Here is a 576,716-nt window from a genome sequence, read left to right on the forward strand (position 1 = left end):
TGATGCTGCTGCTGCCACCTTAAGGCTGACTAATTATCCCACCATATGTTCTCCTCATGCTGATGCCAGCTCCACGATGTGTTATTCAGCCATTATATGGTCTCTTCATTCTGCCACCATCTCCAGGCTGTGTCATTCAGCCACTATTTGGTCTGCTCTTGCTGCCGCCAACTACAGGCTTTGTCTTTCAGCCACTATATGGTCTCCTCATGCTTCCGTCACTTCCAGGCTGTATCACTGTACAGCCATGTGGTCTCCTCATGCTGCTGGCACATTAAATGAAACTTTTTAGGTTCATCTATTTGAAATCTTCAATTTAAATGTTAAAAAATATCTTCAATCTTTTCAATTGTGATGCCCTATGGTCTTGTCAGGCTGCCACCTCCAAGCTGTGTCATTCAGCCACTATATGGCCTCCTCATACTGATGCCACCTCCAGGCTCTGTCATTGTGCCGCTCTGCCACAGTGATTCTAATGGCGACACCTCTAATCTGCATGTCATACTGCATGTCATACTTAATAACAGTATTATTTCACTAAACCAGCACACACCCCATGCATGTTACAGCAAGTATTCTACACCCCTATTGAGGCTCTCTATAGGCCAAAAATAGTCGGTTTTGAATACAGATTCACCGCAAATAAATTCGGACTGAACTATATTTTTCAAAAAATTCGCCAAATCGGGCAAATCGAATTTTTCAAAAATTCGCTCATCTCTACTTATAACAGTCTCTTTGCTCTACTGTTTTTAAGGTTTAGGCTTAATGAAGGAGACCCCCCTACTTCCTTCAGTTTTAATCAGTATTAATCTTCTTTCATTTGTCTGAGTAAGTTCACCAAAGTCCTTTTCTCCTAGCAGTCTAGCAGACGTTAATGGTGTCTCCTTTCCTCCTTCACCTGCATGTATCCTCCAAATGTTGGTAGAAGCTCTCACCTAAATGTATTTAGGTGCACTACTGATGCACTACTGTGGTAGATGTAAACAGTGACATATGGCTAACCCTCAAACTGATGTTAAAATTGAGACATTAGCCAGTATATCCTTATATGAAGGACATACCTGAGCCCACACACCAACGCCACAGTTTCTCAAGTGGCACGGGACCTAACACTAAACCTATCTGTGCCATATGGGCAATACCAGGGGCCAGTGGGCAATTACAGTAGCATTAGGTCTTACTCAGCCTGCTCCCAGTTACCTCCAGTGTGGCTGGGCACACATACAATGGGAGGAGGGAGGCCAGCTATAAGCTCCACCCAAGTTTGCTAATGTGTTGCCGGCCTCCCAGGTGAACCTTAATGCTGCCTAGAAAGTCATCAAGGTGCATTAAATGTGGAGTTTATACACCTCCAAATATAGGATTTAAACAACAAAATCCTATATTACACCTTCACCTTCCAGAGATGCAGCTATTACAGCATGGGGACGGCCCCTTTTTCCCTGCCGGTTTTCAGCTTATTCCAAAACCAGAAACAAGCTTCCGCTGTATTCGCTGATAGATGGGAAGGAGGGGGAGGCAGACTGCCTCCACCTGCACCTGCTCCCCCATCCCCTGAGACACACTATGTAGCCTACCAGAACAGGTTCGCACCCCACGGATGGCAGGATATGGCCATCAGCGTGGGTCCCAGACATCGCTCCATAGATCCTCTGAGCCGTACCCTGCGAATTTCGTTCGACATTCCTGCGATATGCTGCAGCTTTTTTACACGGCGCTTCACCGTGGCAACTCACCAACCCGCAGAGCAAATGGAGACTTTCAGTCGCTCCACAGCCCCACATCCGGGGGATGGGAGGTGATCCCACGCCAGGTAGGGCCAGGTAGTAGCTCAGGGGAGAGGGAACGTGCAGGAATATGTTCATCTTACACCATGACAGCGCTGATCGTTTGTTTATTTTTACACTTATATTAATGGGATCTTGTGTACCATATGAAACGTAAGCTGAATGAAAGAGGTGAGATATCCGATTACCATTTTGTCTTTTTTTATTTTCTTTATATAGTGGATGAATTATTGCTTTCTATGTTTTATTGCTACCTGCTGATCTCTTTTGATAAGTTTTATTGCCATAATCATTAAAAGTTACATCTTAAGAAGTGGACTGCTCGGTTACGTATTTTCGATGTCCATGTTATATTGAGTACTGTTTGTTGGTGAAATATATTGCAAATAATGTAGGGGTTGTTTTCCCATTTTCTTTGGTCTCGTGTTTGTTTATTAACATAATATATTTTAGTAATGTAATTAAATAACAATTTATAGTAACACTTGTCCCTTTGCCACTACTGAGTCCAGATCCTCTGTAAACTGACAATTCCATTTGGAGTTTCATTCTTCCCAACATTCCTGCTCAAATTGATTTTGCCAGTGACCTACAGAAATAGAAAGGAAATAGACTCAAGAGCAAATAGAATATTTATCTATTCTATAACAGTCTTTTACGCTGTCCTTAATCATCAGGTATGGAGAAATCTGCTAATAACATTGGTAGATTTTATAATGAGATTTTTTTAAGAACTGGAGAAAGCCTGGGATTGTCTTAAGGCCATATTCTAATTTGTAAAATTTCCCGAATATATTGATGGTTATTAGTCCTATGTTCGTGAAACTCGCATATTTGCTTTGTTCATTCACTTTTTTTTCCCATGCGCAAAGTTGAAAAGTCGCAGTTGATAAGAAAAAAATTGCTTTCCGTTGGATTACCCCTTTAACATACTAATGGAGACAAACAAACAGAAAGGATGGTCAACAAGCTGGATCATAAGACCAAGAGGACAACAAAAGTACAGAATTAAGAAGCAAAGGGTTAACCAATTTCAGAACCAAAGTCACAAAAAAACTGAAAAAAAAGAATCAGATGCAGATGCAAGTAAATGTTAGCTTTAGAGAATATCTATTTTACAGGCAAAGACTGAGAGACAGCTGCACTCTTAAACAGCCAAACTATGTGGACTCAAAGAGGACGCAGTAAGTGCCAGGGAAAAACCAGACAGGATAGGCCAGGGCATCTCCACAACAACCACAAGCTTTGCCAGAGATTAGGAAGGTTTAACCCTCAAGGCATAACTAGGTCAATTTGCTTCTCTAGTGGCTTCTTGGCACCTCCCCAAGCACTTCTTGGCACCTCCCCTAGCTGTGCTCTTGTGCTTTGGAATAGCATTTGGGGGGAGGCACAAATCCTTTGGGTCTTTGCTTCAGGCAATTACAAACACCTTTGTTACACCACTGGACATTATATATATATATATATATATATATATATATATATATATATCCTTTTACCCCTTAAGGACCACAGGCGTACAGGTACGCCCTGATGCCCTGGTACTTAAGGACGAAGTCAGGGCCGGGACCGGACTGGGAGGCCTGCTGAAATCATTCAGCAGGCATCCCGTGACAACACCAAGGGGAGTCCTGAGACTTCTGAATTCACATCGGCGATCTGTGGCAATCCAGTCATACGGGTCACGTGTGATCTGATGACCTGGAATTAGAAGGTGATCAGCGGTGTAGTATACACCTCCAATCAGCTCCTGTTGCTGCAGGGTTGTGATAATCCTGTCAAACCCCCCCACCCCAGGAGCGCTGTTATTGGTCGGACGATCGTCAGAACAATAACAGCTGGCCGAGGAGGGGCTAATGTCCCTTTCTCTCTGCTCTGCTCGCCCACCGAGCTCAGTCATCGGGCAGAGCTGAGAGGAGAAGCCAGGGACCCCCCTGTGTCAAAATCTGTGCCCCTCAGGGCAGGAGTGTAAAAAAAAAATTTTTACCCCCTTTTTACCCCCTCATAGATCCTCAAGGGTCCGCCGCAGATTTAGCAGTGCAACCCAGGGCCTATTAGGGTTTCAGAGCACTGCGATTTTCCACCCTTATTTTTTCAGGCCACAGTATTTTTTTAATTTTATTACAACGATGTGTGATTTGTAATCACACACCGTTATATATAGTATATACAAAGCCTACACAAAGCACATGCACTAAACACATCGAGGCCCCCCCCCCCCCACACACACCCTTCCCCCCGCCACTGTCCCCCCCCACCACCACCGTAGAAAAAAGGCGATGGCCCATCGGGAATATTCAGTGGAGGAGGCATACGCTTTACTTGCCTCCGACTCTGAATCTGCCAGTGTGGATAAGGAAGGTCCTATTTTTCTGTGTTCTTCCTTGTCCTCCTCATCACCTAGCAGTGATGATGAGTTCCCCAAAAGGCGTCGGAGACGCTGCAAGGCGAGCCCATGCACACCCCCATGAAAGTGAACCAGTGGCCGACCCTGTAATAGGAGTCCAACAGCCCAGACGAGTATACCGAAGCCCCCTTCCGGTGAACCTGTCTGGAGACCCCAAGAGGGAAATCAGCCACCAATTCCTGAGTTTGTTGGCAACTCAGGATTCCGGATTGACATGGCCTGGATACACTGAAATAGACTATTTTAGTTATTATTTCAGTGACGACTTTGTCAATCTAATGGTATAGCATACAAACTTGTACGCCCTACAGTTCATTGCCCAAAACCCTGATTCGCTTTTGACTAGGCCCAATGAATGGTACGCTGTTAATGCAGCCAAAATGAGGACATTTTGGGGCCTCTTGCTGCATATGGGCCTAGTCAAAAAACCCAATGTCAGGCAGTACTGGAGTGGAGACGTCCCCTACCAGACCCTGCTTTGCAGTATGGCCATGGCACAGAGTTGGTTAGAGGCCATTTGAAAATGCCTGCAGTGCACCATGTCCCCCTCAAGGTGATCCCACCTATGACCAGCTCTACAAAGTGAGGCCGGTCATAGATCACTTTGGGGCCAAGTTTTGGGAGGCTTATGTACCCCTCAATGGAGCTCTCGGTAGATAAGTCTCTTATCAGTTTTAAGGGGAGACTCATCTTCCGACAGTATATTCCCTCAAAGCCGGTGCGGTATGGCGTGAAACTCTACAAACTTTGTGAGAGTACCTCCGGGTACACTTGCAAGTTTAGAGTATATGAGGGACAGAATTCCCATATTGAACCCCCAGAATGTCCCACCACTCTGGGTGTTAGTGAGAAACTCACTTGGGACCTTGTGCACCTATGGCTGGATAAGGGTTACCACGTGTACATCAACAACTTTTATACCAGCATCCCTCTGTTCACATCCCTTGCCGCCAGATCCATGTCCATTTGTGGGACCGTGCAGAAGAACCACAGAGGCCTCCCTCTAAATTTTGTTCAGACACCTATGCCCAAGGAAGAGTCCCATGCCCTTACCCATGAAGACCTGTTGCTGGTCAGGTATAAGGATAAGAGGGATGTCCTTATGCTGACCACAATTCATGGTAACGGCAGCTCACCTGTCCTTGTGCGAAGTAGCACAACATCGGTCCTCAAGCCCGATTGTATTCTGGACTACAATTGGTATATGGGGGAGTTGATCTTTCTGATCAAGTCCTCAAGCCATACATGGCCATGCGGAAAACACGGGTATGGTACAAAAAATTTGCGGTCTAATTGGTACAGGTTGCCATGTACAACTTTTTTGTACTGTCCCCGTACGCTGGCAAAACATGGACATTCCTTCCGTTCCAAGAAGAAGTCCTAAGGGCCCTGATCTTTGCTGACCAGGAAAGAGCAGGCAGGAGTTCCCAAGGAACTGGAAATATAGGTGCCAGGATTGTCCCAGGCCAGCATTTTCCAGGTGAGGTCCCCCACACTGGAAAGAAGGGACGATCCTAGAAAAAACTGCAGAGTGTGTCACAAGAGGGGGATACGGAAGGACACCAACACTCAATGTGACACTTGCCCCGATCATCCGGGTCTCTGCATTAGAAACTGCTTTAGAGAGTATCACACTTCCATGGAGTACTAAATGTCCAGAGTACATTCCAAATTTTAACCCCATAAACCACTAAATTACCCAAAGAAAACTCTTATAGAAATAAAAAAAAAAAATGGATAAGACCTCTGGGGGTATTTTTTTCCCAAAATGGGTCATGGGTCACTGAGTCACTATCACCAGGGACTTTTTATGTTGCCTCAAATGCGCAGCGCTCTCTCTCCACCTGAGCGGGGTGCACATGTGAGTCAATAGGTTAGGGACGGCCACACACATCACATTCCCAGAATGATGATTAAGAGCATAGGGTTTGGGGTGGGCATATTTTTTTTTATTTTGGCTATGCTCTGGGTCTTCATTCTGGGAACATAACCTATTTTGTCATTTTATGGCACACTGTACACAACTTTAGTAATTTAGTGTAACCCATGGAGCATGTTCCTTGAGGTTGGATCCTGCTGTTCTGGCTCCATAGAAGCTCAGTAAATGCTCATGGACCCTGACTGCGCTCCAGCTCTACCGAGACCTGTTGTGCACCCGCACAGCAGTTTACCTGAAGATATACACCAAAGAAATGTATTTGCAAATTTATGGTGATATTTTCGCCTATTGCCACTTGTGAAAATGAACAATTTGGGGTAACCCAAGCATTTTAGTATAAAAAAAATCACATTTTCCTTTTCACATCCTACTTTAACCCCTTAAGGACTCAGACAATTTAATTTTTACGTTTTCATTTTTTCCTCCTCGCCTTCTAAAAATCATAACTCTTTTATATTTTCATCCACAGACTAGTATGAGGGCTTGTTTTTTGCGCGACCAGTTGTCCTTTGTAATGACATCACTCATTATATCATAAAATGTATGGCGCAACCAAAAAACACTATTTTTGTGGGGAAATTAAAACGAAAAACGCAATTTTGCTAATTTTGGAAGGTTTTGTTTTCACGCCGTACAGTTTATGGTAAAAATGACATGTGTTCTTTATTCTGAGGGTCAATACGATTAAAATGATACCCATTATCATATACTTTTATATTATTGTTGCGCTTAAAAAAAATCACAAGCTTTTTAACCAAATTAGTACGTTTATAATCCCTTTATTTTGATGACCTCTAACTTTTTTATTTTTCCGTATAAGCGGCAGTATGGGGGCTAATTTTTTGCGCCATGATCTGTACTTTTTATGAAACCACATTTGCATATAAAAAACTTTTAATACATTTTTTATAATTTTTTTTTAATAAAATGTATTAAAAAAGTAGGAATTTTGGACGTTTTTTTTTTTTTTTTCGTTCACACCGTTCACCGTACGGGATCATTAACATTTTATTTTAATAGTTCGCATGCAGCGATACCAAATATGTCTATAAAAAATGTTTTTTACCCTTTTTGGGGGTAAAATAGGAAAAAACGGACGTTTAACTTTTTTATTGGGGGAGGGGATTTTTCACTTTTTTTTTACTTTTACTTTTACATTTTTTTACATTTTTTTTAACACTTGAATAGTCCCCATAGGGGACTATTCATAGCAATACCATGATTGCTAATACTGATCTGTTCTATGTATAGGACATAGAACAGATCAGTATTATCGGTCATCTCCTGCTCTGGTCTGATCGATCACAGACCAGAGCAGAAGACGCCGGGAGCCGGACGGAGGAAGGAGAGGGGACCTCCGTCCGGCGTTCTGAATGATCGGATCCCCGCAGCAGCGCTGCGGGCGATCCGATCGTTCATTTAAATCGCAAACTGCCGCAGATGCCGGGATCTGTATTGATCCCGGCACCTGAGGAGTTAATGGCGGACGCCCGCGAGATCGCGGGCATCGGCCATTGCCGGCGGGTCCCTGGCTGCGATCAGCAGCCGGGATCAGCCGTGCATGACACGGGCATCGCTCCGATGCCCGCGGTTATGCACAGGACGTAAATGTACGTCCTGGTGCGTTAAGTACCAACTCAACAGGACGTACATTTACGTCCTGCTTCCTTAAGGGGTTAATGAACATTTATCAAACACCTATGGGGTGTTAAGGCTTACTGTACTCCTTGTTACGTTCCTTGAGGGGTGTAGTTTCCAAATTAGTATGCCATGTGTTTTTTTTTTTTTTGCTGTTTGGGGGGGGGGGGGTGGGGTTCTCCTATTACCCCTTGTAAAAATGTTACATTTGGCAGAAAACCAGCATTTTTGTGAAAAAAAATTAATTTACACATCCAACGTTAATGAAAGGTCGTCAAACACCTGCGGGGTGTTAAGCCTCACTGTACTTGTTACGTTGTTACGTTGCTTGAGAGGTGTCATTTCCAGAATAGTATGCCATGTGGGGGGGGGGGGGTTGTTGCTAGAGGCTTCCTAAATGTGACATTCCCCCAAAAAAACATTTCAGAAAAACTCACTCTCCCATTGTCGCTCCTTCTCTTCTGAGCCCCCTACTGCACCCGCCGAACACTTTACATACACATATGAGGTATTTCCTTACTTGAGAGAAATTGGGTTACAAATTTTGAGGGGAGTTCTCTCTTTTTATCTCTTGTAAAAATTCAAAAATGTGTTCTACAAGATTATGCGAGTGTAAAAAATGAAGACTTAGAATTTTCTCCTTCATTTTGCTGCTATTCATCTAAAACACCTAAAGGGTTAACACACTTACTGAATGCTATTTTGAATACTTTAAGGGGTGCAGTTTTTATAATGGGGCCATTTGTGGGGTATTTCCAATATAAAGACCCTTCAAATCCACTTCAAAACTGAACTGGTCCCTGAAAAATTCCAATATTGAAAATTTTGTGAAAAATTTAAAAATTGCTGCTGAACTTTGAAGCCCTCTCCAAAAGTAAAAACATGTCAACTTTATGATGCCAACGTAAAGTCAACATATTGTATATGTGAATCAGTATATAATTTATTTGATATGTCTATTTTCCTTACAAGCAGAGAGCTTTAAAGTTAGAAAAATGCTAAATTTACAATTTTTTATCAAATTTTAGAATTTTTCACCAAGAAATGATGCAAGTATGGACAAAAACATATAATAGAATATGTCATGAAAAAACTACCTGGGAATCAAATTCATAAGTAAAAGAATCCCAGAGTTATTAATGCTTAAAGTGACAGTGGTCAGATGTGCAAAAATATGCTCTGGTCCTTAAAGGGGTACTCCGGTGCTTAAACATCATATCCCCTATCCAAAGAATAGGGGATAAGATGTCTGATCGCGGGAGTCCCGCCGCTGGGGACCCCCGGGATCATGCACGCGGCACCCCGTTTGTAATCAGACCCGGAGCGTGTTCGCTCCGGGTCTGATTATGGTCGACCGCAAGGTGGGCGGCATGTGACGTCACGTCTCCGCCCCCGTGTGACATCACGCTCCGCCCCTCATTGCAAGCCTACGGGAGGGGGCGTGATAGCTATCACGCCCCCTCCCGTAGGCTTGCATTGAGGGGCGGAGCGTGACGTCACACGGGGCGGAGGCGTGACGTCACACGCCGCCGGCCCTGCGGTCGCCGGTAATCAGTCCCGGAGCGAACACGCTCCGGGCACTGATTACAAACGGGGTGCCGCGTGCATGATTCCGGGGGTCCCCAGCGGCGGGACTCCCACGATCAGGCATCTTATCCCCTATCCTTTGGATAGGGGATAAGATGTTTAAGCACCGGAGTACCCCTTTAAAGGGGTACTACGCCCCTAGACATCTTATCCCCTATCCAAAGGATAGGGGATAAGATTTCAGATCGCTGCGATCCCACTTCTGGGGACCCCTGGGATCCCCACTGCGGCACCCCACTATCACTACAGCACAGAGAGAGTTCGCTCTGTGCATAATGACGGGCGATACAGGGGACAGAGCAGCGTGACATCATGGCTCCGCCCCTCGTGACATCACGGCCCGTCCCCTTAATGCAAGTCTATGGCAGGGGGCGTGACGACCGCCACGCCCCCTCCCATAGACTTGTATTGAAAGGGGTGGGCCATGACGTCACGAGGGGTGGATCCATGATGTAACGATGCTCCGGCCTCTGTATTGCCCGTCATTACGTGCAGAGCAAACTCGCTCTGTGCTGTAATGATAGGGGGGTGCCACAGCGGTGATCTGACATCTTATCCCCTATCCTTTAGGGGATACGATGTCTAGGGGCGTAGTACCCCTTTAAGGTGAAAATGGGGTTAAGAACCAGTCTGAGCACCATTTGCATGAATCAGGGTTAAATCCTTTCTAAACTTGAAAGACATTTCACCTTCACAAGACACGGTTTCGATAATTTAATTTGTGGATCGTTCTTTTCTTTTTCCTGCCAAAACCACTTTTAATCTTGCCTTTTGTTGTTTTGCTGGAGAAGGGTGTTTGAAAGATGACCCAATGCTTGCTACAGTAGAATAGGTTTCTAATTAGGAATCGGTCACACTCGGGTAGACAACCACTCTGTTTACCGAGATGTAACAACGCAGCGATTCACACCTGCAGAGACAGCATTAAGATTCACGTTTTCTTTTATTTTTCACTCCACATTTATCATTGTTAATTTGCTTTTAATCCATTTGCATCATTTTAAGGTCTAGCATGTAAATGCCACAATATCCTACTACAATGTATCAATTTTATATAATTCTCTGATTGGCTTAAGGGGATAATTAAGACATATTGTAAGTCTGCTTTAGCTCCCGATACTACCTCCCCTAAGTAGGTTTTTTTCATGGTTTTATTATGTTTCAGAGGGGAAAACACATAGCGAAATTGCGTACATTTTACAATGCAGTAATTTACTCTCTAGTTAAAGGGGTATTCCAGGATTTTTTTTATTTGACTATGCTATAGGGGCTGTAAAGTTAGTAGTTCATAATATAGTGTCTGTACCTGTTTGTGATGGTTTTCTCACAATTCTTCTGTGATTTTCACCCCAATATTTATTTTTAACAGCATACAAAATGACAGTTGTCTCAGATTTTTCCCAGCTTGCAATGAGGCCGAGACATGACTCACTAGCCATCTGATGACAGGGAGCCTGTCTGCTTTAATGGGTGGAGGGATCGCTTGGTGGGAGAGAGATCAATCTGCAACTAATGCAACCGCTGTAGGCACCCTGATTGAAAACCACAAGTCTTTTGAATGGATGCAGCTCATTTATGTTTCAATGGGTAGGGTGGCTGATGTGTGGGAGGGAGGAAATGGTATTGTGGAATTTGTAGTCAAAAAAATAAAAGTCAAACAGGAAATACCTGTTCACAAAAAGCTAGCCACAGTGTTATGGCAATCTCATAACATAGCAATTTAGCCTCAAGACAAGTGCAGATGCTTCCTAAGCATGTCCATTACTGTCTGCCAGGTACGTACTAAAATTACCTTATGGTGGATAACCCCTTTAAGTAACACTTATAAAACAAAAATGGTAACAAGGGCCCTCATACAGCCCTGTAAATATAAACATTATAGGGATTACAAAAGTAAAATTTTAAGCATACTTATTTTGTCAAAAAGTTTGACTTTTAATGAAAAATAGTACAATAAAATAAAAGCTTTTTAAATATAGATATGTTTAGAGAGTATTGAGTATAATAGTATTGAGCAACAGAATAAAAATAAAAGCCCTCATGGGGATGGAAAAATAAAAGAGTTATGGCTCTTTAAAAGGAGGAAAAAAATGAAAATGTGTCCTCAAGGCTCATGTACAACTTTTCCTCTTTTGAAAATACTCTCCAAGATAATGTAGAACATATTCTCAGTCATGGCCTGAAACCTGGATTAAAGGGGTTCTCCGGTGGAAAACTTATTTTATTTAAATCAACTGGTGCCAGAACGTTAAACAGGTTTGTAAATTACTTCTATTAAAAAATCTTAATCCTTGCAGCACTTATTAGCTGCTGAATACTACAGAGGAAATTATTTTCTTTTTGGAACACAGAACTGTCTGCTGACATCATGACCACAGTGCTCTCTGCTGACATCTCTGTCCATTTTAGGAACTGTCCAGAGCAGCATATGTTTTCTATGGGGATTTTCTCCTACTCTGGACAGTTCCTAAAATGGACAGAGATGTCAGCAGAGAGCACTGTGCTCGTGATGTCAGCAGAGAGCTCTGTGTTCTAAAAAGAAAATAATTTCCCCTGTAGTATTCAGCAGCTAATAAGTACTGCAAGGATTAAGACTTTTTAATAGAAGTAATTTACAAATCTGTTTAACTTTCTGGCACCAGTGGAATTAAATAAAAAAAGTTTTCCACCGGAGTACCCCTTTAACCCCTTAAGACCCAGCCATTTTACACCTTAGGACCCAGCCATTTTTTGCACATCTGACCACTGTCCCTTTTAACATTAATAACTCTGGAATGCTTTTACTTATCATTCTGATTCCGAAATTGTTTTTTCGTGACATATTTTACTTTAACATGGTGGTAAAATTTTGTGGTAACTTGCATCCTTTCTTGGTGAAAAATCCCCAAATTTGATGAAAAATTTGAAAATTTTGCATTTTTCTAACTTTGAAGCTCTCTGCTTGTAAGGAAAATGGATATTCCAAATAATTTTAATTTTTATTCACATTTCCAATATGTCTACTTTATGTTTGCATCATAAAATTGACATGTTTTTACTTTTGGAAGACACCAGAGGGCTTCAAAGTTCAGCAGCAATTTTCCAATTTTTCACAAAAATTCCAAACTCACAATTTTTCAGGGACCAGTTCAGGTTTGAAGTGGATTTGAAGGGTCTTCATATTAGAAATACCCCACAAATGACCCCATTATAAAAACTGCACCCCCCAACGTATTCAAAATGACGTTCAGTCAGCGTTTTAACCCTTTAGGTGTTTCACAGGAATAACAGCAAAGTGAAGGAGAAAAAATCTCCATTTTTACACTCGCATGTTCTTGTAGACCCAATTTTTGAAATTTTACAAGGGGTAAAAGGAGAAAATGTATACTTATATTTGTGGCCCAATTTCTCTCGAGTAAGGACATACCTCATATGTCTATGTAAATGGCGCAGTAGAGGGCTCAGAAGCGAAGGAGCGACAAGGGAATTTTGGAGAGTACGTTTTTTTAAATGGTTTTTGGGGGGCATGTTGCATTTAGGAAGCCCCTATGGTGCCAGAACAGCAAAAATCCCCCACATGGCATACCATTTTGGAAACTAGACTCCTTGAGGTACGTAACAAGGAATAAAATGAGCCTTAATACCCCACAGGGGTTTCACTACTTTTGCATATGTAAAAAAATAAAAATAAAATTTCATTAAAATGTGTGTTTCCCCCAAAATTTCACATTTTTGCAAGGATTAATAGCAGAAAATACCCCCCAAACATTGTAACCCCATCTCTTCTGAGTATGGCGGTACCCCATAAGTTGACCTGAAGTGTGCTATGGGTGAACTACAATGCTCAGAAGAGGAGGAGTCATATTTGGCTTTTTGAGAGCAAATTTTGCTCGGGGGCATGTCGCATTTAGGAAGCCCCTATGGTGCCAGGACAGCAAAAAAAAAAACACATGGCATACCATTTTGGAAACTAGACCCTTTGTGGAACGTAACAAGAAATAAAGTGAGCCTTAATACCCCACAGGGGTTTCACGACTTTTGCATACGTAAAAAAAAAAATTAACTAAAAGGTGTGTTTCTCCCCCAAATTTCACATTTTTGCAAGGGTTAATAGCAGAAAATCCCCCCAAAATTTGTAACCACATCTCTTCTGAGTATGGAGGTACCCCATTAGTTGACCTGAAGTGCACTACGGGCGAACTACAATGCTCAGAAGAGAAGGAGTCATATTTGGCTTTTTGAGAGCAAATTTTGCTCGGGGGGCATGTCGCATTTAGGAAGCCCATATGGTGCCAGGACAGCAAAATAACCCCCACATGGCATACCATTTTGGAAATTAGACCCCTTGAGGAACATAACAAGGTGTAAAGTGAGCATTTACCCCCCACTGGAATCTGTCATATCTTTGGAACAGCTGTCATATCTTTGGAACAGAGGGCTGTACAAAATTTTTAATTTGCACAGCCCACTGTTCCAAAGATCTGTCAGACACCTGTGGGGTGTAAATTCTCACTGCACCCCTCATTACATTCCGTGAGGGGTGTAGTTTCCGAAATGGGGTCACATGTGTTTTTTTTTTATTTTATTTTTTTTTGCGTTTGTCAAAACCGCTGTAACAATCAGCCACCCCTGTGCAAATCACCTCAAATGTACATGGCGCACTCTCCCTTCTGGGCCTTGTTGTGCGCCCCCAGAGCACTTTGCGCCCACATATGGGGTATCTCCGTAGTCGGGAGAATTTGCGTTACAAATTTTGGGGGCTTTTTTCCCCTTTACCTCTTGTCAAAATGAAAAGTATAGGGCAACACCAGCATGTTAGTGTAAAAAGTTAATTTTTTTACACTAACATGCTGGTGTAGACCCCAACTTCACCTTTTCATAAGGGGTGAAAGGAGAAAAAGACCCCCAAGATTTGTTAGGCAATTTCTCCCGAGTACGGCGATACCCCATATGTGACCCTAAACTGTTGCCTTGAAATACGACAGGGCTCCGAATTGAGAGCGCCATGTGCATTTGAGGCCTGAATTAGGGATTGGCATAGGGGTGGACATAGGGGTATTCTACGCCAGTGATTCCCAAACAGGGTGCCTCCAGCTGTTGCAAAATACCCAGCATGCCTGGACAGTCAACGGCTGTCCGGCAATACTGGGAGTTGTTGTTTTGCAACAGCTGGAGGCTCCATTTTGGAAAGAGTGGCGTACCAGACGTTTTTCATTTTTATTGGGGAGGGGGGCTGTGTAAGGGTATGTGTTTATGTAGTGTGTTTTACTTTTTATTTTATTTTGTGTTAGTGTAGTGTTTTTAGGGTACAGACACACGGGTCGGGGATTACAGCGAGTTTTCCGCTGCGAGTTTGAGCTGCCGTGCAAAATTTGCTGCATTGCAAACTTGCAGCCTGATACTCACTGTAAGCCCCCTGCCCATGTGAATGTACCCTGTACATTCACAGGGGGGGGGGACCTCCAGCTGTTGCAAAACTACAACTCCCAGCATGCACAGTCTCAGTGCATGCTGGTAGTTATAGTTTTGCAACAGCTAGAGGCACACGGGTTGGGAAACACTGAGTTAGGAAACAGACAATGTTTCCCAACCAGTGTGCCTCCAGCTGTTGCAAAACCACAACTCCCAAACATTCTCAGGCATGCTGGAAGTAGTAGTTCGGCAACATCTTTAGAGCCAGATGTTGCCGAACTACAACTCCCAGCATGCTTGGAGTTGTAGTTTTGCAACATCTGGAGGACTACAGTTTGCAGACCACTAATGCAGTGGTTCCCAATCTGTGCCCTTCCAGTTGTTGCAAAACTACAACTCCCAGTATACCAAAACTGTCCAGGCATGCTGGGAGTTGTAGTTCTGCAACATCTGAAGGGCCAGATGTTACAGAACTACAACTCCCATCATGCCTGGACAGTAAGGGCATGCTGAGGATGTGTAGTTTTGCAACATCTGGAAGGGCACAGTGGTCTCCAAACTGTGGACCTCCAGAAGTTGCAAAACTGCAACTCCCAGCATGCCCAGATGCCAAGGGCTGTCTGGGCATGCTGGGAGTTGTAGTTTACAGGGTCCCATTACAGCAATGCATGTCGCTTTACAGAGACGTGCATTGCTGTAAAGGGCCTGACCGTGGCTGAAGATCTACTCACCTGTCGCCGCCGCCTTCACGCCGGGATCCGGGTCTTCAGGGACGAGGTAAGTACCGGGGCTGGTCCCCAGCACTCCCCCGTCCCCCGCCGCGTCCTCCCGTCTTCCTCCCGTCCTCTCCGGACTTCAAGGGGCCGGGCAGGACGGGAGGAAGTAACCGCCCCCTCCCCTGCGATTGGTCGGTTAACTAACCGACAGATCGCAGGGAATAGGAGGAGGTGGCCGGCTTGCCACCTCGCTCCTATTCTTTAGCATGGTCCTGGCTGTCTGTGACAGCTGGGATCATGCAAAATTACCGGGGGGTCGGGTCCCAGAGACCCGATCAGCCCGGTATCGCCGCAGATCGCAAGGGCGATTTCCCTTGCGATTTGGCTACATGGCCCCCCTCGGCGTTTGCCCTGGATGCCTGCTGAAGGATTTCAGCAGGCATCCGGTTCCGATCTCTGCCCGGCACGCGGCAGGGACCGGAAAACGTCCGGACGTGCGGGGACGTCCTGGGTCCTTAAAGCCCAGCGTGCGGGGACGTCCCCGTACGTCCTGGGTCCTTAAGAGGTTAAGAACAGTAATTTAAAGGGGTACTCCGGTGGAATTTTTTTTTTTCATATCAACTGGCTCTAAAAAGTTTATCAGATTTGTAAATTACTTCTAATAAAAAATCTTAATCCTTCCAGTACTTTTCAGTAGAGATGAGCGAACTTTAGAAAAATTTGATTCGGACGATTCACAGAATTTTTAGAAAAAATTAGTTTCAGACCGAATTTATTTGCGGTGAATCACTATTAAAAACGGCTATTTCTGGCCTACAGAGAGCCTCAATAGGGGTGAAGAACACTTTGCCTTGCCCTAACATGCATAGGGCGTTTGCTGTGTTGCTGTGAAATAATACTGTTATTCAGTAGGAAATGCAGATTACAGGCATTGCTATTAGAATCACTGCTGCAGAGCGTCGATGTGGCAGCAGGGAGACCATATGGTGTCAAAATTTAAGATATTAAAGATATTTTTAATGTAAATTTAATTTAATTTAATTTTATTTTATTTTAATTTTTTGAGTACTCCATTCTGGTGAGCATCGAGCTGGTGGTCCTCCGCCATGCGAGATACCACCTGTTCCAGCCCCTGCCTCTCAGCACCCCCCTGACTATGAAAGTGCGAATGTTTGATTTACTCAGTTATGGTTCATTGTTATCGTTCCAAGCTGTTCCATTGGATTCCTGTGCTAATTCCAAAGATAATATGACGTTGACAACTCGGTCTTGAAAAGATTACATAGATTTTTTTAAATTTAAATGTAAGATTTAGAATGGAAATAGAAACAGATAGCAATCCTACACTGCAAAGGTACAAGTCACACGGCTCCTCTCATTGGACCTCTGAGCTCCCCGTGCTGAATATGTCTGCCTGTTCGCTGGAGGTCCCGCAAGAGGAGCCGTGTGACTTGTACCTTTGCAGTGAGTGCAGGATTGCTATCTGTTTCTATTTCATTTCATTCTGACGCCTGTTATATTCAATGGCCTAGCACCACGTTGGACGAGTAATACCTGAATATCCACATTGGGGGAGGTTTATCAAAACCTGTCCAGAGGAAATGTTGCCAAGTTGCCCATAGCAACCAATCAGATCACTTCTTTCATTTTTAACAAGGCCTCTGCAAAATGAAAGAAGCAATCTGATTGGTTGCTATGGGCAGCTGGGCAACTTTTCCTTTGCACAGATTTTGATAAATCTCCCCCATTGTGTATCCTTTGCTCCACCTGGTTTGGTTATCAGCTGTATAGTGATTAGCAGTGCCACTCTGAAATTCTTTGTTGGACGTGGTAAATGTAAGATTTATATTAGATTCCCAAGTTTAATGACCCTGTGTTTACTTTGAACTAATACTGCATGACCACAAAACCCAATCTAACAAGGAGTCAAATGGCGGCACAATGAAAGAGCCTAGAAGTGGCAGCAGCACAAGGAGACCATATAGTGGCTGCACCACCCAGTCTGGGGGTGGCAACAGCCTGGCAAGACCATAGGGCCTCACAATAGAGAAGATTAAAGATATTTTTGACATTTTAAATTGAAGATTTTAGATATATAAAAATGTTGGTGCCAACAGCATAAGGAGACCATATGGTGGCACAATGACACAGCCTAGAGCTGGCGGCAGCATGATTAGACAATAGGGCTTCACAATCCCTAAGATTAAAAGATGAATTTTGAAATTGAAATTGAGGATTTCTGGTAGATAGTGCTACAATAAAATATTTTTAGTAATGTCTCAGTAATGGCCCAGAAGCATCAGCAAACCATATAGTGGCTGAATGGCACAGCCTGGAGCTGGCGGCAGCACGAGTAGACAATAGGGCTTTACAATCCCTAAGATTAACCCCTTAACGACGCAGGACGTATATTTACTTCCTGCGCCGGCTCTTGCGATATGAAGCGGGGTCGCGCTGCCTGGCCAGGACCCGCGGCTAATACCACACATCGCCGATCACGGCAATGTGCGGTATTAACCCTTTAGAAGCGGCGGTCAAAGCTGACCGCCGCTTCTAAAGTAAAAGTATCCCGGCTAGTCAGTCGGGCTGTTCGGGACCGCCGTGGTGAAATCGCAGCGTCCCGAACCGCTTACAGGACACCAGGAGGGCCCTTACCTGCCTCCTCAGTGTCCGATCGATGAATGACTGCTCCGTGCCTGAGATCCAGGCATGAGCAGTCAAGCGCCGATAACACTGATCACAGGCGTGTTAATACACGCCAGTGATCAGCATTAGAGATCAGTGTGTACAGTGTTATAGGTCCCTATGGGGTCCCTATACAAAAAAAAGTTAAAAAAAAAAGTGTTAATAAAGGTCATTTAACCCCTTCCCTAATAAAAGTTTGAATCACCCCCCTTTTCCCATGAAAAAAATAAAACAGTGTAAGTAAAAAATAAAAATAAACATATGTGGTAATGCCGCATGCGTAAATGTCCGAACTATACAAAAATATCATTAATTAACCCCTTAAGGACTCAGCCCATTTTGGCCTTAAGGACTCAGACAATTTAATTTTTACGTTTTCATTTTTTCCTCCTCGCCTTCTAAAAATCATAACTCTTTTATATTTTCATCCACAGACTAGTATGAGGGCTTGTTTTTTGCGCGACCAGTTGTCCTTTGTAATGACATCACTCATTATATCATAAAATGTATGGCGCAACCAAAAAACACTATTTTTGTGGGGAAATTAAAACGAAAAACGCAATTTTGCTAATTTTGGAAGGTTTTGTTTTCACGCCGTACAATTTCTGGTAAAAATGACATGTGTTCTTTATTCTGAGGGTCAATACGATTAAAATGATACCCATTATTATATACTTTTATATTATTGTTGCGCTTAAAAAAAATCACAAACTTTTTAACCAAATTAGTACGTTTATAATCCCTTTATTTTGATGACCTATAACTTTTTTATTTTTCCGTATAAGCGGCGGTATGGGGGCTCATTTTTTGCGCCATGATCTGTACTTTTTTTTGATACCACATTTGCATATAAAAAACTTTTAATACATTTTTTATAATTTTTTTTTTAATAAAATGTATTAAAAAAGTAGGAATTTTGGACTTTTTAAATTTTTTTTCGTTCACGCCGTTCACCGTACGGGATCATTAACATTTTATTTTAATAGTTCGGACATTTACGCACGCGGCGATACCAAATATGTCTATAAAAAATGTTTTTTACGCTTTTTGGGGGTAAAATAGGAAAAAACGGACGTTTTACTTTTTTATTGGGGGAGGGGATTTTTCGTTCATTTTAATCGCGAACTGCCGCAGATGCCGGGATCTGTATTGATCCCGGCACCTGAGGGGTTAATGGCGGACGCCCGCGAGATCGCGGGCGTCGGCCATTGCCGGCGGGTCCCTGGCTGCGATCAGCAGCCGGGATCAGCCGCGCATGACACGGGCATCGCTCCGATGCCCGCGGTTATGCTTAGGACGTAAATGTACGTCCTGGTGCGTTAAGTACCACCTCACATGGACGTGCATTTACGTCCTGCGTCCTTAAGGGGTTAAACCGCACAATCAATGGCGTACGCGCCAAAAAATTCCAAAGTCCATAAAAGCGTATTTTGTTCACTTTTTATACCATTAAAAAATTAATAAAAAGTGATCAAAAAGTCTGATCAAAACAAAAATCATACCGATAAAAGCTTCAGATCACGGTGCAAAAAATTAGTCCTCATACCGCCCTGTACGTGGAAAAATAAAAAAGTTATAGGAGTCAGTAGATTACATTTTTAAACGTATAAATTTTCCTGCATGTACATATGATTTTTTCCAGAAGTACGACGAAATCAAACCTATATAAGTAGGGTATCATTTTAACCGTATGGACCTACATAATAATGATAAGGTTTCATTTTTACCAAAATATGTATATATGTATATAACTGGGGAGCAGCGCCTTTAATCTGTTTGGCACTATCCATATTTGGGAAGTGTTGGTGTGGCACCATGGTCAATCTACTCTGATGCATCAGGCATTGGTGGGTGGAAATCCTGGCTGATCCATGCCTGATTCATCTTCACAAAGGTCAGTCTCTCCACATTTTTCATGGACAGACAAGTTCTCCTTGGGATGACTATGGCCCCCACTGCACTACACAGGATGCCAACTGACTACATAGGATGCCTCTGTGGTAGGTCAGTTTGTCCTCCCTCTCAGTGAGTGTAAAAAAGACCCCTATTTTGTGCCGGTAGCGAGGGTCCAATAAGGGGGAAAGCCAGAAGTCATCCTGCTGCCGAATGGTGACAATTTGCTGTCACTACACAAGCAAGTGAGCATGCATCGTGCCATTTGTGCAAGTGACTCGGAGGGACTCCCTGCCTCCATCTCCACTGCATACTGCCAAGGTGTGTGTCTGGGTCCTCTGTCTCGCCTTCCTCATAACCCTCTAGCTGTTCCTGTTCCTCCTCTCCTGTCAGATTACTAGAAAAAACACCCATTTGGTGAAACCCAAACTGTGCTCCACAGTGCCCCTCCCCCTCCTCCTCCAGTTCAGTCCCCACAGGGCTCATGTGGCCGTGAGATGTAGGCACCACGTCTCCAGTGCCCTGACCAGCCATTGTTTCCAACATGTGTTGTAAGAAATGAAGCAGTGGAATGACATTGTTCATCCCGTAATCCTGGCCACTTACTAATAATGTGGCTTCCTCAAAGGGCCTGAGCAAACGGCAGGTGTCACGTATGAGCTGCCACTGGTTAACATTGAAGTTACACAGGGGAGTACCCATATCTGCTTGGATCATCAAGAAATCGGTGATGGCTTTTCTCTGTTCGTACAGTTGGTCCAACATGTGGAGGGTGGAAATCCAATGTGTGGCAATGTCACAAATCAGCTCAAGGAGGGTGTGCTTTGCAGTGTACAAGTGGCTGAAGTGCATGCACAGTTTCCTTCCCATTGTTAGGATGTATTGCAAATGGGGACAACACTTCAGGAACCACTTGACAACCAGATTGAAAACGTGGGCCATGCAGGGCGCATGGCTCAGCCTTCCCAGTCGCAGCGCAGACAAGATGTTCTTCCCGTTGTCAGTCACCATGGTTCCCATTTCCAGTTTTGGAGTAAGCCATGTACCGATTTCTTTACAAATGACTTTTAGCAGTTCCTCCCCTGTTTGACTCCGTTCGCCAAGGCAAACCATGGGAAGAACAGCGTGACACCGCCATGCCCTGCACACATGGTATGCTGAAGGGGCACTGAGACTTATCTGGGCAGTGGAGGATGAGGAAACGGTGGAGGTAGAGGAGGCGGAGTCGCACACTGTCACAGGATCAACAGCCTGGGAGCGTGGAGGAGGAAGCGGCGTGACCTGTCCAAGTTGGTGTTGTGGCTGTGCAGGAACCACATTCACCCAGTGAGCCGTAAAGGACATGTATTGTCGCTGACCATAGTTACAGCTCTAGTTGTCTGTCATGCACTTTGGTATACACCAACAGGTTCAAGGACTGGCCCACCTTCTGTTCCACAAAATTATTCAGGGCTAGTACTGCCTTCTTTGCAAAGAAATGACTGCTTGGCACTCTCCACCTTGGCTCGGAACAAGCCATCAAAAAAAAACCATCAGTTCTCTGAAAGGTGCAGAGTCCACCACTTGAAAAGGGAGGGACTGCAGCACCAGCAACTTAGATAGGAGTACATTCAGCTTCTGTGCCATTGGATGAGTGGGTGCATACTGATTCACCAATGGATTGTTGGCATAATGACTGACTTGAAGTTGGAGGAGCAGGAGCATCTGGAGTGACAGAAGATGAATATGATACACAGCTCCCGCTTAATGGTGACGATGCCTATGTTGATGCAGGGCTGAGGTGTCAACATTGGGACCCTGGCCACGCTTCACCTTCTGCTAACACATCTTGCATGTGGCCAGTTTAACATCCTCCGGATGCTTGATGAAAAGCTGCCACACCACCGAGTAGCTGATTTCCCCACAAACAGTCCACACTGATTGACTGCTATTGCTGCTGACTCCATGAACCCCTGTTCCACTGCCTCCTCGGAAGGTAGGCTGCCCTGAAGCAGGTGGTTTCACCCGAGCACATTTGGCTGAACCCACAGCATAAGATACTTCTGTGGGGGAGGGAACAGCATAGGACAGAGGCAATGGGTGGACAGGGACTGCTCCCGGGTCATGCCAACTGGGGGTTGAGGAACCCACCGACTGTTGACTGGGGATGTCAAATGTCACTTGTGATGAAGTGGATGACCGTATTAAGTAATCGATGACGGGAGAAGGGTTGCTGATCAAGACACGACTGCTAGCTGATACCGGGAGCTCAGGCCTCTCGCTGCTGCGACCTCTGCGTGATTAATTTAGACCTCTGCCACTCCTCTCTGCACGTTCTGGCACTTCTCTGCCTGACATACTTAGTGCATATGTGAGGTGAGTGCAATATGCTTCACTACACTTAACCCCTTAAGGACCAGGCCCATTTTGGCCTTAAGGACCAAACCAATTTTATTTTTGCATTTTCGTTTTTTCCTCCTGGCCTTCTAAAAATCATAACTCTCTTATATTTCCATCCACAGACCCATATGAGGGCTTGTTTTTTGCGTCACCAATTGTACTTTGTAATTACATCACTTATTTTTCCATAAAATGTACGGCACAACCAAACAAATATTATTTATGTGGGAAAATTTTAAAGAAAAACGCAATTTAGCAAATTTTGGAAGGTTTTGTTTTCACGCTGTACACTTTCTTGTAAAAATGACATGATTTCTTTATTCTATGGGTCAATACGATTAAAATGACATCCATGTTATATGCTTTTCTATAATTGTACCGCTTAAAAAAAATCTCAAACCATTTTAACAAAATTAGTATGTTTGAAATTGCCCTATTTTGACCACCTGTAACTTTCTCATTTTTCCGTATATGGGGCGATATGAGTGCTAATTTTTTTCATCATGATCTGTAGTTTCTATCAGTTCCACTTTTGCTTAGGTTTTACTTTTTATAAATTTTTTATGAATTTTTTTTTTATAAAATGTGACAAAAAACAGCAATTTTGGACTTTTTAAATTTTTTTTATGTTTACACCGTTCACCGTATGGGATAATTAACAATATATTTTAACACGCGTGCGGCGATAACAAATATGTGTACAAACAATTTTTTTATGCTATTTTGGGGGTAAAATGGGAAAAACTGATGTTTTACTCTTTTAGGCTGGGTTCACACTACGTTTTCTCCCATATGGGAGCGCATACGGCAGGGGGGAGCTAAAACCTTGCGCTCCCGTATGTCACCGTATGCGCTCCCGTATGTCATTCATTTCAATGAGCCGGCCGGAGTGAAACGTTCGGTCCGGTCGGCTCATTTTTGCGCCGTATGCGCTTTTACAACCGGACCTAAAACTGTGGTCAACCACGGTTTTAGGTCCGGTTGTAAAAGCGCATACGGCGCAAAAATGAGCCGACCGGACCGAACGTTTCACTCCGGCCAGCTCATTGAAATGAATGACATACGGGAGCGCATACGGTGGCATACGGGAGCGCAAGGTTTTAGCTCCCCCTGCCGTATGCACTCCCGTATGGGAGAAAACGTAGTGTGAACCCACCCTTATCGGGGAGGGGATTTTTCAAATTTTTTTACTTTTTTATTTTACTTTTTTTTACTTTTTTTTTTTTTACACTTTTTACGTCTCCATAGGGGACTATTCATAGCAAACATTTGATTGCTAATACTGTTCAGTGCTATGTATTATCAGTGATCTGCTCTGGTCTGCTCGATCTCAGACCAGAGCAGAAGACCCCGGGAGACGGCCGGATGCTGGATGATCGGATCCCCTCGGCAACGCTGCGGGCGATCTGATCATCCATTCAAAGTACCGCACTGCCACAGATGCCGTGATATGTATTGATCACTGCATCTGAGGGGTTAATGGTGGACATCCGCGGGTTCGCGAATGTCCACTATTACCGGCGGGTCCCTGGCTGCTGACAGCAGCCGGGACCTGCCAAGCATGACCCGAGCACCACTCTGGTGCTCACGATCATGGTGGCCGCGTAAATGTACGTCATGGTGCGTTAAGTACCACGTCACCATGACGTACATTTACGCCCATTGTCGTTAAGGGGTTAAAACAGTATTTGTCTTCAACACCAGCAGGTGTATACTTTTGCCTGGCCTTTCACAGTATCTAAGCCCTTAATACTTTAACAGGAACAAAATAGTACACCACTTAGATCTACGTATGTGGTATGCACTTATGAGGGGAGGACAATGCGCTCCAGTACGCTTAAAACAGTATTTGTCTACAACACAAGCAGAACACACCAGTGCTGCAGCACACAGTTGCTGTGTACTACACCCGAAATTGCACTTTCTCTCTCAATCTCACTCCTTTCCCTATCAGTGCTTCTACGCTGGATTTGGGCTTTAGGTGAATCGCTGCTGAAAAAAAGCTTTTCTGTGCAACACACTGCTCTCTGTCCTTCTCTGTAGTAGAACACTGATGTGACTGGGAGGTTAATCACTGCTGTAAAAATGCTTTTCTGTGCAACACCCAGTGCTGTCTGTCCCTTTCTCTCTGTAATAGAACGCTGATGTGACTGGGAGGTGAATCGCTGCTGTAAATATGCTTTTCTGTGCAACACACAGTACTGTCTGTCCCCTTCTCTTTCTCTGCAATAAAAGGCTGAACTGACTGGCCTCAAGATGGCTGCCGATTATATAGGGCTGTGACATCCCAGGGGTGGCTGGCTGCTGATAGGCTGCATCCTGTATGTGATTCAAGGTCATCCGTCTACCCTTGTTCCCGCCTTCCCAGGATTCCTTGCCCCATGTCCTCACATGTGGATCCTGGTCCACACTAAAGGGAGTTTAATGAAGTGATTGCGTGATCAAATCGCGGCTATATTCGTGTTCATTGCAAATCAAATTTTTCCTGAAATTCGTAACAAATTTGAATTTTGTCAGATTCAATTTGCTCATCCCTAATGAAGACCAACATTTGCGTAGGTCTATTTATTTAAAAAATTTTTACATATACTGTACATACAAATGCGTAACTATCCATTTTTTATGTTTATACATGAACAAGTATATATTCTTTTCTTATAAAGAATGTTATAGAATTCAACTTTTCTGTGCATTCCAGAAAGTAACAAGCGAATATATTCAACAGACCACCGGTTTCCACCTATCCATGTATTACATGTAAAACACAAGTCTTATATATATGTTTCCCAATTCACATTAACTATTATGTGAAATGTATTTTTAACACGTACACTCAATAGCCAAGTCATATTGCGAATAGCGTAGAGTTGATTGTTTTGTTTGTCTGATATTGCCAATTGCAATATGTGTTGTATTATTTAATATCTGTTTTATTATTTATTATTATAGTATTATTTAATGTACTAATATCTGTTGTATTATTGGAATTATTGTAACTGGGCTGGTTAATTGCACTGTAATCTGTGTTGTTACTGTTTTACACACACATGACAGATCATAAATATGGTTGAATGTTATTCGTTGACCAATCCATAGAAAAATAGATGCCAATGTTAAGTGATTGGCTCCAATGTAGCTTTAAAATGGGATCAGAGCTTATGCCCACTGGAGGAGATAAAGGATTGTTCATCGTTACCCTTGGTCATAATGTGACCTGCATATAAAATCATGTGACCTGCATATAAAATGTTATGTATCACATTCAGTATATCTCTTCTATAATGCATGTAATTAACATTTCACGGTCTATAAACCCAAAATCTCCAATGGCCTATTATTGTAGATACATTTTAAATTATAAATATGGATTTTATACCCTCTCTGTGAATCTGCTCTGCTTGTCATAATCTGCATTGGGTGATGTAAATGTCATTTTACAGTATTGATCAGGAAGTGAAAAAGGAATCATATATATATATATATATATATATATATTTTACACATTATACGTCATTGGCACATGTTGTCGAAGAGAACTGCAGTGTATACAGTGGGGATCAAAAGTTTGGGCACCCCAGGTAAAAATTTGTATTAATGTGCAAAAAAATCTCCAAAAGGCATCAAATTACAGATTAGACCTTCTTATAATATGTCAACAAAAGTTAGATTTTATTTCCATAATTTACACTTTCAAAATTACATTAAACAAAAAAATGGCATCTGCAAAAGTTTGGGCACCCTGCAGAATTTATAGCATGCACTGCCCCCTTTGCAAAGCTGAGACCTGCCAGTGTCATGGATTGTTCTCAATCATCATCTGGGAAGACCAGGTGATGTCAATCTCAAAGGTTTTAAATGCCCAGACTCATCTGACCTTGCCCCAACAATCAGCACCATGGGTTCTTCTAAGCAGTTGTCTAGAAATCTGAAACTGAAAATAGATTACGCTCACAAAGCTGGAGAAGGCTATAAGAAGATAGCAAAACATTTTCAGATGTCAATATCCTCTGTTCGGAATGTAATTAAGAAATGGCAGTCAATAGGAACAGTGGAAGTTAAAGCAAGATCTGGAAGACCAAGAAAAATATCAGACAGAACAGCTTGCAGGATTGTGAGACAAAAACATTTCAAAACCCACGTTTGACTGCACAATCCCTCCAGAAAGATCTGGCAGACACTGGAGTTGTGGTACACTATTCCACTATAAAGAGATACTTGTACAAATATGGTCTTCATGGAAGAGTCATCAGAAGAAAACCTCTTCTACATTCTGACCACAAAAATCAGCATATGAACTTTGAAAATGAACATATAGCATAGCAGAACAAAAAGCCTGATGCATTTTGGAACAAGTTCTGTGGACCGATGAGTTTAAAATTGAACTTTTTGGCCCGAATGAGCAAAGGTACTTTTGGAGAAGGGGAACAGAATTTAATGGCATGGGGGGATCAATCATGCTTTGGAGTTGTATTGCAGCCTGTGGCACAGGTAACATCTCACAAGTAGAAGAAAAAATTGATTCAATTAAATTTCAGCAAATTTTGCAGCTAACTTGATGCCAGGGATATGAGGCCAGGATATGAGGACGGGATAGGAGGTTAAGATATGATGAAAGGATATGAGGTCGGGATATGAGGTCGAGATAGGAGGACGGGATAGGAGGTCGACATATGAGGATGGGATATGAGTTCGGGATAGGAGGTCAGAATCGGAGTTCGGGATAGGAAGTTGAGATATGATGTCGAGATATGAGGATGGAATATGAGGACAGGATATGAGGATGGGATATGAGGTGGAGATAGTAGGTCGGGATATGAAGAAGGGATATGAGGATGGGATATGAGGTTGAGATATGATGATGGGATATGAGGTCGGGATATGAGGTCGAGAGAGGAGGATGGGATAGGAGGTCGAGATATGAGGATGGGATATGAAGTTGGGATATGAGGATGGGACCTGAGGTCGGGATATGAAGATGGGATATGAGGTCGGGATAGGAGGTCGGGATAGGAAGTCGAGATGTGAGGTCGAAATATGAGGACAGGATATGAGGACAGGATATGAGGTTGAGATAGGAGGTTGGGATATGAGGACGGGATATGAGTTCAAGATAGGAGGTCAGGATATGAGGACGGGATAGGAGGATGGGATATGATGATGGGATATGAGGACGTGATATGAGGTCAGGATATGAGGAAGGGATTTGATGACGGGATATGATGACGGGACATGAGGACAGGATATGAGGACGGCATATGAGGACAGGATATGAAGATGGGATATGAGGATGGGATATGAGGTCGGGATAGGAGTTCTGGACAGGAGGTCGAGATATGAGGACAGGATATGAGGACAGGATATGAGGTCGAGATAGGAGTTTGAGATGTGAGGTCAAGATAGGAGGTCGGGATATGAGGACGGGATATGATGAAGGGATATGATGATGGGATATGAGGACAGGGTATGAGGTCGGGATATGAGGATGGGATATGAGGTTGAGATATGAAGACGGGATATGGGGTTAGGATATGACAACAATATATGAGATGGTACGATCTATTGCCCCGTTAATTTTCCTCTTGTTACAATGTTGGCACTTTCTTTTTCCCAAAAGTTTAATAACAGTTGCATGCAGTACCAGATTTAATATTAGAAACCTATAGAAACAATTACCTGACCCAAATAGGCTATACCTTAAATAGGTACTCCTGTGGAATTTATTTTTTCCTTATTAACTTGTTGCAAAAAGTTATACAGATTTGCAAATTACTTCTTTTAAAAATCTTAACCCTTCCAGTACTTATCAGCTGCTGTATACTCTAGAGGAAGCTCTTTTATTTTTGAATTTATTTTCTGTCTGACCACAGTGCTCTTTGCTGACACCTCTGTCCATGTCAGGAACTGTCTGGAGCAGGGGAGGTTTGCCATGGGGATTTGCTCCTACTCTGGACAGTTCCTGACATGGACAGAGGTGTCAGCAGAGAGCACTGTGGTTAGACAAAAAATAATTTCAAGAAAAGAACTTCCTCTGGAGCATACAACAGCTGATAAGTACTGGAAGGGTTGAGATTTTTTAATTTACGAATCTGTTTATATTTTTGGAGCCAGTTGATTTGAAAAAAAAGTGTTTTCCACCCGGAGTACCCCTTTAAGACAGATATAGCTTTAAAATATTTGCTCCTGTTACAGCCCAGGAGGAACACCAACTAGAAGGATATTACCTAATAGCAGGCTGGGCCTTACAGTGCCACACCCTGGCATGGTCACAGGCTTTAGGGGTCTCACAGTTGCACTCAAGGGAGCTTGAGGATCCTCCCAGGCAGTGCAGATTTTCCCCAAGGGCACTCCTTGATAAGGGGATCACGGTGGTATTTGGGCTGCCCTGATGGTTGTGGGTGGAATGAAATCCCAGACACAAAGTGGTAAAATAAATGGAGACAGGTTGTCATTCTTTGCTTGATTCTGTGCTATGAGGTAGAAGGTCACACTCTTGTAGAAATGTAGTAATAACTTCCATTTCTTTAGCAGTAATATGCCTAGAGCAAAGGAATACCATGATATAATATTGGAATGTGAATGGGGGTCCCTGTCCCCTTTCTACTCAGTTCCTTAGAAAGTTTAGGTATCAAAGTCCACTCACTTTCTGCTTCACTTAAAGGACAAGTATCATGAAAAAAAAATAGGGCATACGTTTTAGATTGCGGGGGATCCGAGCGCTGGGGCCCCCGCGATCTGCTGTTTGGAGCTTCGACTCTCCATCACAGGGGCGCGTCATGACCCCCGCCCGAATCGCCCATTCGGCAATCTTCAGCTTTCTCATGGAGCTATATAGAGGGGGCGTGGCGCCTCCACTCGGGCGAGGGTAGTGACGCGCCCCTGTAATGGAGAATCTAAAACTTCTCTCCTTCAGATAGGGAATACGTTTTTCTTCATGATGCTTATCCTTTAAGGGGGTTAGTTCATACCAGTTGGCTCCCAGCAGGTGTTCTGACACTGCTTCTGACACTCTGTAATGCCCAAAGCTCTGGGGTGTTGATTGTAAAGGTTTATTTAGCTCTCCTAGCCACTCTGATGACAAGGCTTGGCCTAAAGCCCAATTGGTCCTAGATGGCTGTGATGCTTGTGCATACCTTCCCTTCGCTGACTGTAGAAAGTTGTAGCTATGGCACCAGGCAGACCGATGGGGTCTTGAAGTGTAAACTATGAAAGGAAGGCCTCCTCACACTCTATCACTGACTGGTTCTTTCTTCTAGATATACACCTATAGCTAGTGTAGGTGTGCCAGCCACTTGCTTTTCGTCTTCATACAAAACAACCTCTAGGTGACTAAAACACTCACAGTACACAAAAACATTGCATACATTGTAGTGTATACACTGTCAATGCAAATGATAGAAATAATGCATAAGACTGTATAAGGTGATAATGAAACAAGCCATACAACAGAGGGTGACATCTCTAACAACTACTAAGTAGCATGAAAAACATGCAGTACTTTTTATGTCACCTAACACCCACTACAACCTCCCTTATTGACCATAGTAGTTAAATTCATGTAATGTACATATAAATATATATGTTACATATATCATTGTATTTATAAGTAAATCTTTCCATTAGCAGTGTCACGTGTAGGTCTATAGGAAAATCTGGCCCTAATCTCTGTGGCACTTTGACTAATGTGCACATTGTCTTATACAATGTCCAATAAATGGAAATATGCCTGGGTATTGTGTACATAAAAAATATGTCTACTTTGTAGGTATACTGGATAGAACATATCCTATCCTGCAGATAATGGGCACCAATATGGAGATGTGCAGCCTTTATTAGATTCTGATCTGAGCAGATGGGATGTAATACGAAGCTTAAAAAATGCTTATTCTTTGGCTTATTTTATAGGCCTGTTGTGATATAAATTGAAATATTGCAGAATTGGCAGAAAGCCCTATGCCAAGGGAAATTCTTCAGGGGCATCTGAATTTATGTGAGTATGTCTGGACACCAGTAATGAACTGATAATAAAAAACAACTTGTTTCTAGAGTGCTTTCTGCATTCAATTTAGCAGCTTAGGAAGCCTTTAGCTTCATGTTGATTAACGATTTTTAACACTATTTGTTGACCTACAAATGTAAATTTCAGTTTCCTATGAAGGTTTATGAGTTCTCTGTTGCCTTCCATGCTACAGCTGGCTCCGTTCTCGTGCATTTAATTGGACTATAAAGTAAAGGAGCAGAGATATTTGGTAGAACACACCTGCAGTAACAGCTTCTGGATCATCATGTTCCCTTCTGTTTTCTGGAAGATATTATTTTGACACCTGTGAGTAACCTTTCCAAATGAGAGTGTGCCTCTCCCTCTGTCCCATCCCACCACCCAAGACGAAGAATAATAACATAGACGTTAGGAAGCCAGGCTATAATAAGGATGAATTCCAAAGAGTTTGTTTTGTTTGTTAAGCCACTGTCAATCCTCCAGCAAGCCTCAAGAGGGTCTTATAAATTGGACTTCTTCTTTAAATGACATCCAAAAATCCCCTTGGCTAATGGCAGGAGAGAATTAGGATGTGTGTGATCTGTAAAAGGTGCTTAGGAGAGCATCCATATCTTTGTGGAATGCTATAAACTTGCTTTGCCCTATAATCACGTAACATACCGCATATTCACTGCAGCCAAGGATTCTGGGAAAAGACATGCACTTATAGCAATCATTTATTCTAGGCTACATCATGCATTAGAAGAAGATTGCTCAGTTATTCTTGCTGGTATCTGTGGAAAGTGTCCAATGATGAAATGAATTAACCTCTCTGGGATTCTGGTTTGGCATTGCATTGTCTTTGTTCTGAGCTTCACAATATTACATTTAAAATTAAACTTATATAAGTGTTGTATAAAAGTTTATATGCAGGATCTGTATACCATATAAGTGATTATATACAGGACCATATACTGTAGAGGTATATACCAGCTGTACACAATATCTGTATAACATATAAGTGATTGCAGTTACATTTAGGGACTCACAGGTCACGTCTTTTCTGATCAGCGTCATTCTCTTTCCTTTTCTTCTCCGTCTCAGACCCCCATGATGTCTTCTTTCAGCCAAAACTCTTCTCTTCAGCACCTGCAGGACAAACATGTTAGACTCTGCACTTTTTCATTGCTGATCCCCCTTTTCCATTTCAATTCCCAATCCCCTCCCTCTGTACCATTTCAATTCCACGCTTTGATCCGCTCTGTGCCATTTCCTTAACCAACCTGCCCATTCCCTGTGCCATTTCATAAACCCCCCTCCCCTCATCCCCTGTGCCATTTTATTAACTCCTTAAGGACACATGACGTACCGGTATGTCATGTGTCCGCTCCCGATCTATAACGCGGGGCCACGGCGTCTAAAGTGAAAGTGAAAGCATGCCGGTTAGCTCAGTGGGCTGTTCGGGATAGCCGCGGTGAAATTGCGGCATTCCGAACAGCTTACAGGACAGCCGGAGGGTCCCTACCTGCCTCCTCGCTGTCCGATCACCGAATGACTGCACAGTGCCTGAGATCCAGGCATGAGCAGTCAAGCGTCAGAATCATCGATCACTGGTTTCCTATGAGAAACCAGTGATCACTGTAAAAGATCAGTGTGTGCAGTGTTATAGGTCCCTATGGGAGCTATAACACTGCAAAAAAAAAGTGAAAAAAAAAGTAAATAAAGATCATTTAACCCCTTCCCTATTAAAAGTTTGAATCACCCCCCTTTTCCCATAAAAAACCCAGTGTAAATAAAAATAAACATATATGGTATTGCCGCGTGTGGAAATGTCCTAATTATAAAAATATATTGTTAATTAAACTGCACGGTCAATGGCGTACACGAAAAAAAATTCCAAAGTCCAGAATAGTGCATTTTTGGTCACTTTTTATATAATGAAAAAATGAATAAAAAGCGATCAATAAGTCCTATCAATGCAAACATGGTACAGCTAAAAACTTCAGATTACGGCGCAAAAAATGAGCCCTAATATCGCCCCATACGTGGAAAAATAAAAAAGTTATAGGGGTCAGAAAATGACAATTTTAAACGTATTAATTTTCCTGCATGTAGTTATGATTTTTTCCAGAAGTACGACAAAATCAAACCTATATAAGTAGGATATCATTTTAATCGTATGGACCTACAGAATAAAGATAAGGTGTCATTTTTACCGAAAAATGTACTACGTAGAAACGGAAACCCCCAAAATTTACAAAACAGCGTTTTTTTTCAATTTTGTCTCACAATGATTTTTTTTCCGTTTCACCGTACATTTTTGGGCAAAATTACTGATGTCATTACAAAGTAGAATTGGTGGCGCAAACAAAAAGCCATCATATGGATTTTTAGGTGCAAAATTGAAAGAGTTATAATTTTTTAAATGCAAGGAGGAAAAAACAAAAATACTAAAACGGAAAAACCCTAGGTCCTTAAGGGGTTAAAACCCCCTTCCCTTATCCCATGTCATCTCATTAAACCCCCCTCATCCTGTGTCATCTCATTAACCCACCTCCTCCCGTGTCATCTCATTAACCCACCTCATCCCGTGTCATCTCATTAGCCCATCTCATCCCGTGTCTTCTCATTAACCCCCTCCATCCCCTGTGTCATATCATTAACCCCCATCCCCTGTGTCATCTCATTAATCCCCCCTCATCCCCTGTGCCATTTCATTAACCTCTCCTTTCCTTATCCCCTGTGTCATCTCATTAAACTCCCCTGTGTCATCTCATTAAACACATCCCCCCACCCCCCTGTGCCTTTTTGCCTTTTACAAACACACACACCAGGCCTGTGAGTCCAGCAGGCTCAGGTGGTGCACAGTCCTGTCCAGTGCCATAAAAGATAAAAAGTATAGCGCTCCATGGTGTAATAAAAGAGAGACCTATAAGGTCAATGTGCAAATAGCAAAGAGGCTCACCTGATAGAGTTGTTTACCCACATGCACAACAATGGTGAGCGCATGTAATGTCCGCAGCCAGCCAGGCTGAACAATGTAGGATGAGAAGACGGGCTTCAGTGGAATGCCAGCTTTCAAATGGTGCAGGACATAGACGAATCAACAGGCAGGTAAAGTGCTAGAGTTGTTTATTCTCCCAACATGCAACGCGTTTCACTGCTACAGCAGCTTCATCAGGCATAGCAAGGAACATATGGGTGGTAAATTTATCCCGGTAACGAAAGGATACATAGGGGCAAGAGGAGGGGAAAGGGAAATGGATGAAGGGAGGAAGGAGAAAGGAGGGAGGGAGGTATCCTCACGACCGGGCAAATTGCAGCGTACAAATACATTAATATATATATATATATATATATATATATATATATATATATATATTTCAGTGTAAAACAAGCAAAATGAGACCTATATTAAAGTATATGTATACAAATATATAAATAAAGGCAAATAAAATAAAATTATGGTGAATGAGACAATATAGGACGGACACAATATTAGCGAATGTTCTTTATGGTCTCATTCAGACCATGCGGAATTAGAGTAGAAAGTGTAAATATCCAATATGATTCGCGATTAATTAACTGCTAAAAACGATTGGGTCTATTGGATGGAATAGATTCTAAAATAATTAAGCGTAAAAATGAGATGTCACTTTTGTGAACTAAAGTGAAATGATGTGATACACTATGAAGTGTGAATTTGTTCTTAATATTGGATCGATGTTTTGACATGCGGCAACATACTGTTTGAATTGTAAGTCCGATATATTGGATATTACACCTGCAAGATAGCAGATATATAGCATATTGGGTATTACAGTTCAGACATTGTTTAATATTAAACATTTTTTTGTATAAAAAGAACAAAATTTATCCACAAATGGATCCATCATGCTACAACATAAGCAACGAGTTTTGTTGCACGGTGAACATCCCATAATGGAGGGGATAGATAAAGTATTGGTATGCAAAGGGTTTTTTAATCTATTGGGAGCAAGTACATTTTGAAGATTCTTAGATCTCCGGTATGTAATACGAGGTTTAGGGGGGACTATATCCTTGAGTATCGGATCATTCCGAATAATGTGCCAATTGTGTTTGAAAACATTATGTATCAAAGGGGCCGCTCTATTATAATTCGTAATAAAATTATATTTGAACTGATTGGTTTGCTTTTTATCTTTTTTCTGTTGTGTCATAGTAGAAAGGTCTGTCTGTGTTTTATTTTTCACTTTATGATATGCTTGTGTAAGTAATGAATCCGGGTATCCTTTTAGTAAAATTTATTCTCAAACACAATATTTTCTCAATTGATGATGTCATTTATCAACACATCAGGGGCTGTGCTATGGGGACGCGCTTCGCCCCCAGTTATGCAAATTTGTTCATGGGGGCATTTGAGGCCATCCACATAGCACAGTCCCTGATCTATTCACCATTTATTTTATTTTTCCGGCGCTTCATTGATGATTTTTTTTTTCTTTGGATAGGCACAGAAAAACAAGCACATGATTTTGTTAACCACTTAAATTCCAACACTTGGGGTTTACAATTCACTATTAATTTTTCCCACACAAATATAAATTTTTTAGATTTGGAAATCAATAATTATACAAATACACACCAGAACTCACCTCAAAACTGTTGATGTTAATAGTTTTCTAGATTACACCAGTGCTCACTATCCCAGTTGGTTGAGAGGAGTACCTTATGGCCAGTACCTTAGAATTACAAAAATTGCACCACTGATCATGATTTTTTGTTACAGGCACAAATATTAAAACAACGATTTTTATCTTTTATCAGACCTTTCTACTCTTACACAACAGAAAAAAGATTAAAAACAAAGCAATCAGTTCAAATATAATTTTATGACAAATTATAATAGAGCGACCCCTTTGATACATAATGTTTTCAAATGCAATTGGCACATTATTCGGAATGATCCGATACTCAAGGATATAGTCCCCCCTAAACCTAGTATTGCATACCGGAGATCTAAAAATCTACAAAATGTACTTGCTCCCAATAGATTAAAAAACCCTTTGCATACCAATACTTTATCTATCCCCTCCATTATGGGATGTTCACCGTGCAACAAAACTCGTTGCTTATGTTGTAGCATGATGGATCCATTTGTGGATAAATTTTGTTCTTTTTATACAATTTTTTTTTAAATATTAAACAATGTCTGAACTGTAATACCCAATATGCTATATATCTGCTATCTTGCAGCTGTCATATCCAATATATCACATTGCCGCATGTCAAAACATCGATCCAATATTAAGAACAAATTCACACTTCATAGTGTATCACGTCATTTCACTTTAGTTCACAAAAGTGACATCTCATCTTTACGCTTAATTATTTTAGAATCTATTCCATCCAATAGACCCAATCGTTTTCAGCAGTTAATTAATCACGGATTATATTTGATATTTACACTTTCTACTCTAATTCCGCATGGTCTGAATGAGACCATAGAGAACGTTCGCTAATATTGTGTCCGTCCTCTATTGTCTCATTCACCAAAATTTTATTTTATTTTCCTTTATTTATATATTTGTATACATATACTTTAATATAGGTCTCATTTTGCTTGTTTTACACTGAAATATATATATATATATATATATATTTTAATGTATTTGTATGCTGCAATTTGCCCAGTCGTGAGGATACCTACCTCCCTTCTTTCTCCTTCCTCCCTTCATCCATTTCCCTTTCCCCTCCCCCTGCCCCTACGTATCCTTTCGTTACCTCGATAAATTTACCACCCATATGTTCCTTGTTATGCCTGATGAAGCTGCTGTAGCAGTGAAAGGCGTTGCATGTTGGGAGAATAAACGACTCTAGCACTTTACCTACCTGTTGGTTCATCTATGTCCTGCGCCATTTGAAAGCCGGCATTCCACTGAACCCCGTCTTCTCATCTTCCACTGTCCAGTGCCAGGCAGTGAAGTGTCCTTCTGGTGTCCTTCGGCAGCTCTTTGGTCTTGGCCATGGTGGAGTTTGGAGTGTGACTGTTTGAGGTTGTGGACAGTTGTATTTTATACTGATAACAAGTTCAAACAGGTGCCGAGGGGAGGACAGAGAAGACTGTTAAAGAAAAAGTTACAAGTCTGTGAGAGCCAGAAATCTTGCTTGTTTGTAGGTGACCAAATACTTATTTTCCACCATAATTTGCAAAAAAAAAAAAAAAATCTTTAAAAATCAAACAATGTGATTTTATGGATTTTTTTTCTCATGAGGTCTCCCATAGTTGAGGTATACCTATGATGGAAATTACAGGCCTCTCTCATCTTTTTAAGTGGGAAAACTTGCACAATTGGTAAAAAAAAAATGTCTATATTTTAGTATGCAAAAATGCTGTCCCTTCAGCTATTCCATGTGTATCTCTGTGAGGAGACCAAGTACAGGGAGTGAGGGCAGGACACTCAGGGCTCTGTGCAGGCTTCTGGCTTGTCAATCATCTTGATGTGTGACTGGGGGTCCTCAGTGTACAGAGCTCCACTTGTCCTCAGTGCACAGAGCCCTGCTTGTCCTCAGTGTACAGAGCCCTGCTTGTCCTCACTGCACCGAGCCCTTCTTGTCCTCAGTGTACAGAGCCCTTCTTGTCCTCAGTTTACAGAGCCCTGCTTGTCCTCAGTGTGCAGAGCCCTGCTTGTCCTCAGTGTACAGAGCCCTGCTTGTCCTCAGTGTACAGAGCTCTGCTTATCCTCACTGCACAGAGCCCTTCTTGTCTTCAGTGTACAGAGTCCTGCTTGTCCTCAGTGGACAGAGCCCTGCTTGTCCTCAGTGGACAGAGCCCTGCTTGTCTTCAGTGCACAGAGCCCTGCTTGTTCTCAATGTAAAGAGCCCTGCTTGTCCTCAGTGTACAGAGCCCTGCTTGTCTTCAGTGCACAGAGCCCTGTTTGTTCTCAATGTAAAGAGCCCTGCTTGTCCTCAGTGTACAGAGCCCTTCTTGTCCTCAGTTTACAGAGCCCTGCTTGTCCTCAGTGTACAGAGCCCTGCTTGTCCTCAGTGTACAGAGCCCTGCTTGTCCTCAGTGTACAGAGCCCTGCTTGTCCTCAGTGCACAGAGCCCTACTTGTCCTCAGTGTACAGAGCCCTACTTGTCCTCAGTGTACAGAGCCCTACTTGTCCTCAGTGTACAGAGCTCTGCTTGGTACACATAGGTACACACAGGCAATAGCAGGGACAAAAATATACACATTTCTAAAGGATGTATATTACAAATATACGTTTTTTTCTACATTATATAAAAAGAATTTGCTAATGACAGATACACTTTAATTTTAACTGTATTTCCCTGTATGTAACCTTTATTTTCTCACCTATTTTTTTCTATGCTCATGGACTCCACAAGACTTTCTGCACCAATACTGTGAAGAAGCGTCCTATGTTCTATTATGTTCTATTAGACTCAAACACCTTCTTTGTAGCCTTAACCTCCACAACCATGCCAAGTAAGTACCTGTCCACCAGGTATTCTTTCTCTTAGCTACCTGATCAGCTTTCTTCTACTGACTGATCATTTGAGTAGGCAATAGCAGTATAAAGTTTAGAACCCCTTCTGACCATCTTAGTCTATAGGCCTTTGCTGTGTAATTGTCCTTCACATATGGACATTTATGGAAATGCAGCTATTGAATTGTTTATACTCTTGTGCAAGATTACAAGAATTTCTCTTTTAGAAAGTTATGTGAAGACTAAAGATGTCAGATTTACAGGTTTCTTACACAACAAATTAAGGTAATATGATGGTGGCATTTGTAAGTGTCAAAGTAAGTAGAAGAATTAAGAAGAAAAAAAAAACCCCAGGAGCACTTTATGATCAATTTCTACAAAGGTACAAAATCATTGATCCTGCATCTCTAACGTCAGGGAAGTGAAATACATTTAAATGCACTGCATGACTCCAAGTATTTGTAAGTGTTTTGTTTTCTATGGTATTGAATGAACTATTTAGCATCCTCTTTGTAAACAGTAAGTAATACATCCTACGCATAAAGTACAAATCTAATAGAACTGTATCAATAACAGGTATTCAGAGAGGAGACAGCAAGAACATTGAAAAAACACCTGTATGGTAAATATATACAATATATAGATGCAGGGGGGCTGAGTTTGTCATTTAGCACAAGTCAGTTTATAGGACTACAGTTAAACCAGGATTGGGTTTGATGTCTAAACATTATAATGAACACATATGACAATTAGAAGGTAATCATATGGGACACATACTGTACTTTGCAGCTGTTTAATAGAGACACATCAAACACTTTTCTATGAACAGCTGTAGCTTGTCAAGTATGTGAATGTAAATATTTGAACCCTTTTCCCTTTACAATGACAAGGACATTTTTGCATTCTTTCCCTGAGTATTCCAATATTTTAACATTATGCCACCCTATACACAGAATGTAGTCAATAAGATTGGTTCACACACATCAAATCCCATTTACAGTAGAGCCTAATCTCATATGCAACACAATTAATTGGTGGTCTGTGTTCACATATCTACTTCTCTATGGTTGGATCATGACTTACTTACCTGCCAAAATGCTGTCCCTAGAATAGCAGCCTAGGCAGAGGCGTAACTTGTAGCTTCAGGGCTCAGATGCAAAATCTGTAACAGGGCACTGTGTGTCTCTTAGAATAATAATAATTATAATACTGGTCTCTTATGGGGCAGATGTGCTTTGGGACCCCCTTAGGCACCAGAGCACCATGTGACTGCTTCCTTTGCACCCATTATAGCTATATCCCTTAGTGTTGGTGATCTTTCTTTGATCTTTCTACTCCCAGCCGAGTCAGTTGGAATAAAGGAAACTAGAATGCAACAGTATTCAATTCACAGAAAAGATTTCACCAAAATATCGATCTAATATGACTTAGTAGAATCAATGTATAGGAAGAGGATTAAATGCAGCTACCATATTTATCGGCGTATAACACGCACTTTTAAAACTTAAATTTAAGGCAAAAAGTCTGCCTGCGTGTTATACGCTGATAAGTCTTCTGGTCACTGATTTAAAGCGGCCGCAGCAGCGGCTGCTCGTTAAGTATTAACAGCACGGCCTTGGCCACTTTAAATCAGTGACCAGCGGAGTCTCCTCCCCGCACTGTCACTTGTTTACTCCCGCACTATCCACAGGTACTGGTGTGGTGGATAGTGCGGGAGACGCTGAACCTTACCTTGTCCGGATCTGCCCTACCTTTTAATCAGTGTCTCCCGCACTATCCATCACACCAGTTCCTGTGGATAATGCGGGAGAAAACAAGTGAGTTTCACTCTTCATTCCCCCTTTTCCCTACCTCCCCCCTCCCTCATCATTCCCCCTTTTCCCTACCTCCCCCCTCCCTCATCATTCCCCCTTTTGCCTGCTTTTTATAGATTTGTTTATTTTCCTTACCTGTCTGTGCTTCGGCAGGTCAGGTCTTGTGGGCTGCGGTCAGTGAAGCTGATGAGTGACGTCCTCTGCCGGCTTCTCTGCGCGGCATCACGGATCTCACTTTTCATTTCCTGTAGTCGCCGCAGAAAAGTGAGTTCCGTGATGGCGCGCAGAGAAGCGGGCAAGTCACTCATCAGCTTCACTTACCGCAGCCGGCAAGTCACTCATCAGCTTCACTGACCGCAGCCCGCAAGACCCCCTAGCCTGACCTGACCTGCCGAAGTGCAGACAGGTAAGGAAAGGGGAAGAGTGGTCTTCAACCTGCGGACCTCCAGATGTTGCAAAACTACAACTCCTAGCATGCCCGGACAGCAGTTGTTGGAGTTGAAAACTCTAAGTCAGTCTCCTGAATATCTCCAGTGCACTTAGAAAAGCATGCTTTCAAATATGCAGCAAGCTAACAATAAAATTATCCTGATAGATGAGCCATGTGAAATAGGATCCAACCAATGATGGATATAAGACATAGTGTAGGCTGGGAAATAACTGATAATAGTATATAATCAATATCTTTAGACATCCGTTTTCTTATTTGTCTATTCAATGTCATTTTTGAATATGTAAATTAAGTAGTAGGTATGGGCACAGCTTTAGGCTACAATGAGTTCACTGTCAAATGGTCTTCAGTCATGAACATATTGCAGTCTGTATCTTCAAAAACAAACTCTGTGGTTTCTTCTTCTACTGCCCTCAATAACAACACAAGCAGATGATCTGTACTTCTGTGTGGATTCTTTGTGGTAATTGCAAATCTAGGGTAATGTTTTTCCTCCATGTAGTTATCACATGATTTTTCCCTCTCTGCTAGTCATAGATGCCCTTATACACACCCCACCACTATCACCACCCTGCCAAAAAGGATACACAGACTGATATACAATGCATGTCAAACAAGTACCTTTTTAAGGGAACCTAACTGGTGACATTAAGGGGATCCCTTAAATCAACATAAAAGAGGGGAAAAAAGCTACCAAGAGCATAGTTGGATTTTGACCCAATGGGCCCATTCATTGAATGAACAACCCAATCATTTCACGTACTGCCTTATTTCAGCTGGGGAGGTGCTTTAGAGAAACTGAATACTTGTTACTGGGTTCTCCCACAGATAACACCTAATCTCTAAATGGAATGGTCCAAAGTAGACAACCCCTTTTAGAGCAAATTGGGCCGTAATTCACAATGTAAAACAAAATGCTGTACTATATGCCAAAAAAAAGTACAAAAATCGCTGCTTATTTTTATTAGTTATTTACAAACGAAAATAAAATGAATGCAGCACATCCTGAAACCTTGTACATTTACACGTTCAGTGTGCGGTGTGTAGTGATGAGCAGACCATCTGGCTTGCAAATATACAAAGTCAAAGAATTGTGATATTTATAAATGATAATCATGTGCCTCTTGCAGTAGTGTTAGTCAGATCCAAGCTGAAAATGAGCCGACACGTCTTTGCTGAACATGTTGTTTTCCGCTCGGAGGGGGTGATATGAATATTTATGTATCTGCTTGATAAGATCTTTATTAAGAGGTTTAGCATTACTTGGAGTAACATTTCTCCCCCTTGTGTTCAACAACTGATGCTTTTCTTTTTAGTTTTTCTAATAGACTTATTTGCTGAATGTGTTTATCAGAATCCTTAATCAAAATACTAAATATTCAGACGCTTCATAATGCTAATTCAATTATCGCCAATTAATTCCCAAAATGGGCATATGGAAGTGGGCCGCCTGGGGAATGGAAAGTAATGATGTGCTTGAGCCAGATCAGATGTCTGAAGCACCAGGCAACATCCTTACTCTACCTTGTCAAAAATTAATAAAGATTATTTAAAAAACTGCAGTTTCAGTAGTGAGGATTCTGTCGGAGATGAATCTCCTTTAATCATGATCAGTTCAGGCAAGAGTATATACCATAGGACCCCTGGAGAGAGGGGGCCAGATCCAATCCTGTTCCATTTTCTATTGGTTAAATGTGCATAACTCCTCTGCATTGTCAACAAATGAATGAAAGAAGCATTGCTCAATGGGTCACGGAAAGAAAAGAAAAACCCAACCTTTCAGTCCTAGAAGGCAAAAACAGATGACTTTAACCCCTTAAAGAGTACCTATCACCAAATAAAACTTTTAATATAGTGTTCCTTGTGTAAATAGCAGACACTTTCCCAGTCACTTGCTTTTAAAATTATCAGCATAAATGTTTAAAGTGTAATAGAAAAAAACACAACTAGGTGGCTCTGTTCTGTTCCCTACTACAATAAAAACAGGGAGTTTGGTCTCCTCCCGGTCTTACAGGAGTCCAAACTCAGGAAGTGCTTCACTGCACTGAGCTTGACTGACAGCTGCACAGAAAATGAAAGCTCCACAGATTCTCACAGAAAGCTGCACAGACTGAAACCTGCAGGAGAGCCTCTCTGAATACTGCACAAACTGAAACATGCACAGAGCCTGAGGTCTTCTATTCATCAAAGCACTGCAACCATGTGAGAGCAGAAGTGGTCCCCCAGCAGGGCTCAGTGATATCAATCCTTCTGGGAAACGCTCACTTTATTCTGATGTGAGCAAGAAGAAAGGTAAGATATACAGCTCATTAAAGCTCTGAAATTTTTTTTAAGGGCAGGAGGGGTGTTAGGAGTAGTTAGGGAACATAGCCTGAGGTACTTTTTAAGGATCGGGCCATTTTTCATTTTTGCACTTTCGTTTTTCCCTCCCCACATTCTAAAAATCATAACGCTTCCAATTTTCCACCTACAGACCCATATGAGGGCTGTTCTTTTTTTGCCACCAATTTTACTGTTACACCGAGTGCTCCGGCTCCTCCTCCTCCTCCGGAGCGCTCGCGGCGTTTTCTGCCCTGCAGCGCTCCGGTCGGCAGCGCTGACCGGAGACGCTGCTCTGTTGTGCCCAGCGGGGATGCGATCTGCCTAGCGGGACGTGCCCGCTCGCGGATCGCACCCCGTTCCACTCACCTGTCCCGATCTCCTGCTGGGTCCCGTTGCGCGCCCCCGCTTTCTAGGGCGTGCGCGCATCGGGGCTCTCAGATTTAAAGGGCCAGCGCACCGCTAATTGGTGCCTGGTCCAATTATCCTAATTAGCTTCCACCTGCTCCATGTGAATAAAAACCCACTTCCCCTTCCTGTCCTTGCCGGATCTTGTTGCCTTAGTGCCCTGAGAAAGCGTTTAGTGTGTTCCCTAGCCTGTGTACCCAGACCTTCTGCTGTTGCCCCTGACTACGACTCTTGCTGCCTGCCCTGACCTTCTGCTACTTCCGACCTTGCTCTTGCCTTGTCCCTGTGTTCTGCTCCTGTCTCAGCTGTCAGCCGGGTGGAACGACCTGGGGGTTACCTGCCGCTGCAAGTCCATGCCGCTTTGCGGCGGGCTCTGGTGAAATCCCTAAGATTCCGTTAGATTCCAGTAATCCCTTAGATTCCGTTCCCCTGGTACGGCCCACGTCATCACCCCACTGACACAGAGGATCCACCTCCAGTGTCCTCGCTGCATACCAGTCCGGTTCCTGACATTTACTTTGTAATGACATCAATAATTTCACCAAAAAATCTACGGCAAAACCAGAAAAAAAATATTTGTCTACGGAGTGCACTTTTTGGTACAAATTACACCTTATCTTTATTTTGTAGGTCCAAATTGTCGCAAGGATACCTAATTTATATAGGTTTTATTTTATTTCACTACTAAAAAATGATAACTACATACACCAAAATTATTATTAGTATGACCCCTATAACTTCTTTATTTTCCGTATACAGGGATGTAAGAGGGCTCATTTTTTACTCTGTGATCTGAAGTTTTTATCGGTACCATTTTTGTTTTGATGGGATTTTTTGATTGCTTTTTATAACATCTTTTAGGGTATACAAAATGACCAAAAATACCCAATTTTGGACTTTGGAATTTTTTTACGTTTGCGACATTGACCGTAAGGTTTAATTAACTTAATATTTTTATGGTTTGGACATTTATGCACGTGGCAATACCACATATTTATTTATGTTTACATATTTTTATGGGAAAAGGGGGGTGATTTAAACTTTTATTAGGGAAGGGGTTAAATCACTGTTACATGCAATATTCTGATTGCATACACTGTTCAATGCTATGCCATAGCATAGCATTGATCACTGTTATTGGCACTCTGCTGCTCCAGCCTGAATCTAAGGCATGGAGCAGCAGAATGCCGATCAGATGGAGAAGGAGACAGGTGAGGACCCTCCCCCCATCCATATAGCTGTTCGAGACGCCACGATTTTACCATGGCGGTCCCGAATAGCCCGACTGAGCTGCTGGAAATGGCTTAGCTTAGATCGCCGCTTCTAAGGGTTCAGTGATGTCCTGCATTAGCAACGGGTCCTGGTGGCTCACCTGGCTATGATGCAGGATCAGCCCGGAACCCTTGGTACCTGGGCTACTTCTAGGTGGTGCACACAACGCAATGTGAAAAACATCTAAGAAGAGAAAAGATGCACTCACCACGTTCAGTAGCAAAAAGATTCTTTAATATTGCTGCGTAGTAACAAGCTAGACCCTAGCAGCCAGTGCGGGGAGTAGGTGCAGGATGCAGCGTCCGCAGCGTCCTGCACCTACTCCCCGCACTGGCTGCTAGGGTCTCGCTTGTTACTACACAGCAACATTAAAGAAGCTTTTTGCTACTGAACGTGGTGAGTGCTTCTTTTCTCTTCTTGGATGTTCTCATAAATAGATACGTATATCCTTTCAACTAGTTGCCAATACTGTTCCTTGACATGTTCACAATTTGCCACACAGGCCTACATATTGGAAATATGAAGTTCTACAATTGAAGTACAAGTATAAATAGTTGCTTTCATTTACTGTACATTGTAATTTAAATGAATTACTAATATAAGATCCAATCATTAGGATTCTGCATCCCATAAAAACCTACAGTTGTCAGATGAAATTGGTCATGTGGGGGCTGCATACTTATTACAAAGAAAATACTCTGTCATACTTTATTGTTTTAATATGACTACACTTGCTGGCTCAATACCATGCTGTGATTGTATTTTTTGCTAGAAGCCAATGCAGGAAGAATAATTGGAAACATTGTTATACTGTCTTTAATGGGGCTTTCCTACGGCTACAGTCTAATGACAGGGCCCTGCATGCACGTATTTAGTTAAAGAAACATAAGGGGTAATTAATATGGTCACACAAACAGCTTTTAAGTTTTTAAGCTTTACCCAGCAGCCTGAGGGGAAAAACGAGAGCGGCATCTGCTGAGGCGAGAGGCAACAACAATAAATATTGATTTTGAAGATGATGAGATGCACAATGCTCTATGATAATTCACCAGTCATATTCTATCATTCTAAAGCTGATGGTTATCTGTAGATATGATGAAATTGGTTAATCTAAACAAAGAAATTGATCCCACATCTGTACTGGTTAGTATTGTATCTCCCCGGAATACCACAGACACTTTATGATGCAAAACAGCAAACCTTTATTTTCTCACTCAGAGGTACAACATTCTTAACAGCTACTGTCACATTAAAGGGGTACTCCGGTGGAAAACTTTTTAATTTATTTTTTAAATCAACTGGTGCCAGAAAGTTAAACAGATTTGTAAATGACTTCTATTAAAAAATCTTAATACTTCCAGTACTTTTTAGCTGCTGAATAGCACAGAGGAAATTCTTTTCTTTTTGGGACACAGTGCTCCCTGCTGACATCTATGTACATTTTAAGAACTGTCCAGAGTAGGAGAAAATCCCCATAGCAAACATATGCTCTGGACAGTTCCTAAAATGGACAGAGATGTCAGCAGAGAGCACTGTGCTTATGATGTCAGCAGAGAGCTCTGTATTCCAAAAAGAAAATAATTTCCTCTGTAGTATTCAGAAGATAATAAGTACTGGGAAGATAAAGATTTTTTAATAAAAGTAATTTACAAATCTGTTTCCACTGGAGTACCCCTTTAAAGGGGTATTCCGGGCAAAAACATCTTATCCCCTATCGAAAGGATAAGGGATAAGATGTCTGATCCCGGGGGGCCCGCCACTGGGACCCCCCACGATCTCCCTGCAGCAGCCCAAATTCTATGCGTAGCTGCGTCTGAAGTTTCGGAAACCGCCGGGCTTCCGAGACGGGGATGTGACGTAACAGCCACAACGCCCCCTCCCATAGACATGAATGGAGGGGGCATGGCGTGACGTCACGTCCCCGTCTCAGAAGCCCAGCGGTTTCCGAAGCTTCAGACGCAGATAAACATAGACTGCGGGCTGCTGCAAGGAGATTGCGGGGGGGTCCCAGCAGCAGACCCCCCACGATCAGACATCTTATCCCCTATCCTTTCGATAGGGGATAAGATGTTTTTGCCCAAAATATCCCTTTAAGTAGTTAAAGACTCGAGACAAGATTGCTGGTATCTCTTAGGTTTAGTGCACACCATTGTGGCATGGAGCCAGGAATGTGTTGGTGTTTTGCTAAGGGCCAGCTGGGACCTGAATTTCCCAAGTCAGCAATAGTTATGTTTTGGTAGTTGGAGTTGGACCTCTGGCCCAGAGGCACCCCCCTGGTCCATACAACAGTGAAAACATAAGGGGGGTTGCAATTATGTTATGGGTCTCTGACTACCAGACACACCTGAAGTAATAAGTCTGATGAATGGCAATGAGGTGCCTGAAAATAACAGCAGTGACCTACAGCAGGGTGCTAGTCTGGCAGAGATATGACATCTTAGCCATAAGGAACTGGCCAGATGGACAAATGGGCTCTTGTGAAGCTTCTCCTCTGTGACTAAATTTACTGGCAGGATACTTGGGATTTTTGTAGGATGGACATGATTAGTTTATAGGAGAGTAAGGCTAGGTTACACTACAGAATTTCTGCCTGCAATTCCGTTTTGAAATTGCAGGCAGAAATTCTGCTTGCTAAAATGTATAGTGTAGTGAATTTGTAAATTGAAAATCTGCTTGAAAATTTCCACCTGAAGAATGGAGTTGCTCATTCTTCAGGCGGAAATACTCACGGAACACATTGCAATCTATTGGAGACTGCAGTGTCCGTACGGTCCTAGCACTGACTGATTCAGTCGGCACGCATTCGGAATCTCCGGGCGGAAATTTTCTGCCCGGAGATTCCGTAGTGTGAACCTAGCCTAAGGGTCTATTCACACGGCAGCATTTCTGCTTCTATGGGATTCCGCACTCCCATTCACACTTCAGAATTTCTGCTAGTGGAATTCCGCAAGTGGAAATTCAAAAATGTGAATGGGAGTGCGGAATCCCATAGGAATCTATGGGCTTTCATTTGAGGTGGAATTCCGCAAGCAGAAATTCTGCATTTTGAGTAAACCCTAAGGCTAGGTTCACACTGCGGAATCTCTGGGCAGAAAATTTCCGCCCAGAGATTCTGAGTGTAGCCAGCGCTGACTTAATCTGTCAGCGCTAAGACCACACGGATACTGCAGTCTCCAGTAGACTGCAATGTGTTCCATGAGTATATCTGCCTGAAGAATAAGCAACACCATTCTTCAGGTGGAAATTTCCAAGCGGATTTACTGTTCACAAATTCCGCTTCACAAATTCTGAAGTGTGAATTTGTGAACGGAAGCCCATTCACTATACAGTACATTTTAGCAAGCGGAATTTCTGCCTGCAATTTCAAAGCGGAATTGAAGGCGGAAATTCCGTAGTGTGAACCTAGCCTTAGGCTTTTCACAGGAGGCCATAATATATCTCCAAGCACTCCTAGACACGGCAGCATTTTGACTTAGCTGTGTAAAGAGCTGAGCTAGGGACATGTGCGCAATCAGGAGGCTGACTACACTGGTCTGGTTTAAACCAGATTCTTGCCATCTGCTAAGAGGGAGGCTGAACTTTGAAGACCCCAGCCACAAGTTCTAGCAAGTTCCACTTTTTAGTGAGTCCTTTGGGACCTTTCTCACAAGCACTTTACAGTTTACTATTAAATGCACACCTCTACATAAAGCCTGGCACATCTCAGGCTGCCTGTGCACCCTCGCTACAATTTATGCATTTTTGAAGATCAATATATATAAAAAAAATTTTGCATTTTTTTCCATATACATTAAGTGCAAGGATGACAAATCCCCTTCTCCCCCCCCCCCAATGCACATGAGGAACACCATGCCGCTCTTGTTGAAAACCAGACCCTTGTTACTCTTTTCCACTTGTCCTCTTTTCCAGACAAGACAGAGGGTGTGGAGTAGTTCATGAATGCATGAATTACACACAGGGCTTGTTTCTATTCAGATACATACATTTGCATAGAGGATGTATACATAAAATGCTAGGTATTCATCTCAGTTCCCCTACAAAATATGGAATGGCACCACTTTTTCATTGCAATACTTTTCTGTTTGAATCCTTAATTTTTGATCAATGCTTTCCAAGAAACATGAAATTCCGCAACAATGCATCACACATAATGCAGAACTTTATAACCAGACAGATACAATTACAAACATCTTGCCTTTATTTTCCCATCATCCATCTTGTGCTTGTGAACATGTTTTCACGCTACTGGCATAAATATGTTTTCCCTCAGTTAAATGTATTTAAAGACTATGACAGCACTTTTAAATGTAATTTATGTTTGTCTAATGGTAAAAAAAAAAGGAGACGCATTATGAGATATTAGATATCATCTGTATGAACGGAGACCAATGATAGACGATGTGCATCAACTGATTAAATGTTTGTTTTGTTTCTCGTAAATTTGCACCTGTGAGCGGTTTATTATAATGGAAGAAGAAATTGATGAATACATTCCAAAGAAAATATACAGTGATCTATCATCATCTTCTTTCCCATAAATATATGAGAAGCATGATAAAGAGTTGTCAGTAGTGATCTTATTTATGCAAATAACTTGATGAAATGGGTTTGATTCATGCACAATATTTAAGCCTTAGCTACAACTACAACCTTCATACAACGCAGAGTGTTCCTATAGTACAGAGTAATAATAAATGATAACTAGAAATAGCTACCTATGTGATGACAAGAACCTAAAGCGGGCAATAACCTAATTGTGTATCCTAACCCTAATGCGTAAGCATGGTGTAACCTAACCCTAAAGCCTATGCAGACTGTATAGTTACTGATAAATAGAAAATAAACTTGCCTTAGCTTAAGCAGGTAGACAGGACGATCCTTGATACAGGATAATAGTAGAAGTAGTAGACTTCCAATGTCAGAACTCATAAAACATAAACCTGTATTAGTGTTATATATGAAATATACAACTTCAGAAAAAGTTTAAAAGGTCATTGAGTAAGAACCTCTGTGGCCAGAAACATGTTAGACACGTTTGTGTCTTTCCGCAGCTGAAATTAATTTACCGAAAGAATTAACATGTTTATTCTTTCAGCAAAAAACCAAGGTATGGGGACCGTCAATGTCCGCTGACCACCCTAGAGTTTCTCCAGGTTGGAATTTCTTAGTGTACATAGACCCTAATAAGGTGTAATGGGTCTGTGCATATACTGAAATTTTTTTTTGATGCTTAGTGCTTTTCCTTTAAATGTTTTTTTTTTTTTATTGGAGAATTGAGCAGATAAAAAATAAAACACAACTTCTTGTTATGACATCTGGGAATTTGACAGAAAATGCTTTAACCTTTAGGCTAAGTTTCCACTTGTTTTTTTTTATGGCAGTTTTGGGAGATCAGCCACTGCAGTTTTTGAGCCAAAGTCAGAAGTGGATCCATAAGCGAGAAGAAGTAAAAGTCCTTCTTTTATATGTCCTATTCTTTTTGAGTACACTTCTGACTCAAAAACTGCAGTGGCAGATCTCCAAAAACTGCCAGAAAGAAAAACAAGTGGAAACTTAGCCTTAAAGGGGTTCTCCGCCCCTAGATATCGTATCCCCTATCCAAAGGATAGGGGATAAGATGTCAGATCACCGGGGTCCCGCTGCTGGGGACCCCTGGGATCTCAGCTGCGGCACCCCACTATCATTACTGCACAGAGCAGACTTGCTCCGTCAGTAATGACCATTGATACAGGGGCTGGAGCACCATGATGTCATGGCTCCGCCCCCTTGTGACATCACAGTCTGCCCCCTTAATGCAAGTCCATAGACTTTTATTGAGGGGGCGGGCCGTTACGGCACAAGGGGGTGGAGCCGTGATGTAACGATGCTCCGGCTCCTGTGTTGCCCTTCATTACGCACGGAGCGAGTCTGCTCTGTGCAGTAATGATAGCGGGGTGCCACAGCGGCAATCCCGGGGGTCCTCAGCAGCGGGACCCCGGCGATCTGACATCTTATCCCCTATCCTTTGGATAAGGGATAAGATGTCTAGGGGCGGAGTACCCCTTTAAGGAGTCTGGTGCACTGTATGTGACAATTGATATAAAGCTGATGGAAGAATTGGGCAAATCAATGTAATGGAGTCCTCACCTCACTCCCCAGGTCACTACTCTTTCATGTGATGAAGGCATCACTATGAAAAATTAATATTATAATAAAGAAAGGAACGCAATCGCTCTTTGTTACCTAAACTTACCAGAGTCCAAAAAGTGATAGCTTTATTAGTGTCCACACTCCTATTTGCATCAGCAGATATTCATTAGTGAATACAACTTGAATTTACTGTATAAGAGCAGGATAAACAATGAATAGGATTTAGTAGAGTATCTCTTAAAAAATCTAATTGCTTATTAAAAGTAATATTAAGGGTACGTTTACACATGTGCATTTTTCTGCTTATTTTTGCTGCTTATTTTTCTGCTGCAAATTTTATGCAGAAGGTCCACAGTGAAAAATCCACTCTTATTTTTAGCCATCTTCTCTAATGTCTGTAGGTAAAAGTGGAAGCTAAAGGGGCCTCAGTGGTCAAACTTTCAGCCAGGACCCTGAGGCTAAGTTTCTACTTGTTTTATTTTTTGGGGAAAAACGCCAAGAAAAACGTCAGCTCTGCCGCATGGCGTTTTTTCGACCAAAAAACGCTGCGGCCAGATGTTAGCTGTAAATCAAAGAGAAATTGTTAAATTCTTTTTCAACTTGGCGTCTTTCAGTTTGACGTTTTTTTAATCCTTTTGGCATATTTTTTCACTCTTTTTTGGTGTTTTTCAGCTCCTTGGTAGTTTTGCAAAATCGCAGCATGCTGAGCCACTGGCGTTTTTTCCCCTGAAATTGTGGCGTTTTTATCGCCATATCTCATGTGGGTTTTAACTTTGGCATTTTTTCATGCGGTTTTTATTCTCCTTTCTATTGCAGAGATGTGGAGCGGCTCTATACAGCGCTCACTTCTCTGCACTATACTCCGGCCAGTGATGTAAATAGAACATCTGAGAGCTGTGATTGGCTGCAACCATCCGGCCAATGCCCACTCTGGGCGGAAAATATGAATGAGTGATGTTCTATTCACATCACTGGCCAGAGTACAGAGCATAATGTACTCTATATGAGCGCTGTTTAGAGCCGCTCCGCATCTCTGCTATATTATGGATGATCGCATCAGGCAATATGTCTATTAGTACAGGTACCACTACTCCCATTATGGGAGTTCCATGCTGGGAGTAGTAGTACTACCTAAAAAATTTCAAAAAAGAGAAAAAAAAGTGAAACACACACACTTTATTAAAAATTTATAAAAATGTTGTTATAAAAAATATACATTTCGTTAAATAAATTTTTTTCCATCACTACTGCATCCTTTTTTTCATTTTGGTACCCAACAAATTTTGGGTACCAAAAATAAACGCCAAATGGGCCAAAAATGCAATTTCCACACAAATGAAAAAACACCAGAAACAACGCCAGAAAAAACGCCAGATGCAGGAAATTGCACTGGCGTTTCTTCGGGCGTTTTTTCTTGCGTTTTTTTTTTCAAACCAAAAAACACAGGAAAAAAAACAAGTAGAAACTTAGCCTTAGCCAGACTGGCCCCTCTCACCACATCCCCTTTCAATGATAAGGTAAACTGCATTTAAAGGGGTACTCCGGCGCTTAGACATTTTATCCCCTATCCAAAGGACCCCCGTGATCTTGCACGCCGCACCCCGTTTAAAATCAGTCCCCGAAGCGTGTGGATCACAAGGCTGCAGCATTGTGATGTGAAGGCACGCTCCGTCCCCCTCAATGCAAGCCAATGGGAGGGGGCGTGACACGCTCCAGGGACTGATTTTAAATGGGGTTCGGCGTGCAAGATCACAGGGGTCCCCAGCGGCGGGACCCCGCGATCAGGCATCTTGGATAGGGGATAAGATGTCTAAGCACCGGAGTACCCCTTCAACCCCATTCAATGCCCTAGACCACCAGGGATTCTTGTGACATTAATACCTTCCCTAAAATAAACCATCAGGTATACTGACATTGAGCCCCTTACTGTCCTAGACAACCAGTTATCACATTAACTCCTACACTGCACTCGATCAGTTAAAGGGGTACTCCACCCCTAGCATCTTATCCACTATCCAAAGGATAGGGGATAAGATGTCAGATCGCCGGGGTCCCGCTGCTGGGAACCCCAGGGATCTCGGCTGCGGCACCCCACTATCATTAATGCACAGAGCAAACTCGCTCTGTGCGTAATGAAGGGCAATACAGGGGCCGGAGCATCATGACATCACGGCTCCGCACCCTCGTGATGTCATGGCCCGCCCTCTCAATACAAGCCTGTGGGAGGGGGCGTGGCAGCTATCATGTCCCCTCCCATTGACTTGCATTAAGGGGGCGGTCTTTTACATCATGAGGGGGCGGAGCAGTGATGTCATGATGCTCCGCCCCCTGTATCGACGGTCATTACGCACAGAGCGAGCGTGCTCTGTGCAGTAATGATAGCGGGGTGCCGCAGCCAAGATCCCGGTGGTCCCCAGCAGCGGGACCCCGGCAATCTGACACAGCCTGGAGTTGGCGGCAGCATTAGGTGACCATATATTGACTGAAGGACAAAGGTTGGAGTTGGCAGCAGCATGAGAAGACCACATAGTGGCTGAATGACACAGCCTGGAGTTGGCAGCAGCATGAGGAGACCATATAGTGGCTGAATGACACAGCCTTGAGTTTGCGGCAGCATAAGGAGAACATATAGCGGCTAAATGACAGCCTGGAGGTGGCAGCAGCATGAGGAGAACATATGGTGGCAAAATTAGAAAGCCTGGAGCTGGCATCAGCATGAGGAGAACATATGGTGGCAGAATGAGACAGCCTGGACAAAAAGGGTGGAAGGGAACAACGTATTGTCCATTGTAGCAGGTGGGGGTAAAATATTACCCTGTAATGCCCATCTATCGCCCGATTAATTCCCTTCTTTGCAGGTGTTACCATAAAAAGGGCTGTCCCACATCGGAAACTCTCTCTACTTCCACCTTAAAACCCTGGAAAATGGCACTGTTTATAGGGGAAATAGTGTGGAGCCGCCCTTTTCGGGAGAGTAACACTTACCAAGAAGGGGATTAATAATGCAAGAGTCGGGCCTTACAGGGGAAGTTTTTACCCCTACCGGTTATAATGGACCATACGTTGTTCCCTTCCACCTTTTAGAGGTCTTTGCATCACATCAATACTTGGTGGTATAGGTGGCATATGATGTTTTTGCACAGCTTTCCTTTTGTTCGATTTCAAAAAAATTTGGGGTACATATATTTTATCCTAAGAATATTATTAAAAGTTATGTTTTACTCAATGCAAATCCTCAATACTTACTTGTGGTCTAATGCGGAGGAATGTCTGTAACTGGGGAGCAGCACCGTAAATATGTTTTTGTGTTTGCGTGGCACCATGGCCAATCTACTCTGATGCATCAGGCATTAGTGGGTGGAAATCCTGGCTGATCCATGCCTGATTCATCTTCACAAAGGTCAGTCTCTCCACATTTTCATGGACAGATGAGTTCTCGTTGGGGTCACTATGGCCCCCGCCGCACTAAACACCCGCTCTTATGGCACACTATTGGCCAGGCAGGACAGCTTTTCCAGAGCAAACTATGCTAGTGTTGGCCATATATCAAGTTTTGCTGCCCAGAAGTCCAGCGGATCTTCAAGGTGTGTTGGCATGGGCATGTCAAGGTATGCCACCACCTGCTGGTTCAGGTCCTGCTCCAGGTCTACCTGCTGCTGATGAGTTGCTTTACTATGCGGGTGAAGAAGGCTACTCATCAGGGACTGTAGACTCAGGCTGCTGCTGATGGAGCTGGTACTGCTCCTGACACCCCACCCCTCCCCTCCTCAGCAGCCATAGCAGTGGGAGGTGAGCGCAGAGGACCCTCCGAGTCAGACCTGAGAGAGGATGGACGATGGCGCAGTTAGGCATTGGCCAAATGACTACATAGGATGCCTCTGTAGTAGGTCCTCCCTCTCAGTGAGTGTAAGAAATGTGGGTGTAAGAAATGCCCCCATTTTGTGCTGGCAGTGAGAGTCCAATAAGGAGGAGAGCCAGAAGTAATACTGCTATCAAATGGTGACAATTCTGCAGTCACTACGCAAGCAATTGAGCAATTGACATTTGTGCAAGTTACTCAGAGGGACTTCCTGCCTCCATCTCCACTGCATACTGCCATGGTGTGTCTGGGTCCTGTGTCTCGCCTTCTTCATAACCCTCTATCTCCTCTATCTGCTCTTGCTCCTCCTCTCCTGTCAGATGACTAGAAAAACCACCCATATCACAAAACTTAAACTGTTCTCCACTGTTCCCCTTCCCCTCCTCCAGTTCATGTGGCCGTGAAATGTAGGCGCTATGTCTCCAGTGCCCTGTCAGCCATTCTTTCCAACACGTGTTGTAGAAGATAGCAGTGGAATGATGTTCTTCCTCCCGTAATCCTGGCAACTTACTAATAATGTGGCTTCCTCAAAGGGCCTCAGCCTTCCTTGTAGCAGCGCAGACAAGATGTTCTTCCTGTTGTCGGTCACCATGGTTCCAATTTCCAGTTTTCATGGAGTAAGCCATGGTTCGATTTATTGATGAATGATCTGTGAATCTCATAAAGGAAACAAGTTTCTGACTATAGCTAAGGACAATTATCTGTCCCAAAAGGTAAAGGGCCCGACCAGAGGGGGCGCCTTACTAGACTTAATATTAACCAACAGACCTTACGGAGTAACTACTGTGCAAGTTGAAGGACACCTAGGAAATAGTGATCACAATATAATACATTATATCTTGTTCTTCAATAAGGGAATCTCTCGAGGGGCCACAAAACCATTGAACTTTAGGAAGGCAAAGGTTGATCAACTCAGAGAGGCCCTTAACAATATAAATTGGGATAATGCTCTTAAAGGGGTACTCCGGTGCTTAGACATCTTATCCCCTATCCAAAGGATAGGGGATAAGATGCATGATGGCGGGAGTCTCGCCGCTGGGGACCCCTGTGATCTTGCACGCGGCACCCCATTTGTAATCAGTGCCCGGAGCGTGTTCGCTCCGGGACTGATTACCAGTGACTACAGGGCGGGCGGCGTGTGACGCCCGTGTGATGTCACGCTCCGCCCCTCAATGCAAGCCTACGGGAGGGGGTGTGATAGCTGTCACGCTGGGAAGTGGCAGATGAGGTTCAACACTGATAAATGTATGGTAATGCACATGGGGAATTAAAATCTGGGCTGGGATTATTTATTAAATGGGAGAACACTTGGGACAACTGATATGGAAAAGGACTTGGGAATCTTAGTTAATAATAAATTTAACTGTAGTGACCAGTGTCGGGCATCTGCTGCCAAGGCAAATAAAATCATGGGGTGCATCAATAGGGGCATAGATGCCTACGGCAAGGAAATAATTCTACCATTGAACCTACAGCATAAGATGCTTCTGTGTCGGAGGGCACAGCATAGGACAGAGGCAGTGGGAGGACAGGGACTGCTCCCGGGCCATGCCAACTGAGGATTGTGTCTGAGGAACCCACTGAGTATTGACTGGGGGTGTCAGATGTCACTTGTGATGAAGTAGATGACCGTGTTCACCAATCGATGACGGCTGATGGGTTGCTGGTCGAGACAGACCACTAGCTGATACCGGGAGCTCAGGCCTCTCACTCCTGCTGCCACTCGCCCTTAGTCTGCTGCTACCTCTGCCTGATGAATTTAGGCCACTCCTCTGTACACGTCCTGGCACTTCCCTGTCTGACGCTCCACTATGCTTAAAACAGACGCTTAAAAAAACTGAAAAAGGAGCCAAAACCTCAGGGACAGTGAAAATAATAGAGTGGAATAATCAATAGAATATAATAAAAGGTTTACTGAGACCGTGCTTCAAATAACGATGAAAAAAGTTATTTTTTTTAATTAATATAAAATGCATGTAAATTCCCCTCACAGGGCCCTTGTGGGAGGAATATTTTAATACAATACACATATAGAAATTATGAACTGTTTTAAGATAGGTAAATGTTATTGCTTGATGGCCAAATAATAGTCCGGCAATAGTTCATCAAAGATGATAAGACAATTAAGTGCTGGATAGATGTCTGTGCAAAAATTGTATTATACAGTCCTTCCACTGAACCAATTGTGCACAATATTACCAGATTCACTGTGGGTCCCGTCTCCTCTCACTGATTGTGTGGTGCCAGGCAAGCACTCGTGGATCGCGGGCTGTACTTGATGCACTTACATGCACTGTGCATGGCTCTCCAGACAGCTCTGGACCCGGTGGATGCCGCACAGGAGCTCCAAGGGTACGTGTGTACAAGCAAATGTCGATCCCTCGTGGTATCAGCATCTGACCTCAGTGGAGTATTGGGAGCGGTGGACAAAACACAGGGGCGGCAGATGGATCACAGTAACGATAAGTAAATCACAAACGCGGCAGGTGGATCACAGCAGCAGCAGATGGTATATTCTTTCAATGGCACGGACTAGAATGGGCTATCAGTCTACAAATGAATAACAATGCGTCTTTTCGCATACAGCTAAACGTGTTTCAGGGTGCTTAGTGTAAAAAATTTTGACCCCTTCCTCAGTAGCTATGCTACTGAGTAAGTTCAACATATTTATAGCTGTTCGGTCTTAATTAGCAGGTGAATAATGTCATTACAAAAGGAGGTTATGGATCACAGGAATGGAAGGTGGTTGTTCATTCATGTTTGTACATAGACTTGTATTCTCACCTAATGGTATGAAATGTTGGCACAAAGCAACATTTATAAATATAACTAGCTTTTGCCCACGGCTTCACTCGGATTAAATTTGGGGTAACATGAATCTGCTTTTTACGATCCTATAGTAATGAGGCCACTCTGGGTAAAGTCTACGGGCATCCAAACAATCCGAATTTTTTTCAACTTTGTCCGGCATCAGCCACGGGTCCTGGCTGCTGATAGCAGCCGGGACTGTGCTGGTATGATGCGAGCTCAGCTATTGAGCTCGCTCCATAACACTCCCGTGTTGCAGCACCGGGTATACCCAGGGGTTAATTCATATAAACTTTGAACCCCCGTTTCACCCCTTCAGGGGAGGAATTTTTGAAAACGTTAAAAATGTATTTCTTTATCTCCAATTGTTAGCCTAAAAACAAAGTTTGATGCTTCTAGCTTCAAAAATGACGGATTTCCATACAAACTTTCAACCCCTTTTTCACCCCCTTAAAGAAGTACTCCAGCACAAAATAACATCCCCTATCCAAAGGATAGGGGATAAGTTATAGATCGCGGGGGGTCCGAGCGCTGGGGCCCCCCGGAATCTCCTGGACGGGGGCACGGAAGTCTGCAGGAAGTGAAGTTTCGTCCCCATGGGGTACATGGAGGGGGCGTGTCGGCCGCCGCATCATGCGGGGACAGAACGCCCCCTTTCCTGTACATTGCCGCGGCCCTGTACCGAACATCGTGGGGGGCCCCAGCGCTCGGATCCCCCGGGATCTATAACTTATCCCCTACCCGAAGGATAGGGGATAAGTTATTTTGCACTATAGATGTCCTTTAAGGGTTGATTTTTGAAAAATCCTTTCTTATTCTTCGTCTACGTCTTAAAAACAACACGTGTGAAAAAATTCAGCTTTCTAGGTCCAAGGGTTTAGGCTGGGCGTTGATGAATCAGTGAGTCAGGCCTTCTCTTATTATATATATATATATATAGATATATATATATATATATATATATATATATATATAGACTATGGCAGAGTAGATCAACATAGCATAAAATAACCATATGGCAAACTAGGAAAATAAATAATACATAAAACATAATGCATAGAAATGGGAATAAATGGGGAAAAAAATTATAATAATAAAAATTAAATTAAATGTGAATAAAATAAATTAAAAGGGTGAGAAAAGAGGCAAATAAAAAATGAAAAATAGAAATGAAAATAAAAATATAATATGAGACATAAGGCATGACTTGACAGGTGTAAGCTACAGAAATCAACAAAAATACAACAAAGGTGATATTAGTGGGGGATGGAGTTGGCTGTAGCATGTGTCCCCATTAAATAAAAGGACACCAGCTAGAGCCAAATCCTCAAACTACCTCCTCCAGTTACATAAAAAAATGTCCCGAGCAGAAAATAAAATGTATTTCTATTATTTATTTTTCTAGTTTGCCATATGGTTATTTTTTTCTATGTTGATCTACTCTGCCATAGTTATATTTAAAAATGTTGCTTTGTGCCAACAATTCATACCATCAGGTGTGAATACAAGGCTATGTACAAACATGAATGAACAACCACCTGGACAAACATTCCTGTAATCCATGGCCTCCTTTAGTTATGACATTATTCACCTGCTAATTAAGACCAAACAGCTATAAACATGATGAACTTTCTTTTTACCAGCAAAGCTACTGAGAAAGGGGTCGAAAAATGTTACGCTAAGTATTCTGAAATGCATTTAGATGTATGCAAAAAGACACATTGATATTCATTGGTGGACTGTTAGCCCATTCTAGTCCGTGCCATTGAAAGAACATACCATCTGCTGCTGTGATCCACCTGCCGCGTTTGTGATCTACTTACCATTCATGTGATCCATCTACTGCTCCTGTGTTTTATCCACCACTGCTAATACTCCGCTGACATCAGGCGGAGATACCACGAGGGATCGACATTTGCTTGTACACACGTACCCTTGGAGCTCCTGTGCGGCATTCACTGGGTCCAGTGCTGTCTGGACCAGCCATGCACAGCGCCTGCAAGCGCATCAAGTACAGCCCGCAATCCATGAGTGCACCACACAATCAGCGAGAGGAGACGGGACCCACAGTGATGCTGGTAATATTGTGCACAAGTGCAGTGGCAGGACTGTATAATACAATTTTTGCACGGACATCTATCCAGCACTTAATTGTCTTATCATCTTTGATGAACTATTGCCGAACTATTATTTGGCCATGAATACCAAAGTCCTAAAAAAATACACCATACACTCCCATGTGCCCCAATGGCACCCATAGGGGAGTGTGTACTAATCCTGTCAAGGACAGGGGAACTCCATAAATGAATGTATACAGAGAAATTGGAGTTATAACACCACCTTAAGTATAAACGTATAAATCTTTATTGAAAATGTTTTACATAAAAAACATATAGATGCACAAAAGTGAAGTATTGCAATGGAAATCCAACACAAAAATATCTGGCGCAGAGTAAGAATAGTACATACAAATGAGTACATAGAAATTGTCCACACCCTGTATATAGCAATCTATGGAATAATACAGTTTAGCCATTGTGGGCTATCCATACAAATGCTGCATAATAATGTATCAGGATTAGCTAGTAATATAACCCAGAACTGGTATATAGCCAGGTCTGAGAGTGCATAGTGAAATACAATGATATTGGGGACAACATGTCTAAGTATTCAGTGAGAATCAATATGTAACCTACCCATGTGGGATAACGAACTCTGCAACCGACCCCTACGATCGTTTCGGTTTCCCTTTTTCAAGAGGTACTGACTATGTGAGTGGTGTGGTGGTTTATATGTGTTGCCATAATGATGTAAATTACCTACAGTGTTGTGGAGATTCCATCAGCGCCTGCGCCATGTCCCGCCGGAACAAAAGGCTGGCCCCACTTCCGGCGTCTACGTCCATCTGCGCAGGACCGAGAAACAGTGTTCCCGGGCATGCGCACTGGACTCCAGTCGCTTCGGAGGGCCGCGTCACTGGCGAAGAACACGGCGCAGGCGCACTGGCCATCGCACCGCTGAGAAGAATGTCCTAAGTAATCACTGCATTCACCATGCACTCGCTTACATACCTGGAGGATCAGAAAAATATACAAGTGAGAAAAGGACATAAAATAACATAATCACAAAATCATATTAGTGTATCAAAAATACAAAGTACAAGAAAGGCTGGTTATAAACAATCAAGTGCGAAAAATATATAAAAAATATGTAAAAAAAAAAGGGGGGGATAAAAAATATATTAATATAAGTTGTATTTTATAATGTGTGATGGTGAATATAAAATGTGATACACATGAGGATCCAAACTGTGATCATATAATAATCTAAGTGTCTCAACCACTAAAATATATGTAGCTGACTAGTGAAAAAATATATTATAATAATTGGTGAAATGAATGTGTACCGTGAATACACCAAGCTGCAAGCGAAAAAGAGGGTGGATGCAGGGAATTTAATATTTTCATATCCACTGATGGTTCCTTATGGACCAAATGGGTAATACAGTACTGCCAACATCTAAACCAAACCAAGACACCATGTAGAACCATGTGAGATGGGTCCTAGAAAATAAACTCAAGAATGTTCTGTTAACAAACAAACTGTTAAAATTGAACACACATGGTAAAAACTATGATAAAAACAATATTGGAGACAGACGGATATAGTTTGCCTATATATTTAAAGTAAGGGACGCTGCACAATAGATCCCGTGCTAAAATACGTAACACCCCAATAGTATCCTGGGGTATACAGAGTGTGGGGTTGAATCAAAAAGATTTAAACCACACGAGGAGGGAGAGAAATTAAAAAGTAGAGAATTCACCCCCCCAGTATACCCTATCTAGGGAATTGAATCGGCCATAAATTTACTATGACTAATAGATATGGAGATTTTAAACTGCAAGCCAAGAGAGTACAAACAAGACCATCTACCACTGGGAGAGAGATGCTACTATAGAGTCTCAATATCTAAGAATAATAATAATAATTCTTATGCTATAAAAAAGGGGAAAAGCTCAATTGCTCATTGAGTCCATTAGGGACCATCGTATCCAGCATAATGATCCAGCGGCACTCCTTTTGCGCCAAAATTTTTTTCAAATTACCACCACGAATATTACCTTGAATTTTTTCTATACCTTTTATTTTTAACCCGTTTGGGTCACAATTATGTTTTTCTTTAAAGTGTCTTGGTATCGTTTTTAAGATGGACAAATCAATGCAGTTCCTAGCCAACAATATGTCACGTACATGCTCGCGCACACGGATACGTAGTTGTCGAGATGTTAACCCTATGTACACCTTCTGACATTCACAGGTAGCATAGTAAATCACGTGTGTGCTGCTGCACGAGACATATTGTCGGATGGTGTATTCACGGTTACCGTTAGTTGAAGAAAAAGTTTTAGCTCTTACTACATTTGAGTTGTTACAAGCTAAGCAATCACCACAGGGATAGCATCCCACCCTGGGTGCTGTTGTGGAGAGAGGGTGAGAGACTTTTGGTGTATAGTGACTCTTCACCAGAAGATCTTTTAAGTTACGGCTGCGTCGGGCAGTCATTGGTACCCTATCTGTCACTTTAGTGGCTAAAACGGGGTCCATCTTAAGGATCCCGATATGTCTATGTATTGCTTCCCGCATTTGTTACCATTGACAATTATATGTGGAAATAAAGCGTGTTTGTTCGCTCCCACTACTTTGCTGTTTGTGTTTCTTTGTAACCAATAACTCTTCCCTAGGGGTATATCTTGCTCTCCTGTACGCTTTTTTGATAGATCTTTTACTGTACCCTCTTTCCTCAAACCTTTTACTCAGCTCACAACATTGTGCTTCAAATTTTTCAGTGCTCGAGCAGGTCCGTTTCAGGCGTAGAAATTGCCCAATTGGTACTGCATTAATTGTAGATGGTATATGAGATGAACTAGCATGTAATAAAGAGTTCGTAGCAGTCTCTTTTCTGTAAATATCTGTTGCCAGATGTCCATCAGGTTGACGTTGAAGTTGAATATCCAGAAAATTTGCAGAAGTGGAGCTGTAAGTATATGTTAGCTTGAGGTTAATGGAGTTATTATTCAAATCAATCATCCTTTAACAATTCTGCTGAACCATGCCACAGAAATAGCACGTCATCAATATAGCGGAGCCAGTACTGCACATGGGCAACGCCCTGCGCCCCACCGCACTGAAACACCTCCCTCTCCCAGAAACCCAGGAAGAGGTTAGCGTACGATGGGGCGCAGGCCGCGCCCATGGCAGTGCCACGCCTCTGCAGGTAAAAATAATTTTTGAAAATGAAAAAATTATGAGTTAAAACAAACTCCAACAACTCCAAAATCAAAGTGCTCAAATCGGTTGGAATATTGCTGGACTCTAGATAGAATCCAACAGCCTTGAGTCCATCACTGTGAGCTATACAAGTATATAGTGATTCCACATCTGCGGTAACAATCAGCACATCATCTTCCACAAAAATCCCATCGATCCTCCTGAGCACGTCCATAGTGTCCCGTACATAAGATGGCAGACTCTCCACCAAAGAGACTGCTACGAACTCTTTATTACATGCTAGTTCATCTCATATACCATCTACAATTAATGCAGTACCAATTGGGCAATTTCTACGCCTGAAACGGACCTGCTCGAGCACTGAAAAATTTGAAGCACAATGTTGTGAGCTGAGTAAAAGGTTTGAGGAAAGAGGGTACAGTAAAAGATCTATCAAAAAAGCGTACAGGAGAGCAAGATATACCCCTAGGGAAGAGTTATTGGTTACAAAGAAACACAAACAGCAAAGTAGTGGGAGCGAACAAACACGCTTTATTTCCACATATAATTGTCAATGGCAACAAATGCGGGAAGCAATACATAGACATATCGGGATCCTTAAGATGGACCCCGTTTTAGCCACTAAAGTGACAGATAGGGTACCAATGACTGCCCGACGCAGCCGTAACTTAAAAGATCTTCTGGTGAAGAGTCACAATACACCAAAAGTCTCTCACCCTCTCTCCACAACAGCACCCAGGGTGGGATGCTATCCCTGTGGTGATTGCTTAGCTTGTAACAACTCAAATGTAGTAAGAGCTAAAACTTTTTCTTCAACTAACGGTAACCGTGAATACACCATCCGACAATATATCTCGTGCAGCAGCACACACGTGATTTACTATGCTACCTGTGAATGTCAGAAGGTGTACATAGGGTTAACATCTCGACAACTACGTATCCGTGTGCGCGAGCATGTACGTGACATATTGTCGGCTAGGAACTGCATTGATTTGTCCATCTTAAAAACGATACCAAGACACTTTAAAGAAAAACATAATTGTGACCCAAACGGGTTAAAAATAAAAGGTATAGAAAAAATTCAAGGTAATATTCGTGGTGGTAATTTGAAAAAAATTTTGGCGCAAAAGGAGTGCCGCTGGATCATTATGCTGGATACGATGGTCCCTAATGGACTCAATGAGCAATTGAGCTTTTCCCCTTTTTTATAGCATAAGAATTATTATTATTATTCTTAGATATTGAGACTCTATAGTAGCATCTCTCTCCCAGTGGTAGATGGTCTTGTTTGTACTCTCTTGGCTTGCAGTTTAAAATCTCCATATCTATTAGTCATAGTAAATTTATGGCCGATTCAATTCCCTAGATAGGGTATACTGGGGGGGTGAATTCTCTACTTTTTAATTTCTCTCCCTCCTCATGTGGTTTAAATCTTTTTGATTCAACCCCACACTCTGTATACCCCAGGATACTATTGGGGTGTTACGTATTTTAGCACGGGATCTATTGTGCAGCGTCCCTTACTTTAAATATATAGGCAAACTATATCCGTCTGTCTCCAATATTGTTTTTATCATAGTTTTTACCATGTGTGTTCAATTTTAACAGTTTGTTTGTTAACAGAACATTCTTGAGTTTATTTTCTAGGACCCATCTCACATGGTTCTACATGGTGTCTTGGTTTGGTTTAGATGTTGGCAGTACTGTATTACCCATTTGGTCCATAAGGAACCATCAGTGGATATGAAAATATTATATTCCCTGCATCCACCCTCTTTTTCGCTTGCAGCTTGGTGTATTCACGGTACACATTCATTTCACCAATTATTATAATATATTTTTTCACTAGTCAGCTACATATATTTTAGTGGTTGAGACACTTAGATTATTATATGATCACAGTTTGGATCCTCATGTGTATCACATTTTATATTCACCATCACACATTATAAAATACAACTTATATTAATATATTTTTTATCCCCCCTTTTTTTTACATATTTTTTATATATTTTTCGCACTTGATTGTTTATAACCAGCCTTTCTTGTACTTTGTATTTTTGATACACTAATATGATTTTGTGATTATGTTATTTTATGTCCTTTTCTCACTTGTATATTTTTCTGATCCTCCAGGTATGTAAGCGAGTGCATGGTGAATGCAGTGATTACTTAGGACATTCTTCTCAGCGGTGCGATGTCCAGTGCACCTGCGCCGTGTTCTTCGCCAGTGACGCGGCCCTCCGAAGCGACTGGAGTCCAGTGCGCATGCCCGGGAACACTGTTTCTCGGTCCTGCGCAGATGGACGTAGATGCCGGAAGTGGGGCCAGCCTTTTGCTCCGGCGGGACATGGCGCAGGCGCCGATGGAATCTCCACAACGCTGTAGGTAATTTACATCATTATGGCAACACATATAAACCACCACACCACTCACATAGTCAGTACCTCTTGAAAAAGGGAAACCGAAACGATCGTAGGGGTCGGTTGCAGAGTTCGTTATCCCACATGGGTAGGTTACATATTGATTCTCACTGAATACTTAGACATGTTGTCCCCAATATCATTGTATTTCACTATGCACTCTCAGACCTGGCTATATACCAGTTCTGGGTTATATTACTAGCTAATCCTGATACATTATTATGCAGCATTTGTATGGATAGCCCACAGTGGCTAAACTGTATTATTCCATAGATTGCTATATACAGGGTGTGGACAATTTCTATGTACTCATTTGTATGTACTATTCTTACTGTGCGCCAGATATTTTTGTGTTGGATTTCCATTGCAATACTTCACTTTTGTGCATCTATATGTTTTTTATGTAAAACATTTTCAATAAAGATTTATACGTTTATACTTAAGGTGGTGTTATAACTCCAATTTCTCTGTATACATATTATTTGGCCATCTAGCAATAACATTTATCTATCTTAAAAAAATTCATAATTTCTATATGTGTATTGCATTAAAATATTCCTCCAAAAAGGGCTCTGTGAGGGGAATTTATATGTATTTTATATTAATTTTTATATTAATAAATGTTTTTCATCGTTATTTGAAGTAATTTTTTCATTGTTATTTGAAGTCTCGGTAAACCTTTTATTATATTCTATTGATCATTCCACTCTATTAGTTTCACTGTCCTTGAGGTTTCGGTGCCTTTTTCTGTGTTTTATGCATTCTATTAGTACACCTTGGGTATGGTTGTTTGCCCATCTACCTCGGTTAGTGAATAATTGTGAGCTGCACCATTTCTTGTACTAGGTGTGCACTTTTGCCTGGCCTTTCACAGTACCTAGGCCCTTAAGACTTTAACAGGAACAAATTAGTACACCACTTATATGTACACACAGGTTACACTTAATAAAGGACAATATGCTTTTAGTGCTCTGCTCACCCTAACTGGCTGGCTACTATTAGCTTTTCAGTTGTTGTACACACCAGTGCTGCAGCACACAATCGCTGCGTACTACACCCAAAATTGCACTCTCTCTCTCAATCTCACTCCCTTCCCTATCAGTGTGTCTAGGCTGGATTTTGGCTTGAGGTGAATCGATGCTGTAAAAAAACTTTTCTGTGTAACACACTCTGCTCTCTGTCCCTCTCTCTCTCTGCAATAAAAGCCTGAAGTGAGTGGCCGCAAGTTGGCTGCCGATTATATAGGGTTGTGACATCAGAGGAGTGGCTGGCTGATGACAGGCTGCATGCTGCATGTGATTAAGGGTCATCCCGCTTACCTGCCTTCCCACCTTCCCAAGATTCCTTTCCACATGTCCTCACATGTGTATCCAGTATTTTAGATGCCCTGGAGCCCTGACCACACTAAATGGAGTTTAAGGAAACAATTTGCGTGATCGAATCACGGCTATATTCGCATTCGTTGCAAATCAAATTTTTCCTGAAGTTCGTAATGAATTTGCATTGGTCAGATTCGATTCGCTCATCCCTAAATGGGGCTGTAATGGATTTCCAGTTTGTCTTTGGAACATCTCCTGTAAACATCTAATTAATTGTTGATTCTTTTCAAGTTTTCTGTTTTTCTTCTTGGTGATGTTTGCTATTTATTTTCTTTCTTTTATTGACTTAGCTAATTGCTGTACAGAATGTGAATATGTAATGAATTGGTGCAGAGTAATGATTTTCACTTCTAGCAATGCATTGCTTATTCTGCTACCCTGCTCTTTTTTTTATAGAATATTCATGTAAAACATATATATGGGGAAGGCTCTTTCTTAGTGTAAAGGAACCTTCATTTTGACCTGTTCCAAAATATGGGGTGAAAATGTAGAAGTAGACCAATTGACATTATTGACATTATTGGGTGTCAAAATGGCCACAACTTTATTTAAATCACAGTACTAAAACCATCACAGGAGTCAGGTAAAGTGCTAGGCCACTGTTATTCACAAGTTCGGTGTAATAAATTGTGGACTTATTATACATCTTTTTTTATGAAATATGTGTTCATTCCCTTACTTACGACATGTATATCCTGTTCATTCCATGGCCATCAAGTTCAGGAAATTATTTGGCAACTATTTGGATGTAATATATGTTCATTGCATCATAAGCTGAATTTATATCTTGTTCATTCCAGGTCTTTCAAGCACCAGAAAATTATAAAGGTATATAAAATATGTGTTCATTCCCCTTTAAATGGGGCATTTATCCTCTTAGTTCTATCAAGCATGAAAAAATAATTAGGTATCAGTTTCTATTCCCTTCAGTTCTCGAGTTTTGCAGGAAATGTTATAGAAATCTGTTGATATGGAATTTTGGTTATTCCACCATCAAATTCACATAAACCCTGTTTATGTAAACCGTCCCAAGTCTACCAAACTTATTATACCTCTTTTTCTTATTAGAAACAATATTCATTCTTTTTTTTTTCTTCTTAATTTTTCTTCATTCTTTTTCATATGTCCTGCAACACAGTATTGCCCAGAACATCACAGTGCTTCTGCTAGCTTCCCTTTTTTCCATAATAAATTTTTGATTCAACACACCAGGTCATCTTCTTCTTTTGCTCTATGATCCAGTTGTAATGATCAGAGCTGGATCAGAGACTTTCAGGGGTCAGCAAGGCCACTCTAAACAATCTATAGCCCTATATATAGCATGTGCGCATCAAAGTATATAATGATTAAGGTTAATATTAAAGGGGTACTGTGGTGGAAAACTTTTTTTTTTTTTAAATCAACTGGTGTCAAAAAATTAAACAGATTTGTAAATTACTTCTATTAAAAAAAATCTTAATCCTTCCAGTACTTAATAACTGCTGAATACTACAGAGGAAATTAATTTCTTTTTGGAACACAGAGCTCTCTGCTGACATCACAAGCACAGTGCTCTCTTCTGACATCTCTGTCCATTTTAGGAACTGTCCAGAGCAGCATATGTTTGCTATGGGGATTTTCTCCTACTCTGGACAGTTCTTAAAATGGACAGAGGTGTCAGCAGAGAGCACTGTGCTCGTTACTCAGCAGATAGCTCTGTGTTCTGAAAAGAAAATAATTTCATCTGTAGTATTCAGCAGCTAATAAGTACTGGAAGGATTAAGATTTTTTAATAGAAGTAATTTACAAATCTCTTTAACTTTCTGGTACCAGTTGATTTAAAAACAAAAGTTTTCCACCAGAGTACCCCTTTAAAGGAGAACTGTAGTGCAATATAAGTTATCCCCTATCCAAAGGATAGGTTATAACTTATAGATCGCGGGGGGGGGGGGGGGGGGGGGGGCGTTCCGACCACTGGGACACCCCACGATCTCCTGTACGGGGCTGCGGCAGTATGCTGGAGGGGGGCATTCAGTCCCCACATGACGCGGCGTCTGACACGTCCCCTCTATGTCTGCCATGGCTTCCTGCTGAGGACAACACGGCGCTTCCTGCAGACTGCCTCTCCCCCGTACACCCTGCGATCTATAACTTATCCCCTATTTGAAATTATATTGCACTACAGTTCTCTTTTACATGCTCAAGGCAGTGAAAAGGGCTGTTTAACAATCCAATGCGTTCTGCTGATTTAATAAAAATGTAATTTCAATCTCATATAGTAGCATTAAGATGTTCATTTGACAAAAAATACAATTAGTTATTAGGAAAACTAAGATATACTACTAAAAAATTTGCCTTAAATGGAAATAATTATATATAACGAAATAATACTGTTATTCAGTATGACATGCAGATCACAGGCATCGCTTTTAGAATCACTGACGTAAAGCGGCACAATGACAGAGCCTGGAGGTGGCATCAGTATGAGGAGACCATATAGTGGCTGAATGACACAGCGTGGAGGTGTTGGCAGCATGAGGAGACCATATAGTGGCTGAATGACACAGCATGGAGGTGTTGGCATCATGAGGAGACCATATAATGGCTGAATGAAACCGCGTGGATGAGGCTGAAGTATGAGGAGACCATATAGTGGCTAAATGACAAAGCGAGGAGGTGTTGGCAGCATGAGAAGACCATAGAGTGGCTGAATGACACATCCTGGAGCTGACAGCAGCGTGATTAGACACTAGGGCTTCACAATCCCTAAGATTAAAAGATACATTTTGAAATTTAAATTGAAGATTTATGGTAGCTAGTGCTAACATAAAAAACATTTTTAGCTAAAGACCCAGGCCCAGCAGCATCAGTAAACCATATATTGCCTGAATGACACAGCCTGGAAGAGGAAGCTGACAGGGACCGGATCACGGGCGGCAATATCGGAACAACGGGGGATCGTAGGCAGGTAAGTGAAAGTTTATTATGTATAGTTTTACAGCCCGGGCACAGCGGTGGATAAAAAATTTCAGTTGGAGAACTCCTTTAAATTGAGGGTTTTTAAATTGAACTTTTAACTCCCAAGTTTTAGTGTCCCGGGCCCCTGTGTGTGGGTGCAAAGGACCAAATCTAACAGAGTCACATGTCACATGGCAGCACAATGACAGAGCCTGGAGATGTCATCAGCAGGTGGAGACCATATAGTGTCTGAATGGCACAGCTGGGAGTTGGCGGCAGATGAGGAGACAATAGGGCCTCACAATCTCTAAGAATAAAAGATTAATTTAGAAATTTCCATTGAAGATGTATTGTACTGTTAAAGAAAACAATGAATTTCTACCATCTTTTCTAGTTTAAGATTAAGTTGATTCTTAAGAGACAATGAAACAATTACAATTTTGGGAAAAATCTGGGAAAATACTTTTTTTCTATATCAACTGGCTCCAGAAAGTTAAACAGATTTGCAAATCTTTCAGGTAGAAGAAACAGACATGGTCGCACATCTACAATCTTGTATAATGATCTAATTGCTTCTCAGCATAATATCAAAAACTAACAGGTTGTTAGTATACATTTTTGATCAAAAAGTACAAAGCCCACTCGCCACGTCAAGGCCACCTATTTAGAGTGGGTCCCTAACGTCCCTAGCATAAAATGGCATAGCACTGGGCGGCGACCACCACCGCCGCAACACCAGTGCCCACAGGGGGAACGATCCATTGGCAGAGTGGCCCCAATGCCACTCAAACCAGTCTATGGGTCGCACCTCCCCACAGACACGGCTCCACGGCAGCAACGGGCGCCGCACAGCACCACACCAGTGTGAACAAGGTGTAATTAAATAACATAAATAAGTGAGGGGAGTCAAATGTCAACACAATAAAATACAATCCTGTCAGTTGTCAGGGGCCACAGGGAAACAAGCAACTAACAAAGACAAACTAAACATACACACATAAAGTTGATGTCAGTCAAACCGAGTCAAGCCAGGAGTGGGAAGAGGTGCCGAATTGCTATAACCAAAGAGAAGTCAGATAAGAAGCCAAAAGTCAAGTTGCCGGGTATACAAGAAAATAAGGGATTGCTAGCTACCCGGGTAATGACCGCTTTCACAGGCATCTTCCCAGTGTCTGATGCCTGGAGATATAGGGAGATGCACATGTGGTCAATCAGTAGCTAGCCACTCAGGCAGCAGGGCGTAACCCGGCAACCTAGCAAACAACACCTTGTCAGCACCTGTTAACCCTGCTGGTGCCGACAGTACCCCCCCCTTTTAAGAGGGACCACCGGACCTTTAAAACTGGGTCTAGGTTTATCTGGGTGAGAATCGTGGAATTTCTTAATTAAAGTGGCCGTATGGATAGAAGAGGCCGGAACCCATGATCTCTCCTCCGGACCATAACCTTTCCAATGAACTAAGTACTAGACAGAATTCTGTAGCCTTCTACTATCCAGTATTCTAGCAACCTCTTACTCAAGCTCTCCGTCAACCTCAACCGGAGGAGGCGGAATAGGGACTGGAGATTGAGTAGGAACATAACGTTTTTACAAGGAGCAATGGAACACATTATGAATCTTAAAAGAAGATGGTAATTTAAATTTGTAACTAACAGGATTAATAACTTCAATTACCTCATAAGGTCCAAAGAACCTAGATGCCAGTTTCTTAGACGAAACCTTCAGACGAAGATTTTTCGTAGATAACCACACTTTATCACCAACTTAAAATTTTATGCCGCAAATACGTCTCTTGTCGGCCGATTTCATTTGTAGTACTTGGGCGTTTTCCAGGTTCTTCGGAACCTGAGCCCAAACTGTGCACAGTTTACTCATAGTGGTGTTGACCTCAGGGTTATCACTATCAGTATTGGTACAGGAAGAAAACCGTGGATTAAATCCATAAACACAAAAGAATGGTGACATACCGGTAGAAGAATGTTCCTGATTATTCAAGGAAAACTCAGCTAGAGACAGAAAGGACACCCATTCATTCTGTTTGTCTGCCACATAACATCTCAAGTATTGTTCCACACTTTGATTCAACCTTTCAGTTTGACCATTAGATTGCGGATGAAAAGCGGAAGAAAAAGATAACTGAACACCTAATTGTTTACAAAAAGCTTGCCAAAATTTAGAGACAAATTGTACTCCTCTTTCTGATACAATATTTTCTGGTAATCCATGGTACTTAACAACATGCCTTATAAATAAGTCAGCAAGAATCTTGGCTGAAGGAAGATTTTTCAAAGGAATAAGATGACACTGTTTGCTAAAATTATCCACCACCACCCATAAAACAGTTTTTCCCTCAGATGATGGCAGATCTGTCATAAAATCCATAGAAATATGAGTCCAGGGTCTCTTAGGAATAGATAATGGACACAACTCCCCTGCAGGGCGAATCCGAGGAGTCTTAGCTCGGGCACACACATCACAAGAAGCAACAAAAGCTTTCAAATCCCTGTTCAGGGTTGACCACCAAAATTTCCTTTGAAGCAATCTCCTTGTACCATGGATACCAGGATTACCTGCTAACGGAGAACAATGAGATTCCTCGATTATATGGAAGCGAAACTGACTAGGTGCAAAGATTTTGCCTCTAGGAGTCTCCGGAGGAACCAAACCTTGATTACTCAAAATTTCAGCTGTTAAATCGGCAGACACTGCAGAGATAACCACACCTTCTGGAAGAATAGTCTCAGGATTAGAGTCTATAGGCTGAGAAGCACTGAAACTTCGAGACAAGGCATCGGCCTTGACGTTCTTAGTACCCGGTCGATAAGTAATAACAAAGTCGAACCGAGTAAAGAACAAGGCCCACCGGGCTTGACGAGGATTGAGATGTTTGGCAGATTCCAAAAAAGTAAAATTTTTATGGTCAGTGATCACAGTGACCCGATGAACTGCCCCCTCAAGAAAATGTCTCCACTCTTCGAAAGCCAATTTGATAGCCAAAAGTTCTCGGTGTCCGACATCATAATTCTGTTCTGATGTGGAAAATTTTCGAGAAAAGAAAGCGCAAGGACGCAAATTTGTCAAAGAGGCAGTTCCCTGAGACAAAACTGCTCCGGCGCCTACTTCAGAAGCATCTACCTCAACTATAAAGGGTTTAGTCTGATCTGGTTGAACTAAAATTGGAGCAGAAATTAAACATCCCTTAAGATGTTCAAAAGCAGCTTCTGCTTCCTGAGACCAGTTAACTAGATCTGCCCCTTTACGAGTCAAATCAGTTAAGGACTTTGCGACAATGGAAAAATTCTTTATAAAATTTCCTATAATAATTTGCAAAACCCAGAAACCTCTGTAGAGCTTTTAATGTCGTAGGTCGCACCCAGTCAGATACAGCCTTAACCTTCTCAGGATCCATTTTAAAATGTCCTGGAGTTAAGATGTACCCTAAAAACACATTTCTCTTGTTTAACAAACAACTTGCTTTGGCGTAATACCTGCAGAACAGAACGCACATGATTAATATGAGCCGACCAATCTCGAGAAAAAATTTGAATTAAATCAAGATACACTAGGATGAATTTACCCATAAATTCACGAAAGATATCGTTGACCAAATTTTGAAACACAGCCGGGCATTACCAGATACTCAAAATGACCCTCAGGGGTATTGAAAGCAGTTTTCCATTCATCATTCTCTTTTATTCTGATCAAATTATAAGCCCCTCGAAGGTCCAGTTTAATAAACCAACACGCCCCCTGCAATTGATTGAACAAGTCTGGAATCAGAGGTAATGGGTATTGATTTTTGACTGTGATCTTTTTCAGACCTCGATAATCAATACAAGTGTTACGCCGAGCGCTCCGGGTCCCCGCTCCTCCCCGGAGCGCTCGCAACATCCTCGCTACTGCAGCACCCCGGTCAGATCCACTGACCGGGTGCGCTGCGATACCGCCTCCAGCCGGGATGCGATTCGCGATGCGGGTGGCGCCCGCTCGCGATGCGCACCCCGGCTCCCGTACCTGACTCGCTCTCCGTCGGTCCTGTCCCAGGGGAGCGGGGCCGCGCGCGCGCCGGGTCTCTGCGATATAAAGGGCCACTGCGCCACTGATTGGCGCAGTTGTTCTAATTAGTGTGTTCACCTGTGCACTCCCTATGTATACCTCACTTCCCCTGCACTCCCTCGCCGGATCTTGTTGCCATTGTGCCAGTGAAAGCGTTTCCTTGTGTGTTCCTAGCCTGTGTTCCAGACCTCCTGCCGTTGCCCCTGACTACGATCCTTGCTGCCTGCCCCGACCTTCTGCTACGTCCGACCTTGCTCTTGTCTACTCCCTTGTACCGCGCCTATTTTCAGCAGTCAGAGAGGTTGAGCCGTTGCTAGTGGATACGACCTGGTTACTACCGCCGCTGCAAGACCATCCCGCTTTGCGGCGGGCTCTGGTGAATACCAGTAGTAACTTAAAACCGGTCCACTAGCACGGTCCACGCCAATCCCTCTCTGGCACAGAGGATCCACCTCCTGCCAGCCGAATCGTGACAGTAGATCCGGCCATGGATCCCGCTGAAGTTCCACTGCCAGTTGTCGCCGACCTCACCACGGTGGTCGCCCAGCAGTCGCAACAGATAGCGCAACAAGGCCACCAGCTGTCTCAACTGACCGTGATGCTACACCAGCTACTACCACAGCTTCAGCAATCATCTCCTCCGCCAGCTCCTGCACCTCCTCCGCAGCGAGTGGCCGCTTCCGGCCTACGACTATCCTTGCCGGATAAATTTGATGGGGACTCTAAGTTTTGCCGTGGCTTTCTTTCACAATGTTCCCTGCACTTGGAGATGATGTCGGACCAGTTTCCTACTGAAAGGTCTAAGGTGGCTTTCGTAGTCAGCCTTCTGTCTGGGAAAGCTCTGTCATGGGCCACACCGCTCTAGAACCGCTACCCCCTACCTCTTATCTCAGAACTCTTTGATCGTCTTCAAGGTGCCCACATCTTTACCAAACTGGACTTAAGAGGTGCTTATAATCTCATCCGCATCAGGGAGGGGGACGAATGGAAAACTGCATTTAACACTAGAGATGGACACTTTGAGTATCTGGTCATGCCCTTTGGCCTGTGCAACGCCCCTGCCGTCTTCCAAGACTTTGTTAATGAAATTTTTCGTGATCTCTTATATTCCTGTGTTGTTGTGTATCTGGACGATATTCTGATTTTTTCTGCCAACATAGAGGAACACCGCCAGCATGTCCGCATGGTTCTTCAGAGACTTCGAGACAATCAACTTTATGCCAAAATGGAGAAATGTCTGTTTGAATGTCAATCTCTTCCTTTCCTAGGATACTTGGTCTCTGGCCAGGGACTACAAATGGACCCAGATAAACTCTCTGCCGTCTTAGATTGGCCACGCCCCTCCGGACTCCGTGCTATCCAACGTTTTTTGGGGTTCGCCAATTATTACAGACAATTTATTCCTCATTTTTCCACTATTGTGGCTCCTATCGTGGCTTTAACCAAGAAGAATGCCAATCCTAAGTCCTGGTCTCCTCAAGCGGAAGACGCATTTAAACGGCTCAAGTCTGCCTTTTCTTTTGCTCCCGTGCTCTCCAGACCTGACCCATCTAAACCCTTCCTATTGGAGGTTGATGCCTCCTCAGTGGGAGCTGGAGCAGTCCTTCTACAAAAAAATTCTTCCGGGCATGCTGTTACTTGTGTTTTTTTTTCTAGGACCTTCTCTCCGGCGGAGAGGAACTACTCCATCGGGGATCGAGAACTACTGGCCATTAAATTGGCACTTGAGGAATGGAGGCATCTGCTGGAGGGATCAAAATTTCCAGTTATCATTTACACCGACCACAAGAATCTCTCCTATCTCCAGTCTGCCCAACGGCTGAATCCTCGCCAGGCCAGGTGGTCTTTGTTCTTTGCCCGTTTTTACTTTGAAATTCATTTTCGCCCTGCCGACAAGAACATTAGGGCCGATGCTCTCTCTCGTTCCTCGGATGCCTCGGAAGTAGAGGTCTCTCCGCAACACATCATTCCTCCTGACTGTCTGATCTCCACTTCTCCAGCCTCCATCAGGCAAACTCCTCCAGGGAAGACCTTCGTTTCTCCACGCCAACGTCTCGGGATTCTCAAATGGGGTCACTCCTCCCACCTCGCTGGCCATGCGGGCATCAAAAAGTCCTTGCAACTCATCTCTCGCTTCTATTGGTGGCCGACTCTGGAGACGGATGTTGTTGATTTTGTGCGGGCCTGTACTGTCTGTGCCCGGGATAAGACTCCTCGCCAGAAGCCTGCTGGTCTCCTTCATCCTCTGCCTGTCCCCGAACAGCCTTGGTCTCTGATTGGTATGGATTTTATTACAGACTTACCCCCATCCCGTGGCAACACTGTTGTTTGGGTGGTCGTTGATCGATTTTCCAAGATGGCACATTTTATTCCTCTTCCTGGTCTTCCTTCAGCGCCTCAGTTGGCAAAACAATTTTTTGTACACATTTTTCGTCTTCACGGTTTGCCCACGCAGATCACCTTGGATAGAGGCGTCCAATTAGTGTCAAAATTCTGGAGGGCTCTCTGTAAACAACTCAAGATTAAATTAAACTTCTCTTCTGCTTATCATCCTCAATCCAATGGGCAAGTAGAAAGAATTAACCAGGTCCTGGGTGACTATTTACGGCATTTTGTTTCCTCCCGCCAGGATGACTGGGCAGATCTTCTACCATGGGCCGAATTCTCGTACAACTTCAGAGTCTCTGAATCTTCTTCTAAATCCCCATTTTTCGTGGTGTACGGCCGTCACCCTCTTCCCCCCCTCCCTACTCCCTTGCCCTCTGGTTTGCCCGCTGTGGATGAAGTGACTCGTGATCTTTCCACCATATGGAAAGAGACCCAAAATTCTCTTTTACAGGCTTCATCTCGCATGAAAAAGTTTGCCGATAAGAAAAGAAGAGCTCCCCCCATTTTTTCTCCCGGAGACAAGGTATGGCTCTTCGCTAAATATGTCCGCTTCCGTGTCCCCAGCTACAAACTGGGACCACGCTATCTTGGTCCTTTCAAAATCTTGTGCCAAATTAATCCTGTCTCTTACAAACTTCTTCTTCCTCCTTCTCTTCGTATTCCTAATGCCTTTCATGTCTCTCTTCTTAAACCACTCATCATCAACCGTTTCTCTCCCAAACTTGTTTCTCCCACTCCTGTTTCCGGTTCTTCTGACATCTTCTCCGTGAAGGAGATACTGGCCTCCAAGACGGTCAGAGGGAAAAAAAATTTTTTGGTTGATTGGGAGGGCTGTGGTCCTGAAGAGAGATCCTGGGAACCTGAGGACAACATCCTAGACAAAAGTCTGGTCCTCAGGTTCTCAGGCTCCAAGAAGAGGGGGAGACCCAAGGGGGGGGGTACTGTTACGCCGAGCGCTCCGGGTCCCCGCTCCTCCCCGGAGCACTCGCAACATCCTCGCTACTGCAGTGCCCCGGTCAGATCCACTGACCGGGTGCGCTGCGATACCGCCTCCAGCCGGGATGCGATTCGCGATGCGGGTGGCGCCCGCTCGCGATGCGCACCCCGGCTCCCGTACCTGACTCGCTCTCCATCGGTCCTGTCCCGGCGCGCGCGGCCCCGCTCCCTAGGGCGCGCGCGCGCCGGGTCTCTGCGATTTAAAGGGCCACTGCGCCACTGATTGGCGCAGTTGTTCTAATTAGTGTGTTCACCTGTGCACTCCCTATGTATACCTCACTTCCCATGCACTCCCTCGCCGGATCTTGTTGCCATTGTGCCAGTGAAAGCGTTTCCTTGTGTGTTCCTAGCCTGTGTTCCAGACCTCCTGCCGTTGCCCCTGACTACGATCCTTGCTGCCTGCCCCGACCTTCTGCTACGTTCGACCTTGCTCTTGTCTACTCCCTTGTACCGCGCCTATCTTCAGCAGTCAGAGAGGTTGAGCCGTTGCTAGTGGATACGACCTGGTTACTACCGCCGCTGCAAGACCATCCCGCTTTGCGGCGGGCTCTGGTGAATACCAGTAGTAACTTAGAACCGGTCCACTAGCACGGTCCACGCCAATCCCTCTCTGGCACAGAGGATCCACCTCCTGCCAGCCGAATCGTGACAACAAGGTCTGAGTCCTCCATCTTTTTTGGCTACAAAAAAGAATCCTGCTCCCATAGGAGAAACAGATGGACGAATATGACCTTTTTGCAAACTTGACTGAATATAATCCTTCATAGCTTCCCTTTCGGGACCAGACAAATTATAAATACACCCCTTAGGATATTTGGCATCAGGTAAAAGTTCAATAGCACAGTCATAATCTCAGTGTGGGGGCAAAGCAGAGGAGGCCTCCTCAGAAAAAACGTCACAAAAATCTGAAATAAATTCGGGTAGAATACTTTTACCCACACCGAGAGTAGCAAGAGAGACGGTAGTGCATTTGTTAGTACACTCATATCCCCACTTGATAAGTTCCCCTGAGGTCCAATCATGGTTATGATTTCTTAACCAGGGTAAACCCAAAATCACATTTACAGACAAATTTTTTTGAACAAAAAAGGTGATTTTTTTCAAAATGCATAGAATCGACCAATAATTCCACTTCGGGAGTAGAAAAACTCACACAACCCCCTGACAAGGGTGAATTATCCACTCCAGAAATGGGAATTGGGTTCTCCAACCATTTCAAAGGTAAGTTTAGAGACTTAATAAATCTTAGATCCACAAAATTAGCAGCGGAGCCAGAATCAACAAAAGCTTTACCAAATATTTTTCTTTTTTGAAAACATATTTGTGCTGGTAACAAAATTTTTGAAGATAATTTCGAAGTTACCTGTGCGCCTAAATGACCTCCCTGATTATCATTTAGGCGCTGATGTCTCCCGGCTACTGGCATTTGGCGCAATTCTGGACCTGAAGACCCTACTCTCCACCAGTCTTTCTTCCGAAAGGATTTTCTCTGCTGGGGGGAAAATTTCCCTATCTGCATGGGTTCCTCGGAAGAGACATGGGAGACAGGAGAAGAAGAAAATATGGAGGAAGGAGAGTGAGGAACAGAAGTCCGTTCTCGATTTCTTTCTTTCATACGTCTGTCAAGTCGTATAGCTAATGTCATGGCTTGTTCTAATGAGTCAGGCGATGGATAACTTACCAAAACATCCTTAATAGCGTCAGATAATCCTAGTCTGAACTGACACCTAAGGCTGGATCATTCCAACCCGAAGCCGTGAACCACTTCCGAAAACTCGCACAGTACTCCTCTGCTGTTCTCTTTCCAGGCTTAAGATTGACTAGCTGCGATTCTGCAAAGGCTGCACGGTCTGGCTCATCATAAAGAAGGCCCAAAGCAGAAAAGAAAGCATCCACTGTACTTAATTCAGGAGCTGAGGAAGGTAAGGAGAAAGAGCTTGAGGGTCTCCTTGCAACAAAGACAATATAAGTCCTACTCTCTGGTCCTCTGTGCTAGTAGACTGTGGTCTCTCTGGCAACTCTCTCTGAAAGCAACAAAACATTTTCGGTCACCTGAAAAACGGTCAGGAAGATTAATTTTAGGGTCACTTGAAACAGCTGGAGGACAGACCACTGACTGACCATTAGCTGTCTCCTGAGCCTGAACCCTCTCAGCAAGAGATTGTACTGAAAGGGTTAATCCCTGCATTTGCTCTACTAAAGCAGTCATTGCTTCCATCCTAGCAGATGCAGGTAGTAGTTTGGGCCTGTGAAAATGTCACGTATGGGCAGGGAAGAAGTGCTTGCTAAGCTCACCCGCACCCCTGTCCCTGCCTACTTGTCCGCTTATCCTAAATGATAGGCCGGAAACTGGTCGACAATCCCTTCCTAAATAAGTGAGGGGAGTCAAATGTCAACACAATAAAATACAATCCTGTCAGTTGTCAGGGGAAACAGGGAAAAAAGCAACTAACAAAGACAAACTAAACATACACACATAAAGTCGATGTCAGTCAAACCGAGTCAAGCCAGGAGTGGGAAGAGGTGCCGAATCGCTATAACCAAAGAGAAGTCAGATAAGAAGCCAAAAGTCAAGTTGCCGGGTATACAAGAAAATAAGGGATTGCTAGCTACTCGGGTAATGACCGCTTTTACAGGTATCTTCCCAGTGTCTGATGCCTGGAGATATAGGGAGATCCACTCAGACAGCAGGGCGTAACCCGGCAACCTAGCAAACAACATCTTGTCAGCACCTGTTAACCCTGCTGGTGCTGACAACCGGAAAAAGGGATATTTCTCAGTGTGGGACCTTCCCTAACAGCCAATAGCCATAGTGAGCTAAGTAATTGAGAGAGACGGGTACGAGTCCCCTCCATCATAGCCGGGCTATGGGAAACAATCTTAGCATGTGTGGCTGTGTGCCACCCAGAGGTAATGGACATCCAAAAACTCCTCCCACCCCACAGGAGGAGATGAATAAGAAATATGGCAGATGGGTCAGTCGGCATTTGCCAAAATGGTGCCGGCTGACTAGGGGAATGGAGCTAAGGATTCCAAAAGGGGGAACCTTTGAATTATCCCGCTGGTCCGGTTTTTACAAAAATTTTGGTCCAAAATTAACAGAGCCAAATGAGAAGGTGGCTTGGAGTAGATGGATTGTAGAATCCTATTGGAAACAGAAAAGAGCCCAAGGTATTTTTACCATAGAAACTAGGGCAGAGAAGGAAACACAGTCTGAACCAGATGTAGAATCCGAGTTGATAGACCAGCTTGCAATATCTCTAGTGGAGCACACCGTGGTCAATATAGACATTCCTGACTCGAGTACTCAATGGACCCCAGTAGATATGGGAGCTAGACAAAGGGTCCTTCTAGCTCCACCACGGTGTACCCTACTGGAGATCTAATCAGTCCACCTCCTACATACAGTGAGCCCACAGTTAGGGCCACTGCTCCACCATATGTACCTCCCACCACCTCTTGGCAGGAGTTATCTGACCCAAGTGGTGGAAAGGTCTTTTGTGAAGTAGAAGATGAACTGCTAATCACTCCTAAAGTAAATGGAAGTAAGGAGGATGTTCGAGGAAGGTTGTTCATCTCAAGCCTCAGCTTACCCAGTCAGAGAGCAATTTATTCCAGGGACAAATAGTCAGGCAGACAGACAGGTTACTCAGCATATCCCATTGACACCTGAAGAAATGAAAGGGTTCCTCTCATCAGTCCCTAAGCCACAGAACAATCCATGTGGGTTTGCAAATGGGTTGCACAATATCACGATCAGTTACAATCCCACATGGGGAGATCTATTGCAGATAATAAGAGTAGTGGCTGGTCAATTAGATACTGCTGCCCTCTGTACCAAACTTACCCTGCCCATAGAGCCATCTGAAGCACAGAATATCCCAAATAAGGCACTTAAATATGTCAACCAACTCAAGGAACATATCACAGAGGTTTTTCCTCCTCAATCCTGGGTTCGGGTGACAAATATTCAGCCGAAGACCAAGGAACCTGTAGAAGATTACTTTGAAAGATTCAGGCAGATAGTAGAGGAGGCAGGTGGTAGCTTAGAGGACCAAGGTATGGGGAAGATGCTCATAGCCACATTGGTGTCTAGACTGAATAAAGATATTGATGATAAATGAATGTCTGCCCACCCTGATTGGAGAGGCAAATCAGTCCCAGCACTAATGAGCTTAGCGAGCTCCATCCAGAGGAACATACAGGAAGTGCAGGAGAAGAAAGTTCAGAAGGTCATGGTTGTACAAGCCTCAGGAAGACCCCAAAAGAAGCCATTCTGAGAGAAAGAACCCAGAAAAGGGAAGTGTTATAAGTGTGATGAATTGGGCCATTTTCCAAGAGAATGTGAGGCCCCAAAGAGAGGGATGCAGGAGAGGAATTGACATGAAGGGCTTCCAGTGTTACCAATCATCTCTGAGAGTAGGGGGTCTTTGTCCGCCTGACCCTCCGTGAAATGCCTTATCATTCAGTGGAGTGTTTATTGGATAATGGAGCAACCTGTAGTGTTCTTAAAAGATCAGAAGCCCCAAATTTGAAAATTTCTGGACAAATTGAGGCTGTAGGATTAGCAGGTAAACCTTCCATGCTGAGGGAGACTGAGTAGACTCCTGTGACTATAGGTGAAAAAGAGACATCTTTTTCTTTTGTCCTCAGTGATACTGTTCCCTGTAATTTGTTGGGAAGAGATGCACTGATGAAATTGAAAGCAAACATCCAATATACTGAGGATGGACCAATAGTGACTACATCAGTGGGATTGGAGGATCATAACTCTTTGGAGAGTCTGGTTCCCCTGATGGCATTTAACATTCCTCCGGATCGGGACATTCCACCTGATCTGCAGGATGTTCCCCAGGAAGTCTGGGCTAGGAAAGGTGGTCCAGTGGGCCTGATAAAACATGCAGACCCAGTGGTCATCAAACTCAGACCTGGAGTAAAATTACCCATGATTCCTCAGTATCCTCTCAGCATGAAACAAATGAATGGTATAAGATACCAAATCAAAGCCTTTGTGAGTCAGGGGATCCTGATTCCTATAAAATCACCCGTAAATACACCTTTTTATCTCGTGGCTAAACCAGGAAGGCCTGGTTAGTTTCGCTTAGTCCATGACCTGTGAGCTGTGAATAAAATTATTCAAGAGGATGTTCCGCTTGTTCCAAATCCTCACACTATTTTAGGTGAAATTCCTACATCCGCCTCATGGTTCAGCGTACTTGACCTGGTTGATGCTTACTTTTGTGTACCTGTCCACCCTGAATCCCAGTATTTGTTTGCCTTCACTTTTGAGGGACAACAATATGCTTGGACAAGGTTGCCACAGGAAATGGTCTCTTCACCATCTGAATTTGGCCAAGTCATGAAACAAGTTCTAGATCGGTGGCAAGCACCAGATGGAGTTACTGTTGTACAGTATGTGGATGACCTCTTGTTAGCAGCTACCTCAAAGGAGCTGTGTATCAGTGCCACTGTTTGGCTGCTTTCCCACTTGAGCACTGAGGGATGCAAGGTATCCCCCTGTAAACTACAGTTTTGTCAGGAAAAGGTAATCTTTCTGGGCCACTGCATATACTGCAAATATGTCTCAGCTCGCTGCTCCCTTGTACGCTCTGACCACTCAGGCGGCACACATAGAGCTGTCTGACAAGGAAAAACAGGCTGTGGACGAGCTAAAGGCTGCCATACTCAGTGCTCCTTCACTTGCAATCCCAAACTACTTTAAGCCCTTTTATCTGTTCTGTCACGAGCAGGAAAAACAGGCTTCAGGAGTGCTCACCCAAAAATATTGAGGTAAACAGAAGCCAGTGGGATACTTCAGTGCCAAACTGGATTCTGTGATCTCAGCTGGAGCTGCATGTGTAAAATCAATGGCTGTGGCAGCCATCTTAGCTGAGAAAACAGCTGACAGTTCTTGGGAACCAGTTATACCTCATGGTTCCACAGGCAGTACAAGCTGTCCTCCATAGCCTGACCACCAGACATTTATCTGCTGACAGACTGACTAAATATGAGATTTCCTTGTTGGCTCCATCTAACATCACCATACTCAGGTGTAATGTTTTAAACCCGGCGGCTACCCTTTTGCCACTTCATGATGATGACTGTGAAAAACATACAGAACATGACAGTGAACAGGAGATGGAACTTTATTACACTCCTCCTAATCCTATTGTTACGCCGAGCGCTCCGGGTCCCCGTTCCTCCCCGGAGCGCTCGCCTCATCTTCGTTGTTGCAGCGCCCCGGTCCGATCCACTGACCGGGTGCGCTGCGGTCCCGCCTTCAGCCGGGGTGCGATTCGCGATGCGGGTAGCGCCCGCTCGCGATGCGCACCCCGGTCCCCGTACCTGACTCGCTCTCCCTCGGTCCTGTCCCGGCGCGCGCGGCCCCGCTCCCTAGGGCGCGCGCGCGCCGGGTCTCTGCGATTTAAAGGGCCAGTGCACCAATGATGGTGCCTGGCCCAATCTTCCCAATTAGCTTAATTGGTAATCACCTGTGCACTTCCCTATATTACCTCACTTCCCCTGCACTCCCTTGCCGGATCTTGTTGCACTTGTGCCTAGTGAAAGCATTCCTTGTCTGTTCCTAGTCCGTGTTCCTGACCTCCTGCCGTTGCCCCTGACTACGATCCTTGCCGCCTGCCCCCGACCTTCTGCTACGTCCGACCTTGCTTCTGCCTACTCCATTGTACCGCGCCTATCTTCAGCATCTTCAGCAGCCAGAGAGGTGAGCCGTTGCTAGTGGATACGACCTGGTCACTACCGCCGCAGCAAGACCATCCCGCTTTGCGGCGGGCTCTGGTGAAAACCTGTAGTGGCTTAGAACCGGTCCACTAGCGCGGTCCTCGCCATCCCTCTCTGGCACAGAGGATCCACTACCTGCCAGCCGGCATCGTGACAGTAGATCCGGCCATGGATCCCGCTGAGGTTCCCCTGCCAGTTGTCTCTGATATCGCCCGACAGATCGCCCATCTAACCCACCAGCTGTCGGAAGTGTCCACCATTTTGCACCAACATCCCCTACCAGTTGCCTCTGATATCGCCCGACAGGTCGCCCTTCTAACCCACCAGCTGTCGGAACTGCGCCAACATTCGCAACTTCTTCAGCAATCATCTCCTCCGCCAGCTCCTGCACCCCTTCCGCAGCGAGTGGCCACTCCTAGCCTCCGCCTGTCCTTGCCGGACAAATTTAATGGGGACTCTAAGTATTGCCGTGGCTTTCTTTCGCAATGTTCCCAGCACTTGGAGATGATGTCGGACCAGTTTCCTACTGAAAGGTCTAAGGTGGCTTTCGTGTTCTGCCTTCTGTCTGGAAAAGCCCTGTCATGGGCCGCACCGCTCTGGGACCGCAATGACCCCGTCACTGCCTCTGTACACTCCTTCTTCTCGGAAATTCGAAGTGTCTTTGAGGAACCTGCCCGAGCTTCTTCAGCCGAGATTGCCCTGCTGAACCTGGCCCAGGGTGTTTCTTCCGTTGGCGAGTACGCCATTCAGTTCCGTGCTCTTGCTTACGAGTTGTCCTGGAATAGTGAGACTCTCTGCGCGACCTTTAAAAAAGGCCTATCCAGCAACATTAAAGATGTTCTGGCCGCACGAGAGACTCCTGCTGACCTACATGAACTCATTCATCTAGCCACTCGCATTGACATGCGTTCTTCCGGATGGCGTCTGGAGCTCCGCCTGGATATGGACTTTGTTCGCACGAGGCGTTTTTTCTCTCCGGCTCCTCTCTCCTCTGGTCCTCTGCAATCTGTTCCTGTGCTTCCCGCCGCGGAGGCTATGCATGTTGACCGGTCTTGCTTGACACCTCGAGAGAGGACACGACGTCGCATGGAGAATCTTTGCCTGTACCGTGCCGGTACCGAACACTTCCTGAGGGATTGTCCTGTCCGTCCTCCCCGCCTGGAAAGACGCACGCTGACTCCGCACGAAGGTGACACAGTTCTTGATGTCTACTCTGCTTCTCCACGCCTTACTGTGCCTGTGCGGATATCTGCCTCTACTTTCTCCTTCTCTACTATGCTCTTCTTGGATTCCGGATCTGCAGGAAAATTTTTTCTGGCCTCTCTCATCAACAGGTTCTACGTTCCTGTGACCAGTCTCGCCAGACCCCTCTACATCTATTGTTTTTACAATAAAAGATTGGACTGTCTTGTACGTTTCCACACAGAACCCCTCCTAATTTGCATCGGACCTCTTCTTGGAAAAATTGAGTTTTTTTTTCTCAGGTTCTTTGGCCCCAAGAAGAGGGGGAGACCCAAGGGGGGGGGGTACTGTTACGCCGAGCGCTCCGGGTCCCCGTTCCTCCCCGGAGCGCTCGCCTCATCTTCGTTGTTGCAGCGCCCCGGTCCGATCCACTGACCGGGTGCGCTGCGGTCCCGCCTTCAGCCGGGGTGCGATTCGCGATGCGGGTAGCGCCCGCTCGCGATGCGCACCCCGGTCCCCGTACCTGACTCGCTCTCCCTCGGTCCTGTCCCGGCGCGCGCGGCCCCGCTCCCTAGGGCGCGCGCGCGCCGGGTCTCTGCGATTTAAAGGGCCAGTGCACCAATGATGGTGCCTGGCCCAATCTTCCCAATTAGCTTAATTGGTAATCACCTGTGCACTTCCCTATATTACCTCACTTCCCCTGCACTCCCTTGCCGGATCTTGTTGCACTTGTGCCTAGTGAAAGCATTCCTTGTCTGTTCCTAGTCCGTGTTCCTGACCTCCTGCCGTTGCCCCTGACTACGATCCTTGCCGCCTGCCCCCGACCTTCTGCTACGTCCGACCTTGCTTCTGCCTACTCCATTGTACCGCGCCTATCTTCAGCATCTTCAGCAGCCAGAGAGGTGAGCCGTTGCTAGTGGATACGACCTGGTCACTACCGCCGCAGCAAGACCATCCCGCTTTGCGGCGGGCTCTGGTGAAAACCTGTAGTGGCTTAGAACCGGTCCACTAGCGCGGTCCTCGCCATCCCTCTCTGGCACAGAGGATCCACTACCTGCCAGCCGGCATCGTGACACCTATCCTGGATGATCCTATTCTGAATGCAGAAATGACTCTCTATGTAGATGGGTCAAGGCTGCAGAAACCAGAAGGAGGATTTGCCACAGGTTTTGCAGTAGTAGATGACACCTCCATTTTATACTCTGAATCCCTTGATCCTAGCATGCATTCTGCACAAAGCGCGGAGTTGCTCGCCCTGATCAAGGCATGTGAATTGGCAAAAGGACAGTCAGTGAATATTTATTCGGATTCATGATATGCCCATGAAATTCTCCATGATTTCTGTTTTCTTTGGGCACATAGAGGTTTCCTGACCTCGAGTGGTAAAGTGGTGAAACATGCAGATCTCATACAAGATCTGTTGCAAAAGGTAAAGTTACCTAGATCCATAGCTGTAATGAAATGTCAAGAACATCAGCGAGCAGTAGATCCTATCACTATTGGTAACAATAGAGCAGATGAAGCAGCTAAGAGAGCAGCTCTAATGCTTCTCCAGCTGCCTTCTACAACCACAGAGAATTTGACAATGGATGTTTTAAAAACCCTCTAAAACCAAACAGGACCTCAAACTCAGAGCAAGTGGAGAGAGGCTGGTTGCAGACCGGACAATGATTTTTGGAAACATGGGGATGGTCGATTGTGTGCACCCCCAGTCTTGTATCCCATTTTGGCGAGTTTATCTCATCTCCCTTCCCATGTTTCCAAAGGGGGAATGATTGCTAGCATCAACAAATTTTGGTTTGCACCAGGTTTCTCACAGTTTGCAACTGAGTGGTGTAAAAAGTGCATGATCTGTGCCAAATACAATCCAGGTAAAATGACAAAGGTGTAAATGAAACATCTTGTAAAACCTGACTAACCATTCCAGAGACTACAAATAGACTGCATCCAGCTGCCCAAATGTGGTGTCTATGAGTATGTTCTGGTGCGTGTAGACATGTTCTCCTCTTGGGTGGAGGTGTGGCCTGTTGCTAAGGCAACAGCAAGTGTGACAACGTGGGTACAAGCCTTACCTTTAGCCCTCTTTGCAATGAGACATACTCCAAAGGGAAAACTTTCACCATTTGAGATTTCGTTTGGCAGACCACCACTGACAGGTCTATTCTTTCCACAAGAACTGCATGGACAGTACGCGTCCTTAACTGACTATGTCATCCTGCTGCATAAACAACTGACTAATTTGCATGGAAAAGTTTTCTCTTCCTTACCAGATCCTGAAGAAGTAACCGTAACTCACCACCTGCAGCCTGGAGACTGGGTAGTGATAAAAAGATTTGTGAGAAGACATCTGGAGCCATGATTTGACGGCCCATACCCGGTGCTACTGACTACACCCACCTTAGTAAAGGTGGAAGGAAAGCCAAACTGGATGCACACTTCCCACTATAAGAAGGTGGACTTCCAGGTTGGTGAAAAGGTCTAGCACCAAAAGGGTGAGGCCTCAGGGGACGAAGAGGATTGATGGAATCAAAATGCATGTACTGTCCTACGTGGTGTTTTGTGCTTTATATCTTCATGCACAGGTGGAAGGTGAAAAGAAGAAAAATTCAATCTGGCTTCTACATCAGCAGACTGCTGAACACGACTGACTGCTCGATCTGTTCTCATATCTCTACTACCCACAGGGGGATTCCTCTAATAGGTGTCCCTATATAAATGAACGATCTGAATCTCACGGATTGTAGCTATGATGTTCAAATAGATGTTGATCACACTTCCCATAATGCTCTCTCATACCAGGATACATATCTAGAAATTGTTGGTATTGTCTCTACACCCACAATATGTTTAGGTCCCATGTACCTGAATCACATAGCCAAAATTAAAGGTCGACATGCTAGTTTGCCCAAGGTATATGTTGAAGAAACAAATTGTAAAATGCCACCCTGATATTTAAGATGGATTACAATGAGATGCCATGTGATATGAAGGATGGTGGCTGTAATAGTTTATGTTTTTGTCCAACTGTTAAAGCTTATTGTGCCCCCAGGTGTGCCTGTCCTGCACAGACAGATGAGGATGACTGGATCTGTAAAACTCAGCTGTATTGTAATATGGTATGGTTTCAAAAGTGGCTGGGAAATCATGGTAAGATAATTCCTAGGGTCCTAAAGCAGGGGCTCTATTACATCTGTGGTAACAGGGCCTACTCATGGCTTCCTATGGGAGCATGTGGTAACTGTACTATAGGAAGAGTTGTACCAGCCATTAGACCACGCTCAAATATTTCATTTAGTATCCAAGCTAAAGAAAAAAAGACCTGGCACAGCTGACCGTGTTGCTCTCTGTCAGATGTGGAATCCCACTATGCTTGAGACGTTCCCGGTATACTGAAGTGAGGTGCTAGAAGTGTGCGGAAGACAAGCAAAGTAATATACAATAGTAGAAGAAGATACACGTAGCGACTCACCACTTCTTCTGAGACTTAGTTTAATGTGAAGTTCAGCGTTGCGCTAACACAAATCACGGGAACGGTGCGCAGGGAGAGCCAGACGTGGCAGGGGGGAGCTCAAGATGATGGATCCATTTCGTGTCAAGTGACGCTTCTTCCGGTCCTAGTGAGCTCAGGTGAGTCCGTGTCTATATGCATCCCGCCCCCACAGGGGTGGAGCAAATAGGTATAATCAAACAAATGTGAACAAGAACATAATCTAAACAAGTGTTACACAGTAATGAAACAAATCACCTAGCTTTAAAAACAATCATACCTGTTACAAATAGGGGGATAGATCGTGTCGATCATTAAGTCCCATTGCACCTAATGCGCTGAGACGACTAATCCAATCTACTTTTTTTCTCATGAGAACATTATCACGATCGATCCCCTGTCCTTGTATAAGCACCCTTTCAATGCCTGCAAATTTTAAACAGCCAAATCATTGTTATGAATTTCTTTCATATGTGATATGAACCTGGGAGCCCCTTTGCCTGTTCTGAGGCTATATAGATGTTCTCTGATCCGATAATTGAGTTGTCTCTTGGTCTTTCCGATATAATAAAAACCGCATGTGCACATGAGGCAATATACCACATGTGTACTGCGGCAAGTGATGAACTGTTGTACTAAAATTTTGATGCCTCCTAATGTGAACTCACGTTGCCCTAAATTATATTTGCAGTAGCTACAATTTTTACATAAGTAATGGGGCCATTTTTTGTAGCCATGTATTATTGTCTTGTTTTAACTGTCTACGGGCTAGTTTTTTTTATCTGACCTCCTACTGTGATGTTACTTGTTGTAGGTCGGGATCGGCTTCAAGGATATACCAGTTCTTTTGAATGGCTTGACGAATACTATTGTTCATGGGTGAGTTATGAAAAGAAAATACAAACCGTTGTGTTTTACCTTTTTGTTTCTTTTTTCTGATTTGTTGTTTATCTTTAGAATCTACTTTTTTAAAGGCGTTCTCAATAACCTGTGTTGGATATTTACGTTCTCTTAATCTTTGTTTTAATTCTTCGGCTTGTAACTGAAAACCTGCATCATCTGAATTTATTCTTTTTAGTCGCATAAATTGACAACATGGAATACTTTTCTGGACGTGTTTAGGGTGGGAACTGCGATAATGTAATAAAGAATTTTGCATAATGTCTTTTCTAAAACCTGTTGTTTTTATCTGATTGTCTTCCACCCATATTCTTACGTCCAGAAAGTCGAGTGTTAGCCCTCCGAACTGGTATGTGAAAAACATATTATGTTAGTTCTTCTCATTCATGTATTTGACGAAATCTTGAAATTCTTCCTCCTCACCATTCCATACTATAAATATGTCGTCTACATATTGTAAGTATTTTTTAATCTAGGTGATATGTGGGTTAGACATAGAAAAATCATTTTGCTTTCTAACAGGGCTAAGTAAATATTTGCGTACGTGCAAGAAACCGGGGTACCCATCGCGGTACCTCAGTTTTGCACATACCAAGTACCTTCTTGCATAAATGTATTTTGTGTGAGTACCAATTGTGTGCCTTCTTTAATAAACTCTTTAAAGAGGTCAGCTTTCTCTGAGACATTCAGAAAGGTCTGGAGAGCCCACACACCCGCATCATGTGGTATGCGGGTATATAGGCTCTCCACATCTATTGATGCCAAGCAGAAGGTGGGCTCCAAACTAAAGTATTGTAAAATGTCTAACAACTCATCTGTGTTTTTAAGGTATGCAGGGATGTTAGGTAGTAGTGGTGACAGGAGCCATTCTAGGTAGGACGACAAGGCTTCTGTCGCAGACCCAATCCCCGAGACGATTGGTCGTCCCGAGGGTTGGGTCAGCGACTTATGTACCTTGGGGACAGTGTACCACTCTGCTGGGCGAGGTATTTTTGGGATAAGGCATTCTACCATTTTTTCCCCAATCAGTCCTTGTCTAGCATATTTAGTAAGGAAACCTCTCAACTTGTTCATAACCCTACTTGTGGGGTTCTCAGTTAATTTATTGTATACCTCCTGATCAGATAGTTGTCTTGCTACTTTTTTATCATGCTGTTCTTTATTCTATACCACAATGGAGCCCCCCTTATCTGCCTTGGAGACCTTTAATTGCGTTTGTTTGGCTAACCAATTCAGTGCCTTCTTTTCTTCGACAGTGATGTTTAACCGTTTAGCTGGGTAAATCAAGGCCCTGACATCTTTGGTGACAGCTCTTTGGAACAGATCAATTGATCCTCCCAGGGCAACAGGGGGATTAAATGTGGAGGTATTACCTCCTTTAAAATATTGGGGTTCCATTATTTCAATATCCTCTATATCTTGTAGCCCACAGAGGAAATCAAGGATCTCTGCCTCTTGTTGGTTAAATTCTGATATTTCATTATTTGAAACATTTTCTGGGGGAAACAGACATAAGCGAGAATTGTTTTCAGCTGCAGATATGAAGAACTAGCCCAGGTCAGAAAGGTAGCTCTTCAAAATAGAATGGCCTTGGATTATGTGCTAGTCATAGAAGGTGGGACCTGCACTGTTATAGGGTAGGAGTGATGTACTTCGATTGAAGATTCACATGACCCCATTGAGGCACACATGAATAAAGTAAAGGAACTTCAGCAAAAAGTTAGAGACATATCTAAGGAGTGATGAAATCCATTTTCCTGGATGAGTTCTATTGGTGTTTGATTTAACAATATGCTTTCAGACCTCATAAAACCCATAGTGGTAGTGATAGGAGTAATATTGATGTGTTTAATTGCTTGGAAAATGTTAGTGTTTGGTATTTCTCGTTGCAGTAAAGAAGTCGACATATCCACTCCCTGACAGATGACATCACAGCCTCAGAGATGACCGTCTGATAGCTCAGCTCAACTACCTGACTTTTCTGCAGACCTTCCAGCTATTCTGAAAGTCAGGTGGAAGACATCATCTCTGAAAGAGGGTCCCACAGTTGCACCATAGCAGTTTGAGTTTTGATCAATTTTGTCATCCAGTGCGTGGAAACCGACACAGAGTCAGGCTCTGAAAGTCCAGTGACCCAGCCTGGGCCTGTGTTGTGGTGCATCTTTGGCTGATGTCAGTCATCTATTTAGTTAGAATATAAAATGTGTGTTATATCAATAATGTTTGGTGCTTGTTTAGAGTAACTGACCACTAATAGGTAGGTGGAAATGGATGCATATGACATCCAATGGTTTATACAGCTTATCTGTGTAATCTGTGATATACCATCTGTCTAAGGAGTCAGTTTCAGATAGGTAGGACATTAGTTAGACGAGAAATGCACAACAATCCATATATGTGTGGTGTGCTAATAAAACATATACATGTGCTGTGCTAATAAAATCAAAATATATATGTGTGATAATATAAATATCAAAAGGGTGAAATATGTTAAAGAAATCAATGAATTTCTACCATCTTTTCTAGTTTAATATTAAGTTGATTCTTAAGAGACAATTAAACAATTATAATTTTGCTTTGTCATGAATAGTTTGTTTTCTTACACAATATATTCTGTCTAGATGTTGCATATGTGTGTAAAACACCCATGTCATCATGCCCTGCCAAGGACAATCTGGAGTCAAGATAAAGAAGATAAAGGAAGACTATATCATGTACATACTTTCTTTGTCTCCTGATTGGCTGAACTATGGACAATTTATACTATAAAAGACAGTGCTCTTATCTGATCAAATTTGCATATGCTGGGAAGAACCTTGAAAGATGCTCTGTGAAGGCATGTTCCATTGTAATCTTGTCTAATTAATTAATAATTATTTATTTTTAATTTGGTCCAGCTGTTTTACGTTGTCATTATCCTTATCAGTACCTAGTGCTACAATAATCATATATAGGCAATGTCCTAGGCCCAGCAGCATCACTAAACCATGTACTTGCTGATTGACACAGACTGGAGCTGACTGAAACATTAGTAAACCATATATTGGATGAATGGCACAGCCTGGAGGTGGCTGAAGCATGAGGATACCATATAGTCGCTAAATGACAGAGCCTGGAGTTGGCTGAAGCATGAGAAGAGAGCATATAGTGACTGAATGAGACAGCCTGGAGGTGGCAGCAGCAGCAGCAGGAGTTCCAAAAGTGATCCGGTGACAGAATAGTGCGGTGGGTGGCAAAAGCAGTACCTGGTGATGAAGGTGGGTGAAAAAAGGTGTGATGCAGAGGAATGTTTGTAACTGGGGAGCAGTGCCTTAAAATCTGTTTGGCACTATCCATATTTGGGAAGTGTTGGTGTGGCACCATGGTCAATCTACTCTGATGCATCAGGCATTGGTGGTTGGAAATCCTGGCTGATCCATGCCCGATTCATCTTTACAAAGGTCAGTCTCTCCACATTTTTCTTGGACAGACGAGTTCTCCTTGGGGTGACTATGGGCCTCGCCACACTAAGCACTCGCTCTAATGGCACACTACTGGCCAGGCAGAACAGTTTTACCAGGAAAAACTCTGCTAGTTGCTGCCACAAATCAAGTTTGGCTGCCCAGAAGTCCAGCGGATTTTCAAGGTGTGTTGGCATGGTCATGTCAAGGTATGCCACTACCTGCTGGTTCAGGTCCTGCTCCAGGTGGGTGTACCTGCTGCTGATGAGTTGCTTCACTATGCTGGTGAAGAAAGCTACTCATCAGCGACTGTAGACTCAGGCTTCTGCTGATGGAGCTGGTACTGCTCCTGACCACCCCACCCCTCCCCAGCAGCAATGGCAGTGGAAGGTGAGCCCCCCCCCCCCCATTCAGACCTGCGAGAGGATGTATGATGGCGCCGCTAGGCATCGGCCAACTGACTACATAGGATGCCTCTGTAGTAGGTCATTTTGTCCTCCCTCTCAGTGGGTGTAAAAAAGGCCCCTCTTTTGTGTCAGTGGCGAGGGTCCAATAAGGTGGGGATCCAGAAGTCATCCCGCTGCCGAATGGTGACAATTTGGCTGTCACTACGCAAGCAGGTGAGCATGCATCCTGCCATTTGTGCAAGTGACTAAGAGGGACTCCCTGCCTCCATCTCCACTGCATACTGGCACGGTGTATCTGTGTGCTCTGTCTCACCTTCCTCATAACCCTCTAGCTCCTCTAGCTGCTCCTGCTCCTCCTCTCCTGTCAGATTGCTAGAAAAAAACGCCCATTTGGTGAAACCTAAACGGTGCTCCACTGTGCCCTTCCTGCTCCTCCTCCTCCAGTTCAGCCCCCACAGGGCTCATGTGGCCGGGAAATGTAGGTGCCATGTCTCCAGTGCCCTGACCAGCCAACGTTTCCAACACGTGTTGTAAGAAATGAAGCAGTGGAATGACGTTGTTCATCCTGTAATCCTGGCAACTAACTAATAATGTTGCTTCCTCAAAGGGCCAGAGCAAACAGCAGGTGTCACGTATGAGCTGCCATTGGTTCACATTGAAGTTACACAGGGGAGTACCCCTATCCGCTTGGATCATCAAGAAATCGGTGATGGCTTTTCTCTGTTCATACAGTCGGTCCAACATATGGAGGGTGGATCGTCACAAATAAGACAATGTTGTGGGATACCGTTCTGATGCTGCAGCTAAAGGAGGGTGTGCTTTGCGGTGTACGAGTGGCTGAAGTTAATGCAAAGTTTCCGTCCCATTGGTAGGATGTCTTGAAAATGGGGGGAACACTTCAGGAACTGCTTCACAACCAGACTGAACAGGTTTGCCATGCAGGCGCATGGCTCAGCCTTCCCAGTCGCAGCGCATGCAAGATGTTCTTCCGGTTTTCAGTCACCATGGTTCCCATTTCCAGTTTTCATGGAGTAAGCTATGCTCCGATTTCTTTAAGAATGACTTTCAGCAGATCCTCCCCTGTGTGACTCTTTTCACCAAGGCAAACCATGTGAATAACAGTGTGATACCGCCGTGCCCTGCACACATGGTATGCTGAGACTTGTCTGGGCAATGGAGGCTAAGGACACGGTGGAGGATGAGGAGGCAGAATCGCACACTGTCACAGGACCAATGGGTTGAGAGCATGGAGGAGGAAGCGGTGTGACCTGTCCAAGTTGGGGTTGTGGCTGTGCGGGAACCACATTCACCCAGTGAGCTGTAAAGGACATATACTGTCCCTGACCGTAGTTACAGCTCTAGAAGTTGGCGCTGCCGGGCACTTTGCTACACACCGACAGGCTCAAAGACTGGACCACCTTCTCTTCCACAAAATTGTGCAGGGCTGGTACTGCCTTCTTCACAAAGAAATGATTGCTTGGCACTCTCCACCTCGGCTCGGCACAAGCCATCAGTTCTCTGAAAGGTGCAGAGTCCACCACTTGAAAAGGGAGGGACTGCAGCACCAGTAACTTAGACATGAGCACATTCAGCTTCTGCGCTGTTGGATGAGTGGGCGCATACTGTTGTCTCTTGGGCATGGCTTCGGCGATGGATTGTTGGCGGAATGGCTGACTAAAAGTAGGAGGAGCAGAAGCATCTGGAGCGACAGAAAGAGGGTATGACACACAGCTCCCTTCGGCTGAGGTGGGAGAGCCTTGGCTGGCTGAAAGAGGGACCGGCATGCCACTGGGTGATGCAGCAGGCTGGTCCACTACATTGGAGCCAAGGTTCTCCCAGGCCGCTTTATGGTGATGGAGCATATGTTGACGCAGGGTCATGGTGCCAACATTGGGACCCTGGCCACGCTTCACCTTCTACCGACATATCTTGCATGTGGCTATGTGAACCTCCTCCAGATGCTTTATGAAAAACTGCCCCACCGCCGAGTAGCTGATTTTCCCACCAACAGTCCACGCTAATTTACTGCTACTGCCGCCGTCTCCAGGAACCCTGTTCCACTACCTCCCGGGTAGGTAGGCTGCCGCGAAGCAGGGGGTCTCCCCAGGCATGTTTGGCTCCAGAATTTCCACTTCTGCCACCATGCAGACTGCCAACCATGCTACCACCTTGCTGGCTCAGCTGCTGCCTCACGAGCAACCTGCAACTCTCTTCTCCTGATGATGATGAAGCCTCTTCTGCACCCGTCTCTCAATTGCAATCGGCTTCATCATCATCAACAAGTGTCTGCACATCACTGATGTCCTCCTCAGGTTCCTCAACAATGTCTGCTACAGGACTCTAAACCCTGGAAACACTACTTTCATCACTACTTGCCCGCCTAGCAGAGGAAGAGGCAGATGTCTCCTCCACTTCTTGGCTGGGCAGTAGCTGCTGACTGTCCTCTATTAGATCATCCACAGTACAGCACAGGCCCGAACAAAATCGGTCACATCTTTCTCCAGGGAAGACCATCAATAGTGTCTGGCAATTAACTGTATGGACTTTTTAATTCCAGCATGACCAGCCAGATGGGAGGAATGACCCTATTTGAGAGTCTGGAGGCGAAGACGTGGAGGAACATAAGCCTTTCCCTGGAGGGATTGGCACCAGAGAAGCAGGAGCAGAGGAGATTAGACACTCTTGAGGTATGATGTGCTGATGGAGAGCTTCGGATTCAGAGGCATCGGTGGAACGTGATAGAGCATCTGCCCTGACATTCTTGTCCGCAGGACGAAAATGGATTTGAAAATTGAAACGGGCAAAAAACAACTACCATCTAGCCTGGCGAGGACTGAACCGCTAGGCGGGTTGAAGATAAGACAGATTTTTATGGTCTGTGTAGATGGTGATGGGATGAAGGGATCCTTCCAGAAGATGTCTCCATTCTTCAAGTGCCAACTTAATGGCCAATAGTTCACGGTCTCCTATAGAATAGTTTTTTTCAGGAGGAGAAAAAGTTTTGGAGAAAAATCCACAAGTGACGTTTTTTCCCTTAGCGGTTTTTTGAAGAAGGACTGCTCAGGCTCCAACTGAGGAGGTGTCAACCTCAAGAAAAAAGGTTTCAGAGGATCTGGCCTGGACAAGACTGGTGCAGAGGCGAAGGCGGCCTTAAGGCGATTAAAAGCTTCTTCTGCTTGGGAAGGCCAGGACCTCGGATTCACGTTTTTCTTAGTAAGTGCCACAATAGGAGCAACGATGGTTTAGAAGTGAAGAATGAACTGACGATAGTAGTTGGCGAATCCGAGGAAGCGCTGGATAGCACGAAGTCCAGAGGGGTGAGGCCAATCTGCGGAGAGTTTGTCAGGATCCATTTGAAGACCTTGACCCGGAGACTAGGTATCCCAGGAAGGGAAGACACCTGCGTTCAAAAAGACACTTTTCAAATTTGGCGTATAGATGATTTTCTCGAAGGCGCTGGAGCACTTGACAGACATAAAGCCGGTGTTCTTCTAGGCTGGAGGAAAAAATGAGGATGTCATCTAAGTAGACAACAATGCAGGTATACAGTAAGTCCCGAAAATATTCATTAACAAAATCTTGAAAGACTGCAACTTCATGAATTCTGATGAGGTTATAAGGTCCCCTAAGGTCGAGTTTAGTAAAATGTTTTGCTCCGCACAGACGGTCAAAGAGTTCCGAGATGAGAGGCAGAGGATAGCTGTTTTTTACTGTGATTTTATTAACCCCTTAAGGACGCAGGACGTACTCAAACGGCCCCTTTTCCGAGTCCTTAAGGACTCAGGACGTTTGAGTACGTCCTGTCAAATCCCGGCCCCCCACCGCTAGCCGGAGGGGCGCCGGAGCTGGATGCCTGCTGAAATGATGACCCCTATGTCGGCGATCGAAGCGCATCGCTCGTCAATTCAGACGAGCGATGCGTTGCGATTCCGTTCCCCGCCGCTCGCCGGGCGGGGATCGAAGCCGGATGTCTGCTGATTATACCGGCGATTGCTGCAGGACGCCGGTAACTACTTACCGGCGTTCTGTAGTGCTTCAGGGTCATCAGGGTCACGTGTGACCCTGTGACCCGGATATAGATGGTGACTGGTGGTGTAGTATACACCACCAATCACCATCCATGCTGTACTGGGGGCTGGCATTGTGGCCACCCCCCTCAGTACAGTTGTGATTGGGTGGCCAAAGTGGCCACACCAATCACAATGTAATGGGAGGGGATGGTGGGGGCTAGGAGCATGTTGCTCCGTTCTGCCCGCCATTTCAGAGAGATCTGGTGTGCAGGACAGAGCCCCGTGTTGCCCACCATCCCCTCAGTTAAAAAAAAGTGCCCCTGGCCCCCTTTCTGTGGCCCCTTGGCACAGAAATCCCCAGGGATAGCTTTAGATTAGGTAGGGACAGGTTAGGGTAAAAAAAAAAGTCTTTTTTTTTCCTTTTTTTTTGCTAGATAAAGGTTACCACCTTCCTTTTTTTTTTGGGCGCAGATCTTTTTTTTTTTTTATAAGCGTGTGTGCGGACCCTCTTAGTTATAAAAGAGCGGTCAGCCACAGTTTGTTAAAGCCCACCCGCCGCTGATCAGTCCCGTAGTGCTGATCATCGTTTTTTTTTTTGTGGTGCCAGCGCTTTCTTTCGGGTTTTCTAACTCTTTTTTGCACCCATAGGCGGTCCATGCCACCAGTAGCAGGCATGTACTGTGTGGCCGGACCATACCTGTGTGTGCGGCGTGCCTCACCGCTGTCAGTGATTTATCACTGATCAGCGTTTTTTTTTTGGTAAAGGCACTTTTTTCGGTTACCGCGTTCTTTTTTTGCACCCATAGGCGTTCCGTGCCACCAGTAGTAGGCGTGTACTGTGTGGACGGACCGTACCTGTGTGTGCAGCCTGTCCCACCGCTGTCGGTGATTTATCACTGATCAGCGTTTTTTTTTTGGGTTCAGGCGGGTGCATTTTTTCGGGGTTATGCGTTTTTTTTGTGTGGGGGTCTGTGTACAAGCCACCAGCCACTGTTCTGGGCTGAAAGGCCGGACCCCCCACTGACTTCTGCGCCCCCTGCCGCCACAAGTGCTAATCAGTGCGCACACCACCGGGTAAGGGCGGGTTAGGGAGGTAGTACCGCACCACACACAGCACATACACCAATAAAGTTTTTCCCCCCACACACACCCCCCCCCCCCCCGTATCCACATTAGAGTAGGGAAATGGCCCGCAGAGTGTTTTCGGTGGAGGAGGCATATGCCATAATTGCCTCTGAGACCGAGAGCGGCTCAGAGGACGATGAAGACCCCACCTTCCTTATTTCGTCGTCCTCCTCATCATCTAGTACAGATGATGAGCCACCAAGGCGGTGGCGCCGCAAACCTCCTCTGCCCTTGACCCTGTGCCCCATGCGAGTATGAGTCCCCCTGGCGCTCATACTAGTGAAGCCCCCCAGCCAAGTTCACTGGTACATCGTACCGGAGAACTTTTCTGGACTCAGCCAGCGGACCACGAGCCCGTGATTCCTGAGTTTGTTGGCGACTCAGGAATCAAAATTAACATTGTCGGGTTCACTGAAATTGACTTTTTCGGTCATTTTTTCAGTGACGACTTTGTTAATTTGATGGTTACACAGACGAATCTGTACGCCCAACAGTTCGTCGCCGCTAAACCGGGCTCATTTTTAGCTAGACCCGGCGGCTGGATCCCAGTCGATGCAGCCGAAATGAGGACCTTTTGGGGCCTCGAGCTGCATATGGGTCTAGTTAAAAAACCCAGTGTCAGGCAATATTGGAGTGGGGACGTCCCTTACCAGACACCCCTCTACAGTATGGCCATGACACATCCCCGGTTCGAGGCCATTTGGAGATGTTTGCATTATGCTGATAATGCGGCATGTCCCCCCCGAACTGATCCCGCGTATGACCGACTGTATAAAATCAGGCCGGTCATCAATCATTTCGGGGCCAGATTTTGGGAGGCCTATGTTCCGGGGCGGGAGGTCTCTATTGATGAGTCGCTCATCAGCTTCAAGGGGAGATTCAGCTTCTGGCAATACATCCCGACCAAGCGAGCGCGGTATGGCGTGAAGATGTATAAACTTTGTGAGAGTACCTCCGGGTACACTTGCAAGTTTATAGTGTATGAGGGACGAGATTCCCGTTTTGAACCCCCAGAATGTCCCCCCACTCTGGGTGTTAGCGGGTAAATCGTTTGGGGCCTTTTGCACCCATTGCTAGATAAAGGTTACCACCTTTACGTGGATAACTTTTATACTAGTATCCCTCTCTTCACATTCCTCGCCGCCAGATCCACGGTTGCTTGTGGGACAGTCTGGAAGAATCAAAGAGGCCTATAACCAGCAAATGATTTTTTTGTGGAACAAAGACACTGAATTGCACAGAAAAATTATTCTTGCCTCCCCTGCTAAGGTTTATGAAGTTGAGGCAGCTTGTTGAAATGTATGAGGCAACACACAGCTATCTGCCCCTCTCTGTAATACTATGCTGAAGAAAGTGAGTGGGAGGTTAATGCCTGCAGCTGCAGTAAAAATCCTTTCCAGTGAAAAAAACAATGCTTTCCGTCCACGAGAATGCTGATGTGACTAGGAGGATGTTAAACGCTGCTGGACTGCACTTTTTTCTGCTGTAACACACACACAGGCACCGCGTCCTATGATCCTTCTGCCGTGTATTGTGATGAAGTGACTGGCCGCAAGATGGCTGCCAATTATATAGGGCTGTGACATCAGATAGGGCTGTTGATTGGCTGCATCTTGCATGTGATTCTGGGTAATCCCGCCTACTTCTTTCCCGCTTTCCCGCTGAATCACGGCGATATTCGCATTCGTTGGGAATCAAATATTTCCTGAAATTCGTGACAAATTCGGGTTCGTCAACTTTGATTCGCTCATCTCTAGTCAGACTCATACCTGCTTCCACCCTGTCACCTAGATATAGCTCCGCCCGGTGACGCGTGCAAGTTCAGGTGTACAGCGATAACGTTATAACAACAAAACAGAAAACAATAACACACATATAAAACTGATGTTCTACAACTCAAGTTTAGAGGAACATGCTGTAGTCTACTCTTTCATTAAGGCCAAGATTTCCAGAGGCATTCAACGTTATGATCCATTTAACCTCTACCTGGAGCAGGAGTTTTTTCTTGTCAATACTTTCTCTTGCTCTCACTTGCTCCAGGCATTGGAATAGCAGATTACCACATTCACCTCTATGCACAGTGTTCATATGATCAGTAAATCGTAGAGAACTTTTCTTAGATCGAACTGAATAGACGTGCTCTCTGAACCTCGTATTCATGGCTCTCTTGGTGCTGCCAGCGTAAAACCGCCCACAATCCATAAGTTTATGTTCCCCTGTAACATGATTACAATAAGTCTGTCTCCCTTGGTACAGTCATGGGTAGTTACCTATAGTCACGCCTCAAGGGTACGGTCCCTAGCCACGCGGTATGAAGGAGGCTGTCACTGGGGAGCATTAGGCTATTGAGGAAACCATAAATGTTAATTTATATGTGTCATACTAAAGTCAGGTGCATCTTTGGGTCTAGGGGGCTCATTCATTTTTTACGGTTTAGTGTTTTCAGACACCACGTTTGCGAGTTTGTGGGAAAAATATTGTGATTGTTTGTATTCTTTTCTCTAGAAGCCATTACGAGGTTTTTGCAATTCCTTACTATACGGTTAATAGGGGTATCATGATATACTGTTCAGCTTTTGCAATGTTTGGTAGTGTTCTGTTACATACGTAATTAGGCGCTGTTCATTTGGGGATCTTTCTATTATAGGCACGGAGCGTTTCTCTTTCTCAGTTTTTCTTCAGAGGTCAGGATAAAGTTAAAGATTTTTCTGTTGTTTCCTTATGATTAGTATTATAATCGTCGGGATACATATTAGTCTTATTTTGTCATTCAGGTCTTAACTAGATTGAGGGAGCATTATCCCAGTGCTTTTCTGTTTTTTTTGTTCTAATTCCAGGTGGGTTTCCGTCTCTTGTGTTTCATCAGGATACATATGGATTATTGGGGGTAACGTTTTTTTTTTTTTTTTGTCATTATGGTTTAGGTGGCATTCAGCGGAGCTATGGTAAGTAAGGGTTTGGAAAGCGAGTTTAGGGTTGAGGGAGTGGGGTAGGTCAGAGGATCAGGGTCACAAGTCACATTCATGTTCCTTTTCACTTTTAATCCCACTGGGTGCTGGCTTGTCGTGATAGTATTGTCGGACACATGCACAAGGGTGCAAAGTTAACCTATCACGGTTACAGGTTGAGGCTGAAGTCCTTTCACATCTACAGGCAATCCTTGGGGGTACGTTTTCAGTCCTGACACGGCCTTAGGTTTGGCGGTATCAGAGTTCGGTCATGGCTGTTGGCTTCCCGGGTCTTTGCTGGGGAATTACCTGTCATGTCTACAGGTTGGGACTTCGGAAGTCCTGTCTCAGCTACAGGCAATGCTGTGCTCAGATCCGGCCAGTTTGGCCAAGCGGGCTCGAAATGGTGGTCTTCCTGTCTAGGCCACAGGGGACAGGCAGGTGCATTTCGTCCTGTTTTCCATATCCATTGGCCTGGTGGTGTTGTTTATTTCAGGTTTATTTCCTGTTACCTGCAGGAGTCGCTGCAGGTAACATAGTAAAATAGTTCATAAGGTCGAAAATAGACCAGAGTCCATCAAGTTCAACCTATAACCCTAATTAGGCCCTACTGAGTTGATCCAGAGGAAGGCAAAAAAAATAAAAAATCATACTCGAGATAGAAATTCATTACTGACTCCAAATATGGCATCAGAATAGATCCCTGGATCAACCTCCTGTCCATATAGATCTCGAATCCATAACCTGTAATGTTATTATTCTCCAAAAATGCATCCTGACCCCTTTTAAATTCTTTTACAGAGTTCACCATGACCACCTCCTCTTGCATAGAATTCCATAGTCTCACTGCTCTTACAGTAAAGAGCAGCAAGCAATGCAATTTCCCAATCATCCGTCAGAGTCCGATCCCCTATTGCCTTTTCCTGATAAACCGCTCACCACCAGCAATTTCATATCCCATATCCGCTCCCGTATCAAAGCTTTAGGTCTTGATGCCGCTAAATTTTCAGGTCACTCATTTAGGATAGGTAAAGCATCTTCAGCATCCAGCAACAATGTTCCAGCACATATAATTAATAGAATAGACAGGTGGAGGTCCAGTTGCTTTACTACTTATGTACACGATCCTCAGAATGAAATTATCACTGCTGTCAAATCACTTGTTTTCTAAATAAATTATTATTCCCTATGTTTGCTGTTTTTGCCCTCTTTAGGTGTACCCCTGGTGGTGGCCCGGGCACACCGCTATCCACAGTTAGCATACTTAAAGGATAGTTATATTAGTAGGTCGTGAGTGGGTGGAGTGGGCTCATGCAGGCGGAAGGCTTCGACCATAAATAACATTCTAGAAGCTGTAAATTCTTGTGTGTTCTAGTTGTTGGAACTGAAAGTTTTTCTTAACCCCTAGCCCTATTGAAACAGCCCACCAAAGTCTAACTGTAACAGTAGCGTGCCAATGTAACTGATCAGTGTTATACAATAGCAAAGCATTAATACAGTATAAGCAATTTAATGATTGCTAATGAAAGTCCCTTATGAGACTAAAAAGTGTGAAAAATTATTCTAATAAAAAAAAATTCTAACAAGAATAAAAAGCCCCACGGCTAATAATTTTTTTTAAAGGAAATTACCCCTTTTTCCAATTGTTCAAATAAAAATGTAAAAACAGGAAAATATAAACATATTTGATATTCTTGTGTGTAAAAACAAAGAAAAAACTAAGGGAGCGGCTTCCGATCTCTTCACAATCTTTTGAATCATAAAATAGATGGAACGAGAGGAGCTGATCCTCCACACTCCCCCCTGTGCCGGCTTGCTTGAAACTCTACACCCACAATCTCATCCCACTGTGCCTTCAGCGTGGTAAAGATCTATCTCATCAAATAACTGCTTCTGTTTACAATTTCTCTTTTACTCATGGCTTAGGCTATAACAACCATTATTGCACATAAGACACATATAAAAACAACCATAAAACAATAAAAAAAAATTGGCTGATTTTTCTTCACATCATAAAGCATATCAAAAGCAACAAAAAGGGACCAAGAAGTGCCATTTAAATTAAAATGGTACTGAAAAAAATCTACAGATGATGGCACAAAAAGGAACCATCACACATCCCTTTTTTTAAAGGCAATCAATGCAAGAAAAGCTGGAGCATCCTTATTCCGGGTACGGGTACATAGTGCAGGGGAGCGGACTTACAGGGAGGACTATAGCAGAGTTGTGTTAGCTAGTAGGGAGATGGCATGCAGATACTATGTTTTATAGCGTATAGAGAATGTTTTGGGTGTTGCTGAGACCTAAGAACTGGTTTGCTACCTTTTTTTAAAGGGGTGCTCCATTGCAGAACATCTTATCCCCTATGAACAGGGTGCCTACAGTTTTGCAACAGCCGGAGGCACCCTGGTTGGGAAACGCTGTGCTAGCAATAGTGACATAGTCATTTACTTATGGCTGATGGTTAATATATTACAATGTTATGTTTTTTGGAACTTTTCAGAATTTTGTTAGACATGACAGGCAGACAGGCTATAATCCAAAAAAGCCACGCAGTTGCTTTACACCAAGATAATGATACCTCTCGTGTGCAAATTATGTTTACTTTGACTTTTCTAAAGAGGTAATTTGCAGGAGAAGGGATAATCCTGACTATACTTTATTATTTCAATGTCATTTCAATATGTGATGGCACCGAGCTGATTACTCCCCCGCTCCTCTTACAAATTAATCAGTATTTAATCCACCGTCTATAAGATGAGATGAAAATAGCTGAGGTATTCTGGGACTCACCCAGTCACTTCTCCAATGGCTTTGTTAATGTTTTTACTCCTGTTATTTCTGGATGCCTGTGTATGTTTGATAGTTTTAATGAATGTTTAGGTCATAACAATACGCTGTGAAGATGAGGAGCTATCAAAGCAGTTTGCATACAGTACAAATTAAATTGCTATGTATTAAATAACATCTAATATCCTCTAAAAATAGATGAATGAAAATACAGTTCTGCAGTCTTTCATTGTAGTAACATATCTGAACACTAGATGGAATGTAATATAACTCCCATATGCAGTGTGAAGATCGTGAGCAAAAAGTTTTAACATCTAAAGAAGTAGTACTCAATTTTAACAAACAAGACTGCTCCAATCCTCTTGCCTGCACTTGTGCATGGGCTTGTAGGTAGCGGCCCCACCAAAGTCAGCAGTAGAGGAAAAGTGATGACCAATCTTTATCCTCATCATCCCCAGGGGACGCTCCCGTCCCAGGGGATGGTGAAGATATGAAGTTATAAACTAGTCACCGCCACGGCCATAGGTAGTCCCTTGGGCGAGGAGCTCCACTCACCTACTCCCGTTCTTTGTCTGGCAGCGACGCCCACTCTGCTTGATTGATGGGCGTCATCACTCTGCTCACTGAACAGACGGAGCAGAGCGATGATGCGGCCCATCAATAAAATGGAGGGGGTGTTGCTGCTTGCCGAAGAACGGGAGTAGGTGGGTGGAGCTCCTCGCCCAGGGGACTACTTATGGCTACGGCAGTGACTAGTTTATAACTTCATGTCTTCACCATCCCTGGGGGCAGGAGCGTCCCCCGGGGATGGTGAGGATAAAGATTTTACCCTATATAACGCTTTGCCAATATATATATATATATATATATATATATATATATATATATATAGGGTATAATCTGATAATTGTAATTATGCATTATTTTTATTCTGTAGGTCAATGGGATTAAAAGGATACACAATTCATATAGTTTTTTTTATTATTGTACTTCTTTAAAAAATGTTTAATTTTTTTTAACCCCTTAAGGACTGAGCCCTTTTTCACCTTAAGGACCATTTTTTGCAATTCTGACCACTGTCACTTTAAACATTAAGAACTCTGGAATGCTTTTAGTTATTATTCTGATTCCGAGATTGTTTTTTCGTGACATATTCTACTTTAACATAGTGATAAAATTTTGTGGTAACTTGCATCCTTTCTTGGTGAAAAATCCCAAAATGTGATTAAAAATTTGAAAATTTTGCCTTTTTCTAACTTTGAAGCTCTCTGCTTGTGAGGAAAATGGATATTCCAAATATTTTTTTTTTAAGTTACATATACAATATGTCTACTTTATGTTTGCATCATAAAATTGATGAGCTTTTACTTTTGGAAGACATCAGAGGGCTTCAAAGTTCAGCAGCAATTTTCCAATTTTTCACAAAATTTTTAAACTCGCTTTTTTTCAGGGACCAGTTCAGGTTTGAAGTGGATTTGAAGGGTCTTCATATTAGAAATACCCCATAAAAGACCCCATTATAAAAATTGCACCCCCCAAAGTATTCAAAATGACATTCAATCAGCGTTTTAACCCTTTAGGTGTTTCACAGGAATAGCAGCAAAGTGAAGGAGAAAATTCACAATCTTCATTTTTTACACTCGCATGTTTTTGTAGACCCAATTTTTGAATTTTTGCAAGGGGTAAAAAGGAGAAAATTTTTACTTGTATTTGAAACTCAATTTTTCTCGAGTAAGCACATACCTCATATGTCTATGTTAATTGTTCGGCGGGCGCAGTAGAGGGCTCAGAAGGGAAGGAGCGACAAATGGTTTTTGGGGGGCATGTCACATTTAGGAAGCCCCTATGGTGCCAGAACAGCAAAAAACCCCACATGGCATACCATTTTGGAAAATAGACCCCTCGGGGAACATAACAAGGGGTAAAGTAAACCTTAATACCCCACAGGTGATTCACGACTTTTGCATATGTAAAAAAAAAAACAACAATTTTTCCCTAAAATGCTTGGTTTCCCAAAAGTTTTACATTTTTCAAAAGGGTAATAGCAGAAAATACCCCCCAAAATTTTAAGACCAATTTCTCCCGATTCAGAAAACACCCCATATGGGGCTGAAAAGTGCTCTGCTGGCGCACTACAGGTCTCAGAAGAGAAGGAGTCACATTTGGCTTTTTTAAAGGAAATTTTGCTATGGGGGCATGCCGCATTTAGGAAGCCCTATGGTGCCAGGACAACAAAAAAAAACACATGGCATACCATTTTGGAAACTAGACCCCTTGGGGAACGTAACAAGGGGTAAAGTGAACCTTAATACCCCACAGGGGTTTCACAACTTTTCCATATGTAAAAAAAAAAAAAAAATTACCTAAAATGCTTGGTTTCCCAAAAAATTATAATTTTTACAAAGGGTTAAAGCAGAAAATACCCCCCAAAATTTGAAGCCCAATTTCTTCCGATTCAGAAAACACCCCATATGGGGGTGAAAAGTGCTCTGCTGGCTCACTACAGGTCTCAGAAGAGAAGGAGTCACATTTGGCTTTTTGAAAGCAAATTTTGCTCTGGGGGCATGCTGCATTTAGGAAGCCCCTATGGTGCCAGAACAGCAAAAAAAAAAAAAAAAAAACACATGGCATACCATTTTGGAAACTAGACCCCTCGGGGAACGTAAAAAGGGGTTAAGTGAACCTTAATACCCCACAGGTGTTTTACGACTTTTGCATATGTAAAACAATTTTTTTTTTTTTTTACCTAAAATGCCTCTTTTCCCAAAAATTTTACATTTTAAAAAAAGGGTAAAAGCAAAAAATACCCCCCAAAATTTGTAACACAATTTCTCCCGAGTACGGCAATACCCCATATGTGACCCTAAACTGTTGCCTTGAAATACGACAGGGCTCCAAAGTGAGAGCGCCATGCGCATTTGAGGCCTAAATTAGGGACTTGCATAGGGGTGGACATAGGGGTATTCTACGCCAGTGATTCCCAAACAGGGTGCCTCCAGCTGTTGTAAAACTCCCAGCATGCCTAGACAGTCAGTGGCTATCTGGCAATACTGGGAGTAGTTGCTTTGCAACAGCTGGAGGCAGAAAATTTGCCGCAGCTCAAACTTGCAGCCGGATACTTACTGTAATCCTCCGCCCATGTGAGTGTACCCTGTACGTTCACATTGGGGAGGGAACATCCAGCTGTTGCAAAACTACAAATCCCAGCATGTACGGTCTATCAGTGCATGCTGGGAGTTGTAGTTTTGCAACCGCTGAAGGCTCCGTTTTGGAAACAGTGGCGTACCAGCCGTTTTTCATTTTTATTGGGGAGGGGAGGGGGGCTGTGTAGGGGTATGTGTATATGTAGTGTTTTTTACTTTTTATTTTATTTTGTGTTAGTGTAGTGTAGTGTTTTTAGGGTACAGACGCATGGGCGGGGGGTTCACAGTAGTTTCTCGCTGGCAGTTTGAGCTGCGGCAGCTCAAACTTGCAGCCGGATACTTACTGTAATCCTCCGCCCATGTGAGTGTACCCTGTACGTTCACATTGGGGGGGGAGAAACATCCAGCTGTTGCAAAACTACAACTCCCAGCATGTACGGTCTATCAGTGCATGCTGGGAGTTGTAGTTTTGCAACAGCTGGAGGCACACTGGTTGTGAAACACCGAGTTTGGTAACAAACTCAGTGTTTTGCAACCAGTGTGCCTTCAGCTGTTGCAAAAGCTACAACCCCCAGCATGTACGGACAGCGGAAGAGCATGCTGGGTCTTGTAGTTATGCAACAGCTGGAGGCATACTACTTTTGCTGGGGATGCTGGGGATTGTAGTTATGCAACAGCTGGAGACACACTGGTTTGCTACATAACTCAGTGTGCCTTCAGCTGTTGCAAAACTACAACTCCCAGCAGTCACCGACAGCCAACGGGCATGCTGGGAGTTGTAGTTATGCAACCAGCAGATGCACCACTATAACTCCTAGCATGCACTTTAGCTGTTTGTGCAAGCTGGGAGTTGTAGTTACACAACAGCTGAAGGTACACTTTTCCTTAGAAAAAATGTGCCTCCAGCTGTTGCAAAACTACAAGTCCCAGCATGCCCATAAGGGCATGCTGCTAGTTGTGGTGGTCTGCCTCCTGCTGTTGCATAACTACAGCTCCCAGCATGCCCTTTTTGCATGCTGGGAGCTGTTGCTAAGCAACAGCAGGAGGCTGTCACTCACCTCCAACGATCCAGCCGCATCACATCAGTCCCTCGTCGTCGTCGCCGCTGCTCCTGGGGCCCCGATCCCAACATTGATGCCGGGGATCGGGGTCCCCAGCTCCCGGGGTGGACGTCCCGCACCCGCTCACGTCCTCCGGAAGAGGGGCGGAGCGGGTTGCGGGAGTGACACCCGCAGCAGGCGCCCTGATTGGTCGACGAATCAGGGCGATCGCGAGGTGGCACCAGTGCCACCTCACCCCTGCAGGCTCTGGCTGTTCGGGGCCGTCAGAGATGGCCCCGAACAGACTGTAATTCCGGGTCACCGGGTCACTGGAGACCCGATTGACCCGGAATCTGCCGCAGATCGCTGGACTGAATTGTCCAGCGATCTGCGGCCATCGCCGACATGGGGGGGCATAATGACCCCCCCTGGGCGATATGCCCCGATGCCTGCTGAACGATTTCAGCAGGCATCGGGCACCGGCTCCCCTCCGGCTAGCTGCGGGGGGCCGGGATTTGACAGGACGTACTCAAACGTCCTGAGTCCTTAAGGACTCGGAAAAGGGGCCGTTTGAGTACGTCCTGCGTCCTTAAGGGGTTAAACAAAAATGGTGTGCATAAAATTGTCCTTTTCTGACCCCTATATCTTTCTCCCCCTGTATACAGGGATATATGAGGGCTCATTTTTAGTGTTGTGATCTGTAGTTTTTATCGGTTCCATTTCTAAGGTAATAGGACTTTTTGATTGCTTTTTATTAATTTATTTCTGATATATGGTGTGATAAAAAATCTGTAATTTTGGTGTTTGGTATTTTTTACGTTTATGGTGTTTACCATGCGGGATCATAAACATATTTTAGTAGTTTGGACAATAACGCATGCAGCGATACCAAATATGTTAATTTTTTTTTCTTTTTTATAAAATGTACAAATAATGATGATTTGTTTTTGTAATGTCCGTTTATTTGCTTTTGTGTTTTTCTGTTCAGGTGTGTATTCACACTCTAGTTTGTTCTGAGCAATTTGCTATTCTCCATGGATAGGGAATAGTTAATGCTGGGTCTATTTCAACCAGAGTTCTCCTGCATTCTGGCTGCTGGTTATTTTATGCTACTATGATGTCTGTTTGTGCAATAATGCTACTATGATGTCTGTTTGTGCAATATACTTCCAAGACTGCTTGAGCATGCACCTTGCATTTATTCTGTGATATTATCTGAGTTTTAGCCATGGTTAAATAGCCTTGTTTATTGTAGAATTTAGTCTGTGTTATTTGTCGGTTTTTAGGATGTATGTCTGCTCTGCTTAGGCTGCTTTCACACCATATCATTTCTTCGTTTTAAAGTCCCGTTATAATGTTCTATTGAGGAAACCCTTAAAACCAGCCATTAAAGGGCCATTACAAAATCCCATACAGCCGTTACAAAATTCCAGTAAAGTCTATGGGATTTTGTGATTAGCTGTTATGACCCGTTAATGCCGTTATGAATACAGATGGTATTTATTTGAATTTATCCTGTCTTGTATCTTGAAATATACCCTGTCTTGTATCTTGAGTTTATATAAGTTTACAAACATTTAAAAAAAGATTTTACTTTTTCTTTACACTTTTTTAAGTCCCCTGCATAGGGGACTTTTATATGAAATCATTAGATTGTATTCTCTGTATAATGCTATGCCATAGGCATAGCAGTACACAGTGAGATCGTCGATCCACTGATATAGCCTGACTAAGCCAGGCTACATCATTGGATTGGCAATTGGTGCCAGGCGGCAGGTAAGGGGACCCTCCTCCGCTAGTTTAGTTCACCGAATCCCCACGATCACTTCGCCTGGGGGTTCGGTGAGCTCCACTGAGCCACCAGCAAGTTTCACTTTAATTTTATATGCTGTAATTGGCATTGATGACAATGTCTAAAGGGTTAAATGACTGGCAGTGGCGCGATCACTGATAGTAGCCGACACTCACGGCTCACTGCTTCGAAGCCAGAGCAGCTCCTGCACTCGCTTCAACGCCACTTAAAGGGGCACTCCTGCTCTAAGACATCTTATCCCCTATCCAAAGGATAGGGGATAAGATGTTTCAGGGCAGGATTACCCCTTTGAGGCATCAGGGCGTACAGGAACACCTTTGGTCCTTAAGAACCAGGACACAAGTTTGTACTTGTACACCATATGTCCTTAACAGGTTTATCATTGCAGCCAGAATTAAGGGTTTGACTACTCAAAACACGTAGGCGACTACGTTCTGCTGTATATATGTTCAATAAAGAAATTGTATTTTACCTACTACCCTCAGACCGGACATCATTTTTTCTGTACAACATCTATCTACATATGTGTTTAAACAGCATCTCCTTCTAGGCAGAACATGGAGATGGTCCTTCTTTTTTGCTATAACATTTTCTGGTTCATGACTGTTGTGATTGATGTAAACCAGCCAACAAAAGCATCAGCCAGGGTTGGCACTAATGTTGGCTAATGCTGCCCAGCAAAGCCTAACTGCAGCTGTGGGGAAATAAGCTGGTAAGCAGTTAAGAGACTGAGGTACTTTAGCAATCATTGATGGATCACTGGGGATAGAGAGATAATGGTTAGCCTGAGGCCTACAGTGAAGCCTATTTATCCAAGTCTGAAAAATTGGTCTAGGACAGTGGCAAGCCAAGGGTGTAATAGGAGAACAATGCAAGTTTTAGAGAGTTATCCCTCCTCTTGTTCAAGTTAAAGGACATATCCCAGATTAGAAAAAAAAAATGATTGCATTATTGAAGAAGCAGTGCCACACCTGTCCAAAATTTGTCTGCTGTATTGTAGCTAGGTTTTATTAAAGTGAATGGGGCCAAGAGGTAAAACCACACACAACATGATAAAAGGTGTAGCGCTGTTTTTGTAAGAAAGCAAATGTGTTTTTCTAACCCTGGAAATCCCCTTGAAAGAGTAGTGAGTCTCCCCCTGTGCACCAGAGTAAAAGAATTTGCCACCCAAACCAGGATGGGTATCTATTTCTTGCATGGATTTGAATCGCTTTAGCCACCTGGTACCCTGTACTCTTGTGTGCACAACATATTCTATTATGTGCATGCTGCATTTTTTGCTGCATTGTGTAGCTGGACACCTACAAAATATAATGGTATGGTAGACACACACAAAAAAAAAAAAAAAAAACATTCATACAAAGTGAAAGTGCAAGTGACAGGTATAAGGGTAGGCTATGGTAGGGGTAGCCTTCTAGGGACCTACAGTGGTACTGGCACAGCAAGATGGGCAAATGCTGACAGGTAATCTAACTATGGTGACATTCAAAGCATATCATCCTTGCTCCTGGCGTTAGGATAGCAAATGTTCATGCTGTTTAAGAGGGTACCCCCCCCCCCCCCTTACAATGGCAGATATTTTCCCTGGACTGGCACTGGACCTGGGCAAGTGAAACATCATTTTAATTGAATTCACTGGCGACCCGGCTGTCAGTTTCCCATTAAGAAATGTTTTTGGGTGTCATGGATGGACAATGTTATGCTGCACACTCACATTGCTTGTGCACCACTTTTATCCCCTGGGTGTGAAGAGCTCACATCACCCCATTTCTTGCCAGGGTCTCAAGGCACCATGAAACATGGTTTTCTGGCTGCCAACTTGCATGGGTGGGTACATGCACCAGCGCAGTCAGAGCCCAATGCATATATAATGGTGAGCCATGTGATACTCAGCAATGCATTGAAACACTAACAGGAAGAGAGGGAAAGAAGTGCAAGGAATATGTGTGGTAAAACCTCATGAGGTGCCAGAGGAGCCTGCCCATATGCTCCATGCATATTAAAAATGTTTCTCACATCTCCCACCAAAAACCACAGTGGAGCTATGACCACAGAACCAGAACATGTGAACCCCATTTAAAGGGGACCTTACAGCTATCCCGATATGTGTAATTTATTATATAATTGTATTTCCTGTAAAATAATGGTAGATTATGGCTAGAGATGAGCGAACTTACAGTAAATTTGATTTGTCATGAACTTCTCGGCTCGGCAGTTGATGACTTTTTCTGCATAAATTAGTTCAGCTTTCAGGTGCTCCGGTGGGCTGGAAAAGGTGGATACAGTCCTAGGAGACTCTTTCCTAGGAATGTATCCACCTTTTCCAGCCCACCGGAGCACTTGAAGGCTGAACTAATTTACGCAGGATAAGCCATCAACTGCCGAGCTGAGAAGTTCGTGACAAATTGAATTTACTGTAAGTTCGCTCATCTCTAATTATGGCCCTCATTTACTATTCTAATCCCGAATTGTTTTGTCGTTTTTTTTTTTGTGCATCTTTGTCTGCGACATGTTGCAGACATCGTGCGCCAGTCTGCGACATGATGCGTCATTTTTTCCCGACGGACCCAATGTGGATTCTCCCAAACCCGAAAAAGGGGCGTAACCTGACATTTCTGAGCTTTCCCACGTATTTATAAAGGTTTCCAACCCGAATTTGTTGAATTGTTGTGGATTTTTTCCCGACAACTCAGAGGAGTTGGAAACCAAAACCAACAAAACCCACGTGCGACAAACAGGATGCGACATAATAATAAATACCAGGGGAAAAAAGCAGTCGAGTAAGAAAGCAAGATAGACTTACAACCCGATTTTCTAAGTAAATGAGGGCCAATGTCTACCTAGAAATCTGTGTTGTGCTGCCTGTCTGATATTACACCTGGAAACATATGAACATTTTTTTTTACAACACCTGCAACCAGCTGGGAGTCTGTCACTGTCCAGTCAGTCACTGTCCAGTCAGTCATTGTCCAGTCAGTGCTCCCAGTGAAGAGTAGGTGGGGTGGGACAAGGTAAATAGTAAAAACCACTTCATTTATATATTTCCATTAGAATAATAAAGGAATAACATCATGCAGTGTTCTAAGATTCTGCAGAAGTGTCATTTAATGTGGAATACAATGTGTAACTCAAAACGGTATGTCATGCGAGCTGACAGGTCCTTTACAAGAAGATATCACCCTCCATATCCTTAGATAAACTGCAGGTGAACAATGAAAGCAGCTACATAACAGCAGATTCACCTCTGCCATATGTGGTGTATTTTATGATATATCAGGAGCAGACCCTAATTAACCATGTTACCTTGTTTAGATAATGTTCTCTGAATATATTAGGTCAGTTTTCTGCTGTTTTCATGAAGGAAAACACCAACGAGCAAGGAACAGCTGCCAGGACCACTTGCTGAGGCTGGTAAATGATGGAGCACGGGAGGGTAATCTTCCTGCAATTGCAAGATTTCTGCATGGGGTACTCCAAATGTATGATCAGTTTACAAGTCAGGAAATTCATGAGATTTGCAAATCTGCAACAATAAAGCTTCTAGTAGTAGTTGCAGAGAAAGGAGGAAAGGATCATAATGTATCAATAAATATTCTGTCATAAAATATAGATTGTGTTTAACCCCTTAAAGGGAGACTCCAGCGCTAAACATCTTATCCCCTATCAAAAGGTGTTAGATCGCGGAGATCCCGCCGCTGGGCACCCCACGCAATCTTTCCAGCAGCACCCCCATTTTTCAGCTGTCTGATGACGGGCAGAGCAGGGGACGGAGCCTTGTGATGTCACGGATCCGCCCCCTCGTGACATCACACCCCGCCCCCTCAATGCAAGTCTATGGGAGAGGTCGCCGATTTTAAGATGTTTAGCGCTGGAGTACCCCTTTAAGGATGCTGTCTGTTTTTACTTTAATGCTTAAGCCCAATTTTTTAAAAACTGGCATGTGTCTCTTTAAGAAGTAATACCTCTAACATACTTTTACTTAGCGACACAACTTTGAGATTGTTTTTTCATGAAATATTGTACTTTATATCAGTGGTGAATCTTGTGGTGAATGTTGATTCATGCAGCATTATTTGGAAAAACTCTAAAATATTGTGAAAAAAATAGGAAAACTGGCGTTTTTTAAAAATTTTTTTATGGAATTCACTGCATGATAAAAATTATGTTATCTTTTTTCTGTGGGTTGGTATGATTATGGCGATACCCAATTTATATAGTTTTTTTTAAATTCGATCTCCCTTTCTTTACATAATCCTTTTTTCCCCTTTTTTTGTGTTCTTACAGCCCATAACCTTTTTATTTTTAATCCAATGTCATTGTGTGAGGGCTTATTTTTTGCAGGACAAGCTGTTCTTTTTATTGGTACCATTTTTGCGATTCATGCTAACTTTTTATCTTTTTTATTTCACATTTTGGATCAACATTTGTGTTTTTTGCTTTTTTATTGTGGTTGTTGTTTTTATGGCGTTCACTGTGCAAGATAAATACCATTATTGTTTTATTGTACAAGTCATTACCGACAGCTAACCTTCTGCCACCATGGCAACCAATGGGATCCTGTGATCGCTTCGCAGGATTGCCGTTGGTGGACAAGGGGAGCCCCCTTCCCCTGTCAACCCCATAGATTCTGTGATAAGGACTGATCACAGCATCTATAGGGTTAATGCTGCAGAGACCGGCGCAATCCCAGTTCCGGCAGCTGCGGCGGGACCCCAGCTGTGATTGACAACCAGGTCCCGCTGGCGATCTCCTGCAGTGTATCGCGCTGTAAAGGAGATTGCTAGGATGTATACATACATTCAGTTGCGCTAACTAGATAGCAACTTGGACGTATGCATACGCCCTAGGGCGGAAAGGGGTTAATGTCCTATATTTAAAGGGGCACTTCTATATTGGAGCTATTTAAAAAAAAATTTTGAGAATGACCGATGGATCAATAGACTGTTCTGACATTCTGCTAATATAACGCGTGGCATTGAACATTTATCACAGTCAGTACTGGTGCACCGTCCAGCTATGTCATATATACATAAATAATATTGTTGCTAATATTTATGAGCATTGTTTACAAGCCCCACCAATAAATTACTATTTTCACACAACAAAGCCAAGCTGCCCAAAAAATGGAGCAAAAGGAAAACTGTGCAGAGGAAATGTTGACCAGTTGCCCATAATAACCCATCAGATTGCATTATTTTTTAGATGCCTTTTTAACAATTAAAGAAGCAATCTGATGGGTTACTATGGGCAACTGGTCAGTGTCTCCTTTGCACAGGTTTTGATAAAGCACCCCCCAAAGTTTTTATATCACAGTGCCACATATCTTCTTTATATCTTGTGCCTGCAGCTGGAATAACAGGAGTAGTGGCCCCTCTGAATCACTAGTAGATTTTACTAAGCAACCAATCAGATTGCTTCAGATTGTGGCGGCAGGCATATTTTAGTCATTAAAGGTAGTCAGGCAGAAGAAGAGGTGGTCAAATATAAATGCTGGGTTGGCAGATGGTAGGAACCAAATTGACCTTATTGTTAGGACTCCATGAAAGGCACACTGGCATTGGTGGGGGTCAGGGGCATCTTGGGAGCCCAAAAGAAGTGCGGCAGGATGTAGGAGCATAGTGGTCACAGGAGGAGAATGTTGAACATCACTGCAGGTACCGGAAATACCATAAAGATTGGTGGCTTTTACTTCATTCCAACTTCACCCCTTTCAGTGCCAGGCTAAGGCTCTAAAAGCTCCAGTGTGTTTGCTTCCTATTAAAAGGGTATTTGAGGAAAAAACTTTTTTCTTCATATCAACTGTCTCCAGAAAGTTAAACAGATTTGTAAATTACTTCTATTAAAAAATATTAATCCTTCCAATAATTATCAGTTGAGTTGTTCTTTTCTGTCTGATAACAGTGCTCTCTGCTGACATCTCTGCTTGTCTCAGGAACTGCACAGAGTAGAAGAGGTTTGCTATGGGGATTTGCTTCTACTCTGGACAGTTCCCGAGACAGGTGTCATTAGAGAGCACTTAAAAAAGAACAACTCAACTTCAGCAGCTCAAAAGTACTGAAAGGATTAAGATTTTTTAATAGAAGTAATTTACAAATCTTGTAAGCACAAAGAAGATGTGGAAAGTATAAGACGGCACTCACCGGGATTTTCAGGCTTGCAAAAACTTTCTTTATTGCATAAGCAAAAGGTGCATAGCGATGCGGTGTGAAGGCAGGTATCTGTCCAGGACGCCGGGGAACGAATGCAGCGTGATGGTTACAGCTGTGTCGTGCTTCCGCACTGCCTTCACACCGCATCGCTATGCACCTTTTGCTTATGCAATAAAGAAAGTTTTTGCAAGCCTGAAAATCCCGGTGAGTGCCGTCTTATATTTTCCACATCTTTTTTGTACTTACAAGTATTGTGTTTTTGGACTGAGCACCTAGTTGGATTGGCTTGTGTCAGTATCCACCTGTGTCCTCGTGGTTTACCGCAGTGATCACCGTTGCAGTGCCAGACTCTGTATCTTGTATACTTAATTTAAAAATCTGTTTAACTTTCTGGAGGCAGTTGATTTATAAAAATATGGATAACCCCTTTAACATGGATTAGTGATGGAGAATGTGGAGAATGTTATCAGACTAGTGGAAGAGATCACTAACTAATCGCCATTGCTGATCTGTATTGTTTTCGGAGAGTACCAAAAAGTTAGGTTGTATTCACACGGCAGAATTTCCGCCTCAAATTAAACCCCACAAACCTTTTTGGGATTCTGCACTCCCATTCACACTTCTGAATTTCAGCAAGCGGAAATTCAGAAGTGTGAATGGGAGTGTGGAATCCCATAGAAGTCTATGGGCTTTAATTTGGGCTTCAATTTGAGGTGGAATTCCGCAAGCGGAATCCCACAAGTGGAAATTCTGCCATGTGAATAGACCCTCATAATAAATATGTCAACTTTGCCCCACTTTCATGGTAAACTCAATTCACATTGATCAAACACCTAACAGCACTAATAGATGTTTTTTTTATTATTTTTTTTTATTTTTTTTTCTACATGTAAAATGTATCTTTTGTTTAACCTTATGGGACCTGTTGTATTTGGGCTTTTGATCTCCTGATGGACCTTTCATCCAAACAAGTGCAGGATTTTAATAAAAAAAACATTATAACTATAAGCTAAGCAAATGTCCTTATGTGCGCTCAAAATCCTTTGGAGCCTTCAGCCCTGCATCTGTTATTTGCCTATTTCTTTTTCCTTATTTGTAATTTCTTTTTTTCCTTTCTAAAGCGCGCTCTCATTCAGCAGGGGTCCTCTTACATTTACCAAGAGTAAGTGCCCAGCTGTTTTCTGTTAATGCTGAAATGGCTGCTGTCTTCTGCTTTGCTTGTGCCATAGCAGAATTTTGGCAGGAACATAGCAGAATTCGGCCACACGAGTGAATAAAGAGAAAAATTCAATATGAAAGTACTCAAAAGGCAAAGTAGTTTGATGATGATAATGATGATTATTATTATTATTATTATTATACAAAAGAATAAGGCAGCCGAAGAAAATATAATGAAATTATCAAGAATTTTATTTATATTCAAGGCAAATTGGTTTTATCCTCTTAACAAAATTTGGATTGGGATAATGATCCAGTGCCCGGTAGGCCAGTGCTACAAAATATTGCCTCCTGCCAGGGGAAGAGAACATATAACATTATGATACCAGCATAGCAGAAGTATTATTATGGAGCTGGTAGAGATGCCAAAGACTGTAAGCAAAGGTCTTGATTACTGGCAATCTGAAAATATTTTGGATAAACTGGGCTTCCTGTAAATCTCCATTTGTGGTGAATAGCTGCCTTGGCTGATGATCAACTTGTCCTATTTCATTCTGTATTGAGACCAAATTTTAGAAAGGCAGCTATTTCATCCATCTTCAGTATGGAAGTACCATTATTCATAATGATTTTGAAGGGCACCTCAAAGGGAAAATTAACCCTTGTTTCACAACAGCCAGGTACCCAAACTGGTATATTTATAACTGGCACCACTTTATCCCTTTGATTCTCCCTTAATCTGTTTAGCATTATTAAAGGGGTACTCCGCCCCTAGACATCTTATCCCCTATCCAAAGGATAGGGGATAAGATGTCAGATCGCCGGGGTCCCACGGCTGGAAACCCCAGCAATATAGCAAGCTGTACCCACCTGTAACTGCTTCCGGAAATGCTGGAGGCTCTCAGGCTAATTCCTCCTGACCATGGGGACGTAAGATCGTGATGTCACGACTCCGCCCCGTGTGACGTCACGCCCCCTCCCATAGACTTGCATTGAGGGGGCGAGGCGTGACGTCACACGGGGGATGAGTTGTGACGTCACGATCTTCCGTCCCATGGTCGGGAGGAATTAGCCTGAGAGCCTCCAGCGTTTCCGGAAGCAGTTACAGGTGGGTGCAGCTTGCTATATTGCGGGGCCCCTGGCGGGCCCCTGGCGATCTAACATCTTATCACCTATGCTTTGGATAGGGGATAAGATGTCTAGGGGCAGAGTACCCCTTTAAGCTCAAGAGCAGTACAATAGGGTTATCATCAAAATAAAGTATTTCTGAATACAATTTGTAGCTTCTCAGTTTTTACTAGTGTTGCTACATGTAACCTTAAAGGGGTACTCCGGTACCACAATTTTATGGTTATTTAGCGTGCTTGTAGTGAGTTTAGCACTTTTGTAAATCACATGTTATACATCTGTCCACAGCATATATGTTTTTTACTGACCTCTTTTCTGTGAAGGAAGTTCAGTAGTTTTTCTGGTTGCTTTTGACTGTTGGTCACACCTGCGGCCATGTTTGTTCACTGTTGTGGAGAAGACGTCAGTGCTGCAGGCGTTGCTGTTTTTTTTTTTTTTTTCTGCAATGGTTTAGCCCCTTTTCCACTCCCCTGTAATGAATATTCATTGAATTGTTGAGGGAGGATGGATGTCTCCTCCCGCTGTCAGCCTGCCCTGCGCCCAGCTTGAATAGCATGTATCAGCACTGAGGCTGACATGTAATCCTTTCCCCACCGTGGGGACTGTGCACCCGTGGGGGAAATTGACTATCATGATTCCCCCGCGGGGGCACGATCCCCATGGCGGGGGAATTAGTGACATGTCAGCCACAGCGCTATCAGGATTCCCCCCGTGTCAGTCCCCAAATCAGGGAATGAATGAATTGCCAGCCGCAGCGCTGTCCCCAAATCAGGGAACTAGTCATATGTGACCCACGGGCACTCCTCTGCTTCATGATAACCCCCCCAAGCGAAGTCCCTGCAAGGGTTAACTGGAAATGAATGAATTGCCAGCCGCAGCGCTGTCCCCACGTCAGGGAACTAGTCATATGTGACCCGCAGGTGCTTTTCTGCTCCCCCTCCCCCCAAGCAATGTCCCTGCAAGGGTTAACTGGGAGCTGCAGCAGCCCTGTACATTCTCCTCACATCGGAAAAATGAATGAATTGTGAGTGCGGACGCAGGGCTTCTGATCAGCGTCACAGTTAAGGGACATCTGTAATAATGATTGTGACATATTCCTGTGCCTGGGGCTGCAAAAATAAACAAAATAAACTTTGACTTACCTTCCTACGTTCCCCCGTTGCTACAGGTAATGGCTTTGCGGCCCTCTGCTGAGAGCTGTCAGCGAATCACCAGCCTCAGCTATGTCCCGCCTCTGCCGGTGATAGGCTGAGTGCACTGCCATGTAAGGAAATTGTACATGACAGTGTACTCAGCCTATCACCAGCAGAGGCGGCCGGTAGCAGAAAAGCGTATATCACATATCATAGTCCCATATGACTAGTTCCCTGACATTGGGACAGCGCTGCGGCTGGCAATTCATTCCCAGTTAACCCTTGCGGAGACTTCGCTTGGGGTGGTGGGGGGTCACGAAGCAGAGCAGCGCCCGCATGTCACATTGTGGGGACAGCGCGATGCGGCAGGAAATTCATTCATGCCCTGATGTGGGGACTGTGGGGTGAGAAGCTGACAGTGAGGGTGGGATGAGTATACTAATGAGCAGGGCGGGGAAAGGGAATGCTAAAGGGGAAAAAAACTCCCACAAACAGGGCTGGGCGGCAACGCAAAACAAGTTGGGCAGGGCACTGAAAGAGGAGACAGGCTACAATGCATGCTGGGAGCTGTAGTTTCTGAAGCAAAGGCAAAATGGAAATAGATGTGTTGAGGATGGATTAATCTGTGAGTGACTACCGCTATACTAATTTCCGACGTAAGAGAATTCACACCAGGCCAGGTTGGTATGGGTTCCCTCCTCGGTACCCCGGGGAGCTCTGCTTTAATTAATGAAGAAACAGTTGGTTTTAACATTGTGCAAAGGAGGATTGATTATGACATCACAATTAATATGTTACAGTTTGATTGGTTGTTCAAATATTGCGTCCGTATATATTAGCATATCTGGTGTCCATTAATTTCTTGGAAAAAGTTACCTGTTCATCAGATGTTTAGTCTTTGCATGGCATCATGGCAAGGCCTCGGTCCAGAGTCACAAGCAGATAATATTCTGAGTAAATGGGTTGAAGGATAAAACTATGCGTCATTCTATATGCTGATTAGTCATTTGTGGCGTAGCATAAGTCTTTATCTTTCAAGACTTCTAGCTTGAGATTTCTTCATCTTTCCACGAAGTCCAATGTTTAGACGTCCTGTATTCAGAGTCTCCATCCCAAGGTTTCTAATCTTAGAAAATAAATGGTAAGCTGAAATGTTTTGACTTCCAGTTTGGGCTGTCTGGCGTTGGTCCAAGATTATTCAGTCACTAGCAGCTTGCAAACTCAGGAAAGTGGTGCATGGTTCAACAAAGTATCTTTTTCCTTCAGCATTAGAAATGATATATAAATATATCAGTATTAATATATATATATATATATATATATATATATATATATATTGACAATTGAGGGTAGCTTAAAAAATATTTTCCTTGAGCATCAGCAATGGCATATTGGCATATTAGTATTAAGATATTGATCAGTCATCAGAAACATAAGGGTCATCCCTATCAGATGCTAAACTACATGGACACACTTGTGCAAAGAAAGGAAAAGAAAGACAAACAATGAGCAAGGACGAAACCTGAGAAAAGAAGACAACTCACCTGCAAGGGTAAGTAGAAACTGAAAAAACACATTGGCCACCGGCGTACCCCTTTAAAGTAGTTGTCTGAGTCTGCAGCCTGCTTTAGTTATGAAATGAAAATACATTATACTCACTTATCTTCTGCTTTTTGAGTCCAGCGCCACCCCTCTGTTCCTCTCTGCTGCTTCAGTTTACCTCCCCTACAGCCTGCAATGGTTATAAAACAACAAATACACTACACTCACTTATCTTCTGCCTTCTGATTCCAGCATCACCGCTTTGGTTCTCCCTGTTGCTTCAGTTTACCTCCCCTACAGCCGGCCAGGTTATAAACCAGCAAGTACACTATACTCACTTGTCCATCATGTTCTTCCTTCTCTCACAATAACATTATGAACACACCGAACATCATCAGCAGAGCAGGGAGAATGCAATGGACAAGTGAGTATAGTGTATTTTTTTTTTTTTATAACCATGGCGGGCTGTAGATTTTGTTTTATGTGATGACTGGCACAGTGCTTGCACCTGCTATACATGTACCTGTGAACTTTACTTGGCATCCCTTGCCTCAACAACACTATTAGTTTTAATAGTGTTTAATAAAGTGTGAATGAGAATGAAGATGAGAAGTATGATCAAGTATTCCATATGGTAAAGCTACACCATATTTACACAGTCTAACTTTTCAGTAAATACAACAAAGATTGTGTAATCTATCTATCTATCTATCTATCCATCAATCATATCTATCTATCTCTCTATCTATCTACACAAGCAGAAGAATACAGCAGCACACTGCTAGCACAAAGATACAGATAAAACATGAAATGCTATATTGCTACAATAAAAAATGAAAAATTGGGGTGCTTCGCTCACCATTTGGCCAAATAGTTTGGACCATCTTACCACGGTAAGCTGACCTCATTGGGGTGGACCCTACACTATGTATGTGCCAATGTGCAGTCAGTTACCAGGCTTGTAAGGTCTGAGACATCCAGCACCTTATAAGAGGGGTGGGGTGCAGGAACTAACATGGAGGTTATACCCATATGTATAACACAAAAAAGGATAAGTTGGCCAGCACATACTGATACCAAACTATTGCATGGACCCGGCATACAGGTGTTTTATCTGTATCTTTGTGCTAGCAGTGTGCTGCGGTATTCTCCTACTTGTGTATCTGGTGTCCCGGTACCGTACCTCGTACCGTACCTTGTGTGCTAAGTCCCCAAAGTCAGAGTTCCTGTGCACCGTTAGGATCCCCCTAGTGGGATAACCCCTTGTCACCTTTTCCTTCTTTAATTTTATATGTTTGGTGTGTATAATTGTATATAATTTATAGATCTGTATAGTACTTCCAGGACCTTAGGTCACATGACTACTAAGCCTACTGTTAGGTTAAGCTTAAGGACCTTCCAGGTCAAGTGAGTGGGTCACATGATGTACCACAATGCTTTGTGAAAGGACTGACAGTTGGTGGAACCAATAAGCTATGAGCCTGCCCCTTGCCATATAAGGGCGCTGTTACCCAATCGTTGCTCTCTTACCCCCGGGACATGACAGTGAGCGGAGCTCTGCGAAACTCTAAAGACAAATCTAGGCCTGAAGCCTGTTAACTTCAGCCAAATACAAAACCGTGAGTTCAACTAAACTCGATTCTAAATCTACGTGACTACTGAACCTAAAACCAAACCCTAAATTCAGTGGAACAGCGTAAAGCAAGCCTTAGAGCTTATTTCTCTACAAGGTCCCAACCAACTGTGAGGAACTTAAATACTGGTCCTCTGTATAGACTGTTTGCCGTTATCAACCAAGTACATGTGTTGCAGCCAAAAGGGAACTTAAAGTCACTGCTGTTGTTTGCCAGGGGACCGGAAGTTGGGGCTGCACCGATGACATCCTTCTGGTCGGCAGCAACCTCTTAAGTCTGCACGAGGAAGAGAAGGAAAGTACAGACATGGCGGAGAGCAGTGTTCCAAGTGGTGAAAGTACCAAGATGGCGCCGGAGCAGCGGAAAGTTGTGGCGGTCGCAGACCAACTGTTCCAAGAACTAGCCGACTGTCTGCAGCAGTTGTCGCTGAACACGGAGGGGGCCTACGACTTGTCCCCGCTGCCCGATGACGACGACAACTGGACAGAATCCCCTCCAGGCGAGTTTCCAGGGACATCCGGAGCGGCATCACCGGTGAGACTGTCCCCTCACCACCGGACATGGGGGTCCTGGGCTGAGATCCCGACGGAGGAGTCTTCCATGAGTACACCGGCAGAAGCCGCATTTTCATCCTCCTCCAGCCCAGAGCCAGAAGTACCCCTGTCCCAGCTAACCCTGCCGAGTGCACGACCGCGCTCACCCCCTATGCCAATATGGGCATTTGGGGACGAACCAGGGTTGATCGAGTTCATGCACAAGACTGTCCTCCCTGAGCCCGGGAAGCTGCTCCCACTGGTCCCTATAGCACAAAGAGAGAGGGCCCGCCGGGAGGCCAAAATGGCTAAGCTTATGGAACAGCTCCAGGCTCGACATAGGGCACTCTATTCTCCTAAGTCCGTCCATCTGCCTTATGAAGAGAGGGTCCATCAACAGCAAAACACCAAGGACCTGGAAGCTCTCTACATCCGTATGTGGGACTGCCCCATTGAAGGGGAGGTACTGTTGGAGTGCCGCCGCGCTACGGTGGCCAAATTTGACAAGGCCAGGGGATAGGGTACTCTTCTTGATTGCAGGATGGGGAGTACCATCCTGGTGAACAGAAGGGCCATCCAAAGGGAGTATCTTCAAAAGAAATACCACTCCCGGAAGTTGGAGAGCTCGTTGAATATACATCGGTCCAGAGTTTGAGGGGTGAGTGGGCTGCAGCGGTCACGAGGCCAAAGAACCCCACACAGATCCCCTTCAAGTATTTCTCCTCCGATAACTGGGATGCGGATCCACATGGACTGAGGTCGAAGAGGTCCATCCCTATTGCCTCCAATGAGAAAGATTTCTTCCCACAGCACCCGAATGTCTCCATGCCGTATAATGTACTCAGGCCTACTCCTATTGAGGAGGTTTGGCCTAAACTGTGGGTACCAACCACAGTGCCGCGGCTTACTCCTACTGAGGAGTTTTGGCTGGACCAACTGGCACCAACGGGAACAGCAGCTATCAATTTTGCGGTGAATGTAAACCCACGGTGTCCCAGTCCACTCTGTCTAATGTTGCTTGGGACACCGCCATTAACCCCATCAAGGGGTCCTCAGCTCATCCTGACTCCCAGAGGCACAAGAGTGTCACCAATAGGGGAGGGCGTGTCAGGAGGGGGTTTATGTGAAGCCTGTCTTGACTATGTTTCTTCTATTTTTGTTGTTGTTTTCCCCCTTTACCTCAACAGACTGCAAAGTTTAACCCCTTAAGGACGCCGCCCTTTTTCACCTTAAGGACTGAGCCTTTTTTCGCAATTCTGGCCACCGTCGCTTTACGAATTAATAACGCGAAAACGCTTTTACCAAATATTCTGATTCTGAGATAGTTTTTTCGTGACATATTCTACTTTATTTATGTGGTAAATTTTCAGCGTTACTTGCATCCTTTTTTGGTGAAAAATCCCAAAATGTCATGAAAATTTTGAAAATTTAGCATTTTTCTAACTTTGAAGCTCTCTACTTGTAAGGAAAATGGATATTCCCAATACATTTTATATTTATTCACAAATACAATATGTCCACTTTATGTTGGCATCATAAAATGGACATATTTTTGCTTTTTGAAAAAATTTGAGGGCTTCAAAGTAGAGCAGCAATTTTCTAATATTTCATGAAAATTGCTAAATCTGAAGGGACAGATGTTACAGAACTACAACTCCCAGCATGCCTGGGCAGTCCAGGAATGCTGAGAGTTGTAGTTTGGCAACATCTGGAGGGCTACCGTTTGGGCACCACTGTAACAGTGGTCTCAAACTGTGACCCTCCAGATGTTGCAAAACTACAACTCCCAGCATGCCCAGACAGCCTTTGGCTGTCTGGGCATGCTGGGAGTTGCAGTTTGGCCTTCCTAGTGGTTGCCACAGTAAAGATCACTTTACTTTCACTTTCAATTACCCCCACCATAGTTTCCCTACCTGAGCCAGGATCCAGCAGTCTCCGGCGAAGATCGGGGGGTCCCCAGGCATCTTCTCCTCCAGGTACTGGCCTCCATCTTCTGTCCATGTTCCCCTCTACATCAAGGGGTGGGCATAACGGGGGTTGCCATGGCAACCCACTGTCCTGCTCTGCCATTGGTCAGAATCAGTTCTGACCAATGGCAGGGGATAGGAGGAGATCGCAGCACTGCGACCTCACTCCTAGCCCTCAGGATGATCGGGGCTGTCCCTGACAGCTCCGATTATCACTATTTTCCAGGTGATCGGGTCACCAGAGACCCGATCAGCCCGGAATAGCAGAAAATCGCATGTCTGAATTGACATACGATTTTCTGCGATCGAGGACATGGGGGGGTCTCAGGACCCCCTTGGGCGATGTGCCGGGATGCCTGCTGAATGATTTCAGCAGGCATTCCGGTCCGGTCCCCAACCGGCTAGCGTCGGGGACCGGAATTCCCACGGGCGTATGCATATGCCCCATGTCCTTAAGGACTCGGGATGTAGGGCGTATGCATACACCCGGTGTCCTGAACAGGTTAAGGAAGCACCTGGCAGGACTATGCTAAGACAGTTCCAGTTATTCTTCAACCACCAAGTTTGTGCCTGGCCCTTAGCCAAGAGACTCCTGGTCATTAGGAGATTCGTAAGTGTGTGCCCGGCTAATGTGGTAGCCGTGTTTCATTGGACTCCTAGCACAGGTGGACTGTCGATCCTTGTGTGTCTGTTTGCATGTACATAACACAAAAGTAATATACTATTTTCTTATTTTCACTTCTATCAGGTGAATGCACCTGGAAATTGTTGTACTTGCTAATAAATGTGTGTCCAAAGGTTAAACCAATGTAAATGGTTGTTGTACAGGGATTTCGACTCTGTACACATGTACACAAAATGTTAAGGGTGTTGTAGTAGCTGTATTCAGGTGACTCTCTCAGCTCCACTGAGAGTAGCTTTAATGTCACTCACCACTAACACCTACTCAGGGTAATCTACCCAGATATCAAGACTGACTTCCAAGTAATTTCATGTACACATAGTACATATTTCACTTATTTAGTGTATGTATCTCATGCTCATTACTGTACACAAAACTGATATCTCACACTCTAAACAAGTTATAAAGAGAAAAAACTTTAGGGACTGTCACATGTCATTACACAGTCCATATCACTGTTTGTTCACTAATTTGTTCTCTGTTCTCTCTAAGTGTTCAGGATGCTCTTCCTGGCCAGAAGGCACTCCTGTAAGCCTAAGTGTACACACATATTCAATAAAGGTAACCTAGGTAAGGTTTATCTAGAAAGTGTTCTAGGTATAAGTGCGTGTAGCCAATGGACCCTAGTAGCCAGGTATTGGTTAGACAGCCTCAGGCAAGCCAGTACATTGGCAGTGTGCATAACAGATAACTAATGTGGTATATATAACAATGTAATGTGAGATTTTTAATGTCATAGTATGTAGTAACTCTCAGTCTATCTTACATACTTATAACAGTTCTAGTTAGTCAGAAAAAGAAAGAAAGAAAAATAAAGTAAATAGATACTAGGATGCATTTCTTGCATAATAATGTCATCCTGTTACTAAATTCATGAACAGTACAATCCTGTTCGTGAGTTTATCAGTACTTATGTTTGTACATCAAAAATGGTATAATCTTGTTAGCATAAAACATAAAAAAGTATATATAATACTAACTTCTTCAGAGCTTGCAAGGACATCTATCATGCGCAAAGACTCTCTTATTGTGTATTAATACAGCCTGACAAAAGGACATTTGAAATTATGCCCAGGACTGTTTCAGAACTTTCAGTACTTCGTCCCTCTGCCTTAGGGGACAGTTGTCGAGGTTGACTTATCTCAAGTAAGGGGGTTTGTGGTTTCCCGGTACCGTACCTTGTGTGCTAAGTCCCCAAAGTCAAAGTTCCTGCGCACCGATAGGATCCTCCTAGTGGGAAAACTCCTTGTCACCTCTTCCTTCTTTAATTTTATATATTTGGTGTGTATAATTGTATATAATTTATAGATATGTATAGTACTTCCAGGACCTTAGGTCACATGACTACTAAGCCTACTGTTAGGTTAATTTTAAGGACCTTCCAGGTCACGTGAGTGGGTCACATGATGTACCACAATGCTTTGTGAAAGGACTGACAGTTGGTGGAACCAATAAGCTATGAGCCTGCCCCTTGCCATATAAGGGCGCTGTTACCCAATCATTGCTCTCTTACCCCCGGGACATGACAGTGAGCGGAGCTCTGCGAAAATCTAAAGACAAATCTAGGCCTGAAGCCTTCTGACTTCAGCCGAATACAAAACCGTGAGTTCAACTAAACTCGATCCTAAATCTACGTGACTACTGAACCTAAAACCAAACCCTAAATTCAGTGGAACAGCGTAAAGCAAGCCTCAGAGCTTATTTCCCTACAAGGTCCCAACCAACTGTGAGGAACATAAATACCGGTCCTCTGTATAGACTGTTTGCCGTTATCAACATGCATAAAATCTGCGGTAAAGTTATCTAAAGTTTACTAAATCTCTCTAAATGTCTTGTGGACAATCCTTTATTCCTCCCTATCGTTCCTGGGACTGGTGGCGGTAAGATATATATATATATATATATATATAGAGAGAGAGAGAGAGAGAGAGAGAGAGAGAGAGAGAGAGAGAGAGAGAGAGAGAGAGAGAGAGAGAGAGAGAGAGAGAGGAAGAACCTGCACCCTGGCGTCATGACAGTTAAGGGTTAATCCAACACCCTTTCATCACTGCACAGCTACACCCTACCTACCCTGCATCCCCACAAGCTTACTACATGCTGCATGTATATTTAACCTAGCAGTGTGCACCTGTATGCCGTGTCCATGCAATAGATTGGTATCAGTATGTACTGAACTAATTTATGCAGGCTAAAGTCAGCAACTGCCGAGCTGAGAAGTTCGTGACAAATAGAATCACTGTAACTTCGCTCATCTCTAATTGTGCCACCCATGACACTAACAACTGTGATAACTCATGACATGTCCAATCCAAAAGGAAAGCAGACACACCTAGAGTGTAAATGTCTTTGTGCCGACACCGACACAAGGAAGTGTTTATAATGAGAACCGACACCAAGACAGCAGTGGCAGGAGAGGGAGGCATTTTTTTTTCTTTTGAATAACAGCTGGGAACCCCCATGATTACACCTCTTAATTTGAATTGAGCACCTGAAAAAAATACAGCCAGTCTACCATACATACGATTTACAGGACTTATTGAGGCTTATTTAGTGGTGGAGATTTAGGCCACTTGAATAATTTAGAATCAACTGGAAAAAAATTATGCTTATCTGAACTGTCCCAAATTATTTTAAACTTTTACAATTATTGGGAATTCACAGGTATTAAAATTCTTAAGAAATGTATTGGAGATGTTTCTTATTGTCCTTCCCCTTAAGCAGTGAATAGACTCCTGCAATGTGAAAAATAAGGATTATTGATGGGCACAATATAGTTAAGGAAACAGCAAATAGTAATTAATTGAAGACATTAATCATGGTTGAATTTAGTGGAGAGGTTGCACTGGAATTCTTTGTAAAGTATTGAAAATTAGATCCCTGGTTACAGAAACCAGTAAGATGAAGCCTAAACATCCCACTGTTACAGTTCGTAATTCTAAGACATAAAGTATAGGAAGATTATAGAGCTAGTGACAGGAAATAGTCTGTAATTTGTCATAAAAGTGTCATCTGACACGTGGCATATACTACCCCACTGTGATATATCCTGTCATGCTGCTAACCACACTGGAATGAGCTGCAGATATAGAATGTATATACAAATCCAGTTATGAAAATATGTGTAATCTCATAGACCTCTAGATTTTTCATTCAAATTATAAAATTCTCTCTCTATTCTCCTGTTTACTACTTTTGTAGATGGTTAAAAGTCAAAGAACTGAGCTGGATGTAACAACAATTATTGAACTCCAAGGATTAAAAGATAAATTACAAGAAAAGAAAGAGCATTGATATAACTATAGGGGATGTAGATGGTGCAGCCCGATCCTGGAGCTTCAGGGGACTACCTATATGAGTATACCATTTCTTTAAATGAAGCATTATAGTTGGGGGTTTGAAATAAAGTAATGCCTCCAAATTTTTCTGTGCCTTAGATGTAAAGGTTATAATGACAACATCGTGAAAATAATGTATAATATAGGGGTCATTCACTGAAAAGGTTTATAAAAGCACAACTGTCATGAGGTTTGGGGCAGAGAGTGAGCGCTCTGTACCTCTAGGGAATGCAGAAGCGCCCAACGCATCTCCCGCATGGGGAGAATAGGAGAAGGACGGGCATTGTCCGTACACACGTCAGGCGTTAGACAGTTGAAGTGAGCACTCGCGCTCTGTAAAGAAAATGTTGTCGGTGCTTACAACTGAAAGATAAGGGGCGCATGCGATGGGACCTGTGTGTCAATCACACAGCTTTCCCAGTGCTGGTGTACAAGGGATAGGCGCGGGGCATAGTGAACCCCTGGCCACGCCTATACGACTGTCAGTGGCTGCATATAAAATGTTTCTTGAGCTAATAAAAGCTGTAATAAGAGGGATAAAAGTAAGGCTGGAGACATATTTTACACACCATACACACACTGTGGTTAGGTTATATGCCCCAAACCTCATGACAGTTGCACTTTAAATCAATGTGCCCAGGCTGCATAATAAAATTAAAAAAAGCTTCTATTCACCTCCCTCCCTCGTAGAGGCACCCTGTCTATACTACACTACATAGAGCTGCAGACTCTACGCTACATCATCGTAGGGTGGGACATAGCTGCAGACAGTGATTGGCTAAGCAGTGATGTGGTGTTTGCAACACTTTGAAGTGCAGTGGTGGTGGAGATTGGGTGCCAATGTTGGAGGCTACCAAGGAGTGAACCTTTTTTGTTTTATTTTGCAGCCTGGGCACATTGGTTAAAAAAAATGTTCAGTGAATAGACCCTTTAACACAATTAAAAAAGTTGTAAATTATTAATGCATCAATGAAAACCACTACTACTGCTACTACTACTACAGCAGCTACTTCTACTACTACTACTACTACTACTACTACTACTACTACTACTACTGCTACTACTACTACAGCTACTACTACTACAACTACAACTACTACCATTACAAATACAAATGTTAAGGTTGGCTGCTGGTTAGGCCTTAAAATATGAATGACTGGCGCTGTATACTGCTGAGTGTCGACACAAGAAAAAAACAACAGACAAAATGTTGGTATACATCTCCTTCTCAGCATACTGGCTAAGGAGCTGTCCCAAGGAGTTCTGATTATTTAGGAGTACATTGTTCTTTACAGTTGACAAAAAGGGAAGGTTAGTTCTCACGTTAAAATCATCATGTTATATTTTGATTGGTTATTTGAGTATTGGGTCTGAATATATTAGCATTTTAAATGGGCACTGTCATGAAAAATAATTTTTGATATGTTGTAGTACTCAAGTACTACAACATATTACTAAAATAATTTTTTTTAAAAAAATGCTTTTAAAACATTTTAAAAGCAATTTGAAATTCGGCCACTAGGGGGCGCCCTCCTAGTGGCCGAATGCAGTGCGGAGTGACGTCACAGCAAAATTCCGACTGATTCCGGCAGGGCATCAGTCGAAATTTTGAGCAGGCGCAGTAACAGCCAGGGCTCCGCATCGGCTTCCCGCACTCGCCGACGGCCCTGCTGCAAGGTGCGGGCGGCGCAGGGGGTTGGCTGCTACAGCAAGGTGCGGGGAGTGCTGCTCTAAGGTACGGGGGGGATGGGGGGCGCTGCTGCAAGGTACGAGCGGGATGGGGGGGCGCTGCTGCAAGGTACGAGCGGGATGGGGGGCCCTGCTGCAAGGTACGAGCGGGATGGGGGGCGCTGCTGCAAGGTACGGGGGAGGATGGGGGGCGCTGCTGCAAGGTACGGGGGGGGGGGGGATGGGGGTTGTTTGGGTTTAATTACCGAGCGGCAGGAAGAGTCTCTCCCGCACCCGTCCCTCCCGCATCGGCTCCTGGCTCACTCCTTCCCCCATGAAACTCCTGTCCTGGGTGCCTCCAGTTGTTTTACCACTACAACTCCCAGCATGCCCTGACAGCCAATAGATGTCAGGGCATGCTGGGAGTTGTAGTGGTGAAACAGCTGGAGGCACCCTGTTGGGAGAACTAAGGGCGGAAGTCCCCCCCAGCAGGCATCAGTGATGTGGTGCCTGCTGGGGAAGTCTGCCTGGTAGTGAGCACACTACCAGGCAGACTAAATGCCATTTTAAAAATAGTAAAAAAAATAAATAAAGGCAGGGAGGGAGTCTATATATCTTCAGATGTTTTGTCTCTAACTTCCAACTGCTTCTTTATCTTGCGTCTTTTGGCCACGTCCCAAGTAGTGTTAAGCGGCATAGGCTATATTCGAATTCACAATATTTTGCAAATATATGGACGAATATTCGTCATATATTCTCAAAATTTGCATATTCGCAATATTCGTGGCCTTTTTACTATGTGCCATCAAATTTGCATATGCAAATTTTCGGGTGCCCGCCGTTCTGACACAATATATTGGGAATATTCGCAAATTCGCGAATATGCAATATTCACGATAAATATTCGCATTGCGAATATTCGCGCCCAACACTAGTCCCAAGGTCTTCATTTTAGTTACAAGCAAGCAGCATGCTGATATATAGGTTAAGGGTAACAAATATCTTTCTGCAGCATTGGCAATGGCATATAAATATTAATCTATTGATCAACAATCAGAATCATTATAATCAATTTTAGCACTATTACTAACAATAATAATTATAATAATAATGATATTAACCTCTTCAGCATGCAGGGTGTATGCATACGCCCTGCATCCTGAGGCTTTAAGGCCCATGGGAAATCAAGTTCCCACCACCAGCCGGTCGGGGACCGGACTGGGATGCCTGCTGAAATCATTCAACAGGCCTCCTGTCACATCGTCCAGGGGTGTCCTGAGACCCCTCCATGTCAGTGATCACCGCAAATCGCAGGTCAATTCAGGCATCAAACGGGTCTCCGGAGACCCGGAAAATAAGGGGGATTTTGGGAAGAAGTAGGAGTGAGGTGACAGAGTTGCCACCCTTCCTATCACTGCTATTGGTCAGTCAGAAGCGACTGACCAATAGCAGAGCGGGGGCAGAGGGGTTAAAGTTTGGTTCCACCATTCTACCCATCCACAGTAATCCGGGCAGAATGAGGGAACTGTCCTGTGACTAGCAGCGACAGTGGAGGTCCTTTACCGGCTAGCAGCGGCGGCGGGCGGCAATGACGTGCGGCGCCCTGGTGCGGCTCCCTGGTGCAGACTACGGAAGCCGGTGAGTAGTTTTCTAGCAACATATGGAGGGCTACAGTTTTGAGACCACTATACAGTGGTCTCTAAACGGTAACCCTCCAGATGTTGCAAAACTACAACTCCCAGCATGCCCATACAGCTGTTTGCCATTTGGGCATGCTGGGATTTGTAGTTTTGCAAGATTTAAAGGGGTACAGTTTGGAGATCACTGTGCAGTGATCTCTAAACTGTGGCCCTCTAGATCTTGCAAAACTACAACTTCCAGCATGCCCACACAGCAATTTGATGTCTGGGCATGCTGGGATTTGTAGTTTTGCAACATATGGAGGGCCACAGTCTGAAGCTCACTGTGCAGTGGCTTCTAAAGCGTGGCCCTCTAAATATTGCAAAACTACAACTCCCAGCATGCACGAACAGCAAACGGCTGTCTTGCCGTGCTGAGAGTTGTAGTTGCGTACCTCCAGCTGTTGTATAACTACATCTCCCATCATGCCCTTCGGCGATCAGTACATGCTGGGAGTTGTAGTTTTGCAAAAGCTGGAGGCACACTGGTTGGAAAATACAGAGTCAGGTAACAGAACCTAACTGAAGGTTTTCCAACCAGTATGCATCCAGCTGTTACAAAAGTACAACTCCCAGCATACACAGTCTGTCAGTGCATGCTGGGAGTTGTAGTTTTGCAACAGCTGGAGGTCTGCCCCCTATGTGAATTTACAGGGTACATTTACACAGTGAGATTTACAGTGAGTTTCCTGCTTCAAGTTTGAGCTGCGGCAAATGTTCCGCTGCAGCATAAACTTCTAGTGGGAAACTCATCGTAAACCCCCGCCAGTGCGAATATACCCTAAAACCACTACACTACACTAACACATAATAAAGGGTAAAACACTACATATACACCCCCTTACATTGTCCCCCCCCCCCAATAAAAATGAAAACGTAACGTATAGCAGTGTTTCCAAAACGGAGCTTTCAGCTGTTGCACAACAACTCCCAGCATTTCCGCACAGTCACTGACTGTCCAGGCATGCTGGGAGTTTAGCAACAGTTTGAGGCACCCTGTTTGGGAATCACTGGCGTAGAATACCCCTATGTCCACCCCTATGCAATACCTAATTTTGTCCTCAAATGCACATGGTGCTCTCTAACTTCGGAGCCCTGTCGTATTTCAAGGAAACAGGTTGGGGCGACATATGGGGTATTACTGTACACAGGAGCAATTGTATTACAATTTTTTTTTTCTTTTTTCTCCTTTTACCCCTTATGAAAAGGAAAAGTTGGGGTCTACACCAGCCTGTTAGTGTAAAAAAATAAACATTTTTACATTAACATGCTGGTGTTGCCCCATACTTTTTATTAAAGTAAAAGGAAAAAAAGGTAAAAAGAAAAAAATTTGTAACACAATTTCTCCTGAGTACGGAAATAACCCATATGTGGGCGTAAAATGCTCTGCAGACGCACAACCAGTCTCATGAGTGATAGCGCACTATGTACATTTGAGGCCTAAATTGGTGATTTGCACATGGGTGGCTGATTTTACAGCGATTCTGACATAAACACAAAAAAATCAATACCCACATGTGACCCCATTTTGGAAATTAAACCCCTCATGGAACGTAACAAGGGGTATAGAGAGCCTTAACACCCGACAGGTGTTTGACAAATTTTCATTACGTTTGGATGGGAAAGCAAAAAAAATGTTTAACTAAAATGCTGGTGTTACACTAAATTTTTGATTTCACAAGGGAAAATAAGAAAAAAGCCCCCCAAAATTTGTAACCCCATTTCTTCTGAGTATGGAAACACCCCTTGTATGGACGTCAAGTGCACTGCGGGCGCGCTATAATGCTCAAATGAGAAGGAGAGAGAATTTGTTTGGAATGGAAGTCGGGGGCTATGTGTGTTTACAAAGCCCCCCGTGGTGCCAGAACAGTGGACCCCCAACATGTGATGCCATTTTGGAAACTACTCCCCTCACAGAATTTAATAAGGGGTGTAGTGAGCAATTACAACCCACTGGGCTTTGACAGATCTTTGGAACAGTGGGCTGTGCAAATAAAAATAAAAAAAATCATTTTCACGGACCACTGTTCCAAAAATCTGTCAGACACCTGTGGGGCATAAATGCTCACTGTACCCCTTATTACATTACGTGAGGGGTTAGTTTCCAAAATGGGGTTACGTGTGGGGTCACATGTGGAGGGGGTCCATTGTTCTAGTGCAAGAACAATGGACCCCCCCCCACATGTGACCCCACACGTAACCCCATTTTGTAGACACATGTGGCCTTCAATTCCAGACAAATTTCCTCACCAAAATCTCAATGGCGCTCCATCTCTTCTGAGCATTGTAGTTCGCCTGCAGAGCACTTTACATATCTGGTATATTCTTACTCAGAAGAAATGGCGTTGCAAATTTTGGGGGGCTTTTTTCCTGAGTAAGAACATACCCCATATGAAAAGTGCTCTGCGGGTGAACTACAATGCTCAGAAGAGATGGAGCGCCAATGGGATTTTGAAGAGAAAATTTGTCCGGAATTGAATGCCACGTGTGTTTACAAAGCCCCCATGGTGCCAGAACAATGGACCCCCCCCCCACATGTGACCCCATTTTGGAAACCAAACCCCTCATGTAATGTAATAAGGGGTACAGTGAGCATTTACGCCCCAAAGGTGTCCGTGAAAATGAAACATGTAATTTTTTACTTGCAAAGCCAACTGTTCCAAAGATCTGTCAAACGCCAGTGGGTTGTAAATGCTCATTGCACCCCTTATTAAAATCTGTGAGGGGTGTAGTTTCCAAAATGGGGTCACATGTTAGGGATCCACTGTTCTGGCACCACGGGGGGCTATGTAAACGCACATAGCCCCCCGACTTCCATTCCAAACAAATTCTCTCTCCAGAAACTCAATGGCGCTCCTCCTCTTCTGAGCATTGTAGTGCGCCCAAAGTGCACTTGACGTCCACACAAGGGGTATTTCCATACTCAGAAGAACGGGGTTACACATTTTGGGGGGCATTTTCTCTTATTAACCCTTGTAAAAAATTAGAATTTGGAGAAAAACCAGCATTTTAGTGAAAAAAAATATTTTTTCATTTACACATCCAACTTTAACCTTACGTTTCTTGAGGGGTGTATTTTTCAAAATAGTATGTCATGTGTTTTTTTTTCTGTTCTGGTACCATAGGAGCTTCCTAAATGTGACATGCCCCCCAAAAACCATTTCAGAAAAACTCACTCTCCAAAATCCCATTGTCGCCCCTTCCCTTCTGAACCCTTTAGTGCACCCACAGAGCTCTTGACATTCACATATGAGATAATTCTTTACTCGAGAGAAATTGGGTTATAAATTTAAGGGTGATTTTTCTCCTTTTACCGCGAGTGTAAAATATGAAAGATTTTGAATTTTCTCCTTCACTTTGCTGCTATTCCTGTGAAACAACTAAAGGGTTAACACACTTACTTAATGTCATTTTAAATCTTTGAGGGGTACAAGTTTTATAATGGGATAACTTATGGGGTATTTCTAGTATGAAGGCCCTTCAAATCCACTTCAAAACTGAACTGGTTCCTGAAAAGTTCAGATTTTTAAAATTTGTTGGAAAATTGCTGCTGAATTTTGAAGCCCTTTGATGTCTTCAAACAGTAAAAACACACCAACTTTATGATGCAAACATACAGTAGACATATTGTATATGTGAATCAAAATATAATGTATTTGGGATGTCCATTTTCCTTATAAGCAGAAAGTTTCAAAGTTAAATTAATGCAAAATTTTCATCAAATTTTTGCATTTTTCACCAAGAAATGATGCAAGTATCGATGAACATTTACCACTAACATAAAGTAGAACATGTCACGAAAAAACATTCTCGGAATCAGAATGAAATGTAAAAGAATCCCAGAGTTATTAATGCTTAAAAAGACAGTGGTCAGATTTACAAAAAAGGGCTGCGTCCTTAAGGTGAAAATGAGCTGCGTCCTTAAAGGGTTAATAATATTATATAAACAATACACCTAAAATACAAATAATAGTTATAGTAATAAATAATAATGACACCGTAAATAATATAAAGAAAATGTGTATAAATAATAGCAACTGTGGTGAGAATAATTATGCTAATAATAAACGTCTATTAGTAATTTACTAGTTATAATGATCCTAGATTAAACTGATGATTCATCAAGATTTCAAATTTTCATGACTCAATGCAAATTAAAATTCAATGTTCAGACGATTCCAGATAAATATCTATAGTAGTTTGAGTTTGTTTTTTAATGGATGCTGCAATGTCCCAATTTCTGGCTATTGTATCTTGATCTTTATTATCATTAAATGTTATTTATAAGCTGCCAACAACACGCCTGGCACTTAACCATGACTGTTGGACTATAGAATAATGTCAAATGCTTTCCTTACAGTATGGGAACAGTCATAGCATTCCTCTAATATCCTGTCAGTTATATTTAAATATTTGGGCACAAAGGTTTTGTTTGTTTAGCAGAGATGCAGATTTTAAACATATTTTTGAAAATGACAGAAAAAGTACACAGATGAAATCTGCTGTCAAAACGGTGGGAAGGAAAAAAGACTGGCATTTCAGAAAGTTTGTGCAACGGATGCAACGTCAGAGCTTTATTATTCAATGCATTAGGTTATATAACATTTCATTTAATGAAGTGAACACATGACTTGTTGGCACAGTGCCAAGAAATACATTCCAAAAGGCTAGGGCATAAGGGCATTTCATGATGATTTGTGTATGATATGTGCCAAATATTTGATAGTAATTTAATAAGAAAACTAATTAAGGTTCCCTTGTGCCTAATTTCTGTTCTGTTTTACTACTTGACATAGATTGACAGATACCCCATGTATATTGTTAAACGTATGCATATTCAAATGTCAAGCACATTTTTCAATTTATCTAATAACATTTTTTAATACTAATGCAGAGAGACATAGAAAACATTAGGAATAGACAACATACAGGGGTGTCTACAGACATGTGCAAAATGTAACTTTTATTAATAATTATAAGTAGAGATGAGCAAACTTTAGAAAAATTTGATTCGACCGATTCACCAAATTTTTTGAAAAAATTAGTTTCGATCCGAATTTATTTGTGGCGAATCTATATTATAAACGGCTATTTCTGGCCTACAGAGAGCCTCAATAGGGGTGTAGAATACTTTGCTGTGTTCTAACAAGCATATGGAGTGTGCTGGGGTAGTGAAATAATGCTGTTATTCAGAATAACATGCAGATTTCTGGCATCGCTACCGCAGAGAGGCACAATGACAGAGCCTGGAGGTGGCATCAGTATGAGGAGACAATATAGTGGCTGAATGACACAGCGTAGAGGTTTTGGCAGCATGAGGAGACCATATAGTGGCTGAATGACACAGCGTGGAGGTGTTCGCAGCATGAGGAGACCATATAGTGGCTGAATGACACAGCGTGGAGGTGTTCGCAGCATGAGGAGACCATATAGTGGCTGAATGACACAGCGTGGAGGTGTTGGCAGCATGAGGAGACCATATAGTGGCTAAATGACACAACGTGGAGGTGTTGGCAGCATGAGAAGACCATAGACAGTGGGGATCAAAAGTTTGGGTACCCCAGATAAAAATTTGTATTAATGTGCATAAAGAAGCCAAGGAAAGATGGAAAGATCTCCAAAAGGCATCAAATTACAGATTAGACATTCTTATAATATGTCAACAAAAGTTAGATTTTATTTCCATCATTTACACTTTCAAAATAACAGAAAACAAAAAAATGGCGTCTGCAAAAGTTTGGGCACCCTGCAGAATAAATAGCATGCACTGCCCCCTTTGCAAAGCTCAGACCTGCCAGTGTCATGGATTGTTCTCAATCATCATCTGGGAAGACCAAGTGATGTCAATCTCAAAGGTTTTAAATGCCCAAACTCATCTGACCTTGCCCCAACAATCAGCACCATGGGTTCTTCTAAGCAGTTGTCTAGAAATCTGAAACTGAAAATAGTTGACGCTCACAAAGCTGGAGAAGGCTATAAGAAGATAGCAAAACATTTTCAGATGTCAAAATCCTCTGTTCGGAATGTAATTAAGAAATGGCAGTCATCAGAAACAGTGGAAGTTAAAGCAAGATCTGGAAGACCAAGAACAATATCAGACAGAACAGCTCGCAGGATTGTGAGAAAAACAATTCAAAACCCACGTTTGACTGCACAATCCCTCCAGAAAGATCTGGCAGACACTGGAGTTGTGGTACACTATTCCACTATAAAAAGAGATACTTGTACAAATATGGTCTTCATGGAAGAGTCATCAGAAGAAAACCTCTTCTACATCCTCACCACAAAAATCAGCATTTGAACTTTGCAAATGAACATATAGACAAGCCTGATGCATTTTGGAAACAAGTTCTGTCGACCGATGGGGTTAAAATGTAACTTTTTGGCCGGAATGAGCATAGGTAAGTTTGGAGAAGAAGGGGAACAGAATTTAATGAAAAGAATCTCTGTCCAACTGTTAAGCATGGGGATGGATCAATCATGTTTTGGGGTTGTATTGCAGCCAGTGGAACAGGGAACCTCTCACGAGTAGAAGGAAAAATTGATTCAATAAAATTTCAGCAAATTTTGGATGCTAACTGGATGCCATTTGTGAAAAAGCTGAAGTTAAAGAGAGGATGGCTTTTACAAATGGATAATGATCCTAAACACACCTCGAAATCCACGGGGGATTACATCAAGAGGCATAAACTGAAGGTTTTGCCATAGCCTTCACAATCTCCTGACCTCAACATAATTGAAAATCTATGGATAGACCTTAAAAGAGCAGTGCGTGACAGACAGCCCAGAAATCTCAAAGAACTGGAAGACTTTTGTAAGGAAGAATGGGCAAAGATACATCAAACAAGAATAGAAAGACTCTTGGCTGGCTACAAAAAACATTTACAAGCTGTGATACTTGCCAAAGGGGACAGTACAAGATATTAACTTTGCAGGGTGCCCAAACTTTTTCAGACACCATTTTTTTGTTTTCTGTTATTTTGAAAGTGTAAATGATGGAAATAAAATCTAACTTTTGTTGACATATTATAAGAATGTCTAATCTGTAATTTGATGCCTTTTGGAGATTTTTCCATTTTTCCTTGGCTTCTTTATGCACATTAATACAAATTTTTACCTGGGGTGCCTGAGGAGACCATATAGTGGCTGAATGACACAGCGTGGTGTTGGCAGCATGAGGAGACTATATAGTGGCTGAATGACACAGCGTGGAGGTGTTCGCAGCATGAGGAGACCATATAGTGGCTGAATGACACAGCGTGGAGTTGGCGGCAGATGAGGAGACAATAGGGCCTCACAATCTCTAATAATAAAAGATGAATTTTGAAATTTCACTTGAAGATTTATGGTACTTAGTGCTACCATAAACATATATAGGTAATGTCCTAGGCTCAGCAGCATCACTAAACCATGTAGTTGCTATATGACACATACAGGAGCAGGCAGCCGCATGAGTACACAAGAGGGGTTCACTTGCTAACATAGGGCTTCACCCCTAACATTAAAAGGTGAATGTTGAAGATGAATGTTAGCTAGTGCTACCATCCAAAAATTTAAGGCCCAAGCCCAGCAGCATCACTAAACCATGTAGTTGCTGAATGATACAGACAGGAGCAGTCAGCAGCAGGAGTACACAAGAGGGTTTCATACGCCCTAAGATTGAAAGATAAATGTTGAAATCTCAATGAAGCATGTATTTTTGCTAGTGCTAACATCCAAAAATTTAAGGCACAAGCTCAGCAGGATCAGTAAGCCAAGTAGTTCCTGAAACACACAGTCAGTAGCAGGCATCAGCAGTACACAAGAGGGTTTCATAACCCCTTACATTGAAAGAACATTGTTGAAATCTCAATTAAGCATGTATGTAAGCTAGTGCTAACATCCAAAAAGTGAAGGCCCAAGCCAAGCAGCATCAGTAAGCCAATAAGTTCCTGAAACACACAGTCAGGAGCAGTCATCAGCAGTACACAAGAGGGTTTCATAACCCCTAAGATTGAAAGATCAATGTTGAAATCTCTATGGAAGAGGTATGTTACCTTGTGCTATCATCAAAGAATTTCAGGCCCAAGCCCAGCAGCATCACTGAGCACAGTAGTTCCTGAAACACACAGCCTGGAGAAGGCATCAGCATGAGCTTACAAGAGGGCTTTACAACCCCTAACATTAAAATGTTAATGTTGAAATCTGTATAGAAGATGTATGTTAGCTAGTGGTAACATCAAAACATTATAGGCACAGGCCCAGCAGCATCATTAAACCATATAGTTGCTGAAAAACACAGCCTGGATCAGGTAGTAGCAGAAGTACACAAGGGGCCTAATAACCCATAACATGAAAAGGTGAATATTGAAATTTGTATAGAAGATGTATGTTAGCTAGTGCTAACATCAAAAAAAATGTAGGCACAGGCCCAGCAGTATCAGTAAGCCAAGTAGTTCCTGAAACACACAGCCTGGATCAGGCGGCAGGATGCGTACATAAGAGGGCTTCACAACCCCTAACATTAAAAGATCAATGTTGAAATCTCTATTGAGCATGCATGTTTGCTAGTACTTCCATAAAAAAATTGTAGTTAATATCCAAGACAGTACCAGCAGCATCAGAAAACAATATATTGGCTGAATGACACAGCCTGGAAGTGGGGAAAGCATAGAGAGCCCATATAGTGTCTGAATGGTACAGCCTGGAGGTGGCCGAAGCATGAGGAGACCATATAGTGGCTGAATGGCACAGCCTGGAGTTGGCAGAAGCATAAGGAGACAAAATAGTGACTGAATGAAACAGCCTGGAGGTGGCAGCAGCAGCATCAGGAGTCCTGAAAGTGACCTGGTGACAGAGTGGTGCGGTGGGTGGCAATACCAGTACCCGGTGATGAAGGTGGCTGGAATGTTTGTTACTGGGGAGCAGTGCCTTAAATCTGTTTGGTACTTTGCATATTTGTGAAGTGTTGGTGTAGCACAATGGTCAATTTACTCTGATGCATCTGGCATTGGTGGGTGAAATACTGACTAATCCATGCCTGATTCATCTTCACAAAGGTCAGTCTCTCCGCATTTTTCATGGACAGACGAGTTCTCCTTGGGGTGACTATGGCCCCCGCTGCACTAAACACCCGCTCTGATGGCACACTTCTGGCCGGGCAGGACAACTTTTCCAGGGCAAACCAGCCCAGAAGTCCAGTGGTTCTTCAAGTTTTGTTGGCATGGCCATGTCAAGGTATGCCACCAATTGCTGGTTCAGGTCCTGCTCCATGTCTACCTGCTGATGATGAGTTGCTTTGCTATGCGGGTGAAGAAAGGTACTCATCAGCAACTTTAGACTTAGGTTGATTCTGATGGAGCTGGTACTGCTCCTGCCACCCCTCCCCAGCAGCCATGGCAGTGGAAGGTGAGCGCAAATGACCTCTCGAGTCAGATCTGCGAGTGGATGGACGATGGCGCCGATAGGCATCGGCCAACTGACTACGTTGGATCTCTCTCTCGTAGGTCAGTTTGTCCTCCCTCTCAGTGGGTGTAAAAAAGGCCCCCATTTTTTGTCCCATTAAGGTGGAGAGCCAGAAGTCATCCCGCTGCCGAATGTTGACAATTTGGTGGTCACTACGCAAGCATGTGAGCATGCATTGTGCCATTTGTGCAAGTGACTCGGAGGGACTCCCTGCCTCCATCTCCACTGCATACTTCCACGGTGTGTCTGGGTCCTCTGTCTTGCCTTCCTCAAAACCCTCTAACTCCTCTAGTTGATCATGCTCCTCCTCTCATGTCAGATGACTAGAAACACAACCCATCTCATGAAACCTAAACTGTGCTCCACTGTTCCCCTCATCATCCTCCTCCTCCATTTCAGCCCCCACAGGGTTCATGTGTCCGAGAGATGTGGGCGCAACGTCTCCATTGCCCTGACCAGCCATCGTTTCCAACACTTGTTTTAGGAAATGAAGCAGTGGAATGGCGTCGTTCATCCCATAATCCTGGCGACTTACGTATAATATGCCTTCCTCAAAGGGCCTGAGCAAACGGCAGGTGTCATGTATGAGTACCCCTATCCCTATGGCTTTTCTCTGTTCGTACAGTCGGTCTAACTCATGGAGGGTGGAATTCCAACTTGTGGCAACGTCACAAATCATGTTGGGGGATTCCATTCTGATGCTGCACATGAAGGAGGGGGAGCTTTGCGGTGTATGAGTGGCTGAAGTGCATGCAAAGTTTCCTTCCCATTTTTAGGATGTCAAGCAAATGGGGGGAACACTTCAGGAACTGCTTGACAACCAGATTTAACATGTGTGCCATGCAGGGTGCATGGCTCACCCCTCCTTGTCGCAGCGGTTCCCATTTCCAGTTTTCATGGAGTAAGCCATGCTCCGATTTCTTTACGATTGATTTTAGCAGCTCCTCCACTATGTGACTCTTTTCACCAAGACAAACCATGTGAAGAACAGTGTGACACCGCCATGCCCTGCCCACATGGTATGCTGAAGGGCCACTGAGACTTGTCCGGGCAGTGGAGGCTGAGTACACGGTGGAGGATGAAGAGGCGGTGTTGCACACTGTCACAGGCTTAGAGTGTGGAGGAGGAAGCGGCGTGACCTGTTCAAGTTGGTGTTGTGGCCGTGCAGGAACTACATTCACCCAGTGAGCCATAAAAGACATGTATTGTCCATGACCGTAGTTACAGCTCCAGACATCGGCGCTGCTGTGCACTTTGGTACACACGGACAGGCTCAAGGACTGGCCCATCTTCTCTTGCACAAAATTGTGCAGGGCTGGTACTGCCTTCTTCGCAAAGAAATGACGGCTTGGCACTCTCCACCTCGGCTCGGCACAAGCCATCAGTTCTCTGAAAGGTGCAGAGTCCACCACTTGAAAAGGGAGGGGCTGCAGCACCAGCAACTAAAGACAGGAGCATATTGAGCTTCTGCGCCATTGGATGAATGGGCGCATACTGTTGTCTCTTGGACATGGCTTTGTCAATGGATTGTTGGCGGATTGACTGACTAAAAGAGGGAGAAGCAGGAGCATCTGAAGAAACAGAAGGAGGGTATGACACACAGCTCCCTTCGGCTGAGGTGGTGGAGCCTTGGCTGACTGAAGGAGGGAGCAGATGGCCACTGGGTGATGCAGCAGGCTGGACCACTACATCAGAGCCACAGTTCTCCCAGGCTGCTTTATGGTGGCGAAACATATGTTGACACAGGGCCGTGGTTCCAACATTGGGACCCTGGCCACGCTTGACCTTCTGCCGACATATCTTTCATGTGGCTATGTGAACCTCCTCCGGATGCTTGATGAAATAATGCCACACCACCGAGTAGCTGATTTTCCCACAAACAGTCCGCCCTAATTGAGTGCTTCTAGCTTTCTCCAGGAACCCCTGTTCCACTATCTCCAAGGAAGGTGGGCTACCGCGAAGCAGGTGGTCTCCCCCAGGCACGTTTGGCTCCAGAATTTCCACTTCTGCCATCACGCTGACTGCCAACCATGCTGCCGCCTTGCTGGCTCAGCTGCTGCCTCACGGGCAACCTGCAACTCTCTTCTCCTAATGATGATGAAGCCCCTTCTGCACCCGGCTCCCAATTGCAATCGGCTTCATCATCATCAACAAGTGTCTCCATGCCAACTGAAAGTTGTGTCTGAGGAACCCACCGACTGTTGACTGGGGGTATCAGATGTCACTTGTGATAAAGTGGATGACCGTGTTAACCAATCGACGATGGCAGATCGTTTGCTGGTCGAGACACGACGGCTATCTGATAACGGGAGCTCAGGCCTCACGCTGTGACTCCTGCTGCCACTCGCCCCTAGTCTGCTGCGACCTCTGCCTGAAGGATTTAGGCCTCTGCCTCTCCAATATGTGTCTAGAACAGCAGCAGGTGTGCACTTTTGGCTGTCCTTTCACAATATCTAAGCCCTTGACAGATTAACAGGAATAAACTAGTACACTACTAGGTGTAGGTATGTGGTATGCACTGATGAGGGCAGAAAAATGCTCTACAGTACACTTAAAAAAGTATCTGAGTACAACACCAGCCAATGAGTACTATTTCTTGGATTTTCACAGTATGTTGGCCCTTGACAGATTAACAGGTACAAAATGGCACACATGTGCAGGTAGTCATCTTCAAATGTTTATTCTTGACCTTATGAACATGGAGGGGGTGGAGGAGCAGGGTGGCAGGATGGTGAAAGGCAGGGGGAAAAGACTAAACGCCGGGGCGACGTTTCACACCAAACGGTGCTTTCTCAAGTCCTCTTGTAAAGACTGTTTGCTGATTGCATCCTGCATAAAATCCGCAGTAAAGTTATTTCCAGTTTACTACAATTCTGGTTGTGGGCAATCCTTTATTCCTCCCTATCGTTCCTGGGATGGGTGGCGGTAGGATATATATATATGTAGAGGAACCCGCACCCTGGTGTCACGACAGTTAAGGGTTAATGCTACAACCTTTCAGCACTGCACAGCTACACCCTATGCTCCCTGCACCCCCCAAGCTTACCACAAATGTTTGTATCCTATTGCTATACTGCCTAATTCAAGTGCTAGCACATCACAGGGACGCTTTGAGGAATCCACATAGTGTCAGTTCTCTACCACGGATGTATGTTTCCACTACCAGTGTCCATGCAGTGCCTGAAGTGATTCTCCTACTACTTTTTATGAATGACATGTACATTTACGTCCTTTACATGACGCGAGCACCAGACCGGTGCTCACATAAAGCATGGCAGGTCCTGGCTGCTATCAACAGCCAGGGACCCGCTGGTAAGGTGGACATCAGTGATTACGCTGATGTCCACCATTAACCCCTCAGATGCCATGACCATATACAGATTACAACATTTGTGGCAATGCTGGCATCCTGATGGACGATCTGATTGGCCATGGCACAATTGCGATGATACGATCATCCATAATGGCAGACTGAGGTCCCCTCACCTACCATTGCTGCTCTCTAGTGCTATGCATAGCAATGAACAGTATTAGCAATCAAATGATTGCTATAAATAGTCCCCTATGGAGACATAAAAAGTTTTAAAAAAGTTTACAAATGTTTTTCACCCAAAAAGCATAAAAGATAAAATTAATAAACATATTTGGTATCGCAGGGTGCGTAAATGTCCGAACTATGAAAATATAATGTAATTGTTCCCCTACGGTAAATGGCATAAACAATAAAAATAAAAAAATATTCAAAATTGCTGTGTTTTGGTCACATCACATTCCAAAAAAATAAAATAAATAAATAAAATGCAAGCAAAAGGGATAAAATGATTCCTCAAACAGAGAGTTGTAGATGGTCAAAATAGGGCAGTTTAACACATACTTATTTTGTGAAAAAAGTTTGAGATTTTTATTATGCCGTACAATAATATAAAAGTATGTAAACATGGGTATAATTGTAATCATATTGACCCACAGAATAAAGAAAACATAGAATTTTTAAGATAAAATGTACAGCGTGAAAACAAAACTCTCCAAAATTTCATTTTTCTTTTCAAGTTCACACAAATAATAAATTTTTTAGAGTTTGCCGTTCATTTTATGGTAAAATGAGTGAAGTCATTACAAAGTACAACTAGTCACGCAAAAAATAAGCCCTTACATGGGTCTGTAGATGGAAGTATAAAAGAGTTATGATATTTGAAAGGCAAGGAGGAAAAAACAAAAACGCTAAAATTTTATTGGCTCGGACCTTAAAGGAGTAGTTCAGTTAATGATTTTTAACTATTATTAGTTTGCTCCTTCATGGTTTTTTATTTTTGCAAATAACATTCATTAAAAATGTACACTCCTACCACCTTTATTACTATAGTGAAAAGACATCAAAACTCATTTTTGCCTCCCTCATGACCGGGCCAGTGGACTGCTGCATACCTAATGTGGGGAACTGCTTCATACCTAATATGAGGGAGCTGCTGCATACCTAATGTGGGGAACTCCTTCATACTTAATGTGGGGGAACTGCTGCATACCTAATGTGGGGAACTGCTTGATATCTAATGTGAGGGAGCTGCTGCATACCTAATGTGGGGAACTCCTTCATACTTAATGTGGGGGAACTGCTGCATACCTAATGTGGGGAACTGCTTCATACCTAATATGAGGGAGCTGCTGCATACCTAATGTGGGGAACTCCTTCATACTTAATGTGAGGGACCTGCTGCATACCTAATGTGGGGGAACTGCTGCATACCTAATGTGGGGAACTTCTTCATACCTAATGTGAGGGAGCTGCTGCATACCTAATGTGGGGGAACTGCTGCATACCTAATGTGGGAGAACTGCTGCATACCTAATGTGGGGAACTCCTTCATACTTAATGTGAGGGACCTGCTGCATACCTAATGTGGGGGAACTGCTGCATACCTGATGTGGGGGAACTTCTGCATATATAATGTGAGGGACCTGTCGACTACCTAATGTGGGGGAACTTCTGCATACCTAATGTGAGGGAACTACTGCATACCTAATGTGAGGGAACTGCTGCATACCTAATGTGGGGGAACTGCGGCATACCTGATGTGGGGGAACTTCTGCATATCTAATGTGAGGGAACTGTTGCATACCTGATGAGGGAAAACTGCTGCATACCAAAAGTGGGGGAACTGCTGCATACCTGATGTTGGGGAACTGCTGCATACCTAATGTGGGGGAACTGCTGCATACCTAATGTGAAGGAGCTGCTGCATACCTGATGTGGGGGAACTGCTGCATACCTGATGTGGGGAAACTGCTGCATACCTGATGTGGGGGAACTTTTGCATACCTAATGTGAGGGAACTGCTGCATACCAAATGTGAGGGAACTGCTGCATATCTAATGTGGGGGAACTGCTGCATACCTGATGTGGAGGAACTGCTGCATAACTGATGTGGGGGAACTGCTGCATGCCTTATGTGGGGGGAACATCTGCATATCTAATGTGAGGGAACTGCTGCATACCTGAAGTGGGAAAACTGCTGCATACCTAATGTGGGGGAATTGCTTCATACCTTATGTGGGGAAACTGCTTCACACATAATGTGGGGGAACTGCTGCATACCTAATGTGGGGGAACTGCTGCATACCTGATGTGGGGGAACTGCTGCATACCTGATGTGGGGGAACGTCTGCATACCTAATGTCAGGGAACTGCTGCATACCTAATGTGGGGAAATGGCTGCCTACCTAATGTGGGGGAAATGCTGCATATCTAATGTGGAGGAACTGCTGCATACCTGATGTGGGGGAACTGCTGCATACCTGATGTGGGGGATCGTCTGCATACCTAATGTCAGGGAACTGCTGCATACCTAATGTGGGGAAATGGCTGCCTACCTAATGTGGGGGAAATGCTGCATATCTAATGTGGGGGAACTGCTGCTTACCTAATATATTTTTTTTACTACAACTCCCAGCATGCACTGACAGCCGAAGGGCATGCTGAGAGTTGTAGTTATGCAACAGCTGGAAGGGCTCATTTTGGAAACCACACTCTAGTGGTCTTCAAATTGTGCCCCTTCAGATCTTGCAAAACTGCAATTCCCAGCATACCCAGACTATCCAGGCATGCTGGGAGTTGTAGTTTGGCAAAATGTGAAGGGCTAGATGTTGCTGAACTACAACTCCCAGCATGCCTGGACTGTCTGAGCATGCTGGGAATTGTAGTTTTGCAACATCTGAGGAGTGCATTTTGTAGACCACTGCACAGTAGTCTCCAAACTGTTGCCCTCCAGATGTTATAAAACTAAAACTCCCAGCATGCACTGACAGCTGAAGTGTATGATGAGAGTCATATTTATACAACATATGGAAGTGAACAGTTTTGAAACCACTGTGTAGTGGTCACCAAACTTTTGCCCTCCAGATGTTGCAATACTACAACTCCCAGTATGTCCACACTGTACAGGCATGCTGGGAGTTGAAGTTCGTCAACATGTGACGGGCCAAATGTTGCAGAACAACAACTCCAAACAAGCATGGACTGTCTTGGCTTGCTGGGAAATGTAATTGTGCAACATCTGCAGGGGCATAATTTGTAGACCATTGCGCAGTGGTTTCCAAACTGGGGCCCTCCAGATGTTGCAAAACTACAGCTCTCGGCATGCCCGGACAGCCTCTGGTTGCCTAGGCATGCTGGGAGTTTTCTTTTTGCAACAGCTCTATGCACCCTGGTTAGGAAACACTTTATCTATATATACATAAAACTCAACGTGTGTGTTTGTGTGTGTGTGTGTGTGTGTGTATATGTATGTATGTATATATGTATGTGTGTATGTTCCACAAAAACTTCCAAACGGCTAAAGATATTAAAAGGAAACTTGGCACACAAGGCGTTCTTGTCCCTATGCTGTATGTTTTTATAACTTAATAAAACCGAAGAGTTTTGCATCCTAAAGCACTGGACATTTCCATTATTTCATTGACACACATGTTACTTATATGTCAGCAACAAACATAGGATAGGTGATTTAACCCTTACTCACTCCCATTTGCAAGGGGCGGGGTTTATGTTTAAAGTCCCATACAACTCTATGGGAAATATATGTTACTGCATAACTTCCAAACGGCTGGAGAAATTTCGATAATACTTGGTTACATGTTACTTATATGTCCACTTAAAATATAGGATAGTTAATTTAACCCTTAACTACCCACATTTGTGAGGGTCGGGGTTTTTGTTTAAAGTTCCATGCAAATAAATGGGAAATGTATGTTCTCGCATAACTTCTTTACGGCTGGAGATATTTCAATACCTGGTACACATATTACAGGTCGGGATATGAGGACGGGATATGAGGACAGGATGGGAGGTCGAGATAGGAGGTCAAGATAGGAGGACAGCATGGTCGGGATAGGAGGTCGGCATATGAGGACGGGATAGGAGGTGGAGATAGGAGGTGGAGATAGGAGGTCGGGATAGGAGGTCGAGATAGGAGGTCGGGATAGGAGGTTGAGATAGGAGGTCGGGATAGGAGGCTGGGATAGGAGGACGGGATAGGGGGTCGGCATAGGAGGTGGAGATAGGAGGACTGGATTGGGGGTTGAGATAGGAGGACGGAATTGGGGGTTGAGATAGGAGGACGGGATAGGAGGTCGAGATAGGAGGAAGGGATAGGAGGACGGGATAGGAGTTCGAGATAGGAGGACGGGATAGAAGGACGGGATAGGAGATTGAGATAGGAGGACAGGGTGCGAGGTCGGGATAGGAGGTCGAGATAGGAGGACGGGATAGGAGGTCGAAATAGGAGGTCGAGATAGGAGGACGGGATAGGAGGTCGGGATAGGAGGGCCCGGGATAGGAGGCTGGGATAGGAGGACGGGATAGGGGGTCGGCATAGGAGGTGGAGATAGGAGGACTGGATTGGGGGTTGAGATAGGAGGACGGGATTGGGGGTTGAGATAGGAGGACGGGATAGGAGGTCGATATAGGAGGAAGGGATAGGAGGACGGAATAGGAAGTGGAGATAGGAGGACGGGATAGAAGGACGGGATAGGAGGTTGAGATAGGAGGAAGGGGTATGAGGTCGGGATAGGAGGTCGAGATAGGAGGACAGGATAGGAGGTTGAGATAGGAGGTGTAGATAGGAGGTGGAGATAGGAGGTCGGGATAGGAGGTCGAGATAGGAGGACGGGATAGGGGGTTGAGATAGGAGGACGGGATAGGAGGTTGAGATAGGAGGACGGGATAGAGGTTGAGATAGGATGACGGGATAGAAGGACGGGATAGGAGGTAGAGATAGGAGGCCGGGATAGGAGGTTGGGATAGGAGGTCGAGATAGGAGGACGGGATAGGAGGACGGGATATGAGGACGGGATATGGGGTTGGGATATGACAATAATATATGGGGATGGGATTTGAAGTCAAAAGCTTCCTCCATTGTTGATTTTCCTCCCCAACAAGGATGAGGAAGGAAAAACTCAGCTAGTATATATATATATATATATATATATATATATATATATATATATATATATATAATTCAACGTGTGTATGTGTGTATGTTCCAGCATCACGTCCAAACGGCTAAAGATATTAACATGAAACTTGGCACACATGTTACTTATATGTCAACAACAAACATAGGATAGGTGGTTTAACCCTTACTTACCCCCATTTGCCAGGGGAGGGGTTTATGTTTAAAGTCCCATACAAGTCAATGGGAAATATATGTTACTGCATAACTTCCAAATGGCTCGAGATATTTCGATAATACTTGATCATATGTTAATTATGTGCCCACCTAAATTATAGGATAGGTAATTTAACCCTTAACTACCCCTATTTGTGAGGGTCAGGGTTTTTGCTTAAAGTCCCATGCAAATCAATGGGAAATGTATGTTCCCACATAACTTCCGTACGGCTGGAGATATTTCAATACCTGGTACACATATTACGGGTCGGGATAGGAGGTTGGGATATGAGGACTGGATAGGAGGACGGGATAGGAGGACAGGGATAGGAGGACCGGGATAGAAGGTTGGGATAGGAGATCGGCATAGGAGGTCGGGATAGAAGGTCGGGATAGGAGGTCAGGATAGAAGGTCGGGATAGGAGGTTGAGATAGGAGGATGGGATATGAGGAAGGAATAGGAGGATGAGATAGGAGGCCGGGATAGGCGGACAGGATAGGAGGTCGAGATAGGAGGCTGGGATAGATGGACTGGATAGGAGGATGAGATAGGAGGTCGGGGTAGGAGGTCGGGATAGGAGGTCAGGATAGGAGGTCAGGATAGGAGGTCGAGATAGGAGGTCGAGATAGGAGGTCGAGATAGGAGGATGGGATAGGAGGTTGAGATGGGAGGACGGGATAGGAGGTCAGGATAGGTGGTCGTGATAGGAGGTCGAGATAGGAGGTCGAGATAGGAAGTCGAGATAGGAGGACAAGATAGAGATAGGAGGACGGGATGGAGGTCGAGATAGGAGGACGTGATAGGAGGACAGGATAGAAGATCAGGATAGGAGGTCGTGATAGGAGGTCAAGATAGGAGGTCGAGATAGGAGGACGGGATTGGAGGACAGGATAGGAGGTCGGGATAGGAGGTCGGGATAGGAGGTTGGGATAGGAGGTCGAGATAAGAGGTCAGGATAGGAGGTCAGGATATGAGGTCGAGATAGGAGGATGGGATAGGAGGTCAGGATAGGAGGATGGGATAGGAGGTCGGGATAGGAGGTCGGGATAGGAGGTCGGGATAAGAGGACAGGATAGGAGGCCGGAATAGGAGGTCAGGATATGAGGACGGGATATGGGGTTGGGATATGACAACAATATATGAGGACGGATTATGAAGTCAAAGCTTCCTCCTTTGTTTATTTTCCTCCCCAACAAGGATTAGGAAGGAAAAATCGGGCAACGCCGGGTACTCTGCTAGTAATACATAAAAATGCACAATTACTCATATGTAAAAAAGAAAAATCATATGTGTGTATATGTATTTTTATTCAAATATACATGTGTCTATATGTAATGTATATCTATCTATCTATCTATCTATCTATATAGTAAAGTTGAGTAGCCGTATTAGTCCAGTGATGCAGATACAAATCATAAAATGTTGCAGTATCTTGTAATACCTTTTTTATTGGACTAACAGCATTTTGTAGAGACAAGCTTTCGGGATTCCTCCCTTTATCAAGTCCAAAGCAAATCTAAGCTCACAAGCAGAAGATACAGGTTACATCTCACAAATATGCAGGGGTTAAGACAATAGATGTGGAGAATTCATACTAAGATTGTTCTGCTTGTGAACTTAGATTTGCTTTGGACTTGATAAAGGGAAGCATCCCAAAAAGAGTGCCTTTAAAACTTCAACTCCACGCATGCACAGATGGACTTTGACCTTTTGGGCATGCTGGGAGTTGTAGTCTTGCAACAGATGAAGGCACACATTTTGTGAATCATTGCTATATAGTACAGCAGCAGATGTAAGCAGGATAGGAATGGTTGCTTAGTAACATTCCGAGTGCTGGGGCTGGTCAGGTGACTGGGGCAGAAAACGGCAGTTAGTAGGAAGTGAGCACAAAGCGGCAGCAAAGAATGCTGGGACCTGTAGTTTATAGACAGCGTGCGGGGAAGGGAAAAAGCAGGAGGGCAAAAAGATTTATTAGAGCCACGTACAGGAGATACAAAGGTCACAGTAGAATAATAGATGCAAGGTTAATGTCCTATGCTGATCTGAGTTTTTTTTCCCTTTTTTTTTTATTACATTCCTTGGATAACCCCTTAAAGGCCCACATGGGCTGTGTGCTTGAGGGGTTAAAGGGAAATCAACAACAGTGTCTCATATAATCTGTATGTTGTATGATACCTAACACTATCCTCCCTACGTGTGTCTTCCATATGGTAAGTATGACATCATCAGGGGTCACCCAGCAGTGTGTGAATACACAGATAGGGCTATCAAAACAACACCAACGACAAACAAATAACAGCCACAATTATCAACCTTAAAAGTCTCCATTCATATCTAATTCAATAGGTGGAGAAGTTGGCACTGTTATTCCAACATAGCCAGCAGCACATGTTCTGACGTGTTCCGGCCTTTTATAACTGCATGCTATGTTGGAATAAAAGTAAACATTACGTTGAAGAAAACTCGAGTTCCGGGATGCTTTCAACATACAGTTCTCCATTCTTATCTGTATCAACATGATATAAATAACTAGAAACAGTCTAGGTACTTTTGTGTGCCATCCAAATGTAGACAAATCAATGATGGATGTATTGGCTGTATCCAGAAGCTGCTCTCAGATGCTTCTGCTGTGATGGGAGGCTGTGCAGTTATGCTGGCCTATCATACATGACAACAAAATGTTTGTATCTATGCCCCCCATCAGCTTTAGTGCCCCCCATCAGCCGTCATCGACCCCTGTCAGCCATAGACTTTCCCTATTTAGATAAATCCTTCAGCAACCCAATATGTGTTTACTACCTGTGATGTATGCAGGGCCGGTTTTAGGCTTAGCCTGGCCCTAGGCAAAATCAAAAGAGGGGCCCCAAAAGTCGTAATAGTGCACTAACCAGATTTGCACATTTTTGGTCACTTCAAATACCATAAAAATATCTAAAAAAGCAATTGAAAAGTCCCATCAAAACAAAAATGCTACCGATAAAAACTACAAATCACAGTGCGCTGCGGACACTTTAAAAAAGTTGCCCCCCCCCCTACTGAGCAGCCGGCAGGGGGCCCCCTGGGGGATGGGGGCCCTAGGCAATTTCCTGGGTTGCCCCCCCCCCCTAACGCCGGCCCTGGATGTATGTGGCTATTTCCCTGTTGGTGCTTGTACATCTGTATACCTTTCCTAATAATTCTAAGCTGCTATTTCTAGCATTTGGACATACTTACTGGTCATACTGTGGACTAATGAAAGCATATGATATATATATATATATATATATATATATATATATATATATATTACACACACACATGCAAAAGGAGTCTTTCTGTTTCATCCAGTCTTAGCCTCCACAGTAGTGGCAGGAGACATGTCATGTTCAGAACAGGCTGTATTATTAATCACAGACCAGGCCTTTGAACTGATTTCTTCCAGGTTTATCAGATGCGTTTGACACCGATGACAGAATGACTCAAACATCTTCAGTTTTTTCTCAGTCTGATTGAACTCTGAGACTTGCATTCTGTCTTCAGAACTAATTTATTGACAAACTACAGCCTATTTCTTCCTCCTTTTTCATGTGTGAAAAAAAAAAACTCCCAGTTGTTTTCTTCAAAAATCCCATTGGTGACATTCTCAGTTTATTAAAGTAAAAAGATCTTTACATAACATGAGTTGGAAACAGTGGATATCCTTCAAATATGAATAGGCTAAATGGCAAAGCATAGCCTGTCATAGCCTGTGGCCTGCTCTAATGCATTATGAATATTTGATAGTTAAACTGGGTGGAAAACCTTAGTATCATTACCATATTTTTTTTAATCACATCTGGATGGAGAGTATGGGCTGTCTACATTAGACCCTGTTTAACCCCTTAACGACGAGCATCATAAATGTACGGCGCTGCTTAGTGTCACTTCGCGCACAGTGCCGTATATTTACGGCGCTGCGTTTCTTAATCATCGCGTCTCCGGACACGGTGATCGGAACGAGATGACTGCGGATATCTATCAGCAGCCATCCCGGCATATCGCCCAGGGGGGTCCTGAGACCCCACTTGTTGGCAATCGCCATGATTCGCCGGTCAATTCTGACCAGTGAATCATGGCTTTTCCACGCTGATCGGGTCTCTGGTGACCCGATAGCCCGGAAAATAGGGATGATCAGAACTGTCAGAGATAGCTCCGATCATCTTAAAGGATAGGAGAGAGGTGGCAGGGGTGCCACCTCCTCCTATCCCCTGCGATTGGCTGATCAGACTGATCAGCGAATGGCAGGGCAGGGGCGGGGGGTCGAAGTTGAAATCCTGCCCAGGAATTCTGGGCAGAGTGGGAAAAAGATGGCGGCGGCGGCGGTTACCAGCGGCATACAGCAGGGGGCGGCGGCAGACAGTGGATAACCTGCGGCAGACAGCGGGGGATCGGCGGCGGGGAGGACAGGCGGCAGCAGAATGCAGCAGTGAAAATCTGGTAAGTGATCTTCACTGCTGGCTTGTAGTTTCACAACTACAACTCCCCGCATTCCCAGATGGCCAAAGGCTTATCACGGAATGTATTAAGGGGTACAGTGAGCATTTACACCCCACAGGTGTCTGACAGATTTTTGGAACAGTGGTCCGTGAAAATGAAAAATTTAATTTTTCATATGCACAGCCCACTGTTCATAAAATCTGTCAAATGCACCCCTTATTAAATTCTCTGAGGGGTGTAGTTTCCAAAATTGGGTCAGATGGGGGAGTCCACTGTTCTGGTAGCACGGGGGGGTTGGTAAACGCACAAGGCCCCCGACTTCTATTCCAGCCACATTCTCTTTCCAAAAGCCCAATGGCGCTCCTTCTCTTCTGAGCATTGTAGTTCGCCCATAGAGCACTTTACATCCACATATGGGGTATTTCTATACTCAGAAGAAATTGTGTTACATATTTTGGGGGGCTTTTTCTCCTATTACCCCTTGTAAAAATGAAAAATTTGGGATAACACCAGCATTTTAGTGAAAAAAATAAAAATTTTCATTCTCACGTCCAACTTTAGCGAAAATTTGTTAATCATCTGTGTGGTGTTAAGGCTCACTATACCCCTTGTTACATTTCTTGAGGGGTGTAGATTCCCAAATAGTGTGCCATGTGTGTTTTTTTCTTTCTTTTTTTATTTTGTTGTTCTGGCACTATGGGAGCTTCCTAAATAAGACATGCCCCCCAAAACCATTTCAAAATCCCATTGTCGCTTCTTCCCTTCTGAGCCCTCTACTGTGCCCGCAGAACACTTAACATCCACATATGATGTATTTCCTTACTCGAGAGAAATAGGGTTACAAATTTTGGGGGACATTTTTACCTATTACCCCTTGTAAAATGAAAAAAAAAATGGGTTTACAAGAACATGTTAGTGTAAAAAATAAAGATTTTGAATTTTATCTCCAGTTTGCTGCTATTCCTGTGAAACACCTAACAAACAAACTTTCTGAATGTCATTTTGAATACTTTAAGGGGTGCAGTTTTTATAATGGGGTTCATTATAGGGTATTTCTAACATAACGTCCCTCAGATTCACTTTGGAACTGAACTGGTCCCTGAAAAATTCAGATTTAGAAATTTTCATGAAAAATTGGAAAATTGCTGCTAAACTAGAAAGTCCTATAATGTCTTAAAAAGGTAAAAACATGTCAACTTTATGATGCAAACACAAATTAGACATATTGTATATGTGAATCAATATATCATTTGTTTGGAATGTCTACTTTCCTTACAAGCAGAGAGCTTCAAAGTTCGAAAAATGCTAAATTTTCAAATTTTTCACGATTTTTTCACCAAGAAATGATGCAAGTATCGACAAAAATTTACCACTAACATAAAGTAAAATATGTCACGAAAAAAACAATCTCAGAATCAAATTCATAAGTTAAAGCATCCCAGAGTTATTAATACTTAAAGTGACTGGTCAGATTTGCAAAAAACAGCTGTGTGCTTAAGGTCAAAATAGGTTGCGTTCTTAAGGGGTTAAGCTGTTTTAATGACCTATCTTAATAAAAAGTAAAAATAGAATAAAAATAGAGCAGAAAAAATACTTCTCACCCATAATGTAACAATGGTGGGTGCAGAGGTTTCAGCTGCACCTAAGCCCTGAAGCCTTCGGGACTCCAAAAAGTTCACCTGCCAAATATTAGGAGACTGGTAGTACAAAGGACCAATGACAGTTGAGAGCCCTTTTATAGTTTTTGCATTGGTTTTCAGGAGCTTCAATTTATGTCTTAACCCCTTAAGGACTGAGCCCATTTTCACCTTAAGGACTGAGCCCTTTTTCGCAATTCTGACCACTGTCACTTTAAGCATTAATAACTCTGGGATGTTTTTACCGATTATTCTGATTCTGAGATAGTTTTTCATGACATATTCTACTTTATTTTAATGGTAAATTTTCGTCGTTACTTGCATCCTTTCTTGGTGAAAAATCCCAAAATGTCATGAAAAATTTGCATTTTTCTAACTTTGAAACTCTCTGCTTGAAAGGAAAATTGATATTCCAAATAAATGTTATATTGATTCACAAATACAATATGTCTACTTTATGTTGGCATCATAAAATGGACATATTTTTACTTATTGAAAAAATTAGAGGGCTTCAAAGTATAGCAGCAATTTTCAAAATTTTCATAAAGAAATTGCAAAATCTGAAGTGACAGATGTTACAGAACTACAACTCCTAGCATGCCTGGGCAGTCTTGGCATGCTGAGAGTTGTAGTTTGGCAACATCTGGAGGGCTACCATTTGGGCACCACTGTAATAGTGGTCTCCAAACTGTGACCCTCCACAGCCTTTGGCTGCCTGGGCATGCTGGGAGTTGCAGTTTGACAACCACTAGATGGGCAGCAGTAAATATCGCTTTACTGACACCTTTCTCCCCCCCCCCACCGTCGCCTCCCTACCTGCGCCGCTGATCTCCGTTGTCTCCACCGATGATCGGCGGTCCCCACGGCATGAACCATGACATGGCAGCGGGAACACAGGTCATCTTATCCCTATCCCCAACTGACCATCATGCTGGACAACCCTGGTCCTAATTTCATCTTACACCCTTTATTGTCCCCTGACGATTAGGGCAAGAAACGCGTCAGGACACAGCTGGGGTTTCACCCCATTATCGATTTCTCCACTTTTGGTCCAGATAAGTTACATGGTTACACTATTGCTCTGTCTCCACAATATGTGCTTGTGTATGATCCTACTGTCGCTTTAACATATATTACATCTATCTATACTGTTATGATCCTTTTTCATCATACGTATGTTATATTTATGTGATACCAAGTAGCTGGGTGAGACAATACTAAAACCCAAATGTACTATAACCGCATATATAGATTTACCTAGTAGGATCTATAGTACCAGTGACACTTTATGATAGGGGTGACAACGGACCATTGTTGTCATTTCCCTTACAATAAGATCCATTTCAGATGGTATCCTTATGACAGTGGTGACAATAGGTCATTTTTATCCTTCTCCCATCCTAAGAGATAGATAGCCCCCACAAGTGAGACAGAGAGCCTCCCTATGGTCTATAGTACAGGGCAAGGCTAGTACAATAGGGGTAGGTTCCAGTACGGGGTCGCCCTTTCTAGGGCGATCACTCCGTCTAGGTTTAGGGGTAGTGAAGGGACCTAGCAGAAAGGGCTAGTAGGTAGTGGCCGCCATCCATAGGCCAATATATCCCTAGGCCCTTTCCACCCCCCCCACCCCCCCATCTTTTCCTTAGTAACCATATAACGGACCATTAACGGTAAGTCTCCTGATTGGTGGGAGCAATTGGTTTTCTGATAATTCAATTATGGCTTTCATCATGCCAATATGAATATATTTCAGGACCTTTGATTTTAACATATGTTGGTCTGATAGGATCTTTTTTTTCATTTGCTTTAATTTAGGTATATAATAAAAGTTACATTTTAGTGTTTCATATTTGGATTAGGCATGTCGCATTTAGGAAGCCCCTATGGTGCCAGAACAGCAAAAAAAAAAACACATGGCATACTATTTTGGAAACTACACCCCTCAAGGCACGTAACAGGGGGTCCAATGAGCCTTAAAACCTCACAGGTGTTTCACGACTTTTTTGTTAAAGTTGGATGTGTAAATGATTTATTTTTTTTCACTAAAATGCTAGTTTTCCCCCAAATTTTACATTTTTACAAGGGATAATAGGACAAAATGCCCCCCCCCCAAATTTGTAACCCCATCTCTTCTGAGTAGGGAAATACCCCATGTGTGGACGTCAAGTGCTCTGCTGGCGCACTACAATGCTCAGAAGAGAAGGAGTCATATTTGGCTTTGGAAAAGCACATTTTGCTGAAATGGTTTTTGGAGGGCATGTCGCATTTACAAAGCCTCTATGGAGCCAGGAAACAAAAAAAAACAACATGGCATACTATTTTGGAAACTAAACCCCTCAAGGAATGCAACAAGGGGTACAGTGAGCCTTAACACCTCACAGGTGTTTGACAACTTTTTGATAAATTCGGATGTGTAAATGAAAAAAAAAATGCTTTCACTAAAATGCTGGTTTTCCCCCAAATTTTAAATTTTTACAAGGATAATAGGAGAAATGACGACCAAAATTTGTAACTCCATCTCTTCTGAATATGGAAATACCCCATGTGTGGTTGTCAAGTGCTCTGCTGGCGCACTACAATGCTCAGAAGAGGAGGAGCGCCATTGAGCTTTTAGAGACAAAATTTGTTTGGAATAGAAGTCGGGGGCCATGTGCGTTTACAAAGCCCTACGTGGTGCCAGAACAGTGGGCCCATGTGACCCCATTTTGGAAACTACACCCCTCACAGAATTTAATAAGGGGTGCAGTGAGTATTTACACCCCACTGGCATTTGACAGATCTTTGGAACAGTGGACTGTGACACCTGTGGGGCATAAATGCTCACTGTACCCCTTATAACATTACAGGAGGGGTGTAGTTTCCAAAATGGGGTCACATGTGGGGGGGGTCCATTGTTCTGGCTCTATGGGGGCTTCGTAAACACACGTGTCCTTCAATTCCGGACAAATTTTCTCTTCAAAATCCCAATGGTGCTCCTTCTCTTCTGAGCATTGCAGTGTGCCAGCAGAGCACTTTACATCCACATATGGGGTATGTTCTTACTCAGAAGAAATGGGGTTACCGTATATGCCTGCGTATAAGATGACTGGGCGTATAAGAAGACCCCCAACTATTACAGTTAAAATATAGAGTTTGGGATATACTTGCCGTATAAGACTACCCCTCCTACCGCTATGTACAGTACCTTATAGTTCCCCCACATTAGGTCGGCAGCATGTTCCCCCACATTAGGTCGGCAGCATGTTCCCCCACATTAGGTCGGCAGCATGTTCCTCCACATTAGGTCGGCAGCATGTTCCCCCACATTAGGTCGGCAGTTCCCCCACATTAGGTCGGCAGCTCCCCCCCCCACATTACGTCGGCAGCTCCCCCACATTAGGTCGGCAGCTCCCCCACATTAGGTCGGCAGCTCCCCCCCCCCCACATTAGGTCGGCAGCTCCCCCCCCCCCACATTAGGTCGGCAGCTCCACCACATTAGGTCGGCAGCTCCCCCACATTAGGTCGGCAGCTCCCCCCCCCCACCGCACAATAGTGGGCAGCTCCCTCCCCCACAATAGTAGGCAGCTCCCCCCACTGACATACAACTTCCAGCCATATAGAGTGTATGGCTGGAGGCTGTATGTCTGTGTACTGCCCCCCACAGTGTTCCGGTCACCGCTCCTCCGGCCCGGGGTCACAATCTACTGCTATGGCCTATGGACCATAGCAGCAGTCCCGGGACCAGAGGACACTCACCAGGCCCCGGCCGCGCTCGTTCTCCTCCGGTCCTCCTGCGCCTCTATTGTTATACATCCCTGACGTCCCGTGCGTACAACCATAGAGCGGTGGAGAAGCGCAGAAGGACCGGAGGAAGACCGGAGGAGGACGCGCGGGGGGCGGGGAATGGTAAGTGACCTGCGGACATCCTTATGTCCCGAAAAGATTTTTCGGGACACGGGGATGTCCGGCATAGGAATGCTTACGATTATCGTGCCGGCTCCTGTGTGCGGCTGCAGGCGGGGGCCGGCCAGAGCATGTAAAAACTAATTCATGAATACTAAAAACCAGGGTGCCTCCAGCTGTTGTGAAACTACAACTCCCAGCATGCCCGGACAGCTTTTGCCGGTCCGGGCATGCTGGGAGTTGTAGTTTCACAACAGCTGGAGGCACCCTGGTTTTTAAGTATACAGTTATTAGTTTGTACATGCTCTGGCCGGCCCCCGCCTGCAGCCGCACACAGGAGCCGGCACGATAATCGTAAGCATTCCTATGCCGGACCCCAATACCCGGCGTATAAGATGACCCCCGACTTTTCAGAAGAAAATTCGGGGTTAAAAAGTCGTCTTATACGCCAGGATATACAGTAAAATTTTGGGGGTCTTTTTTCCTATTTCTCCTTGTGAAAATGAAAAATTTTGGGTAACACCAGCATTTTAGTGAAAAAAATTGTTTTTCTCATTTTTCCATCCAACTTTGAAGAATTTTCATTGAACACCTGTGGTGTGTTCAGGCTCACTATACTCCTTGTTACGTTCCGTGAGGGATGTAGTTTCCAAAATGGGGTGACATGATGGTATTTCTTTTTTTGCGTTTATGGCAAAACTGCTGTAAAATCAACCACCCCTGTGCAAATCACTAATTTAGGCTTCAAATGTACATAGTGCGCTCTCACTCCAGAGCCTTGTTGTGCGCCCGCAGAGCATTTTACGCCCACATCTGGGGTATTCCCGCACTCAGGAGAAATTGTGTTACAAATTTTGGGGGCCTTTTTTTCCTTTTAACACTTGTGAAGATAAAAAGTATGGGGCAACACCAGCTTGTTAGTGTAATTTTTTTAATTTTTTTACACTAACAGGCTGGTGTAGCCCCCAACTTTTCCATTTCATAAGAGGTAAAAGGAGAAAAAGCCTCCCAAAATGTGTAGTGCAATTTCTCCCAAGTACGGCAATACCCCATATGTGGCCCTAAACTGTTTCCTTGAAATACGACAGGGCTCCGAAGTGAGAGAGCGCCATGCGCATTTGAGGACTACATTAGGGATTGCATAGGGGTGGACATAGGGGTATTCTACGCCAGTGATTCCCAAACAGAGTGCCTCCAGCTGTTGCTAAACTCTCAGCATGCCTGGACAGTCAGAGGCTGTCCGTAAATGCTGGGAGTTGTTTTGCAACAGCTAGAGTCTCTGTTTTGGAAACACTGCCGTACAATAAGTTTTTCATTTTTATTGGGGGGAGAGGGGGAAGTGTAAGGGGGTGTATATGTAGTGTTTTACCCTTTATTATGTGTTAGTGTAGTGTAGTGTTTTTGGGTATGTTCGCACTGTCAGAGGTTTACAGTGAGCTTCCCGCTAGAAATTTGCGCTGCGGCAAAAAATGTGCCGCAGTTCATACTTGAAGCAGTAAACTTACTGTAAACCTGCCCGTGTGAATGTACCCTGTACGTTCACATCCAGCCACAAACCTCCAGCTGCTTCAAAACTACAACTCCCAGCGTGTACTGAAAGACCGTGCATGCTGGCAGTTGTAGTTTTGCAACAGCTGGAGGCACACTGGTTGGAAAACTTTCAGTTAGGTTCTGTTACCTAACTCAGTATTTTCCAACCAGAGTGCCTATATCTGTTGCAAAATTACAACTCCCAGCATGTACTGATGCTGGGAGATGTAATTTATGCAACAGCTGGAGCTACGCAACTACAACTCCCAGCATGCCGAGACAGCTGTTTGCTGTTTGGGCATGCTGGGATTTGCAGTTTTGCAACATCTGGAGGGCTACAGTTAGAGACCACGGCACTGTGATCTCCAAACTGTGGACCTCCAGATGTTGCAAAACTACAAATCCCAGCATGCACAGACAGCAAACTGCTGTGTGGGCATGCTAGGAGTTAAAGTTTTGCAAGATCTAGAGGGCAGTATAGAGATCACTGTGCAGTGGTCTCTAAACTGTAGACCTCCAGCTGTTGCAAAAGTGGAAATCCCAGCATGCCCAAACAGCTGTCTGGGCATGCTGGGAGTTGTAGTTTTGAAACATCTGGCAGGCTACAGTCTCGGACTATAGGCCACTAGATGTTGCAAGGCAACTTACCGGCTTCCGTCGGATCCAGGAAGCCGTCGTCTTCTGCCGCACGACATGCCGCCCGCGCCGATCACCGCAGCCGATCGTGTCCCGCAGCCTCCACCGACGGGTAAGTGGATCTTCGGCGCCCGGTCCCCTTTGGTTCCCTGTCCTGCCCCGCCTATTGTGGGTGGGCAGAATGGGGAAAACGAAAGTTAACCCCGCCACCCCGGATCTGCTATTGGTGGTCGCGTCTAGACCACCAATAGCAGGGATAGGAGGGGTGGCACCTCTGCCAACTCACTCCTATCCCTTCAGGGGGATTGTGGGTGTCTTAGACAACCGCGATCCCCCTTATATTCCATTTGCGACGGGGTGCCTGCTGATCGATATCAGCAGTCACCCCGGTTCGGTCCCTGCCCGCCGCGCGACAGGGACCGAAATTCCCACGGGCGTACAGGTACGCCCTGGGTCCTTAAGACCCAGGTACAGAAGGTGTATCCATACGCCCTGGGTCCTGTACGGGATAACAGTATGCACCCATTAATCCAACAGCACAGAAGCTGAATGTGCTCCTGTCCAACTTGCTGGTGCTGCAGCCCCTCCCTTTTCAAGTGGTGGACCTTTCAGTGAACTGATGCCTTGTGCTGAGCCGAGGATGAGAGTCCCAAGCTGTCATTTCTTTGTGAAAAAGGCATTACCAGGCCTGCACAATTTTGTGGAACAGAAGGTGGGCCAGTCCTTGAGCCTGTCGAAGTGTACCAAAGTACATGGCAGTGCCGACGTGTGAAGCTGTAACTACAGTCAGGAACAATACATGTCCTTTACAGCCAACTGCGTGAATGTGGTTCCTGCACAGCAACAACAGCAACTTAGATAGGTAATGCCGCTAATGTGACAGTGTGCTACTCCACCTCTGCCGCATCATCTTCCACCATGTCCTCAGTAGTGTTGAGCGGCATAGGCCATATTCGAATTCGCGAATATTCGCGAATATATGGACGAATATTCGTCATATATTCGCGAATATTCGCATATTCGTAATATTCTCGTTTTATTTTCGCATATGTGAAAATTAGCATAAGCGAAAATTTACATGTGTGAAAATTACCATATGCAAATTTTCGAATATGCGAAAATTCGCACACCAGTCTCACACAGTAGTATTAGAGCCTTCTTTACACCACACAAGCTGGAAGCAGAGAGGGGGTCATCACTGTGATGTGTACTGTGAAAAAAAAAAAAAAAAAACGAATATTCGTCATTACGAATATATAGTGCTATATTCGCGAATATTCGCGAATTCGCGAATATGCGATATTCGCGAATAAAATTTGCATTGCGAATATTCGCGAGCAACACTAGTCCTCAGCCTCCACTGCACGGACAACTATCAGTGCCCCTCCAGCATACAATGTGTGCAGGGCATGGCGGTGTCACACTGTTCATCACATGATTTGCCTTGGCAAACAGAGTCCCAAAGGGGATAAACTGCTAAAAGTGATTCATCAAGAAATCGAATCATAGCTTACTCCACGAAAACTGAAAATGGGAACCATGCTGTCTGACAAAGGGAAGAACATCTTGTCTGTGCTGTAACAAGGAAGCCTGAGCCATGCGCCTTGCATGGCACACGTGTTCAATCTGGTTGTCACGCGGTCATATGTTCCCCCCATCTGCAAGACATCCTAACAATGGGAAGGAAACTTTGCATGCACTCCAGCAACTCGTACACCGCAAAGCACACTCTCCATGAGCTGCAGCATCAGAACGGTATCCCCCAACATTGTCTGATTTACAGTGTTTCCACACATTGAAATTCCACCCTCCATATGTTGGACAGACTATACAAACAAAGAAAAGCCATCACTGACTTCTTGATGATCCAAGCGGATAGGGAACCCCCTGTGTAACTTCAATGTCAACCAGTGGCAGCTCATACGTGAGACCTGCTGTTTGCTCAGGCCCTTTGAGGAAGCCACATTATTAGTCAGTCACCAGGATAACGGGATGAACAACGTCATTCCACTGCTTTATTTACTACATGTTTCAGGTTCGAAATGATGGCTGGTCAGGGCACTGAAGACGTGGTGCCTACATCTCACATGAGTCCTGTGGGGGCTGAACTGGAAGAGGAGAGGGACAGTGGACCACAGTTCAGGTTTCGCAAAATGGGCAGTTTTTATACTCATCTGACAGGAGAGGAGGAGCAGGAGCAGCCAGAGGAGCTGGAGGGTTATGAGGAAGACGAGACAGAGGACCCAGAAACACTGTGGCATTATGCAGTAGAGATGGAGGCAGGGAGTCCCTCTAAGACACTGGCACAAATGTCACAATGCATGCTCACTTGCTTGCGAAGTGACCGCCAATTGTCACCATTCGGCAGCTGGATGGCTTCTGGCTCTCCACCTTATTGGACCCTCACTACCGGCACAAAATGGGGGCCTATTTTACAGCCACTGAGAGGGAGGACAAACAGAACTACCACAGAGACATCCTATGTAGTCAGTTGGCGGATGCCTTTCTGTGCCACCGCCCATCCCCTTGCAGGTCTTACTCGAGGGACCCTCTGCGCTCCCTTTCACTGCCATGGCTTCTGGGGAGGGGTGGGGTGGAAGGACCAGTACCAGCTCCATCAGCAGCAGCCTGAGTCTACAGTCGCTGATGAGTAGCTTTCTTCACCGGCATAGTGAAGCAACTCATCAGCAAAAGGCAGATCTGGAGCAGGAAAATGGAAAACCCTTAGTCCTCAGTGTCTTATCACCTATGGTGAATGTGCAGTAGACATTTGGTACTAGATAATAAATTGCCAGCTAATTATATACAATCAACTATTTAATATATTATTAAAAATAAATATAGATAAAATAGGATATTATCTGGAGATCTGCCCCCACAGGGCCCTTGTGGTTAATAGGCCGACTCCAGAATACCAATAATCAATACAATACAAATAATTGATACAGATAATACAAAATACAACTACTAATGTGGTCCACCTGAAATAGATAACAATCTCATAAACTCAATAACCTATAAATAAAAATTTGTGAGAACAAGTGATATTCTGTCTCAAATGTATTATTGCCAAACTATGTATATGGCAGTTCAGTTCAGTTTATTCTGTAAAGGAAAAAATGTATCTGATCCTATAAGTGTACCTTATCCTGTAAAATAATGTTCATATAGCCAAAAACTGTAAGAAAAAAATCCAAGTCCAAGGCTGTAAAGAAATATATCCAAACTAAAGAGACATGTCCAAGTTCAGCGATCCTGTCAGAAAGAAAGGTTTGGATATCTATGAAGGTGTAACAGCAGTGAGGTACTTCTCTGTTTCTGGAGCGGCGACACCCGCGTATCAGAGTCTAGCCACTATAAGGAAGCCGTTCCTCCAGTCTATACGTCCCGCTCTCGGTCAGCGCTGCCGCTGTTTGCATCCGGGGGCGTGTGACGTGGGTATGAAGGGTCCGCTGATTGCAGGTCAGCTGACCTCTGGTGGTATCAGGCACCTGGGATGTACCGGAGGGTGTCTGCCCAAGACTCTGGACAGGATGGTGTAAGTCAGATTATGTGATGACACAGGTATCGCTGGTCTCTTTCGCTTTAATGCAAGTGTTTGTAAGGTCTGTTGGTTGTTGTAGTCCTTCTGCCACCTATTTGTGGTGTGGCAGACTTAGTGGGATAGATAGTAATAGTAATAGTCTGTGCTATAACCTCTTCGCAAATGGAGGAATCCCAATAAATCTTTAGATCGCAGGAAAAGACCCAGGTGAACCGCACATTGGTATGAACTTAGCGCAACAATAAAACACGTTTGGTTTTATTTTGTTTTATTGTTGCGCTGAGTTCATACTAATGTATTTTTTTTTACAATGTATTGTTGTCAGTAAGGTATAATTTTTGTGCAGAAAAAAAAAACAAGTCATATATTTTTGAAGCATATTAAGAAAATGACATATATATATATATATATATATATATATATATATATATATATATATATAAAGCCTTAAGAATCAAGTAAATGTATTGAGTCTATCAATATCCATCAGTCCATCAGTTCTATAGGGAGGACAGTATGCACTTTAGCTTGGTTGCAGGTCCATCTGGTGTTATTCATTTTTACTATGGCTCATTAATGTGACTTAACAAGTTTTATTGTAGACTAAATATCCTGTTGAAAAGTGGAGAGACAGATCTCCAGATTTCCGACCTTAGCACTAAGTACTTGGCTGTCAAGAAGGCTTTTAACATGGGTATTTCTTATGAAATGTCAGCAATCCACTGTGTTATGATGGTGTGGATTTGAAGAATAGACATGTAGAGGGAATGTGGCTAGTGCTTAACCACTTAAGGACACAGTCAATATAATTTTTTCTTCCTTGCCTTGTAAAAGCTTATTATATTTTCCTAGACAGAGCCATATGAGGGCTTGTTTTTTTGAGACCATTTTATATTTTATAATGGTGCCCTTTCCTTTTACAAAAAACATTAGCAATTTTTTACACTTCTCCCCATGCGGTAAAACTGTAAAATGTTAAATTTATTCTGCAGGTCACTATGACAACAGTAATGCTCAATTTACTGTATATAGTTTTTGATATGTCTTACTACTACTTTTTTCCATCTGCATATGAGGACTAACTTTTTTGCATTGTGAGCTGTGCTTTTTATTGGTACCCTTTTTGTTATGGTGCTGGATGTGGATCCTCTAGCCTGTGTGGCAGATGACTCGGACCGCATTGGGGAGCCGCAAGGCAGGATGAGCTTGCTGTGGCAGGCGACACCCAGGTCTCTTTTTTCTATTTACATCCAATATACCCTGAGGACTGGTTCACAGTTGATTCTTCGACTTTACTATTTAATATTTGGAAGATAACCATACTCTGTCCCCAGGAGAGAATTCAGGAGGAGGACATCTTTTCTTGTCCACTTGCGACTTCATACGGGTAGTGGGATAAAGAAAGGAGTGATGAGTCTTCTGCCAGATGGAGACGAAATTCCATAAACGTTCATCAGCCATGGGAACTGTGGAGGAAGAAGACAAGGGAAGAAGAGGACAAGGATGAAGTCCATAGACCACAAAGAAGGGTGAGGTCCCAGTGGATTCAGAGTTCTTATGGTTGTAAATACGGCCCAGGGTAGTAAATTGATCCAGTCATCTTGGCGTGCAGAAACAAAATGGCGAAGATATTCTCCCAAGACCTGTTCACCCTTTCGACTTGTCCATTGGATTGTGGGTGGAAAAATCCAATTTAACTTGGAGACGTGAGCAGAGAGCCCTCCATAACTTAGAGACGATCTGGACCCCTCAGTCGGAGACAATATGAGAAGGAAATCCATGAAGGCGGAAAATATGGCAAAGGAATAACTTGGCAAGCTGCAGTGCAGATGGTAATCCTGGTAGAGGCACAAAATGAGCCATTTTAGAGAATTGGTCCACTACAACCCAAATGGCCGTATTGCCGCCAGAAGAAGGAAGGTCTGTAATAAAGTCCATAGAAATATCAGTCCAGGGCTGCTCTGGAACCGGCAAAGGATTAGTAGACCAGCAGGCTTGGAACAGGGGGTCTTGTCCTGGGCACAGACCGAACAAGAACGGACGAAATCAAGCCAGTAGGATATGGCCAGTCCAGAACTGCGGACAACTTGTTAGGATCCATTTGAAGACCTTGACTGGTGACAATATACCCCAGGAATGGAACGCTGTTTTTTTCAAACGTACATTTCTGAAGTTTAGCATAGAGATGATTTTTCTCGGAGATGCTGTAAAACTTGGTGGAGGTGAGAATGATGAGACTGGACATTAGGCGAGTAGATGAGTATGTCATCAAAGTAGACAATGACACAGGAGTATAGAAGGTCATGAAAAATATAATTGACAAACTTCTGGAAAACTGCTGGAGCATTACAAAGTCCGAATTGCATCACAAGATGTTCGAAATGTCCATCACGAGTATTAAACGCAGTCTTCCATTCATCCCCTTCTTGGAAGCCAATCAAATTATAGGCCCCACGAAGGTCGAGTTTGGAGAAGATTCTAGCACCACGTAGATGATCAAATAACTCTGAGATCAATGGAAGTGGATAGGGTTTTTTTACACTAATTTTATTCAGGCCGCGGTACTCGACGCAAGGTCACAAAGACCCGTCTTTTTTTCTCCACAAAGAAAAATCCGGCTCCGGCAGGGGAGGACGACTTTCTGATAAATCCTTTCTGTAGATTTTCTTGGATATAGTTAGACATGGCCTGAGTTTCAGGAACAGATAAAGGGTAAATTCTGCGCCGAGGAGGTGTGGGGGTGGGCAATAAGCCGATTGGACAATCGTAGGGATAATGTGGTGGTAAAATTTCAGCTTGCTTTTCACTAAAGACATCAGCAAAGTCCAGAAGGAATGACGGCAGACCGGGCAGTGAAGTAGTAGGAGACACCAACTTGGACAGAAGGGTATGAAAACAGTTGTCATAGCAGTAGGTTCCCCAACAAAGAACTTCTCCAGTCTTCCAATCAAGATGCATGGCATGTTGTTGCAACCAAGGAAGGCCAGGTAATAGAGTGGAGGTACAATGGGGAAGTACATAGAAGGACAATTTCTCCCTATGCAGAACTCCAACCTGCATAGATAAGGGTTCTGTGCGGAATAAGACTGTGCAGTAGAGTTTTTCTCCGTTGACCGAAGAGATGTACAGAGGCTTCAAAAGGCGGGATACTGGCAGAAGATGCCTATGTACTAAAGAGGCATCGATAAAATTACTCGCAGAAACAGAGTCCAGGAAGGCAAGAACAGAAATAGTCTCTTTGGAGGGAAGAGAAAGCTGGACTTTCAAATTCAAGTGTGGAGAGGCGGTATTCACACCTAGGGAGGCCTCTCCCACATACCCTATGTGCGAGTGTTTCCCTGTGACTGGATGCAGAGGACAATCTTTGACGAAGTGATCTGCACTAGCGCAGTATAGGCAAAGATTCTCAGTTCGTCAGACCGATCCGCATGTATAGCTTCCACTGCAGGAGGCAATGTAGAAGGTTGCGTTGGTTGCTGGAAGACAGGTGCCAGACAAGGAAAGAGCAAAGGTCGTGCATGCTCCCTTTCTTGGTGAAGTTCCTAACGTTGTTCAGAGAAACGGACATCAATCCAGGATGCCAAGTGTTTGAGTTCATACAGGCTAGATGGCAATTCCCGGGCAGCGAGAACATCTTTGATTTTATTAGATAGTCCTCTCTTGAAAGTGGCGCATAGAGCTTCATTGTGCCATGATGACTCTGATGCCAGGGTACGAAATTGAATGGCATACTTGCCCACAGAGAAATGTTGCCTTGAGAAAGGCTCAGCAAAGCCGTCTCAGTGAAAAAAGCTCAAGCTGGTTCTTCAAAGACAGAATTCTGTCAGAAAAGCCTGGAGATTAGTTGTGAGTGCATCACTGCGATCCCAAACCGGGGTAGCCCAGGCCAAGGTCCTTCCAGTTAAGAGACTGATGACAAATGCCACCTTTGCTCATTCTGTAGGGAACTGTTCCGCCATGAGTTCAATGTGCATGGAGCAATGTGTGACGAAACCACGACAGGACTTGGGATTCCCCTTATATTTCTCAGGAACAGACAAGCAGAGTTTAAGTCCAGAGACGACTGCAGGAGCGGGAGGCAGAACTGGAGCAGGAGGAGGCTGAGGCTGTTGTGGCTTTTGTTTAGCAGAATGCAACTGCTGCATCATGGCGGACAACTGGCTTAACTATTGTGCCTGCTGGGCCAACTGCTGCGACTGGAGCACCACGATAGAAGCGAGATCAGGATTATCAGGCAGAGGAACCCCAGCTGGATCCATGGCCGGATCTTGCTGTTACGGTGCTGGATGTGGATCCTCTAACCTGTGTGGCAGATGACTCGGACCGTATTGGGGAGCGGAATCTAAGCGGAATCTAAGGTGCCACTGGTCTTCACCAGAGCCCGCCGCAATGCAGGATGGGCTTGCTGCGGCAGGTGACACCCAAGTTGCTACCCCCAACACGGCTCGACCACACAGGTAGCTGGGCAAATCGAGGTGCCGGAGGAGGAGGCAGAAGCATAGTCAAACTTAGCAGGAGCTCAAGGCAGGCGGCAAAGGTGTGTAGTCAAATAACATAGAAGGAAGGTCTGGATACACGGGTAAGGCAAACAGGCAATAAGGAATGCTTAATCTCAGGCTAGGGGCACTGAAGATCTGGCAGGGAAGTGGGGAAGGAACTGGCTTAAATAAGGTATGGGATGGACCAGATAACAATTAGTGGTGCACTGGCCCTTTAAATCTAGAGAAGGTGCCACATGCGTGCCCTAGGAGGCGGGGTCGTGCACGCAAGAAACAGTGAGCCGAGCAGCAGCAGGTAATGAACGGGCCCCAATTCGCATGCAGGTGCACACGGTCGAGGTGCGGGATCAGAGACACTTTTCATGTACTTAGGATCACTTTTTCCTCCGTGTTTCATGGGAAGTGAGGTGAACAAAAATCATCAGTTTTAGCATTTTTTCTTTGCTTGTTATCAGCATTTACGTACCGGAAAATAGCTTTTTATTTTAATAGTTTGTTTTGTGTTTTAAATTCTCTTTTTATTGTTTCATTTAAACAGTACAGAATTTACAGTGAATTATGAGTTCAGTCAAACTAGTAGAAATAAATATATATTTCAATATGTGTCTTTTTCATTTAAAAAATATTTTTTTACTGTCCATGGCAGATTGTTATAATAAATCTAACATGGCAGCCACAGAAGCCTTCAGGAGGCACGCGTCTGCTATGATAACTGATTAACAATCGGCAACATGACAAATCTGGCAGTATCTAGATGCTGACATCTGGGAAACTATGATGCCAGTCACTGACAGAAAATGTTTTTTGCAGGTAACAACTGGCACCCACCATTTATAGAGCAGGCACAGATCCTACAAGTACTGTGGATGCTGCCAGTGAGTAAAAGGCTATGGACAATTGTAAAAATACTTTTTTTTTATTACATTACATATACTTTACAACATATTTGGATCTGAATTTTATGTCCGATCAGGAGACTCATAATATGCTTTCCAAATTCTTTACTACTCGTTATAGCAGCAAAAAACATGAACATGTGTAAAAGAAAAACTTGAACAGGTACAACCAAACATGACATCAGAGTTTAGAGTAGAGGTATTCAATCAGGTATGGTGCCAGGTGATATAAGGAATGGAGCCCTGATGAAGTCTCCTTTCTTTGCTGCTCGTTGGAGAGTTAAGGGGGCTCTCCGGTGAAAACCTTTTTTCTTTTAAATCAACTGGCTCCGGAAAGTTAAACAGATTTGTAACTTACTTCTATTAAAAAAGCTTAATATTTCCTGTACTTATTAGCTGCTTAATACTACAGAGGAAATTCTTTTCATTTTGGAATGCTCTCTGATGACATCAAGAGCACAGTGCTCTCTGCTGATGTTATTATAATAATAATAAGGCTTTATTTATTTAATGTTGTCCTTAGTGGGATTTGAACCCAAGGCCCCAGCATTGCAAGTCACCATGCTGCCCTTAGCATACATCTGCTATGCACGGTTGATAAAATGGACAGAGATGTCAGCAGAGAGCAATGTGCTCGTGATGTCATCAGTGTTCCAAAAATAAAGGAATTTCCTCTGTAGCATTCAGCAGCTAATAAGTACTGGAAGTATTAAGATTTTTTTTATAGAAGTAATTTACAAATATGTTTAACTTTCTGGCACCAGTTGATTTAAAAGAAAAAAGATTTTCACCGGAGTACCCCTTTAAGTATTATTTTTTGTTCTCTGACTAACTGCATAGACTCACCTAATACTGCTCATATTATATTGTTGTTATGAATATTTTCCCCTCTAAAGGTTTACACACTATAATAGTGTATATATATATATATGTATTTTTTTTTCCATTTCTTTCCTCATTGTATATTCCCCCTCCCTCCCTTTATCCCCTTATCTTTCTCTGTATTCATTCCCCTCAGTAATATCATCTCCTTTTTCTACATATTATACACTTCTCAAAAAAATAAAGGGAACACTTAAAAGGGTACTACCATCCTGACAACCTATTCCCTATCTAAAGGATAGGTTGCCTGAATGCGTGGGGTCCCGCAGCTCGGTACCCCCGCGATCTCGCACGCAGCACCCCGCTCTCATCAGGCCCCGGAACGAACATTGCTCCGGGTCTGATGACTGCCGATCACGGGGTCGAAGTATCGTGACGTCACGGCTCCACCGCCCCCTCAATGTAAGTCTATGGCAGGGCGTGAGACGGCTGTCTCGCCCCTGCCATAGACTTGCATTGAGGGGGCGGTGCATGACGTCACACGGGGGCGGAGCTGTGATGTCAGGATCACCGGCCCCGTCATCAGACCCGGAGCTGATGTTCGCCCCGGGGCCTGATGAGAGTGGGGTGCTGCGTGCAAGATCGTGGGGGTCCCCAGTGGCGGAACCCCACGTGATCGGGTAACTTATCCCCTATCCTTGAGATAGGAGATAAGTTGTCAGTATGGTAGTACCCCTTTAAACAACACAATGTAGCTCCAAGTCAATCACACTTCTGTGAGATCACACTGTCCACTCAGGAAGCAACAGGTGAAAAGTATAGGCAATTAGCAAGACACCGCCAATGCAGGAGTGGTTCTGCAGGTGGTGACCACAGACCATTTCTCAGTTCCTATGCTTAGTGGCTGATGTTTTGGTCACTTTCGAATGCTGGCGGTGCTTTCACTCTAGTGGTAGCATGAGACAGAGTCTACAACCCACACAAGGGACTAAGGTAGTGCAGTTCATCCAGGATGGCCCATGTGAGCTGTGGCAAGAAGGATTGCTGTGTCTGTCAGCATCGTGTCAAGAGCATGGAGGCACTACTCTGCAATCTGATTGGTTACTATGGGCAACTGGTCAATGTTGCCTGTCCATAGGTTTTGATACATCTCCCCCATGTCCTCTAACTGAGGTTATTGAGCCCTCCATGTGTGCTGCTATTTCTTATTTGCTTCATTTCAGGGGGTAAGACCTGAGCTTTGCTGGGCTATGTCACACCAGGATTTCCTTTCCCTTACTTCTCTGGAAACCAGAGGGCAGCACATACTCCTGTCCAGAGGCGTAACTTGTAGCTTATGGGCCTGATGCAAAATCTCCAACAGGGCCCAATGTGCAAATTGTAATACTGGTCTCTTATGGGACAGATGTACTTTGGGGCTCTCTTAGGCACCAGGGCTTCAATGTGACTGCTACCTCTGCATCCCCTATAGCTATGCCCCTGCTCCTGTCTACTATGCCATGACTTAGAACTGGAGAAATTAAGTTGGACTAAATAGGCTAGCACTGTGCTATGGGATGATTTATAGTACACTATCAAAGATGACATGTGGCAGTTCGAACATTATTGATGCACTGGCTTTTCAAGTTGCTATGTAAGAAGAGAGCAAAGTGGCAACACAGCAAGGCAAAGGTTACATCACAAAAGTAGCCCTGGTCTAAGCAGGGATCTACTGCTGCCACTGCTGTTGCTGTTGATGATGATGAGCTAAATGGAAATGAAGGAAAAGAGAATTTCAGCAAGAAAAGGATTACATCACGAAAGCAGTCCTGGTGAATCTATTGTTGCTAATGATGATGATAAAGATAAACTACACAGGGATAGCAGCCCAGAAATTTGTGGGTTGTCAGAGATATACGTGGGACTCATTGATTAACCTTTCAAGCACTGTGTGGGCCCTCTGGAGGAAACAGTCTCAGATTGCATTTACACAGACCAAGTTTTCTCCTGCACTTAGCAAAAGCTAAATCCAGTCCCTAACGTGTCCTAGTTTGGTCTCTCTGCTGCAACAAATGGAATTACCCTAACAAGTGGCAGAGGACAACAGTTTGCAGGGAAGTGACACATTTTGTAACTAAGACACTAGAGCTTTATTTATTTTTATTTTTATTTTTTTTGAGGTAAGAAGTTAATATGAAGTGACTTACACGTATGTTAAAAATCTCATAGGATATCAAATGGAAACCTGACAGCTGCATCTGTAGCCCCTCTATGCTTTCCAAATTCTTTACTACTCGATATAGCAGCAAGAAAATGAACAGGTGTAAAAGAAAAACTTGAACAGGTACAACCAAACATTACATCAGAGTATAGAGTGCAGGTATCCAATCAGGTATGGTGCCAGGTGATATAAGGAATGGAGCCCTGATTACATCTCCTTTCTTTGCTACTCGTTGGAGAGTTAAGTATTACGATATTCTTTGTTCTCTGACTAACTGCATATTCTCACCTTGTTGTTATAAATATTTTCCCTCCAAAGGTTTACACACTATAATATGTGTATATATATTTTTTCCGTTTTTTTCCTCATTTTATATTCCTCCCTCCCTTTATCCCCTTATCTTTCCCTGTATTCATTCCCCTCAGTAATATCATCTCCTTTTTCTATATATTATACACTTCTCAAAAAAAATAAAGGAAACACTTAAACAACACAATGTAGCTCTGTGAAATCACACTGTCCACTCAGGAAGCAACACTGATTGACAATCAATTTCACTTGCTGTTGTGCAAATGGAATAGACAACTGGTGGAAATTATAGGCAATTATCAAGATACCCCCAATACAGGAGTGGTTCTGCAGGTGGAGACCACAGACCACTTCTCCGTTCCTATGCTTCCTGGCTTATGTTTTGGTCATTTTTGAATGCTGGCGGTGCTTTGACTCTAGTGGTAGCATGAGACTACAACCCACACAAATGGCTCAGATAGTGCAGCTCATCCAGGATGGCACATCAATGCAAGCTGTAATAAGAAGGTTTGCTGTGTCTGTCAGCGTAGTGTCCAGAGCATGGAGGCGCTACCAGGAGATGTGTAGGAGGCCGTAGGAAGGCAACCACCCAGCAGCAGGACCACCACCTCCGCCTTATTGCAAGGAGGAGCAGGAGGAGCACTGCCAGAGCCCTGCAAAATGACCTCCAGCAGGCCAAAAATGTGCATATGTCCACTCAAACGGTCAGAAACAGACTCCATGAGGGTGGTATGAGGGCACCACATCCGCAGGTGGGGGTTGTGCTTACAGCCCAACACCATGGAGGATGTTTGGCATTTGTCAGAGAACACCAAGATTGGCAAATTCGGCACTGGCGCCCCGTGCTCTACACAGATGAAAGCAGGTTCTCACTAAACACATGTGACAGACATTACAGACTCTAGAGACGCCAAGGAGAACGTTCTGCTGCCTGCAACATCCTCCAGCATGACCGGTTTGGTGGTGGGTCAGCAATGGTGTGGGGTAGCATTTCCTTGGGGGGGGGGGGGCACAGAGCCCTCCATGTGCTTTCCAGAGGTAGCTTGAATGCCATTAGGTACCGAGATGAGATCCGAAGACCCCTTGTGAGATCAAATGCTGGTGCGGTTGGCCCTGGGTTCCTCCTAATGCAAGACAATGCTAGACCTCATGTGGCTGGAATGTGTCAGTAGTTCCTGCAAGAGGAAGGCATTGGTGCTATGGACTGGCCCGCTCAGGACATCCCTCAGGGAGGACATCAGGAGCATGCCCAGGCATTGTAGCGAGGTCATACAGGCATGTGGAGGCCACATACACTACTGAGCCTCATTTTGACTTGTTTTAAGGACATTACATCAAAGTTGGATTAGCCTGTAGTGTGGTTTCCCAATTTGATTTTGAGTGTGACTCCATATCCAGATCTCAATGGGTTGATAAATTTGATTTCCATTGATAATTTTTGTGTGATTTTGTTGTCAGCACATTCAACTATGTAAAGACAAAAGTATTTCATATGATTGGTTCGTTCATTCAGATTTAGGATGTGTTATCTTAGTGTTCCCTTTAATTTTTTTGAGCAGTGTACTTCTTACTTGCTCGTTTTCTCTACTGTTTTTCTTTCGTTATCTCACTCTGCCCGGCTTGCGCTTCATTTCTCCACCATACCAAATCATGAAATTTAGCATCTCGCAACTTTTCATTCCTGCTAGCCGCCTTGTAATTCTCCCGCGCATCACCTCAGTGTCACGTCTGTCGATTCTCCTCACCGGACGCTAACATATACGCTCCTGCCATAGTGTACCTGTTGTTCAGGAAAGTTTATTTCCAGTGTTTACTACCATTTTTTCTTCCTTGCTCAGAAAATCATAATTCCATACATATTTACTAGTTTTTTTCCTCTTTTTGAATTGTTACCATTACTTCAGAATTGTTACAATGTCTTTTGAAAGTCACCTCAGCACCTCTCATAGAGAAGATGCTCCTTCCCCTTTTATAGACCAGGATGTCATAGATTAATTCCCATGTTTAAATGTTAGGGGACCAATCGGTCAATAAATAAGTTATTAAAAACTCAGTGTCTATGGCATTACACTGCTCACCTACATCCGCATTTCCTCTTACCACCCCCTCTGACCTATTTTGGTCAGCGGATGATTCCTCATCCAAGCTAGCCAGAGGCAAATCATAAAAAAATCTGGTAAATGTACCAAAAAAAGGCGTTTTTGTGCAGACGACCCAAACCCCCTGTTAACTAGTATTGCTCGCGAATATCGCATATTCGCGATTTCGCGAATATTCGTGAATATAGCACTATATATTCGTAATTAGGAATATTCTTTTTTTTTTCACTGTACACATCACAGTGATCACCCCTCTCTGCTTCCAGCTTGTGTGGTGTAAAGAAGACTCTAATACTACTGTGTGAGACTGGCGTGGGAATTTTCGCATATGCGAAAATTAGCATATACTACTTTTCGCATATGCGAATTTTCGCTTATGCTAATTTTTGTATATGCTGATTTTCGCATATGTTAATTTTCGCATATGCGAATTTTCGCATATGCGAAAATAAAACGAGAATATTACTCATATGCAAATTTAGCAAATATGACGAATATTCGTCCATATATTCGCGAATATTCGCGAATTCGAATATGGCCTATGCCGCTCAACACTACTGTTAACACCAATGTAGTGGTAGGACATTGTTGAAATCACTGCTAACCCCAGTGAACATATGACTGGTGATGCTGTGTCTCACCCAAGATCCTCAGCCCTAGAGGAAGACAATCATAAAAAGGACACAGAAAGCTCAGTCCAGAGCAAAACTGGACTCTTATATAATTCAATCTTCAGATTCCTCAGATGAGGAGGGTGAGGTATCGGATAATCTAGAATATACCCCAGATGCCACCAAATCGGATTCTATTGTCCATGATAGTCAAGGAGCACCCTTTTTTGACCTCGACCTTATAAGACACCCAACGTAAGGGGAGTGGGTGCCTCACCCCTTAGTGGGTAAAGATATTTCTGTTTGGCCCTTGATAGAGTGGCTAGAAACAAACTCCAATCAGAATGCCCCAGACCTACAATGCCGTATAAGGCCTCTGTCACTCCAGAAATTGACTCTATACTGGTCAAGTATATACTTAAAAAGGGTAAACACCCTAAAAAGGGCTTGTACAGATCCCTACGCACCTGTCAAGATAAGTTCTTAGATCTTCTTGGCCCATTAAAAAAATTCTTGATATGCAGAATTTGCTTCATCTTCTGGATCTCCAGTTGATACTGAAATTTTAAGGGGTTGGGCCCAAAGGGCCATATGCCAATTTGGTAATGTTAACGCCTCATTATGCGCAGAGAGGAAAAGTACTCTCCTCATGAAAATTGACCCACAATTAGCTTGTCTGGATAATTCTGAATCTGAACCCTCTAGTGAGTGACTTCTATTTGGAGATAATGCTATAAAAGAAATAGGAAAATATGTAGGTATCTTTACCTCGTTAGATAAGGGCCAAGTCTCATTGAAAAAGGTTTTCTCACAGAGCCGGGAAATACAAGAGCTGTTTTCCCGGCCGATCATATTCCTCCCGTCAACCTAAAAGAGGTTCATTCCAAGCAGATAGAACTTCCCTTCCGTCTCCTATCAAACGGCTCCCCCACCATTTTTTCCATCAAGAAACCGACCATAGCGTTTCCGTGGATAACGCGGATATCCCCATACCAGAACACCTACAGGTAAGTCTTCCTCTCATGCAATCTTCCCATCTTCCTTTAGACGGCCGTCTCTGTCATTTTTTCCAGACTTTGCTTCTAGCACTTCAGATGCATGAATCCTCCACACAGTTTCAGGATATCTAATAGATTTCCTATCTCCTCCATTTCAGAGTTCCCCTCCTTAGGGCCGTCTTTAATTTTGATTGGACCCCGGGCACGCAATTGTTTCCCCCCCCCCCCTGACAGAGCAACACACACTACAGACAGATACACTTACGGACACACTCACCTGGCCATCCATAGTTTCTTATTTCCTGCGGCGGCCGGAACTGGTGTGTGACATCATTGACGTCCTCCTGCGCGGGTCTGCGGAGGTCCTGGCCACAGACTCACTGTTTTAAAGGCCGCTGCACCACTTTAGAAGAGTTAGCAGCAGCACTAGCTGCTTTGGGTCCCCAGGAATGCCCCACGTTAATGACGGTCCTGACTATATGGTAGTGTTTCCCAATCATTTCACTCTCTGGATGTTGCAAAGCTAAAATTCCCAGCATGTTATTACAGCTTATAGGGCAGTGTTTCCCAATCTGTGTCTCTCCAGCTGTTGCAAAACTACAACTCCCACCATGCTGTGACAGCTTATATGCCAGCCACTATACTAGTGTGTGCTCAACCTGTGGCTTTGCAGCTGTATCAAAACTACAATTCCCATTATGCCCATACGTTAACCACTATCCTGGACCCAAGTGTGCGCTCAACTTTCTAGCTGTAGAAAAACTACAACTCCCATCATGCATTGGCAGCCTATACATCAACCACCATTCTGTATCCAAGTGTTCACTCAACCTGTGGCTACCCAGCTGTAGCAAAACTACAACCCATCATGCGCATAAGTCAACTACTATCCTTTACCACAACGTGTCCTAACATGTAGCTCTGCAACTGTTGCAAGACTACAACTCCTATCATGTCATGGAAGCCTGTAGATAGCGAATAAATCTTGGAAAATCCGTGTTGTATCGCAAACCACACGGACATCTGCTTGTTAGGTGCAAAAGTTGCTTTATTTATGCCAAACAACAACCCGTTTCGAGGCAGCAGTGCCTATTCATCAGGTAAAAGCCTTTTACCTGATGATTAGGCACTGCTGTCTTGAAACGCAACCTTTGCACCTAACAAGCAGATGTCTGTGTAGTTTGCGCTCCAACCTGGCTTTTCTAAGATTTATTCGCTATCTACAGATCGTCTGAGAATGCCCTAACACTGACTATGGGAAGCAGCACCACTCTTTTACTTATGCGCTTATGTTTATTTCAGGATACAATTAAAGCCTGTAGGGCAGCGTTTCCAAACCTATGCCCCCCAAGTTGAGCGCACACTTGTGTACAGGATTGCACTTGATGTATGGGCATGATGGGAATTGTAGTTCTAATACAGCTGGATAGCCACAGCTTGAGCACAACCTAGGGTACAGTATAGTGCTTAGCATATAAGCTGTCAGGGCATGATAGGAGTTGTAGTTGTACAACTAAGAGAAAGCCTCTGATTGGGCAGTGTGTCTCCAGCTGTTGCAAAACTACAACTCCCAGCATGCCCGGACACTCGTTTAGAGGAGGATCAATGGTAATCCATGGGGGGTAACAGGGCATAAACTGAGTAAAGCTAAGCAATGCCTGGCACAAGCTTATTACACAATTCTATTTGGATTTTGAAACTTAAGATGCAGAACTTTTCTTCACTACTATAGACATTCCTGTCACTGTACAGACCGCTAGGATATTGCCCAGTAAAGTTATAAAGGGTTAAGAAGAATTCCCAGTAGGCAGTGGTATATGCCCAGCACTGAGGTGCCCATTGTGTGCCACTCAATCCACTGTCCACGCAGAGAGCTGTAAAAACTTTGCAGCCTGTTTGAGTCTAGGGAGATTGTGCTCAACAGAAGTAAAAAAAAAAATACAGGGAAGTTGCATCATGTGATCTGGGCCAGGAAGTGATAGAGCGCAGAGGGTAGAGGTGACCCAGGGTGAATGAGATGGGCACAGGCAGATGAGTGTGATGAATGGTGGGGCAGGCTGGGGTCATGGCCAGAGTGCTGGTGCTGATGTGGCTAGCCTGAATGTGATGGAGAAGGAGACATAGCACAGGAGTAGGTTGAATATGATAATGATAAACCTGTATGGAGGAGGAGCCCGGAGCCCCCACCCGCCTCTTACCTCTTACGCCAGTACGGGTCCCCAGCATCAGCAACAGTAGGAAGCCCGAGATGGCCCTGCTGCTGCAGCTGCTCCTCATGGTGCCTCCGCTTGGTCCCGGAGCACATGGAGCCAGCGGCCAGAGCACTGATGAGCGGAGCTTCGTCCACGGGGTGTGACCGAGGAGGGGTGGGGTCTGCAGGAAAAACCACGGTTTTACTTTAGAACAGTGAGCCGCAGCGCATAGGCAAGGCTGGCCCTGCCTGGACCGGATTTCGGCAACTCTCGTTATTTTACTGCATTTCTTCAGTCATGGCCTTGAGGAGATCTATATGCTTTTCCTCCTTTTGCGTTGATTCCCAGAGTACTTTTACAGATGATTTCCCTTCAATCGACTCTGGTATTGATCACATCTTTGTGGCCATCCCAGACATGGTTACCTCAACTTCTGAACCTTGCCATAGACATCCCGAGAATACTTACATCGTTCCCTCACATCCTATCATACCCTAATGGCAAGCACCATCCTCTCATCTTATTAAAGTCAATGTCTCTCGTCGTATGGCTCCTTTCTCATCCTCGATCAATACCGGACCTTCATAATCAGCTAAGGAAATCCTCGCTGAGGCCTGGGCTCCTGGTACCAGAAGGGCTTACAGATCAGATTGGAAATTTTGGGATTATTGGTGCCTTGAACAACATTTGGATCCCATACCTGCACCTGTAATGTATATAGTAAATTTCCTTTCGGATTTGTTTGATTCCAGGAAAGCTTACCATACTAACAACATATATCACTCTTCCCCACCCCCTCAGCCCAACCTCATATAAGTAATAGTTAGCTACACAAGGGCCATTTCTTTCCTAGCAGCCTCCCATTCTGACTGGGAGCACATGGTGAGTGTGCTGTTACACCTTGTTCACACTGGTGTGGTGCTGTGCGGCGTCCATTGCTGCTGTGGCGCCATGTCTGTGGGGAGGTGCGACCCATAGACTGGTTTGAGCTCTGCCAGTGGGCCGTTCCCCCCGTGGGCACTGGTGTCGCGGCGGTGGTGGTCGCCGCCCAGTGCTACGCCATTTTATGCTAGGGACGTTAGGGACCCACTCTAAATAGGTGGCCTTGACGTGGCGAGTGGGCTTGTACTTTTTGATCAAAAATGTATACTAACAACCTGTTAGTTTTTGATATTATGCTGAGAAGCAATCAGATCATTATACAAGATTGTAAATGTGCACCATGTCTGTTTTCTACCCGAATTCACACTGTGTTTTCTATCCCCTCCTTTTTTTTTTGTTTGAACATGTGCTGCACTCTTCCCCACCCCCTCAGCCCAACCCTATATAAGTAGTAGTTAGCTACACAAGGGCCATTTCTTTCCTAGCAGCCTCCCAGTCTGACTGGGAGAGCATGGTAAGTGAGCTATTACACCTTGTTCACACTGGTGTGGTGCTGTGCGGCGTCCGTTGCTGCCATGGTGCCGTGTCTGCGGGGAGGTGCGACCTATAGACTGGTTTGAGTGGCACTGGGGCCGCTCTGCCAGTGGGTCGTTTCCACCCCGTGGGCACTGGTGTCGCGGTGGTGGTGGTCGCCGCCCAGTGCTACGCCATTTTATGCTAGGGACGTTAGGGACCCACTCTAAATAGGTGGCCTTGACATGGCAAGTGGGCTTGTACTTTTTGATCAAAAATGTATATTAACAACCTGTTAGTTTTTGATATTATGCAGATCATTATACAAGATTGTAGATGTGCAACCATGTCTGTTTCTTCTACCTGAATTAACAATATATATCGTTCCACTATTTCAGCTCATCATAATCCTTGGCACGATTTTCTTATTGGAAAACATCCTTTAATTTGCAAATTACTTCAAGGTATTTCTGCTCCTACTTTGGCAAGATGGGTTAGAATGACCACGTCTCTTGTAAGTATAGATATCTCTCTTTTTGGTCCTCATCCTGTCAGAAGTGCTATGTCCACCAAAACTGCTATATCAGGTAGCTCTCTTTCTGATATTCTCAAGACCGCTGATCTGGTCTTCAGAACATTTAGAACTTTTTATTTCCGTCCTGAATCTCATGTTTCCATGTCTATTCTTTAATCTGATCTTTCTAAAAAAAAAAATAAAAAAATAAAAAATATATATATATATATATATATATATATATATATATATGTATAGATAGATATGTTTCAAGTATATGCTATTTATTTTTGTATAGTTAAGCTTTGAACTAGCATATTATGTGCCTTCTGATCAGACATAAAATTTATGATTTTCCTAGCATTTGTTACAGAAAATATAGTTTTATTAACAACATGAAGTGAATAATATCCCTCCCATGATCCAACTCTTACATTTCTTTTTCTCTTGCCTTCTAGGTTTCAAGATGACCGGTTTTCCTATCTCATCATCCTACCAGATGACTGCACGACCTTCTTTGTTTTGTTCCAGATTCATCTTTCTATCTCTTCTTCCTCTTCATGACTGAATACTGCATCAAGTCGGAAGATTTAACCACTGAAAGTTTTCAAGTTATAAACATTTGTGGTTTATATTGATTTTTCCTGAATCCTGTTATATACTCTTCTCACAACAAAGAAAGGAGACGTCATCAGGGCTCCATTCCTTATATCACCTGGCACCATACCTGATTGGATACCTGTACTCTATTCTCTGATGTCATGTTTGGTTGTACCTGTTCAAGTTTTTCTTTTACACCTTTTCATTTTCTTGCTGCTATATCGAGTAGTAAAGAATTTGGAATGCATAGAGGGGCTACAGATTCAGCTGTCAGGTGTCCATTTGATATCCTATGAGATTTTTAACATACATGTAAGTCACTTCATATTAACTTCTTACCTCAGTTATAAAATGTGTCACTTCCCTGCATACTGTTGTCCTCAGCCAGTTGTTAGGGTAATTCCATTTGTTGCAGCAGAGAGACCAAACTAGGACAAAGTGGGGGATGGATTTAGCTTTTGCTATGTGCAGGAGAAAGCTTGGTTTGTGTAAATGCAATCTGAGACTGTTTGTTTCCTCCATAGGGCCCACACAGTGCTTGAAAGGTTAATGAATGATTCCCGCGTATCTCTCACAACCCACAAATTTCTGGGCTGCTATCCCTATGCAGTTTGTCTTTATCATCATCAGCAGCACTAGATTCACCAGGACTGCTTTCGTGATGTAATCCTTTTCTTGCTGAAATCCCCTTTTCCTTCATTCCCATTTAGCTCATCATCATCAACAGCAACAGCAGTGGCAGCAGTAGATCAATGCTTAGACCAGGGCTACTTTTGTGATGTAACCTTTGCCTTGCTGTGTTGCCATTTTCCTCTCTTCTTTCATAGCAACTTGAAAAGACAGTGCATCAATAATCTTCTTTGTACTGCCACGTCATCTATGATAGTGTACTATAAATCATCCCATAGCACAGTGCTAGCCTATTTAGCCCAACTCATTTTCTCCAGTTCTAAGTCATGGAATAGTAGACAGGAGCAGGGGCATAGCTATAGGGGATGCAGAGGTAGCAGTTGCATTGGAGCCCTGGTGCCTAAGAGAGCCCCAAAGTACATCTGTCCCATAAGAGACCAGTATTACAATTTGCACATTGGGCCCTGTTGGAGATTTTGCATTGGGCCCATAACCTACAAGTTATGCCTCTGGACAGGAGTATATGCTGCCCTCTGGTTTCCAGAGAAGTAAGGGAAAGGAAATCCAGGTGTGAAATAGCCCAGCCAAGCTCAGGTCTTACCCCCTGAAATGAAGCAAATAAGGAATTGCAGCACACTTGGAGGGGCTCAATAACCTCAGTTAGAGGACATGGGGGGAGATTTATCAAAACCTGTGGACAGGCAACGTTGACCAGTTGCCCATAGCAACCAATCAGATCGCTTTCTTCATTTTCCACATTTTTGTATTTGAGTTGTAAACGTATTAAAGTCTAGAAAAAAAAGCAGTTAGTAAACACACTCTATCCAGTTTTCCAAAACGCAGTAGTCAGCTGGTTTCATCAAGAGACCTACGGCTGGAACTGGCAGAAATTTCCTACGCAATTTTTTGCCTCCTAAGAGCACTCCCCCTCTATGTCATACCATGCCCCCTTTGCACAAAACCATGCCCCATTTGTTGACCGTGGTGCAAAATAGGTAGAGCTATTTTCAATTTTCGCAATGCAAGCTTCTTATAAGTTCTCCATATTGTTTAATAAATTGGCAGTAATAACAACACTATAATTAAGAACTTTTTTTTAAGCAATTTGCGGTCACTCTTAAATTAAATTGTAGCTCTTTTATTATGTGTGAACCCTGTTTTGCAACAGCTGGAGGCACCCGGTTGGAAAACACTGTGGTAGGTAGTTTCTCCCTCCCATTGACATTTTCATGTTTCATGGGGGAGCCCTCTTTCACACAACATGCTTCAGGAAATATTTGCAATATATATGAGCTGTGAGATTTATTCTGCCATGTAGCAGATCTGCCCCTCCATGACTGCTTGTATCATCACTTTAATATTCTGCCAAGCAAGCTGATGTTTTTGCTGTTTTTTATGCAGCTGTCACATCTTTAAGGCGGATGACAGAGAACAACAACAACAAAAAAAAAAGACGGATGCGTTCAAGGCAAATTTTGCCTTAGACGTGGAATATATATTTAATCCAAACACAGTGTTATTTGTGTGTTGTCTAACAGACTGTGTGGTCTATAGTAAAGGAAGGAGCGATACCATGCATAATTCATAAAGGCGATATTTCAACGTCACTTTGTAGAAGACGCAGTGTGACCACAGTATACTCCCCACTCCTCCACCCAAAGTAAGCTGTCCAGTAACAGGAGACACTCAATTTGGAGCTGTCATTCTTAAAGAGAACTGTGTTTTTATTAGTATTTTCTTTTTTTGGATAACATTGATAATATATAATAGCTATAGTGAAAACATACTGTCATTTATATAAAACCTGAGTTTAAATGGGCACTGTCGGATCCAAAAATATTTGATATGTTGTTACAGATGAAAATGAAAGACTGTAATAAGATTGTTTAAAATCTTTTTAATATTTAATACAGAAAACGGCACCTAAAAATTCTGCCACTAGGGGTCCCCATACCTACTGGAACACTAAGCAGTCCTGCAGCAGCATCAAGCTTGTCCATGAGCCATGGACAAGAGATGACTTATGGACAAGGCTGCATGAGTAGACACACCAATCACCTCCACCACAAGGAGGGACACCCCCCCTCCTCGAAAGGATTTCTGATACTGTGAGCTAAGCTAAGAAAAAGAGGGATTTTTATAATAAATATAGGCGATAGAGGCCTAAACATTAGATGTACATGGTCAGGATTAGGTACTGAGTAACATATTGTTTTATTTTTGTTTTCTTTGTGGGATCCAACAGGTATGCTTAATTTTTTTTCGTACAGCCAGGTTTATTGGATGTAGCAGTGCTGAGTTTTTCAGAGGAACTAAAGGAGCTGATTTATTTTTTTATTTAAGAATGATGTGCTGCAATTTTCAATTTAAAATACATCTTTAGAGTAAGGTCACACATAGTGCATCCACGTATTTCACGGCGCTGATGGCAGTCACAGCTGCGAGCTCCCTGCTGCAAACGAGTAGCTCTTTGTGTCTGGCAGATTTCCTACTGCGCATCTGCTAGGAGCAGGCACTGTGTCTACAGCTGAAAATCCGCCGCTACCAGCGGACACACAGAGCTACCCGCCGCAGCAAATAGTTCACTCTTGTGACTGCCGTTGGCGCATCCACAGCGTAAAATATGCTGCGGATGAGCTATGTGTGACCCTACCCATAAAAGTAATTGTATAAATACAATTAAAAAAATTGCCATGGTGCACAACTATTTCTTATTCTCTCTATTTTAGGAGGAGGGGGCCAGAGCTAGGCTTTATGCCAGCAGTACACACACCTAGACTTACTTTCCATTACTTCTCTGGAAAATCAGAGGACATCACCTACTTGTTTCTGCTATCCACGGCATTGTGCTGGAAATAATACACTGGACTTAAATGGGTATTCCAGGAAAAAACTTTTTTTCTATATCAACTGGCTCCAGAAAGTTAAACAGATTTGCAAATCACATCTATTAAAAAATCCTAATACTTCCAGTAGTTATCAACTGCTGAAGTTGAGTTGTACATTTCTGTCTGACAACAGTGCTCTCTGCTGACACTTCTACTTGTCTCAGGAACTGTCCAGAGTAGGAACAAATCCCCATAGCAAACCTCTAATGCTTCAGACAGTTCCTGAGACAAACATAGGTGTCAGCAGAGAGCACAGTGATCAGAAAGAAAAAAAATACTCAACTTCAGCAGCTGATAACTACTGAAAGGGATAAGCTGTTTTAATAGAAGTCATTTTCAAATCTGTTTAACTTTCTGGGGCCAGTTGATATACAAAAATCAGACAGACAGGATCAGGATACATGTAGATAATTAATGCTCTTTCCTGCACTTGTACATGTATCCTGCTTCTACTACCTATGTTCCATCCTGGTTCATCTGCAGCTAGAGAACTCCTCTGACATCAGCAGTTTGCGGGGAAGTGAGACACCAAGTGGCCAAAGGCTTAAAGGGGTACTCTGGTGGAAAACATTTTTTTTACAATCAACTGGTGCCAGAAAGTTAAACAATTTGTAAATTACTTCTAGTGAATATTTCCAGTACTTATCAGCTGCTGTATGCTCCACAGGAAGTTCTTTTCTTTTTGAATTTATTTTCTGTCTGACCACAGTGCTCTCTGCCCGTATCAGGAACTGTCCAGAGTAGAGGAAAATCCCCATAGCAAACCTCTCCTGCTCCTGACAGTTCCTGACATAAAAAGAGGTGTCAGCAGAGAGCACTGTGGTCAGATGGAAAAGAAATGAAAAAAGAAAAGAACTTCCTGTGGAGCATACAGCAACTGATAAGTACTGGAAGGATTACAATTTTTAAATAGAAGTAATTTAAAAATCTGCTTAACTTTCTGGCACCAGTTGATAAGAAAAAAAAAAGTTGTCCATCCCTTTAAGGCTTTTTTATAGTGTGGTGGTGGTGGTGGTGGTGATGTGTTGTCTGATTTCAGAGGAGCTGAGCTAGTCAGATGCGTTTATGTTTAATTTGCTTAGTGAAAACATTGGAGTTACTGGAGAGAGGGGTATATATTTTAAATGTTTATTTTTATATTAACATTTTTCGTCAGTAACAGAAATACAGTGTCAGATGTAGCAGGTCAGTGTTTGTAACATATAACACAGCTCAAGACATGTTATTCTTGGATTTCCATAATACTACAAGTAAACCTACAGAATTATCTATATGCACTAACAATGCAGAGCTGGAAAGTCAAATGACACATTCAGTTCTGCTACTTGGCTATAAAGCATTTCCATTATTCTCTTTTACAATCAACTGTATTGTGTTTCATTGTCAGAAAAGCTCCATTACGTTGTGCGCTTCTAGACAAAAACAAGTCTCCCATCAAGTTAGCATGCCTGAATTATCATTGGGACAAGTGTACAAATGCACAAGTGACGGACTCTTTTCTCCATTACAAATGAGGCCTTGTAAGGCGCCTGTGATTAATGATGCCCCGGGCTTGTCGTTTTTTGGCTCTGGGGGTTACATCCTGTTGTGAAGTTATGAGTACTCCGTGCTCTGTTTCCAATGTTTGCTGTATTGTTATTCAGACATTTCCCACAAAGCGCCAAACGCTGCAAAATCGAGGAGTTATGTTTATTTTGTTTAATAGACGTTTGCAAATTATTGCTTCTCCAGCTGCCATGTTTATCCCTTAGATATTAACAATGTGAAATAGCATCTGTTATTATTTATCATTTCAAATTGCCAGTAAATACGCAGCACATTTCATTTCCATCAAATATATGGACCATGCCACAAATACGCTATTTCCAAAGAAATTTCTCAATACGAAACAGCTATTATGTATAAAAGGGAATACTGCAGGTTACACTAATATCTCTACTCATGTCCTGCAGAATGCCTTGTCAACAGATCTATAGCAGGCATCCCCAACAGATCTGTGGTCTAAGGCTTCTGTCAAACAATATTGTTGTATGCTCTGACTGCAGTCACGTGTGATTTTATAGTTCAGGCTATAAGTCTTTTAAACTGGCAGTACATGCTTCACCCCCCAACTGTCCCGATTTGGGCAGAACAGTCCTGATTTTGGAACAACCTCCCACCGTCCTGCTTTTGGCTGCCGCTCTTCGCTTTGTGGAACCCAGTTTTGACAGAGCAAAGAGCCATTGGCTTCTTGCCCTGACAGTCTCTCTTGTGACCACTGACTGCATTATCTGGCAGTCACAACAGGCCGCTCTCCTCCTCTACACTCCAGCACACGAGTAACATTATTGTGCAGCCATGCTCTGGACTAGGCAGGAGCCAGCAACCAGGTGAGTATGTTACTCTTTTTGTTTTCTTTTTTATTAATCTTGAGGAGGCCACTACCTATGGGAGGAGGGAGGCTACTATCCATAGGGGGGCTGCTGCCTATGGGAGAAGGGGATCAACATTCTACCAGGGGCCAATTATCTACAGGGGGAAACTAGTTCCAAGAAGCTAACTATTTACAGAGAGACAACAATCTACAGAAAGGCATCTATCTACAAGGTGGGTAACTATATGCAAGGGGCCACCTATCTAAAGGGGTAAACTATCTATGAGGGGCCCACTATCAACAAGGGGCCAACTATCTCCAAGATTTCAACAATTTATAAGGGGCCAACTATCTACAGGGGTAAACTATCTATAAAGGAGGAAACAATCAACAATGGGCCAACTATCTAGAAAGGCCCAACAATCTACAAGGGGCAATTATCTACAAGCGGCCAACTATCTACAGGGGGCAACTATCTACAATGAGCCAACTATGTAGTGAGGGGAAACTATCTATTGGGAACTGCCTACAGGGGACAACTATCTCCAAGAGGTCTACCTACAGGGGACAACTATCTCTGGGGGATCCACCTACAATGGGCAACTATCTCTGGGGGCTCTACCTACTAAGAGCAACTATCTTTGGGTGATCTACCTACAGGGGGCAACTCTACCTATCTACTATCTAGGGAAGGTCTACCTTCAGGCGATAGCTATCTTGGAGAGGTCTACCTGCAGGGTGCAGCTATTTAGGGGGTCTACATACTAGAAGCACCTCCATAATGGGGGAAACTATGAAAATGGACCTGTCTACCTACTGGAGTGACCTATCTATTTCGGGGACCTAACTAGCCTTCCTCAACCCACTTATTTGCCCACTCTGCTGTGTTTTGAGGCACTATAGCTATTTGAAAAGTGTAGATCTCCAATAAAAGTGCAGATTCAGAATAAAGAAAAGATACCAGTTTTACCATACAGTGTACTTCATAAAAAGTGCCCTAAAAGTTGAAAATTCGTTTTTCTATTACATTTCCCCCATAATTTTTTTTGTTGCACCATAAATGGTATATGAAAGGATTCATTACAAAGTACAATTAGGCGCACAAAAACACAAGCCATCCAATGGATCTGTGGATGGAAAAATAAAAGAGTTACAGCTCTTAGAAGGCGAGGAGGACAAAATGGAAACACAAAAATTGTCTGTGTCCTCACAGGGTTTATCACTTTCAATAATGACCTTCTGCCTCCATATAGTATTCCTTGTCTTAGTGAACCTTTTTTAGATGTGCCATTTTGTTTCTTAGGTGCTGCAGCAAAATGTATAACATTAATCTAAGAAGCATTGAGGAGCCCTCAAGCTTTCGAGCATTTAAAGAGTCAACTGAGATCATGTCAGTTTGTATATTTAACATACGCCTCATTCATTTACTCCATCTATTCCGGATTTGGACAGTGTTGTTGCTGAAATTCAGTTGCTAGGAGACAAGATGTCATCAATGGCTAGCTTTTGTGAATGGAAACGTCACTTTGTATCAAGGTTTCTCAAGTGGTGAAACTGCTAAATTTTCAGTCATGCAATGTGATGGGGTTGGCAGCCTATACAATGGGATTTCTTTGTAGGTGCGTGGCACCTCTATCTGTCTATATCTATCTATCTGTCTACTTATCTCGAGCTTGAAAATGTCAGTGAGAGGCTGCAGAAATCTATCTATCTGTCTGTCTATCTATAGATATATGGGTGAGCATACAGGCATTGTCTAAAATAACTGATTGCATTCAGCCATATATATCATCATCATGTAACTGAATAAAAATTCTGAAAACCAATTATTAGGTTATTTTACATGTCCCTAGTGGTTAAAACCCACAACAACCTTCCTTAAAGTGATAAAGTCTTTTGAAACAACTTTAGGCATGTTGCCCAGACATGTCAAAGCTTAAGATCACACCAAGTCTCAGTCCTGAGACCTGCTGCGATCCAGCGTTATAAGCTGGGGAAGTTCATGGGAGTGTGCTCCACTCCATTTCACTCAGCTGTAACTCTTGATCTCAGCAGGTCTCAGGACTGAGATCCAGTGTAATATAAACTTTTGGCATGTCTGGGCAATATGACAGAAGTTTGTTACAAATAACAGTGATGCTTTAAAAGGGTTGTCCCCAAAAAATAAACTTTATATATACGGCTCACGTCCTGGACTATTGGTCCACTGGTCTCTGAACCAGTATTACTCAGAACAAGCAGCCAATGAAAAGAGCAATTCTGCCTCAGGAAGACTTGTGTCATGAACAGGCAGGACTGGTAGTGGATCCTCTAGACCAGAGAGCCGATGGCACGGGCCGTACCAGGGGAATGGAGTCTAAGGGACTACTGGTCTTCACCAGGGCCCACCGCAAAGCGGGATGGACTTGCTGCGGCAGGTAGCCCCCAGGTCGTTCCCCCAATAGCGGCTCGACCTCTCTGGCAGCTGATATGGCGAAGTACACAGGGAGCAGGCAAAGGCGTAGTCGGACATAGCAAAGGTCAGGGCAGACGGCAAGGGTTCACAGGCGAGTAGACGGTAGCAACGGGTTCGGCAACAGGCAAGGAAATACAGGCTACAAGGAACGCTTTCTCAGAGGCACAAGGCACAAAGATCCGGCAAGGGCAGGAAGGGGCCGGCAACTTTTATATGGAAGGAGCAGGGGTCATTAGCCAGCGCACCAATCAATAGTGCGCTGGCCCTTTAAATTTACTGAAGGTGGCGCGCGCGCGCCCTAGAGAGCGGGGCCATGCGCGCCGGGAATCAGAGAGTGTCGGCACAGGGAACGAGGCGCCAGGTAAGGTAGACTGGAACGCGGCGCGTGAGCGGGGACCAGCCGCCACGGCAGCCGCGACCCCGACACAAGGGATCCCGCGCTCCCGGTCAGTGTGTCTGAGCGGGAGGCACCAGGATCCCGAGGAGAGGGGACGAGGAAGTGGGCGCTCCGGTCTGGAGGCGGGGATCGGAGCGCTCGCTGTGACAACTTGACATGTATATATCATGGTTCCCCTTTATTTTAACATGCAGCATGTACACATTTCTCTTGCATTTCTATCCACAGAGGAGATAGTAAGTGTTTATCAATGGAGGTACCAACGATCACTAGAATAGATGTTAAACTCCTATTACTTTTCACTGCTTGAGTAAGGAGAAGCATAATTCAAGTGTCATGCATGTGCCCAATCACTCCATACAATGTCTTTGAGACTGAAGGAAATGGTGGGAACCTGTACTGTTTTTTTTTTGTCTGCCCCATAGACACTTCTTGAAGTGACAGTACACGTGTATTACTTCATTTGTACAGTCATGTAGTATGAGAATCCAAGGTTTCGATGCAGTCCGTCCTTTGGATATACTGTATAATACATCTCCATTGTGGAATAATCAGTATACGCTTTAGTCACAGGAGTTCCAGATATGGCAGATGCCATTGATGTCTGGTATTATTTAGGTTTCTATTTTTTTATTTTTTTTTATTTAGCCTTCATAAAACATTGAAAACCTGTCTGTAAAGGAACAAGGCAAGTATGAAAAAAGTTTGAAGTCCCACTACATGGGGTTCTAGATCAATTCCAAGCCTACTTCCTATGGATCATTACATATGTATTGCCCACATTGAAAGGTAGAATGGTTCTCCATGTCTTCATGTAGAAATTCTCCCCTTGCTAGATCTTGCAATATTTAGAACATTGTACATTCATTTATATAGAGTAGAAATTATGACTGTGATGAGATGGTATGATTTCTGCAGTTATTTTATTCAGTATGCGGGGGAGGGGAGGAAAGTTGAGGTTAGAAGATCAGTCCTAACCTAGACAAATCATTTTTCATTTTCAAAGTGCTACATTTATTCACCTAATCTTCCTGGCTTCACATGAGACTCTGGCTTTTCTACTATTTCCAAACCTCTTAGAGATGCTACATCATCTTGTATGGTCAATTTCCTTAGTTCAAATAACCTCTTTCATCCATGGCTTTTTCTTTTTTTTTGCCTTTCGCACTAGGCTTAGTACTGATCTGCTCCTACTAAAGAGACTAACATTCCTTCTTCATAATTTCCACACCTCTTGATCTTGATCCACCTTGATCTTCTAGTAGCTTTTGATATATAGTAACCACCCTTTTTGGATTCAATCAATGCATGTATTCAGCATCAAAGAGAAATTCTACTTCTCCACTCCGCAGTCCCTTAGTATTTCCAATTCTCAACGTCTTCATCTTTAATTCTGCCTTGATACCTTACATCTTCTCCCAACAAAGTATTTTACCATTTTGTTTTCTATTTGGTGTTTTGGACAAGTCAACATCTACTTCATCAGTATCATTTACCTAGAGCTGTGCATCTTGCTCACAGTGTATACAGGCTTGTTTTGATACCTAAGCTGATAAAGAACAAGTGGCCAAAAAATTGACATATTAATCATGTGTCAGTTATCAAAATTGTAATGATCATAACTGAGAAAATAAAAATCCAGTACAAAGGAGCATAGATATGGGATACATAACAGAAGATCACAATGATAATGTCAACATCTAGGTAAAGAGCCATGTAAAATAATTTTTATTTGAATTTAGGAGGAGATAAATCTGTGTACACTTTTTGGCACAATTTATGCCCCAAAAAACTGGAATATGTGACTTGCCCAAATTTTTCTATATGTTTTTTTTTTCAAATATTTTTGCATCTAGCTCAACAAAGGGGTGCAGTTTACCAGGAAATGGATGTGGCTTCACAGAAAAGGGAGCTTAACTTAAAGGGGAACTCTGGTACATGAGTTCTTATTCCCTTTCCACAGGATAGGGGATAAATGTCAGATCGCAGGAGGCCCAACTGCTTGGAACCCCCACCCAGCACACTGATTCTCCTCATGCATGGATTGTTGCTGAACACCACACAAAGCGGTGGCCGACACGCCCCTGATATGTATCTCTATGAAAGAGCCGGAGATACAGCACTTGTGTAGCTACAGCTTTCCCATAGAGATACATGGATGGGGTCTGCTGGCAACTGATTTGTGTAATCATCAATAATAATCCATGCACAGAGTAGAGGTCACTACAAGCATGATGAGAGCTGGGGTACTGGGCAGGAGATCTCAGGTAGTCCCGGCAGTTGGACCTCCAGCTGTCAGACACTTATCCCCTATTCAGTGAATAGGGAATAAGAACTTATGTACCAGACTTCCCCTTTAACTGACTTAATTGCAATGTTGAGCTCCCTGCCCCCATAGTTGTAGTGCCCTTATTGGTGTCCTATGCGGTACAAGTGCCTCCTGTGTCCCCCTCCAAATAACAGTGCTCCCACAATTTCCCACACAGTAATAGTGAGCACACACAGCCGCCCTTCCAGCTCAGTTATGATGTATGATGCCCTTAGTGCGTCCACTCAGTTAGGATGCGACTTAGAGCCCCGAAAGATTTATAATGTCACAAAGTGCCCACCCTCAGCAATATTGTCCTTTAATGTCCTTTTTCAGTAATAATGCACTCTTAGTGCCCCCATTAAAGAGGTACTCCGGTGGAAAACTTTTTTATTTATTTTTTTATCACCTGCTGCCAGAAAGTTAAACAGATTTGAAAATTACCTCTACAAATTTTTTTTTAATCCTGCCAGTACTTTTTAGCAGCTGTACACTACAGAGGAAATTCTTTTCTTTTTGGATTTCTTTTCTGTCACAACCACAGTGCTCCCTGCTGACACTTCTGTCCATTTTAGGAACTGTCAAGAGCAGCATATGTTTGCTATGGGGATTTTCTCTTGCTCTGGACAGTTCCTGACATGGACGTGTCAGCAGAGAGCACTGTGGTCAAGACAGAAAAGAAATACAAAAATAAAAGAATTTCCTCTGTAGTATACAGCTGCTAATAAGTACTGGAGGGATTAAGATTTTTTTTAACAAAAGCAATTTACAAATCTGTTTAACTTTCTGGCATCAGTTGATTTTTAAAACAAAAAAAGTTTTCAACCGGAGTACGACTTTAAGTACTGGCTAGAGATGAGTGAATTATTATAAAATTTGATTTGGCCGATTCGCTGAATTTTCCCCCCAAATTTGGTTGGGTCCAAATTTATTTGCGGTGAATCTCTATTAAAACAGCAATTTCTGGCCTACAGAGAGCCTCAATAGGGGTATAGAACAATTTGCCTTGCTGTAACACGCATAGGGTGTGTGCTGGGTTGGTGAAATGATACTGTTATTCAGTATGGCAAGCAGATCAGAGGCGTCACTATTAGAATCACTGTTGCAGAATGGCACAATAACAGAGCCTGGAGGTGGCATCAGTAGGAGGAGACCATATAGTGGCTGAATGACACAGTGTGGAGCAGTGGCGTTGCTAGGGTTGGTGTCACCCGGTGCGGTAGAAAATGGTGTCACCCCCATACCTACCCCCTCCCCCCAGTAAGTTTTTAGCCTGTTGTGACAGACACCACTGTTGTAGCGCATTGTGAGAAATTCCAGTATAATAATCAGATATACCAGTTGCCACAGAATAGGAAAGTGTTAAAGAAGTTTTCACCATTGAAATATACAGCTCCCAGAATTACTTAAAGGGGTACTCCACTGGAAAACATTTACTTTTATATCAACTGGTGCCAGAAAGTTAAACAGATTTTTAAATTACTTCTATTTAAAATCTTAATACTTACAGTACTTATAAGCTGGTGTATGCTCCACAGGAAGTTGTGTTGTTCTTTCCAGTCTGACCACAGTGCTATTTGCTGACACCTCTGTCCATGTCAGGGACTGTCCAGAGCAGGATAGGTTTGCTATGGGGATTTGCTCCTACTATGGACAGTTCTTGACATGGACAGAGGTGTCAGCACAGAGCACTGTGGTCAGACAGAAAATAAATTAAAAAAGAAAATAACTTCCTGTGAATCGCTTATACAGCAGCTAATAAGTACTGGAAGGATTAAGATTTTTAAATAGAAGTAATTTACAAATCTGTTTAACTTTGTAGCACCAGCTGATTAAAATTTTTTTTTTTCCAGTAGAGTACCCCTTTGAGCAGTGGTGAGGTTATGCTGGGAGTTGTAGTTTCACTGACCTAACTGTAGAACTGACAAGTGACTACAGCTCTGATAGGACATAGAGAGGAGAATGTACAATGATATCAGTGACTACAGGTGACGTCTTCTCTATAGTCTTCCCTTATCTAATTCAGATGGTACATACCGCCAGGACTTGTTCCAGCTAAAACTTCTCTCTGCAGAATGTAACACCCAGACGTCTCCTCACTATGTCAGCACATTCTCATCCTCTATATGAAAACAATAATTATTATAAACCTGACAGACACTGTATCCTCTAAATATAATACTATTATACACTATACTCTTTGATTATAAACCTTCCATACACCATACCCACTGAATATAATACTACCACACACTGTACATTCTGAATATAATACCAACACATACTGTACACTCTGAATATAAAATACTACCACACACTGTACATTCTGAATATAATACCAACACATACTGTACACTCTGAATATAATACTACCACCCATTGTACATTCTGAATATAATACCAACACATACTGTACCCTCTGAATATAAATCTGCCACATACTGTACCCCTGAATATAATACCGCCACACACTATACCCTCTGAATATAATACTACCACAAACTGTGCCCTCTGAATATAATACTACCACAAACTGCGCCCTCTGAAAATAAATCTGCCACATACTGTACCCTCTGAATATAAATATGCCACATACTGTACCCCTGAATATAAATCTGCCACATACTGTACACCTGGATATAATACCGCCACATACTGTACCCTCGGAATATAATACTACCACCCACTGCACCCTCTGAATATAATACTTAGAGATGAGCAAACTACAGTAAATTCAACTCGTCAAAAACTTCTCTGCTGTTGATGACTTATCCTGCGTAAATTAGTTCAGCTTTCAGGTGCTCCCGTGGGCTGGAAAAGGTGGATACAGACCTAGGAGACTCTTTCCTAGGACTGTATCCACCTTTTTCAGCCCACCGGAGTACCTGAAGGCTGAACTAATTTACGCAGGATAAGTCATCAACTGCCGAGCCGAGAAGTTCGTGACGAATCGAATTTACTGTAAGTTCGCTCATCTCTAATAATACTACCACAAACTGCGCCCTCTGAATATAATACTACCACAAACTGCGCCCTCTGAATATAACGTTGCCATACACTGCCCCCTCTGAATATAATACCACAACCAAAGTAACACCCCTCAACATCCGTTAGCTGATGCTATTACCACAGGAGGGGGGTATTGGTGGTGTTGCTAGTGGATGATGGGGGTGCTACTACTGGGGGGGTGTTGCTGGAGGATGATGAGGGTGCTATTGGCCATCCCCCCTGGCAGTATCACCCCCATCATCCATCGGCAGGATCATCCTCCTGGCAGGAGCACCTCCATCATCCACCATCAGGATATGTTGATGGAGGTGCTGCTGGGGGGGGGGGGTGTTGCTGGTGGATGATGAGGGTGCTACTGCCAGGGGGGGAGCATTAGGTAGGCAGAAGTGCCCCCACATTAAGTAGGTCTCAGTTTCCCCACATTAGGTAGCATCTATTCCCCACATTAGGCAGCATAGATTCCCCACATTTGGTACCAGTTCCCCCACATTAGGTAGGTACCAGTTACCCCACATTAGGTAGCAATTTCCCCACATTAGGTAGCACAGATTCCCCACATAAGGTAGCATAGACTTCCCACATTTGGTAGCACAGATTCCCCACATTAGGTAGCATAGACTCCCCACATTAGGTAGCATAGACTCCGCATATTTGGTAGTCGTTTCCCCACATTAGGCCGCAGGTTCCCTTGCAGGTTCCCCACAATGGGTCAAAGTCTCCCCACAATAGATCGCTGGTTATACCCCCCCCCCCCACACACACACACACACACACACACACACAAAAAAAAACACATACAACACAGAGAGACAAACACACACACATAGTCAGAGAGACACACTCACAGACAGACACACACAGAGTCACACAGTCACACACAGAGTCACACAGTCACACACAGAGTCACACAGTCACACACACACAGAGTCGCACAAACACACACACACACAGTCACACACACACACACTCAGGGAGTCACACAAACACACACAGTCACATACACACAGTCACACACAAGCATAGATAGAGACAGACAGACAGAGAGACAGACATACACACTCACCCATCCAGCGCAGCAATCCTTCTCACCGGGCGCTGTGCAAGTGACGTAACTCACGTCCTCCTGCGCGGCCATGCGGTGTGACGTCAGGCCGGCGCAGACGTGGGAGCGAAGGACGGGCACAGTGCTGGTGAAGGTGAGGGGTGTGATGACGGTCGGGCGCACAGTGAAGGTGAAAGAGGGGGTTTGCTGACGGACGGGCGCACCGCACACACAGCGCAGGGGGGGGGGGGGCTCTGACGGATGGGAGGCCAGTCGGGCACAGATGGGGGGGGGGGTGTCTGTGTAGCTGGGGAGGGGGGGGGGGTGCTGCGGAGCATCTTGGTGTCACCCCATTAGGTTGGTGTCACCCGGTGCGGGCCGCAACCCCCGCACCCGGGTCGCAACGCCACTGGTGTGAAGGTGTTGGCAGCATGAGGAGACCATATAGTGGCTAAATGACGCACCCTGGAGGTGGCAACAGCCTGATAAGACCATAGGGACACACAATTGAAAAAGTTTAAATATATTATTTAACATTTCAATTGAAGATTTCAAATATCTAAAAAGTTTTATTTAATTTGCCTGCAGCATCAGGAGACCACATGGCGGTACAGTGACACAACCTGGAGGTGGCGTAAGCATGAGGAGACCATATAGTGGCTGAATGGCACAGCCTGGAGTTGGCAGCAGCAAGAGGAGACCATATAGTGGCTGAATGACACAGCCTGGAGGTGGCGGAATCATGGGGAGGCAATATGCTGGCTGAATGGCACAGCCTGGAGCTGGCTACAGCAAGAGGAGACCATATAGTGGCTAAATGACAGCCTGGAGTTGGCGGCAGCATGAGGAGAACATATGGTGGCAGTATTAGACAGCCTGAAGCTGGCATCAGCATGAGGAGAACATATGGTGTCAGAATGAGACAGCCTGGAGTTTGCATCAGCAGCATCATGAGTCCTGAAAGTGACCCGGTGACAAAGTGGGGCGGTGGGTGGCAATACCAGTACACGGTGGTGAAGGTGGGTAAAAAAGGGGGACTTGGCATCAGATGTGTTGCATCAGTTGGGTAGCAGGGTCAGAATAGTGGCTGAGGCAGGTAGGCAGAAGAAAACGGTCTCTATTGTAAAAGTGTTAGTGTGCACAAGTAAGTATTGAGGATATGCATTACATAAAACTTAACTTTTAATAATATTCTTAGGATTAAATATATGTACCCCAAAATTTTTTGAAATCAAACAAAAGGAAAGGTGTTCAAAAACACCATGTGCCACCTACACCACCAAGTATTGGTGTGATGCACAGACCTCAAAAGGTGAAAGGGAACAACGTATGGTTCATTGTAACCGGTGGGGGTAAAAAATTCCCCTGCAAGGCCCTACTCTCACCCTATTAATTCCCTTCTTGGCAAGTGTTACTCGCCCTAAAAAGGGCAGCCCCACACAGGGAACTCTCCCTATTTCCACCTAAAAACCCTGGGAAATGGCAGTGTTTGTAGGTGGAAATAGAGAGAGGTTCCTGTGTGGGGCCACCCTTTATAGGGCGAGTAACACTTGCCAAGAAGGAAATTAATAATACGAGAGTAGGGCCTTACAGGGGAAGTTTTTACCCCCACCAGTTACAATGGACCATACGTTGTTCCCTTCCACCTTTTAGAGATCTTTGCATCACATCAATACTTGGTGGTGTAGGTGGCACATTGTGTTTTTTTTGCACACCTTTCCTTTTGTTTAATTTAAAAAAAAATTGGGTCCATATATTTTATCCTAAGAAAAGTTATGTTTTAGCTAAGGCATATCGTCAATACTTACTTACTTGATTCGCTCATCCCTAGTACTGGCAAAAGGGGAATCAGCTATTTAGTCCGATCAATCCACTTGTGGCTGGTTCACTCTGAACATGTATTACTCAGACTTTGGTTCCCAAGGTCTTTTGGCCCTCTTGCCTCTAGCTCCCTGGCTTAGGCTGGGTTCACACTACGTTTTGTCCCATACGGGAGCGCATACGGCAGGGGGGAGCTAAAAGCTCGTGCTCCCGTATGTGACCGTATGCGCTCCCGTATGTCATTCATTTCAATGAGCCGACCGGAGTGAAACGTTCGGTCCGGTCGGCTCATTTTTGCGCCGTATGCGCTTTTACAACCGGACCTAAAACTGTGGTCAACCACGGTTTTAGGTCCGGTTGTAAAAGCGCATACGGCGCAAAAATGAGCCGACCGGACCGAACGTTTCACTCCGGTCGGCTCATTGAAATGAATGACATACGGGAGCGCATACGGTCACATACGGGAGCGCGAGCTTTTAGCTCCCCCCTGCCGTATGCGCTCCCGTATGGGACAAAACGTAGTGTGGACCCAGCCTTATACACAAGTTTGCTACTTTCTAATGCACATCAGTGCTAAACTCTGCATAAACCTGTACTAATGTCAGGCTCCTTCTGCTGAGAGCAACACAGACAGTGCCTGGCATTGATGCCCTTATAGATCACAAAAATTATGAAGAACACAAAAATACCATAGTAAAAAAAAAAAAACATTACACAACCGCAAGACTAACTTAGTGATCCTTTGGCTTTATCATACAGTATTAAGCTGTCCGTGCAAATAGGAAACATTGAAGGAGATAATCAAAAGTGGCTGAAAGCAGCCAAATATATGTTGCTATTTGTAGGGAAAACTTGCTTGGAAGTGCAAACAAAAAACACATAGGACCAGAATATGCCATTCTCCTCAAAAAATAAATAGTGATGATAGTGAGTCACTCACCTGCTGGTGTTGTGCTGTAGGCAAAACACCTATTTAAGCCTTCAAAAGTTCTGCGAGGGTGCTGCCTGCACTGATCCACACTCTACCATGGTAACAATGTGAACAAGCTGTTAGATGGTAGCAGCTGGTAGTAAAAACAGTGTTTCAACATGGCCAAACTAAGTATAAGGTATAAACTGCTCAAGGGCACTTAATTACCAGAGTTGAATTTTTTTTTTTTATCATAGCAATAACATTACAACATACAAAAATACAGAAAATAAAAATTAAACAGATAAAGGCAAACAATTAAAAGCACAAATACAGAAATTTCTATTTTAAAATAAATAAAATTAATTCACATAAGTAGCATAAAATTAAAGGGGTATTCCAGGAATTTTTTTTATTTGACTATGCTACAAGGGCTGTAAAGTTAGTGTAGTTCATAATATAGTGTCTGTACCTGTGTGTGACGGTTTTCTCACAATTCTTCTGTGATTTTCACCCCACTGTTTATTTTTACCAGCAAACAAAATGACTGTTGTCTCAGATTTTTCCCAGCTTGCAATGCGGCCGAGACCTGACTCACTAGTTAGCTGATGACAGGGAGCCTGTCTGCTTCAATGGGTGGAGGGAGCAATCTGCAACATATGCAACAGCTGTAGGCACCCTGATTGAAAACCACAGGTCTGCAGCTCATTTATGTTTCAATGGGTGGGGTGGCTGATGTGTTGGAGGGAGGAAAATAGAATTGTGGTATTTGTAGTCAAAAAAAGAAAAGTCAAACAGAAATACCAGTTCACAAAAAGCTAGCCACAGTGTTAAGGTAATCTCACAACATAGCCATTTATCCCCAAGACAAACACAGATACTTCTTAAGCATGTCCATTACTGTCTGCCAGGTACGTACTAAATTCCCCTTTTGGTGAAGAACCCCTTTAAGTGTATTTATACCTCACAGGTTGCTAAGAAATATAAACCAGTCAAGCTTAAAATAGGAGACGCTATAACCTGATCAGTGAAGGCCTCTTGTAAGTTTAACACAAACCTTGCATAAAGTATATTGGTGGCTACTTCCTATGGGTTAATGATATTACAATATAAAATATAAAAATATTACAATATAAAACACCACAGTTTACATTGTCTATCCATTAGAGAGTTTTTTACTTTCCCCTTTTTCTTATCATACCTTTTGTATTAACTGTATTAACATGGAGGCGCTACCAGTAGACAGGCCAGTACATCAGGAGATGTGGAGGAGGCCGTAGGAGGGCAACAACCAAACAGCAGGACCGCTATCTCCTCCTTTGTGCAATGAGGAGCAGCACTGCCAGAGCCCTGAAAAATGACCTCCAGCAGGCCAAAAATGTGCATGCGTCCATTCAAACGGCCAGAAACAGACTCCATGAGGATGGTATGAGGACCCGACATCCACAAGTGGGGATTATGTCTTACAGCCCAACACCATGCAGGACATTTGGAATTTGCCAGAGAACACCAAGATTGGTAAATTTGCCACTGGCGCTCTGTACTCTTCACAGATGAAAGCAGGTTCCCACTGAGCACGTGTGACAGACGTGACACCGTGGAGAATGTTTTGCTGCCTGCAACATCATCCAGCATGACCGGTTTGGTGGTGGGTCAGTAATGGTGTGGGGTGGCATTTCTTTGGTGGGTCGTACAGCCCTCCATATGCTTGCCAGAGGTAGCGTGACTACGATTAGGTACCGAGATGAGATCCTCAGACCCCTTGTGAGACCATATGCTGGTGCAGTTGTCCCTGGGTTCCTACTAATGCAAGACAATTCTAGACCTCATGTGGCTGGAGTGTGTCAGCAGTTCCTGCAAGAGAAAGGCATTGATGCTATGGACTGGCCCGCCCTTTCCCCAGATCTGAATCCGATCGAGCACATCTGGGACATCATGTCTCGCTCCATCCACCAACGCCATGTTGCACTACAGACTAACACTAGTTAAAAACATTGCATAAAGTATATTGGTGGCTACTTCCTATGGGTTAATGATATCTATATATATATAAAACTCAACATGTGTGTGTGTGTGTATGTATGTATGTTCCAGCATCACGTCCAAACGGCTAAAGATATTAACATGAAACTTGGCACACATGTTACCTATATGTCTACAACAAACAAAGATAGGTGATTTAACCCTTACTCACCCCCATTTGCCAGGGGCAGGGTTTATGTTTAATGTCCCATACAAGTCAATGGGAAATATATGTTACTGCATAACTTCCAAACAGCTAGAGATATTTTGATAATACTTGGTCACATGTTACTTATATGTCCACTTAAAATAGAGGATAGTTAATTTAACCCTTAAGTACCCCCATTTGTGAGGGTCTGGGTTTTTGTTTAAAGTCCCATGCAAATCAATGGGAAATGTATGTTCCCACATAACTTCCGTATGGCTGGAGGTATTTCAATACCTGGTACACATATTATGGGTCGGGATAGGAGGTCGGGATAGGAGGACGGGATAGGAGCACGGGATAGGAGGTCGGGATATTAGGTTGAGATATGAGGACGGGATAGGAGGAGAGGATAGGAGGACGGGATAGGAGGACGGCATAGGAGGACGGGAAAGGAGGACGGGATAGGAAGTCGAGATAGGAGGTCGACATAGGAGGTCAGGATAGATGGACTGGATAGGAGGACGGGATAGGAGGTCGGGATAGAAGGTTGGGATAGGAAGTCAAGATAGGAGGATGGGATATGAAGACTGGATAGGAGGTCAGAATAGGAGGTTGGGATAGATGGACTGGATAGGAGGACGGGATAGGAGGATGGGATATTAGGTCGAGATAGGAGGACGGGATATGAGGACGGGATAGATGACGAGATAGGAGGACGGGATAGGAGTACGGGATAGGAGGTCGGGATAGGAGGTCGAGATAGCAGGTCGGGATAGATGGACTGGATAGGAGGACGGGATAGGAGGTCGAGATAGGAGGATGGGATATGAGGACGGGATAGGAGGTCAGGATAGGAGGTCGAGATAGGAGGTTGGGATAGATGGACGGGATAGGAGGACGGGATAGGAGGTTGAGATAGGAGGATGGGATAGGAGGTCGGGATAGGAGGTCAGGATAGGAGGTCAAGATAGGAGGATGGGATATGAGGACGGGATAGGAGGTCAGGATAGGAGGTCGGGATAGGAGGTCGAGATATGAGGACGGGATGTGAGAATGGGATATGAGGTTGAGATATGGGGTTGGGATATGACAACTGTTACGCCTAGCGCTCCGGGTCCCCGCTCCTCCCTGGAGCGCTCACGGCGTCTTTCTCCCTGCAGCGCCCCGGTCAGTCCCGCTGACCGGGAGCGCTGCACTGTTTTGGCCGTTGGGGATGCGATTCGCACAGCGGGACGCGCCCGCTCGCGAATCGCATCCCAGGTCACTTACCCGTCCCGGTCCCCTGCTGTCATGTGCTGGCGCGCGCGGCTCCGCTCTCTAGGGCGCGCGCGCGCCAGCTCTCTGAGACTTAAAGGGCCAGTGCACCAATGATTGGTGCCTGGCCCAATTAGCTTAATTGGCTCCCACCTGCTCCCTGCCTTTATCTAGTCTCCTCCCTTGCACTCCCTTGCCGGATCTTGTTGCCTTGTGCCAGTGAAAGCGTTTAGTGTGTCCAAAGCCTGTGTACCTGAACTTCTGCTACCCATCCTGACTACGAACCTTGCCGCCTGCCCCCGACCTTCTGCTACGTCTGACCTTGCCTCTGCCTAATCCTTCTGTCCCACGCCTTCTCAGCAGTCAGCGAGGTAGAGCCGTTGCTAGTGGATACGACCTGGTTGCTACTGCCGCAGCAAGACCATCCCGCTTTGCGGCGGGCTCTGGTGAATACCAGTAGCCTCTTAGAACCGGTCCACTAGCACGGTCCACGCCAATCCCTCGCTGACACAGAGGATCCACTACCTGGAAGCCGAATCGTGACAACAACAATATATGAGGACGGGATATGAAGTCAAAAGCTTCCTACTTTGTTTATTTTCCTCCCCAACAAGGATTAGGAAGGAAAACCGGGCAACGCCGGGTATTCAGCTAGTAACAATATAAAACTGGCTTGCGTGACTTACACCACAGTTTACATTGTCTATCCATTAGACAGTTTTTTACTTTCCACTTTTTCTTATAACATACCATTCGTATTACTTTTTAAGTTATATGTCAATAGTTCAGCTTGGAAGAGATAATAAGAATTTGATTGTTACAGGCAGGCTATTAAAGGTGTGCCTGACATATTAAAAAAATGCTGGTGATAATGTGATTTTAATGTCCTCAATCCAGTTATTGAGCCCCTGAGAACCTCCTGTATGGTGCACGACTATTATTTTATTATCTTCATTTCAGGTTTATCACCAGAGCAGGGCTTTTTGCCAGTAGTTTACACAGTTACTTCCTTCCTTAGTTACCTGGCCAATCACATCACAGAACCTAGTCCTTACAATTATGCTATGACATAGTGCTGGTGAAAGTACACTGGACTGAACAGGCTGGCACTGTGCTGGTGGACGATTTACATTACGGTATTATTTTTAGGCAGTCTGTAACTCTTTCAAATAAATGCTAACCATTACACCATTTCACTAATAATGTGCTGGAATATTGGGATCAAAATAAGCAGGTTGAAACCAATTATGCAGTAGCTTACCCATAGGGCCTACCTTCCTATGCAGAGTTTTTCAATAAAACATCCAGAAAACATTGATATGAGGTATGCAATGAACATGTGGAGCTATTTGAAGGTCATGATACATCTTTAATAAATCTAAAACAGTATTTCAGATATGTTACATCTTGCCAGCAACGTTCAATAGAAGGATTACGTTTCTATGATATAAGCCTTAAGTTGTTTGAAACGAAGGAATCCCCAATTCTTTGCCAAGAGCCGTGTCTAAAATGTTTGCAGAGGATGGTTCACTTTGATGCTGAAAACTCTCTTTCTTTTGATCAAAGGTGTCATGTCTATTTCATATCTGCAAATAAATAAAAGAGGTAAAAATCTAGTTTACAGTTATGGACATTAGTATATGGCATGTACACGACACAATGAGACTGGAAATATTACAGGAAAGATGAAAGCTAATGTAAGATCAGCATAGACATCCCATAGGTTGGAATATTTTGTACCATTTTCCTCCACCTGTCCCTAATTAGAAAATTGATAAGGAAGATCTGTAAGAATAACAGGATGAGAACCAAAACACAGACTTTCATTTGCCAAGATGAAAGCGCAATTAATCATTATTATAACTGGATGTCGGAGCTGGAATTATGTCTTTTGCTGTTGGATGACTTAAAATGCATTAATTTATTTGCACACAAAAATCCTGAGCTATTGCCTGATATAAGATTGCTTGATACAAATAATGCTCATCCAGATAATGAATATTAATGCATGTCGTATTAAGGAATGATGAGGATTAGGTTTTGCTGTTTGAGTTCAAGTTTGAGCGTTGAATAAAGACAGAGAGCTGGTTAAATGACTTCCTGTGTGTTAAACATGTGTGGATCACCATAAGGCTATGTTCACCTGGCGGCAGGGCCGGACTGGTCCACCAGGACACAGGGAAAATGGCCAACAGCGGACGACAACAACAAAAAACGTGGTCTCAAATGGCTGGAGGTGCTCAACCCCAAATGCAGTTGTGCATATATACTAGGGGAGCACATCCTGCCCTTGTAGTCCGTTGCTAGGGGCGATCCCCAGCATAAAAATGCATACAATGGAGGATGCCTGCAGCGGACTACAAGTGCCACAATAGAATCCTACACCAGATAAACGGTGTGGATGTGTAACAATTAGAATAATACAATACAGAAATTTAGGTGCACTACTGTGGTAGATGTATACAGTGACATTGGCTAATCCCTCAACACTGATGTTAAAATTGAGACATTCGCCAGTGTATCCTTATATAAAGGACACACCAGAGCCCGCACACCAACGCCAAGGTTTCTCAGATGGCACGGGACCTAACGCTAACCTACCTGTGCGTAATAAGCAAAAACCAGGGGCCAGTGGGCAATTACAGCAGCACTAGGTCGACATGCAGCCTGCTCCCAGTTCCCTCCAGCGTGACTGAGCAGACATACAATGGAAGGGGGGAGAGAGGCTACAAGCCCCACCCAAGTTGGCTGATATAGGTGCATGGCCTCACAGGTGCAACCCTAATGCTGCCTGGAAAGTGTTCAAGGCGCATTAACATATGGAGTTTACACACCTCCACGTATAAATTTACAAACAACAACAAAAAACGTGGTCTCAAATGGCTGGAGGTGCTCAATCCCAAATGCAGTTGTGCATATATACTGGGGGAGCAGATCCTGCCCTTGTAGTCCGTTGCTAGGGGCGATCCCCAGCATAAAAATGCATACAATGGAGGATGCCTGCAGCGGACTACAAGTGCCACAATAGAATCCTATTGGCGTTGGTGTGCGGGCTCTGGTGTGTCCTTTATATAAGGATACACTGGCGAATGTCTCAACAGCGGACGACCCATGCTTGGCCACCGGATCCAGTCCCACAGTTGTGGGCCTTCCACTGACATTAGTATCAGGACCTTATGTGCAGTGGCCGAACTATAAGCTCCCAGCCCCACCACTCATTACCTGCCAGTAGTTCACATGACATCATCACACCACCTATGCCAGAACACAGGTGTAACTGCACCGGACAGAACGGCTCTCAGAGCGGTAAGTTGTTGTTTGTTTTTTTGTTTTTAACAAATATTTCCGCAAAAGGGGAGGGAAGGGGAAGCCTACCCGCCTGCCTACCTATCTGCTCTAAAGGGGAGAAGCCTGCCTGCTTACCTACTTTAAAGGGGGGGTACCTGCCTACTCTAAAGGGGGGACGACTGCATACCTACCTAATATAAAGGAGGGGGGATTTACCAAAGGTTCATACAGGGAGGGAAGGGGGGAAAAGCCTGCTTACCTACCTAATTTAAAGAGAAAGGGAATTTACCTAGCTAATGTGGAAGGGGAGCAGCCTGCTTACCTACTTAGCTAATATAAGGGGGGAATTTATCACCTAGCTAATATGGATGGGGGAGAAGCCTACCTACATACTTAATATTAAAGGGGTACTCCGCTGGAAAACATTTTTATTTTTAAATCAACTGGCGCCAGTACATTAAAGAGATTAGTAAATTACTTCTATTAAAAAATCTTAATCCTTCCAGTACTTATCAGCTGCTGTATGTTCCAGAGGAAGATCTTTTCTTTTTGAATTTCCTTTCTGTCAGACCACAGTGCTCTTGGCTTACACCTCTGTCCATTTTAGGAACTGTCCAGAATGGGAGCAGATCCCCATAGCAAACCTCTCCTGCTTTGGACAGTTCCTAAAATGGACAGAGGTGTCAGCAGAGAGCACTGTGGTCAGACTGAAAGGAAATTCAAAAAGAAAATAACTTCCTGTGGAGCATTCAGGAGCTGATACATACTGGAAGGGTTAAGATTTTTTAATAGAAGTATTTTACAAATCTGTTTAACTTTCTAACACCAGTTGATTTAATTATTTTTTTTCCAGTGGAGTACCCATTTAAGGTGGGAATCTATCTAGCTGAATCTCGCTATATGAAGGGGGGGGGGGTTCTTAGCTAATATAGAGGAGCTTTACTGCATGGAGCAAAAAGGGGGTCTAACCGCCACATGCAGAAATAGAGGGGGCCTAACTGCTATATGGTGGCACAGAGGGAGCCTATCTGTTATATGGGGCACAGAGAAGGCTTAAGTGCTACATGGGGGCACTATTACTATGTGAGGCCATATTGATAGGAAGTGTGTATTAAAGGGGTATTCCGGCTTTAGTCATTTTATCTCCTATCATTATGTGCAGAGCTGCAGAGCTGCGGCTCCAGGCTCAGAAACCGGAAGTTTTCTGGACTGGAGATGTGACCAAACGCCAGGCCCCCCCTTGTGACGCCATGCCCCCTCCCTTTATGTCTATGGGAGGGGGGCGTAATGGCCCTTATGCCCCCTCCCATAGACATGGATGAAGGGGGCGTGACGTGACATAACAAGGGGGGGGTGGTGTTACGTCACGTCTCCAGTCACCCCCTCCTTCCCTGATCCCCCCATGCCACTTTATTCCTCCCCCTTTTGCCTCCTGTGCCACATCATTTCCTCTTGATCCCCCTATGCTATTTCATTCCCAATTTATTACCCACTGTGCAAATGCATCACCCCCTCTTTACTACCCCCTGTGCCATATCTTCCCCCCTTTATCCCCCTGTGCCACTTCATAAAGAGGGGGGTGCTGGGATGCTGGGATTTGCAGTTTTGCAACAGCTGGAGGGTTACAGTTTGGAGATCACTGTGCAGTGGTCTCTAACTCTAGCCCTCATAGGCGTGCGCACAGGGTGTGCCGGGTGTGCACAGGCAAACCCTAATCACCGTGGCCGCGGCCTGCTGCTGCAGGACTTATTATTTTTTTTCTCAATACTAAACCCCAGCCACTGGACAACCCCGACATCACCAGCCCGACATCACCAACGCCAACCAACCCCTCCCCCCTGCTGGGGGCCCGCACTGTACACTGCATGCTGACTGATTGACTGACTTCATACAGTCAGCCAATTAGTCAGAATGCAGCAGCCACACATACCTCCGGGGATGGCGGCCACTGCCTCTTTAAATCTGCAGTGGCCGGCGGGAGGTCCCCCTCCCCATTGCCCGTCCCACTCGCCGGCAAAAAATAAAAATAAAAATAAACAAGCACTTTTCACACTGCTGCTGTCCAACTTCCGCTCTGAGCTGTATACAGTTCAGAGTAGGCTATGACCTCCCGACGCAGGCGTTGATGACATCAATCATCGGCGCGTGCCCTATGGAGAAGATAGGACGCGACCCGGCTGTTGAAGATCGCTGCGTGGGACATGGTGTGTATCTTTTTTTTTTTTTTTTGTATGCGGGGGGGATGTATGGGAACCACACACATCATGCTACACCAGTGTGCCTCCAGCTGTTGCAAACTACACTCCCTGCATGCCCAAAGGCTGTCAGGGCATGCTGGGAGTCGTAGTTTTGCAACAACTGGAGGCACACTGGTTGGGAAATACTGTCCTAGCCTATTCAGCGTACATATCATGTTACACCAGTGTTTCCCAACCAGTGTGCCTCCAGCTGTTGCAAAACTACAAATCCCAGCATGCCCTGACAGCCTTTGCGCATGCTGGGAGTGTAGTTTTGCAACAGCTGGAGGCACACTGGTTGGGAAACACTGTGCTAGCATATTCAGCATACACATTATGTTAAACCAGTGTTTCCCAACCAGTGTGCCTCTAGCTGTTGCAAAACTACAACTCCCAGCATGCCCAAAGGCTGTCAGGGCATGCTGGGAGTTGTAGATTTGCAACAGCTGGAGGCACACTGGTTGGGAAACACTGTCCTAGCCTATTCATCATACACATCATGTTACACCAGTGTTTCCCAACCAGTGTGCCTCCAGCTGTTGCAAAACTACAAATCCCAGCATGCCCTGACAGCCTTTGGGCATGCTGGGAGTGTAGTTTTGCAACAGCTGGAGGCACACTGGTTGGGAAACACTGTGCCAGCATATTCAGCATACTCATTATGTTAAACCAGTGTTTCCCAACCAGTGTGCCTCCAGCTGTTGCAAAATTACAAGACCCAGCATGCCCAAAGGCTGTCAGGGCATGCTGGGAGTTGTAGTTTCGCAACAGCTGGAGACGCACTGATTGGGAAACACTGTTCTAGCCAATTCAGTATTTCACAAACAAAGAGCAGTGTTTCCCAACCAGGGTGTCTCCAGCTGTATCAAAACTACAACTCCCAGCATGCCCGGACAGCGTTTGGCTGTCCAGGCATACTGGGAGTTGTAGTTTTGCAACAGCTGGAGACACCCTGGTTGAGAAGCACTGTATTACCCATGCTACTTTTTGAGAGATTTATTTCACCACCTGCTGCCTACCTACCTGAGTGTATTCCCACCTATGTATCTACCTGTCTTACTGTTTTCCTACCTAGCTACCTACCTACCGGGCAACCTAGGACACTAACTGGCTACCTACCTACCTACCTGGCAACCTAGCTAACTACCTACCTACATGTCTTCATACCTACCTGGCAATCTATCTATCTACCTACCTGGCTATACCTACCTGTTTTTTATACCTGACTACCTACCTTGCTATCTTTCTACCAAACTACCTGCCAACCTAGCAACCTACCTATTTGGGTACCTGGCTATTTCTCTACCTAACTACCTGGCAAACTAACTGCATACCTACCTGGCTGTCTTCCTTCCTACCTACCTAACTTGTTAGCTACCTACCACACTATCCAGGGAAATGTTTTGCATCGAAGCCCTGAGGGGGGTAATATAGAAAGAGGAACAATATCAAGGGGTAATATAGAAAGGTGGAGCATTATGAGCAGCATAATGTACAATGGGGACAAAATGAGAGGGGATAATATACAATGGGGGCAATATGAGGGGGATAATATACAATGGGGGCAAAATGAGGGGCATAATGTACAGTGAAGGGCAATGTGAGGGGCATAAAATACTATGGGGGCAATATGAGGGGCATAATACCCTATGGGGGCAATGTTTGGGCCTGCTAATCTATAGGGACAATGTTGGGGCCTAATACTATACAGCAGCACAGAGGGATCTAATACTATATGGGGCAGTGTAATACATATAGGGGGTTTGTATATAGGTGAGGACTTTGCTGTAGCGAGGAGTCTAAAATGTTTGTCTGGCAGATTCGGTGAAGACGAGTTGTGATCGGGAGAAATCTTCATGATGACCCAGGACAGATGGAGAAGAAAGAGAAAAGTGAACGACACTGATCAGAGAAGACGCCCCTGTGAGTATATAACTAAAATGACTTATATGGTCTGCAGCCCCTGTGTACAGCCGGTATCTATTTCTGTATGGTCACTGTATGGCGGATATTGGTATTTGTATAGTGGTTTTTATTCAATAGCAATATAGGAGTATTAGTCAGTAGTAATGGTAGTTATTATGGTGTGGCGGAATTATATGTCCCTTGTATTGTGGTGTTATTAGTGATACTGGCCTGTGTATAGTGGCTTTTATTTCCTTACAGTATTCACTACAAAATTAATACAGAGTGGCGATATTATTTTATGTTTCTAAGCCCGATACTAAGATAAAATCTAGTGTTTGCCGCGGGGAGCAGGGGGGGCCAGACTACAAGCTGTGTAAGGGGCCCCAAAATTTTGGATGCCAGCCCTGTATGTAGGCTACATATAATAGACAGTCACAATCATACATGATGGGAATGTAGTCCTGAGCTGTGAGCCTGGGCATGTGTGGTGTGGTCAGGGCATACTGGGAGTTGCATGCTGGGAGTTGCAGTTACTACTGTAACACCCAGCATGCCCTGATAGAATCAGGGTATGCTGGGCATTACAGTTAGTATTAACTGTAACTCCCAGCATGCCCTAATACAATCTCGGTCTGCTCTGCAGCTGTCCCAAAATTAGTTTTGGGTCAGCGGCAAAACCATAGGCTCCATGGTTTTGCAGCTGACCCAAAACTACAACTCCCATTATGTTGCACTATACTCCTGAGTCCTGGGGAAACAATGCATTAATTTTGGGACAGCTGCAGAGCAGACCAAGATTGTATCAGGGCATGCTGGGAGTTGCAGTTACTATCTGTAATGCCCAGCATGCCCTGATACAGCTTATGGTTTTGCAGCTGACCCAAAACTACAACTCCCATTATGTTGCACTATACTATAGTATAGAATACAACAAAGAGAGCGGTGCGCACCTCGTGCAGGTAAACAGGATAACTTTGTGTGTAAATGGTTAGATAAATGGGCCAGCAGGGTGGTCCCTTACCTTACGGTGTTATGCTCAGAGCATAACACCTGCAGTCACTTAGAAATTAGAGAGGGGTCGCAGCATCCAGGTTCCTCTGGGCTCTGGGTAGCAGGGTCCAGCACATCAATAGAAAAGTGGAGCGGATGATCCGATCACAAAAAAGTGGAACATCTGATGGAGCGCAGACCTCTTCATCCCCGACGTCCCCGGAGACAACCGGGGACGTCGGGGATGAAGAGGTCTGCGCTCCTTCAGATGTTCCACTTTTTTGTGATCGGATCATCCGCCCCACTTTTCTACTATACTATAGTATAGGTTATATGGTGCTACATTCTGGGGGGAGCTGTAGTTTTGATTCAGCTGCAGAGATATAGGCGGGAATCTGGATCAAGAAATTTCCTTGATCCAGATTCTAGCCTATATCTCTGCAGCTGAACCGAAACTACAGCTCCCCCCAGCATGTAGCACCATATAACCTATACTATAGTATAGTGCAACATAATGGGAGTTGTAGTTTTGGTCACCATATATTGTATCAGGGCATGCTGGGAATTGTAGTTGGTAACTGCAAATCCCAGCATTGCATTCCTTGAAGGAATGCAATGCTGGGAGGTGAGTTACCAACTACAATTCCCAGCATGCCTGGATACAGTCATTGATCACCAAAACTACAACTCCACACATCTTGCACTATATAGGAGTACAATTTAGATTATGGTGCAACATGCTGGGAGTCCTAGTTTTGGGTCAGCTGCCGATCCAAAACTACAACGTGCACACTGCTTCAAGCTTGCTGGGTGCCGCATCATCTGGTGCAAAAAAAAATTCTATTTGGAATATTCCCCCCTCTGTGCCATCATCTTATAGTAAAAGTGTTCTTCTGTTTGCCAAGTAAAGAAAAACATGAGTTTTACCATTCAACTTACAATTTTTTTTCAAATCCACATAAAATGCCTCCCTATAAACACCAGCAAACATACACACAAGTGGGAGGTCTAGTCAGGGCTGGTGCATGGATTTTTGACACTCTAGGCAAAACCTAATTTTGACAACCCTTTGGCTCCGCCCATTGAACCCCTTGGCAAATATAAGATCAGGGGTAGAATTAGTCCCGTAAGCCTCATGGTAAATTCTAGACTTGTCCTCCTCCCTACAATTATAACTATACTGCACCTAATGTGGGGGAACTATATTGCACCTACTGTGGGGGAACTATACTGCACCTAATGTGGGCAAACTATACTGCCAACCTAATGTGGGGGAAATATATTTCCATCCTAATGTGGGAGATTTATACTACCAACCTAATGTGGGGGAACTATGCTGCCAACCTAATGTGAATACAAACATATAAAATTGTACTATTCTGATCCCTATAGCACTTTTATTTTTCTGTATATGGGGATGTATGAGGGTAATTTTTAGCGCTGTAATTTGTAGTTTTTATTGGTACCATTTTTTTTTTTTTGCTTTTTAGATATTTTTTATGGTATTTGAAGTGACCAAAAATGTGCTAATCTGATTAGTGCACTATTACAACTTTTGGCACCCCACTTCTGATTTTGCCCAGGGCCATGCTAAGCCTATGCAAGCAAGAGTGTGTGTGTGTGTATATGTATGTATGTATATATATATATATATATATTTATATATATATATATATACACACATATATATATAAACACACGCACGCATGCGCGGAGTGAGTTTGTGCTTTAGGGTGCACACCCTAATGCATTAGGATGCGCACACCTATGGTAGCCCTCCAGATGTTTCAAAACTGCAAATCCAAGCATGCCCAAACAGCAAACAGCTGTTTCGGCATGCTGGGAGTTGTAGTTGCGTACCTCCAGCTGTTGCATAACTACATCTCTGCATGCTGGGAGTTGAAGTTTTGCAACAGCTGGAGGCACACTGGTTGGAAAATACTGAGTTAGATAACTGAAGGCTTTCCAACCAGTGTGCCTCCAGCTTTTGCAACAGTACAACTCCCAGCATGCACGGTCTGTCAGTACATTTCCGGTCAGCCACTGACTGTCCAGGCATGCTGGGAGTTTAGCAACAGCTGGAGGCACCCTGTTTGGCAATCACTGGCGTAGAATACCCTTATGTCCACCCCTATGCAATTCCTTTGTGGTCCTCAAATGCACATGGCACTCTCTCACTTCGGAGCCCTGTCATATTTCAAGGAAACAGTTTAGGGTCACATATGGGGTATTTCCGTACTCAGGAGAAATTGCACTTCAAATTTTGTGGGGCTTTTTTCCTTTTACCCCTTATGAAAAGGAAAAGTTTGGGGCTAAACCAGCCTGTTAGTATAAAAAAAAAATGTTTTTACACTAACATGCTGGTGTTGCCCCATACTTTTTATTTTCACATGCGGTAAAAGCAAAAAAAAGACCCCCAAAAATTGTAACGCAATTTCTCCTGAGTACGGAAATACCCCATACGAGGACGTAAAATGTTCTGCGGATGCACAACAAGACTCAGGAGTGAGAGTGCACCATGTACATCTGAGGCCTAAAATTGGTGATTTGCACAGGGGTGGCTGATTTTACAGCGGTTCTGACATAAACGCAAAAAAATAAATACCCACATGTGACCCCATTTTGGAAACTACACCCCTCACGGAAAGTAGGTGGGTACAAGGGGTATAGTGGGTATATAAGGGGTATATAAGGGGTATATAAGTAGGTACAAGGGGTATAGTGAACTTAAACACCCCACAGGTGTTTGACGAATTTTCATTAAAGTTTAGTGTTGAGCAGCATAGGCCATATTCGAATTTGCGATATTTCGCGAATATATAGATGAATATTCGTCATATATTCGCTAAATTTGCATATTCATAATATTCACGTTTTATTTTCGCATATGCGAAAATTCACATATGCGAAAATTCTCGTATGCAAAAATTAGCATATGCAAAAATTAGCATAAGGGAAAATTAGCATATGCGAAAATTCGCACGCCAGTCTCACATAGTAGTATTAGAGCCTTCTTTACACCACACAAGCTGGAAGCAGAGAGGGATGATCACTGTGATGTGTACTGTGAATCAAAAAAATAATTACGAATATTGGTAATTACGAATATATAGTGCTATATTCGCGAATATTCCCGAATTCGCGAATATGCAATATTCATGAATAAAATTTGCATTGCGAATATTCACGAGCAACACTAAGTTGGATGAGAAAAAGAAAAAAATAAATTTTTTCACTAAAATGCTGGTGTTACCCTCAATTTTTCATTTTCACAAGGGAAAATAGGAAATATGCCACCCAAAAATTGTAACCCCATTTCTTCTGAGTAAGAAAATACCCCATATGTGGAGGTAAAGTGCTCTGCGGGTGAACTACAATGCTCAGAAGAGAAGGAGCGCCATTGGGATTTTGAAGAGAAAATTTGTCCGGAATTGAAGGCCATGTGTGTTTACAAAGCCCCCATAGCACCAGAACAATGCCCCCCCCCCACATGTGACCCCATTTAGGAAACTAAACCCCTCACAGAATGTAATAAGGGGTACAATGAGCATTTACACCCCACAGGTGTCTGACATATTTTGAACAGTTATCCATTTAATTTTTCATTTGCACAGCCCACTGTTCCAAAGATCTGTCAAATGCCAGTGGGGTGTAAATACTCATTGCACCCCTTATTAAATTCTGTGAGGGGTGTAATTTCCAAAATGGGGTAACATGTGGGGGGTCCACTGTTCTGGCACCAGAGGGGGCTTTGTAAACGCACATTGCCCCCGTCTTCCATTCCAAACAAATTCTCTTTCAAAAAACTCAATGGCGCTCCTCCTCTTCTGAGAATTGTGTGTGCCAGCAGAGTCCTTGACATCCACACATGGGGTATTTCCATACTCAGAAGAAATGGGGTTACAAATTTTGGGGTCATTTTCTCCTATTACCCCTTGTAAAAATGTAAAATTTGGGGAAAAAACAACATTTGAGTGAATTGTTTTTTTTTTCATTTACACATCCAACTTTCACAAACCATCAAACACCTGTTGGCTGTAAGGCTCACTGTACCCCTTGCTACGTTCCTTGAGGGGTGTAGTTTCCAAAATAGTATGCCATGTTTTTTTTTTTTTTTTTTGCTGTTCTGGCACCATAGGGGCTTCCTAAATGTGACATGCCCCCCAAAAACCATTTCAGCAAAATTTGCTTTCCAAAAGCTAAATGTGACTCCTTCTCTTCTGAGCATTGTAGTTCGCTCGCAGAGAATTTTACGTCCTAACATGGGGTATTTATATACTCAGAAGAGATGGGGTTACAAATTTTCGGGGGCATTTTCTCCCATTACCCTTTGTAAAAATGATACATTTGGGGAAAAAATGCACTTTTTTTTTCATTTACACATCCGACTTTAACCAAAAGTCGTCAAACACCTGTGGGATGTTAAGGCTCACTGGACCCCTTGTTATGTGCCTTGAGGGGTGTATTTTCCAAAATGGTACGCCATGTGGGGGTTTTCTGCTGTTCTGGCACCATAGGGGCTTCCTAAATGTGACATGCCCCCCAAAAACAATTTCTGCAAAATTCACTCTCCAAAATCCCATTGTCGCTCCTTCCCTTCTGAGCCCTCTACTGCGCCCACCGAACACTTGAGATCCACAAATGAGGTATTTTCTTACTCGCGAGAAATTGGGTTACAAATTTTTTGGGAGCTTTTTCTCCTATTACACCTTGTAAAAATTCAAAAACTGGGTCTACAAGAATATGCGAGTCTAAAAAATGAAGATTTTGAATTCTCTCCTTCAATTTGCTGCTATTCCTGTGAAACACCTAAAGGGTTAACAAACTTTCTGAATGTCATTTTGAATACTTTTAGGGGTGCAGTTTTTATAATGGAGTCATTTATGGGGTATTTTTTTAATAAGAAAGCCCTTCAAATCCTCTTCAAAACTGAACTGGTCCCTGAAAAATTCCAATTTTGAAATTTGTTTGAAAAATTGGAAAATTGCTGCTGAACTTTGAAGCCCTCTGATGTCTTCCAAAAGTAAAAACATGTTAACTTTATGATGCAAAGCTAAAGTAGACATATTGTCTATGTGAATGAAAATATCATTTATTTGGAATGTCTGTGTTCCTTACAAGCAGAGAGCTTCAAAGGTAGAAAAATGCAAAATTTTAAATTTTTTCATCAAATTTTGGAATTTTTCACCAAGAAATTATTTAAGTATCGGCGAAAATATGCCGCTAACATAAATTAGAATATGTCACGAAAAAATAATCTCAGAATCAGAATTAAAGGTAAAAGCATCCCAGAGTTATTAATGCTTAAAGTGACAGTGGTCAGATGTTCAAAAAATGGCCGAGTCCTTAAGGTATAAATGGGCTGGGTCCTTAAAGGGTTAAATCACCCCATTTTTAAAACTGCACCCCTTAAATGGCCACTGTCACAAAAAATGTTTTGTTAAATACAATAGAGCACTATAAAATATGTATGTTTGTAAATAAATTCAATAATTTTTTTCATTGATTTAACTTAAAAATTGCTTTTAAAAAAGTGGCAACTAGAGGTTCGCACAAAAGAGGCCCACGTCGATTTCTGCCCGCTGCTATATTAAAACCGACAGTGGCAACACTCCTGGTCCATTGGAATACAGAAAGTGAGGGCAGGTTTTAGAAGGCTATGTGCATGCTCCCGGCCTGTCACCCAGCACAAGGAGAAACAGAGGGAGACGCGTATTCCTGCGCTGGGCGCCATGCTGCAGCTGTTCGTCCGTCACAGGTACTGCTTGGGGCTATAGTGCTATCCCAGTCAGAGTACATGACTGGCTGTAATTTGTATTCCCATTATGCAATATGTAAGAGGAGCAGAGGATACATATTATTTTGAAGATATTTTGTGTAGGGGGCTACAAATTCCAGCTATATATATATATATATATATATATATATATATATATATATATGTTCCGTTACCCCTGGGCCTCCCCTTCACCTATGTGCCCTGAATAGTTAAACAAAGTATATGTTATTCAATGATATGTACATAATTTGTCCTATACCTTTAAGTACTGTTGTCATGGAATTGTAACAAAGGAAGGTACCAGTGACCATGGGACCTACAGAGTGACCTATAGGACCGCTCTAGAGTCTCCCACAAAGGGTGCATTCACACCACGTTTTGTACATATGGGTGCCGGATCCGGCGGGGGGAGGGGCAAACTGGGCGCTCCCTTACCCCAGTCAGATAAGCCTGTGACTCCATTTACTTTAATGATCCGACCGGAGTCAAACTGTGACTCTGGTCGGCTCAGTTTGGACCCGTATGCGGTTTTGGACCGGACCTAAAGCCGTAGTATACTACGGTTTTAGGTCCGGTCAGGAAACCGCATACGGGTCAAAACTGACCCGACCGGAGTCACCTTTTGACACCGGTCGGATCATTAAAGTAAATGGAGTCACAGGCTATTCCAACTGGGGTACGGGAGAGCCCAGTTTGCCCCTCCCCCTCGCCGGATCCGGCACCCGTATGTACAAAACGTGGTGTGAATGCACTCTAAGCTCTGGGTGGAGCTAGCTCTCTCTCTTTTCCTGCTTAGCTGAGTTGCAGTAAGGTAAAGTCCGGAGAGAGTGTCCAGTGTCCTAAGGAGGCCTAAAGTCTACCACGCAGCCATGGATGCACAAGTCCACTACCCTCCAGGTCCAAGTCAAAGCCTGGTAAGCTACAAACAGGGTAAAGTCTGTCATAGTCAGTCTCAGTCAAGTCAGTCCAAGTCAAGTCTGTCTCAAGTCAGCGTGGCCGTGCATCAAATTGTCCAAGTTTACTATAAGTCCCAGCAAGCCCTGTGGTCTCTGAAGTCACTGGTCACCTCCTTGGGTCTAGCTAAGCTGTATAGACTGTTACACCTGTCTGACTCAGTAAAGCTGCTGTTGTTCCGTAACTTGGCGTCTGAGTCATTATTTTCCCCTGTTCCTAGCCCAGGATCCAGTGTTATATACCTTCTGGTAAAACCATGCCCTGGCATCATGAACACAAGGAGTTATTGCCATCTTCCTCAGGGTAGTTCCATCTGCCCTCATCACACGCTCAACACATATCTATCTATCTATCTATCTATACAGTATATATTATCCTCTGCTCCTCTTACATAATGCCCGACTGGCTGGGATTTATAGTCCCCTATACATAATGTCTTATGCAATATGAAAGGGGAGCAGAGAATAATATATATATATATATATATATATATATATATATATATATATATATACTAGCTGAGTACCCGGCGTTGCCCGGTTTTTCCTTCCTAATCCTTGTTGGGGAGGAAAATAAACAAAGGAGGAAGCTTTTGACTTCACATCCCGTCCTTCATATTGTTGTCATATCCCAACCCCATATCCCGACCTCCTATCCCGACCTCATATCCAGTCATCCTATCTCGACCTCATATGCCATCCTCACATCTTGTCCTCATATCCCGACCTCTTATCCCATCCTCATAGCCCATCCTCCTATCCCATCCTCCTATCCCATCCTCCTATCCCGTCCTCCTATCCCGACCTCCTATCCCAACATCCTATGCCGTCCTCCTATCTCGACTTCCTATCCCGACCTCCTATCCCAACCTCCTATCCCGTCCTCCTATCCCGACCTCCTATCTCGACCTCCTATCACGACCTCCTAACCTGTCCTCCTATTCTGTCCTGCTATCCTGACCTCCTATCCCGTCCTCCAATCTCAAGCTCCTATCCCAACCTCCTATCCCGACCTCCTATCCCGACCTCCTATCTTGACCTCCTATCCCGACCTCCTATCCCGACCTCCTATCCCGACCTCTTATTCCGGTCCTCCTATCCCGGTCCTCCTATCACGTCCTCCTATTCCGTACTCCTATCTCGACCTCCTATCCCGTCCTCCTATCCCGTTCTCCTATCCCATCCTCCTATACCATCCTCCTATCTCGACCTCCTATCCCGACCTCCTATCTCGACCTCCTATCCCGACCTCCTATCCATTCCTCCTATCCCGTCCTCCTATCTCGACCTCCTATCCCGACCTCCTATCCCTACCCGTAATATGTGTACCAGTAATTGAAATATCTCCAGCCGTACGGAAGTTATGAGGGAACATACATTTCCCATTGATTTGCATGGGACTTTAAACAAAAACCCCGACCCTTACAAATGAGGGTAGTTAAGGGTTAAATTAACTATCCTATATTTTAAGTGGATATATAAGTAATATGTGACCAAGTATTATCGAAATATCTCAAGCCGTTTGGAAGTTATGCAGTAACATATATTTCCCTTTGACTTGTATGGAACTTTAAACATAAATCCCGCCCCTGGCAAATGGGGGTGAGTAAGAGTTAAATCACCTGTCCTATGTTTGTTGTTGACATATAAGTAACATGTGTGTCAAGTTTCATGTTAATATCTTTAGCCGTTTGGACGTGATGCTGGAACATACACACATACATACACACACACATTGAGTTTTATATATATACTAGCTGAGTACCCGGCGTTGCCCGGTTTTTCCTTCCTGATCCTTGTTGGGGAGGAAAATAAACAAAGGAGGAAGCTTTTGACTTCATATCCCATCCTCATATATTGTGTAATATCCCGACCTCCTATCCCATCATCACATCCCGTCCTCCTATTCCATCCTCCTATCCTGTCCTCCTTTCCCGTCCTTATATCTCAACCTCCTTTCCCGTCCTCCTTTCCTGTCCTCCTTTCCCGTCCTCCTATCTCGACCTCCTTTCCCATCCTCCTATCCCGTCCTCCTATCCCGTCCTCCTATCCCGTCCTCCTTTCCCGCCCTCCTATCCCGTCCTCCTATCCCGTCTTCCTTTCCTGTCTTCCTTTCCCGTACTCCTTTCCTGTCCTCCTTTCCCGACCTCCTTTCCCGTCCTCCTATCCCGTCCTCCTATCCCGTCCTCCTATCCCGTCCTCCTTTCCCATCCTCCTATCCCATCCTCCTATCCTGTCCTCCTATCCCGTCCTCCTTTCCTGTTCTCCTTTCCCGTACTCCTTTTCCGTCCTCCTTTCCCGTCCTCCTTTTCCGTCCTCCATTCCAGTCCATCTATCATGACCTCCTATCCCATCCTCCTATCCCGACCTCCTATCCCGTCCTCCTATCCCGTCCTCCTATCCCTACCTCCAATCACGACCTCCTATCACGCCCTCCTATCACATCCTCCTATTCAGTCCATCTATCCCGTCCTCCTATCCCATCCTCCTATCCCATCCTCCTATCCCATCCTCCTATCTCAACCTCCTATCCCGTCCTCCTATCTCGACCTTCTATCCCGTCCTCCTATCCTGTCCTCCTATCCCGACCTCATATCTCGACATCCTATCCCGTCCTCCTATCTCGACCTCCTATCCCGTCCTCCTATCCCGTCCTCCTATCCCGTCCTCCTTTCCCGTCCTCCTTTCTCGACCTCCTTTCCCGACCTCCTTTCTCGTCCTCCTTTTTCGCCCTCCTATCCAGTCCATCTATCCCGTCCTCCTATCCCATCCTCCTATCTCGACCTCCTATCCCAACCTCCTATTCCTTCCTCCTATCCTGTCCTCCTATCCCGACCTCCTATCACGACCTCCTATCACGACCTCTTATCACGTCCTCCTATCCAATCCATCTATCCAGTCCTTCTATCCCCTCCTCCTATCCCAACCTCCTATCCCGAACTCCTATCCCGTCCTCCTATCCCATCCTCCTATCCCGTCCTCCTATCCCGACCTCCTATCTCGACCTCCTATCCTGTCCTCCTATCTCGACCTCCTATCCCGTCCTTCTATCTCGACCTTCTATCCCGTCCTCCTATCCCGTCCTCCTATCCCGACCTCCTATCTCGACCTCCTATCCTGTCCTCCTATCTCGACCTCCTATCCCGTCCTCCTATCGCGTCCTCCTATCCCGAACTCCTATCCTGTCCTCCTATCCCATCCTCCTATCCCGACCTCCTATCCCAACCTCCTATCCCAACCTCCTATCTCGACCTCCTATCCTGTCCTCCTATCTCGACCTTCTATCCCGTCCTCCTATACCGTCCTCCTATACCGTCCTCCTATCCCGACCTCCTATCTAGACCTCCTATCCTGTCCTCCTATCTCGACCTCCTATCCCGTCCTTCTATCTCGACCTTCTATCCCGTCCTCCTATCCCGTCCTCCTATCCCGACCTCCTATCTCGACTTTCTATCCCGTCCTCCTATCTCGACCTCCTATCCCGTCCTCCTATCCCGTCCTCCTATTCCGTACTCCTATCCCGTCCTCCTATCCCGTCCTCCTATCCCGACCTCCTATCCCAACCTCCAATCCCAACCTCCTATCCCATCTTCCTATCCCGTCCTCCTATCTCGACCTCCTATCCCGTCCTCCTATCTCGACCTCCTATCCTGTCCTCCTATCTCGACCTCCTATCCCCGTCCTCCTATCCCGGTCCTCCTATCCCGATCCTCCTATCCCGATCCTCCTATCCCGGTCCTCCTATCACGTCCTCCTATCCCGACCTCCTATCCCGTCCTCCTATCCCAACCTCCTATGTCGACCCGTAATATGTGTACCAGGTATTGAAATATCTACAGCCGTACAGAAGTTATGTGGGAACATACATTTCCCATTGATTTGCATGGGACTTTAATCAAAAACCCCGACCCTCACAAATGGGGGTAGTTAAGGGTTAAATTAACTATCCTATATTTTAAGTGGATATATAAATAACATGTGACCAAGCATTATCAAAATATCTCAAGTTATGCAGTAACATATATTTCCCATTGACTTGTATGGGACTTTAAACATAAATCCCGCCCCTGGCAAATGGGGATGAGTAAGGGTTAAATCACCTGTCCTATGTTTGTTGTTGACATATAAGTAACATGTGTGTCAAGTTTCATGTTAATATCTTTAGCCGTTTGGACGTGATGCTGGAACATACACACATACATACACACACATATTGAGTTTTATATATAAACAAGCTGAGTACCCGGCATTGCCCGGTTTTTCCTTCCTAATCCTTGTTGGGGAGGAAAATAAACAAAGGAGGAAGCTTTTGACTTCATATCCCGTCCTCATATATTGTGTCATATCCCGACCTCCTATCCCATCATCATATCCCGTCCTCCTATCCCGTCCTCCTATCCTGTCCTCCTTTCCCGTCCTCATATCTCGACCTCCTTTCACGTCCTCCCTTCCTGTCCTCCTTTCCCGTCCTCCTATCTCGACTTCCTTTCCCGTCCTCCTATCCTGTCCTCCTATCCCGTCCTCCTATCCCCGTCCTCCTATCCCCGTCCTCCTATCCCGGTCCTCCTATCCCGATCCTCCTATCCCGATCCTCCTATCCCGGTCCTCCTATCGCGTCCTCCTATCCCGACCTCCTATCCCGTCCTCCTATCCTGACCTCCTATGTCGACCTCCTATCCCGACCCGTAATATGTGTACCAGGTATTGAAATGTCTACAGCCGTCCAGAAGTTATGTGGGAACATACATTTCATATTGATTTGCATGGGACTTTAATCAAAAAACCCGACCCTCACAAATGGGGGTAGTTAAGGGTTAAATTAATTATTCTATATTTTAAGTGGACATATAAGTAACATGTGACCAAGTATTATGGAAATATCTCCAGCCGTTTGGAAGTTATGCAGTAACACATTTCCCTTAGACTTGTATGGGACTTTAAACATAAACCCCTCCCCCGGCAAATGGGGGTGAGTAAGGGTTAAATCACCTATCCTATGTTTGTTGTTGACATATAAGTAACATGTGTGCCAAGTTTCATGTTAATATCCTTAGTCGTTTGGACGTGATGCTGGAACATACATACACACATACATACACACACACACATGTTGAGTTTTATATATATATATATATATATATATATATATATATATATATAGATAGATAGATAGATATCAATGTAGAGGATAGGCAGCACAACCGCGTATTCTGACGGAATCTTGGGGTGCAAGCAAGGATAGCAGTCCCAATCGCAGACGGCTCAAATAATCCAAAATGCAGAAAGTACAGGAGCACATCCAGTAGTAAAGTGCAAAAATTGGAATTTATTGACCCATATCAAATGCGACATTTCGACGGCATCCTGCCATCTTTTTCAAGCATGATACACAGGTTACAACATCCACATTATATCAGGTGTGTAATTAACAAACAATCAAGTGTAAACAATGTTATAAAAGTGATAAAACACACAATCATAAGGTTAAGGTGTATACAAAATATAAAATACATAAGTGACAAACCAATACAGTCATGGCATAAATATACATTGAACACAATCTATGTAAAATAGGTGTATATCGGTTTCCCTGAACCAAAATCCACAGGTGCGCCTTATCGGCAGTGAATTAAAAACAAATTAAAAACATGAAATCTGCCTTGAGACAGATTCACATGCTCCTATGCGCCCATAGACGCCATAACGGCGTTGTTCACTTCCGCATCGGTATCCAGCAGTCATGTGATCATCACCTGATCACACACGTCACATGGGCTTTGCCAGCTCCAGCCAGCCGGTTCGGCGCATGCGCACATACTGCTGCATATCGTGCGGGGTATTAATGTATAGTAATAGAAGTTCTATAGGTGATGATTTCAAAAGTTGAGAATCTAATTACAATACATAAAGCTCTCGCTAATGTCAATATGTAAATTGCTGAGAGTCTCTGCGCGTTCCCCAACAACCGCGGAGAAACGCACACAAGCCGCAACACAATGTGAATAAGGGCATAACCACGTAAACTAATGAAAATTAGTAAAAAATTAGTAAATTTTTTTTATTTAATATATGTGATACTGGTGATGAATTAGTGTTATATTAAGACAAATGCGGATGGGTTTCCGACGCATCCCACCGGAGCTGGTAGAACGCATCGAAAACGCATCCACACGTGAATAGTGTAGAAACAAAAAAGTGAAACAAAAAAATATTTGGGGGTATTTCATAACCCAGTGCTGGTGGGTATAAAAAAATAGAGTAAAATAAATTAACACGATATCTCGCTAATGCGAAAAAACATTATAAACTGTGAAGTGAAGGTTAAGGAAAAAAGTGCTGTATCAAAATAATGTATAGATATTGGTCCTAATAACATTATGTGAAGGATCTAAATAAATAGTGTCAAAGGTGATGTTATATTTATATAAGTAATAATTGTAGCTGTTATACCTTAAACTTATTATAAAAATAATTCTTACACCATAAGTAATTAGGTATCTCCTATAACTGTTTGTCAGAGGGTACATGAATTTACAATAGTGAAATCACTCTATCATCACCATATTAAAAAATCCATGATTAGTAGAACAGTTATAGCTGGGCAGGAGAATTGTTGGATTTGTCTCTTCGGTGTCATATTGCTTGAAATCTAAAGAGAAGAGAGAATAATATCAGTGTCATCAATATATAATTATATATACATATAATATATAGATTGGAAATAGTATATTCCTGTGTACCATTCTCCAATGGAGGGCACAGTTCTAGGCCCTACAGATGGATGGTGTAATGGCAAAGTCAACATTTAAACCCTTAGGACGTAAAGATTCCAATTCAAAAATCCAGAATAATTCCCTCTTTTTTAGCAGACTAACCCTGTCCCCCCCACGTTTGGGCAGTGGGACATGGTCGACCAGTATGTATCTCAGGTCTCCCTCTGTATGACCCGCCTCAACGAAATGTTTCGACACTGGTAAATCCATCCGAGCCTTTCGGATGGAGTACCGGTGCTGGTTGAGGCGGGTACGGAAGTCGAGGGTTGTTTCTCCCACATACAGAAGGCGACAGGGGCAAGTCAAAATGTACACTACAAAACTAGAAGTGCATGTCAAATAATGGTTAATTTTATACTCCCGATTGGTGCGGGGGTGCACAAATGTCGGTCCTTTAAGCATGCGGGGACAGTTAATACAGTTCCGGCATGGAAAGGAACCTCTCTGTTTAACTGTTAGATATTTCTGTTGTTCATTTGGTTTCAGGGACACATCGGTTTTTACCAGTTTGTCTTTTAAACTAGGTGACTTGCAATAGGACATTAACGGGGGTACCCTAAAATCGGGGACCGTCGGGTGACACACCTATTTTACATAGATTGTGTTCAATGTATATTTATGCCATGACTGTATTGGTTTGTCACTTATGTATTTTATATTTTGTATACACCTTAACCTTATGATTGTGTGTTTTATCACTTTTATAACATTGTTTACACTTGATTGTTTGTTAATTACACACCTGATATAATGTGGATGTTGTAACCTGTGTATCATGCTTGAAAAAGATGGCAGGATGCCGTCGAAACGTCGCATTTGATATGGGTCAATAAATCCCAATTTTTGCACTTTACTACTGGGTGTGCTGCTGTACTTTCTGCATCTTATATATATAGATAGGTATATACACACTGCTATCTCAGTCAGAGTCACTGCACGGCGGGCTGGGAATTGTAGTCCCCAACACACATTATCTTATGCAATATGAAAGAGGAGTAGATGATTATATATATATTAGATATTGGTGTAGGAAACTATAAATCCCAGCCAGTCATCGACTGACTCTGACTGAAATAGCATGCCCAGGAGCATGCCCAGGCGTTGTAGGAAGGTCATACGGGCACATGGAGGCCACACACACTACTGAGCCTCATTTTGACTTGTTTTAAGGACATTACATCAAAGTTGGATCAGCCTGTAATGTGGTTTTCCACTTTTATTTTGAGTGTGACTCCATATCCAGACCTCCATGGGTTGATAAATTTGATTTCCATTGATAATTTTCGTGTGATTTTGTTGTCAGCACATTCAACTATGTAAAGACAAAAGTATTAAATACGATTAGTTCATTAATTCAGATCTAGTGTGTGTGAACTTAGTGTTCTCTTTATTTTTCTGAGCAGGGTATGTCTTGTGTATAGTGAACTACAAATCCAGAGAGGAAAGGGTTACAGAGCAGCCTGCAGTGATTGGTTGACTGCCAGGCTCCTTTCTTAGACTCAGTGACACACAGCATGGGAGGATATAGAGTGAGGGCAAGAGAGAGACACTCCCCCTGCCTTTGAGAAGATGAGAATACAGACTGCAACTGATGTAAGCGTTTTTTAATAGAAATATAGGGCTAAACACATAAAACTTGATGTATATGATCAGGATGAGGTACTGAGTAACACATAACAGTTTTTTTTTTCTGGGTGGGGGATATGATAGGTACGCTTTAAAGTAGTCAGAATAACACTAAAGGGGTTATCCCCAATAAGGTGATTTTAGTATGTACCTGCCAGACATGGACATGCTTGGGAAGGATCTGCGCTTGTCTTGGGGCTAAATGTTGTGAGATTACCATAACACTGTGGCTAGCTTTTTGTGAACTGGTATTTCCTGTTTGAGTTTTCTCCTCTTGTCTACAAATCCCATAATTCCATTTTACTCCCTCCCACACATCAGCCACCCACCCATTGAAACATAAATGAGCTGCATCCATTCAAAAGGCCTGTGACTTTCAGAGTGCCTACAGCTGTTGCATTAGTTGCAGTTTGATCTCTCTCCCACCAAACGATCACTCCACCCACTCCACTCCTTGTCATCAGATGACTAGTCTTGACCGCATTGCAACCTGGGAAAAATCTGAGACAATAGTAATTTTGTATTCTGCTAAAAAAATATTGGGGTGAAAATTACAGAAGAATTGTGAGAAAACCGTCACACACAGGTACAGACACTATATTATGAACTACACTTACTTTACAGCCCCTGTAGCATAGTCAAATAAAAAAAAAATCCTGGAATACCCCTTTAACCCCTTAAGGACTCAGGGTTTTTCTGTTTTTGCACTTTCGTTTTTTCCTCCTTACCTTTTAAAAATCATAACCCTTTCAATTTTCCACCTAAAAATCCATATTATGGCTTATTGCATCGCCAATTCTACTTTGCAGTGACATTAGTCATTTTACCCAAAAATCCACGGCGAAAAAAAAATCATTGTGCGACAAAATCGAAAAAAAAAAACGCCATTTTGTAACTTTTGGGGGCTTCCGTTTCTACGCAGTGCATATTTGGGTAAAAATTACACATTATCATTATTCTGTAGGTCCATACGGTTAAAATGATACCCTACTTATATAGGTTTGATTTTGTCGCACTTCTGGAAAAAATCATAACTACATGCAGGAAAATGTATACGTTTAAAAATGTAATCTTCTGACCCCTATAACTTTGTTATTTTTCCACTTACGGGGCGGTATGAGGACTCATTTTTTGCGCCGTGATCTGAAGTTTTTATCGGTATGATTTTTGTTTTGATCAGACTTTTTGATCACTTTTTATTCATTTTTTAATGTTATAAAAAGTGACCAAAATACGCTTTTTTGGACTTTGGAATTTTTTTGCGCATACGCCATTGACCATACGGCTTGATTAATGATATATTTTTATAGTTCGGACATTTACGCACGCCGCGATACCACATATGTTTATTTATTTATTTTTTTACACTGTTTTATTTTTTTTATGGGAAAAGGGGGGTGATTCAAACTTTTATTAGGGAAGGGGTTAAATGACCTTTATTAACACGTTTTTTTACTTTTTTTTTGCAGTGTTATAGGTCCCATAGGGACCTATAACACTGCACACACTGATCTCTCATCCTGATCACAGGCGTGTATTAACACGCCTGTGATCAGCATTATCGGCGCTTGACTGCTCCTGCCTGGATCTCAGGCAGGTAAGAGCCCTCCCGGTGTCCGATCAGCTGTTCGGGACGCCGCGATTTCACCGCGGCGGTCCCGAACAGCCCGACTGAGCAGCTGGGATACTTTCAGTTTCACTTTAGAAGCGGCGGTCAGCTTTGACCGCCGCTTCTAAAGGGTTAATACCGCACATCGCCGCGATCGGCGATGTGTGGTATTAGCCATGGGTCCCGGCCGTTGATTAGTGCCGGGACCGACGCGATATGATGCGGGATCGCGGCGCGATCCCGCTTCATATCGCGGGAGCCGGCGCAGGACGTAAATATATGTCCTGCGTCGTTAAGGGGTTAAGCAAGTTTATTAGCCCTTAAGGCGTTTCACAGAAATGAAAGCAAAGTGGAGACAGAATATTAAAATGTCATTTTTTTCAGATTTTTTAAAATGTAATCCATTTATTTTCTGTAACAGAGTAGGTGTTTACAAAGAAATTCAATTTAAGATTTATTCCCCAAATTCTGACGTACCTAGAAATATCCCATATTTGCCCTATGCGCTCTAATTGTTTCTCACACAGGCCTCAGGCATGAAGGTGTGCTGTGTGGATTTTGGGGCCTCCTTTTAGGATATTTTGCTGGCATCATATAAAGTCGAAGAGGCCTTGGAGTGCAAAAACATTTTTGGGAGACAAGTTCATGCTTTCATTGATACTATTCTGGGGTACATGTGACATGTGATCGGTTATTATAATTTTTTTCATGAGGTGGTATGCATAAAAAAAATCTATTCTGCGGACGTTTTTTATGATTTTTTTTAGGTAGTTTTTCATGCAGTATAAAGGACATGTTATCTTTACTCTGCAGGTTGATACGATTATAGTGATACCAAATGTATATCCTTTTTAATATTTTAGTTCATTTATAGCATAAAAACAGTTTTTCTAAAAAAGAAGAAAACATCATGTTTGTAAGTTGCCGTATTCTGTGAGCCGTAACTTTTTAATTTTTTCACTGATGTAATTGTGTGAGGACTCTTTTTCTGCAGGACATGACATGTTGATATATATATATATATATATAAATATATATATATATATATATATATATATATATATATATATATAATTTATTTATTTTTCAAATTTCTTTCTTTTCATTTTTCACATTATCTTTTATTTTTTCAAATTTTTTTTTATGTTTTCTTTTTTTTTCACCTTTTACATTTTTTTTACAGAGGTTCTCCACTGCCCTGCCTTCCAGAGCTCCGCTCGCAGCGTCCGGAAGTTTATTACTCCGAACGCTGTGTGCGAGCTTCTGTGTTCGAGGCCTCCCCTTCGTGACGTCATGCCCGCCCCCTCGTGACGTCACTCCCACCCCCTCGTGACGTCACGCCCACCTCCTCAACGAAAGTCTATGGGAAGGGGGCGAGTAATAAACTTCCGGACGCTGCGAGCGGAGCTCCGGAAGGCAGGGCAGTGGAGAACCCCTTTAGCCATTATACACATAATTCAAATGGAGTACACATCTGTAGTCCATTGAATTATACCTATGACTGTCAGTTTTACACTGACAGACATAGGATAGATCAGTCTCTACCTTAGTTAGTGGCTGATCCTCCTGTTGCCATGACAATGGTGGCCACTGTCAGACTTCTGGTTGCCAAGGCAACCATCGGCGCTCTGCTTTCACTTTGCCATCTGACATTGTGGCCCTCCCACCATAGAAGATTGTGCGTGGGAAGGAGGAGAACCCCGCAATATCCCTGCTCTTGGTCCGTCTGTACCAACGGACCAAGAGCAGCGATCGCCGGACGGAGACCACTGCAATTGGTCCCTGGCCGGCTGCAGGGAGGCCCGGCTGTGAAGCACAGCCAACCTCAATAAACTGTCACAATGCCCAGCAGCGCTGTGACAGTTTAAAGTTATCAGGTACATGTACGTGGTGATGCGGATAGTCATCCCTAATCACCACGTACATGTACCTGATTTTACGTAAACTGGTTAATCAATCATGATGGTGCTAAAGGTGCCTGCTATTAACGCTTTAAATGCCACTGTCAAAGTTGACAGTGGCATTTAAATGTAAGTTCAAGCCATGGTTAGTGGTGCATAGGGTGAGATCTCCTTGTTGAGTCACTATTACAGCCAGTAGATCTGTTGTCTCATCAGCTGGAGGGCTTAACTGCCTAAAGGGGTACTCCAGTGAATAACTATTTTTTTTCTAATCAACTGGTAAGAGAAAGTTAAATAGATTTGTAAATTACTTCTATAAATAAATGTTAATCCTTCCATCACTTATCAGCTACTGTATATCACAGAGGAAGTTGTACAGCTCTTTTCTGTCTGACCGGGAACTGTCCAGAACAGGAGAGGTTTTCTATTGGGATTTGTTCCTGCTCTGAACATTTCCTGACATGGAAAGAGGTGTCAGCAGAGAGTTCTGTGGTTAGGCTGGAAAGAACTATGCATCTTCCTCTAGAGCATAAAGCAGCTGATAAGTACTGGAAGGATTGACATTTTTAAATAGAAGTAATGTGCAAATCTGTTTAACTTTTTGGCAACAGTTGATTTCAGAGCTAGCAGTACAGCAGCAATATACTGCCTCTGACCGCCAGGGGGTTGTCTGCTCCAGTAAGGAGGGAAGGAGGAGTGCAGGGCAGGCCAGACAGGTACTGGTAGTGGGGGACTCAATTATTAGGGGAACAGACAGGGCGATCTGTCACAAAGACAGTTTGTTGTCTTTCTGGCGCTTGAGTTCGGTACATTGCGGATCAAGTTGACAGGCTGCTGGGTGGGGCTGGAGAGGACCCAGTGGTCATGGTACATATCGGAACCAATGAGAAAGTAAGAGGTAGGAGGAGTGTGCTTAAAAATGATTTCAGGGACTTAGGCTGCAAGCTTAAGGCAAGGACCCCCAAGGTAATATTTTCTGAAATATTACCTGTACCATGAGTAACACCAGAGAAGCAGCAGGAGAATAGCGAGGTAAACAAGTGGCTCAGAAGCTGGTGGAGGAAGGAGAGGTTTGGGTTCATGGAGAACTGGGCCGACTTCACTGTGGGATACCGGCTCTACCGTAGGGACGGGCTGCACCTAAATGGGTAAGGTTGGAGAAGTGTTTAAATTAGCGACTAAGAGGGGTTGAGTATACAACATAGAGGGGGAAGATAGTGTAGAAACATAGAAACATAGAATGTGTCGGCAGATAAGAACCATTTGGCCCATCTAGTCTGCCCAATAATCTGAATACTATGAATAGTCCCTGGCCCTATCTTATATGAAGGATAGCTTTATGCTTTTCCCATTCATGTTTAAACTCCTTCACTGTATTTGCAGCAAACCACTTCTGCAGGAAGGCTATTCCATGCATCCACTACTCTCTCAGTAAAGTAATCCTTCCTGATATTACTTTTAGATAGAGCAGTGGGAATTACTAATGTACCTGGGGGTGGAGTCGAGGGAGGGGTTAGAACAGTTAATAGGGATAGGCTAAATATGAAAAAAATACATACACCTTTGAATTGCATGTTGTCCTATGCCAGAAGTCTGACCAATAAAACTGACAAACTGAAGTTGATAATGTCTGAGGAAAATTATAACATAGTGGGAAAAACAGACATGATTGGACGATAGCTACAACTGGGCGGTCAAAATACATGGTTATACTCTATTCAGGAAGGATCTGACACAACGGAAAGGGGGAAGAGTTTGTGTTTATGTAAAGTCCAGTCTGAAGGTTGCACTGCGGGAGGATATACAGGGGGAACGATAATGTGGAGTCATTATGGGTAGAATTATATGGAAATAAAAAAAAAATTCTGATAGGGGTTTGCTATAAGCCACTAAACATAATGGAAGAGGCAGAAGATCAATTACTGAGGAAAATAAACAAGGCAGCAAATCAAAATGATGTGATAATAATGGGGGATTTTAACTATCCTGATATAAACTGGGAGACTGAGACCTGTGAATCTCATAAAGGAAACAGGTTTCTGACTATATCTAAAAACAATTATCTGTCCCAAATGGTGTAGGGCCCGACCAGAGGGGGCGCCCTACAGGACTTAATATTAACCAACAGACCTGACAGAGTAACTAATCTGCAGGTAGAAGGATACCTAGGAAATAGTGATCATAATATAATACATTATAACTTGTCCTGCAAAAAGGGAATCTCTCGATGGGCCACAAAAACACTGAACTTTAGGAAGGCAAAGCTGGATCAACTCAGAGAAGCCCTTAACAATATAAAATGGGATAATGTCCTCACAAGCAAAAACATTGAAATGGGAGACTTTTAAGAATATTTAAAATTCTCACTGTAAGAGGTATATACCTTATGGGAATAAAAGAAAACCAATGTGGATGAATAAAAATGTTCATGGGGCAATACATGACAAAAATAAAGCATTTGAACTACTAAAACAGGATGGCAGTGAAGAAGCATTAAAAAGCTATAGAGTAAAATGTTAAATATTAAAAAAACAGATAAAAGCCGCAAAACAAAAGTCAGAAAGACTCATTGCCAAAGAGAGTAAAACTAACCCCAAAATGTTCTTCAACTATATAAATAGCAAAAAAGGTTAAAAATGAAAGTGTAGGCCCTTTAAAAAATGATGAGGAAGAAATTATAGACATGGATCAGGAAAAAACAAATATATTAAGCAAATTCTTCTCCACTGTATTCACTGAGGAAAATGAAATGCCAGGTGAAATACAGCGAGATAAGGCAAACTCCCCAGTACAGGTCACCTGTCTAACCCAGGAAGAAGTACAGTGCCACCTACAAAAAATCAAAATAGACAAATCACAAGGTCCAGATGGCATTCACCCCCGTGTTCTAAAGGAATTAAGTAATGTAATAGACAGACCCCTATTTTTAATATTCAAGGACTCTATAGTGACACTGAAGGTTCTCCAGGACTGGCGCATAGCAAATGTGGTGCCAATATTTAAAAAAGGTCTAAAGGTGACCGCCGGGAATAATAGACCTGTTAGTTTAACCTCTGTTGTATGTAAATTGTTTGAGGGTTTTCTAAGGGATGCTATTTTGGAGTATCTTGATAAAAATAAATGTATGACTCCATATCAGCATGGATTTATGAGGGATCGGTCCTGTCAAACTAACCTAATCAGCTTTTATGAGGAGATGAGCTCCAGACTGGACCAGGGGGAATCGCTGGATGTCGTATATCTGGATTTTTCCAAAGCATTTAATACGGTGCCACATAAAAGGTTGGTGCATAAAATGAGAAGGATTGGGCTGGGGGAAAATGTGTGCAAGTGGGTAAGTAACTGGCTCAGTGATAGGAAACAGAGAGTGGTTATTAATGGTACTTATTCTGATTGGGTGACTGTTACTAGTGGGGTACCACAGGCAACAGTCTTGGGTCATATTCTATTTAATATATTAATTCATGACTTTGTAGAGGGGTTGAATAGTAAAGTAGAAATCTTTGCAGATGATACTAAACTCTGTAAAGTGGTATAAGAGGACAGTGCACTGTTACAAATGGACCTGGATAAGTTGGAGGTTTGGGCTGGGAAGTGGCAGTTGATGTTCAGCACTGATAAAAGTAAGGTTCTGCATATGGGGAGGAAAAATCCAGGCTTGGATTATGTATTAAATGGGAGAACACTTGGGACCACTGACAGGGAAAAGGACTTAGGAGACTTAGTTAACAGTAAATTTAGCTGTAGTGACCAGTGTCAGGCAACTGCTGCCAAGGCAAATAAAATCATGGGGTGCATCAATAGGGGCATAGATGCCCACAACAAGGAAATAATTATACCGCTGTACAAATCACTAGTTAACAGTAAATTTAGCTGTGGTGACCAATTCCGGGCAGCTGCTGCCAAGGCAAATAAAATCATGGGGTGCATCAATAGGGGCATAGATGCCAACAACAAGGAAATAATTCCACCGCTGTACAAATCACTAGTCAGACCACACATAGAATACTGTGTACTGCACTGGTCACCAGTGTACAAGAAAGATATAATGGAGCTGGAGAGGGTTCAAAGACGGGCAACCAGAGTAATACGGGCAATGTGAGGACTACAGTACCCAGAAAGATTATCAGAATCAGGGTTATTTCGTTTTTGAAAAAAGAAGGCTTAGGGGCGACCTAATAACTATGTATAAATGTCAAGATTCGGCAGGCTGGAGGTGGATCCTCTGTGCCAGAGAGGGATTGGCGTGGACCGTGCCGGTGGACCGGTTCTAAGAGGCTACTGGTGTTCACCAGAGCCCGCCGCAAAGCGGGATGGTCTTGCTGCGGCGGTAGCAACCAGGTCGTATCCACTGGCAACGGCTCAACCTCTCTGACTGCTGAGATAAGCGCGGTACAAGGGAGTAGACAAGAGCAAGGTCAGACGTAGCAGAAGGTCGGGGCAGGCGGCTAGGATCTTAGTCAATGGTGAAATAGCAGGAGGTCAGGAACGCAGTATGGGTAACACAGTAAAGCTTTCTCAAGGCACAAGGCAACAAGATCCGGCCAGGAAGTGCAGAGTAAGTGAGGTTATATGGGCATGGAACAGGTGCAAGCTAATCAGGGTGATTGGGCCAGGCACCATCATTGGTGCACTTGCCCTTTAAATCTCAGAGAGCTGGCGCGCGCGCGCCCTAGAGAGCGGAGCCGCGCGCGCCAGAGCATGACAGCCGGGGACCGGGACAGGTAAGTGACTTGGGATGCGATTCTCGGGTGGGCGCGTCCCCCTGTGTGAATCGCATACCCGCCGGCAATGTCAGTGCAGCGCTCCCGGTCAGCGGGTCTGATCGGGGCGCTGCAGGGAGAGAAACGCCGCTAGCGCTTCGGGGAGGAGCAGGGACCCGGAGCGCTCGGCGTAACAATAAATATATCAGGGAACAGTACAGATATTTCTCCCATGATCGATTTATACCCAGGACTGTATCTATAACAAGGTGGCATCCTCTATGTCTTGAGGAAAAAGGTTTCTAAACCAGCAAAGACAGGGATTCTTTACTGTAAGAGCAGTGAGACTATGGAACTCTCTGCCAGAGGAGGTGGTCATGGTGAACTCTGTAAAAGAGTTCAAAAGGGGTCTGGATGAATTTTATGAGAGTAATAACATTGCTGGTTATGTATACTAGATTTATAGGGACAGAAGGTTGATCCAGGGATTCAATCTGACTGCCATATTTGGAGTCAGGAAGGAATTTTTACCTCTAAGATGAGGGTTTTTCACCTTCTTCTGGATCAACTCAGTAGGGTCTCATTAGGCTTATAGGTTAAACCTGATGGACTCTGATCTTTCAACCTTATGAACTATGTTACTATGATTTAAAAAGAAAAAATCTACCAGAGTACCTCTTTAACTGCTTATTTCAATATAGCTTGTCTGTAGCAGGCTCTACCAATAGAGTGTAGATTTAAAGGGTACCTCTCATCAAAAAAACTTTTGATATATTATAGATTAATGTATGCAGAATAACTTTACAATTTCATGTTTTTAAAAAATATGCTTCTTTATGTTTAATTTACCGCTTTGAAGAAATGACCACTAGGGGTCTCCCTACCAGTCCTGGCAGCAAGCATTTCAGACTCATGCTGGAGTCCTAAACACTACTAGCTGCCAGTCAGCTTTGTTCACAAAGGAGAACACTCAGAGCTGTCAGCCTGCTTTGTTCACAGCCTGTTTGGCTGTGAACAAAGCAAGCTGGCAGCTCTGAGTGTTTAGGACTCCAGCATGAGTCAGAAATGCTTGCTGACAGGACTGATCGGGAAAAATACAATAGAAAGAAGCATAATTTTCATTAACATGCTATTGGAAAGTTATTCAACATTTATTAATCTAAAATATATCAAAAGTTTATTTGATGAGAGGTACCCTTTAACCCCTTCCCGCTTTTGGACGTATGCATACGTCCAGGCGAATTACACGTTCGCGCAAATGGACGTATGCATACGTCCAAGCGATCTCCTGCTCTGCCGCGGGCAGTGCGGGATATCGCGGGTGGGACTCAGCTGTCAATCACAGCCGGAGTCCCACCGCATCTGCCGGGGCCGCGATCGCGCCGGTCCCGGCAGCATTAACCCCATATATGCCGTGATCAGTTCTGATCACGGCATCTATAGTGTTTGCAGGGGGAGCGCTCTCCCCCTGCCCATCAACGGCGGCTCCGCGATAAAATAAGGGGGATCGAGGGTGTCCAAGACACCCTCGATCCCCCTTGAAGAGATAGGAGTGAGGTGGCAGGGTTGCCACCCCTCCTATCCCTGCTATTGATCGGCAGAGCGACCGACCAATAGCAGACTGGGGACGGGGGGGTTAAAGTTCGGTTCCCCCCGCTATGCCCACCCATCGGTGTCCGGGCACAGCGGGGGGGAACCGTGTAGTAGCGGCGGCGGCAGCGGCGATCACTTACCCAGCGGCGGCTGTGATCATGGCGGCGGTGGAGGTGAGTATGACGCCGCGTGTCCGGGAGTCTATTGCCTAGCAACATCTGCAGGGCGACAGTTTAGAGAGTGGTCTCTAAACTGTCGCCCTCCAGATGTTGCAAAACTACAACTCCCACCATGCCTTGACAGCTGTTTGCTGTGTTGGCATGCTGGGAGTTGTAGTTTTGCAAGATTTAGAGGGGTTCAGGCTAGAGATCACTGACAGTGGTCTCTAAACTGTAGCCCTCCAGATGTTACAAAACTACAACTCCCAGCATGCCCAGACAGCAGTTTGCTGTCTTAGCATGCTGAGATTTGTAGTTTTGCAACATCTGGAGGGCCACAGTTTAGAGACCACTGTCAGTGATCTCTATACTGAACCCCTCTAAATCTTGCAAAACTACAACTCCCAGCATTCAGGAACAGCAAATGGCTGCCTCGGCATGCTGGGAGTTGTACTTGCGTGCCTCCAGCTGTTGCATAACTACATCTCCCAGCATTCCCTTTGGCAATCAGTACATGCTGAGAGTTGTAGTTCTGCAACAGCTGGAGGCACACTGGTTGGGAAATACAGAGTTAGGTAATAGGTTCTATTACCTAACTCAGTATTTTCCAACCAGTGTGCCTCCAGCTGTTGCAAAACTACAACTCCCAGCATGCACGTTCTGTCAGTGCATGCTGTGAGTTGTAGTTTTGCCCCCCCCCCTCCCATGTGAATGTACAGGTTACATTCACACTGGCGGCGGATTACAGTGAGTTCCCTGCTTCAAGTTTGAGCTGCAGCAGCCGCAGCTCAAACTCCTAGCGGGAGACTCAGTGTAATCCGTCGTCAGTGTGAATGTAACCTAAAAACACTACACTACACTAACATAAAATAAAGAGTAAAACACTACATATACACACATACACTGCCCCCCCCCACCACCCCTTCCCCCCCCCAATAAAAATGAAAAACGTATCCTACAGCAGTGTTTCCAAAACGGAGCCTCCAGCTGTTGCAAAACAAAAACTCCCAGCATTTCCGGACAGCCATTGACTGTCCAAGCATGCTGGGAGTTTAGCAACAGCTGGAGGCACCCTGTTTGAGAATCACTGGTGTAGAATACCCCTATGTCCACCCCTATGCAAATCCCTAATTTAGGCCTCAAATGCACATGGCGTTCTCACTTTGGAGCCCTGTCGTATTTAAAGGCAACAGTTTAGGGCCACATATGGGGTATCGCCGTACTCGGGAGAAATTGCCTAACAAATTTTGGGGGGCTTTTTCTCCTTTTACCCCTTATGAAAAGGTAAAGTTGGGGTCTACACCAGCATGTTAGTGTAAAAAAAAAACATTTTTGTACACTAACATACTGGTGTTGCCCCATACTTTAAAATTTCACAAGCGGTAAAAGAAAAAAAGCCTCCAAAATTTGTAACGCAATTTCTCCTGAGGACGGAGATACCCCATATGTGGGCGCAAAGTGTTCTGGGGACGCACAACAAGGCTCAGAAGGGAGAGTGCACCATGTAAATTTGAGGTCTAAATTGGTGATTTGCACAGGGGTGGCTGATTTTACAGCGGTTCTGACATAAGTACAAAACAATAAATACCCACATGTGACCCCATTTTGGAAACTACACCCCTCACGGAATGTAACAAGGGGTACAGTGAGCATTTACACCCCACAGGTGTCTGACAGATCTTTGAAACAGGGGTCTGTGAAAATGAAAAATACATTTTTTTATTTGCACAGCTCACTGTTCCAAAGATCCGTCAAATGCCAGTGGGGTGTAAATTCTACCTGCACACCTTATTACCTTCCGTGAGGGGTGTAGTTTTAAAAATGGGGTCACATGTGGGGGGGGTCCACTGTTCTGGCACCACGGGGGGGCTTTGGAAATGCACATGGCCAAATTCTCTCTCCAAAAGCTCAATGATGCTCCTTCTCTTCTGAGCATTGTAGTTCGCCCCCAGTGCACTTCACGTCCACTTATTGGGTATTTCCATACTCAGAAGAGATGGGGTTAAAAATTTTGGGGAGTATTTTCTGCTATTATCCCTTGTAAAAATGTAAAATTTGGGGGAAAACAAGCATTTTAGTGTAAAAAAATTTTTTTTTTACATATGCAAAAGTCGTGAAACACCTGTGGGGTATTAAGGTTCACTTTACTCCTTGTTACGTTCCCCAAGGGGTCTAGTTTCCAAAATGGTGTGCCATGTGTTTTTTTTTTTTCTGTCCTGGCACCATAGGTGCTTCCTAAATGCGGCATGCCCCCAGAGCAAAATTTGCTTCCAAAAAGCCAAATGTGACTCCTTCTCTTCTGAGACCTGTAGTGCGCCAGCAGAGCACTTTTCATCCCCATATTGGGTGTTTTCTGAATCGGGAGAAATTGTGCTTCAAATTTTGGGGGGTATTTTCTGCTATTACCTTTTTTTAAAATGTAAAATTTTTGCTAAACCAAGCATTTTTGGTAAAAAAAAATTTTTTTTTTTTACATATGCAAAAGTCGTGAAACACCTGTGGGGTATTAAGGTTCACTTAACCCCTTGTTACGTTCCCCGAGGGGTCTAGTTTCCAAAATGGTATGCCATGTAGTTTTTTTTGCTGTCCTGGCACCATAGGGGCTTCCTAAATGCGACATGCCCCCCGAGCAAAATTTGCTCTCAAAAAGCCAAATATGACTCCTTCTCTTCTGAGCATTGTAGTTCGCCCGTAATGCACTTCAGGTCAACTTATGGGGTACCTCCATACTCAGAAGAGATGGGGTTACACATTTTGGGGGGTATTTTCTGCTATTAACCCTTGCAAAAATGTGAAATTTGGGGGGAAACACACATTTTAGTGAAATTTTTTTTTTTTTTTTACATATGCAAAAGTCATGAAACACCTGTGGGGTATTAAGGCTCACTTAATTCCTTGTTACGTTCCTCAAGGGGTCTAGTTTCCAAAATGGTATGCCATGTTTTTTTTTTTTGCTGTTTTGGCACCATAGGGGCTTCCTAAATGCAACATGCCCCCAAAAAACCATTTCAGAAAAACGTACTCTCCAAAATCCCTTGCGCCCGCCGAACAATTTACATAGACCTATGAGGTATGTGCTTACTCGAGAGAAATTGGGCTACAAATTCAAGTATAAATTTTATCCTTTTACCCCTTGTAAAAATTCAAAAATTGGGTCTACAAGAACATGCAAGTGTAAAAAATGAAGATTTTGAATTTTCTCCTTCACTTTGCTGCTTTTCCTGTGAAACACCTAAAGGGTTAAAACACTTACTGAATGTCATTTTGAATACTTTGGGGGGTGCAGTTTTTGTAATGGGGTCATTTATGGGGTATTTCTAATATGAAGACCCTTCAAATCCACTTCAAACCTGAACTGGTCCATGAAAAATAGCGAGTTTGAAAATTTTGTGAAAAATTGTAAAATTGCTGCTGATCTTTGAAGCCCTCTGGTGTCTTCCAAAAGTAAACACTTGTCAATTTTATGATGCAAACATAAAGTAAACATATTTTATATGTGAATCCAAAAAAAAATTTTTGGAATATCCATTTTCCTTACAAGCAGAGAGCTTCAAAGTTAGAAAAATGCAAAATTTTACATTTTTTCATCAAATTTTGGGATTTTTCACCAAGAAAGGATGCAAGTTACCACAAAAATTTACCGCTATGTTAAATTAAAATATGTCACGAAAAAACAATCTCGGAATCAGATTGATAAGTAAAAGAATTCCAGAGTTATTAATGTTTAAAGTGACAGTGGTCAGATGTGCAAAAAAGGGCTGCGTCCTAGAGGTGAAAATGGGCTGTGTCCTTAAGGGGTTAAAGGGGTATTCCAGGCAAAAACTTTTTTTTTTATATCTCTACTGGCTTCGGAAAGTTAAACAGATTTGTAATTTACTTCTATTAAAAAATCTTAATCCTTCCAATAGTTCTTAGCTTTTGAAGTTTTCTGTCTAACTGCTCAATGATGATGTCACGTCCCGGGAGCTGTGCATGATGGGAAAAATCCCCATAGGAGCTGAACAGCTCCTGAGTAATCAGAAAGCAGTTAGACACAAAACAGCAACTCAACTTCAGAAGCTAATAACTATTGGAAGGATTAAGATTTTTTAATAGAAGTCATTTACAAATCTGTTTAATTTTCCGGAGCCAGTTGATATATGAAAAAAAGTTTTGGCCTTGAATACCCCTTTGATGGATCTATGCAGTACATAGTGTGATAACGTGGCAAGGAAAGGGTGTATTTCCTTGGCTCACCCTGGAGAAACCTCCACCTGGGGCCTAGTTAATGAGGCAGCAGAGAGGGGAGGTGTTTATAAGGATGAGATTCAGTGTAATCTGGGCTCTCCCTTAGAAACAGTAAGCCGCTGTAAGGGGGAGACATGGGCCCTGCTGGAGGAAGCACACAGCTGGAGCTGTGAGTGTCCCAAGTGAAGTGTGAACTATGAGTAATCAGATTGCAGGCGTCATATGTTTTACTGGATGAGGGTAGCTCACCAGTTACTAGACAGGGCATGCTGAGAATTGTAGTAGTGACCAGACGGTCTAGGACTTTATTTTGTTCCTGTTTTATGTTTTGCTTTTACCTGCAACCTGTGTAAATAAAGCTGGCGAGGTGCCAGACTTGTATGCGGAACTGTTGTCTGCTGAGTTATTGCAAGGAAACGTGTCCCATGGCAAGTGACCAGGACGATCCCAGAGCTATCCCCAAGGACGGTTCCTTACAATAGGTACTGAATTGATCTGTTTAGGCTCTATGGGGACTAATAATGTGTAAAAATAAATAAATAAATCAACCTCTTTTAAATTTTTCTAATAAAAAAAGTATAAACATATTTGGTATTGCCACAGGTGAAAGTGTCTGAACTGTAAAAATATAACATTAACAAATTTTCTCATTGGCGTAAACATAAAAAATACCAAACACTAGAATTGGGTTTTCTTATTATATCACATCCCTGAAAAAATGAATAGAGAGTTATCAAAAACTCTTCCTTAATAGTACCAATGAAAACTACAGATCGCAGCGCAAAGAAAGTGTCTTAAAACTGCTCTAAAGTCTGAAAAAAGTATTAGAGGTCAGAAAATTGCAATAAAAAAAATATACATACGTATATATACAAATTGGGGATTGTTTTAATTGTGTCTACCTAAAGAATCAAGACAACAAGTGCTCTCTCAAGGGTGTGTAAATAAAAAAAAAGTGCTATGGTTTTTAAAAGTCAATGAAGAAAAAATTAATTTGCAAAAACGAAAATTTGCCTAAAGGAGGTAAAATGGCTTTTTATTAACCACAGTTTTAAGCCTAAACAGAATTTTCCATTTGTGGGAACTTACTAAAATCAGTCAAGAGAAAAAAAATGTCATGTTTAATCTATGGTGAATTGTAATAGGCAGATATATCAATTATTAATATCTGGTTATGATGTTCTGTGCTTTGCTGTTTGAGTCCTGGGAAAGCAAATAAACCCCAGTGAAGCATTTGTCAATTACATGCCATAAATAGGGAAAACATTACTTCCGTTCAGACTAATGACCTAAATCGAATTCTTCCATGGATCAATACCCTGTTGGGCCTGTCTGTGTGTACGGTTAATGTCTACAAGGATCTTATTATACAGATAAGAAGTAGAAGCTACAGGATCTATGACAAAATAACAACTGTTCTTCGTGTCCATAAATAAGTAGGTTAAATGTCCTGTACTATGGTAGAAATTTCTATCTTACTACAACAAGAAAAAGATGTAGCGCACACCCAATTGGTATATTAACCAAAATCTGTTTATTACATAAGTTTATATTCAATACACATCAAACAAGACACTTAAAAACATTTAAAAGACATAAAGGCCATCACACAACAGGGGGGGGGGGGCAAAGAGCCCCTCCCAGGGCACCTGCTCGTCTATATATAAGTATAGCACTGCTCCTATTATATAGTGCAAAATATATTATATATATATATAATATAGTGCAAAAATTCGATAAATAGTAAATTTTCCTTAAAGCAAATAGTAACCATACAACCTGTGTCAGAACAATTATTAAGGTCCTGGGAAGGCAAGGCCAAGGACAGCAGCTGAAGGATAACCAGGCCGGTGCCCCCTAAACACTACATGTTCCGTTTCCCGCTGGTAATTTCCTCAGGGGTGTTGTGATCAATTCAACATCTCTTGTCTTATATATACAATCTAATTACATAAACAATTAACAGGAGGAGGTACCTGGTGGTCCGTGGTGCTGCTATTACATGCATATCCGGAGCAGCATGAAGAGAACAAATAGTGGCTCAATGGCACAGCGTGGAGGTGGCAGCAGCACGAAGAGACCATTTAGTGGCTGAATGGCAAAGCCTGGAATTGCCAGCAGCATGAGGAAAACATAAAGTGCCTGAACGGCACAGCCTGGAGTTGGTGGCAGCATGAAGAGAACATATAGTGGCTGAATGGCACAGCCTTGAGTTGGCGGCAGCATGAGTAGAACATATAGTGGCTGAATGGCACAGCCTGGAGTTGGCGGCAGCATGAGTAGAACATATAGAGGCTGAATGGCACAGCATAGAGTTGGTGGCATCATGAGGAGAACATATAGTGGCTGAATGGCACAGCCTGGAGTTGGCGGCAGATGAGGAGACCATATAATGGCTGAATGGCACAGCCTGGAGTTGGTGGCAGATAAGGAGACCATATAGTGGCTGAATGGCACAGCCTGGAGTTGGTGGCAGCATGAGGAGAACATATAGTGGCTGAATGAGACCGCCTTGAGTTGGCAGCGGCAGCATTCAGGTGACAGAGTGGTGCGGTGGGTGGCATACCAGTACCCGGTGACGAAGGTGGGTGAGAAAAGGTCTGATGCAGAGGAATGTTTGTAACTAAGGGGGGCAGCACCTTAAATATGTTTTGCACTATCCATATTTGTGAAGTGTTCAAGTGTTCATGGTCAATCTACTTTTGTGAAACCTAAACTGTGCTCCACTGTGCCCATCCCCCCTCTTCCGCCTCCAGTTCAGCCCCCACAGGTCTCATGTGGCAGTGAGATGTAGGCACCACACCTCCATTGCCCTGACTAGCCATAGTAGGAAATGAAGCAATCGTAGGAAATGAAGCAGTGGAATGATGTTGTTCATCCCGTAATCCTGGCGGCAGAGAAGCAAGGTCGGGTTACAAAGTGAAGGATCAGATACACGGCAAGGAAGAAACAGGAATGCTTTCTCTCAGACTCAAGGCAATAAAGATACGGCAGGGGAGTGAGGAGGGTTGAGAAATATATAAATGAGCCATAGGTGAATCACACTAATGAGCACACTGGCCCTTTAAAGCTCCAGCACGCGCATGCCCTAGGGGACACGCGTGCCAGAGCAGTGAGGCAGAGGCTGGGGCAGGTGAAGCACCAGTTGAGTGACGGACTGGGGCTCGCATGTGGGCACGTAACGCGATGCGAGTCCCAGCCCCGCCGGCAGCAGCAGGTAACGGGACCATCCGCTCACAGCCAGCATGTGCCCCCCCCCCCCCCCCCCCTTTGGTCTCCCCCTCCTTTTTCGACTTAGAAAACTTCATGGTCCAGGATATTCTCCTCAGGCTCCTAAGATCTCTCACAGTCTTTGTAGCAAGAATCTCTAACCTCGAATATGTCAGAAGTGCCAGAGACAGGTTCTTCTAAGAAAACCGGTTTATGACAAGAGGCTTGAGGAGAGAGACGTGGAAGGAATTAGGAATAGGTAACGTAGCAGGTAGACTGAGTTTGTAGGTGACAGGGTTCATTTCTTGTAGAATCTGGAAGGGACCAAGGTAGCGAGGACCAAGCTTGTAACAGGGGATCTTGAAGCAGATGTACTTAGATGAAAGCCACACCATGTCACCAGGAGAGAAGGACAGAGGAGGTCTTCTACTTTATCTGCTTGTGCCTTCATGTGTGAAGAAGCCTGAGATAATGACTTTCGGGTCTGTTGCCAGATGGTAGAGAAGTCACGGACCAGCTCATCAACAGCAGGTACACCAGAGGAAACTGGGAGAGGAAGAGGAGGACGGAGATGGAGTCCGTAGACAACAAAAAAGGGAGACAACCTTGTGGACTCAGAATCCTTATGATTATATGAGAATTCAGCCCAGGAAAGAAGGTCGACCCAATCGTCTTGGTGAGCTGAAACAGAATGCAGAGGATCAAATCTCTAGGATTTGATTAACCCTCTCCACCTGTCCGTTGGACTGAGGGTGGTAGGCCGAGGAGAAATCCAGATTGTTGTCCAGACGGTTACAAAGGGCTCGCCAGAACTTAGAGACAAACTACACACATCGGTCCAAAATGATACGCTGAGGAAGACCATGTAAACGAAAGACATATAACAAGAAGTACTTCGCCATCTGCGGGGCAGAAGGAAGACCTGGTAGTGGAATTAAATGAGCCATCTTGGAAAACCGATCTACAACGACCCAGATGACTGTGTTATTATGAGATGGTGGCAAATCGGTGATTAAATCCATGGCAATATGGGACCAGGGATGGGTAATGGCTGTAAGAGTCCTGCAGGGCTCTGTTGAGGAGTTTTGTTGCGGGCACAAGTTTCACAGGAACAAACAAAATCAGAAACATCACATTCAAGATGGGTCACCTGTAATGCCGGGAGATAAGAAGTAGAGTCTTGCGTATTCCAGGATGCCCTGCTGTCAAGGAAGAGTGACACCATTTCAGGACCTTGCGTCTCAATCTGGCAGGCACAAAGAATTTTCCCGGAGGAACTCACTGAATCTCGGCAGGAGCTGCAGGAATCAAACAGTCAGGAGGAATAATATGCCTTGGGGTGGAGTCCAAACCAATTACGTCAGAGGACCTGGAGAGAGCATCAGCCCTGATGTTCTTGTCTGCTACACGGAAGTGAAAGAAGAAGTTGAACCTAGAAAAGTATGGTGACCACATTGCCTGGCGGGGGTTCAAACGCTGAGCAGACTGAAGGTGTAGAAGATTTTTATAGTCGGAGTAGATGCTGACCAGATGAGAAGAACCTTCCAATAAATGTTGCCATTCCTCCAAAGCTAGCTTGATAGCGAGGAGTTCACAATCTCCAATGGAGTAATTCCTCTCAGCAGGAGAGAAGGTCTTGGAGAAGAACCCACAAGTAATAGTCTTGCCCTTGGCGTTTTTCTGAGTAAGAACGGCACCTGCTCCAATAGATGAGGCATCAACCTCCAAAGTAAAGGGCCTCTCCGGATCAGGTCTTGTAAGGTCTCCGGATCAGACTTTAAGCGGGAGAAGGCCTCTTCAGCCTCTTGAGGCCAAGATTTAGGATTAGATGCCTTCTTAGTCAGAGCCAGAATTGGAGCAACCAAGGATGAAAAATGTGGGATAAATTGACGAAAATAATTTGTGAACCCCAGAAAGCATTGAATAGCACGTAGGCCCGAAGGACGAGGCCAATCCAATACTGCAGACAATTTATCTGGATCCATCTGCAGGCCCTGGTGAGAGACAATGTAGCCAAGAAACGGAAGACTAGATTTCTCGAACAGGCATTTCTCCAGTTTGGCGTAGAGATGATTCTGCTTTAGTCACTGAAGAACCAGACGAACATTAGTACGATGCTCCTCTAAGTTGGAAGAGAAGATCAGGATGTCATCTAGGTATACGACAACACAGGTGTAGAGAAGTTCACAGAAGATATCATTGACAAACTCTTGAAAAACGGCTGGAGCATTGCAGAGACCAAATGGCATTAAGATATACCCAAAATGTTTGTGTTACGCCGAGCGCTCCGGGTCCCCGCTCCTCCCCGCTCGCTTCACTCTCCCCGCTGCAGCGCTCCGGTCACGTCCTCTGACCCGGGGCGCTGCGATTCCGCTGCCAGCCGGGATGCGATTCGCGATGCGGGTAGCGCCCGCTCGCGATGCGCACCCCGGCTCCCCTACCTGACTCGCTCTCCGTCTGTTCTGTCCCGGCGCGCGCGGCCCCGCTCCCTAGGGCGCGCGCGCGCCGGGTCTCTGCGATTTAAAGGGCCACTGCGCCGCTGATTGGCGCAGTGGTTCCAATTAGTGTGTTCACCTGTGCACTTCCCTATATCACCTCACTTCCCCTGCACTCCCTTGCCGGATCTTGTTGCCTTAGTGCCAGTGAAAGCGTTCCTTGTGTGTTCCTTGCCTGTGTTTCCAGACCTTCTGCCGTTGCCCCTGACTACGATCCTTGCTGCCTGCCCCGACCTTCTGCTACGTCCGACCTTGCTTCTGCCTACTCCCTTGTACCGCGCCTATCTTCAGCAGCCAGAGAGGTGAGCCGTTGCTAGTGGATACGACCTGGTCACTACCGCCGCAGCAAGACCATCCCGCTTTGCGGCGGGCTCTGGTGAAAACCAGTAGTGGCTTAGAACCGGTCCACTAGCACGGTCCACGCCAATCCCTCTCTGGCACAGAGGATCCACTACCTGCCAGCCGGCATCGTGACAGTTTGTCACAAGTATTGAAGGCCGTTTTCCACTCATCTTCCTTGCGGATACAAATGAGGTTATACGCTCCACGTAAGTCCAATTTGGAGAAGACCTTGGCACCAAGTAGACGGTCAAAAGTTCTCAGATGAGATCTAGAGGGTAACGGTCAATGCATCGACGGAGTGAGCCATTCTTCTTCTCTACAAAGAAGAAACCATCTCAAGCAGGAGAAGAGGACTTACGGATAAATATCTTTTGGAGATTCTTCTGGATATACTCAGCCATGGCTTTGGTCTCAGGAACCGATAGAGGGAATATCCTCCCACGTGGAGGAGTGGTACCAGGCAGAAGATCTATAGGGCGATCGTAAGGACGATGTGGAGGCAGAGACTCAGCCTGTTTCTTGCAGAAAACATCAGAGAAATCTTGGTAAGGGTGTGGCAGGCCTGGTAAAGGAGGAAGGCGAGAAACAACTTTACGCAGAACTGATTGGAGGCAAAGATTTTGACAGGATGGTCCCCAATGAACAATCTCTACAGTTCTGGAGTGTTCGGGGCTTGAACAATACAAGCACAAATTCTCACTGCGTCATCGTGATCTGTCCTGTTGCGTAAGACAGGAACGACTCACTTGCATAGCCTCTTCGGCTTGAGGCGCAAGAAACTGTAGAGGTGAATGTTGAAACACAGTTGCCAGGCGAGGATATCTCCATGTTCGGACAGGTGCCATCTCTAAGTGCAATTCTTCCTGCCTCTCAGCAAAACGTACATCAATACTTGTGGCCAGGTGGATAAGTTTAGTCAGAGAAGAAGGAGGATCACGTGCAGCAAGGGCATCTTTAATCCTGCTAGCTAGTCCTTTTTTGAATATGGCACACAAGGCCTCATCATTCCATGCCAGTTCCGAGGCTAGAGTGCGGAACTTAACCGCGTAGTCACCAACGGAAGAATTCCCTTGACATAGGTTCAGCAAAGCCGACTCGGCAGAAGAGGCATGTGTGGATTCCTCAAAGACACAGCGAAATTCTGCCAGAAAAGCCATTAAGTTGGAAGCTACTGGATCACCGCGGTACCAAAGGGGTGTAGCCCAGGCCAGGGCTTTGCCGGACAGTAGGCTAATGACAAAGGCCACCTTCACACGTTCTGTCGGAAACAGTTCAGACATGATCTCCAAGTGCATGGAGCACTGTGTAACAAATATTCTGTATCCCCATCATACTTGGAAGGTAAAGGCAGGTGTAGCTGGGAGCCAGAAGACACTGCAGGAGCTGGTGGTGGGAGTGGGCCAGGTTGCGGTACCTGCTGCTGTTGCAAGGCCAAAAGCTGTTGCATCATAGTTGAAAGGTGAGAAAGTTGCTGCACCTGTTGGGACAACTGCTGTGGCTGACGTACCACAGCGGAGGGAAGATCCGTGACTTCATGCAGGAGTATCTCAGCGGAATCCATGGCTGGATCTTACTGTAACACGGATGTTTCAGAAGACTGGAACACTGATGGATGTGGATCCGCTGGACCTGTGTGGCAGATGACTCGGACAATACCAGGGAGCGGAGTCTAAGGTGCCGTTGGTTTTCACCAGAGCCCGCCGTAAAGCGGCATGGACTTGCTGCGGCAGGTTACCCCGACTTGCTGCGGCAGGTTACCCCGGGCACAGCTCGACCACACAGGCGGCTGAGGAAATGCGAGGAACAGGAGGGATAAGGCAGCTTATAGTCCAGACAGCAGACGGTCAGGGCAGGCTGCACGGTTGCATAGTCAGGAAGTAGCAGGAGGTCAATAGGCAGGCGGCAGAGAAGCAAGGTCGGGTTATAAAGCGAAGGATCAGATACACGGCAAGGCAGAAACAGGAATGCTTTATCTCAGGCTCAAGGCAACAAAGATCGGGCAAGGAAGTGATAAGGGTTGAGGAATATATAAATGAGCCACAGGTGAATCACACTAATGAGCGCACTGGCCCTTTAAATCTTAAAGCTCCGGCGCACGCGATGCGAGTCCCAGCCCCACTGGCAGCAGCAGGTAATGGGACCATGCGCTCACGGCCAGCGTGTGTGGCCGGAGCGCATAACATAACAGTTATCAGGAAGGTAATTCCTTCAGAAGAGTTTGTTATAGTGTTTACTCTTGAGTGTTACAGTGTGTACTCTTGACTGACAGCTGCCCGGGCTGCCCTCTACCACTTTTATAGAGCAGTGGCTTCTAGGAGAACATGTGCCACGTACAGGCACGTCTGTTAGAAGACACTGGGCAGTGACGTTGGCGAACAATGATGTCCCTCTCACTGCCCGTCAAAGAAAAAACTGCCGCCGCTGTGGAGTCGGACTGTGGTGGCTTCTTTCTTTGGCCTACTGCTATATGGGTGCCATACAGGGGGTCTATTAATAACTATAAGTGCTAGAAAAGTGTAGAGCCTAAAATGTTTGTCTGGCAGGTTCTGTGGAGATGAGTCATAGCTGGAAGAAATTGTCTTGACGGTCTGGGCTGAATTAAGAAAACAGGAAAGTGAACAACTCCCATTACAAAAGATGTCACCTGTGAGTCACGAGATGTAGCTGTATACAATCACTAACATGATTTGCAGTGCCTGTGTACAGCTGATATCTACCACTATATGTTCACCGTATGGGGGTGGGGGGATATTTGTGGTAATGTGTATAGCGGGGGGATTCAGTAGTCTGCTCTGTTCTTCCTGTCTCCTTATCAGTGATATTTATTGCAGTAGTCACTAGATTAAACTCTTACACTGCCCTCTTGCAGCTATTGCTACAGCAATTTCTGCAGAAAGAAGTAGTTAAATCTATGGACATGCAATAATTATACATGCAATAATAAGGAGACAGGTGCAGCCAGAGGAGAAGGGAAGATACAGTATGTTTCCTATATAAAGGGAATGTTCACATCAAGATCTAACGCCACACTCAGGGTGTACATTGACATTCTGTCAAAAAGAGAAGCCAACATATGTTGCGATGTACTGGCAGTGGCTCTATTTACTGTAATGTCCAGTCAACTAGTACCTACGTTTACTCCATTTCTGCATGTACATGTTTATTTAGTGAGCAAACAGAAAGGTGGGGAGATTTGGTTGGGGTTTGGACATATTAGAAATCCCCCACTTTTTTCCCAGGACTGGACTCCTGCGTTACTGTAATTATAAAACAACTTTTGGCATGTATACTATACAACCATTTCTAGTACTTTATAGAACTACATCTATGAGTTCAGAGCCTAACATTATGCAGAACATCCCTTCCCTTGCCATAGAGGAATACTACTGTCTGAGAAGTTGGTGTATGTTCTGGAGGTAGCGGTGACCTGATTATCACTGTGTCATAAATAATCCTACAATGTTCAGTGATTATAGAAAAGCTGAACAAAGCAATACCCAATATGGTTCTCTGGGACTGAATCTGCAGAATGAAAGATTTATGAACAATTTCATGAGGCAGGGTTACCTTTCTCTTCATTAATCTCATTTGCTTTTCCAACAGAACCTTAAGGAGTAACGTGTTTTCCAAAATAAGACTCAATGAAAATATTGTTTTGAAATTTGTATTACTTTTATGCATTATCTATGGTAACAATCCAGTAACTTTTATCCAGAAGACCTAGTACAGACAATCAGATCCCTTCTTTAATTGACTTATCTGCACTGGAAAAGTGGAAACTTGACTCTGATTGGTTATTAAATAGGAGCAATGTACACATTACATAGTTACATAGTTTATAAGATTGAAAATAGGCAAGTGTCTATAAAGTTCAATCTAAAGCCCTACTGTGTTGATCCAGAAGAAGGCAAAAAACAACATGAGGCTGATGTCAATTGCCCCATGAGAGGAAAAATTTCATCCCGACTCCAATATGGCGATCAAAATAAATCCCTGGATCAACATCCTATCCCCATAAATCTAGTATCCATAACCTGTAATATTATAATTTTCTAGAAAAACATCCAGGCCTTCCTTGAACTTTTTTATTGAGTCAAACATCACAACATCACGTGGACTGGGTTCTATAGTCTCACTGCTCTTAGAGTAAAGAATCCCCATCTGTGATGATGGTGAAACCTTATTTCCTCTAGACGTAGAGGATGCCCCCTTGTCATGGTTACCGGCGTAGGTATAAAAAGATATCTAGAAAGATCTCTGTACTGTCCATTCATATATTTGTACTTTGTGATCAAATCACCCCTAAGACGTATTTTCTCAAAACTAAATGACCCCAAGCTTGATAACCTGTCTTGGCTCTGTAATCCTCCCATACCATCAATTATCTTTGTCGCCCTCCTCTGCACCCTCTCCAGTTCAGCCATGTACCTCTATACACAGGTGCCCAAACCTGGACACAATACTCCATATGTGGTCTGATAAATGATTTATACAGAGGTAAAACTATGTCCTTGTCACCATCCTCTATGCCTCTATACATCCCATGACTTTATTAGGCTTGGCATCTGCTGCCTGGCACTGAGTACTAAAGTTGAGCATAAAGGGGTACTCTGCCCCTAGGTATCTTATCCCCTATGCAAAGGATAGGGGATACGTTGTCCGATCATGAGGGTCCCGCCGCTGGGGACCCCCACTGTGGGTTTAAAAGGGTTATCCAGGAAAAAACTTCTTTTTATATATCAACTGGCTCCAGAAAGTTAAACAGATTTGTAAATTACTTCTATTAAAAAATCTTAATCCTTTCAGTACTTATGAGCTTCTGAAGTTTAGGTTGTTCTTTTCTGTCTAAGTAATCTCTGATGACACGTGTCTCGGGAAACGCCCAGTTTAGAAGAGGTTTGCTATGTGAATTTGCTTCTAAACTGGGTGTTTCCCGAGACACGTGTCATCAGAGATTACTTAGACAGAATAAAACAACCTTAACTTCAGAAGCTCATAAGTACTGAAAGGATTAAGATTTTTTAATAGAAGTAATTTACAAATCTGTTTAACTTTCTGGAACCAGTTGATATATAAAAAAAAGTTTTTCCCTGGAATACCCCCTTTAACGACTCAGGACATATATTTACGTCCTGCACCGGCTCCCGCATCATATCGCGTCAGTCCCGGCGCTCATCAACGGCCGGGACCCGGGCGCTAATACCACACATCGCCGATCGTGGCGATGTGCGGTATTAACCCTTTAGAAGCGGCGGTCAAAGCTGACCGCCGCTTCTAAAGCGAAAGTGAAAGTGACCCGGCTGCTCAGTCGGGCTGTTCGGGACCGACGCGGTGAAATCGCGGTGTCCCGAACAGCTGAACGGACACCGGGAGGGCCCTTACCTGCCTCCTCGGTGTTCGATCGGCGAATGACTGCTCCGTGCCTGAGATCCAGGCAGGAGCAGTCAAGCGCCGATAACACTGATCACAGGCGTGTTAATACACGCCTGTGATCTGTGTAAAAGATCAGTGTGTGCAGTGTTATAGGTCCCTATGGGACCTATAACACTGCAAAAAAAAGTTAAAAAAAAGTGTTAATAAAGGTCATTTAACCCCTTCCCTAATAAAAGTTTGAATCACCCCCCTTTTCCCATATAAAAAATAAAACAGTGTAAAAAAAAAAATAAATAAACATATGTGGTATTGCCGCATGCGTAAATGTCCAAACTATAAAAATATATCATTAATTAAACCGCACGGTCAATGGTGTACGCGCAAAAAAATTCAAAAGTCCAAAAAAGCGTATTTTGGTCACTTTTTATACCATTAAAAAATGAATAAAAAGTGATCAAAAAGTCTGATCAAAACAAAAATCATACCGATAAAAACTTCAGATCATGGCGCAAAAAATGAGTTCTCATACCGCCCTGTACGTGGAAAAATAAAAAGTTATAGGGGTCAGAAGATGACATTTTTAAACGTATAAATTTTCCTGCATGTAGTTATGATTTTTTCCAGAAGTGCGACAAAATCAAACCTATATAAGTAGAGTATCATTTTAACCGTATGGACCTACAGAATAATGATAAGGCGTAATTTTTACCAAAATATGCACTGCGTAGAAACGGAAGCCCCCAAAATTTACAAAATTGCATTTTTTCTTCGATTTTGTAGCACAATTATTTTTTTTTCCATTTTGCCGTGCATTTTTGGGTAAAATGACTAATGTCACTGCAAAGTAGAATTGGCGAGGCAAAAAATAAGCCATAATATGGATTTTTGGTGGAAAATTGAAAGGGTTATGATTTTTAAAAGGTAAGGAGGAAAAAATGAATGTGCAAAAACGGAAAAACCCTGAGTCCTTAAGGGGTTAAATGTTATTTATTATTTTGTATTCGAAAAAAAAATGCTTATTGCATTATTGCAATGATGGAAAACTTAAATAATAATAATAATAATAATAATAAAAACTTTATTCATTCATTAACTCCTTATAGATAGCCCCTGTTTTTACCTTAATGACTAAGCTCTATTTTTCAAATTTGTCATGTGTCTCTTTAACGAATAGCTCCCACCATCCTTTTTTTTTTTCCTGTCCCTATTGCCCATCTATCCTCAACGCCCTCCCTGCCTTTAATTTTATTTTCTTTTTACTATGGTAGAAATGCCTTTTTGTCTGCCTGGTAGTGTGTTCACTACCAGGCAGACTTCCCCAGCAGGCACTACGACACTGATGCCTGCTGGGGCCTACACTTCCTCCCTTAGTTCCCCTATACAGGGGGCCTCCAGCTGTTTCACCACTACAACTCTCAGCTTACCCTGACATCTATTGGCTGTCAGGGCACGCTGGGAGTTGTAGTGGTGAAACAACTGGAGGCAGCCTGTGTTGAAAAGGAAAACTTTATGGCCATGGCGCTACCCCGAACCCCGCTCTCTGTCCCCCCCCAAACCCCACTCCCCGCTCTCATACCTTAGTGCAGGACAGCAGCAGTGACGTATATGCTGGAAGGCGCGGCCAACGTGTAAGGCCAGGGAGCAAATGCGCTTTCAGCACTCGCTCCCGTCGGTCTGATTGATAGGCAGGTAGCGTTGCTCGCGAATATTTGCAATGCAAATTTTATTCGCGAATATCGCATATTCGCGAATTCGCGAATATTCACGAATATAGCACTATATATTCGTAATTACAAATATTCTTTTTTTTTTTTTCACAGTACACATCACAGTGATCATCCCTCTCTGCTTCCAGCTTGTGTGGTGTAAAGAAGGCTCTAATACTACTGTGTGAGACTGGCATGCAAATTTTCGCATAGGCGAAAATTTGCATATGCTAATTTTCCCTCATGCAAATTTTCGTTTATGGTAACTTTTGTATATGCTAATTTTCGCATATGCTAATTTTCGCATACGCAAATTTTCGCATATGCAAAAATAAAACACGAATAATACGAATTTGCGAATTTAGCAAATATATGACGAATATTCATCCATATATTCACAAAATATCGCGAATTCGAATATGGCCTATGCCGTTCAACACTACAGGCAGGGAGCGAGCGCAGGCTGAATGAATTAGGACCGATTGCCCGGCCAGCATCGGTCCGAATTCAAGCATGACGTCACGCCAGCCTGCAGCCGGCCACTAGGAGGGAGACCCCTAGTGGCCTGATTTCAAAATAAAAATAAAGTGTTTTAATTTAAAAAAAAATAACATTAAGTATCTTAGAAATATGTTGTAGTACATCAGTACTACAACATATTTTAAAAAAAAGTTCATGACATTGCCCATTTAAGTGGTAATAACTTTGAAATGCTTTTACTAAGCGAAACATTATTATTTTACAGTTCAAGTAATTACAAACGTGGAAATATCTATTATGTATATTTCTTTTTTTCCATGGCTTTATTTGGAAATTAGCATTTTTTGCACTTTATTGACAAACCCTTTATTTTTATACATTTTTACCTTTTATACTATGCTGCACTACATTTGTATTGCAGTATAGCGTAACTGTCAGTATTATACTGACAATCAGCCTATGGCTGGAAATTGCAGGTTTCTGTACTTGGCAAAGAGGAGGCCATCAGCTGGCCATCAGAAATATGCATATGTCCTTTAACGAGATGGGGTTAACTTCATGTAGACTGGTATAGGGACATTTAGTTAAAGGCATAAGTTTATATACACTTACAGTAGCTTCAATTTATAAAAATTCATATTTTTCCTCTTCACAGATTCCATGACAACAAAGCAAATTGTTTAGAATATTTACTTTGTACATGACACTTTATCCGACAAATGTTTTCAAACAGATCATTTCATTTATAATTCACTATATCAAAATAGCAGTGAGTCAGAAATTTACATATACCAAGAAAGAGGTGCCTCTTGGAAATTTCCTCAAATCAATGGCATGGCTTAGAAGCGTCTTATAATCCAATTTACATCATGTAAGGTAATTAAAGGTAAACCTGTGACGAGAGATGAGCAAATCAAAGCTGACGATCTCGAATTTGTTACATATTTTATTAAATATTTGATTTGCAATGAATGCGAATATCGCCACGATTCTATTGCGCAAATCGCTTGATTAAACTCCATTTACTGAGGTCCAGGCTCCAGGGTATCTAAAATGGAGGATCCACATGTCAGTACATGTGTCAGTACATGCAAGGCGGGAAGGAAAGTAGGTCATCCCGACCCTGAATCAGATGCAGGATGCAGTCTATCAGCAGCCAGTCACCCCTGTGATGTCACAGCCCTATATATTCAGCAGCCATTTTGCAGCTCGTCATTTCATTCATTACCACTGAAGAGAGATAGGACAGACATCGTTGTTTGTGTTACACAGAAAAGCTTGTTGCCAGGGCCGGATCATCATTGGCGCTCATGGAGCACCTGCGCCGGGCCCCATCACATTCCTGCGGGCTGCTCAGTAGTGGATCGGGGCCCCCCCGATAGCCTGGCCACGGCCACTTTAAAACAGTGACCAGTGGCGGCTCCTGTGGGCCCGCCCCCGGACTCCTCCTGCTTTTTCTATATTTCATATTTCCTTACCTGGCCGCGCTCGGCAGGCTCAGGTGATATGTCGGGTCATGTGGGCTGTGACGAGTGACGTCTCCTGCTGCTCCTCTGCACAGTGTCAGGGACGTCACTCCTCATTTCCGGCAGCTGCGCCGCTACAGGGCACAGTTTTCTTCATTACACCCCAGCGCTGCAGGAAATGACGAGTGACGTCGTGCAGAGGAGCCGCAGGAGACGTCACTCGTCACAGCACACGAGACCCGACGCTACCTGAGCCTGCCGAGTGCGGCCAGGTAAGTGAATATAAAAAATAGAAAGAGCAGGAGGAGGAGGGAGCAATGAGCAGGGGAGGATTATGAGTGGGGGAGGATGATGAGGCAGAGGGGGGGTAATGACGAGCAGGGGGTAATGACGAGCGGAGGGGTAATGATGAGCAGGGGCGGTAATGAGATGAGGGGGGGATGATGGGGGGGGAATGAAGAGCAGGGGGGGATGATGAGCAGGGGGGGATGATGAGCAGGGGGGATGATGAGCAGGGGGGATGATGAGCAGGGGGGGATGATGAGCAGGGGGGATGATGAGCAGGGGGGGATGATGAGCAGGGGGGGAGGATGAGCAGGGGGGGGGGGATGAGCAGGGAAAAACACAGTCTCTTGTTGGGTTATAATGATTGTTGTCTTTATACAGAGGATGAGGATCGGCTGGCAGAGTGAGGAGACAATGATGTCCCGGCGGAAGATGGAGCTGGAAGAAGACCTGGCATCTGGACCAGATGAAGAAGAAAAGGAAATACAACAGAGAAGAGGGGCAGGGGGGGGACGATGAGCAGGGGGGAGAATGATGAGCAAGGGGGGAATGATGAGCAGGGGGGGAATAATGAGCAGGGGGGAGAATGATGAGCAAGGGGGGAATGATGAGCAGGGGGGGGGGTAATGATGAGCAGGGGGGAATGATGAGCAGGGGGGGAATGATGAGCGGGGGGGAATGATGAGTAAGGGGGAATGATGAGCAGGGGGAGATGATGAGCAGGGGGATGATGAGCGGGGGGGGATGATGAGCAGGGGGGGATGATGAGCGGGGGGTGAGGAGCAGGGGGGATGATGAGCTGGGGGGAATGATGAGCAGGGGGGGGAAATGATGAGCAGGGGGGGATGATGAGCAGGGGGGGAATGATGAGCAGGGGGGAATGATGAGCAGGGGGGGATGATGAGCAGGGAAAAACACAATCTCTTGTAGGGTTATAATGATTGCTGTCTTTATACCGAAGATGAGGATCGGCTGGCAGAGTGAGGAACCAATGATGTCCAGGCATCAAACTTTACAGAGGAAGATGGAGCTGGAAGAAGACATGGCGTCTGGACCAGATGAAGAAGAAAAGGAAAAACAACAGCAAAGACGTCTCCTGTGAGCAATTTTCTGTTTGTGTATTCTCCTGACTGTCCCATTAGATCTCACTTCTAAGTTTTGCAGTAATAATGGATGAATCTGTACCCCAATTTGAGGCTCCAGCTGTTACAAAACTACAACTCCTATAATGCCTGAAGCTCTCCAGACATAATGGGGGTTGTAGCTTTGCAACAGCTGCAAAGAGTGACCTGAACTAAAGTGATTTTAGACCATGCAGCCCGTTTAATTTTAACGGGGGCCTGACTCCTGTGCCACTCAGTGGAAGGGAAGGGGGACTGTCGGGGGGGGGGGGGGGGCATCATAATGAAGTGCTCCGTCTTCCAGGCAGTCTTAATCTGGCCCTGCTTGTTGCAACAGCGTTTCAGAGCTTGTTGCAGAGCACAGCGTTTTTGCACAGAAATTAATTCTTACTGCAGCGATTAACCCCTCAGTCACTGTGAACAGCATTGTATCACAGAGAGGGTCAGAGAGCTGTGTGCCGCCTCAGCTGCAGAAACATTTTCACAGGAGGGAGAAATACATTTTTAGGGCAAATCTGTGTCTTTGTTCCACAACAATTGGTCTGCTGGTTATACTAGTCTGTAGACGGTATAATCCACACCCAGATGTTCATTCCTAACAGTATTTGAGAGAGAGGTTTTTTTTTTTGCAATTTTGGGTTTAGTACACAGTGACTGTGTGCTCCAGCATTGTTGTGTACTGCTGGTGCTGTGGGCAAATTTTTTATTTTTTTTTGCGAACTGTAGCACATTTTTCTACCCTCATAAGTGCATACCACATACCTACATCTAAGTAGTGTACTATTTTGTACCTGTTTAATCTGTCAAGGGCCTTTATACTGTGAAAGGATAGCCAAAAGTAATCACCGGCTGGTGTTTTACTCCAATACATTTATTAAGCGTACTGTAGCACTTTTTTCTGCCCTCATAAGTGCATATTAAACACCTACATCTAAGTGGTGTACTATTTTTTGCCTGTTAATCTGTCAAGGGCCTACATACTGTGAAAGGACAGCCAAAAGTACTGTATTCATCGGCATATAACACGCACTGGCATATAACACGCACCCCCATTTTAACAGGGAAACTTGGACTAAATGCCACATCATCCCCCCAACTTCGTTTTCTTCTGCACCTCAGTTTGGTCCTGTCCCCTCGAGTGCCACATCATTCCTTCCCTTTTATCAGTCCCTGTGCCACATTTACCCCTCTCATCGCCACCTCCCATGTCTCATCATCCCCCCATGTCTCATCATTTCCCCCGTCATAGACCACCACTAGCCATACATACATTAAGCATTTAGTGCCTCCCCCACCATCATTTCCCCCTATGTCATCATCCCCCACCCTGTCTCATCATGTCCCCCATCATCCCCCCTCATCATTTCCCCCTGTCTCATCATGTCCCCCCATCATTCCCCCCCTCATCATTTCCCCCTGTCTCATCATGCCCCCCATCATTCCCCCCTCTCATCATTTCCCCCTGTCTCATCATCCCCCCAGACTCATCATGTCCCCCCCATCATTCCCCCCTCATCATTTCCCCACCCTGTCTCATAATGCCCCCCATCATTTCCCCCTGTCTCATCATGTCCCCCATCATTCCCCCTCATCATCCCCCACCCTGTCTCATCATGTCCCCCATCATTCCCCTCCCCCCTCATCATTTCCCTGTCTCATCATCCCCCCATCAGGTTTCTCCTCCAGTGGTCTTCAACCTGCGGACCTCCAGATGTTGCAAAACTACAACTCCCAGGATGCCCGGACAGCCAACTGTTGTCCGGGCATGCTGGGAGTTATAGTTTTGCAACATCGGCGGCGACTACAGGAAATGAAAAATGACGTCAGTGATGCCGCGCAGAGGAGCCGGCAGAGGATGTCACTCATCTGCTTCACTGCCTGCAAGACCCGCTGCCTGACCTAACCTGCCGAAGTCCAGCCAGGTAAGGAAAATAAATCTCTGAAAAGCAGGGGAAAAGAGGGAATGATGAGGGAGGGGAAGGTAGGGAAAATTAAAAGTAAAACTCACTTGTTTTCTCCCGCACTATCCACAGGTACTGGTGGATAGTGCGGGACACGCTGATTAAAAGGCCGGGCAGATCTGGACAAGCTATGGCTCATTTTAATCAGCGTCTCCCGCACTATCTTCCAGTACTTGTGGATAGTGCGGGAGAAAACAAGTGACAGTTTTCCAGAGCGGGGAGGAGACGCCGCTGGTCACTGATTTAAAGTGGCTGCGGCCGTGCTGCTTATACTTAACAAGCAGACGCTGCTGCGGCCGCTTTAAATCAGTAACCAGAAGATTTATTGGCGTATAACATGCAGGCAGACTTTTTGCCTTAAATTTAAGTTTTTAAAGTGCGTGTTATGTGCCGATAAATACGGTAATAACCAGCTGGTTTTTTACTCCAATGCATTTTTTTAAGCGTACTGTAGTGCATTTTTCTGCCCTGTTTGTTCCACCACAAATGGTCTGCTGGTTATACTAGTCTGTAGATGGTATAATACATACCCAGCAGTCCATTCCTAATATTCTTTGAAAGAATGCAATTTTGTGTTTAGTACACAGCGACTGTGTGCTTCAGCACTGTTGTGTACTGCTGGTGTTGTGCAAAAATACATTTTTAAAGTGTACTGTTGTGCATTTTTCTGCCCTCATAAGTGCATACCACATTCCTACATCTAAGTGGTGTACTATTTTGTGCCTGTTAATCTGTCAAGGGTCTACATACTGAGAAAGGACAGCCAAAGGTAATCACCGGCTGGTGTTTTACTCCAATACGTTTATTAAGCGTACTGTAGCGCATTTTTCTGCATACCACTTACCTACATCTAGGTAGTATACTATTTTAAACCTGTTAATCTGTCAAGGGCATAGATACTGTGAAAGTCCAGGCAAAAGTACTCACTTGCTGGTGTTTTTACTCAGATATTTTTTTAAGTGTACTGTAGCGCATTTTTCTACTCTCATGAGCGCATACTACATACCTACATCTAAGTAGTGTAGTGTTTTGTACCAGTTAATCTGTTCAGGGCCTAAATACTGTGAAAGTCCAGGCAAAAGTAATCGCTGCCTGGTGTTTAACTAAAAGATATATTTTTAAAGCGTACTGTACCACATTTGTCTGCCCTCATAAGTGCATACCACATACATACATCTAAGTAGTGTACTATTTTGTATCTGTTAATCTGTCAAAGTCCTAGATACTGTAAAAGTCCAGGTAAAAGTACTCACCGGCTGGTGTTGTACTCAAAATACTTTTTTAAGTGTACTGTAGTGCATTTTTCTGTCCTCATAGGTGCATACCACATACCTATATCTAAGTAGTGTACTATTTTGTACCTGTTAATCTGTCAAGGGCCTAGATACTGTGAAAGGAAATTAAAAAAGTACACACCTGCTGCTGTTCTAGACAAATACTGTTTTAAGCTTAGTAAAGCACATTGTACTCCCCTCATATACGCGCTAAGTATGTCAGGCAGAGAAGTGCCAGGATGTGCACAGAGGAGTGTCAGATGCTTAAATTCATCAGGCAGAGGTAGCAGCAGACTAGGGGCGAGTGGCAACAGGAATCACAGTGAGAAGCCTGAGCTCCCGGTATCAGCTAGCGGTCGTGTCTCAACCAGCAACCCATCTGCCATCATCGATTGGTTAACACAGTCATCCACTTCATCACAAGTGACATCTGATATCCCCGGTCAACAGTCGATGGGTTCCTCAGACACAACCCTCAGTTGCCATGGCCTGAGAGCAGTCCCTGTCCTCCCATTGCCTCTGTCCTATGCTGTTCCCTCCCCTAAAGAAATCCTATGCTGTGGGTTCAGGTCCACAAGTCAGTGAGGATAATCTAATAGAGGACAGTCAGCAGCTACTGCCCAGCCAAGAAGTGGATGAGACATCTGCCACTTCCCCCGCTAGTTTGGAAAGTAGTGATGGGGAGAGTGACGTGGGAGGCGGTGTTTAGGGTTCAGGGTCCTGAAGCACACACTGTTGAGGAACCTGAGGATGACATCAGTGATGTGCAGACACTTGTTGATGATGATGAAGCCGATAGCAATTGGGAGTCGGGTGCAGAAGGGGCTTCATCATCATCAGGAGAAGAGAGTTGCAGGTTGGCCGTGAGACAGCAGCTGAGCCAGCAAGGTGGTAGCATGGTTGGCAGTCAGCATGGTGGCAGAAGTGGAAATTCTGGAGCCAAACGTGCCCGGGGGGAGACCACCTGCTTCGAGGCAGCCTACCTTCCTGGGCAGTAGTGGAACAGGGGTTCCTGGAGACGGCAGCAGTAGCAGTCAATTAGTGTGGACTGTTGGTGGGAAAATCAGCTACTCAGCGGTATGGCAGTTTTTCAAAAGCATTCGGAGGAGGTTCACATAGCCACATGCAAGATTTGTTGGCAGAAGGTGAAGCGTGGCCAGGGTCTCAATGTTAGCACCACTGCCTCTTGTCAACATATGCTTTGCCACAATAAAGTGGCCTGGGAGAACCATGGCTCCGATGTAGCGGTCAAGCCTGCTGCATCACCCAGTGGCATACCACCTCAGCCGAAGGGACCTGTGTGTCATACCCTCCTTCTGTCGCTCCAGATGCTCCTGCTCCTCCTACTTTTAGTCAGTCATTCCGCCAACAATCCATCGGTGAAGCCATGTCCAAGAGACATCAGTATATGCCCACTCATCCAATGGAGCATAAGCTGAATATGCTCCTGTCCAAGTTGCTGGTGCTGCAGTCCCTCCCTTTTCAAGTGGAAGAGAAGGTGGGCCAGTCTTTGAGCCTGTCCGTGTGTACCAAAGTGCATGGCAGCACCGACGTCTGGAACTGAAACTATGGTCAGGGACAATAAATGTCCTTTATGGCTCACTGGGGGAATGTGGTTCCTGGACAGCAACAACACCAACTTGGACAGGTCACGCCACTTCCCCCTCCACGCTCTCAGGCCATTTGTCCTGTGAGACTCCGCCTCCTCATCCTCCACCGTGATCTCAGCCTCCACTGCACAGACAAATCTCAGTGGCCCTTCAGCATACCATGTGTGCAGGGCATGGCATTGTCACGCTGCTCTTCACATGGTTTGCCTTGGCAAATGGAGTCACACAGGGGAGGAACTGCTAAAAGTCATTCATAAAGAAATTGGAGCATGGTTTACTCCATGTAATATTGAAGGTAGTATAAGGAATACTGTTATTTGGGATAATATAACATTGGAACAATTTAAGAAAGGGTTGGGAAGTGATTTTTGGAAAGGCAAGGGGATTAAATATGTAGAATAGATTTTTCAAAATGGGGAGATTAAAAAATTTGATACACTACAGAGTATGGTCTAAAAAGTGAACACAAGTTTTGGTATATACAGTTGTATGAAGCATATAGATGCACTAAAAAGAAAGAAAAATTTTAGATATTTACATTTGAGGTGATAGATTATATGAATTTAGAGGGGGGTAGGAGGTTAAATTTTGTATATAGATTACTCTTGAAAACTGTGCCTGTCAAGTTCCAAGAAAATAAAAAGAGGAGATGGGAGACCGTCCTTGGTCCAATTACAAAGGAAGCATGGGATGACATTCTCAGGAACGTCAAAAAATGCTCGATTAATAAAAGGCACCAGATTATGCAATTAAGAATAAATCACCATTTGTATTTCTCAACGGTACAATTAAAAAAGATAGGATGTTGGGAGAAGTCAGACTGCCCTAAGTGGGGTACATCAGATACAGATTTGATTCATTTATTGTGGACATGCCCAATAGTGAGAACATTTTGGGCTAAGATATTTCAGACTATTGGGAATAAAATTAATCTTAAGAAAGAATGGCTGGGCACAGAGGTTATTTTAGGTAATCTGTGTAATGTTGGGAAAGGTTGAGACTTAGTAAATCGTATTCTTATGTTGGCTAAGGTTGTTATCGTGAGAGGACTTTTTGAGAGTATGGGTCCAAATATAATAGAATGGAACAGGTTAGTCCTTAAAGGGGATCTCCACTGCCTTAACCTACTTTTGGCAGTTAGTTAGTTCTGTGGCTATATGTTATTATGGCTTTTTTTCTTCGGATGTCTGGGCATGCTGGGAATTGTAGTTTTGCAACAGCTGGAGGCACCCTGGTTGGGAAACACTGCCATAGCAAATCTTCAGTAGCTGTCCAGCGTTCCGGAACTCAGCTCTGGCCACGTTAGGGTTAACAAACCCCCAGCGCGTCAGTCCCGATGCTGACATCACTATGGCACATGCGCAGATGATCCTCCGGAGCAAGGACCAACTGCGCATGCGCCCATCACGGCATCCGATTCGCCAAAAGCAGCCCAATCCGCATTCAGCCGAGAAGAAGCGGAAAGTAAGGAGGGTGCGCACTGATGACGACCGAGGATTCCGTCGCGCGGGAGGCGGGCACGTACGGAGCGAGGGGCAGGCCGGCCACCAACACACCACCCTCCACGGTGACTTCCCGATGGCAAGATTGCGGTGGAAGAAAAGAAACAAAGTGGTCGAGGCAAGGCAGGAAGCAAATAAAGAAACCAGCTTCCGGGTCTGGAAAAAAGGTAAGTAAAACACCACATACAGAACCGTTAGCAACATGAAAAAAAAACATAATAACATATAGCCACATAACTAACTGCCAAAAGTAGGTTAAGGCAGTGGAGAACCCCTTTAAGGTTAAGAAATATGAGGAATGTAGTGCTGGGCACTGCTGGCAACTCCAGGAGAGGTTTAATCAGGTATAAGGCAATTTGGGCAGAATGGGAATAGTAAGAAGATTAGTGATTTCCCATTCTCCCTATTAGTTTAGTTTAGTGATTTCTAATAATATTATAATTTTTTCTTTTTTTTTCTTTTCCCCTTCTTACAGGGAAAGGGAGGGTGGGAGGGAAGGGTAGTATAAATTATGTGTCATATTATATTTTGTTTATGATATTTTGTATGAGGAAATTATAATAAAATTTAACTCTAAAAAAAAAGAATGACCCAGTGAAGATTCTGCAGTAAGCAGGAATAAAGGCATCTACATCAACAGTAATATGTGTCCTACAAAGATGGGTTGGAAGAACACCGTACATTGGAAGTAGAGATGAGCGAACTTACAGAAAATTTGATTCGTCACAAACTTCTCGGCTCGGCAGTTGATGACTTATCCTGCGTAAATTAGTTCAGCCTTCAGGTGCTCTGGTGGGCTGGAAAAGGTGGATACATTCCTAGGAAAGAGTCTCCTAGGACTGTATCCACCTTTTCCAGCCCACGGGAGCACTTGAAAGCTGAACTCATTTATGTAGGAAAAGTCATCAACTGCCGAGCCGAGAAGTTCATGACGAATCGAATTTACTGTAAGTTCGCTAATCTCTAATTGGAAGCCTTAATTTTAGAACAGCAGGAAGATGTTGTTGAGGGTAAGTTCCCAACTAGCATCTACAAGAAATCGACTGTGTTCCCTCTCTCGCTGTACCCTGCAGTGAAGATTTTTGTGAGATATATGATTAGTGAGTTCGAAAAGGTATCTATGCATAATGTTATGACAATCTCACTAAGGGGCAGAGGATGGCCCTATCTGAATTGAAGAAGATGAAACAGAATTTTTTTTAAACCTTTGCATTCACTTCCAGGCAAAGGAACAGAGAGGTGGTATCTGGTGACTATAAAAGCAAGTATACTAAGCGGTTGTTTGAGCTAGTGATTGTGTGTCAGTATATAAGAGTGTGAAGTATACAAGTGAGTGTAAGTATAAAATTGAGAGGGACCTAAAATTAAGGGAATACCGTAAGAAGTACTGTGAACATTGAGTTCATTTCTGTGTTTTTTTTCTCTTTCTCCGTCTGGGAGGAATACAGGTGGAGAGTGGAGGGAGTAGTTAATTAATTAATATCTGATAAATTGCAGCTGTTGCAGCCAGCTAGCCCTTTGCATTCACTTCCAGGCAAAGGAAGAGAGAGGTGGTATCTGGTAACTGTAAAAGTAAGTACACTAAACAATTGTTTGAGCTAGTGATTGTGTGTCCGTATACAAGAGTGTGAAGTATATAAGTGAGTGTTAGTATAAAAGTGAGAGGGACTTAAAATTAAGGGAATACTGTAAGAAGTGTTGTGAGCATTGAGTGCATTTCTGTGAGTTTTTATTTCTCTTTCTCTGTCTGGGAGGAATACAGGTGGAGAATGGGTGGAGTAGTTAAATAATTAGCAGCTGATAAATTGCAGCTGTTTGCAGCCAGCTAGCCCTTTGCATTCACTTCCAGGCAGTGAAATAGAGAGGTGGTACCTGGTAACTATAAAATCAAGTACACTAAGCGATTGTTTGAGCTAGTGATTGTGTGTCTGTAAACAAGAGTGTGAAGTATACAAGTTAGTGTAAGTATAAAAATTACAGGGACTTAAAATTCAGGGAGTTTAATTGAAATATTTGTTTTTTTACTGTTAATTTTTGCAATCCCCAAATCTAGCATGGCCTCCATGGTGGAAAATGCATTCCAGTTTACATCTTGCACAATGTATGCAATCCTTGAACATCAGTTTGAGGGTGCATGTTGCTGTGTGAGATGTGTGCGAGTTGTTCATATGGAAGCCCAGATCCTGGATCTAGAGGAGCAACTGGCAACACTGAGACACATTGACAACTTGGAGAGGAGTATCCTGCTCACTGAGCAAGTACTCTCTGAGGTAGAGGTAGGGGAGGATAGTGGGACGGATGTGCAGGTCAGTCAGGCAGCTAGCTGGGTTAGAGTTAGAAAACGGGGTATAGGGAAAAGTGTCAGGGAGGCTAGTCCTGAACTGGCACACCCCAACAAGTTTGCCTGGTTGGCAGATGAGGGGGATGCCATTTCAGAGCTAGCAGTGCTACAGCAGGACTCTGGCTCTGACTGCCGGGGGGGGGGGGGGGGGTCTGCTCCAGTAAAGAGGGAGGGAGGAGTGCAGGGCAGGCCAGACGAGTACTGGTAGTGGGGGACCCAATTATTAGGGGGACAGACAGGGTGATCTGTCACAAAGTCCTAGATCGCCGAACAGTGTGTTGTCTTCCTGGCGCTCGAGTTCGGGACATCGCGGATCGGGTTGACAGGTTGCTGGGTGGGGCTGGAGAGGACCCAGCAGTCATGGTACATATTGGCTCCAATGACAAAGTAAGAGGTAGGAGGAGTGTCCTTAACAATGATTTCAGGAACTTAGGCCACAAGCTTAAGGCAAGGACCTCCAAGGTAATATTTTCTGAAATATTAACTGTACCACGAGCCACACCAGAGAGGCAGTGGGAGATTAGGGAGGTAAAGAAGTGGCTCAGAAGCTGGTGTAGGAAGGAGGGGTTTGCTGTGGGATGCCGGCTCTACCAAAGGGGTGGGCTGCACCTCAATGGGCAGGGTGCAGCTGTGCTTGGGGAGAAGATGGCTAGAAGGATGGAGGAGTGTTTAAACTAGGGACTGGGGGGAGGGAACCTACACCGTAGAGGGGGAAGATAGTGTAGATAGAGAGGGGGGATTTATTTATGTACCTAGGGGTGGAGCGGAGGTAGGGGTTAGAATAGTTAATAGGGATAGGCTTCATAGGAAGAAAAAACTAATGCCAGATGTCTGATCAATAAAACAGAAGAACTGGAGTGGTTGATTTCTGAGGAGAATTGTGACATAGTGGGTACAACAGAGACTTGGTTGGGCGATAGCTGTGACTAGGTGGTCAACATACAGGGATATAGTATATTCAGGAAGGATGGGACAAAACGCAAAAGGGGAGGAGTTTGTCTTTATGTGAAATTGAGTCTGAACGCCTCACTACGGGAGAATATACGGGAGGGAAACGATAATGTGGAGTCATTATGGATAGAATTATATGGAAATAAAAATAATACAATTCTGATGGGGGTTTGCTATAAGCCACCAAACATAATGGAAGAGGCAGAAGATCAATTACTGAGGCAAATAAACAAGGCAGAAAATCAGAATTATGTGATAATAATGGGGGATTTTAACTATCCTGATATAAACTGGGAGACTGAGACCTGTGAATCTCATAAAGGAAACAGGTTTCTGACTATAGCTAAAGACAAGTATCTGTAACAAATGGTGCAGGGCCCGACCAGAGGGGGAGACCTACTAGACTTAATATTAACCAACAGACCTGACAGAGTAACTAATGTACAAGTAGAAAGATACCTAGGAAATAGTGATCATAATATAATACATTATGACTTGTTCTTCAATAAGGGAATCTCTTGAGGGGCCACAAAAACAATGAACTTTAGGAAGGCAAAGTTTGATCAACTCAGAGAAGCCCTTAACAATATCAATTGGGATAATGTCCTCAAAAACAAGAATACTGACGCTAAATGGGAGACTTTTAAAAATATCTTAAATTTTCACTGTAAGATGTATATACCTTATAGGAATAAAAGGGTCACAAATAAAAGAAAACCAATATGGATGAATAAAAATGTTCAGGGGGCAATAAATGACAAAATAAAGCATTTAAACTACTAAAACAGTATCGCAGTGAAGAAGCACTAAAAGCTATAGAGAAAATTGTAAAATATGTAAAATAAAAAAAGATAAAAGCCGCAAAAATAGAGACATAAAGACTCATTGTCAAATAGAGTAAAATTAACCCCAAAACGTTTTTGAATATATAAATAGCGAAAAGGTAAAAAATGAAGTGTTGGCCCTGATGAGAAAGAAATTATTAACGGGGATCAGGAAAAAAAATATATATTAAACAAATTCTTCTCCACTGTATTCACTGAGGAAATTGAATTGCCTGGTGAAATAGAGCAAGATAAGGTAAACTAAGGTAACATAAGGTAATGTAATAGACAGACCACTATTTTTAATATTCAGGGACTCTATAGTAACAGGGACTATTCCCCAGGACTGGCGCATGGCAAATGTGGTGCCAATATTTAAAAAAGGGGTCAAAAGGTGACACTGGGGATTATAGGCCTGTTAGTTTAACCTCCAATGTATGTAAATTGTTTGAGGGTTTTCTACGGGATGCTATTTTAGAGTATCTTGATAAAAATAAATGTATGACTCCATATCAGCATGGCTTTATTAGGGATCGGTCCTGTCAAACTAACCTGATCAGCTTTTACGAGGAGGTGACCTCCAGACTGGACCAGGGGCAATCGCTGGATGTCGTATATCTGGATTTTTCCAAAGCATTTGATACGGTGCCACATAAAAGGTTGGTGCATAAAATGAGAATGCTTGGACTGGGGGAAAATGTGTGCAAATGGGTAAGTAACTGGCTCAGTGATAGGAAACAGATGGTGGTTGATAATGGTACTTATTCTGATTGGGTCACTGTTACTAGTAGGGTATCACATGGGTTAGTCTTGGGTCCTGTTCTATTTAATATATTCATTAGAGATGAGCGAATCGAAGTTGTCGAACCCGAATTCATTACGAATTTCAGGAAAAATTTGATTCTCAACGAATACGAATATCGCCGCGATTCTATCGCGCAAATCGCTTCATTAAACTCCATTTTACAGCATTCCAGGCTGTTGGAGACCTAAGATGGCGGATCCACATGTGAGTACATGGGGCAGGGGATTATGGGAGGGCGGGAAACAGCGGCGGGAATGAAGGTAGGCGGGCTGACCCTGAATCACATGTGAGATGCAGCCTATCAGTGTTCACTGACCCCTGTGATGTCACAGCCCCTATATAATCGGCGGCCATCTTGCCTCTCTTCATTTCTCCTATGCACGAGATAGGGAAAGGAAGTGACTGCACGTCTGTGTGCTGATCGCATACAACGGCGTTATACAGCATATATGCAGCGGTGACATCAGCATTAGGGAAAGACACAGGGCACAATGTTGCTGCAGTTCTGACCGAGAACGATTCTAGCAAAACCTCGTATTCTCCTTACTCCATATAGCAGGCATAGAGGTGCTGCATAGCAGTCACCTGCGTCATAGATCTCACAGCTGTTTTACCTGTATGGAGCATCTAATCTCCTCTTTTTTCAGCCCAATTGAGTTTTTTCTGTTGCTCCACAAATCTGATTCTCACAAATGTGTGACTTGAGTGCAATTTAGGGTTTAATCCCTGTAAAAAAAAAATTCTGTGGTGCTGCCCAGTTGGGTCCTGCTGCTGTTCAGAAATAAGTCATATTAGTTTGGACTTTAGTGGCTTTTTACCATTTTTCACCTGTTACTCTGTCTCTGTGCTAAATTCAGTGTTATACCAGATGTTATACACCTGCCGGTGTATGAAAGAAAAAAAAGTTTTTCCTGCATATAAATACGCTTTTTCAGTGGCCTTATCATTGCAAAGGGCCTACATACAAGCAAATAGCGTACCATATACCACCTTTTTTTCTGTCTCTGTGCTAAATTCAGTGTTATACCACACTTTATACACCTGCCGGTGTATGAAAGAAAAAAAAAAGTTTTTCCTGCATACAGATACGCTTTTTCAGTGGCCTTATCATTGCAAAGGGCCTACATACAAGCAAATAGTGTGCCATATAATACCTTTTTTTCTGTCTCTGTGCTAAATTCAGTGATACCACACGTTATACACATGCCGGTGTATGAAAGAAAAAAAAAAGTTTTTCCTGCGTACAAATACGCTTAACAGTGCGCTCATCATTGCAAAGGGCATATATGCACCCAAGTAGTGTACTATTTAGTACCTGTATTTCTGTCTCTGTGCTAAATTCAGTGCTATTTAGCACATTAGTATACACCGGCTGGTGTATACAACAAAAAAAAGAGTTTTTTACTGCGTATAAATATGCTTAACAGTGCGCTCATCATTGCAAAGGGCATACATAGAACCAAGCAGTGTACTATTTACTACCTGTTATTCTGTCTCTGTGCTAAATTCAGTGCTATTCCACACATTAGTATACACCTGCTGGTGTATTTACAAAAAAAAAAAGTGTTTTTTCAGCGTAGAAATACGCATACCAGTGCGCTCATCATTGCAAAGGGCATACATACAACAAAGGAGTGTACTATTTAGTTAATGTTATTCTGTCTAGGGCCTATATACTTTGAAAGGACAGCCGTAAGTAATCGCCTGCTGCTGTTCTATACCCTCATAAACGCACTAAGTATGTCAGGCAGGGAAGTGCCAGGACGTGCACAGAGAAGGGGCAGAGGCCTACATAAGTCAGGCAGAGTTGGCAGCAGACTTGGGGCGAGTGGCAGCAGGAGTCGCAGCAATAGGCCTGAGCTCCCGTTAACACCCAGCGGTCGTGTCGTCAACCCATCTCTCCTCGTCAATTGGTTTGCGCACTCATCCCCATCATCACAAGCAACATCTGACAATCGGTGGGTTCCTCATACACAACCCTCAGTTGGCATGGCCCGGGAGCAGTCCCTGTAATCCCATTGCCTTTGTCCTATGCTGTTCCCTCTCCCAAAGAAGTATCTCACGCTTTGGGTTCAGCTCTTTAGCGAGGACGATGTAATAGAGGACAGTCAGCATCTAATGGGCAGCCAAGAATGTGAGGAGACATGCGACCATTGCTCCGCAAAGCAGCCAAGTTATGATGCGGAGAGTGACGTGGGAGGCGGTGTTTCAATTGCTCATGGTACTGAGGCAGACAATGTTGTGGAATCAGCGTGATGGTGGCAGTAGTGGAAATTCAGGAGCCAAACGTGCCAGGGGGAGACCACCTGCTTCGCGGCAAGCTACCATTCAGGGAGGTAGTGGAGCAGGGGTTCCTGGAGACGGCGCCAATAGCAGTGAAATAGTGCGGACTGCGGGTGGGAAAATCAGCTACTCTGCGGTGTGGTTGTTCTTCATAAAGAATCCGGAGGACCTTAGCGTAGTCACATGCAAAATCTGTCGGCAGAAAGTGAAGCGTGGCTAGGGTCCCAATCTTGGCACCACGGTCCTGCGTCAACACATGATTCGCCACCATAAAGCGGCCTGGGATAACCGTGGCTCCGATGTAGTGGTCCAGCCTGCCGCATCACCCAGTGGCCATCCGCTCCCTCCATCATCCAGCCAAGGCTCCACCACCTCAGCCGAAGGAAGCATTGTGTCAAACCCTCCTTCTTGCGCTCCTGCTTCTTCCGCTCGTAGTCAGCCATTCCGCCAACAATCGATCGGCAAAGCCATGTCCAAGAGACAACAGTATGCGCCCACTCATCCAACGTCGCAGAAGTTGAATGTGCTCCTGTCCAAGTTGCTGGTGTTGCAGTCCCTCCCTTTCCAACTGTTGGACTCTGCAGCTTTCAGGGAATTGATGGCTTGTGCCGAGCCGAGGTGGAGAGTCCCAAGCCGTCATTTCTTTGCGAAGAAGGCAGTACCAGCCCTGCATAAGTTTGTACAAGAGAAGGTGGGCCAGTCCTTGAGCCTGTCGGTGTGTTCAAAAGTGCACGGCAGCGCCGACTTGTGGAGCTGTAACTACGGGCAGGGACAATACATGTCTTTTACGGCCCACTGGGTAAATGTTGTTCCTGCACAGCCACAACAGCAACTTGGACAGGTCACACCGCTTCCTCCTCCACGCTCTTGCTCCCAGGCAGTTTGTCCTTTTACAGTGTGCGCCTCCTTCTCCTCCTCCCCTCGGCCTCCACTGCATGTCCAAATCTCGGTGGCCCTTTATTGTACCACGTGTGTAGGGCACAACGGTGTCAAGCCGCCCTTCACATGGTTTGCCTTGGCGAACGGAGTCACACAGGGGAGTAACTGCTAAAGTTTATTAAGGAAGAAATCTGAGTATGGCTTACTCCATGAAATCTGGAAATGGGAACCATGATGACCGACAATGGGAAGAACATTGTGGCCGCGCTGCGACAAGGAAGTGTGAACCATTCGCCCTGCATGGCACACGTGTTGAATATGGTTGTCAAGAAGTTCATCAAGTCTTCACCCCATTTGCAAGACGTCCTGACAATGGCAAGGAAACTGTGCATGCACTTCAGCCACTTGTACACCGTCAAGCACACTTTGCTTGAGCAGCAGCATCAGAACGGTATCCCACAACATAGTCTCATTTGTGACGTTGCCACACGTTGGAATTCCACCCTCCATATGTTGGACAGACTATACGAACAAAGAAAAGCCATCACGGATTTTTTGATGATACAAGCAGATAGGAGTACTCCCCTGTGTAACTTCAATGTGAACGAGTGGCAGCTCATACGTGACACCTGCCGTTTGCTGAGGCCCTTTGAGGAAGCCACATTTTTTGTTAGTCACTCGAATTACGTCATGAACTACGTAATTCCACTCCTACATTTACTCCAAAAAATTCTTGAAAACATGGCTGGTCACGGCAATGGAGACGTTGCGCCTACATCAGAAGGCTACATGAGTCCTGTGGGGGATGAACTGGAGGAGGATGATGAGGGGCAGAGTGGAGCACAGTTTATGGTGGATGAGATGGCCGGTGTTTCTGGTCATTGGACAGGAGAGGAGGAGCAGGAGCAGCCAGAGGAGCCGGGGGGTTATTACGAGGGAGGCGAGACAGAGGACCCAGACACACCATGGCAGTATGCAGTGGAGATGGAGACAGGTAGTCCCAGCGAGTCACTGTCACAAATGGCACAATGCATGCTGAGTTGCTTGCGTAGTGACCCGGGAATTGTCAAAATTCGTCAGCGCGATGACTTCTGGATCTCCACCTTATTAGACCCTAGCTACCGGCCCAGAATGGGGGCCTTTTTTACAACCACTGAGAGGGAGGACAAACTGACCTACTTCAGGGAGCTTCTACGTAGTCGGTTGGCCGATGCCTATCGGCCACATGGTCCATCCGCTCGCAGGTCTTACTCGGGGGGGCCCTCTGCGCTCACCTTCCACTGCCACGGCTGCTGGGGAGGGGAGGGGTGGCAGGAGCAGTACCGGCTCAATCAGCAGCAGACTGAGTCTACAGTCGCTGATGAGTAGCTTCCTTCAGCCGCATAGTGAAGCTACTCATCAGCAGCAGGTGGACATGGAGCAGGACCTGAACCAGCAGGTGGTGGCTTACCTCGACATGACCCTGCCAACAACCGTTGAAGATCTGCTGGACTTCTGGGCAGCCAAACTCAATTTATGGCCGCAACTAGCGGTGTTTGCCCTGGAAAAGCTGTCCTGCCCGGCCAGTAATGTGCCATCACAGCGGGTGTTTAATGCAGCCGGGGCCATAGTCACCCCAAGGCGAACTCGTCTGTCCACTAAAAATGTGGAGAGACTGACGTTTGTCAAGATGAATCAGGGATGGATCAGCCAGGATTTCCAGCCACCAATGACAGATGGGTCTGAGTAGATTGACCATGCTCCTACAACAAAATGTTCTCTATTGTGGTTGGTTATGAAACCCTCTGGGGCAGAACTGGGCATTGTACGGCCCTCTTGCCACATACGGCCCTTTGATTGGCTCAGACCGGCCCGCGCTGATTGGGGGACAACTATGCTGCCTAATCTGGGGGACAACTATGCTCCTAATCTGGGTGACATCTATGCTGCCTAATCTGGGGGACAACTATGCTCCTTATCTGGGGGACAACTATGCTCCTAATCTGGGGGACAACTAAGCTCCTAATCTGGTGGACATCTATTCTGCCCAATCTGGGGGACAAGTACGCTCCTAATCTGGGGGTTATCTACGCTGCCTACTCTGGGGGACAAGTATGTTCCTAATGTGGGGGACATCTATGCCGCCTAATCTGGGTGACATCTATGCTGCCTAATCTGGGGGACAACTATGCTCCTAATATGGGGAAAACTGATGCTTCTGGCCTTGGGCCTATAATTTTTTGAAGTTTAGCAGTAGCTAAATACATGCTTAATGCAAATGTCAACATTGATCTTTAAATGTAAGGGGTTATGAAACCCTCTTGGGTACTGCGAATGACTGCTCCAGACTCATTCTGTGTATTTCACAAACTACTTGCCTCCCTGGTGTCTCAGGCCTTGGGCCTATAATTTTTTGAAGTTTAGCAGTAGCTAAATACATACTTAATGCAAATGTAAACATTGATCTTTAAATGTAAGGGGTTATGAAAACCTCTTGGGTACTGCAAATGTATGATCCAGACTCATTCTGTGTGTTTTAGGAACTACTTGCCTCCCTGGTGCCTCAGGCCTTGGGCCTTACATTTTTGGATGTTTAGCAGTAGCTAAATACATGCTTAATGCAAATTTCAACAATGATCATTAAATTCTTGGTGCTCTGCCAGGGCTTTCTCCTACCCCGCCTGTGCCGATCCGAGGACCTCACTAACCAACTCACTAACTAATCCAATCGCTTATAGCGACAGGCGGTGTGTACAAAGGGCAGGGACTTAATCAACGCCAGCTTATGACCCTCACTTACTGGTAATTCCTCGTTTTAAGGTTAAATAATTGCAATCCCAGATCCCTATCACAAACTGATTTCAGCGTACAACACGCACCTGTCCTTGAAAGATAGAGACACGCTAATCCGTTCAGCGGAGCGCTAGTGCGGCCCAGGACATCTGAGGCCATAACACACCTGTTATTGCTCGATCTCGCAATTGATCGGGCAAGGTAAGGGGTTATTAAAGCCTCTTGGGTACTGCTGAGGCCTACTCCTGACTGCTCCTGGTGCAATGTATGGGGTAATTAAACACTCTTGGATAGTGTTATTGTTAAATTTACTGATAATTTTATCAGTAATAAAATTGAAATTTGCACACACGCTTGTTGCGTGTGATTTTTTTAATGAAAAAAAATATATATATGGAGAGGGATTAACTCTGCTTAATCATTTTTGTCGATTAGAATCCTTTTGTGATCTGATCTTTTGGAGACAGATGCGCTTACACACATAATACATTTTTTTTAACCAAATTTAAACAATATGTGGTTTGTTATTTTTGAGAAGAATGTCTTTTGGTGGTTCACCGTCCTGCATTATAGAGTCTTCTGAACTGCTGTATATGCGCTTGTTTTAAAAAAAAACCAGGTATTTTGTCAGATAATTTCAATAAAATTTTTGCATTTTTTTGGGATGTATTGTGAAGCCCGGGTGTGTACTGGTGCATCAGCCAACTCCAGGCTGTGTCCTTCAGGCAATATATGTGTTCCTTATGCCGCAGAGGTGGGGCCTGGGTCTGGAAATTTCTAATTTTTGGATAGCTGGTGCTACCTATGAGAAATCTTTGTCAAAAATTTCATATATTGTGTTGTTTATTTGGGGGGGATTGTGAAGCCCTGGTGTGTAGTGTACTAGTGCATCAGCCAACTCCACACTGTGCCATTCAGCCACTAAATGGTCTCCTCTTGCTGCCAACATGTCCACGCTGTGTCATTCAGCCACTATATGGTGTCCTCATGCTGCCACCACCTCCACGCTGTGCCATTCAGCCACTATATGATGTCCTCATGCTGCCAACACCCCCACACTGTGCCATTCAGCCACTATATGGTGTCCTCATGCTGCCAACACCTCCACGCTGTGCCATTCAGCCACTATATGGTGTCCTCATGTTGCCAACACCTCCACGCTGTGCCATTCAGCCACTATATGGTGTCCTCATGCTGCCAACACCTCCACGCTGTGCCATTCAGCCACTATATGGTGTCCTCATGCTGCCAACACCTCCACGCTGTGCCATTCAGCCACTATATGGTGTCCTCATGCTGCCAACACCTCCATGCTATGTCATTCAGTCACTATATGGTCTCCTGACACTGATGCCACCACCAGGCTCTGTCATTGTGCTGCTGTGCGGCAGTGATTCTAAGAGCGATGCCGGTAATCTGCATGTTATTCTGAATAACAGTATTATTTCACTACCCCAGCACACTCCATATGCGTTAAAGGACACAGCAAAGTGTTCTATACCCCTATAGAGGCTGTATGTAGGCTACAAATAGCCTTTTTTAATATCGATTCGCTGCAAACAAATTTGGATCGAAACAAACTTTTCGGGAAAATTCGGCGAATCGGCCGAATCAAATTTTTGAAAAGTTCACTCATCTCTAATATTCATCAATGACCTTGTAGAGGAGTTGAATAGTAAAGTAGAAATCTTTGCAGATGATACTAAACTCGGTAAAGATGTAAACACTATAGAGGACAGTGCACTGTTACACATGGATCTGGATAGATTGGAGGTTTGGGCTGGAAAGTGGCAGATGAGGTTCAACACTGATAAATGTAAGGTAATGCACATGGGGAGGAAAAATCCAGGCTGGGATTATGTATTAAATGGGAGAACACTTGGGACCACTGATGTGGAAAAGGACTTGGGAGTCTTAGTTACGAGTAAATTTAGCTGTAGTAACCAGTGTCAGCAGCTGCTGCCAAGGCAAATAAATTCATGAGGTGCAACAATAGGTGCCCAGGACAAGATGCCCACGACAAGTACTGCTGTACAAATCACTAGTCAGACCACACATAGAATACTGTGTACAGTACTGGGCACGAATGTACAAGAAATATATAGTGGAGCTGGAGCGGGTTCAAAGATGGGCAACCAGAGTAATTTGAGGAATGGGAGGACTACATTTCCCAGAAAGATTATCAGAATTAGGGTTATTTAGAAAAAAGAAGGCTTAGGGGCGACCTAATAACTATGTATAAATATATCAGAGCACCTTACAGAGATCTCTCCCACGATCTATTTCAGGGGTCAACAACCCCTGGCACGTGTGCCACTCATGGCATGTGGAGTGCATTTAGGTGGCACGCCGGAGAGCCGAATGGGGATGCAGTGTAAAACTGAAACCGAGATGCTGCCACTTTTAAGACTGCCCTTGTGTCTTCTCTCAGTGCCTCCACATGGCACGACAGTTAGGAGCCACTGAGAGAAGACCCGTCCGACATGCCCCTCCCTCTCCCCACTCTGTGGAGCAACCAGCAGCCATGGTAAGAGAGGGGGGGGCTCTGCATGTGTGCATTGCAGTAGCATTGCTATGGGGGGGGGGGGGGCGGGCCGCCACGGGTGACACCCCCCAATTGGGGTGACACCATCAAGCGGGAAGTAATTCCGCAATGGTTTCAACCAGCAACTCTAGCAAGTGTACTGTCTCTGGGAACGCAGAGGCAGTACACTAGAAGGGTGGAGCGGAAGCTGTCAGCTCCTGCTCCACCATTCACTCACATGCTGCAGACCATTCTGGCTTGCAGCGCGTGAGCTGCAGGGACGCGAGATCCCTGGCAGGCCGGCTCGATGATGTGACATAATCGCGCCTGCCGGAGATCCCGTCCCCGCGGCTCACACGCTGAAAGCCAGAAGCAAAGGAGAGACCTGCTCGTGGGAACATTGATTAGGTGAGTTTAATTGTTGTATTTTTTTTTTTTTTTACTATGTTTGGGGCACTATGGGGGCATTATATCTGAGAAGCACTATGGGGGCATTATATCTGAGGGGCACATTACAGTTGGCAATATATCTGAGGGGCACATTACAGGTGGCATTATATCTGAAGGCCAAATTATAGGTGGCATTATAGTGAGGGGCATATTACAGGTGGCATTATATATGAGTAGCACATTACAGGGGGCATTATGTCTGAGGGGTACAGGAAAGGGGGCATTTGATGTAAGGGGAACAGATCAGGGGGCATTACATGTGAGGGGCACATGATGGGGCATTATATGTGAGGGGCACATATGATGGGGCATTATATGAGAGGGACACATGACATTGTATGTGGCACATGACAGGGGGAATGATATGTGAGGGGCACAGGGTTCATGTGTGTATTGGGGGCTTTACATGTGTGTATGGGGGGCTGTGCATGTTTGTATTAGGGGGCTGTGCATGTGTGTATTGGGGGCTCAGCATGTGTGTATGGGGGGCTGTGTACGTGTGTATTGGGGGCTGTGTATCTGGGGCTCAGCATGTGTTTATGGGGGCTGTGCACGTGTATATATGATGGCTTTGCACGTGTGTATTTGGGGGCTGTGCACGTGTGTATGGGGGGGAGCTGTGCACATGTGTATGGGGGAGCTGTGCACGTGTGTATGGGGGGCTGTGCACGTGTGTATGGGGGGGGCTGTGCACGTGTGTATGGGGGGCTGTGCACGTGTGTATGGGGGCTGTGCACGTATGTATGGGGGAGCTGTGCACGTGTGTATGGGGGGCTGTGCACGTGTGTATGAGGGGGCTGTGCACGTGTGTATGTGGGGCTGTACACGTGTGTATGGGGGAGCTGTGCACGTGTGTATTGGGGGGCTTTGCACGTGTGCATTTGGGGGTTGTGCATGTGTGTATGGGGGAGCTGTGCACGTGTGTATTTGGGGGCTGTGCACGTGTGTATTTGGGGGCTGTGCACGTGTGCATTTGGAGGCTGTGCACGTGTGCATTTGGGGGCTGTGCGCGTGCGTATGGGGGAGCTGTGCACGTGTGTATGAGGGAGCTGTGTACGTGTGCATTTGGGAGCTGTGCACGTGTGTATGGAGGAGCTGTGCACGTGTGTATTTGGAGGCTGTGCACGTGTGCATTTGGGGGCTGTATGTATGGGGGAGCTGTGCACGTGTGTATGAGGGAGCTGTGCACATGTGTATGGGGGAGCTGTGCATGTGTGAATTTGGGGGCTGTGCACGTGTGCATTTGGGGGCTGTGCACATGTGTATGGGGGAGCTGAAGGGTTTCTTCAGACACTCCCGCTTTTTAGCTTGGCACAATGAAAGAGGGGTTGCACTAGGTATGGTGTTACTTTTAGTTTTCCAAGGGCAAACCCTGTGCATCAGTGCTAGGTATTTTGGGGGTGTCCTTAAAGGTTGTGTGCAATGGCAGACTGTGGTCACTGTGGAAAGCTATACCAACTCATGGCTCCTTACTGAAGAGCATCAATATCATCCATTTATATCATCCACTTAATTGGGCTGTCGTCTGCCACCAACTGGAAAACTATACTAATACCTGTTGCTGACTCTTCTATAGAATACTCCACCACTGCCTATTGCTGACTCTCTTTGACTCACTGGCCATCACTGTCACATCATCCTCCTCTGATGTGATTTATTGCTGCGCTTCTTCAGCTTATGATGCTTCATGCAATTAACTCTTATTGGCGATGACTTTCGTGGCTGAGTTTAATACAATAGCCCTTATTTACTAAGAGTGGAGTGTAGGTTTCTTTGTGGGTTTTAATTCCCTACAATTTATTTTCCACGGTATTTACTAAGGTTTCCCTACAGTTTCCACTTTCCCTACACTTTGCTTTTTTTAGGCTAAGTTTCCACTTGTTTTTTTTTCTGGCAGTTTTTGGAGATCTGCCACTGCAGTTTTTGAGCCAAAGCCAGAAGTGGATTCAAAAGGAATAGGACATATAAAGGAAGGACTTACACTTCTCCTCCCTTATGGATCCACTTCTGACCTTGGCTCAAAAACTGCAATGGCAGATCTCCAAAAACTGCCTGAAAAAAAACAAGTGGAAACTTAGCCTTACACATGCTCTGACGTGTAGGGTTTTCCTCAGCTCAAATCCACCACATTTTCTGTTGAAACTTTCGTAAATATGTTGATATTTTGTGAAAATGTCGAGAACACGCCCCTTTTCTGTGACCACACCCCTTTTTCCCAATGACCACGCCCCCTTTCCGAGTTAGTTGGTTTTTTTTTCAATTCAGGTGCAAATTCTGGAGCAGACAGAATTTCAGGCGCAATGCCGCCGAAACTGGCGCACAACCCGACAAAACATGTCAGGTTTGCAATAGCAAATGAGGGCCATAGTCTGTATATTTTATTATAGATAGGACCTGTTCTTCAATCTATAAATAACCTTTTCACAAACTTTTGACAGGCTATTGGTAAACTATATACAGAGCATTGGTTTTAGCTCTTAGTGAAGTTTGACTCTTTTCTTCCCGAGTATAGTGCCTTTTCTTTGGATGAGTGGAACCCTCTCTTGTTTTGTTGTGATGGCTTCTTCTCTTTGTTTATTATGCATTTCAGTAGTCACCTTTCCTTGCTACCTTTTCTTTTTTATCCGCCTGTCTTGTTTGTTACATCTATTTACCAATATTTCAAGTAAAAGAATGTCTTAGTATACTTGATTAGATCCAGGGCCAGGGCAACAAGCTACTCATGCATCTACAATAAGACTTAACTAGACTTCTACCGAGACAGTGATATCTTGTTAATTAACTTTAAGACAATCCCTGGAGCCAGACAACCAGCAGCTCTATCCCTGGAATTAGAATAGAGGGACATTTCTATTAAAGCTGAACTTGTGGGTCACAGGTATCTTAGGAAAAACAGACTATGAGACGAGAAGCCAAACCATAACTCAAGTTAGTGGATAAATAGAAAATACTAAGTGCACCAAGGACTAACATTCACAGGAACCAGCTAAAACTTAGGATAAATACTATATTCTATTCAGTATTTCATTCCCTACTGAACCTTTGGCTTCAGATGACAAATAACACAGCCTTTGGATTTACTCAGTGTTCAGCCTTTAGAGAATGTAAAACACGGGTTTGATCAGAAGATACTTTTAAAAGAAAAATAAATCAATTGATTCTTTTCTTCTAGGTGGCATGCGATTTGTGTTTTTCATAGGATAGTGACTTATTTTTTGATTTTACCTTTTAGAATAATGGTCTCCAAACTGTGGACCTCCAGCTGTTGCGAAACTACCACTCTCAGCATAAGAAAAATGCTAGAATTATACTGTGCTTCTCCTGTTATTTATTCTTCAAATGTATAAAGAAATCAAGTACTAAATGCTACTATTTATCGTGTATACAAAAAAAAAAAGGTTGCAGCAGCTTTTTTGGTCAAAAAATGGAGGCTCTTAGCACACTTTTTGATCAAAACGTGTCCCCATCCACCACGGGAAGATGGTCTCATTTCGGATGGGACCCTAACACTCATTTCACTCACCTCTGCTCGGCATATGGCCTCTGACTGGGTGACATGCTGGATCCACTATTAATTTAAAAAACCTCCTGTGAAAAAGGGGAGGGGTGCATGGCTAGAGAGGGTGCCACTCCCCCTAAATTGCACAGCAAAAACGAAAAGAAAAATAGCCAGCACAACTACCTAATACACGGGTGCACGCTGCTGTGGCAAATACAGAGTATACATTAACCCCTTAAGGACTCAGGGTTTTTCCGTTTTTGCACTTTCGTTTTTTCCTCCTTACCTTTTAAAAATCATAACCCTTTCAATTTTCCACCTAAAAATCCATATTATGGCTTATTTTTTGCGTCGCCAATTCTACTTTGCAGTGACATTAGTCATTTTACCCAAAAATGCACGGCGAAACGGAAAAAAAAATCATTGTGCGACAAAATCGAAAAAAAAACGCCATTTTGTAACTTTTGGGGGCTTTCGTTTCTACGCAGTGCATATTTCGGTAAAAATTACACCTTATCATTATTCTGTAGGTCCATACGGTTAAAATGATACCCTACTTATATAGGTTTGATTTTGTCGCACTTCTGGAAAAAATCATAACTACATGCAGGAAAATTTATACGTTTAAAAATGTCATCTTCTGACCCCTATAACTTTTTTATTTTTCCATGTATGGGGTGGTATGAGGACTCATTTTTTGCGCCGTGATCTGAAGTTTTTATCGGTATGATTTTTGTTTTGATCGGACTTTTTGATCACTTTTTATTCATTTTTTAATGATATAAAAAGTGACCAAAATACGCTTTTTTGGACATTGGAATTTTTTTGCGCGTACGCCATTGACCGTACGGCTTAATTAATGATATATTTTTATAGTTCGGACATTTACGCACGCGGCGATACCACATATGTTTATTTTTTATTTTTTTACACTGTTTTATTTTTTTTATGGGAAAAGGGGGGTGATTCAAACTTTTATTAGGGAAGGGGTTAAATGACCTTTATTAACACTTTTTTTTAACATTTTTTCTGCAGTGTTATAGGTCCCATAGGGACCTATAACACTGCACACACTGATCTCTAATGCTGATCACTGGCGTGCATTAACACGCCTGTGATCAGCATTATCGGCGCTTGACTGCTCCTGCCTGGATCTCAGGCACGGAGCAGTCATTCGTCGATCGGACACCGGGGAGGCAGGTAAGAGCCCTCCCGGTGTCCGATCAGCTGTTCGGGACGCCGCGATTTCACCGCGGCGGTCCCGAACAGCCCGACTGAGCAGCCGGGTCACTTTCACTTTCACTTTAGAAGCGGCGGTCAGCTTTGACCGCCGCTTCTAAAGGGTTAATACCGCACATCGCCGCGATCGGCGATGTGTGGTATTAGCCGCGGGTCCCGGCCGTTGATTAGCGCCGGGACCCACGCGATATGATGCGGGATCGCGGCGCGATCCTGCTTCATATCGCGGGAGCCGGCGCAGGACGTAAATATACGTCCTGCGTCGTTAAGGGGTTAAAGAAGGTTGCAGCAGCACCCTTGGTAAAAATGAAGGCTCTTAGCACACCTTTTGATCAAAACGTGTCATCCATCCACCACGCGGAGGTGGCCTCATTTCGGATGGGACCCTAACACTCACTATTTTACTTGTCAATGTTCCTTGGAGTTCCAAGCAGGGAAAACCCAAAGCCCCCCTCCCCCTCCCTCCTTTTTCCCTGCTGGACTCACTCACTATGCCCCCAGGAGCTTTCGCTGTCAGTAAGTGCCCAAGCCAGCCCACCAATCCTCTGGTCCAATGCCCAGCTATGCAGTTTCGGACTTGCTTTCTTACGGGGGATACAAGTTTTTACTAAAGATATGTCGAGAGAGGTAGCATGTTCTGATTAAAGGGGTACTCCGGTGGAAAACCTATTTTTCTAAATCAACTGGTACAAGAAAGTTAAACAAATTTGTAAATTACTTCTATTAAAAAATCTTAATCCTTACATTCCTTATTAGCAGTTGTATACTACAGAGGAAATTATTTTCTTTTTGAATTTCTTTTCTGTCTCAACCACAGTGCTCTCTGCTGATACCTCTGTCCATGTCAGGAACTGTCCAGAGCAGGAACAAATCCCCATAGCAAACATATGCTGCTCTGGACAGTTCCTAAAATGGACAGAGGTGTCAGCAGAGAGCACTGTGGTTGTGAAAGAAAAGAAATCCAAAAAGAAAAGACTTTCCTCTGGAGCATACAACAGCTGATAAGTACTGGAAAGATAAATAATTTTTAATAGAAGTAAGTTACAAATCTGTTTAATTTTCTGGCACGGGTTGATTAAAAAAAAAAAAAGTTTTTTACTGGAGTACCCCTTTAACCCCTTCACGACCACGGACGTAAAGGTACGTCTTGGCTTGGCGGGACTTCCCGCACCAGGACATACATTTAAGTCCTGTGTATGACTGCGAGTATCGGAACTGTGCTCACGTCATACATGGCAGCAGCCGGGGACCCGCCCGTAATGGCCGGCATTAACCCGTCAGATGCCGTGATCAATACAGATCACGGCATCTGCGGCATTGCGGTACTTTGATTGGATGATCGGATCGCCCGCAGCGCTGCCGCGAGATCCGATCATCCAGCATGGCGGCCGGAGGTCCCCTCACCTGGCTCCGGCCATCTCCCAGGGTCTTCTGCTCTGGTCTGAGATCGAGCAGACCAGAACAGAAGATCACCGATAATACTGAGAGGTGCTGTGTCCTATGCATAGCACTGCACAGTATTAGCAATCAAAGGATTGCTATAGATAGTCCCCTATGGGGACATAAAAAGTGTCAAATAAAAGTTTAAAAATGTAAAAATAAAAAGTAAAAAAAAGTGAAAAATCCCCTCCCCCCCAAAAAATTAAAATTGTCAGTTTTTCCCATTTTACCCTCATAAAGCGTAAAATATTTTTTTTAATAAACATATTTGGTATCGCCGCATGCGTAAATGTCAGAACTATCAAAATATAATGTTAATTATCTGGTGTAAACGTAAAAAATAAAAAAAGTCCAAAAATGCTGCTTTTTTGTCGCATTTTATTAAAAATAAATTAATAAAAAATTATCTAAAAGTTTTATATGTGCAAATGTGGTATCTAAAAAAAGTACAGATGATGGCTCAAAAAATTAGCCCCCATACCGCCCTATATACAGAAAAATGAAAAAGTTATGCGTGGTCAAAATAGGGCGATTTTAGATTACTGATTTTGTACAAAAAGTTTTAGATTTTTTTTTAAGCGGTACAAAAATATAAAAGTATCTAGCCATGGGTATCATTTTAATCATATTGACCCACAGAATAAAGAACACATACAATTTTTATCATAAATTGTACAGTGTGAAAACGAACCCCTCCAAAATGTGCAAAATTTTGGTTTTCATTAAAATTTCCTCCCTAAAAAAATTTTTTTTTTGGGTTCACAGTACATTTTATGGTAAAATGAGAGGTTTCATTACAAAGTACAATTGGTCATGCAAAAAACAAGCCCATATATAACGGTCTGTAGATGGAAATATAAAGGAGTTATGGATTTTAGAAGGCGAGGAGGAAAAAACGAAAATGCTAAAATAAAATTCGCCTGGTCCTTAAGGTGAAAATTGGGCTTGGTCATTAAGGGGTTAAAGGAGAACTCCGGAATATAAAAATTTTCACCCATAGTGCCTGCAGTAAAAAATAAAAACAATGTACATACCTTCCTCCGCTCCCCCGGGGCCTTCGGTAACCGGCTCCGGCCTCCGCCATGATCCTCTTCCTGGTTGCCGGTGGTTGGAGAGTCTTATTGTGCTCAGCCAATCACCGGCCGTAGTGAATTCCCGACTCGGCCGGCGATAGGCTGAGCGACAGTGTGACGTTTTCGGCCCCGGCCGCAGGTGCCGGTGTAGTGAAGAATTTTGTGTCCTGAAGCATTTTCACACTGCTGCTCAGCCTATCGCCGGCCGAGTCTGACTTCCCTGCGGCTGGTGATTGGCTGAGCGCATTATGATTCATTCGACCACCGGCAACCGGGAAGTGGATCGCAGCGGAGACCGGAGTCGGTTACCGGAGGCCCCGGGGGAGCGGAGGAAGGTATGTACATCTTTATTTTTTTACTGCCGGCACTATGGGCGACAATTTTTATATTCCAGAGTTCTCCTTTAACTCCTCATAGAAACATGACTTTGTACTGCTGGATTCCAAAGTGACAGCTTTTGGAGTAGTCTGCACTTGGTGGTCACTGTTGAGATGGTGGACAGATAAATGATGAAGATGGACCAATAGAAAACTTTAAAATGGAAGCAAGCAACACAGTAATGCAAAAGCCCTTACATAGTCATGAAAACCATAAATTATCATCAATTTTAGAAAAGATGTAACCAGAACAAGTCCGGGGTTGATGCCAGGAGTAACTTAGAAATAGGCAGGCAGAAACTAGTTAAAGCAAGATATCCAAATCAGATTCTTAACCCATAGTCAAAGGTGCACCAGCTGGTAGCAGCCTTTTAGGTTATACAAATCTTTTATGACAAACAACCAGTCTGTATCCAATTTTTAAAGTATTTTGTTCAACAGAGAGTATTTGAAATACATCACAATATACAGAAGGGATTACTAAAGAATTTCATCAGCTATTTATGAAATGTATGGACCTCTAAAAACAATGTACCTGTAACACTCAAGGAGGTAGTAGATCCGCTGTACCAGTGTGGATGATGGCTTGGGTCATGTCAGGGAGTGGAGTCTAAGGTGCTGCTGGTTTTCACCAGAACCCGCCGCAAAGCAGGATGGACTTGCTGGTGGCACCCAGGTCGCTACCCCTGACATGACTCATCCACACAGGCTGCTGAGGAAATACGTGGCACTAGAGGGATCTGGCAACTCGAAGTCAGGATAACAGATGGTCAGGGCAGGCGGCAAAGGTACATGGTCAGGAACGTAGCAGGAGGTAAATAGGCAGGTGGCACAGGAGTAAGGTCAGGTCACGAAACAGTTGGTCAGAACACAGGTAGGCAAAACAGGGAAACACTTTCTCAATGGCACTAGGGAGAACAAAGATCTGGCACCGGGAAAGGGAAGTGCTGACTCTTATAGAGTCAGCACAGGTGACCACAATTAAGGGAATACTGGCCCTTTAAATTTCTTAGCGGCGTCTCCCGCCCACCCTAAGGAATGGGGCTGCACGCATCGGCGATGCACAGGCGGAGAGGATCCAGAGACAGCGTGGGGTAAGGAGATGCTCGGGACTCTCACAGCGAGTCCCGGAGCCACCGGTAACAGGAGGAGGAGAGCGCTCATGGTCAGAACGAATGACCGGAGCACTGCTCGTAACAGTATCTAAGTGAAGTGAGATAACAATCTCTCTCAAAGTGATCTAAAAAACTCAAAAAAGTAAATGTATCTCCAAACAATGGAGCATTGGTTAACTTTGTATTAGTCCTCTATTGGCACAGACACATCATTGAGAATTCCATGCCGAGCACTTCCCCAATATCATTAGCTTGCAGTGATCTAGAGTTGAAATATTCCTTGTACTCGAATAGTTAAGCATTTTGTAGAGGGAGAAGCTTTTCACACTCAGACTAGTGGGCTCAGTTCCAGGATCAGTCACTTACACTGTGTGACCTTGGGCGAGTTAATCACCCTGTGCATTAGATATCAGAAATGAAATTGTAAGATCCTCTTTCCTGCTAGGATGTAATATTGTACTGTGCTCACTGGTGCATTCCTGGGTGGTTTAATATAAGGATAAAGTATTATTGTTTCCCTTCTTTAGCAAGAGGATGCCTGCAGCTAAATTGGCCTTGGGAATAGCAAGTTACATTAGTAGTGAAGTGATTATACATAAGGCAATTTTTCAGGCCCATATTTAAAGTAAAGAAGGCGTAGTGTCATGTCTTAAGCATACTTTATTTCCTGGCCCAAAAAAAAAAGTGAGCAAAGTACAAAAATCATTCATTGCTGCTAAAATACCCACTCACATTTATTTTATTTTTTTTATTTTTTTTAAAGGACTAGTGAAATTTAGCCTTTGGAAATGCAAAAAATGGACAGGTCCATGTATTCCATAGTGTGCAGAGATATTTTTTTAGTCAATTTTTCACCAGTTGTCCTCACAATAAAGAAATCCACAATCCCTCAGAGAAAAAAAGAAAGTGGAACACTGCTGAGGGTGCTGCTCTGAAGAATATTTTTGCGGACTTCTGGATATTATACTGTAAGCATCTTGGAGTCTGATGAAGGGAGATTTATACTCCTGAAACACGTTATTGTGCAATATCTTTTAACTTAATTTTTGTTTTGTTTTACTAAGGCGTTAAAAGGCTACTCTAGTGGTTTGCATCTTATCCCTTATCCACAGTATAGGAGATAAGTGGCTGATTGTGGAGGGAGGGGGGGTCTAACTGTTGGGACCCCATATGATCTCCTGCTTAGTGCCCTGGCTCTCCTTGTGCATAGGAGAAGGTAGACCCCTCCATCCCTATTTTACAGGATTACACAAGGTGCCATCCTACTTTTTTGTTTCTTTATCATTAGCACAATCCCTCAGTGGTAGTACTAGCTATACTGTCTGGTCCGCCGTGACCAATGGAATAACTATAGGGGTACAGAGGTAGACGTCACATATGAAGGCCTAACTGCCACATAAGAAAACAATAATAATAATGGCACATGGTAGGTTTGGGCTGTTATAGATTATGTATTGAGATCTAGAAGTTTTAGATTATGGCTCTGACCATAGGAGATATAGTGACAATTACAGTGTGCCTGCTTACCTCCCCTGGTCATCTCAACACTGGGGAATTTCCCCTTAAAATATGAATGGCTTGGGATTTTATGGTTCCTGTAAAGCGTCCATTAGCTTGGACTAAAGAAATACTGACTGATATGAGCCAATAGCTGCTTACTTTCTGTAACAGGGAAGTACTAAATAAAATGGATTAAAGATAACAAATGCTTAAAGTGGTACTCCAGTACTCCAGTATTCTGAACATTTTGTTCAGAACGCTGGGAGCCGGAGGGCGGGAGTGTGATGTCACGGCCATGCCCCCTTGTGACGCCATAAGATGACCTCTACATTCATGTCTATTGGTGGGGGCGTGTCGGCCAACACGCCCCTTCCATAGACATGAATGAAGGGGGCGTGGCATGATGTCCAGAGGGGGCGTGGCTGTGATGTCATGACCACTGCGGCAGGAACCCGGCATTTGTTAAGAACGCCAGGTGCTGCAGTATATTGCTTGGGGGGTCCAGTAGCAGGACCCCTGCGATCAGACATCTTATCCCCTATCCTTTGGATAGGGGATAGGATGTTTAGCAGTGGAGTACCCCTTTAAACAAAGTGTGGGTGGGGCAATGCTTCCTCTTGTCCCTCCCCTGCTTTAGCAGATTATTTATTGTGTATCTGTTTAGCTGTTGCTTTGTTATTTCTAATTATGCCATCGTCTCTGTATTTTGTTACGTATTCTTTTCTTCATTCTCTTTCATCCTATTTTATGTCTTTGGATTGAACATGTTTCCTTAGTGAGACAATAGATTGTGACATTTTACAAGACACCAGAACCACAACAGGCGTTTGCAGAAAAAACTTTATCTCTAATTCCTTTCAATTGAAAGAAAATTCTCCAAGCAGGCATACTTTTCTATTAGATCTAAAAAGCTCTATTATAAAAAGGGGCAGGGGGTAATTTATTCAATTTAAGAAAGAGGTTATCATGGTATGAAGGTAAAGATATAATTACCATAGGTCTCCTGCTAATATGATGGAAGGGAGGAAAAACACAATTAATAGAGATACTTGATGGAAATTTAAAAATAGCGGAGATAGATGAATAGAATGTTTTTTCCTTGGCTGGAATTAATAAGGCAAGTCTGACCATTTCTTCTTGGTGAATTCATAACCTGACAGTATTATACGAAGGATTGTGCAGACATTTTATAGACCTTTTGTTTTCATAATTATACATTGTGCGAAAAAGTCCTTAGCACTGGGGTGTATGCTGATTAACAATACATGGTCTATTTAGAGCATAAGGGTAAATTGGTGTCTAGAAAGGAGCAGGAGTATATGACAGGTTAAAACCAGTACAGACTCAGGTGTCCCCAGATACCCTATCTTGACTACTTTCCTAAAAAAAAAAAAAAAAAAAAAACACTAAACAAAAAATATTTAATACATGCAATAATTATCATAATTTCATTCTTCTGTTTAAGCCAGTATTGTAGAATATCGCAAGAAAAATAACCAGAAATATAACCCAGGAGGCATGCATTTTACTTCCTTTTTACAGATTTCAGATGCTTTAAGTGCAATATATATATTTTAAATTTTTGCCCTCAATGATGATGGGTAGTAATAAGTACAATAAATGCAATTTGTTCATTCACCATTGACATCAAAGGTTTTTACATTAAAGGGGTACTCCACCCCTAGACATATTATCCCTGTTACGCCAAGCGCTCCGGGTCCCTGCTCCTCCCTGGAGCGCTCACAGTGTTCTCCTCTCTGCAGCGCCCCGGTCAGACCAGCTGACCGGGAGCGCTGCACTGACACCGCTGGCGGGGATGCGATCCGCATAGATGGACGCGCCCGCTCGCGGGTCGCATCCCAATCCACTCACCTGTCCCGTTCCCCGGCTGTCACGTCCTGGCGTGCGCGGCTCCGCTCTCTAGGGCGCACGCGCGCCAGCTCTCTAAGATTTAAAGGGCCAGTGCACCACTAATTGGTGCCTGGCCCAATCAGTGTAATTAGCTCCCATCTGCTCCATGCCTATAAAACCTCACTTCCCCTTCCCAGCATGGCCGGATCTTTCTGTGTTTGCCTTACCAGTGTTACAAGACCTTCTGCCGTTGCCCTTGACTACGTACCTTGCCGCCTGCCCTGACCTTCTGATACATCTGACCTCGCCTCTGTCTAGTCCTCCTGTCCCACGCCACTCAGTGAGGTTGAGCCAATACCGGTGGACACGACCTGGTGCTACCGCCGCAGCAAGACCAACCCGCTTTGCGGCGGGCTCTGGTGAATACCAGTAGCAACCTAGAACCAGTCCACCGGTACGGTCCACGCCAATCCCTCTCTGACACAGAGAATCCACCTCCAGCCTGCCGAACCCTAACAATCCCCTATCCAAATAGCCATGTCAGCGGCATGGCGTAACGTCACAAACTCGAAGGCCCGAGACTTCCAGGTTCGGAATGTCGCAGTGCCAGCCCAAGCTGATCTATAGATTTAGCACAACACAATAAATAGCCGCATTCAGATATTTTCACGGTTCTTAGCTCATTTTACAGCATCTGTTGCCGGTTCGTGTGTTCACTGGCCTGCCTAGTGATTTGCATTCGGGTATATATCATCTTTACATCACACTCCATAGAGTATTTTGATGTTAAAAAATAGCTTCCTCACAATGTAAAGCAGCATAAACATTGTACTAGAGGACTCTAACTGTTTTGAATCCATCCCAATGCACAATAAATTGTAATGCATAGTATTTTCAATTTCATGGCAGAGTTTTGGCACCAAACAAAAGTCTAGAGTATGCCTTCAAATTCATACAGAGGCATACAGATGTATTTTAGTTTTTTTTTTTTTTCTCTCACTCTTCAAACATTTATACTAAACATTACAAAAAAACAAACAAAAAAAACACCAAGTTTCATATGATTTTGTTTTATTCTATTGTTTCCAGGGGGAGCTATTTCTATAATATGGTGTCATACAGAGGCACTAGAAATGAGCGAATTCGATTCGGCCTATTCGCTGAATTTTCCCCCAAAATGTGTTTAGTTACGAATTTATTCGCAAGAAATCTCTATTGAAAACGGCTATTTCTGGCCTACAGAGAGCCTCAATAGGGGTGTAGAACACTTTGCCTTGTCCTAACATGCATATGGAGTGTGCTGTGTTAGTGAAATAATACTGTTATTCAGTATGACATGCAGATTACAGGCAACGATATTAGAATCATTGCTGCAGAGCATCTGAATGTGGCAGCAGGGAGACTATATGGTGTCAAAATTGAAGAGAATAAATAGATTTTTTATTTACAAAGTTCCAATACAGATACACTCGTCACTACCTGATTCTGTAAACGGCTGTTACGCCGAGCGCTCCGGGTCCCCGCTCCTCCCCGGAGCGCTCGCTACACTCCTCTCACTGCAGCGCTCCGGTCGGTTCCACGGACCCGGGGCGCTGCGATACCGCCTCTGGCCGGGATGCGATTCGCGATGCGGGTAGCGCCCGCTCGCGATGCGCACCCCGGCTCCCGTACCTGACTCGCTCTCCGTCAGTTCTGTCCCGGCGCGCGCGGCCCCGCTCCCTAGGGCGCGCGCGCGCCGGGTCTTTGCGATTTAAAGGGCCACTGCGCCGCTGATTGGCGCAGTGGTTCCAATTAGTGTTTACACCTGTGCACTTCCCTATATCACCTCACTTCCCCTTCACTCCCTCGCCGGATCTTGTTGCCTTAGTGCCAGTGAAAGCGTTTCCTTGTGTGTTCCTAGCCTGTGTTCCAGACCTCCTGCCGTTGCCCCTGACTACGATCCTTGCTGCCTGCCCCGACCTTCTGCTACGTCCGACCTTGCTTCTGTCTACTCCCTTGTACCGCGCCTATCTTCAGCAGCCAGAGAGGTTGAGCCGTTGCTAGGGGATACGACCTGGTCACTACCGCCGCAGCAAGACCATCCCGCTTTGCGGCGGGCTCTGGTGAAAACCAGTAGTGACTTAGAACCGATCCTCTAGCACGGTCCACGCCAATCCCTCTCTGGCACAGAGGATCCACTACCTGCCAGCCGGCATCGTGACAGTAGATCCGGCCATGGATCCCGCTGAAGTTCCTCTGCCAGTTGTCGCTGACCTCACCACGGTGGTCGCCCAGCAGTCACAACAGATTGCGCAACAAGGCCAACAGCTGTCTCAACTGACTGTTATGCTACAACAGTTACTACCACAGCTCCAGCAACCATCTCCTCCGCCAGCTCCTGTACCTCCTCCGCAGCGAGTGGCCGCTTCTGGACTACGACTATCCTTGCCGGATAAATTTGATGGGGACTCTAAGTTTTGCCGTGGCTTCCTTTCCCAATGTTCATTACACTTGGAGATGATGTCGGACCAGTTCCCCACTGAAAGGTCTAAGGTGGCTTTCGTAGTCAGCCTGCTGTCTGGAAAAGCCCTGGCTTGGGCCACACCGCTCTGGGACCGCAATGACCCCGTCACTGCCTCTGTACACTCCTTCTTCTCGGAAATTCGAAGTGTCTTTGAGGAACCTGCCCGAGCCTCTTCTGCTGAGACTGCCCTGTTGAACCTGGTCCAGGGTAATTCTTCCGTTGGCGAGTATGCCGTACAATTCCGTACTCTTGCTTCTGAATTATCCTGGAACAATGAGGCCCTCTGCGCGACCTTTAAAAAAGGCCTATCCAGCAACATTAAAGATGTTCTGGCCGCACGAGAAATGCCTGCTAATCTTCATGAACTTATTCACCTAGCCACTCGCATTGACATGCGTTTTTCCGAAAGGCGTCAGGAGCTCCGCCAAGATATGGACTCTGTTCGCACGAGGCGTTTCTTCTCCTCGGCTCCTCTCTCCTCTGGTTCCCTGCAATCTGTTCCTGTGCCTCCCGCCGTGGAGGCTATGCAGGTCGACCGGTCTCGCCTGACATCTCAAGAGAGGACACGACGCCGCATGGAGAACCTCTGCCTGTACTGTGCTAGTACCGAACACTTCCTGAGGGATTGTCCTATCCGCCCTCCCCGCCTGGAAAGACGTACCCTGACTCCGCACAAAGGTGAGACAATCCTTGATGTCCACTCTGCTTCTCCACGTCTTACTGTGCCTGTGCGGATGTCTGCCTCTGCCTTCTCCTTCTCTTCTGTGGCCTTCTTGGACTCTGGATCTGCAGGAAATTTTATTTTGGCCTCTCTCGTCAACAGGTTCAACATCCCAGTGACCAGTCTCACCAGACCCCTTTACATCAATTGTATAAACAATGAAAGATTGGACTGTTCCATACGTTTCCGCACGGAGCCCCTTCTAATGAGCATCGGATCTCATCACGAGAGGATTGAACTTTTGGTCCTCCCCAATTGCACCTCGGAAATTCTCCTTGGACTTCCCTGGCTTCAACTTCATTCCCCAACCCTGGATTGGTCCACTGGGGAGATCAAGAGTTGGGGGCCCTCTTGTTCCAAGGACTGTCTAAAACCGGTTCCCAGTAACCCTTGCCGTAACTCTGTGCTTCCTCCAGTAACCGGTCTCCCTAAGGCCTATATGGACTTCGCGGATGTTTTCTGCAAAAAACAAGCGGAGACTCTACCTCCTCACAGGCCTTATGATTGTCCTATCGACCTCCTCCCGGGCACTACTCCACCCCGGGGCAGAATTTATCCTCTCTCTGCCCCAGAGACTCTTGCCATGTCTGAATACGTCCAGGAGAATCTAAAAAAGGGCTTTATCCGTAAATCCTCCTCTCCTGCCGGAGCCGGATTTTTCTTTGTGTCCAAAAAAGATGGCTCTCTACGTCCTTGCATTGACTACCGCGGACTTAATAAAATCACGGTTAAGAACCGCTACCCCTTACCCCTCATCTCTGAACTCTTTGATCGCCTCCAAGGTGCCCACATCTTTACTAAATTGGACTTAAGAGGCGCCTATAACCTCATCCGCATCAGAGAGGGGGATGAGTGGAAAACAGCATTTAACACCAGAGATGGACACTTTGAGTATCTGGTCATGCCCTTTGGCCTGTGCAACGCCCCTGCTGTCTTCCAAGACTTTGTTAATGAAATTTTTCGTGATCTGTTATACTCTTGTGTTGTTGTATATCTCGATGATATCCTAATTTTTTCGGCCAATCTAGAAGAACACCGCCAGCATGTCCGTATGGTTCTTCAGAGACTTCGTGACAATCAACTCTATGCTAAAATTGAGAAATGTCTGTTTGAATGCCAATCTCTTCCTTTTCTAGGATACTTGGTCTCTGGCCAGGGACTACAAATGGATCCAGATAAACTCTCTGCCGTCTTAGATTGGCCACGCCCCTCCGGACTCCGTGCCATCCAACGTTTTTTGGGGTTCGCCAATTATTACAGGCAATTTATTCCACATTTTTCTACCATTGTGGCTCCTATTGTGGCTTTAACCAAAAAAAATGCCGATCCCAAGTCTTGGCCTCCTCAAGCGGAAGACGCCTTTAAACGACTCAAGTCTGCCTTCTCTTCGGCTCCCGTGCTCTCCAGACCTGACCCATCTAAACCCTTCCTATTGGAGGTTGATGCCTCCTCAGTGGGAGCTGGAGCTGTCCTTCTACAAAAAAACTCTTCCGGGCATGCTGTTACTTGTGGTTTTTTTTCTAGGACCTTCTCTCCGGCGGAGAGGAACTACTCCATCGGGGATCGAGAGCTTCTAGCCATTAAATTAGCACTTGAGGAATGGAGGCATCTGCTGGAGGGATCAAGATTTCCAGTTATTATTTACACCGATCACAAGAACCTCTCATACCTCGAGTCTGCCCAACGGCTGAATCCTCGTCAGGCCAGGTGGTCTCTGTTCTTTGCCCGATTTAATTTTGAAATTCACTTTCGGCCTGCTGATAAGAACATTAGGGCCGATGCTCTCTCTCGTTCCTCAGATGCTTCTGAAATTGAACTCTCTCCTCAACACATCATTCCTCCTGACTGCCTGATTTCCACTTCTCCAGCCTCCATCAGGCAAACTCCTCCAGGAAAGACCTTTGTTTCTCCACGCCAACGCCTCGGAATCCTTAAATGGGGTCACTCCTCCCATCTCGCAGGTCATGCGGGCATCAAGAAATCTGTGCAACTCATCTCTCGCTTCTATTGGTGGCCGACTCTAGAGACTGATGTGGTGGACTTTGTGCGAGCCTGCACTATCTGTGCCCGGGATAAGACTCCTCGCCAGAAGCCCGCTGGTTTTCTTCTTCCTCTGCCTGTTCCCGAACAACCTTGGTCTCTGATTGGTATGGATTTTATTACTGACTTACCCCCATCCCATGGCAACACTGTTATTTGGGTGGTCGTTGATCGATTCTCCAAAATGGCACATTTCATCCCTCTTCCTGGTCTTCCTTCAGCGCCTCAGTTGGCTAAACAATTTTTTGTACACATTTTTCGTCTTCACGGGTTGCCTACGCAGATCGTCTCGGATAGAGGCGTCCAATTTGTGTCTAAATTCTGGAGGGCTCTCTGTAAACAACTCAAGATTAAATTAAATTTTTCTTCTGCATACCATCCTCAATCCAATGGACAAGTAGAAAGAATTAACCAGATCTTGGGTGACTATTTACGACATTTTGTTTCCTCCCGCCAGGATGACTGGGCAGATCTTCTACCTTGGGCCGAATTCTCGTATAATTTCAGAATCTCTGAATCTTCCTCCAAATCCCCGTTTTTCGTGGTGTACGGCCGTCACCCTCTTCCCCCCCTCCCTACCCCCTTGCCCTCTGGTCTGCCCGCTGTGGATGAAATTTCTCGTGATCTTTCCATCATATGGAGAGAGACCCAAAATTCTCTCTTACAGGCTTCTTCACGCATGAAGAGATTCGCGGATAAGAAAAGAAGAGCTCCTCCCATTTTTTCCCCTGGAGACAAGGTATGGCTCTCCGCCAAATATGTCCGCTTCCGTGTCCCTAGCTATAAGTTGGGACCACGCTATCTTGGTCCTTTCAAGATTTTGCGCCAGATTAATCCTGTCTCTTACAAACTTCTTCTTCCTCCTTCTCTTCGTATTCCTAATGCCTTTCATGTTTCTCTTCTTAAACCACTTATCATTAACCGTTTCTCTCCCAAATCTGTTCCCCCCACTCCTGTCTCCGGCTCCTCGGACATCTTCTCCGTCAAAGAAATTTTAGCATCTAAAAAGGTCAGAGGGAAAACCTTCTTTTTAGTGGATTGGGAGGGTTGTGGTCCAGAAGAGAGGTCCTGGGAACCTGAGGACAATATCCTGGACAAAAGTCTGGTCCTCAGGTTCTCAGGCTCCAAGAAGAGGGGGAGACCCAAGGGGGGGGGTACTGTTACGCCGAGCGCTCCGGGTCCCCGCTCCTCCCCGGAGCGCTCGCTACACTCCTCTCACTGCAGCGCTCCGGTCGGTTCCACGGACCCGGGGCGCTGCGATACCGCCTCTGGCCGGGATGCGATTCGCGATGCGGGTAGCGCCCGCTCGCGATGCGCACCCCGGCTCCCGTACCTGACTCGCTCTCCGTCAGTTCTGTCCCGGCGCGCGCGGCCCCGCTCCCTAGGGCGCGCGCGCGCCGGGTCTTTGCGATTTAAAGGGCCACTGCGCCGCTGATTGGCGCAGTGGTTCCAATTAGTGTTTACACCTGTGCACTTCCCTATATCACCTCACTTCCCCTTCACTCCCTCGCCGGATCTTGTTGCCTTAGTGCCAGTGAAAGCGTTTCCTTGTGTGTTCCTAGCCTGTGTTCCAGACCTCCTGCCGTTGCCCCTGACTACGATCCTTGCTGCCTGCCCCGACCTTCTGCTACGTCCGACCTTGCTTCTGTCTACTCCCTTGTACCGCGCCTATCTTCAGCAGCCAGAGAGGTTGAGCCGTTGCTAGGGGATACGACCTGGTCACTACCGCCGCAGCAAGACCATCCCGCTTTGCGGCGGGCTCTGGTGAAAACCAGTAGTGACTTAGAACCGATCCTCTAGCACGGTCCACGCCAATCCCTCTCTGGCACAGAGGATCCACTACCTGCCAGCCGGCATCGTGACAACGGCTCACACCGAGGAATATCTGGTTATTCAGTGGACGGCCCCTGGAAGCTATAATGGGTCCATCAGGTGCTGGCACGCAGGAAACAGGTACAGACTCGAATGTGGAAATACATAAAGAATTCGGAGCACTCACCCAGACTTGCTTGTGGTAGCTTGTGGTAATATTACGCGTTTTTACGATGAGGCACCAGGATCTGAACTTCCACATTCAGAGTGGCTAACCATTGGAGATCCCTTTAGGCAGAGATCACGCTGTGGTGGGAGGCGAAAGGAGGAGGAGGAGAAAGCCGTCAACGACCAGCCAAGAGAAAGACTGTTACATGGAGACAGTAAACACATCCAACTTAGTAGTGAATCTCAACGTGGTTGTCTATCCAAGCTTCTAAAATCAGCAAGAGATTAAGTTGAATCCATCCCTAGAACCCAATTATTAAAAAAAGAAACATAAATACTCTAAAAAACAAAGTAGATTCACATTTACATTTAAAAACACCCCAATGAATAATATCATAAAACTAGCAATTCACAATAATTGGTACATATTACAACAAGACGTAGATCTAGAAACAGCAACAGAACAGAATCCAATCATCACTTACCGAAAAATTACTACCGTACAAAATTACACAAATAAACAGAAAGTAAAGCTATCTGAATGATCCAGCCTAGAGATGGCGGAAGCATGAGGAGACCATATAGTGGCTGAATGATACAGCCAAGAGTTGTCGGCAGCATGAGTAGAACATTTAGTGGCTGAATGACACAGCCTGGAGGTGGCAGAAGCATGAGTAGAACATATAGTGGCTGAATGGCACAGCCTGGAGGTGGCAGAAGCATGAGTAGAACATATAGTGGCTGAATGGCACAGCCTGGAGTTGGCGGCTGCAAGAGTAGAACATATAGTGACTGAATGATACAGCCTGGAGTTGGCGGCACCATAAGGAGACATATAGTGGCTGAATGACAAAGCATGGAGGTGGCCGCAGCATGAGGAGACCACATAGTGGCTGAATGACACAGCCTGGAGTTTGCAGCAGCATGAGGAGAACATACTGTACAGTGGCAGAATGACACAACCTGGAGGAGACATGAGGAGACAATAAAGTGCCTGAATGAAACAGCTTGGAGGTGGCGGCAGCATAAAGAGACTATATAGAGGCTGAATGACCCAGCCTGGAGATGGCGGAAGCATGAGGAGACCATATAGTGGCTGAATGACACAGCCTGGAGTTGGCAGCAGCATGAGGAGATCACAAAGTAGCTGAACGACATAGCCTGGAGTTGGCGGCAGCATGCGGTGACCAGATATTGGCTGAATGACACAGCCTGGAGTTGGCAGCAGCATGAGGAGAACATACTGTACAGTGGCAGAATGACACAACCTGGAGGAGACATGAGGAGACAATAAAGTGCCTGAATGAAACAGCTTGGAGGTGACGGCAGCATGAGGAGATCATATAGTGGGTGAATTAAACAGCCTGGAGTTGGCGGCAGCATGAGGAGACCACATAGTGGCTGAATGACACAGCCTGGAGTTTGCAGCAGCATAAGGAGACCACACAGTGGCTGATTGACACAGCCTGGAGTTTGCGGCAGCATGAGGAGAACATATAGTGGCTGAATGACAAAGCGTGGGGGTGGCCGCAGCATGAGGAGAACATATAGTGGCTGAATGACACAGCCTGGAGGTGGCGACAGCATGAGGAGACCACATAGTGACTGAATGACACAGCCTGGAGTTTGCAGCAGCATAAGGAGAACATAAAGTGGCTGAATGACACAGCCTGGAGTTGGTGGCAGCATGAGGAGACCATATAGTGGCTGAATGAATCAGTGTGGAGATGGTAGCAGCATGAGTAGAACATATAGTGGCTGAATGGCACAGCCTAGAGTTGGCGGCAGCACGAGTAGAACATTTAGTGGCTGAATGACACAGCCTGGAGGTGGCAGAAGCATGAGTAGAACATATAGTGGCAGTAGGAGTCAGCTTGGAGCTGGCATAATCATGAGGAAAGCATATAGTGGCTGAATGATACAGCCTGGAGTTGGTGGCAGCATGAGGAGACCATATAGTGGCTGAATGAATCAGTGTGGAGATGGTATCAGCATGAGTAGAACATATAGTGGCTGAATGGCACAGCCTGGAGGTGGCAGAAGCATGAGTAGAACATATAGTGGCTGAATGGCACAGCCTGGAGTTGACGGCTGCAAGAGTAGAACATATAGTGGCTGAATGATACAGCCTGGAGTTGGCGGCACCAAAAGGAGACATAAAGTGGCTGAATGACAAAGCGCGGAGGTGGCCGCAGCATGAGGAGTTGGCGGCAGCATGAGTAGAACATTTAGTGGCTGAATGACACAGTCAGGAGGTGGCAGAAGCATGAGTAGAACATATAGTGACTGAATGGCACAGCCTGGAGTTGGCGGCTGCAAGAGTAGAACATATAGTGGCTGAATGACAAAGCGTGGAGGTGGCCGCAGCATGAGGAGAACATATAGTGGCTGAATGAGGTAGCAGCAGCATCTGGAGTCCTGAAAGTTACCCGGTGACAGAGTGGTGCAGTGGGTGGCAATACCAGTACCCGGTGACAAAGGTGAGTGAAAAAAGGAGAACTTGGCATCAGATATGTGGCATCAGGCGGGTGGCAGGATCAGAATAGTAGCTGAGGCAGGTAGGCAGAAGAAAACGGTCTCTTTTTTAAAAGTGTTCGTGTGCACAAGTACGTATTGAGGATATGCATTATGTAAAACTTAACTTTTAATAAAATGCTAAGAATAAAATATATGGACCCACCTTTTTTTTTAAATCAAACCAAAGGAAAGGTGTGCAAAAAACACAATGTGCCATCTACACCACCAAGTATTGATGTGATGCAAAGACCTCTAAAAGGTGGAAGGGAGCAACGTATGGTCCATTGTAACCGGTGGGGGTAAACACTTCCCCTGTAAGGCCCTACTCTCGCTCTATTAATTCCCTTCATGGCAAGTGTTACTCACCCACAAAGGAAACTCTCTATTTCCACCTAAAAACCCTGGGAAATGGCAGTGTTTGTAGGGGGAAATAGGGAGAGGTTCCTGTGTGGGGCCGCCCTTTTTATGGCGAGTAACACTTGCAAAGAAGGGAATTAATAATTTAAGTGTTGTGCCTTACAGGGGAAGTTTTTACCCCCTCTGGTTACAATGGACCATGGGTTGTTCCCTTACACCTTTTAGAGGTCTTTGCATCATATCAATACTTTGTGGTGTAGGTGGCACATGGGTTTTTTTTCACGCCTTTCCTTTTGTTTGATTTTAAAAAAAGAATTGAGTACATATATTTTATCTCAAGAAATGTAAGTTTTAGATAATGCATATCTTCAATACTTACTTGTGGTCTGATGGCGAGGAATGTGTGTAACTGGCGAGCAGCACCTTAAACATGTTTTGCACTATCCATATTTGTGAAGTGTTGGTGTGGCACCATGGTCAATCTACTCGGATGCATCAGGGATTGGTGGGTGGAAATCCTGGCTGATCCATCCCTGATTCATGTTAATAAAGGTCAGTCTCTCCACATTTTTGTGGACAGACGAGTTCTCCTTGGGGTTACTATATCCCCCGCCGCACTAAACACCCTCTCTGCTGGCACACTACTGGCTGGGCAGAATAGCTTTTCCAGGGCAAACTCTGCTAGTTGCAGCCACAATAAAGTTTGGCTGCCCAGAAGTCCAGCGGATCTTCAAGGTCTGTTGGCATGGTCCTGTAAAGGTATGCCATAACCTGCTGGTTTAGGTCTTGCTCCAGGTCTACCTGCTGATGATGAGTTGCTTCACTATGCGGGTGAAGAAAGCTACTCATCAGCAACTGTAGACTCAGGCTGCTGCTGATGGACCTGGAATTGCTCCTGCCACCCCACCCCTCCCCAGCAGCCATGACAGTGGAAGGTGAGCGCAGAGGGCCCCCTAAGTCAGATCTGCGAGAGGATGGACAATGGCACAGATAGGCATCGGCCAACTGACTATGTAGGATGTCTCTGTAGTAGGTCAGTTTGTCCTCCCTCTTATTGGGTGTAAAAAAGGCGCCCATTTTGTGACGGTAGCGAGGGTCCAATAAGGGGGAGAGCCAGAAGTCCTCCTGATGCCAAATGGTGACAATTCGGCAGTCACTACGCAAGCAAGTGAGCATGCATTGTGCCATTTGTTCAAGTGACTCGGAGGGACTCCCTGCCTCCATCTCCACAGCATACTGCCATGGTGTGTCTGGATCCTCTGTCTCACCTTCCTCATAACCCCCTAGCTCCACTAGCTGCTCCTGCTCCTCCTCTCCTGTCAGATGACTAGAAAAACCACCCATCTCGCGAAACCTAAACTGTGCTCCACTGTGCCCCTCCTCCTCCTCCAGTTCAGCCCCAAAAGGGCTCTTGTAGGCGTCACGTCTCCAGTGCCCTGACCAGCCATTGTTTCCAACATGCACTGCAGTAGATGAAGCAGTGGAATTACGTTGTTCATCCCGTAATCCTGGCGACTGGCTAATAATGTGCCTTCCTCATAGGGCCTGAGAAAACGGCAGGTGTCACGTATGAGCTGCCACTGGTTGAGATTGAAGTTACATAGAGGAGTCCCCCTATCCACTGGGATCATCAAGAAATCGGTGATGGCTTTTTTCTGTTCATATAGGGGGAGATTTATCAAAACCTGTGTAGAGGAAGAATGGTGCAGTTGCCCATAGCAACCAATCAAAAATGAAAGAAGCAATCTGATTGGTTGCCATAGGCAACTGCACCACTCTTCCTCTGCACAGGTTTTGATAAATCTCCCCCATAGTCGGTCCAACATAAGGAGGGTAGAATTCCAACGTGTGGAAACGTCGGAAATCAGAATGTGTTGGGGGATGCCGTTCTGATGCTGCAGCTAAAGGAGGGTGTGCTTTGCGGTGTACGAGTGGCTGAAGTGCATGCAAAGTTTCCTTCTCATTGTTCGAATGTTTTGCAGATGGGGGAACACTTCAGGAACAGCTTGACAACCAGATAGAACACATGTGCCATTCAGGGCGCATGTCTCAGGCTTCCTTGTTGCAGCACAGACAAGATGGTCTTCCCAATGTCGGTCACTATTGTTCCCATTTCCAGTTTTCGTGGAGAAAGCCATGATTCGATTTCTTGATGAATGACTTTTAGCGGTTCTTCCCCTGTGTGACTCCATTTTCCAAGGCAAATCATGTGAAGAACAGCGTGACTCTGCCGTGCCCTTCACACATGGTATGATGAAGGGACACTGAGACTTGCCCATGCAGTGGAGGCTGAATACACGGTGGAGGATGAGGAGGCGGAATCGCACACTGTCACAGGACCAACGGCCTGAGAGCGTGGAGGCAGAAGCGGCATGACCTGTCCAAATTGCTGTTGTGGCTGTGCAGGAACCACATTCGCACAGTGGGCTGTAAAGGACATGTATTGTCCCTGACCGTAGTTACAGCTCCACACGTCAGCGCTGCTGTGTACTTTGGTACACACTGCCAGGCTCAAGGACTGACCCACCTTCTGTTCCACAAAATTGTGCAGGGATGGTACTGCCTTCTGTGCAAAGAAATGACGACTCAGGACTCTCCACCTCGGCTAAGCACAAGCCATCAGTTATTTGAAAGGTGCAGAGTCTACCACTTAAAAATGGAGGGACTGCAGCATCAGGAACTTGGACAGGAGCACCTTCAGCTTATGCACCGTTCGATGAGTGGACACATACTGTTGTCTCTTGGACATGGCTTTGCCCATGGATTGCTGGCAGAATGACTGACTTGAAGTAGGAGGAGCAGGAGCATTTGGAGTGACAGAATATGGGTATGACACACAACTACCTTCGGCTGAGGTGGTGGAGCTTTGGCTGGCTGAAACAGAGAGAGGCGTGCCACTGTGTGATGCAGCAGGCTGGACCACCAAATCAGAGCCACTTCTCCCAGGTCAATCTTCCAGTTCTCCCAGGTCAATCTATGGTGATGCTGCATATGTTGATGCAGGGCCGTGGTGCCAACATTGGGACCCTGGCCACACTTCACTTTCTGCCGACACATCTTGCATGCGGCCAGGTTAACCTCCTCCGGATGCATGATGAAAAACTGCCAGAGTAGCTGATTTTCCCACCAACAGTGTGCACTGATTGACTGCTACTGCGACTCCAGGAACCCCTGTTTCACTACCTCCTTGGAAGGTCTACCCCGGGCATGTTTGGCTCCAGACTTTCCACTTCTGCCACCATGCTGACTGTCAACCAAGCTACCACCTTTCTGGCTCAGCTGTTGCCTCACGGGCAACCTGCGTAACTTTTCTACTGATGATGATGATGAAGCTCCTCCTGCCCCGGCTCCCAAGTGATCAGCTTCATCATCATCATCATCATCGAGTTGTGTCTGCACATCAATGATGTCCTCCTCAGGTTCCTCAACAGTGTTTGCTTCAGGAGCCTGAATGCTTGCAACAACACCTCCCACGTCATTCTCCACATCACTACTTGCCCACATAGCGGAGGAAGTGGCATATATCTATTCTTAGATGGGCAGTAGCTGCTGACTGTCCTCTCGATCGTCCTCACTAAATAGTGGGGCTGAACCCATAGCATAAGATTCTTCTGTGGGGGAGGGAACAGCATAGGACAGAGGCAATGGGGGGAAAGGGACTGCTTGCGGGCCATGCCAACTGACTGTTGTGTCTGAGGAACCCACTGACTGTTGACTGGGGGTGTCAGATGTCACTTGTGATGAAGTGGATGACCGTGTTAACCAATTGATGATGGCAGATGGGTTTCTGGTCGAGACACGACCGCTAGTTGATACCAGGAGCTCTGGCCTCTCGCTGCGACTCCTGCTGACACTCGCCTTTAGTCTGCTGCACCCTCTGCCTGATGAATTTAGGCCTCTGCCACTCCTCTGTGGATATCCTGGCACATCTCTGCCTGACATACTTAGGCATACTTAGTACGTATATGAGGTGAGTACAAAACGCTCCACTATGCTTAAAAAAAGTATTTGTGTACAACACCAGCCGGTGAATACTTTTGCCTGGCCTATCACAGTATCTAGGCCCTTGAGTCTTTAACAGGTACAAAATAGTACATCACTTAGATGTACATATTTGGAATGTAATTATGAGGGGAGAAAAATGCGCTACAGTACGCTTAAAAAAGTATTTTTGTACAACACCAGCAGTACATACCAGTGCTGTACTACACCCAAAATGGCACTCTCTCTCTATCAATCTCACTCCCTTCCCTATCAGTGCTTCTAGACAGGATTTGTGCTTGAGATGAATGTCTGCTGTTCTGTGCAACACACTGTGCAAAACACTGTGCAACACACTGCTCCCTGTCCCTCTCTGTAATAGAACGCTGTAGACAGTGACTGGGAGGTGTATCGCTGCAGTAAGAATTATTTTCTGTGAAACACACACTGCTCTCTGTCCCTCTCTCTGTCAGAACGCTGTCTGTCCCTATCTATCTCTCTACAGTGAAAGGCTGAAGTGACTGGTCGCAATATGACTGCCGATTATATAGGGCTGTGACATCACAGGGGTAACCGTCTGCTGATAGGCTGCATGCTGCATGTGATTCATGGTCATCCCGCCTACCCTTGTTCCCGCCTTCCCAGGATTCCTTGCCCCATGTCCGCCCATGTGAATACGCCATTTTAGATGCCCTGGAGCCCGGACTGCACTAAATGGAGTTTAATGAAGCGATTTGCGCAATAGAATTGCAGCGATATTCACATTTGTTGCTAATCAAATTTTTCCTGAAATTCGTAACAAATTTGGATTCATCTGATTTGATTCGCTCATCCCTAAGAGGCACCATACAGTAACCCATAAAGTGCCTACATCTCTGTACTATGGAACCATAGAGCCATACAGGCTTTGTACATGGAGCTCTACATAATTGCAGGACTCAAAAAAAAAATACATGAAAAGCCTAATAGCTAAAGCAAAACTAAATAGCCCGTATAATGTGTAGCAAGCAGAAGTGCTGAAAGAAAAAAATCCATAAACCAAGGCTGCCATCGAGACCCTAGGGGGTATTGCTTCAGCTTATATTGCCTGTAGATGCACACATATGTATATGTTTATATATATATATATATATATATATATATATATATATATATAGACAAAGAATAAGTCAGCCAGCACTTTAGTTGATACCAAACTATTATATGGAATTGGCCTACAGGTGCCCGCTACTAGGCTAAATATACAGCAACAGAAGAATGCAGCAGCACACTGCCAGCACAAGGATATAGGTGAAACATGAACATGCACATAAAACATGGACAGCTATACAGCTATGGTGTAATAGATGCAATTGTGAAACTATGAGATAGTGAGGCACTTAGCTCGCAAATTTGTCTCTGCCAGCGGTCAAATAGCTTGCACCGTCCCATCGCGATAAGGTGGACTCATTAGGACGGACCCTACACTGTGAATATGCCTCTGCGTGAACAGTTCAGTAAGCATGGCAGGATCTGGAACATCCAAGACACCTTATATACACCCAATGGGGGTGGGTGGGTAGCAAGGCCAACATGGAGGTAGCCACTGCCCCGTATTTGTAATACAGACAAAGAATAAGTCAGCCAGCACTTTAGTTGATACCAAACTATTATATGGACCTGGCCTACAGGTGCACGCTACTAGGCTAAATATACAGCAACAAAAGAATGCAGCAGCACACTGCCAGCACAAGGATATAGGTGAAACATGAACATGCAGATAAAACAGGGAGAGCTATACAGCTATGGTGTAATAGATGTAAATGTGAAACTATGAGATAGTGAGGCACTTAGCTCGCAAATTTGTCTCTGCTGGCGGTCAAATAGCTTGGACCGTCCCACCGCGACAGGGTGGCCTCATTGGGACGGACCCTACACTGTGAATATTCCTCTGTGGGAACAGTTCAGTAAGCATGGCAGGATCTGGAACATCCAAGACACCTTATATACACCTAATGGAGGTGGGTGGGGTGCAAGGCCAACATGGAGGTAGCCACTCCCCCGTATGTGTAATACATATATAGAATACACATACATTTTCGCAACAAGGGGCATTAAACCCCAGTCCCACACTGAATAATAAGGAGAGAGGTAGAGCACAATGGCATATAATGTCATGCATCAATATCTCTACACCGCATGAAACCAAAATTTGTCAGAAACCAATATTTAAAATGGAAGTGGTAGGCTTGTATTAAACAATGAGGTCAGAATGTTTAATGACCAGATAAATAGCAAACAATATATGAGTACAAACGTACATAGTTTGGAGTCACTAACCTCCTGTTAAATTATTTATGGGGCCCCAGCACCTCCAGGTATTTCCACTAAACTCTAAACATCTGCATATATTAATAATAATACGTCTGAAACAATAAAAAATAAATGCACCACCTGCTGTCAGCTTTGTATGACACTTTTATTATACAAGGAAAATTATATGTACCCAAACACAGCTCTCAGCAAATGAATAAATTTCAATTTTGGCTTGATGGCCTGTGTACCTACAAAGTCAATGGTTGCACAGTCACCACTTTTTTTTCAGCAAAATATTAGTAGAATGAATATTTATTTGTGCAGAGGAAGAGGTGAGTCACTATGTCTTTCTCTGCAGATTGTGAGGCTCTTACCCTTATGAGATTTGAGCCAGGAGGGAACAAATACAGGGCATGAAGGAAACATGGGTGTAATAGAGGAGTGTGATAATGATGAGCGAAAAGGCTGTCACTGTTATGGGGACACTATGGCTGACACTGCTTTGAGACCACATTGCTATGGGGGATACTCTGGTTGGTAATATCATCCAGGCCTGTGGCTGGTATTATAACAGTGTAAAAAAGGAAACATAAGTCAAAACTCAGCTCACTCACCAACCTGAACAATAGCTGTCAGACTTCCACAGTACGTTTCAGAGCTGGAGCTCGGACAGAGCGGGCTGCCTCCCGTATCAAGTAGTAGTGAAAGGAGTGGTATTCCAGCTCTCAAGCCTTGTGAGTCGCAATTAAAACTTGACTTTTGAGGAATCCAGGTTAAAACATGGTGCAAAAACGAATATAAATTGCATAAAAACACACAAACGTAGGGCAAGCTCATGACATTATAACAGTGTCACTTTATCTAACACTGTCATTGGGAAACTGTAGCTGACATTATACTGGGGCACCTGAAAACCAAAACGTGTGGCACACATGGCAGGGCATAATAAGGATTATATGAATCATAAGGACTGATTCAAAGCGTACCTTTAAAGCCATATGAAAAATGACTATAGTGCAGCACTGTGCACAATAATTATTTTTCAAAATTACGATCATTTCCAAATCAGTGTGTAAAAATTTAACCTGTAGAAAGTGGTCATTATCTGTGCTTTCGGCTGTTCATAACTCTGCATTAAAGGGGTACTCCACTGCCCCAGTGTTTGGAACATTTTGTTTTGCCTTCTGTGGGGGTCATGACTTCACGGCCACACCCCCTCAATGCAATTCTATGGGAGGGGGTGGGATGACTGTCACACTCCCTCCCATAGACTTGCATTGAGAGGGGCGTGACATGATGTCATGAGGGACGTGGCTGTAACATCACGACCCCCACAGCCCACACCAATCGTGTTCCAAATTCTGGGGCAGTGGAGTACCCCTTTAAGAGATGGAGACTTCTGAGTTCTTTTTAACATGTCATCTAAGTAATGTGGCTCTTCAGTTGCCTTTTTTATTCTCTTCAGTAAATAAACTTTGTAAAATACTCAATGAATGCTCTATAAATCCATATCATTAGCTGGCAGGTTTGCCACTGCTTTAGCCCTTGATAGCTCCTATACTGCCTAGATGGTGGCACTGATATCAATATGAGTAATTTATCGGTGACTAAACTTTTTAGGTAGATAATATCTATAGGTCCACTTAAAAATAAGTTTATATATCAACGTATTACCCAGTAACAGAAGGGATCTAAGTATTGCTTTGATGTATATCAAACTAAAGGTTCCAATCAAACTGTTCTGCAAAAGTTTCTTTCATGCCCATTTCAGTAAATGCATGGATTTATTTACTAGAATTTTTTCAACAGTTCTGCCATTAATCCGCCGCATTAAACTGAATAACAATGATTTCCTGTATATCTTCTGTCTTCATAAGAAGCAAATTCCTGCAAATCTTCTCGATTACAAACAGGTGGATCCTATAAAGTTAGGAAAGATATGAAAGGAGACATGTTAATGGGATGCACACACTTGGTACCTAGTCAAGCCCCAAGGCTGTACAAACTCTGACATAAACCACTCACACCGAATATAATAAGTTTGCCTGGAAAATAAGAGTGAGAAACATGAGGAATGTCTATTTCTGTGCAGCCACAAAATCCACATGATTCATTAGAAATGTAATTCCCAATATGCTTGGCTGCATACAGAACAGCCTTTCTGCACCCCACTTAAAAATTGGGATACAAACAAATGATAGACTCATGAAAGCTTCATTATGCAAAAGATATATATCAATTCCATTGCTATGAAGGAGTGATACAAGGTGGTATGTGCCCTGGCAGCTTAGTGAATCTGCAGGCAGATTGCACAGGCAGAGTAATGTGTTTAAGGACAGTCTGGGTTTGTAAGATTCATGGACGCACTGGTTCAGTGTTCTAGTCGCAGAGAGATGATTAAATGAAGACGGCATTGTGTTTCGGTTGTATTTTCCGTATGCATATCGCTAATTCCCTCAGGGCACTTTCCCATATTAAAATGAATTGTTCAAACGACCGAAAGCTGAGTGGTTTAAAAATAACAACTCCAGCCACCAAATACATTGTGGAAGGGTGGTTATATAACATCTACAGTCTGCCAGTGCAGTCACAATTTAGAATTGCAGCAGGTGTGTTCAAGGCACTGGATATATTTAGTGCAGATGAGCATTGTACTGTAACCTGTTCAATGACAAGAATTGTCTGGTTTAGAGATGAGCACATTTTTGAAAAATTCGATTCGGCCAATTCATTCTCCCAAAAAGTTTGGTTCGGTCTGAATTTAATTGTGGTGAATCGCTATTAAAAAGGGCTATTTCTGCCTACAGAGAGCCTCAATAGGGCTGTAGAACACTTTGCCTTGCCCTAACATGCATAGGGAGTGTGCTGTGTTGGTGAAATAATACTGTTATTCAGTATGACATGCAGATTAGAGGCGTCGCTATTAGAATTACTGCCGCAGAGTGGCACAATGACAGAGCCTGAAGGTGGCATCAGTATGAGAAAACCATATAGTGGCTGAATAACACAGCATGGAGGTGGCAGCAGCACGAGGAGACCATGTAGTGGCTGAATGACCCAGCCTGGAGGTGGCAACAGCCTAATGAGACCAAAGGGCCTCACAATTGAAAAGATAAAAAAAAAGATATTTTTTAACATTTAAAATGAAGATTTCAAATGGATGAACCTAAAAAGTTTTATTTAATGTGCCAGCAGCACAAGGAGACCACATGGCAGCACAGTGACACAGCCTGGAGGTGGCAGCAGCATAAGGAGACCATAATCTGGCAAAATGACACAGCCTGGAGTTGGCGGCAGCAAGATGAGACCTTATAGTGGCTGAATGAAAAAGTCTGGAGTTGGCAGCAGCATGAGGAGACCATATAGTGGCTGAATGACACAGCCTGGAGGTGGCAGAAGCATGAGGAGATCATATAGTGGCTGAATGACACAGCCTGGAGTTGGCTGCAGCAAGAGGAGACCGTATAATGGCTGAATGACAGCCTGGAGGTAATAGAAGTATGAGTAGACCATTTGGTGGAAGATTGGGACAGCCTGGAGGTGGCATCAGCATAAGAAGAACATAGGGTGGCAGTATGAGACAGCCTGGAGCTGGCATCAGCATGAGGAGAACATATGGTGGCAGAATGAGACAGCCTGGAGCTGGCATCAGCATGTGGAGAACATATGGTGGCAGTATGAGACAGCCTGGAGCTGGCATCAGCATGAGTAGAACATATGGTGGCAGTATGAGACAGCCTGGAGTTGGCATCAGCATGAGGAGAAAATATGGTGGCAGTATGAGACAGCCTGGAGCTGTCATCAGCATGAGGAGAACATTTGGTGGCAGAATGAGACAGCCTGGAGGGGGCATCAGCATGAGGAGAACATATGGTGGCGGAATGAGACAGCTTGGAGGTGGCATTAGCAGCATCAGGAGTCCTGAAAGTGACCCGATGACAGAGTGGTGCGGTGGATGGCAATACTAGTATCCGGTGATTAAGGTGGGTGAAAAAAGGAAAACTTCACATCAGATGTTTGACATCAGGCGGGTGGCAGGATCAGAATAGTAGCTGAGGCAGGTAGGCAGAAGAAAAGTGTTAGTGTGCACAAGTAAGTATTGAGGATATGCATTACGTAAAACTTAACTTTTAATAATAAATTTAGGATAAAAAAATGTACCCAAATTTAGTTTTTTAATTAACAAAAGGAAAGGTGTGCAAAAAACACAATGTGCCACCTATACCACCAAGTATTGATGTGATGCAAAGACCTCTAAAAGGTGGAAAGGAACAACATATGGTCCATTGTAGCAGATGGGGGTAAAAACTTCCCCTGTAAGGCCCTACTCTCGTCCTATTAATTCCATTCTTGGCAAGTGTTACTCACCCTAAAAAGGGCGGCCCCACACAGGAAACTCTCTCTCTTTCCACCTAAAAATCCTGGCAAATGGCATTGTTTGTAGGTGGAAATAGGGAGGGGTTACTGTGTGGGGCCGCCCTTTTTAGGGCGAGTAACACTTGCCAAGAAGGGAACTAATAATGCGAGAGCAGGACCTTACAGGGAAAGTTTTTACCCCCACCGGTTACAATGGACCATACGTTGTTCTCTTCCACCTTTTAAAGGTCTTTGCATCACATCAGTACTTGGTGGTGTAGGTGGCACATGGTGTTTTTTGAACACCTTTCCTTTTCTGAGATATAAAGAAAAATTGGGGTCCATACATTTTATCCTAAGAAAAGTTAAGTTTTAGCTAATGCATATCCTCAATACTTATTTGAGGTCTGATGGTGAGGAATGTCTGTAACTGGGGAGCAGCACCGTAAATATGTTTTGCACTATCCATATTTGTGAAGTGTTGGTGTGGTACCATGGTCAATCTACTCTAATGCATCAGGCATTGGTGGGTGGAAATCCTGGCTGATCCAAGCCTGATTCATCTTCACAAAGGTCAGTCTCTCCACATTTTTAGTGGACACACGAGTTCTCCACGGGGTTACTATGGCCGCCGCTGCACTAAACACCCGCTCTGATGGCACACTACTGGCCGGGCAGGACAGCTTTTCCAGGGCAAACTCTGCTAGTTGCAGCCACAAATCAAGTTTGGCTGCCCAGAAGTCCAACAGATCTTCAAAGTGTGTTGGCAGGGTCATGTCAAGTTATGCCACCACCTGCTGGTTCAGGTAATGCTCCAGGTCTACCTGCTGATGATGAGTTGCTTCACTATGCGGGTGAAGAAAGCTACTCATCAGCAACTGTAGACTCAGGCTGCTGCTGATTGAGCTGGTACTGCTCCTGCCACCCCACCCTTCCCCAGCAGCCATGGCATTGGAAGGTGAGCGCAGAGGACCCCCCGAGTCCGACTTGTGAGAGGATGGATGATGGCACAGATAGGTATTGGCCAACTGACTACGTAGGATGTCTCTGTAGTAGGTCAGTTTGTCCTCCCTCTCAGTGGGTTTAAAAAAGGCCCCCATTTTGTGCCATTGGTGAGGGTCCAATAAGGTGGAGAGCCAGAAGTCATCCCACTGCCGAATGGTGACAATTCGGTAGTCACTATGCAAGCAAGTGAGCATGCATCGTGCCATTTGTGCAAAGTGACTCAGAGTGATTTCCTGCCTCCATCTCCACTGCATACTGCCACGGTGAGTCTGGGTCCTCTGTCTCGTCTTCCTCATAACCCTCTAGCTCCTCTGGCTGCTCCTGCTCCTCCTGTCCTGTCAGATAACTATAAAAACCTAAACTGTGCTCCACTGTGCCCCCACCCCTCCTCCTCCTCCAATTCAGCCCCCACAAGGCTCATGTGGCCGTGAGATGTAGGTGCCATGTCTCCGATGCCCTGACCAGCCATTGTTTCCAACACGTGTTGTAGTAAATTAAGCCATGGAATGACGTAGTTCATCCCGTAATCCTGGCGACTGACTAACAATGTGGCTTCCTCAAAGGGCCTGAGCAAATGGCAGGTGTCATGTATGTGCTGCCACTGGTTGATATTAAAGTTACACAGGGGAGACCCCCGATCCGCTTGGATCATCAAGAAATTGGTGATGGCTTTTCTCTGTTCGTATAGTTGGTCCAACATATGAAGGGTGGAATTCCAACGTGTGGAACCGTCGCAAATCGGACTATGTTGTGGGATTCCGTTCTGACGGTGCAGCTCAAGGAAGGTGTGCTTTTCAGTGTACGGGTGGCTGAAGTGAATGCAAAGTTTCCTTCCCATTGTTAGGATATCTTGCAGATGGATGGAACCCTTCAGGAACCGATTGACAACCAGAATGAACATGTGTGCCATGCAGGGTGTATGTCTCAGGATTCCTTGTCGCAGCACAGACAAGATGTTCTTCCCGTTGTTGGTTACCATGGTTCCCATTTCCAGTTTTTGAGGAGTAAGCCATGATTTGATTTCTTGATGAATGACTTTTAGCAGTTCCTCCCCTGTGTGACTCCGTTTACCAAGGCAAACTATGTGAAGAACAGCGTGACACTGCTGTGCCCTGCCCACACGCTATGCTGGAGGGGCACTGAGACTTGTCAGTGCAGTGGAGGCTGAGGACACAGTGGAGGATGAGAAGGAGTAATCGCACACTGTCACAGGACTAATGGCCTGAGAGGGTGGAGGCGGAAGAGGCATGACCTGTCCAAGTTGGTTTTGTGGCTGTGCAGGAACCACATTTACCCAGCGGGCCTTTTTCGCAAAGAAATGACGGCTTGGGATTCTCCCCCTCGGCTCGGCACAAGCTATCAGTTCTCTGAAAGGTGCAGAGTCATCCACTTGAAAAGGGAGGGACCGCAGCACCAGCAATTCTGACAGGAGCACATTCAGCTTCTGCGCCGTTGATTGAGTGGGCGCATACTGTTGTCTATTGGACATGGCTTTGACGATGGATTGCTGGTGGAATGACTGACTCGATGTAGGAGGAGCAGGAGCATCTGGAGCAACAGGAGATGGGTATGACAGACATCTTCCTTCGGCTGAGGGGGTGGAGCCTTGGCTGGCTGAAACAGGGAGTGGCGTGCCACTGGGTGATGCAGCAGGCTGGACCACCACATCTAAACCACGGTTCTCCCAGGTCGCTTAATGGTGACGCTGCATATGTTGACACAGGGCCGTGGCACCCTTTCCACGCTTCCCTTTCTGTCGACACATCTTGCATGTGGCCAGGTTAACATCCCCGGATGCTTGATGAAAAACTGTCACTCCGTTGAGTAGCTGATTTTCCCCCACAAGTCCGCACTGATTGACTGCTACTGCCACCAACTCCAGGAACCCCTGTTCCACTACCTCCCGGGAAGGTAGGCTGCCGCAAAGCAGGTGGTCTACACCGAGCACATTTGGCTCCAGACTTCCCACTTCTGCCCCAATGCTGACTGCCAATCACGCTACTACCTTGCTGGCTCAGCTGCTGCCTCACGGGCAACCTGCAACCCTCTTCTCCTGATGATGATGAAGCCCCTGCTGCACCCGGCTCCCAAGTGTGATCAGCTTCATCATCATCGAGTTGTGTATGCACGTCAATGATGTCCTCCTCAGGTTCCTCAACAGTGTTTTCTTCAGGAGCCTGAACGCTCGCAACACCACCTCCCACGCCACTCTCCTCATCGCTACTTTGCCACCTAGCGGAGGAAGCAGCAGATGTCTCCTCCACTTCTTGGCTGGGCAGTAGCTGCTGACTGTCCTCTAGTAGATGGTCCTCATTAAATAGTGATGCTGAACCCACATCATACAATATTTCTGCGAGGGAGTGAACATCATATGACAGAAACAATGGGAGGTCAGGGACTGCTCCCGGGCCATGTCAACGGAGGGTTGTGTTTGAAGAACTGACCAACTGTTGACTGAGTGTGTCAGATTTCAGTTGTGATGAAGTAGATGACCGAGTCAACAAATCGATGACTGCAGATGGGTTGCTGGTTGAGACACGACCGCTAGCTGATACTGGGAGCTCAGGCCTCTCGCTGCAACTCCTTCTCCATGTATGTGATTCAGGGTCATCCCGTCTACCCTTGTTCCCGCCTTCCCAGAGTTCCTTGTCCCATGTCCTATCATGTGGAGCCGCCATCTTTGATGCCCTGGAGCCTGGACCGCACTAAATGGAGTTTAATGAAGCGATTTGTTACATCAAATAACAGTGATATTTGGATTAGTTGTGAAGCTAATTTTTCCTGAAATTCGTAACAAATTCGCATTAGTCAGATTTGATTCGCTTATCCCTAGTCTGGTTTAGAAAACCTATTGTCCAAAACCTAACTATAGAATTTTGAGTTAATGTAGAGGAACCTCCTATCCCTTTAGTTTTAAGGTAAGATGCCTTTGTAGTAAGAAGATCCTTTGGAGAGAAAAAACTAGCTGCCTTTATTGACTGTATAACTATTTAAACAATTAAAACTAATAAAAAAATATTAAAAGTAATAAATAAATAATATTGATCGCTCACACTATTTAGTCCATGAATCCTTAAAGGGGTATTCCGACCAGAGACATCTTATCCCCTATCTAAAGGATAGGGGATAAGATGTCTGATCGTGGGGGGCCTGCCGTTGGGACCCCCGACCATCGCGATCTCCAAGCAGCACCCACATTCTATGTCACGCTCCCTCCCATAGACATGAATGGAGGGGGTGTGGCGTGAATGCAGGTGCTGCACGGAGATCGCGAGGGGGGCCTTTGGATAGGGGATAAGATGTCTCTGGCCGGAATACCCCTTTAACTGCTATCTACATGAGTAGTGACCAGGAATGGCCAGGCTGTGCAATCCAGTTGAAAGCTTCAAGAAAATGATCCATTGTTTAGCACCTCAGGAACAATGAACTAACTTAAGGGTTGCATGTAAGGAGAGAAGAGCTCAGCCTGCTATAGATATGTGCCCTGTCTATCACCCTTGGGCTCTCCCTACACTTGGAAGCCTTGAACATGGATCCAGATAAGCAGCTTGCAATACTAAAGTGTACTACTAACATAGACGCTATTTTTTGTTTACTGGGGCAGATGTTGATGAGGATTTTAACACAGAGGTGTAGAAAAGTGAGACAGCTAGCTAGATGACAGAGGGCCCATCCCAACAAGATAATTGGGTGTCAGTTCAGGTGGAGCACTGCTACAGCAAGATCTTCAACACAAGTAAGTAAGGATGAAGCTTGGGGCATAGAAAGGCCATTGACCCTGTCTGGGTGCTCATTGCAGGATATGGGTGGCATTGTAGTCTATAGATCTTGTCATCTGCAATGACACAGATTGAGGGCCATATCTAGCAATTGGTTGGGGTCTCAGCACCAATAACCTGCCCGATCCAAACGTTCAACATGTCTGCATGACATGTCAAAAGTTTTTGTTTAATTATTGTTACACTTTAAAGGGGTTGTCCAGTATTAGAAAAACACTGCTATGTTTTTGCAAAAACAGCACTATTGCTGTCCACAGGTTGTTTGTAGTACTGCAGCTCAGTTTTATTCCCTTCAATAGAAGTAAGCTGCAATACCAGACTGAAGTGCCGCTGTTTTTGCAAAAAAGAAGCAGTGTTTTTCCAATATTTCACAACCTGGAAAACTACTTCTGCAGTTTTTGAGCAAAATACAGAAGTTGAACCAACAGGAATGGGTAGTGCAAGTCCTTCCTTTACATTTCCCATTTCTTTTGTATACACTTCTGGCCTTGGCTCAAAAACTGCAAAGGCTGCAAAGGTAGTATTTCAAATAACTGCTATGTGTGACACTATCCTTCAGGTCATTTAGAGATAAAAAAAAAAAAAAAAGAACTGCCTAAAGGGATTTATTATTATTATTATTTTTTAATCACCAAACATCCATTACATACCTGACAGACACCTAATGCTCCAGAACTGCCATTCCAGTGCTTTATGCTTACTTAGCTGTAGTGGAGATGTGCCACTATATATACCCAAGTGACCACTGTAGCCAATCAGCAGCCATAACACAGTTGTACTAAATAGGGGCAGTATCCGATTGTCTCTGATCATATGATTAAAGTGCTTCTATCTTTCACTTTTTTCCTTTATTTTTGATAGTGTGGCTTAGATATTTTAGGGAGGGATAAGCAATAGAACAGAAAAATTCCCCATGGTGCACTGTTTTTCTAAGGGTGCCAGAATGGGGAAGGGTACCTAGTCACAGATGTGTCATTGTAGGACATCTTCTATGCAATGCTCTTTACAGCAGAGTGATTAAGGGTCTGCCGAGTCACATGATTGCTGGTCATCAAGACAGTGTGGGGTATCCTCAATGCACAGATTAAGTGATCTATGTTTGTAGCACTTCTACTACTTCATTCACTTTCAGAGCTGCTGATATATCATGTGCCCCAAAAACTTAATTTCCATATTAGGATTGTTAACAAAAAAATCTTGCAGGTTAGTGTAGGTGGAGCTGGTGTCAGTTTCCCTTTAAAATATTCTTGTGTTCTATGCATTAGGTAGCCTTAATCTGGCCCTGGGAACAGTCCTCCCTTATAACACCTCTATTTAATAATCCAGGCTTACTTCAAGCATTACATAATAGACTATTTGAATGGTGTGTAACAGGGTTTTGGGGGTGTCCACCTATACCCCTGTGGCCCCTCCTTTTTTTTAACCTTTTTGTACTCAGCAGGCTGATACTGGACCTCTGCTCTCTGAGAGCTGGGGTACTATCTGTGGCACTGCTTCTACCCATCGGAGTATTTGAGGTATAAATGTAGGGTCCCGTTGGGAACATCTCTGAGATATTAATGAATCTGATACATAGGTATTTGTATTGCATAAAAGAATAAACCATGCATAACATAACATGACAAACAGTATGGTATAGAATAACACAAAATCAGTTAAATATAGGTCTCACCCACCCACAAGAAAACCTATCTAATCTAATAGCTGTTGGATACCTTTAGTTGGTTCACATTAAATAAATGGGACCCATACAAAACCCTGTTCCACAGTGTTCAGTATGAATTTTGCACATAATGTTCACGACTTCAGGGTTTTCCTCAATAACAGATGATAGTCTTTTCTTCACCTCCCCCTCTATTTCACAAGTACCTCGGGTAAAACAGATTCCACTGACAAAATCCTGTACACTTACTGGCACAAACTTTATTCTCATTGGCATTTGATTTTTGGAGACAATACTGGACGCAGTTCAGACTAGGAGGAGGACTTGTGGCATAAAGCATACACCCATATCCTGTTCGTGAAGCCAAAAGTTGTGGTTTGGCAGGGTGTGAGGTGTAGGGCAGATGTTGTTATCCTAGGGAAGATGGCATTAACCCCTTGTATTCTTGATGCCAGGGCATGGTTTAACCACCCAAAGGTATACCGCTGGATCCTGGGGTAGGCACGGACAAGTTACGGACAACGGTAGCTTTACTGAGCGTAGACAGTTGGTACAGTCTTTGCATTACAACCAGTGTCCAAGGAGGTGACCAGTGACACAGAGACACAGGCTTGCTGGGACTTTAGTTGGACGGGAGAATTTAGTGCAGGCCACGCTGGGTAGGCAGATGACTTGACTGACTTGTGACTGACAGGACGGCAACTTTATCTTTCTTGCACTTGACTTGTGGCTGCAGGACTTGACTTGAGGCCTCCACTACTCTGGACACACACACTAGACACAACTTTACTGGACCTTAGCAGGAAGCAAGAGAGAGAAGCTAGCGCCACACAGGGCTTGTATGGAGGAGATTAGCAGGGAGCCCATAGGTCCCCTTTGGGGTCAGCTGGTCACTGGTACCTCCTGGGTAACAATCACATGGTCCATTTTATTAAAAGCATAACACATCTTTTAAGATACAACATATATACAAATGGTTAAACAACTGCAGGGGGGCCCTGGGACACTGAGAGGCACTGCCTGACAGGGCAGGAAAGGTACGGGGCAACAACATCCCGTACTGGGCCACCCCACATACAAAACCCCTCTTGCAGAATTTCTACAGAAAAAGCAAACATTTAACTTTTTATGTAAATGAATCTCACATATCAGAAAGTGAGAATTAGCTCCTCTGGAATCTTCCTTCATAGTTCATTTGCCAGGCTTATTACCATTCTTTTATGCATACAGTATTAGGACCCTGACTGAATCTAAATTGATATTTATGTCCCTATGGGAATCAATTTGTGTGACTGAGCTGAGCCTGGACAAATAGAGAGTGATATGCAAAGTAAGGGGAAGCTGGAAGGCCTTCCATATGGATACACCATTGAAAATTCTTTATGGGACATATATGGTACCTACTAGACTGGACGGCATATATCCAAAGTACCTGGCAACTGTTTTAGGGGTTGTATAGGCAGGAGCTTTCAACTCTACATTTGATGACCATGCCCCAAAGTAAAACAACTTTGTCCATAATTTTCAATATTGGACCCTCTGGGCGGAAAAAAAACACAATTCTTCCTTGAAATTAATAAAAAAAAAATGTATTCACATTTTTTTTGTTATTTATAAAATGGGAAACAAGGAGTTATTAAAATTTGTATTAGCGGAGGGGCTATATATATATATATATATATATATATATATATATATATATATATCAATCATTTATTTTACACTTTTTTAAACATAGCATAACACTGATCAGTACTATTAGCGCTCTACCTTTCCATTTTGACTGACTGGCACTGCACTGCAGAGGTCTGGATCGGTCATGCTTACCCACTGACAATGGTCATTTTAGGGCTGATTGCAGCATCTAAAGCAGTGGTCTCAAACTGTAGCCCTCCAGATATTGCAAAACTTCAACTCCCAGCATGCCCAGACAAGGCCCTGCCAACGGCTGTCCAGGCATGCTGGGAGTTGAGGTTTTGCAACATCTGGGGGGCCACATTTTGAGACAACTGATCTAAAGGGTAGATGGTGGATATCAGCATGATCACTGATGATCATCATTAGCGCTGATAGCAGCCGTTATTCACCGAGTATGAAATGTGCTCAGCTTAGGAGTTGTGTGGAGGTTAGAAATATATTTCTATTTTCCTGAAGGAGTTAAAGGATTTTTTTTCTTTTTATTTAAATATATATTTAAAACTATGTATTCATCTTTTACTGCCTTTTCAAAGGTGCCAAATTGTATTGTGCAACACTTTTCAGTTTTGACACAAGAAATTGCCCATTCCGCCAATCAGTGCCCGCAGCGGTGACTTAGCCTGAGAACATTTAAATGTAAAAACAATTCTCCAAACAACCCCTTTTTGAACATTACTATAAGATATAAAAGCTGGGCAGGCCATAAAGACAATTTTTCTTTTAGACATTTAAATTAATTTACTCTCTACATTCTCTATTTCTACCAAGCAAACTGAAGTTATAAGTAACTGTAGAAATGTCACTTGTGAGACATTTTTGCCCAGATTGTACTGATATGAACCTGTGTCGTTCTGTTCTCTGTGGATGGCAAAGGCTAGTGAATGCATATCGAACTTGTAATGTTTTGCACAGTCATCTCTATCCCTTCCCTGCACTCATCTCTATTATCCCTGTATAGATGAGACGAAAAGGAAATACAGCCAGGACAATTCTGGAGAGATAAGTAACCACTCGGCCACAGGTATAAAAGATTACCCTGCCCAAGAACACCATGGATTTGGATATTAACCCTTTCATTGCACTAAACCACCAGAAATACTGACATAAACCCCTTATCTTACCTAGACTACCTGGGACACTGGGATTACGCTTTCTGTACCTTAGACCACCAGTGATACAAATTTTAGTTATCACTGCCATAGACCTTCATGTAGAAGGTGTAGATGTAGTAAAAAGGCTAAGGCTTGTTGGTAATTGGGTCAGAGTGGACTTTGTACTTCCTTATGGATAAGGGCCCAGATGTGACTATCACCTATATTCACAAAGTCAAGTCAACATTTCTTCCTGTTGTAAAATGGGACACATAGTGGTGTAATCCAGTGGGGGCAACATTTAATTTTTTGTTATGAAGCTCCTTTTCCTTTCTGAAGTCCCACATTGTGGCATGGCATTCCATCACCAAAATTATTGTCTTACATTTCATTATGTATTATTTAGAAATTCATGATAACATGATCTGCATAAATTAGTGTTATAAAAAGGCTTCAGTAAATACACATCTCTTTGTTGCCAGGCACCTTTGTTTCGTCTTAGTTCTGTCTCATTTCCAAGTTAATCCCCAAACTCTTACTGTGAAGTGATTGCGGTAATGACTTGGGAAGTTAACTTATAATTATATATCCATGTTCTTCTGAATGCCATGCTCTGCTCTAAGTATTCCTATGCAGCATTATGTCTGAGATACAAAACGTGCATAGATTATTATTACCCATGACCTCTATTACACTGCAGCATTCTCTGAGCGTATACAGTAACAAATAACATCAATACATAAATTTTGTCTCTAAAATGGTCATTGGGCCCATTACAATAACGCTTCTCTGCACAGTACATTCACTTTTCTTTAATAGCAAGGTAAAAATAACACAAATGTCATGTAACCCACAACAACCAGACATCTACCTTTTATCTTTAGAACTTTCAGGTTAATGGGTTTGTGCTACTTTTCCCACTAATATTGCTTTATATGTACATTCAATTATTGTTGCTCGCGAATATTCGCAATGCTAATTTTATTCGCGAATATCGCATATTCGCGAATTCGCAAATATTTGCAAATATAGCACTATATATTCGTAAATATGAATATTCATTTTTTTTGTTTTTTTCACAGCACACATGACAGTGATCATCCCTCTCTGCTTCCAGCTTGTGTGGTGTAAAGAAGGCTCTAATACTACTGTGTGAGACTGGCGTGCAAATTTCCGCTTATGCAAAATTTTGTATATGCTAATTTTTGCATATGTTAATTTTCGCATAAGTGAATTTTCGCATATGCAAAAATAAAACGAGAATATTACGAATATGCAAATTTAGCAAATATATGACGAATATTCGTCCATATATTCGCGAATATTCACAAATTCGAATATGGCCTATGCCGCTCAACACTGCATTCAATATCATATTTACTATGCACAGGATAGAATCAATATATTTAATGGGATCAGTTACCTTTAACCCCTTAAGGACATAGGGCGTATCCATACGCCCCCGTTTCCAAGTCCTTAAGGACCAAGGGCGTATGGATACTCCCTGAGCATTTCCGGCCCCCGCCGCTAGCCGGAGGGGAGCCGGATGCCTGCTGAAATCGTTCAGCAGGCATCCCGGCATATCGCCCAGGGGGGTCATTATGTCCCCCCATGTCGGCGATTGCCGCAGATCGCTGGACAATTCAGTCCAGCGATCTGCGGCGGATTCCGGGTCAATCGGGTCTCCAGTGACCCGATGACCCGGAATTACTGGCTGATCGGGGCCGTCAGAGACGGCCCCGAACAGCCAGAGCCAGTAGGGGTGAGGTGGCACTGGTGCCACCTCACGATCGCCCTGATTCGTCGGCCGGATTCCCGGCCGACCAATCAGGGCGCCTGCTGCGGGTGTCACTCCCGCAACCCGCTCCGCCCCTCTTCCGGAGGACGTGAGCGGGTGCGGGAAGACGACCCCCGTTGCTGGGGACCCCGATCCCCGGCGTCCCTGTTGGGATCGGGGCCCCAGGAGCGACGGTGGCGGCGAGGGACTGACCTGTGCGGCGGCATCGTGGAGCAGCAGCAGGAGGTGAGTGTCAGCCTCCTGCTGTTGCTTAACAACAGCTCCCAGCATGCAAAAAGGGCATGCTGGGAGCTGTAGTTATGCAACAGCAGGAGGCGGACCACCACAACTCCCAGCATGCCCTTATGGGCATGCTGGGACTTGTAGTTTTGCAACAGCTGGAGGCACATTCTTTCTATGGAAAAGTGTACCTTCAGCTGTTGTATAACTACAACTCCCAGCTTGCACAATCAGCTAAAGTGCATGCTGGGAGTTGTAGTGGTGCATCTGGTGGTTGCATAACTACAACTCCCAGCATGCCCGTTGACTGTCGGTGACTGCTGAGAGTTGTAGTTTTGCAACAGCTGAAGGCACACTGAGTTAAGTAGCAAACCAGTGTGTCTCCAGCTGTTGCATAACTACAATCCCCAGCATCCCCAGCCAATGTAGTATGCCTCCGGCTGTTGCATAACTACAAGACCCAGCATGCCCTTCCGCTGTCTGTACATGCTGGGGGTTGTAGCTTTTGCAACAGCTGAAGTTACCAAACTCGGTGTTTCACAACCTGTGTGTCTCCAGCTGTTGCAAAACTACAACTCCCAGCATGCACTGATAGACCGTACATGCTGGGAGTTGTAGTTTTGCAACAGCTGGAGATATCCCCCCCCCCCATGTGAACGTACAGGGTACACTCACATGGGCGGAGGATTACAGTAAGTATCCGGCTGCAAGTTTGAGTCGCGGCAAATTTTCTGCCGCTGCTCAAACTGCCAACGAGAAACTACTGTGAACCCCCGCCCGTGCGACTGTACCCTAAAAACGCTACACTACACTAACACAACATAAAATAAAAAGTAAAAAACACTACATATACACATACCCCTACACAGCCCCCCTCCCCAATAAAAATGAAAAACGTCTGGTACGCCACTGTTTCCAAAACGGAGCCTCCAGCGGTTGCAAAACTACAACTCCCAGCATCCACTGATAGACCGTACATGCTGGGAGTTGTAGTTTTGCAACAGCTGGATGTTCCCCCCCCCCCCCCAATGTGAACGTACGGGTACACTCACATGGGCGGAGGATTACAGTAAGTATCCGGCTGCAAGTTTGAGCTGTGGCAAATTTTCTGCTGCAGCTCAAGCTGCCAGCGAGAAACTACTGTGAACCCCCGCCCGTGCGACTGTACCCTAAAAACACTACACTAACACAAAATAAAAAGTAAAAAACACTACATATACACATACCCCTACACAGCCCCCCTCCCCAATAAAAATGAAAAACGTCTGGTACGCCACTGTTTCCAGAACGGAGCCTCCAGCTGTTGCAAAACAACTACTCCCAGTATTGCCAGATAGCCACTGACTGTCTAGGCATGCTGGGAGTTTTACAACAGCTGGAGGCACCCTGTTTGGGAATCACTGGCGTAGAATACCCCTATGTCCACCCCTATGCAAGTCCCTAATTTAGGCCTCAAATGCACATGGCGCTCTCACTTTGGAGCCCTGTCGTATTTCAAGGCAACAGTTTAGGGTCACATATGGGGTATCGCCGTACTCGGGAGAAATTGGGCTTCAAATTTTTAAAAATGTAAAATTTTTGGGAAAACAAGCATTTTAGGTAAAAAAAAATAATTTTTTTTTTACATATGCAAAAGTCATGAAACACCTGTGGGGTATAAAGGTTCACTTAACCCCTTGTTACGTTCCCCGAGGGGTCTAGTTTCCAAAATGGTATGCCATGTGTTTTTTTTTTGCTGTCCTGGCACCATAGGGGCTTCCGAAATGCGGCATGCCCCCAGAGCAAAATTTGCTTTCCAAAAGCCTAATGTGACTCCTTCTCTTCTGAGACCTGTAGTGCGCCAGCAGAGCACTTTTCACCCCCATATGGGATGTTTTCTGAATCGGGAGACATTGGGCTTCAAATTTTGGGGGGTGTTTTCTGCTATTACCCTTTTAAAAAATGTAAAAATTTTGGGAAACCAAGCATTTTAGGTAAAAAAAAAAAAAAAAAATTCACATATGCAAAAGTCGTGAAACACCTGTAGGGTATTAAGGTTCACATTACCCCTAGTTACGTTCCCCGAGGGGTCTAGTTTCCAAAATGGTATGCCATGTGTTTTTTTTTTGCTGTTCTGGCACCATAGGGGCTTCCTAAATGCGGCATGCCCCCAGAGCAAAATTTGCTTTCAAAAACCCAAATGTGACTCCTTCTCTTCTGAGACCTGTAGTGCGCCAGCAGAGCAATTTTCACCCCCCATATGGGGTGTTTTCTGAATCGGGAGAAATTGGGTTTCAAATTTTGGTGAGTATTTTCTGCTATTACCCTTTTTAAAAATGTAAAATTTTTGGGAAACCAAGCATTTTAGGTGGGCTTCCTAAAGGTGACATGCCCCCCAAAAACCATTTGTCGCTCCTTCCCTTCTGAGCCCTCTACTGCGCCCACTGAACAATTAACATAGACATATGAGGTATGTGCTTACTCGAGAGAAATTGGGTTTCAAATATAAGTAAACATTTTCTCCTTTTTATCCCTTGCAAAAATTCAAAAATTGGGTCTACAAGAACATGCGAATGTAAAAAATGAAGATTTTGAATTTTCTCCTTCACTTTGCTGCTATTCCTGTGAAACACCTAAAGGGTTAATACACTTACTGAATATCATTTTGAATACTTTGGGGGGTCTAGTTTTTATAATGGGATCTTTTATGGGGTATTTCTAATATGAAGACCCTTCAAATCCACTTCAAACCTGAACTGGTCCATGAAAAATAGCAAGTTTGAAAATTTTGTGAAAAATTGTAAAATTGCTGCTGAACTTTGAAGCCCTCTGGTGTCTTCCAAAAGTAAAAACTCATAAATTTTATGATGCAAACATAAAGTAGACATATTGTATATGTGAACCCCCCAAAAAAATATTTTGAATATCCATTTTCCTTACAAGCAGAGAGCTTCAAAGTTAGAAAAATGCAAAATTTTCATTTTTTTCATCAAATTTGGGGATTTTTCACCAAGAAAAGATGCAAGATACCACAAAATTTTACCACTAAGTTAAAGTAGAATATGTCACGAAAAAACTATTTCGGAATCAGAATGATAACTAAAAGCATTCCAGAGTTATTAATGTTTAAAGTGACAGTGGTCAGAATTGCAAAAAATGCTCTGGTCCTTAAGGTGAAAAAGGGCTCGGTCCTTAAGGGGTTAAAGGAATACTGAGGGCAGGTGTATGACAAAGGGACTCAATCACTAAACATAAGTGCTTACCTTTAAGTATAAGTGCTTACCTTTAAGAATCAGTATCTGTAATAGCATTAAAGCTAGTAGTAGCCATAAATCTTTAATTTATGATAGCTTAAATGGGCACTGTCAGATCTAAATAGTTTGTATATGTTGTTTATGATATAGTAAATTTGAGTAGCCGTATTAGTCCAGTGATGCAGATGCAAATCATAAAATGTTGCAGTATCTTGTAATACCTTTTTTATTGGACTAACAGCATTTTGTAGAGACAAGCTTTCGGGATTCCTCCCTTTATCAAGTCCCTTGATAAAGGGAGGAATCCCAAAAGCTTGTCTCTACAAAATGCTGTTAGTCCAATAAAAAGGTATTACAAGATACTGCAACATTTTATGATTTGCATCTTGTTTATGATAAAAATTTAATACCTATTGTAATATAGTTGTTAAAAAAAAAATATTGCTTATTTGATAAAGAAAACGGCTCCTGAAAATCCCACCACTAGGGGTCCCCATACCTACTGGAACACTAACCAGTCCTGCAGCAGCATCAGGCTTGTCCATGAGTCATGGACAAGATATAACTCATGGACAAGGCTGCATGAGTAGACACCAATCACCTCCCACCACCACAAGGAAGGGACATGCCCCATTTCCCTTAGAGGATTTCTAATACTGTGAGCTAATACAAAGAGGGGCTTTTATAAATAAATATAGGTGATATATGCATAACAATTAGATGCACATGGTCAGGATTAGGTACCGAGTATCTTATTCATTTATTTTTTTTTTTTGTATGTGTGGGATCTGACAGGTGCACTTTAAATCTTCCAATTGCTTTTTTCTTATTAGGGTTTTTTTTTCCATGAACATTGGGGCTACACAGTGTGATTTAAAAACATTTCTGCTCACTATCCCTCTTGTTACTCTCACATCATACTGAGATTCAGGGGGCCGAGGTTTTAGCTTTACAGAGTCCCCTTTAGTTTAGGGTTAAATTCAAGGCTTTTTTCTCTTACCACCCATACATTCTGGGCAACTGTTTGTTGTAAAAATACTAGTGTCAGTGTTACTATGCCCTCCATTCAATTTAATATCTTTAGTCTGATAGATTGTCCTCATCATCTGCAGCAGTTTATTGCTTAGACTAGATCAACTTTTGTCAGCTGTAACCTAATCCTTCAGTGAGCACTTTTCTTTCAAGATAGATTTGAGCATTTTGAATGATGAATTTAGGGGGCTGAAGGAAAGAACCTTACCGGAAGAGAAAGATAGATTTTCCCACAAAGTCTATTAAATTTGCATGTACTATTTATGTACAGTGTACAGAGTTTGTTAGTGATAATTTAAAGGGGTACTCCGTTTTCAAAACTTTTTTTTTTTTTTAAATCAACTGGTGCCAGAAAGTTAAACAGATTTATAAATGATTTCTATAAAAAAATCTTAATCCTTCCAGTCCTCATTAGCTTATTTTATTTTTGGAACACAGTGCTCTCTGCTGACATCATGCCCACAGTGCTCTCTGCTGACATCTCTGTCCCATTTAGGAACTGTCCAGAGCAGCATATGTCTTCTATGGGGATTTTCTCCTACTCTGGACAGTTCTTAAAATAGACAGATATGTCAGCAGAGAGCACTATGGTCATGATGTCAGCAGAGAGCTCTGTGTTCCAAAAAGAATTATAGTATTATATATTCAGCAGCTAAAAAGTACTGGATTTTTTAATAGATGTAATTTACAAATCTGTTTAACTTTCTGGCACCAGATGATTGAAAACATCTTTTTCCGCCGGAGTAACCCTTTAAAGGGCATCTGTTGCTCTAAAAAAGACAACATGCCATGTTAACACCATAAGTTTTGATTATTTGGCTGAGGCCGTCACTGAAACAGCAAAAACAAATGGACAGTACAGAGCAATTGTCCCAGAATCCTTGCTGTTCTTCTTTTCAAAAACAATCTGATCAAGGACCAAGTCCTCAGGGTTTGGGGTGCCACGAAAATTTATGTAAACCGGCGACAGGAAAGGACATCATTATCTGTATTGCCCCCTCTATATTCACCCCTGCAAAAACAATAATGTTTTTTAAACCTTTAATAGTTCAATATTTGGAAGGTGCCAAGGTTGTCTGTCTTTGGGGTATTAAGAAATCTTTAATTGTGGAAAAATGGTTTTGTCCAGGCATTAATATTCAAGGTCACTTACAGATGCAGAAGTCTATTTGTTTAGACAAGTATAAACTATCTGAATTTCTGAGATGAAATAAGAACCAGAACTGAAAGCCTATAAGAGGATTGCCTTTCAAAACCTCTCATCTATTGATATTAGGACTTCTCCTATCTCACGTGACTCATTATGAATTTTACGAGAGCTATTAAAGACTTTTAACCTGTCTCTGTAATCCTTTGAGGATATTTATGGCTTTTATAAAGCTGTTATGGGTGGAAGAAGACATTAATGAGGGTACTGTACACTTGGAAATGTTATACTGTTGCTGCATTAATATCTCCCGGCCAACCAATAATGGTTTTAAGGATCCATGTTTTACTTAACAGTTAGTGCAATGTGTCTTTCCCCGTGAACGTGACAGTTCTCAGACAGTTCTGGTTCCGGGATAATAGTCATTTACTTTGGTGGTCTGAAGGTTTTAGGTCTGTTTCCTGTGATTAACAATGTAGCCAGATAACACAATGATACATAAAGACAAGGTCATAAGTATAGAAGAGTAGATGGATGATCATGTTTTATGACAACTCCTTTCAAATATGCATCTGCCTGCGCAAGACTCATATATACCATCATCCATCTTAAATATTGTTATTTTTTCAAATAGCTAAAAGGTTTAGAATAAAAGAATTTACAAGCCTTTATATGACATTTGAGCTTTATAAGGTTCCATTGCCCTTGCACATTGTTCATTGCTAAAATATTTATGACTGTCAACTTAAAAAAAAAAAATCAGCTATGTGCTTTGGAGAAGGTTTCCAAGTATAATTATTTATCATTAATTCATGTGGTGACACTGTCAATGTATTCCACAGCGATGGACATTCTGAGGACAGTGAGCAGAGAGATTATGAAAAGAAAGTCAATGGCGAGGCAACCCTGGAGCCATGATACAAAACTTCAAGAGTGGCAAGGTGATCCAATCCCAGGGAGATAAAATATTATAAAGATTAAGTTACTGCAGTCTGATAACATGTGAGTCAGACATCTTTATCTTCTCTGATGCAATACAGAAATATTAGAAAGAATTACCTTTTTACCTGCATATTTTTGAGATGAAATATAGAAGTAACAGAGTAAGCTGTAGGCAAAGTTATATAAACAAGAAACACAATGGATGATGGAAGTAAATCCGCGCTGCCAGTCATCAGTAAATGAAGTAGAAGATGAAGTAGAAGCAAGGGGTATTCTTAAATTTACTTGGATCTAGTAACACACACAGCACGTTTCAAGGCCGAAATTGACTTTTCCTCAGACGTGAAAAGCAAGACAAAACACCAGTTTATCAAGGAATCAGGACACCCATGACAACTTTTCAGGTATACCCATTAGAGATGAGCGAATTTACAGTAAATTCGATTCGTCACAAACTTTTCGGCTCGGCAGTTGATGACTTTTCCTGCATAAATTAGTTCAGCTTTCAGGTGCTCCCGTGGGCTGGAAAAGGTGGATACTGTCCTAGGAGACTCTTTCCTAGGAATGTATCCACCTTTTCCAGCCCACCGGAGCACCTGAAGGCTGAACTAATTTACGCAGGAAAAGTCATCAACTGCCGAGCCGAGAAGTTCGTGACAAATCAAATTTACTGTAAGTTCGCTCATCTCTAATACCCATATTAAGATACAGATACATATAAAAACAATGAAGTAATATATAAAATAATGAAATCAGTAATATATAAAATCATGAAAAACAGTAATATATAAAATCGTATAGTAATTCTTTCAATTGTTTCATTCAATCCTTCCGGGTATAACGTGTTAACCTTAAAAATCCAGAAGGATTCACGATTGATCAGCTGTTGGAAACGATTGGGACAATTACACATAATGATAAACCACTCATATCACCAGCATGCACTGTTTTTATATGACTAGATAAACTATGAAGCATGAATTCAGTATTTATGTTATATTGATGCTAGTTAATTCTGGCATGTAACGTTTGTATAGTACAGCCTATAAATTGGATCCCACACTGACAGGTAAAAAGGTACACCACATATGATGAAGAACAATTTACTGATATTTTCAACATACATTTTTCTCCTGTAGATCTCAAGGTGAAACTTTTAATACCTTCTGCAGGTATCCATGTGCTACATAAGCTTCGCACATTTTTAAAACAAAAGTGCCGATACTGCGAGAATTTGTTTCTGAGAATGAAGAGCCAATACCGAGTGTGCTAGAACTTTTAATGCGACTCGGAGCCAAAAAATTATGTAACGTTTTTGCTTGCCGAAATGATATGGCAGGTTTTTAGGGAGCAGTTCTTTTAAGATAAGATCCATTAATAAAACTGGCCAGTGCCTATATAGGATCTTCCTAATATCTGTGTTACAAGAATTATAATTTATTATGAAATAAAATTTTCTTTCAGAATTGATTCCCTTTTTCCGACTAGTGGTGGTTTTTATGTCATTCTTATTTTTAATCAAATTTTTGATTAGGTAAAGTTAGGGAAGCCAAACTCAGATGGAATTTGTTTGTTACGGTAAACTAACAGATGGCCAAGACAGGCAGCAGACAAAAGAGTAGTCACAGGAATAGCCAGGTCAAAACCTTATAAGCACAGGCAAAACACCTTTGCAGTCTCTAGGACTGAAACTTTTTGCTCAGGTACTGAGCACTGGGACAGTGGTGCTTAACCCCTTAAGGACCCAGCCAATTTTCACTGTAGGACCCGGCCATTTTTTGCACATCTGACCACTGTCACTTTAAGCATTAATAACTCTGGGATGCTTTTACCTTTCATTCTGATTCCGAGAATATTTTTTCGTGACATATTCTACTTTACGTTAGTGGTAAAATTTTGTCGATACTTGCATCTTTTCTTGGTGAAAAATTCCAAAATTTTATGAAAAAATTGAAAATTTGGCATTTTTTTTAAACTTTGAAGCTCTCTGCTTATAAGGAAAATGAATATTCCAAATAAATTATATATTGATTCACATATGCAACATGTCTACTTTATGATTGCATCATAACGTTGACATGTTTTTACTTTCGGAAGACATCAGAGGGATTCAAAGATCAGCAGCAATTTTCCAATTTTTCACAACATTTTAAAAATCAAAATTTTTGAAGTAGATTTGAAGGGCTTTCATATTAAAAACTGCACACCCCAAAGTATTCAAAAGGACATTCAAAAGGTTTGTTAACCCTTTAGGTGTTTCACAGGAATAGCAGCAAATTGAAGGAAAAAATTCAAAATCTTCATCTTCTACACTGGCATGTTCTTGTAGACCCAGTTTTTGAATTTTTACAAGGGGTAAAAGGAGAGAAATCTTCCTAAAATATGTAGCCCAATTTCCCTCAAGTAAGTAAATACCTCATAGCTATATGTCAAGTGTACGGCGGGCGCAGTAGAGGGCTCAGAAGGGAAGGAGCGACAATGGGATTTAGGAGAGTGAGTTTTTCTGAAATGGTTTTTGTGGGGCATGTCACATTTAGGAAGCCCCTTTGGTGCCAGAACAGCAAAAAAAAAAAACACACATGGCATACTATTTTGGAAACTACACCCCTCAAGGCACGTAACAAGGGGTCCAGTGAGCCTGAACACCCCACAGGTGTTTGACGACTTTTTGTTAAAGTTGGATGCGTAAATTATTTATTTATTTTTTTCCACTAAAATGCTAGTTTTCCCCAAAATTTTTAATTTTTACAAGGGATAATAGGACAAAATGCCCCCCAAAATTTGTAACCCCATCTCTTCTGAGTATGGAAATACCCCAAGTGTGGACGTCAAGTGCTCTGCTGGCGCACTAGAATGCTCAGAAGAGAAGGAGTCACATTTGGCTTTTGAAAAGCAAATTTTGCTGAAATGGTTTTTGGATGGCATGTCGCATTTAGGAAGCCCCTATGGTGCCAGAACAGCAAAAAAAAAAAAAAAAACACTGCATATTATTTTAGAAACTACACCCCTCAAGGAACACATCAAGGGGTACAGTGAGCTTTAAAACCTCACAGGTGTTTGACGACATTTTGCTAAAGTCGGATGTGTAAATGAAAAAAAAAAAAAAGTTTCACTAAATTGCTGGTTTTCCCCCGCATTTTATATTTTTACAAGGGGTAATAGGAGAAAATGACCCCCAAAATGTGCGGGCATCAAGTGATCTGCTGGCGCACTACAATGCTCAGAAGAGAAGGAGCACCACTGAGCTTTTGAAGACAGAATTTGGTTGGAATAGAAGTCGGGGGCCATGTGCGTTTACAAAGCCCCCTGTGGTGCCAGAACAGTGGATCCCCCCACGTGACCCCATTTTGGAAACTACACCACCCACAGAATTTAATAATGGGTGCAGTGAGTATTTACACCCCACTGGCGTTTGACAGATCTTTGGAACAGTGGGCTGTGCAAATGAAAAATTACATTTCTCATTTTCACGGACCACTGTTCCGAAAATCTGTCAGACACCTGTGGGGCGTAAATACTCACTGTACCCCTTATTACATTACGTGAGGGGTGTAGTTTCCAAAATTGGGTCATATGTGGGGGGGGGGTCCATTGTTCTGGCTCTATGGGGGCTTTGTAAACACACGTAGCCTTCAATTCTGGACAAATTTTATCTTCAAAATCCCAATGGTGCTCCTTCTCTTCTGAGCATTGTAGTTCGCCCGCCGAGCACTTTACATCCACATATGGGGTATTTTCTTACTCAGAAAAAATGGGGTTACAAATTTTGGGGGGCTTTTTTCCTATGTTTCCTTGTGAAAATGAAAAATTTTGGGTAACACCAGCATTTTTGTGATTTTTTTTTCATTTTTCCATCCAACTTTAATGAAAATTTGTCAAACACCTGTGGGGTGTAAAGGCTCACTATACCCCTTGTTACTTTCCGTGAGGGGTGTGGTTTCCAAAATTGGGTCACATGTGGGTATTTATTTTTTTGCGTCAGAACCGCTGTAAAATCAGCCACCCCTGTGCAAATCACCAATTTAGGCCTCAAATGTACATAGTGCGCTCTCACTCTTGAGCCTTGTTATGTGCGCATTTTACGCCCACATATGGGGTATTTCCGTACTCAGGAGAAATTGCGTTACAAATTTTGGGGGGGGGCTTTATTCCCTTTAACACTTGTGAAAATAAAAAGTAAAGGACAACACCAGCATGTTAGTGTAAATTTTTTTATTTTTTTACACTGACAGGCTGGTGTATCCCCCAACTTTTCCTTTTTAAGGGGTAAAAGGAGAAAAAGCCCCCAAAATTTGTAACGCAATTTCTCCCGATTACGGAGATACCCCATATGTGGCCCTAAACTGTTTCCTTGAAATACGACAGGGCTCTGAAGTGAGAGAGCGCCATACGCATTTGAGGACTAAATTAGGGATTGCATAGGGGTGGACATAGGGGTATTCTACGCCAGTGATTCCCAAACAGGGTGTCTCCAGCTGTTGCTAAACTCCCAGCATGCCTGGACAGTCAGTGGCTGTCCAAAAATGCTGGGAGTTGTTATTTTGCAACAGTTGGAGGCTCCGTTTTGGAAACACTGCCGTACAATACATTTTTCATTTTTATTGGGGGTACAGTGTAAGGGGGTGTTTATGTAGTGTTTTACCCATTATTATGTGTTAGTGTAGTGTTTTTAGGGTACATTCACATGGGCGCAGGTTTACAGTGAGCTTCTCGCTAGAAATTTGCGCTGCGGCGAAAAATTTGCCGCAGCTCATACTTGAAGCAGGAAACTTACTGTAAACCCGCCCGTGTGAATGTACCCTGTACGTTCACATGGGGGGGGCAAACCTCCAGCTGTTTCAAAACTACAACTCCCAGCATGTACTGACAGACCGTGCATGCTGGGAGTTGTAGTTTTGCAAGAGCTGGAGGCACACTGGTTGGAAAACCTTCAGTTAGGTTCTGTTACCTAACTCAGTATTTTCTAACCAGTGTGCCTCCAGCTGTTACAAAACTACAACTCCCAGCATGTACTGATCGCCGAAGGGCATGCTGGGAGATGTAGTTATGCAACAGCTGGAGGGATCGCAACTACAACTCCCAGCATGCACGCTGTTTCGGCATGCTGGGATTTGCAGTTTTGTAACATCTGGAGGGCTACAGATAGAGACCACTGCACTGTGATCTCCAAACTGTGGACCTCCAGATGTTGCAAAACTACAAATTCCAGCATGCCCAGACAGCAAACAGCTATGTGGGCATGCTAGGAGTTGTAGTTTTGCAAGATCTAGAGTGCTACAGTATAGAGATCACTGTGCAGTGGTCTGTAAACTGTAGACCTCCAGCTGTTGCAAAACTGCATTTCCCACCATGCCCAGCAGCTGTAAACCCCCCCGCCCCTGATCTGCTATTGGTGGTCGCGTCTAGACCACCAATAGCAGAGATAGGAGGGGTGGCACCTCTGCCACCTCACTCCTATCGCTAGAGGGGGATCGTGGGTGTCTGTTTGGGCATTCTGGGAGTTGTAGCTTTGCAAGATCTGGAGGGATACAGTTTAGAGACCACTGTATAATGGTCTCAAACTGTAGCCCTCCAGCTGTTGCAAAACTACATATTCCAGCATGCCTAAACAGCTGTCTGGGCATGCTGGGAGTTGTAGTTTTGCAACATCTGGAGGGCTACAGGTTAGAGACCACTGTATAAGGGTCTCAGACTGTAGCCCTCCAGATGTTGCTAGGCAACTTACCAGCTTCCGTAGGATCCAGGGAGCCGTCCTGTACTGCTGCGCGACATGCCACCCGCAGCCTCCGGATCGGTAAGTGGATCTTCAGCGCCGGTCCCCGGCGGTTTCCCCGTCCTGCCCCGCCTATTGTGGGTGGGCAGGACGGGGAAAACTTAAGTTAACCCCCCCGCCCCCGATCTGCTATTGGTGGTCGCGTCTAGACCACCAATAGCTGGGATAGGAGGGGTGGCATCCATGCCACCTCACTCCTATCCCTTCAGGGGGATCGTACGTGTCTTAGACAACCGCGATCCCCCTTCTATTCCGGGTCACCGGGTCACCATAGACCCGTAAAGACCAGGAATCAGCGCAAATCGCAAGTGTGAATTCACTTGCGATTTGCGCCGATTGCTGACATGGGGGGTCTGATGACCCCCCTGGACATTTGCACGGGGTGCCTGCTGAATGATATCAGCAGTCACCCCTGTCCGGTCTCCGCCCGGCGCATGGATACGCCCTTCGTCCTTAAATGCCAGGATGCAAGGGCATATGCATACGCCCTTCATCCCCAACAGGTTAAGGACTTTGCTTTGTACATTGTTCATGCCAAACTGTTTAGACTGTTTACACCAAAAGTTGAAAGCATGCAATTGTCCAAAATGCCTTGGTATGCTGAAGCATTAAGACTTCAATGGATATAAGGGATTTGGCCAACCCCTAAAAACAGTAAGGATTATTTCTCTTCCACCAAACTTTACAGTTGGTACAATGTGATCAGGCAAGTAATGTGCAGTGGTGGTGGGATTTACACCACTTTATCTAAAGCTTAGCATGCTGCTTGGAGTTGTAAAGCTTGCATGCAGGTGCTCAGCATATGAAACCCATACTTTAAAGCTTCCAGTACTCAATTTTGTGCGGATTTTGGCAGGTATTTAGTCAGCATATTGTTGGTGACTTTTATTAATTATGGGCCTAAGCACTTAGCGGGGGACATGTATCAAATATTTTACCCCTGTTTTGTGTGTATTTTTTGCGCAAAATTTTGCGCAAGCCCTTTTTTTGCGCATTTTTTTGCGCACGTTTTGGTAGAGCATGTCCTCCAGATGTGGCCTAATTGGGGTACCTTGGAGTGACATCTATAGTAAGCATGGATTTATTAACTGCGTACTTTTCCTTTACACCAAAAATTTTGCCGCAAGAGCTGTTTTTTTTTTGCGCAAATATAAGCCATCTTGGACTTAACGTAGCAAGATGCTCTAAATCATCGATTCTATCTTCCAAAGAGTGGATTGAGGCGATTACTACATTTACCCGCAATTTATGAAGCTCATTGCGCTTGATTGATAAATTTAGCGCTTCTGCACATAATTTAGAATTTGGGAAAAGGGGTAAACTGCTTCTACCATACACAAATAATGATACATGTCCCCCAGTGACCCCATTCTGTAACTTTACGTGGTCTCCACTTTGTGGCTAAGTTGTTGTGGATCATTAGGATCCTTAAAGGGCTACTCCCCTAGACATCTTATGCTCTATCCAAAGGATAGGGGATAAGATGTCTGATCGCAGGGGTCACGACAACGCCTCCTCAATGCAAGTCTATGGGAGGGGGCGTTTGGCCATCACATCCCCTTCCATAGACTTGCATTGAGACTGCGTGGCCGTGACATCACGAGCCTCCACCCTGCATCGCCAGTCATCCGGCACTGAGCGACGTTCACTCCGTGCACCGTATGTCTGGGGTGTCGCAGCTGTCATACTTATTGTAGGCCAAAAAGAATGAATCACTATGTTTTAATTACTTGGCAAAATGTCCACCATGTTGTATGGATTTTCAGAAGGCCTAAGAGGAGTTCATTGAAAGATCACATACTTTTGTTTGTAAAAGTGTTATCTGTCTAAAACAAGTCAGACAATGGTTTGTTGACAGTGCTTTACAGAAATAATGACAAGTAAAACTCATTGTCTGTACACAATGAGTGGTCTGATCTGTACACCTGGATACAGGTATATGTGTGTGTGTTCAACAATGAATTCTATTTGCATTCTATTTATCTGTATCTCTGAGATGCCTGAGAAGTATCAATGACATTGTAGTACAAGGATGTTGATGTGTATACAGGTGGCCACAATATTCCTTTACATTATAAAACAATTATAGTAAATTTTTAGCTATGATGTCATTTAACTAGAAGTGACTAGCCCTGATCTCCATACACACACCCACCAGTCAACATTGGATGATCTGATATTGATTGGGTGGATCTTTAAGTCAGACAAGTTTAACAAGTCAGACAGTTTAACAAGTTAAAAGCAGGTGTAGGGAGGACTGACAAGGAGAACTACAGAGACAGACACACAGACAGAGGGACCCCATCCTCATCACAGAAGTTCCTAGAGGCTACCTGAAGGGGCGAAGCCATGAAAAGTTAGGGAGAGAACTTGATGCAATAAGCCCTAAGCCCATCCTTTTCTGCTAACCGGTTATGACTACAGGCGTTCCCATGGACCCCAGGCAGCAATCTTTCTTTAATCCAGAAGTACTCTTGGTAAGATACACAGGTTTCTTATTTGATTAAGTTACCTAATTTTAATGTGCACAAAATTATGTTGTGTATATGGGCAGACCTGGCTTATATATAACCTCAATTATGAGATGTAATAGTAGTTTATAAGCCACACCCCCTTCTACTGCAGAGGAATGGGGCGCATCTTATGGGGATCAATGCAATTATCATATTGCATATTAGCATAGTCTGATGGGAGCCAATGCTAGTCCACATGACATAATAATAATTGCCACGAGGAAACTTAACCCCTTAACGCCGCTTCTAAAGGGTTAATACCGCACATCGCCGCGATCGGCGATGTGTGGTATTAGCCACGGGTCCCGGCCGTTGATGAGCGCCGGGACCGACGCGCCGGGACCGACGCGATACGTCCTGCACCGGCTCCCGCGATTTGAAGCGGGATCGCGCCGAGATCCCGCATCATATCGCGTCGGTCCCGGCGCTCATCAACGGCCGGGACCCGCGGCTAATACCACACATCGCCGATCGCGGCAATGTGCGGTATTAACCCTTTAGAAGCGGCGGTCAAAGCTGACCGCCGCTTCTAAAGTGAAAGTGAAAGTAACCCGGCTGCTCAGTCGGGCTGTTCGGGACCGCTGCGGTGAAATCGCAGCGTCCTGAACAGCTGACAGGACACCGGGAGGGCCCCTACCTGCCTCCTCAGTGTCCGATCGGCGAATGACTGCTCCGTGCCTGAGATCCAGGCAGGAGCAGTCAAGCGCCTATAACGCTGATCACAGGCGTGTTAATACACGCCAGTGATCAGCATAGGAGATCAGTGTGTGCAGTGTTATAGGTCCCTATGGGACCTATAACACTGCAAAAAAATGTTAAAAAAAAGTGTTAATAAAGGTCATTTAACCCCTTCTCTAATAAAAGTTTGAATCACCCCCCTTTTCCCATAAAAAAATAAAACAGTGTAAAAAAAATAAATAAATAAACATATGTGGTATCGCCACGTGCGTAAATGTCCGAACTATAAAAATATATCATTAATTAAACCGCACGGTCAATGGGGTACGTGCAAAAAAATTCCAAAGTAAAAAAAAGCGCATTTTTTGTCACTTTTTATACCATTAAAAAATGAATAAAAAGGGATCAAAAAGTTCGATCAAAACAAAAATCATACAGATAAAAACTACCAATCACGCAGCAAAAAATGAGTCCTCATACCGCCCTGTACGTGGAAAAATAAAAAAGTTATAGGGGTCAGAAGATGAAATTTTTAAACGTATAAATTTTCCTGCATGTAGTTATGATTTTTTCCAGAAGTGCGACAAAATCAAACCTATATAAGTAGGGTATCATTTTAACCGTATGGACCTACAGAATAATTATAAGGTGTAATTTTTACCGAAATATGCACTGCGTAGAAACGGAAGCCCCGAAAAGTTGCAAAATGGCATTTTTTCTTCGATTTTGTTGCACAATGATTTTTTTTCCGTTTCGCTGTGCATTTTTGGATAAAATGACTAATGTCACTGCAAAGTAGAATTGGCGACGCAAAAAATAAGCCATAATATGGATTTTTAGGTGGAAAATTGAAAGGGTTATGATTTTTAAAAGATAAGGAGGAAAAAAACAAAAGTGCAAAAACGGAAAAACCCTGAGTCCTTAAGGGGTTAATTTAAGTCTTCCTAATTAGTAGCGTACTATGAATTGTATATTTAGTGCAATATTGTAGAAGAAAAGAAAAAGCATGGCAACTCACCAATTGCAGTTGAACACACTACGTGCTTTATTAAAACACACTGTCGGCAGACATGTGGATAGCGTGCGGACAACACTGGGGGGGGGTGGCATGAGAGGAGCGGGGGCGAGTGGCGACGATTTGCGTCAAATGACGCTTCTTCCGGCCTCATCTTCACCTTGTCTCACGTGACACTATATATCTGGCTGACGTGACTCAAGGGGGAGGTGTTAGCAACATTAGCAACACAGGTGAGTACAAAAAACTATAAAAATAGTGAATAACATATAACAAAGTGCACGTTAAAAATAACGATTTACAATACTGCAATAAAGTAATTATAAAAATGCACTTAGATTGTTTCGTTCATTAAGGCCAAGTGGCCCCAATGCGTTACATTTACTAATCCATCTATATTCACATTGTAACAAACGAACATCTAATGGTATAGTGCCATGTTTTGTATCAAGTCTCTCTATGCCCGCAAATTTAAGAACAGCAGGGTTAGCATTATGAAATTCATTCATATGTTGAATAAATCTATTGGCTCCTTTTTTTGTTTTAAGAGAATAGATGTGTTCACGTATTCCATTGAAGAGGTGACTCTTAGTTTTTCCAATGTAGAAATACCCACATGGACATAGTAAGCAGTAAATAACGTGGGTGCTACGCAAGTGATAAAGTGTTTTACATTAACAAACTTGTCTCCTAATCTAAAGGACTGTTTAGCAAGATTGTAGTTACAATAATTACAGTTGAGGCACGGACAATTGCCTTGTGGGGCAATTTTGTTTAACCATGTATTACTGTTCTCTAAAGCTCTTTTCTTACGTTTGATAGTTTCACGGATGGTAACATTTTTTCTGTGTGTAACAATTGGTCTATGAATAGCAACATCGTGCAGATCAGGATCTTGTTCTAAAATAAACCAATTGTTGTGAATGGCATTCTGCACGATCCTGTTCATGGGGGTATTGTTAAATGAGAAAATAAATTTATTAGTGTCATTATTGTGCCTGCTCTTAGGTTTTAATAATGTATGTCGGTTAATTCTACTGGCTCTGTCATATGCTGCCTCAACGACTGTCCGGGGATGGTTACGCTGGTAAAATCTCTTTTTTAATTCAAAAGCTTGTTGTTCATGACCTGATTGGCTATTATTGATCCGTTTTAGGTGCAGAAATTGACTGTATGGAATTCCATTGCGTACATAACGAGGGTGAGAACTATTATAATGCAGCAAGGAGTTTCTTGCAATCTCCTTGCGGTAACCGGTAGTAACTATAGTTGAGTCAATTACCGACAAATGAACATCTAGAAAATGTAATGATTGTCTGCCGAACTCGGAAGTAAAGAAGTAAAGAAGTAAAGAATTATATCACAAGCCAGATGGACCTTCTACACTGTAGATAGAATTCTTTGGTTTTTCTATAATCCTACTTGAAAGGAGAGCGCCAGAGTATTCCGGATATACAATGAGGGTCCGTATATACAATGGATAAAGAACAAGAGAAAAGAAACAGCGCTCAAGGAAAACCAATAGATACCACGAAAAAACTTTTTGGGGAGTAATTCAATGTAAGCAGTGCATTTACTTTACATGGGGGGAAAAACTGGAAAGTGGCGATAAATGCCTCAGACCAGACTCCCCTCCAGGACAGCTTCAGATAGATGTTCCTAGGTTTCATAAACCACAGGATCCAGCGGGTATAATCATGATTCTTTTATTCGCGACGCGTTTCAAAGGTTAACAATAATCACCTTCTTCATCAGGCTTATCCTCATACTAAAAAACAGCTCATTTATACTTACAGCCATTGCACTGAGGCTCACATTCTCCAATCCCGGCGCTCTGCATGCACGCGTAGCCCGCGTAGACTTCCGGTCGCGTGATCATGTGACTCGAAATGACTCACTTCCGGAGTCCTCCAATCACATGACCGGGCCAGTTTGTAGCCCTCTCTGTGTTGTGTCATCTCCGTGACTCCACGCAGTGACGTGTACCGAAAGTATATCCCTAATGAGTCCCTACAGAGTTGATCCAGAGAAAGGCAAAAAACCCTCATACTAGAGGTAAAAATTCCTCCCCAACTCCAAATATGGCAGTCAGAATAAATCCCGGATCAATCTTCTGTCCATATAAATGTAATATGCATAACCAGCAATGTTATTATTCTCCAAAAATGCATCCAGACCCTTTTTGAACTCTTTTACAGAGTTCACCATGACCACCTCCTCATGCAGAGAATTCCACAGTCTCACTGCTCTTACAGTAAAGAACCCCTGTATGTGCTGGTGTAGAAACCTTCTTTCCTCTAGACGTAGAGGATGCCCCCTTGTTATAGATACAGTCCTGGGTATAAATAGATCATGGGAGAGATCTCTGTACTGTCCCCTGATATATTTGTACATAGTTATTAGGTCTCCCCTTAGCCTTCTTTTTTCTAAACTAAATAACCCCAACTCTGATAATCTTTCTGGGTACTGTAGTCCTCCCATTCCCCGTATTACCCTGGTTGCCCATCTTTGAACCCTCTCCAGCTCCACTATATCTTTCTTGTACACTGGTGCCCAGTACAGTACACAATATTCTATGTGTGGTCTTACTAGTGATTTGTACAGTGGTAGAATAATTTCCTTGTCATGGGCATCTATGCCCCTATTGATGCACCCCATGATTTTATTTGCCTTGGCAGCAGCTGCCCGACACTGGTCACTACAGCTAAATTTACTGTTAACTAAGACTCCCAAGTCCTTTTCCATGTCAGTTGTCCCAAGTGTTCTCCCATTTAATACATAACCCTGCCCGGATTTTTCTTCCCCATGTGCATTAACTTACATTTATCAGTGTTGAACCTCATCAGACACTTCTCAGCCCAAACCTCCAACCTATCCAGATCCATTTGTAACAGTGCACTGTCCTCTATATTTACCGCTTCACAGAGTTTAGTATCATCTGCAAAGATTGCTACTTTACTATTCAACCCCTCTACAAGGTCATTAATGAATATATTAAATAGGACAGGACCCAAGACTGACCCCTGTAGTACTCCACTAGTAACAGTCACCCAATCCGAATAAGTACCATTAATAACCACCCTCTGTTTCCTATCACTGAACCAGTTACTTACCCACTTACATACATTTTGCCCCAACCCAATCCTCATTTCATGCACCAACCTTTTATGTGGAAGCGTATAAAATGCTTTGGAAAAATCCATATATACGACATCCAGCAATTCCCCCTGGTCCAGTCTGGAGCTCACCTCCTCATAAAAGCTGATAAGGTTAGTTTGACAGGACCGATCCCTCATAAAGCCATGCTGATATGGAGTCATACATTTATTTTTATCAAGATACTCCAAAATAGCATCCCCTAGAAAACCTTTAAACGGCCATCAAACTCTCCTTTTTTTTATTTTTTTGGAGTTAGACAAACGTCATTTTGACGGGTCATGACGGGCAATAACGGGTCCTGATGGACCCCATTATAGTCAATGAGGTCCGTCAGGTGCTGCCATTTTCAGAGAGAATAGCAGGAGAAAAAAAATGGTGCAAGCACTATTTTTTCTCCCGCTATTCGCGATCATAAAATAACAGGCTTCACATTGCCCAAATGGCCTATAATGAATGTCTTAGAGATTATCATTGTTGCCATGTAAAAATGGGCCACAAAAAAGTGTATGTCAGGGAAAATATTAAAAAAAAAAAAAAAAAATAAATGTATTGCTACTGTTTCCTGTTTTAAACACAATGACCCATTTTTTTCTCATTTTAAATCATGTTTGCCTTCAGGGAATTGTGAGCCATCAAATGTTGAATCAAATGTTGCATTTACTATTGTAAAATATATAAAACAACCCTCCTCCTTAAAAAAGTGTTGAATTCATATACTTGTCGGAGGCTGGTAATATGCTCACCTTAGGGTGTCGTGCAGAGAACAAAACACCTCATAATGCCTATAGAGCATGATACAATCAGAAAGATGCGGGAGCAGCCAGCTTTCACCATGGAGCAGTGCTGGGAAGGAAAGAGAATTTTGTAGCAGCATGGAAAAAGAGATGCTACCAAGGGGCGCATTCCATGGTCTGCACAAAGGATTAAGCTGTCATTGCAAGACTCTCATGAGGTAAATATAATTAAAAAATATATACAAATTTGTAAATTAATTGAAAGTGTTGCAGATTTTTTCCTCAGGGCTATATCAATTATAGTATACAAAAAAGAAGATTGCAGCAGCACTCACGTGTTAGGGTCCCATCCAAAGTGAGGCCACCTCCGCATGGTGGATGGGGGAAACTTTTTTATTAAAAAAAAGTCCATTAAGAGTCTAACATTTTTGACCAAGGGTGCTTCTGCAACCTTTTTTTTTGTATACTTTGCATTTGCCACAGCAGCGTGCACCCGTGTATTAGGTAGTTGTGCTGGCTATTTTTCCTTTTTTTTTTTTTTGCTATGCTATATCAATTATAGACCTGAAAAGAAAGCTGCAACACTTTCAAAACATGCCATCTTAAATGTTCTTAAACTGACAGGACTATCCCCATGATAGCTTAAAGGGGTACTCCAGTGAAAACCTTTTTTCTTTTAAATCAACTGGCTCCGGAAAGTTAAACAGATTTGTAAATTACTTCTATTAAAAAATCTTAATCCTTCCTGTACTTATTAGCTGCTGAATACTACAGAGGAAATTCTTTTCTTTTTGGAATGCACTCTGATGACATCACGAGCACAGTACTCTCTGCTGACGTTATTATAATAAGTCTTTATTTATTTATTGTTGCCCTTAGTGGGATTTGAACCCAAGTCCCCAGCGCTGCAAGGCAGCAGTGCTAACCACTAAGCCACCGTGCTGCCCTTAACATACATCTGCTATGCACGGTTGCTAAAATGGACAGAGATGTCAGCAGAGAGCACTGTGCTCGTGATGTCATCAGTGTTCCAAAAAGGAAGGAATTTCCTCTGTAGCATTCAGCAGCTAATAAGTACTGGAAGGATTAAGATTTTTTAATAGAAGTAATTTACAAATATGTTTAACTTTCTGGCACCAGTTGATTTAAAAGAAAAAAATTTTTCACCGGAGTACCCCTTTAACCCTCTGTCTAGACCATGGAAAGTGTCTCTTCAAAGCCTCTCTTCTTCCAGACTGTTACCACATTTAATACTGTATCAAATGGCCCATGTGAAACAATAGCATGCCGCTTCAAAATGAACAAAATCTGTTAATGCAATTTATATACGAATAATACACAACCTCATTATTAATATATATATATATATATATATATACACACATATATAAATAATATATAACTTTTGTATCTATGGTTTATGATAAACATGGACATGATTCTATGCTGCCATTCTGAAAACTCCCTCTCAGACATATTTTTTTTTCTTCATAGCTTGAAAAAAAAAATCGGTTTCTAAGGTATTACATTCCAAAGTAGATGAAAAAACGCCTGATATCAAAACATTCACAGATCTGTATCTTCAAATGAAAATATTTAGACAAGAAACAACCACACTTTTTTTCTACCATGGTCTTGTCTGCCTTCAGTCAGAAATACATTAGAGTCTTTAGATTCCTTCAATCTCCACCATAACATGACTTCTCCTATTCAGAAAAGAGAAGAAGGTGATAAAGTGCACATTCTTGTGCTAAGACAAAAATAGAAAGTGTAATGATGAAGTAAACCTTTGGCTCTTATTGAATTCTAATGTGAAGGGAGATTCCTCTTTATCTGGGGGTGAGAGGGTTGGACTATTTTCAGGTTTCTGCAGAAGATCGGAGAAACCTAGCATGCCCGTCTATTTGTATTTTATTATATGTTTCTTCTCTCGCTTTGATTGATGTTTAGCAGGCGGAAAGTGTCTGAATATTAACACTGGAAAACAGAATAAATAAATAATACTGCAATATTTGTACAGGGTCCTGTATTAATGAAAACAAAATGAGCCCCTAGTGGTAGTTTACATAGTCCTATCACCTGATCCTAAGGCAGAAGGGCCGCTTGAACGCGTGATTATGTTTTGCTTTCATTACCACTGCTATATACTGTGCATCAACTTGTCGCCATAAATGTGTTAAGTGTTGTATAATGTTTTCATACTATATAGAGATTAGCACCAAAAAAGAACAACGCCAGTCACCAGGAAATTTAGCAAAATAGTTCAAATCTTCATTGATACATACATAAAACAAATAAAAGGCATAATTGGAAGATTTGGCACTTCTATTGAGACGACACATACAGAAGATAAGGTAGTGGTGGCAAGCCACACATCATGGTAACATACAGGTACATAAATAACAAACAAAAAAAAAGTGTCCGTAGTCACAATAAAAGTATAATATTATAAGGGCACAGCAGGTGGTGGATCCTCTGGGCCTGTGCCAAGGAGTGGAGTCTAAGGTGTCGTTGGTTTTCACCTGAGCCCACTGCAAAGTGGGATGGTCTTGCTGCGGCAGGCAGCACCCAGGTCGCTACCCCTGGCACGACTCATCCACACAGGTTGCTGGGATGTGGCGTGGCCCAAAAGGAAACAGGTAAGACGAGGTAAAGGTAGCAGTAGGTCAGGGCAGGTGGCACAGGTACAGGGTCAGGTAACAGAACAAGGATAAGGAACACAGATATCAGAAACACAGGAACACAGTATGCTTTCACTAGGGCACCATGCAACAAAGATGCGGCACAGGGCAGGGGGGAGGTGCAGATACTTATAGACAGGGTGCAGGTGATGACACATAATTAAATGAGCACTGGCCCTTTAAATGTAAGAGCTCTGGCACGCGCGCATGCCCTAGGAGGTGGGGGGCACGTGCGCTGGGGCTGCGAGGACAGGAAGACCAGGGAGGTGAGTTACGGGCTGGGATTCGCATGCAAGTGCGTCACGCGATGTAAATCCCAGCCCGCCGGCAGCGGGGCCATGACAAGAGAGCCCTCATGGCCAGTGTGTCTGGCCGGAGCACAGTTGTTACAAATATCACTGAAAAAACACTAAAATGTAACTTTTCTTATTTCACTAAAATCACCAAGACAAAATTGGTCGAACAACTGTAAAATATAAACCTAATATCAAAATATGGCTGATCCTGTGACCAATATCCCGATCAGTGTATGATAAACAGTCACAGTACAAAAAATCATAGCTTGCTCCAATAATATGGAGTCTTACAATTGTTCCAGATAAGTAAAAATACTAAAGGAAAGTAAGGGGAACAGGGGGTGGTAAATGGGAGGACCTAGGTATGAGGTGAGGGCCTAGCTGCAGCGGCCCCTATCTACAGTTACTAATTCTGATGCACCCTTTTAGTATCCCTAATCCTAGGCAGAGTGAAACGTCCTTAAAAGCACGACCACGCACCGGAACCTATCCCTCACACTCAGGGGTCAAGTCCTGAAAAAAAAAGTGAGGGAACTCACCCATGATTTCCATCCAAGGGCTGGTCCTGCAGTGCTTCTGCTAATAAGAATGATGTTATTGCTGTGAAAAAAGTGCAGGAGCTCAGTTCCCACGCATTCCTGCAGGACTTGAGCCCTGCTCACACTCCTATGTTACCCCTAGTTACGAACAGTTAGGAGACTCACTATCTCACTAAAAATCAACTGTCTAAATTAATGTGGACAGAAGAAGGGAAAGGATGACCTATAGCCTAATACAACCCTTTCCTCCTGTCCTGCATGAGGTAGCAATATCAAGTGGTACATACAGTAAATGCACTGTTTACAAATGCAGATCAGTCCAATGCTAAATACCATGGGAATTAGTGGCAAAGGTTACCCAAGATATCTTCAAAAGAACTCAAGTGTCTAAGGATTTCAATGCATAATCAATATAATCATAGATATGCAACCACTGGTGGACAAGAGTTATCAGTAAACAATGATTAATAGCAAATGAGAAGAAACAAATTATACCCATAAGCATACACTTGCATTGCTGACAGCTGCACATTAGTTTAAAGCTGGTACTTATCTGAACCCAAATGGACAAGTTTATTGCCCCACTCTTCAGGAGACAATTGTCTTGGTGATTTTAGTGGAATAATAAAAATACAATTTTAGTTTGTTTTTTTTCAGTGATATTATTTTGGGTGGTAATACTGCAGATACATATCTACTTGCTGTGATGTCACAATAAAAAGTATACATCACGCAAAGGAATACACTAGATAAAGAACAGCTGGACAATGAGATATAGAAATTGCACAGGACTCTAAAAGTAACAAGCTAAATGAGAACAAAAGCCTCCAAAAAACACACAAAAATAAATGAATACCTGCCATGTGAACTGCCTGAAACCCCACACCTAAATACCCAAACGCAGGTTTCGCACTGGGGCTTCTTTACTCCCTGACGAAGCCCCCTGATGCCTCTGGAGGGAGTGGGCTGAGCTGTGAGCAACAGCTATTATTCATACTTTTGCTATACACTGGTGTTACATTTCACTGTAATCCTGTCTGTGATAATAAGGTGTGTATTAAAATATAGGTAGTAAAATGGAAAATTATAGAAAAATTGGTGTCTGCGTTGACATAAAACACTGTTCTATTGACTGAAGTGCCATTCAGGGCTGATTCAATTCCTCCTCGTAAGTTCCGTAAGCTCCGTAAGCAGAGCTTCCGCAGCGTGCGTGAGGCAGCAGCCTCTTACTGGGATCAATGGGAAGCTGCTGCAAATAGAATCTTAGCAGAACTTCCTACTGACCATGTTTTTATGGTCAGATATGTACTGTAGTTGTCCACTTACTTTTGGCCAGGTAGTTTATCTCATGAATTAGTATGTACAAACAGAGGCATAAATTGTGGCCTTGTCCTTCGAAAAGAGAGGCAAATAGAGAAAGAATATAATTGTGTTTCTGTTCCCTTCTTTAATAACACTCTTTAAGTGCCCACATTTTATTTTGTTGTATACAAAGTCAATGATCTGTTTTTACTGCATACATTTTTATTCACATCAAAATAATAGGAAGACTATAATAATCTTGTGTATCCTTAGCTAAATGTGCCAGCCATCTCTATTATGCAACTGAGAAAACAGGAGACAGTGTTCAGAAATTAGAATGTAAGAAAGGCTTTATCTGGGAAGTGTGTGTCTGGCACAGGTGGTTTACAGCATGAACAAAATACAAGAGTGTTATTAAATTTGTTGTAATTGTGATTCATAGGGGAGAAAAGAAGAGTGATATCTTAAACTAACAGGCCCGATGTCTTAAGTGGTTTTCTGCAGCACAATGCCCTCAGTGGGATATTTCGTGCTCACAGATGGTTGCTCGCTATCTTTTATATAGACAGACATTTTGATTTTTTTTTTATTACTATTTAAACGTGTCTAAACGATTATTGGCTGTGAGAAGAGCAGCTAGAAATTATAGGGTTAAATATTACATTTACAGAGGCTTTGAAGAAAATTAAATGGTGGCTCTCTTATGGTTGGTACACACAAAAAAAGATGATGGATTAGCTGCATTGGATTGGTCTCTTTTTTCTATAAGTTGGTGGCCTTTCCAAAGCGGAAGTAGCACATGGAACTGCTGTTGGCTTGTGGCTTCCCATCCAATGTTACACCAATTAAAGTAAAAAGATTTTGCATATTGGTGAGTGCCATGGACTTTCTTCTGGATAATACTTCCTAGCGTCTGTTGACTTAAAAGCTAAAAGCTACACATGATGGCCAGTAGTATGTGGACATCTACTCCTATAGGTGCTTGTTGAAATTCCATTCAAACCCATTCAGCCGCAACAAAACCCATCAAGCTATGCCAGACCAGCTTTGTGCACAGGGACACCGTCATGCTGCCCCAAACTGCTGCCAAGCACAACATTTGATAGAATGTTTTGTATGCTGTAGTAGTAACAATGCTGCAATGGTAACATTACCACTCTTTAGAAATATGGGGCATAGCCCAAATCCTTGAGGTCAACCCCATATCTCTCAAGTGCCCCTCTTTTGGAGGGATAGCCCCTACTGCTGATACTCTTTGAGGGTCATTTATCAAATCTGTAGTTTCTATTGTACTGGCTTTCCTGATAAATAGTTGCGGAATTAGTGGTGGTCGTTCAAATATTTTTCTTATTGCCCTTATTGTCTTAAATGGGTACTTTGGTGGAAAACTTCGATTAAAAATCTGTACCCTTCCTGTACTTTTTAGCAGTTGTATGCTTCAGAGGAAATTCTGTTCTTTTTTTAATTTCTTTTTTTATCTTGTCCACACTGCTCTCTGCTGACACCTGATGCCAGTATCAGGAACTGCCCAGAGCAGGTGAAAATCCCCATCGCAAACTTATGCTGCTCTGGACAGTTCCTGACATTGACATAGGTGTCAGCAGAGAGCACTGTGGACAAGAAAAAATAGAAATTAAAAAAGAACTGAATTTTCTCTGTAGCATACAGCTGCTAAAAAGTACTGGAAGGGTAAAGATTTTTTTTCATGGCAGTCATTTACAAATCTGTTTAACTTTCTGGCACCAGTTGACTTATAAAATAGGGCATAAGTGTTTGATTGCGGGGGGGTCTGAACACTAGGACCCCCGGTGATCTCCTTCCTCCTCGGCACATGTCCTCCATGTATCTCTATGGGAGACACGAGGATGCAGCGTTCGTGCCTCCCCACCTCTCCCATAGAGCTTTATGGGGAGGGGGCATACCATCAACCTCAGTGAGGTCAACGTTACGCGTATTAGCCGGCGCACAGCACGGCAATGCCGGTGCCCCGTTTGGGACATCACGGGAGGTCCCAGCTGTGGGACCCCCCGCGATCAAACACTTATCCCCTATCCTGTAGATAGGGGATAAGTGTTGTTCGCTGCAGTTATCCTTTAAACTGTTCAGTAAAGAAATCTGTTTGCATTGAACTCTTTGACTCCCAGTATCTTTGCTTTATCTGTACCTCACGTCATCACGGACACCCAAACTTCCATCAGGCATTAATCTGTATCAGGGTGTGCCATGGGGGAATGCATTCACCAACAATGCCGCCCACATCACTGTATATAGGCCTAAGGGAGAGTGGTATCACCCCACAAGACCCTTGGTGGCGCAGTAATAGGGCCCAGCCTACTGTGGGTGCGATATCCCATCCCCAGCGGCGGGACCCCTGCGATCTAACATCTTATCCCCTATATTTTGGATATATTTCCATCATTGTACTCCTTTACTCTAGCAATAGAAGGAAACCTTGAGCATGGATTTTTCATTCTGACACTAACTGTCGCCATGCTATTATATAAATATGTATTTAGGTACATTATTGTATTCTGCAGGTGGTATCACTCTCTGATGGTTTATCACTGTCTGCAATAAGAATAAATGTGTGAGGTGTGAAGACAGGCTGTGAAATATTTAGCATTTGTGGATATTGGACACATCTATAGTCTGGCAGTAGAAGGGGCTCTAGCTATAGGTTGTCTCTGTGGAATGTCTTCACATGTTGTTGTTTAATAAGATTTTCATTTATTGCCTCATGACTGACATTTCTTTACCACTTAATATTAACCCCATAGTATAATTGATATGGGACATGTTCTTTAGCTTGGATGTAATAAAAGTAATTACTTTCTGATGAAATCCATACAGACTCTTTAGATTTAGTTAGGAGGGTAGTAGTCAGTGAGGGTATTACAGCATAATTCCGTCAGTACTGTGAATGCTTTTCTATTGCATTGTGCAGAGGCGTAAATTGTACCTTCTGGGCCCTGATGCAAAATCTGCAACAGGGCCCCATGTGCCAGTTATAATACTGTTTTTTAGGGGGCAGATGTGCTTTGGGGACCCCTCTACTACCTCTGCACCCTACCTATAGCTACGCCCCTGACATTGTGATAAATCACATTCTAGGATCTCCGTCACTAGACCAAAGTGCTGAACATTCTGCAAACATTTGTCTCAGTAGGGCATCTGGATATTATGGAGGGGGCACAAAAGCTTTAAGCAGGTAACTCTAACATGTATGGTTCATGCCTTTATCCCATGGTTGGCTGCTTCAGGCTAAATCCATGGCGGCATCTCAGAAATAAATAAAATAAAAAGTGATCCAAAAGTCACCTATACACTAAAGTGGAGTGGTACCAATAAAAGCTACAGAGCAATAAAAACTATGGCGCAAAAATGAGCAGACAATTGTAAACATACTAATATTGTAAAAAAAAAAAGTACAATATTAGTAAAGCATGCACTGGGATAATTTTAACTCTTTCACAACCCTTCGCATTTTGATTCCTGGCTTACTTTTTTCTTCTTTCTCACCTCTAAGACCTATACTTTTTCTACTGGACAAGTTGCATTATTTTTTTGTGGGACATGTTGTACCTTTTATTGTTGTACTTTATTTTATCATGTAATGTATTACGATGCCAGAAAAATATATGGAATTATGCAAATTTGTGGGGCATTATTTTTTCAGAGTACACGATATAGTAAAACTGACATGTTAACTTCATTGTATGGGTCAGTACGATTCTAATGATACCAAAATTGGATGATTAATGTTTTGTTTTATCTTTAAAAAAAATTGAAAACTTGAAAAACTATACAAAATAATCTGTTCATTGCCATGTTTTGACCCCTGTAACTTATTTATTTTTCCACCTAGCTGTGGTTTTTAAAGGAAAACTGTCAGCGGGGGACACTGATCAGTTTGATGCTTACCGTGCCGCTGTTCGTCCATAATCTTCTATTTTTGGTATATGTTAATGAGGTGCTAACTGGCACCGGCCGGGCTAACTGGCACTCTGACGTCAGTGCCGCCTGCCGCAGCACCGCCCAGCTCATCAATATTCCTCCCCTCTCTCTTCATTACAGAGTGGGGAGAGGGGGAGGAATATTGATGAGTTGGGCTGTGCTGCGGCAGGCGGCACTGACGTCAGAGTGCCAGTTAGCCCGGCTGGTGCCAGGTAGCACCTCATTAGCATATACCGAAAATAGAAGATTACAGCCGAATGGTGCGGCGGATCCGGGCAAGGTAAGCATCAAATTGATCAGCGTCCCCTGCACTACCAGCCAGTACTGTTGGTTCGTGCAGGGGCAGCAAGCTGACAGTTTTCCTTTAACAGTACCACTTTTGTAGTTATGGCTTTTTGTATTTAAAAATGGAAAAAGGTGGGTGATTTAAATTGGAGGCTTTAACAATTGCCAAGCCAGGGAGGACACTGAGGACCATGTAAGACATCCAGGTGATGCCGATAGGACCCCTTGACGCCAGGGATTACTGGCATTTTATTTTTAATTGCTGTAATCTGTATAGATTCCATCATTTAATCATTTAAATGACATACATAGAACCTATCTTTGATGTCAGCTCCTGATAGCAGTGGGAATTAGCTGGTTATGATGCGGAGCCGTCTTGCGGGTCCATGCTGTATTCCCCTGACTCGACCCATGACGTACTGGTATGTCAAGGGTTGGGAAGGGGTGAATTATATTTAACTACAGAATGAAGATTACATATAATTGTTACCTTAAAGTGCCCTGCATAAAAAAGAAACCCTCCAAAAGCTGCAAAATTGTGTTTTTTTTTACCTTACAAAATTATATATTTTTTGGTTGTGCCATACATTTTATGGTAAAAATGAGAGGTGCCATTACAAATTGTAATTGGTCACTCAAAAATATACCTTTATATGGGTCTGAGCATCAAAAAATTTAAGAGTTATGGCTTTTAGAAGGCGAGGAGGAAAAAACAAAAATACAAAAGTGAACCTGGCTGTGTTCTTGAAGGGGTACTCCGCCTCTGAACATCTTAGCCCCTATCCAAAAGGATAGGGCATAAAATGTCTGATCGCAGGGGGTCCAACTGCTGGGCCCCCTGCGATCTCTGGGCTGGCACCCTGGCGTTCACACCATGTCACACCATGCCCCCTCCATTCATGTCTATGGGAGGGGGCGTGACGGCTGTGGTCACTCGTTTCGCCCCTCCCATAGACATGAATGGAGGAGGAGTGGCATGACTTCATGACCATGGCAGCCCAAACCCAGCATTATGAACATGAATGTTCAGAATGTCGGTTGCTGTCCCAGAGATTGTGGGGGGTCCCAGCGGCCCCCGTGATCAGACATTTTATCATCTATCCTTAGAATGGGGTATAAGATGTCCAGGGGCAGAGTACTTCTTAAAGGCCCAAAATGGGCTATGTCCTTAAGGGGTTAAAACACAAAGCCATGATAATAACAATAAACATATACAAAATAGATGAACATGATCTGGAATCTCAGCCTCCGAGTATCTAAGGTCATTGTCCCACTAGGAATTCCTAGAGGCAAGATACTCTACACTCTACCACTTTATGGCTGGGTCTTACAGAAAGGCATAATTAGAAACTTATAGGCTCCTAATTGGTTGATGTCCCTTTAATAGGACCCCTGCTTATTCAACATTGATGTCATATCTCAAGGGTATGCCATGAGTGTCATTTATTGAATGCTGCAATTCACTATGGAGCTATGGACCCCATCTGGCCATCAGGCGCTACTTAAATGCAACAGTCAGCCTACTAGTCACTGGCAGGTACCGGATGGATAGATGTTGTTTTTCAGAATGAAAAAATATGCTCCCTCTGAAGCAGAAAGGAGCCCAGCGCCAAAAAGAAAATACATCAGGTAGACATTGCTTACAATCACTGTGCCCAGATTTATCTAATGAAGGATCTGACCCGGCTCTGTCATCTGACAAGTCAGGAAACTTAACAACAACACTTTAACTCTAGATGTAAATATTTAATTTTACCTTTCTGTCTTAGATTCCAGGAAAGAGGCCAATGAAATATCTTTGGTGGATTTGTGTGCACTGATATATTTCCAAAATATGTTTCTCCTGAGCTTGGAAAATATATTCTTACCATGTGCAGCAGTGCAGAGCAAACTGTGAATAGCATTCCTAGGCAGCTCATAATTAAAATATTAAGCCTAAAATGTTGCCCATACTTGGCAATAGAATGCTGGCGGAAGGAGGAGTGAGCCCGGCATGAGAGGGCACTATGCCAGCGTTCAGCCTCTGATTAGTACTTCAACAACATTATGGTAATGATTTCGACTAATCTCCTCTGCTCCAGTAGAGATGTAAAAGCTAAGATTATTGTGGTGACTCTGGTTATAGATATTGTGATTCGACACAGATGCTGTAGGAGTAAAAAAAAAAAATAATAATTACTGAGAACTTTTTACCCTAGAAGGTAAAGCTTTTCCTTATTGCAATATTTTTTTAGAAGCCCTGCACACAGCTGTGTTGAATCACACCATCCAAAAAAATGAGATTACAGCATCACCAGAGGTCAAAAGAAGAGGCTTTTTAGACTAGGTCCACACTGCATTACCATCTCTCAAAGAGTCACTATTGGGATTTATGTGCTATTTTCAGTGGACTCTAAAGACATCACTTTTCAGTCTGCTTAAAAAGATCACAGGGCCCAATCACAGGGCCTGGTGACTCTGTTCAGCCATTGAAATGAATGGTACTTGCTGCCCTGCGTTACAGTATATGTCAGCATCCCGATACATGTAGCGAGAGGTGGTAACACAGTGTGGATGAAGCATTAGCTGCTTTATACAAGACCCCAATGTGCTGGTCTATTTCCTGAAAAGATAGGCCGGGTTCACACTTTGGAATTTTGACGGACTGGAGATCATAGTGCCGAATGAATCAGTAAGAGCTAGGACTGTGCAGACATTGCTGTCCCCACTGACGGCAATGTCTGCCCCGTGGATTCCAACAGAATATTGAACAGGTTCAATGTTCTGTCAGAAATTTTTTATCTTAATTCTCCTTCAGAAATTCTGACCTGAAAATTCTGCAGGGTGAATGGGTTTACAGAAAGTCCATTCATCTGCATGTTAAGCTTCATGTAGCAGAAGAGGACCATGCACGATGCTGCACTATTGTTTGCTGGTATAAGCCTGAACAATTTGAATTTCAAACTTAAACTTATTAACCAATTATTGTAACCAAATAAAAGTTGTTTTTACACACGTCAATCGAGTATATTGACAGAAGTTGCTGTAAGAAGACAATCATGTTAAAGGTACCTGTTCCCTTTAATCAAAAGTCAGCCAAACCCACCGACTTTTGCAGATTTGACTCTCTGAAGTGTATGGGGAACTCCTAACTCATGCCTGACAGATGTCAGAGGAATGAAAGGTTGCCCACCCCTTGTATTCTATTAAAGGGGTAATCCACCATAACATGATTTTAATACATACCGTCCACAACTGGGTATTTCCTGTTGGATTTTGTTCTCTAAACTACACATCCCATGCTTCCATGCTTGCAAGTATGAGGTCACATTCTTCCCTTCCACACATCAGCTACCCCACCCATTGAAACACAGTGTTTTCTACCTAGGGGGCCTACAGCTGTTGCTAAATTGAAGCAGGACTGGCTCCCTCTAATCATCTGACTAGTGATGTCAGGTCTCGACACACTGCAACCTGGGAAATCCTGAAATCCAATCTTTTTATCCTTTAAAAAAAAAAGAAGAATATTGGTCAGCACCTCCAAGCAAAATGAAATAAATTCAATGTGTATATGCTGCCATGATTGCAACCTAATAAATGCTAAGACATATATGGAACACTTAGAATTGCATTACTATATTTACTATACATGTAAAAATGTAGGTTCTTATGAACATTTTGATCAAACTATATTACCCGTCCATCACAATAAGATGACCTTATATGACATAAGACCCTAACATTAAACAGATTCTCCTTTATTGTGTGGTGTCCCGGTACCGTATTGCATACCGTACCTTGTATGGTGGTCCCCAAAGTCAGAGTAACTACGTTCAGGTAGTGTCCCCCAGGTGGGACAGCCCCTAGTCGCCTCTCTTCTACTCTAATGCTATAGTGTTTCTATATGTACATATTTAATAATAATGTATATTTAATGTAATTTATAATGTACTTACCTTGTTAGCGTCGCAGGACCTTCGGTCATGTGACTATGTTAATTCCTCTATGGTATGTTGGAGGACCTTTGGAGGTCCTTGGGTCACATGCTACCCACAATTCTATGTGAAGGTGTTTGACAAAAGTATTGGACAAATTAGCTCTAGTCCAGCCCCTCCCCATATAAGGGAGCTGTAGTCAATTATCGCTCTCTTGGGTTGCTGTTCTCGTGGATGCTGGACTAGCAGGACGGATCTGCGCAACTTTCAAAGACAAGCTAGGCCAGAAAACCTACCGGCCTCAGCCTAAACTAAACCGTGAGTTCTAAACTAATCCCCGCTAAAGCTAGCGTGACTACTGGACCGCAACTAATTCCCCTAAATCCAGTGGAACAGCGCATATCAGTCTAAGGACTCTAAAACACTTAAGGTCCCAACCTTTGTCAATCTCTGAGAGACTTTGCATGTGTAGAGACTGTTCCGGTTATGAAGCTTGCATAAAATCTTCAGTAAAGTTCCAACTGTTTTCAGCAAAACTCTCTGGTTGTGGACATTCAATTATTCTATACCTCCCTACCGCTCTTGGGAAGGGTGGCGGTCGGACAAGCATTACAGAGGAGCCCGCACCCTGGCGTCATGAATAGAAAGGGTTAACCAGACACCCTTTAGTAACCACACAGCTACACTCCCTACACTCGACTCCCCCAGGCTTTCACAATTGAACCTTAGGCATACTAAATTTTAGTTCTTTTAGTTCTATGACCATTTGCTATTTTTTTGCACTGTATGTATATGGAAAGGGTTGCCCTCTTTGGTTGTGTATATCTCCCCACAGTAGTTTGGTTGGAATTAGAGTAAATAATAGCTGGACCTTAATGTGTGAGAACTGGATTTTTCTACATTTCTATACTAGCTGATTTTACACCAATGTGTAGCCACTGACATTGTAACCAAGTAACTTGGTGATCCACAAAAAATGTCTATTGAATAATGGATTCTGTGGACAGATTTACCTTTAATGCCCTGCATACAAAATCATCTCATACGATATAATGAAGCTAGAAGTGATCTGGATGGTTGACTGAAAAGCTAAGCAGTCGAATTGTATTCAATTTGAAATCTCAAATTATTGTATATCATATTACATCAATTAGCATTTAATTCTGAGGTCTTCTAATTCATAACATGCACTTGTAATTTAGATGACATATTAATAAGATCTACCGTCTGCCGGCTGGGTAAAGTCTAAAGAACAGGAAATACCATTAACCACTTGTTTATTGCACCTAGGCTAATGCTTGATGGGTATTTAAGTGTTTTACCCTATGATCTATAGTCATTTACGTAGCAATGGTGATGAGGACACAATTCACCCCAATAAAGATCCAATTAAGTAAATTTAATTTTTAGCTATTAGTTAAAATATATATTGGATTCTTTGATAATTTTCTTCTCCAATTTCCTTCATTTAAAAAATGTTTCTGCTGTAATGTGAACACTAATAACAGACATTTATTGGGCACATTTTATATTTAATCACCAATTTCGCTGCTGTTATACTTTAGAATAAATTCCATCTTTTATAGAAAATATAAATTTTCATAAAACCCGGTGATGTCAAGTGCATGGCAGGATCATCTGCAACAAATGCAGACAAGCTTAAAATAAAAGCAATATATAGTGAGGTGGAAGGGGAAATATCTTCTGTGGGAGCTTTGGGAAAGCCCAGTTTTCTCCAATTCTTGCTATCTATTAAAATACACGATGAACGTTATTGCTTAAATATTTCAATGTTTTATTATAAGAAACATAAAGGTACCATTATGATTGAGTTGGAAGTCCCCATTGATACCCAGGGAGTAGGGGCATTGGAGGTTCATGACCAGGGCTGGCTCTGCCTATAGGAAAAATAGGCAGCTGTCTAAAGCACCCTCTTGATGAGGAACGCCTCTTTGCCTTCCACAAGAAAGTTAGACAACCAGCTTCCAAACCACTCGCTCAGCCAGCAGGATGAGGAGGAGGTATGTTACAGTGTGTCACCACAGTGGTAACCTAATTACATGAGGAGGGGTCAAAGGGGTGGCAAAATTAGCTTTTGCCTAGGGTTGCAAAAATCCTTGCACCAGCCCTGTCCATGACTATCTATAATTTTTTATAGATAGTCATGGAGCACCACTTTCCATAAATCTAGAGGTAATCCTTGCCCTGTACTTAACTATGTTGTCACTCAAATGGTTCTTGCCAGTGCTGTTCAAGTGTCATGTTGCCATGTCCGGCGCAGGCTGCTACATAGTAAGGGACAGCAGAGTTCTATAAACTGGAAATAGCTTAGTTAAAACTTTAGGAGTTATAGAATTCTGCTTCATGGTATTCTCCAAATGGTACAATTTCTAGATCAAAGATTGCCTCCAATCTCTCTAAGGTCACCAGCAACCTCCAGCTCAGGGAGCAACACCAATATTTTTGATGCTTTCTAATGATGAAAATTATCTTCTAAAAAGGCATAGTTACATGAGGAAGCTCCTATTCTTTTCTTCACATGTGGTAGCCCAGTGGGCTGGCTAGGACCTGTAGGTCCTCACTGCTCATGGTACCTTCCACAAGTTAATGCCATGTCCCGTGGGCTGGCAAAGTGAAAGAGAGGCTACACAGCAGGTATGGATTGTGATAATTTCCCCGCGGCCCACCCTATTAAGTATCTGTCTGGCTGGTATGTGGGATGCCTTTGGTTTTGTGGAGCAGTTATCAAGCCACACACTGACTTGGTAATAAAATCACAATACCAACAGGGTGACAAAAGTTACATGTATAGGAGGAGTAAGTATCACTCTTAATTACCTCATGAAGCCAGGTTTAAGCAGGAATAATTACATGCATTTCTGCATGAGAGTACACTAATAGTTAAAACATATGGTAGCAAAACAAGAAATAAAAAATACAAAGTCCATAATTTACCAAATGCCTGGGAGATACTCAGGTGAGCCCTCACCACCCAATGTTTCACACAGAAAATGGCTCCTTCCAAGGTGCCCCAGAAGTAGCTCACCTGAGTATCTCTCAGCCCACAGAAAATGGCTTCTTTACGTGATTCCTGTGTTGGATCAATTACCCTTGTGGGGGTTAAGTGGATGTATCAATGTTCAAGTCAAATGTTAAAGGGGTTATCCAGGAATAGAAAAACATGAGGCACTGTACCCTGGTCTCTCCTTTTAGTTCTATAAATGCCATGCTGTTTTGGGCAGCACATAATCTCCCTGCCTGGGGGATTATCTGAGAGATTTGTACCAAGAGATATTTCAGGTGGACATTTCATCCTTCACTGGTGCTGTCTGAACAGAGATGAAAATATGCCAACTCCATTGAAGGCAATGCATTTTTTTATCTTTTCAATTGATTTTTATTGAAAATTTTACAAGTAAGTAAAACATGTCAATATACATTTTAAGACAGTATTTTGATCAAAATACATCAAAAAGAGAACAAGGAGAGAATGATTGTTTCCAAAAACTCGACAATATTATGTGGCTATATTGAAGTAGAAATAAATGTACTGCATTGCTCTCGACCGTAAAAGGACAGTGTTGTATCACTATATCACAAAGTCACAAAGGTGAGTATAATGTATGAGGCTGATCTCGCTTAGATAATGGAAAGTAATCAGCAAGACCGAAGTAACTTAGTCGAGAAGAGTACATAAGAATATGAAACAAACTAAAATTAACATAAATAAACAATGTCTTATAATAACAATAAAAGTAATAGTAAGGCCGTGTGATGGAATGGAGTTCTAAGCAAATGGTGAAAAAGCGGGGAGCGAGCTAGCAAAAAAATAAATAAATAGGATGGTGGGAGCTACCCTTTAATAATAAAACAGTAAGCAGCAAGCTTCTGAGCTTCCTGGAATGGTAACTGCAGGTAGAAAGAATTGTCTCACGCATCTCTTGTGTATCTAATATCTATAGATCTCTGTGTCTAAATAACATATACTATTGTCGTGAAGGGGTGTATATTTCCTCTAAGTATTCCCTAGACTGATTTGCATGTCTGACATTAACCTTGGGCTTTGACATATGAACCCCCCATTTTTAATAGAATTATTTTGGCGCTCCATGTATTTTTACTGTATGTGTTTCCTCAGCGCTTTATCCCAGTTCTTCAAGATATGAAATCCCATCCCAGACTAGACCATTGTGAAGTGAATCCTTTTTACCTTTTATCATTTTCTTTTCAAAGGATCACTCTGGCCATAAAGATGGCTCCTTTTACTGTGTCTAAGTGGCACCATGATTGTTTGAGTCTGTATGAAATGTCTTCATTCTGCCTAGGGATGTAAAAGACATTGACAAATATTGCAAAAATGAAATCTCTATTTAGTTACATCTATGACGGAAATGGAATGACTTCTGCTAGTAAGGTCTTATGAAAACCCTAGAATCCCCATTAAATAGGAGTCCTCCAGTCACCATTATCTGTCACGTTGTTCACATTTTATTCTTCTCTTTTTCAGTTGAATCTCAGCTGGGTGGCAGTCACCTGTAGCTTTCACCCATATATAACAAGCTTCTAATCTGCTTACTTATACAGTTATATATATACCTTCTCTTGGTGTGCTGGATAACTAAATGCAACAGACAAAAAATTAGGAATGATGGAGATGAAAATTGTTGCAGCCATATTGGCAGCCCTACTGCTTGTCACCTAGTCTATTCAGTATTATAACTGGAGTTTACTCAGCATTATTTCCATATTTGCAAAAAAAAAAAAAAAAAACACTTTTTTTCCCCTATAGGATCAGTTCTGAAACTTTTTGTAGGAATGTTACTAAAAATGGAACTTCATTACAAACTTTTTTTTAAATTTCAAAACGTAGATGATTTTTTGGGAACATTCACACGTACAGGATCTGCTGCATATTTTTGCTGTATATTTTGTTCAGCTGATTTTGCTACCCATTAGCTTCAATGGGTAGCATAATCAGCTACAGAAAACATGCAGCAAAAATATGAAGCAGATCCTGTACATATGAACGTACCCTTAGGCTGCTTTCACACGGACGGATCCGCAACATATTTTTCGCTGCGAATGCGCTGACGATGGACTCTACATTGGGTCTCCATCTGTGCTTGCTCATATCAGCAATCAGGGCCAGTTTTAGGCAAAGTGTGGCCCTGCGCATGACTAAAAGTGGGGCCCCAAATGCTAAAGTATTGTAACAACAATACGGTAAAATTCAGCCAATTTTGGTAGAGTGGCATGCTAGGAACGCTGCTATTGTTTTAAACATTAACAGGGACTGTTCCCCAGGACTGGCGCTTGGCAAATGTGGTGCTAAAAAGGAGTCAAAAGGTGACCCCGGGAATTATAGGCCTGTTAGTTTAACTTCCGTTGCATGTAATTTGTTTGAGGGTTTACTATGGGATGATATTTTGGAGTATCTTGATAAAAATATATGTATGACCCCACATCAGCATGGCTTTATGAGGTATCGGTCCTGTCAAACTAACCTGATCAGCTTTTATGAGGAGGTGACCTCCAGACTGGACCAGGGGGAATCGCTGGATGTCGTATATCTGGATTTTTCCAAAGCATTTGATACGCTTCCACATAAAAGGTTGGTGCATAAAATGAGAATGCTTGGACTGGGGGAAAATGTGTGAAAGTGGGTAACTGGCTCAGTGAAAGGAAACAGAGGGTGGTTATTAATGGTACTTATTCTGATTGGGGGACTGTTACTAGTGGGTACCACAGGGGTCAGTCTTGGGTCCTGTTCTATTTAATATATTCATTAATGACCTTGAAGAGGGGTTGAATAGTAAAGTAGCAATCTTTGCAGATGATACTAAACTCTGTAAAGCAGTAAACACAATAGAGGACAGTGCACTGTTACAAATGGATTTGGATAGGTTGGAGGTTTGGGCTGGGAAGTGGCAGATGAGGATCAACACTGATAAATGTAAGGTATTGCGCATGGGGAAGAAAAGTCTGGGCTGGGATTATGTATTAAATGGAAGAACACTTGGGACGACTGTTGTGAAAAAGGACTTGGGAGTCTTAGTTAATAGTAAATTTAACTGTAGTGACCAGTGTCCGGCAGCTGCTGCCAAGGCAAATAAAATAATGGGGTGCATCAATAGGGGCATAGATGCCCACAACAAGGAAATAATTCTACCGCTGTACAAATCACAAGTCAGACCACACATGGAATACTGTGTACAGTACTGGGCATCAGTGTATAAGAAAGCTATAGTGGAGCTGAAGAGGGTAAAGTGCCCAACTGACCACCGACCAGACCACTGACTACAGCAGTGACATTTTTAAAGTGGTGCAGATTTGCCTTTCAGCAGTGGGAGCTGTCTTACCCAGCTTTTCCAGGCTCCTGAATGGCACATCTGCTTACAGCAGTGTTTGACAATCAGACCCTGTAATGATTACAGAGTAAAGAGACTTTACAGGGTCTGACTGTCACACACAGTTTTCGCAAACTCCTAAATGGCACATCTGCCCAGAACAGCAACCATATGACTGCTATTTGATGAGTCATACGATTATTGAAGTTTGCATGTGAATAAATGTATCCAGCTATATATATGAAGACATGTAATTCACGAGAATAGAAAAGCTAGATGAGAATATCTGACCTAGCTTTTCCATGCTCCTGAATAGCATACAGTGGTCCCTCAACATACGATGGTAATTCGTTCCAAAGACCCATCCATTGTATGTTGTGGGATTTGTGCAATGTAAAAAGTGCATTTAGTACTTACCTGTCCCCGCCACTCCGGACTGAGTCCTCACAGCTCCCGATGCTGTCCCAGGGGCTCCTGATGCTGTCCCGCTGCTCCGGCGTCTTCTTCGGGATCCTCCGGCTTCTTCCGCATCTTCTCCGGTGTCCGGGCCTCGCTTTCTGGTGACGTTATTATGTTGCTGCATCGGGACGGCGTGGGCAGGACGTAATAACGATGCCAGAAAGCGAGGCCCAGACCCCGGAGAAGATGCAGAAGACGCCAGAGGATCGCAAAGTGGACCCGGAGCAGCGGGGATAGGTAAGTGAACCTGTCCGGGAGGCTTAAACTGCTATCCGACAGCAGCTTAAGCATTTTGCGCTGTTGGATAGCAGTTAATGCGATGGCCCCGACATATCAAAGCATCATATGTCGATTTGATCATATGTCGGGGCCATTTCTTACTGTATCTGCTTATAACTGAATCCCTTTATGCACATTCAAACTTCAGAAATTATATAATTATGCCTGCAATGGTGGCCATGTGTTTTGCTGTATGTGCCATTCAGAAGCCTAGCAAAGCTGGTGGATAATGTAAATGGAGTTATTTGCATAAACAATTGCAAGAGCTAGCAAGATTGGACACACATGTAGCAGGGAGTGGGCAGGATTGAACACACATGGTGGGAGCGGACAGCAATGGTCAGAAATGTATTGAGAGCAGACGCAGCACTGTAATGGTACCTTACAGTAAGTGGGCTGTTCCTGCGTACTGCTATACTATTACAGTGCAGTGTGAGAATAGCAATTACACCTGCGCCATAACTTGCAGGTGCCTGCAGTATTATACAGCTGATGCCCTGCTCAAATGGGGTTGTGTAAATATCACCATAAGCAGCATTTAGAATTTTTTCATACACACATACGTGTGATTTGTAATGATAATGGGCCTTACAGGGTTGTGCAGTGTCGCTCCACTGGGTATGGAGGGACACTGCTGTGTTCCAGACGGCAGAACTGCTGTTGGTACGCAGCTCCCCGCTGTATTTTTATTATGCACCGAAAATGAAAAAAGTGTAATAATCATCTACAGTGGGTGAGTGCCGTTATTTCAATCTGCCTTATGATTGCTTGATGCCCTGTTACTGAGCACCACCCTGAATGTAGGTAGCGGTAAACATTTTTGCACACCCTATATGTGAGCACTGCCTGATTACACTGATAGTGCCAGACCAGCTCTACTATTGTAAACACATAAAGATATTCACACATACATGAACACATTATAGATTTGTATAAACATACAGTATACAGGTCACTCATACACAATTTGCACACACATATACAATAAATGTACACACCACATATAAATACACTTACTAAAAAAAAAAAATAGTTGTGTGCACTGGAGAAGCAGCTTTGGGGGCAGGACTAAAAGCTTCATGGGGCTGTACACTACCTCCCGTCCTCTTCGTCTTGACTGCTCAGCTGTGTTACATCAGCAGCAGGAAGACGGAAGAGCAGAGGAGCCGGGGGAAGGGGAGCCCGAGGGGGGGGGGGGTTTGGATGGGGGCCTTGGGCAAATGCCCTGGTTGGCTACTCCTGCCTACGCCGGCCCTTGCGGCAATCTGCTGCTACGAGCAGACATGATACGATGTGCGTGTCTGCTGGTAGCGGCAGATTGCCCTGTCTGCAGCGTGTCTATTCGTAGCGGCGGACTGACGCTATGAGCAGGCACAGATGGAGTAACAATGTAGGGGTCCATTGTTGTCGTATTCGCAGTGTAAAAGGGGTACTCCGATGGAAAACTTTTTTTGAATCAACTGATGCCAGAAAGTTAAACAGATTTATAAATTACTTCTATTAAAAAATATTTATCCTTCCAGTCCTTATTAGCAGCTGTATACTACAGAGGAAATTCTTTTCTTTTTTGATTTCTTTTCCGTCTGACCACAGTGCCCTCTGCTGACACCTCTGTCCATGTCAGGAACTTTCCAGAGCAGGAAAAAATCCCCATAGCAAACCTTTCCTGCTCTGGACAGTTCTTAAAATAGACAGAGGCATCAACAGAGAGCACAGTAGTCGTGACAGAAAAGAAATCCAAAAAGAAAAGCATTTCCTCTGTAGTATACAGCCACTAATGAGTACTGAAAGGATTAAGATTTTTTTTTTTTTTTAGCAAACTGTGATGCTGCACACAATCTTAGAAATAGAAAAATTGGGTTCAGCATCCAGTAAAGCACCAGGAACAGCAGAGCACACTGTCTCATCTCTATTTACTGCCCCTGGTACTGCCTCTGTTACTCCTCAGTAAGTGGAAGTAATTTTCTAATGCATTGATCAAATAAATACATTAAAAAAAAGCTTGTAAAATGTCTAAAGTTTGGAATAAAAATTAGAAACACTTTAAAAGGAGTTTGTCTTCAAGAGTGCAGTCAATTTTGTGGGATGTACAGTTGACGGTCTCTGTCCAGTGATTAAACCCTTATAAAAGCTCTATTTGTTATATATTATGTCTAGTCATAGATAGGTATTTTGCTTACCTTTTTGCTATGGCAAAAACAATTAAAAGGTTCCTCAGTTAAAGTTTACCTGTTATTTACAAATACTTATTTTATATGATGTAGATCGTAACATTATTTGTATAAACAGTAAAATCTACATTGGTTTAAAAAAATTGTATATTTTTCAGTAAAATGTTGTCCCTATTGCCTGTGTATCTCTGTAAGGAGACCAAATAGAGGAAGGGCAGGACAAGCAGGGCACTGTGCTGGCTTCTGGCTTGTCAATCATTCTGCTGTGTGAGCTGAGAGTGTGTAACAGAGCCTCACTGCACAGAGCCCTGCTTGTCCTCAGTGTATAGAGTCATGCTTGTCCTCACTGCACAGAGCCCTGCTTGTCCTCAGTGTACAGAGCCCTGCTTGTCCTCAGTGCACAGAGACCTGCTATTCCTCAGTGTACAGAGCCCTGCTTGTCCTCACTATACAGAGCCCTGCTTGTCCTCAGTATATAGAGCCTTGCTTGTCCTCAGTGTACAGAGCTCTGCTTGTCCTCAGTGTACAGAGCCCTGCTTGTCCTCAGTGTACAGAGCCCTGCATGTCCTCAGTGCACAGAGCCCTGCTTGTCCTCAGTGTACAGAGCCCTGCTTGTCCTCAGTGCACAGAGCCCTGCTCGTACTCAGTGCACATGGCCCTGCTTGTCCTCAGTATACAGAGTCCTGCTTTTTCTCACTGCACAGAGCCCTGCTTTTCCTCAGTGTACAGAGCCCTGCATGTCCTCAGTGCACAGAACCCTGCTTGTCCTTACTGCACATAGCCCTGCTTGTCCTCAGTGTAGAGCGCCCTGCTTGTCCTTAGTGCACAGAGCCCTGCTTGTACTCACTACACAGAGCCCCGCTTGTTCGCCCACACTTTCTGTATTTTGTCTCTAAACACAGGCAATAGCTGAAGGGGCAAAACAGCATTGTTTAACCCCAAATATACAAATGTTTTAACCAGTGTATCTTACAAATATTCAAATGTTTTTGCAAACAACAGATGCACTTTAACTAAGGAACTTTTTTATTAAAGTTTTTGCAAATGACAAGTACACTTGATGCATCCTAGGTATTGGTCTGAGCGTTCAGACCCTGATCAGAACGTGCAAGGAGATGGCCCTTTAGAATTGTAATAGGAGTCCATGGGGGAGATTTATCAAAATTGTCTATGTCCCGCATCAAATAGACCAAACTACAGAGGGTTATGCCTGTCTATTGTGCGCCTAATTTATCAAAAGGCACACAACTCTTGATGAATTTTGCGCACTGACTTCAGATCTATGCTTTAGACTGTATTTAAACCTGCTTCAGCATGGTCTGACATTTTGGCGTACTTTCAGCCGATGCGACTTGTAGCTGAAAATTTGCTTCTGATAAATTCAGCACCAATGCATTTTTTTGGTCTAAAATAGACTAGAATGCATCACAAGTCGCAGAAAAGTAGCACATATTTAGACTGCGACTTTCTGTATGACTAAGGCTGGGTCCACACTACGTTTTGTCCCATACGGGAGCGCATACGGCAGGAGGGAGCTAAAAGCTCGCGCTCCCGTATGTGACCGTATGCGCTCCCGTATGTCATTCACTTCAATGAGCCGACCGGAGTGAAACGTTCGGTCCGGTCGGCTCATTTTTGCGCCGTATGCGCTTTTACAACCGGACCTAAAACCGTGGTTGACCACGGTTTTAGGTCCGGTTGTAAAAGCGCATACGGCGCAAAAATGAGCCGACCGGACCGAACGTTTCACTCCGGTCGGCTCATTGAAGTGAATGACATACAGGAGCGCATACGGTCACATACGGGAGCGCGAGCTTTTAGCTCCCTCCTGCCGTATGCGCTCCCGTATGGGACAAAACGTAGTGTGGACCCAGCCTAATTTAGACAGGAAAAACAGTCTAAATCCTTTGATAAATACCCCCCCCCCCCATATCTATTTAGTTATTTATTTATCTAGTATTACAAATTATTTAGTGTCCAAATTAAACTAATTAAATAGCTAATTTACAGAGAATTTAGCACCTAGGACAGCGTCGTCCCTTTGTACAGTCCCAAAATTACATCTTTATCTGTCAAGGCATTGAATCCTTAGAGTAACCCTCATTATATCACTGTGTTATGAAGACAGCAGAAAATCCAGATTAACCCTTCATTGGCCTGCTCTTCACCACACAGCTGTTACGCCAAGGGATGCTCTGACAATACCTCTTTAATATGCTTAACAATTTGGCTGAGATTTTCTTGGAAACAAATTTCAGTGAAGCAGAGAACTTGATGCTCCCCATCAAGGCCCTAACCTGATGAAGTGCTGATAATTGCTCTGGTCTCATTAGAGGCAGATGGTCCAGCAGACTAATGTATGAGATGTAATAGCACAGACTTTGAACAATAAGACATGACAGAGCATCTGTTATGTGAAGCTAATGTGGCACTAGTAATAATTAATGGCAAAGAAACACTATTTATAGAAAACCCAGCTATAACAGAATAAAAAGGCGACAAGGCCGCCATTCTGAAATTTGTAATGGTTGTATGTTTACTCAGGAAGATTTTATTCATTGTTTAGTTTGTGATGAGACAGACACTTTTTCTACTCTGGAGGCAGAACTCAGTCCTTTAATCCAATGTTAATTCAACTCAAATGTTGCTAAATTACAGTGCATTCTAAATTGCCAATCACAGAAAAACAATGATATTTATTTTGAATGTCTACCGCTGCCTAAATAGCCAATGATATAAATAATTAAAAAATCTGCTTACCTGAAAAGGGTACTCCAACCCTAGATGGATATCTAATGGATAGGAGATAAGATGTCTGATCACGGGGGTTCGGCCGCTGGGACCCCCTGCGATCTCAGTGCAGGCACCCAGCATGACGTCACAACCATGGCCACCCGAACCCTATTGTTCAGAACGCTGGATGCCTGCACGTAGGTTGTGGATAGGGGATACGATGTCTAGGGGCAGAGTATCCCTTTAATGAGCATGGACGTATATTTACGTCTGTGGCCGGCTCCCGTTATGTGAAGCGCACTAAGAGCTGAGCGCGCTTCGTACCTGCTGGGGCCCGGTTGCTATCAGCAACCAGGACCTGCAGCTGACCAGGCTGGAGCAATCGAGCACAGATTACACTGATCAATGATATGGTATGGCATAACATTGTTCAGTGTATGCAATCAAAGAATAGCATGTAATAGTCCCCTTTGGGGGCTAAATAAAAGTGCAATAAAAAAAAAGTGAATAAATGTGATTTAACCCTTTCCTGAATAAAAGTTTGAATTACCCCCCTTTCCCATGAAAAAAAAAGATATGTAAACAAAATTAAAAATAAACATATGTGGTATAGCCGTGTGTGTAAATGTCCAAACTATAAAAATATAAGGTAATTAACCCCACGGTCAATGGCATACAGATAAAATAATTCCGTAATCAATAATTGCATATTTTTGGTCACTTTGTATACTCAAAAAAATTTAAAAAGTGATCAAAAAATCCCATGAAAACAATTATGGTACCGATAAAAACTTCAGATCATGGCACAAAAAATTAGTCCTCATACATCCCCGTATACAGAAAAATAAAAAAGTTATAAGGGTCAGAGGATGACAATTTTAAACATACTTGTAATGTCCTTTTTTGGGGGTTTTTGCATTTTTCCGTTTTAGACCCAGTTCAGACCTTGTTTTTCATGCATTATGTTTTTTGTGCATTTCTTCCCAGGTGTGGAAGAGTTAAGCCTTTCACCCAATTGCAATGCGAGTCTGCCTATATAACTCCAGCTCAGTCTGCATTCTAGTTGCTGATTATTTTGTGCTATCATGCTACTATGATGTCTGTTTCTGCAATACTCTGACTATGTCTGCTTGAGCATTTACCTTGTATTTATCTTGTGATATTTTATCTGAGTGTTAGCCATGGTTAAATAGTCTGTCATTGTAGATTTTAGTCTGTGTTACATTAGGCGGTTTTCGGATTAGTATGTCCGTTCTGCTATGATGTTGTTCACACTGTTTGTCTTCTTGTATCCGTGTTCTTAGTTTATGTAACAAGATATTCCCGTAATGATTGTTGGGACTCTGGGGAATTGAGCTTTAGTAAGAAGATATTCCCGTGATCCTTGGTGTGGTCTCTGGGGGATTGAGTTCTAGTAGCAAGGCATTCCTGTGTTTCCTGGAGGGCCTCTGGGAGATTGAGTTCTTATTCCTTATTGTTGTGGAATTTAGCTTTGTAATATTTCTGTTTGTTCCTGGAGTCTATGCAGACTCATTCATTTCCCAGTCTTGTGTTCTGGACCTAATCTGTCTGTTAGTTATCTCTGTCCAGTGTGAACAGTGTCCTATTTTCTTGATCAGCCTGCCTGTATATATTCTGCCCTGTTAGTATTTGTATCTGGTCTGGTATATCTGGCTGTCTGGTAGTTCTCCTGTTTCTGGCATATGACCGACTATGTTTATTATTTGTTTTTGCTCCACTGCACTGTAGGGCAGGGAGGGACCAGTTCCAATTGTCAAATCACCACTTAGGGCGTTTGGGCAAGTAGGTAGGGAGAGTATCACTAGGTACAGCTTAGGGCTCACTCTCCCTGTGAGTCGGTCATGACAATACAATTTTTGGTGTATGTAGTTATAATTTTTTTTAATATATATATGGTGTGCACTGATTAGAATTGGAAGCCCCCAAAATTTACAAAATGGTTTTTAGTTATTTTTTTCAATTTTGCCCCACAAATAATTTTTCTGGTTTCACCATAAATTGTTGGGTGAAATGATTGATGTCATTACGAAGTACAATTGGTGGCACAAAAAAACAAGCCCCCATATGGCTCTGTAGGTGCAAAATTGAAAGTGTTTTGATTTTTAGAAGATGAGGTGGAAAATACGAAAGTGCAAAAACAAAAAAAACTGTGGTCCTTAAAGGGGTACTCCCGTGGAAACCTTTTTTTTTTTTTAAATCAACTGGTGCCAGAAATGTAAACAGATTTGTAAATTACTTCTATTAAAAATGTTTAATCCTTCCAGTACTTTTTAGGGGCTATATACTACAGAAGAAATGCTTTTCTTTTTGGATTTCTCTGATGTCACGACCACAAGTGCTCTCTGCTGACCTCTGCTGTCCATTTTTGGAACTGTCCAGAGCAGGAGAAAATCCCCATAGCAAACATATGCTGATCTGGACAGTTCCTAAAATGGACAGCAGAGGTCAGCAGAAAGCACTGTGGTCGTGACATCAGAGAAATCCAAAAAGAAAAGCATTTCCTCTGTAGTATACAGCCCATAAAATGTATTGGAAGGATTAAGATTTTTTTCTTAGAAGTAATTTACAAATCTGTTTAATTTTCTGGTACCAGTTGATTTAAAAAAAAAAAAAAAAAAAGGCTTCCACGGGGCTACCTCTTTAAAGCGGTATTCAGTGAAAAACATATTTTTTTCATGTCAACTGGCTCCAGAAAGTTAAACAGATTTTTAAATTATATCTATTAAAATGTTTTAATCCTACCAGTACTTATCAGCTGCTGAAGTTGAGTTGTTCTTTTCTGTCTGAAAACAGTGCTCTCTGCTGACACCTCTGTCTGTCTCAGGAACTATCCAGAGTAGTAGAAAATCCCCATAGCAAACCTGTCCTACTCTGGACTGTTCCTGAGACAGAGAGAGGTATAAACAGAGAGCACTGCTGTCAGACAGAAAAGAACAACTCAACTTCAGCAGCTAATAAGTACTTGTAGGATGAAGATTTTTTAATAGAAGTAATTTACAAATCTGTTTAACTTTCTGGAGCCAGTTGATATATATATATATATATATATATATATATATATATATATATATATATATATATATATATATATATATATATAAAATAAACAGTTTTTAACTGTAATACCCCTTCAAGGATTAAGCCACCATTAGGGTGAAACGGAGTACTTACTGACTACGATTTAAACAGTGCATATAGTAACAAATCTCCCTTCAACAAATCACCTCCCCAGTGGCACGTGCCAGAATTATATTGTTTAACTCTGGGTAAAGGGAAGTGGTATAAATATGACATTTGCCTAAAAAATTGCATATACTTTTTGTAAATGTTTTATTGCCCACTCATGAGAAGCATTGGGAATGGGTTACAGATTGGATTATCACTAAGTAGTCTCTGTGTCCTGGGCCTGTGGAAAGAATTACAACACAGTTTTTTTGCGTAAGCTATGCTGACTGCACTTCCGATTCTAATACAATGCAGCCATTACAAACAATCATTATGGCTGTATTATTGCCACAAGATCAGAGTCCCAGAATTTCTAATGAACATACTATAGATTTAAGTGATCAGTCTAGTTAAGGCCTGTTAATTGTCAGTGTGCTGCCCGCCTGAGTCTCCCATACAGGCCCTATGTTTAAAGGGAACCTGTCACACTGAGAATACAATACAATGTGCAGACATCATGTTATAGAGAAGGAGAATGTGCAGATTGATATATAGTTTTGTGGGGAAAGATCCAGATTAATTTTGCATCTCGCTCCTCAGGGATTAATACCCTTTTGTTGTGTAGTTTTACCTACATACAGAAGGGGACAACTACACATGGCTGCATATATTGCATTTTGGCTATTGCAATTTATAAATTCCCTTTTCAATAGATTTTTCCATTTTAGGGATTTTTCAAACATTTTAGTTCTTGGCATATATTTGCAAGTAGCACAATATCCTCAGGGATATCATTAATATGGTGGAGTGGGTAACCAAGTATATATCAATTCTCCCCCAACTTCTTTTTGAATACCAAGGACTAAAATGTTCTTTAAATTCTGACCCCTCCTACATGTAATGCTTGCGCTAGGACCTATAACTTCCTTTATTCAAGTAGAAATGAATGTCCAGCACTAGTTGTTCAGGTACAAAATCTTTGTGTTTTATTACAACACAACAGGATAAAACAGGTACAAGGAAACCACTGACGCGTTTCACGTAGTAGTGCGCTTAGTCATAGAGTGGTTTCATTATTAGTACAACATGTTAAAATACTCATGGAATCAAGTCACATGACAAACTTAAAATATTTAGCAGGAAAACATGGTCTGGATTTCTGTCCGGCATTATTGCATACTTTCACAGGTATAGTTACTATGCATAATATAATACATGTTTTACATTTCAGAGTACAGTTTAAACATTCAATACTCAGTGATAAGGTCCAATCTCTGATTCAGTCCCTGTGGGTGGATCGTTTTAAGGGAGAAAATCTAGAATGTTCCCCTGTTCAACAGATGTCTTCTCCTGTCTGCACCCTGGGTTTTTCTATTAATCTTCTCAATACCTTTGACACTGAGGAAATTTGTGTGATCTCACTAAAATGCTGTGTCAGGGCTGACACCCCTACTTTGAGACCCCTTATGTCTGAGATATGTCTCCTAATGTGGACCTTAAAGGGGTTATCCAGGAAAAAACTTTTTTTTATATATCAACTGGCACCAGAAAGTTAAACAGATTTGTAAATTACTTCTATTAAAAAATCTTTATCCTTTCAGTACTTATGAGCTTCTGAGGTTAATGTTGTTCTTTTCTGTCTAAGTGCTCTCTGATGACACGTGTCTTGGGAACCACCCAGTTTAGAAGCAAATCCCCATAGAAACCTCTTCTAAACTGGGACACGTGTCATCAGAGAGCACTTAGACAGAAAAGAACAACCTTAACTTCAGAAGCTCATAAGTACTGAGATAATTAAGATTTTTTAATAGAAGTCATTTACAAATCTGTTTAACTTTCTGGAACCAGTTGATATAAGTTTTTTTTTCCTGGATAACCCCTTTAAGTTGGTTACTCGTGGAGCCAACGTATTGTAATCAGCATTGTGTAGAAGAAGCCAAATAAACCACGTAATCCGTACTGCAGTTTATGTAGCTTCTTATGGGATATGTTACATTAGTGGCAATCAATGTAAAGTGTTCAGTTTTTTCCATAAACCTGCAAGTAATGCATCTTGTATGCCCACATCCTACATTGCCTATGTATTTCAACCAGTGCACATTCTCCTGTCTAGAGCTATTTTTACTTTTATACCTGCTAGGTGAAAGCACTGATCCTTGTGTCGGTCCTCTCCTAGGGACTATGGGGGGTATGTATAAAGGATTTTACCCTGTTTTTTTTTACTGTGATTTGTCTCAAATTTCCTTTTATGTCACTTTTTGCGACAAACAATTGCGCCAAATGGTTTAGAACAAAATCACTGATTTCACTTTGTTAGTCGTGATTTCAGTTACAATCATTCTTTGGTCTGGAATTCATTAATTGCGACTTTTCGATTTGGCAAACGTTTAGGCGCAAATACCTTCATTTAGGCGCAAATCTACACCATGAATAAAGTGACATAGAAAATAGCTACAACAATAGAATGTCCCAAAGTCAGATTTACTGCCTGGAATTCTGGGGTCTGCGCCTTTTATAGGGCTGCATTTGTGCCAAAATTACAAACTTGCATACTACAATTGATAATTTTGGCACAAATATGCTCCATTTGACGCAAAAAAACATACATAAAATTACACATTGCTACACCATTATTGATACATACCCCCCTATGTTCACATTCGGTGCAATAACTTCCCTTAGAGCCACATCCACCTCTAATACTGGTAAATACTTGATGATAATTTGTTTTATAGCCACAAACTGCGCACTATACACCATAACAAATGATGTTTTTTTCTTGATTTTATTAATAATACTTGCTGAGTACCCGGCATTGCCCGGTTTTTCCCTCCTCATCCTTGTTGGGGAGGAAAATCAACAGAGGAGGAAGCTTTTGACTTCATATCCCGTCCTTATATATTGTTGTCATAGCCCAACCACATATCCCGTCCTCATACCCCGACCTCCTGTCCCGACCTCCTATCCCGTCCTCCTATCCCGACCTCCTATCCCGTCCTCCTATCCCGACCTCCTATCCCGACCTCATATCTCCACCTCATATCCTGACCTCCTAACTCGACCTCCTATCCCGTCCTCTTATCCCATCCTCATATCCTCTCCTCATATCCTGACCTCCTATCCAGACCTCCTATCCTGACCTCCAATCCTGACCTCCTATCCCGTCCTCCTATCTCAATCTTCTATCCCCACCTCCTATCTCGACCTCCTATCCCGACCTCCTATCCCGACCTCCTATCCCGTCCTCCTATCTCCACGTCCTATCTCCAACTCCTATCCCATCCTCTTATCCCGTCCTCATATCCCGTTCTCCTAACTCGACCTCCTATCTTGACCTCCTATCCCGACCTCCTATCCCGTCCTCCTATCTCGACCTCCCATCCCGTCCTCCTATCCCGACCTCCTACCCCATCCTCATATCCCGTCCTCCTATCTCAACCTCCTATCCCAACCTCCTATCCCGTTCTCCTATCCCGTCCTCCTATCTCGACCTCCTATCCCGTTCTCCTATCCCGTCCTCCTATCCCATCCTCCTATCCCGTCCTCCTGTCTCGACCTCCTATCCCGACCTCCTATCCCGACCTCCTATCCCGATGTCCTATCCCGACCTCCTATCCCGACCGGTAATATGTGTACCAGGTATTGAAATATCTCCAGCCGTACGGAAGTTATGTGAGAACATACATTTCCCATTGATTTTCATGGGACTTTAAACAAAAACCCTGACCCTCACAAATGGGGGTGGATAAGGGTTAAATTAGCTATCCTATATTTTAAGTGGACATATAAGTAACATGTGACCAAGTATTATGGAAATATCTCCAGCCGTTTGGAAGTTATGCAGTAACATATATTTCTGATAGATTGTATGGGATTTTAAACATAAACTCCGCCCCTGGCAAATTGGGGTGAGTAAGGGTTAAATCACCTATCCTATGTTTGTTGTTGACATATAAGTAACATGTGTGCCAAGTTTCATGTTAATATCTTTAGCCGTTTGGACGTTTTTGTGGAACATACATACATACACACACACACACATTGAGTTTTATATATATATATAGATTTGGCTTGTCTTTTAGTTCCTTTTTCTGTCCTCTAATTAGGGTATTTCTGTCCTTTTCACTGACTTTTTGCATAGCACCGTTTAACTTCTTTTTTGTGTACCCCCTCTCTTCTAATCTCTTGCTAAGTAGAAAAGTGTCATTCTGCGTGCAGTTCCTTTTTACCTACATAATTCCCCATACGGTTTATTTTGAGTAACATGTTTAGGGTGACATGATGTGGCCAGTAATATGGAATTGGTAGCTGTTTCCTTGTGATAAGGACTAAATATGATTCTATTTGCACCAATAGACAATGTTACAACAAGGAAATTAATCTCTGTGGTGTCAAAGTGTGACGTAAGTTTAAGATTTAAATCATTTTCATTGATATATTGTACGAATGTACCAAACTGTTGCCATGTACCCTTCCATATGATAAACAGGTCATCTATGAAACACCGTATCCATTGGATGCAGTTGAAAAAAGGATTATCCGGAGAAAAAATAAACTGTGTTTCCCAAAATATCACGAAGATATTTGCCAGCTAAATTATGATTTATCAAAAATGCTACAGTTATCATGAGATATTCCTTCAGACCAGGGGAGTAAGCACTGTAATTGTTCAGACAGAAATATAATGCATCCAACCATTTTTTCCAAGGAATGGAAGGATACAAGGCAACTTCGTCACGTGTAGCCACTCACATTTTTGTGAGTGGCTGTAAATAGAAGTCTACCCATTCGCCCAATCTCTCCTCAAGGGACCCTATCCCTGCCACTATAGGTTTAACAGGTGGAGGGAAGAGACCTTTGTGTTTTTTTGGGAGCAAATGGAAGAACGGCATCACTGGGTTCTCTACAAACAAGTATTTTTCTAGTTCTTTTGTCTTTCTTTCCCATTGTTACTCCTTCTCTCAGTACCTTTTTAGGTTTGGTTTTTACCCATTCAGTGGGGTTTTCTTTCAGATGTCTATACACGCTTTCGTCCTGTATCATGTCATGGTTCAATTTGCAATATAGATCAGAGTCCAGGACAACAATGTTGCCGCCTTTATCAGCATTACGCACCACTTTATAGGGATTTTCACTAAGCTGTTTTTCTGCTTTGTTCAAATTACCCAACATCTTGTCCTGGACACTGCTCTCATGCATTGGAATTAGATCACGTTCCACCAACTCCTGGTGTCTATTCAGGGCCTCAGTACGGGAGGCCCATAGGATGGAAACAAGGGTTGGTGGTGTGAAACTGACATCCTGTAATCTCATTATTTTCCTCTGCAGACTCCAAACTCCTTAACATCAACAAATTATTTTGGTCAATAAAGTTAGTACATGAAAATGTATCAATATCTCCCATTGTATTTTCACTATATACATCTCTTACATCCTCCTCTGAAAAAAAATGCTTATGTAATGTTAGATCTCTTGCAAATTTATTAACATCCAAAATCGTTTTAAACAACTGAAACCTACATGTAGGAACAAATGTAACCCTTTACCTAATAGTGATATCTCAGAGTCCGTTAGGTTGCATGCAGACAAATTCAATACAGGATTTATCTGAAATTAGGAAGCGAACGTAGGGGATATCTTGCCTCTCCTCTTTCTCCATTTGGGTGAATCTTTGGTTTGGTTCCTGTGGCCCCCATTTCTCCACATGTTGAGGCAACAGACTCCATAGAAGACACACTAGATAACCCATGGCGAAAGTCCTTCTGGGAGGTATCTGCATCAGAGAAAGTCACACGTCTTGCATATTCCCTTGTGGTTTGTTTTTGCATCTCTTATTAGCCCTGTTAGGTTTGCGTAGAATAGAGCGAGGGGTGTGTTCATCTTTGTTTTTTTCTTCCAAAAAAAATGTAAAGATTTTGTCTTTTTTATAATCAACAGTGTCCTGTTTAAATTTGGTCTTTTTTATATCCATAATGTCCTTTTCAACCATGTCTAGTTAACTGAGTATTTTTTCCTCCAAATCTTTAAAGTCCTTGTGTTCTTGGAATGGAGTGACCGTTGTTTTAATGTCCTCCTATCCATATTCGCTATGTTCATTCACTTTTTTTCCATGGAAAACTCTCATAAAATGTGCATAAAAATTTGCATGTGAAAAAATAAAAATAAAAAAAACAGACCCATGTGATAGACCCATGTGATAGACCCCTATTCGCGTGGAAAATTTGCATAAACATTTGCATATTCTAAATATTTGCGAAATCACAAAGTGCCGATATTCACAATAAAAATTTGTATTACGAATATTCGTGCTCAACACTAATGCCGTCTACAGACTAGTATAACCAGCAGACCAGTTGTTGTGGAACAAAGACACAGATTTGCCCTAAAAAATTATTTCTCCCTCCTCTGAAAACCTTTCTGCAGCTGAGGCAACACACAGCTCTCTGCCCCTCTCTGTAATACAATGCTGTTCACCGTGACTGAGGGGGTTAATCACTGCAGTAAGAACTAGCTTATGTGCAAAAATGCTGTGCTCTGTGTCCAACAGGAGGCTGAGGTCCCCCCCCCCCCCCCCCCCCAGGGACTAATGTCCTTTACTAGGGATTCCCCTTCAAAAATTCACCTTTATTTGATCTCTTTAAAAAGTACCTGTCACCAAATAATCTGTTTTAAACTAACTCAGGCTATGTTCCCTAAGTACTCATAACACCCCTCCAGCCCTTAAAAAAAAATTCAGAGCTTCACAATGCTTTGTATCTTACCTTTATTCTTGACCATTTTTTGTCATGCAATTTTCCAGGATGCGAAAGTGGGCGCTTTCCAGCAGGCATGACATCACTTAAGCCTGCTGGGGGATCATTTCTGCCCTCACATGGTTGCGTGTGATGCAATGAATAAAAGACCACAGGCTCTGTGCATGTTTTAATCTGTGTTGCTATCACTGAGGCTCTCCTGCAGCTTTCAGTCTGTGCAGCCTTCTGTGAGAATCTGTAGAGCTTTCACTTTCTGTGCAGCTGTCAATCAAGCTCAGTGCAGAGAAACACTTCCGGAGTTTGGACTCCTGCCAGGCCTGGAGGAGACCAAACTTATTGTATTAATTGTGGAAGTTATATATAATATATATATATTATATATATATATATATATATATATATATATATATATATATATATATATATATCATTTTAAACATACTGTATTTATGTTGATAATTTTAAAAGCAAGTGAATGGGAAAGTGTCTGCTAATTACACAAGGAGCACTATATTAAAAGTTTTATTTGGTGACAGGTACTCTTTACAAATATAAATTCCCAGTGTAGAAAATTATAATAAATGGTGTGTTAAAGCACAACAAGTGAATAGGTGGCTAAATACAGAGATACACACTCCTCGTTTAATTATGGGGACTACAGAGCAAGTTCTATTTTCATATATTTATTTAATTTCAATTACCGATTGGGATGTTCCTTACCTATCTGGGACTTTCAGAAGAAGAACTTGTGTGATCTTTTGACCTACTGATTTTATGCCCTCAGAGGCTACCTAATCTATATAGCTGCTAATTTCGTGCCACACATCTCACTCAGCTTTAAAACCTCTGTTTGTAGGTGTGTCTAATACAAGGGAATCACTTGTACCAATCAAAGCTGATGACATCATTTATTTACATATATCGACATCCACTCCATCTTTACTAAATCTATGTTTACCATATATTAACCTATCAGCTCATCATATGTAAGCGAAGGAGAGGGGAGCTAGATACGATGTTCTCAGATCCTCCATCCTTGTCACATCATGTGAGTGGTCACTTGATCCATAGTCACATGATTGGAGTATCATTCTGCCATTAACTCTCCTCTGTAGATCGCACTTGTGCTGTGGGTATTCAACCGTGATCCAGCTGACAGCCAGTGATGCTTTGTAATCACGAATTAGAAAGCTCTTGAGCAGTACTAAACCTGTTCCTTTAGATCCAAGGTTCTAACTCAGCGCCCATACATGATATTCACAATAGCCCTGAAAACAGGGTAAAATAACTATAGATTCTGTATCTCTGCAGGGTAAGTAATTGTTATATGGCTGAGGCTGAATATAATATAACCATTTGTATACTAGTTATTTACATGTTTCCCCACTAACTGTAATGAGTGGTGTGGTATAGTAGAGATTTATATTCATAGATGATAATGTTAAAATCTCATTATTCCAAGATATTATGTGGTTCTTGTAAATCGAATATTCCATATTATATATACATATAATACATAACAGCAGCATGCTGTAATTGTTTGTCAACCGTCAATAAATGATGTATATCTTATATATCTTATTTTTCTTTATTGTTGTTCAGGATTGTTTTCTTCAAGGGGACTCCATCCTAACATTTAACTGGTAAGTATCAATGAATAATATTCCGATGTTACATTTAATGGAGTATTAAGCATATACTTAAGATATTATAAGCAATTAAATTTTTTTATATCAAAAAGGATCTCTCATTTCATGTGCTTACCTTCAAAAGTTGGTATGGGATTCACCTATATTTCTTCAAGAATATCTCCTTTCTGCTGCTCACTTGCTCTCACATCCTCTGTTCTGGAGGGGGAGTGTCCTTGGCAAACACATGGCTCTCACTTCCTTACTGGGTCTCAGGAGCAAGCTCAGGGCATTACTCAAATGGCTACAGGCTGCTCAGTAACCCCTCCCTCTCTGTTTTCATGCTGCACATGCTACAGAGAGGAGGATTATAAGAACATTCCTAGAGTATAATTAATACACTATGGTGAGTGGATACAAGGATAAAATGTATCATAAAAAATAGAGTAGAATAGTGAATTTACTGATCAGCTGATCAGCCATTCAGGAGTCTGAGAAAGCAGCCATAGTGGTTGTCATCCAGCTTTCAAAGACTCCTGATTGGCAGAGAAACTGATTGGGCATTCAGGAGCAGGGCTGGGCTTGGACCAAAAATAGGCCCAGGCATTTTAGAATAAGCAGCCCATTTTTTGAGTTGGAGTCCGACTGCTGGGACCCCCACTGATCACCTTGGTTTAAGTGGCTCTCCAACTGTTGCAAGGCTTTAGCTTTCATCATGCCTGGAAAGCCTCAGGTCTTATGGGAGTTTTGCAACAGCTGGAGATCCACAGATTGGTTTACAGTTTCACCCATCACTGCAGAATTTACAAGTGTATACATCTCAGGTGGGATATAAAAAAGTATAGTGACATCTTCGCTTTTCTTCTTCATCTGGCCCAGTAGCTACATCTTCCTCTGCAGAGTCTGACACATAGACATCATTGGTTCCTTTGTCAACAGATTTTCGTTCTCTGTATAAAGACAATAATCATTATAACGCCACACACTGTGTCCACTGAATATAAACCTAATAAATCTTCCTATAAACTCCTCTGTCCCCCCCGACCCCTAAGTACTCTCCAGGCTCCTCTGTCTCCCTCCCCACAGACTCCAAAAGTCCTGCTCCAGGCTCTTCTAATCACCCCCCCCCCTCCACCCCAATGGTTAAGAATTCTGAACTTATGTAGGGTTCTGATTTATAAATGCAGGGGTCTGAATATGTTCAAGGCTCCAGAGTATGAATTAATTACACAATTACTTTGAGTTATGTGTGTGTGTGTGTGTGTGTGTGTGTGTGTGTGTGTGGGGGGGGGGGGTTGTAGAGATTTGCATGCCAGGGCTGCTTTGACATAGTGTTGCTCGCGAATATTCGCAATTCGAATATTATTCGCGAATATCGCATATTCGCGAATTCGCGAATTTCGCGAATATAGCGCTATATATTCGTAATTACGAATATTCGTTTTTTTTTTTTTTTTCCTTCACAGTACACATCACAGTGATCACCCCTTTCTGCTTCCAGCTTGTGTGGTGTAAAGAAGGCTGTAATACTACTGTGTGAGACTGGCGTGCGAAAATTCGCATATGCTAATTTTCGCATATGCGAATTTACACATACGCGTATTTTCGCATACGCGAAAATAAAACGAGAATATAACGAATATGCGAATATTCGCGAATATATGACGAATATTCGTCCATATATTCGCGAATATTCGCGAATTCGAATATGGCCTATGCCGCTCAACACTACTTTGACAGTACTACGGGATGTTCTCTTTTATTTAATAAATTATTAGATAAAGAACCAACAAACTTTATAAAGCTGTGCCATGGCTGTAGGCATGACCTGCTAGATGGTGAAGTGTAAGAAGCTACACAATCTCTGCCTGAAGGCATAGAAAAGCAGTACTGACTGTGATCTAAGGGGCATAATTTAGACATTAAACTACAGCCGTTTATGGCCCTGGTCTTAAAGTTTATTTCTTGTGCTTTTTTCTTTTTAATAAAAGAAGTGTTTGTCCTCCAATATATTGAAAACAAATTATGCATCAAATTCTTGCAGCGGCAATAACAATGAAAAGCAAACAGACATTATTGCATTTTGTCAAGTCTAGATTACATAACCGAAAAACATTTGAATGCAGCACAAAGTCTCAACAAGTTTAATGGAATTTGCAGCAAGCTTGATAGAATTTTTTTTTTTTTGCACCAGTTGATAGCATTAAACAAAAGAAATGTTTTCCTGGTACGGTAAAAACCTTATTTTCCTTTTACTTCTTTTAATTTCAAGTGCACTAAAGATTTTACCATCAGGGCTGGTGAGAATTATCAGCACAGTTAATTAGTGTGCTTATCGAGTGTCTTCTTAGGAAATACTTTCATGCTGTTCGAAGTGATTGAGCTGTTCTGAAAAGGGCTAAATTGCTTGGATAAAGTATGGAATAAAAAAATAAAAAAAGGTAAAATTAAATTAAATAAAGGAAATCTGATAAAATCTTTTTAACTTTTCCCCCACTTTTCGTTCTAAAATCAGCAAAACCATTCAGTGCAGTGGTTGACGTGACAGCTTTAGCTGATTAAAGTTCCATAAAATATCAGTAAGATGCTGGGACCACTGCCAGGTGAGACCGTTTTACCTTGAAATCCTGAGCACTGGACAATATTATGAAATAAAGACTTGAAGTTTCTGTCTTTTGTATCACAGGTGTTCATAAAAACCTCGCCATAAATCTGAAGATTACCCTGGCGCCATGTGCTCCTCATTGCTCATCCCTTCATTGTAGAGCTCTGGTCGTCATCTGGAATGAATAAGTCACATCAAAATCGTGAAATCCTAAGAAGAAAAAAAAATAGCTTGCAAAGTTAAAACTGCCTTTTTATTTCTGAAGGAAGAGATGAAATGGCGGAAATCTCTTTAATTGAGACACATTTCATTGAAAGGAGACAAATGAATCCAGTGTTTTTGGCAGGATTTTCGAAATGAAAGAAAACTGTTTAAATAATCCATTTAAGGGACGACGGTCTGATTGTCTCCGGAGGTTTTGATTGACGCAACATAACACCTGGTTGGAATCCATCTTTGCATTTTTGGTGTTGTGTTTGTCAGGCAGCACTTTCATGAAGCTAAAAAGTTAACTCATTCACAGTTATATTTAGTAGAGTGAGACGTACAAACAGAAGGATTTGTTTGTGATTTTATGACCAGAAAATGTTAAGTATTTAGCATTTAAAGGTGAAGGGGTCCTACTTTATCCTCTTAAGGACCCAGCCATTTTACACCTTAGGACCCGGCCATTTTTTGAACATCTGACCACTGTCACTTTAAACATTAATAACTCTGGAATGCTTTTAGTTATCATTCTGATTCCGAGATAGTTTTTTCATGACACATTCTACTTTAACATAGTGGTAAAAAAATTTTGGAACTTGCATCCTTTCTTGGTGAAAAATTAGAAAATTTTATTAAAAATTTGAAAATGTAGCATTTTTCTAACTTTGAAGCTCTCTGCTTGTAAGGAAAATGGATATTCAAAATATTTTAATTTTTTTTCACATATACAATATGTCAACTTTATGTTTGCATCATAAAATTGACAAGTTTTTACTTTTGGAAGACACCAGAGGGCTTCAAAGTTCAGCAGCAATTTTCCAATTTTTCACAAAATTTCCAAACCCACTATTTTTCAGGGACCAGTTCAGGTTTGAAGTGGATTTGAAGGGTCTTCATCTTAGAAATACCCCACAAATGACCCCATTATAAAAACTGCACCCCCAAAGTATTCAAAATGATATTCGGTCAGCCTTTTAACCCTTTAGGTGTTTCACAGGAATAGCAGGAAAGTGAAGGAGAAGATTCACAATCTTCATTTTTTACACTCGCATGTTCTTGTAGACCCAATTTTTTTATTTTTATGAGGGGTAAAAAGAGAAAATGTATACTTACATTTGTAGCCCAATTTCTCTCGAGTAAGCAGATACCTCATATGTCTATGTAAAGTGTTCGGCTGGCGCAGTAGAGGGCTCAGAACCGAAGGAGCGACAAGGGGATTTTGGAGAGTACGTTTTTCTGAAATGGTTTTTGGGGGGCATGTTGCATTTAGGAAGCCCCTATGGTGCCAGAACAGCAAAAGAAAACCACATGCCATACCATTTTGGAAACAAGACCCCTTGAGGAACGTAATAAGGAATTAAGTGAGCCTTAATATCCCACATGTGTTTCACGACTTTTACATATGTAAAAAAATAAAATAAAATTTCACTAAAATGTGTGTTTCCCCCCCAAATTTCACATTTTTGCAAGGGTTAATAGCAGAAAATACCCCCCAAAATTTGTAACCCCATCTCTTCTGAGTATGAAGGTACCCCATAAGTTGGCCTGTAGTGCACTACGGGCGAACTGCAATGCTCAGAAGAGAAGGAGTCATATTTGGCTTTTTGAGAGCAAATTTTGCTCGGGGGCATGTCGCATTTAGGAAGCTCCTATGGTGCCAGGAGAGCAAACAAAACCCCAAATGGCATACCATTTTGGAAACTAGACCCCTTGAGGAACGTAACAAGGAATAAAGTGAGCCTTAATACCCCACAGGGGTTTCACGACTTTTGCATACGTAAAAAAAAATAATTATAATTTCACTAAAATGGGTGTTTCCCCCCAAATTTCACATTTTTCCAAAATTTGAAACCCCATGTCTTCTGAGTATGAAGGTACCCCATAAATTGACCTGAAGTGCACTACGGGCAAACTACAATGCTCAGAAGAGAAGGAGTCATATTTGGCTTTTTGAGAGCAAATTTTGCTCGGGGGGGGGGGGCATGTCACATTTAGGAAGCCCCTATGGGGCCAGCAAACGGAAAATGGAAAAGGACCTCATTCATCCAGGCGCTGCCGGTTAGGTCATCAGGTGCACAAAATGATGCAATGTATACCTTGGAATATTGTATACATGAAAGTTTATTAAAAAATAATAAACAACATACAGATTACGCGTTTCGAGGGTGACTCCCCTCTTCCTCAGATCAGGTGTCACCCTATGGGGCCAGAACAGCAAAAAAAAAAAAAAAAACACATGGCATACCATTTTGGAAATTAGACCCCTTGAGGAACGTAACAAGGAGTACAGTGAGCATTTACCCCCACTGGTGTCTGTCAGATCTTTGGAACAGTGGGCTGTACGAAATTTTTAATTTGCACAGCCCACTGTTCCAAAGATCTGCCAGACACCAGTGGTGTGTAAATTCTCACTGCACCCCTCATTACATTCTGTGAGGGGTGTAGTTTCCGAAATGGGGTCACATGTGGGGTTTTATTTTTTTTGCGTTGGTCAAAACCGCTGTAACAATCAGCCACCCCTGTGCAAATCACCTCAAATGTACATGGCGTACTCTCCCATTCTGGGCCTTGTTGTGCGCCCCCAGAGCACTTTGCGCCCACATATGGGGTATCTCCGTAGTCGGGAGAAATTGCATTACAAATTTTGGGGGGCTTTTTTCCCTTTTACCTCTTGTCAAAATGAAAAGTATAGGGCAACACCAGCATGTTAGTGTAAACAATTAATTTTTTTACACTAACATGCTGGTGTAGACCCCAACTTCACATTTTCATAAGGGGTGAAAGGAGAAAAAGCCCCCCAAAATTTGTTAGGCAATTTCTCCCTGAAGATCAACTCACCTGTCGCCGCCGCCGTCTTCATCGCCGGGATCCGGGTCTTCAGGGACGAGGTAAGTACTGGGGCCGGGCCCCAGCACTCCCCCGTCCCCCGCCGCGTTCTCCGGAATTCAAGGGGCAGGGCAGGGCGGGAGGAAGTAACCGCCCCCCCCTGCGATTGGTCGGTTAACTAACCGAAGAATCGCAGGGGATCGGCGGAGGTGGCAGGCTTGCCACCTCGCTCCTATACTTTAGCATGGTCCTGGCTGTCTGTGACAGCCGGGATCATGCGAAATTACCGGGTGGTCGGGTCCCAGAGACCCGATCAGCCCGGTATCGCCGCAGATTGCAAGGGCGATTTCCCTACATGGCCCCCCTCGGCGTTTGCCCTGGATGCCTTCTGAAGCATTTCAGCAGGCATCCGGTTCCGATCTCTGCCCGGCGCGCGGCAGAGACCGGAAAACGCCAGGGCGTATGGATACGCCCTGGGTCCTTAAGGCCCAGGGTGTGAGGGCGTATCCATACGCCCTGGGTCCTTAAGAGGTTAAAGTATACAGGCTAGTCCAGAAGAGAAAACAATCCTAATACAGACCTTCTCCTACCTAAGGCCATGTTCACACGGCCTAAAATGTGCAGACCGTCCATCCAGAAAACATGGGGGTATATTCCGCATATTTAAATGTTCTGGCCAGTGTTAGGACCCCTTGTAAATGTGCCGTCTCATAAACAGCAATGCATTTCCATGCAGAATCCGCAGAAAGAATAGACATGTCTTTTCTTTCTGCAGATGCCAGAATCTGAATTTTCGTGGCAGAAACATCTGCTGCGGAAATTCCGCCATGTGCACAGTGCAGCAGAATCCCATTGAAATTCATGTAGTGAAATTTCCGGCCAGAATATTCCCGAGGATTTCCGCTCAGAAATCCTGCCGTGTGAACATAGCCTAAGGGGGTTTTCCCAATTTTGACTTTATAATATATTTATAGTAAGTATTTTATTAAATTACAATCAAGAACAGGTACAACAAGGAATGGACATAAGTGCGGGTTATCCACAGTCAGTCAAATAACAAAAGATACAGAACAGGTGGCAACGGTGACGTGCCTCTAGGTATGTCAAGACCAGGTGGGTGGGGGGATAACAGAGGTATGTTCGAGGCTACGTTCATTAAACTGGGGAATCACAGCAATGGGAAAACCTGAGAAAGCAAAGGAGAAGGAGAAGAGGAAGAGAGAGACATGATAAAGAAAAGAGGAGAGGAAGGGCAGATCGCTTACAAAGATAACTCACCGTATGGGTTGAATCTGTCTCTCTGGCCACAGAGTCAGGAGAAAGACCAGGGTGGGAAAGTTCAGGGTGGGAAATTTAAGCCAGTGAAGTGTAGGAGGAGGGGAAACCACTATATAGTGTAGACCAAGCTATTGTGAGTGTAAGTCCCTAAAATCAGGGGACCAAATGAACTGTGACCAAGGAGACCAGACTCTACAGTGTCTGTCTATCTTCTGGTTAGAATAAGTCAGCAGCTCTTCCATTTTCTGAAGATGTGCCACCTCCCGAAGCCAGGAAGAGAGGGTAGGAGGGACAGTCGATTTCCATAGTCTGGGGATGACTGATCTAGCAGCCAGGAGGAGGAAGCGGAGAAGGATACCAGTCCAACGGGGCGTAGGTGAGGGGTAGATGGACAATAGTTCCAGAGGGATATGTATGTTCGCCAATCGAAATATCACGTCCAGGACTTGAGACCAGAAGGATGTAAGAGTCGGACGTGTCAACCAAATGTGTTGAATACATCCACCCTGAGCTCCGCAACGCCAGCACGCGTCCGGTAGAGAGGGATAGAATCGGGAGAGCAGTGCAGGGACCCTGTACCACCTTGTCAACAATTTGTAATTTGTTTCTTGAGCCTTACATGAAATAGATGATTTGTGACAAGTGGAGAGGGCCATCTGCCATTCCTCCTCAGAGAGTGCACTACCCAAGGCCCTCTCCCAACTTTGGCGAAAGGGCAGTGGGGCAGTCGTAAAGGAGTCTAAAAGTAAACCATATAGACAATAATGTACAAAGTGTATAACCAATCCTCAAGGATTCTACCCCGAAAGGTACATAATGATATTTGAATAAAATAACATAGGATGCTATAAGTATAAGATTTTATTAAATGCAAATATCAAATTTGTAAAAAATAGTAAACATGCACTATATATCCTCTGGCATACAATATAACAGGATGAAGAAAACCACTGGGCCCAAGTGGTAACACACCCCCTATACGTAAAGATCAAAAATGTAAAATAATGTCCAGCACTCTGGTGACCTTGTTATATTTATGAGGTCTGGTTGAAAAAATTCTGGTCTAAAAGATTGATACAAGTCCTTTGTTGAACAGTATTACAGTCTTTGCAAATAATAGCAAATGATATAAAGTCACTGGTGTAACTTGTGACTGGTTACTGAAATTATTTCATTGAGCTCATACAAATAATGCTGCTGGTAGTATTGGTCACCCGCTCCTGTAGGACTCTGCGTACAATATCCTCTATGGTGTACCTCGTGCGGAGGCGTTGGCAGAAGGTGACTCTGCTGGCAGAGCGGATGCTTCTGTGGGTGCGCTTAGCAGAGCGTCTCCCCTGGCCTCTGCGTTGTTGTTATCGGAGGGGGTACCGCTAGATGGTATGGCGTCCCTCGTGATGTGATGGTGAAGTCACCATACCATCTAGCGGTACCCCCTCCGATAACAACAACGCAGAGGCCAGGGGAGACGCTCTGCCAAGCGCACCCACAGAAGCATCCGCTCTGCCAGCAGAGTCACCTTCTGCCAACGCCTCCGCACGAGGTACACCATAGAGGATATCGTACGCAGAGTCCTACAGGAGCGGGTGAGCGATACTACCAGCAGCATTATTTGTATGAGCTCAATGAAATAATTTCAGTAACCAGTCACAAGTTACACCAGTGACTTTATATAATTTGCTATTATTTGCAAAGACTGTAATACTGTTCAACAAAGGACTTGTATCAATCTTTCAGACCGGAATTTTTTCAACCAGACCTCATAAATATAACAAGGTCACCAGAGTGCTGGACATTATTTTACATTTTTGATCTTTACGTATAGGGGGTGTGTTACCACTTGGGCCCAGTGGTTTTCTTCATCCTGTTATATTGTATGCCAGAGGATATATAGTGCATTTTTACTATTTTTACAAATGTTATATTTGCATTTAATAAAATCTTATACTTATAGCATCTGTAAGGATTCCTCCTTGGGGATTAGCTCCGGGATCGTCCTGGACACTGCCAAGGGACACGTTTCCACTCATTAAACCCGCAGACAACGGTTATTCATGCAAGCCTGGCACCTTGCCAGCTTTATTTAGACAGGTTGCAGGTAAAACAAAACATAACTCAGGAACAAACCAAAGTCCTAGACCGTCTGGTCACTGACTACACATACCAGCATGCCCTGACTACTCTCTGGTGAGCTACCCTCAGCCAGCATAAAACATGTGCCCCTGCAACCTGTTACTCACAGTTCACACCACTTCTTCACTTCTTGGACCGCTCACAGTTCACTGTGTGTTTCCTCAACAGGGTCCGTGTGTCTCCCCCTACAGCGATGTGCTGTTACCCAGGGAGAGCCCCAACTATTCTGTTTCTTTTCCTTTTAAACACACACTTTCCCTTCCTGATACCTCATTAATCAGGCCACAGGTGGAGCATTCTGCAGAGATAGCAAGGGAAATACACCCTTTCCTTGCCACACTGCCACATTTCCCCCCCCCCCCCTCTGCTCAGACCACCAGGAAGGAGCACTTGTATTCAAAAGGCAGAGTCCAACTGCCTTTCCTTTTCATTGAACAACTAAGTCCAACAGGTTTTAAGGCACTTGGCTTCCTTCATCAGTAGATTTTATCTGCACCACTTCAATGGTGCACCCTTCTTTCATTCGCACTTTCATCAGCCACCGAGCACAAGACTGTTGGTCACCTTTGACAAATTCCTTGAATAAAAGCTCCATTCATGTCACACCTTTCCAACACCAGGTTCTTCATCTTTGTCTGTGCACTGCTCTGGACACTAGGTGCGGACAAGGCAGATGCTCTAGGCCATTGTCTTCTTCTGTCACTGGTATGACCATTGCACGAACTTTGCTGGTGGCCAACCGAGCCTGTATCACCCATTTGCAGGTCTTCTAAGTCATCCTCCACAATTTCAGGAGGCTTCCCTTTAATGCACCTGTCCATCTTCACCTTGAGACGGACTCTTCTCCAAATTCTACTTCTGCAGACTTTCTTCCAGTGTTTTCTAATCCAGTGCCTCTCAGGGTTTCCACCACGACCCAGTCTTCTATCACAGTGACCTCTTTTTAAGGACTCTGCTTTCTTTTTAGCCCTTTCTTTAGGGACACCAACCTTCACAGGCTCATTTTTAGGCTGAGAACTCTTGGCTCCTTTAGCCAGTTTTTCACCTGCACCTTCAGATGTGTCACTGACTTTACTTGCAGCTTCTGCAGTTATCTCTGGTTTAACTTCTACCTCAGAGAACTTCTCTGCCTCAGAATTTTCACCATGCAATGTCAATATCTCTGCAGCTTCAGAGGACTTCCCATATGGTTTCACCTCAGTCTCAGTCTCAGAGGACCTTTCATATGGCTTCTTCTCATGGTCTTCAGACTCTACTGTTTCTTGCATCCATTGTTCAGACTCCGCCTTTTTTAAAGAAAGCATCCCTGTCTCCAGTAGCTTTTGCCCCACAAGCAGTTTTTCTTCTTTTACACGGACGGCTGTGGCTTTGGCCTCAGTTTCCATCTGAGACACTTTTAACCTCTCGTTAGCCAGTTCTACTATAACTTGGTCACGGCTTTCTTTTAGGACCTTCATGTCCCCTTCCAGCTTTAAACATGTCTGCTGCTCACTCTTGAGCTTAGCAGAGTTCTTCTTCTCACTTTCCAGCAATTCTGTCAAGTTTTTGACAGTATCCTTCAGGGACAGCAGTTGTTCTCTCATCTGCTCATTGTCTTTATTCAGTTGCGCCATTTTGGACACTTTCTGCTCATAGACTTTTAGCTGAGCCTCTTGTTCAGAGAGCTGAGTACCCAGTGAATCCAAGGCAGCTGCGCGAGACTTAATATGCGTTTCGTTCTGCGCCTCCAGGCTCTGCACCTTAAGAGCCATTACCACTTTCTCCTTCTCCAGCTCTTCCATGGCTACCAACCTAGCCTTGTGATCACTTTGTAGAGCCAGATATGCCTCACACAGGACATTCACTTCTTCATCCTTGAATGAGATCTGTTTGGCCAGAATCTCCAATTCTCTCTCCTTGCTGGTCATAAGACCCTGGGAGCGGGACAGTTCCTCCTGCAGAGCCGCAAACTCACTTTTGTGAAGCTCCATATCTTTCTGCATATGAAGCGTCGCTTCCTGCTCTTTATTCAAGTCTGCAAGCGTTTTTTCTTTCTCCTCTGTCAGGTGATGAACTACTTCTTCCTTTTGAGACAATTTAGCAGAAACCATCTGTAAGGTTTCTTCAAGGTTCTGGATCTGCTCCCTTTTTTTACCAAGACCAGCGCATTTTTTCCGAGATCTCTTACTTACAGCGGTCTCCTTACTCTCGCTGCTGGACCTTGTGACATTCTCTTGTCCTCTGACAGTCACCTGTGCTTGGCCTGTCTCTTCCTTCAAGCCAACTCGTTCAGACTCTTTTCCACCTTTAGCTGTAGTCTCCCCCTTTTCAAGGGTCTTGGCCACTTGGGCTTCAGGGTAGTTCCTGGACAGTCTCTCTGGACTGTCTCTCTGCTCACTGGCAGACTTCTCTTTCACTTCAACACTGTCTTTCTGCTGCCCAGCAGAAAGGTCTAGGGCTCCTGGGTCTGCAACAACATCTGGTCCAGTGGTTCGACCTTCCTGGTCACGATCCATCTCTGGTCCAGACATCACATCTCCTTCACTCAGGACTCTGTCTGTGACAGTAAGCGCAGCACCCAGCTCCACATGTACTCTCTTCAGTACTTCTGCATTATCCACAGCCATCTCTGTAGCTTCTTTTCCAGTCACCTCTTCCAGATGACCGCGCAACTCTAGCCCCACCTTGGGCTCATCTTCAGCTGGCGGATGGAACCCATGTTCCTGTACCTGATCCGTTTCTGGTTTCACTGAAGATTCTGTTTCAGTCAGAGGCACACTTGTCACTTGAGTCACTGGATCCTCTTGGACTTGACTCACGGTCTGGTCTTCAGCTCCCCCAGCAGTCTGGCAGACCCCTATCTGACCTACATGTAGTGACTGCTGACACTCCCCATCCTCAGCCTCTGCTGAGTAACTCTCCTCTAGTGTGTGGTGCAAGTCAAGTGTTGTGAGCCTATCAGATGTGCCTGCTCTAGTTACCTGACAGTCTTCCCATAATTGCTGAAAAAATTGAAAATCCGTCCCCAGTACTACATCATACTCCAAGGAGGGCTCTATTGCAACCTTGTGACCTATAGTACCATAGGGAGTAGAAATACAGACATTAACCGTTTTATAACCCCAAATACCAGTCTGCATAGACATTTTAGCGGGGTCTGGCTTTCTGCTGCTGGACTTTACCAGACTTATTACACATCTAGGGTCTAACAAAACCATCATCTTTTTACCTTCTATTGCCAGCTCACACAGGTTTTCTTTTGTCCTGTCAGAGGTGGCAGCAGTTCTCTTTACATCTGAACACAACATAAGTTTTTCAACAAAAACATTATCAGATTGCACATGTTCAAAATTTACAGGACAGTTCATAGCACTAGGACCTAACTCAGGCAAAGTGTGTTTTGTTACATTTTCTCCCAGTCCTGCATTTAACATTTTCTGTTCACCAGATTTTTTCAATCCGATCTGCACAGTGTGAACAGTCTCATCAATCTTCATGAGGGGTTCCTCACCCTCACATGATTTTGCAACTGGACATAGGTTGGTACCACCTTGAACACTGTTCACACAGTCAACTAGGGAAACACCACCCTCCGACTCAGCCTTTTTCTGCACAGTCCCATCATTTTTATGCACAGTCTCATAGTCACTAAACATGGCCCCCATAACCCCTGGAACAGTCTTACCAGAATCTCTTGCCGTCCAGTCAGTTAAGGGCTGGCACTGGACACCTCTCACCAGCTTCTCTGCTGCAGAACATCGCTCCACTTGCTCTTTAAGTAGCTCTACAACCTTAAACCCAGCATCACTGTTAGGCCGCAGTGCACACTGTAATCTTGCAGCTTGGCTTACTCCAACTTTAGTCAGGATCTCTGTCTTTACTTTCTCATAGTCCCGTAAGAGCTTTGGATCCAGTTTACAATGAACTTTTTGGGCCTCTCCTCCAATGAATCCATACACCAAGTTTCCCCAGTGTGTGTCTTGGGCCATGCCTCATGCGTAGCAATCCTTTCAAACTCTGCAAAGCTTGCTTCCTCTTGCGCTGCAGCCGTCTGCAACAAAGCACTTATCAGGACATCCATCTTGCAACACTTCAAACCTTGCAAACACAGCACAGTCCTCTGCCGAAATGTCAGCCGCTTGCCAACAAAATGTTTCCGTTGCCCCTAGCAACGCCTTTATACACAGTCTCAAAACGTAATCTGCACTCTGCAGGTGGCCCGTCCACCTGTCTCCTTACTTGAGAAAGAGCGCCCACTCGCTTGATGCGATCTGTTGCCCCTAGCAACAACTTCACCACAGGCTCAGTCCTGCTCTTGTACTCCACAGCTGGGCTCGTCCCACTGTCTCCTCTCTGAGAAAGAGTACACCCTTGCACCATGCACGGTAGTTTTCTCTTGGCAACAACTTCACTGCAACTCGACCACTGGTTGCTCCTAGAAACGTGTTTGCCCGCATCCGACACCAATTGTAAGGATTCCTCCTTGGGGATTAGCTCCGGGATCGTCCTGGACACTGCCAGGGGACACGTTTCCACTCATCAACCCGCAAACAACGGTTATTCATGCAAGCCTGGCACCTTGCCAGCTTTATTTAGACAGGTTGCAGGTAAAACAAAACATAACTCAGGAACAAACCAAAGTCCTAGACCGTCTGGTCACTGACTACACATACCAGCATGCCCTGACTACTCTCTGGTGAGCTACCCTCAGCCAGCATAAAACATGTGCCCCTGCAACCTGTTACTCACAGTTCACACCACTTCTTCACTTCTTCACTTCTTGGACCGCTCACAGTTCACTGTGTGTTTCCTCAACAGGGTCCGTGTGTCTCCCCCTACAGCGATGTGCTGTTACCCAGGGAGAGCCCCAACTATTCTGTTTCTTTTCCTTTTAAACACACACTTTCCCTTCCTGATACCTCATTAATCTGGCCACAGGTGGAGCATTCTGCAGAGATAGCAAGGGAAATACACCCTTTCCTTGCCCCACTGCCACACATCCTATGTTATTTTATTCAAATATCATTATGTACCTTTCGGGGTAGAATCCTTGAGGATTGGTTATACACTTTGTACATTATTTTTTATAATTCCGGCCGTTGGGTTTCGGCTTATAACCAATTATATCCTCGGATTGTGTTTTGTGAGCTGCACACAGTTCTATATTTAAACCATATAGACAACTAACTGGATGTGGTGCTACCGTGTCAGAGGTACACATAGATTTAAAGTGTGTCAAAGAAAGATGTAGTCTCAGGGTGACCTTGGAGGCGTGGTAGAAATGACGCAATTGTGCATATTGTATAGTATGTGACAAGGAGTGAGCCCCATCAGGAAGGATATTAGTAAGTGGTTTGAGGTCTGTTGGAGTGAGAAGAGTATGGAAAGTCAGTTCCTGTGATCTAAGGGTAACCAGGAAGGAGGTCGAGGAGAGGGCCGGGGGGAATGACATGTTACCAAAGACTGGTGTCAGTGGGCCATCAGGTTCCACAACTGGGGAATGTTTTAGATAGGTAAATCAAGAGTTTGCAATGGACACCATAACTGGCGGTAGAGATTCTCGGACATGTTTTGAGAGAGCCGATGATGGCAGCCAGAGAAGGGAGCGTGGGTCAATCAGGGAGCATGAGTTCTCCAGTTGTACCCACTGCTTGGACTCCCGTTTATGGAAACTATCAAGTACTCTAGTTAATACGGTAACCAGATAGTAAGACAGGCAGTCTGGGAGGGCCAATCCTCCCTCTGTCTTGCGTCTAATCAGGACATGTCGGGCTACGCAGGGGTGGCCATTCGCCCAGACAAATTTCGTGAGGAGCGCAAAGACCTCCTGGAAGAAGCTGCGTGATAAATGTACAGGAATACAGGAGAATAGATACAGTAATCGGGGAAGAGCGTTCATTTTCATAATGTTGATTCTCCCTATCCAGGAGAAATCTCTGCGCTCCCAACGCATCAGGTCTGATTTTAATGCTAGCAGTATTGGGGGGAAGTTTACATGGTACGTGTCTTGTGGATTTGAAGGGATTTGCACACCTAAGTATTTGAGGAGGATATCGCATGGACTATATCGGGTGGGAGGTTTATGTTGAGGGCTTCGCACTTAGAGGGTTTGAGTTTATAATTACTACATGCCGAGAACCGGCGAATGGCTGACAGTAGTGTGGGTAAAGTGGTTAGGGGGTTAGTGATAAATAAGAGTAGGTCATCTGCAAATGCAGAGCACTTGTAGACTTTATAATATAATCACAAGGGTTGTCTTTGGTAAATCCATGTCATACAGCCAAAAAGATGATCACTTGAATATTTGGGACTATCCCCAAAACTGGAACATTAGTGGTTCACAGATACAACTTTCAGAATACCAGATCATGTAGCTCATTTGTGTTAACCTCCAGCTAACTGGAAACTATTGAAATACCTATATATACCTTTCCAAGTCTACATTAATGGGAACTAGACACAGCCAAAGTAGTTTAGCATACTAACATTTGGAGGGTTGTCTTCCTTGCCAGTAGAATAAGTACCTATAATACCTTGGAATTTCTCGTAATTTGAATGTATGTGAAGGATTTGGTCACAACCCTCATTTGACTGCTTTCCTTCATTTGTCCTGAAATCACATCAGTAAAATTATCCAACCATATGTATTATAGAAAAAAAAATCAAATATATTTATATGAGCTTCTAAGATATATAAACTGACACTGTGATAACTCAGTAAATTACATGTAGTTCTTTGGAAAGCTGTAGAGAACACTTCAATATCAAATCCAAATGAGAAACTTGGTTTTGCTACATCTGTACCTCTGCCATTCCCAATGTGTATGTGCACACGGATGCCTATGCTGTCCAAGTCCATTAAGGTTGATGCATTCCATGAGTGCTTTCCCAGGCAAACATTAAGACCTTAATTCAAACACACTCGCTGGTTGGTATTTTGTTAGTGAATGTCTCGCAGCATATCTCCATATAAGTCTATATGGCCACCACTGAGATACTTTGCTTTAATGTCATTACTTTGCCTGGTAGATGGGCTTTTAAACAGACTTGACATTGAAATATTCACTGTCAGTTTCAGCAGGGCTATCTGTTTTCTTTAAAAGGTGCCAACAGCTTGACTAGAACAGGTTGTCTGTGCTGTAAAATCCTATACAATAATGCAGGGTGATTCAAAGAGAATGGTGCAAAAAAGGCCAGTAACATCAATGGGGAATGTCCAGTGAGTAGTTGCTCATCAAGGAGGTTACCTTTAACCTAGTGGAAAGGTCATTTGCCACACAGTAAGAAATTGGGTCTCAGAAATGTATAAGGTCTGTGCAATAAGCAGGCACAAAGTCTATGGTCCCCTTACCTTCCTTCTGCCAAGGATACTGTCATTGATTACACCTACCTGGACAAAATATGGTTTACCTAGGAATGGATTACACCATAGGCTACATTTGGCAGATGTTCCTCCATCAGCAGGATGGTGCACCTTCACATTACCATTACCTGATAAAACTCTACTTGAATGTTGCATTGGTCATTCTGGAAACGATTAACAAAAGTTTTGCTGGCCTCCACCATTGTCAGATTTAAAACCTGCAACTTCTTTCTGTGGGGCTACATCGAGGACTTGAGTGTATCTGCCCCACCCCACCGCAGCATCAGGATCTGAACAGACTGGGACAACACATTACTGAAACAAAGGAGTCCATACTTAAGGATATGCCGTCACACCCCTGGACAGATCTGGACTACAACCCAGATATCTGATGTGTCACCAGTGGAAATCACTTTGAATCATGTATAGATAAAACTTGGATAGATATAGTAGTGTGTCATTTCATGTTAGTAGGTTTGTGTTGTGTTGTTCTGGGTTACGAATACTGAGGCTGTAATTTTGCATAATGAGAGAACGCATTCTACTATTACACTTAAAATGGTAAAACACAGAGAAAAACAGACATGAAAAATGTCTTGGTACTATGGACAGGGTGAACTGACAACACTCAGGGCCCCTGGACCAAATAAAGCAAGCGCCCTCTGCGATACTCCACCCCTGGCCACCCCTCTATCTCACCCAAATCCCTTCTCATGACCCACCCCTACAGACAAAACTACATTATATATATATATATATATATATATATATATATATATATATATATATATAATGTATAAGAAATTTGTAGAGCAGCACTCCCAGGTTGAAGTGAAGAAAAAGTAAATGGGTGCAAGCGGTCTCAGGGATCCCGGTCCTGGATCCAATACTTGTAGGTACAATAGAAGGCAACTGCAGCACACCAACTTAAAGTGCAAGGAAGTGATTTATTCCAGAAAATACAGGCAACGTTTCTGTGGCCTCACACCACCTTGAAAATGGTGGTGTGAGGCCACAGAAACGTTGCCTGTATTTTCTGGAATAAATCACTTCCTTGCACTTTAAGTTGGTGTGCTGCAGTTGCCTTCTATTGTACCTATATATATATATATATATATATATATATATATATATATATATATATATATATATATATCTATCACATTAAGATAATTTTCCATGACCAATCTTCCATCCACTCTGTATTTTTCAGTCTCAGTGCTGTCCCCTCCTCTTCACAATCTCCCTATCTATAGGCCCCAAACTGTTATACTGCCATCCATGGTGTCCTACTCAGAAAAGGGCATGTAGGTAGGTAGCCAAGTAGGCAGCTAACTATGCACTTAGGTAGCCATATATGTAGGTAGGTAACTAGCCAGTTAGGTAGGTATGTAATTAGGTATTTAGGTACTAAGACTGTATATCAGTGTTTCTCAAGCGAGGTCCTCAAGTACACCCAACAGGTAATTTTTCAGGATTTCCTTAGTCTTTCACAGGTGACATAATTTTGGTCAGTGAATCAGGCATCACTATAGTTATACCACATGTGAAAGACTAAGGAAATCTTGAAAACATGACCTGTTGGGGGACCTGAGGACCGCGCTTGAGAAACACTGCTGTATATAACAGTACGGTACTGTAGTAGTGCAGATAGAAGCATAGCTTGTTCTTGAGCCACCTTTAGGAAACATATAGTAGAATAATGTAACTGATATACCTACAGAGCTACTATCTTCCTTTTGAAGGGTACATTCATACGTCTGTATTTTGCTGCAGATTTTCTGCAGCTGATTTTGCTGCCAATTTACTTTAATGAGCAACAAAATCAGTGTGAACATACCCAAAATCCTCCTATTTCATCAGAAGTATTCCCCCAGCAGTATTACATTGCTTGTTAGAAGGTCTTCAGCTAGGGATTTTCCTTAAAAGGGTTGTGCAGGATTAGAAAAATGTTGCTTCTTTTTTGTAAAAATAGCACCACTCCTGTCCACAGGTTGTGTCTGGTATTGCAGCTTGGCACTATTAAAGTGAATGGGATTAAGCTGCAGTGCTGCATGCTACCTGTGGACAGGAGTGGTGCTGTTTTAAAAAATAAAAGAAGCAGAGTTTTTCTAATGCTGGACAACCCCTTTAACACATGTGTAGACATCATCTGACTTTTTATTTAATATAATGAAAAGAATATATCAGTTATTCATAGAGCAAGTTAATGGCTGTATGGGCCCTTGTGAATCCAAATAACTCTATAAAATCAATTCATATATAATCAGGAATGTTATATATGAACCAAAAGTTAAATTATAAACCTATGTAAACTTTCTGTATTGGGTCCTGTTTAGATTGGACCACATGATAGCGTTAATCAACAATATTGGATTGTAGCGCTAATAGTCTTCATAGCCTCATATCGGATAGATGAGAAGCCAGCGTAAGGAATAGAGTTTAAATTCAAAACATAGATTATGGTGTCCCCACCTTTTGCCCTCCTGAGTCTCGGTTCGGGCTTCAATGGAGAAAGTCCATGCACATCACAAGTATGATGCACTGTCAGTTCAGACATACAGCAATACTCTCTCCTTATGCCGCCAAGAATGAGGGTTATGCATGTATCAATAGCGGAGCTGTGTGGCAGTTAGTTCACGGTGTTCACACTCAGGCATGGGTGAAGGACTTTGTGTTCTTGCAGCAGGAAATTTTGACTGTCAGACAATAGGTGGCACACTGCAGTGGCTAATTGTAAAGTATTGAGTATCTTACTGATATTTTATATATATAAGGCTGGACACATTTCAGGACTAATGTCCTTTCCTCAGCGGCATCACTATAGACATCTGTTACGCCGAGCGCTCCGGGTCCCTGCTCCTCCCCGGAGCGCTCACGGCGTCTCTCTCCCTGCAGCACCCCGGTCAGTCCCGCTGACCGGGAGCGCTGCACTGACATGGCCGTCGGGGATGCGATTCGCACAGCGGGACGCGCCCGCTCGCGAGTCGCATCCCAAGTCACTTACCCGTCCCGGTCCCCTGCTGTCATGTGCTGGCGCGCGCGGCTCCGCTCTCTAGGGCGCGCGCGCGCCAGCTCTCTGAGACTTAAAGGGCCAGTGCACCAATGATTGGTGCCTGGCCCAATTAGCTTAATTGGCTTCCACCTGCTCCCAGGCTATATCTGCTCACTGCCCCTGCACTCCCTTGCCGGATCTTGTTGCCTTGTGCCAGTGAAAGCGTTTAGTGTTGTCCAAAGCCTGTGTTACCTGAACTCCTGCTATCCATCTTGACTACGAACCTTGCCGCCTGCCCCGACCTTCTGCTACGTCTGACCTTGCCTCTGCCTAGTCCTTCTGTCCCACGCCTTCTCAGCAGTCAGCGAGGTTGAGCCGTTGCTAGTGGATACGACCTGGTTGCTACTGCCGCAGCAAGACCATCCCGCTTTGCGGCGGGCTCTGGTGAACACCAGTAGCCTCTTAGAACCGGTCCACCAGCACGGTCCACGCCAATCCCTCGCTGACACAGAGGATCCACTACCTGTAAGCCGAATCGTGTCAGTAGATCCGGCCATGGATCCCGCTGAGGTGCCGCTGCCAAGTCTCGCTGACCTTACCACGGTGGTCGCTCAGCAATCGCAGCAGATTGCCCAACAAGGACAGCAGCTGTCGCAGTTGACCGCCACGTTACAGCAACTTCTGCCTCTGCTACAGCAGCAACCATCTCCTCCGCCAGCTCCTGCACCTCCTCCGCAGCGAGTGGCCGCTCCTAGCCTCCGCTTGTCCCTGCCGGACAAATTTGATGGGGACTCTAGACTCTGCCGTGGATTTTTGTCTCAATGTTCCCTGCATATGGAGATGTTGTCGGACTTGTTTCCCACAGAACGGTCTAAGGTGGCGTTCGTAGTGAGCCTTCTTTCAGGAAAGGCCTTGTCTTGGGCCACACCGCTCTGGGACCGCAATGATCCTGCCACAGCCACAGTCCAGTCCTTCTTCGCTGAAGTCCGTAGTGTCTTCGAGGAACCAGCCCGAGCTTCTTTTGCCGAGACTGCCCTGCTGAACCTGGTCCAGGGTAATTCTTCAGTGGGCGAGTACGCCATCCAATTTCGTACTCTTGCTTCCGAATTATCATGGAATAACGAGGCTCTCTGCGCGACCTTTAAAAAAGGCCTATCCAGTAGCATCAAGGATGTGCTGGCCGCACGAGAGATTCCTGCCAACCTGCAAGAACTTATCCATTTGGCCACACGCATTGACATGCGTTTTTCTGAGAGACATCAGGAGCTCCGCCAGGAAAAAGACTTAGATCTCTGGGCACCTCTCCCACAGTATCCTTTGCAATCTACGCCTGGGCCTCCCGCCGAGGAGGCCATGCAAGTGGATCGGTCTCGCCTGACCCAGGAAGAGAGGAATCGCCGTAGGGAAGAAAATCTTTGTCTGTACTGTGCCAGTACCGAGCATTTCTTGGTGGATTGCCCTATTCGTCCTCCACGTCTGGGAAACCCACGCACGCACCCAGCTCACGTGGGTGTGGCGTCTCTTGGTTCAAAGTCTGCTTCTCCACGTCTCACGGTGCCCGTGCGGATTTCTCCTTCAGCCAACTCCTCCCTCTTAGCCGTGGCCTGCTTGGACTCTGGTGCCTCTGGGAATTTCATTTTGGATTCTTTGGTGAATAAATTGTGCATCCCGGTGACCCGTCTCGTCAAGCCGCTCTACATTTCCGCGGTCAACGGAGTTAGATTGGATTGCACCGTGCGTTACCGCACAAAACCCCTCTTAATGTGCATTGGACCCCACCACAAAAGGATTGAATTTTTCGTCCTCCCCAACTGCACCTCTGAGGTCCTCCTCGGTCTGCCATGGCTCCAGCTTCATTCTCCCACCCTTGACTGGACCACCGGGGAGATCAAGAACTGGGACTCTGCTTGCCACAAGAGATGCCTCTCCCCCCCTCCCAGTCCCGTCAGGCAAGCCTCAGTGCCTCCTCATGGCCCCCGTCCTTGTGTCACCCTGCCCCGTGCCAAGCTTCACCCTCTGCCCTCCCTCCCCATTCCCACTCCTGCTGTACTGCCTGCCTTTGAGGAAACCCTCCATTCACTCCCGGTGTCCTCGTCCCAGGTAAAGCAGTTGTCGGACAAAAAAAGGGGGAGACCTAAGGGGGGGGGGGTACTGTTACGCCGAGCGCTCCGGGTCCCTGCTCCTCCCCGGAGCGCTCACGGCGTCTCTCTCCCTGCAGCGCCCCGGTCAGTCCCGCTGACCGGGAGCGCTGCACTGACATGGCCGTCGGGGATGCGATTCGCACAGCGGGACGCGCCCGCTCGCGAGTCGCATCCCAAGTCACTTACCCGTCCCGGTCCCCTGCTGTCATGTGCTGGCGCGCGCGGCTCCGCTCTCTAGGGCGCGCGCGCCAGCTCTCTGAGACTTAAAGGGCCAGTGCACCAATGATTGGTGCCTGGCCCAATTAGCTTAATTGGCTTCCACCTGCTCCCAGGCTATATCTGCTCACTGCCCCTGCACTCCCTTGCCGTATCTTGTTGCCTTGTGCCAGTGAAAGCATTTAGTGTTGTCCAAAGCCTGTGTTACCTGAACTCCTGCTATCCATCTTGACTACGAACCTTGCCGCCTGCCCCGACCTTCTGCTACGTCTGACCTTGCCTCTGCCTAGTCCTTCTGTCCCACGCCTTCTCAGCAGTCAGCGAGGTTGAGCCGTTACTAGTGGATACGACCTGGTTGCTACTGCCGCAGCAAGACCATCCCGCTTTGCGGCGGGCTCTGGTGAACACCAGTAGCCTCTTAGAACCGGTCCACCAGCACGGTCCACGCCAATCCCTCGCTGACACAGAGGATCCACTACCTGTAAGCCGAATCGTGTCAACATCATTTTAATATTTAGATTCTTTTTTTTACAATGGGACACATTTCCAAGGGCAATATATCTCCCTGCATGAGTTTCCACCCTCCCCACATGTTTAACAATTCTTTGATTGATTTTGCCATTGTTTACAAAGAATACTAGGGATACCCTGCTCTGATTCTCTGCATGCAATAAGAAAGGGGATGGGCTCAATCAATTCTGGGACTTCTCTCTCCAAAGATCCATAGGCTACCTTTATAGTGCATATAGGTTTGTTTTCTATATAGTAGTGAGTTAAAAGACATGAATAAACATCATACAATTACAATTGCCAAATGTTAGCTATATTATTATAAAAATGTTTCATTGCTATTTCTTTGAAAATATGTGGCATGTTTTGACCATTTTCTTTCTCACTTGGTTCTTTGAAAAAAAAAAAAAAGCCTACATTAAAAAAAAGCATTGAGCCGAAATCAATCTCTGTAAGTCAATTACCGTATATACTCGAGTATAAGCCGACCCGAGTATAAGCCGAGACCCCTAATTTCAACCCAAAATCCCAGGAAAAGTTATTGACTCGAGTATAAGCCTAGGGTGGGAAATACATCATCCCCCCCTGTCATCATCCAGACCCGTCATTAACATCCTCATCATCATCACCGCCGCCTGTCATCATCCCCTTGTCATCATCCCACACATCTCCCCTTCATCATCCCCTTATCATCCCACACATCCCCCCTTCATCATCCCCTTGTCATCATCCCACACATCCCCCCTTCATCATCCCCTTGTCATCATCCCACACATCCCCCTTCATCATCCCCTTGTCATCATCCCCACCCCCCTTCATCATCCTCTTGTCATCATCCCACACCCCCCCTTCATCATCCCATACCCCCCCCCCCTTCATCATCCCACACCCCCCCTTCATCATCCCACACCCCCCCCTTCATCATCCTCTTATCATCCGCCCTCAGTGGTCTTCAACCTGCGGACCTCCAGAGGTTTCAAAACTTCAACTCCCAGCAAGCCCGGGCAGCCATCGGCTGTCCGGGCTTGCTGGGAGTTTTAGTTTTGAAACCTCCGGAGGTCCGCAGGTTGAAGACCACTGCGGCCTTCAACATCATTCAGCCCCCTCTCATCCCCCTTTAGTTCTGAGTACTCACCTCCGCTCGGCGCTGGTCCGGTCCTGCAGGACTGTCCGGAGAGGAGGTGGTCCGGTGGGATAGTGGTTCCGGGCTGCTATCTTCACCGGGGGCGCCTCTTCTCCGCGCTTCCGGCCCGGAATAGAGGCGTTGCCTTGACAATGACGCAGAAGTACGTTGGCAATGAACGCACCTCTGCGTCGTTGTCAAGGCAACATGACTATTCTGAGGCCGGGCCCGAAGCGCCTCCCCGGTGAAGATAGCAGCCCGGAACCACTATCCCACCGGACCACCTCCTCTCCGGACAGCCCTGCAGGACTGGACCAGCGCCGAGCGGAGGTGAGTACTCAGAACTAAAGGGGGATGAGAGGGGGCTGGATGATGTTGAAGGCCGCAGTGGCCTTCAACCTGCGGACCTCCGGAGGTTTCAAAACTACAACTCCCAGCAAGCCCGGACAGCCGATGGCACAATATTGTCTAGTTTCTGTAACAACCAGCTTGTAATCAGTAATTTGATATATTTATAAATGTACTAGTTTTAGGGGTTATAACCATATATAAATAAAAAAAATTGTTCATAGATAAACTTATTAAAACTGTGTATTAAATTGTTATGTACCTCCAATTGAATTCTGCACCAAAATGCTGATAGAACGAAAAAAAAAAAGAAGCTGATGAAGAGTGGTCTGGTGCCAAGGGAGTGAAAATAGGTTTGTGTGATGCCTGGAAAACCTGCACTTAATGAGGGCATTAAAGGGCTAGAGATCATTTTTCATTGTGGGGGCATTAACGGGCTGGAGATCAGAGTGGCTTATTCATTGTGGGGGCATTACCGGCTCAAGATCAGAGTGGCTTGCTCATCACAAGTAAGATGGTTCAAAGGAGGACCAGAGTAAGTGAACTGGAAAGCTAATACTTGGTCTTGGACTTGGTACATTACCCAGACGCTGCCAACAACCTGCTTATCCCTGTTCTTGAGCTAGTATGGATCGGCATCTTCAGACAGGGGTATGTAATGTTATATTGAGTATGCATTTGTAGTGACGGTCACAGGGCGTATCGGTACACCCTTGCGTCCTGGTAGTTAAGGACATAGTGCGTACCTGTACACCCTGGTCTTGTTACCCCTGTTTGAAGCACGTCAGGACCAAGGCTTAATGCTGGGCATCGACCCAATTGACCCATGGCACCGGGGCCCAATAGCTAAAGCTAATTGGGCCCAATTTGGACATTTCCACTTAGGGGTGTACTCGCTTTTGTTGCCAAGGTTTAGACATTAAAGGGGTACTCCGCTCCTGGCGTCTTATCCCCTATCCAAAGGATAGACAATAAGATGTTAGATCGCCGCGGTCCCGCTGCTGGGGACCCGGGGATCACCGCTGCGGCACCCCGCCATCATTACTGCACAGAACGAGTTCGCTCTGTGCGTAATGACGGGCGATACAGCAGTAATGATAGCGGGGTGCTATCCCCAGGGTCCCCAGCAGCGGGACTGCGGCGATCTAACATCTTATCCCCTATCCTTTGGATAGGGGATAAGATGTCTAGGGGCGGAGTACCCCTTTAATAGCTATGTGTCGAGTTATTTTATGGGGACACAACAAAAAACACTGTTATACAGGCTGTGCACTCACTACTGCAGAGTATAATTTATTCAGTGTTGTCACATGAAAAGATATAATAAAAAAATTACAAAAAATGTGAGTTAGATACTGTAGCTTTGCCTTTGCTAAGATGACATGTTAAGTGTTCTACAAAACTCTAGGTTCCTAAATAACCATTTGTTACCCAGTAATGACAAACCCATACAATATAATAAAAAAGATGATGAAAAAGAAAACAGGCCCAGTTTAACTTCATCTAAATTGCTCTGAATTATATAAAGAGAAAGTTAAATTTTGCCTTCTCTAACTGAGGCATTGCACATCCTTTAAGTAAAAACAGTGGGGGACACAAAACCTTCAGGATACCTGGGGCTTCACACAAAATCCATTTTACAGTTAATTGAGGATGGAAGAGGACCTATTTTGGGTTATTGCGCTGGATAGGAGTAGGTGGTCTACAGGATACATCTGTGCTAGCAGATGCTGAGAAAGTTGCCTGTAATTCTGCAGAAGACCGTGACAGGATATGGATTTTTAAAAGTCGCAATTAAAATAAATGAGTAGTTACAAAGGCAGGAGGCGACTTTGTTTATATGTATGGTTTTGATTTGTTAAATTTCTTTTTTTAAGCAGATGACTGTAGATTTTTTTCTTGCATATAATATTTGTTTCTCCTAAAATATTATATTGATATATTGGTGTGAAAACATGAAAATATAAGCAAGGAGTATCCATCAGGTAATATTATTCACTATATAATCACACGTTATGTACAGTATCTTTCTAATATTCACCATTTTCATGATCTCTTCTTGTTGTCAATTGTTTACTTCCAGAGGTTGCATTGATTTATAAATCGAGTAGTTCTCACAACAGATTTGCTGTATCAAGGCTTAGCAACCCTTCGAATGCTTATATGACTTATTTTACCTGCACTGATTTACAATGAACATTGAACAATCACTCAATAATGGGTTGGCCCACCTTTTTGGGCAAACACGGCTTGCAGATGTTGGGGAACAGGTTCCACAATGAGTTAAACATCCTCCATACTCACCTTGACCCTTGCCAGCTGCAGCAGGCTGGCCAGTTGGTGCACTTTTTTCACAGGAGTTAGAGCAGATCTCACCAGCCATTCAAGCATATCCATGTCCTTAACCTCCTGGGGACGAAGGGCGTACCTGTACACCCTTGTCCTGCTCCCCTTCTATGATGCATGCTCAGGAGCTGAGCGTGGGTCATAGAGGAGTGGTTGGGGCAGCTATCTGCTGCCAGGACCCATGGCTAATGCTTGAGTCCATCGATCATGGTGAGGCCTGGCATTAACCCCTTAGACACCGTGGTATTCTGATCAGCTGAGGGGATGTTGAGAGGGCCTTTACCTGCCTTCTCACTGTCCAATTGGTAATCCAACACTCCAGTCAGCCATTGCAGGCTGGAGTAATGGAGCACCAATAACATTGATCAATGCTATGCTATGGCATAGCATTGAACAGTGTATGGAATATGAAGATTGTATGTAAAAGTCCCCTATGGGGACTATAAAAGACTCCATGAAAGTGATTTAACCTCTTCCCTAATAAAAGTTTCATTCACACCCTTTTTGTCATTTAAAAAAAGAAGAAAAACATGTAAACAAAAAGAAACAGAAACATATGTGGTATCAACGTGCATACATGTCCGAACTATGAACTATAAAAATTGAACATTACTTTAAGACGGTCAATGGCGTATACTTAAAAAAAATGCTAAAAGTCCAGAATTGCGTATTTTTGTCTACTTTGTGTTTACATTTTTTTTATAAAAGTTTTTGTGTTAAATTTTTTTTTTATCAAAAAGTCTTATCAAAACAAAAATGGTACTGATAAAATAAGAGATCATGGTGCAAAAAAAGAGGCATCACACATCTCTGTATAAGGAAAAGGACATTTTTAAACATGCAAATTTTCATACAAAAAGTAAAAAAAAATTCAAAGAAGTAAAACAAAATCAAACCTATATAAGTTGGGTATCAGAATTAAGATAAGGTGTCATTACTTTGACATTACTTTGACATTACTTTTTCAATCTTTGATCCACAAATTTTTTTTTATTGGTTTCGCCGTAGATTTTGTGAACAAATGACCGACGTCCTTACAAAATAAAATTGGTGGCACAAAAAACAAGCCCTCATATGGGTCTGTAGGTGGAAAATTGAAAGCGCTATGATTTTTAGGAGGGGAGGAGGAAAAATGAACGAAAGTGCAAACATGAAAAAAGCCTGGTCCTTAACTCCTTGGGGACGGAGCCCATTATGACCCTAAGGACGGGAGCATTTTTTGCAAATCTCACCACTGTCACTTTAAGCATTAATACATCTGGGATGCTTTAACTTATAAATTTAATTCCGAGATTGTTTTTTCGTGACATATTCTACTTTATGTTAGTAGTACATTTTCGTTGATACTTGCATCATTTCTTAGTGAAAAATTCTAAAATTTGATGAAAAATGTGAAAATGTAGCATTTTTCTAACTTTGAAGCTCTCTGCTTGTAAGGAAAATAGACATTCCAAATAAATAATATTTTTATTCACATATACAATATGTCTACTTTATATTTGCATCATAAAGTTAACATGTTTTTACTTTTGGAAGACATCAGAGGGCTTCAAAGTTCAGCAGCAATTTTCCAATTTTTCGCAAAAAATTTCCAAAACGGAATTTTTCAGGGACCAGTTCAGGTTTGAAGTGGATTTGATGGGTCTTCATATTAGAAATACCCCATAAATTACCCCATTATAAAAACTGCACCTCTCAAAGTATTCAAAATGACATTCAGTTAGTGTGTTAACCCTTTAGGTGTTTCACAGGAATAGCAGCAAAGTGAAGGAGAAAATTCAAAATCTTCATTTTTTACACTCGCATGTTCTTGTAGACCCAGTTTTTTAAATTTTTACAAGGGGTGAAAGGAAAAAAATCCTCTCAAAATTTGTAACCCAATTTCTTTCGAGTAAGAAAATATCTCATATGTGTATGTCAAGTGTTCGGCAGGCGCAGTAGAGGGCTCAGAAGGGAAGGAGCAACAATGGGATTTTGGAGAGTGAGTTTTTCTGAAATGTTTTTTGGGGGGCATGTCACATTTAGGAAGCCCCAATGGTGCCAGGGTAGCAAACACCCCCCATATCGCACACTATTATGGAATCTACACCCCTCAAGGAACGTAACAAGGGGTACGGTGAGCCTTAACACTCCACAGGTGTTTGACAACTATTTGTTAAAGTTGGATGTGTAAATGAAAAAAATAATTTTTTCACTAAAATGCAGTTTTTTCCCCAAATTTTACTTTTTTACAGGGGGTAATAGGAGAAATGCCCCCCAAAATTTGTAACCCTATTTCTTCTTAGTATGGAAATACCCCACGTTTGTACATCAAGTGCACTGCGAGCGAACTACAATGCTCAGAAGAGAAGGAGCGCCATTGAGCTTTTAAAGAGATAATTTGTTTGGAATGGATGTCGGGAGCCATGTGCATTTACAAAGCCCCCCCGTGGTGCCAGAACAGTGGACCCCCCACATGTGACCCCATTTTGAAAACTATACCCCTCATGGAATGTAATAAGGGGTACAGTGAGCATTTACACCCTACTGGTGTTTGACAGATCTTTGGAACAGTGGGCTGTGCAAACAAAAAAATAAAATTTTCCATTTTCACGGACCACTGTTCCAAAAATCTGTGGGGCGTAAATGCTCACTGTACCTCTTGTTACATTCCGTGAGGGATGTAGTTTCCAAAATTGGGTCACATGTGGGTATTTATTTTTTTGCGTTTATGTCAGAACCGCTGTAAAATCAGCCACCCCTGTGCAAATCACCAATTTAGGCTTCAAAAGTACATGGTGCGCTCTCACTCCTGAGCCTTGTTGTGCGTCCGCAGAGCATTTTACGCTTACATATGGGGTATTTCCGTACTCAGGAGAAATTGTGCTACAAATTTTGGGGGTCTTTTTTTCCTTTTACCTCTTGTGAAAATAAAAAGTAAAGGGCATCACCAGCATGTTAGTGTAAAAAAAATTTTTTTTTACACTAACAGGCTGGTGTAGCTCCCAACTTTTCCTTTTCATAAGGGGTAAAAGGAGAAAAAGCTCCCCAAAATTTGTAGTACAATTTCTCCAGAGTACGGAAATACCCCATATGTGACCCTAAACTGTTTCCTTGAAATACGACAGGGCTCCGAAGTGAGAGAGTGCCATGCGCATTTGAGGACTAAATTAGGGATTGCATAGGGGTGGACATAGAGGTATTCTACGCCAGTGATTCCCAAACAGGGTGCCTCCAGCTGTTTCTAAACTCCCAGCATGCCTGGACAGTCAGTGGCTGTCCAGAAATGCGTGGAGTAGTTGTTTTGCAACAGCTGGAGGCTCCGTTTTGGAATCACTGCCGTACAATACGTTTTTCATTTTTATTGGGGGGGACAGTGTAAGAGGGTGTTTATGTAGTGTTTTACCCTTTATTATGTGTTAGTGTAGTGTTTTTAGAGTACATTCACACTGGCAGGTTACGATGAGTTTCCCGCTAGGAATTTGAGCTGCGGCGAAAAATTTGCCGCAGCTTATACTTGAAGCAGGAAACTTACTGTGAACCTGCCTGTGTGAATGTACCCTGTATGTTCACATGGGGGGCAAACCTCCAGCTGTTTCAAAACTACAACTCCCAGCATGTACTGACAGACCGTGCATGCTGGCAGTTGTAGTTTTGCAACAGCTGGAAGCACACTGGTTGGAAAGCCTTCAGTTAGGTTCTGTCACCTAACTCAGTATTTTCCAACCAGTGTGCCTCCAGCTGTTGCAAAACTACAACTCCCAGCATGCTCAGTCTGTCAGTACATGCTGGGAGTTGTAGTTTTGCAACAGCTGGAGGCACATTGGTTGGAAAACCTTCAGTTAGGTTCTGTTACCTAACTCAGTATTTTCCAACCAGTGTGCCTCCAGCTGTTGCAAAACTACAACTCCCAGCAAGTACTGACAGACCGTGCATGATGGGAGTTGTAGTTTTGCAAAAGCTGGAGGCACACTGGTTGGAAAACCTTCAGTTAGGTTCTGTTACCTAACTCAGTATTTTCCAACCAGTGTGCCTCCAGCTGTTGTAAAACTACAATTCCCAGCATGTACTGATCACAGAAGGGCATGCTGGGAGATGTAGCTATGCAACAGCTGGAGGTACGCAACTACAACTCCCAGCATGCTGAGACAGCTGTTTGCACATGCTGGGATTTGCAGTTTTGCAACATCTGGAGTGCTACAATTTAGAGACCACTGAACAGTGATCTCCAAACTGTGGACCTCCAGATGTTGCAAAATTACAACTCCCAGCATGCCCAGACAGCAAACAGCTGTGTGGGCATGATAGGAGTTGTAGTTTTGCAACATCTGGAGGGCTACAGTCTAGAGACCACTATAGTGGTCTCAGACTGTAGCCCTCTAGATGTTGCTAGGCAACTTACTGGCTTTCGACGCATCCAGGGAGCCGTCCTGGACCGCCTATTGTGGGTGGGCAGGACGGGGAAAACGAAAGTAAAGCCCCCCGCCCCCGATCTGCTATTGGTGGTCGCATCTAGACCACCAATAGCAGGGATAGGAGGGGTGGCACCCCTGCCACCTCACTCCTATTGTTTCAGGGGGATCGTGGGTGTCTTAGACAACCGCGATCCCCCTTAAATTCCGGGTCACCATAGACCCGTAATGACCTGGAATCGGCGCAAATCGCAAGTGTGAATTCACTTGCAATTTGCGCCGATCGCCGACATGGGGGGGTCTAATGACCCCCCTGGGCATTTGCACGGAGTGCCTGCTGATAGATTTCAGCAGTCGCCCCGGTCCGGTCCCCGCCCACCCTTAAGTACCAGGACGCAAGGTCGTATGCATACCAGGGGTTAAAAACTGTAATGTGTCAATTTTTATCACAGATATATTGGTCAGTATAGTAGCTTGATGGTTAGCAATGGGATTCAAATCCCACCAAGGACAGCATCTGCAAGGTAGAATTGTGAGCTTTAAAGGTTTTTTTTTTTTTTTTTTTAAATCAACTGGTGCCAGAAAGGTAAACAGATTTGTAAATCCCTTCTATTAAAAAATCTTAATCCTTCCAGTACTTTTTAGGGGCTGCATACTGAAGAGAAATCCAAAAAGGAAATTTGTGGTCATTTCCTCTGATTTCATGACCACAGTGTAGACCCCAACTTCACCTTTTCATAAGGGGTGAAAGGAGAAAAAGCCCCCCAAAATTTGTAAGGCAATTTCTCCCTAGTACGGCGATACCCCATATGTGGCCCTAAACTGTTGCCTTGAAATACAACAGGGCTCCAAAGTGAGAGCACCATGTGCATTTGAGGCCTGAATTAGGGATTTGCATAGGGGTGGACATAGGGGTATTCTACGCCAGTGATTCCCAAACAGGGTGCCTCCAGCTGTTGCAAAACTCCCAGCATGCTTGGACAGTCAACGGCTGTCCGGCACTACTGGGAGTTGTTGTTTTGCAACAGCTGGAGGCTCCATTTTGGAAACAGTGGCGTACCAGACGTTTTTCATTTTATTGGGGAGGGGAGGGGGGCTGTGTAGGGGTATGTTTATATGTAATGTTTTTTTGTGTTAGTGTAGTGTAGTGTTTTTAGGGTACAGTCACACGGGCGGGGGGTTACAGCGAGTTTCCCGCTGCGAGTTTGAGCTGCCGCGAAAATTTGCTGCATCACAAACTTGCAGCCTGATACTCACTGTAAGCCCCTGCCCATGTGAATGTACCCTGTACATTCACAGGAGGTGGGGAGGGGATCCTCCAGCTGTTGCAAAACTACAACTCCCAGCATGCACAGTCTATCAGTGCATGCTGGTACTTATAGTTTTGCAACAGCTGGAGGCACACGGGTTGGGAAACACTGAGTTAGGAAACAGACAATGTTTCCCCACCAGTGTGCCTCCAGTTGTTGCAAAACCACTACTCCCAAACATTCTCAGGCATGCTGGAAGTAGTAGTTCGGCAACATCTTTAGAGCCAGATGTTGCCGAACTACACCTCCCAGCATGCTTGGAGCTGTAGTTTTGCAACATCTGGAGGACTACAGTTTGCAGACCACTAATATAGTGGTTCCCAATCTGTGCCCTCCCAGATGTTGCAAAACTACAACTTCCCAGTATGCCAAAACTGTCCAGGCATGCTGGAAGTTTTAGTTCTGCAACATCTGAAGGGCCAGATGTTACAGAACTATAACTCCCAGCATGCCTGGACAGTAAGGGCATGCTGAGGATGTGTAGTTTTGCAACATCTGAAAGGGCACAGTGGTCTCCAAACTGTGGACCTCCAGATGTTGCAAAACTGCAACTCCCAGCATGCCCAGACGCCAATGGCTGTCTGGACATGCTGGGAGTTGTAGTGTAAGGGGACCAGATGGAGCAGTCCAGATCGCTTTACGGCGGTCTGGACTGCTGCAAAGGTCCAGCGCCGCTGCCGAAGATCCACTCACCTGTTGCCACCGCCGCCGTCGGGATCCGGGTCTTTAGGGATGAGGGAAGTACCGGGGCTGTGCCCCAGCACTCCCCCGTCCCCCGCCGCGTCCTCCGGTCTTCCTCCCGTTCTCTCCGGACTTCCAGGGGCCGGGCAGGGCGGGAGGAAGTAACCCCCCCCTGCGATTGGTCGGTTAGCTAACCGAAAAATCGCAGGGGATAGGAGGAGGTGGCAGGCTTGCCACCTCGCTCCTATACTTCAGCATGGTCCTGGCTGTCTGTGACAACCGGGATCATGCAAACTTACCGGGCGGTCGGGTCCCAGAGACCCGATCAGCCCGGTATCGCAGCAGATCGCAGGGGCGATGGCCACCCTCGGCGTTTGCCCAGGATGCCTGCTGAAGCATTTCAGCAGGCATCCGCTTCTGATCTCTGCCCGGCGCGCGGCAGGGACCGGAAAACGCCAGGGCGTAAGTTTACGCCCTTGGTCTTTAAGTACCAGGGCGCAAGGGCGTAACATTACGCCCTTGGTCCTTAAGGGGTTAAAGGGGGCAGGAATTATTTAATGTAAAAGCATTACGGCATTTGTTGGTGCTATAGAAAGAAAAGTATTATTATTATTATGTACTGCAGATTTTGCTAATTGAAATAAATGGGGAAGTTAAAAGGAGCAGTAAATACATAGCAAATCCACACCCATTTTATAGATGTTTCCACCATGCAAGAAAAAGCTATTTTTTACAGTGTGTGAACGCGGCCTTAAAGGGAAAATATTATAAATCACAGGACAGGACAATTTATAAAATAAAATAAAACAATATTTAACCCCTTAAAGGGGTACTTCAGTGGATATATATATATATATATATATATATATATATATATATATATATATATAAAAATATATATATATATATGTACATACATATTATTATTTTTTTTTTATCAACTGGTGCAAGAAAGGTAAACAGATTTGTAAATTATTTTAAGGGGTACTCCGGTGAAAACCTTTTTTCTTTTAAATCAACTGGTGGCAGAAAGTTAAACATATTTGTAAATTAAAACCATAAAAGGAGGAGAGAGCACACCGTGCAGCTAAACGTGCAGTCATACGATACCGCTGGTGTACACTGGCAGCCTCCGGACCCGATAAATTACAAAGCAGCACCTGCGGGGTGCACACACTAGATAAAGTATCCAATAATACAATGAAAAAGAGGTAGCGTGCACTCACCGCGGGTAAACAGCTGCAGGCCCAAGGTCCGGGATCACCACGACATAGACGGAGACGGTAAGGGGCGCTCAGAGGCTACGCCGGCTGTTTCGGACGTAGGAACGTCCTTCTTCCGGCCTCAACGTTCACGTCATAGCGTTGCCCTTATATGAAAGTCCGTGAATGACGGGAGTAACCATAGAAACATATAAACTATGGGTAAACGTGTGGATCAGAAGGGAAGGTCCGGAAAAGCGAAAGGGAAAGAATGAAATAGGTTCCATTACCAGATAATGGAAAATAAAGTTATTAGTGTAAACTATACGTAAATAGTGTTAACTATAATGTAAGTATAGACTTCAATAGTACCAAGTTACTAGACCCGAAAAGTGAATAAAATAATGAGTAAATAGTGATTGAAAAGATAATAATGAAGAAGGTAGAAAAACAGAAATGTGTATAATTGAATATCTTAATATAATAAAGTGCAGAGAAGGACTAGTGTAATTAATTTAAGAAGGGGGACATGTCGAGCCGCTCATTCAGCCCAGCCGGGCCCTGAGCGCTACATCTGAGAATATAACGTGCTTCACATTGGAGAAGAATATTCTCTCTATCTCCTCCTTGGTTAAGGACTGGAATTTTTTCAATTCCACCAAAACGCAAAACATCTGCATCGTTGTTGTGCATTTCGTGTAGATGTTTCGCTAGGCGTGGGGGACCTGTTCCTTTGGAGAGCGTATATTTATGTTCGCGAAACCTAGCACAGAGTTGTCTCTTGGTCTTTCCTATGTAGTATCTAGTATCTATGACAAGGGCAGATAATGTAATAGACGACAAAGGTGGTTTTGCATGTGATTAATTGTCTAACAGAAATAGAGTAACCACCGAGGCTGAGATGTTTAGCTCCTGTGTTAAATTTGCTAAATTTGCAAGATCCGCAGCGATGGTTACCGACTGGAGAAAGGTTCTGTAGCCAAGACTCATTAAGGGGTGAAGTATGTTGCTTAAGTTTCTCACCAATAGTTTGATTCTTCTGGTAGGTAATTAGCGGACATAGAGCTGTGACCTGTCTCAAGTCTTCATCAGTAGATAATATATGCCAATGGCGTCTGATGGTGGAGTTTATGACGTCGTTCATTTGAGTATTCTTAAATGAGAAAGTGAATCTACGTGCTGTATCTTGATTCGTTTTTTTCTTAGATCTTTTGTATTGTATCAAATCATTTCTGTTCATTTCTTCAACTTTATTGAACGCTGTCTGGATGATGTTGACAGGGTATCCGCGAGCCAACAAACGTTTTTTTAGATCTTCTGCTCGCGCTAAATAAGAGACATGTTCACTATTTAGCCTTTTTAGACGCAAGAATTGACTAAAGGGAATAGCACGTTTAGTGTGTGCAGGGTGTGAACTCTTAAAATGAAGTAGACTATTGCGGGCTATTTCTTTTCTGTAGCCCTCTGTGTGCAGGCCTTGAGGTGTTTTGATGATCCTGATATCAAGGAAGTCCAGATGACTTTGACAGAAAACGGATGTAAACCGCATGTTCATTGTATTAGAGTTTAAATAGCTGACAAAATTATTAATGGGGTCCTCGGATCCTTCCCATAGGAGTAACACATCGTCTATGTAACGCTTGTATCCTTTAATGTTGCTGACATAGGTATTGTTAGTAGAGAATATGTATTTATGTTCGAATACTGCAAGAAAGATGTTCGCGAAGGTACAAGAGACCGATGTACCCATTGCAGTTCCTGTCTTTTGACGGAACCACTGGTTCTCATACTGAAAATAATTGTTCTCTAGAATAATGGTTATTGCTTCGGATATGAAATTAATGAAAGTAGGAGATTTCCCTGCTTGACTAAGGAAGAACCTGACAGCCTGCACACCCGCACCAATAGGGATGCGAGTGTACATGCTCTCGACGTCTATACTAGTGAGATGGTAATGGTTAGTCCAGGTGACATTTTGTAAATATTGAAGGACATCGCCGGAATCTTTTAAGTATGAAGGAATGGAGGGTAGGAGGGGCCGTAATAGCCACTCTATATATTTTGACAGATATTCAGTCGCGGAACCGATCCCCGCGACGATAGGTCGTCCGGGGGGGTCGGTCCGCGACTTATGAATCTTCGGCAAAATATACCATTTAGGTTTCTTAGGTGCGACGGGTATTAACCGTTCTGCAGTAGAGTGATTTAAGACTCCCATTTCGACGGCTCGACGAAGAAAAGATCGGAGCGTATCCATGACCCTTCTTGCACACACTAAACGTGCTATTCCCTTTAGTCAATTCTTGCGTCTAAAAAGGCTAAATAGTGAACATGTCTCTTATTTAGCGCAAGCAGAAGATCTAAAAAAACGTTTGTTGGCTCGCGGATACCCTGTCAACATCATCCAGACAGCGTTCAATAAAGTTGAAGAAATGAACAGAAATGATTTGATACAATACAAAAGATCTAAGAAAAAAACGAATCAAGATACAGCACGTAGATTCACTTTCTCATTTAAGAATACTCAAATGAACGACGTCATAAACTCCACCATCAGACGCCATTGGCATATATTATCTACTGATGAAGACTTGAGACAGGTCACAGCTCTATGTCCGCTAATTACCTACCGGAAGAATCAAACTATTGGTGAGAAACTTAAGCAACATACTTCACCCCTTAATGAGTCTTGGCTACAGAACCTTTCTCCAGTCGGTAACCATCGCTGCGGATCTTGCAAATTTAGCAAATTTAACACAGGAGCTAAACATCTCAGCCTCGGTGGTTACTCTATTTCTGTTAGACAATTAATCACATGCAAAACCACCTTTGTCGTCTATTACATTATCTGCCCTTGTCATAGATACTAGATACTACATAGGAAAGACCAAGAGACAACTCTGTGCTAGGTTTCGCGAACATAAATATACGCTCTCCAAAGGAACAGGTCCCCCACGCCTAGCGAAACATCTACACGAAATGCACAACAACGATGCAGATGTTTTGCGTTTTGGTGGAATTGAAAAAATTCCAGTCCTTAACCAAGGAGGAGATAGAGAGAATATTCTTCTCCAATGTGAAGCACGTTATATTCTCAGATGTAGCGCTCAGGGCCCGGCTGGGCTGAATGAGCGGCTCGACATGTCCCCCTTCTTAAATTAATTACACTAGTCCTTCTCTGCACTTTATTATATTAAGATATTCAATTATACACATTTCTGTTTTTCTACCTTCTTCATTATTATCTTTTCAATCACTATTTACTCATTATTTTATTCACTTTTCGGGTCTAGTAACTTGGTACTATTGAAGTCTATACTTACATTATAGTTAACACTATTTACGTATAGTTTACACTAATAACTTTATTTTCCATTATCTGGTAATGGAACCTATTTCATTCTTTCCCTTTCGCTTTTCCGGACCTTCCCTTCTGATCCACACGTTTACCCATAGTTTATATGTTTTTATGGTTACTCCCGTCATTCACGGACTTCCATATAAGGGCAACGCTATGACGTGAACGTTGAGGCCGGAAGAAGGACGTTCCTACGTCCGAAACAGCCGGCGCAGCCTCTGAGCGCCCCTTACCGTCTCCGTCTATGTCGTGGTGATCCCGGACCTTGGGCCTGCAGCTGTTTACCCGCGGTGAGTGCACGCTACCTCTTTTTCATTGTAATATTTGTAAATTACTTCTATTAAAAAATCTTAATCCTTCCAGTACTTATCAAATTCCTTTCTTTTTGGAACACTGATGACATCACAAGCACAGTGCTCTCTGCTGACACAGGGCTCGTTTTCTGCATGACCAACAGTTTATTGCCATAAAACCTTTCATTTTATCATAAAATTTACCATCAAACCAAAAAATTATTATTTTTGGGCAGAAATTTAGAAGAAAACTGCAATTTTGCAGATTTTGGGGGATTTGGTTTTAACGGTAAAACTTATACATTATCATTATTCTGTAGGTCAGTGTCTTTGAAACAATACACAATTTATATAGTGTTTCTATTATTGTACTACTTTTAAAACAATGCAAACTTTTTTAACAAAATTGGTATTCATTAAATATTTTTCTGTATATTGGACTGTATGAGGGCTCATTTTTTGCGCTGTGATCTTTATTTATTTTTTATTGGTGCCATGTTTGTTTTGATGTGACTTTTTGATCACTTTTTATAAAAAAAATTCTGATATATGATGTTATTAAATAATCAGTATTTTTTTGTGTTTGGTATTTTTTCTGTTTACATCGTTTACCGTGCAGGATCATAAACATTGGCCCACATTTATCATTTTCTTTAGATAGTTTTTTGTGTCTAAAAAGGGGCAAAAAAAAAAAAAAAAGGAGCAAGCAGGGTTTTTTTGCGACTTTTGATTTATACATTTCTGCTGATTTTGAGTTGCAATCCACTGATTTTGGCAATACACATGATATGGAAGGGCTTTATCAACTGCGCCTTTTTCTGAAAAGGAACAAAAAAGGAGCAAAGCCACTGAAAAGTCTCTAAAACTACACCAGCCCAGGCTTAGTGTACCTTTTTGTGGTATGTGAAGACAGAAATTTCAGAAAATGTGACCTGCACAAAATTTATCAAATGCTCTTTGACCATTTAATTAATTTGGTGCTCCTACACATTATCAGCACACAAAAAAAGGTGTAAAAAATGTTCCACTTACATCTACAATGATAAATGTGGGCCATTATATTTTAAAAGTTTGGACATTTACATAATTTTTTGTAAAATGGGAAAATAAGGGGGATTTTAAACATAATTTAAAATGTTTTTGTAACATATTAGTGTCTAATATAAAGTACTGTATTTTAGGGAACCTGCAAGTGTCTGGCATATATATATATATATATATATATATATATATATATATATATATATATATATATATATATATATATACATAGTGGTAAAGTGTACGGGAAAGTGGTGGATGGGGTATATATTTCACCTGGTTTCCTCAGCCAGGCACGATAAAGGACATCCAGAAGCATATGCTGCTTTAGCAGAGCTAGTCTGCTAGGCCTCTTTTGTTTAAAGGGGTACTCCGGTGAAAACCTTTTTTCTTTTAACCCCTTAAGGACCAAGGACGTACCGGTACGTCCTTGGTCCTGCTCTTCTGATATAACGCGGGGTTACACAGTAACCCCGCGTCATATCATGGCGGGCCCGGCGTCATAGTGAAGCCGGGACCCGCCTCTAATAGCACGCAGCGCCGATCGCGGCGCCGCGCGCTATTAACCCTTTAGCCGCGCGCTCAAAGCTGAGCCGCGCGGCTAAAAGTGAAAGTGAAAGTTCCCGGCTAGCTCAGTCGGGCTGTTCGGGATAGCCGCGGCTAATCGCGGCATCCCGAACAGCTGACAGGACAGCGGGAGGGCCCCTTCCTGCCTCCTCACTGTCCGATCGCCGAATGACTGCTCAGTGCCTGAGATCCAGGCATGAGCAGTCATGCGGCAGAATCGTTGATCACTGGTTTCTTATGAGAAACCAGTGATCAACATAGAAGATCAGCGTGTGCAGTGTTATAGGTCCCTATGGGACCTATAACACTGCAAAAAAAAAGTGAAAAAAAAAAGTGAATAAAGATCGTTTAACTCCTCCCCTATTAAAAGTTTGAATCACCCCCCTTTTCCAGTAAAAAAAAAAACACAGTGTAAATAAAAATAAAAATAAACATATGTGGTATCACCGCGTGCGGAAATGTCCGAATTATAAAAATATATCATTAATGAAACCGCTCGGTCAATGGCGTGCGCGCAAAAAAATTCCAAAGTCCAAAATAGTGCATTTTTGGTCACTTTTTATATCATTTAAAAATGAATAAAAAGTGATCAATAAGTCCTATCAATGCAAATATGGTACCGTTAAAAACTTCAGATCACGGCGCAAAAAATGAGCGCTCATACCGCCCCATACACGGAAAAATAAAAAAGTTATAGGGGTCAGAAGATGACAATTTTAAACGTATTAATTTTCCTGCATGTAGTTATGATTTTTTCCAGAAGTCCGACAAAATCAAACCTATATAAGTAGGGTATCATTTTAATCGTATGGACCTACAGAATACATATCAGGTGTCATTTTTACCGAAAAATGTACTACGTAGAAACGGAAGCCCCCAAAAGTTACAAAACAGCGTTTTTTTTTTCAATTTTGTCGCACAATGATTTTTTTCCCGCTTCACCATAGATTTTTGGGCAAAATGACTGACGTCATTACAAAGTAGAATTGGTGGTGCAAAAAATAAGCCATCATATGGATTTTTAGGTGTAAATTTGAAAGAGTTATGATTTTTTAAAGGCAAGGAGCAAAAAACGAAAATGCAAAAACGGAAAAACCTCCGGTCCTTAAGGGGTTAAATCAACTGGTGGCAGAAAGTCAAACATATTTGTAAATTACTTCTATTAAAAAATCTTAATCCTTCCAGTACTTATTAGCTGCTGAATGCTACAGAGGAAATTCCTTTCTTTTTGGAACACTGATGACATCACGAGCACAGTGCTCTCTGCTGACATCTCTGTCCATTTTAGCAACCATGCAAAGCAGATGCAAAGCAGATGCATAGCAAATGTATGCTAAAGGCAGCATGGTGGCTCAGTGGTTAGCACTGCTGCCTTGCAGTGCTGGGGACTTGGGTTCAAATCCCACTAAGGACAACAATAAATTATTATTATTAGTCTCAGACTGTAGCCCTCCAGATGTTGCTAGGCAACTTACCGGCTTCCGTAGGATCCAGGGAGCCGTCCTCTTCTGCCACACGCCGATCACCGTCGCCCGCAGCCTCCGGAGGGGTAAGTGGACCTTCGGCGTTTGGTCCCCGTCCTGCCCTGCCTATTGTGGGTGGGCAGGACGGGGAAAACGAAAGTAAACCCCTCTGCCCCCGATCTGCTATTGGTGGTCGCGTCTAGACCACCAATAGCAGGGATGCCACCTCACTCCTATCGCTTCAGGGGATCGTAGATGTCTTAGGCAATCGCGATCCCCCTTCTATCCCGGGTCACCATAGACCAGCAATGACCCGGAATTCACTTGCGATTTGCACCGATCGCCGACATGGGGGGGGGGGGGTCTAATGACCCCCCTGGGCATTTGCACGGGGTGCCTGCTGATAGATATCAGCAGTCACCCCGGTTCAGTCCCCGTCCGGCGCGTGGCGGGGACCGAAATTCCCATGGGCGTATGGATACTCCCTTCGTCCTTAAGTACCAGGACGCAAGGGTGTATGCATATGCCCTTCGTCCCCAACAGGTTAAAGGGCCAGAAGCATATGTCCTGGGTGAAAGCTGCTGCTGCATTGCAAGGCCCATCCAGAACAATGGAGGAGGTGATAAAGCAGTTGCCACAGGCTAATCTGAGACATGAGCAGACCATGGTACAACAACAGGAAACAAATCATCTGTTAATGGAGCAGATTGCTATGCTCAGAGAAATTGTTGTGGCTAAGACCTCATAAGTGGAGAGAAGCCCCCCTGAGGTTGTGAATGTGAGGAGGGCCGTTCAGCGGGTCTTACAAAAAATGACACCTGATGATGACATCAAGGCCTACCTCACTGTATTTGAGAGAGTGGTGGAGAGAGAGAGAGACTGTCAGTTGCAGAGTGGGCAGAAGTGATTGTGCCCTTTCTGACAGGTGAACCGCAAAAGGCCTACTATGACCTCAGGGTGCAGGATGTCCGGGACTATGCTAAACTAAAAGTGGAGATTCTTGCTCGCCTTGGTGTTACGCAAGTTGTTCATGCCAGGAGAGTCCACAGTTGGAGCTACACCAAGGACAAACCCGCCCGGTCACAGATGTATGATCTTATTCATCTGGTACAAAAGTGTTTGGAACCAGAATTTTCTACACCCGCCCAGATTGGGGAAAAGATCGTAGTGGACCATTAATTCAGGACCCTCCCGGCAGAGCTACAATGGTGGGTTGCTCAAGGAGAGCCCCAGACTGCTGAGCAACTTGTCAACATGGTGGAAAGGTTCATAGCGACTGACGACTACCTCTGTGATGTCCCTGCAGCGCCAACACCTCCCAGATCTGTCAAACCCGTGACATCTGTGGGTAAGAGAGTTCCAGCTGAAGGTGTGAGGAAAAGTGTGAAAGGGAGCAGGGCACTAGAGTTTGGGGGAGGGCAAAAGACTGATCATGATCCCCAGGGGCTTCCCAGACCTAGAAAGGACTCCATGCTTAAGAGGCCAGGGGCCCCCAGTGCTGGACGTGTCATGAGTGTGGGGGCAAGTATTTGCCTATCGCCTTCTTACCTCAGAGATCATGGAGTCTGATGCTAGCCGGTGACAGTCACTATTTGCAGAACCTGGGTGTGCAGCCATTCCAGGGTCAGAGACTGAGCCACATATATGTATGGTAAAGATAAATGACTGTTCTGTGAAGGCCCTTTTGGACTCGGGTAGCCTGGAAACTTTGGTTCAGGCCAGCCTTGTGGCTAGGGACTATGTGCCGAACAAACGCACAAGAGTGCTTTGCATCCACGGAGATATTGTAGCCTAGCCTGTGGTCCCTGTTGAGTTGGTGACTCCATCTGGAACTGTGACTTAAGAAGTCGGGGTCGTAAAACGACTTATGTATGCAGTTATATTGGGTCGTGATTTCCCATTGTTCTGGGAGCTGTGGAAAAGGGGTACTTCTATAGCTGGGGAAGAAACTCTGGCAGAATCTGTACCTCTCCCTGTTAGTGATGGGCCATGTGAGATAACCATTGAAAACAATGCTAACAATGAGGAGTAAAATGGAAATGTGGGTCCACCTGAAATGTGTAGTGATGACGTTTTTCCTTTGCAGGATCACATAGCAACAGAGATGCCTATAGTCAAAGAGACCTCCCAGGTTAAGGTTAAAGATGTAGTGCAACCAGTTCCCCCAGTGACAATAGGTGAGACCTTGTCAGTGCACCAGAAGCAGGAGGTGAGGGAATTCCTGCAGACACATTAACGGAAGTTTTCTGACCTACTGGGCCGAACTCACCTAATAAAACACTGTATTAAAACAGGACCTAACAGTAAAATAAATGTAAAGCCATACATGATTCCAGAAGTGCGCAAGGAGGCAGTGTTCTCTGAGGTCAAGCGCATGCTGGAATTAGGTGTCATTGAGGAGTCTACTAGTGAATGATCAAGTCCCATTGTGCCAATCCCAAAGCCCAATGAGACGTGGAGATTCTGTAATGACTTCAGAAAATTAAATGAGGTCTCAAAATTTGATGCATACCCCATGCCCCGGGTAGATGAACTTATTGAGAGTCTTGGGAGGGCAAGGTACATCACAACACTTGACCTTACAAAAGGTTATTGGCAGATACCATTATCTGAGGAGGCTAAAGAGAAGACTGCATTTTCCATTCCAGAAGGCCTGTTTCAGTATGTTGTGATGCCATTTGGGTTACATGGGGCCCCTGCTACATTTCAGAAGCTGATGGATCTGAGACCACGTCGTGATTATGCCGCTGCTTACCTGGACAATGTGGTCATTTTTTTTTTATCTGACTGGAAAAGTCCCCTCTGTAAGGTACAGGCTGTGTTAGACGTCATCAGTGATGCAGGCTTAACCATAAACCCTGAGAAATGTGTAGTGGGTCTAGAGGAAGCAAAATACCTTGGTTATATTATTGGTAGAGGGCTGGTAAAAACCCAGATAAATAAGATTGAGGTGATACAGAACTGGTCCTGTCCATTAACAAAGAAACAGGTGAAGGCCTTCCTTGGCATAGCCGGGTACTGCCATCGGTTCGTGCCCAACTTTGCCTCAATTGCTTCACCATTGACAGACATAACAAAGGGAGGTAAGTCAGTAATGGTGAAGTGGACCCCAGAGGCAGAAAAGGCTTTTCAGAGGCTAAAGTCTGCCCTAGGTGAACAGCCATTGCTCGTTTCCCCAAATTTCAGCAAACAGTTTCTGGTCCATATGGATGCGTCTGATACAGGTTTGGGAGCAGTCCTGTCACAAGTGGTATATGGGGAAGAACACCCAGTAACGTATCTGAGTAGGAAACTGACCCCAGCAGAGAGAAATTATGCCATAGTGGAAAGAGAGTGTCTTGCCATCAAGTGGGCATTGGAGTCCCTGAAATATTATCTGCTGGGTAGAGAATCTATGTTGGTGACAGACCATGCTCCTCTGGCCTGGATGAAGCAAAATAAAGAGAAATGCAAGAGTGACCAGATGGTTTCTCTCCTTACAAAATTTCAGTTTTAAAGTGGAACATGCGGATGCATTGTCCAGGGTGTACTGTATGGTCACTAAAAATCCCCAGACCTCTGGTCTGCAGAAGAGGGGGGGGGGGGGGGAGGATGTGGTAAAGTGTATGGGAAAGTTGTGGATGTCGTGTATGTTTCACCTGGTTTCCACAGCCAGGCTTAGGTTGTTCAACTAAACATCCTCTTGGACACTTGAAACCTACTGCCTGTGTGAATACTGTCATTACCGACCCCACCGTGTAAGCTGTTCCCTACAATATATATGTGTGTGTGTGTGTTTTTTATTACACTTGCTTGTGAACCATTCCACAGGTAGATTGCAATGTGCACCTTTCATGTTACATTAAGAGGAAGCACCTAGTATCATCTATATTTGCTACATCCTAGTGATTTCCAGTATGATTTCTCTGGGAATTGTCCTAAATAAAGTCGAGTGCATTTAATGCAGATTTATGTTAAACACAGGTAGACAGTCTATATGTTTATACAGGACACTTGCCCTAAAATGTGCATTGCAAATTCCCTCTCAACGTTTTCAATACACATTTCTACTACACCAACACAAATAAACTGAAATAAGTGCACAATTGCAACTGAATATTGACAAAATTGGTCTTATCTGTAATTTCGCTTTCTTAGAGTATAAAGGCAGCACAGATGGGTTATTTTGTCGCCCAGACTCCACCCTAGGACCGCTCACCTAGTATGATATATCAAGAAATTAGCATACATAATTGATGATCCCGTAGGAACCCTCTCCCAGAGCTTACACCTGTGTTATAAAATAGAAACAATTCACTGTAAAAATTGTTTATTGGGAGGGTATGTCTGTGCGACCTTCAGACTTGAAGAAAGCCAAATCGCAGGTAAGACCAATTTTGTCATTCTTCTTCGTCCTCAGGTAGCACATGTATTGGAGAAACATAGTCTGACCTTAGAAATCCATAGAATAAATATAAAAAAAAAAAACTGTTAATTAGATATATATATTTTTTTAAATCCTCTCCCAAGGAGGAATAGAGCAGGTGAGCGATACTCTTCTGCTGCGTAGTGAGGACAAAATAAAAGTATGAGCTCTGGGAGAGGGTTCTTATGATATCACCAATTATGTATACTAATTTCTTGATTTATTATGCTAGGTGAGCGGTCCTAGGATGGAGTCTGGGGGATAAAATACCCAATCTGTTCTGCCTGAGGACAAAGAAGAAAACAAAATATACCTTTATTAACCCCTTCCTGCCCCAGGACATATGCATACGTCCAAGTTGCTAGTTTGTTAGCGCAACTGGACGTATGCATACGTCCAAGCCGGGGTCCCGCAGCATTAACCCCATAGATGCCGTGATCAGTCCTGATCATGGCCTCTATGGTGTTGACAGGGGGAGGGTGTTCACCAATGGTGGTGCTACGATACGATCAAGGGTCACCGTTGGTTGCTATGGCAGCAGGAGGTCAGATGATGACCTCCTGTGTGCCTGCTATGATACTCGATGGATCTCACAGGCTGTAGTGTGTGCAGCTCATCAGGTGAAGCTCAAATGTATTGCAGCATAGTATAACCTGTAAAAAGAAAATAATAAAAGGTTCTTCAATAAAAGCATAAAGTGTAAAAAAAAATGCCCCTTTCCCAATAAAAGCTCTGTATTATCATAAAAAAACACAAATCATATACATACTAGGTATTTCCACATCCATAATGACGTGTACTATAAAGCTATAATGTAAACTATCCGCCGTAAAATGAATGGCGTAAAGAAAAGCACAAAACTTGCCAATTTTGGTGCAAATAGCAGAATAAAGAAGATCAAAAGGTAGCATGTATCGCAAAAATAATATCAATAAAAATGACATCTTGTCCCGCCAAAAATAAGCCCTCACACAATGGAGTTGGACGAAAAATAAAAAAGTTACGGCGAAAAAGATAACACAAAAAAGGGAAAAAAGAGAATTTTGCTCAGAAAAGGAAAAAGAACATAAAAAGCTATAAAAAATGGGTATTGCCATAATCGTACCGACCCACAGAATAAATATAGCATAACTTTTACCGCACAGTGAACACCATAAAAAATATAATTTTAAAAAACACCAGAATTTTTAGTTTTTCACAATATTTTGGAGTTTTTTCCAAATAATCCTGCATGTGTCAACAAAATTGTACCATATAAAGTACAATATGTCACAAAAAAATAATTTCAGAATCACTCTGCTCAGAATAAACGTTCTAAAGTTATTACCATTTAAAGAGACACATGTAAAATAAAATAAAAAAAGAGCCTGGTCATTAGGGTAAAAAATGGATCCGTCCTTAAGAGGTTAAACAACCACATGATAAAAAAATAAAAAAATCTTAAAATATATATGGACACAAGGACATATACTAGATGTATGGCAGGGCACGTAAACACTGAACCGCATGATGTATATATAGGCATACATGTACGACCCAAGTTACTATACAGATAGTAGAGGATAGCAAATAATAGATATACTGCATTAACATACAAATCAAATGGTAACATAATACAATGTCGGTCAGAAAGAATCCTAGGAATCTAGCACAAGAGATAATTCTTAAAACCATACAGTATGTGGTGCGATTCCTATACATAGCCACCCCAACACACATCTAGTTCTGTCGCCCTCGTCACTACATGGAGGAGGAGGTTTACCTCATTATTAGTATTAAAACCATACAATTTCCGACTCACTCATTTAATACTGTATCTCGTACCTAGCAGGCTTCTACATTTTGCTATCATTAGAGAAAGTATATAGATCATTATGTAAAGCAAAAATAAAGAAACAGAAACAGTCGCACACCCAACATTTATATTTTGATTTACTTGCTTCTCAGCATAATTTCAAAAACTAACAGGTTGTTAGTAAACATTTTGACCAAAAAGTACAAGCCCACTCGCCATGTCAAGGCCACCAAGTCAGAGTGGGTCCCTTACCTAACACCGGCGTACCAGCGACCACAGCCTCCATGACACCAAGCCCTTAGGGGGAATGACCATGGGCTAGACAGCCCCACTGCTGCCACACCACCCCACAGACAAAGCGTCACAGCAACAATGGCCGCCACCGAGCACCACACCAGTGTGAATACCTACTATGAGAATGCTAGGAGGAAACCCATATGCAGTCTCCTGCTAATTAAAAATGCTTGGGCCAAATGGGTGGAGTGGAGTGCTGGCTATGAAAGAGACAGACTACAAATGTAAAACAAAAATAAAGAAACAAAAACATAGCCGCACATCCACAATTTGTATTTGAGCTACCTGTTTCTCAGCATAATTTCAAAAACTAACAGGTTGTTATTATACATTTTGATCAAAAAGTACAAGTCCACTTGCCACGTCAAGGCCACCTAGTCAAAGTTGGTCCCTAACTTAACACCGGCGATGAAAGAGGGGACAGACAACTAATAGAGAAACAGAAACATAGCCGCACATCCACAATTTGTATTTTGATCTACTTGCTTCTCAGTTTCTGTTTCTCCATTTTTCTTACAGATCAATATGTAACGACATCACATGTCATGCATATATCAACAAGCAATAACATAGGAAGCAGTTTGGGGGGGAAGGGGCTGGTGCTGCTGTGGTGTCCCGGTACAAGACTTGGTACTGTACCTTTTGTCTGGAGTCCCCTCAGCCAGAGTTCCTCCATGCTAGTAGGGCTCTCCTGGAAGGCTAACCCCTAGTCGCCTCTTAATAATGTGTATAAGTGTATATATTTATATATTTTATTATAGTGTATCTATGTATAGGACCTTAGAGGTCATGTGCCCTTAAATAAATTGTGTTATGCTAAGGTTCAAGGACCTTTGGGTCATGTGACATACCCATAGTTCCTTAGGTCAGGACTGACAGGTTTGCAAACCAATGAGCTTTGTTCCTGCCCCCATGATATATAAGGGGCTGCTGCCACTATTGTGGTGTCCCGGTACTGCATTCTATACGGTACCTATTTATGTATGGGTCCCCATAGCCAGAGTCCCTAGGACGTAGGGATCCCTGTCATCCAGTCTACCCCTAGTCGCCTCTATTTCAGTTTACAGATCTGTATTTTATGCAAAGATTAATGTAAATAGGATAGCATATATGTAACTAAATGGTTAATTACTTGTTTCCATGGAGTTGCAGGACCTGTGGGTCATGTGACTCGGTGAACTCTATGGTATTAAGCATAAGGACCTTTAGAGTCCCTGTTACGTAAGCAATCCCATTACACCATGTAATGGTGAATGGCAGATGTTCGGACCAATCAGAATTGCCCCGCCCCCTGCCCATATAAGGGAGCGGCGGCCATGTTTCGCTCTCTTGTTCCTGCGCAGCCAAGCAGCAAGGATCTCTCTTACCTCGTGGGCTGTCTTGAGAAAAGGATCTGCGCAGCAACTAACGCAGTGAGTTAGGCCCGAGCCTTGCAGCGACGAACAATCTAATTATAGAGTGTATCAATTACCAAACACTCTGCAGCATCACCGGACCTAATAACTCCCCTAAATCCGGACGGATCTGCAAATCTCTCCCTGAATTCAGAGACTGAATAACTAACTCAAGGTCCACAACAACTGTCAGTCACTAAGTAACCTGAGGACTTTTTATATGAGACTGTTACTTTGCCGTGGATATTGCAAGCACTTCAGTAAAGTTTTTCACGTTCAAGTTCAATCTCTTTGTGGACCTTCAGTCATTTCATGCACCTATCGTTACTGGGAAGGGCGGCGATAGGCCGGAACATTGATTCAGCATACCAGCCCTCAGCCTGGAGTCATGAACTATAGGGTTAACATTAACCCCTCATATGCCATACCACCACCACCATACACCCCCCAAGGGCTACCACACTATATTCGCGCTCTTAGTTCCAGGTTGCAAAGCAAGCAACATGTCCTCTTCTGACCGACTATCAAAGAAAGCACATCTCAGCACAATTCTACAATTCAAGCTAGGCCTGAAGCCTAAATCTTCTGCAGCCACAAAACCGTGAGTTATCCGTCTCAAAACTACCAAATCCTGTGTGACTACTGCAACTCAAAATTACCTTAAATTCAGTAGCACAGTGGCTAGCAAACCAAAGCCCATTAACCTCAGAAGTCCCAGCAAACCTGTGAGGAGCCTGTACCACGGTCCTCTTCTAAAGACTGTTATGTTACCTGCAGTTGCATAAAATATACAGTAAAGTTTATTCCGGTTTTCATCAACTTTCTGCTGTGGACATTCATTTATTCCTCCCTATCGTTTGTGGGATGGTTGGCGGTAGGACTATTACATTGAGGAAATCGCACCCTGGCGTCACGACAACTAAGGGTTAATCCTGTACCCTACACTACCACTCCGCAACACCCCAGACACCATCACCCCTCAAGCTCACCACACTGCTACTACAAAAAAAAATGGCACAGCGGGATCAGGGGGTGCTTCAAGCTGCAAAACCCCCCTAATCCCCCTGTGCTGTTTTATTTGTAGTAGCAGAACCCCCAATCACCCTGTGCTGTTTTATTTGTAGTAGCAGAAACCCCCCACCCCCCAGTGCTGTTTTATTTGTAGTAGCAAGTAGCCACACACTAATCCTGTGTGCAGATTTATTTTTCTGTTTACAGGGCACGGACGTTTTATTTATTGCAGCATGACAGCATTCATAGCCCCCCTCCTTCTCCTCCCCCTCCCCCCATCCAATCCCCCTGTGTATTTTGATTACAGACACACTCACCTGGCCTGTGAGTCCAGCAAGCTCAGGTGGTGCACTGTGTCTGCAGTGCCAACCGGGGCAAAGCAATGAGGCAGCCAGGAATGTTTTCTTCTCTCGTGTAGTAAAGTGTCCATGGCACTGGCACTGCTGAATATTAAGCAGTTCGGGCTGCGCCACGGCCGCTCTACAACTGTGAGATGAAGCAGGGCCAGCCCTGCCTCGACAGACCCCAGTAGCAAAAAAAAAAAAAAGGGCATCAAAGTGCCGCCCCCACCGGGTCCCGTGGTAGGGACGGCCCTGTTAGTTTTCTCCCTGGAAGGTCAGGACCTGGTAGGGGTACTGCACAAGTTGCTGACGGGTACTCAGAGGCCTAGCTGATTGCTGTCCCCTTTCATGACCAGCAGTCATGTCATCAGTTAGCAAACACATTTTCTGTATGTCATCACATTTAGGAATGAACTCCATAACCAACAAGCCATGCTGTCATATAGGGATAGACTCTCTCGAAATCTCATTTGTGGCAAATATTTTTGTAAATTCTCCCGGATTCTTCCCCTGTAACTCAAATCCTCATGAGAGAATGGCAGCAGTTTCCAGGATCTTGTCATGTGAATAATGAAGGTTCATGTTTGAAGTACATAGGATTTTCATGGTTAACTATCTGTTTTTGCTCCCTATGGTAGCTCAGGCACAACTCATGGCCCTTTTCTTCATATTTATAGGGTAAGTTTTGCTCCGCTCACTATGCTTGGTTGCTATGACCACACGTAGTTAAAGCTGATATGTCAGCCTTTATTTAGGGGGACTGGCAACAGTCTATACTTAAACACTGCAGGATTTTACCTACCAGCAACGTCATCGTGGAGTGCCCTATCCTACCCATCCTTTTTTGTTATATTTCATTGTTTTACCTTACCTTTTCAGGGTGTTCCCATTTTAGACATATTTGACCTACAGCAGCTAGGGCACAACTCAAGCTCCTCCAGATAGGTGTGGGCACACACCTCTAATTTCTGATCAGATGTGCACCATACGGTCTATTTGACTATATATATATATATATATATATATATATATATATATATATATATATATATATATATATATATAATATGACTCTGCACAGGTTTTGATAGTACTCCCTCATTGGTTTGTGCAGTTGCTGAATTGTTTAACCCCTTAAGACATACCCCATTTTGAAGACACAGCCAAAATATAAGCTGGAAAATATTTCAATAGCCAAAAATTAACAATCTCTATAGTTTTCAAATCTGCATATGCTGGAGAAATTTTATAAAATGTGTCTGATCAGGAAAAGGGGTTAGCGGGAACCCAGTTTTGAAACTGTTAATCAACAGTGCCACACTTGTCCATGGGGTTATTTCTGGTACTGCAGCTCCTCTTTATTGAAGTGAAGGGGACTCAAATGCAGTAGCAGACGTATTCCTGGCACAGTATTCGTAAGTCGTCTTTGCGTTCAGCATGATAGGTGCACTTTAAATTTGGAACAAGAGGAGATTTGCTAATACAATTCTGATTCAAGTACTTTATTCAGTCTTTTGTGTGAAACTTGGGTCATACACGCTTCCCAGAGAATTAACAGTCCTGTCCTATGGGTTAAACTGGTTCATAAACCCTGGGCTTCTGCCAAATTTATTTGGGCAGTGTCTTTTCTTTTGTACTTTTCTAAAAATCCCCTGTGTCAAATTAAATGAAGGTTTTTTGTATAATTGAGCCATCAAATACTTCCAAATGAATATGTCGGATGGAAAATATGCAAAATTGGAAAGGAAGTGCTAGAGCAGCATAATCAAACAGTTAGATAATGAAAGTTATGCTAATATCAGAACCTGCAGAATATGGGAGTAGGAGACCAGACAATGGGGGAATGAGGAGATTGAGAGTAGACATTGGTCATTTCCTTAAATTGCAGCTAATTTGGATCTTCATATAAAGACATAGATATACCAGTTTACTTGTGCAATCTCCCTCCTAATAACACTGTGTAATGTGCAGGTAACAGCACAAAATATGAAATTTGTTTCGGAAAATCATTTATCAGTACAAAACCTCCTGTAATGTACTATACATGGCAGAGCTATATGCAAAGGTTATATGGAGATACAGTGAGCAACCAGGGATGTGAAGATGGTCAAGCTGAGACTTGTTGTGCTTGCAGTCACAATGATTGATATCATGGAGAAGTAGGACATCTGGCCCTGGGGGGGCATTAACCATTGTCACAGCAGCAGTAAGGGGGGGGGGGAGAGTACACCTGAGGTACTTCTTGTGTGATGGCTCTGGCAGATGGTAAATGGTGTACATGTGGTTTATTGTGCAGAAGTGCTGTCAGGTAAAGGTTCAAAGCCAGCAGAACAGTTCTCTACTTGAATGAACTAATCTACACTGCTAAAAAAAAATAAAAAAATAAAATAAAGGGAACACTTAAACAACACAATGTAACTCCAAGTCAATCACAGTTCTGTGAAATCACACTGTACACTCAGGAAGCAACACTGATTGACAATCAATTCCACGTGCTGTTGTGCAAATGGAACAGACAACAGGTGGAAATTAAAGGCAATTAGCAAGACATCCCCAATAAAGGAGTGGTTCTGCACGTGGTGACCACAGGCCACTTCTCATTTGCTAAGCTTCCTGGCTGATGTTTTGGTCACTTTTGAATGCTAGCGGTTCTTTCACTCTAGTGGTAGCATGAGATAGAGTCTACAACCCATACAAGTGGCTCAGGTAGTGCAGCTCATCCAGGATGGCATATCAATGAAAGCTGTGGCAAGAAGGTTTACTGTGTCTGTCAGCACAGTGTCCAGAGCATGGAGGCACTACCAGGAGACAGGCCAGTACATCAGGAGACTTGGAGGAGGCCGTAGGAGGGCAACAACCCAGCATCAGGACCGCTACCTCCGCCTTTGTGCAAAGAGGAGCAGGAGGAGCCCTGCAAAATGACCTCCAGCAGGCCACAAATGTGCATGTGTCCACTTAAACGGTCAGAAACAGACTCCATAAGGGTGCTATGAGGGCCCGACGTCCACAGGTGGGGGTTGTGCGTACAGCCCAACACCGTGCAGGATGTTTGGCATTTGCCAGAGAACACAAAGATTGGCAAAATTGCCACTGATGCCCTGTGCTCATGTGAACAAAGAAGGAAGGTGATCTGGCTCCCAGTCCAGTTAAAAGGATGAAACTTTATTTAAGCATGTTAAAATCCAAGTAGTACAAAAAATAAAAAATAAGATAAAACACAAAGGAAGAACGCACCAACGCGTTTCGACCTGCTAGCAAATCTTAATCATGGTAGCTACTAATACTTTATGGCAGTCTCATATACCTGCACGTAACCTGAACAGATCACATGAATTTCATGCAAGTGGAGGAGGAGACCGGTGATGACATATTCATTATACAGGTGAATAAAATGCTGGCAGGCTGAGCTTCAATACAAGCGTTTTATTCAGCTGTATAATGAATATGTCGTCACCGGTCTCCTCCTCCACTTGCATGAAAATCATGTGATCTGTTCAGGATACGTGCAGGTATATAAGTCTGCCATGAAGTATTAGTAGCTACCATGATTAAGACTTGCTAGCAGGTCCAAACGCGTTGGTGCATTCTTTCTTTGTGTTTTATCTTATTTTTCATTTTTTGTACTACTTGGATTTTAACATGCTTGAATAAAGTTTCATCCTTTTAACTGGACTGGGAGCTGGATCACCTTCCTTCTTTGTTCACTGTTGCACCTGGAGACACGGCTCCTGAGATTGATCCGCCTGCTTCCACGAGGAGAGATGTGCTGGCGTCTACCCCAACTGGACATACTGGTGAGCTGATCTATAGCCCCCTCTTTGTTTGCTTGAATACAGCCATGTGCTCTTTACAGATGAAAGCAGTTCCTGCAAGAGGAAGGCATTGATGCTATAGACTGACCCGCCCTTTCCCCAGACCTGTATCCGATCGAACACATATGGGACATCATGTCTCGCTCCATCCACCAACGCCACATTGCACCACAGACTGTCCAGGAGTTGGCAGATGCTTTCGTCCAGGTCTGGGAGGACATCCCTCAGGAGACCATCCGGCACCTCATCAGAAGCATGCCCAGGCATTGTAGGGAGGTCATACAGGCACGTGGAGGCCACACACACTACTGAGCATAATTTCGACTTGTTTTAAGGACATTACATCAGCCTGGATCAGCCTGTAGTGTGGTTTTCCACTTTGATTTTGAGTGTGACTCCATATCCAGACCTCCATGGGTTGATACATTTGATTTCCATTTATAATTTTTGTGTGATTTTGCTGTCAGCACATTCAACTATGTAAAGACAAAAATATTTTCTACAATTAGTTCATTCATTCAGATCTAGGATGTGTTATCTTAGTTTTCCCTTTATTTTTTGAGCAGTGTATATCGCTAAATTCTGTAGCTTTTGGTAGGAAACATTTGTGAAATACTTTACTAAGGGGACCTTCCCTGGGGGGTTGCTAATGGGCATATTGTACTTTTGTAATGACACCTTTCATTTTACCATAAAATGTGCTGCGCAACCAAAAAAGATGTATGAGGGTTATATGTGGGCTCATTTTATGTTCTGTAATCTGTCATTTTAATCAGTACAACATTTGTGTAAATGTAAGGTTTTGGTATGTTGTTTATGACGTTCACTTGACGGTATCATTAACATTACTTTTTGATAGTTCTGATATTAATGCATGCGACAATTTCAAACTTATTTATTTAATAGTAAAATGAGGAAAAGAGGTTATTTAATTTTTTTGGGGGGAAGAGCTTATTTACTTTCAAAATAAAAAACAACTTCCTAATTTTTGTTTTAGTCCCTACATAGTATTATTTATAGCAATCTATTGATAACATAGCACTGTTCAGTGTTATCAGCGATCCATTTGTATAGTCTGCAAGAAGACTGTCCTTACAGATGGATCCCAGAAGAGCAGCATACAGGAGGTAAATAGACCTCTGACCGCCATGTTAACTCATCAGACCCATCAAACGCACTGCAGGTGGTCCGATGAGTCCCCCCCCAAGCCACGCAGACACTTTAGATGCAGTAAACAGTATTGATTACTGCATCAGAAATGCTAATGGTGGACACCAGCATGATCGCTGATGTCTGCCATTATCCATGAGGTTCTGTCAGCTTGTTCCGATCACTGTGTCCGGAGACAGAGGGATCACAGAACCTCGCAACATATATGTATGTTGCTGTGCGCTGAATACCAGGACACAGAGACATACATGTACATCGTGTGACCTCTAGGGGTCAACAGAATGAACTGTATTTTCTAAATAAATTAGAGGTATATCATATAATTACGGCATAATTTTACAGCACTGTAATATCTTTATGTGCATGATTTTTTTAAATATGGCTAGTTAAAAGGGCATTCTCATCTCATCCAAAGGATTTGCCATGTCTGTGATGGGAATATCCCCTTTAAAAAGGTGAGTACTTAATAGCCTTATTATTATTATAAAACAACAAACTCTGTGCTATGGGCAATGTCCTAAGCCTGTGTAGGGACTGTGTCCTCATCTCTTATTTTTATAATATAGCAATATGCCACAATTTTCTTTCTGTTGAATTCATATCAAATCTGACAAATTCTCAAAGTGTGCCTCAGTAAGAAATCTGAGATATAGTAAAGTACTGTAAGGCCCAATAGGCTATGCATGCTTCATTACATTTACATTCAGTATCCAAATTTTTGTATATAGGGGTTTTACTTTTTAGTCCCAAAAATGTACTGCAATTTCCAAATATAAGTTTCAGAATTGCTGTCTGTTCCAATGATGTCAATGTTAAAAGCTTCTAAAATACTCTAAGCAGGACATGTTATCACTAAAAAATATATATATAAAGGCTAAAAAAGTTGTGTTCAGTTTAATAGTGGACTGTATTTATCCATGTTGCTTGGTAATGTTCCATCAGATATCTCCGTTAGCACAACTAAAAAACTCTGTCAGGTATAGAAAAAATTTCTATAAAAGCAATTTCACAAAATTTTTAAATTCAAAAATGGGCAATTACATTGTAACAGTCCTATAAAATGTTATAAAAATCCGGTTTCACTCTTGTAAAACAGTGAAAATGGACTTAGCAGTAATAACCTCACTGTTCAAAATGCCAATAATATGTTTATTGCTGCTATTTTTAGTGAGTTAGGTGTATAATGTCAACAAGTAAAAATTGTACTTTATTGCTAGTAATTGATAGTATTAAGCCATTTGCACAAATGCAGGGGTGATAAACACTCTTGCACTTACCATCCTTCAATTTGGAAAAAAAGAAGGCAAATGGTCTTTCTAGGCAGAGTTAGATGTGTTTATATGCTGCATCTATACCTTAAAGGAAAAAATATAATGGGATGGCTCTCTTATACTTAAACAACAGTGTGTAGACCGGGCAACTAGTAAAACACCAACTGCAGGTGTCTATAAAATGATAAATAGAAATAACAAATGTAACTAGTGCTCAAGATCTGAATATATGACAAATATGTTATTAAGATAATTAAAAGAATATATTTGTCAAGATTACACAATGCTTCCCCCAGCAGGGCCCTTGCTGGTAGGAGGCAATCAACATACAGAAAAAGATTGGATAAGATAAATGGTATAAAAGGCTGAATAATAAAAATTCTAAATGATAAAAAATAGTTAACAGGTTTAAATGTCCATCCCAAAATTGCATGCAACGTTTCCCTGAATAAGGTAGTAGTATAGCAATAGCAAGTTTGTATAAAAAGTCCATGAAGAACGTAGGTGGTACAGCGTACAGCTCACCCAATTGTCGTTGCAGACCTAGTTGTATCAGCATGGATCTCCTGGTTCTTGCTGCCGGACAAGCAATGTTACAGTCACCGGCGCAAACCTAGTGTCAGAAGCATGGGACTGTGCACATAGCGATAATGATGATCATATGCCGTCGATGTTGCTCCTCTCCTTTGAATTTGCGCGCCTCCTGGTTCTTGCACTCACTAGTAGCATGCAGACCTGAATGTATGCAGAAATGCCTGTAGTGATATTGGAGATGCCAGTTACCTTGTTGGAGATTGCACTGGTTTGTGGCAGCATAAAAAAAAATTAAAAAATTAAAAAATAAAACTGCTTGCTGACTTACTAAAGAAGGTCCCTAAGGAGGGACCGAAATGCGTCTAAATATCAGCATACTAAGCTTATGATTAGAGATGAGCAAATCAAAGCAGACAAACCCGAATTCGTTACGAATTTCAGGATTTATTTGATTTGCAACAAATGTGAATATCGCCGCGATTCTATTGCGCAAATTGCTTCATTAAACTCCATTTTACAGCGTTCCAGGCTCCAGGACACCTAAAATGGCGAATCCACATGTCATTACATGGGGCAGGGGATGCTGGGAAGGTGGGAAGGCAAGGTGGGAAGGGAGGTAGGCGGGATGACCCTGAATCACATGCAGGATGCAGCCTTTCAGCATTCATTCATCCCTATGATGTCACAGCCCCATATAATCGGCAGCTATTTTGCGGCTGCTAATTTCATGCCATATACACTGCAGAGATAGGACGGACTTTGTGTCGCTGTGTATTACACAGACACGCTGAATTGATCCTACTGCAGGGTTCCACTGCCAACTGCTAGTCACATCAGCATTGTGGACAGAGAGAAGGGCAGTGCTTTGCTTGTTCTCACTGTCTCTTTATTCAGCATTTTATCAGAGAGGGGCAGATAGCTTTTCGTTGCCTCATACATATCAACAAGCTGCCTTAACTTCATGAACCGTATCACAGGAGGCAGGAATGACTTTCAGCGCAATTCTGTGTATTTTTTCCATAAGAAATCATCTGCTGCTTATACTAGTCTGTAGACAGTATAATAACCAACAGTTCACACCATTCTTAATACTCTGTGACAGAGTTCAATTTTGTTTTTGTATTTTTTGTGGTGCTGCACTGTTGTGTCCTGCTGCTGTGCAAACACAAGTTTTTTCAGTGGACTGTAGTGCATTTGTCTGCCCTCATACGTGCATACCACATACCTACATCAAAGCAGTCTACTATTTTTTATCTGTAAATCTGTAACAAGTCTAGATACTGGGAAAGTTCAGGCAAAAGTAATCACAGGCTGGTGTTTTACGAAAATATGTTTTCCAAGTGTACTGTAGCACATTTTTTTTGCCCTCATAAGTGCATACCACATACCTACATCTAAGCAGTGTACCATATTGTACCTGTTAATCTGTCAAGGGCCTACATACTGTGAAAGTCAGTGTTAAGAGGAATGAATGGCACTCACCAGTTCTGATGTGTAGAGAAGCTTTATTCCATAAAGTGCAACATAAAAACAGGCAAGGCAGGGGAGAGCTCGGACGCCGTCCACGCAGCGGAGTGATAGCTATTTCGTGTGCAAGCGCACTTCCTCGGACCACTCCGCTGCGTGGACGGCGTCAGAGCTCTCCCCTGCTTGCCTGTTTTTATGTTGCACTTTATGGAATAAAGCTTTTCTACACATCGGAACTGGTGAGTGGAATTCATTCCTCTTAACACTGCATTTCTGAAGACTTGTTTCTGAGAATTGAGCACCACAGTCTGTAAAAACTGCAGTTGCTGTTCCTGACACAGTTGGACACTGATTTGTTACAATAGCCACATCAGTGCAGTGCAGCGCCGAACACTGTTTCCATACCTGTTATACTGTGAAAGTCCATGCAAAAGTACTCACTGGCTGGTGTTTTACAAAAATATAGAGTTTTAGGCGTATTGTAGCGCATTTTTCTGCCGTCATCAGTGCATACCGCATACATACATCTAAGTAGTGTACTATTTTGTATCTGTTAATCTGTCAAGGGCCTACATACTGTGAAAGGACAGCCAAAATGAATCACCTGCTGCTGTTCTAGACAAATACTGTTTTTAAGAGTAGTGAAGCGTATTGTACTCCCATCATCTACGCACTAAGTATGTCAGGCAGAGAAGTGCCAGGACGTGTACAGAGGAGTGGCAGATGCCTAACTTCTTTAGGCAGAGGTCGCAGCAGACTAGGGGCGAGTGGCAGCAGGAGTCACAGCGAGAGGCCTGAGCTCCTGTTATCAACTAGCGGTCGTGTCTCGACCAGCAACCCATCTGCCGTTGTCGATTGGTTACACGGTCATCCACTTCATCACAAGTGACATCTGACACCCCAGTCGGTATGTTCCTCAGACACAACCCTCAGTTGGCATGGTGCGGGAGCAGTCCCTGTCCTCCCATTGCCTCTGTCCTATGCTGTTCCCTCTCCTACAGAAGTATCTTATGCTGTGGGTTCAGCTCCACTATTCACTGAGGACAATCTAATAGAGGACAGTCAGCAGCTACTGGCCAGCCAAGAAGGGGAGGAGACATGCGCCGCTTCCTCCGCTAGGCGGGCAAGTAGTGATGAGGAGAGTGACATGGGAGGCGGTGTTGCCAGGGTTCAGGGTCTTAAAGAAGACACTGTTGAGGAACCTGAGGAGGACATCAGTGACGTGCAGACACTTGTTGATGATGATGAAGCAATTGGGAGCTGGGTGCAGAAGGGGCTTCATCATTATCAGGAGAAGAGAGTTGCAGGTTGCCCTTGAGGCAGCAGCTGAGCCAGCAAGGCGGTAGCATGGTTGGCAGTCAGCATGATGGCAGAAGTGGAAATTCTGGAGCCAAATGTGCCCGAGGGAGACAACCTGCTTCGCGGCAGCCTACCTTACCGGGAGGTAGTGGAACAGAGGTTCCTGGAGACGGCGGCAGTAGCAGTCAATTAGTGCGGACTGCGGGTGGGAAATGCAAAAATAACTTTTGAAGAAAAAGTGTGAGGGGAGTGCTCCTAAAATATAACTTTTAATATATATATATTTAAAATACACCACTGACGTGATAGTGAACCAATACCATCTTAAAAACTAATACACAGGATCCACTCAGGGTTACCACCCGTATGGTGGATTTACCAGTATTCAGAGCGCTACCAATCCGGTGGATTTGTATAAATATATACCGTTCTCAAATATATAACATTCTCTACGCGTTTCTGCCCTAATCTAGAGCGTCATCAGGAGAACTTCACATATATAGAAAGTCTCAACAATGTGGAAATGTGTGAGATAAAGATATAACAATGGCGTCACTCAATATATTAACAAAAGTAGATGCGTGTAGCACCCCTGTGCTACTATGCGGGTGTAATTGATCTACATGTGGCACCCCGATACTAGGTGCCACTATGCGGGTTGTAATTACAGCGGATCCAAAGGAGATAACCTATAAAAAAGATACATAAAGCCAGTCAGCCCATATGATCAGGTACAGTATAATATCCTTTCATGTATAGGGCTCTCACTCACAGTCCGTGGTCCGTCTCCCAGTACCTAAAGAAAGAATACAACACATATCCCTGTAAGGAGTTGCTGCGCGGCACCTGCAAAAGAATAGCGGTATCGCCGCCACTCGCTACTCATAGTCCGCTGATGTAACCGCCAATTACAGGATCCCGGTAGGTGCGCAAACCCGCAATGGCGGGGAGCCAGTAGCAGTCCGACCGGCTTCTATGCGCTACCTTGCCGGGATCCTTGGCATCTGGCGTCATATCCTGGCACCCCAGAGTGACGTCGTCCGTCCCCGCCTCTCTCTGACGCCCATAGGAGGCGGGACTAAGTACCGCTCGTCACTTCTGTATTCGGGGCCAGGTATGTTAGAATGTGATTTACGGCTAGAGGAGTAAGTGCATTAACTCCTCGGTGACCGGCACCATTTATGATCAAATGCTAGGATACTAAACGGCCTAAAAATGAAGCTTATTAGGAGATGCTACCCAAATATGTATAAATTCTCTATTACTAAGCACCTCTAAATGGCCCTATATGGTGGAAAGGTGGGGTTTTAATGCTAGAGTCTTACGGAATACATCTTAGAGGGGTAGATATTATATTTAGGAATAAATATCAGTGGATAGGACCGGGACGCTCAGGTGCCTAATTAAATAATACAGGCACTGGGTCCCTCCATCTTTGGAAACAACCCGGACAAATCCACTGATGTACCTTTCTCAAAGGGATTATGAACGGTATTCCCTACATAATGGCTCTTGCCTCCAACCCCCCCCCCCCTTTTTTTTATATATTTCCCCCTTGAACAAAAAGACAAGGGGTTGTGAGGCCCCTATTTCAGTTCACTAACGTACCCAGAGAATCCCCCTACTCTTAAGGGGAGATCCGCAAACCTCCAAAACAGACCAGAATATATATATTATTAGCCAACTAAGAAAAATTGTGTAATTAGCCAACTAAGAAATAAAATGTATAGGGAGGAAGATACAGTTCAGGTATTTGACCTAAACGTAGTAGAGGGTATCCGGACTACATCTTAAGATCAGCTTATCAAAATGCCCTTAAAACTCCCAGGGAAAACCTGTTGACCCCCAAACAGACAGACCAGATGATACAGCCAACACGTGTGATTACCACCTTTGATCATGCATCTACTATGATACGAGGAATACTTGAGAAACATTGGAGAATTCTACGGATGGATCCTGATCTAAGGGACACAGTATCGGACAAACCCCAGATTACATATCGGAGAGGTAGGAATATAGGGGATTTAGTAACACAGCCATCTCCCCCCCATACCATCTAAAGGGAGCACTTGGCTTAATAAAACACCTATAGTTGGTAACTTTCCCTGTGGTCATTGTAAGGCGTGCCCTAACATGATGAAAACTAAAGAAATTCTCAACGAGAGGACAGGTAAAATACATACCATTCGTAGCTTCATTAACTGTAGCACTTGTGGCATAATTTACTTGGCAATTTGCCCATGCCATAAAAGATACATAGGCAAAACATTCCGGCCTTTTAAGAAAAGAGTGTTAGAACATCTGGGAGATGTCAGAAACAATAGAGATACCTCCCTGGCTCGCCATATGAACTCCGTACATAGGGGCTGTTATGATCATCTTATGTTCATTGGATTAGAACAAATTCATCCATCTCCAAGAGGGGGTGATTTTGATAAATTATTGCTTCAGAAGGAGTGCAGACTTATATACGAAATGGGTACGATGGAACCTATAGGTCTTAATGACCAATTAAGTTTTGCTCCCTTTTTATAGGTCTGGCCATGTGGGGATGATACCGGCTATGGTGACCAATAGGCAGTGAGTGGAGATCTATCAGCTAGTGTCACCAAATTAGTAAGGGAGTGACAGGACAAGTAGGAGGTTCGAGAGCGGGGTCCGCTCTTATTAGGGCGATAACACTGCCTAGGGATCAGGGCGTCAGTCAGCATAGGGTAAGATCAGGTTCCCTAGGCCCAGTTAACTGCCACTCCATCTTTCCCTGACAGTCTCCCCAACTGTATCATCCCCACTTGGTTAGGTCAATACCTGAACTGTATCTTCCTCCCTATACATTTTATTTCTTAGTTGGCTAATTACACAATTTTTCTTAGTTGGCTAATAATATATATATTCTGGTCTGTTTTGGAGGTTTACGGATCTCCCCTTAAGAGTAGGGGCATTCTCTGGGTACGTTAGTGAACTGAAATAGGGGCCTCACAACCCCTTGTCTTTTTGTTCAAGGGGGAAATATATAAAAAAAGGGGGGGGGGGTTGGAGGCAAGAGCCATTATGTAGGGAATACCGTTCATAATCCCTTTGAGAAAGGTACATCAGTGGATTTGTCCGGGTTGTTTCCAAACCCAGTGCCTGTATTATTTAATTAGGCACCTGAGCGTCCCGGTCCTATCCACTGATATTTATTCCTAAATATAATATCTACCCCTCTAAGATGTATTCCGTAAGACTCTAGCATTAAAACCCCACCTTTCCACCATATAGGGCCATTTAGAGGTGCTTAGTAATAGAGAATTTATACATATTTGGGTAGCATCTCCTAATAAGCTTCATTTTTAGGCCGTTTAGTATCCTAGCATTTGATCATAAATGGTGCCGGTCACCGAGGAGTTAATGCACTTACTCCTCTAGCCGTAAATCACATTCTAACATACCTGGCCCCGAATACAGAAGTGACGAGTGGTACTTAGTCCGGCCTCCTATGGGCGTCAGAGAGAGGCGGGGACGGACAACGTCACTCTGGGGTGCCAGGATATGACGCCAGACGCCAAGGATCCCGGCAAGGTAGAGCATAGAAGCCGGTCGGACTGCTACTGGCTCCCCGCCATTGCGGGTTTGCGCACCTACCGGGATCCTGTAATTGGCGGTTACATCAGCGGACTGTGAGTAGCGAGTGGCGGCGATACCGCTATTCTTTTGCAGGTGCCGCGCAGCAACTCCTTACAGGGATATGTGTTGTATTCTTTCTTTAGGTACTGGGAGACGGACCACGGACTGTGAGTGAGAGCCCTATACATGAAAGGATATTATACTGTACCTGATCATATGGGCTGACTGGCTTTATGTATCTTTTTTATAGGTTATCTCCTTTGGATCCGCTGTAATTACAACCCGCATAGTGGCACCTAGTATCGGGGTGCCACATGTAGATCAATTACACCCACATAGTAGCACAGGGGTGCTACACGCATCTACTTTTGTTAATATATTGAGTGACGCCATTGTTATCTCTTTATCTCACACATTTCCACATTGTTGAGACTTTCTATATATGTGAAGTTCTCCTGATGACGCTCTAGATTAGGGCAGAAACGCGTAGAGAACGTTATATATTTGAGAACGGTATATATTTATACAAATTCACCGGATTGGTGGCGCTCTGAATATTGGTAAATCCACCATATGGGTGGTAACCCTGAGTGGATCCTGTGTATTAGTTTTTAAGATGGTATTGGTTCACTATCACGTCAGTGGTGTATTTTAAATATATATATTAAAAGTTATATTTTAGGAGCACTCCCCTCACACTTTTTCTTCAAAAGTTATTTTTGCATTTCTGATGCTGGGAGATGATATGACCCCTTGTAGGTCAGCAAAATCATTCTACATACTATTTTTTTTTTTTCTGCGGGTGGGAAACTCAGCTACTCGGCAGTGTGGAAGTTTTTCAAAGGCATCCGGAGGAGGTTCACATAGCTACATGCAAGATATGTCGGTAGAAGGTGAAGCGTGACCAGGGTCCCAATGTTGGCACCATAGCCCTGCGTCAACACATGCTTCGCCACCATAAAGCGGCCTGGGAGAACCGTGGCTCCGATATAGTGGTCAAGCCTGCTGCATCACTCAGTGGCCAGCCGCTGCCTCCTTCAGCCAGCCAAGGCCCCACCACCTCAGCCGAAGAGATTAGTGTGTCATACCCTCCTTCTGTTTCTCCAGATGCTCCTGCTTCTCCCACTTTTAGTCAGCAATTCCGCCAACAATCCATCTGCGAAGCCATGTCTAAGAGACAACAGCATACACCCCCTCATCCAACGGCACAGAAGCTGAATGTGCTCCTAAGTTGCTGGTGCTGCAGTCCCTTCCTTTTGTTAAGTGGTGGATTCTGCACCTTTCAGAGAACTGATGGCTTGTGCCGAGCCGAGGTGGAGAGTACCAAGCCGTCATTTCTTTGCGTAGAAGGCAGTACCAGCCCTGCACAATTTTGTGGAAGAGAAGGTGGGCCAGTCCTTGAGCCTGTCGGTATGTACCAAAGTGCATGGCAGCGCTGACGTCTGGAGCTGTAACTATGGTCAGGGACAATATATGTCCTTTATGGCTCGCTGGGTGAATGTGGTTCCTGCTCAGCCACAACCCCAACTTGGACAAGTCATGCCGCTTCCTCCTCCACACTGTCAGCCTGTTGGTCCTGTGACAGTGTGCAACTCCGCCTCCTCATCCTCCACCCGGTCCTCGGCATCCACTGCCGGACAAGTCTCAGTGGCCCTTCAGCATACCATGTGTGCAGGGCACAGTGGTGTCACGCTGTTCTTCACATGGTTTACCTTGGCGAAAAGAGTCTCACACTGGAGGAACTGCTAAAGGTCATTCGTAATGAATAGATGATGAGACAGATGGTTTTTCAAAAAATGCTGATTTTTAATAAAAAACAGTAATAACATAAAACTTAATTGTTAAAAAGATCAGAGCATTAGTGATTAAAGTAAACTTTCATTGGGCCCTAATGACAGAATGCATGAAAAACGCAACTACCTAATAGAACCTACATTGGTCTATAAAATTGTCAGTAACAATGGTCCGGAATGGTCCGTTAGTCCGGCAATGGAAATTCCAGTGATTGATGGCACGATTACTTAAAGTGGCATAGAATAGATTGCGCACAGTCTTTGTAGTAATAAATTGATCGGTCTCACCCTGGCTGCAGGTCCCGTACTGCGAGGGGCCGGTGGAAGCAAGTGCTGTGGTCTCTGTGGTGGTCTCGGCATGAATGCCTTGGCAGGTGGAGGGTTCCGGCAAGGAGCTCCCTCGTCAGCCGTCCGTGGTGTCAGCGCACACCGGTGTGGATGTCGGACTCACGCTGGAAATAACAAACTGGAAGCGGCAGACTTGAAGCAGCAGACTTGCAATAGACTGGATGTGCAAGGTCAGTAATTTGGTGCAGCAGGTGATTGGGAAGTTTTTTTTTTCACTGCTACCATAAACCAGTGCAATCTCCAACAACTTAACTGTCATTTCCAATATCACTACAGGCATTTTTGCATACATTTAGGTCTGCATGCTACTAATGAGTGCAAGATCCAGGAGGCGCCCACATTAACAGGAGAGGAGCGACATAGCTGGCATATCATCATCATCATTATTGCTATGTGCGCAGCCCCACGCTTCTGACACTAGGTCTGCACCGATAACTATGACATTGCTAGTCTGGCTGCAAGCACCAGGAGATCCACGCTTATACAACTAATCTGCACATCGCATATCCGTCTGCACGAACCAGGAGAACGACAATTGGGTGAGCGGTACGCTGTACCACCTACGTTCTTCATAGACTTATTATAAAGACCTGCTATTTTTATACTACAACCTCAATCAGGGAATGTTGTAGGCAATTTTGGGATGGACATTTAAACCTGTTCACTATTTTTATCAGTCAGCATTTTTTATTACTCAGCATTTTATACCATTTATCTTATCCTATCTATTTGTAGATATTGATTGCCTCCTACCAGCAAGGGCCCTGCTGAGGGAAGCATTGTGTAATGTTGACAAATATATCCTTTTCATTATTTTAATAAAATATTTGCCATATATTTAGATCTTGAGCACTAGTTACTAGGGATGAGCAAATCGAATCTGACAAATTCGTTACGAATTTCAGGAATAATTTGATTCGTAATGAATGTGAATATTGCCACAATTCGATCACGAATCGCTTCATTAAACTCCATTTAGTGCGGTCCAGGCTCCAGGGCATCTAAAATGGCAGATCCACATGTGAGGACATGGGGCAAGGAATCCTGACCCTGAATCACATGCAGGATGCAGCCTATCAGCAGCCAGAAACCCCTGTGATGTCACAACCCTATATAATCGGCAGCCATCTTGCGGCCTGTCACATCAGCGTTCTATTACAGAGAGAGAGGGACAGAGAGCAGTGTGTGTTGCACAGAAAATCATTTTTACAGCAGCCATTCACCTCCCAGTCACATCAGTGTTCTATTGCAGAGAGATAGGGACAGATAGCAGTGTGTTGCACAGAAAAGCTTTTTTACAGCAGCGACTCACCTCAAGCCCAAATCTAGCCTAGAAGCACTGATAGGGAAGGGAGTGAGGTTGAGCGAGAGTGAGAGAGAGCGCAATTTTGGGTGTACTAAACAGAGACTGTGTGCTGCAGCACTGGTGTGTACAACAACTGAAAGCTAATAGTAGCCAGCCAGTAAGGGTGAGCAGAGCACTAAAAGCGTATTGTCCTTTTATTAAGTGTAACCTGTGCGTACATCTAAGTGGTGTACCATTTTGTTCCTGTTAAAGTATTAAGGGTGTAGATACTGTGAAAGGCCAGCCAAAAGTACACACCTGCTGCTGTTCTAGACAAATCCTGTTTTAAGCGTAGTGGAGCATATTGTACTCCCCTCATATATGCACTAAGTATGTCAGGCAGAGAAGTGTCAGGACGTGCACAGGGCAGTGGTAGAGGCCTAAATTCATCAGGCAGAGGTAGCAGCAGACTAGGGGCAAGTGACTGTGGGAGTCGGAGCGAGAGGCCTGAGCTCCCGGTATAAGCTAGCAGTTGTGTCTAAACCAGCAACCCATCTGCCGTCATCGATTGGTTAACATGGTCATCCACTTCATCACAAGTGACATCTGATACCCCCAGTCAACAGTCGGTGGTTTCCTCAGACACAACCCTCAGTTGGCAGTCCCTGTCCTCTCATTGCCTCTGTCCTATGCTGTTCCCTCCCCCACAGAAGTATCTATTGCTGTGGGTTCAGCTCCACTATTTAGTGAGGATGATCTACTAGAGAACAGTCAGCAGCTACTGCCCAAGTGGAGGAGACATCTGCTGCTTCCTCCGCTAGGCTGGTAAGTAGTGATGAGGAGAGTGACGTGGGAGGCGGTGTTGCACGCTACTACAGGCTGTTGCATTCAGGGACTATATGGTCTACTCATGCTCTCGTCACCTCCAGGCTGTGTCACTGTACCGCCATGGGGTCTCCTCATGCTGCTGGCACATTAAATAAAACTTTTTAGGTTCATCTATTTGAAATTTTCAATCTAAATGTTAAAAAAAATCTTTAATCTTTTCAATTGTAAGGCCCTATGGTCTCGTCAGACTGTTGCCACCTCCAGGCTGTGTCATTCAGCCACTAAATGGCCTCCTCATGCTGCCGCCAACTCCAGGCTGTGTCATTCAGCCACTATATGATCTCCTCATGCTGCCGCCAACTCCAGGCTGTGTCATTCAGCCACTTTATAGTCTCCTCATGCTTCTGTCACCTCCATGCTGTTTTGCTGTACTATTTCATCTATTTGAAATCTTCAATTTAAATGTTAAAAAATATCTTTAATATTTTCAATTTTGAGGCCCTATGGTCTCCTCATGCTGTTGCCACCTCCAGGCTGGGTCATTCAGCCACTATATAGTCTCCTCCTGCTGCTGCCACTTCCACGCTGGGTCATTAAGCCACTATATGGTCTCCTCATGCTGCCGCCAACTCCATGCTGTGTCATTCAGGCACTATATGGTCTCCTCAGGCTGTTGCCATGTCCACGCTGTGTCATACAGGCACTATATGGTCTCCTCATGCTGCTGCCATCTCCATGCTGTGTCATTCAGCCACTATATGGTCTCCTCATACTGATGTCACCTCCAGGCTCTGTCAATGTGCCACTGTGTGACAGTGATTCTAATAGCGATGCCTCAAATCTGCATGTCCTACTGAATAACAGTATTATTTCACTAACCCAGCACACACCCTATGCGTGTTACAGCAAAAGTGTTCTACACCCTATTGATGCTCTCTGTAGGCCAGAAATAGCCATTTTTAATACAGGTTCACTGCAAATTAATTTGGACTGAACTAATCTTTTTCGGAAAATTCAGCGAACCGGCAAAATCGAATTTAAAAAAAAAAAAAATCGCTCATCTCTACCAGTTACATTTATTTTTACCTCTATACCTTACTGTTATTGCAGTGCTTAAAGAGGTTATTCAGCACAAGTGGGAATGTTTCCCTAACTATGTTCATGCTTTCTTAACTCCCTCCCCCCCCCCCCCCCCCCGCTAGCTAATTCCGTTAACCCCTTGACACAAAATGGCATGGCAGCGCGGCAGGGTTTTGCAGCTAGCTCAGGAGCTGAGCTGGCATCATACCAGCATGGTCCCGGCTGCTATCAGCAGCCAGGACCCGTGGCTAATGCCAGACATCGGCATTCAGGCAGATGTCCAGCCATAACTCTTTAGACGTAGCCATGAAAGTTGATCGCTGCGTGGAAAGTGAAAGCTTCCTGGCAAATAAAAATAAACATTTGTGGCATCGCCGCGTGGGTAAATTTCCGAACTATAAAAATATATCATTAATTAAACCCCACGGTCAATGGCGTACGCGCAAAAAAATTCAAAAGTCCAAAATAGCATAATTTTGGTCACTTTTAATACCATAAATGAATGAATAAAAAGCAATCAAAATGTCTGATCAAAACAAAATTGCCCCCATAAAAACTTCAGATCATGACACAAAAAATTACCCCGATACTACCCCATACGTGGAAAAATCAAAAAAATTAAACGTATACATTTTCGTGCATGTAGTTATGATTTTTTCCAGAAGTAATACAAAATCAAACCTATATAAGTATAGTATAATTTTAATCGTATGGACCTACAGAATAAAGATAAGGTGTTATTTTTACCGAAAAATTTACTGCGTAGCAACGGAAGCTCTCAAAATTGACAAAATTGCGTTTTTTCTTAAATTTTGTCGCACAATGATTTTCTTTTTTGATTTTGCAGTAGATTTTTGGGTAAAAATGACTGATGTTATTATAAAGTAGAAGTGGTGGCACAAAAAATAAGCCATCATATGTATTTTTAGGTGAAAAATTGAAAGGGTTATGATTTTTAAAAACTCTATGTTCTTAAGGGGTTAATATGTAAGATTGTGTTTTATGCATCATGTATCCATCATGTATTATGGTCTGTGGCATACAGGCCTTTTAAGCAGACTATATCACTTTAATAGGATTTTAGAATTTGCCTCCTGTAACCTAGGTGGGTGACTGTGGGATCATGGTGTAACTTGATGCTTTTTGGGCCTTAAAGGGGTATTCCAGGAAAAAAAACTTTTTTTATATATAGCAACTGGCTCCAGAAAGTTAAACAGATTTGTAAATTACTTCTATTTAACCCCTTAAGGACTCTTTAAAGGGGTACTCCGGGGAAAACCTTTTTTTATTTTAAATCAACTGGTGCCAGAAAGTTAAACATATTTTTAAATTACTTCTATTAAAAAATCTTTATCCTTCCTGTACTTATTAGCTGCTGAATACTACAGAGGAAATTCTTTTCTTTTTGGAATGCTCTCTAATGACATCATGAGCACAATTCTCTCTGCTGACATTATTATAATAATACCACTTTATTTATTGTTGTCCTTAGTGGGATTTGAACCCAAGTCTCCAGCTCTGTAAGGCAGCAGTGCTAATCACTGAGCCACCATGCTGCCTTTAGCATACATCTGCTATGCACCGTTGCTAAAATGGACAGAGCTGTCAGCAGAGAGCACTGTGCTCGTGATGTCATCAGTGTTCCAAAAAGAAAGGAATTTCCTCTATAGCATTCAGCAGCTAATAAGTACTGGAAGGATTAAGATTTTTTAATAGAAGTAGTCCTTTGTAATGACATCACTCATTATATCATAAAATGTATGGTGCAACCAAAAAACACTATTTTTGTGGGGAAATTAAAAAGAAAAACGCAATTTTGCTAATTTTGGAAGGTTTCGTTTCCACGCCGCACAATTTACGGTAACAATGAAGTGTGTTCTTTATTCTGAGGGTAAATATGATTAAAATGATACCCATTATTACATACTTTTATATTATTGTTGTGCTTAAAAAAAATCACAAACTTTTTAACCAAATTAGTACGTTTATAATCCCTTTATTTTGATGACCTATAACTTTTTTATTTTTCCGTATAAGCGGCGGTATGAGGGCTCATTTTTTGCGCCATGATCTGTAATTTTTTTTGATACCCCATTTGCATCTGAAAAACTTTTAATACATTTTTTTATAATTTTTTTTTAATAAAATGTATTAAAAAAGTAGCAATTTTGGACTTTTTTTTTTTAAAGTTCACGCCGTTAACCATACGGGATCATTGACATTTTATTTTAATAGTTCGGACATTTACGCACGCGGCGATACCAAATATGTCTATTAAATTTATTTTTTACGCTTTTTGGGGGTAAAATAGGAAAAAACGGACGTTTTACTTTTTTATTGGGGGAGGGGATTTTTCACTTTTTATTACTTTTAAATTTTTTTTATTTTTTTTTACACTTGAATAGTCCCCATAGGGGACTATTCATACCAATTCCATGATTGCTAATACTGATCTGTTCTATGTATAGGACATAGAACAGATCAGTATTCTCGGTCATCTTCTGCTCTGGTCTGCTCGATCTCAGACCAGAGCAGAAGATGTCGGGAGCCGGAAGGAGGAAGGTGAGGGGACCTCCGTGCGGCGTTCTGAATAATCAGATCCCCGCAGCAGCGCTGCAGGCGATCCGATTATTCATTGAAACCGCGTACTGCCGCAGATGCCGGGATCTTTATTTATCCCATCATCTGAGGGGTTAATGGTGGACGCCCGCGAGATCGCAGGCGTCGGCCATTGCCGGCGGGTCCCTGGCTGCGATCAGAATAAAGAACACACGTCATTATTACCGTAAATTGTGCGGCGTGAAAACGAAACCTTCCAAAATTAGCAAAATTGCGTTTTTCTTTTTAATTTCCCCACAAAAATAGTGTTTTTTGGTTGCGCCATACATTTTATGATATAATGAGTGATGTCATTACAAAGGACAACTGGTCATGCAAAAAACAAGCCCTCATACTAGTCTGGCGATGAAAATATAAAAGAGTTGATTTTTAGAAGGCTAGGAGGAAAAAACTTAAAGGGTAGCTCCCACCATCCTATTTTTTTTTTTTGCTAGCCCGTTCTACCCCCCCCTCCGCTACGGCACTAGCCAGTTCCCTCCTCCACCCCCCCCCCCCGCCCCGCATACCCCGTTCCCTCATTACACTTGCAGTTACTGCAGAGTCCGGAAGCGGGCGTGCAGGGACAGCGGCGGCAACGAGGCGGCAGCGGCGATGTTCGGGAGGAGTGGCCTCCCAGCCAGTGGCCGGGTAGCCAATGCATTCGCTCCCGCCTGTCTGATTGACAGGCAGGGAGCGAGTGCAGCCTAACTGAAAAAGGACTGATTTTGGAGTGGCAATCAGTCCTTTTTCAGTGGCCGGTTTTTAAATGTAAATTATACCTTTTTAATGAAAAAAATAAAAATAAAAGTATATTAGAGATATGTTGTAGTACATAAGTACTACAACATATCAAAAAATAAAGTTGGTGACAGTGCCCATTTAAAGGGGTTCTCCGGTGAAAACCTTTTTTCTTTTAAATCAACTGGTGGCAGAAAGTTAAACATATTTGTAAATTACTTCTATTAAAAAATATTAATCCTTCCAGTACTTATTAGCTGCTGAATGCTACAGAGAAAATTCCTTTCTTTTTGGAACACTGATGACATCACGAGCACAGTGCTCTCTGCTGACATCTCTGTCCAATTTAGCAACGGTGCATAGCAGATGTATGCTAAAGGCAGCATGGTGGCTCAGTGGTTAGCACTGCTGCCTTACAGAGCTGGAGACTTGGGTTCAAATCCCACTAAGGACAACAATAAATAAAGTGATATTATTATTATTATAATAACGTCAGCAGAGAGAATTGTGCTCATGATGTCATTAGAGAGCATTCCAAAAAGAAAATAATTTCCTCTGTAGTATTCAGCAGCTAATAAGTACAGGAAGGATTAAGATTTTTTAATAGAAGTAATTTACAAATATGTTTAACTTTCTGGCAACAGTTGATTTAAAAGAAAAAAGGTTTTCACCGGAGTACCCCTTTAAGGAGTCCTTAAGGCCAAAATGGGCTGAGTCCTTAAGGGGTTAAATAGAAGTAATTTACAAATCTGTTTAACTTTCTGGAGCCAGTTGCTATATAAAAAAATGTTTTTTTCCTGGAATACCCCTTTAAGGCCCAAACAGCATCAAGTTACACCATGATCCCACAGTCACCCACCTAGGTTACAGGAGGCAAAGTCTAAAATCCTATTAAAGTGATATAGTCTGCTTAAAAGGCATGTATGCCACAGACCATAATACATGATGGATACATGATGCATAAAACACAATCTTTCATATTAACCCCTTAAGAACATAGCATTTTTAAAAATTATAACCCTTTCAATTTTTCACCTAAAAATACATATGATGGCTTATTTTTTGTGCCACCACTTCTACTTTAAAATAACATCAGTCATTTTTACCCAAAAATCTACTGCAAAATCAAAAAAGAAAATCATTGTGCGACAAAATTTAAGAAAAAACGCAATTTTGTAAATTTTGAGAGCTTCCGTTGCTACGCAGTAAATTTTTCGTTAAAAATAACACCTTATCTTTATTCTGTAGGTCCATACGATTAAAATTATACTATACTTATATAGGTTTGATTTTGTATTACTTCTGGAAAAAAATCATAACTACATGCACGAAAATGTATACGTTTAAGTTTTTTTATTTTTCCACGTACGGGGTAGTATTGGGGTAATTTTTTGCGTCATGATCTGAAGTTTTTATGGGGGCAATTTTTGTTTTGATCAGACATTTTCATTGCTTTTTATTCATTCATTTATGGTATTAAAAGTGACCAAAATTATGCTATTTTGGACTTTGGATTTTTTTGCGCGTACGCCATTGACCGTGTGGTTTAATTAATTATATATTTTTATAGTTCGGAAATTTACCCACGCGGCGATGCCACAAATGTCAGCCGCGCATGACACGGGTATCGCTCCGGTGCCCGTGGTTATGCACAGGACGTAAATGTATGTCCTGGTGCATTAAGTACCACCGCACCAGGACGTACATTTACGTCCAGCGTCCTTAAGAGGTTAAAAATCTTAATCCTTTCAGTACTTATGAGCTTCTGAAGTTAAGGTTGTTCTTTTCTGTCTAAATCCTCTCTGATGACACCTGTCTCGGGAAACACCCAGTTTAGAAGAGGTTTGCTATGGGGATTTGCTTCTAAACTGGGCATTTCCCGAGACAGGTGTCATCAGAGAACCTTTAGAAAAGAACAACCTTATCTTCAGAAGCTCATAAGTACTGAAAGGATTAAGATTTTTTAAAAGAAGTAATTTACAAATCTGTTTAACTTTCTGGAGCCAGGTGATATATAAAAAAAAAGTTTTTTCCTGGAATACCCCTTTAATGCAAAATTTGCATTGGTCTAGGGTAACTAACTAACTTGTTTTTGTCTTTTTTTCTGGACATCTTAGGCTAAGTTTCTATTTGTTTTTTTGTCCTGCATTTTTTGGGTTGAAAAAAACGCATGAAAAAATGTCAGTGCAATGTCCTGTGTCTGGCATTTTTTCTGGTGTTTTTTCATTTGTGTGGAAATTGCATTTTTGGCACCTTTTGGCATTTTTTTTGGTACCCAAAATTTGTTGGGTACCAAAAATAAAAATAAAAAGGATGCAGTGGTGATGGAAAAAAAATGTATTTAATGAAATATAAATTTTTCATAACTTAATTTTAATTAATGTTTAATAAAGTGTGTGTTTCACTTTTTTCTCTCTATTTTTTTTAGGTATTACTACTATTCCCAGCATGGAACAGGCTGTTCCATGATGGGAGCTGTAGTACCTGTACTAATAGACATATCACCCCGGGTGTCAGTCTGACACCCGATGCGATCTTCCATAATATAGCAGAGATGTGGAGCGGCTCTATACAGCGTTTGCATCTCTGCACTATACTCCGGCCAGTGATGTGAATAGAACATCATTCATTCATTGAGTGGGGATTGGCCGGATGGTTGCAGCCAATCACAGCTCAGAGGAAAATATGAATGAATGAGTGGACAGAGTACAGAGCAGAGATGCAAGCGCAGGAGAAAGCCGCTCCGCATCTCTGCTATAGACAGGACGATCGCAGCGGATGTCAGTAGTGATACCAGCTATGATGTGTCCTTAACTGCAAGTATTACTACTCCCAACATGGAGCACACTCTGCTCCATGCTGGGAGCTGTAGTACCTGCATTAATAGACAGATCACAGCCAGTGTAACTTCTGACACTCGCTGCAATCTTTCTATTAATGCAGGTACTACATCTCCCAGCATTGAGCAGAGTGTGCTCCATGTTGGGAGTAGTAGTACCTGCAGTTAAGGAAAGATCACAGCAGATGTCACTCCTGACACCCGCTGTGATCCTCCTGTATAATGTATAGATGCAGCGGCCACTCTTCTATGGTCCCCTGCACTGACGTATGCATACACATATACCTATTTCCCACAGTGAGCTGTGATTGGCTGGAACCATCTGGCCAATCACAGCTCTCTGCGGGAAATATGAATAGGTGTATATATAGGTCAGTGCAGGGGACCATAGAAGAGCGGCCAGGCGCATCTATACATTATGCAGTAGGATCGCAACGGGCGATCTGTCAATTAGTACAGGTACTACTACTCCCATCATGGAACAGTGTATTCCATGTAATAAAAAAGATAAATTTCGTTAGATACTATTTTTTCCTTCACTACTGTATCTTTTTTTTATAATTTTTTTAAAAGAAATTTTTATTAAAAAAGGTATCTCCATCACTTTTTTGGATTGCTAAAGTCCAAAAAAGAATAAAAAACGCCTGACAAAATGCCAAAGATAAAATCCACATATCGTTTTTCTTGGCGTTTTTTCACTCCCATAGCCTTCTATGGGCGAAAACGCCACAATTTTGACAAAAAAATCACCAGTGGCTCAACATGCTGCGATTTTGGAAAATCGCCAAGGAGCTGAAAAACGTCAAAAAAGAGTGAAAAAACGCCAAAAGGATTAAAAAAAAAAAAAAAAAAAAACAAAGTGAAAAACGCCAAGTGGAATAAGAATTTTGCAATTTCTCATTGATTTACAGCTAACATCTGGCCACAGCTTTTTTTGGCCCAAAAAAATGCCATGCAACAGAATTGGTGTTTAACCCCTTAAGGACGCAGGACGTACTCAAACGGACCCTTTTCCGAGTCCTTAAGGACTCAGGACGTTTGAGTACATCCTGTCAAATCCCGGCCCCCCGTAGCTAGCTGGAGGGGAGCCGGTGCCCGATGCCTGCTGAAATCGTTCAGCAGGCATCCCGGCATAGCGCCCAGGGGGGTCGTTATGTCCCCCCATGTCGGCGATGGCCGCAGATCGCTGGACAATTCAGTCCAGCGTTCTGCGGCAGATTCCGGGTCAATTGGGTCTCCAGTGACCCGGTGACCCGGAATTACAGGCTGTTCGGGGCCGTCACTCCCGCAACCCTCTCCGCCCCTCTTCCGGAGGACGTGAGCGGGTGCGGGACGTGCACCCCGGGTGCTGGGGACCCCGATCCCCGGCGTCAATGTTGGGATCGGGGCCCCAGGAGCGACGGCAGCGGCGGCGACGACGAGGGACTGACCTGATGCGGCTGGATCGTTGGAGGTGAGTGACAGCCTCCTGCTGTTGCTTAGCAACAGCTCCCAGCATGCAAAAAGGGCATGCTGGGAGCTGTAGTTATGCAACAGCAGGAGGCAGACCACCACAACTCCCAGCATGCCCTTATGGGCATGCTGGGACTTGTAGTTTTGCAACAGCTGGAGGCACATTTTTTCTATGGAAAAGTGTACCTTCAGCTGTTGTGTAACTACAACTCCCAGCTTGCACAAACAGCTAAAGTGCATTCTGGGAGTTGTAGTAGTGCATCTGCTGGTTGCATAATTACAACTCCCAGCATGCCCGTTGGCTGTCGGTGACTGCTGGGAGTTGTAGTTTTGCAACAGCTGAAGGCACACTGAGTTGTGTAGCAAACCAGTGTGTCTCCAGCTGTTGCATAACTACAGTCCCCAGCATCCCCAGCCAAAGTAGTATGCCTCCAGCTGTTGCATAACTACAAGACCCAGCATGCCCTTCCGCTGTCCGTACATGCTGGGGGTTGTAGCTTTTGCAACAGCTGAAGGCACACTGGTTGCAAAACACTGAGTTTGTTACCAAACTCGGTGTTTCACAACCAGTGTGTCTCCAGCTGTTGCAAAACTACAACTCCCAGCATGCACTGATAGACCGTACATGCTGGGAGTTGTAGTTTTGCAACAGCTGGATGTTTCTCCCCCCCCCCCCCCCCAATGTGAACGTACAGGGTACACTCACATGGGCGGAGGATTACAGTAAGTATTCGGCTGCAAGTTTGAGCTGCGGCAAATTTTCTGCCGCAGCTCAAACTGCCAGCGAGAAACTACTGTGAATCCCCCGCCCATGCGACTGTACCCTAAAAACTCTACACTAACACACAATAAAAAGTAAAAAACACTACGTATACACATACCCCTATACAACCCCCCTCTCCTCCCCAATAAAAATGAAAAACGTCTGGTACGCCACTGTTTCCAAAATGGAGCCTCCAGCGGTTGCAAAACTACAACTCCCAGCATGCACTGATAGACCGTACATGCTGGGAGTTGTAGTTTTGCAACAGCTGGATGTTCCCCCCCCCCCCCCCCAATGTGAACGTACAGGGTACACTCACATGGGCGGAGGATTACAGTAAGTATCCGGCTGCAAGTTTGAGCTGCGGCAAATTTTCTGCCGCAGCTCAAACTGCCAGCGAGAAACTACTGTGAACCCCCGCCCATGCGACTGTACCCTAAAAGCACTACACTACACTAACACACAATAAAATAAAAAGTAAAAAACACTACATATACACATACCCCTACACAGCCCCCCTCCCCAATAAAAATGAAAAACGTCTGGTACGCCACTGTTTCCAAAATGGAGCCTCCAGCTGTTGCAAAACAACTACTCCCAGTATTGCCAGATAGCCACTGACTGTCCAGGCATGCTGGGAGTTATACAACAGCTGGAGGCACCCTGTTAGGGAATCACTGGCGTAGAATTCCCCTATGTCCACCCCTATGCAAGTCCCTAATTTAGGCCTCAAATGCGCATGGTGCTCTCACTTTGGAGCCCTGTCGTATTTCAAGGCAACAGTTTAGGGCCACATATGGGGTATCGCCGTACTCGGGAGAAATTGTGTTACAAATTTTCTGCTTTTACCCTTTTTAAAAATGTAAAATTTTTTGGAAAAGAGGCATTTTACATATGCAAAGTCGTGAAACACCTGTGGGGTATTAAGGTTCACTTAACCCCTTGTTACGTTCCCCGAGGGGTCTAGTTTCCAAAATGGTATGCCATGTGTTTTTTTTTTGCTGTTCTGGCACCATAGGGGCTTCCTAAATGCGGCATGCCCCCAGAGCAAAATTTGCTTTCAAAGAGCCAAATGTGATTCCTTCTCTTTTGAGACCTGTAGTGTGCCAGCAGAGCACTTTTCACCCCCATATGGGGTGTTTTCTGAATCGGGAGGAATCGGACTTCAAATTTTGAGGGGTATTTTCTGCTTTAACCCTTTGTAAAAATCTAAATTTTTTGGGAAACCAAGCATTTTAGGGAAAAATTTTTTTTTTTACATATGCAAAAGTCGTGAATCACCTGTGGGTTTACCCCTTGTTATGTTCCCCGAGGGATCTAGTTTCCAAAATGTTATGCCATGTGGGGTTTTTTGCTGTTCTGGCACCATAGGGGCTTCCTAAATGTGACATGCCCCCCAAAAACCATTTGTCGCTCCTTCCCTTCTGAGCCCTCTACTGCGCCTGCCGAACAATTAACATAGACATATGAGGTATGTCCTTACTCGAGAAAAATTGGGTTTCAAATACAAGTAAAAATTTTCTCCTTTTTACCCCTTGCAAAAATTCAAAAATTGGGTCTACAAAAACATGCGAGTGTAAAAAATGAAGATTGGGAATTTTCTCCTTCACTTTTCTGCTATTCCTGTGAAAAACCTAAAGGGTTAAAACGCTGACTGAATGTCATTTTGAATACTTTGGGGGGTGCAGTTTTTATAATGGGGTCTTTTATGGGGTATTTCTAATATCCACTTCAAACCTGAACTGGTCTCTGAAAAAAAGCGAGTTTCAAAATTTTGTGAAAAATTGGAAAATTGCTGCTGAACTTTGAAGCCCTCTGGAGTCTTCCAAAAGTAAAAACACGTCAATTTTATGATGCAAACATAAAGTAGACATATTGTATATGTGAATAAAAAATTTTTGGGGGGGAATATCCATTTTCCTTACAAGCAGAGAGCTTCAAAGTTAGAAAAATGCAACATTTTCAAATTTTTCATCAAATTTTGGGATTTTTCACCAAGAAAGGATGCAAGTTACCACAACATTTTACCACTATGTTAAAGTAGAATATGTCACGAAAAAACAATCTCGGAATCAGATTGATAACTAAAAGCATTCCAGAGTTATTAATGTTTAAAGTGACAGTGGTCAGAATTGCAAAAAATGTCTGAGTCCTTAAGGTGAAAAAGGGCTCAGTCCTTAAGGGGTTAAAAAAAAAACAAAAAAACAAGTAGAAACTTAGCCTTATGAAAAAAATATAGACAGCTAATATTTTTCACAGACAAAATAGAAAACCATAAATTATAAAGTCTGTAATTTGTACATGTCTAGAGCCCAGAATACTGATATGATTACTTTAACAGTCCTCTACTTTGTCGCCTGTGCTATTTTCTACAATTGCCCTGCAGCCACTGTATTGCCTATGAACAGCTGCTTCCTTACCCGCTCACCGACTGTTTTCCTCTCTTTGTGGATTGTAAACCCTTAGAGACAGGACTCTCTCTCCTTTTAGATCAGTCTATTGGCACCTCCAAACAGGGATTATTTTTAAATTGCTTGGAAAGAGCTAGTGCTTATTCTGCAACATCTGTGCGCGTATCAAGACTGGCAGGAAACTGCTAACAAAAAAAATTCTACCTTAATTTTTGGGCACATGTCACCATAACTTTGACATTAGCTTAGCCTTAAAGGGGTACTCCGGTGTTTCTTTTTTTAATCAACTGGTGCCAAAAAGATAAACAGATTTGTAAGTTACTTCTATTAAAAAATCTTAGTCCTCCCTGTACTTATTAGCTGCTGAATACTACAGAGGAAATTCTTTTCTTTTTGGAACACAGAGCTCTCTTCTGACATCTCTGTCCACTTTTTAGAACTGTAGGAGAAAATCCTCATAGAAAACATATGCTGCTCTGGACAGTTCCTAAAATGGACAGAGATGTCAGCAGAGAGCACTGTGGTCATGATGTCAGCAGAGAGGTCTGTGTTCCAAAAAGAACAGAATTCACTCTGTAGTATTCAGCAGCTAATAAGTACTTGAAGGATTAAGATTTTTTAATAGAAGTAATTTACAAATCTGTTTAACTTTCTGGCACCAGTTGATTTAGGGAAAAAGGTTTTCCAGTGCAAAACTAGTTCAAAAGTACTTAACTACATTATTTAGTGAGATAGCAGTGTTATACAGGGCTTTAATACTGTTAGGCAGTGTTATACACATGTATTAACCCCTTAAGGACTTAAGGTTTTTCTTTTTTTTCATTTTCAATTTTTCCTCCTTACATTTAAAAAATCATAACTCTTTCAGTTTTTCACCTAAAATTCTATGTGACAGCTTATTTTTTGCGCCACCAATTCTACTTCGTAATGACATCTGTCATTTTACCCAAAAATGTACAGCGAAACGGAAAAAAATCATTGTGCGCCAAAATTGAAGAAAAAACACTATTGTCAATTTTGGGGGCTTCCATTTTTACACAGTACATTTTTCGGTAAAAATGACACCTTATCTTTATCCTGTAGGTTCATACGGTTAAAATGATACCCTACTTGTATACTTTTGATTTTGCCGTACTTCTAAAAAAATAATAATAACTAGAAGCAGTAAAATTTATATGTTTAAAATTGTAATTTTCTGATCCCTATAACTTTTTTATTTTTATGGGGACAGGACAGTAGGAGGGCTCATTTTTTGCGCCATGATCTGAAGTTTTTATCGGTACCATTTTTGTTTTCATCGGACTTTTTGATCACTTTTTATTCATTTTTTAATGGTTTGAAAAATTTGGGACTTTGGAATTTTTTTGCGCGTACGCCATTGACTGTGCAGTTTATTAAATGATATAGTTTTATAGTTTGGACGTTTACGCACGCGGCGATACCACATATGTTTATATATATTTTTATTTACATGTTTAATTTTTTATTATAGGAAAAGGGGGGTGTTTTAAACTTTTGTTCAGGAAAGGATTAAAACATATTTTTTCACTTTTTTTTACACTTTTTTTTGCAGTGTTATAGCCCTCATAGAGGGCTATAACACTGCTTACTTTGATTCTATGCCGAGATCATTGCCATGGGTTACCATGGCAGCGATCAGTGCGATCGGCGCTTGACTGCTCCTGCCTGATCTCAGGCACGGAGCAGCCATTCGGGAATCAGACGCCGAGGAGGCAGGTAAGAGCCCTCCCGGCGTCCTGCTCGTTGTTTGGGACGCCGCGATTTCACTGCGACGGTCCCGAACAGCCCGACTGACTAGCCGGGATAGTTTCACTTTCAAAGCGGCGGTCAGAAGAGCCGCTTCTAAAGGGTTAATTCTGCACATTGCCGCGATCGGCGATGTGTGGTATTAGCCGCGGGTCCCGGCCGTTGTTGAGCGCCGGGACCGACGCGATGTGATGCGGGGTCGCAGCGCAACCCCGCTTCATATCGCGGGAGCTGGCGCAGGACGTAAATATACGTCCTGCGTCGTTAAGAGGTTAAAGGGGTACTCCACTGCAAAACATTTATTTTAATTTTTTTTTTTAAATCAACTGGTGCCAGAAAGTTCAACAGATTTGTAAAGGACCTCTATTTAAAAATCTTAATCTTTACAGTACTTAGCTGCTATATACTACAGAGGTAGTTGTTTTTAAAATGTCCTTTCTGTCAGACCACAGAGCTCTCTGCTAACATCTCTGTCCATGTCAGGAACTGTCCAGAGCAGGAGAGGTTTGCTATGGGGATCTTCTCCTACTCTGGACAGAGGTCTCCTAAAATGGACAGAGGTGTCAGCAGAGCACTGTGGTCAGGCAGAAAGGCAATTCAAAAAGAAAATGACTTCCTGTGAAACATACAGCAGCTGATAAGTACTGGAAGGATTAATATTTTTTAATCGAAGTAATTTACAAATCTGTTTAACTTTCTGGCACCAGTTGATAAAAAATAATGTTTTCCAGTGGAGTAACCCTTTAAAGGGCCCACTTACAGTGCGCAATTCAGTGCAGATAGAAGAGGATCTTCAAAGGAAACGTACGCGGAACTAAAGATATGTATACTAGTCAGAGGCCCGACAACGTTCTTCTGTTCACCAGCACTATAACCTGGTGGATTGGGTCGGTGAATGGGATGGCATTTTCCTTTTAAAGGGGTACTCCACTGAAAAACTTTTTTTTTTTTTTTTGCTGAGTTGCAGGTTTGGTATTAACTCTATCTCTCTTTTTATCTATCAATCTATCTATCTATCATCTCTCTATCTCATTTCTATCTTATCATCTATTTATTTATATATCGCTTTTTGTATAGTAAAATTGTAGTCAAGTAAAGGTTAAGCTTAAAATAGGAGAAAAGAAAGGTTCAATTAGGTTAGGTTAGACCTTGACAGAGAAGTTATTTTCACTTGATGAAGAGTGATATCCAATTATACTGTAATTCCTGCACAGGATCTCATACAGCTAACAGTAGGGATGTCTTTACACTGAATATTCATGTTTTACTCGTATGTCTATAAATATTTAATTATAATGATGGCTACACAAGTCAAGAGAAATTATTTGCTATTGAAAATTGCTTTCTATTGTTCATTGTATGTGTAATGAAAGGAAATTAAGGGTGTACAATAATATAACTTACTGTGAGATGCTATCCTATTATTAATAACAGTTCCAAGCTCCATCAGTTTATATAGTGATATTTTCCATATCACCATAATAGCATATGGACATCATGGGGAGGTTCTCCCATTTGGGACCTATATCTATACACCAGAGTGTCTCCCACTTTGGTGGACTCTTACTATCTTTGTTGCATCTTACTCCAAAGTAGTTTCCTGTAAGACTGACATGCAACATGCTGGTCTTTAATAAACTCCTCCATTGACTTCAATGAACATTTGGCTGGGTTTAGCTATTGCTTTGTGCATGAGAGAGCCTAGACCGTGTGTATGCAAGCTGAGTTTGTCTGCTTCCTTCAGAGGGCCCACTATAGTTCCTCACTCTGAATTAGATCACATATATCATAGATCAGATGTAAATGTATCAAACAGGTCCTCCTCCCTCATTATACTGGTGTCACCACATCTATATATTTAGCAGGTAGATATTCTATAATAGTGTTAATGACACAGTACATTTGTATCTGGGGTACACTGGTACTGGGGCCAAATAGACTTCCAACGCTAACAGGCTCAAGTTTGTTTTGTAATCATAATCCTAGTGAGACGCTAGGAAAATATTATATTAGCGATATACAGGTATACAGAGCACTTCACCGCAGCAGTTGAAAACTACAGAAACAGGGAAAATAGTACCAGGCATCAATTTCTGTGTATATATATATATATATATATATATATATATATATATATATATATACATACATACAGTGGGGATCAAAAGTTTGGGCACCACAGGTATAAATTTGTATTAATGTGCATAAAGAAGTCAAGGAAAGATGGAAAAATCTCCAAAAGGCATCACTCCAAAAGGCATCAAATTACAGATTAGACATTCTTATAATATGTCAACAAAAGTTAGATTTTATTTCCATCATTTACACTTTCAAAATAACAGTTTGGGCACCCTGAAGAGTTAATATCTTGTACTTGCCCCCTTTGGCAAGTATCACAGCTTGTAAACACTTTTTGTAGCCAGCCAAGAGACTTTCAATTCTTGTTTGAGGTATCTTTGCCCATTCTTCCTTACAAAACTCTTCCAGTTGTTTGAGATTTCTGGGCTGTCTGTCAGGCACTGCTCTTTTAAGGTCTATCCATAGATCTTCAATTATGTTGAGGACAGGAGATTGTGAAGGCCATGGCAAAACCTTTAGTTTACGCCTCTTGATGTAATCCCATGTGGATTTCGAGGTGCATTTAGGATCTTTATCCATTTGTAGAAGCCATCCTCTCTTTAACTTCAGCTTTTTCAAGGATGGCATCAAGTTACCATCCAAAATTTGATGAAATTGTATTGAATCCATTTTTCCTTCTAATCGTGAGATGTTCCCTGTGCCACTGGCTGCAATACAACCCCAAAGCATGATTGATCCACCCCTGTGCTTAACAGTTGTTATTTTCATTAAATTCTGTTCCCCTTCTTCTCCAAACGTACCTTTGTCACTCCGGGCAAAAAGTTAAATTTTAACCTCATCGGTTCACAGAACTTGTTTCCAAAATGCATCAGGCTTGTCTATATGTTCATTTGCAAAGTTCAAACACTGATTTTTGTGGTGAGGACGTAGAAGAGGTTTTCTTCGGATGACTCTTCCATGAAGACCATATTAGTACAAGTATCTCTTTATAGTGGAATAGTGTACCACAACTCCAGTGTCTGACAGATCTTTCTGGAGGGATTGTACAGTCAAACGTGGGTTTTGAATTGTTTTTCTCACAATCCTGCGAGCTGTTCTGTCTGATATTTTTCTTGGTCTTCCAGATCTTGCTTTAACTTCCACTGTTCCTGATGACTGCCATTTCTTAATTACATTCCGACCAGAGGATATTGACATCTGAAAACATTTTGCTATTTTCATATAGCCTTCTCCAGCTTTGTGAGCGTCAACTATTTTCAGTTTTAGATTTCTAGACAACTGCTTAGAAGAACCCATGGTGCTGATTGTTGGGGCAAGGTCAGATGAGTCTGGGCATTTAAAACCTTTGAGACTGACATCACCTGGTCTTCCCAGATGATGATTGAGAACAATCCATGAAACTGGCAGGTCTTAGCTTTGCAAAGGGGGTAGTGCATGTTATAAATTCTGCAGGGTGCCCAAACTTTTGCAGTCGCCATTTGTTTGTTTTCTGTTATTTTGAAAGTGTAAATGATGGAAATAAAATCTAACTTTTTTTGGCATATCCTAAGAATGTCTAATCTGTAATTTGATGCCTTTTGGAGATTTTTCCATCTTTCCTTGGCTTCTTAATGCACATTAATACAAATTTTTACCTGGGGTGCCAAAACTTTTGATGCCCACTGTGTGTATGTATATATATATATCTATATATATATATATATATATATATATATATATATATATATATATATATATCAGTACAATTGTATGTTAGGCAATATTTGATGCACATACGGTGCAACTGCAACTGAATAATCCGTATCCATCACATTTACATATTGATTCCTGAATGGAGATACTTGTTACAGACTAAGCTGTTCACCATTCCCACATGTTTTTCCCACTCAAGGAGAGCATCAATAGTACTAAGTAGCCAAACAAAATGATCGCTTTAACCGCTAGTCTCTGTACTACCAATCATCTCAATTCTTTAAATCACGGATACCATTCTTCCAATGACAACTGTCAATTCAAGATGTTTTACAGAATCTAACCAGTTAGAAGAAAACATAATATCCATCTTCCTCCTCTTCACTGTCGCGTCACTCTACAGAAGTCCAAAATATCCCAAACTCCTGTTAATCTTGGCTTGTTACCCTTCTGTGCGCTATGTAACTGTGCACCTCCTATCAGTCACTATGTCATGCTTATACTGTATCAATAAGGTGTCCCAAAGTATTCCTTTTCTGTGGCTGCACGTCTATGGCCTCACTATCTGGCTTGTGCACATGTACGCAAACTTAGTCTCACCCAAATCCACTTGTACACTGTCCTTGCACTACTATGGGCCAACTTCCCAGCCCACTGTGCACAAGACAACAGTTGTCGCTTATTGCACCTGTCTTTGTACCTGCCGATGATCATGGAATAAAGCATTTTCGGAGCATATGGAGGGTGCCGTCCTTTCATTTTACTCACTACTTGATTGTATGGGACTTCTATCTTGGGACTGAGCACCACTATTTACATGCCACACCGTGGAAGTGACTGAGCTCAATCCTAATTGCCTTACTGGTCCATCAGCACACCCTCGAGCGAAGCCAGCAGTGCTCACTCATACCTGTTGCTTATGCATAACCACTATTTATTACATAACTCTATATTTGACAAAGGTGGGAATAGAAGTAAGGAATATACATAAGATGACTCAGACAATAAATAAATATATAACTCAAGATATTTATATAATTTAACACAAAACAATGGGTCAGACTATACCTAGAGTAACTCAGATAATAGGTAAGTATCTATTTATAAAGATATATCTAATTATAAACATATACACAAATGGAGGATACAAGCAGATAAGCTATGTTATTTACACTTCATATACATTCATGGTAAGTTGACTTTGTCTTAACTATTCTATGTCATGTAAAGGTTTTATAAGAGAACCATCATTTAGATCCTGTGGACTCAAGCTTTTTAATGGAAAGATCCACTTGGACTCTACATTCATTAGGATTTTGTCCAAGCAGTCCCCTTTAGAACCAGTCTTGATCTGGCAAATGACAAATTGAAAGTTCCTTAGATCTTCCTCATGTGCCTCCCATATATCTCAGACAATAGGAGTATCCACATGTGTGTTTATGCATCTCACATGCTTTGACATCATCTGCCTAAATTCTTGTATGTTTTTTCCAGACATTTACTTTAACTTGGAGCATGTGCAGATACACAGACAGTTCCCTTGCTGTAGTAATTGACAAAATCAAAGAGCTTGCACTATTTTTGATCCACTGGGTTCAACAGTTCTTTCCGCCTATGGACATACATTCAAAAACTGCATTGTGTAGGAATAACCAAGTTTAATCTCCTTAAAGAAATGGCAGTGCACAAGATGGTGCCTAAAGTTAGGGCCTTTTCCCAGATAGCTTCCTAAAATACTTGTCAAGTCCTTATCTGCCAATAAGATTTGTCATTGGTGCTAATATACTTGATAATTCCAGAGCATTTATTATGTTTTCCACTTGTTCTGTCCACAAGTAATTGTGAACTTAGGTTGTTCTTTGCCTTATAGTACACCGCCTTTTTATTGTTTATTCCAAAGTGTTTTTGTCTGTCACAGATATACTGACAGAGGAATTATTAGACCCTGCCTCTTGGTTGGCTTAAAGGAGTTATCCGCCATAAGGTGATTTTAGTATGTACCTGGCAGACAGTAATGGACATGCTTAGGAAGGATCTGCGCTTGTATTGGGGCTAAATGGCTATGTTGTGAGATTACCATAACACTGTGACTAGCTTTTTGTGAACTGGTATTTCCTGCCTGAGTTTTCTTTTTTGCGTACAAATCCCATAATTACATTTTCCTCCCTCCCATACATCAGCCACCCCACCCATTGAAACATAAATGAGCTGCATCCATTCAAAAGACCTGTGGTTTTCAATTAGGGTGCCTACAGCTGTTGCATTAGTTGCAGATTGATCTCTCTCCCACTAGTGAGTCAGGTTCCGGCCGCATTGCAACCTGGAAAAAATCTTAGACAACAGTCATTTTGTATGCTGTTAAAAATAAATATTGGGGTGAAACTCGCAGAAGAATTGTGAGAAAACCGTCACACACAGGTACAGACACTATATTATGAACTACACTAACTTTACAGCCCCTGTAGCATAGTCAAATAAGAAAAAATACAGAAATAACCCTTTAAAAGGAATCTGTCATCATTATGGTTAAGATTTTTTTCTTTATATGCAGATGTCTCACACAAACATGTGGGCTCTAATAGTCATACAAATCTATAGGAACTTCTTTCCTCTGTTGAACTACTTAGATGCAACAGTCTCAGTTGACTTTAGCATCTAAGTAGTACACCAGTTAGATTAGGGAAGTCCACTGCAGCAGGATTCCAGTTGTAAATTACTACTGGATCCTGTTGCTTATGCATAACTCCTGTGACAATGACAAAGAATGAACATACTGTGGCATTATACTCTTTTGTGGTTAGTAAAGATTACTAACTTGATTCAAAATTACTTTAATTCATTAAGAATGTTCCTCTAAATCAGATCTTTTTTAGGCACTTTAGGCAAATCAGTACAGATGCAAGGACTCCTGCCCAAAGGTAAACAGTAATGCTGCATGGATTGCTGCTAACAATAACACTCTGTATGCTTGACTCATCAATAAGAACAGGAGCAGAAACATCTGTCTATGACTGGAATCTCTCTTCCTTATGTAGCTTCCATGGTGCCTCTACATTGATAACGCTATCAATGTTGGGTACTACAGACACTTTGAACAGGAGGAGGGAATCTTGTAAATAAAACAGGACTCCTTGCTACAGTACACTGTATGCCCCTCTGCTAAGTTAAGATGGCCAAATGAATAAGTTGCCCAGAGTTAAGCTCAAATGCTATATGCATCGCCGCTTACACTCCACAAATAAGTGCCCAGCAAATGTTCACTAAGCAGTGAGGCATACAGTTTATGCCTTACCACTCAGTACAGAAGCAGGGATTACTGTCTTTCACAGCCGAAAGGTAAGTGGTTATGCTCTATAAATCTCTGCCTACACTCATTAGTAGGTTTGTTCTGCACCAGGCCCAATGAGTTTCGGGCCAAATTGGAATCAACCATCAAATCAGAATTGAATTAATGTCTGGAATGCAGTAAATCCTCCATTCTCCAAATCCTCCATTCACACATCTATTAGGCACGCCCCCTCCCATAGACTTGCACTGAGGGGGCGGGGTGTGACATCACACCGGGGCCGAGTTGTGACGTCACAATACTCCGGCCCGTAATCATCATGCTGCACACTCGCAGCCACCAGCGCTGCGGAGAGCTCGCAAAGGTGGGTGCTGAAAGACAGATTGCGGGGGTCCCCAGCGGTGGGACCCCCACGATCAGACATCTCATCTCCTATCCTTTGGATAGGGGATAAGATGTATCAGGGCAAGAGTACCCCTTTAATAGGGTACTGCCATCAGTGAAGACTTTCTTGTTAGATGGTGACCAATAACCCTTTGGACTCTATCTCTTGACATAATTGGCAAACACTAAGAAACAAAATACTCTGCAGTTCAGGTGCAAGCAGCATATTTAGCGACTTTAATGCGTCTTTTGATATAGACAGTTTCACTCTTTTTGCCTACCTGTAGAACTTTTTCTTTTTGACCAGGCAGTGGTCACGTATTTATCATTTGCGACTTTTGTCAAAAGTCGCTATTTTGTGCGCAAAGATACTTATTTAACCTTGAACCTCTTGTGGACGGCAGCGTCCCACTCCCGTTCTATGACACATGTTCAGGAGCTGAGCGCGGGTCATAGCTGGGTGGTCCTGGCAGCTATCTGCCACCAGGTCCCATCTCTGATGCCAGACATCACCGATCACGGTGATGCCCAGCTTTAACCCCTTAGACACCACAATCAAATTTGATTGTAGCATCTAAAATGCAAGTAAAAATGTCCCGGCAGCTTTGTGAAAATAAATAAAAACACCTAACCTGCCAAATTCAGGACTCGGGAAAGGGTCTACTTCCCTCCCTCACAAGCATCTAGAAAAAGTGTATGTGGTAGAGCTTTTCCCACCTCAGCAGAGCTGCGCAAAATTCATCATCCTGCTGCACCTTCTTGCTAAATAAGATGCACGCTAGTCAAACCCACCACCCAAATAAACGTGGGAAAATAGCTCTACCGCAGACATTCTTTGATAAATCTGGGCCTCTGTCTTTTTGGTTTGATTTGAAGACTTATGCATCAGGAAGAAAGTGAAAATTGTTTTTCAAGGGGTTGTGATGTGGAATAACATATTTTTTCTTTCTTATTTAGAAGATGGGCCAAGAATCAGACTTTAATAAAGGAAATCTCTGCTGCACAGAGAGACTCAGTGAAGCATGCTGATAATGCATCTGTACATTAAAGAATCTCAATCAGCCATTTGTTGGAGGAATGTTCTATAAGGGAATTGCAGGGGTAGTAGGTTTAAGATAACTGGTAATTACTTTTAGATCCAGTGGTTTTTCAAATTAAAATATTTTATCCAATATAATCTTTGGGTTGGCGAAATACAGCAGTTGCTTTCATTTATCACAATAGGTTAAGTTTTCCTGCCTATTGTACTGAATACTACACCTTAGAAAAATCCTCAATTACAGCTGTGTTTTGTAATCGAATGTTGCGGACATGGAAACAAGAGAGGTTTAATTAAATGACACAAAGAGCATTTGTAATGGCATGAATTATCAGTCGGAAAATTTCCTGAACATCATCAAATAATAAAACATCAGAGAAGACATTAGGATGGTAATGAAGCACAAAAAAAACTATGGCAAGCTCTGTTTAAAAAAAAAACATACACTGGTATATAGTGAAGACCAGGGGCGTAGCTAGAAACCACAGGGCCCGATGCAAAAATTTGCCCAGGGCCCCCCTATCACCTGACAACCCACTTCCCCAATCCCGGGCAACCCCTTACTCGGCCGCTCAAAGATAACAGTGACTACAACACTGATGAGACACAGTCAGGAGAATACACAACAATATTACTGACTGACTTTTAAGAATAAGCAGCCTATCACCTCGGTTCCAGTTGCTCTCCAGCTGTTGTAAATCTATAACTCCCATCATGTCTGGAGAGCCTCAGGCATTATGGGAGTTGTAGTTTTGCTACAGCTGGAGAGCCACAGATTAGGCTACATCGTCACCTATCATCACTGCAGAACTTACAAGTGACTATAGCTGATGGGACAGTCAGGAGAATACACAATGATATGAATGACCTGAGTGACGTCTTCTCTGTTGTCTTTCCTTTTCTTCTTCATCTGGTCCAGACGTCAGAACGTCTTCCAGCTCCATCTCTGCAGAGTCTGACACCTGGACATCATAGGTTCTCACTTTGTCAGTAGATCCTCATCCTCTGTATGAAGAAAATAATCATTATTATTCTGTTAAATACTGTACCACCTGAATATAATACTGCCACATACTGTATCCCCTGAACATAATACTGCCACATACTGTATCCCCTGAACATAATACTGCCACACACTGTACCCCCTGAATATAATACTGCCACACACTGTATCCCTTGAATATAAAACTACCATCCACTGTATCTCCTGCATATACTACCACCCACTGTACCCCCCAAATATAATACTGCCAACCACTGTATCCCCTGAAAACTGCCATCTACTGTACCCCCTGAATATAATATTGCCACACATTGTATCCCCTGAATATAATATTGCCACACACTGCCTCCCCTGAATATCATCCTGCCACACTGTACCCCCTGAATATAATACTGCCATCTACTGTACCCCCTGAATGTAATACTGCCACACATTGTATCCCCTGAATATAATACTGCCACACACTGCATCCCCTGAATATAATCCTGCCACACTCTACCCCCTGAATATAATACTTCCATCTACTGTACCCCCTGAATATAATACTGCCATCTACTGTACCTCCTGAATGTAATACTGCCACACATTGTATCCCCTGAATATAATACTGCCACACACTGCATCCCGTGAATTTAATCCTGCCGCACTGTACCCCCTGAATATAATACTGCCAACTACTGTACCCCCTGAATATAATACTGCCACACACTGTACCCCCTGAATATAATACTGCCAACTACTGTACCCCTTGAATATAATACTGCCATCTACTGTACCCCCTGAATATAACGCCACACACTGTATCCCCTGAATATAATACTGCCACACACTGTATCCCCTGAATATAATACTGCCACACACTGTACCCCCTGAATATAATACTGCCACATACTGTATCCTCTGAATATTAAACTACCATACACTGTACCTCCTGCATATAATACTGCCACCCACTGTACCCCCTGAATATAATATTGCCACCTCCTGTTCCCCCTGAATAAAATATTGCCACCTACTGTTACCCCTGAATATAATCCTGACACACACTGTGCTCTCTGAATATAATACTACCACACACCATACCCTCTGAATATAATACTGCCACACGGTGCCCATGAACATAATACTGCCACCCACTGTACCCCTGAATATAATACTTCCACACACTGTGCCCCTGAATATAAACCATGCTATCCGCTGTACCCTCTGAATATAACCCTGCTACACACTACCTTCCAAATATAATAATCCCTCTATAATAATAATACTAATACTGTTACACACTGTTTCTTCTCAGTTTAGCTGAATCACACCTGTCCTCTTCCATACCCCTTCCAGGCTCCCCTGCCAAACTCTCCAGACCCCAAAGTCTGACCCATACCCAATCACCTCCTGTCCCCCCACATTAATGAACAGTATATGTATTTATGTATGATAGATGTGTGTGAGACTAGTGTATGTATGGTAGATGTATGGTTATGATATTTGCGTGTATGATAGATGTATGATACATATACACAGCATACACCCATCTATCGTACATACACACACCTATCATTCATACATACGTCTATCATTGACACATCCATCATACATTCACATACATCATACATCCACACATCATAGATACATCCATCTAGCTTACACATATCTATCATACATACACACATCACAAATACACACACATACACGCACACATCTAGCTTACACACATCAATGAAACATACACACATCATATAAACACACTTCCGGCGCCTCCTACAACCCCCCCTCCGTGCCTCCCACACACACACATGCATAATACATACATATACACGCACATCATACACACACATACATTATATATAAACACATATCATACATACACCTGCCGCCTCCAGATCTCCCCACATAATACATCTCCACACATCATACATACATCCTTCTACCTTACACACATCTCCACACATCATACATACATCTTGCTTACACACATCTATCATTCATACACACATCATTCATACACACACATCATTTATACATCTTACATACAGTACATACACACATCATTCATACATCATACATACAGTTTATACACACATCATTCATACATACAGTACATACATACACACGCCGCCTCCCCCCCACATGCATAATGCATACATACACACACATCATACATAAACACATCATATACACACCCGCTGCCTCCAGATACCCCCCGCATAATACATATCCACACATCATATATACATCCTTCTAGCTTACACACATCTCCACACATCATACATACATACATACTTACATGTTGCTTACACACATCATTCATACACCATATACACATCATACATACAGTACATACACACTCCATACATACAGTACATACACTCATCATACATACACCATACATACAGTACATACACACATCATACATACACCATACAAACAGTACATATACACACATCATACATACACCATACATACAGTACATATACACACATCATACATACACCATACACACAGTACATATATGCACATCATACATACAGTACATACACACACATCATACATACACCACATATACAGTACATATACACACATCATACATACACCCTACATACAGTACATATACACATCATACATACAGTACATATACACACATTATACATACACCATACATGCAGTACATATACACACATCATACATACACCATACATACAGTACATATACACACATCATACATACACCATACATACACACATCATACATACACCATACATACAGTACATACACACATCATACATACACCATACATACAGTACATATACACACATCATACATACACCATACATACAGTACATATACACACATCATACATACACCATACATACAGTACATATATGCACATCATACATACAGTACATATGTGCACATCATACATACAGTACATACACACATCATACATACACCAAACATACAGTACATACGCACATCATACATACACCATACATGCAGTACATATACACACATCATACATACACCATACATACAGTACATATACACACATCATACATACACCATACATACACACATCATACATACACCATACATACAGTACATACACACATCATACATACACCATACATACAGTACATATACACACATCATACATACACCATACATACAGTACATATACACACATCATACATACACCATACATACAGTACATATATGCACATCATACATACAGTACATATGTGCACATCATACATACAGTACATACACACATCATGCATACACCAAACATACAGTACATACGCACATCATACATACACCATACATACAGTACATATACACACATCATACATACACCATACATACAGTACATATACACACATAATACATACACCATGCATACAGTACATATACACACATCATACATACACCATACATACAGTACATATACACACATCATACATACACCATACATACAGTACATATACACACATCATACATACACCATACATACAGTATGTACACACACATCATACATACAGTACGTATACGCACATCATACATACACCATGCATACACAGACAACCTCATACAGACACACTCTGCCTCTGGACCCCAAATATAACCTCTCCCTCTGGACCCAAAATTAACATCCCCCACACCCCCCTTCCAGACCCGAAATGAACACCCCCCACGCCCCTCTGGACCCAAAATTAAGCCCCAGCAACCCGACCACCTGCCCACCCCTGCCGCTCCTCCGGACCCCAAATTAAGCCCCCCGCTGCTCCTCCATTAACCCCTCCTCACTCACCTGTGGCCGCCATGATGTTCAGCAAGGAGACCTACTGGTGATCCGGTCCCTCCTCTGTGCTCACTGCTAGTCCGTTGCTGCAGGCATTAGGAGCGTGTCTGCAGTGCCTGTACGTCTCGGCAACATTATGGTGTGTGCTTAGGGGTTGTCGTAGAAGGGGGGGAGTTGAGGCTAGCGCTGCGCCGGGCCTGGTACTGGCAGCGCCGCTGCCACAAGTCTTCCCTTCAGGCCCGGAACCTCGGCGGGGGAGGGACAGGGGGTTTGAGGCTAGCGCCGGGCCTGGTACTGGCGACAAGCCTCCCCTTCAGGCCCGGGACCTGTGCCTGGGGGCTCAACCTGCGGGCCCCCTGTGCTAAGGAGCCCGATCGCAATGGCGACCTTTGCGACCTCTATAGCTACGCCACTGGTGAAGACATAACACCAGGGTGGATAGTAGAGAGGGCAGAGGGACCTTTTGTAAGAATAGTATACCCGAACCCTGTTTCGAAAAAGCTCTGCATACAGTACCCTCTAAGGCAATGTTTCCACACAGGTTTTTTTTTTTTCTGGGGGGGGGGGGGGGAGGGGGGAGAGATATCTGCCACTACAGTTTTTGAGCCAGAATCAGAAGTGGATCCAGTAGGAAGGAGAAGTAAAAGTCCTTTCTTTATATTTCCCAATCCTTTTAATTATACTTCTGGCTTTTGCTCGAAAACTGCAGTGGCAGATATATCTAAAAAAAAAAATGCACAGTACCGTATTTCCCTACCCAATTAATTCAATGGGTAGCAAAATCAGCTGCAAAAAATTAAAATAAAAAAACAGCAAAATATGGCATGTATGACCCTACCCCAGAGTTACTTTTAAGGGGCTAAAGAGTCACCTTATGTAATGGGCCCCTATGCAGCTGAGCAGAATGCACATGTTGTATGTTGCATCTGATGAAAGTCAAAAGATGGGATGAATCCAGTTAAAGGGGTATTCCGGGCAAAAACATCTTATCCCCTATCAAAAGGATAGGGGATAAGATGTCTGATTGCGGGGGGCCCACTGCTGGGTCCCCCCGTGATCTCCCTGCAGCACCCAGCATTCTATGCGTAGCTGCGTCTGCAGTTTCGGAAACCGCTTGGCTCCCGAGACGGGGACGTGACATCATGCCACGCCCCCTCCATTCATGTGTATGGGAGGGGGCGTTGCGGCTGTTACGCCTCCTCCCATAGAAATTAATGGAGGGGGCGTGGCGTGACGTCACGTCCCCGTCTCGGGAGCCCGGCTGTTTCAAAACTGCAGACGCAGCTACGCATAGAATGCGGGCTGCTGCAGGGAGATCAGACATCTTATCCCCTATCCTTTCGATAGGGGATAAGATGTTTTTGCCCGGAATACCCCTTTAAGGCTTTTTTGGCATTACATATGAGAGATCCATTTATGGCTCTTCTCTCCCTTTTATTGATATGAAATTCTTTTAAAACCTTGGAATACAGACCTCTAGATATATATATATATATATATATATATATATATATATATATATATGTATATATGTGTATATGTGTATATATATGTATATATAGAATGAGATGTACACAACTAATAAATGGCTAGTTGTACATAATTAAAATTGTAATATTTATTAGTTATTACTATAGATAAGTGTCCAAGCAGGGCCCTTGCTATAGACCTTACCATACTTTAAAATAGTGCACAGTATATAAAAAAAATGATCAGTATATAAGTTAAAAATGATCAGTTATAAAACTGGGAATAAAAAGCAATTGTATATGTACACTGCCATTGGATGCGTTATTTTATCCAACCTCAGATACAAATTTGCAGTTCATACAAATAAAGTTTGTAGATAGTTTATAGCATAGTTTGGTGCTCTGCAGCACTCACCACACCGCTGTACAGATGGAAGCTCCGGGATTGATGGAGCAATTTGTATGATATGAAATTCTTCTTAAAGACTTATGGGCCCTGAAATACAACCTGAAAATGATCAATGATGTAGGCCATCTTCATAATTTGTCATCTATACTCAGTTTTTTTTTGTTTGTTTGTTTTTTGCAGATTTGAACTTATGTCAATGTCAATGAGTTGTTTGTATTGTGGCGAACTATGATCAACCATTTCAATGGCATCTGCTGGACAAAGTTGATAGCATTAGCAGTCCCTGTTGGGATATGTTCTCTATTAACTAGATATATGAATGTATCTAGGTTCCCTGTCTACCTCAAACCTGGCTTTAAAAGCATACATATTTATTGTTACAAGGGCCCCACTGAGTCCACTGGGTCCTGGCATCTGCCTTGATGTATCTAACAAAACACATAATAAAAGCATAAACTGCACTGGATGGCCCAGGACACACACAGTGTGACTCTCCTGTGGCTGCACAAACAACAAGTCAATGTCACAAAGTAGCTAGCCACACTTTTGTCCAAAGAACTGATGCCAGTAACCAGTAATGTTCTGCATATCTGAAGACCTTGTGGCTCAAGAAATAAAATGGCAAATTAAGCCAAATTGATATCTAAAGTGATTGTGCTAACGATAAGTCAAGTTAGTGCTCATTCTCTTTCAAGTGTCAATCAGGAGCTAACCCCTTTTAAAGCAACATCGACAGAGCTTTTTTTTTTTTTTTTTTTGCAAGAACAATTACACTTTTTACTCCCCCCCCCCCCCCCCCCTTCATTTTATCACAAAATATTATGTGAAACCAGTGTGGGTTGAAATGAAAAAAAAAAAAAAGGCAACTCTGTAACTGTTGTGGTTGCAGTCAACAACTTCCTATGGCTCTAGAAACTTAGCAGGGTATTGTTAAAACTTTAAAGGGGTACTCCGCCCCTAAGACATCTTATCCCGTATCTAAAGGATAAAGGATTATTCAGAATTCCATGCAGACATTCTGCCATATGAACCTGGCCTAACACATCGCCCCTGCCCGATGCTTCCCCATAGACAGTGGCTTTATAAAGGGCTATAGGGCAAATGGCCATCATGGGATAATCAATGGATGTCCCAGTAAATTGATAAAATAAAGAAAGGGTTGGAATGCTTGGAGAGAACTTTGATTCAGTTAAATAAGTTTCCATATTCAGATCTACTGTTATTTAGACAATGCACAACAGACATTTTTTTCATTAGTACCTAGGCAGAAGCAGTGACAGTCAAAGAAAAACATGAGAGAAAGTTATGGTAATTCATCCATGCTCCCCTTTTTCCTCTGTTACATAACAGTTTCAGTATTTAGAGCCCTTGTAAATTAAAGTAGAGAAAACAAACATGGTCGCACATCTACATATTGTAATTCGATCTAATTGCTCCTCAGCATAAATTGAAAAACTAACAGGTTGTTAGTATACATTTTGATCAAAAGGTACAAGCCCACTCACCACATCAAGGCCACCTATTTAGAGTGGATCCTTAACGTCCCTAGCATAAAATGGCGAAGCACTGGGCGGCGACCACCACCGCTGCAACACCACTGCCCACTGGCAGAGCGGCCCCAATGCCACTCTAACCAGTCCCTGGGCCGCACCTCCCCACAGACATGGTGCAACGGCAGCAATGGACACCGCACAGAACCACACCAGTGTGAACAAGGTGTAAAAGCTCACTTACCATGTGCTCCCAGTCAGACTGGGAGGCTGCCAGAAATTAAAGGGCCCTTTGTAGCTACCTGCTGCTCTATATAGGGTTGGGCTGAGGGGGTGGGGCAGAGTGCAGATCTAGGGAAAACAACAACAAAAAAAGGAGGGGATAGAAAACACTATGTGAATTCAAGTAGAGAAAACAGACATGGTCACACATCTACATTTTGTATTTTGATTTTCTTGCTTCTCAGCATAAATTCAAAAACTAACAGGTCTGACTTGGAGCACATGGTAAGTGAGCTTTTACATCTTGTTCACACTGGTGTGGTGCTGTGCGGCGTCCATTGCTGCCATGGCATCGTGTCTGTGGGGAGGTGCATCCCAGGAACTGATCTGAGTGACATTGGGTCCGCTCTGCTAGTGGGTCTTTCCCCCTGTGGGCACTGGTGTTGCGGCAGTGGTGGTCGCTGCCAAGTGCTATGCCATTTTATGCTAGGGGTGTTAGTGACCCACTCTAGGTGGCCTTGACATGGCGAGTTGGCTTGTACTTTTTGATCAAAATGTATACTAACAATCTGTTAGTTTTTGAATTTATGCTGAGAAGCAAGTAGATCAATATACAAATTGTGGATGTGCGACCATGTCTGTTTTCTCTACTTGAATTCAGATTTGTAAATTACTTCTATTAAAAAATCTTAATCTTTCCAATTCTTATTAGCGGCTGTAGACTACAGAGGAAATTTCTTTCTTTTTGGAATTCTTTTCTGTCACGACCACAGTGCTGTCTGCTGACACCTCTGTCCAGATCAGCATATGTTTTCTATGTGGATTTGCTCCTGCCCTGGACAGTTCCTGACATGGACAGAGGTGTCAGCAGAGAGCACTGTGGTTGTGATAGAAAATAATTCCAAAAAGAAAAGAATTTCCTCTGTAGTATACAGTCGCTAAAAAGTACTGTAAGGATTAGGATTTTTTAATAGATGCAATTACAAATCTGTTTATCGTTCAGTTGATTAAAAAAAACTACCCCTTTAAACATATCCAAAAACCTGAATCCAGTACTGCAAACCCTCAGAGTCCAGATCTCTGCTGGAAAAGATGCCAGAAGTTCTAGAAGATTAGAAGCTAATGCAGAGGGACAGTGTAAGAGCTGAAATAATTTAACGTGACTTAGTATGCAGTCAAGCGTCATAAAAGTAATTTCATAGAGATCTAAATTCATTATTTTCTCAGTGCACAAAAACAAATTCTAGCAGTCCACAGACATTCTCTAAAAGGCTTTAAGGACTTCTGTTAGGAAAATGTATTAACTATGTACAATATCTAATTATGCGCCAGCCCACACATTTCTTTATTTATCATGAAATGAAAGAACCCAGGTGATGTTCTACTTTCCTCTTGGAGAAGGCAATCAATTTTTCATTACATGTTGTTCTATTTTATAATTACACCTAAGTATATATTTTTTTTGTGCTATTACATGAAATTCATTGTCAGATAATAAGATTCTTTGGCTGGATGGATATATAAAATAGATGCACTCAGGAAAATAAGAGGAAATGAGCCAGGTATAGTCATAAGTAGAACTCTCTGGAATATTCAAATAACGAATCAATCTGGATTCTGGGTCATAATTAAAATACAAATATGTCAGCCAAGAAACACGCTTTACTTTCAAACACTTGTGATAGAGAGTACCTCCTGGGTTATGCTCTTCCTAAATGCATCAGAGCCAAGTGTTCATCTCAAGAGTAAATCTTGCATGAGCTCACTATGTAATGTACTGAGGGGAAATGGATATTACCTTTACAACTCGATTTTATACAGAGGAACATCAGATGTAATCATTTACCTGCATCAAAAAGACAAGATCCAAGCCCGGCTCAGTACAGTCCATGAGCCTATTGTCTTCCTAGTAACCTATGCTCTGCCTATGATCATTTGGTAAGAAAATAGAGGAGTATGTTTTGAGGAGGAGGCATGTGAAATGAATGGACCACACTTTTATTAAGTGTACATTGTATATGTAAGTCCCTTGCAAAAGTAGGTGGACTCCTGAGGACTGCTCATGGATGACAGTTAACTTTTTAAAAAACTCTTTAGCATTATTAGGCTGGCTGTCAATGGCAGGACATTAAATGGGTGCCGTGACACCAAATCTCCTTCTGCTAAGCAACTAGAAATGTTGTGGAAGTGACACGAGTGTGCAATGAAGGTGTCATCTGTGTCTGGATGGGGAGTGGGAGTTGCTTGTTCTAGCTGGCTGATCAAACAAGTCTCTCAATCACCATTGGGGAGATTTATTAAAACCTGTGCAAATAAAAAGTTGCCCGGTTGCCCATATCAACCAATCAGATTGCTTTTTTCATTTTGCAGAGGCCTTGTTAAAAATGAAAGAAGCGATCTGATTGGTTGCTATGGGCAACTGGGCAACTTTTCCTTTGCACAGGTTTTGATAAATCTCCCCCCATGTGTTCGTACCCTCACTTAATTTTTGCTCTCGTTAAAGAGGTACTCCGCCCTTAGACATCTTATCCCCTATCCCCCCCCCCCCTGCTAATTCCCTTGCGGCACCGCAGTCATCTGGTGCATGGAACAAACTTTGCTTTGTGCCTGATGACTAGTGATGCGGCGTGACGTCACAGCCGCGCCCCCTCGTGAGGTCATGGCCACGCCCTCTCAATGTAAGTCTATGGAAGGGGACGTGACAGCCATCACGCCCCCATAGACTTACATTGAGGGGGCGTTGCTGTGACATCACGAAGGGCTTCGCCGTGAGGTCACGAGTCTATGGTGCTGCTGGGCAGGGTACCCCTTTAACTTCTAACAGCTTGATGATAGCCTAAATGAGAGCAATTCATGACCATTTGTCTTCTCATAGTCTAATAATACTCCCCCTTTCAAAGTCTGTTAACTGGGCAAAATGTCTTTGAGTGCCTCAGAGACATGTCTAGCAGTGAACAATCTCTGTCCAAAAAGGTAGACTCTGAGAAGCTTTTTATAGGGCAGTGAGGGAAACACTTGTAAGCCCATTGGGGCAGGATGCAATGTCTTATCAGACCACACTTGTAATAATTTATATATCAGCCTGTGAAATTTCTGCAAGTTTTGAAGCAATCTGACATTGCTATCTGAATGCATTATTATTTTATTTATTTTTGTAAATGAGCATATGTTAAAGTTTTTGAGAAGATGGACTACACCTTAATTATGGTTTGCAGGTGGGTGTGGACCATGTTGTTACTAAACTAAAAGTTTTGGGTGAAAACTATGGCAGTTCATAGCCTGTGCCAGTGTGTAGTACATTGTAGGAGAGTTACCTTTTGAGATGTGTGGTGTCAACATGCTGTTGTTAGTATATTTAAGAGGTGTTCAGCTTTGTTATTATTGGTGGTTGATGGAATATGGCGGCAGGGAAAATCAAGCCCAGGGTGCTGTGCTAGGTAATGTAGGGACATGATTTGGAGTCCTGCAGTCCCATGGGACAATAGGGCAGGAGACTGGTGCAGATAAAACTGTTGTGGGTTCTGACCAGAAGGTTCTTGATGAGTGAACATGTAAAGAGTATACTGTGTGGACCTCTAGTATTTATTGATCAGGGCTCCACGAGCAGAAAATGGGAAGAGACAGACTAAACTGTGGAGGGCTACAGCTGTGTGAGGGTACTATGAGAGGGGTAGGGGTATAGGTGAGTATTGGTGGATGTGGGGGTCTGTGTAACTAAATTTATAGTATAATAGGAGGTCCACAGAATATATAAAACATAGCTTTTATTAGGAATACAATAAAATGAATATAAACAATTTGTAGATAATAAATATTTCAAGTGCAATACCTGGATGTAGGCCCACTTGCGTTGCCTAGAAAGCTGACCCTGCTGGTCAACAGACCCTATACCTATTAATGCAGGGAGGCCTTCCTATAGAGAGCCAGCCCGCATCCGGATACTCCTATCTGACCCTAGTGCTTCAGGATGGGATTGGGGTAGGTGTGGGGAGTGATGCATACTTAAGGCAGATACCTGTTAGACAGTACCTTCAGATATCACCGCTTGAGTAAGGTGCATACAAAAAAATACAGTATACATATATTGATGAACCATGTGATATACACAATAATAAATAGATTTCCAATGTGTTTCGCTGTGCCTGTTCACAACTCATCAGGGATTGTATTCAGAGAAATAAAGGTACATATATAATAAGTGTATCTCCCTCTTCTCCCACGTTAGTGTAGAGCTAGGTATACAGCATGGAGGTCTATGATGTGCATTCAGAATTCTCCCTTTGTTAGGGGGAGTGGTGTGTATATGTTCATCTCTTTATGTAGGCAGTCCATGGGAAAACAATTAGTTCAAGTTTATGATGGATTTATAGCGCAGCTGACATACACTTGGCATTGAAAGACACAGATGGTCGATACCTAAAATTATGGTGGAAGTTCCTATATATATATATATATATATATATATATATATATATATATATGCTCTGATTAATGGGATGCCGGTCCTCTGATCTATGTAGGATTCTGATGAGGCCTCCTGGCTTGCGGCGGTATGGCAGTCTGAGGGGAGTTACTTTTGGTGGAGAAACCCCGATATACTGAAAAAATAATATTTGGGGTAATCTACAGACCCCCTAATATCACTGAAGAGATAGAAGTTCGGCTTCATAAACAAATAGAGAGGGCCGCCCGGGCAGGTACAGTGGTAATAATGGGAGATTTTAACTATCCAGATATAGATTGGGGTCCGGGGTTGGCTAAAACTACAAAGGGGTGTCAATTCCTAAATTTATTGCAGGATAATTTTATGGGCCAGTTTGTGGAGGACCCAACAAGAAGTGATGCCTTGTTGGATCTGATCATTTCCAACAATGCAGAGCTGGTTGGTAATGTAACTGTGCGGGAAAACCTTGGTAATAGCGACCACAATATAGTTACTTTTGACTTAAAATGTAGAAAACAAAGACAGGCGGGGAAGGCAAAAACATATAACTTTAAAAAGGCAAACTTCCCTGAGCTGAGGGCTGCACTACAGGACATAGACTGGGGGGAGGTGTTGTCAAATACTGATACAGAAGGTAAATGGGACATCTTTAAATCAACTCTAAATAACTATACAGCTAAATATATACCAAAGGGGAACAAATATAAATGATTAAAACTAAATCCTACATGGCTGACAAATGATGTTAAAAGAGCAATAAACAACAAAAAAATAGCCTTCAAAAAATACAAATCTGATGGGTCAGCGATAACATTTAAACAGTACAAAGAGCTTAATAAAATCTGTAAAAATGTAATAAAAACAGCAAAAATTCAAAACGAGAGACAGGTGGCCAAAGAAAGCAAAACTAATCCTAAATATTTTTTTAGATATATAAATGCAATAAAAACAAGGACAGAGCATGTAGGACCCCTTAATAATGATAATGGGGAGGTTGTCACAGGCGATCAAGAGAAAGCGGAGCTACTGAATGGGTTCTTTAGTTCTGTATACACTATGGAAAAAGGAGCTGACATTGGCCAGGTCAGTGCTGGTAACACATCATGTAATGTACTGAACTGGCTTAATGTAGAGATGGTACAAGGTAAGTTAAGTAAAGTAAATGTAAGCAAATCTCCAGGACCGGATGGACTACACCCAAGAGTTCTTAGAGAGGTAAGTTCAGTAATATCTGTACCCCTGTTCATGATATTTAGAGATTCTCTGGTGTCTGGTATTGTGCCAAGGGACTGGCGCAAGGCGAATGTGTTGCCAATCTTCAAAAAGGGCTCTAGGTCTTCCCCAGGAAACTATAGACCGGTAAGTTTAACGTGCATTGTGGGTAAATTGTTTGAAGGACTTATAAGGGATTACATACAGGAATACATAGGGGATAATAGTATTATAAGTGATAGCCAGCATGGATTTACTAAGGATAGAAGTTGTCAAACCAATCTAATTTGCTTTTATGAAGAGGTGAGTAGAAGCCTTGACAGAGGAATGGCTGTGGATATAGTGTTTCTGGATTTTGCTAAAGCATTTGATACTGTCCCTCATAGACGTCTGACAGGTAAGTTAAGGTCTTTGGGTTTGGAAATTTTAGTTTGTAACTGGATTGAATTGTACTCTGATTGGTCCCCGGTTATTAGTGGTGTACCCCAAGGTTCAGTACTGGGCCTGCTGTTGTTTAATTTATTTATTAATGATATAGAGGATCGTATTAACAGCTCTGTTTCTATCGTTGCAGATGACACCAAGCTTTGTAGCACAGTACAGTCTATAGAGGATGTGCATAAGTTACAGGATGACTTGGATAGACTAAGTGTCTGGGCATCCACTTGGCAAATGAGGTTCAATGTGGATAAATGTAAAGTTATGCATCTGGGTACTAATAACCTGCATGCGTCGTATGTCTTAGGGGGGATTAAACTGGCAGAGTCACTGGTAGAGAAGGATCTGGGTGTACTTGTAGATCAGACTACAGAATAGAATGCAATGTCAGGCTGCTGCTTCCAAGTCCGGCAGGATATTGTCATGTATAAAAAGAGGCATGGACTCGAGGGACAGGGACATAATACCCCCCCTTTATAAAGCATTGGTACGGCCTCACCTGGAATATGCTGTTCAGTTTTGGGCACCTGTCCATAAAAGGGACACTGCGGAGCTGGAAAGGGTGCAGAGACGCGCGACTAAACTAATATGGGGCATGGATCATCTTAGCTATGAGGAGCGATTAAAGGAGTTACAATTGTTTAGTCTTGAGAAGAGACGTTTAAGGGGGGATATGATAAACGTTTGTAAGTATATTAATGGCCCATACAAAAAATATGGAGAAAAACTGTTTCAGGTTAAACCCCCCCAAAGGACGAGGGGGCACTCCCTCCGTCTGGAAAAGAAAAAGTTTAGTCTCAAGGGGCGACACGCCTTCTTTACCGTGAGGACTGTGAATTTATGGAACGGTCTACCTCAGGAACTGGTCACAGCAGGAACAATTAACAGCTTTAAAACAGGATTAGATACATTCCTGGAACAAAATAACATTAATGCTTATGAAGAAATATAAAATCCCATCTCTTCCCCAATATCGCGCCACACCCCTACCCCTTAATTCCCTGGTTGAACTTGATGGACATATGTCTTTTTTCGACCGTACTAACTATGTAACTATATCCAGGACGCTCTGGCAAGATGAGATGGGTAGGAAAAGAAAATAGCTACTGAGTACCTCGCCAGTGATAGGGCATTGTGGGAGAGAGATGGAGCTAATATAAGTGAGCCATTGCCATGCAATTGAAAGACTGTAAAAAGGTGCTGTCAAATGAACAGTCTGTATTGCAGTGACTATACTGAATCACATGGTAGGACCAGTCAACCAGTTGTTCTGGGTTTGGTTGCACCCGAGAACTTGGCCTTTAAAACAGCCAAACTCATTTTAAATGACTACAGAACTTTTCCAAGAATAGTGGAAAACAATTATTTTACAGCCTTGGCCCACTAGGCTTTTCTTATCTTGAAAAAAGCTTGGTATATAAATTCCTTGCCCAAAATACATTGGCTTGCTAACACACTTCCTGTACCCTACACCAGGGCATGTGCCCTTCCAGCTATTGTCTAGCTATGCCTCCGGCTTTACCTTTTGAAATGTATGTCATTGTAATCCAATTACACCTTGTGTATGCCTATGATTTGTATACTTTAGAGGATCTTTTCATTTATGAGAGAAATATAAATTGCAGTCATCAAGCTCTTTATGTGAATAATATTAAATCCTCCAACAGGTTAATCACATAAAGCATTGTGTTGTGTAATACATGACTACATATAATTTAATTACATTCTGCCTTGGAACTTATACAATGTGGTGTGATAAAGAATTGCAACTCTACATTCATTACGGTGACATGAACATTCGCGTAACGGAAGTGCATAATTTATGTTTCCAAAATGCTTGTAATTAAACAGATATGGTTAAAATGATGGATGCACCTTAAGAATGGTAAATATTAAATGATGCATTAAAGGGAAAGGGCTTAATAGTAGCTGTGAGATATGTGTTATTATGAGCAACAATTATAATAATGGCAACAATTATAATGGTAATTTCTCTGCATTTCCTTTAAATGCTGCAATGATTTTACATTAATACTTGAAACGATCTATACCTAAAGACAACAATTCTATACTAAAAGAACAAAATTATGTATGGCTGTATATCCTGTTAGACCATGAAAAATAAAAGAAATATATTTTTGGAGTTGACCTAAATTAAAAGTTTATAAATAAAAAGCTTCAATAATCTTTATTAAGTTAAAAATTTTAACAACTACAACTAAAAATGACAACAGTCTAATTGGGTACACTCCATTTAGTACTTAGGATAGAATAGTTATGTACACATTGGGGGAGATTTATCAAAACCTGTCCAGAGGAAAAGTTGCCCAGTTGCCCATAGCAACCAATCAGATTGCTTCTGTCATTTTACAGTGGCCTTGTTAAAAATGAAAGAAGAAATCTGATTGGTTGCTATGGGCAACTGGGCAACTTTTCCTCTGGACAGGTTTTGATAAATCTCCCCCATTAAGACCATTTAATTTTGTATCACTGTATAAAAATATTTTGTATTATGTATAAAAATATTAAGGTTGGTTTCTATTTAAGAGTTGGGTCTCATGTAATGGATCTTCTGATGATCAACTCTAGACTAAGAATTTTGCCTGTGCCCGTGTGTTTACCCAGCTCAGCAATCCGCTGCTACGAGCACACACACAAGGATCTGCATGACTGTAGTAAACTGCACGTGCATGCACAGTTTACTCTCAGACATCACGGTCGCTCTCTGCCTAGCTCAGGAAGCATAGGAGTGGCTGCAATGTCTGAGAGTAAACTGTGCCTATGGCATTACACAGTATGATCAGCGATCCACTGAAATAGCCTGGCTTAACCAAGCTACATCAGTGGATCGGTGATCGGAAGAGATGAGCAAATTTTCCCCAAAAATTTGGTTTGCTGCAAATCTCTATTAAAAATGGCTATTTCTGGCCTACAGAGAGCCTCAGTAGGGGGTGTATAACACTTTGCCTTGTTGTAACATGCATTGGAAGTGTGCTGTGTTAGCGAAATAATACTGTTATTCAGTATGACATGCAGATTACAGGCATCGCTATTAGAATCACTGACGCAGAGCGTCTGGATGTGGCAGCAAGGTCAGGAGACCATATGTTGTCACAATTGAAGAGATTAAAGAGATATTTTTATGTAATTTTTATTTTATTTAGTTTGAATTTATGAAAAAATGTTTTAATCCTTTTTGAGGACCCATTCGGGTGAGCATCGAGCTGACGGTCCGCCGTGTGGTGAGCTACCACCTGTTCCAGCCCCTGCCTCTCAGCGACCCCCCCCCGCCCTTCCCCACAGTAAAAGTGGGAATGTTTCATTTAATCAGACATGATTCATTGATATCGCTCCAACCTGTTTAATTGGATTCTTGTAATAATTCCAGAGGTGATATAAGACAAGGACTAGAAAGGAGTGAATTTAAAAAAAAATTGATTCATATGATTTGACTCGCTCATCTCTATTGAGGACCCATTGGAGGGCAAGTCTTGTGCGAGCAGCAGCAGTAATTCCAGCTCCAATGGTGTATAATTGCTGCAGTGTAAACTATGGAAAAGCTCCTAGTTGTATCTTAAAATCGAGCTGGCAGTCAGCCGCAAGGCCAGCTACCGCCTGTCCCAGCCCATGCCTCTCAGCACACCACCAAGCTCTGAGTGTCCACTTGAAAAGGGAGGGACTTCAGTACCAGTAACTTGGACAAGAGAACATTCAGCTCCTGTGCCATTGGATAAGGGGGCGCATGAACCTAGAAGTGGCTGCAGTGAAAAAAGCTCATACTTGTATCTTAAAATCAAGCTGGCAGTCCTCCACTAGGCGATCTACCACCTGTTCCAGCCCCTGCCTCTCAGCCCCCCCCCCACTGTAATAGTACGAATGTTTTATTGAATCTGTTTTGGCTCATTTTTATCGCTTCAACCTGTTTAATTGGATTCTTGTGGTAATTCTACAGGTAATATATGATGTCGACGACCATAGGGCCTCAGTCTTAAAACGATTTTTTAAAATTTGAATTTAAGATTTTGATTAAATTCACAAGTTTAATGTCCCGATGCTCAAAGCGTTTACTTTGAACTAATACTGTATGACCACAAAACCCAATATAACAAGGAGTCACATGGCGGCACAATGACAGAGCCTAGAGGTGGCAGCAGCCCGACGAGACCATAGGGCCTCACAATAGAAAAGACGAAAAATATTTTGTAAAATTTAAATTTGAAGATTTTAGATAGATTAAAAGTTTAATTTAAGGTGCCAACAGCATGAGGCGACCATATGGTGGCACAATGACACAGCCTGGAATTGGTGGCAGCAAGAGGAGACCATATGGTGGCAGAATAACCCAGCCTTGAGGTGGCAACAGCCTGTCGAGACCATAGGGCCTCATAATCGAAAATATTACAGATATTTTTTTAAATTTAAATTGAAGATTTCAAATAGATTAACATGAAAATGTTTAATTAATGTGCCAGCAGCATGAGGAGACAACATGGCCATCGTGTTTCTGGGTCCTCTGTCTCGTCTTCCTCATCACCCTGTATTTCCACAGCCTGCTCCTCCTCTCCTTTCAGTTGACTATAAAAAACCACCTATTTCACAAAACCTTTCCTGTGCTCCACTGACCCCTCCTTCTCCGGTTCAGCCCCCACAGGGCTCATGTGGCCTCGAGATGTATGCCTTATGTCTCCAGTGCCCTGACCAGCCATTGTTTCCAACACATGTTGTAGGATATGAAGCAGGGGGATGACGTTGTTCATCCAATAATCCTGGCAACTGACTAATAATGTGGCTTCCTCAAAGCACCGGAGCAAATGGCAGGTGTCACGTATGAGCTGCCACTGGTTGACATTGAAGTTACACAGGGGCGTCCCCCTATCCACTTAGATCATCAAGAAATCGGTGATGGATTTTCGTCTAGTCGGTCCAACATATGGAGGGTGGAATTCTAATGTGTGGAAACCTCACAAATCGGACTATGTTGGGGGATACCATTCTGATGCTGCGGCTCAAGGAGGGTGTGCTTTATGGTGTACAAGTGGCTGAAGTGCATGCAAAGTTTCCTTCCCATTGTTAGGATGCCTTGCAGATGGGGGGGAACATTTCAGGAACTGCTGGACAACCAGATTGATGTGTGCCATGCAGGGCACATGGCTCAGGCTTCCTTGAAGCAGCGCAGACAAGATGTTCTTCGCATTGTCGGTCACAATGGTTCCCATTAACAGTTTTCATGGAGTAAGCCATGATTCAATTTCTTGATGAATGACTTTTAGCAGTTCCTCCCCTGTATGACTCTGTTCGCCAAGGCAAACCATGTGAAGCATAGCGTGACACCAGTGTGCCCTGCACACATGGTATGCTGGAGGGGCATTTAAAAAAATATATATTAATTCAAATTAATTTATTAAAATTAATTCAAATTATTTATTATTAAAAATGTTTATGTAATGTGCCAGCAGCATGAGGTGACCACATGGTGGCACAATGACACAGCCTGGAAGTGGCAAGAGCATAAAAAGACCAAATAATGGCAGAATGACCAAGCCTGGAGGTGGCAGCATAAAGAGGAGAACATAGGGCCTCACAATTGAAAAGATAAAAGTTTTTAATAAAAATATTTTATAATTTAAATTGAAGATTTTAAACAGATTAATATTTAAAAAAATTATGTAATGTGACATCAGCATGAGGAGATCATAGGGCCTCACAATTGAAAATATTAAAGAGATATTTTAAAATATAAATTGAAGATTTTAAAAAGATAAATATTTTTATGTAATGTGCCAGCAGCGTGAAGAGACCACATGGCAGCACAATGACACAGCCTGGAGGTGGCACCAGCACGAGGAGACAAAAATGCGATTGGCTTCATTATCATCGAGTTGTGTCTGCACGTCACTGATGTCCTCCTCAGGTTCCTCAACAGTGTGTGCTTCAGTAGCCTGAACACTCCCAACACCACCTACAATGCCACTCTCCTCATCACTACTTGCCCGCCTAGCGAAGGAAGCAGGGGATGTCTCCTCCACTTCTTGGCTGGGCAGTAGCTGCTGACGGTCCTCTAGTAGATCGTTAGGACTAAAAGGTGGAGCTGAACCCACAGCATAGGATACTTCTATGGGGGAGGGAGCAGCATAGGACAGAGGCAATTGGAGAACAGGGACTGCTCACGGGCCATGCCAACTGATTGTTGTGTCCAAGGAACCCACCTACTGTTGACTGGGGGTGTCAGATGTCACGTGTGATGAAGTGGATGATCGAGCTAACCAGTCAATGACAGCAGATGAGTTGCTGGTCGAGACACGACCGCAAGCTGATACCAGGAGCTCAGGCCTCTCGCTGTGACTCCTGCTGCCACTAGTCCCTAGTCTGCTGCGATCTCTGCCTGTGCCTGATGAATTTAGGCCTCTGCCACTCCTCTGTGCACATCCTGGCACTTCTCTGCCTAACATTGTTAGTGCGTATATGAGGGGAGTACAATATGCTACACTACGCTTAAAACAGTATTTGTCTAAAATAGCAGCAGGTGTGTACTTTTGGCTGTCCTTTCACAGTAACTAGGCCCTTAGGACTTTAACAGGAACAAAATGGTACACCACCTATGTATGCACAGGTTACACTTAATAGAGGACAATGCGCTCTGCTACTCAACCAGTACTAGGCACTAATAGCAGGTGATTATGGCTTTTAGTGCTCTGCTTGCCCTAATTGGCTGGCTACTTTTAGCTTTTCATTTGTTGTACACACCAGTGCTGCAGCACACAGTCTCTGTGTACTTCACCCAAAATTGTGCTTTCTCTCTCAACCTCACTCCCTTTCCTATCATTGCTTCTAGGCGGAATTTGGGCTTGAGGAGAATCACTGCTGTAAAAATGCGTTTCTGTGCAACACACACACTATTCTCTGTCCCTCTCTCTCTGCAATAGAACGTTGATGTGACTGGCTGCAAGATGGCTGCCATTATATAGGGCTGTGACATCACAGGGGTGGCTGGCTGCTGATAGGCTGCATGCTGCATGGGATTCAGGGTCATCCCGCCTACCTGCCTTGCCATCTTCCCAGCATTCTTTGCCCCATGTCCTGACATTTGGAGCCGCCATCTTAGATGCCCTGGTGCCTGGACCGCACTAAATGGAGTTTAATGAAGCAATTCGTGCAATCGAATCGCAGCGATATTCACATTCTTTGCAAAGCTAATTTTTCCTGAAATTCATAACTAATTCGGAATCGGCAGATTTGATTCACTCATCCCTAGTGATCCGCAGCAGGAGGAAGGTAAGCCTCCTCCACCATTTTAGCTCAAGAAAGCCCTGCGATCACGCTGTGGGGGTTCTCTGAGCTTCACTGAGTTACCGGCATGCTTTACTTAAAGTTTAGGTGCCGTAATCAGCATTGATCACGGCGTCTAAGGGGTTAAATGACTAGCAGCGGGATTGCCGATGCCAGTTATTAGCAATGAGTTTCTTGCTTCTCACTGCTTTGATGCGCGCAACTCCTGTGTTTCCTTCAAACCCGCTTAAGGATTCAGGGCGTACAGATCTCTCTTTGTCCTTTAGTATCAGGACACATACCTGTTCGCCTGATGTACTGAATGGGTTAAATGTACCTACCACAACCCTAAACATGAGTGTCAACATCGTTCACTTGGTCGGACCCAAAAGAATACAGAGAAAATAAACAGGGCTAGAGAATAATAATAATAATAATAATAATAATAATTAGTTATAAAGTGCTAACACTTTAGAATTTTGAGGGTACAAATACAGACAAATATCAATATTACACACTAAATTTTAAAACAAGAGGAGAGAGGGCCCAGATCATTTTGCCTGAGTAGTTCCAAAGACCCATCAGCCCTGTAAGAAGACTCCAATATTATAAATTGAACATGATGGTTGCAGGGCCCCTTACAGATTGCGGATTGAGACCCAGCAGCTTTAAAATAGGAATCCATTTATAACGGGGCAGAATTACAAGCGAATGAGTCTTCATTTAACACAAATATTTGATGTATGTCTATCATTTAACAAACTCTCCATAGACAGCCTTGCAATATCAGCCATTTTATTGACCAAGTCTTCTGTATTGATCTTTGGTAGTGAATGATGGTAGTAGACAACCGAAGGGATACAAAGAAAAACATATTTTCTATTAAATAACTAAAGGGTTTAATCAATACAATAAAAGCAGCTGACCATTACTCATGGATAGAAGAAGCCCTCCAAGGAACACTGGGTTTTGTATTTGTTATTGTACTGGGTGCACCGTGAGCTTAAGATCTTGTTCATGAATAATGTCTGAACAGGTGTTTTCTGATCAAGTGTGAATAAACACAAGAATCCCTGACATGAAATAGGAAGTCTCATAAATCAAATACATTGCAGAAAAATGCATTCATCATCATTAGTCAGCTGGAGAGCTCAGATAGAGGTTAATGTTACCTTGTATAATATGCAGAAATTATGGTAGGGAAAAATACTATGCCGGTGAACTAATATGTACAATTTTAGGAGTTCTTCTTCTGTGACCATCTCTTTTTTTTTTATAGATGAGACCCCAGGTGATGAGCTGATCATAGAATGTGATGATATAAGGAACCCTCCAATCTGTGGGAGAACCAAGCCTGCATGTTTAGTAACCCTGCAGTGATGTATTAAACGTTATTCATTGAAATCAATGGACTGTGCATGTAACGCCCAGAAATGCTTGGTCTTCCAGAGAGATATGCTCTGGATATTTGATGGGAGTCCTGAATGAGTGTTCCATTTCTATTCACTCAGAATTCCCTATTTAAATGTTTCTTTTTTTTTTTTTACAGTAACCCCTTTATCTATGAGACCCTTAAAGAGAAATAGCTGTCACTACTGATATTAACATTAAATGTAAACTATCAGCAGGTTAGATCATGCTAATAGGGCATAGTACACTGGTTGGCATGGTACCATTGTTTTGTTCATTTTGTGCCCCATTTGAAGTTACACCCCTTCATTTGCACATTTATAAAACACAATTTTACACACAAACGGTGCACAGGATGGACATAACAATGGTATCATGCTATGTCAGACCATATCAGTACGTTAGCATGAACTAACCTGCTGATATGCTTAGGACCAGGAATGCCCATCACGTCCAGAAATGGGCCACATATTTAACATTTCTTGGAACTGGGAGGAGCTTGCTGTTATGTTCATTATCGGCACCTACTTAGCATATTATTTAGTCGAGTGGGTTTAACTATTTGATGTCAATTATTTTAAAAAAATGAATGGGGAATATTCACGAGAACTCGTCCAATGGTTCAGCTGAGACATTTGCATGGTAACCAATCATGTTGCTGTTTTAATTTCCCAAACATTCTGAAAAATAGGAGTTGGAGTTAAAGTAGACAGCACGAGCTGAAGAAACTGAGCTTTTGACCTACTGCTCTTTATAACCTGCTGCCTCATTTGTGTTGACCCCCCTCCCAATTGCTGCCCTAAGGAAGTGTGATGGCATCTGGGGAGACTACAGGACCTACATGACCAAACCTATAAGGTACATACAGTCATGTCCGTAAATGTTGGCACACCTGAAATTTTTCTAGAAAATGAAGTATTTCTCACAGAAAAGGATTGCAGTGACACATGTTTTGCTATAAACATGTTCATTCCCTTTGTGTGTATTGGAACTAAACCAAAAAAAAGGAAGGAAAAAGCAAATTAGACATAATGTCACACCAAACTCCCAAAATGGGCTGGACAAAATTATTGGCACCCATGACTTAATATTTGGTTGCACACCCTTTGGAAAAAATAACTGAAATCAGTTGCTTTCTATAACCATCAATAAGATTCTTACACCTCTCGGCCGGAATGTTGGACCACTCTTCCTTTGCAAACTGCTCCAGGTCTCTCTTATTGGAAGGGTGCCTTTTCCCAACAGCAATTCTAAGATCTCTCCACAGGTGTTCAATGGGATTTTGATCTGGACTCATTCTGGCCACTTTAAAACTATCCAGCGCTTTGTTGCCATCCATTTCTGGGTGCTTTTTGACATATGTTTGGGGTCATTGTCCTGCTGGAAGACCCAAGAACTCGGACGCAACCCCAGCTTTCTGACACTGGGCTGTACAGTGCAACCCAAAATCCATTGGTAATCATCAGATTTCATGATGTCTTGCACACATTTGTGGTAGCCCTTGGGGGGTGTATGGTAGTGGTGGTATGGTATAGATATATAAGGGGTTAATGTTAACCCTAAAGTTTGTGACGCCAGGTTGAGGGCTGGTATGCTGAATCAATGTTCCGGCCTATCGCCGCCCTTCCCAGTAACGATAGGTGCATAAAATAACTGAAGGTCCACAAGGAGATTTGAACTTGAATAACTTTTACTGAAGTGCTTGCAATATCCACGGCACAGTAACAGTCTCATACAAACAGTCTTTAGGTTGCTTAGTGACTGGCAGTAGTTGCGGACCTTGAGCTAGACATACAGTCTCTGCATTTAGGAAGAGATTTGCAGATCCGTCCGGATTTAGTGGAGTTATTAGGTCCGGTGATGCTGCAGAGTGTTTGGAAAGTGATACACTCTATAATTAGATTGTTCAGCCATTGCCGCAAGGCTCAGGCCTAACTCACTGCGATAATTGCTGCGCAGATTCTTCTCTCATGACAGCCCACGAGGTAAGAGAAACATGGCCGCCGCTCCCTTATATGGGCAGGGGGCGTGGCGAATCCGAACGTCCGCCATTCACCATTACATGGTGTGATGGGATTGCTTACGTCACAGGGCCTCCAAAGGTCCTTAAGCCTAATACCATAGAGTTCACCTAGTCACATGACCCGCAGGTCCTACAGCGCTAATGGAAACAAGTAATTCACCGTTTACTTACACATATCATTCTATTTACATTAACCTATGAATAAATTACTGATTATGAACTAGAATAGAGGCGACTAGGGGTAGAGTGGATTACAAGGATCCCTGCGTCCTGAGGACTCTGGCTATGGGGACCCATACATAAATAAGTACCGTATAAAATGCGGTACTGGGACACCACACATTCAAGGCACCCAGTGCCAGAGGCAGCAAAACAACCCCAAAACATCATTGAACCTCCACCATATTTCACTGTTGGTACTGTGTTGTTTTCTTTGTTGGCCTCATTCCGTTTTAGGTAAACAGTAGAATGATGTGCTTTACCAAAAAGCTCTATCTTGATCTCATCTGTCCACAAGATGTTTTCCCAGAAGGATTTTGGCTTACTCAAGTTCATTTTGGCAAAATGTAGTCTTTTTTTATGTCTCTGTGTCAGCAGTGGGGTCCTCCTGTGTCTCCTGCCATGGCATTTCATTTCATTTAAATGTCGACTGAGTTTGCGCTGACACTGTCGACTGATAGTTCGTGCTGACACTGAAGAAGTTTGTGCCTTGGGTGGCAAACTTCTTGATAATGTTACGCACTGTGGACAAAGGCAAATCTAGTTCTCCGGAGATGGACTTGTAACCTTGAGATTGTTGATATTTTTCCACAATTTTGGTTCTCAAGTACTCAGACAGTTCTTTTCTCCTCTTCCTGTTGTCCATGCTTAATGTGGCAAACACAGACACAAAATGCAAAGTCTAAGTGAACTTCTCTCCTTTTTATCTGCTTTCAGGTGTGATTTTTATATTGCCCACACCTGTTACTTGCTCCAGGTGAGTTTAAAGGAGCATCACATATTTTTCCTCGATTTTGAAAATAATTTTGCCCAGACCATTTTTGGAGTTTCGTGACATTATGTCCGATTTGCTTTTTTCCCTCCCTTTTTTGGTTTAGTTCCAATATACACAAAGGGTATAACCATGTGTATAGCAAAACATGTGTCACTGCAATCCTTTTATGTGAGAAAAACTTCATTTTCTAGAAAAATTACAGGGGTTCCAACATTTACGGCTATGACTGTATATGTAAATGTGCATATGCTCTGTATGTGTTCAAATATAGTGTTATTTTGCCAATAGTAACCAATAAGATTGATTTTTCATTTTTCAGATGCCTTTTATGAAATGAAAAGAGCAATCTTTTTGGATGCTATGGGCACCACTCTTGCTCTACACAGATTTTGATAAATCTCCCCCTATGTGCATATAGTATGTGCAAGTGTGTGTTCTTATAGAGTGAGTGTGCATATAGAGTGAGTGAGTATATACTGTAGAGTGAGTAGGCATATAGGATGAGATTTATCAAATCCTAGCCAGAGAAAAAGTTGCTGAGTTGCCCATAGCAACCAATTAGATTGCTTCTTTTGTTTTTGAAAAGGCCTCTGAAAAATGAAAGAAGCAATCTGATTGGTTGCTATGGGCAACTCAGTAATGTTTCCTCTGGACAGGTTTTAATAAATCTCCCCCATAGTGTGTGCATATGTTGTGAGCATATAGTGTGTGCCAGAGTATGTGCATATAGTGTGAGTGTAATGAATGAGTGTATATATTTCATTTTTGTGTATAACTGGCTATGAGCAATATATATTTTTTGTCATAGTGAAAAAAAAAATCATACTTCAGCTGTTCAGTCCCTCATCACCTTTCTGAAACCCTGTTACCTTTGATGAATGACTAACATGCAGCACTGTGTATGATTAATATTTCAAACTTGCATGTATTTTAATTTAGGCGCTTAAGCCCCAGAATGAGGCGCCGTTCTCCCTGCTTCCCACCACATATCACTATCCCTATGAGACGGAGCATCCTGTTCTGACTTAATAGCAGTCATCTCCATTGCAAGACTCAGCATGATAGAAAGCAAAATGTGATGGGGTGAACAGTGAAAAATTTGAAGTGCAAAATTTTAAGTACATGTTGTGCATAACACTGTAAGTAATTTTTCAGAAAATTGACCACACCATTAGAGGTATACTTTAAAGAGTGGCTGGGTGCTCTTGGTTGGAAATTAGTCATTTTGTGGGGGGGTGCCAAATATTGGATTCACCCTGGGTGCCAAATACTCTAGGTACATCCCTGTCAGTAGTAAATATGTAATGTTTTATTTGTTCTTGAATGTCCTTCAAGGAAATTGAACACTTACTAGTGAGTTTCCAGACAGATTATGGCTGATCACCGGAAATTCAAGCAGGGAATGCCTATGATTAGTATACTACAGAGAATCCTGCTAGCACAAATAGATTGTCTAAAGCAGTTAAGCCCATTACTAACTGTAGACTTTTCTTCTCCTCAGGACAAATAAGGTTGACCAAAGCAAAAAAAAAGTAGTCGAACAGGCTAGGTCCAAACCAAGATAGCAACAAGTTACCATAATAAAAGGCAGAGAATAGTCAGGATACAAGCAAAAAAGTTAAAGCAGATAATCAGGTGGTCACAGATATAAAGCCAGAGACAGGTAATCAATATCACAAGCAGAAATCACAAGTCAGACTGAGCTTAAGTACCTCACAGCAGGAAGGTGTGGACAGCAAGACAGGTAACAATTGGCTCGTTGTCCATGCCTGCTGATAGGTCTGGGCAACGATAACTAAGCCTCAACTGAAGCATATCTCCTGTAACAAGTGGATAGTGTGAATTTAGTTATTAGTTGGTACATATATTCCCTATAGCAGTGATATTCTGCCCGTGGCTCTCCACCTGTTGAGAAACTATGATTACCAGTCTGCAGCTGCCATGGAAGGCCGAGAATTGTAGTTTCTACTGGAGAGCTACAGCATGGACACCACTGTCCTACAGTTTGATATTTTATTTTGTAAGGTATAAAAATAACATTTTGTTTAAAATTTGTGGAAATAAGCTCTGTATGAGACCCAAAAAAATCTAAAAGCTGTCGAAAAATGAGAGGAAAAGAAAAACACTTAATTACAGCTTCTGAGCCTTAGAATGAGCTGGAGATTTGGGGCTGTTATCAAGTCTGTAATTTTCTATGAGAACTAAGAGATTGTTTGCTGTGTGACCTCCTGTTTGTGTAGGAATGAAGTTGTTTGAGTGACAATGCATAATTACCAGCTTTGTTGATATAAAACAATTTGTGACATGCCAGTCTTGTGGCTGTGCTGCCATTATTAAGCACCCGAAGAGAGGGCAATCCACATGCAATGTAGGGGCTTGTTGGAAACAATGGGAAATGCTGCTCTGGCAGGGCAGCTGTCAGGGCTATACCGTTAGGACTGTAGCCAGGAACCTAAAGCCAATCAGTCCAAAAAGGGACCAAGATGAGCCGGCTGTCTGCTAGTCATCCTCTGACAGTTGCTGTAAGATAGCTACTGAATAAGTTCCATTTAATAGACATAATGGCCCTCATTTACTTAGAAAATCGGGTTGTAAGTCTATCTTGCTTTCTTACCCGACTGCTTTTTTCCCCTGGTATTTATTATTATGTTGCATCCTGTTTGTCGCACTGAGTTTTGTAGGTTTTGGTTTCCAACTCCTCTGAGTTGTCGGGAAAAAATCCACAACAATTCAACAAATTCGGGTTGGAAACCTTTATAAATACGTGGGAAAGCTCAGAAATGTCGGGTTACGCCCCTTTTTTGGGTTTGGGAGAATCCACATCGGGTCCGTCGGGAAAAAATGTTGCATCTTGTCGCAGACTGGCGCAGACAAAGATGTGCCAAAAAAAAAACGACAAAAGAAGTCGGGTTTAGAATAGTAAATGAGGGCCAATGTGCACATACAGTATGAGGCCCATTAATTTCACACTCATGCCAAGGGGTCCATCATTTATAAGGAATTAGCATTAAAAAAAATGCCAAAACTGTTGCAGTATAAGAAATAAAAGAAACTGGGGCACTCACAAGAGCACTCACTTGAATTTATTCAATCAGGGTGGAAACACAAGCAAGGAGCGACAATCGTTTCACACTAATGGTGGTACATCATGCCAGTGGTGGCACAAGGAAGCACTGTACTGCTGAACAAATGGAAATAGAGACGTGCAGACTGTTGGTGAGTGCAGGTGCATTCTATGCTTGCTTTATGCAAAAACTATTTCCTATTCTATTTGCACCAGACGTGCTGTTAATAGAAATGCAATAATACAACATGAATGCATCAATGTTATCATTCCTTACCCCTGAACCCTCTTTTTAGATGATCATTTGATTTTTGTATATATATATATATATATATATATATATATATATATATATATATGTATGTATATGCTCCAAATAAATGCAGCACTACTTCACCATTCAAATATGTGGTGCCAGCACCCCAGACCCGATCTCAGTCCATTTAGACAGCAATGGTGCAGCACTCCAATATGGCAAAAAAGTGAATTTATTCTCCCTCATGTCAAATACATGGTGCTTGATTGGACATCTATCAACATTTATTCCCTGGATATACCCAGTGAATTTGGCAGTGAGCTGACTCTCATTTTCACTCGTTTCTACTGTAATTTTCAACTTGTTACCTCTCAAGTATGTAACTGTACAACACATTTAGTGCTAGGACACAGCTCTTGTGGTGTCATGAGTGGCTACTGGGCTCCTACCACAACTGTCAGAAGTGGAGTGGAGCTGCATGGTTTGATTGGCTTGCTTATCAGAATAACATGGGGGTCCAAAAAGTTAAAATAGTGGCCAGAGAGCTTCTTCTTACTTCCATGCCACTGATCGCCACTCTTCTGATACAGTCTGCCTCTGTGCATTTTTCAACATATAACTGGGTGCATTATTCAACTACACCATCATATATACAAGGATATGTGGTAACTGGGTGTGATGAGGGCAGATGTTGTTACCCTGGAGGCAGATGGCATTAACTCCTTGTATTTGTGACGCCAAGACGTGGTTTATCCTTGATAACACCCAAAGGTTTACCACTAGATCCTGAGCTAGGCACAGGGGCAATAATGACTCCGATGCCAAGTTATGGATAATGATAGCTTAACTGAGGGTTGACAGATGGTAAAGTAAGTTCACCCAGGGCCCATGGAGGTGACCAGTGACTCAGAGACCTTTAACCCCTTAAGGACTCATGACGTTCTCATACGTCTTCATTTCAGAGTCCTTAAGGACTCATGACGTATGAGAACGTCATGAGCTTTCCCGGCCCCCCGCAGCCAGCTGGAGCGGAGCCGGTGCCCGATGCCGGCTGAAATCGTTCAGCAGGCATCGCGGGATATCGCCCAGGGGGGTCATGATGACAATTCAGCCCAGCGATCTGTGGCGGATTCCGGGTCAATCGGGTCTCCAGTGACCCGGAATTACTGGCTGAACGACGGCCCCGAACAGCCATAGCCAGCAAGGGTGAGGTGGCACTGGTAATACCTCACGATCGCCCTGATTCCCGGCGTCTATGTTGGGATCAGGGCCCCAGGAGCGGCGGCGGCGGCAACGAGGGACTGACATGTGTGCGGGAGCAGCAGTTGGAGGTGAATGAAAGCCTCCTGCTGTTGCTTAGCAACAGCTCCCAGCATGCAAAAAGGGCAAGCTGGGAGCTTTAGTTATGCAACAGCAGGAGGCAGACCACCACAACTCCCAGGATTCCCTTATGGGCATGCTGGGAATTATAGTTTTGCAACAGATGGAGGCACATTTTTTCTATGGAAAAGTGTACCTTCAGCTGTTGTATAACTACAACTCCCAGCTTGCACAATCAGCTAAAGTGCATGCTGGGAGTTGTAGTGGTGCATCTGCTGGTTGCATAACTACAACTCCCAGCATGCCTGTTGGCTGTCGGTGACTGCTGAGTGTTGTAGTTTTGCAACACACTGGTTGTGAAACGCAGAGTTTTTTTTTACTTAACTCAGTGTTTCACGACCGGTGTGCCTTCAGCTGTTGCAACAGCTGGAGGCACACTGGTTGTGAAACACTGAGTTGAGTAGCAAACCAGTGTGTCTCCAGCTGTTGCATAACTACAGTCCCCAGCATCCCCAGCCAAAGTAGTATGCCTCCAGCTGTAGCAAAACTACAACTCCCAGCATGCACTGATAGACCGTACATGCTGAGAGTTGTAGTTTTGCAACAGCTGGATGTTTCTCTCCCCCCCCCCCCCCCCCCCCAATGTGAATGTACAGGGTACACTAACATGGGCGGAGGTTTACAGTAAGTATTCGGCTGCAAGTTTGAGCTGCAGCAAATTTTCTGCCGCGGCTCAAACTGCCAGCGAGAAACTACTGTGAACCCTTGGCCATGTGACTGTACCCTAAAAACACTACACTACACTAACACACAATAAAAGAAAAAGTAAAACACTACATATACACATACCTCTACACAGCCCCCCTCCCCTCCCCAATAAAAATGAAAAACATCTGGTACGCCACTGTTTCCAAAACGGAGCCTCCAGCTGTTGCAAAACAACTACTCCCACTGACTGTCCAGGCATGCTGGGAGTTTTACAGCGGCTGGAGGCACACTGTTTGGGAATCACTGGCATAGAATACCCCTATGTCCACCCCTATGCAAGTCCCTAAATCAGGCCTCAAATGCACATGGCGCTCTTTCGCTTTGGAGCCCTGTGGTATTTCAAGGCAACAGTTTAGGGTCACATATGGGGTATCGCCGTACTCAGGAGAAATTGTGTTACAAATTTTGGGGGGTATTTTCTGCTATTACCCTTTTTAAAAATGTTAAATTTTTGGGAAACCAAACATTTTAGGTAATTTTTTTTTTCTTTTACATATGCAAAAGTCGTGAAACACCTGTGGGGTATAAAGGTTCACTTTACCCCCTGTTACATTCCCCGAGGGGTCTAGTTTTCAGAATAGTATGCCAGGTGTTTTTTTTTTTTGCTGTTCTGGCACGATAGGGGCTTCCTAAATGCGGCATGCCCCCAGAGCAAAATTTGCTTTCCAATGTGACTCCTTCTCTTCTGAGACCTGTAGTGCGCCAGCAGAGGATGGGGTGTTTTCTGAATTGGGAGAAATTGCGCTTCAAATTTTGGGAGTTATTTTCTGCTATTCCCCATTTTAAAAATTTCAAATTTTTGGGAAACCAAGCATTTTATTTTTTTACATATGCAAAAGTCGTGAATCACCTATGGGGTATTAAGGTTCACTTTACCCCTTGTTATGTTCTCCGAGGGGTCTAGTTTCCAAAATGGTATGCCATGTGTGTTTTTTTTTTTTTTTTTTGCTGTTCTGGCACCATAGGGGCTTCCTAAAAGTGACATGCCCCCCAAAAACCATTTGTCGCTCCTTCCCTTCTGAGCCCTCTACTGCGCCCGCCGAACAATTAACATAGACATATGAGGTATGTCCTTACTCGAGAGAAATTGGGTTTCAAATACAAGTTAAAATTGTAACAATTTTGCAAAAATTCCAAAATTGGGTCTACAAGAACATGCGAGTGTAAAAAATGAAGATTTGGAATTTTCTCCTTCACTTTGCTGCTATTCCTGTGAAACACCTAAAGGGTTAAAACACTTACTGAATGTCATTTTGAATACTTTGGGGGGGGGGGGGTGTTGCAGTTTTTATAATGGGGTCATTTGTGGGGTATTTCTAATATGAAGACCCTTCAATTCCACTTCTTCAAAACTTTTTTGTGAAAAATTTGAAAATTGCTGCTGAACTTTGAAGCCCCCTGGTGTCTTCCAAAAGTAAAAACTCATAAATTTTATGATGCAAACATAAAGTAGACATATTGTATATGTGAACCCAAATTTTTTTTATTTTGCATATTCATTTTCCTTACAAGCAGAGTGCTTCAAAGTTAGAAAAATGCAACATTTTCACTTTTTTAATCAAATTTGGGGATTTTCCACCAAGAAAGGATGCAAGTTACCACAAAAATGTACCACTATGTTAAAGTAGAATATGTCACGAAAAAACAGTCTTGGAATCAGAATGATAAGTAAAAGCATTCCAGAGTTATTAATGTTTAAAGTGACAGTGGTCAGAATTGCAAAAAATGGCCGAGTCCTTAAGGTGAAAAAGGGCTAAGTCCTTAAGGGGTTAAAGGGGTTGTTCAGGAAAAAAATGTTATATACATTTATATATCAACTGGCTCCAGAAAGTTAAATAAATTTGTAACGACTTATCTTCAGATCGAGTGTGCTAGCTCCACCAGGGCTTATATGGGGGAGACTAGCAGGGAGTCAATAGGTCACTCTTGGGGTCACCTGGTCACTGATACCCCCTGGAAAACAATCACGTGATACATCACATGGTACAACTCTTAAAGCAACAAGACATTTTATAATACATTATAATGCATAACATATGTACTGGGGGGGGGGGGGGGGGGAGGGGACACGAAACTGCCGGACAGGGCACCAAGAGTACGGGGTAAAGCCTCCCATACTGGGCCACCACAGATAGTTTCATCATAACTTGGGGAGGAGGACCCCAAGAAAATGTTTTGCACCAAGACTCATAAGCCATTAGCTACGCCTGTGGTTAAATATGATGCACAAGTATTCAATAAATGTTAGTGTCCTTAAACTGGAAAATGTTACTACTTTTCTACCCTAGAAATCCAAAAAAAGAAGATGTTACCCCTGACCAGACCATTGGGAAAGTCTTGATAATTATCAAATATTTTTTCTGTTATCTAACATCCTATAATCAGGCATGTTCTAAACATACAGTACACACACTTGTATCTAATAGAAAACTTCCCCTTTGGATGATGCATTACAGAGCAATGATTCTAGAGGAAAATACCTCTAAAATAAGGCAACAAGCTGAAAACCATGTACAGCCATAAAGAGTCTACACGTCTGTACTACTGAGCCTAGCTTCATGCATTTGGTACCTAAAGCCATACAGAATTCATGTGCTACTGTGTCCTTAATCCCTTAGGGACTCAGCCTATTTTCACCTTAAGGACTCAGCGTTTTTCCGTTTTTGAATTTTCATTTTTTCCTCATCACTTTCTAAAAATCATAACGCTTTCAATTTTGCACATAAAATTCCATATGATGGCTTATTTATTGCACCACCAATTCTACTTTGCAGTGACATTACTCATTTTACCCCAAAATCCACGGTGAAACGGAAAAAATAATTCATTGTGCAACAAAATTGAAGAAAAAATGTCCTTTTGCAAATTTTGGGGGCTTCCATTTCTACACAGTGCATATTTCGGTATAAATGAAACCCTATCTTTATTCTGTAGGTCTATACAGTTAAAATGATACCCTACTTATATAGGTTTGATTTTGTCGTACTTCTGGAAAAAATCATAAATACATGCAGGAAAATTTATATGTAAAACATTGTCATCTTCTGACCCCTATAACTATTTTATTTTTCCGCCTATGGTATGAGGGCTAATTTTTTGTGCCGTGCTCTGAAGTTTTTATCTGTACCATTTTTGTATTGATCTGACTTTTTGATCGCGTTTTATCAATTTTTTCATGATATAAAAAGTGACCAAAATACGCTATTTTCGACTTTGGAATTTTTTTGCGTGTACGCCATTGACCGTGCGATTTAATGAACAATGTATTTTTATAGTTCGGACATTTCCACTTGCGGTGTTACCACATATGTTTATTTTTATTTACACTGTTTTTTTGTATGGGAAAAGGGGGGGGGGGGATTCAAACTTTTATTAGGGAATGGGTTAAATGACCTTTGTTAACTTTTTTTTTTTCACTTTTTTTTGCAGTGCTATAGCTCCCATAGGGACTTATAACACTGCACACACTAATCTCTTATGCTGATCCCTGCAAAGTCATAGCTTTGCACGGATCAGTGAGATAGGGGCTCGATTTCTCAAGCCTGTAGCTCAGGCTTGGAGCAATCAAACCCCGATCGGATGCCGCAGAGACAGGTAAGGAGACCTCCGCCTGCGTCCCAGCTAGGGTTGCCACCCTGCCGGTATTTTACCGGCACAGCCGGTATTTTCATCTACATTCCGGGCTGTGCCGGTAAATTTGGATGAAAAATACCGGCCATGCAATGGACGGTATTTTTCATTCACTGACAGGGGCGGACGGAGCAGCATCCCCAGAAGAGCACTGCTTTCATGACCGGCTGTACAATGCCCAGGTCTGACACCACCAGCCTGTGACAGGGAGAGCTCCGTGCGATGACAGGAAGAGATTGTACAGTGCTGGGGAGGGGGCGTGCACCTCCTGTCTCCTCTCTCCCCCTCCTCTGCCTTCTCTCTGCCGTGCAGTCTTACAACCCTCCATAGAGATGTGGGGTGAACTTCAGAAACGATGGGATTATCGGCGCTGACCAAGGAGAGGACAATAGAGCCAGGTGTGTAGCGAACAGATTTAATCCAATGCGACGCGTTTCACCGCGCTTGCGCGGTTTCATCAGGCATAGACAACCCTCCATAGGCAGAGCAGGGAGGGGAGAAGAGGAGAGGCCGTGTATCCTGTCTCGCTCTGCAGCGCAGGGCGGGTGAGTGTCTGTGTGTGTATGTGTCTGTGTGTGATTGTATGTGTCTGTGTATATATGTGTCTGTGTATATGTGTTTCTGTGTATATATATATATATATATATATATATGTGTGTGTGTGCGTGTGTGGGGGGGGGTGGGGGGGGTGGTAATCTTCCTAATCTGGGGGACAACTATGCTCCTAATCTGGGGGACAACTATGCTGCCTGATCTGGGGGACAACTATGCTCCTAATCTGGGGGACAACTATACTGATCTGGGGGACAACTATGCTGCCTGATCTGGGGGACAACTATGCTCCTAATCTGGGGGACAACTATGCTCCTAATCTGGGGGACAACTATGCTGCCTAATCTGGGGGACAACTATGCTCCTAATCTGGGGGACAACTATGCTGCCTAATCTGGGGGACAACTATGCTGCCTAATCTGGGGGACAACTATGCTGCCTACTCTGGGGGACAACTATGCTCCTAATCTGGGGAAAAACTACCTGGCCCTCCACAATATTTTTAGTTTCTCATGTGGCCCCATGGGATAAATAATTGCCCACCCCATTCCTCCTCAACCCCGGACATTCCTTAACCTGGAGCCGCCCGGGGAAAGGAGAAAGTGAAGACAAGAGACTGGTGAGACCTCTCTGCAAAATTGTGTATTTAATGCAGTGTTTCCCAACCAGGGTGCCTCCAGCTGTTGCAAAACTATTACTCCCAGCATGCCCAGACAGCCTTTGGCTGTCCAGACATGCTGGGAGTTGTAGTTTTGCAATAGCTGGAGGCACCCTAGTTGGGAAACACTGATTTAATGTTTTAATGTGTGAAACTATCTGCTGCGCTCTGTATCTAATCCTGTCATGTGTGATACTGTCTGCTGAGCCTGTATATCCAAATCTGTCATGTGGGATATGAGCCTGTGTATCTAATCCTGTCATGTGCGATACTGTCTGCTGAGCCTGTGTATCTAATCCTGTCATGTGTGATACTGTGAGCTGAGCCTGTGTATCTAATCCTGTCATGTGGGATACTGTGAGCTGAGCCTGTGTATCTAATCCTGTCATGTGGGATACTGTCTGCTGAGCCTGTGTATCTAATCCTGTCATGTGTGATACTGTGAGCTGAGCCTGTGTATCTAATCCTGTCATGTGTGATACTGTGAGCTGAGCCTGTGTATCTAATCCTGTCATGTGGGATACTGTCTGCTGAGCCTGTGTATCTAATCCTGTCATGTGTGATACTGTCTGCTGAGCCTGTATATCCACATCTGTCATGTGGGATACTATCTGCTGAGCCTGTGAATCTAAATCTGTCATGTGTGATACTGTCTGATTAGCCTGTTTATCTGATGTTGCGCAAGGGGACGTCACTCGTCATCAGAGAGAGCCAGCGTTGCTGTCGCGCACCACCACTACCGCCGCCGCAGGCATAAATAATGTTTTGGTAGGTATTCTCTAAATGTAAATTTTTTGTGCGATATAGGAAAATTCCCCCCGCATAAATATTGTATCCCTCCAATCCCCTGTGCCATTTCTTAAACCCCCCTCCCATCCCCCGTGCCATTTCTTAAACCCCTGATCCCTCAGCCCCTGTGCAATCTGACCCCTCCCCTTGTGTAGCTCCACCCCCACATAGCCACACCCATGACCGGTATTTTTCTGAGGGAAAGGTGGCAACCCTAGTCCCAGCTGATTGGAACATCACGATTTTATCGCGATGTCCCAATCAGCCCGACTGAGCTGCCGGGAAGCGTTTACTTTCACTTTCAGACGCGGCGGTCAACTTTGACCGCCGCGTCTGAAGGGTTAATGGCGTGCGGCACAACGATCGGTGCCATGCGCTGTTAGTCCAGGGTCCCAGCTATGACTAGCAGCCGTTACAGACCCGGTGTGATGCGGGGTCATGGCGTGATCCAGTTTTAAATACCAGGACTGGACTCAGAGCATACAGGTATGCCCTAAGTCCTTAAGGATCGGGGATGCAGGGCATATGCATACGCCCTGCGTCCCCAAGAGGATTTTTTTTTTTTTTATTTGACTATGCTACAGGGGCAGTAAAGTTAGTGTATTCATAATATAGTGTCTGCCCCTGTATGTGACGGTTTTCTCAAAATTCTTATGTGATTTTCATCTCAATATTTATTTTTAACAGCATACAAAATGAGTGTTGTCTCAGATTTTTACCAGGTTGCAGTGTGGCCGAGACCTGACTCACTAGTCAGCTGATGACAGGGAGCCTGTCTGCTTCAATTGGTGGAGGGATCACTTGGTGAGAGAGAAATGAATCTGCAACTAATGCAACAGCTGAAGGCACCCTAATTGAAAACCACAGCTCTTTTGAATGGATGCAGCTCATTTATGTTTCAAAGGGGTGGCTGAAGTGTGGGAGGGAGGAAAATGGAATGATGGGATTTGTAGGCAAAGAATAAAACTCCAACAGAAAACACCAGTTCACAAAAAGCTAGCCACAGTAATATGGTAATCTCACAACATAGCCATTTAGCCCCAAGACAAGTGCAGATCCTTCCTAAGCATGTCCATTACTGCCTGCCAGGTAAGTACTAAAATCACCTTATGGTGGATAAAGTAGAAAAAATGGTAGATATAATGGTGGATCCTTAGTCCGGCGCAGCGCAGTGGAAGAACAGTCCATAATGCAGAGGTTAACTTCATATGGTTTATTCAAAACACAATCGCAACGCGTTTCTTGCCCGTACAGGGCACTTCCTCAGGCAATCTCAGGCATCTCTTATGGTGGATAACACCTTTTAAAGCCTTAGATGTAATAATAATAGTAATAGATCTAATTTCAAATGAACACGACATATCCAGTCCTTCAGAAAACTCTTCGCTACTGTATGTCTAGGAACATACAGTACCACTTATAACACAAATATACATAATCTGAATGGCTTTCCATAAGGGGCTTAGAATAGCTTGTTTCCTCCACCCACTCTCCCACCCACACAGAACCTTTCTTCATAATACAGTGCTTGCAGAGTGGGGCTTATAAAGGTGTTATTTTAATTACAGAACCTTGATTTCTCATATTCCTTTTTATACTAATTAAAATGTATTAATTCTAATATCCTCCATGTCAAATATAATTAAAGGAAAATTCTATTCATCGGCTATTTATTTAGAAAATAATTTGCTGTGTATAACTTCTTGCTGAGTAAAACATGGGTATTGTTAGTTTTGAGAGATGCTTACTCTATAGTTGTTACTGCAGCTCTACTTCAGCATTTTATATTTCAACTTTTGTGTCTGAACATAGAGTGGCGCTATATATATTTTTTTATTTGTGTTTTTTTTTCATAAAATTTAGCTCCTTTACCTTACTAAGTGAACAAACTATGGTGAGATTTAAAGCAATATCGCGGTATTTTCAGTTCTTTGAACGTAAGCCAGGGGCAGAAAAGTTTGTCCCGTTACCTGTGCTTAGTGGCTGGTATTGAATTTATTTGTCTTTCTTTTCCCCAGAAGTTCATTTTATGCAGCCTGCAGAATGGGTTTTTGTCTCGGACCTTTTCCAGCTTGCTGTGCGGTCCGAGACAATACAGTGGTCCCTCAACATACGATGGTAATCCGTTCCAAATGGACTATCATTTGTTGAAACCATTGTATGTTGAGGGATCCGTGCAATGTAAAGTATAGGACAGTGGTCTACAACCTGCGGACTTCTAGATGTTGCAAAACTACAACACCCAACATGCCGTTGGCTGTCCGGGCATGCTGGAAGTTGTAGTTTTGAAACATCTGGAGGTCCTCAGGTTGAAGACCACTGGTATTGGAGGTTATACTCACGTGTCCACGCCGCTCCAGACCGTCACCGCTCGTCCCCGCTGCCCTGGATGTCGCCTTACATCGCTGTCGCCGCGTCCCCGGGGTGTCCCCGACGCTCCGGCAAGGCCTCTGTTCCCCCGGCATCCTCGCTCTCCGTCGCCGCCATCACGTCGCTATGCACGCCGCTCCTATTGGATGAGGGGATGGCAAGCGCAGCGACGTGATGACGATGATGGAGAGCGCCGACGATGCAAGGGATCACGAAGAGGACGCGCCGGAGCCCCGAGTACAGGTAAGTGATCGTCAGCAGACCACACGGAGCACCGTAAACAGCTATCCGGTGGCAGCTGAAGCAGTCTGCGCTGCCGGATAGCCGTTTATGCGATGGCCCTGACATACAAAAGCATCATATGTTGATGCTGCCTTCAACATGCGATGGCCTCTAAGAGGCCATAGTATGTTGAAATGATCGTATGTTTGGACCATCGTAGGTCGGGGGGTCACTGTACTTCAAAAGTCAGGGGGCTTTGCTGCTTTGTCTGTTGTGTGTGAAGATAATTTTACCGTTGCACATTTGCATGCATTCATCATTATATTGATCTACAGCTTTTATGTCAGGTTATGCTTTGCTGCAATGGTTGGGGTGACCAATGTGTGGGAGGGAAATGTCATCTCTCGCCTTGAAACAAGGGATCCTGAGGATTGTAGCCTGAGGGGGCCACAAGAAACAGGAAGTAACCAATTCCTAAAAACAAGTGTGATGGGAGACGTAAGACATGGCCATTTACCACCAACACAAGGACAGATACTTGGTAAGCATGTCCATTACTGTATGGCATTTAATTAATAAAATCAGTTTATGTTGGATAACCCGTTTAATAGGTTAATATATATATATATATATATATATATATATATATATATATATATATATTTCTTAGAGAAACACTTCAGATATTTTCTTTTGCCCATATAATGCAGATTTTCCACCTCTAGTTCTACGATAGCCATGTGTTTTGCTTTTCTAATTTGGTCATGTGATCACACCTGACTCTTCAAATCTTCCAGTGCCTAATGGTAACAACAGGATGTGAGACTGACCTTCTGTGAACTACAGGATGACATCATTACCTACCAGATTTCCTCCTACTAGCTCCATCACCTCTCCCAGCTCCATCGCTATCTCAATGGTATCAGGATATATATTAGTTATACACCTCCGGTAAAGGCTGTATTTACGCATTGTGTTTCTTGTGATTTTTTTTTTCTGTTTTTGCTATGATTTATCCAAAATCATACCAAAAAAAGGAGATAGTGCTACAATTGTGAAAAATATATAGATTTTGGAAAATGGCTGCAAAAATGGCTTATGTGGTCTACATATGTAGAAACTGCAGTAATAATTAAACACAGCCTAAAGATGTCAAATCTTCCTAAAACACCTCAATTGTGATTACAGGTCAAATCACTTTCTCCCTGTTGTAATGTTTCTCAAAAAAAATATAGAACTTTGAGTAAGAAAGGAAAGCTGCTCATTGTGAACTGACACTGACCTACTTAAGAGTCTAATCAGTTCACCAGGGTGATCTCCAGCACTAGCAGTCTGATGAGATGACAGCTGCAATAATCAAACTCTCCAGCCAAAGCCAAAGGTATCATGGGAAATGCTGCATCACAGAACCCACATCATTGTGCCTTTGTAAACCAAAATGAAACCTCATGCCTGCCACATCAGCAAAAATAGGTAAGCAAAGACATACGCAAGAAGCTCTATACTGTTCTCCAATATTAGCCTATTCTGCACAATAAAAGCAAAAAATTAAATAAATAAAAATAACAATCCTGGAATGTTTCTCTAGTTTTTATATATTGTCTTGCAAATGAAGCAAGGCTGCAATGAGCCTCTCACTAATCGCTAGATATAGCTGAAGGAAGCACAAGAATGTACGCTACATTCAGTTGCATGCCTCACTATCTGTAGCCAGAGATGGGCTCAATTGTAGGTCTATGAAGCATCAAGATCTTGTTGCCTGTTCATATATTAAAGGGGTACTCTGGTGGAAAACATTTTTTTTCAAATCAACTGGTTCCAGAAAGTTAAACAAATTTGTAAATTACTTAGAAATCTTAACCCTTCCAGTACTTATTAGCTGTTGTATGCTCAAGAGGAAGTTGAGTTGTTCTTTTTTCTCTGACCACAGTGCTCTCTGCTGACACCTCTGTCCATGTCAGGAACTGTCCGGAGCAGGAAAGGTTTGCACTGGGGATTTACTTCTACCCTGGACAGTTCCTAACACAGACAGAGTTGTCAACAGAGAGCACTGTGGGCAGACAGAAAAGAACAGTTATTAAGGACTTAGGGCGTACCTGTATGTCCTGTATCCCGCAAACGGGGTTTAAACCGTTCTCACAAGGTAAGGACCCAGGAGCAAGGACCTCCGGCTAATGCAGGGCACTGCCGATCGGACCGCTGCCTGGCATTAACCCTTTAGACATTGCGATCAAAGTTGATTGTGGCGTCTAATCTGAAAGTAAAACTATCCTGGCAGCTCAGTAGAGCTGATCTGGACTATCGCGACAGAATCGTGATGTCCCGATCAGCTTACTGAACGATGGGAGGGTTCTCACCTGCCTCCTCGTCGTCCGAAGAAGGAAGAAGTGGTAAAAAAAATAAGAGAATACATGTGAATAAGCCCCCCCCAATAAAAGTTTAAATCACCCCCCTTTTCCTATTTTTTTAAATAAAATAATTTAATAAAAAAAATAATCACATGTGGTACCGCTGCATGCGTAAATGTCCGAACTATTAAAATATCCAAAGTCCAAAATAGTGACTGTTTGGTCACTTCATATACCAAAAAAAATATTAATAGAAAGTTATCAAAAAGTCTCATCAAAACAAAACACGGTACCGATAAAAACTACAGACCACGGCACAAAAAATTAACCCTCATATAGCCCCATACGCTGAAAAATAAAGAAATTATAGGGGTCAGAAGATGATGATTCTACACATACTAATTTTGGTGCATATAGTTATAATTTTTTTAATGTAGTAAAATAAATAAAACCTACATAAATCGGGTATCCCTGTAACTGTATGGACCTACAGAATAAAGGTAATGGGTCATTTTTACCAAAAAGTGCACTGCGTACAAACAGAAGCCCTAAAAAGTTTCAAAATGGCATTTTTTTGTTTTGCCGCAGATTGTTCTAAAAAAAGTAATGTCATTACAAAGTACAATTGATGACACAAAAAAACAAGCCCTTATATGGGTCTGTAGGTGCAAAATTGAATGCTTTATGATTTTTAGAAGATGAGGAAAAAACTAAAGTGCAAAAACAAAGATTGTTTTAAATCCTTAAGGTCAAAATGGGCGGAGTTCTTAAGGGGTTAATAGAAGTAATTTACAAATCTGCATAACCTTTTGGAGCCAGTTGATATGAAACAAAAAATGTTTTCCACTGAAATACCCCTTTAACTCCTTCAGGACGAAGGGTGTTCCTGTACGCCCTATGCACGGTTCCTGTGTTTAAATAGGGGTCACACCGGGTCGGTCCCGGCTGCTAACTATAGCCGGGACCCTGGGCTAATAGCTTGCGGCATCGATCGTTGTGTTGTGCGCTTTTAACCCTTCAGACGCAGTGATCAAATTTGATCGCCGCGTCTAAAAAGGAAAGTAAACGCTTCCCGGCAGCTCAGTCGGGCTGATTGGGACATCGCGTTAAAATCGCGCTGTCCCGATCAGCTAGGACGCGAGCGGAGACACCCTTACCTTGCTCCGTCGCGTCCGATCGGCGTTTGATTGCTCCAAGCCTGAGCTACAGGCTTGAGCAATCGAGCCCCTATCTCGCTGATCCATGCAAACCTATGGCTTTGCAGGGATCAGGGTAAGGCTGGGTTCACACTACGTTTTCCCCCATACGGGAGCGCATACAGCAGGGGGGAGCTAAAACCTCGCGCTCCCGTATGCCACCGTATGCGCTCCCGTATGTCATTCATTTCAATGAGCCGGCCGGAGTGAAACGTTCGGTCCGGTCGGCTCATTTTTGCGCCGTATGCGCTTTTACAACCGGACCTAAAACTGTGGTCAACCACAGTTTTAGGTCCGGTTGTAAAAGCGCATACGGCGCAAAAATGAGCCGACAGGACCGAACGTTTCACTCCGGCCGGCTCATTGAAATGAATGACATACGGGAGCGCATACGGTGGCATACGGGAGCGCGAGGTTTTAGCTCCCCCCTGCCGTATGCACTCCCGTATGGGAGAAAACGTAGTGTGAACCCAGCCTAAGAGATCAGTGTGTGCAGTGTTATAGCCCCCTATGGGAGCTATAACACTACAAAAAAAAAAAAACCTGTGTAAATAAAAATAAAGATAAACATGTGGTATCACCATGTGCGGAAATGTCCGAACCATAAAAATATATTGTTAATTAAACTGCACAGTCAATGGCGTACGCGCAAAAAAAAAAAAAAAATCCAACATAGCATATTTTTGGTCACTTTTTATATCATGAAAACATGAATAAAAAGCAATCAAATAGTCCGATCAATACAAAAATGGTACCGATAAAAACTTCAGAACACAGCGCAAAAAATGAGTCCTCAAACCGGCCTGTATACGGAAAAATAAAAAAGTTATAGGGGTTAGAACATGAGAATTTTTTACGTATACATTTTCCTGAATGTAGTTATGATTTTTTTCCGAAGTACGACAATATCCAACCTATATAAGTAGGGTATCATTTTAACCGTATGGACCTACAGAATAAAGATAAGGTGTTATTTTTACTGAAAAATGCACTGCATAAAAACGGAAGCCCCCAAAATTACAAAATTACATTTTTTCTTCAATTTTGTCACACAGTAAACCTTTTTCCATTTTGCAGTGGATTTTAAAATGACTAATATCACTGCAACGTAGAATTGGTGGCACAAAAAATAAGCCATCATATGGAATTTTATGTGCAAAATTGAAAGTGTTCTGATTTTTAGAAGGTAATGAGGAAAAAATGAAAATGCAAAAATGGAAAAACCGAGTCCTTAAGGGGTTAAGGAGCCATATGCACACCCCCTGTGGGGTGCCTCATTTATCATACTATGGGCACCATAGTACGGACCCTCACACTTTAATATGTAATAATTAGGATCATTTTTACTGGAACAATAGAATTCTAAGACAAAAGTAAGACTTCCGTTTTTTTTTCCAAGTTTCTAGAAAAATATAATGTTACAAAAATTGGTACTGACTGCTCAGTAAGGAGAAAATAAAACACGTAAGAGCGCTGTTTACCATGTCAGACAATCAATTCCACCATTAAGACTATGTTAATGACAATACTTTCTTCTGCGTCCTTTCAGCAGTCAGTGACTATAATTGCAAACTGCTTCAGTCACTGTGTAGAACACTTGCAATGCGTTTTACAACTGTGGTAGATCAATGATCTTCAATCCGTGGCATATAGTAATTGTATGTTATCAGTTGGATGGTCCTTGTGACTGTATTAATTCAAAGAGTTCTATAGACTTATTTGTATAGCTATATACATGTAGCAAAGCTTAGTTTATTAGCAGGGCACAGCTTAGTTTGTCACATTAACTCATAGTAATATTAAATTGTCTTATATGTGGTTTAAATAGATCCCCAAGAAAACCTATTGTATTAACTTATTGTGTTTATACCTAGTGTAGGGTCTTAGTGAAGGGTTGTTCTCATCTGGGATATTTATAAATTATCTACAACATATGCTATACATTTTCCATAGATGCAGGCCCTACCTCTGAGACCTACATTTGTCTCTAGAATAAGGGCTCTCCGGTCTGTTTGCAGCAGCCATAGGTGGTTGAGAAGCCAAAAACAGCTGCTTACACAATTTGAGTAACTTCCAGGGCTCAAGTCTTGCATGAACGCATGGGAATAGGGTTCCTGAACTTTTTCCACAGCAGGAACACTGTTCCCTATAGCAGGAGTCCTGCAGAACCAGCCCTTAAAGGGGTACTCCACTGGCCAGCGTTTGGAAGTAAATATTCAGAACGCTGCTTTCACGTTGCCGGGGTCTGCCACGGCCCTTGTGATATCACGGCCACGCCCATCAAATGTATGTTCCGAACCTCTGCAGCGTTCGGTACATTTACTTCTGAACGCTGGTCAGTGGAGTACCCCTTTAATTGTAAATCTTGGGGGAGTTCCTACACCTTTTCCAAGACTTGACCCGGGGTAACTTCTTATTGACATTAGTTGGAGTTGCATAAATTACATAGCTCTGTGAACTAGGCTGTTTCCATAACTCCCGGAAGGGCCTTTATCTTTTACCTAGAACCTCAATATACATGATTGCAATGCTGGAGCTCCATAGAGGACTGACACTTAGAACTGTAGTAGTCACAGTACTAATGGTGAGGTGTAACTATCCCACAACATCTGACTGCCAGGTTGTGGGAATCTAGATATAAAATCCACTGTGAGACTAATTTCTTCAGTTTCCCTTTTACTAGCTGTTCCTTTTCCTTACAATTGAAATGTAAGAAATCTCATTTAATGCCTTTTTTGCTTAAAGAAAATGAACATCTGATCCATAAAAAATAATTGTAGCCAAGTTCTGTTTAAACATAACAACCAATAGCAGCCTGAGCCAGATCCTAAAGTGTCTCTCCACAGAATAATAAAACACTTTGTGCATACAAATGCTCCACTTCTTTTATTCTGCAGACCATTTCACTTCTTAGAGAACGAGTTTGTGCTCCTGAGCTACTTCTCAGCATTTCATCTGGAGACCGCTCTGTTTTATCTGCACTACTCCTACTCCTCGGGTCACCTCTGGGACATTAGCAAGTCTGATAATTTGACTAAATAAAAATACATCTGTGATTGGTTGCAGGTAGGGATGAGTGAACCGAATCTGACGAATCCCAATACATTACGAATTTCAGGAAAAATTTGATTTGCAACGAATGCGAATATCGCTGCAATTCGATTGCACAAATCGCTTCATTAAACTCCATTTAGTGCGGTCCAGGCTCCAGGACATCTAAAATGGCAGATCCACATGTGAGGACATGGGACAAGGAACTCTGGGAAGGCGGGAAGGCAAAGTGGGAAAGTGGGTAGGCGGGATGACCCTGAATCACATGCAGCATGCTGCCTGTCAGAACACAGCCACCCCTGTGATTTCACAGCCCTTTATAATCGGCAGCCATCTTGCAGCCAGTCACAACAGAGTTCTATGGCAAAGAGAAAGAGGGATAGAGAGCGGTGTGTTGCACAGAAAACATTTTTACAGCAGCAATACACCTCAAGCCCAAATCCAGCCTAGAAGCACTTATAGGGAATGGAGAGAGATTGAGAGAGAAAATGCAATTGTGGGTGTATTACACAGCGGATGTGTGCTGCAGTACTGGTGTGTACAACAACTGAAAAGCTAATAGTAGCCAGCCAGTTAGGGTGAGCAGAGTACTAAAAGCGTATTGCCCTCTACCATTTTGTTGCTGTTAAAGTTTCAAGGGCCTAGTTACTGTGAAAGGCCAGCCAAAAGTACACAACTGCTGGTGTTGTAGACAAATACTGTTTTAAGCGTACTGGAGCACATTATACTCCCCTTATAAGTGCATACCACATACGTACATCTAATTTGTGTACCATTTTTTTCCTATTAAAGTCTTAAGGGCCTACATACAAGGGTCTGAGCTCATTCTGCCACTATATGGTCTCCTCATGCTGCCGCCAACTCCAGGCTGTGTCGTTCAGTCACTATATGGTCTCCTCATGCTGCCAACACCTCCACGCTGTGTCATTGTGCCACTCTGCGACAGTGATTCTAAGAGCAATTCCGCTAATCTACATGTCATACTGAATAACAATATTATTTCACTAACACCGCACACTCCCTATGCATGTTAAAGCAAGGCAAAGTGTTCCACACCCCTATTGAGGCTCTCTGTAGGCCAGAAATAGACATTTTCAATAGAGATTCACTGCAAATAAATTTGGACCGAACCAAATTTTTTCAAAAAATTAGCTGAATCGACCAAATCGAATTTGAAAAAAATTTGCTCAGCTTTACTTGCAGGGTTTAAAGCAGACCTGTCAGATGGAACACAGGGGTACAAAAAATCCAATGGCTGGATAGGGCTAGTCATCGTGATTCCAGGTATCTTTCTTCACTTCAGTTGTCCTCTCTGTTAGTGAGATATAAGCCTATTTGTTTTATGCCAATGATGCTGAAGTGCCCAGAAGGCATTATCCTGTATGGCAAGAACCTAGGTAAGGCTGGGTTCACACCACGTTATTGCAATACAGTTCCCATACACATTTTCAATTTGAAAACTGTACGGAACCGCATTGAAAACCGTATGCATTGACTCTCCATTGAAAACAGTATGCCAAAAGATGCATCAAACAAGTGAAACAGTATTCAAAATGGAGTGAAAAGTTAAAAATGTATATGTTTTTTTCTTAAAAAACGGATGCAACTGGACATCATTTTTCAATCCATATATATTTTTTAACCGTATATAAATTAAAATTTGTACACACGTTTTGATAAAGTTTAGTCAGGTTTTAAGGAATCCATTTTTTTTAATCAAAAACGTGATACGGGAACTATATTGCAAAAAACGTGGTGTGAACCGGGCCTAAGATTAGGCCATGCCCTTTTTATCACCCCACCCAGCCTATTTGCATCCGCCTACCCTGTTTAACCCCTTAAGGACTCAGCCCATTTTGGCCTTAAGGACTCAGACAATTAAATGTTTACGTTTTCATTTTTTCCTCCTCGCCTTCTAAAAATCATAACTCTTTTATATTTTCATCCACAGACTAGTATGAGGGCTTGTTTTTTGCGCGACCAGTTGTCCTTTGTAATGACATAACTCATTATATCATAAAATGTATGGCGCAACCAAAAAACACTATTTTTGTGGGGAAATTAAAACAAAAAACGCAATTTTGCTAATTTTGGAAGGTTTCGTTTTCACGCCGTACAATTTATGGTAAAAATGACATGTGTTCTTTATTCTGAGGGTCAATACAATTAAAATGATACCCATTATTACATACTTTTATATTATTGTTGCGCTTAAAAAAAATCACTAACTTTTTAACCAAATTAGTACGTTTATAATCCCTTAATTTTGATGACCTATAACTTTTTTATTTTTCCTTATAAGCGGCGGTATGGGGGCTCATTTTTTGCACCATGATCTTTACTTTTTTTTGATACCACATTTGCATATAAAAAACTTTGAATACATTTTTTATAATTTTTTTTTTATAAAATGTATTAAAAAAATAGGAATTTTGGAGTTTTTTTTTTTTTCGTTCACGCCGTTCACCGTACGGGATCATTAACATTTTATTTTAATAGTTCGGACATTTACGCATGCGGCGATACCAAATATGTCTATAAAAAAATGTTTTTTACGCTTTGTGGGGGTAAAATAGGAAAAAACGGACGTTTAACTTTTTTATTGGGGGAGGGGATTTTTCACTTTTTTTTTTACTTTTACTTTTACATTTTTTTAAATTTTTTTACACTTGAATAGTCCCCATAGGGGACTATTCATAGCAATACCATGATTGCTAATACTGATCTGTTCTATGTATAGGACATAGAACAGATTAGTATTATCGGTCATCTCCTGCTCTGGTCTGCTCGATCACAGACCAGAGCAGGAGATGCCGGGAGCCGCACGGAGGAAGGAGAGGGGACCTCCGTGCGGCGTTATGAATGATCAGATCCCCGCAGCAGCGCTGCGGGCGATCCGATCGTTCATTTAAATGGCGAACTGCCGCAGATGCCGGGATCTGTATTGATCCCGGCACCTGAGGGTTAATGGCGGGATCGCGGGCGTCGGCCATTGCCGGCGGGTCCCTGGCTGCGATCAGCAGCCGGGATCAGCCGCGCATGACACGGGCATCGCTCCGATGCCCGCGGTTATGCTTAGGACGTAAATGTACGTCCTGGTGCGTTAAGTACCACCTCACCAGGACGTACATTTACGTCCTGCGTCCTTAAGGGGTTAACTAACAAACACTAGATAAAAAGGACATTGTTGGATTTACCTGGATTCTTCTTGAGCAGGGGAACATCTTCTGGGCACTTGAGCCTCATTTGCTCACTAATGAAGAAGACTATTGAAATAAAAAAGGTTTGCTCGGAAACTTGATATTTATCCCCTATCTAGCCAATGATTATTTACAGGCCCACTTGATAGAATCTAAGAGAAGCAGAACAGTATGCCCAAGATGAAGCAGGAGGAAAAACTCTTGTCGGGGATCCAGACTACTTGGTGGTTGATATCAACATTGAATTTATCCATGCGCAATGGATTAATATAGGTGCATGTAATTCCCACAGCCTTTTGTTATATTTGTTAGATTTAGAGCTGGCGTTGTTTAGGCTGGGGAGGGCCAGTATCAATGGTCCTTGCCCACCCCGGTAATGTCAGGTTTTTGCTGCTTGGTTGGTATCTGGCTGAGAATAAAAATACGGGGAACCCTATGCATTTTTTTTATTATTTAATTTTGGAAAAAAATGTATTGGGTTCCCTATATTTAATTCTCAGCCAAATACCAACCAAGCAGCAACAGCCTGCCATTAACAGGGTGGGCAAGGAACATTGTTACTGGCCCTCCCCATCCTAAATAGTGCCAGCCTGTTACCACCAACACCCAGGAGTGCCATTTTTGATGTTCCAGGCCTGTTGGTACCAACTCTTCCCAGCAACCCAGTGGGTAATTTCTGGTGGTTAGCGGTAGCTGTTGGAGATAACACTAAGCGCTGGCTTGGTAAGGGATTCAGTCTTAAAGATGGCTTCCACTACTAAGCCTGAAAATTCAATTTGAAAAAACATGACACATTGGAAAAATTATTTTAGAAAAAAAAAGTCCCCCACAGCCCTTGATAGCCATTAAAAAAATGTAGGTTATCGGCATTAACAGGGTTATCAGCATAGTCCATGGAATATGCCCTAATCCTCTGCATACACTGATCTGAAATGAGAAAAAAAAATGGGTTATGTACATTTTTGGCACTCTCCACTGAGAGAGCTCCCATAATGCAATGTCTTACCAAACAGGGAGCCTCCAATTGTTGCATAACTACAACTCCCAGAATGCCCAGGGTACAAAATTGGCTGTTTCCACACACCAGAAAAAACGTCAGAAAAGACTCCAGAAAAGCTGCTACCTGTGCTGTGTAAAACTGGAGTTTTTTTTCTCTGATAAATTGATATGCCACACTGTATGGATGTCCAGTATAAAGACCATCCTGACTAATCTGTCATTGTTACATTCTTGATTATTGTACTGTTATGAATCATCTCAATAAATTATATTTTTTAATCAGTGTCCATTTAGTGTGACTCCTCTATGCATTGAAATCTCTCTAAAATGCCATCTTGTTGAGAAGACCCTCCCCAAATTTTCAGGCCATCACATTATGCATAGTGGCCTTTTTTTGAGAGGTTGCACCCTAGTTATGTTATGGCTTCCATTTTTTGCTAGAAAAGAATGTACGCTGCTCAAGTAATAGAGCTTCCAAACGGCAGCATGAAAAAATAGGCTGACTGGCTCATTTCAGTGACACCTATCAGAAGATTTTAAGACAGATCTTGGAAAACATTTTCATTTTTAAATCAAATGATGTTAACCCCTTAAGGACACATGACGTACCAGTACGTCATGTGTCCGCTCCCGATCTATAACGCGGGGCCACGGCGTGGCCCCGCGTCATAGCGGGTCGGGCACAGCCTCTAACAATGGCCAGGACCCGTGGCTAATCAAGCGCGCGGCATTGATCACGGTGCCGCACGCTATTAACCCTTTAGACACGGCGATCAAAGTTGAACGCGTGTCTAAAGTGAAAGTGAAAGCATGTCGGTTAGCTCAGGGAGCTGTTCGGGATAGCCGCGGCGAAATCGCGGCATCCCGAACAGCTTACAGGACAGCTGGAGGATCCTTACCTGCCTCCTCGCTGTCCGATCGCCGAATGACTGCTCAGTGCCTGAGATCCACGCATGAGCAGTCAAGTGGCAGAATCATCGATCACTGGTTTACTATGAGAAACCAGTGATCAATGTAAAAGATCAGTGTGTGCAGTGTTATAGGTCCCTATGGGAGCTATAACACTGCAAAAAAAGTGCAAAAAAAAGTGAATAAAGATCATTTAACCCCTCCCCTATTAAAAGTTTGAATCACCCCCCTTTTCCCATAAAAAAATTCCAAAGTCCAAAATAGTCCAAAATAAGTCCTATCAATGCAAAAATGTTACCGCTAAAAACTTCAGTTCATGGCGCAAAAAATGAGCCCTCATACCGCCCCATACGCGGAAAGATAAAAAAGTTATAGGGGTCAGAAGATGACAATTTTAAACATATTAATTTTCCTGCATGTAGTTATGATTTTTTCCAGAACTACGACAAAATCAAACCTATATAAGTAGGGTATCATTTTAATCGTATGGACCTAAAGAATAAACATAAGGTGTCATTTTAACCGAAAAATGCACTACATAGAAACCAAAGCCCCCAAAAATTACAAAACAGCGTTTTTTTTTTCAATTTTTTCTCATGACTGACGTCATTACAAAGTAGAATTGGTGGCACAAAAAATAAGCTATCATACCGATTTTTAGGTGCAAAATTGAAAGAGTTATGATTTTTTAAAGGCAAGGAGGAAAAAACGAAAATGCAAAAACGGAAAAACCCTCGGTCCTTAAGGGGTTAAACAGATATGTAAATTACTTTTATAAAAAACAAATCTTAATCCTTCTAGTACTTATAAGGTTCTGTATGCTCCACAGGAAGTTCTATTCTTTTTGAATTTCCTTTCTGTCTGACCACAGTGCTCTCTGACACCTAAGTCACTTTCAGGAACTGTCCAGAGCAGGATAGGTTTGCTATGGGGATTTGCTCCTGCTCTGGACAGTTCCTAAAATGGACAGAGGCGTCAGCAGAGAGCACTGTGGTCATAGAGAAAGGAATTTCAAAAAGAAAAAAAACTTCCTTTGTAGCATACAGCAGCTGATAAATACTGGAAGGAGTAAGATTTTTAATAAAAGTAATTTACAAATCTGTAACTTTCTGGCACCAGATGATTTAAAAACAAATGTTTTCTAGTGGAGTACCCCTTTAATACAGAATCAGGGCAAAATAATTAACACTGATCAATTCTCCAAATACATTCTAAAATTGTCATTGACATTGGCTCTTACCAGTTTGGATTTTGTTCTATTTTGTCCAAACACCTGGTACTGCATATATGATTTTTTTTTTTTTTTTTATCATTGACATTGTGCAATGATATAGTACAGTATTTAATGACTAAAACATACCACTGTACCAAAACACTGCTCATGTGTGCCTGGTAGATGTTTTCTTAGTTTCTGTGCCCAAATGGCCACTCTGTGAATTTTATTAGCACCCATGCTGGTTTTCTGCTCTCCGATGAGGTCATTCTGGCTGTGTAGAAGTGGCTCTGAAATGAAGGAGGCAGATCTGTAAATGAACAAAGCCTTTTTTTTTCCCTGACTCCTGTAGACACTGAGCTCATATAGTTTTATAACTGCCTGAACCTCGGGCTAAAGTTAGTCTGTAAAAACATTCTAGTCAAACAATATATACATATATATTTACTTGTTAACACAAATAGCTAATCAGCCAATCACATAGCAGCAACTCAATTTGTTTAGGCATGTGAACATGGTCAAGGTAGTAATGTTCAAACCGGGCATCAGAATAGGGAAGAAAGGGAACTTAAATGACTTTTAATGTGGCATGGTTGTTGGTGCCAGACAAGCGGGTCTGAGTAACTGCTTATCTACTTGAATTTTCACCATCAAGATGTATCTAATAAAGTGACCAGTGAGTTAGTGTGTGTGTGTGTACGCTTATACACACACACACACACACATATATATATATATATATATATATATATATATATATATATATGTGTGTGTGTATACAAAAAAGAAGGTTGCAGCAGCACTCGGTCAAAAAATGGAGGTTCTTAGCGCACTTTTTGATCAAAACGTGTCCCCCCATCCACCACGCGGAGGTGGCCTCATTTCGGATGGGACCCAAAGACTCATTTAACTTTTTTGACCAAGAGTGCTGCTGCAACCTTCTTTTTTTCTATACTCTGCATTTGCCACAGTAGCATGCACCCGTGTATTAGGTAGTTGTGCTGGCTATATTTCTTTTTGTTTTTGATTATACATATTTATCTCTCTCTCTATATATAAATGTGTATATTATTTTTTTTGAAGCTCCGCTTTTCAAGGATGATAGACACCACTGACATCAGCGTAAATATCTTGTGTTTATTGTCATTTCCTGCTTTTATACAAAATTCAGAGCAAAAAAATTTAAATAAAATTAGAAGATTCTGAGAAGGATCTTATGCGGAAAGCCATCATATCTCAACCTAATGCTGCACCAGAAAGGCCTCTCAACTACATTATCTATGAAATTGACTTCTACAAACATCAATCTTATTCTGAGTCATATCATCTACTTTAGTAAACATGACGTCCATAGCTAAGAAGGAATCATCATTCAGTCATCAAAGGGTTGATACAGTCTACATGGGCTGTACAAACAAAATATAAGATAACAATCGTTTGTGTATGTCACCCTGGGGAGGTATTAGCCTGTCTAATGTGCTCTCATCTAAATGGCAAGGAATAGATTTTTTATTTTTTAGCATGGTACATCTTGGGTTGATATGTATAGAAGGACTTGTTTGTCTGAGATATTCAGATATCTTGCTGACTGTAATAATACCCTACATATTGCAGCACTCCTGCTGATACTAGAGCAACACACAAAGCGTATGGGTGAATTATATTGCTTAACCCCTTAAGGACGCAGCTCATTTTCACCTTAAGGACGCAGGCCTTTTTTGCAAATCTGACCACTGTCACTTTAAGCATTAATAACTCTGGGATGCTTTTACTTTTCATTCTGATTCCGAGATAGTTTTTTCTTGACATATTTTACTTTATGTTAGTGATAAAATCTCGTTTATACTTGCATCATTTCTTGGTGAAAAATTCCCCAATTTGATGAAAAATTAGAAAATTTAGCATTTTATTAACTTTGAAACTCTCTGCTTATAAGGAAAATGGACATCCCAAATAAATTATATATTGATTCACATATACAATATGTCTACTTTATGTTGGCATCATAAAGTTGACATATTTTTACTTTTGGAAGACATCCGAGGGCTTCAAAATATAGCAGCAATTTTCCAATTTTTCACAAAATTTTCAAAATCTGAATTTTTCAGGGACCAGTTCAGTTTTGAAGGGGATTTGAGGGGCCTTCATATTAGAAATACCCCACAAATGACCCCATTATAAAAACTGCACCCCTCAAAGTATTCAAAATTACATTCAGTAAGTGTGGTAACCCTATAGGTGTTTCACAGGAATGGCAGCAAAATTACATTTTTCATTTTCACGGACCACTGTTCCAAAAATCTGTCAGACACCTGTGGAGCGTAAATGCTCACTGCATCGCTTGTTACATTCCGTGAGAGGTGTAGTTTCCAAAGTGGGGTCACATGTGGGGGGTGTCCATTGTTCTGGCACTATGGGGGCTTTGTAAACACACATGGCCTTCAATTCCAGACACATTTTCTCTTCAAAATCTCAATGGCGCTCCATCTCTTCTAGGCATTGTAATTTGCCCGCAGAGCACTTTACATCCACATTAGGGGTCGACCAATTATCGGTATGGCCGATATTATCGGCCGATAATCACGATTTTGGGCATTATCGGTATCGGCAATTACCTTGCCGATAAGCCGATAATGCCCCGCCCCTGTGCAAATCGCCAATTTAGGCCTCAAATGTACAAAGTGGGCTCTCACTCCTGAGCCTTGTTGTGCGTCCGCAGAGCATTTTTTTTTACACTAAGCGGCAGAAGTAGACCCCTAACTTTTCCTTTTCATAAGGGGTAAAAGGAGAAAAAGACCACAAAAAATTTTAACTCAATTTCTCCCAAGTACAGAAATTCCCCATATGTAGCCCTAAACTGTTTCCTTGAAATACGACAGGGCTCCGAAGTGAGAGAGCACCATGCGCATTTGAGGACTAAAATAGGAATTACATTGGGGTGGAAATAGGGATATTCTACGCCAGTGATTCCCAAACAGGGTGCCTCCAGCTGTTGCTAAACTCCCAGCATGCCTGGACAGTCAGTGGCTGTCCAGAAATGCTGGGAGTTGTTTTTCAACAGCTGGAGGCTCTGTTTTGGAAACAATGCAGTACAATGTTTTTTATTTTTATTGGGGGGGGGGGGGGGACAGTGTAAGGGGGTGTATGTGTAGTGTTTTACACTTTATTATGTGTTAGTGTAGTGTAGTGTTTTTCGGGTACATTTGCACTGGCACGGGTTTACAGTGAGTTTGCGCTCCGGCAGAAAATTTGCAGCAGCTCAAACATGAAGCAGGAAACTTACTGTAAACCTGCCACTGGAGGCACACTGGTTGGAAAACCTTCAGTTAGGTTCTGTTACCTAACTCTGTATTTTCCAACCAGGGGGCCAGGTGCGCTACTACAACTCCCAGCATGCCAAGACAGCTGTTTGCTGTTTGGGCATGCTGGGATTTGCAGGTTTTGCAACATCTGGAGGGCTACAGTTTAGAGACCACTGCACACTGATCTCCAAACTGTAGCCCTCCAGATGTTGCAAAACTACAAATCCCAGCATGCCCAGACAGAAAACTGCTGTGTGAGCATGCTGGGAGTTGTAGTTTTGCAAGATCTGGAGGGCCAAAGTTTAGAGACCACTGCACAGTGATCACCAAACTGCAGCCCTCTAAATCTTGCAAAACTACAAATCCCAGCATGCCCAAACTGCTGTCTGGGCATGCTGGGAGTTGTAGTTTTGCAACATCTGGGGGGGGGGGCTACAGTTTAGAGACCATGTATAGTGGTTTCCAAACTGTATTGACTGTATAGTGCTCTCCAAACTTTAGCCCCCCAGATGTTGCTAGGCAACTACTCACAGGCTTCCGTAGTCTTCACCAGGGAGCCACGAGGGAGCCGCAGTTCCTTGCCGCCCACCGCCACCGGTCAGGTAAGGGACCTCCACCGCCGCCGCCGGTCACGCTACAGTTCCCAGGTTCTGCCCGGATTACCGTCGGTGGGCCCCTGATCTGCAATTGGTCGTCGCTTCTTGACGACCAATAGCAGGGATAGGAGGGGTGGCACCCCTGCCACCTAACTCCTATCCCTTGAGGGGGGCCGGGGGTGTCTTGGACACCCCCGATCCCCCTGATTTTCCAGGTCACAGGACACCGGTATGACCCGTATCTGAAGAAAATTGCCAGTCTGAATTGACCGGCGATTTCCTGCGATCGTCGATATGGGGGAGTCTCAGGACCCCCCAGGGCATATGCACGGGATGCCTGCTGATAGATATCAGCAGTCATCCCGGTCCGGTCCCCGACCGGCTAGCGGCTGCGACCGGAATTCCCACGGGCGTATCCATATGGCCTCCGTCCTTAAGGACTCAGGATGCTGGGCGTATGCATACGCCCTTCGTCCTGAAGAGGTTAGTATATAAAACTAGATCCCAGAGACCTTGTGGGGCAAATTCGGTGAGGAAGGGCAAACTCAAGGAAGGTCATCTTGGGCTGCAGTAGTATGAGTTAATTAAGTCCACATTGATTTCGCAATCATCTACAGTAAACATAAGATATTCTTTATACTGGCTACAGTATAAAAGGTCTACTGTTTTATTTATTTATTTATTGCAAACATGTCATATGACTTTTAGGCATGTCCTGTTTAATTTTCAGTTTTTTTTTCCTTTTTTTTTGAGGAGGAGTTTGTAATTTACATCTAGTAGAATCAATAAAGGGAATGACCATTAGATTTGGCTCAGGAGATCATCAGTGCTTGTAGTTAGGACCATTTCTGTGGAGTGTAGGGCTGTGATAACACAGCAGAATTTCCTCTAGTAAACTGATTAATAGGGTGTACACAGATGTCTTAAAACATAGCTTTTATTATTCTTGCATTAAAATGAACATGTACAAAATGTGTAATTAATGTGATAGAGATAATACAATCAGTTACAGCTGGCCATATGTGTTTAGGCCCACCACTGTTTATCCTATACTCTGACCCTGTTGGTTAATGGATTCCCTACCTGTTAATGCAGGTATGCCTCCCTACAGAGAGCCAACACACATCCAGAACCTCCTACCTCACCCTGTATGGACTAGGATGGAGGAGAGGCTGGGTAAGGAAAAGTACAGATAAAGCAGTGGCCTATTAGCTAACTGAATTAAACCTCCAAAGTAAACACCATGTGAGTCAGGTTCATGCAAAACACAAGTGTACATATAATGCAGTGGTCACATAGAACATAACAGGTAAATGTGCTATCATTTCTCCTGCGGTGTTGCTATCAGTGTGTGAAGAGTTGGAGAAGAGGGTTTCATTGACAATCCAACACAATGGGCAGCACATTGAACACATTTTATAAGTGGTCAGAAACTTGTAAATAACTCATGAAAGAATAAAGTTATGTTAAAACCAAGCACATCATTGTTTTTCTTGTGAAATTCCCAATAAGTTTGATGTGTCACATGACCCTCTTCCTATTGAAAAAACGAAAGTTGGATTCAAAATGGCCGACTTCAAAATGGCCGCCATGGTCACCACCCATCTTGAAAAGTTTCTCCCCTCACATATACTAATGTGCCACAAACAGGAAGTTAATATCACCAACCATTCCCATTTTATTAAGGTGTATCCATATAAATGTCCCACCCTGTAGTTTGACAACAGCTGTAGGCACACTGGTTAGGAAACACTGAGCTAGAGTCTGCTACCTAACTCAATGATTCAAACCTGTGTGCCTACAGCTGTTGCAAAACTACAACTCCCAGCATGTACGGTCTGGCAGTGCATTCTGGGAGTTGTAGTTTCGCCCACAGCTGAAGGTTTAGGGCTCCCCCCTCCCATGTGTATGTACAGGGTACATTCACACGGGAGAGTTTACAGTGGGTTTCATTCTACAAGTTTGAGCTCTGGCAAATTTTCAGCCGCAGCTCAAACTTCCAGCAGAAAACTCACTGTGAACCCCGGCCTGTGTGAATGTACCCTAAAAACACTACACTACACTAACAAATAATAAAAAGTAAAACACTACAGATACACCCCCTTTCGCGCCCCCTCCCCGCCCCCAATAAAAATGAAAAACGTCTCATACGGCAGTGTTTCCTAAACGGAGCCTCCAGCTGTTGCAAAACAACAACTCCCAGTATTGCCGGTCAGCCATAGACTTGCAACAGATGGAGGCACACTGTTTGGGAAACACTGTTCTAGGGTTTTGGTGGAGACAAGCCCCATCCTTGTATCCGGGTCCACTCCTATTGCAAATTCCTCATTTAGGCCTCAAATGTGCATGGAGCTCTCTCACTTCGGAGCCCTGTCGTATTTCAGGGCAACAGTTTAGGGTCACATGTGGGGTATTTCCGTATTCAGGAGAAATTGCGTTACAAATTTTAGGGGGATTTTTCTCATTTTCCCCCCTATGAAAAGGTAAAGTGGCGGGCTACACCAGCATGTTAGTGTAAAAATTGTTTCCTTTTTTTCACTAACATGCTGATGTTGCCCCATACTTTTCATTTTCACAAAAGATAAAAGGAGAAAAAGACCCCCATAATTTCTAATGCAATTTCTTCCGAGTACGGAAATACCCCATATGTGGACATAAAATGCTCTGCGGATGAGTGAGAGATGTGGACGTAAAATGCTCTACATGGCTCAGGAGTGAGAGAGCGCTATGTACATGCCTAAGTTGGTGATTTGCACAGGGGTGGCTGATGGTTACAGCGGTTCTGACATGAACGCAAAAAAAAACACCCACATGTAACCCCATTTTGGAAACTACACCCCTCACGGAATGTAACAAGGGGTATAGTGAGCCTTAACACCCCACAGGTCTTTGACAAATTTTTGTTACATTTGGACATGAAAATTAAAAAAAAAAAATTTCCCTGAAATGCTGGTGTTACCCCAAATTTTTCATTTTCACAAGGGGTAATAGGAAAAAAGACTCCCAAAATTTGCAACACCATTTTTCCTGAGTAAGGGAATACCCCATATGTGGATGTAAAGTTCTCTGCGGGTGAACTACAGAAGAGAAGGGGCGCCATTGGTCTTTTTGAGAGAGGATTAGGCTGGAATTGAAGGCTATGTGTGTTTCCAAAAGCCCCCATTGTGCCAGAACAGTGGACCCCCCCACCCCACATGTGACCCCATGTTGGAAATTACACCCCTCACGGAATGTTATAAGGGGTACAGTGAATCAGTCAATCACCTGTGGGTGTTAAGGCTCACTGTACCCCTTGTTACGTTCCTTGAGGGGTGTAGTTTCCAAAATTGTGTGTCATGTGGTTTTGTTTTTTACTGTTCTGGCATCATGGGTGCTTCCTAAATGCGACATGCCCCCCAAAAACCATTTCAGCAAAATTCGCTCTCCAAAAGCCCAATGTTGCTGCTTCTCTTCTGAGCCCTCTAGTGCACTTTACATCAACATATGAGGTCAACTGGTGCCAGAAAGTTAAACAGATTTGAAAATTTATTGTTTTAAATTTTTTTAATTCTTCCAGTACTTATTAGCTGCTGAATACTACAGAAGAAATTATTTTATTTTTGGAACACAGTGCTCCGCAATTTCCGCAAAATTCGCTCTCCAAAAAGCCATTGTCACCCCTTCACTTCTGAGCCCTCTAGTGCACCCACAGAGCACTTTACATCCACATATGAGGTATTTCCTTACTCGAGAGAAAATTAATTACAAGTTTTGGGGGGCCTTTTTACCTTTTACCCCTTGTAAAAATGAAAAAAAAATGGGGCTACAATAACATTTTAGTGTAAAAAATGGAGATTTTTATTTTTCTCCTCCATTTTTCTGCTATTCCTGTGAAACACCTAAAGGGTTAACAAACTTTTTGAATGTCATTTTGAATACTTTGAGGGGTGCAGTTTTCATAATGGGGTCCATTATAGGTGATTTCCAACATAAAGACCCTCAAATTTACTTCTAAACTTAACTGGTTCGTGACAAAAATTCTGATTTTGAAATTTTCGGGATAAAAATTGGAAAATTGCTGCTATACTTTGAAGCCCTCTAATGTTTTCAAAAAGTGCAATCATAAAGTAGACATATTGTCTATGTGAATCAATATGTAATTTATTTGACATATCCCTTTTCCTTATAAGCAGAGAGCTTCAAATTAAAAAAATGCTGCATTTTCAAATTTTTCCTGAAATTTTAGAATTTTTCACCAAGAAATGATGCAAGTATCGACGATAATTTACCACTAACATAAAGTAGAATATGTCACGAAAAAAAAATCTTGGAATCAAATTTATAAGTAAAAGCATCCCACAGTTATTAATACATCAAGTGCTAGTGGTCAGATTTGCAAAAAATGCTCCTTAGGGTTATAATGGGCTCCGTCCCCAAGGGATTATTACTGATGCCACCTCCAGGCTCTGTCATTGTGGTGACATGTGACTCCTTGTTAGATTTTGTCCTTTGCCCCCACACACTTGGGAGTTCAAATTCCTATTTCAAAATCAAAAATTTCAATGGTCTCCTTATGCTTCTGCCAACTCCAGTCTGTGTCATTCAGCCACTACATGGTCTCCTCTTGCTGCTAACACCTCCACACTGTGTCATTCAACCACTGTATGGTCTCCTCATGCTGCCAACACCTCCACGCTGTGACATTCAGCCACTACATGGTCTCCTCATGCTGTCAACACCTCCACGCTGTATCATACAGCCACCATATTGCCTCCTCATGCTGCCAACACCTCCACGCTGTGTCATTCAGCCACTATATGGTCACCTCATGCTTCAGCCACAACCAATCTTTGTCATTCAGCCACTATATGGTCTCCTCATGCTGCCAACACCTCCACGCTGTGTCATTCAGCCACTATATGGTCTTCTCATGCTGCCAAAACCTCCACGCTGTGTGATTCAGCCACTATATGGTCTCCTCATGCTGTCAACACCTCCACGCTGTGTCATTTAGCCACTATATGGTCTACTCATGCTTCAGCCACAATCAAGCTTTGTCATTCAGCCACTATATGGTCTTCTCATGTTGCCAACACCTCCATGCTGTGTCATTTAGCCACTATATGGTCTCCTCATGCTTCAGCCACATCCAAGCTTTGTCATTCAGCCACTATATGGTCTTCTCATGCTGCCAACACCTTCACGCTGTGTCATTTAGCCACTATATGGTCTCCTCATGCTGCCAACATGTCCACACTATGTCCTTCAGCCACTATATGGTCTCCTCATGCTGCTTACACCTCCACGCTGTGTCCTTCAGCCACTATATGGTCTTCTTATACTGATGCCACCTCCAGGCTCTGTCATTGTGTCACTGTTATTCTAAAAGGAATGGCTGTAATCTGCATGTCATACTGAATAGCAGTATTATTTCACTATCCCAGCACACTCCATATGCGTTTTAGAACATAGCAAAGTGTTCTACACCCCTATTGAGGCTCTCTGTATTCCAGAAATAGACGTTTTTAATATAGATTCGCTGCAAATATTTTTTTGAAAAATTTGGCGAATCGGCCAAATCGAAGTTTTCAAAAGTTCGCTGATCTCTAATGGCAATGTCTGACGAGCAGAGATTCACCAGAACTTTGAACAAGTTTAATATTCTGGCAGAATTTTTCGAGAAATTAAGCATTTAAAACTCTGCAGTGTGCACTGTGCAGTAGAATCCCATTGCCAGCAATTTTTGAGCAGAATTTCTAAACGTTTCAGGTAGGGTTTGTGTATTTAGTTTTTACACAGGGCACCTTAGGGTAATATGAAATGTTATTTTTATTATGTAGGTCAGTATGATTACAATTAAACACAATTTATATAAATTTATTTTATTTTAGATAAATTTCCATATTCTGACCCCAATTTTTCCATCTATGGAACTGTGTGAGGTTTTTTTATGCTGTGATCTGACATTTTTATCAGTACCAGAGGGGGCTTTTTGATCACTTTTTACTATTTTTTTTATGTATATGGTAGGACTGATTGTATCAATTTGAGCGTTTGTTGGTTTATTTCTTTTCCACTTACACTACACACTGAGCAGTATCCTAAACATTATATTTAGCTCCTGTGAATAGGTGATAACTTTGAATCTTGGGATAACCTCTTTATGAGTTAATTCAGTACTGAGGCTTCTCATTTATCTGCATGTTTTATCAACAGTCCTTTGGATAGTACATTAATAACAGATCAGAGAGGGGAGGCTCCTGCCGCAGCCATTGCTTTTACAACTGAGACTGAGCAACAGGAGTAAAGAAAATGCTAGATTTCTATTTATTTTTTATTTTCTGTGTTCAAAGTTCCTTTATTAACCAGTACATATCTTTCCTCATCTGTAAAGAAAAATTATTTTCTAAATGATGTCATAAACATAGGAAGAAAACAGATTAATGCATTCCTTAGATATTTAAAAGAATTGCACAATGCTACAATGAAAACCTGTCCAAGACTACCTCTTCAAAAAGAATAGCCCTAAATCTAGACCAGATTTAGTGTGAAAGATTTTCAGTTCCATCATATCCTATTGTATGTAAACAAGCTTCCTTTTTAAGATGACCACACAAGTAGAACTTTCTAAAGGGGTACTCCTAATGGAAAAAAAAATTCAAGTCAACTGTTGCCAAACATTTTTACAGATTTAGAAAATATGTTTATTTAAAAACTTAAGCCGTTCAGTACTTATCAGCTGCTATATGCTGTAGAGGAAACTTCCAGTCTGACCACAATGCTCTGTACTGCCACCTATGTCTGTGTCAGGAACTGTCCAGAGCATGAGCAAATCCCCATAGCAAACCTCTCCTGCTCCGAACAGTTACTGACATGGACAGAAGTAGCAGCAGAGAGACTGGAAAAAACTAAAGAACATACCCTATAGTGTACAGCAGCTGATAAATACTAGAAAGTTTAACTATAGAGAAACTGTAATGAAAAATGTTCCTTTAGCCCTGTGCAAGGGCTGCAAAAACTAAAAAAACAAAACAACTTTAACTCACCTTCTTACATTCCTCCGTTGCGCTGATATCGGCGTCCCGGTTCTCCAGTGCTCATCTTCTTCTTGCTTCCTGGGGACGGTGACTCCTACTGCGCTCAGCATATTGCCCGCCGCAGCGATGTCCTGCCTCGGCCGGTGATAGCCTGAGCGCACGTAGAGCAAGTCATGTAAGGAGCCTGGGCCCCGCTTTCTCCCTGCTGCTTCTCCCTGCTTTCATGACAGGGAGCTCAGCCTATCACCGGCTGAGGCGAGACATCGCTGCGGCTGGCAATATGCTGAGCGCCGTATGAGTCAACGTTCCCAGGAAGCAGGAAGAAGACCAACATGTCCCAATATCAGTGCAGCGGGGGAACGTAGGAAGGTGAGTTAAAGTTGTTTTTTTGTTTGTTTTTGCAGCCCGGAAACAGTGCTAAAGGAAAAAAATTCACTACAGTTTTCCTTTAAATGTTTAAATACACATTATTTTCAAACCTGTATTTGTGAATTTCTGGCACCAGTTGATTTAAAAATATTTTTTTTTCAGATGAACCACTCTATTTAGATTTTTAGTAGCCATAGAGATACCAGGATAGAGATGGCACATTGGCTACTTGGCTCCAATCTTAAAGTATACATAACCCATAAGAATATTATTCTATATTTTATCCAGGACTGATAAAAAAATAGCTACCCCAGATGGGTATTACAGTCTTATTTCCAAATAACAGCTTCTCCAGTCTTTTTATCTGAAGTTTTATTGCTGAAAAATCCTTATGACACTTCCCTTACTGTAACCTTATTGTGTCAGCTTTAAAACATATGAAATACAAACTGTTTTGTGTCTAGTACTTTTCTCTATGGGAAAATTATGTTCTCTGCTCTAGTTTGACAGTTTTGTAGCAAAAAAAAAAAAAAATAGAAGCAATTGCCCCAGTGGACACAAAGATGGCCTAGATATTGTGTCTATTACTTGCATTGTACCATTGTACATTCTGAACCCAATGTAGATATTTTAGTTTAAGATCTTTTTTATTCTTTTTTTTGTTGTTGTTGCTCTTTGTACTCGGTGTTCCTTCATACACTTGCGTGATAAAATTCTGTGTGGTGAATGATACTTTTCATTACATCAATTGACACCTTAGTAAAAGTGATCTTCATTATAGAAGCTGTACGTGAGAAGCTCTCTGATTGACATTTGCTGCTTGATTAGATTGTACAGATATGATTTTAGCTTTGTCATACAACAAGTCTCTCTCGGCTGTTGTCTGAATTTTAAATCAGTTCTCTTGGCAATATAAAGGCACGTGGCTTTGATAACATTCTGCGATGAGAAATTCTACACTGATCTTAACTTTGATTTTAATAAACACATCCCAACTGGCTCAAGAGAAACTTGGATAACAGAATTCTTTAATAAAAGAAATTAGGCTATTTGGGTTTATGTCTTGTATTTTTGGGTAAAAGAATATACATACAGTATATTGCTTGTCTTTTATCTGTCTGTTTCTTTACTTTTCTTTAGTAGTTAACTCAGTTTTTATAGTGCCCTTAGTTGTGCCTCCTGACTTCTTCCATGGGACACATATAACATACATTGCTGAAAAAAATAAAAATAAATAACACATCCTAAATCTGAATGAATGAACTAATCGTACAAAATACTTTCGTCTTTACATAGTTGAATGTGCTGACAACAAAATCACACAAAAATTATCAATGGAAATCAAATTTATCAACCCATGGAGGTCTGGATATGGAGTTACATGCAAAATCAAAATGGAAAACCACACTACAGGCTGATCCAATTTTGATGTAATGTCCTTAAAAACTAGTCAAAATGAGGCTCAGTAGTGTGTGTGGCCTCCATGTGCCCATATGACCTCCCTACAATGCCTGGGCATGCTCCTGACGAGGTGGCGGATGGTTAATGAGGGATGTCCTCACAATCTTGGACTAAAGCCTCCACCAACTCCTGGACAGTCTGTGGTGCAGCGTGGCGTAGGTGGATGGAGTGAGACATGATGTCCCAGATGTGCTCAATCGGATTCAGGTCTGGGGAACAGGCGGGCCAGTCCATAGCATCAATGCCTTTCTCTTGCAGGAACTGCTGACACACTCCAGCCACATGTGGTCTAGCATTGTCTTGCATTAGGAGGAACCCAGGGCCAACCGCACCAGCATATGGTCTCACCAGGGGTCTGCAGATCTCATCTCGGTACCTAATGGCAGTCAGGCTACCTCTGGCAAGCACATGGAGGGCTGTGCCGCCCCCCCCCCCCAAAGAAATGCCACCCCACACCATTACTGACCCACCTCCAAACTGGTCATGCTGGAGGATGTTGCAGACAGCAGAATGTTCTCCACAATGTCTCCAGACTGTGTCACGTCTGTCACATGTGCTCAGTGTGAACCTGCTTTCATCTGGGAAGAGCACAGGGCACCAGTGGCAAATTTGCCAATCTTGGTGTTCTCTGGCAAATCCCAAAAGTCCTGTATGGTGTTGGGCTGTTAGCACATCCCCACCTGTGAACATTGGGCCCTCATACCACCCTCATGGAGTCTGTTTCTGACCGTTTGAGTGGACACATGCACATTTGTGGCCTGCTGGAGGTCATTTTTCAGGGCTCTGGCCGTGCTCCTCCTGGTAACAGTCCTGCTGCTTGGTTTTTGCCCTCCTACGGCCTCCTCCACGTCTTCTGAAATACTGGCCTGTCTCCTGGTAGCGCCTCCATGCTCTGGACACTACGCTGACAGACACAGCAAACCTTCTTGCCACAGCTCGCATTTATGTGCCATCCTGGATGAGCTGCACTACCTGAGCCACTTGTGTGGGTTGTAGACTCCATCTCATGCTACCACTAGAGTGAAAGCACCGCCAGCATTCAAAAGTGACCAAAACATCAGCAAGGAAGCATGGGAACTGAGAAGTGGTCTGTGGTCACCACCTAAAGAACCACTCCGTTATTAGGGGTGTCTTGCTAATTGCTTATAATTTCTACCTGTTGTCTGTTCCATTTGCACAACAGGATGTGAAATTGATTGTCAATCAGTATTGCTTCCTGAGTGGACAGTGTGATTTCACAGAAGTGTGATTGACTTGGAGTTGCATTGTGTTGTTTAAAGGGGCTCTCCGGTGCTTAGACATCTTATCCCCTATCCAAAGGATAGGGGATAAGATGCCTGATCGAGGGAGTCCCGCCACTTGGGACCCCCGTGATCTTGCATGCGGCACCCCGTTTGTAATCAGCCCGGAGCGGGCGGGCGGCGTGCGGCGTGTGACAGCTATCACACCCCCTCCCGTAGGTTTGCATTGAGGGGCGGAGCGTGACATCACACGGGGGCGGGGTAGTGACGTCACACGCCGCCCGCCCCCTAGAGTCGCCGGTAATCAGTCCCGGAGCGAACACGCTCCGGGGACTGATTACAAACGGGGTGCCGCGTGCAAGATCACGGGGGTCCCCAGCGGCGGGACTTCCTCGATCAGGCATCTTATCCCCTTTCCTTTGGTTAGGGGATAAGATGTCTAAGCACCGGAGAACCCCTTTAAGTGTTCCCTTAATTTTTATGAGCAGTGTATAATTAAGCTATTCAAGAAAAGTTGAGTAGGTGACCTGGTATCAGGTCTCTTCACAAACATGGTCCAAGTGAGAGTATTGGCTGGCCCAGTGGACCAGATAGTATTGACTTGTTACATCAGTGGGTCGGGAAGGAAGGGTAGAAAGCAGTATGAACTATACACAGGTATGTCAGAATGGTATCTAGGGATGAGGCAAGATGTAGTAAAAAACTGGCAGGAGATCAAAGCAGGTGCCACAGATTCAGGTCAGCATCAGGGTTGGCAACATCAGCAAGAATCAGTAAGGTACAGGAGGGAATCAGGCAAAATCTGAAGGTCATTATATATGCAATGTCTGGATCAGGATAACACACCTTCTTTAAGGACAAAAGGAACCAACCACATTAAGGCACAGAATGCTGGGAGGTAATCTCTTTAATATTTACTACTTAATGAGGATAGGTGGATAAATGAAATCTTTAAATAGATTAAATAGTCTTTCTAGGCCAAATCTGGAAGTGCAAATAAAAGCAGCATGTTGGCGGCTGAGAGAGAGTTGGGAACAAAGCGATGGCCTGCAGAGCAAGCAGTACGCTGCCTGGAGCCACCTGTCGGCAGAAGACATCCAGCAGGGGACCGGAGGCATCAGTAGTGAGAGAAGGAGCCAGTGCCAGACGCAGGTGTTACATGTAGTATTTTGGTTAGCATTTTTAGGCAAAACTATGAATGGATTCGAAACACAGATAGAGCTGCAAATCTTTTCCTTATACAGAAGTTTTTCTCTGTGTCAGTTCTCTGGTGTCCCAGTGTGGGACACACCTGTCTTCTTGAACTGTAAAGTGGCTGTCACCTAGTGTGTCTGCTATGGGCCCACTACTCAGGTTTAAATGTGATATGTATTGCACTGTAATGAATTGTAAATGCACTTTTATGCTTTGTTGTGTCCTAAGGGGCTAACCTGTCTGTGCAGAAGGGTGCTAAAGGGATCACATGCCTGCTTTAGCCAATCAGAGCTGCTGCTCTGCCTCCCCAAGTCTGCTAGACTGAGAGGTGTTAGTGAGGAGGAGATGAGAGTGCAAGTCACCATTAGACCTCTGTGGACCTGTACCTCACCACATGAGGACAGGCCTAAGAAAATCCAGTTGCAGCACTAATCTGTTCAGAGCAATAGCCCCCTTCACAGGATCCCGCTGATCAGGTTGTCCAACAAGTCAGAAGCAAGTCTGAAGTGGGGAGATGAGCGAGGAGAGCCCATGGACCCCATTAGCAAAGAGGATTACAAGTGATATAAAGCCTTGGGAAACTCCGGTTCATAAATCTACAGTTTTTAGCTGGCGGTGAACCCTAATTCTGAATTCCTATGTGGAGAGTAGAGTGCTTGTCAGCTCCTCAGTCTCATACAAGCTTAACAACCCAATCCAGATCAATCCTAAACAAAATTCAGCAAAAAAGAAGCTAATTAGTCAGCAAAGACAACAAGTCCCATAGTCCTCTGAAACAGCTGTGATCCCTGAAGCACACTTCAGTGAACTTGTCACTACTGTTGAACTGTTTGGGTATATTTTTGCAAATTCTTGAGTAAAATTAGTAGTTTCTTTAACCCTGCATCTGCAGTCATTATTACCCCAGCACTTCGCGCAGGAAGCTACTACCCTTGGAGCGTGAAGGTTAATGCTACCCTGGCGTCACAAACCTTATTCCAAATACAACACCGCAGTTAGCCACCACAGTTCTTCTCCTGGTTTTGGCTAAAATACTGAAGGAGTTAAAGCACTTGATACATTTATGCTTTCTCTGCAGAATAAGTTGGATAGGGGATAGGTTTTTAAAAGCTAGATAACCCCTGCAATGAGATGTGCAATGATCAGATGCCACTCCCGAAACCAAAGATGGGACCTACACCTATCAAACTGTAAAAATGCCATAAATATGTGAACTAGAAATATCATTTTGCTTATGTGGCAATATTATGCAGGATGAAGATGGGGGTAATCTGGAGTAGTGAACAGATGTAAGAATAACAGTCCTTTTGTTGATGTTTGCTATAATATCCTTATGCCTCTGTTTCCTTTTTTTTTATATAACCAATGATAGCTACCTTTTTTAATATAACCAATGATAAAACCAATGATATCATTCATACTCCTTTTTGTACAAAATAAATATATTTGCTTCCAGGTTTGTAGTCTTATTAATAAGCAATAGGAATGTAAAAATACAAGTACAGACTATATTTGCTAGCTAGTAATATGTATTATACTGCATGAAACATAATGATAATAACTGGTCTATTGTGCACATAAAAGTATATTTCATACTAATGGTATGTTACAGATATCATGAGGCGTTAATGAGTCCACTTGTTATAAAGAATTCTATGAACTGTATCCATTAAAGTTCTACCTTGAATAATTGAAAATAAGCCAACAAGGCATCAATAAAAGCTTGTCGTTCTCATCATTACAATATGAAATCATTCAGGATAAGCTAGCTATTTATCCCTAGTGGGTTCCTGCATTGAGACAAACAATGTAAACACAATGCAAAAGTGATCTATTATAATGATCAATAACATATAGTCTTGTCCTATTACTGGATAAATGACAGACTATAAACATAGTAAGTTCTGGGGAAATAAAGGCCCATTTTAAATCAGATAAATAATGATTTTTTTTTTTTTTTTATAGTGCAGATGTAGCAAGGTTTGTGGCGTAGAACTTTGTATACTGATGTAACATTTAAACAATTGCTGTAATTCTCACTTAACCAGAAACCGCCAGACAGAATCAATTGGAAATTGACTTTTTGCTCGGTATATGGCACGGTTTAATTCATGTTTGAATGATTTTAAACTCCATTGACCAACTCATAAATGTTTAAAATACTTACCTAGGAGCCTTCCGACAGTCAGTCCCTCATGGCGCCTCTGACATTTGACAGGGGCACACTTAGAGGTTGAGCCGATAACCTCACAAACGTCTGCCAGTGAAATTGCACTGAGGAAATTGGAGAAAGTTGAATTGTTGTTTTGCTAATGGTGTCTAAGTAAAGCGTATGAACCTTGGTCTCTATCACCGTTGGGAAAACCACTTGCTTAGGGAACATTTTAGCATGGACTCTAATGTGTAACTGAACAAAAGGTTTGGTAGCTGGCTACGCCCTAGCTATCTGGGCTGGTCAGCTGACCATGCTGAGATCGCACCTGTGTAGCTGGCTACTTAAACATGCAGTGTGCTCTTAGTCCTTGCCAGTGAAAGACTCTGTTTAGTAACCAGCAATCATATAGTGTTTTGACTTCAGATTTCTTGGATTTTACTCTCTGCTTAGTGTTCTGGTACTCTGCCTACTCCTGTTATTGACCCCTGTTAGTCTGACCTCACTTTACTTTGTGTTTATCTTAGTGGATCTTTGTTAGTTTGTGTACCTCCAGACTATTTTGTAGTTTATTATTTTGACAACGCTGCCCCAGCACTTCACAGGGAGGGTTTGTCATGGTGGTTGTCGATCCGTCACTTAGGGTGGATAGGAAATAGGTAGGAACAGTGGCTGTGGGTGAGTTAGAGATTCACTGTTCCCTGACCATACATTGACACCATCAATTAAAAAGTCCCAGGAAACACTTTTAACTGCATTATGGGAATGTGTCAACACCATTTAATGCTTAGAGATGCAGACACCATAGGATAGCTATTAGGGTTTAAAAACACATTTTCTGGAGATGATGGTGGTTGCCAAACTTATAACATCATATTTTTCTTTCTCAGCCAAGTGCTCATACCAAGTGGTATTTTACTGCTTATCTACTCAAGTGCCACAGCCTGGAATGCCTTCTCACTTGCCTTCAACTAACAGCCCCTCTTAGTTTGATATACAGACCAACATTAATAACCTCAATGATAATATACAAAGACGTGTATGTGTGGGTATTGCTTAACATGTTATGGTTTAAATATTTTGTTTAAATGTAATTTCCATAATTCCATTACTTTTTCTTCTTGGTGTTAAAATTTCAATGTAGAGAAGTCTATAATAAAATAATAGGCATTGAGGTAGGCTAAAGAACACAGCTAAACAAAGGGCAAGGCCAGGACCCTCAAAATTCTAAATGGAACCTAATTACATAAAAATATAAACTCTGGATATCCAGAACTAAACATTTATCAAATGTAATGAAAAATGCAGCACAACCAATTAGCAGTGAGCAGGTTAGTGTTCTAAAACAGCACCCAAAAAGTGACATTTTTAGCCAAAATATTATTTAGACTCATACAAATACGTCTAAAGATAATAAAAAATTGTGGCAAAATGCCAAATGAACCCAATTAAATCAGTCCTAGCCTTTTCCCTCTGCATAAAGGCACCTTAAATCATGTTTCTATTCATATTCTATGTGCCTCATAAATTTGTGCAGGGCACCACTACTGTATGTAAAGTATAGCATCGGTAAACAATTTAGGTGCGGGTCATAATGCTGTTTTCTTCTACATGCGGAAGTAAAGGGCAATCAAACAATAGACTCTTTTATTCCGAGATTGGAACCTATGAAGGCTCTATCTAAATCAGGATTAGGCAAAGGTAACAGTTTGCGTTGTTGGACCACAGCTATTAATTTTATGTTCTAAGTCTTGGTTGTGGAAATTACATTGAGTCTTTATTTTTCAAAATGACAGCAATATGTTAATACGCCAATGCTGAAATGTTGTAATTTTGAATATGAACACCTTTAGGTACAGACCAATTAGAAAACATCAATATTTTAACCAGCAGGAAACATGATGTAATAACCATGTGCATGCTATACTGTATGTTTAAAAGCATACTTTTACAAACCCACTTAACAGAGCACAGCCTGGACGATGACTGAATAACTGCATGAAAGAACTCTCTGAAGGGGCATAGTAAGGAGAATATAGCCACAACCGATGCATCTACTATATGATGTCTGATTAATAATGCAGAGTAATACTCCCCATAATGGATAAAGCTAACGTCTTATGTATCGGTAACTGCTGTGTTGCCAATGGGGCCTGCAAACTACCACACCGCACTGAGGCCATAAATGCAGATCTTCAGATCTATAAAACAACAGTGCAGAACTTACCCAAACTTGTCACTTGGGAGGAATGTTATCTAATGAAGCTTGCTGTGCTGTCAGACCAGAATAAGTATTCCTTCTGCTGTTCAGATCCCGTGGCACAGTCTACCGAGCCTCATTTTCTGTTGGTGCACATAAAATCTTATGTGGGTTATAAATAAAATGATGGATTCCAGACCCAGCAAAGAATCAGGAGAGCTGAAATTTATAGTGAAACATGGAATCGCCATTTGAGGTTATTAAAGTTTTAGGTATGTGATCACACACCGGCTGACAGAGGAATAAAGGAAGGAAAACCAATATCAGTGGCATCTTATTGATACTATATGGTAAGACGTTTGTAGATATAAGAGCAGTTGGAGTTAATAAAAAGGAAATTATTTTGTTTCAAACCACAGTAAGGAGCTATAAAGGCTGACCTTTTAAATGATAGTAAAAATAATGTTTGCTCCCAATTTAACATGTCCCTTGGCGTTGCCCTTCCCTTGTAAAAGCTATACGAGTCAATTTTACCAACTAGATTACAGAATGGTTTTTGTATCCAGGTGTCACTATCCGTCTACATCTTTCTGATATGATTTGGGTTGTTAAATCTGAAAGCTGTAGAGCAAAAAAGTCTTCTAATCATTAGCAGCCCTAAAAACATTGATTGGATTATATAAAAAATATAAATATAGAAAAGGGATATGTTTTTGGAAACTGCCATTGTCCATGGTATGGAACCCGCACTAAGGAGTTAATAAACTTCTCCAGTTTTTAATGCAAAATGGGGGTCAAGAACCCTTGTATTGCAAATTGGTAGGCTAAGAAGTAGGACCCCCATCTTTAAGGCAGTCCATATCTGTTATTGGACCATGAAAACTAAATCCCTAAGGCCATGTTCACCCGTCCGGAATTTCTGGGCAGAATTCCGCATTGGAATTCTGCAGGAGATTCCGGAGCAGCAGAGTCCCGTTGTATTCTATGGGATTCTACTGATTTGTGCACATGGCGTAAATTCCATGGCACGTTTCCATGACATGTTTCTGGCATGGAAATTCCATTTTCCATGTCTGCAGAAAGCATGAACACTTTTATATTTTCTGGGTACTCTGCACCGAATACATAGCTCTCTAGGAGATTGCTTATTCATATGCAGTCTTAGTGTCGGCACCGGCAGTCTACGGAATGTCCGTACGTAGATTTTCCGTGCGGAAATTCCGGATGTGTAACTATAGCCTAAGTCTTCAGGGTTTGCTTTTTAAAACTCAATTATGACATTTTGTAAGATTTAGTTTTTTGTGGTTTTGCCGATTTTTTCTTTATTGCACAACATACAGTACAACATAGTGTTATATCCAAATATATAGCATGGTGAGAAATGATGACCCAAATATTTTAGAATATTTAAATAATTTGACTCCTGCTAAAAACTGTAAATTTATGACCCATATGTACAACAATGATGAGCTTCCTGCACATATATTTACAGTTTTTAGCAGGAAAGAATCAACATTTCTATATATTTCAAAATATTTGGGACTATATCTCTCACCATTTTTAAGATTTCTGTTTTCTGTCAGTGAATGGAGTTTGCTATATTGATGTTGTAAAACCTTTGTCAATAATATAACAGTGATACTGTATGGCCTAGGATAAACAGATTGGCACTTTTACACTACATTTGTACACTCTTAAGCTGCAGAGAACTCGTGCCCCAGAATTGATTCCATAGGATACTGGTACCCAGTTCATCTAGTTCCTACAATTTGAACACTAACACATGTTTTAATAGAATAATATCACATTATGACACACTGACACTTTTTGTACTGAACAAATGCAACATATGAATCCCAAAACAACAGTACTCCATATACAAAAAACTAAATTACATGGCATATATACAAAAGCATCCAAAAAACCTAATGGAGTTAAAGGGGTATTCCAGGATTTTTAAAAAATTTGACTATGCTACAGGGGCTGTAAAGTTAGTGTTGGTCATAATATAGTGTCTGTACCTGTTTGTGACGATGGTCTTGCAATTCTTACGTGATTTTTGCCCTAATATTTATTTTTAACAGCATACAAAATTACTCAGGTCTCGAGATTTCCCAGGTTGCAGTGCGTTGAAACCTGACATCACTAGTCTGGTGATCAGATGGAGTCTGTCCTGCTTCAATGGGTGGAGCGACCTCTGGGTGGGAGAGAAATCATTTTGCAACAGCTGTACGCACCCTGGTTAGAAAAAACTGAATGGATGCAGCTCATTTGTGCTGCAATGGGTGGGGTGGCTGATGTGTGGGAGGGAGAAATGTAACTTCACACTTACAAGCATGGAACTATGGGATGTGCAGTTTACAAGACTGAACTCCAACATGAAATATCCAGTTCACAAAAGGATAGCCTGGCAGGTATGTACTAAAATCACCTTATGGTGGATAATCCCTTTAACCCCTTCCCGCAAATTGACATTCATAAACATCCTAAGTGCGGTCCCTGTCTATAACACGGGGTCCTGGCGGGACCCCGCGTCATAGCGGGATGGTCCCGGCGCCTATTCACAGCCTGGACCCGCGGCTAATAGCACGCGGCCGCGATCGTTCGGCCACACGCTATTAACCCTTCCGATGCGGCGCTCAAAGCTGAGCGCCGCATCGAAAGTGAAACTAAATGCTTCCTGGCTGCTCAGTCGGGCTGATTGGGGTCATTGCGATAAAATCGCGAGGCCCCGATCAGCTTCCCGGAGAGAAGAAGGTCTCTTACCTTCTCCGGCGGCGTCCGGGCTCCGATTGATTACTCCCAGCCTGAGTTACAGGCTGGAGCAATCAATCACCAATTTCACTGATTGTTGCCATGCAATGGCAAGGCAGCAGTCTGTGAATGAAATCAGCCATTGCAAGCTGATAGGTCTCTATGGCACCTATCAGCTTGAAAAAAAAAAAAGTGTAAAAAAAAAAGTTAACCCTTTCCGGTATTCCCTTCTGAATTAATAGTTTAAATCACCCGGCATTTCCTAGTAACAAAATAAAACAGTGTAAATAAAAATAAAAATGCACATATGTGGTATCACCGCGTGCGGAAATGTCCAAATTATAAAAATATACCACTTTTTAAACCGCAGGTTCAATGGCGTACGCGCAAAAAAATTCAAAATTCTAAAATAGCGCATTTTTGATCACTTTTTATACCACAAAAAAGTTAATAAAAAGTTATCAATAGTCTGATCAGAACAAAAATGGTGCCACTAAAAACTTCAGATCACGGCGCAAAAAATGAGTCCCCATAGCCCCCTGAACGGAGAAAAATAAAAAGTTATAGGGCTCAGAAAATGACAATTTTAAACGTATACATTTTCCTGCATGTATTTATGATTTTTTTCTGAAGTAATGCACAATCAAACCTATACAAGTAGGGTATCATTTTAACCGTATGGACCTACAGAATAAAGATAAGGTGTCACTTTTACCAAAAAATTTACTGCGTAGAAACGGAAGCCCCCAAAATTGACAAAATGGCATTTTTTTCTTCAAGTTTGTCGCACAATGAATATTTTTCCGTTTTCTCGTGGATTTTTCGGTAAAATGACTAATGTCACTGTAAAGTAGAATTGGTGTCGCAAAAAATAAGCCATAATACAGATTTTTAGGTGTCAAATTGAAAGGGTTATGATTTTTTTAAAGGCAAGGAGGAAAAAACAAAAATGCAAAAACTTGAAATTGCTCAGTCCTTAAGGGGTTAATGTTCTGTAATGTTATTCTGGTTAGCAATAAGAGCACCTGATTTGTTCATTAACCACACATTTGCATTTGATTAACTTTATGCTAATTCCTATAGAGGTTAATGGGTTACCAATACCAGGTAAAACCTATCTAAGAGATCAAAAGGGTCACATACAGTACTGCATCACACTGGGATTCATTGGGTTCATAAGAGAAAATAAGTTTGTAGGCCATTCTACAGAACAAACAGAATAAGTACACATCCACTTTGATGAGAGACATAAACAAGCTCTAATTTATTTTTGAGTCATTCCACAATTAATAGAGATTGGCTCCAAATTCCTCTGCTGCACCATAGGGGTCTGTTATTGTGACAGAGCGTTTGCCTACTTGTAAACCCTTTTGTACTTTGGTGGGTCAGCCCAATCCTCATCAGTAATCTGTCCCTCATGAAACATCAAACTGACCTGCGTAGTATAGTTTAGCACGGTAACACATTGTACATAACACTTTCTGATAGACAGGGTGAAATACACCATCTTCTAGAAACAGTCACAGTGCCCCCATATACAGTGCCAGATATGGTTACAGGAACAGTTGGGGTTATTTATTGTCGTGTTCTTGTGCTTATTTTTATACAAAATTTGTTTTTATTTTTATTTTTTGCACTATTTGCAGGTGTTTTTTTTTTGTTTTTTTTTTCTCTTAGTTCCAAAATCCGCCAATTTGAACTTTTGGTGTTGGTATTTTTTTTAAGTGACGGATGCAATGGTCATAAAGAGAGATAATAAGGTAGAAAATAAGAACATTTAAAGACATAAAAAGTTAAAATTAGACATGTGCAATTCGTTTCGGACGTAATTTGTTTTTGTCTGAATTGTTCATATTTCCTACATTCGTATTGATCCGAATGTAGGAAATATTTACATCCGAATGAATCCGAAATCCAAACAAAACAAATTGTACATGCCTACGAAATTGTGAAAAACTAATTTTATTTTTGTTAAAAAAAATTTGTTTTCATTTAGAAGCAAGGGACCATTATCGGGAGCGGGTGCACGGGAAAGAAGAGACCCGCGGAGATCAGAACATTAAGACAGGTAACATATTGTATAATTCTATGTGATTCATTAATACATGATGTAATGTTGAATGAATGAATGAATGCTGCATGAATGATTGATGTGTTTGATCGATGTGTTTGATTGTCGGGTGATTTATGTATAACATGTCATGTCACTTGCTCTAACACAGTGTTTCTGTTACTGTTACCAGGGTGCCTCCAGCTGTTGCAAAACTACAACACCCACCCAGCATGCCCTGACAGCCAAAGGCTGGAAGTTTCAATTTTCCAACAGCTGGAGGCCTCCTGGTTCGTTGGCAAACATGCGCTAAGCTATATTTCAGTTCTTTCATTTTTAAAATTCCCTCTCTCTTTTCTGAACTGGGTTAGTAGGTCAATGAAATGCATAGTAATTGCCATGAAAACATTTTTTTTTTCAAAAAAACACAGACTTAATTGGATAATTGCCGTTTGGAACGTTGGGACACCAAACATTCAAAACGGCAATTATCCAATTAAGTCTGCCGTTTTATGAAGAAAAAATGTTCCCACGGCAATTACTATGCATTTCATTGACCTACTAAGGCTGGGTTCACACTACGTTTTTCAACTACGGTTCCCGCATACGTTTTCTATCAAAAACCGTATGGGAAAAAAACAGATGGAACAGTATGGGAAAAAGTAAACCGTATGCGTTTTTAAACAGTATACTGTTTTTAAAAGTGCATACTGTTCCGTCCGTTTTTATAGAAAAAAAACCCATACGTTTTTAAAAATTTTGTCCATTTTTAATGGGAGGGGTCTTGGGTGGAGACTTTAGGATTCAAATGCGCATGTGCAAAGTAAAAACATATAAGTTTTTCCCGTATGGAACCGTATACATGTGCGTTTCCCATTGACGTCCATGTTAAGAAAAAAACGTATGCGGTTGCAGTACGGTTTTTAAACCGGAGACAAAATCATGGTCAACCACGGTTTTGACTCCGGTTTAAAAACCGTACTGCAACCGCACACATTTTTTTTTTTAACATGGACGTCAAAGGGAAACGCACATGTATACGGTTCAATATGGGAAAAACGTATACGTTTTTACTTTGCACATGTGCATTTGAATCCTAAAGTCCCCACCCAAGACCCCTCCCATTAAAAATGGACAACATTTTAAAAAACTTATGGGTTTTTTTTCTATAAAAACTGATGGAACTGTATGCACTTTTAAAAACAGTATACTGTTTAAAAACGCATGCGGTTTACTTTTCCCCATACTGTTCCATCCGTTTTTTTCCCATACGTTTTTTTGATAGAAAACGTATGCGGGAACCGTAGTTCAAAAATGTAGTGTGAACCCAGCCTAACCCAGTTCAGAACAGAGAAAGGGAATTTGTAGTTTTGCAACAGCTGGAGGCAACAGTAACAATGAAAGAACAGAAATATAGGTAAGCACATTGTTTGAACAGAAATATAGCTTAGCGCATGTTTGCCAACGAACCAGGGGGCCTCAAGCTGTTGCAAAACTGCAACTCCCAGCATGCCCAGACAGCCTTTGGCTGTCAGGGCATGCTGGGTGGGTGTTGTAGTTTTGCAACAGCTGGAGGCACCCTGGTAACAGTAATAGAAACACTGTGTTAGCGCAAGTGACATGACATGTTATACATAAATCACCCGACAATCAAACACATCGATCAAACACATCAATCATTCATGCAGCATTCATTCATTCAATTATTAATTCATTCAACATAACATCATGTATTAATAAATCACATAAAATTATATTATCTTACCTGTCTTCCAATGTTCCGATCTCTGCGGCTGCCCTCTTTTCCTGCACACGCTCCCGATAATGGTCCCCTGCTTAAAAAAGATTTACCCGAATGCACCCGAATACCGAATGTATCTGAAAAAAAAATCAAACCTGAACCCTCGAATACCGAATGTATCCGGAAAATCATGCCCGAAAAATTTACCAAAAATTTACCCAAAATGAAAAAACAAAACAAAACGAAAAATTTTCTTGTGCACCTGTCTATTAAAAATAAAAATTTAAAACATGCAAAGGAAAAGTAAAGCAGTTATCCATATGAAACAATCAGATATTTTTTTTTAAAGGAATGGTAAAGATGTAATAATTAATAAAATTATTAACAATGGCCAACATCTCACAATTAAATGTGCCCAAGTTTAACAAAATAACCAACAAATTGCTGATAACAAAATAAAAAAAGGTGAAAAGTAACAAAAAAATTACCTGTTCAACTAAAACCTCCGTCTTTTGATCACTAAAGTATTTTTTTTTTTTTTTTTTATGGCCTGCGGCAAGGTAAACCACTACTCAAGTGTGACGGAGACTCTCTTTGCAAATAAAGTCAAATTTATCATGGCCACTGCAACAATATGATAAATGTGGTGCAGCACTGCAAAAATAAATAAATAAGAAAAACGCATCCAGACAAACAACAAAAATGATCTAACAAAGACCATTATTGATAAATAACCCCCAGTGCCCCTAGATACAGAGCATCCACTACCCCAGCAATTTCCGCCCATTTGCCTCACAGAGTAAAGCCTTTCTGAATAGAGGCAGCATCCCTGGCAGGCAAGAGACTCTTACTATGCTGGCTTCACCCAGACAGAGTAGAAATAGACCACCGCACAACTTGGTAGTGGATGAAAAAGATATGTGGAGCTTGATAAGTCACCAAAACATATACCCAATGTTTCGGTGGTGCTCTGAGGAGTACTTGAGAAAGGTGGTGTTGTACCACCAAAACGTGTATGCAACTGTGGTCTACTTCTACTCTGCTGGGGCCATGTGGTCAGGGTCTGATGTTGCTATCACTGCAGATTAGGTGTTCATTTAGCGAATGTTGGATATGTTTCAGTTTCACTTTCGTACTTTGCTGGCTTCAATTATTATATGTCAAGTGCAGCACTATCAACCCACCAAAGACCTAAAAGCTGCCATACTAGCTTTGGGTGGTTAAAGGGGTACTGCGGCGCTAAACATCTTATCTCCTATCAAAAGGATAGGGGATAAGATGTTAGATTGTGGGGATCCCGCTGCTGGGGACCCCTGTGATCTCTCCTGCAGCACCCCATTTTTTCAGCTGCACAGAGGGAGGATCGCTCTGTGACTGATGATGGGTGGTGCAGGGGATGGAGTATCGTGATGTCATGGCTCCGCCCCCTCGTGACATCATGCACCACCCCGTCAATGCAAGTCAATGGGTCTTGCATTGAGGGGGCGGGCGTGATGTCACAAGGGGCCAGAGTCACAAAACTCTGGTCCCGTAATCGTGACCCTTCAGACACGGAGCGAACATCTGCATGAGAGATTGCGGGGGTCCCTAGTGGTGGTACCACCGTGATCAGATATCTTATTCCCTATCCTTCGGATAGGGCATAAAATGTCTTAGGGCCGGAGTACCCCTTTAACCAGCCAACCTGGCAACCTTAGAAAACAGTGCAATGGAAACAATGCTTAATACAAAGCAAAGAAAAGTCTTCCTTTTGCAGTGCCTCATCCGTGAACAAACCTCCGGACTCTGCACTTCGCTTAATCCTGTTGGCCCCCCTTATTGTATAATTTGTTAATATCAATGTGAACACACTATAATGATGGAAGGGTTAGATAAGGTAAAGTACCAGTTCAACTGTACAGCTGAAGAAACCCCCTGAGATTAATTTCTTCACATTACATGTCAGTCTACATAATTTAGTAAAATAACACTTTCTCTATTATGCCATTGTCATTAGCATAAATGACTAACACAAAGGAGTGCATTGTGGTGAGCTCACTCTTCACCTAGGCTGTACTCATTGCTTTAGAATAAAGTTTAGCTTTTATCTTGCTGATGTAAAATAGAATGTAAATGAGATGGAGCAGTGCTTAAATTGTCAGCAGTTTGGTTCCACTAATGGTAGATGGTGATAAAAGGTTCTGATGCATTTGATCCCATTCATTGAGTAGCCAGGCTATATATTAATATATGACTTTGAACGAAGCTGAGATAATCAAATATATGTTTATCAGATGGTAAAATATATAAAAGATCCACCCCTATCATAGTTCTATGGTTTATTTTGCTGTAGAAGAACACATAGTAGGAGATTTACTAAACAAAATGCCAGAATTTTGGCACAAATTATACTGAAAAAGCATTGCACTGAATGTATAATTTTATTTAGACACTACTTATGACTCAAAAGACAGATTTTAAAAGTGATCTGTGACAGATTAATTAATAGTATACACAATGATTTGGGTGCACAATATTAGTGTAAACTGTGTCAGGAAATGGGGTAAGTAAAAGTGTCTGCAATGCCAAGCAAAATACATCACACTTCTCATATAGAATGCCACTGTGAAAAATTAGCCACAGTTTTTTCATGGCCTCAACTCATCTGCAGGGGTTATATTCAGCACTGAACCTCTGGCGTTTCTGTTACTAATAAACTAAAGTGAGGGGGGCTTATGTGCAAGAGGAAGCACTGTATATATATATATATATATATATATATATATATATATATATATATATATATATATACATATATATATATTAAGGATTTCTCCCTGGGGATAGCTCTGGGATCGTCATTGACACAGCCACAGGACACGTTTCTACTTCATTCAGTAGGCAAACAACAGTTTTTTATGCAAGTCTGGCTCCTCACCAGCTTTATTAGATAGGTTGCAGGATAAATGAAAACATAACACTGGAACAAACAAAACCCTAGACTGTCTAGTCACTAACTAAACAATCCAGCGTGCCCTGACTATCAACTGGTGGGCTTTTCCCAGCCAGTAAAACGTATGCCTCCTTCACCCTTCTACTAACTGTTCACACACAGCATTTGCAACATCTTTCTGTTTGTCTCGTCCACACTTGGGGACACTCAAAGCTCGGGCTCTGTGCTCCTCACAAGGACCCCTGCTTATCCCCTACTGCCACCTTGCTGAGAGCACAGACAATACTGTCTGACTTCCTTTTAAACACACTTCCCCTTTCTGCTACCTCAATAGGGGTGGTTTCTCCAGGATTAGCTAGGGAAATAAACCCTTAATAGACAGATCACAGTGAGTGTCACTTCTGACAACTGTTGCAATCTGTCTATTAATGCAGGTACTACAGCTCCCAGAATGGAGCTGAGTGTGCTCCACGTTGGGAGCAGTAGTACCTACAGTAAAAGTGCAACTGTCACAGATTTTAACCCCCATAATCTAGCCCCAGCTTTAATCAGGCTAAAAAATACTTTTTATGAAAGTCAGCAACAGTTTTCTACTGTAAAAGAATAAACAGTGTCCGTTCTTCTGTGGACAGCAGTGATTTAATGCAGATGGCCAGGTCTCACAGCAAGCACTCGCTCCCCATGGGCGGCATAATGCAGTAACGGAATGAGCTGGCCACGCACATTGCATCACCGCTGTGCACTCTAGGAAGACAGGAGGATGGGCGGACGGCTCATTCCGCTACTGCATTACGCCGCGCATAGGGCCTTAAGGACCGAGCACTTGCTGTGGCCGCCCGCATTGCATCACTGCTGGGCACAGGAGAACGGGCACTGTTTATGTGCCATCCACATATAAGAAGAATAAGGGTCCTATGAGCTGGGACCTGTGTGTCAATCACACAGAGGTCCCAGAGCTGACATACAGGGGATTTCCGACTGTTGCTTACTTTAATAGAAAGCATTTTTTTAACCTTATTAAAGCTGCTAGAAAGCAACAAAAGGTATGCTTGAACTGTAAATTTAACAACTTTTTCATCCTAGGGCTAGTTTATGGGGGTTAAAATCTGTGACAGTTGCTCTTTAACCCCTTAACAACCACGGACGTAAATGTACGTCCTGGTTTGGCGGGACTTTGCGAGACCCGCCGGTGATGGAACGGATGACCGGATCGCCCGCTGAGCTGTCACGGCGATCCGATAATCCAGCATGGTGGCCGAAGGTCCCCTTACCTGGCTCCAGTCATCTCCCGGGGTCTTCTGCTCTGGTCTGAGATCGAGCAGACCAGAGCAGAAGATCACCGATAATACTGATCAGTGCTATGTCCTATACATAGCACTGAACAGTATTAGCAATCAAAGGATTGCTATAGATAGTCCCCTATGTGGACATAAAAAGTAAAAAAAAAAAAGGGAAAAATCCCTTCCCCAATAAAAATGAAAATGGTCAGTTTTTCCCATTTTACCCCCAAAAAGCGTAATTTTTTTTATTATAAACATATTTGGTATCGCCGCATGTGTAAATGTCCGAACGATCAAAATATAATGTTAATTATCCCGTACGGTGAATGGTGTAAACGCAAAAAAAATTAAAAAGTCCAAAAATGCAGCTTTTTTGTCGCATTTTATAAAAAAAAAAAAAAATATATATATATATATATATATATATATATATATATAATTATCTAAAAGTTTTATTGCAATTGTGGTATCAATAAAAAGTACAGATGACAGCGCAAAAAAAATAGCCCTCATACCGCCCTATATATGGAAAAATGAAAAAGTTATAGGTGGTCAAAATAGGGCGAATTTAGATTACTGATTTTGTACAAAAAGTTTTAGATTTTTTTAAGTGGTACAAAAATATAAAAACATCTAGCCATGGGTATCATTTTAATCGTATTGACCCACAAAATAAAGAACACATGTCATTTTTACCGTAAAGTGTATAGTGTGAAAACAAAACCCTCCAAAATGTGCAAAATTGTGGTTTTCATAAAAATTTTCCTCCCTGAAAAACAATTTTTGGGGGTTCGCCGTACATTTTATAGTAAAATGAGAGGTTTTATTACAAAGTACAATTGGTCACACACAAAACAAGCCATTATATGGGTATGTAGATGGAAATATAAAGGAGTTATAGATTTTAGAAGGAGAGGAGGAAAAAATGAAAACGCAAAAATTAAATTGGCCTGGTCCTTAAGGTTAAAATGGGCTTGGTCCTTAAGGGGTTAAGGAAAGATCACCCCAAGTGTCACTTCTGACACCCTTTGCAATCCTCCTGTATAATGTATAGCTCTTCTATGGTCCCCTGCTCTGACCTTTATATACACCTATTAATATTTCCCACACAGAGTTGTGATTGGCTGGAACCATTCGACCAATCACAGCTCTCTGCAGGAAATATGAATAGGTGTTTAAAGACATCAGTGCAGGGTACCATAAAAGAGTGGCTGCCCGCATCTACAGTATATATATCTACCTATTATTCATATTTCCCGCAGAGTTGTGATTGGCTGGAACAATTTGGCTAATAACAGCTCTCTGCAGGAAATATGAATCTGTGATGTGAAGAACTTTACATCGCAGAACATAGTGCAAGATCACGCAGAAGAGCGGCTGGCTGCCCACATCTATACATTATATAGGAGGATCGCAACGGGTGTCAGTCTTTTCCATGCTGGGAGCAGTAGTACTACCTAAAACATTTAAAAAATAAAGAACAAAAAAGTGAAAACATTTTAAACACACACACTTTAATAAACGTATTATTAAAATACATTACTAATAAAAAGTTTATCAAAATGAATTCTAAAAAATATATAATTTTTAACATTTTTAATATTGTCGGATACATTTTTAGGTCCCTGTCGCCCACATGAATTGGTCCCTGTTTAAAAATTAATTCAAATTTTGTAATAGAATTTTTTTTTTTTGTTAAATACATTTTTTTACTGCAAAAACTCTTAGAGTAATAACAAAATGGAGTGAATGAATAAATTCATTATTTCAAATCGAGTGGAAATTAGGGTTCGGTCAGAATAAAATTTTTCATGAAATTAGGAACAAATTCGGAATCGTCCGATTCGATTCGCTCATCTCTAGTCTTTGTCCTTTCTGTTCGCTTCCTCCATGCATTGTTGTTGCTTGATGGACTTCCAAAAAAGGAATATGGACTGTTCATACAAGATGTGAGTGCCGCTACTATTATGTCTATATCACTTTAATTTTAGGTTAGACCCTTAAAGGGGTACTCCGGTGCTAAGACATCTTATCCTCTATCCAAAGGATAGGGGATAAGATGCCTGATCGTGGGGGTCCCGCTCCTGGGGACCCCCGTGAACTTGCATGCAGCACCCCGTTATAATCAGTCCCTGAGCATGTTCGCTCCGGGTCTGATTACTGGCGATCACGGGGGGCCGTAGCATTGTGATGTCACGACACTGCCCCGCCCCCCGTGTGACGTCAAGCTCTGCCCCCTCAATGCAAGCCTATGGGAGGGGGCGTGACAGCTGTCTTAGCGCCGGAGTACCACTTTAAAGGACATCTGCTGTGGAAAACACTTATCCCATATCCACAAGATAAGGGATAAGTGTTTGATCACGGGGGGTCCGAACGCTGGGACCCCCCGCAATCTCCTACATGGGGCCACCCGTGCAGGAGGCGTGCTGGCTGCTGCATGATGCAGCAGCTGACACGCCTCCTCCATGTAACTTTATGGGGGTGGCGGCGAGGCAGCATTCGTGCCTCCCCGCCTCTCCCATAGAACTGTACGGGGAGGCACGAACTACACGTATTAGAGCTCACACTGAGTGCTAATACCGGGGCCCCGTTGGGACCCCCCACGATCAAACACATCTCCTATCCTGTGAATAGGGAATAAGAATTTTCCGCTGCAGTTGTCCTTAAATTCTTTTAACAGCTTACATCCCATAGTGTGTTCAGTGCAGTTACATATTTTCTGCGCCATTTTCCTCTATGACAACAATACCTGTTTTACGTCTATAAGTTATTTGTCATTATAGGGACAATATGGACTTAACTTTCATTGACAGAAAGGTCCAGAGATAATGTGAACTTAAATGTGGATGCTAATGTGAGCTACATAATGCCTATAGGATTACCGTGAATGAGAAGTATTGTCATAAGGGCACCACAAGCATTAAAGGGGTATTCCGGCTTTATACATCTTATCCCCTATCCAAAGGACAGGGGATAAGATGTATGATCACAGGGGTCCCGCTGCTGGGACCCCGCACAATCTTGGTGCAGCCCCCGGCATTCTGTGTCGGGCGCTGCCTCCTAGAGCGAGACGTGATGTCATAGCCACACCCCCATGATGTCACACCACGCCCCCTCCAGTTATTTCTATGGGAGGTGGCATGACTGCCGTCATGCCCCCTCCCATAGACATGAATGGAGGGGGTAACCTATAGGTTACTATAATAGCTTCTGGTTTGGAGTTAGCAGTGATGTTGGCAGTCATGCAATGCATGTCATGCAGATGTTTTTCCTACCAAAATTATTTCCTTCTAATAAATAAGAAACTATTCAAATCCCAAAAGCTTCTAAAGATAGAAGTGCAGTAGTACTTGGCAAACATAAGGAAACATGCTTACATAAAAAGAAATATTGATTACACAGTGTTCTGTCTGTTCCTCCGGAGGCTACTCTGGCTGTCAAAAAGTATCTGCACTTGTGTATATAAGCAGATCCTCTAAATTTAGACTAATCTCTATGGTGTTATGAAACACACCAGCGAGCATCTCTTTTACAGATCAGCGAATGTGCACATGCAAATCGGCCACCAGTGAGCTCCGCACAATCAGAATGACTTTTCTTTTCCTAAAGATGTATATGTGATGTCTTCATCTGTTAAAGCCAGAGAAAATTGTGTGGCCTATCTACAGCTCTGTGTTTATGAGACCTGACAAATTGGAAAATCCATGTTGTATAAATTACGAACGAGCTGTCTATTTCCTCTCTAAACAATGCCTGTGTTTAGAACATCCACATATGCTGAAGTCATGTGTATACAATGAGGGTCAATCCTAATAGATTGCAGCCACAAATGCAGCAATGACTTATGATATATCAACACAGTTTTTAATGTTCAGGGTCTTAGTGCCCAGACCAGGACCAATGACAAGGACAAGCCTGGAGAAGTCCGCACTTAGCACACTCTCTCTTGGTTCTGTGTCACGTGATTGAAATCCATGGGGATATCCAAGTTTCATAGACACATAGCAGGGAGAGAAGCATGCCTCTTTCCTTACTCGTTCTCATAGGTGGTTGGTGCCTGTACATTCAGATTTTGACTAATATTTTTTTCTTTTAATTTTCAGGATACACTCAATTATAAGAAAAAAATGTAAACATGTTATTTGGTCACCAATTCATCCTTGCTAATTTGTTACTTTGGGTGGTCCTAGGAATGGACAATTTCGATAATCAGCCCATGTAGAACTCACCCATCAGCTGATTGAATCTTTGTGCAGCCACTAAAATTATTATCGGTTACACATTGTCCTATCTTAGCAGAGGATCCTGAGACCCCCATATCGGCGATCACCGCATTTTGTTATCTGCAGAGATTCCGTTCCGTACCGCTCACCCGGCAGGGATCGGACCGGGATGCCTGCTCAAATAATTCTCAAAATGGGCTGCAAATTTTGAGGGGCTTTTTCTCCTTAGACCATTTTTAAAAATGAAAAAAAAAATGGGACTACAAGAACATGCTAGTGTAAAAAATGCAGATTTTGATTTTTCTCCTCCACTTTGCTGCTATTCTTGTGAAACACGTAAAGGGTTAACAAACTTTCTGAATGTCATTTTGAATACTTTGAGGAGTGCAGTTTCTATAATGGTGTCATTTATGGGGTATTTCTCACAGAAAGGCCCCTCAAATCCACTTCAAACTTAAATGGTCCCTGAAAATTTCTGATTTTGAAATATTTGTGAAAAATTTGGGGATTTTTCACCAAGAAAGGATGCAAGTAACCACATGTACGCCTGTGGGAATTTCGACGTACAGGTACGCTGCATGCCGGGTGGGGACTGGACCGGGTTGACTGCTGATATCGATCAGCAGGCACCCCGTGCAAATGCCCAGGGGGGTCCCACCGGCTATTTGCGCCGATTCCAGGTCATACGTCAGCACATGCTGGGAGTTGTAGTTTTGAAACAGCTGGAGGTTTGTCCCCCTCACTTGAATGTACAGGGTACATTCACACGGGCGAGTTTACAGTAAGTTTCCTGCTTGAAGTTTGACCCGCCAGTGCGAATGTACCCTTAAAAACACTACACTACACTAACACATAATAAAGGGTAAAACACTACATATACACCCCCTTAAGTTGTCCCCCCAATAAAAATGAAAAACATATTTTATGGCAGTGTTTCCAAAACGGAGCCTCCAGCTGTTGCAAAACAACAACTCCCAGCATTTCTGGACAGCCACTGACTGTCCAGGCATGCTGGGAGTTTAGCAACAGCTGGAGGCACCCTGTTTGGGAATCACTGGCGTAGAATACCTCTATGTCCACCCCTGTGCAATCCCTAATTTAATCCTCAAATGCGCATGGCGCTCTCTCACTTCGGATCCCTGTCGTATTTCAAGGAAACAGTTTTGGGCCACATATGGGGTATTTGCGTACTCGGGAGAAATTGCGCAACAAATTTTAGTTTTTTTTTTCCTCCTTTTGCCCCAAATGAAAAGGAAAAGTTGGGGGCTATATCAGCCTGTTAGTGTAAAAAAATTTAAAAAATGTACACTAACATGCTGGTGTTGCCCCATTCTTTTTATTTTCACAAGCGTTAAAAGGAGAAAAAGACCCCCAAAATTTGTAACAAAATTTCTCCTGAGTACGGAAATACCCCATATGTGGGCGCAAAATTCTCTGCGAACACACAACAAGGCTAAGGAGTTAGAGTGCCCTATGTACATTTGAGGCCTAAATTGGTGATTTGCACAGGGGTGGCTGATTTTAAAACGGTTCTGACATAAACACAAAAAAAGAAATACCCACATGTGACCCCATTTTGGAAACTACACCCCTCACGGAACATAGCAAGGGGTATAGTGAGCCTTAACACCCCACAGGTGTTTAATGAAAATTCTTCAAAGTTGGATGAAAAAAAAAAAAACATTTTTCACTAAAATGCTGGTGTTACCCTAAATGTTTCATTTTCACAAGGGAAAATAGGAAAAATATCCCCGCAAAATTTGTAGCCCCATTTCTACTGAGTAAAAACATACCCCATATGTGGATGTAAAGTACTCTGCGGGCGAACTACAATGCTCAGAAGAGAATGAGCGCCATTGGGCTTTTGAAGAGAAAATTTGTCCGGAATTGAAGGCCATGTTTGTTTTCAAAGCCCCCATAGTGCCAGAACAATGGACCCCCCCACATGTGACCCCATTTTGGAAACTACACCCCTCACGTAATGTAATAGGGGGTACAGTGAGCATTTACGCCCCACAGGTGTCTGACAGATTTTTGTAACAGTGGTCCGTGAAAATGAAAAAATGTAATTTTTAATTTGCACAGCCCACTGTTCCAAAGATCTGTAAAAGGGTTAACAATCCTTTTGAATGTCACTTTGAATACTTTGAGGGTGCAGTTATTATAATGGGGTCATTGATGGCGTATTTCTAATATGAAGACCGTTCAAATCCACTTCAAAACTGAACTGGTCCCTGAAAAATGTCAATTTTGAAAATTTTGTGAAAAATTGGAAAATTTCTGCTATACTTTGTAGCCCTCTGATGTATTCCAAAAGTTAAAACATGTCAACTCTATGATGCAAGCATAAAGTAGACATTTTTTATATGTGAATCAATATTTAATTTATTTGGAATATTCATTTTCCTTATAAGCAGAGAGCTTCAAAGTAAAAAAAATGCTACATTTTAAATTTTTTCAACAAATTTTTGAATTTTTCACCAAGAAATGATACAAGTATGGACAAACTTTACCACTGACATAAAGTAGAATATGTCACGAAAAAACATTTTCGGAATCAGAATGAAAGTTAAAAGCATCCCAGAGTTATTAATGCTTAAATTGACAGTGGTCAGATGTGCAAAAAATGGCCGGGTCCTACACTGAAAATTGGCTGGGTCCTTAAGGGGTTAAGGGGTTAAAAGAAGGCACATGTCTTTCATTCAGTATCTTTGCATTTTCACCCTTTCTTCCTCTGCCTAGTCTTTGTACTTAAAGAAGATATCCAGTGTTAAGAAATTTAAGAATAAGTGTCTGATCCTGGGGGGTTCGATGTGTCTGATCCTGGGGGGTCCGATGTGGGGAACGTATGTGGCCCTTACTCAGGCCTGGCTGAGCTGCTGTGTGTGACCTTCATCTCTATGGGCGAGGCGTAGAAACAACATTCCTGTGTCTTCGCTTTTCTCATAGAGATAAATGGAGGGGGCGTGTTTCGACCACCTGATGTGCTAAGTAAGAAATGCGCTCTAGCAGTGCAGAGCCAGGACAGAGCCGGAACCCCGTACCAGAGATCGCAGGGGGTCCCAGCAGTCGGACCCCACTCTATCAGACATTTATCCCCCTTAGCACTGGACATCTTCAATCCTTCATTGTTACTATAAATTATATATACATTGTTTGTATTGCACAATGTTATATGTTAGGATTGAAATATATTTGCTATCTGCTCTTTATTTTTATTCATTTGCATTTGCACTCTACACGTTACCGACAATGAGGACAGGGACTGTGGAACATTGCTAATATTAAAAACATATGCCAACCAGAGGGTGTACGTTTCAGTCCCCTTCTATTTTTTGGTGTGGTTTAGCCTGTGCTTTTTTAGTGGTTTTAACCCCTTCCCGACCTATGACATACCTGTACGTCATGGGTGGCAAGGTGTTCCTGACCCATGACATACAGGTACGTCATGAACATTTTTGCCGCTACTCGCGGCATCCCGCAGCGCCCGGTAAGATGGTGGCTATCACTGATAGCCAGCCATCTTACCGTGCGACCACGGGGGGTTTCATCCCCCCCCCCCCCCCAGCGATCGCTGCTATCAGCTGGTCAAATCTGACTAGCTGATAGCAGCGTTTCGCTATGAAAATACTTAGCAGCACGGTGTGTGAGTCCGGATCACGGGGATCGGGACACACACCGCTCTGCTAAGTGTACCTGACCCGTCCCCCGACGTCACTTACCCGTCCGAGCGGTGTCCCGAGCGGTCCAGGCGGCGAGCGGCGTCCTCCAGGCGGTCCCGGCGGCGCTGCGTCCCGGAGGTGAGTTTCCGGCAGCAGTGCGGCATCTTCATTGGCAGCAGTGAGATCGCCCTAAAGCGATCTCACTGCTGCCTCTGGGAGTTTCAAAACTGCAACTCCCAGCATGCCCAGACAGCCTTTGGCTTTCTGGGCATGCTGGGAGTTGTAGTTTTGCAACATCTGGAGGTCCACAGTTTGGAGACCACTGTATAATGGTCTCCAATCTGTGCTCTTCCAGATGTTGCAAAACTACAAATCTCAGCATGCTCAGTCTGTCCAGGCATGCTGGGAGTTGTTGTTCTCTAACATCTGGAAGAGCACAGATTGGAGACCATTATACAGTGGTCTCCAAACTGTGGACCTCCAGATGTTGCAAAACTACAACTCCCAGCATGCCCAGACTGCCCAAGCATGCTGGAAGTTGTAGTTCGGCAACATCTGATCCTTCAGATATTGCCGAACTACAACTTCCAGCATGCCTGGGCAGTCTGGGCATGCTGGGAGTTGTAGTTTTGCAACAACTGGAGGCACACTAGTTGAGAAACATTGTCCGTTTCCTACCTCAGTGCCTCCAGCTGTTGCAATTGTTGCAAAACTATAACCCCCAGCATGCTCTGAGAGACCATGCATGCTGGGAGTTGTAGTTTTGCAACAGCTGGAGGCACACTAGTTTGGAAACACTAAGTTTGGTTGCAAAACACTTGAAAGTTTATTACTTAACTTAGTGTTTCCAAACCAGTGTTCCTCCAGCTGTTGCAAAACTACAACTCCCAGCATGCACGGACAGCCAAAGGGCATGCTCAGAGTTTGCAACAGCTGGATGTTTGCCCCCTCCCCCCAATGTGAATGTACCGGGTACACTCACATGGGCGGAGGTTTACAGTGAGTGCTGCAAGTTTGAGATGGTGCAAATTTTGCGCTGCAGCTCAAACTTCCAGCGGCAAACTTGCTGTGAACCTCTGCCCATGTGACTGTACCCTAAAAACACTACACTACACTAACACTAACCTAAAATAAAAAGTAAATAACACTACATATACACATATCCCTACACAACCCCCACTCCCCAAAAAAATGAAAAACGTCTGGTACGCTACTGTTTGCAAAACGGAGCCTCCAGCTGTTGCAAAATAATAACTCCCAGTATTGCCGGACAGCCATTGACTGTCCAGGCATGCTGGGAGTTTTGCAACAGCTGGAGGCACCCTGTTTGGGAATCATTGGCATAGAATACCCCTATGTCCACCCTATGCAAATCCCTAATTCAGGCCTCAAATGCGCATGGCGCTCTCACTTTGGAGCCCTGTCGTATTTCAGGGCAACAGTTTTGGGACACATATGGGGTATCGCCGTACTCGGGAGAAATTGCCTTACAAATTTTGGGGGGCTTTTTCTTCTTTAACCCCTTATGAAAAGGTGAAGTTGGGGTCTACACCAGCATGTTAGTGTAAAAAAATTAATTTTTTACACTGACATGCTGGTGTTGCCCTATACTTTTCATTTTCACAAGAGGTAAAAGGGAAAAAAGACCCTCTAAATTTGTAATGCAATTTCTCCCGAGTACGGAGATACCCCATATGTGGGCGCAAAGTGCTCTGGGGGCGCACAACAAGGCCCAGAAGGGAGAGTGCGCCATGTACATTTGAGACGATTTGCACAGGGGTGACTGATTGTTACAGCAGTTCTGACAAACGCAAAACAATAAATATCCATATGTGACCCCATTTTGGAAACTACACCCCTCACGGAATGTAATAAGGGGGGGGAGAAAGCATTTACACCCCACTGGTGTATGACAGATTTTTGGAACAGTGGTCTGTGAAAATGAAAAATAAAATTTTTGATTTGCACAGTCCACTGTTTCAAATATCTGTCAAACGCCAGTGGGGTGTAAATGCTCACTGCACCCCTTATTATATTCCATGAGGTGTATAGTTTCCAAAATGGGGTCACATGTGGGGGGGTCCACTGTTCTGGCACCATAGGGTCTTCCTAAATGGGACATGCCCCCCAAAAACCCTTTCAGAAAAACTCACTCTCCAAAATCCCATTGTCGCTCCTTCCCTTCTGAGCCCTCTACTGCGCCCGCCGAGCACTTTACATACGCATATGAGGTATTTCCTTACTCGAAATTGGGTTACAAATTTTAGGGTGATTTCTCTCCTTTTACCCCTTGTAAAAATTCAAAAATTGGGTCTACAAGAAAATGCGAGTGTAAAAAATGAAGATTTAGAATTTTCTCCTTCACTTTGCTGCTATACCTGTGAAACACCTAAAGGGTTAAAACATTTACTGAATGTCATTTTGAATACTTTGGGGGGTGCAGTTTTTATAATGGGGTCATTTATGGGGTATTTCTAATATGAAGACCCTTAAAATCCACTTCCAACCTGAACTGGGCCCTGAAAAATTACGATTTTGAAAATCTTGAGAAAAATTGGAAAATTGCTGCGGAACTTTGAAGCCCTCTGGTGTCTTCCAAAAGTAAAAACTTGTCAATTTTTTTTATGCAGACACAAAGTAGACATATTGTATATGTGAATCAATATGTAATTTATTTGGAATATCCATTTTCCTTTCAAGCAGAGACTTTCAAAGTTAGAAAAATGCTAAATTTTCTAAATTTTCATGAAATTTTTAGATTTTTTACCAAGAAAGGATGCAAATATCAGTGAAATTTTACCAATAACATAAAGTAGAATATGTCACGAAAAAGCAATCTCGGAATCAGAATGATAAGTAAAAGCATTCCAGAGTTATTAATGTTTAAAGTGACAGTGGTCAGATTTTCAAAAAATGCCCAGGTCATGAAGGTGAAAATGGGCTGGGTCATGAAGGGGTTAATTGTGTTTTCCATATTTCAATGAATTTTTTGTTTATAAAGTATACAGTATTGTTATTTTTGGAATTCTGAATGTCAATGTGCACCTTTTTGACAGTGATTCAGCTTTCTTCTTGAATTTGCATTTGTGTTTCTGGAAACACTCGTAGCACCCCAATATATCCACTGTTGGAAAGACCCCTCTCAGTACTACGTGTGGGGGCTATCTCTAACTGTGGGCCTCTACACACGGATACTATCTCCCCGGGTGAAACAATAAAAGAACAAAAGGGGGTGCTCCTGGTGCAGCACTATGTAGAATGGATTTGATAAATGCCAACAGTACAAAGACTGCCACTAATATTGGTGAAACCAATAAACTATGGCTGCTCTTCCTGATTCTATCCGTAGTGCCCTTTGCAGGAGATCGGGAAACCAGTATGTACAATTTGCAAAACTCTGAGATCCTTTAGGGCACTTGTAGATGTACAGCATACAATGATCCATTCTTACTCTTGCAGGCAAGAATGTCATACCATTGTAAAAATGTATTATTAAAATCAAGGCAACATGATTTGGTCCCCTAGTCTGCTACCGCCATTAGGCACTGCTTGGTAATGTTGCCAGTGTGTGTGTGTGTGTGTGGGGGGGGGGGTAGTCTTTGTTGTTGTTTTTTTGGATGGAGTTGGCTGATACTGGAATAATTTGGTCATCATTATCAGGGCATACTCAATATTTTGGGGTGAAGTTTACAGGAAGAAGATCTCCTTGCACACTATTTTGAAAAGATAGTGACCGGTTTGGCAAAAAGTTGGGTTTAGACCTGAACTTCACCAATAGCCCAAAAACTCATATATATATAACAATTAGGGATGAGCAAATCAAATGTGCTAAATCCGAATTTGTTACGAATTTCAGGACAAATTCGATATGCAACGAATGTGAATATCACCGCAAAATGCTTCATTAAACTCCATTACGTCTGGTCCAGGCTCCAGGGCATCTAAAATGGCGGATCCACATTTGAAGACATGGGGCAAATAAACCTGGGAAGGCGGGAAAAAGGGTAGCCAGGAAATACTGGCTAATGTCTCAATTTTAAATCAATTTGGAAGGTTAGCTAATGTCAATGTTTACATCTACCACAGTAGTGTACCTATATTTATGTTCTTTTGTAAAATTATGAATGACATCCACAATGACATCCACACATTTATCTGGTGTAGGATGTCATTGTGGTACTTCTGACAGTCTGCAGGCATCTTCCATTGTATGCACATTATGCTGGGGATCACCCATAGCAAGGGGCCACAAGTGCAGGACCTCCACCCCAACGTAGGTGCACAACTGCACTTGGGGTTGAGCACCTCCTGCCATTTCAGACCACGTCAATGTAGTTGTTTAATGGTGGGCAGAATGACCCTGAATCACATGCAGGATGCAGCCTATCAGCAGCCAGTCACCCCTGTGATGTTACAGCCCTAAATAATCGCAGCCATATTGCGGCCAGTCACTTCAGACTTTAACTGCAGAGAAATAGGGACAGACAGCGCTGTGTGTTGCACAAAAAAAGCTTTTTCAAGCAGCGAATCACCTCCCAGTCAAGTCAGCATTCTGTTGCAAAGAGAGAGGGAAAGAGAGCAGTGTGTTTTTCACAGAAATGCATTCTTACTGCCGCAATTTACATCCCAGTCACTGTCTACAGTGTTCTATTACAGAGAGCAGTGTGTTGCACAGAAGAAAAGCAGCAATTTAGCTCAAGCAAAAATCCTGCCTAGAAGCACTGATAGGGAAGGGAGTTAGATTGAGAGAGAGAGTGCAATTTTGGGAGTAGTACACAGTGACTGTATGCTGCAGCACTGGTGTGTACTGCTGGTGTTATACACAAATACTTTTTTTGGAGTACTCTTGCACATTTTTCTGCCCTCATAAGTGCATACCACATACATACATCTAAGTGGTGTACTATTTTGTTCCTGTTGAAGTCTCAAGGGCCTAGATACTGTGAAAGCCCAGGCCAAAACACTCACTGGATGGTGTTGTAAATAAATATTTTTTAAGCGTACTATAGCGCATTTTTCTGCCCTCATAAGTGCATACCACATATGTACATCTAAGTGGTGTACTATTTTGTTCCTGTTAAAGTCTCAATGGCCTAGATGCTGTGAAAGGACAGCCAAAAGTACACACCTGTTGCAGTTCTAGGCAAACACTGTTAAGCATAGTTGAACGCATTCTACTGCCCTCATAAGTGCATACCACATATGTACATCTAAGTGTTGTACCATTTTGTTCCTGATAAAATCTCAAGGGCCTAGTTACCGTAAAAGGCCAAAAGTACACACCTGCGGCTGTTCTAGACAAATACTGTTTTAAGCGTAGTGAATCGTATTGTACTCCCCTCATATACGCACTAAGTATGTCAGGCAGAGAAGTGCCAGGACGTGCACAGAGGAGTGGCAGAGTCCTAAATTCATCAGGCGCAGGCAGAGGTCGCAGCAGACTAGGGACGTGCAACTGGAGTTGCAGCAAGAGGCCTGATCTCCCCGTATCAGCTAGCGGTCATGTGTCGACCAGCAACCCATCTGCCGTCATCGATTGGTTAACACGGTCATCCACTTCATCAAAAGTGACATCTGACACCTCCAGTCAACAGTCGGTGGGATCCTCAGACACAACCCTCAGTTGGCATGGCCCGGGAGCAGTCCCTGTCCTACCATTGCCTCTGTCCTATGCTGTTCCCTCACCTACAGAATTATCTTATGCTGTGGGTTCATGCTCCACTATTCAGAGAGGACAATCTAATAGAGAACAGTCAGCAGCTACTGTCCAGCCAAGAAGTGGAGGAGGCATGCGCCGCTTCCTCCGCTAGGCGGGCAAATACTGATGAGGAGAGTGACTTGGGAGGTGGTGTTGCCAGCGTTCTGAGCCCTGAAGTAGACACTGTTGAAGAACCTGAGGAGGACATCAGTGACGTGCAGAGACTTGTTGATGATGATGAAGCCAAATGCAATTGGAAGCCGGGTGCAGAAGGGGTTTCATCATCATCAGGGGAAGAGGGGTGCAGGTTGCCCAGCAAGGTGGTAGCATGGTTGGCAGTCACCATGGTGGCAGAAGTGGAAATTCTGGAGCCAAACATGCCCGGGGGTGACCACCTGCTTCGCAGCAGCCTACCTTCCTAAGAGGTAATGGAACAGGAGTTCCTAGAGATGGCGGCAGTAGCAGTCACTTAGTGGGGACTGTTGGTGGGAAAATCAGCTACTCGGCGGTGTGGTACTTTTGCATCAAGCATCCGGAGGAGGTTAACATAGCCACATGCAAGATGTGTTGGCGGAAGGTGAAGAGTGGCCAGGGTCCCGATGTTGGCACCACGTCCCTGCATCAACATATGCTGCACCACCATAAAGCGGCCTAGGAGAACCTTTGCTCCGATGTGGTGGCCCAGCCTGCTGCATCACCCAGTGGCACACCGCTCCATGTTTCAGCCAGCAAAGGCTCCACCACCTCCGAGAAAGGGAGCTGTGTGTCATACCCTCCTTCTGTTGCTCCAGATGCTCTTGCTCCTCCTACTATGAGTCAGTCATTCTGCCAGCAATCCATCGGTGAAGCCATGTCCAAGAGACAAAAGTATGTACCCACTCATCCAACAGCGCAGAAGCGGAATGTGCTCCTGTCCAAGTTGCTGGTGCTACAGTCCCTCCTTTTTCAATTGGTGGACTCTGCACCTTTCAGAGAACTGATGGCTTGTGCCGAGCCGAGGTGGAGAGTCCCAAGCTGTCATTTCTTTGCAAAGAAGGCAGTACCAGCCCTGCACAATCTTGTGGAAGAGAAGGTGGGCTAGTCCTTGAGCCTGTTTGTGTGTACCAAAGTGCATGGCAGCACCGATGTCTGGAGCTGTAACTATGGTTAGGGACAACACATGTCCTTTAAGGCCCACTTGGTAAATGTGGTTCCTGCACAGCCACAACAGAAACTTGGACAGGTTATGCCGCTTCCACCTCCACGCTCTCAGGCCATTGGTCCTGTGACAGTGTGTGACTCCGCCTCCTCATCCCAACATAGTAACATCCTAACATCCTTCACTGTGTCCTCAGCCTCCACTGCCCAGACAAGTCTCAGTGCCCCTTCAGCATACCATGTGTGCAGGGCACGGCGGTGTCACGCTGTTCTTCACATGGTTTGCCTTGGCGAATGGAGTCACACAGGGGAGGAACTGCTAAAAGTCATTCACAAAGAAATCGGAGCATGACTTACTCCACGAAAACTGGAAATGGGAACCATGGTGACTGACAACTGGAGGAACATCTTGTCTGTGTTGGGACAAGGAAAGCTGAGCCATGCGCCCTGCATGGCACGTGTTCAATCTGGTTGTCAAGCGGTTCCTGAAGTGTTCCCCCTCACTTGCAAGACACCCTAACAATGGGAAGGAAACTTTGCATGCACTTCAGCCACTCGTACACCGCAAAGCACACTCACCTTGAGCTGCAGTGTCAGAACAGTATCTCCCAACATAGTCTGATTTGCGACGTTTGGACGTTGTTTCGATGTTTGCGATGTTGGACCTACTGTACGAACAGAGAAAAGCCATCACCAATTTCTTGATGATCCAAGCGGAAAGGGGGACTACCCTGTGAAACTTCAATGTCAACTAGTGGCAGCTCATATGTGACACTTGCCGTTTGCTCAGGCGCTTTGAGGAAGCCACATTATTAGTCAGTCGCCATGATTACGGGATGAACTACGTTGTTCCACTGCTTCATTTCCTATAACACGTGTTGGAAACGATGGCTGGTCAGAGCAATGGAGACATGGTGCCTACATCTCATGGCCACATGAGCCCTTTGGGGGCTGAACTGGAGGAGGAGGATGGGTAGGGGCACAGTGGAGCACAGTTTAGATTTCACAAAATGGGCATTTTTTATAGTCATCTGACAGGAGAGGAGGAGCAGGAGCAGCCAGAGAAGCTAGAGGGTTATGAGGAAGGCGAAACAGCGGACCCTGACACACCATGACAGTCTGCAGTGCAGATTGAGGCAGGGAGTCCCTCAGAGTCACTTGCACAAATGACATGATGCATGCTCAGTTGCTTGCGTAATGACCGCTGGATTGTCACCATTCGGCAGCGGGATGACTTTGACTCTCCACCTTATTGGACCCTCACTTCCGGCACAAAATGGGGGCCTTTCTACACACACTGAGAGGGAGGACAAAATGACCTACTACAGAGACAACCTATGTAGTCAGTTGGCTGATGCCTATCAGCGCCATCGTCCATCCACTCACAGGTCTGATGTGGGGAGCCCTCTGCGCTTACCTTCCCCTGCCATGGCTGCTGGGGAGGGGTGGCAGGAACAGTACCAGCTCCATCAGCAGCAGCCTGAGTCTACAGTCACTGATGAATACCTTTCTTTACCCGCATAGTGAAGCAACTCATCAGCGGGGGCTATAGTAACGCCAAGGGGAACTCGTCTGTCCACTAAAAATGTGGAGAGACTGACCTTTGTGAAGATGAATCAGGCATGGATCAGCAAGGATTTCCACCCACCAATGCCTGATGCATCAGAGTCGATTGACCATGGCGCCACACCAACACTTCACAAATATGAATATTGCAAAACTGATTTAAGGCGCTGCTTCCTAGTTTTAAACATTCCTCCGCATCAGACCTTTTTTCACCCACCTTCGTCACCGAGTACTGGTATTGCCACCCACCGCATCGGTCTGTCAATGAGTCACTTTCAGGACTCCTGATGCTGCAGCTGCCACTATATGTTCTCCTCATGCTGCCGCCACTTCCAGGCTTTGTCATTCAGCCACAATATGGTCTCCTTATGCTGCTTGTACATTACTTGAAAAATTTTAAGGTAGCACTAGCTACCAAAAAAATTCAATTGGAAATTGAAAATGAATCTTTTAATCTTAGGGATTGTGAGGTCCTATTGTCTCCTCATGCCTCCGCCAACTCCAGGCTTTGTCATTCAGCCACTATATGGTGTCCTCTTGCTGCTTGTACATTACCTAAACATTTTTATTGAAGTACTAGCTACCATAAATCTTCAATTTAAATTTGAAAATTCATCTTCTTCTCTTAGGGATTGTGAGGCCCTATGGTATCCTCATGCTGCCTACAATTCCAGGCTGTGTCATTCTGCCAGATTACGATCTCTTCATGCTGCTGCCACCTCTAGGTTCTGTCATTGTGCCGCCATGTGACATGTGACTCCTTGTTGGATTTGGTCTTTTGTAACCACACATTTTATTATTAAATCTTAAATTTCAATTTAAATTTCAAAAAATCAATAGAGAGATAACAGTGAACCATAACTGATTAAATGAAACATTTGCACTTTCACACTGAGGGGGCTCTGAGAGGCAGGGGCTGGAACAGTTGGTATCTCGTCTGGCAGAGGACCTCCAGCTTGATCCTCACTAGAATGGGTACTCCAAAAACGTAAGTAAATTTTAATTAAATTAAATAAAAATTACATAAACATTCTCTTTATTCTCTTCAATTTTGACACTGTATGGTCTCCCTGCTGCCACATCCAGACGCTCTCCAGCAGTGATTCTAATGGAGATGCCTGTAATCGGCATGTCATACTGAATAACAGTATTATTTCACTAACACAGCACACTCCCTATGCGTGTTAGGACAAGACAAAGTGTTCTACACCCCTATTGAGGCTATATGGTCTCTTCATGCTTCTGCCACCTCCACGCTGTGTCATTCAGCCACTATATGTTCTCCTCATGCTGCCGCCACCTCCACACTGTGTAATTCAGCCACTTTAAGGTCTCCTCATACTGATGCCACCTCCAGGCTCTGTCATTGTTCCTGGCGACAGTGATTCTAATAGCGATGCCTCTAATCTGGATGTCATACTGAATAACAGTATTATTTCACTAACCCAGCACACACCCTATGCATGTTACAGCAATGCATAGTGTTCTACACCCCTATTGAAGCTCTCTGTAGTCCAGAAATAGCCGTTTTTAATAGCGATCCAACGTAAATAAATTTGGACCGAACCAAATTTTTTCTGAAAATTTGGTGAATCGTCCGAATCATTTTTTTTTTACATTTGCTCATCTCTAATAACAATGACACTGACAGGTCACATAGGAGGGTATCTCAAAGTACTTTTGAAATGTTTTTTCACATTTAATTTTACCATACAAAAAACTGGCACACTTAACTTGCATTAAAAACAGCGACAGAACAGATGCATATAGATTCCTGTAATGGTTGTATGACTGGGCAATGTAAAGCTTTATGATTGATTTTGAAAATAAAAAATCAGGTCATAAGGCCATCTCAATTCTTGGTTATGTACAAAGCAATCATGGAAGAGCTCAGTCTCTGCATGCACCCAGTGCACCGTGTTAAATATGGAATTCATTTAGAAAATGCTAATCCTTATTAGCATATATTTTTCCTTTTATTTTTTTCCTTGTACAGAGAAATATGCTCCATGCCAAATAATCTGAGCACCTTTCTAATGTAAAACTGTGGATTATGCACATTTTGCCTCTAAATCCGGCCTTTAGTAAATGGAGGTATTTCTTTCTAGAACATTAGTACAAAAAGCGTAACACCCTTCAAATGAGGGAAACAGCTTGTAATTCATTGTTTGCTCACTAGGCATATAATAACCATGCAGTTTGAGTAATACATTTCAGAAAATCACATTTAGAGATATTTCCTCATTGTCCGAGGCAGCAGAATAAGATAGAAAGGCATAGGGGGAAATTATTTGAGATGGTGCGCTATTGTGATTCATTCGTGGCTCTGACAGAATCCGCTATTGTGGATAATTGTTAGAGGATAATGACTTTGTCCCTTGGTCTAGAGCTATCAAACCAAAGCAATTAAACGTCACCTTGAAAACTAATTTAATAAAAAATTTATATTTTATCAATTTTTTTAATGGGATTACCATCAACTTGTTAAAGTTAACAAGTTTAATTGTCCGCAGCTTGTTAAACATTGGTCATTTTTAAAATATATAGATTTTTTACATTTTTTATGAGCTTTGAAAAAAGTTAGAATTTATACAAATGACAGCTCATTAGATGGTAAATCTAAAGGAATTTCATTTTAAAATACCCCCAGCCTTCCAGCACCCCCCCTGGGGCTGGCCACTATCTTCCCCATTGTCTATGAAAGAAATAATTTAAAACACAGGACAAGAAAAACAAGTGCCTTTTAGTTATTAGAGGAATCTTTTCCCTATACATTTTGCCATCATATTACTGACCAAATCCTGTATACTGAGACCAATATTACAAATAATACCAGAATACAAGGAGAAATATCCTCACCATACATATTACTATCAAACTGTTACTCACCAAATCCTATATACCAAGGCCAATATTATCAATAATAATAATAATAATAATAATAATAATAATAATAATAATAATAATAATACCAGTATACAAATGAGCATTATGCCACCATACCATGACCACTACCATTACCACCACATAATGATCAGTGAACAAGCAAACATAGACCAATATCCCCCCCATACTGTGCCTAAATAGTGGTGACCCCAACTCTACACATGCTCTGCAGACCATATAACTGATTACAGTGCAGTTACTTGTACTGACTCGCAGGGGGCGTCTTTTTGGAGTTGTCCTCTTTCCTTTTCTTCTCTGTCTCAGACAGTCATGAAGTATTTCAACCGTGACTCATCTCCACAGAATCTGCCAGACAACAATCATATTAGGTTTCACACTTTTTCAGCACATTCTCCACCGGTTCCCTTCCCTCAGTGTCCCAGATAATGCCCCTTTGGTACCCTGAATAGTGTAGGGGAGTAGGTGAGTGTGTTGGGGGGAAGGGGTGGGGGAATTAGGTGGAGATGGGTAGGTAAGTTCCCCTCCCCTATTAGGTATTGTCCCTAGTAGGTAGCTAGGGAATTCCCACTATAAGGTAGATGCCCAGTAGGTTGATAATGCCCACAGTAGCTAGGCAGGTAATGCCCCCAGTAATGCTGCCATGAAAGAAATGCCCCCCAGTATGTTAAAAGTAAGTTATACCCCCAGGTAGTTTGTAGGTAATGCTCCCAGTAGGTAGTAGATAATGCCCTCAGTAGGTAGTGACCGGTAGGTAATGCACCCAGTAGGTAGTAGGTAATGCCCACAGGAGATAGTGCTCCACAGGTAGGTAATGTCCTTAGTAGGAAGTACCTCCAGTAGTTAATGCTCCCGGGTAGGTAATGCCCCCAGTGTGTAGTAAGTAATGCCCAAGTAGATAGTGCCCTCCAGGAAGGTGCCCTCCAGGAATGCCTGCAGTAGGTAGTGCCCCCAGTAGTTAGTGACCATGGTAGGTAATGCCCCAAGTAGATAGTGCCACCAGGTACCTTATGCCCCCAGCAGGTAGTGCCCCTGTGTAGGTAATGCCGAAGTAGGTAGTGCCCCAAGATTTAGGTAATGTCCCCAATAGGTCCTCTAAACAATAAAATAAAATAAAATGCCAATTACCATTACACCGATCCTGTGCTGAGGCTGGGCTCTCAGGATCCTCTGGAGCGGTGCAGGACTTTTTTTGAAAGACTTTGTGATGAAATGTCATCATGATGCTGCCTACATCAAAAGTTTAAAATCCTGTATGTACAATATGTATGCTATTTGCATAATGTATGTACAGAAACGGTAGACTGCTGTAGCTTCTACATTATGTATGCAATTTGCTCACTGTATGTACAGAAGCAGGTGTGTCCCCCTGGGAGCCCGGGCCCCTTACTTGGGTAATGGCTGTACGCCCCTGACCCCAGCCCTGACCCTTTGAAACCAATGTAATCCTGCACTTCAATGGGGAGAGGGGACAGCAATGTACTTAAAAGGCACATAAGAGTGAGTGCACTGACTATTTTTAATTCCCTGCCGAACAGACCTGTCACTATGAAGATTGAGATTGATAGAACTTACAGGGTGCGTGCTCTTAAAGGGGTTCTCTACTGCCTCAATGTACAAAACATTTTGTTCCGAACGCTGCGTGCGGGCTTCGGGGGTTGTCACGACATGCCCCCTTAATGCAAGTCTATAGGAGGGGGCTTGGCAGCCGTGTGACCTCCCCTCATAGCATTTAGACTGATATATATATATATATAGTGGGAATAGGTTTTTAACTTGGCCCTGTACCAATAACCAGAGAATATAGCCTCTTTCCTGGGATTGAAAGTAAAACAAGGTGTTTGAAACAATCTAGGGAGAATCAAGCTTTTTTTTTTATTTTACTTTTTTAATAAACCCTAATATAAAAAAAATACATAATACAAGAATCAAGTTAAACGTGTATCTGTCATTTGCAAAAAATGTTTATAATGTAATATATGTATATTTGTAATACTGTTTACTTTAATTAAAAAATGTGTATATTTTTGCCTGGAAAATAGCTGTCCCTGTAGCTATTGCCTGGGAGAAAAAATACAGGAAGTAAGGACAGGACAAGCAGGGCTCTGTTCAGGCTCTTGGCTTGTCAATCATTCTGCTGTATGAGCCAGGGCATGTCAAAGAGCCTCACTGCACAGAGCCCTGCTTGTCCTCAATGTACAGAGTCCTGCTTGTCCTCAGTGTATAGAGAGCTGCTTGTCGTCAATGCACAGAGCCCTGCTTGTCCTCAGTGCACAGAGCCCTGCTTGTCCTCAGTGAACAGAGCCCTGCATGTCCTCACTGCACAGAGCCCTGCTTGTCCTCACTGCACAGATGCCTGCTTGTCCTCAGTGCACAGAGCCCTTCTTGTCCTCAATGTACAGAGCCCTGCTTGTCCTCACTGCACAGAGCCCTGCTTGTCCTCACTGCACAGAGCCCTGCTTGTCCTCAGTGTACAGAGCCCTGCTTGTCCTCAGTGTACACATAGCCCTGCTTGTCCTCAGAACACAGAGCCCTGCTTGTCCTCAGTGCACAAAGCCCTGCTTGTCCTCAGTGTGTACAGAGCCCAGCTTGTCCTCAGTTTACAGAGCCCTTCTTATCCTCAGTGTACAGAGCCCTGCTTGTTCTCACTGCACAGAGCCCTGCTTGTCCTCACTGCACAGAGCCCTGCTTGTCCTCACTGCACAGAGCCCTGCTTGTCCTCACTGCACAGAGCCCTGCTTGTCCTCAGTGTACAGAGCCCTACTTGTCCTCAGTGTACACATAGCCCTGCTTATCCTCAGAACACAGAGCCCTGCTTGTCCTCAGTGCACAAAGCCCTTCTTATCCTCAGTGTACAGAGCCCTGCTTGTCCTCACTGCACAGAGCCCTGCTTGTCCTCAATGCACAGAGCCCTGCTTGTCCTCAGTGTACAGAGCCCTACAGCTTGCTCTTCTGAGTGTTGTTGTGTAAGAGGGGGCGTGAAAGAGGAGTTACAAAAACAGGAGTTTGAAAGCAGGAGGTTGAGATAGCTGTGAGTGTTAATTTCTGAACTCACAAGGTCTACAAAAAATTTGAAGTGTAATTTTGACTGTCTGTTTTTTCCTATACATTTGTGAAATCCCCATAACTAGATGGCCTCCATGTTGGAAAATGCAGTCCAATGTACATCCTGTTCAATGTATGCAATCCTTGAACAACAGTTTGAGGGTGCATATTGTTGTGCGAGATGTGTGCTAGTTGTCCGTTTAGAAGCCCAGATCCTGCATCTAGAGGGGCGACTGGCAACAATGAGAAGCATTAACAACATGGAGAGGAGTCTCGTGCTCACTGAGCAGGCACTCTCGGGAATAGAGGTGGGGGAGGACAGTGGGACGGAGTTGCAGGACCGTCAGGCAGTTAGCTGGGTTACAGTTAGAAAGAGGGGTAGGGGAAAAAGTGTCCGGGAGGCTAGTCCTGAACTGGCACACCCCAACAAGTTTGCCCGCTTGGCAGATGAGGGGGATGCTATTACAGAGCTAGCAGAACTGCAGCAGGATACCGCCTCTGACCGCCAGGGGGGTGTCTGCTCCAGTAAAGAGGGAGGGAGGAGTACAGGGCAGGCCAGACAGGTACTAGTGGTGGGGGACTCAATTATTAGGGGGACAGACAGGGCAATCTGTCACAAAGACCGGGATCGCCGAACAGTGTGTTGTCTGCCTGGCGCACGAGTTCGGCACATCGAGGATCGGGTTGACAGGTTGCTGGGCGGGGCTGGAGCTTTGCTTGGGGAGAAGATGACCAGAAGGGTGGAGGAGTGTTTAAACTAGGGACTTGGGGGGAGGGAACCTACAGCAAAGAGGGGGAAGATAGTGTAGATAGAGAGGTGGGAATTATAAATGTACCTGGGGGTGGAGCGGAGGGAGGGGTTAGAATAGTTAATAGGAATAGGCTTCATAGGAAAATAAAACTTACACCCTTGAATACCATTAACCCCAATAACATAAAGGATGGAAATGTAAAGTGTATGTTCACAAATGCCAGAAGCCTAGCAAATAAAATGGGGGAGCTTGAGGCCTTGATACTGGAGGAACATATTGATATAGTTGGGGTCACTGAGACATGGCTGGACTCCTCGCATGACTGGGCTGTCAATCTGCAGGGGTTTACATTGTTTCGCAAGGATAGAATGAACAGAAAAGGTGGTGGAGTCTGTCTGTATGTAAGAAGTGGTATGAAAGTCAGTGTGAACGATTCCATAGTGTGTGATGATTTTGAGGAGGTGGAATCACTGTGGGTAGCATTACAAAAGAAGGGAAATACTGAAAAAATAATATTTGGGGTAATCTACAGACCCCCTAATATCACTGAAGAGATAGAAGTTCGGCTTCATAAACAAATAGAGAGGGCCGCCCGGGCAGGTACAGTGGTAATAATGGGAGATTTTAACTATCCAGATATAGATTGGGGTCTGGGGTTGGCTAAAACTACAAAGGGGCGACAATTCCTAAATATATTGCAGGATAATTTTATGGGCCAGTTTGTGGAGGACCCAACAAGAAGTGAAGACTTGTTGGATCTGATCATTTCCAACAACGCAGAGCTGGTTGGTAATGTAACTGTGCGGGAAAACCTTGGTAATAGCAACCACAATATAGTTACTTTTGACTTAAAATGTAGAAAACAAAGACAGGCGGGAAGGCAAAAACATATAACTTTAAAAAGGCAAACTTCCCTGGGCTGAGGGCTGCACTACAGGACATAGACTGGGGGGAGGTGTTCTCAAATACTGATACAGAAGGTAAATGGGACATCTTTAAATCAACTCTAAATAACTATACAGCTAAATATATACCAAAGGGGAACAAATATAAACGATTAAAACTAAATCCTACATGGCTGACAAATGATGTTAAAAGAGCAATAAACAACGAAAAAATAGCCTTCAAAAAATACAAATCTGATGGGTCAGCTATAACATTTAAACAGTACAAGGAGCTTAATAAAATCTGTAAAAATGTAATAAAAACAGCAAAAATTCAAAACGAGAGACAGGTGGCCAAAGAAAGCAAAACTAATCCTAAATATTTTTTAGATATATAAATGCAAAAAAACCAAGGACAGAGCATGTAGGACCCCTTAATAATGATAATGGGGAGGTTGTCACAGGTTATCAATGATATAGAGGATGGTATTAACAGCTCTGTTTCTATCTTTGCAGATGACACCAAGCTTTGTAGCACAGTACAGTCTATAGAGGATGTGCATAAGTTACAAGATGACTTGGATAGACTAAGTGTCTGGGCATCCACTCGGCAAATGAGGTTCAATGTGGATAAATGTAAAGTTATGCATCTGGGTACTAATAACCTGCATGGATCGTATGTTTTAGGGGGGATTAAACTGGCAGAGTCACTGGTAGAGAAGGATCTGGGTGTACTTGTAGATCACAGACTACAGAATAGCATGCAATGTCAGGCTGCTGCATCCAAGGCCGGCAGGATATTGTCATGTATAAAAAGAGGCATGGACTCGAGGGACAGGGACATAATACTCCCCCTTTATAAAGCATTGGTACGGCCTCACCTGGAATATGCTGTTCAGTTTTGGGCACCTGTCTATAAAAGGGACACTGCGGAGTTGGAAAAGGTGCAGAGACGCGCGACTAAACTAATATGGGGCATGGATCATCTTAGCTATGAAGAGCAATTAAAGGAGTTACAATTGTTTAGTCTTGAGAAGAGACGTTTAAGGGGGGATATGATAAACGTATATAAGTATATTAATGGCCCATACAAAAAATATGGAGAAAAACTGTTCCAGGTTAAACCCCCCCAAAGGACGAGGGGGCACTCCCTCCGTCTGGAGAAGAAAAAGTTTAGTCTAAAGGGGCGACACGCCTTCTTTACCGTGAGGACTGTGAATTTA

At 43.2% G+C, this 576,716-nt stretch overlaps 1 long non-coding RNA gene across 1 annotated transcript; it reads left to right on the top strand.

Annotated features, from left to right (window-relative positions):
* Window positions 1-378,939: 378,939 nt before the first annotated feature.
* LOC130277666 (uncharacterized) lies at window positions 378,940-382,902 on the top strand. Its single transcript, XR_008845514.1, has 3 exons — window positions 378,940-379,137; window positions 379,428-379,468; window positions 382,140-382,902. It is a non-coding gene; the product is annotated as an uncharacterized LOC130277666 (long non-coding RNA).
* The last annotated feature ends 193,814 nt before the right edge of the window (window positions 382,903-576,716 follow it).

The sequence above is a fragment of the Hyla sarda genome, chromosome 6, assembly GCF_029499605.1.
Source record: "Hyla sarda isolate aHylSar1 chromosome 6, aHylSar1.hap1, whole genome shotgun sequence".
NCBI lineage: Eukaryota > Metazoa > Chordata > Amphibia > Anura > Hylidae > Hyla > Hyla sarda.